General features: G+C 45.3%; 1 protein-coding gene across 5 annotated transcripts; it reads left to right on the forward strand.

The window, feature by feature from the left end:
* Positions 1 to 98,289: 98,289 nt before the first annotated feature.
* On the forward strand, positions 98,290 to 479,745 carry LOC138527241 (uncharacterized). 5 transcript variants are annotated; one of them, XM_069638354.1, is made up of 11 exons: positions 98,290 to 98,403; positions 107,500 to 107,592; positions 205,878 to 206,004; positions 206,735 to 206,845; positions 240,963 to 241,070; positions 261,566 to 261,862; positions 313,301 to 314,209; positions 352,424 to 352,998; positions 403,324 to 403,585; positions 450,435 to 450,594; positions 474,330 to 479,744. In XM_069638354.1, exons 2-11 carry the CDS (start codon positions 107,563 to 107,565, stop codon positions 474,448 to 474,450), a joined length of 2,700 nt encoding a protein of 899 aa, XP_069494455.1. In that variant the 5' UTR covers positions 98,290 to 98,403; positions 107,500 to 107,562; the 3' UTR covers positions 474,451 to 479,744. The 5 variants fall into 5 exon arrangements, with proteins under 5 accessions (XP_069494455.1, XP_069494460.1, XP_069494471.1 ...); XM_069638359.1 differs by lacking the exon at positions 450,435 to 450,594 and having other exon boundaries at positions 474,330 to 479,745; XM_069638370.1 differs by lacking the exon at positions 313,301 to 314,209.
* Positions 479,746 to 576,716: the final 96,971 nt, after the last annotated feature.

A 576,716-nucleotide genomic window follows, 5' to 3' on the forward strand; every position in this document is an offset into this window, starting at 1 on the left:
AAAACTGTGAGACAAAGTGTGGACCCCTATCGGTAATAAGTCTACTTGGTTTACCATGGTGTCGTTCCTCGTTCTGCAAAAGAGGTTGACTACTCCGTATGCAGTAGGGTCACCCCTACATGGAATACAATGGCCCATTTTCATTAGCAACTCCACGATAACCACTATCAAAGTGTGTCCCTGAACAGGAGGTAGATCCACAATGAGGTTCATTGTGATGGTGTGCCAAGGCACTTGTGGGGTTGGCAATGGCTAAAGGAGCCCAGCCGGTTTTTGATGACTAGCCTTGTTTGTGCAACACACTTCACAGTCTGACACATATGTCCGCACATCCTGTCAGTAGCTGGGCCACCAGAAGTGGAGGACCACTAGTTCCTATGTCTTAAATATTCCTGCGTGCCCTGCTGGGGTTGCGTCATAGCACCATTGTAACACTACGGTGGGTAGATACAATGCATGAGAAAAGTATGGAAGTCCATCTACCAGTTTATACTCTAGGCCAAATTTACACCAGTCAAGAAAGTCCTTAATTGACATGGCTTTTGGTACAGCCTCGAAGAAACCTGCGGTGGTGACAGTGACCATGATTTGGTTTGCAGGGATGATAGGATGTGGGTCTGTAAAGGACTCCCTATATGCAGGTTGTGGGTATCGGGAAAGAAAGTCCACTTTCCAGTTATCACTTCCCAGTCTGTAGGTAATTAGGATATCGAAATCAGCAAAAAAGAGCACCCAACGGAGTTGACATGGACTAAATGTTTTTGCTTTCTTAATGAACTGTAGCTTACAATGGTCTGCTATCACGACTACAACATGGCATGCCCCTAGAAGGTAATGCCGCCACTCCTCAAATGCAGATTTTATAAACAGTAACTCCTGAGTTTAGCTGCAGCGTCCCAAAAGAACTTCTGCCCTTTCTCGAGCAGCTTTGTGATTGGAGCAACCAGTTCTGAAAAGGTTTTTAATGAAACACCTAGCTCTGACATGCTTGACATGGTCATGCATGTTTTGGGAATAAATGAGTATATCGTTGATGTAAACAATGGCATACACATAAAGGTAGTTCTGGAGGATCTAGCAAGTGCTGCAAGGTAGCGGGTGCATTGCAGAGGCCAAAGGGCATAAACTGAAATTCATAGTGGCTGAACTTTGTACAGAATGCAGTTTTCACTCATCCCCTGGACGCACCCCCACTAGATGATACACACCTCCTAGGTGCAGTTTGGTGTATATGGTAGCATGTCTTACCTGATCTATTAGAACTGGAATAAGGGGAAGCAGATAACATTTTTTATCATAATGTGGTTGATGCTGCAGTAGTCTATACAAGTCCAAAGATCTCCGGTTTCCTTTTGGAACATAAAAGAGAGTAGTAGAGACCGGTGAGGTTAACTGCCTAATAAATCTGTTCCGTAGGTTCGTCTCGATATAGTCCCATAGATGTTCAGTCTCTGTTTCAGTCAAGGCATAGACACAGCTACACAGTAACACAGTACCTGGCTCTAGATCAATACGGCAGTCAAACGGCTGATGCGGTGGAAGCGTTTACGGCGGCCTTCTTATTGAAGAAATCACAGAGGTCATGATACTCTTGAGGTAGAGCACTGAAGTCAATCATGTCTGCCAGCCTGTCAACCATGGTGTCAGTTCCTTACACAGTATGTACGGTACTTAGGCTCATCAGGCCTGTCTGGAATGAACACCTTTGGCAGTATGCTGAAGTGAGCTGAACCAATCCAGCTGACCACTGGATTTGGGGGTCGTGTTTCTTCAACAAAGGGAGACCTAATATTAACCCGAATTGTGGCATGGCTATTAGGTTGAAACAGATCTCCTCCCAATGATTGTCTCCCCACCAAAGTGTCATGTTTTGTGTAAACTGGGCTGTAGGACCAGAACTCAGTGGAGTGCCATGCACCCCTCTGACAGCTTCTGGCTTGTTTTTATGGTAAAGGGGCACCCCTAACTTGACCGCATACGTAGCATCAATGAAATTCACGAGCATGGTGACCAGCTGTTTCCGGTCCAGAAAACATAGCAGGCCTGATAACATAACCTGTGGTGTGTAGTTTGCATTGCCTATGGATGGGCTCCCCTTACTACAAAGGCTCGACCTTGTGACCCCTACTATCGCCGAGCCGAGGCAGTTCCCTGAGCCTTAGTTTTGGACGGACATTCTCTCACAAAATGCCCAGTGGTTCTGCAATACAGAGATAACCCGTCTTCCAACGGCGTTCCTTCTCCTCCTTGGTCAGAGGGCCTTAAATCAAGCCAATTTGCATAGGCTCATCACCCCTCTTCTTGTCTGGGTTCGAGCGATCGGGTGTGTGTCGCTCCACTTTCTGTCGCTCCACCTCTTAGCCTGTCTATGGTCTAGGCGTAAAGCCAGGTTGATCATAGCAGGACAATCCATGGGTGATTAGGTCCTTTAAGTCAACCAGGAGCCCCTGGTAAAACAAGGACATCCTCATATCTCTGGGCAAGTCCACCTCTGCCGCAATTGTGTGACTTATGTTACTAGCTCCTTACCACCTGTCTTAGGGTCAACAATTCCCTATCTTTACACATGGCTGCTGCTTGCCAATTGAAGATCTTGCCAAATTCCTCGAGGAACCCGTCCCAACCATACAGGATTTGGTCTTCCATTTGTACTAACGGATTTACCCATGCCCCAGCATTGCCACTGAGGTATGAAATGATGAAATCCGTCTGGCCTGTGTTGACCTAAACGCTGCAGCTGCAGGAAATGGAGGAAGCACTGTCTGAGGAAGGTTTGGGGCAGTCTGTGCCGATAAACCGTGGACCTGGGTAGCTAAGGCAGCGTAATCTTGCCGATTTGCGGCCAGCTCTGAATGCAGGTCCTGTATGGCCTTTGATATTTCATCCATAGTGCAGCCGGGTTCTGCCATTCAGGCACCTGAAAACAAGTGGGCTTGTACTTCTGACAGGATCCAAAGCTCTAAGGTGCAGGAGTGGCATGAATCAACCACCCCCACTGTGGTTTTGAGACCTGCAAGTCAGGGCTTAAACAGAGCTCTGCAACCCCAGAAGGGAAGGAGAGTTAGAGAAACGATGGTTCGATAGGTCGGGGATGTAGCATAACCAGAATGCGGGTAGAGGTTGTGGGTAGGTAGGGCGAGCTAGGGTAAGAGCATGACCAATGTGCACATTTCCAGTGTACAATACAGCACATATAAGCACCTACACCTTGATAAGTCACATACATGATTCACGACTACAGCATATGCAATAACAGCAGCAAGTAAACATGAACACAGCCGCAAGTGAACATGCACATAACATAGGGTGCACTTAGCTTAGAGTTAGTGTTGCCCAGAGTGTCCTTTGTTGTCTCCAGTGACTTAGTGGAACCAGAGCACATCACAGTAGCAGGTCAAAGGATGCAAAAGAATGCTACCATTGGTGCACACATCTAACACTGCCTCATGTGGCTATCGACATGCGTGTACATAAGCTTTGCATTTGTATAAGGGTTTGTTATGGATCTATGTGGCTAGCTATGTGCTTTCACATATAGGTATGGTAATGGGGCTGCACATGACTAATATTAGTTAACATATGCAGGAATGTTAATGGGGCACATGTGGCTATGCGTTATGCTCCACGAGGCTGCATGTGACTCTGACAGGGTTTTAGGCAGTCAAATCCTACTGTTTCCTTCCTCCCTTCCTCCTTACCTGAGACCTCCAGTGACTCCTCTTAGGGGTCTTCTTCTTGGAGCACTTCTGAAGAAGGTTTCCTTTCTTTTCCTTCTTTTGAAGAAGATAGGGTCTCTCTACGCTGGATGCCACCCTGTCGTTCAGGTGCTCCCCAACAGGGTGGTCTCCCCGGGAGCTAACCCAAAATTACAGGGAAAAACCTCCAGGCATAAAAACCCTGTGAGTCTTAGTCGGAAGATCTTTGTTCTGAAGGAGACTGCTGATTGAGTAAATGAAGGCGAGAGTCCGTTCCTTAATGATACCTTCAACAAGTAGGTCCTAAGGCACTTGGAAATCTGACTGCTGGCTTCGACCCTGGCAGGGCGGAAGGAATCCCGAACAAATGCTGGAAGGCACAAAGTTCCGAAGGTAGGGCACAGAAGGAGCAGCTGATGGCTAGCAAAGCGGGAGAAACAATGAAGGAAAGAAAGGAACACCGGGAAGCTAGGAAAAGGTAGAGGACAAAAGGTAAGCAAAGGAACAACGGAAAGCTAGAACGAGAAGGGGAAAGAGGAAAAAAGGAAGGATCAGGGTGGCCAACCGAAAAGGAAAAGAGAGAGAGAGAGAGGAAACAATAGCAATGGGAGTTTCGGAAGCGAAATCCCGATAACGAAGAGGAGCAGAATAGAGGAAGAGCAGAAGAGGAACAGGGCAGAATCAACAGGCAGAAGCAGGAAGCGGAAAAAACAGCTACGGCAAAGCAAAAGGAGAACGAGCGTGTAGCATGGAGAACACTGAGGTGCAACGCGAATGGGCAAAGCTGTGGTATGTGTTTATTCGTAGGCGGTGGCCATCTTAGAAATAAACTAGACCGCTGCCAAGGAACGTGCCAAAAAAGTGATGGAACTAATAATGGCGCCGCCAATTTCCCCATAGTTGCCAAGACGGCATGACATAGGCATGCAGGGCTGACTTACTAGTAAGAACACAGAATGAGTGTCACTGCATTTCAAAATGTGCCGGGGCAGTGAGCTGTACTCTGATGCACTAAGGGTGCTGCACAGGGCTTTGGCAGCACTGGCTAGGATTGCGCGTGACTATGCAACATGCAGCACATTGCCGGCACTTTGCTTTTCAGGAAGCAGGGGCCAGTTGTCTGGTGGTCTGGGCCCCCTGAACAACCCCCCTGCTCCCAGTGGCTCATTAGCATGCTGCAGCACTTATGTGAAGTAGGCGAGGGGCCGGGTAAAGGATCCAGTGGGGCATGGCCCCTCACTAAAGCATAGGATGACGTAGTTGCTCTGAAACACATCTTCTCAGCCAAAGGACTCAAGCACAAGCCCTGTGCCTTCACTTGTGCGCAGACGTGCAAGTGTACCACTCCCAACATGTCTCTTCTATACCAAGTGCTGCTGGGATATGTAGTTCAATAGGCCAATGCCCTGTAAAATGGGCAAAGGAGCTTCCTATGTGGTCTGAATGTCCTTTTGATGGCATTCCTCAACTTTAGCTGTCTTGTGGATATCACTACAGTGTTTTTGTCATGGATTACACCATACAATGTCTGTCTTTTGTCCCGAGGCTTGTACTGTATACTGGTCGGGCTGTGTCTCTGGTCCCCAGCTTTGACAGCTGTGGTCTTTCCCAGCATGCTGGCATTCCCCCTATCTCCTTTTGTCCTGTTTTGGGGCATTGTAATTCTTTTTGTGTCACTATCTTTTCTTCTCCTTTGTGTGGGCCATCAGAGATGTATTCTATTGTCTTGCCAGTGCTCCAGTTGTCATCTACCATGTCTTGAGTCTTGATATAACTATCTTCATACAGGAACATCTTCAGCAACATCCATCTTAATATAGTCCATATCCCTTGAATATGGCCTCTGGTGCTGCAGAGTGACAAATGCATGAGGCATTGTGCTCTGGCGGTTGTAAATTCAGTTGCTACGAATGTTCTGGATGTACTCATGGCATAGGGGATGAGACAGCATATATAACAGGTCTCCTTCATAGTTTCTTTCCCCACCTTGATCATGTCTTTGTACCACATGTTATTAGCGATATGGACCAAATCAGTTAGATACAAATTTATCTGGTCAAAGTCTACTTCTACACTGCATTTAAGTCTTTTTACTTCTTAGGCAGCTTTGGTCATCTGCCCAGATATGGCTTCCTTAAAAGCATGGATGGGGGCTCCGTTAGTAGGGGTCAAAGCATGTGCAGACGACAATATAATCCTTTGTAATGCAAAGAGGGTAAAGAAGTAGAGACAAAAAAAGGCACAAAACATCAGTACAGCAGTTCAAATGACTGTTCCCATTTTTGTAACACCGAATGTCCTCTGTGTTGTTCTGAAGATCTGTAAGAATCACCTGAGAAGTCTCAAGAATGCATGATTATTTTTTTGTGTGTTAGGTAGAGCTCTGTGTCTAAATTACTGGGAGAGAGCTGCATAGAACAACCGCCCCCACACTAAAATGACCCTAGTACTACTTAGTAACATTATGACAGAGGGGTCTCCGTGGGTCAGACATGGGTAGGTTTGTGCCACGTAAAGCAGAAAAGAATGAAAAAACAATTCCGGCGAGATCATCCGTTCAGTCTCAGATTCAATTACAAATTTAATAAAGCACTTCTCAAAGGTTGTGTTCTGGTACTGTCATGATCTCTGCTTCCAAAAGATCAGGACTTGCCCGACTCCCTTGGAAGCAGACCCATAACCCCGGTTCCGAGTGCCAGCCAGTCCCAATTGGGACCTTTTGGACCCTGTCCTGGCGCCAGTGGCACCAGGCTCATAAAGATGCCCAGTCCCAGCACTGGAAGCGCCGGGCTCATAATGCTTGGGTGGACTTACCTGCAGCAGACCATGCTGCTTACTTACCTGCCAGTTGAACCCCTGATCCTCTTCTGTTTGGGACTACTTTTCCTGTTGGGTGGGGCAGGAGCCACTCCCTAGGTTCAGAACACTGGAACTCTTCTGGAAAGCAGGAACTCTTTTCTTACCTAGGCGTGGCTGTGGAAGGAGACACCTAAGCACTACAGGAGGCTATTTAAACCACACCCGATGGATGAATCTTGCTTTGCGTTATTCTGCATTCTCTGCAGCAGAACGCTCATCGTGTCTTCTGCTTCTGATCCTGGGCCTAAGGGAACAAAGGCTTACCATCCTGGAATCCAGTCTTCAGCAGCACCTGTAAAGACAAAGAAAGAACAGGTTAGCACTACGGTCTTCAGTGGCAGCGCATCTCTTACCTGGTCCATCGGCTGTCACCAACGCCTCGCACTGCATTCCGGCATCTGAAAGACAAAAGCTTACCAGCTCTTCGCACGCTCCGGAGGCCTTCGGCGCTGCATCCCGCATCTGAAAGACAAAAGAAGGTGCGTTTAAAGACATTGCGCAACTTTATTACTCACGTGCCATTACTCCTTCCCACGCCGAATCCAGTGGGTATTCCAGCACCCTTCAGCTTCTCTAAAGCTCCAAACTTGTACCTGCAAGATAAAAGGGGCAGTTAGTGCGCATCGTGAAGCAGGCTACAAGCGCTTACTTACGTGCTTCCAGGCGCTTCTATTCCTCACGCGGGTTCGATCCTCAACTCTCATCAGCCCGCCATCCGCCATCGCCGGAACCCTGCAAAACAAGAGATATCATTACAAAAGACTTTTAAGAAATTTGAAGTGCCCAGAACTTACCGTTCGTGCAGTTAACGACGGACAGCAGTCCTCTGAGGTCAAGAGGCCTGCACCCTTATCCAGTGAAGAAACTGGTTACGGCACCCTGCCCCGAGGCAGATGGAGAGCTCGGCGTTCACTTACCTAAGGTGAGGGTGTTAACCTTTGGGGTTCTACAGGAGAAGAGAAAGGGAAGAGGAGAGAGGCACCCAATAACCCCAGTTCATTAATCCCATATTTTCTATCTGCAGACATCTTACTCTTCGAGTCAGACATACAGTGCACAGAGGTCCAGCCCAAAGAGCCAACCATGTGTTACACATCACCTTTGAAGATATGGCATTCACCCAGTCAAGACCGGCGCCTCTGCGGGAATCAGGTGAGCGTTACAGGTACGTAATCATGTATTTGAAGCAGTCCTTTTACTTTCAGGATAAATACCTACAGTGTGAAGAAAAGACAGTGTGCCTAATCTAATTGTGTGTTTTGTCCTTCCCTTACTCTAGCCATAGACCGAGTCAATCTTTGCTGTGATGCTTCTCCTTTGTCTTGTTTTTCTTCTTGCATCAAATCATTTTCATTCTGGCAGGAGAAGGTCTCACCTAGACAGGGCTTGACATCTCCAATATAATTCTAGGCCTTTTGCCACTCAGCTTAACAGTGCGATCAGTGGCCTGCTCAACGAGTTAGGGTCCTTTGAAATTTGGCTTGAACTAAGGCCTGCCATAATTTTGCAAGAAAACAGTGTCCCCTGGATAAAGTAGTGGCTGTTTCAACAGTTCATGATTAGTTTCTGGTGTGTTGTCTTCTTCAGTTTTCTTTGGTCTCTCCCGCTGGGATTGAAGCTGTCGCGAGATAAAAGAGGCACCAGCCATCATCGAAGTAAGGTGCTCATGCATTTCATCTCTGAAGACAACAGCAGAACTGTGGGCATTTCCAGTGCTCCAGTGGGAGCAGCAAGTGGGAGTTGCATACGTCACCATGTCACCACCTCATTAGGGGTTAAATGGTGGTCCGATCCAGGATGGTTGTGCAATCCAAACAAAGATAGGGGCAGGCAATGAAGCCAACCCTATTTCAACGTGGCTTTAATTTTGGCTATTTCTCTTTCAGCAGGCCATTGAGGTGCTCACATATTCCATTCGCTTGTGGGTGATCAGCACAGGAGAACTTGTGCTTAATCCCCAGTAGAGCCAAGATGTGCTCAAAGGTCTCATTGACAAAGTGACGTCCTCTATCAAACCGCAGGAGCTTGCATACTCCCCATCGTAGGATTACCTCTCTAACGAGGAATTGTGCAGCTCTTAGGGCATCAGGGATTGAACAAGGACCAACATCGATCCAACGGGAAAATGGGAATACAAATACTATCATGTAGCATTAACCTTGGCATACTTGGATCATGTCAACATAGTCTACGTGGAGGTCTTTGGAAAGGCTGCTCACACTATGACTAAAGTATGGCCCTCATTGAACTTTGTACAGACAGTACAGTTTTCCATAAATGCGGCTGTATGCTCCACCATATTTGGACAGAATCACTCTTATCCAATGTGTGTGGCAAGTACGTCCCTACCTAAAGGAGTGGGATGATGCAATTGTGTGAGCGCAATCTACAACAATGCTACTGGAATCACTATATTGCCGGTGCTCTACTGTTGCCATAATGTGTCTGTAGGGGATATTGCACAACCCCTCTTTACCCATAGATCTTTTCTTCTACCAGTGCTTTTCCTTGAAACTCCATTATTTCTGTGGCAGTTAGTGAACTATACTCTTCCTTCAATATCAAACGCGCACGCGTATACGCGTGTTCGATGGAGTATCAAACTTGTTATTTTTCAACAAAATATGCTGCATGATTCGCTTCTACATCTGCGGCTTCATTGCCACGGGAGACTAGGTCCTTCCCTTTGTGTGTGCTTGCCACTTCATGACCTCTATAGCTGATGGGAATTGTAGTGCATCTATGAGTCTGCCCAAAAGGGGCTCATGCAGCACATCATAAGCCCCTCCTCTGCCAACGTGACGGTTCAGCATGTACTTTAGACGCTACGTAGGCCGAATCGGATTACACTGTATCCTCCTTGTCTTTGCACGCTTCTAATGCCATTATGAGAGCCACTAATTCTGCTGCATGTTGTCAGGAATCTGAGGAAAGCTTCAGGTCGGCGCTTCTTGCTTTGCAAGAGGCGATAAACTACATTTCCCATGAGGCGTTGGGAAAGGTGTAGTTCTCCTATCGCGCGCTACAACAGCTGGTCATTAGCAGCAACTGTTAAAACTCGCCGCCGCCCGTGCCTCGGTGCAGGTAATTAATGATTTTCAGCACGGGCGGCGGCAGCTTAGGAGCAGGCATGCAGAAATTCTCAGACGCCGAAGGACTCTTGGAGCTTCCCGGGCACGACGGTGACGAACAGCTGAATAACCCCGGGCCACAGTGAAGCGGGCTCCCATAAGCCTCGGGCATCGCTCTTCAGGGTCCGGATGTCCTTGTGAGGCATCATCAGTTAAGTGTTTTTGACCCCAGTGTTCTTATTGTGGAGTTGCTATATGCTTACTTGTTTATTAATTGACTATTTCAACGCTGTAGTGGGTGTGTGAGGTAACACGCCCCAAGATACATGCCATGCATTAGACACGCCATGTGGAGAAAACATGCTATAAAGCTATGATCGGATAAAACTGGGCACTGTGAAAGATATAGAGACTATGTGAAAAACATGCATGGGTCCACACAGTACAAGGGCATGTTCGTGTGTGTCTTTTTTCCTCAATCATTGTTTGTGGCTTCATTGTGCCCGACGGGCCATGTGTCTCGTGTCTTCATAAAAAGGGACACCCTTTTGTTTGTGCCATTTAGCTTGTAAGCCAATCTATGTGTGTTCAAGAAATGACTGTCCAAGTCCTACGTTATGTTCAAGCCCTATGTTATGTTCAAAGTCCATGTTCTAGGTTATCCGCTTATGTTCTGTGAGGTGCAAAGTGGAGTTTAAAGAGCTCTTATGATTCGTATGTAACAAGGTCCTTACAGGTATAGGAGGTCAGGTTAGGTGTTCAGGAAATAGAGGTACAGGTTCAGGAATTTCACTGTATTGTATGTATTTGCTTGTGTATGTTCCCCTCCTTTCCTTTGTCACTCCATCCCCTTTTCCCTAACTCCATCTTCCCCCCATTGGCTGCCACATGGCTTCCTGTGATATCAGTCTTCAGGCGCCCGTGCCAACCACGGTGGGAGGGGTCAATCTATTTGGCTTCTGTGGTTCGGAAGAGGGGATTGAGACCCCTATTCCCTTATAAGTTTGACAGTTGTGGTAAAAAATCTGAAGGCAATCTCACGTTTGCTACTACTTCAGCTGTCCCATCTGATTTCAGTTTCACCACAGCTGTCCCTGTATGCCTTTCTCCTGTTGTCTGGTCTATCATTGATGACCCGTTAATGAAAAGCATTTATCCCCCCTCAAGGGCATTCTCCCCTATTTTAGGAATGCCATCATATTGTTCCATATACGTAGTACAGTCGTGCACGTAGTCTCCTTCTTTCACTGGTTTGGCTGAAAATGTCACTGGGTTTACAATTCTGCATCTTACTACCTTTATCACTTGATTTGAGAAAATTAGCTCATAACCAGATGCTCTGTGGGTGGTCAACGTGCTTTTGGGCTTTTTGAGGATCACAAAGAGGGCATTCTTCTTGTAAAGTGTGGTGCTGCACCCCATTGTGATACTCACCAACTTCTCTACTGCAAATGCAGCAGCAGCCAAACTTGTTTGCATGGGTAATGTCCTTTCATCACTGGGTCTAAATGCCCACTATAATAGGCCATTGGTTTGTGTCCTAAGGTTGTTTTTTGGGTAAGCACCGCTGTCATCACTACTCCATTGGAGTGTGCAAACAGGTAGAATTTGTCATGGCAATTGGGAATCCCTAACACTGGAGCTATGCATTTTGCCTTTTCCAGCTCCTGAGTCCATAATAGGTTACTGTCCCCTCTTTGTGCTTCACGAAGCCCGCTTAATAGGGGTCTCCTATATGTTTTGTAGTCAAATACCCAGGCTCTGCAATAATTACAGAGGCCCAAGAATTGCTGAATCCCTCTCACTCTTTAATGAGTTGCTTGACTTCTAACCTTCTTTCTCCACTCTTTATTTGCAATTGTCTCTTCTGCTCTTCTTTCGCCTTCCTCCTCACTCTCTCCTCTCTCTCCCTTTCTTGCGCTCACTCTCGCTCTCTTATTAACCTGTTGTATTCTTCCTTATCTTCCCTTTCTCTTCTGTACTTCCTCCACTATATCTGCCCATTATTTAGCCTCTTCCTCTGTATCCTCACAATTTGGAGCTTCCTCTCCTGTATGTCCCACCTCTCTTGTGGTCTTCCCGTCCAATTAAAGAAATATCTGTCCACCTAACCATTCATTTGTCTGGACTACCGCCTCATGATCCCCACTATGTCCTTAATGTCTTTTCTCAGTTTTGCTTGCAAGTCGCTGCACTCCTTATGCTCAGCACTGTTAACCTGTGTCTTTTTTATTTGCCTGCTTGGCACCATCAATTGTGCCTTTGCTGCTATATGCTAGAGGTACAAAAATAGGATTAGCATATCCTGCTGCTGCTTTCAACTCCTTTAAGGGGTAAAATCCATGACTTTCAGCTGTTGGGTTTATGTCTGCAGTTTGAGGAGGAGGAGGGGGAGCTGAAGGCGGTTCACCTTCCGTGGCGCGTTGACTTAGCATCCATTGCTTTTGGATTGAGTCCCCTTCCTCGTCCTGAAACATTTTCCATAGCTTTAGTATAGCCAGCCGGTTATTTAATTTCTTCCCCTTATAAGCTGCATGTAAGTACGTGGGCATATGTTGCTGCACACATTTGGCAAAGCTTTCATCTTCGGGCTATGGATTTGCCAATTTGCCCTCGGTATTGCGAGTCCATTCCGTGCTAAACTTACATATTTTTCTTGATATCGCGGGAGGGACTTGCACAAATGTTGAATGGGTGTATCCCTCATTTTGAAACTTTACTTTGTAATCATCAATACTTAATTGACCTCAAATCGGGATTTCGACACATTGGGCCTCATTACACGGTAGGCGGTAAGGGTTTACCGGTACCGGTATTTTACCGGCAAACCCTTACCGCCTTACTACAAGGTCCCTTTGCGGGTTGGAGAATTTAACGCCTGCTTTTTGCAGGCGTTAAAAACCAACCCGCAAAGGGACCAGGGAGCTAATTACGGTACCGCAATTTGCGGTACCGTAATTAGCACCTTCCCCATTCCCATTATGCCCTATGGGGCAAAAATGGGAATGGGGAAGGGCAATGGGGGAAAGGGGAATTACCGCCCCACCAACCTTGGAATAGGGCGGTAATTCCCCTTTCCACCAAGGCGGTGCCGGTATTTTACCGGAATGGACCAAGGTGCTAATAGCACCTTGGTCCACCGCCTTCCGTGTAATGAGGCCCATTGAATTTACCCGTGTCAATTAGCAATTTACATTATTTTTTAATCACATTTCTCTAAACCAATGCAAAGAATCTTTTCAACAGCCTCTCTGGATCCCCATGACCAACCAGAGCATGCTCCTTGTTGTGCACAAACTGCATTTTCCACCCTTACGGCCCAAACCGTGACTTCAGTCATGTGCTCTTCGAGCTCTGCCCAAATGGCATAACTCTTTTCATCGATTCAAGCAACAGTTCAACAAATGAAATCCACCACCTTCTACAAACCTCAAAGCCTATTCAACAACCTCACAGTTGATGTCATCAACTGCCCAGAGAAAAAGCCCTTAATATATATAATATATGTCTGCTTTCAACAAAATAAACACAATAACACACATGATATAACACATGGAAGTCTTCCTGCCTCAGAGGATATCCCAAAACAATCATGTGGTCCTTCTTTTATACCGCTGCATATAGGAATACATCTCAAAGCGATACATTAAGAAACCACCTTCTGTGATATAAACTAGTGTCTCCTGCGTATCGCTATTCACAGGTAACCATACATAATCATCCATGAACCAAGCTAAACTGCTTAATCGATAGGTATCCTTTTTTATTTTTTTATGTTTTTTCGTCCATAAACCAAGCTATCGCCTCGAATATAGGTAACCTTTTTATAATCTTTTTATCTTTTTCATCCATAAACTAAGCTGACCGGCAAAGCTGACTGTCTAAACTGACCACCTAAAGAACGGGTAACCTTTACAAAGAAACAAAAAAACATAGAATCACAACACTAAGCAGAACTTTCCCATTCCCCTATATTTGCCATAAAGTTGATTCTATACTTATGGAGACTTATATACCTAAGGGGCTTAGGCGGAACACTCCATGATCCGCCTAAGCCCCTCGGACGCTGACTCTCTCCCACAGTCTACCAATCTGCCATCCGGTCTGCTTGTCATCCCACGGAGAGCGGGCAGGAATTCCTCCAAGGCGGCCCAAGACAACCTCTTCACTTATTTCCCATGTGTGGTATTGGGGTATGAACCTTGCGTGTCACTGCGCCACCCTTTGTGCATGTGGCGGAATGAGGTGGGCTTAATGCTGAAAGGTCTTAGCGACCATCACCTGCTGCCACTTGTAAAGGAGCGGCACTCTTAGCAGCTACCCCGATTACCAGCAAGAGGGTACTTGAGCCCCAACAAAATATCCGCCGCAAGAATGGAAGACTCAAACATAGGGCATAATTGACTATCTTTATTATCAAACAAAATGACAAAGATCACACTAGAACAGCATGTAGTTTCCAGATCTCTCTTCCTCCAAGCGTGCATCACACCGTTTTAACCATACAAGACGACATAAGAACAAGTTGCATCCCTCAAAACCTATCAGGGAAGGGGATTGGTCAGTTTAGGAAAACTATATATATAAACACATAGGTATTCGTTTTATTATTGGATAGTCATATCTGGTGGCTCCACCTACGACCACCGCCAAATGTAACAAATACAAAGTTGCAGGTTGACAGGGAAATTATTGGCTCCATAATGTGCCTTAACATGAAAAGTAGGTAAGGATTGGACAGAATGGGTCTTACCAGGCTTGGGACCATGGACAGCTTACAGGATGAGCGGACCTTTTCAAGGCAATGGGAATGAACATGAAGTTGCGTGTGTTCCCATCGTGTTGCCACCTCTGATCGCCTAAGCCCTGAGAGAGTACATCCAGTTTTGAACCTGTGTAGTAATTGTATCATTCCACCTCTAGTTCGATGTAAACAGCTTCCCTCCATCTACCTCAAGTGAATAAGTATTGTCCTGATCATCCAGGTCACATGTGTAGGATCACAAAATGTTGCTGTCCTGCTGGTAATTATGAGGATTTTAAGCTGCATTCCTTGCAGGTGTCTTATCGCTGTGGTGAACAGGAAACCTTCCGTCTCTGCTCTTCTTTGGCTAGGATGTGCACTGTGTCTGCTCTGGAAGCTCTGTCTGCCTGCCTTGGCTGAAGCAGGTTGTCACCCTTTCCACATATTCGAAGTCTGTATCAACTTTCCCATTTGCTTCAGTGCACCTATGGCTTCCATCTTTGTATTTTTGGCTTTCCGTATTAGTCACAAAATATGCTGTACGCTTCACTTCTGCGTCTGCTGCTTCATTGCCCCTGGAGACGGGGTCCTCCACCCTTGTGTGGGCCTGGCATTTCATGACCGCCATGTCTTCTGGAAGTTGAAGCGTGTCTATGAGTCTGCTCAATAAGGGCGAGTACTGCACTGACATGCCGACAAATGTGATGGCAACTATGTGCTTGCTACTATTTCAGCTGTCCCGTCTGTCTTTATTTTCCCTACTGCCATCCCCTTGTGTCTCTCTCCCATAGTCTGGTCTATCGTTGAATACCCATCAATGTAAAACATTTCCCTCCCCTCAAGTGGCTTTTCAGCCACCTTTGGAAGGTCGCCATACTGCTCCATGTCTGTGGAGCAATCATGCATGTAGTCTCCCTCTTCTACTGATTTGGTTACAAATGTCATCGGTTCACAGTCCTGCATCTTAGTATCATTATGGTTGGATTCAAGAGGATTACCCTATACCCTGAAGCCCTCTATGTGGTCAAAATACTCTTGGTCCGTTCGAGTACTGCAAAGAGAGCATGCACCCCATAAAGCGTGGTGTTGCACCCCATTGTGATACTCGCTGACTTCTCTGCTGCAAATGAAGCAGCAGCCAGTGCTTGCTCGCAAGGGTAATATCCCCTCATTACTGGATCAAATTTCCCACTATAGTATGCCAATGGCTTATGTTCTAAAGTAGTCTTCTGTGTGAGTACTGCAGTCATTACCACTCCATTGGAGTGTGGGGACAGATAACATTTGTCCTGGTAATCTGGGATCCCTAGAATGGGAGCTGTTCACATTTCTTTTTTCAGCTCCTCAAATGCATCTGTAATCTCTTCTGTCCATTGAAGTGTGGCCTCCTCTCTTTGTGCTTCCTTCAGTGAACTTAACAAACGTCTTGTTTATGGGCTGTAGTCAAACAGCCAACCTCTGCAATAATTACAGAGACCTAAAAACTGTTGCCTCTGCCTCACTGTTGTATGTGTTGGTGTCCTAATGATTGCCTCCGCCCTTTCTGGTGCCGCTCTCTGCCCTCCCTGTGAGATTAGCTGTCCAATGTACAGCACCTCCTCTGACAATACTATAATTTTGCCTTATCTACCTTGTACCCCGTCTCTGCTAATACTGTCAACATGTACACTGAGTCATTTCTGCACTGTATTTCTGACTTGCTGCAGATCAAAATGTTGTTAATGTACTGTATGATGGATATCTTTCCAATTGTATGTTGCCTAGGTACATCTGGAGGATTCTATTGAATATGGAGGGGGACTCACAGTACCCCTTAGGCAGCCTTGTGTGTTTCTACTTCCAGTTTCTATGTAGGAACGAAGTCAAGTCCTGTGACTCTATATGAAGTGGCATAGAGAAGAAAGCATTCTTCAAATGTATCACGTGAAATGTGTAGCTTCCATGGGAATGCTATACAAAGTTGTTGCTGGATTTGGAACCAAAGGAAATTCTGTCTCAATAATCTGGTTAAAAGCATGCAAGTCCTGTATAAAATGCCACAACCCCCATGTTGCCTTTTTCACAGGTTACACTGTGGTATTCTACAACCCCATGTTGCCTTTTTCACAGGTTACACTGTGGTATTGCACTGTGATTCGGATGGTACTAGAATGCCCTGTTTCACTTTTGCTTTGATTGTCTCATAGATGCCCTCATCTGCCTCTCTTGACAAGGAATACTATTTTGTCCTTGGTAAAATTGCTCCTGGTTTAAGCTTTATCTTTACTGCCCCTATCCCTTTCAGTAGCCCCACATCATAGGGCCTTGTGGTGCCTAAGACACTGGGTACCCTCCCCAAGTCTTCCTCGAGAAATGGTGAAGGTGCTTTCTGCAACTTAGCCATTCTCTGTGGTACTTTCCTTTAGTGCATTCTCATCCAATATGTAATGCTGATGTCAAACACCACTTCATGATCTGATCAATCATCCTGGAACAGTTCCTCATCACTCACGTTAGTCAACATGTAACTTTTCTCCACTGCAATCACTGTCCTCCAAGATCATCCTGTGTCATCTGTCCCATGTAATGTTACCCTGCCTTCCCCCACTAATACCGCCTCAAGTTCAATTGGGATCTCTTTCCCTTCAGGCTCAACTAATGGTACTTCTGGACTGAATATAAACTCATTGGGTAATCACCAAAGCTTTCCCTGAACCCCCTGAAGCCATCCTATCAATACCACCACCCTGTATTGAAACAGTTAAATGTCTGCTGGCACCCCCCTATGTAGCGTGTGCCCACAATATGCCTGGATAATCTCCCGTACATTCATGCAATTAATTCCTGGTGTGGAACACACTATCCCCTGGTTTGTAAATGAGATGGTCGTATTGAACTTACTCATTATGTCCCTTCCCATTATGTTCACTGGTGTCTGTCGGGAATACAAGAGTGGCAAAGCTAAGTCATGCTCCCCCACAGAGAGTGAAAGTTCATCTGTAAAAGGAACCGAGGCCGTCGCCCCAGAAAATCCCTGAGCATTCGTGGCATTGCCTGACAGTGGGTATCTCCCTTCCCTGATACAGGATATAGATGCCCCATGTCCACGAGAAAAAGTCTTGTCACTCATTGTCACCCCTATACATGGTTCCTCTGCCGGGTTGGGTCTAACCAATAGGATTGAACACATCAGGTCCGTCTGTGGGCTGTCCTATGTGGGTATAATGGCACCCCTGTCCCCGTGAACAGGTTGCCCCCTACAACAGTAACCCCTGTCATGATGCATACCCCCGGGCATCCAGACCACGTCCATCAGCCCCGGGAGCAGGCATCATGTCGCCTTGAGAAAACCCAGCAACCCCTGCTAGGGGCTGTCTGGGTTCAGTCCTGGTGCCTATGGCGCCAGACTCATATGGTACATCAGTCCTGGCGCCATTGGCGCCAGGCTCATAGGTACACACTTACCTGATTCAGACCATGCTGCAAGAAGATCCAAGCCCATGTGAGGCCTGGAAGGGACTACTTTACCTTAGGGACTATTTTGTTACTCGGGTGTGTTTGGGGAAGAATACCTACCTGGGACTACTTTGGAGGCTATTTAAACCAGGCCCGAAGAGCAGCACACGCTTCGTGTTATTCTGCATCCAGCAGCGTAACACTCACTGTGCCAGCAGCAGCATCCAGCCTTCTGCCATGCCCGTCTCGAACCTGGACCACCTAGAAAGAAGGAAAGAAGCAAAGGTTAGAACAAGAGTATTACCTGATTTCTTACCTGATTCCGGATTCATCGCATCTTCAAACCAGAGGAAAGACTTTGTTTTAAACGTGTCGCATCGCCAGCAGCAGCGCCGCGCCAAACTCACCGTTCCACGCAGCATCTCTTCGATACGGCGCTGTCTCCATCTTTACATCGCCGAATACCGACACCTAAGGGCGACAAGAAACAACAAAGTGAGCAGAGAGAACAGACAAAGACAATCTCTTTAGCCGCCATGTGCTTACCTGATTTTACCGCCGGAGGTATAATTCATCAGCACGCCACATCTTCTTATGCCGCACCTGTAAGACAAGGAGAAAGCAGCAAGTTTAACCCTTGCCATTATTTACCGGACAGTGTTGGGTAACACAGACTTTTACCGGAGCGCTTTCAAAGCTGCATACTTATACTTATACTTATACTTACGGCTCTTCGTCAGGATCTTTTGGAGTCAGGGTTCATCTACAACTCTTCCAATATCTTCAGGCCAGTGAAGTAACTGGTCATCAAGGCGCCCCTGCGTGCTTCGCAGGATGGAGGGCTCATCCTTCAAGAATATAAGGTGAGATTGCTGAGACGGTGCTTCAGAGGTGATTAGTGGGGAGGACAGTGGAGGTGCTATCACTTAAATCCTCAAGTGGCTAAATCCATCTCTCTACTTGTAGGAGAATATTTCTATGGGCCAAGCAGACAAGATTAGGAGGGCAAATCCAGTCAGTCATTGCTGCACTACGCATCACGTGGGTGGAGGCCGCAGCAGTCCGGGTCTGACCGACGCCCCTGTGGGAGCCAGGTGAGCGTAACACCCCCTAACTTCTGATTGGGAGTTGATCCCATGAACTCTGCGAATGTCAGTGTCCTAGCATCCTGCTGGGCTGCTTGTGGTGGCTGCCTGTGTCTCTGCATCTATGGTGCAGGTGGTGCATGTGCATATTGATGTACGTGTCCCTGCATCTGTGGTGCCTGTGACATAGGCTGATATGTTTGCATGTACGAATCTCGGGTCTCCGCCTGTCGCTGTGTTTGGTCCTCGGCATAATAGTCTGTTCTGCCTGGTATGTGGGTTGGTGCGGCATTGCCCCATTCTGTTGCATCCTACCTATGCTTCTGCACACTCAAGAATTGTGCCCTATCTGTCTGCACACCCAACACTCTTTTAGTCCTCCAATTGGTCTCTGATAACCTGCTTGAAACCCATCTACTCCATGATTCATTTGATGTCCATAACCTCTTCCCCTGGATACTCCCCTTCTCTCTCTAAACCACTGATGCATGTCTCCTCGCCCTGCGAAGCATCCCCTGGTGCTGGCAATCTATACTGTGCATACAGCACACCTGCTCCTTACCCAATGGTTAACATCACTCCTTCCATTTATATATTTTATTCTTTTTTCGGCACTAGATTTGCTTCCTTCTGTTTTTTGTCCTCACGCTTCTTTCTTGCGTTATCTTGCATTAGCCTGCAGTAGTGATTGATTGATTGATTGATTGATTGATTGATTTGTTTATTTATAGAGCGCTTTATGCCAAGGCGCTGGTAGTAGTGCAGTGTAGTCACCTGAATTTCTGACCAAGGTTTGGCATACATCCCAACTAGTTTCTTAAGCTGCTTTTGCACCTGTTCAGGTAACCCTTGACAAAATATATGATAAAATAATCCCACTGTTTTGTCCCACGGTTCACGAGTTTCAAACTTCCATTTATCTTAAATAGTCTAAATATACTTAAGTGGGTCCTCGTCTTCCCTTACCTTGTGTACCATAATCATGCTAATGTCCAAGGTATCTGGGTACTGCACCCTTAGAGCGTGCCACATGGCCGCTCGACAATTATTGAATGGCGCACCATTGTGTGCCGTGTTCTGTACTGTTATTTCAGGGTATGCGGCTCTTTTCCATACATCGTCTGCTACCTCCCTGGGAATTGCTGAAAGAAAACTCTTCAGGTCACCCACCACAAATGTAGTCCCTGTGGTCAGTCGCTCTAACTCATGCATCCATTTTCCAGCCTCAGCAGTCAACGACGGTAGCTTACATCTCAAATTGTTTTTGTCCATCTGCTGCCACGGTATATATTGAGGTCGCCCATCTCTAATAGTGGCGACTGAGTAAGTCCTCTGCCTCCACTTTGTTTCCCAATGTCTTTGGTGGTGGTAAGAAACCTTGTAATTTCTCCTCTTCCACAGTGCGGCCGGTCCCTAAGCCTCTGCACATATGGGGTAACATTGCTTGTGCTGCACGATATACCTTTAGAAACCTGCAGACATTTCTCCCTTCTTCCCTTAGTCCGTTCATGTCTTTGGCATTTCCCCACACTGTGTCTCTATCTGGGCTTCTCCCTCGGGAGCGGCAAGAAGGTCCCTCCTCTTCGTCGTCCTCACTTCCCAATAAATCATCATCTGACCCTGTGTCCCCATCGGTACTGTCACTGTCCTCCTCAAAGCTAAACCTCCTCAATACTGTGTCTCCCAGTCGTTTTCCTGATTGGCCTGTACTTCTGCATCACCGCCTCATTGAGGAATCAACCTAATTTCTGTCTATATGTGAGGTAGTCCTGCTGTTTTTCCTGCTTCTGTCTTGTTCTTTCCTCTGTGTCTCTTCCTCATTAATTTCTGCTACCCTGAGAGAGTGCCCTTCTCTGTGGCTTTGCTCACTAAGGAGTCGTTCAATTTATGACTTCCTTTTGTCCTTTTTATAGTGGCACTTGCCTTTCCCTTTCTTCTTCTGCCTTCCTTTTTGCTATATCCTCAAGCTCTCTGTCTTCTCATGCTTCTACTTTCTGTTTCTCTCTGTGCAGCCTTTTATTCTCTTCTTTCTTTTCCCTTTCCCCTCTTTCTACTTCTTCCATTATTTCTGCCCATTCTCTCTGCTCTTCTGTGTCCTTGTCACATGCTACTTCCCTGTTCACGCACCCTGCCTCTCCTGAAACCTTCCCCTCCAATGTAAGAAATATCTGTCCACCAACCCATTAATTTAGGACTATTGGCTCTTGCCCCTCAATACTTCCCATCTTCCCCAGGTCATTTTCTTTCAACTTCACCTGGATCTCGCTGCGCTCCTTGCATTTGCTGCCCGCATTCTGCGCTCCCTTAGTCACCTGTCCAGCCTCGCTTTGCCCCTCCTTCTAACTATATGCTGGAGGTTCAAATGTGGGATTGGTGTATCCTGCCGCTGCTATTAGCTCCCTCAAGGGGTATAATCCCAGGGTTTGCACTGCTGCTCCTTCGCTCTCTATTTGAGAAGGAGAAGGGAGAGCCGAGGGCAATTCACTTTCTGCCTCTCGCTGGTTTAGCATGCATTGTCACCTTGCCAGGTCCCCTTTTTCCACAACTCTAGTATGGCCATTTCTTTGGTTAACTTTTTCCCCTTATAAACTTTGTGTATGTACGTGTGTAATTGTTGCTGCACACATTTGGAAAAGCTCCTCTTTTTAGGCCATGGCTTTGGCAATTTTCCCTCTGCGCCACAAGTCCATTGCATGCTATATTTACAGAATTTGGCCTTATATCACAGGAGGGACCTGCACATATGCTGGAGGGGTGTGTCCCTCATATTTGTATTTGAATATATCATATATCATCATATATCAATACCTACTCGACCTCAAATCGGAATTTTGAAACATCCACCTTTTAAGATACACTTAATTCTTTCACCTCAATATCATGTAACAAATACCACTTATGACCATTAAATCACCACATTAACCTCAGCCTCTCCAGCTCTCGACTGCACTGCCCTTCTGCAGCTCTCCGTCCCAAAGGCTCAACTGACAACACTGCTCATGTGCGTTTCACGCTCCGTCCCAAAGGTGTGACCACTGTTTCAAAACCCAATTATAGTTTTTATCCACCTTAAAGCTCTGCACCTCTCATGCACCTTAAATCCTACGCAACAACCTCACTAGTGATGTCAAGTCTACAATGAAGGAAAAATCATTGATACATGACCCTTCGATATGTCCACCTATACAAACCCCAACCTCAATGACAGACCGGACATAAATAACATATGCGCTGCCACGTTCCTGCCTAGCCAACAGGGAACACCAATAATACACGTGATCTGTACCTATAGCATCACCTTATAGATAAAACATCTCTGCAAGACTTAAACAGGAGAGCACCTTCCGTGATACAAGATAGCTTTGTCTGCTAAACCCTATACACAGGGATACCATCATCCATGACCCAAGCAAGAACGCTTAACCTACAGGAAATTCGATATTTACATACCTTTTGTCATCCATACCCTTAAGTCAATCATCTAAGCGGACTGCCCAAACTGATCGCCCCAAGACCGAATGTTCCCCAGCCAAAAACAAAAGTTAAACAACAATGCCTCTTACCAAACCAGAACTCTGACGCAAACATCACACGAAACCTTTCCACACCCTCACCTTTTTGCTATATAGATGAGTCTATACTTACACTCCATGGTCCAATGAAATAGTTTGAGCACCGACTCTCCCCCAACCTGCCACTCTGTCTTTCCGGTCTGCTGAGCGTCCCATGGAAAGCGGGCAGGAATTTCTCCAAGGCCGCTCCTGATGACGTCTTCACGTGTGTGCACTTGCTGTGCCATTCTCGGTTTCTGCGGGTCACCTCACAGCCCTCCAGGCATGCAGCGGGCGAGGTGGCATCTTACTGATTGAACGTAGTGAGCATCCTCTGCTGCTAGCTGTTAAGGACTTGCGGATGCCATGGGGCAAAGTATACTGTCTTTATTATCCAGAACAGACAGGGATAACACAGGAAAAAGCAAATCTCCAACATTCTCAGCTTCTGAGTCTGTGTCACACGGTTTTGTATGAGTATGACATCACAAAATCGGGTCCATCCCAAAAACCTATGGGATGTCCCCATTTGTCAGTTTGGGCTAACTACATCTAAAAAATGATAAATTAGTATATACATTGGTACCCCATATCAGGCGGCTCTGCCTGAGTATGTTACAAATTACAATGTTGAATGGTCGCAGGAAAACCATTGGCCCGTGCAACATTTTATACCATCTCACAAATGGAGCTTCTGGATTGCCTAGAGCGGGTCCTCACAGGCCCCGAACCGTGTAAGGTCACAGAGCTGAGTGTACCTTTTCAAGGTGATGGTAAAGAATATGGAGGGCTGTGTGTTCCATATTGTTACTGCTGTCTGATCCCCTAAGCCTGAAAGAGTGCCTGCAGGTTGCAGTTTTGGTGGCCAACACTTGTATAATTCCACTCTTTGTCTGGCTGGGAACAGCTTATTTTTCCACCACAAGTAAATTAGCATTGTCCTGTTCTGCTGGGTCATGTGTGGGGTACCACAAAACAAAGCTCTTCTGTCTGTAATAATGGGGATTTTATTTTGAATTCTTGTAGGTTGATTGCTGGCTCATAAACCAGGAATTTTCCACCTGCCCTGGCCCTTGGCTGTGAACACCTGCTCTGCTCATCGTGCAGCAGGGACCATGTCTCACCGTACATGTATGTGAGGCCTGTCTTTCAAGCCGACTTCCCTTAAGTCACCCTATAGGTGCCCTATGTGTCTTCATAGCTTCTTATGTTTAGTTGCAATAAAGCATATGCAAACTTGGTCCACGTATATTCTGCATCTTGCAGTTTTGCTTTGGTGAAAGAAAGGAAAGGTTCTTAGCATTATGTAAATGCATCCGTCCTCTACATACAGGAGTTATAAGCATGCTCTTCATGTCTACAAGCAATACATTAGTGCATGTTTGTGTAGCTTCATTAATGGACGCATATTTGCTTCATGGCTAACACGCTATATTGTGATGTCCCTAATGATGTAATAGGTACCTGGCTTTATTGTCAATCGACTTTATCCATTGATGAGACCTTCTGTCTCAACAAAACCATTAACTGGATACGGCTTAAATGGCAGATGGCAGTCTGAGAGAATATCTATTCTCATATCTGTGATACATTGGTACAGTGACAGGCCAAAGAGTGAGTTACACCTTTCATTCTTTATTTTGCGGGTTGACCATTGCATAGCGTTCATAAGGGCCATTCCTGGGACCCTCTCTTCAAGATCTTATTGACCACAGCTGCTGTGCTTCCTAAAAGACGACTGATGGGAGCTTTTTTCCCTGCAGGTGGATGTTCTGTCCCTTTCTCCTCACACACAATCCCATACCTTTCTGTCTCCATTGGTAGCTCAGCTCCCTGTAACAGCCTAAACATTAGGGGCATCACTAAAGGAACCACTTCCATACTCAGACAGGAGTCCAGAGGGATTCCTGTCTGAGTATGGTGTCACTCAGCTGAACACTGTAGCTTTTATTGCTTTTCCTTTTGGTGTTAACATAAGGGGCCTGTCTGGTATTTCACCACAGGGATCCCTTATAGTATACAGGGTCCTGTTGAATGTGTTACCCAGGCACACTATTTCTTCTCAAGTTCTGGTTTTAAGCACTAGGTCATCTTTGTGCAAGTTTACCTTCGTTTCTAGGGATTTGCAGTTCGAGTTATCCAACGTCTTGAGTCACTCACTGTGTCCCTGAAATATACTTAGCTAGTAAGTTCATGAAATTGGTATGGTCTTGACAAGGCAATGGTATATCATCACAGGTGTCCGGACATTTGGTCGAAAGACATTTCGTCGAAAGACATTTGGTCGACAGAATTTGGTCGAAAACCAAATGGTCGAATTTTTTATTTTATTTATATATATATTTTTTAGGTTTTAGTTTAGGGAAAAAAAGTTTTTTTTAGAAAAAACATGGGGTTGGCGGGGGACCCCCCCCAAAAAAAAAAAAGTGAAAATAAAAATAAAAAAAAAATTCGACCATTTGTCTTTCGACCAAATGGTTTCGACCAAATGTCCTGTCGACCATTTTTTCGACCAAATGTCTGGTAACCATAATCACACTCCGGGCCTTCTGGCTCTAAGACTGCACCTCCCAGATCAGTGGAGAAGAAAATGTTTGATGCCAGGCCGGTGAGTGGCACCAGCAGTCTATATCATTCAAAGTCAGTGTCGGCTGCAGAATATTTAAGAGAGGGCATGAATAGTTCCCTCATATTGGCACAAGCAACCGATCCTCAAGTGGTTTTGGAAGTTTCAGGAGTAGTTCTCCTCCGAGACACTTTTTAAAATAGTGGGTTAACATAGTGCAATTTACAGCACAATGTTTAAGAGAAATTTTATAAAGAGTCATTCAAGTTGCATTCAGTCCTGTTGGTTAGTCTATGACAACTTCCAATAGATGCCAGGTCACCAAAGGTACACAGGAACATATACATTGGTTTCATTATGCCTGCATCCACAATATATGCCAGCATTGCAACAGTAAAACACTTTTATGATGCTGCAGCCACAATATATGCTAACATTTCCAATGTAAATCACTTTCATGATGCTGCACCCACATCACATGCTACAGCATGTCACTGTGAATATTTTGTATGATGTTGCTTCAATAATACATACTAGCATTCTTTGATGTCCAGTCCAAACTAAATGGTCGCATTGCGACTGTGAAAAACTCTCATGGCGCTGCGTCCGCAATATGCGCCTGCAGCATTCTGACTGTAAATTACTGTGCGTATATCCTGTCCACACTCCAACTGTAAATCACTTTGATGATGTCATACCACATTAAATGCTAGCATTCTCATTGTAATTAACTTTCATGATGATGCACGCATGGCATATATATGCAAGATTCCTAGTGTTGATCACATGTATGGTGTTAAACCCACAATATACGCCAGTATTATCAATTTTGTGAAGCTGTGCCCACAATGTAGACCAGCATTGAACTATTAATCAGTTTAATGATGTTATACACATACAAAGGTCACCATTGCCTTTATAAATCCTGTTCATTATGTTTCACACACATTATATGATGTATTGCCCTATTATGGCTTATTCAACAGCTGTGCTGCCTTAGAGGCCAGGCAGTTTCAGATAACAAACTGCAAACAACTATAATGGCGCCAGCAGATACAATTTCCCCAAACCAATGTACTCATCATTCACACGTCAACAGAAACACACACACATACATATTAACTCTCATGTACACTCATTCAAAATCTTATACACACACATGGACACAGAGCATAATATTCAAAACGTGCACAAACTAATTTTTTGTTTTTTTAAAGTACTGACTTCGCTCTTCATTCCAAGTCCAGGCGGGGAGCAAGAATTCTCAAGGCAGTGACAATCAGCTAAAACAACACTTGGCACCTGGATCTGAGTTTGGTTGCCAAGCAACCCGTGGACCAGTCAGCAGCTAGTGGCAGCTGTATGTCTCCACTATGCTTAGCCATATCATGCAACAAAAGTGTGCAATAAAGCACCCTCTCAGCGCATGGTGAGGAAGTGCACCGGGACATGAGGGGGGTTCAAGGGAGTATCCACTTCCGCTAACCAAAACCCGACCCCTCCACTGGAATCTGCAGCTTTCTCCCAGTATCGCCTCCAGGTAGCTCACAACTCTGGCAATATGTTGCCCTGGTAGGCAGGCTCCCTAGGCTGCAGAGGCTCCTCAAGGCCTTGGGATGGTGTTAGGAATGTGACTTTGTCACATTGATAAGCGAGAAAAGAAAACAAGTGGTCCACATACTGCAAGGCTTGCAAGGCTTGCAAGGCCCTGTGTTTTCATGATTGCTGAACATGCTACATGTGGACCATCTCAGCAATGGTGATGAGAATGGGTTCTCTTTATTTAGCAGGAGAGGAAACAGAACCTGAGACCGGGCAACATGAGGAGCAGGACCAGGATAGGGTGGAGATTTGCAAAAACTCAACATGGGAGAAGGAGTGCTGTCCCGCACGCATTCCTGTCCACTCCAAGTCCCCCTTTGATTCCATTGCAGCAAAGGGGCTACTTTTTGGAGTTGAGTACAATATCATGAATATTTATGTGTGTATGCTTATATGTGTTCACAAGAGGTTTTGTGTCATGTACATGCACATGTGAATGAGAGATTATGTTGTTTGTGTGCACATGTGAATTAGAGAGTATATGTTGAATCGATGCATGGGTGAATGGTAGAGTGTATGCTGTATGATTGTGTGTGCTTGCTTGCATGTGTGCAGGCAGGGAATGAGCCTCTAATTTGGGGACTGGGTGGATGGGCTACATTGGTGAAGTGGTGAAGCGGCAGCCAGTTTGGACACATTTTCTTACTGTGGCGTTCCATTTTTTTCTTGCATCAATAGTAAAGTCAACATGATGAGAGACCTTAAATGGCCATTCTGGCCTACATTGGTACATTGGTAAAGCAAACATGATGAGTGTTCTTACATGACTTTATTGCCCTTCATTAGTGCAGCCAGTCTAGACATATTTTAAACATGCCCAGACTGGCTGCACCAATGTAGGCTGGTATGGCCATGTAAGAACAATTTCTTAGTGGGGCATGCCATTTTGTACTGCCATCAATAGTACAGCCAACATGATGAGCATTCTTATGTTGTGGGGGCCTCAACTCCCCCTGCCCCAGCATTGCATTGTTGTGGGGGCATCAACCCCGCCAGCCCCAGCATACCACCAAGGTATGCTTGGAGCATACCACGCCATGAAACACTTGTGTATAGGCGCATTATAAATGCCATATTATATCATATCATATCATATCAAGGTGGCAGATGCCACCCACTGAAGCAGCCCCACAGACCATAACTGGATGGCATCACCAAAGTAATCATGAAGAGGCGACATGGCTGAACACACAGACGTAGAGGCATTAGCTAGCTGCATGAGAACACACATGAACTGCTCGCTGCTGCCTAAAAGCAACAAACATGAACAGCCATATCAATAAAGATGGAAGACACAGCTGCAATGAAATGAATGCAAGGAACACAAAAGACTCAAAACACAGGGAGAGACCTGGCACACTGATTTCCCTGAGAAACACAGGCAAAGCTGGCAGAGCTGGCAATGCTGGTATTGTGCCAAACCTTGCCAAGGACGCAGCGAGTGAGAGTGTTTCGAGTCAACAGAAAAGATAGAAGACCTGGAAGGGCAGGGAGCTGAAATTCTTCATAAATGCAAGTAGAGAAACTCAAATATACGGTCCCTACACACATGATCTGAACCTGGAGCACAAGGCCCATTCATCCGGGGCAGTCAGAAACTGTTGTTCCCATCAAACGGAAGATATAAGATGCAAAAAGGTAACACAACATGACATTGGAGGCTGGAATGTCCTTGCTCATGGCCAGAGGAGTCATAGAAGTGTTAACCTTATTGGGAAACAGGCGGTACCCTGAGGGCATTCTCTCCACCCATCATTGTGCTCATGTGCTGGTAATTTTCCCCAGCTGAGAAAGCTCACTATGGCCTTGCGTGGGTGGTCCCAGGCAGAGCTAGCCGATATATGTATGTCTGCCCATACTGTTCACCCAATCCCATCTCATCTATGGTCTAGGAATGTAGCTTTTGGTTGTGATGTCATTATGGAATAAACCCATATTGCCAGCCTGTATTGAGTTGAGAGTAGATTGGAAGCTTGCTGACATCAAGAGTAAAGCCACAATGAGGAGTCTGCATACTGGATCCTACTGACCTTCCTTGTTCAGCAGGTCTGTAATTTGACATTTTCTGGCATCCAGGGTAATGCCAACATGATGAGTGTTATTATGTGGCCATACTGGCTACATTGGTGCAGCCAGTGTGGGTATGGTTTCTAACTGTGGCATGGAATAATTTTCTACAGAGATCAAGTGAAAAAAACAACATGATTAGTGTTACTAGCCTTGACGTACTGACTTAAATGTGTGCAGCCAGTCTGGATATATTTTCTTACTGTGTCATGGCATTTTTTGCTGGCATCAAGAATAAAGTTAACATGAGGAGTACTCTCCTTGACCATACAGACATAGAATGTTGCAGCCAGTCTCAGTACATTTTATTTCTTTGGCTTGGTATTTTTACTTGCATCTAGGGTAAAGCCAACATGAGGAGTGTTCTCACGCCGCCATGCAGTCTTCCCATATCTTTTTTCTGTGGCATGGTATTTTATACACAGATCAAGGGTAAAGACAACATGATGAGTGTGCTTAGCACAACATTGTTATTTTTTCTCACAGTGCACAACAGTAGTAAGTTTATACATGGAGATACTTGCATACATTGGCAGAGCCGGCCTGGACATGTATTCTTATAGTGTCATTACTCACGTTATGGAGACAGCAAATATGACTATGTTCTTATGTAACAATACTGGCATATATTGGGGTAACCAGCATTGACATGTAATGGCACAGCAAGTATGAAAATGTTTTCATACTGGCATACATTGTGGGAAAAGGCATCATGAAAATGTGTTGGAAAATGCTGCTGTGCACTGTTGGTGACTTGGAATCTATTGTATTTTGTCATGTGTTACCCTACATAGCCGATTGCAAACTGTGTAAATTCTTACCCAATTATTCAGGGAAAGTGTCCTGTACAATGCACCAGTTTAACAAACTGCTCTCAAGGGAAAGAACCCCTGAACCCTCGTTGGTTTTTTGGGGCTTCCACTCTATCCTTGGTCATGCCTGCATACCTGTGGGAAACATTTATGCCCCTCCAATCAAAGATCACCTGCCACTACTGTATTTCAGATGACAGTTATCACCTAACAGTTTTATGTTCATCTCATCACACTCAATGAACATGCCAATCCGGTAAAGCAAAAGGAGAATCCACTACTGGTTATCGTAAGAGAGTAGTATGATTAATCTGATGCCATCACTGCTTTCCCAAGGTAGCCTCTCCTCATGTGGCCATGGGATAGCAGCTGCTACCTGATACTGACCCTGGGGGCGGCTATGCAGGGTAGGATCAAATGGGGGGAGGCGTCCTAATGGGGAAAGAACAGGCATCATCAGATGAGACATGGTATCCCCCTTTCTCCTTTTAATGATACCCCTCCATTCCTCATTCCTTGAAGGCATACTGTGATGGTCCCCTTCAACAATCCTGCAAAGCTTGCTGACAGTGCCATTCAATATTCTGTAGCAAACAGAATGGCAAAGACTGAGACGAGAAAGAGGACTGCCCAAATGAAGATCAATAGGCTGAACCAAAAGGAGCAGCCTACTGTTTGGAGGAAGCTGATTGGCTCTGAGCAATTCCCTTCCTTGAAGCGGTGAGTTCAAAGATGGGACAGCAGAGAGCAACAGACATATCCAACGCGCTAGTCACTGCAGGGAAGAGTGAGGAGATGCAGGAGAACCATTGAGAACACTTCCCAGCTTGTGCTGGGAATCCAGAAAGCGTGAGCGAGGCAGGGAAGCGGCATCAAGAAAGGGGGATGTGGCGTCTGGACCAGAGACTCATTCCTGCAGGCAAGAGAGATGCTGCAGCGAGATGGGGGGAAAAGAAAGAGTTTTGAGCCGGCAAGGGAAAATCAGAGAAGCACAATCTGCCATCAGCCACAGAGACGTGCCGCCCAGACTGCTTTTGAAGCAGAGAGAGATACAAAGCAGAGGAGGACCTGAGTGGTGTCGGAGAAGCCAAGGGAGCTGTTCTAAAGCTGGTGAGCCCACAGTGGAAGTTTGAGACGGCATTCCCTAATTGGAACGGGAGGCGGATTTCCTACGGCTTACATCACAAACTGATTTTCACAGTACTTGGGGAGATAACAATATACCAGTGATAAGAGGACCTTGGGGAAAAGCATATGCCCTCAATCGTGAAAGTGAATGAATGAACATATGAGAAAACCTGGCAGAAGAGTCCACCAGGTGTTTTGCAAGTCTGGGACCAGCACCCAAATTGGTTAAAGGAACTATATCAGAGAGCCTGTCAGGGGTGTGTCCAGGTGTTTTTTTCAGTCTGGGTCCCAAACCCAAATTGTTATAACTTGTAAAGGGAATGCTGAGGAAGACTCATGCCCTTTGGATTTATGAATTGCATTGAATGTGGAAAAGACCTGTGGAAGGAAGTAATTTCCCCTTGAGTGAACTGCAACACCAAGAGGAAGACGTTATTCTCTTGAGCTATGAAGAACTTGGTTATTCTTTTGAACTTTTGTTTTGGTGGAGAAAAACGTGGGTAAGGGAGCCATACCCTGGAACTGTGAACATTATTCATTTGGAACTTTTGTTATACCTTTTTGTTGAACTTGAACATTTGTGCGGTTTCTGAGCCAAAGACAATACCCTTAACATCTTAGAGTTTATTTTAGAATGCAAGGGCTAGGATAGGATTTCAGACACAGGACGTGTTTGCTTTGGATATCTTGACACGGGAAGGTAGGGAAATACCTCCTAGATTAGGGACAGTGAAGCATTGTCCAACCCTTTTATTATTTAATAAAAGTCTATATCCACAACCATGAGCCCTCTGTGTCCCCGTATCATCCTGGCACCTCAAAGCCGTGAGAAAGATGGTTGAAATAAATACTAGTGACAATGTGATTGAGTCAGTGATGACTATAGAGTGGCTGAGTCCCAAAGTGGTTTCACAAAAAATGACGATGGACTAGGTAGGACTGTGTGTACACCTGAGAAGTCTGAACACAGAATAGAGCTACAATAATTTCCCTCTGCAACATTTCAGAACTGGTAATGTCACTGAATGGTGTGATGGTGTTCAGGAAGCTGAACATGGGAAGGGCCTATCACAAGGTAAAGATAGACCGAGATTGCGAACAGTGGACTGCTTTTATAACACCGTTTGGAGGGTTCAAAATAACAGAATACCATTCTAATTTTTTTGTGAAGCAACTGTGGTCTAAAGTCTGAGAACACACACTCGAAAAAGCTGGAGAGGTCTACAAAATGTGCAGAATGATAACATAATACATTGAAGAATTCAAATATAACAATACCTTTGAAAATGTACTCTCTGGGCTGAAGACATGCAGTTTATGACAATGAAAAGACAAGTGCAAATTCTGAGAATCACAGTTGGACTACTGTGAATCTATACCTCTGAGAGAGAGGACTTCCTAAAGGACATTCAAGTCAGATATATCACAGATGCCCCACCCCTAAAGACAAAGAGCAGTTAAAGCCATTCATGGGCATGGTGGAACAATATTGCAAATTTGTCATGGTTAATCTTGTAATTGGTCCAAGAGGAGCAAAGAAGCAAACCAAAACATATAATTTCTAATGTGCATGACAGAGTCAGTTTGACATAATCTGGGGTCACCATGTCCATGGAAGCCAGTACATATGGCTCCGGGGGGCATCCCAATTCAATGGGATCACAAGAGTGGGTCACTGGCTGCTCGCAATTATCATCTGCGTGAGCACTTTGAAGAACCGTTGGATTCATTGGCACACTTGCAACAGGTAATCCCTGTGGGCTATTTGTTCACTTGTTCCTGTAACTACTTGCAAATGGCCACCGCCATTACGGGCACTGGAGTGCATATATGACTTACCCTGGAGCCAGCCCAATGCAATCCTGATTGGCACTGATCCCAAATCCAGGGAGCCGGCTTAGGCGAAGTCAGCACCCAGCACAGAGGCCCTTGTCTAAGGCCCCTGTCTGGTCTCATTTACTTCACTTTCCTGTTTTCCACCAGAGCGGGCAGGTTGCTGGCTTCTCACAGTTATCAGCTGCATGAGCACTTTGAAGAGCCATTAGATGCATTGGCACGCTTGCATCAGGTAAGCCCTGCGGGCTGTTTTTTCACTTGTGCCTGTAACTACTTGCAAATGGCCACTGCCATTATGGGCACTGCAGTGCCTCTAAGATTTGCCCCAGAGCTCACCCAATGTAATCCTGATTGGCTCTCATCTCAACTTTGGCCAATCCAGGGAGCCCGAGGGGAAGCCGCCCCCAGCACAAAGGCTCTTGTCTAAGGCCCCTGTCAGGACTGAGCGGCCATGGCCGCTGGGCCGCATGGCGCTGCACTCTGCATCACTGGGGAGAACTACAACTGGCTGCATCAGATGATATCCCTACGGCCTCTGGACTTTCAGATAAGTGCTGCCCCTGAATGCTCTGCGATCTGCACCTCTGTGTGAGATCTACCGTTTTTCACGCTCCTAGCAACTGCAAGCCGGCAGCCTACTCCGGACCTTTCTCTACTTATTACGCTGCTAGGCATACTGGATCTGCCTACCACAATACAATCCACTACCTGCCCACCAGTCTTTCCCCCTCCCGACTTTACATCCTATGCCTATGCCTGCCCTATTGTGACAGAGCCAATCTCACTCCTATTGTGTTCTGTCAAAGGCTCATGCTATGCAACTTTTGTGAAACACATCACTTCCAGGCTAGCTAAGCAGACTGGCTTGTTCTTAATCTGCCTGTTTTATTTCTAATGTTGACCTTCTGTCTGATTTTGGGAAACTTGAATCTGGATATTTCTGAATTCTGCTTCTTATTTAAACTGTGGCAATTTGACTGTATTCTTGTAACTCGAAACTGGGTATTTCTGAATTCTGCTTCTTATTCAAACTGTGGTAATTTGACTGTATTTTGTTTACTCCAATCTGGGTATTTCTGAATTCCTCTTCTTATTGAAACTGTGGCAATTTGATGGTATTCTTTTAAACCTATCCTGTTGCTCTAAATCATCATGCTGTGCAAAGTGCTTGCTTTCACTGAATTGGGAAATTTCGAATCTGAGTACTTTTTTTAACATTTTCTATGCTGCTACCTTTACCTTGATTGGGGCTCATTACGAGTGTGGCAGTGGCGGTGCCGGTAAAACCGGCAGGCTGCTGCCAGACCCATAGAGATTTAAAGGCGCCGGACTTGCCGGATTTATCGGGGCATTACAGACTCAGTGTTTCGGTAAATCCGACACCAGCAATTCAGTTAATCCCCTTTCCCGTGGAGCCCTATCGGACTCCATGGGAATGGGGACCACAGAAGCACCGGCATTGTTGCAACGGTGCCGGTGCTTCTGTGAACTCTATGGGTGGGTGCCATCCTGCCCGCCAGGTCTCACCTGGTCGGCTGCGCCCCTCATTTGAATGCTAAATTGCTATGCTCCCACTGCATTTTGTAATCTAGGCCTTATCGCTATTACCCTTTATCTTACTGTTTCATCTGGTGCTTTTGACTCTTGCCACATGTCTTGCTGCTTATTGCTGCACCTCCACATTGTGATCTGTTTCTGCGCACCATTCCCTTTGAAACCTAGATCCTATTCCTCATTACCCTAGTTTTACTGTTCACTTGTTGCCTGTGTCTCTTCTTCACCTGTCTTGCTGCTAGGCCACCTGGTGAGTTCCATGTGCATTGTGCAGTCCTATCATTTGCCCCCACCCCCTGTAACTATGGTGCTCTGTATCCCTCCTATCTACTCTAATTGCTTCTCTATCACCATTCCTACGCCTCTCTAGAAGCCTGGAAGGAAAGCATTTAAGAAAGCACTCCTGGTCTCCAATCCAGGAATGCCCATTGCTGACACCTATTTCAATGCTACCTCCAGGCAGACTATGCTGACATTCACTTCACTGCCCACTCTCCTGACCTATGGGCTCCCCATAAGGTCTCTCTCCTCTCCCCTTCTTCCTCCTCATCCATAAATGGTGGAATCAGGAGGGAAGTTCTCTTGGCACACTTCCTATCTTCTAGGTGAATCATTAATGTCTACCAGAATGGTACTATCATGGGCAAGGGCTCTCAGCCCAACCTCCTCCTTCTTGACAGTCATCTTCCATCTCTCAATAACCTCCTGCCTTCTCCTGTCATTCGTCTGGCTGCCATACTCTGGTCTCTTCCCCCCACTGACGGGTGTACCTCGCACCTGTACCCTGCCTTGGAAGACCTTTAAAGGTGGGAAATACTTTGCCTAGATACTCTCAATCCCCGCTCTGCTGTCAAACACTCCTCTGGCATCTGTCACCTACTCTGATCTCGACGTCCTCACTCTCTCTGAGACGTGGTGCCATGCCAGCTCTGTCACTGCTTTTGACACGCTCCTTTCTGAGGGCTACAAGATCCACTCCAAGCCAATGTCTAACCAGTCTGGAGGTGGAGTGGCCCTTATCTACCCTGAATGGGTCCCTGCTTCCATCAAACTCATTCCTCCTTTTAATTTCTTTTCTGAAAGCTTTGCATCTCTACTACCCACTTGCTCACTATAGCTACCATCTACAGGCCTCCTGGGTCAATCCGTCATTTGCATTCGGAATGGGCAAACCTTGTCTCCTCTCTGCTGACCTCTTCCTCTAAGCTTCTCCTCCTTGGAGACTTCAATATCCATCTGGATTCTCCTGATGCAACCATTCTACACTTACGCAACCTCTGCGACTCTCTCTCACTGACCAATCTTCCCTCTGGCCCAACCCACTCAGCTGGGCGCACCTTGGATGCCCTCATCACAGCTGAGATCACCCTCTCTAACCATCTCACTACTTCTCTCTCAGTCATTCGACCGATAAAGTGAGTGTCAGTAGCTGCTTTTGCTGCCTCCTTCACTCCTCCCCGCACTCCTACTATTCGCTCTCACACTGACTCAGTTCTTGCTAACCTTCACCTCTCCAACACACTTGACATCCTTGCCCCTGCCATGAGGATCTGTATGAAGCCTGCTTCCTAGTACAATAGTTGGTATTATGCCGACTTAATTTTGTTGAAAAGCATATGCAAAGTTGCGTAAAGGAAGGGGCTGGCTTTAAGCACATTATCTGACGAACTTACCTGTTGCCTGCCCCAAAGGAAAAACAGACTCTCTATCCACTCCAATAAACTGACCCATATCCAATCCTGCATCATTGGGGCCACAGAAAACACAGCTGAACTTCTGAAATCTGCAAAGGAACTTGCCAATCCTACTGCAGTCGCCTCTTCTCATCTTCCCTCTCAGGCCCTCTGTATGGCTTTCACAACCAAAACTCAGGACATCCTGTCTTCTCTCTCCTCTATGCCCCTCGCTCCCCTGCATGCATGCAGGCCTCCCTTACCTACCCCTCTTCCTCTCCCCTACACTCCTCCTTCTTAACCATTGCACCGGATGAGGTCACCAAGACACTTCACTTTATGAAATTCTCCTCCAAACAGGTGCTTCCCTGCTCCTCTAGAACTATCAGGGACAACATTGCCTCTCTCGCTCCCTCCTTGGCTGACTTCTGTAACCACTCTTTTGTCACTGGCTCCTTCCCTTCACCCTTCAAGCACTCCCTTTTGCACCCCCTCCTAAAAAACCTGTCTGCAAACCCTTCCTGCCTGGCTAACTACTGCCCTATCTCCACTATCCATTCTTGGGCAAACTCCTGGAGAAGTTGGTCATCATCCAACTAATCCATCACACTGAATCTGTTGGCTGCCTTCAGGGCCACCAGTCTGGCTTCAGAGCTGCCAGAGGCATGGAAACTGCTCTCTTGAACACCCATGATGACCTGCTCTCAAACCTTGACTGTAACTCTCCTTCTGCCCTTATTCTCCACAATCTGTCCTCTGCCTTTGACACAGTCAATAATTCCATCCTCATAAATTGGCACTGTGATACCATGGGTATCACGGACCGGGCACTGGATTGGTGAACCTCTTTCCTCTCGAATTGGCCCTCCCAAGTTCAACTGAGCCTCTTTCTCTTCTCTACCTCACTCTCAACTTGCGGCATCCCTCAGGGCTCTGTTCTCTCGCCGTGGCTTTTCAACATTTACCTTGCCCCTCTTGCACACTTGATATCCACCTTCTCTCCTCATTTCCAGTGTTATGCCGATGACACACAGCTCTCCTTTAATCTTGCCTCCTCTTGCTCCTCACCTTCCACTGTCATTCCAGGCTGTCTGACTGATATTCAGGCATGGAGTGCTGCTAAGGATCTCTTCCTTAACACCAGTAAGACCAAGATCCTTCTCTACTTCCTCCTTCCATCCTGAACTGGGCTACCATCCTCGGGCCTCCTCCCTTAAACCCTGTGTGAGCCTAAAATCTTGGGTGTCATCTTCAACTCCTCTCTCTCCTTCTCACCTCATATCGCTGACCTTGCCAAGAAGGGCCACTATCAGCTTCACCCCTCAGCCCCCAGAGGCATTCTCCCTTTCCTCACCCTCCCCATGAAACTTAATGTCTCCGGAGGTCTGGTTCTCTAAAGGCTTGATTACTGCAACAGCCTCTTCCATATTCTGCCTCTTTCCTCACTCCGCCCTCTTCAACTAGTCCACAATTGGACTGCGAAACGTATCCTTGGCCTCAAGCCCAGCAACTGCATCTCTCCAATCCTAAAATCTCTCCATTGGCTCTGGGTGGTTACAAGGAACAAATCCAAGACCCCTTGCCTCATCCAAAAGGCTTGCTGGGGCCTGGGACCTCGCTACATTCAACTCTCTCTCCCTAAGTACCTCCTGGCTAGAGTCCTTTAGTCCTCTAGCTCCAACTCTCTGCAGATCAGATGTTTCTCTAAGCAGAGAGTGGGGGTAGATCTCTCTCTTCGGCAGAAGCCGACCTCTGGAACGGCCTCCCTGCCCCTCTCCGACTTTAGTCAAATCTCTTTCCGTTCCGGAAGCTTTTCAAGACCTTCCTTTTCACCTCCATCTTCCCTCTCTCCCCCCCTGCTAGACTCCTTCTGCCACTACGACTGGATGCCTGTGTTCCTTATAAGTCTCTCGGAGGTCAAGCGCTCCTTCGTCCGGTCTTCCCCTCTCACACCTTCCTACCAGCACTTGCCCTTGGCCACCCTTTCCTGGCTAGCCTTTCCAAGGCTGGTCCTCCCCCTCACCATTGAACCCTACCCCAGGCTCTCACTGGCACTTGCCCTCCTGGGCACCCCTTAGCACTTTCACAGCCCTTGCGCCCATCACCCCCCTCCAGCACTTCACCCTCTTTCACCCTCTCTCCACCCCACCCTTTGTCCTCACTTACCCCCTCCACGTGCACTTCTTGATACTGCACTTGCACGATCTGATTGTGACAAGGCCTTGTAGGACCATTATTGTTGTATCTCCTCTGTCCCCCCCTTTTTCTGTCTGGTGGCACCTGGAAACACTTTCTGCTGTATAGGCACCATACAAATGTTCAATAAATAAAATAAAATAAATGTAGTAATTTGGAGAGAAATATTAGCCTATACACAATTTCCATTCCACTTCAAAGCTTGCATCTAGGCCAGACACTTTTGCCACCAGACAGATCACCAATCCCTTGATGAGCATTTTAGTACCATGTTAGGGAGAATTCTCAGAAATGTGCTAATTCCCTTTACCATAGAGACCCCCAGCAACTTTACTAGTCTTTTCCAAATTCATAGACCCAGCACAAACCATCTTACAATGGAGTGCTGGAGGAGTTACATAGTATCTGCTGTGTCTAAACACTCATGTAGCAGTCAAATGCTGCCCTTTCCTATTGAAAAGGCTGGTGGCAGTGGTTTTACAACGAACTACCATGATTTTTCCCGACCGCAAACATCAGTAGCTAAAAATCACAGGAGCCATGTTTTTCAAGATGGCGCCTTAAGCTCCTTTGTTTAAACAGGTCCCGGTCTTCTTTTTTTGCCATTTCATTTTGGAAAGGTCCTTCTAGAGTCTGTCTCTGCGTGCCAAACCAGGTTTGGTCCCTTTGTTTGTGTGCCTTTGGAGGGCTTCAGGACTGAAGTCCGCCCTTGGAGTCTGAGTGTCTGGGTTGGGCAGGAAGTGAGGGAGGTGCCCGAAACTCCCTGTGCTTAGTCTCCTAGGAGACCCAAATGCACTCTAGCGTGATTGGCTGGCTGACTTTGCAGCAAGGAGAGCCACCCTGCTGGGTGAGTGACAGCTAGGCTGGAATGAAAGCGAGAAAACTGTTTAAAAGGCGAGTCTTGTGGACTGGAAGGCAGAGTCGACCACTGGAACGAAAGAACCGAAGACGAGCTGGAAGAGGACGGCTGCTGCAACCACTGGACCGTTGGTTTGCCCGGTGAACCCCTGCTACACGTCTGAATTGCCAAACTCCATTCGACAGAGAAGCTCCTTCAAGGATGGCTTCTTCCTTTGAGTTGGTGGGACCAATCAACTCATAAGACAACAGATACCATTCTCAAGGCTGGTTAGATTTAACCAGTGAGAGGGATACCAGTTTGTGTTCCTGAATCTACAGCTACTGGAACTGAAGTGACTCCATTTTGTTTGCTTTCTTCAACAATCCCGTGCAGTGCAGGAGTCCCCACGACTGAGGCTCAGGAACAGCGAGATCTGCAGGAACTGCCAGGAACCACGACTTCAGCAACATTTGTTTTCTTCATACAAAGGTACTGTGCCAGCCCGATTGAGAGAACACCACTCTTGCGGAGAAAGTTCGAGAAACTTTCCCAACTTGCAGGCGTATCAGCTTGTGACCCCACAAATTATTTTTTTTTGTCTAAACTACTTCTGAGAACTTTCGCAAAGACTTTATCACTTGATACCAGAACTGCTCTTTCCTATCCAAAACACTAGCCCATTGACTTTGGCCTGGCCTATTGACTTGAATTTAACTATTCTGGTGAACTGAAACTATATGCACTGCCTAGAAAGTATATATAATCTATTCTACTTACTTTTGTCCGTTTTGCTCACTGCTAAGGAACAAAACTGTCATTTGGCTCCTTTTTCAGGGGAGCTCAAACTGACTCAAAAACATACAGGGTAATTCATGGAATTAATGTGCGCTGAAAATGGGTGCGCAAGCGTGCAAATCGCAGTACACGCGTACGAAAGTCACACAAGCGCCTGTTTGTCGATTCATGGAAGGTGCTGCGCGTGGCTTACCTGTGATCTGCGCTGACTCCGAGTGTGGCACACATGTCATTGTGACATTTCGAAGGCTGTGCGCGAGACGGCCAGTGAAGGCGCACACAGGCCAGCATACACACCTAAAAAGGGAGGGTAACTGGCAGAATGGGGAACAACACGTGAAAATGTGAGCGTTACGGGGGATGTACCACTGCCAAATCCTCACAATGCCCACACGCGCGCTAACAACACGTTTTCATGGAATCGAACAGGGGAAACCCACGCGCCACAAAAGACGCGGTAATCCAGAAAAAACTTACGCCAGGGGGAAGCTGGCATAAGCGCTGCTGCGCAGTGTAAATGTGCGCGCAAATAACAAACAAGCTCATACCGCTATGATTAATATACCATTCCTCACAGCCGTGGTAGTGGGACACCGCAGGAGGAGGAGGATAAACAGGCCCTGCATTATTTTACCCAGGACCAGCCCTTTTTGGGATGCCAGATGACCAGGTCTATGGCAGGTACAGGTTTCCACCCCATATTATTCTAAAACTGGTCGCTGATTGGGAGGATGACCTCACATCACCCACCCTGTGCTCCCAAGCACTGAGCCCCTTGGAAAAGGTGCGCAATGTACTGCATTTCTTGGCCACTGGGTCATTTCAGCGGACAAGTGTCATAGTTGGGGGCATCTCACAGACCATGCAGTCACGCTACCTACACCAGGTGTTGGCGATCATGACTGCACACCCCTCAGTCAGCAGGCACATATCCATGCCCAGAACACCCGCAGAAAGGCAGGCCGTGGTCCAGGACTTTTACGGGGTGGCACACTTCCCCAAAGTCCTAGGTGCCATTGATTGCACCCATGTGGCTATACGTCCTCCTAGGGCCACTGAGCACATCTATCATAACCACAAGCACTGGCATTCCATCAACGTGCAGGTTGTATGTGATGCCAAGGGAATCATCACCTCTGTCTATGCCAACTATCCGGGGTCCAGCCAGGATAGTTTCATATTCAGAATGTCACCCCTAAACCGGGACCTGGAAGCTGGGAGGCATGGCGACACATGGCTCATTGGTGAGTACAAATGCCTCTGCAAATGCATGTATGTCACACACAGAGAAATGGCACAACCCAACTAATGACAGCCATTATTACCTCCCCAGGGGACAGTGCCTACCCTCTGAGCACCTAAATGATGATGCAAATACGGAACCCCACAACACCACCCAAGGTAAGACACAACGCAGCCCATATTGCAACCCGGGGCATAGTGGAGCACACATTCAGAGTTCTGAAGTCACGTTTCAGCTCCCTTGACCGGTCTGGCGGCAAACTGCTATATGCGCCCCCAGTAGTGTGCAGGATTATAGTGGCAGCATGTGTCCTGCACAATGTTGCAACCTGGCGGGGCATGCCGGTGGACATGTGGTGCCCCACATCCCCAACCACATGCATGGCCGCTGCGCATGGGAGGGGAAAGGGCACATGGCAAGGCAGCCTGTACCCAGCTTGTGGCAACATTTTTCACCTAAAATCCCACCCCTGCGGAGTGCACACAGGCCTGGCACATACCAGATGACAATTGATGATGACAAAGGGACAGTCAACTGTCACAAACATACCACCCTGAGATTGTTTCCTTGGAAGTGCTACATTGTGTGCATCCCAAGCTACTTAAACAGACCCAATGCTGTGTCAGTAAAAGGCACACATTCATGCTGCATGAAGGACTACCCCCTTGCAAAACAGCACACCCACATACTGGTATGTCACCCAACCCCTCCCAAACCCCATCCCACCCGCCCGAGACACCATGGCATGGCATGCAATGTGAAGGCAACCAAATGAATGCACAACACATGACACAACTGTCACAAAGTGCACCGTCACAAATGGAAACAGGCCACAAACAATTCCCTCTCATCCATGAAAAAGAAATAGCACACATGAACATATACTTACCAGCATGACAAAACATGAATACAGGACCCAACAGTGGCAACGTCTGACAGTAACCAATCACAATAGTCCAAGTGTGACAACCTGACAAAGGCAGCACATTGACCGGTCCCATCTCCAGTGTGTTGGTGGTAGGTAAATGTGGCAGGGTACTGCATACAACATAAACAGCATCTGCAATGGAGACAGGCAAGGTAAGACATGAAGAAGCTACATACAAATATGCATAATGACCAATATCTAATACAATATACAAATCAACCATGCATTGGAGAAATCATCAGTAAACCCCACTAGGGGTGTATACACAGTTTGGACTACAGACTGGCCACACAACTGATGGAAGCCCAATGCCTCTGTGTAAGTTACTGTCACACGGTGCCACGCTTGCAAGCCCATGGAAAGGGGAAGCAGGAGTGGCATATGTGTCTGGACCCCAAGCCTCAAACACAAACACAAGACAAGCCTGCATGGGCCCATCTGGAACACACAGTGGATGCCTACGGGTGTTACACGAAGCAACACACTGTAACATGAATGCACAATAGACAAAAAAAGAGGGAAAACAAAAATACATTTAAAAAAAATCAAAAATGGCCATGGGTCGACCGGGGGGGTGGGGACCACCCAGGAGGGAGGAGGTACAGGGTGCACCCAACACCCACATGCGTGGATGTTGAGAGAAAAATACCCTCCATGGGCTCATGGCCTGCACGGCTACCCGATAGTGGGAGAACTGCCATAGCTGTTGTCACCCTCTGGTGCTACATGAGAAGGTGCGCGTGGAATGGGAGGCAGACCATGAAAAGTCCTGGCATGCTCCTCCATGGCAGCAAGCATGCAGGTTTGAAAGGTTTGGTTCTGAAGGATGATGGTCCAGAGGTCCCCATGCAGCATGTCACGGTTAGCACAGAGTTCTGCCTGCAAGGCCTCACGTGCTGTACGGATCTCCTCAGAGGTTGCCTGGAGCTCAGCTGAGATTGTGCGTGTTAGCTGCTCCAGCTGCTGTTCTGTCCGTGTACTCTGGAACACTTCAAGTGCACCCAGAGTAGCTCTGAGGGAGCTGTTTTCTTCCCTCAGGGCATCCATGTGGGCCTGTGCCTCTGCAGATATGGCTGTGCGCAGATCCTCCAGTTCAGCCCGTCGGTCCCTGTTGGCGGCCAACATGTCCTGCCTGTGTGAGCGACAAGTGGACCGCGTTGCCTGCTGCTGGAGCTCCACCTGTCTTTTGGGGGGGAGAAAGGAAGTGGCCACCCTATCCACGGCCTGAGCAGTCATCTCACATGATGCTCCCTCTTGTGCTGCAATTGCATAAATGGAGTTCACCCATACAGTATTGCCCAGTGTGCTGGAACTGCCTGCGGCTGCAGGACTGCATTCCTCCTTTGATCTGCTGCCCCAGGTACAGGAGCAAATATTGGGAGTGTGACCCTGCATCCGTAACTGCCACAGGCGGACATTGCAACATTGAATGGGCCATTGAGGGGTCTACCCCCAGTGCAGGTGCGCTGGACAGAACAGCATCCCTGCCAGAAACACTCACCTGCGACAGGACATTTGTGTCAATGTCTGATTCAGCATCTGAGCCATAGAGATCATCGGAGGTGTACCCAGAGACACCCGTGGACAGGATGGTCTGTAGGACCAATGGATTTTCGGGCGCCACCACCACACGTCCAGTGGTGCTTGGTTGGGGCTCTGAGTACTCCTGCCCCTGTTCCATCTCCTCCTCCTCCACAGCATCGAGTGCCTCATCACCTGCACAAAATGAAAAGAAAAGTCATGAAGACATGCATGAACAGCATAGCCGACACACATAGGCATCACAATGTACACATCCAATACATTAATCAGACATGTCACACATGACACAAACTCAGCCATGCATGCAGTGGCAATGAAGTAGAAGGGGACCCTGAAAGCAGGCACTGATGCCTCCAAAATGTAAAAGCAACACATGTGCTGCATGGTGCATAGCACCTGCATCACACATTAGCCTGTGAGTGGCATGGACCATCCACAAACATGACACATGCCAGCACACAGATGGCACGTAGCATAGCCATGCCAGAACGGACAAGGATACCCAGATGGGAGTTAATCACTACTGTCCCCCATCCATGTCAAACGCATATCATCAAACAAATCATGCAAAAGAGTGGGACAAAACACACACGTGTCACACGATGCAACAACGCCAGTGTGTTCAAATACAGTGATGGGAGGCACATGGATACATCAATGGTAGGTCACTTGGACATGACACAAGTCAATTGTCATGTTGAACTTTCAACAGGGCTCAGAAGTGATCGGGTGCAGCGCATGTGTAGGTGCACAGCAGTCAATCAGCCTGATTGATGAAATCATTTGCGTCAAAAAAGTGTACATTTGTGGGCTTTTGTAGGGGAAAATCCATGTCTGAGGTATGGCAATTTCGGGGGCAGAATGGCACACAAATCTGCGTTTATCATGCATATGATTCCATCAATCAGGCAGAATAAGGAGAAAAACTGTATTAACAATGTCGTGGCATGATAGCAGTTTAAGGGCAAGTGCAGTCATCATGTGCAAAGTATTTGCAGCGCTCAGTAAGGATACAGTGAACCCCAAACCCAAGGCCGGAGGGGTGGCTTGGATGCACTACATGGGTCACATATAGCAGTTATGACTACGCAACCTGACCTGGCACTCAATCACAACACATCACCCAAGCAACATACACATGGTCTGGACACACACGCATGGGCACTCACCGGACATTGTCTCAAGATCTGGTAGGTCTCCGACGCCTTGGATCTGATCCTCTGCGATGGACCCTCCAGCGATTGCCTCATGTTCTGTGAGTTCATCCTCCTCTGGTGGTGACCCACTGCCATGCCAGTCACCAGAGTAGAGGCGTAATTGGAAGCCAGCTTGTTTTTTGCTCGGCGGTTGAGGTCATTCCAACGCTTTGAGCAATAATCTGCTGTGTGCTTCACAAATCCAAGGGAACTAATGTGGTCTGCGATGCACTGCCAGTGAGCCCTACGCTGGGCAGTCGTAGTCTTGCACCCTGACGTCACCAGCATGTCACGGCCATGTTCCAACACGTAGCCCACAAGTGCGTCTAGTTCCACATTATTGAAACTCTGCTTCCTTGATGTGCCGGAGGGGAGAGCCGTGCCTGGAGTCCCAGCCTGTTCCGCAAGAGCACGCTTCTTCCTCTTGAGACGTGGTGCGGACCCTGAGTGGCTTACACTGCTCTGCTCTGTAGGGGCTGAAGCGCAGGTGGACTGGCCACTGGAAGCAGGCAATGACACAATGACCAAAGGCCTCACTGGAGGCATTGGCTGCTGGGTGCTGTTGCCAGGACCAAGCGGCACAACTGCCTTGGTGTGAGGGTCCGGGACCAACACATTCCCGGCTGGGTGACTCAGAGCTGGGGTGGAGTGAGCTGCAGCTGCCCCTGCAGCCTCCTCACCCTGGCTACTCAGGGCAGCGGATGACATTGCTGCCCCAGACCCACGTGGCCTGGTGACAGCAACTTTCATGGCCACATGTGGCTTGGACTTCGTGACAAGGAAGTCGGCCTGTGAGTTATCCCGTGCCTGTTCGGTGACCAATCTGGGCCGGGCTAGAAGGGCCTGAGCTGGGATGGTGTCAGCTGCATCTCCATGACCCACTGGGGGGCATAGGTGTCACTGAATGGTCCTGGACACACTGCCCTCTTGGGCCACCCTGCCCACGTTGGCCACCACTGCCACCTTGGCCACCCTGGCCACCCTGCTCATCCTGGCCACGTCCCCAACCGCGGACACCGCTTGGAGGTCGGCCACCTTTGCCTCCCTTAGCACTTGTCGCCTCCCAACCATGGCACTGATGTACTTGTGTGAATGGGAGGTGCAGAAAACAATTGTCCTTGGCAATTGGGGTGAAGGGGGCAGGGTACTAGATGGAATAGGTACCCCTGTGCTCTTGCAAGGCTGTCTGCGACTCCTTGGGGAAAAAGGACGGGTCACGCAATGCTCAGGCACCCCAAAAACAAAAACAAACGTGCATGCGACCCCTCGGTAGCTCACGTGCATGGAATGAAGAATACGCAGTATGCTGTGGCACCCAGAAACACAAAAATTGTGTACACGTGGTACACGCAGGCTACAATGATGGGTATGCGAAACACGGGGCAACCACAGTGGAAAAATACGTGCGCAACTCACCGGCTGCCTGGAAAATTAATGGAAAAAAGACGTGCATGTGCGCGTTGGCAACACCCACGCCAAAAGAAGAATTGAGTTCTACCTCAGTAAACAAGAAGTACACACTGCAACCGTTGTGAAGTTATCGCGTGTCAACCGACAAGAAGTACAATAATCACACGCTTGCTCTCCACCAAAAGCACGTACAAGAAAATGGTGTCCTACGCGGACCTTAAACCCTTGTGCACAGCAAAGCCTAAGCGTGCCACGTCACTTACGTGCTTACGCGCTAAGGGCCTTTCCTCGATTTTCACGTGTGGATTCACTCTGCATCAAGCTGACCATGCGACAACACATGGAAAACCACGCTCCTGCCCATAAGGCCTTTTTCCTGCCCCCCGGAGCACCTAGCAGCCTCCCACGAGCCATCTGCTGCTGCCTGCCTGCCTAATGGCTATGTGCCCTGCTATTTGGTGCCTGCACATCACCCATCTGCAGGGGTCCAGTTGCTGCAACCACCCCTGCTGGAACAGAAGACTCCCGACTGCTGTTCCATCACCCCACAGCCCAGCCCCAGGACCCAGTTGCCCACCCACACCTGCCTCAGGGGTTGCCATGTCGGGCCAAACTCCATCTGGGACAAGTGGCGAGCCCCCCAGCAGAGAGGCAGAGGGCTGCCGGCTTCACTGCAGGAGAAATTGGCATCCTGGTGGAGCAAGTCCTGGTGCATTATGATGCCCTCTTCGGACGAGCACGCGCCGACAAGGATGGACGGGAGAGAATCTGGTTGGACATCGTTGGTGCCATCAACGTGGATGGGGTGGCAACCCGCGACCTGAAGCATGTCCATGAGCGCTGGGAGGACTTCAGGTCCAGGACCCTCAGGAAGGCCCGGCGCCTCTTGGATGCAGCAGATGCAGTGGGGTGCGGGGTCCTGCTTACCACCGTAGAGATGAGGGTCCTGGAGCACATTCGCCCAGCGCTTCACCTGCAGGTCCTCAAGAGGCAGACCCATCTGGATTTGAGCGGTAAGTGTGCATGCATACTCATTGGATGCAGTGCATGTTGAGGTGTGCCAGGAGTGTGCAGCTTGGACATATGTCTGACTTGGCCCATGTATGGATGTGTATGTGCAAGGACATGACTGTGCTGCATGTGAGTCCAGTCATGTGTGATGCACATCAATGGTGTATGTGTTCCAAAGTATGGTGCACAACTGCATGTGAAGATGCACACATGTCTGCATGCCTGTGTATGTACTCAGCCATGGTTGTGGTATAACACATGGATGCTCGTCACGCCTTCATGTACGTGCACAGCGTACATGTGTGTGTGTCTGCATGGGGGTGTGTAACTGTGAGACGCCATGGATTGCACTTTGACAGATGGTGGAGATGTACAGATGCATGTCTGTCTGGTGGTGTGTGTGCATCTGTTCGGCGCTCCCCATGTTGCTTGTGACATCATGCCAACCGTTGGATCTTCATGCAGTTGTGTGTATGGATGCTGATGACTGCTGCACGATTCCTGTTAATTTGTGCATGTGTGTGCGTTCAAATGATATGAGTCTTGGGGAGTGTGATGTCATCTGTGAAGTTTGACACTGCCACTCATGTGCAACTGTCATGTGTGTATCAGACCATTGTATAGTGCCCTGATGCCTGTATTCTATCTCTCTCTGTCTACAGCGTTCGACTGATGAAGAGGGCGGAGATGGTTCTGTGGAGCACAGCAGCAGGGATGCCACCATCCAGCAGGAGACGCAAGGCCAAGCTCCCCTCCCAGGTAATCATATCTTCCATGAGTGAGGAGTCTGGTGACGCGTCCATGGCCGCAACTGCTGAGGGAAGGTCCAAGAGGTGAAGGTTGGAGGTGGATTCCTTAGCAGCAGAAGGGGCAGCTAAGCCCCCACAGGTGGCTGTGGAGGAAGATGGCACGGAGTCATCCAGGTTGGTTGGGGGTTTGGTTGAGTAGGAGGCCATGACAGTCCCATGCACAGGCCCTGGAAGGGGGGATTCCACTAGTGCTAGTGGTGCAGTCCAGGGGCAGGGACAGGAGGCAGCACAGGCCACTGCGGAGGTGCTTGTGTGTAATCCTGTCCCCGATCCTGTGACTGAATCATCCGGCACCAGCAGGGATGCCTTCGTCCAGACCCGTTTTCAGGGAGGGGATGCGTCAACAACAACTGGCCTTCCTCTCCCTGTGGACGTGGCAATCCGTGACCGGGTTAAGCCTGTCCTAGCTGGGTTGGCGTTGCGCACACGTGGAATTCGGGATGACGTGCAGGGTTCTCGTCAGGACAATGCACGTCATTTGGAATTCCTGTATGGGCGCGTCGACCTACTAGGATGGGTCATCGGCACTGGGTTCCTCTGTGTGCTGGATCTTCTTGCGACCCCCTTCTCAACTGAACCCCCTATGCGCCTGTCGTCCTCCCTGCCATCTTCCTGCCCAGTATCACCTGGGCCCCCTGTGGAGCTGCCCCTGAGCCAGTGGCCAGGCTGGTAGAGGACACATCCCTGTCACAGTCAGGAGTCGGAGGTCCAGCAGGGGTGGCCACCCCACCAGCTGAACCCCAGCAAATGGAGGACGTGCATGCATCAACAAGCAGGGCACGTGCACAATGGTGCCGGGGGAATCCATCAGCCTTGAGTCCGTCAAGGTGCCAGAGGCAGTTGCATTGAAGGCAGCAGCAGGCTCAGCATGGGAGGCATCATGGCTCAGGGCCATCAACATCCTGGGGGCAGGCATCGGCCGAGGGGCAGGAGGACCCAGGACTGGGAGTGTCTTCTGTGTGGCAGCGGTTGGGCCAGCAGATAGATGCGGAGCAGCGACGGGTGGAGACGGCACGGCTCAGGATGGCCATGGCAGAGAACTCCATGAATCTGGCTTTGAGGCGGGCTGAGTGCCTTGAGGCAACTTGCAGGGAGTTGGTGGATGCCATGGCTGCATCCCTGCGAGACTTTGAGACATGCAAGACCTCGAGGCCAGGGAACAGGCCCGCCTCTGGAACATCGACATGGAGTTCGATGATGCCGTGTCCCGGAGCATCAGTGAGTGAGCCATCAGACTAGCCCGCCGCTATTGTACATACTTATTTAGGCATAGGTTTCCTTTCTTTTATGATTTGGAGTCCACTGACTTTGCTCCTCCTTTTTGTATATAGTTTTGTTTTTGATAGTATTTTTGATAGGTTTCCTTTATTTTTGGGATCATGGACCCTTGTGACTTACATTGTGTATAGTTCTGGACATGTACATACATTCTTTTTTACGTCATCCCATGGAGTTATGGTTTTTTATGGTTTTCAATTTTGGATTTATTTCTATGGCCTTTGGACCACTTTTCATTTTTCATGTCTTGGATTTAAATTGTTCCTTGGATTTTACTTTCTTTTTGATTTTGCATTCATCATTTCTTCATTTGCATGTGTGGTTTTCATTTTGTCATTTTGTTTTCTTTTTAATACATTTCACAAATCTTCATTATTGGTGTGGGCTACTCTCATTGGTTTTGTGCATGTCTCTATGAGCATTGGCTCAGTCATGTGTTGCCACTGTGTGGCTCTGTAGGACATTTATTCATGGGCATGCTGGTTCTTTTCAGACTCTCATGGCATGGGCAATTTACTAGGGAGTGGGTGCAGTGGATGGTTGTGTTTGTACTGGGGGCTTGGGGGTGGGATTTCGGTTGGCATTAGGGCCATGGGCCTGTATTGTTATGACGTGGTGTTTGGGTGGACATGAGTCGGGGCCTGCTGGCAGGTTGCCGTCAATGGGATTGGGGTTGAGGGACATGTGTCGGGGCCTTCTGGCAGGTGCCTGTCACTGGTGGGGGGGACATGTGTCGGGGCCTGCTGGCAGGTGCCCGTCACTGGTGAGGGGGACATGAGTCGGGGCATGCTGGCAGGTGACTGTCACTGGTGGGGGGGACATGAGTCGGGGCTTGCTGGCAGGTAGCCGTCTTTTGGGGTGGGGTGGAGAGACATGTGTCGGGGCCTGCTGGCAGGTCCCCGTCACTGGTGGGGGGACATGAGTCGGGGCCTGCTGGCAGGTGCCTGTCACTGGTGGGGGGAAGATATGAGTTGGGGGCTGCTGGCAGGTGCCCGTCACTGGTGGGGGGGATATGAGTCAGGGCCTGCTGGCAGGTTTGCTGTCAATGGGGGTGGGGTGGAGGGACATGTGTCAGGGCCTGCTGGCAGGTGCTCGTCACTGGTGGGGGGACTTGTGTTTGGGCTCACAAGTGCATGGTGCCATGTGGGCTGCCTGCAGGGCATGGTCAGGGTGGATGGGCTACCTGCGGGGCATGACCAGGGGTGATGGGCTGGCTGCCGGGCATTCCCAGAGGTGTATGGTGGTCCCCTGTGGTGTGGGCTGCCTGCAGGGCAGGGTCAGGGTGGATGGGCTGCCTGCAGGTCATGGTCAGGGTTGATGGGCTGCCTGCAGGGCATGCCCAGCGGTGTAGGGTGGTCCCTGTGGTGTGGGGTGCCTTCAGGGCATGGTCAGGGGTGATGGGCTGGCTGTGGGACATGGTCAGGGGTGTAGGGTTGGCTGATGTGGTGTGGGCTACCTCCGGGGCATGACCAGGGGTGATGGGCTGGCTGCTGGGGATTCCCAGAGGTGTATGGTGGTCCCCTGTGGTGTGGGCTGCCTGCAGGGCATGGTCAGGGTGGATGGGCTGCCTCTCGGGCATGCCCAGGGGTGTAGGGTGGTCCCTTTGGTGTTGGTTGCCTGCAGGGCACGGTCAGTGGTGATGGGCTGGCTGTGGGACATGGTCAGGGGTGTAGGGGTGGCTGCTCTGGCGTGGGCTGCCTGCGGGGCATGCCCAGGGGTGTAGGGTGGTCCCCTGTGGTGTGGGCTGCCTGCAGGGCATGGTAAGGGATGGGCTGCCTGTGGGGCGTGACCAGGGGTTTAGGAGGGGCTGTGATGTGCGCTGCCTGTGGGGCATGCCCAGGGGTGTAGGGTGGTCCCCTGTGGTGTGGGCTGCCTGCAGGGCATGGTCAGGGGTGATGGGCTGGCTGCGGGACATGGTCATGGGTGTAGGGGTGGCCCCTGTGGTGCGGGATGCCTGCAGGGGGTGAATGTGGCTCCTCACCACACTGGTGTGCGAATCTTGGGGTACGCGAGTGAGCTTTACACGCGATGTCGCTGGCGTGAGCGAGATATGTGTATTCCAGGGTACGTCAGTGAGCTTTACACGCAACTTCGCTGGTGCTAGCGGGGTATGTGTTTTCTGCGGTTCGGAGTGAGCTTTACACGCAATGTCACTGGTTCAGCACAGAAGTAGCGCACGCAATTACCCCCTTTGAGTTTTGTATTGAAGTGTATTGGTCTAACATATTAAGTTTCCTTCTTCTAGTGAAATGTTTTATAAACAATTGTGTAAATAAGTTAATAAGTGTTTTACCAGGAAACCTTGAGTTTAAGTGTCTACTTGAACCACTGTGATTGAAAGTCCCTTGTGTAACTACTTGTACGGCTCACATTCACTCTTGAGATAAGCCTGGCTGCTCAGCTCGCTACCAACAAACTGTGTGGTACAGACATACCAAAGGTTGGTCTTGCTTACACCTGTAGTCCTAATTGTGTACACCCGTAGTCCTAATTGTGTGTGGTGGTCCCAGAGGGTACTGCATGCAATTCTGCCTAACACTGGTGTACAGTGGTGAGGATGAAGTATAGTTATTACATTGAGAGTGCTGCTATCACTTTTGTTCAAACAACCTTCACAAGGCTAAGCATCACTAGCAAAGCAATTGTTTTATAATGCCAAATATGGATAACTTCAAACAGGAAGCCCTGATCATTCTAACAGTATATCAACTGAAAGATATATGTAAAGTCAGGTGTCTCTCTGTTAAAGACAAGAAAAACAAATTGATTGAGAAATTGTTGAATCATCAAAGTCTGGGAGGTAGAGCTATCACCCCTACCCCACCCCCAGCAAATGTGGATAATGTTGATGAGGATGATAATGTTTCTGAGTCAGGCTCAGATGTTATTGATGAGTTAGAAGAGTCAGAGGAGTCTCAGGAAGAGAGGCCCTCTTTACCTCAACCAGCTCTAGGCCCTCAACCTATAGCCACAGGGACCCTATCGGGTTCAGAATTTGTCTCTCTTGAAAAGTTGAGAATTGAGTTAGAATTTAAAAGGCTCCAAATGCAAACTGAAAGCAAACATCAAGAACTCAGGCTCAGAGAAATGGAATTGAATCATGCACTTTAAATGAAGAAATGGTCTCTTGAAAATGGTTCTCTCCTAGAGTCTTCTAGGTCTTCCAGTCCTAAGAGGCCTTGCATGCCCAAAGAAGCTGTGAGTATGTATGAGGTGAGACTTTATATTTTAGATTGGTTGGCTGCTTTTGAATATAACTATGGGATCCAGGGTTACAGGGAATTTAGGACACCCAAAAAGCATGATGGTACCCCTTGGGCTACATGGATGTGTGAATGGTTGAAAAACCTAAATGGTTGGGTAAAGGGTTACAGAGTTAACACTTTTGAAGGAATGAGAAATCGATTTTTGTTGGAATCGATTTTTGATGCCTGCTCTCCTGAGCTGAGACAGCACTTGGCTGACTCTAAGGAAATTGATCCAAAGAAGTTAGCAAAGGCTGCTGACTTGTGGGCTGCCAACAGGGCTACTCACAAGGATTCAGGGGCAACTCAGAAGAAGGATGATGGGAAGCAGCAAAATAAAGATGGCAAAGAGAATTCCAAAACCTCTAATACAAAAGAGGGCCCCAAACATAAGAAGGGGAAACCACATGGGAAACCGAATCAGGCTAGTGAAACCTCTAGTGCCAAACCAGAGGGAGGTCAGCAGAGACCCCCATGTGGCAAAACAATTGGAAAATGTTATTCTTGTGAGTCTACTGACCATGTGAAAGGGGATCCCAGATGTTAAGGTAAACCTTCAGGGATCCACACTGTCTCCTTAGCCTTCTCCCCAGAGGAAGAAGTAAATGTGACAAGTGGTAACTTTCAAGTACTGGCTGAAGACACCATTGGAGTCTCTGCCAGTGTTTCTCTAATGCCTCTGGGTCTGTGGGAACAGCAGAATTTAGATGTCTAGAATTCAATTCCAGATAACACAAAAGAATATTACAAGGACAGTGTACGTGTAAATGGTCAGGAGACCCCCCTGTCATTAGAGACACTGGGGCCAGCATTACCCTATTGGATGAATCTTATTTCAAGGCTGAGGATGTTACTAAGGCACCCAAAAGCCTCACTAAGCTTGCTGGAGGACCTGTCCAAATGCTTCCTAGACTACCAGCTCTCATCCAGTGCAACAACATGACTGTCAAGATACCTGTTAGTGTGCAAAGTGAGGTGCCTGGGAGAGTCCTGTTGGAGAATGACTTAAAAACTCTTGGAGTTGTATCAAGCACCCCCAGGCCTCCCAGCAAAAGGAAACAGGAACAGACAAGGATGGCCAGGTAGAGTACCTTAGATGGCTCTCCAGAGGATGTCACAGAAGAATTTATAACACCCAGTTCAGAGGAGCTACTGACTGCTATTTCAAAGAAGAATGAGACAAAGGGGAAACCCAAGGTTTCCAAAAAAAGCCATAAAGCACTCCTGTGCTACCAAGAAGGACATCCCCGAGAGGACTGTCCAAAGTCACACCTGTGACTACTCCACCAGCTGAGGCTGGGCGTGAGGAACAACCAGGAAAGGTTGAATCAGCTGCTGAGAATTCAGAGCTGGAAGAAGACCTGGAGATCTGGATCCTAAAGACCATCCTGAGCTGTAGATTTTACTGGCAGAAGGTGGCCCCTGTAGGGCAGACTTCAACAGAGGCCAGAGAGTGTCTTACTCTTGAGGGTCTTCGTCAACAAGCAGCTTCCCAGCTGGATAGGCAAGAGCCAGGGAAGCATAGGTTATACTGGGAAGATGGCCTCTTCTACAGTGAACCAACTGAGTCTATCCCAGGGGACTACAGAAGACTTTTAGTGCCGCTAGAGACAAGACACCAGTTCCTACAGGTAGCCCACGAGATTCCTTTGGCTGGTCAATTGAGCTTCAAGAAGACCAAGATAAGGCTTTCTCTGTATTTCTGCTGGCCTAAGTTGGGGTCTGATGTAGATAAATTCTGTAGGAGCTGTCACACTTGTCAGACATCTGGCAAGAGCGGAGCAAAGAATTTGGCACCTTTGGTGCCCCTCCCAGTGGTGGGAGTCTATTTTGAGAGGGTAGGAATCAACACTGTTGGTCCCTTAGACCCTCCAACCTCTTCAAGCAATCGATTTATATTGGTTGTAGTAGACCATGCTACTAGGTATCCTGAAGCCATACTTATGAGGACTGTTACAGCTCAGGCTGTTGCTAAGGCCCTACTTGTTATTTTTACCAACGTAGGTTTTCCTGAGGAAGTCATCTCTGACAGGGGATCAAACTTTTTTTTTTTTATTTTTTTTTTATTGCATATAATCAACTTGTGATTTTTACAAAGACGAATGTTGTGAGTTGCGAATTGTGGAATTGGGAATTGATCTTCATATAGTTAGAAGTATGCGCGATGAGAGAGGAGATGGTGATGAGAAAGTGATGAAGATGAAGAGAAAAGGAACATGATTATTCTACTTGTTACTTTCTTTCTTCCCTCTTTTATGTTGCACTTTCCTTCATTTTATCAAATGCAATTGTCAGAAGCTTTGATGTCACAATAGACCATTTCGTCTTTTCACCCGACATTAGTCTATTCCACCAGATGTCTTCGTCTAAAACTGAGGTTGTCATCCCAAGAGGCGAAAAATAGGCGCTTCTTTCTTGACATAGCGCATCGCAGTGTAGTAGCAGAGGCTTCAGGTTTTCTGGTTCCTTTACTGATTTACATAATCTGCATTCTATAGATGACAACTGTAGTCTAATGTTAAGAATTTCATGTGTTGGTATTAAGTTTAGACAAGCTCTTAAGAGTGTCTGCATTATTTTTTTTCCAGAAATTTCAAACAGTATGGCAGTGCTACTTTTAGTTGATTAAAAGTTGGGGGCAAATGCGCGGTCAATTTGTTTCCTTGGTCCTTGTCAACTGCATTAATCCAATCCATGAGGTCCATTTTTCGTTTTATTCTCTGGGGATTTCCGATCAGTTCTTCTTCTGTACAGGCTATTTCATCTAATTTTGCTTTTTGTTTTTGGGACCATTTTTTTAAGATGTTAAAATGGCCAGTTCCAAGCTCTTCTGCTATCAATTTGAATAACGAAAGGTTTCCGGCATGATGATTTTTCTATAGATTTGCATTGCGTTCTGGTCAACTGCTGTTAGCAGGGATTGCAGCCCTAACTCGCGTCTGATATTTGCGATTGCGGCTGAGTTCGGTAGACCCAGAACTGAGCGCCACAGTAAGCCTTCGAGTTTGGGCCAGATTGCGGTCACCATTGATAGAGTTGCACCCATTCCATACGTTAGGGCTGGGACGACTTTGCCTCTGTAGAATTGGATTACGAGCTCCAGAGAAAATTTCCCGTATCTTTTGTCGATCGCTCTCATCTGGGCTGCTAAATTCCTGGTTTTGCCCCATAGTGTCAGTTGCATATTTGTCTCCTGCATTGAGTTGTCTATTGTTATTCCTAGATATTTGTAGCATTCGACTGTTTCGATCTTGATATTTTCTAGGAACCATCCTCTATGACGTTTCTTGAGAGACTTTTTTTTTCGCTAAGATCAGAATTTTTGTTTTGGTTTTGTTGATTTCCAAGTTATTGGATTTGATGTAGTTTGCCAAGTTGGTCAATTGGCGTTGTAATCCAACCTCTGTCTGATCTAGCAAAATTAAGTCATCCGCGTATAGCAGGCGAGATGTGTTCGTATTGCCTATTTTCGGTGGAAATGTTCGAACTGAGCTTTCAGTATCTTTAAAGTCTCTGAGAAAGCTAATAAAGAGTGCTGGAGCTAAAGGGCACCCTTGTTTCACCCCGCGGTCTGCTGAAATCTCGCTAGATAGGGTTCCCTGATTCTTTAGCCGAACTCGCAGCTTGTTATTAGTATGTAATGCTTTGATGGGGTTCAACAGTTCATTAGGGCAGTTCCATTTGTGTAGTTTGGCCCAAAGTAAAGTCCTGTCCACTTTATCGAAGGCTTGTGAGAGGTTGATGAAGGCCAGAAATACTGGTGGAGCGCCTTGTTTTACTTTTGCCTTAATTAGGTTTAGTAGCAAGATGTTTACGGAAGTACCGCCCTTTTTTAGGAAACCCGTCTGAAAGGGGTCAAATGCTGGGGAGCCCTTTGCCCAAGATTGGAACAGTTTGAGCAGCAAATATTTTGCCAATTATATCCAACAGTGCAATCGGCCTGTAGTTCTGTGGATCTTCCATGTTACCGTGTTTGAACAGCGGAACAATTGAGTGAGTCCAAGTTGTTGGTATAGTTCTGAGTGATTCGCAGTGTTGGAATATGATCCTCAGGAGTCTTGCCCATGCTTCCGGATATTGTTTAAGATCTATATTGCTAAGGCCGCCAGGACCGGGGCTCTTGAGGATCTAAGATGTTTGATGACATTGATAATGTCTTCTTCGTCCGAGAGCTTTATCCATTTGTCACTAGATTTTTCTGGTTTGCTTTCAAGAAAACCGTTCGGAGCCGCGAACATAGTTCTGAAGTAGTTGGTCCAATTATCTTCTGAAAAAAAGTTTGCCAGTTCAGTTTCATGGTCATTCGTTGCAGTTTTAATAAGAGCCCAGAAGTCACTTGATTTCTTAGTACTTAATGTCCTGAGCATCTTTTCTGCATCGTTTTGATACATCGATCTCCTGCAACTTATCAGCCAGGATTTATAGCTGTTAATTTCCACTAGGCAGTCTGCTTTTTCCGATTCAGATTTTTCAATAGCTGCTCTTCTTTTGACTCTCCTCAGAAGTTTTCTTCTGTCCACTAAGACTTGGTCGAACATATGCCGGTGTTTACGAATTTGGCCTTTGCTGTTTTTGAGGTTTGATCTAAACTGTAGTAAAAATGGGAGGTAGTCCGGTCTCTCGCACTCTGTTAAGTTTCCTTCCACAAATTTACCATAATTATCAGTAATCAACTTGATGCTTTTGTCGGTTAAGCGCATTCTAGTGCGCTGGGTGTTTGCTTCTATTGCAGGTAGAGCAAGTTTGTTTTCTTAATGAGCTGCTGACCATGTTATTGCAAGTAAGTTGTGATCACTCTCTTTTGTCCTAACAACTTTAAATGATTCCACCAGAGGCAATAGATTAGTTGATATGAAGATATGATCGAGTGTGGCCTGGGAGTTTTCTCGTTCCCAAGTAGGGATGATGTTTCCCAAGATTTAAGCCAAGCTAAGTTATGGAAGTCTCTTGAATTCATGGCAGTCATCCAGGCTTTTCCTCTCTCTTCAGATGGCAGCTTGTATTTAGTCTGACTGGCCAAATCTCGAGTGCATATTGCGTTCAGGTCGCCACATAAGATCACATGCTCTGTTTTTGAGTCGATTCTGATGTTGTCGATCTCCTCAGTCACTTCCTTACAGAAGTTTAGTGTTGATGAACGCTGGGGATTCCAATACATGTTGACTATTGCCAGCTTGACTGTGTTGTTTTTTTTGGACCTTGGATCCTGATATGTCCATGACGTAAGGACTGCCAACATTCCGTAGCTCTCTGCTAGTTTTTTTTTAAATCTTAATGCCTGAACCAATTCTTACTGCAAGCAACAGACCAGATGATGGACGCCCAAATAGGCCTTTCTTGGCAGCTGAAAGTTTGATCTCGTAGCGATCCAATGAGGGCTTCTCCGTAATCCAGGTTTCCTGGAGACAGATAATGTTGAATCCCACCAGAGTCTGATTGTTGCTGTCTGTTAAATGTAGATGGCTCCTGGTGTTCCATGAGGCCATGGAGAGGGTACGCATCTCTGATGAGACTTGGGCTAGTGTGTTATTCATCCGGCCTAATTGCTATCTGCTTGCTTTCCCATTTACTGCAGTCTTAAGCCATTCCCATGGGCCTTTTGGGTAGCGAGATGAGTCGCGACTTGGGGACCTGTCTTTGTGATGGATTTCATCTTTAGATGTTTTACTTGGTGGTGTGGTCTCAGATAGGAGGCGTCGTTTATGTTTAGTTTTGCTTGATCTGTGTAATGAAGAACTCTCAGATACTTTCCACAAAACTCTTGAGTTATTAGATGGCGTGTGTTCCGTTTGGTGCACTCTGTGTGATCCTAGTTGAGTTCTTGCTCTGATTGATGTTGTTTCTCCATAATTTATGCTGTACAGATCTTTCGCTTTCTGAAGATAAGACGACTCATGGGATCTGTTCTCCTCCCTATTGGATTTTTCCAATAACGTTTTTGAACTTTCTAATTCAGTTAGCAAGAGGCCTGTTTGGCTTAGTTCTTTATATGCCTCTTCCATGCCTGTTTGTAAAGCCTGTGCTTTTATATGCAAGTATGCCTTTGCCCTTTGTTCTCTATGATAGGGCTCAAATAAGCGGAAATCGCCCGTGGTTAGAGATCTTAGTGATTTGGTTTTGCTCAAGATTTTTAGCACCGTTTTTCTATTCAGGATCATATATCCTGTTTTATGTAAAGTTTGTTCCAACTTAAAAATTTGGGTGCCTTGCGCAGAAGTGTTGGTTTTTCTTCTGGGAGATTCAATTTGCGTTTTTCGTATGATCCCATCTTCTTGATAACTTCCGTGCTTTGCCTTCGAAGGTTCATCCTTCAAGACTGTTTGCAGGGCGTCTGATGATGGGCGCTTATGGTCAGCACAGTTTTCATTCTCGATGTTTTCCTGCTTCTTGTCTTCTGATCTACTCCGATTTTGCAATTTATTCCTAGTAGGGGAAGATCTCAATTCATGGTAAGTTTCACAGCTGGCACTTGAGGCTGGTTTGTGGCTGCTCTGTATTGTTCCAATCAGGGTGCAATCCTCTATGTCTAAGTGTTGGGTCAGATCCATGAGCCTACTTGAAGCCTGTAAATCGGCTGTAGACTGAGGAGAATTGCTTAAGTCAATGAGTATTTGGCCTGCAGTAGAGTCACCAGGTTGATTGATCTGTTTGTTTTGCGCCAATTGCTTGTGGTTTGGAGGAGAAATTGACATCTTGCTTGCCAGTTTAAAAGCAGGGTTCAATTTTTTTGGGAGACCTGTGCACATTTTTGCTTCTGCTGAGCTTGTTGTGGGAGTACAAGTTCTACTCATCGTATTTCTTTGAGATTTCTGAAAAAGGGGTGTGACATTGTCGGGCTTGTTGGGCTCTTTTGTTTGGGAAGTTTTTTCAGCCATCGTTGGTTTTTCCTTGTTAATAGTTGGACCTTTGGTTAGTTGTTTTTCTATCCAAACTAACTTTTCTTCCAGGATTAGCTGTTTTGCCGCTTCTTTGGATTCAATCGCCGTTATATACCCTTCTAGAAAAGACACTTTCGACTGGATTGTTGCCAGTATTGAGGTGTTGTCTTTGGCACTCTCATTTAATGATTCGTACAGTTTGCAAAAAGGCGAGAGCGCAAAGGTAATGTCCGACATTATGGTAGTCAGATCCGGCCTTTTCTTGGGTGACCCTTTACTTGAGTCTACTGAGGCCTCTGATGGGATCCTTTTTTTTTACTTTGGGCCCCTTTGATCCCTCAGTTGAGGTTGATTCTCGGCTGCTTTTTCAGTTTGAAAAGAATAGCAATGCGGAGGTTTTCGAATTGTAGGTGACATTTGTAGGTCATCACGACTAACATTGAATGAACCAGAGTGTGAGTACCCTGGTAGCGACAACCTACCCAAACGGTGTTTGTCCAGGTGGATGTTGGCCCATGATTGTGAGCTCATTTTAGTGGTTGGTCGTTCCACATCTTGGTGTCTGTCCGATAAACTTTGAGCCGTGATCTCAGACGACTCTTCCGCAGAGGAAATAATGCGGTTTATACTTAATTGGTCGTTGTTATTGTCTATGCGCCCAGTCAGAACTTTTTCCTTTATGAGGTGCTCTAAAGATAAAGCATCTAGATGTTTTTTGTTCTGCTCCAGCTTCTTGGCTTGATTCTACAAGGAGGAGTCTAATATTGACTTTGGACTTGATTTTTCGAGTTGCTGGACCCCCGAATCCATATTGCATGGCTTAGTTGACTGGGAAAGACAAGACAAGGTTTTTGCTAATGCAATCTCTGCGTGAGCTGCAGGTGGTTGGATCTGAGATTTCGGTGAAGCTTCTTTACCCAACGCGATTTTTGTTGAAGAAATCTCTGCCGAGACTATATATGGTTGAATCATGGATTTCTCTGGAGATCTTATTTCATTTACAGCCACGTTACTGGGCTTTGCATCCGAGAAGGATTTTTCAAGCACTTCTAAAATTTCTGTGTCTGACAGTTCGGTTTCAGTATTGAATTTCCGCTTACATTGTTTCTTTTTTAATAAATTGAAAAGAGTCTTTGTGGTAGATTGCCCAAGTGGCATAGCTTTTTTATTCGCTGTGGTTTGGTTAGAATTTCCCGAATCAGATGACAGAGATTTTTTATTTCTTTTTGCTTGAGTTCCTGAATCAGCGATTGCGTGCGTTGTGTCCTTGGGCTTTACCTTACTTTTTTTCCCAGTTTGGTTTTTGTTGTATGGAATTTTTTTTGTTGTAAGGAATTGTTCTTTGCGGCAAAGTTATGGCCAAATGAGCTTTTTGGCTTTTAGCACCTGAACCTTTGTCGGTGGTTTCTCCTAATGCACTGCTTGCTGAAGTGGATAGCTCACTCCTCATGGTATCAATACCCACTGAAAGGGTATTGTCGTGTGGCACGTTGTTCCTCACATGAGCGACAGTAGCTGTATGATATTTAGTGCCCCCAGGGTTTAGGATTTCCTCCATGTGATATTCTGTATGTATTAGGGCAATATCCTTTGAATTATGGGGGAGCTTTGCTGCCAACAGATCCTGCAAGGCTCCAGACTCCTGCCGTGGTTGGGCCCTTCCAGTTGCATTGGTCCTTTGGTTTTCTTGCAGGGAATTCCCAGCTGTAGCTACAGCTGTAGCTACGCTCGCAGCCTCCAGTGCTGGATTTTGACGGACTGGAGAGAGGGCGGGAGAAAGGGCCCTCCCAGGTCGTCCTCCGACGGCCTCAGAGGAAATCCCTCTCACCGAGGCGTGGCTCCCGCCCCTGCTCCAGTCCGCAGCCCGCAAAGCCCTTGATGCTATAGGGCTGCGGGAAAGTGTACATCGTGGTGACCCCGAGACCTCCGGATCCTCCGAGGGGAGCCGCAGCTCAGACAGGTGAGTGACCTCCCAGTCAGGGATCTGCTCCATGCCGCTCTGCGACTGCTGCGAGCACTCCACGTCCCGGGCTCCCCGGTCGGCGCGGACGCACCCCGCGCCGGGTGGGATCCCCGAACAAGCCGCCGCCCCAGCCACAGATACGGCCCGCGCATGCAGCAAAAGGAGCGCCGGCAAAGGGCTCGCCGCGGCCGCAGAGAGCGAGCCCGAGAGGCAGCCAAGCCCCACCGGAAAGCCGAGTGCACCCGCCAGGCCAGAAGGTAGGTTTGTTTTTACAGTTCTAGCCTTCGACTTCATTTTCTTTGGTGATATGACTTGGAAAGGTCTTTGTTTATCAAAACTTGTGGTTTGTGGCGCATTACTTCGGAGAGTTCTCTTAGATTCAGAGTCTAGAATCAGACGAGGGGGAGGAGAAAGGGGGAAAGATCGGGCTCCATAACGACAACACCCCTAGAGCCCCTTGCGGCCCTGCGGACTGCAGACTGCTATACTCTGCGTCCTACTCCGCGTTCCGCTCCGCGGACAACAATGAGCCTTTGTAGATACGCCTCCTTCCAACAGCAATAGACGAGAGACTGCAGGGAGAGCAGGGACTGCAGACTGCTATACTCTGCGTCCTACTCCGCGTTCCGCTCCGTGGACAACAGTGAGCCTTTGTAGATACGCCTCCTTCCAACAGCAATAGACGAGAGACTGCAGGGAGAGCAGGGACCGCAGACTGCTATACTCTGCGTCCTTGTCAGGATTAGTCAGGCGAGTACAAAGGCAGCGAATATGGCAAGGGAAATGTGCACCCAGGAACTACGACTCAGGTATGCTAGAACCCAGGAGTGCAAATAGAGTGTGACATCAAAACCAATATATGAAAAGGGATGTGGGGTAAGCACCTGACCGCGAGGAAAGTCGGCAAGCGCCTTACCCCCAATTGCTGTTACAGGTACTGACAGCGCTAAACCCACGTGGAGGGCAAGCAATGACAGGATCTGTGTACTAACACTCTTGATGGTATTACATAAGGGAACTTAAGAACTGTACTCACGAGGACGAGATAAACCTCTTGAATGTCAGCTAGCCCACGAATCCTGTTGAAGAAACTGGGACCCCGAAAGGCTAGAACAGCAATGGAAGGAAAACCAAATACCTAAATGGGAATAGTGTTTGCAAAATAGTGAGGAAAACATAAGCATTCACACAGGAGCTAGCTACTACCGCACACCACACCTAATAATCAAAGGGAAAATAAATGCAGAAGTGCAGTGGAAAACATGGAATGGATCCTCTAGGAAGTAAGGATCAGGAGCAGGGAAAAACGAAATAACCTATGTAAACTTCTTCCTACCCCTCCAAGGAAAAGACAGGAAACTAAACTAAGAGGAAGGCTAAGGCAAATGGGTAACAGCAGCAAAGGACAGTGTCAAAGAAATATAGAACACAGACAAACTGGGCTGCATCTAAAAGGGGAAGCACTGAAAATTGCTGCCTGCAAACAGAGGAAGACAAAAAGGGAAATCAAGGGAGCAGAAATCAATTAGCGCATGAATCCGAAATTCAGGGCGGAGGAAACAAGAAAACAGGAACAAGGAAGTAGGTACAAAGGCAAGGAACCAGGAACCAGGGACTAGTCAAAAACAGGAACACTGCAATCGATGACCAGCGCTGGACTGAAGTAAGACTGAGGCTTTTAAAGCTGCTTAACGAGCACACGCCTCGGGTGTGCTGATTGCTGCACCTGCCGCCACAGCTGTTACCTATCCTCCACCCAACCTTGTGTTGCAAGGGTGGAGGTGGAGCAGTGGGCCAGGCATTCTGGGAAGCATAGTCATTTGGTTAAAGAAGCATGCTGGCTGCCAAAAACCTGGAATGGATCCGGAAGGGAAGTAGCTGGGAAAATAGGGATTTAGCGCTCCCAAATCATCACAGCACTGTAGCATAAGGTTCGGAGGAAAGGTCCAGTAGGGAATAAACCCCAAATCATGCCCCCAAGTGGTGGGAACGGGAGCGAAGGGAGCGAGTAGTGACAGTATACCCCCTCCTACGGCCGGCTTTGGGTGCCCGCCACCCGCACGAGACATCTTCTTTCCATGATGGGAGTGCTTTTTCTTTGGAGGTGGCACTGATGGAAATGGTGGCCTGTGGGCAAAGGCAGATGGACTTCCATGATAGGAGTGCTTTGTCTTTGGAGGTGGTGCTGATGGAAACGGTGGCTTCTGGTGAGGAAGAGACTCATGGTTCGAAGAAAGGCATGAAGGACTTGCAGGACCAGAAGCAGAGTTGGAAGGTCCAGGAAGCTCAGTCACTGGGAGTGGACCCTTATAAGTCTTTGAGGAGGGAGGCAGGCTGGTGCAACATGCCTTAGGCAATGGGAGAAGCTCTGTTAGCCTTTCTGCCGAGAGTGGACATGCGGGAGGTGTGGAAAATGCTGGCTTCAGGAAAGGTTTATGCTCAGCCATTAGAGAAGGTGGTGGCTGAGGTAGAGGTTCAGATTTCCTTCTGTCATCCATCTGGGAAAAGGCTTTTGGTTGAAAGTGACTTAGGTTTGACTGCACATGTTCTACGCCTTGGAGACCTGAAAGTCCAATGGGTTGTACAAGGCTAGTACTCCTGGTGACAGTCGTGTAGCCACTTTGTTTCACGTGGGATACCACAGCAGGGATGTTTGGCATCCTGATAGGAGTGATAGACGCAGTACTTGGTATTTCAGGCAGACTCGCAGAAGGAGCAATAACAGACACATCTTGAACTGCAGCAGTCATTCCCTTCCTTTGGCTACTAGCACCCGACTGGTGCTTCTTGGCGGAATTCTGTTGCACAAGTCCTGTAGGTAATACGCCGGTCTGCACCACCCCTTGTGCACACCCAAGTGAGTGGTTCTGACTCACCACTTGGTCCAGCTTGATGACTCTGAAGCGGGAGCTGGCAAAAGTCTCAAACTCTGATGCTGCATCTTTAGGAGGCTCTGATGCTAAAGTGAAGCAGTTGGGAGAATCGTCTTGTGGAAAAGGCAGGCATTCTGATGCTCCTCCTGAAGCAAAAGAAAGGCAGGCTAGACGTTCATCGACTGTAAATGGTTGGGATTCAGGAGGAATCGCTGGAGCAGAAGAAAATACAGCAGAATCTGATGGTGTAGACAGGTATACCTCTGATATTGGCAGCGAGGCTATGCAGGATACAGGCGTCTCATGAACTGAAGGCAAATACTCAGTATACTCCGGGACTGAAGACATGCTCTTTTGATGGATTTCCGGAGGCTCTAAAGCTGAAGGATGATCTGCAGGATGAGTCACTGTAGCTGAAGACAGGCAGGTCAGGGGAAACCTTGAGGCTGAAGGCATGCAAGCTGGAGCAATCTCGGTTGCTGGATACAAGCATGTCCAGGTCTTTGGGACTGGCTCTTGAGTAAATGGCAGACATGGCAGCGGTTCATTGGTTGAAGACAGGTGTGCCAAAGATGACTGCAGGGCTGTGGATTGAATCATAGAAGAGTCAATGGTTGTAGGAGGACAGACAGAAGTCTCAGAAGTTGACAGACCCATCGGTGGCTCAGGAATGAAGGGCACCTTTAGGGCAGTAGACTCCTTGGCACCAGTAACCAAAGACTGAGCTGTACCCTTGCAGTCCCTTTCTTTAGTGGGTGACACAGAGTCTTTTTCTTTGTAGAAGTCAAAATCAATCAGTGGAATCACCATAGTAAAGTCTCTGTTAATCAGGATTTCGTCTATTGTCCATTCCTCTGTTTTAGCTTCTGAAAGAGGTAGATTAACAATCAACAGTTCAGGAACCGCCTGACGGTTCTTTGGTTCAGTATACTGTGGAATGAGTCCCTCAGAACATGAAATCTGTACTGTCTCTGACTGTTCGTATTGATCAGAAGTGGCAGAAGGAAGAGTGAACCCAGAGGTAACATTGTTTTCCACATCAGCTTTAACATCTACTTCAGTCTCAGCAGCTGTATCAAGAGCAGGGCCTAAGCCTACGGTAGTGACTGAATCTGTGTATGCCACCATTGTGGATTGTGTTTGGAAATCAGAAGTTTGTATGTGTGCTAGCTCAGAATTATGACAAACTGCTACACAGGGTATTTTTGGTAAAGGAGTGGCTTGTAACTCTTCAGCTAACTGCAATCCCTGATAAACAGCAGAACAATGGTTAGAACCTGTGCGTAGATTAAGCGCTGTGCTAGACGTAAGACCTTCACTCCCAATAGATCTAACATATCGACAAATATCATGGTTTACCAAAGTCTCTGCACTCAGGGGCTGAACAGTGTTCACTTCCTCCACATCAACAGATAAAGTCTGAGGTGTATTCAATAAAGAGTGTAAGGTTTTATTTTCCTCTTGTGCAGAAATGAGTTCTTGTCTTAACTCCTCAAGTTTAGCTCTTAGCATGCCCTGCATTACTTGTAAATCACTATCAGTAGACACAGGGGGAAGCATAGTGGCATCAGGGCTGGATCCTGCACTAGCAATCTGGATGTGCATCGATTGTACATTGTCCTCTACTGCTTGCAGGTTCTGTGATTTATAGTTTATCTTTCCAACTTGGTCTGTGTTTCCCTTAAACAAACTATTGACATTAGACCTCTTGGCATTAGGGACTACAGTATGTACCTGTGCAACGGAGTATGCGTTAGACTGAGGGTAGAAAACAGAAGTTATGTAAGAAACCCTTCCATTCTTTATGTTGGTATCATGAAACTGTTCTATCTGAGGTGAAGCACAACTGGAATCATGGGGTTCAACAACAGAGGTACTCTCGTATAATAAGTCTAACAGTGTGTTGTTTTCTGCGGCTAAGGCTTGTGCTGACATAGAATCGGGATCAAAACCAAAGATAGAACTAGGATCAGGCCATGTAGGATGTGCCATCCTATGGGAAAAATATTTTGCACGTAAATGCAAATTCGTGACAAGGAGTTCATTGGAGTCAGGACTAGTGATTTGATTGTCACAGGTAAATGTAGGGGAAGCTTTCTGTACAAACTTGTTAGAGGCCTTGCTGCCTTTCTTTCTTAAACTTGCCATATTCAATGGGAATTTTAGGCTGGTCATACTGTCAGGATTAGTCAGGCGAGTACAAAGGCAGCGAATATGGCAAGGGAAATGTGCACCCAGGAACTACGACTCAGGTATGCTAGAACCCAGGAGTGCAAATAGAGTGTGACATCAAAACCAATATATGAAAAGGGATGTGGGGTAAGCACCTGACCGCGAGGAAAGTCGGCAAGCGCCTTACCCCCAATTGCTGTTACAGGTACTGACAGCGCTAAACCCACGTGGAGGGCAAGCAATGACAGGATCTGTGTACTAACACTCTTGATGGTATTACATAAGGGAACTTAAGAACTGTACTCACGAGGACGAGATAAACCTCTTGAATGTCAGCTAGCCCACGAATCCTGTTGAAGAAACTGGGACCCCGAAAGGCTAGAACAGCAATGGAAGGAAAACCAAATACCTAAATGGGAATAGTGTTTGCAAAATAGTGAGGAAAACATAAGCATTCACACAGGAGCTAGCTACTACCGCACACCACACCTAATAATCAAAGGGAAAATAAATGCAGAAGTGCAGTGGAAAACATGGAATGGATCCTCTAGGAAGTAAGGATCAGGAGCAGGGAAAAACGAAATAACCTATGCAAACTTCTTCCTACCCCTCCAAGGAAAAGACAGCAAACTAAACTAAGAGGAAGGCTAAGGCAAATGGGTAACAGCAGCAAAGGACAGAGTCAAAGAAATATAGAACACAGACAAACTGGGCTGCATCTAAAAGGGGAAGCACTGAAAATTGCTGCCTGCAAACAGAGGAAGACAAAAAGGGAAATCAAGGGAGCAGAAATCAATTAGCGCATGAATCCGAAATTCAGGGCGGAGGAAACAAGAAAACAGGAACAAGGAAGTAGGTACAAAGGCAAGGAACCAGGAACCAGGGACTAGTCAAAAACAGGAACACTGCAATCGATGACCAGCGCTGGACTGAAGTAAGACTGAGGCTTTTAAAGCTGCTTAACGAGCACACGCCTCGGGTGTGCTGATTGCTGCACCTGCCGCCACAGCTGTTACCTATCCTCCACCCAACCTTGTGTTGCAAGGGTGGAGGTGGAGCAGTGGGCCAGGCATTCTGGGAAGCATAGTCATTTGGTTAAAGAAGCATGCTGGCTGCCAAAAACCTGGAATGGATCCGGAAGGGAAGTAGCTGGGAAAATAGGGATTTAGCGCTCCCAAATCATCACAGCACTGTAGCATAAGGTTCGGAGGAAAGGTCCAGTAGGGAATAAACCCCAAATCATGCCCCCAAGTGGTGGGAACGGGAGCGAAGGGAGCGAGTAGTGACAGTCCTACTCCGCCTACTCATCTGTGACAGGGGATCAAACTTTATGTCCCACTACATGGACACCATGTGGAAAAACTGTGGAGTGACTTACAAGTGCTCAACTGCCCACCATCCACAGACAAATGGATTGGTAGAGAGGTTTAACCATACTATGAAGAGCATGATAGGTGCCTTAGAGGAACTCCTTAGAAGAAAGTGGGACTTTCTACTGCCATGCCTTCTATTTGGTTATAGAGACGTCCCTCAGGAGGGAGTTGGATTTGGTCCCTTTGAGCTTCTCTATGGTCATCTAGTTAGAGGTCCATTGGCCCTAATTAAGGAGGGGTTATAGAGTGCTCCTTCTCCCAAGCCAGTGAAAGTCACTGTCTATGTGTTAGGTCTCCGGAGGAGAATGACACACATGATGGCAGCAGCATCTGATAACTTAAAAGCAGGTCAGGCTCTGGTAAAGCTGTCACATCCGCTCCCGGTAGGGGTCGGCGGACATGGTCCTTATGGCACACGTGGAGACACATTTCTTGCATCACTCCTATTACCTCCAACATGGAGTTTGCAAGGAAGAGCAGCGCTCCAGCCTTCCGAATCAGGAAGTACCATCTGACTCCACCCCCAGCATCAGAGAAGAGATTTCCTTCAGCGGCGTCTTCGGAGCAGCACGTTGCTACTGCTCTCAGAGGCCACGCATCGTAAGTCTGCAAATCTAGCCTTGCTCCCTGTTACTTTAGGAAAGCTTTTCTTGTTAAACCTCTTTCTTACCTTTCCCCATTTCTATAGTGTCAATCCTCTCTTTCCTCAAACCTCCGCATTGCCATTCTTCTACACGCATTCACAGGAGGCACTTGTGCAACCCTGTTCAGTACGTATAGTTCCTCTGTTCCCCTCTTCACATATCCCTTCATCCATTCGCATGCTAATTGTCCATACTCCTTTAGTCTCTCCTGCACAGCCTGGGAATTACTTATTCCAACACACAGAACGAACTCAACGGACTGCAACTTCCGTGCCATTCAACCTCTATCCCGTCTGCAGACATTCAGATTTAAAAGTACATCGCACTTCAGGATTCTACCTTCGCTATCTCTCCAGCCCATAAATTCAATCTGGTTTCTCTCTTTAGGATAGTCCGTGATAGCGAGAAGTCCAACTCCCGAAGTCACTCCTTGGGAGCCGAAGCACACACACTGCTGATTCCGACTTCCCGGCATGACATGGTTTTATTCCCCACAAGGGTTTCCCTGCCTTCTTCTCTTTGAGCCGGGTTTCTCCGGCGTGGGGAGAGGAGGATAGGTGAGCATTCAATTCTGCTTTAACAAATTCCAACAGGATCAGGTTAGTGTTGTTTTTTTGTTGTTGTTAATCTGAGTTCTGCATTAATGACTTTGAAAACGTTTACTTTGGAACTGAATTAAAACTTAAGAAGTGTTACAAAAGCACTGGCATGACCAGAAGGCCAACATGGTTGAGTGTACTCAAGACCATCAAGTTTTAGTTATGGTACCTACAAGGCAGAGGGCCTTACAGGACAAATGGACCCTTCAAGATTGTGGGGAAACTTGGAGAGGTCAACTATTTGGTGGATTTAGGCAATCCTAAGGAGAGCCCCAGGGTCTTTCACACCAACCGTCTAAAAACGTATCTCACCAGCCCAGAAGTGGGAGCTTTGCTTCTAGCTTAAGCTCAAGAGCAGGAAGAGAGTGACCCTCTACATGATCTCCTCAGGGGACAGCCTTTAGATAAGAAAATAGAAGGAGTTAATCTCTCTTCTAATCTGGCACTGGAACAACAGGAGGAGTGCAAGTTTCTGTTAAATCAGTTTGCCTCCCTGTTTTCACTATCACCAGGCTTGACCCCTTGGGGCCAGCATGATATTTTCATGATGCCTACCCCCGGGCATCCGGATCAAGCCCATCAGCCCCGGGAGCAGGCATTCAGGTATTAATAAAACCCCAGCAGCCCCGGCTGGGGGCTGTCTGGGTTCAGTCCTGGTGCCTTAGGCGCCAGGCTCATAATAGAAATCAGTCCTGGCGCCATAGACGCCAGGCTCATAGAATTTACTTACCTCATGCAGACCATGCTGCAAATGAATCCAAGCCAACGCTAGGCCTGGATTGGACTATTTTACCACAGGGACTATTTTTTACTCGGGTGTGGTTCTAGGGACTTCTTACCTGGAACTACTTTGGAGGCTATTTAAACCACGCCCGAACAGCAGCACATACTTTGCGTTATTCTGCATCCAGCAGCGTAACGCTCACCGTGCCTGCAGTCAGCATCCAGTCTTCAGCCACGCCCGTCTCGAATCCAGAGCTCCTAGCAATAGAAGAAAGAAGAAGGAAAGGTATGAAAACAGATATTATTTCAATCCTTACCTGAATTCCGGATCCATCACGTCTTCGAACTTGAAAAGGACATTATTCTACACGCGTCGCATCGCCAGCTCCAGCGCCGCGCTCTACTCACCAGTCCACACAGCATTTTTCGATCTGGCGCAGCCTCCATCATTTTCTCCGCCGAATTCCACCATGTAGGGGACAAAAGAAACATAAGGTGAGCCGAGAGAGCCAACAAATACAACCTCTCCACCATAGACTTACCTGATTAACAACCGGAGGCATTATTCTGTAACAAACCGCAACTTCTTACGCTGCACCTGTAAGGAGAGAGAAACCAGCAATTAAAACACACGCATCTTTTGTCGGACAGTGTTGGGTAATACAGACTCTTACCTGAACACCATCAGCTGCCACAAGACAATCTTTCCTTGGACCCAGCTGCAACACAAGAAAGGAATGTACAATAGTGAACATCGCACATATTGAACTCTTTGAACTTTATACTTACGGGATCTCGCCTGGAACCTCGGAGTCAATATTCATCCGGAACTCTTCCAACGCCCTCAAACAAGTGAAGTAACTGGTATCTACGCGCCCCTGCATTCCACGCAGGATGGAGAGCTCATCATTTACAAACATAAGGTGAGTTTACTGAAAGTGAATATTGGTGGTGATTAGTGGGGAGAACAGTCAGGTGCCATTATTAAAATCCACGGGTGGCTAAATCCCTTTCTCCACCTGCAGGAGAATACTTCTACAGGTCAAGCAGACGAGATTAGGCAGTCCAATCCAGTCTGTCATGTCTGCCCTACGCTTCACATTGGAGGAGGTTGCAGCTGTCTGGGTCCGATCGAAGCCCCTGTGGGAGCCAGGTGAGCATAACAGATATTCTCACTGATGACTTTTTACCTGTTAAAAGCAGAGGTTACATAATGTCAGATAATGTCAGAACCCACAGAAAGGAAGAGGTCAACAAGATGCTTGATCTCTGGGTAATAGAATCCTCTATCATCCCATGGTCTAGTCCAGTTGTACTAGTGCCAAAGGCAGCATCTAAGGAGTTGAGATTCAGTGTGGACTATAGAGTTCTAAATGCAGTCACAAAGACTGATGCCCATCCTTTACCTAGCACAGATGATCTGGTGGACAAACTTGGTTCAGCCAAGTACCTCAGTACATTTGACCTAACGTCAGGCTATTGGCAAAAAGCCCTAACAGACCATGCCAAGGAGAAAACTGAATTATCAACCCCAGCAGGCCTCTACCAGTTTAAGGTAATGTGTCAGGATCCAAGATTGGAAACATTGGAATCGCTGGCGGTTCCGGCGGTGAGCGGTCGAGTCCTCACCCAACATGGCGCCGGAGCTTATATAATCTGGCTCCGCCCACTTCTCGGCATGTTGTATCTGTTGTTTCACTCTCTCAACGCTCCGACTTTTGGATTCTCGCCATCCCTGTCTGATACCCTTCCACTCCGTATCTTGGCATTTGCTTCTTGGATTCCTGCCTTCAGCTACACTGAGTATGTCATCATACCTGGTATCTTGGAACTGCAACCCAATGATCTGTACCATCTAAAGGACCTGTCTTCTGAACCCATCTACGGACTAGGGTTTTTTCTGCCTTTGGGCTTTTTCCCTAGAGCTGAGGCTGGCCTCCTGGGGTTCCCCGGTGACAGGTCCACTCCTCTGTCAAGGTGGCCTCCGGAGGGGCCAGACCTTACCTTCACGAAAAGAAGACCAGAACACCGAAAGGCAAGGGGCCAAGGGCTAAAGAGAAGCCCGGCAAGATTGAGACGGACCCTTTCAAATTTAACTCGGAGGAGTCAGGTGAGGAGAAAGGGGAGGTGGACTCGGATCTTGACATAATGTTTTAGGTAATGTATTTTGGATTAAAGAATGTACCTGCAACATTCCAAAGGATGGTTAATCAAGTTCTGAACGGGATGGATGACTTCTGCATGGCATACTTGGATGACATAGCAGTGTTCAGCCCTACGTGGAAAGAACATGTTGACCACTTAGCATATGTTTTGCAGGCTCTTGAGCAGGCCCATCTGACCATAAAGGCAAGCAAATGTCAAAATGGTCAGAGCAAAGTGGTCTACCTTGGACATAAGGTAGGAGGAGGTGAAATCAGGCCATTGCCTAGCAAAGTACAATCTGTACAAGAATGGGCCACCCCTACTACTCAAACCCAGATGAGAGCCTTCTTAGGTCTCACTGGCTATTATAGGAACTTCATTGAGAACTATGGGTGCATATCTTCTCCCTTAAATGTGCTCTTCTCACCCAAATTTCCTAAAAAGGTCAGGTGGAATGTGGAGTACACCAAGACATTTGAAGAATTTAAGAAAGCCCTTTGTCAAGCTCCAGTCTTAAGAGTTCCTGACTACAACCAAACCATCAATGTGCAAACAGATGCTTCCAATACAGGTATAGGTGCAGTTCTGAGTCAGCTGGATGAGAAAGGTATGGAGCACCCCATCTGCTTCATCAGCAGAAAGCTGAAGGAACCAGAAACAAGGCGGGCCACCATTGAAAGAGAATGTTTTGGTATGGTGTGGTCACTGAAGAAGTGTAGACCATACATGTATGGATCTACTTTTGTGATTCAGACTGACCACCAACCCTTGAGATGGTTAATGCAGATGAAGTGGGGAATCCTAAATTGTTAAGATGTTAAAATCAAAACCCCTACAGGGTTTTGATTTTACCATTGAACACAGGTCAGGGTGTAATCACCAAAATGCTGATGGTCTCTCCAGATCTCCAGAATTTTTGACCGACTGGAGTAAAGAGATTGATCCAGGGGTGGAGGTGGATTAAATCCCCCTGCCCCTTAGTCTGGGGGGGGGTGTTAGGGAGAATTCTCAGACTGTGCTAATTCCCTTCACCTTAGAGACCCCCAGCAACTTTGCTGGATTTTGAGGACTTGATTGTTTTACCTGGAAAGAGTGTGAGACTTTTTCCCCACTCTTTCACGTGTTTTGATGTGTGTTTTACATTTGTTTTCTCTGATTATGGAGTTTTAGATAACCCCATATGCATCATCTTTACATGTGTGTTACACAGCACCCTTAGTGCAGTGACATAGGGATGTCTTTCAGACTTCCCAAAGGTTTAAATACCACCTTCACTGGGATAAACTACTGTTTCCCAGAGAATGTAAAGTGAAATTGACTTTACTAGTCTTCTCCAAATTCATAGACCCAGCACACACCATCTTACAATGGAGTGCTGGAGGGGTTACATAGTATCCCATGTGTCTAAACACTCATGGAGTCAAATGCTACCCTTTCCTATTGAAAAGGCTGGTGGCAGTGGTTTTACAAAAAACTACCATGATTTTTCCTGACCGCTAACACCAGTAGCTAAATCACGGGAGCCATGTTTTTCAAGATGGCGCCTTAAGCTCCTTTGTTTAAACAGGTCCCGGTCTTCTTTTTTTGCCATTTGTTTTTGGAAAGGTCCTTCTAGACTCTTTCTCCTTTGTCTATGATCTGGAGAGCAATGTCATTCACCTGGATAGAAGCTGATTATGTGCTGCATTTAGGATGGAACATACATGTGTAATCCTGGAGCAGGCTATGGCAGCTGATCCGCTCATGGAGCTGATTTGTTACTGCCTTTTCAACAATACATTGGAGGCTGCTGACTGGCCAGTGATTGGCAAGTTTTGGGAACATCAAAGCCAAAAGCATGTTTAGGGATACACTATTAGTGGCATGGCATTGACTCCAACGTAGAGAGAGACTTGTGTAGAGATGTGTTTGTGCTTTGAAAGTGACAAAAAGCTCAGCATAGTGCATGCATTTCTCACAAACTCAGAATGAGATGGAAAGGTCAAGATGAAAGTCAGAGTCGACTTCATGGACACATGGCGAACATGCCACACCAGAAAAGATATGCTACAGTACTTGTCAATTATCCCATGAAATGGGCAACAGTACAATTCCTGAATTACATAATCACAAAGGCAGCCATATCATTCTTCAGAGAAGTATTAAGTAAGGTGTGATCCATGGCCCATCTAATGGTAGACAACATGGTAGCAATATCCACAAGAAAAGTAATGCAAAATTTAAGAACATTCTTGTACCATCCCCAGGGATTGGGTTGAGGGAAAGAATCCATCAAGCTACAATAGTGGAACACATAAATGCAATGAAGATACAAACAGAGCACACCACAAAGCCACCCCTGGAGAACCTCCCTTCTTTCTAATGAGGGGACGACCAGCCTCGACGCACATACGCCTGAATCGGTCATCCAAAGAACAGAATCAGGGCCGCCGACATGCAAAGTGATTAGTAACTGTATGAGTCTGAAGCAATACAGATGGAAGGAACTCCATGAAAAAAGGAAGCGTTCCACATGACCTTCTGATAGGTGGCTGGATGAATGTCAGAATTGCACACAAGGATGGTAGACTGCACTTGTGGTACACTCCACCTGTAAATGTAGGCAAAGAATTCCAAAATACAGTAACAACCAGGGGTGAAAGGACTTGGAACTTATAGAAGGTAAGAATGTTCAAACAGCAACATAAATAAACAGGAGGAGAATGGGGGAACAAACATGAGTTGTACAAGGAATGGGGGAGAGCTTTTGCCGAAAAATTGCTGACCCTTCTGAGCAGGCATTCTACAAACGTCCTCCCAAGGTAGAGAACCCTAGAACAAAGGAGTAAGAGCCAGACTGGGAAAAGGGCTTGTTTGATGAAGGCGTCCAAGGTGAAGGACTGAGACTATCAAAGAGCACAAGGAAATTGCTGTGCAGACTTTGAGATGAACAGTGCATAACACATTCCACACCTCTCCTCTCTTTTGAAAGATGATGGGTGAAGTAATGTCCAGTACTGGTGGAGCTTTCAGGGTAATGCACTAACCAGCACCAGTTGCAGAGGTAACATATGAAAGAAGACTGAGGAAAGAACACATGGGAAAGTACCCATCAAGGAGGAGGAGCTCTTTGTGACAAGGGCATACCAATAAAAAGACCTGCGTAAAATCATCTTCCATCTTGACCATGTTGACTTATCATAGCAAAGAAGGCAGAGAGAGAATGCTGGATAGAAAGAGCAGGTCTGACTTTGGTGACCTGTAGCACCTCAGCTCACTCTCCCTGTAATTGATTAACACCAGTATGTCAGATATCCTCGGCAAATGCTTGACCACGTAGTATAGCCGAAGATATCTTCCCACCAATGTCGCTGACTGGCCGCCAAATATCGGACAGACGGAGACATTCTTTGGAAGATGGAAATCCACGAAAATCCGGAGGAAAACCAGAAGACGCCTGAGGGTTAAACAGCAAGGGATGTCAGCCAAGTCCGGTAACCTATAGAAAAAAACCCTGATTAATTATCAGCACAATGCAATGCAACAGTCGTAGAGTACTAAGTATTAGAACCAACCTTGTAAGGTAGGAACACAAGAGCCGGTAAGAAGTACAAGGAAATCTATCCTCCAAAATTCTGTGACAAAGTAAGCAAAGACAAATATGAAAAGAGGAGGAAATCCTAAACCTTCGAGAGAACAATGTGTATAGTGTATGATGTATCTTACCATGGACCCCAGGAAGTCTGCAAGAGAGGTTAATCAAGAGATGCCATACCCAGGTAGCAACAGCCCAACTGTGCCCGACGTCACGAGGACGCCTTCGTAGAGTCACTAGTTCCAGATTGGGAACCCGACGAAACGAGGATGCACAGAAAATACACCCAAATAAGTCTCTAGTCCAAGGTGTATGTCTGGGGGAAAACGGTAAAGGTGAAGTAACGCTGGGATACAGGCACCTTGCTTGAAAGGTCGTAGTGAAGAGAAGGTTAATCAGGTCCGGTACACTTGATCCGTAAGAAACACAGAAAACACTGCACAGTACGAGCAGCACACAAAGCAGACAAGGAAGTAGCCAGGCAGTCCAGGAATACGTTCCGAGGTTGAGGAGCCAGAGATCCAAAATAATCCAGGCAAACAAGGCAGACAAGGGCAAGGCAGAGACAAATCCAAAAAACGAAATCCAAGGTCAAGGCAGCAGAAATCCGAACGGTTTACGAAGCAGGAAACAAGGCGCACTTCCGCGTTAATCAGAAGCGCTGAATCCAAGGCAAACTGGGACTAAATAAGACCAAGTCACATGACAGGAATTCGAACGTGATGACGAAAACATCACGGGCGCCACAGTTTCCAGGGAAACCGCCAGGAACGCCCGTAACGTCCCATATGCTGAGCCTTCTGGGAAATGTAGTGTACGTTAGCACTATGTGTAAAACGGCACAGGTTCTTATGCAGAACGAGGCGTTTGGCAGTTACGTGAGATCTTGGTGCGAAGAGAGTATGTTTTCTGCTATATTGCGAGGTATCTTGTAGTTTAGCAGAGCCCCTTAAACCCAGTGTGCGTGAACGGAGCCTAGTAGGTGGATTCCTAACAGTACCCTCTCCCAAAGAGCGCCTCACTCTATGGATAGACCAGAAATCAGAAAGAAGAGCAGGTGCATGTATATTCCCAGCTGGTTCCCATGTGCGGTCCTCCGGCCCATAACCCTTCCAATCCACCAAATACATCCTCACACCCCTCTTGACCTTGGTGTCCAAAATGCCAGTAACCTCATACTCATCCGAATTCCCAACTGCCACTGGTCTAGAACGAGGAAGTAGCCAAAGATTTGCATGTACAGGTTTGAGCAAGGACACATGAAACACAGGGTGAATTTTCCAGGAACTAGGCAAAGCAAGCCGTACGACCACAGGATTGACTATGGCGGTAATTTCATAAGGGCGGACGTAGCGTGGTTGCAAAGACGCACGTCCAGGTAGGCGGAGATGTTTAGTAGCCAACCAAACTTTCATCCCAACTGTATAAGAGGGAGAGGCAGAATGATGAGCATCAGCGTAAGACTTGCTATGAGCCTGAGCTTCCACAAGATGCTGCTTGATGAGTTCATGGGTCCTTTTTAATCTGTTGGCTACTTGTGCCAACAGATTAAAAAGTAGCCACGGCAGGGTTGCAAGGTGTCATTGTCAAAGGACTTGGAAAGGCCCGAGGATGACGACCATAAGTAGCGAAGAAAGGGGAGGTACCCGTGGTCCTTTGAACTGCGTTATTGTAGGCAAACTCAGCCAATGGTAGGGCCGACAACCAGGAATCTTGATGATGAATCATCAAACAACGGAGATACTGTTCCAGAGTAGCGTTCAATCTCTCTGTTTGCCCATCAGTTTGGGGGTGATAGGCGCTCGAGTACCGGTCTTCAATTCCAAAACAACCTGTCCTAGCTCGCCAAAATCGAGAAGTGAACTGCGAACCACTATCCGTCACTATAATGGACGGTAATCCAAAGGGACGAAATACGTGCTTCAGAAACAAGTCCGCTAAAACAGGAGCTGTCGGGAGACCACAACATGGAACAAACAAGGCGTATTTCATGAAATAGTCAATAACCACCCATATGGTATCATGGCCTTGTACGGACGGCAATTCGACTATAAAATCCATAGAGATCATGGACCAAGGATGTTCAGGGATCGGTAGTGGATGCAATAGACCCACTGGTTTACTGCATAAACACTTAGCTTGGGCACAAACGGCACAAGAGGAAACATGAAGTTGAACATCTTTGAGCATCCCTGGCCACCAACACCAGCGATGGAGGACCTCAAATGTTTTCTTAATACCCGGGTGTACGGCCAGCATGGAATCGTGACACCACGCCAGAGCCTTTTGTCTTGTAGGGGTGTCCTGGAGATAAAGTTTTCCCTGAACATAAGGAAGGGACTGAACGACCTGAAATTCATCGTTAATTAATAGCTGCAGATTCTTCTTTGCCCAATCTTGAATGGCGACCTTCAATGAATCCTGAAGTGTACAAGCACAAACGACTTGATTAGGTAGCAGCACAGATCCCGTAGGTCTACATCTGGTGAGATCATCATCCAGACGCGATAAGGCGTCCGCCTTGGTGTGTAATGAACCAGGTCGATACGTGATAACAAAAGAAAATTGGGAAAAAAATTCATGCCAACGTGCATGTCTGGCCGTAGAGCATTTGACTGATTGAAGGGCAAGAAGATTTCTGTGATCTGTATACACAGTGACAGGTGTGCTGGTGCCTAGCAGATGATGTCTCCAAGTCAAGAAGGCATCACAAACTGCCAGCAGTTCTTTCTCTGTGACAGTATAATTGCATTCGTATGAAGACAGTTTTCGAGAATGGTAAGCAACCGGATGCAACAAACCTGTTTCAGGACATACTTGAGACAATACTGCTCCTAAAGCAGAATCGGAAGCATCTGCCTCCACCACAAAGAGTTTCTTGAGATCAGGGTGCTGCAAAACTGGAGCCGTGGTAAAAGCCTGTTTCAGCATTTCAAAGGCCTGATCGGCTTCAAATCCCATTCAAAATTATTCTTACAGCTGGTAAGACGACTGAGGGGAGCTGCAATTTTTGGAGAACGACTTGATGAAACGTCAATAAAAATTTACAAAACCAAGAAATGATTGCAAGGCTTTCAGGGTTTAAGGTACTGGCCAATCTAGGACCGCCTTGACTTTGGTCTGGCACATTTGAACGCCTTTGTCAGAGATCTCATACCCAAGGAATTCAACACTTGTAACATGGAAAATACATTTCTCCAGTTTGGCATATAAAGAGTTCTTGCGCACACGTTGTAACACTTGTGTGACATGTAGAACATGGGCCTCAACTGACGCTGAGTATATCAGAATATCATCAAGATATACAACAACAAAACGATCCATCATGTCACTGAAAATGTCATTAATGAAATGTTGAAACGTAGCAGGAGCGTTACACAACCCAAATGGCATTACACAATACTCGAACAATCCGTATTTGGTCTTAAATGCCGTTTTCCATTCATCCCCATGGCGGATCAGAACCAAATTGTAGGCCCCTCGCAGGTCCAACTTGGTGAATATTGCTGCGGAACCTAACTGATCCAGTAGGACAGAGATTAGCGGAATGGGGTATTGATTTCTTATAGTAACCAAGTTTAATGCCCGGTAATCAATGCATGGGTGGAGCTCCCTCTCTTTCTTTGGAACAAAGAATAATGGAGCTGACGCCGGTGAACGTGAAGGTCGTATGAAACTGGACTTGAGGGATTTGTCAATATATTCCTTAAGGATTTCATCCTCCTTCTGGGTCAAGGATTATATTCTTCCCGTAGGTATTTTGGCTCCTGGAACTAGATCGATAGGGCAGTTGTAAGCCCTGTGAGGAGGCAGCGTCTCCGCACCCTTCACATCGAACACGTCCCTGTAAGATTCATATTCAGCGGGTAAACAAGAAGACAAGACTGCTCCAATAGCTGAAGCATGAAGCAACAAGGGTCGACAAGGACTGTTCACTGTGGTAGAAACCCCCAAACATGATTTTTCACAATGAACCGAGACAAATTCAATGGTGCCCAACCCCCAGTCCACAATAGGGTTATGCCGCACCAACCAAGGTAGACCTAAGATCATTAAATATTGAGGTGCGGCTATGAAATCAAAATGAATGGTCTCGGAATGTATGTGATTCGTAATCATATGAAAGTCCACTGTTCGTTCGGTCACTAGTCCAGAGGCCAGTGTGGAACCGTCAACAGTATTGACCTTTTCAGGATGGGACTTAGAGACAACAGGGATACCCAAGGCCTTGGCATATTCAGCATCAACATAATTGCCAGTAGCACCTGAATCAAAAACAGCCGTAATATCCCATTTCGCACCGGAAGGTATGGAGCACCTTGTGGATACCAAGAAAGGAGCTGTGATACCTGGGTCCAAAAGACCATCGCTCAGGAGTCGGACCCCTTCTACTGCCGAGCTTGGTAGTTCCCGACTTCTTCGGTTTCTTAGTACAGGCTTTCAAAATGTGATCGGGGGAGCCACAATAAAAACAGAGATTATTTTTTCTCCTGTTCTCCCTTTCTTGTGATAACGGGCCCCTGACGGCCCCAATTTGCATAGGCTCACTTTCCATGACTGGAGAAGCAGAAGTAATCATAGAAGGGGGTAACAGAGTTCTGCGTTCCCCTTTACGTTCCGCTCTCCTGGCATCGATCTGAAGAACTAAATCCATAAGTTCTGGAAAGGCAACCGGCACAACTGGCACAGTGGCAAGAACGTCCTTCAGGGAGTCAAATAGCCCTTTGTAAAAAAGATTCCCTTTCTTTTCCTCTGGCCAGCCAGTCTCAGCAACTAACTGATTGAACTTGGCTAGATATGATAGAAGAGGTAAGGTTCCTTGTTGTAAGCCCAATAATTCTAGATCCGTGACGTGGGTCTTGTACCTTGTGTCAAACACTCTGCTCATGGCCTGGATAAGGGCGTCGCAATCAAACAAGAGTGGGATTCCCGACTCCAAAAGCGGATTGGCCCAAGATGCTGCCGTTCCACCAAGATGGGAGAGGAGAAACGCAGCTTTAGTTGTGGCATCCGGAAAGGACGTGGGTCGGCACAAAAAATGCAATCGACATTCATTTAGAAAAGACCTGAATGACTTCGGATCTCCTGTAAACCTTTCCGGAGGAGCCAGCAGGAATTGTGAGGTCATGATAACTGGGCCTGGGTTCTGTGGCTGGAACCCAGAAGCCGCGGGTTGGTCAGAACCTGAAGGCATAGCGACAGGGGATTGCAACCCTGCTTGCAAGGCGTTAATACGCTGTTCTGTATTAGCTTGAGCCGTAGCCATATCATTGCGTAAATCCTCAACCAACTGCATGAGTTGTGCTAGTGTCTCTTGGATTTCCATTTGAGGCTTCTGATTATGTCCGATATCCTCGGCAAATGTTTGACCACGTAGTGTAGCCGAAGATATCTTCCCAACAATGTCACTGACTAGCCGCCAAATATCGGACAGACTGAGACATTCTTTGAAAGATGGAAATCCACAAAAATCCGGAGGAAAACCAGAAGACGCCTCAAGGGTTAAACAGCAAGGGATGTCAGCCAAGTCCGGTAACCTATAGAAAAAACCCACGATTAATTATCAGCACAATGCAAGGCAACAGTCATAGAGTACTAAGTATTAGAACCAACCTTGTAAGGTAGGAACACAGGAGCCGGTAAGAAGTACAAAGAAATCTATCCTCCAAAATTCTGTGACAAAGTAAGCAAAGACAAATATGATAAGAGGAGTAAATCCTAAACCTTCGAGAGAACAATGTGTATAGTGTATGATGTACCTTACCATGGACCCCAGGAAGTCTGCAAGAGAGGTTAATCAAGAGAGGCCATACCCAGGTAGCAACAGCCCAACTGTGCCCGACGACACGAGGATGCCTTCGTAGAGTCACTAGTTCCAGATTGGGAACCCGACGAAACGAGGACGCACAGAAAATACATCCAAAGAAGTCTCTAGTCCAAGGTGTACGTCTGGGGGAAAACGGTAAAGGGCAAAAGTAACGCTGGGATACATGCACCTTGCTTGAAAGGTCATAGTGAAGAGAAGGTTAAACAGGTCCGGTACACTTGATCCATAGGAAACACAGAAAACACTGCACAGTACGAGCAGCACACGAAGCAGACAAGGAAGTAGCCAGGCAGTCCAGGAAAACGTTCCGAGGTCGAGGAGCAAGAGATCCAAAATAATCCAGGCAAACAAGGAAGACAAGGACAAGGCAGGGACAAATCCAAAAAACAAAATCCAATGTCAAGGCAGCAGAAATCCAAATGGTTTACGAAGCAGGAAACAAGGCGCACTTCCGCGTTAATCAGAAGCTCTGAATCCAAGGCAAACGGGGACTAAATAAGACCAAGTCACATAACAGGAATTCGAACGTGATGACGAAAACATCACGGGCGCCACAGTTTCCAGGCCAACCGCCAGGAACGCCCGTAACATCCCATATGCTGAGCCTTCTGGGAAATGTAGTGTACGTTAGCACTATGTGTAAAACGGCGCAGGTTCTTATGCAGAACGAGGCGTTTGGCAGTTACGTGAGATCATGGTACAAAGAGAGTATGTTTTCTGCTATATTGCGAGGTATCTTGTAGCTTAGCAGAGCCCCTTAATCCCTGTGTGCGTGAACAGAGCCTAGTGGTAGGTGGATTCCTAACAGTATCAGGATTCTGCACGAACATGATGGGTGGAGAGGGTAGATGGCCAGCTGACATAGCAAAATACATACTGCAAACATCTTGTGTCATGTTTTATAAAATATGAGCAACCTGGTTTCAGAGTACATTAATATTCTTGAGTACGTGTATACACTTGGAAAATCTGGATCCAAGAAATAAGAACTACGTTCTATTTGGGAAGGGTGAGTGTCTGTGGCAGCATAGGTGCCCTTGCACAGAAGACAGTCACTAGGTTAAGTGCAATCTCAGAGTAGCTTTATTGCTGATAGGTCCATCAGAACACGTGTGATAGGTATATAGAGTCACACACTTAGTTAGATGGTAAACAACTGAAACACTGGTCGTGAAGACCTGCTCTTGAACCTTGATTCCAACACTCCGTGTGTTCTCATTCTGCTCGATCTCTCCTCCGCCTTTGACACTGTCAACCATGCCATCCTGCTCAACCGTCTCCGGGAAAACCTGGATATCACTGGTCAGGCTCTGGCGTGGTTGACCTCTTTCCTTTCAAATCGACCCTCCCGGGTCCAACTGGGGTCCTTCCTCTCCGACATCTTTTTCTCCACCTGTGGTGTCCCCCAGGGATCTAATCTCTCTCCCTGGCTGTTCAACCAGTATCTGGCACTCCTTGCCCACCGCATCGCCGCTCTCTGCCCTAATTTCCAGTCCTATGCGGACGATACCCAGCTCATTTTCAGGCTACCCTCAGCCTCCCCCTCTCCTTCCCTCATCTCTGACTGTCTGTCTGCTATCCAAGAATGGTGTGCCGCCAATGACCTCTGCCTTAATGCCAGTAAGACTGAGATTCTACTCATCGGTACTCCCACTCCCTCCTTCCCTGTAGCTCTCTGGCCTGCCTCCCTTGGCCCCCTCCCTGCTCCTACCGGCAAGGCAAAAAACCTTGGGGTCATCTTCGACTCCACACTCTCCTTCTCTCCTCATATTTCTGACGTCGCCAAGAGGTCACACTACCAGCTGCACCTCCTCAGAGGTATTCTTCCCTTCCTCTCCTTCCCCCAGAAGCTCACTGTCTCCCAAGCCCTGGTTCTCTCGAAGCTGGACTACTGTAACAGCCTCTATCTTAATCTGCCTGCCTCCACTCTCCGCCCTCTGCAACTCATCCAGAACAGAACTGCGAGACTTGTCCTTGGCCTCAAGCCCAGGGACCGTATCTCTCCAGGACTGAAATCCCTACACTGGCTCCCAGTGGCTGCGAGGATAAAGTTCAAAACCCTCTGCATTGTCCACAAGGCCTTCTGGGGCCTGGGTCCTAAATACCTTCAACTCTCTCTTCCCAAATATCTTCCTTCCCGAGCCCTTCGCTCATCCGCCTCCAACTCCCTCAGGGTTAGCCGCTTCTCGAAGCAACGAGCTGGGGGTAGATCTCTCTCCGCGGCAGGGGCCTCCCTCTGGAACAGCCTTCCTGCCTCCCTGAAACTTGAGGAGAACCATCTCCGGTTCCGGAAGCACCTCAAAACCTTCCTCTTTGCTTCTGCTTTCCCTCTCCCCTGCTGAGCGGCTAATTAATTTTCACTGAAGCTGCACTGATCCTGCAATTGGACCACTCTAAACGGCCTCGGTCCTGGGCCCTGCCACTCTCCACTTGCACTGATGCCCTGGAACCCCTTTGCACTGCGGGTCTGTCTCTGTATCCCTACAGCCCCCCCCCCCCAGCACTTGTTCTGCACTTACCTCACACTTGCCACCAGCTGGCCATATTTATTTATTTATTACGTACGCCTCTTACCTTGTACTGCACTTCCCCCCCTCCCCTTCCCCTTGCACTTTTCCCCTCCCCTACCCCTGCACTTGCGCGATCTGAATGACACCTGGCCTAGTAGGATCGTTTTCTGTCTCCCCTTGTACCCCCCTCCCTGCCTCGTCGCGCCTTGAAACACTTGTGTATAGGCGCGTTACAAATACCATATCATATCATATCATATCATAACCACACCCTTTGGCCAGCTCTTCCTCCAACTGCCACGCAAAACGGTTCCCCTTCAATCAATCACACCCAGAACACACCAACATTCTAGCTGTGATGTCTCTAGCCTGCCATCACCACAAACAGTGCCATAACACCAAAGCAGATTGCCACAGTATCATCACATGGTTCTAGGGCAAGCTTTGCCTTGCATGTGTAGTAAGAGACAGATGTATATTTTTCTTCTGCTCTGTCAGGCCTTGAATTAGATATGATCCCCTTTTTTGGAGGTGTCATCAGCAGCAGTCATGTGAAGGGAAACATTATTGACCTGCGCTCCTTTGGGTGAGAGGCCATGCTGACCACCTCCACAACTGTTTAACTGTTTCCAATAAGCCTTTCCACTTATCAGGGGAGTATCCAGAGTGGCAGAAGTATGGGAAACTACGGAAAGAGCCCTGTTTTTTATGGACAAAATCAGTGGGGGGAAATCCGATTCTCCAAGTCCGTGGTCAAATAAGGTAGCATGCCCTAACTCGCCATTTCCATGGGCATCCATGCCTTACTCAACAATACCACTGCATTCTAGTAGTTCCAGCTGGTGAATTTGTAAAATGGAGGGTTGTAAACTTTTTTCCTGAATTGAACCGAGCAAGCACACCTGAACTGATCCAGTAGGGTGTTTGTTGGCTGGTGCTTCCCAATAGCAAACACAGAACGGACCAACCGATGCAGGTACTCACCACTCACTTATGAAAAGCTTTGTTCAACATTCAAAATCAAAGGCAGGTGCTTACAGTACTTTCCCCAACTTCAATAATAGAAACTCGGAATCATGAATACATTGGTGCATGTCATCATTTTATGTAAAGGTCAAAACAACATTATGCCTAAATATGCATAATACCGAAAAGTACACTCGATTGTAAACATATACAAAGAACAAAAACAATGATATGATCGAGTATAAATATCACACAATGTGACAGAAAATGGATCCTTTTCTATGATTTTTTCATTCACTCAATCACTCATCACTAGTCGTGAGTATGGTTATGAATGTTTAACACGAGAATCATCATTCAAATGATATGATATGGTATGATATTTTATTTATATCGCGCTCGTATACAAGTGTTTCAGATGGGGGGAACAGGGAAGAACAAAAATAACGATCTTACTAGGCCCAGTGACATTGAGAACGTGCAAATGCATGGCAAAGGGAAAAGGAGAAAAGTGCAAGGAAGGGGGGGAGAAGTGTAAAGTGCGGAACAGAGGAGAAAGCAGAAAAATAATAATACATAAAATAAATAAATAAAGGCGATAAACGGTGGTACTGCAGCCAGCAAGTGGCAAGAGCTGGGTTTAGTCTGCAGGGTATAACTGATAAGTGCATAAGAAAAGCGGGTGGAGGAGTGTATGGGTACAGATACAGACCCCTTTGCAAGGGGTGACCCGGAGGCAGTGCAGGAGGGTGGCAGGGTGAGCAGGTACCTGGGCCCAGAGGACAGAGGGTGGCCAGGTGCACAATGCCGAGAGAGAAAACTGATCAGCAGGGGAGAAGGGGGGCAAAGGCAGAAGCAAAGAGGAAGGACTTGAGGTGCTTCCGGGACCAGAGATGGTTCTCCTCAAGTTTCAGGGTGGCAGGGAGGCCCCAGGCGAAGACAAATCATGAACAAAGCAATTGTGAACACTGATGGAGAAGCCTGAACACCATTAGGGGAGCTGACACGTGTTTCAATGTCCAAAGAGTGGTGCTCGAAATCAGTTAAATGCATTCACTGATATTTTGCAAGCAGTTGGTGTAGGTTAAGCCCACCCATGTCCTCGTCAGGGCAGTATATTGTAAGTTCTGGTTCCTACAAATAAAGTGAATGATATCACTATTGTGTGAGACTAAATCAAATTTACATGAATAATACAGAACTCAAAGTGACTCTATTTTACGCGCATAGATTTCCAGGGGAACAGAAAGAAATTCTCTATGTCCAGAAAATAGTTAGAGACCACATCCACCATTAAAGTGGCATGGAGGAGAGAAGTGAGGTAAAATTCTCCAATGTCCAAGATGGGATGAAAACTTTATCTCAGTTAAAAGATCCACCAATGCGTGCCCAGCTAGGAAACAGGTGGGCAAACACCATAATAGTCACCTAACGTGCACCACAGGACCACAGGGCCAAACGTGAAAGTAAACGAATAGCTATAAATAGAGAGAGTGTCACAAATTCAGGCAGTTCCTCGGAAGTGGCCAAACCAAGTAGAGAAAGTTCTTCCCAATAGACATGTTTTTAGAGTAATGGGTTGAAATTGTGCAATATACAGCAAACATTTCAGAAAAATTGGGCAACAATGTAGAATGTACCATCTGCTCTGGAGGACACACAGAAAACACTCTTGTAGATGTCAGGTCATGAACAACACAAAGTAACATTTTCTAACACATGTTGATGTTGGCTGTCCCAAAGAAAAACAAGAGGCCCCTGTGATGAATCCAATGGTGTCATCACTCCTTTCCTGATGGTGACCTCTCTCCATGTGGCCAGGGGACGGCAGGCACAACATGATCCTGACCCTGGGGGCGGATATATGAGGGAGGATCACATTGGGGGAGACAACCTCCGGGCGAGTAGCAAGGCACCATTGGAAAAGGCATGGTATTCCTCATTGTCTCTTGAGGACACCCCATCCATACACAATACCTTAATGGCATATTGTTACACCTCCCCTCATCCACTTAGGAAAGATACTAAAGACACTCTAACAAGATCTGTACGTAAGCCATCAAATTCTGACTTGTGAAAACATCTTCTCAGACTCTACCTTCAAGTAATCTAGAACAAACTTGCCCTTAGAAAACGCTTACTCAGACTTTACTTGTAAAACATCAAGACTGGACTACCATTCCCATAACCACAAGAATACTGCGATGAGAAAGATGAGTCGAGTGCTACAGAGTGGAAAAAAACCAAGAGTACAGGCTGCGCTGTACTTGTTGTGAGCGCCTACCTGTAGCCAGGAGATTTAAACAGCAGCCACAGCTCACTGGCGGGTGCTGCCGGAAGAAGAAGCTGCTTCTCTATGTGAGGAGGGACAGACCGTGAAGCTGAAGAACCCAGCAGGAACTGCGAAGGGCAGAGAAACTGAAACACACAGGCAGTGAGACACTAAGAGGCACCTAATGACCTCCACCAACTTGCTGTAGGAAGAGTGAAGTATTCCATTGAGAGCCGGTGAGTCCCTGAAAGGCAAGTAGGGACACCGGGGCATATTGACAGCCATACCGCATGCAAATAACAATGGAAGAAGTAAATAAAGTGCTTGAAAGAGAAGAAGCTAGTGAGCATTTTGTGAAAAAGAAAAACAGAAGTAAAACTAAGGACTTTCATGTTTGCAAGAGTATGCAATATATATGTAAGAAAAGCCCTTGCAGGATAGTATACCAGGCAGCTACAGTATGAGAAAAAGAAACCCTTAAAACATATGAAGTTTGGAAGTGTGTGCAGAGTCCACATGAGAAAAGCCCTAGAAGGAGAGTATGCCAGGCAAATTAAATCTCAAGTGTGTGCATTTAAGAAAGCCCTGGCAGGAGAGTATAATAGGCAATTACAAGTGTGTTCATCTAAGAAAGTCCTGGCAAAAGAGTATACCAGGCAGTTGCACCGATCTAAAAACACTCTGCCTCATTTACAAAGCTCTCAACCATCTAGCCCCCCCTACCTGACTAACAAATTCACCATGAAATCTTCCATCAGAACCACGAGATCCTCATACCTTATGTCTCACAGTACCTAGATTTACCGCCAAAGAGCTGGAGGATCAAGCTTCACCGTCCTTGCCTCCCAACTCTGGAACGCCCTGCCACTAAATATTAAGTCATCCAAATCCTTCCAGTCATTCACGAAACTCGCCATCGGTTGGCTTTTGACAAAAGGTCAACCTTGAAGTTAGACTTAGCGATAAACTGTACATATTGCATTTGCCTCATCTATGTCATGTTTGATTGCTATCTCCTCCACTGCCTGTATATCATGTATATAACTGTTGCTTGCTATGTACTATGTCCTGTAACTTGTAATAAGCGCCCTTTTGCTCCCGGGTCCGGAGCGCTATATAAATAAAATAAACAAACAGACAAAAACACTTGTGTGCATAGTAAGAGGCCCTGGCAGGAAAGTATACCAGGCAATTGCAAGAGTGTTCATGTAAGAAAGGTCTGGTTGGGAAGCACACCATGTAAGGACAAACTGAACAGTGTATAGGGAATACAGCACGCAAAGGGGTCCAGTGTATAGGGAATACAGCACGCAAAGGGGTCCTGAAAGGGATATATCAGGACTATAAAAAGGCAAGCAGAAGAGGAGTGAAAACATGGCAGGTGAGTACACCAGCTATCCTTACACGATAAAGACAAATAACCTACTTGTTTTGTTTATAATTTGTATTGTGGACTAAGAGAAACTCAAGGAACGGATACTTTTGAATATACAAGAGAGGAAGAGGAACAACCCACTGAGACAAGGAACTCCATCCTTCTGGAACGTTTGTGATGGAGTTACGCATTTTCCTTTTTGATCATTTATAAGCTTCGTAAGGCCAAAGACATTACCCTTTTCACCTTAGAGTTTATTTTGTTAGAATGTGACGGCCAGAATAGTACTTTGGGCAGAGGACGGTTTTGCTTTGGACATTCTGACATTGACAGGCCCTTAGTTTTGGTTATAGGTAGGGAAACATGTCTAGTGCAGGGACAGAGACATTTCCCCAACCCCTTTTATTTTAATAAAAGTCTTTTATTAAAATTTAGGCAGATTTAGTCTGCCTAAATTGGATTGTGCGGTCTGTCCCTCTTTCATGCTTTTTGTGTCCAAAGAAAGTAATGAGGGTGGTCTCAACAATACATGCTAAAACTGCCAAAATATATGTCCACTCTGTTTATGCTGCTAGTGCCCAATTTAAATCCTGCATTGTCCATTACTATATGCACTTACTATTGTCCCCTACTATATGCACATTCTGACCCCATTTCTGGATCACGTCGTTCTCATTGTGCACAAACTGTGTCTTTGTCCCAGATACACAGACACACCAACATGCATATATAATGTACACATAAACTCATGCATGCAGATGTCTTTTCTCATACCCTTTGAAATGAGCCTTAAAGCCAGTAATGGGTAATAATATCACACCTTTCATTGGAAATATTTGTCTCTTCTTAAACTGTCAAGTACAACTGAGTATGTTTAAGGTTTAGCTACCTTCAGAAGAGCCTTTGTGATAAACCTGTCTGCTTGTAGTCATTGTTTGACCAAGGGATGCATCATGTACACAACATTTGCCCATCAAACAATCATCTCTAACACTTGGGGAGAGCTCAGAGTTTTGAGAGGAAGGGCTACCTCTGCTTTGTTTGCCATATCTTCATCCAGGGTGTTTGCCACATGTTCTTCCAGAGATGCAACTATACTGAAAACTGGTGTTAGGGATATACTAACGCTTCAAACGTTGGCTTTGTCAATTGCTGGTTCATGCTCCACGTCCATCTGCATTTCGCCATAATCCCATATACGATTGAGTGACACTACAGTTGGAGTGATTTGAGGTGTCAATGGGCAGCTAGAAGGGAGTTCCTGAGTAATCCAATAGAAATTATGGGCTGTGGCCTAGTGTCACCTGACGCAGAATCACTTAGCCTTAAATCCTATGATATGGCATAACAAAGGGAAAACAAGTGGCACAATCTGTTTTCTGTTCTCTATTTTTAGCAAGCCACGTCTCATTGATTTTAGTCTTAATGTGCTATTGCTCACCTGCCATTAAATAGTACAAATGCTATTTTTATACATTATTTTTTAAATCTTTAGTGTAATTTAAAATACAATATATATGATGAAGTGTATTCATGAATTTTAACAATTTCATGATATATGTTTTGATTTAAACCAAATACACATTAATAAATAATAAATAATACTATACAAATGAATATGACCAACTGTGATGTTTCCATAGTAACAAGGTCGTCCCCGGTTATTGGGTGAATTGCTGGGCGAAGCATGGTAACACTAGCCACCTCAAAATCAATGTACCTCCCACCCTAAGAGACAACATATCTCTGCGCAACTCCAGCACTGAAACAGCACAAGTTACACAATGTAAAGTACAACGCCTGAAGACACGTGTCAACACTAAATTTTCCTATGCACCACACAATCTCACCACCGATAGACCCACTGAACTCTTCACACTCCTTAATCTCACCACCGTAGATAGACTCACTGAACTCTTCACACTCCTTAAGCACCACTCTGAAAGGGTAACCAATGATAAAGTCACCTGGGAAAAGGTCACCAAGGGATGGCATTTCCCCAGATTTGTCTCTCAAGAAAGTCAAGCTCTTTCTCCAAATAATCTAGGACTGGAGTTCGAATAGTAAATAATACCCGTCCTAAAATATGTGGTAAAAGATTTGTAGAGGTACAGGGAAAAACAATTGCCTACCTGCAACTTTTTCCCAGGGGAAATGTTCATATAGAACCCTCTGAAAGGCATCACATCAAATCCACGAACAATTTACATAAGCAACCTGGAGAGTGCATTAACCACTGGTCCAAAGTAGAGCTGGGGGAGCCTGTTGGGGCCCATGCTCTCGAGTCAGTGCCCGCCGAGAGCATGGACCAGTCACAAGTCCCACCAAGTGCCCACCCAGTCCTTAGCTTTTTAAATTAAAAAGACGTGCCCCTCGCGTGCTGACACTAGCACAACAGAAGCGTGTCAGCCTGTCTTCTGGTCCTGTCCACCTGGCTGCCAGGCCGTACCCAGCAGGCGGCCGGGACAGGAGGTTAGGCAGACACACTCCTGTAAGTGCTGACAGCACACCAGGAGCATGTCCTCTTTTCTTTTTTGTGTTTGTCCCAGTGCAGCAATGCATTGATTGGTTGGGCAGTACTGGAACACTTCCTGGTGGTGCTGCGAGCCCCTTTGTTACCCACTTGCTCCTTTTCTTGCCCCTCCAAGTAGCCTTTATCCCCTTTTCTTGCCCCAAACCCTTTAGCTGCCCCAGACCAGTCTTCCCCTTTGTTGGTTTACCCAGTCTCATTTAGCCCCTTTTGTTGTCCCTTAACCCTTTTAGCTCTCCCAGGCCCATGTTGCCCCATTCCTTGACCCCAGTACCATTTAGCCTATTTTTTTTAACCCCTCAAACCCTTTAACTGCCGCAGGCCGCTTTGACCCTTTTCTGGATCCCGTAGTCCCATTTAGCCCTTTTATCTGCCTCACACCCATTCAACTGCTTTCCTTGATCCCCAGACTCGTTTAACCCCTCTTCTTGATCCCAGTCCCATTTAGCCCCTTGTGTTGCCCCTTAACCCCTTTAGGTACCCCAGACCCCTTTTACCCATTTCCTTGAACCCCCCAGTCCCATTTGCCCGCTTTGGCTGCCCCAGACCAATTTAGCCCTTCTCCTCACCCCCAGTCCCGTTTAGCCTCTTGTATTGCCCTTTAAACCATTTCGCTTCTCCCAGACCAGTTTTGGCCCTTCTCCTGACCCCCAGTTCCATTTAGGAGCTTTTTGTTACCCTTAACCATTTTAGCTGCCCCAGACCTGTTTTGCCCCTTTTCTTGAAACCCCCCCAGCCCCATGTAGCCTCTTTTGCTGCCCCTCGGACCCTTTAACTGCCCCATGACTGTTTTGCCCATGTTCTTGATCCCCAGCCCCTTTAACCCCTTTTTGCCCCAGTCTGTTCACCCCTTCTCTTGATCATCGGTCCATTAGCCCCTTTTGTTGACCCCCCCAGTCTCGTACAGCCCCTTACTTTGCTCCAGTCCCTCTAGCTCCTATTCCTCCTCTGTGTTATTGACCTCTTTAGCCCTTTTCTTGTCCCTTTAGCCCTTTGTGTTGCCTCCGCAACCCCTTTAGCTCATTTTCTTGCCCCACCACCTTTTCTTGCCCCCTAACCAGGTGCCTCCCTTGTTGCGCATGTCCATCTCCAATGCTCGGCTCGTGATTGGCCCTAAGATTCAGGCCAGAACCCCAGGCTCGGCCCTGGCTCAGACCTACCCACAAATTTCCTGCCTCTGCCAGCTCTACTCCAAACAACTCACAAATCATCTAACACACCACAAAACGGCCTATCCTTTTAAAACTGCACATATCATCACAACAAAGCAACTTTGGCCCTGCATCTATGTTAGTCCCTTACCCCACCTCTTGCCGATCTTGAATATCCAAGAATCTGTGAAAACAGCAGAAGGTGTGTGATGCAATACTAAATAACCTAACATACCAGGGCATATGAAAGAGTTTCACTCATTCCCCTGTATGGCAGTAATCTGGACAACGAAGCACATTAGTTAACTGGCAGTAAAAGGAGAGAACATTAACATTGGTTCTGCTGCAGTCAGTTTGCTATACTAGAATCTCTGGCGCACTGATGGGCTGGTGAGAATACCTATCTATTTTTCAAATTAGGTTTTATGGGATGGAGGGAGAGCCAGTGTAACAATATGATATTGTAGGTGAAAGCCTCGGGGGTCACTGTCAGAGGAGCACAAGCATGTTTTCCCAAACATCATTGAATCAGTCACATTGTCAAAGCTTTTCCCCCCAAGTAGTGTGAATTGAATCATTATAAAAACTCAAATGTTTACAGTAATATTACTTTTTTTAGCCACTGATTACTCAGTTTGATTAAGCAGTGAAGTCTGTATTTTAACCCATTCTGCAATTTAGGTACTTGACCACACACCTTCCAAGTTTTACTTGATTTGAATATTAATGTTTTGGATTGCAAGGGCTACATTAATACTGTTTTATGGTCATCTGCAAAATAAATAATTAAATCACATAATTAGGCAACCTGACAATATGTAAATCCTTATAGAAACATGTTAAGGAGAGCTCTGTCACAGGTTTTGACACACTGGTCCCTGAAAGTTACAAGATCCTCTCTGTGCCCAAGATAAACACTTCGAGTGATAGAAGTCTTGTCACCTTGGGACAACCTCGGCCAGCAGCCACCATTCACAGTGGGTGTCTCCACCTTTATTAGCATAGAAGATATTACTTACCGCTCGAGGTACACATTGTTTTCCTTTACCACGCATTCAATGCTGTTCAGATATCCATACTCCCCTCGCTTATCCTTCTACTGGATAAGTCTTAGATAGAGATCCCGGAACATTCATTTTGCCAATCACACGTCCTGATGAAGCCCTGCTCAAAAAGCTGCACCTTACAGCTCTCCTAAGCCGAAACACCATTGTGTCAATGATAATACAATCTGAATAGTGCACAATTCAAGCAGTATTGTTGTGCTTTTCTGTATATATGTTCAATAATTTGGTTCTATGTTCATTCTTGTAACTGCACAATTGAAATGACTGACTAATATTCGCTTTTTTTTCTTTTTTATTTGTTGTTATTTCATTGAGATCCAGCCTGTTTCACTGGATCATACCTACCTGTATTTTTTTTCAAATACACCTGGGAGCTCTATCCCCATTATCCAGATGTAATTAAAATACATTCAGTCAAAAAATACATTATTAGTGACTGTTATAATTGCATGAATGTTGGAGTGTTGTGACCTCTCACCCTGAAATTCTGGTTTTGTTTACCCAAGCACAACAGGCCAGGAGGCGGAGTAGCCTTGTCTCTCCCAAGTGGATCCCTGTTTCCATTATTCCCACTCAGGTCTACTCCTCCTTTGAATGCCTGGTCTGCAGGCGCTCTCTCTCTCTCTCTCCCCTGTCGCCTCTCTTACTTTGGCTACCTTCTATCGGATGCCTGGCCAGTCCACCCTCTTCCTCTCGGAATGGGCTAACCTGGCCTCTTCTCTCCCCACTCCTACTCGTCCCAACCCCTCCTTCTGGGGAATCTTAACATCCATCTTGACTCTCCTGACTCTTCAGGACCTTGACAAATCCTATGTGACTCCCTTTCTCTTTCCATTCTACCCTCTGGTCCAACGCACACTAGTGGCCAGACCTTGGATGCTCTCATCACCACAGACATCCCACTTTCTATTCCTTTCACTACTTCACTCTCATGGACTGATCATTCTCTTCTCTCTTCTGACTTGAAGCTCTCTTCTCCTTTGGTATTAGCACACCCTACACCACCTCCTGCCTTCAAGGTCATCTGACCCATGAAAATAGTGTCAGATGCTGCCTTTGCCTCCACCTACTCTCCTCCTTCTATGCCTGCAGCTGACTCCCACCCTGATACAGCCCTCTCCAACTTTCATTGTTCCATCTCCAACACTCTACTGGCCTGCCGCCTTCTTTAAAGGCAATATAGACTCTGCATCCGCTCCAAGAAAATAGTCTACATTCAAGCCTGCATCTCTGTGCCATTCAACAACACGGTCAAACTCTTCAAAGTCTGTAAGGAACTGGCCAACCCTACCGCAGCCACATCGTTTACTACACCTACCCAGGCCCTTTGCTCAGCCCTGGCCACACACTTCACCACCAAAACACAGGACATCCTGTACTCTCTCTCTTTTGCTCCTCTCCCTGCACCAACATATCTTGGGCTCCCTCGGCCGCTCCACCCCTCCCCCTATTCAATTCTCCCTCTCCCCTGTCACACCTGATGAGGTCTCTAGAGAAGTACGGTCTATGAAAGCCTCCTCCAAACAGGTGGACCCCTGCCCCTCCAAAACCATCAAGGACAATAATGACACTCTCGCTCCAGCCTTGGCTGACCTCTGCAACCTCTCTTTCACCATGGGAGTCTTCCCCTCTCCTCTCAATCACTCTCTTGTTCAATCTCTGCTAAAAGAAACCTCTGGCGACCCGTCCATTCAGGCAAACTATCGCCTGATCTCCATCACCCGTTTCCTGGGAAGACACCTGGAGATTCTGGCTATCACTCAACTCACCCTCCATACTGAATCTGTTGGTTGTCTCCATGACCATCAGTCTGGCATTAGAGCATCAGAGGCATGGCAACTGCTCTTCTGAACACCCGTCAAGTTCTGCTCTCAAATCTTGATTCCAACTCTCCCTCTGTCCTCATTCTTCTCAACCTCTCTTCTGCTTTCAATACGGAAAACCACAACATCCTGATCACCTGTCTCCATGATTCAGTGGGCATCACAGATCAGGCCCTGGCGTGGCTCACTTCCTTTCTCTCTGACCGGCCCTCCCAGAAGGAACTCGGTCCCTTTCTCTCCTCTACCACTCTCTCTACATGTGGTGTCTCCCAGGAGTCTAACCTTTCCCCATGGTTCTTCAACATCTACATTGCCCCCTTGGCCCACATGATCTCTACCTTTACCTCCAACTTCCAGTGTTATGTGGATGACACGCAGCTCTCTTTCAGGTTACCCTCAGCCTCCTCCTCGCACATCCGTACTGCCTATCCACAATTCAGACTTGGTGTGCTGCTAACAATCTATGCCTGAATGCCCATAAAACAGAGATCATCCTCATTGGGACCCCTGCTCCCGCTTTCCCACTTCCTCACTGGCCTGCCTCCCTTGGCTCTGTACCCTCACCTACCAATGAGGCAAAACATCTTGGGGTCATCTTCTGCTCCACTCTCTCCTTCTCTTCTCACATCTCAGACATCTCCAAAAGGTCCAACCACCAACTGCACCTCCTCAGAGATATTCTATGGTTTCTCACTTTCCCCCAGAGGTTCATCACCTTGAGAGCCCTGGTTCTCTCTAGGCTGGACTATTGCAACAGCCTCTTTCTCAATCTTCCTACTTCTACTCCCTGTCCTCTACCACTCATCCAGAACAGAATTGCAAGACTTATCCTTTGCCTCAAACCCTGGGGCCGCATCTCTCCAGTGCTGAAATCCTTCCACTGGCTCCCCTTGGCTGCAAGGAGCAAGTTCAAGACACTCTGCATAATCCACAAGGCTTTCTGGGGCCAGGGCCCGCACTATCTACAATGCTCTCTTCCTAAATGTTCTCTCTCTAAAGTCCTCCGCTCGTCCTCCTCCAACTTTCTGCTGATGAGCCGCTTTCACAAACAGAGATTTGGGGGCAGATCTTTATCCTCTGCAGGTGCTTCCCTCTGGAACAGCCTCCCTGCCTCTCTCCTCCTTGAGCTGGAGCACCTTGAGTTCCGGAAACTCCTCAAGACCTTCCTTTTCTCTTCCTCCTTCTCTCTCCCTCTCCCCTGCTAACCTCCTTACTTTTCTCTCCACCCTCCTTATCCTCCCTAACTCTCTTCAGTTTTTGCTGACTGGTTGCCTGGTTCACCTCCAGAGCCTAAAGGTCTCAGGCTCCCTGCCCGTCTTTTGCACTTGCCTCCGGGCCAATGCACTTTGTCCGACATTACTGCACTTTTAGCTTACACGCCTTGAGCGAGCAACCTCTCTGCACTTAACTCAGGGCCCGACTGGACCTGACTCTTTGTCTCCCCACCCCCCCAGCATTTTCCATCCCTCCCTCACAAGTTTGGTCTTAATTGTATGCCCTTGCACAAGGAAAAATGTCATCAGGCCTTGTATGCTAATTTTTATGTTTAGATCATTCGGAATCATCAAGGCCTAAGAATGATTACTGTATTCCCTTGTTACCTTCACCTGTGTATAAGCCTATATAAATAAACAACAAATACATAAATTAAGACAAAAGACTATTATTGTGGTTTTGTTTGCACTTCCTGTAAGGAAAATTACAAGTCCCAAAATGCAATAAATGCTTGCCTAAAGATGTCCTTTTATACTACTGTACTTTTAGCACGTTAAGACAGACATTTAAATATATTTAAGGTGAACTGGTTATAGATGTTGTTGTCATAAACTTCCAGTTTGCTGCCACGCAAGTGGTTAAGAACATTGGACCCCATTTTTTTGAATGTCAAGCTAAATCTCATCCAAGACAGAAACTCTACTCATTCTCATGTTTTAGATAATATCTGTATCTGAATGAGTATATGATGTAAACGTACCACAAACCCATAAATTAACTGTACTCCTGCTATGTTTTTCATTACATGTATTTAACTTTTTGTAACTAAGACTGCCACAAAAACAGTGCTGCGATGCCTTTGGGCTGCATGTGCGCTATGTAAATGTAAAAATAAATAAATGAATAAATAAATAAGCTAGCAGTCATCATGGATATAAATGAATATTTACAACAAGCATTATTACATTATTACAGATTTGGTTGGCAATTGGACGTGATTAGGGGGTCTTTCATTTGGAAATGTGCCATCACTGCTTAGTGATCAAACACTCATGCCCCAGAAAGGCACTGCTAACAAAACGAATGTTTTACAGCAGGAATTGCAAGGCATCTGTTAAGGTGCATTTGGTCATCTGCATTTTGTTGCTGCACTGGATAGCTGTCAAGGTGAGCACATCCTTTCAGTAACAGCCAGTACTTTAAATGGGATAAGAAATAGAGGGGAAGGTCTAAAGCGTCGTGATTCAATATTTGGGGGCGGGGCATACTACAGGTCATGTGCAGCCTCAACTCCCAAGTAGCTAGTAAAGGTTTAAAAGACGAGTGGCCTATGTAATTAAAGGAGTGCCCTAACAGAGCCATTCGAGTTTACATATGTGCAATGAAAGGGCAAAAATTTAAAAGATCTATTTAAATATGGTCAATGTGTGTAAAAATGTTGATCAAAAGAAATATATTCAAATTGGAAACTGAACATCAAATTAAAAGGGGTCAGTACACTGTGCAATCCCGCAGTTCTTTTGAAAGAGATCCATTATTCGTGCATACTAGTTAAAATCATTCAAAGGATAATACTTTAGTACAATGTGTGGCAAAAATCAAACCATGTAGTCTCTTATAATTTCCCCTCCCTGTTTGAAAAGTACCAAATTTCACATTTCTTTAACTGATGTGATTCTAAGCATTACTCAAGGCGACATCTACTGGCAGAGAGCAATATTGCGACTCATATTTTTAAAGAAATTTGGTGAGGGAGGTCAGTTCTGAGAGCCCTGGCTCAAGGGCAAGATTTGGAGACTGCCAGGGCTAGGCCCTGGCAAGCCCTGGCACTCTTAAAGCCCTGGTAACAGCCCACAATGGGAAGGGAGTGTCTTCTATCATTATATTAAACTGATGCCCTTTGGGGGAATTGGGAAAACAAATAAAGGTAGGCAAGAAAACTTTGATGCTCAGGGCGGCATCGTGCTGTGCATCCGGGACCCTTTTTTTCTATCGCAGGGCCCACCTGAGGTAGCAGCTGGGCAAAAAGTCCCAGCGCGCCTTAAAATATTGGCACTGTGGAGCCCTGTCAGGGGAAGGTGGGCTGTCCCTCCTGCTCTTTCGGCCAGTACACTACTGCTTGAGATATTTCACTGTGTTATGGCAAGTACCTGCTACCGATATCTGTGTGAAACCTGAGGTAAGAGGAATTCATTATAAAGGGCTAAGAATGGATCTGTCAAGGTCGATAAAATGTATACCTTTGAGCTGGGATAATAGTATAATCTTTTATTGTCATTGTATTAAAGCAGCAACATGGAATTAAGCCGTATTTAAAAGCTTAGTTATTGACACTATGCTCCCACTCAACATGGCCGCTAACCTGTACCATAACTGTGCTCCTCAAGCACTCTAGTCTTTTTGTTCACCACCGCTCTATACTAGGGATGTTTCTATCGTTTTAACATTCTAGTTCTGTTTGTTCCTTGTCCGTGGACTGAGGTGTGCTTCTTATCAGCTGATTTTGAGGATCTGCAACAGAGAGTCTGCAGCAGGCATGGTGTGTCCGCAGGTGAATGCGAGCCTCTGACAGCTAATATTAGCTGCAGTCCAGGAAAGTGGATTGATTGTTTCTCTCGTGCAAAGTGTATACAACTGGCTCTGGCACTAGGGCTCCCAGCCCCCTTTCATTCCGCAATGTTTAAATCTTTAACGTGGTGTTTGTGTGCGTCGTCCGTTTGCAACATTAACTCAAGTAGACGTTTTCATAATTGGGATTATCTGAGGCTTTCCTGCAGACACTATCTCTTCTCAATCTAAATAACGTGTACACTGATATTTACCCAAAAAAGAAAAAAAGCATAGAGGGTACTAGTATTTGCTTGGTTTTTTACGGAGACTATATATACGTTTAATTGAATTTTCCGTTTTTGAAATAGCATATTGACAGCTGTCTCCGGTAGTGCATAGAAACATGATAGGACGGATGCTGCATGTTTTATTCCATCGTACCATTCTGCTCAGTAAATGATACAATGTTGAGAGAATGTCTGCAGTGAAATCGTTAAGGAGCATTCCATGTGTGCAGGCCGTCTTTTATCCCTACCGCCTTCTCTGTTTTTTAACAGCATTTGATTGATGGCTATCATTACGTGTAGACTGGAACCATGACATGCTGACTTTCCCTCTTGCCAGTGTAGAATCCTGATCACATCACTTGATCTCCCTGTGACACAATTTCCCTTATTCCCCAACATTGTAGGGGTTTACAAGCAGCCTTGGGAGGCTTATTGCACGGTATTAAATCACAGGACATGTGCACCTTAAATCACTGCATACACTCCTGTCTTCGCAACAACATGCATGATCTGTTTACAGCTGGAATTACATTTGTTTGTGACATTAAAATAGTATGACTCTAATGATCTATTCTTCAGAAGTGATGGTAAACGTGGTGAAAGGCTTGGCGTGTTTTCCTGAGGCCAGTTCTGATAATGAGAGAAGCAGCAGCATCTTATTTTGTGCCATTTGCTGCTATTTTGCTTGTTATCACCCAGTGCTCTTGGGAAACAAAACCAATGACTAAGAGCAGCCACGAGCACAGCTGCCAAAATTCCCTTCACCAATTTGCACTCCAGTCTTTTTAGGCCCTCCTGTATATTGGGCAGAAACGGGTCACTTAAGCTTAAGAAGTTGTGCCTGACAAAAAAGAAAACATGGATTTTTGTTCTATTTCTCCAATGTCATATTTTGCAGTTTTTTGGAGAGTTCAATGCCATATGTGACCTTGCTCGTCTCTGCACAACCCTGGCTATGTTGTTATACAACTTATTTCTGTGTTCCCCGATAGGGTGGCCAATGGTATTTAAGCACCTTTTTGTTTTCTGGATTAATGGCCCTCTAACAATGTCTTTTGTGTCTTTGTCCCGTAACTGTATTACAGTTATTTGAATGGGGATTCCATGACAACCTTTTTCCATTATGCCCAACCGTGAATCCGATGTCATGCCTGCTATTCCCAGTCATGTAACCACAGTACACTTGACATTAAGACAGTGTCCACTCGAACACTTTTGGATTTGCTGCACCACTCTAAAGATGTACTAGTCCCCTATCATAAAAGCCCACATGTTTTGTGAGGAGAAAGCTACAGGTAATTCTTCAATTTTAATTAAACAGGTAATTCTTCAATTTTAATTAATCCTCAGTTTAATTCAACGAGAGCAAAGTCCTTCATTATAGCTGACATTACGCAAATGTACAAGCTTGAAGGTAGAGCTGCAATGAATTTGTGAAGAAATTCTACCAGGCTAGACAGAGACAATAACTCTTCACTCCCCAATCTATGCTCATCGCAATGTGGGTTCACAGATATCACTGGGCGGAGATATATTGTGTAGTTCTCTGATTTCCATCTCCCATCATTTGCCTGCCGGGCTCATTTAACCGACCCTCAAAGGCTACTGTAGCAGTCCCTGTTTTTAAGGAGTGTGGTGCATAATCCCGACTAACAAGGTCATAACAGCACCTTACTCAATTAAAAAAAAGAGTGAGGGATGCCCTTCCGTGTTTATGTATAAGTAATTCACTCCCTCTGGTCTAATCTACATGAATTGAACAAGTGTGATCATTGGGCAGTACTTTTCCGAAAAAGGGACTAATTGCAATGTCTGTCATTTCGATGCTTGGTCAGCTTTGGACCCCCTGTACTTGAAGCAGGCATATGTCTCAGTGACTGCTTCATCACCCCATTTAAGTTCCCTGAAGCTAGCTCCACCCTTAGACTAAGCACCAAGTTCACTGATTTACAGCCTGAAGACAACTGAAGAAAGCTGCAACAAAAACACAACCTCAACCTGCAAATTGATTGTAAACTGCCCAAACGCACATTCAGTGCTTCAGAATCAATTGGGGCCTTTGTATTTATTTATTTTATTGAGCACTTGTAAGGTGCTTTATACAATAGAATTGTGTTTCAAATCGCAATCTTGCTGTCGGGTTCTGTCCTGGCCCAACGTTCCAGCACTGATCTAATTAGAAAGCCCCTTGGAGGATCCACCTACTATCTATTTTCATATAGAAAGCAATGGTTGTTAAATGCATGACGCCCATTACTTGGTTCTGCCCTGATCCCTTCCACATAAAAAGAATTCTTGAATTGTGCCCACCTGATCTAGGCCATCTCCTCCTTCAGGCATAATGCACATTCCTACAACACACCATAACTCTTTTGGTAAAGCGTTCTTGTTCCTGGGGTAAGCAAAATCTCTGCTTATGCTTGGATCCACCATACCAAGCTCCATAGCTTATCCTGGAAAGAGGCCAACACTCTTGAGACCGTGGTGCCGAAACCTTATCTGAAAATGTGAAAAGGCAGTTGGCGCCCACATTTTTAAGCCTGTGGCTGTCGGACAACTTGCAGGTTTTGAGTTGATGGCCTATATCACACAAATATTGTCAGACCAAAATAACACTTGCATATTTGTGAAAGCCTCAGTTAAAGGTGTAGAAGTCTTATGATGGCAAACGGCTCCAAGATCGTTAATCCCATAACTGTCTATCTGCTTACACCCAATGTTAAACCAAAGTGTTTCACACCATGCAGAGCCTAAAAGGGCCTCAAACCCTTGTGCCCTAATGCATTGATGTAGTTCTCTTTTGGTGAACCAGGGGGTTTGCTATGTTAGCGTCGCATTGAAGTGAGTGTGGCAATCCAACATCATGCTCAGCTTCTCTTTGAGGCCTGCACTTAGTTGGGTGAAATAGTATTTTTCCTCTGTGTCCTTCATTGTCTGTATCAATCGCCTGTCAAAAACTCAACTGCAAGCCGCAAAGTTTAGTTTAACTCGCAGTTCCTGTAGGACACTCTTTGTGCCTTTCTCTTTTTTCCAAGTACCAAGTAAATATCATGGCCAAAGCCTTCATTTTATCTACTGGTAGCCTTAGTTGGGGAGGGCCCCCAGGTTGCCAGAGGGACACTGGAAGTCTGTGGACTTGGAGGGCCCAACTCCCCCTCCGGACCCCTAGGCCTGCTCCTTCCCTTTCTATTGTACTCCTGCCTCGCAAGTTTGTGCTGTCTGGTTCTGTCCGTCTGTCCTCCTTGAGTCTGTCACTTCCCTTGTCTAGGACTCCTTGGGTCTTCACCACTCTTATTGCTTGCTTGTACTTCTCCCTGCATGCTTGTACCCTTGCCAGTCTATCCAAATCTAACTTCCTCTGTTCGCACTCAGCTAACTTGTGTTTTTCCCGCTCTGCTGCTCCTCTGTCTTTTGATCTCTTCCTCTTCCCTTGTTTTTCTGTCCTGCTGCTACTGCTCAGCTCTCTTCCTTTCCTTGAGGTCTCTTTTGATCCTCTCCTTGTGTTCCCTTTCCATGCGCTCCTTCTCCTCTTACCTTCTTCATTCCCTATCCTACCACTCCAATCTCTCTTCCCTTCTCCTCTCAAGTTTCTCCTCCCATTCCTTCTCTTTCCTGTCCTCCTCATCCAATATCTCTGCCCACTCTGATGCTTCGCTGCTTCTCTTCAGCCCCTCCATTGCCTTAGTCATCCCTTCTGCCTCTCCTTCTGTTTTCCTATGCCCAGAGCTTCACCCTCACATTCTTCTGTGCCTCGCTGCTTGCCTCTTGATCAATAGCTGGTTGCCCTGCGCCTTTCGGCCTCTCCTCCTTAGTATATGGTGGTGGCTTATTCGTTGGATTTGAGTACCCTTCTGCTGCCCTTACTTCCTGCATCGGGTAAATCCCTTGCTCATCATCTGTGTCATTGGATGCTACACTCAGAGGGACATGGGGAGGTACAGAGGGATGAGACACTGGCTCCATCACCACCTGCTGGCTCAGCATCCACTGATGGCTCGCGGCATCCCCCATCGCCCTCCTGGAACATGCGCCACAACTCAAATATGGCCATGCGTTTTGTGAGCTGCTTCCCCTTATTGGTTTTCTGTGTGTGGGTCAGTAGTGATTGCTGCACGTGTTGGGGACAACTGCCAGTTAGGGTCGAGGGCTGGTAGGAGTTATCAGACTCTGAAAGCCTAACACCTTCCCCCAAAAGGAACGTACACACAGCCAGACAGCAAGTTCAAACTATGGTTTACTATAGCCAAAATGAACAGGGATCAGTACAAGGATAGAAGAAATGCAAAGACATCTCAACATCTCCTGGCTCGCAGGCCAGTTTTGACCTATAATTACGTCAGAGTGATGTCACAACCTGAGCCCCTCTCCAGAAAACCTATCACACTACTGGATTACTGAGTACTAGTCCACCTATAGTGGACATTATACATGTTAGTCTGCTGGCTCTCGCATGTCAGGTGGCTGGCCTGGTCCATCCCAGAAATTATCTCTAACAATGTTGCAGTGTGAGGGTGTTACCATTCGTTCTTGCCCATTGTTACACACCCCTAGGAGTCTGAACTGTGATTGGCTAGAACTGATCTCCCCAGGCCTGGGATCTGCACTCTTAGGTGGATGAGGGGAGGTGTAACAATACTCCATTAAGGCATTAGGTGTGGGTGGGATATCCTCAGAAGAAAAACGTAATACCATGTCTCAAAGAATGATGCCATGACATTTCCTCAGAGGTTGATTCTCCCCATGTGATCTTCCCTCATATAGCCGCCCCCAGGGTCAGGATCATGTAGCGGCTGCTGTGCCCTGGCCACATGAGGGGCGGCCACTGTCGTGAAAGGAGTGATAATACCATCTGATTCATTATACCAGTCTAACCTAATACCAAACACCTTCTCTCAGTGGTCGAAGTGTACGAAAAGAAGTAGTGGAACTATGTTCCCTGCTGGCCTGCACCCACACCCCACAAACCCCATCACCACATCCCCTCGCACACACAATGCACACCCCCAAACACTTGCATCTGCTGTTTAAGGGAACGTTCACTGCAACTTTTTCCTACACTTTTATTTTAAAACGAAAACATTCCGGAACGGTTTCTTTTTAAAATAAAAGTATAGGAGCTGCAAAAGGTAATTTAAAAAGGTAGAGGAGCACCGCTCCCGTTCACTTCGACCACTGCCTTCTCTAGAAAGAAAGAAAGAAAGAAAGAAAGAAATAAAGAACTAAGCTACTGCAGATTACTACACCCAGGCAGATGGCTGGTTTGCTGTCTTTTCCCCTAAAGTTCCAGGTAATCTCTGGTTTATCAAAAGATACCCAAAATGTCACAGTTCGTCCAAAGAAAATGGTCTTTCAAACCTTTTTTTGTTGTGGGAATAGGAATCTCATCTGTTCCTCCTCCTCTGTCCCCATCCATGCAGTGATCAGATGGATCTTGTCGGATTGGTATTTATGCTTCACGAAAACACCAGTTCAAGGTTTTCTTGGGCCTTCCTGTAGATTTTGTGGGATTTTTCCACTTTCAGCCTCGGTGGGACTCGGGTGTCCAGTGCCCTCTGTAGATTAACCCCTTGAGGGTTTCTCTCATTCAGTGTCCCTCGCGGGCTGTGGGCAATATCCTTTTGTCGGGTTATGTCTCTGGTAGCTCTTCACGGGCTATGGGCTCCTCGAGTCATTGCTGTACCCTTGGGTATGGTGGCGTTTCTGGTAGCCCCTCATGGGATGCAGGCTCCTCAAGCCGCTGCTGTACCCCTTTGTGGGGGGGGGGGTCCGTGGTAGCCCCTTGTGGGTTGCGGGCACATTGAGCCGGTATGATGCCTCTTTGTGGGAGTGGGTCTCTGATATCCCCTCGTGGGCTGCAGGCTCCCTGAGCCGATGCGCTATCCTTTGTTCGGAGTGCCTCTGGTAGCCCCTCATGGGCTGTAGACTCCTCAGGCCGGTGCAGTATCTCTCTGTGGGCATGGGTCTCTAGCCTTTTCATCCGCTGAAGGTGGCGGTTGTGTTTCATGCTGCAGCAATGCCTCCGTGTCTGGGGACTCTCCCTTCATTGAAGCAGCAGCGCCTCTATACCTGCATCCTCCGCTCACCCATCATCGCATTAATTTCGGGCTTTGCTCCTCCTCTGCGTGGTTTTGCTGGTCTATCTGTTCTGTTTCTTTCTTTCTCTTTATTTCTCTTTCTTCATCTTTCTTTCTTCCAGCACATTCTTAAAGTGGTGCTGCAGGTAAACTGAAGATTCCTTTGATTGGCAGCCCTGTATAGTGGTGGTGTCATTCACAATGACCAAACATCTCCCATGAAGGGCCCCTGGGTGTTTTCCCTAGGTTCAGTTGCGATATAAACCATGAATATGGGTGGTGAGTGTAAGTCAGATAGGCTGGGAGTCTCATGGTGGTTCACCCCAGAGGGATCCCGCTTGCCTTTACCCCTAGGCAGGGTATTGCATAGCCAGCTCACCTCTCTAGTCCCCCCTATGGAAGTAGGGACGAATTCCTGAGATTTGTCACACTATACCTAGACTGCACCTAGAGGCTTTCTTCGAGTGATTCTGCAGTAGCTCTTGTTGGGCTTGTTCTTTTGGTTTCATTAGTGTATAATGAATCCACTTGAAATACTACCTTGGCGTCCACACGTTTCGGTGTTTCTCACCGATAAGTTGTATATGCACTAGAAGCCACCAAATAGAGTGGTTGCCACAAATCAAATCAAGTAACCCACCTGGGAATGACTTCACCTAGACCTCAGATGAATCCTAGGAGATGCACACATCCAAAGTGAAAGATTTTCCCCAGAAAGAAAGGTGCAGTATCGAGCTGGGTTCTAAACTGCTGGGAGCTGTTTAGTTTCTGAATTTAGCCTAGATGAGCCTGGTTGGCTTGACATCATCATCATCTAACAGAGGCTACTTTTGACACCACAGGCCAACTGGTGCCATGCAGATACACCTGTGTGACATTACCTCTGTGAATGTGTGACTGTGCTTAAACACACATTCCAAGGGACACATCTAGAAAACATTTAAGTCAATAACATAGGTCATACACAAAATACAGAATGTTATGGTTTGCAAGTAATGCACATGTTACATTTGATGTGTAGCATGTTATGTACTGCCTCCACATTTCCTGGATATAGCCCCTGCTCACTGGGTGATGTCAGACACGGAAAAACTGCTTCTCCAGCTCATCAAATCTATATTTCAATTCCAGCAGGGGTATGCAAAACAAGCCCAACCTTATTGTACTTCTATGGATAATGTCCTCAGAGGCATTGTACTGCAGCAATACTTCACTTGTTCTACTGTAAAACTTATTTGTAATGCATTTTCTGACCTTTCCCTCTAAAAAGACATTTTGACAGCATGGCTTTTGCGATTTAGGTCCATGTTCCTCTTCCCAACCCACATCACTCATTTGAACCCTAAAATGTTGGTGTTTATAGTATCTGCAGTCTGGTAAGATTGTTTATTAGCGTTTGATGCAGATCCATGGTGTCTTGCGGGTATCACCACATATTATCCCCACCAAAATTATCGCTGTATATATGGTCATCTGGAATGGCCATAGGCGATATTTTTTGGGGGGATATTTTTTGGGGTTCTTGGGAGCAGAGGTTGCGGAGGTGTCCCCAGCTCCTTTAAAAATAATGCTGGGGTTGCAGGGGAGTCCCCCGCAGGCTCCATGCCTTAATATTGCTGCAAAAATATGGCTCTATTTATGTATTTGTATTTTATTGATTTATATCTTTGTGGGATATTAACAGATGGAACCGTCTTGCCACAGGCTAGGTTTGCCAAAGGCTATATTTCTGGGCACGTCTTTCCCACTGCAGTAAGACATCCTTGATCCACTGTGCACTTCAGTGTTGATCCACTTAGCACCTCAGCGTAGACAAACATGCAGGTCCTCGGCCTCCTTGAACCTTAGTGAGGAAGACTCCCCTGGCAACGCTGCCCCCTCCTTAGTGCGAGGGACACCCCTATATCCTCCGAGCCGCCATTGGGACTCAATGTTGGGGACACCTACACAACCCTGGGTCACTACTCTTTACACTAGCCCACCTGATTGGGGGCTGCGCCCACACATCTTTTGGCCTCCATTTCTCCCCCTCGACCCAGACCCAACTTCATCTTTCTTACCTGATCCTGCGCCCTGGTTCCCACCACCTCAATGCAGCCACTTCCGTCTTCCTTCCCAAAGGTGCGAATCATGCATGCACAGATGTTGACAAGCTGCTGTTCAGAAAAAGGTGACTGGTCAGGACTAGCCTGTGGCTAATGCTGTCTGAACAATAAATGCTGTCTGACAGTCTACAAGAGCCTAGCCTTACTCGGCCTGGAATTAATTTGCCACTGGATGATATTGCCAACCTTTTGAATTTTTAGATTTCAAAATGGCCCAGAAACCAGTACTTAAATACGATAACATCTAAATTCCACTGTGTTCTTTTTTTATCATGGCTTCATTATTACACATGCATAAGTAACTTGGATCTGTCCAAAGTACTGTCTAGAAGTTCTTTCTACTTGTAATTTCTTTTCAAGTATTAATATCACATGTGAAATAATACTGGCTGCTGCGTATTTTCCCAATTGTTAGACGATCCCGAACATAAGCATACAATTTCTGTTGGGGAAAATACAAGGCAGGTGCCATTGTCTCTTCTATCTAACCCTGACACCACCTTGGTGTTATGTTTCATCACCTGCAAAAGCACTTGTTTCTTCGGTTGCCTGATACTTCACAAACATCCTCTAAGTATTGTGTAACAAACATCCGGTGTGATCATCTTTAATCTGGTTCCTTCCTCTTTAGGTCAGGCTTTATGCTGCTTAGTGAACCAAAACCAACGTCTACCAGGGGAAATAAAACAACACAATGAAGAACAGGGGGAAAATGAGTGTCCGGGTGAGTCGAGACTACTAAAGCTCTGATTTATTTATTTTATTGAACTAAGGACATACTGTTGAACCTCACATTTCTGCGTCGTGAAGTATCCTGTACCCATGCAGAACATTACAAAACACGATTTAATACAATAAATACATATATGATCTTAGTGATTAAGTCTACGTTTTCCAAGGTTAATGTTCTTTCGGTGTTCATAGGCGTCTGGCGGTCAGCTGCTGAGCTTTTCTTGATTATAGTGCAAATAGCAAAATGTGGATTAGATTTTCAGGCATTATCTGCTGATTGAGTAAAAGAACACTCACCACAATCTGGCCAGCGTCGGCCTTTTCCACACCAGAAGTTTGCAATGTCATCTGGCAGCTTATTTGAACACATGCCATTTCTCGTGTGCATGCACATTTTAGGTTCGGCAGCACTTTAGCACCACCATATGGCTGAAACTATTGCCACAGGTAAGAGAGACGGGATTGTGTATTGTGAATGCAGAACATCTGGCAAGCATAGTAACTGGCAAGGTTGTAGCATGAAATTTCCGAACTACGGATTGTTGAGTTTGTTTTCCATCAAATAAACTTCGTGGTGGTTTTTTAGCTAGTTTGTCAATCAGCAGTTAGGATTATCAAAGGCACTGCTGCTGCCCATCTGAAACAGCTTGCGCTTTGCTCCGGTCTGATTCTTGTGAGCTGGCACATTGAGGAGAATGTGCACATATGTCCTTCCACAAGTGCCTGCTCTCAGTGTTTGTACTTTATTTTCCCCCTAATATGGCGTGTCACCTTCCGTCGTCCCTGCGCCTTCTTCCCTGCTGCAGTTATCTCGTCCCCTCCAGTTCTTGCCCCCTCTTCTTCATCTCCACCCGGCTGTCTGCCACAGTCTGCTTGCTAGTCCCATCAATACCTCACTATCCATGTCCTGACGAGGAATTCCCTTCCTGAAATATACTAAAGGAAACAAAAAGGATTCTGTCCCTCACACTTAATCATACACAACTGAACAAGACAAATATATGGCAGTTCAACAACAACAAATATAACAGTTAAAGTCACATCATAATAAATGTTCCTCCTTCTAATCTGGTGAATTCCCTCCCCTTCCCCAGATTCAAGTAGGATTTTGTTCCTGTATTGTAACAAAGTTCTCTTTGATTTCAACCTTGAAATAACTTCTGTTCAGCAACAAAATGGTCTTTGTCAGGATATTTCTGCACTAGTTCACAAAACCATTTGTTTGACAATATTACAGGTTTCAGCAGTAGTTCAAATAACATTTGCTTCAATGTTATTAATTCGCCAGGATGATTTTGCATTTATCAACAAAATACTTTAGTGGTTCTTCAACTTCTTCAAGATTTGTCACCATACCACAGTACTTAAAAGGTTTCTACCTGGCCCATTCTCCTGCCAGGCTATATCGATACAAAGGTCTCTGCTCTGGTGTAGTCTCCTGCCAAAACAGATCCTCCAACTACTCCAACAATCTCTGACCTGGTGTACTGTCCTGCTAGGGCAGAATAAACTACTACTTGTCAGTACTTCAGTAGTAAAGTTTGAACGCAAACAAAACAAATTAGCAATGTCTTTTTGCTCCACAACTTCAAATAAAAGAACCACTTCAAGGGAAACAAGAATCACACTGATGCTTTTTGTTACAGCTGTGTGGTTGCCACATTCTCTGTAGGATATGCTCAACTCCCTCTGGACGTCTTCCCTCAGAAGGGCAGCCTTCCAGCCACTTTTGTTTCTTCCATTTTCCACTAACCAACCACTGGATTTTGTTTCAATTTCGCACTTTGGCTTGGGCAATGTGGGTTTAAGTCCTTCTCTCCTAGGACCTCCTTTTCATATGGCCAATTGTTTTTATCAATGAAAACACCAAGGGCCTCATCACAAGTTGGGCGGTAACCGCCGGGGCTATTGGCATTAATAGCGCCAGATCATGGGTTTGGCGCAACGGTTAAGTTCACATTCCCCATTGGGCCCATTTGGCCCAATAGGGAATGTTCGGCGCTATTAATGCCGGCGGTAATAGTGCCGAAAATCAGCAAAATCGCAGCGGATTTGCAACCAGCTCAGAGCTGGGGGTAAATCCGCCAAACGCCTGTGATTTGGCATACCCTTAAATGCAGCGGTAATGGTGTTACTGCCGCATTTAAGGGTTGCCGCCCAACTTGTGATGAGGCCCCAACTGTTTTCTTATGTCTTTGGCAATTACGGTCTGTCTTAATTGCTTTGGTATATTTCTCTTTCGGCTGTGGCAATGAATCTTTTCTATAATAGATTTTGCCCTTTTGTGTTGCTGGCTCTTTGTATGCCCCACAATGTCATAATCACCCACTTCTGATATGGAAATCACATTCTTATGTTGCCATTTGTGCCCTTTTAAATCAACTTGATTGTTAACATAGGCATTTACTTGTTTTCTATTAGTTCAGTATTCAAAAGGGTTCTTTTCCAATATTTTCACTTCATTTATTTCTTTACTATAGTTGAGGCTCCTGAACTTGGCCAGCGGATGGATACAGAGTGCTCTGGAGTCACTATCTAACAGTGAACTCACCGGGTCTGGCTGCGTGCCCATTTGCTTTGCTGCTTCCAGGTCCTTTGCTTCACCTTCCCGACACGGTCAGGGAATCTGTTCTCCATGGTCCTCTGCGTCTCGCGTCAGCAGGGCTCTACTGGCTCCAACAATGCGTCAGTGCTTGCCTGCCACCAGTACTTACAAAACAGGGGTGTACAGTTTTTAAAAGGTGCACTTTCTGCTGCACGACCTCTGCAGCTGCATTCTTCAGTGGGAGAGTCCTTTCTCCTGGTGCTTACCACTGCGTCAGCTTTGCAACTATGGTCTGGAGCAATCGGGACCCTCTCAGGACTTGTATCAACCTCATACGCCACCGTGATCCCAGCGTCCATGCTCGCACACAACCTCTGCTTCTGCTGCTGCTTCGTGGAGGAAGGAAAATGACCCCTCCTTATACTGCTACTACTTCCTATGACCTCACCCGAGAGGACATTTTATGCCTCACATTCCTCCTCAGGTGTGGGTGAGTATTCCCAATTGACTGTGACCTTCAGTCCTGTGCCTCTGTAGTCGACTTCTTCATCCCAGTTCCTTGGGATTTATGGGACTTGTAGTCCATAATATAGAATTCAGTTTTATGTGTGAAATTATCATTCTCACGTTCACTTTTCATCTTATTCCTATTCCCTAAAGTACTATGAGGATTCCAAATATTATTTACTTTTTAGAAGAGTATGGTTTTTCAGGATTTCACCTGGGAACATTTAAAGACTCTTACTTATTTCTCTGGGACACATAGGGGCTTTTATGTTTATAAATGTCAGTGATGATTTAAAGAGGGTTTTTCTGACTTTCAGAATATAACTGCTTGTGGTTATCTTCATCTACAGTCAGCTTGGCAAAATAAAAGCTCTCTCTAATAGCAAGCCATTACATATTCCGGCATTACAGATATTCCCTTTCTTGAGGAAGACAAATACTGCGTCTCAACCCACTAAGTGCTCTTATTTCCTTGGGGCACTTCTCCTGCCTGGTGATTCTCCTGGGTAGCACCACCCCCATGGTTAGGATCAGGAAGCATCTGCCTTTCCCTGGCCACCTGAGAGGTGTCAAGGGTTTTGACCCATGTGAATCAATAGACTGGGTAGATGTGGGGATGAGCTGTCGCCGCCCATTATTCTATCCCAAGTCAAAATAAATCATTAGACTGGGTGGATGTGGGGATGAGCTATCGCCGCCCACATTCACGCCAGAATAGGAGAACTGCGCAGTTGGCACGAGACCACTCCCAAGATACAACCTTCTTGTGGGGGGGGGTTCCACATCACCACTCTACTGCAAGGATGCCATCAAAACAATGTTAAGCAAGGGTCCTATACTATCAAGCAAAAGACCACTCTATTGAAATGCATTAATTCAAGACAACTCAAAAATGGATGCAGTACCGACAAATTCCCCAAGGTGGCGCTAGCGGTCTAAACTCTGACAGGGAAACTGTATTTAGGAGTTGCAAGAGGGGCAGGGACTTCAAAGCTTGTTAGTTAATTGGAAATCTTAGCCACCTGCTGTTCCCAGAGGCCAAGAGGCTGGGAAACCTTAACACCCCAGCGACTCACCACAGGAGGCAGGATATCACATGACCCTGTTGATTGATTGAGGAGGGACTTCCAGGCAGCCTGCTGGAGCCCACACTAAAGGCTCTTTCTTTTGAATGGGGTATGTTAATTTTGAGTGTTTCCTGTCAACAGCCCTCTGCCAGCAAGGAGAGACATGTGATCACTGACCCACCCAGACTCCTGGAGGCGGACCCAAACACTTGGGGGAGTTGAATTGCAACAAATATATATTTTATAGAAACAGTGATAATTTATTGTAACCAAATGACAGAAATGTACAACTTTAAGAGTCTTAGTTTGAAAAATGCCCTCACGATTTGAGTCCAAACTCCAAATTGTACCATGTTCTGGGGCCAAACCCTGCTAATTATGATTATTGTAGACAATGTGTTTAAGCTAGAGACATGGAAAGTTACTGGGATATATGTGGAAGGGAAATGTACCTTTGTATAATTTTTGATGAAAAACCAATGTTGCAAAACCCACTAAAATCGAAAATAAGTTGCCATTTTTGAATGCAAGCTCCTAGAAACGCCAGAATAGATTTGTGTGCACATTGACCAGGGGAGTGTCATTTCTGCAGGTCATAAAAATGACATCACTCTGACACACTATCCCTTCCCAAATCAGGGACCAAAGAATCTATTGACCTATCAAATCAAGAGAGGGGCAGGCTTAGGGATGCTAGCCTCTCTACCCAGTTTTTAAAACACATAAAAAGACTTCTGGGACAGGTAGAGACATTCAATTCCATTTGCTGCGGAGCATGCTGACCGACGACTTCACATCCAGAGATCCAGATTTCAAATCCATCAATCTCCAGAACCTGTAGCGGAAATGAACTCCAGAATTTGTAGCAGAGAGGCCTGAATCCACCAGCTGAATCCTCTTCAGCAGGCCTCAAAACCAACCAAACTATTCAACAGCCGGGCGAGCTGTTTGAATTTTTGCAAGAACCTGTAGCAGTATCCAGAAAGCAGTGCTGTATCCGGAACCTGAGAGAACCACAAACCAGACCGTTGTGAGCAGATCCAGTGCTTGACAGACCCAGAGAGCAGAGCTGACCCAGATAGCTGGGACTTCAGAACCACCCGCCGGAAGTCCCGTCCAACCTGACCAGACCGTGACGAAGCCTATTTCAAATTGACATTGTGAGTACCTAGCAGAACTGTGCAGAACCAATCTCTTAGTTAAAATAATCTAATTCAAGCTATTTTAACCTAATTAGAACAACCTCCTAGAAATCGTGTCATCTGTCATTTTTAAAGCTGCACAACTGTCACCTGTCAATTCTGAAGCTGCAAGCTGTCACCTGTCATTTTGAGTTTTAATTTAAATCCGAAAATCTACATTTATTAAATCGTCCGTATCTCTTGAACCGTTTGGGCTAGGAACGAAATTTAACTTTCATTTTAAAGGCTTTCCAACGAACCTAGAACCGACTTCCTACTCCCTATACTTTTTCCGTAATCGCGAGACACGCACTCGCGAAATTTACCGCAATTTGCAATTTGGCCCGATTTCTTCATCTGTAGAAATCAGCAGCTTTTTGCTTCTCTTTGCTAAAATTCGTTTGCAATCTGCTAATCATTCATAGAGTATTGTTAAAGTGAGCCTGAACTAATATAAAGTAGCCATCACCTACCCTGAACCTCTAGAGGGAATTAAAAGCAATTTTAGCACCTTTCACTTCCTTGCAAACCACATTAAAGTAATTCGCCTGTGTTTAAAACTCATCCCTGTTTTCCCTAAGCTTGCTGGGAGAACTGGAACTGTGTATTGCATTATAAAGTGTGATTTGTGGGGATTCTTGAAGACTGTGTGCTCTCCTTCCATTTCTTGTATTGCATAGGGGGGGGAGTGAATTGTCAAAAGAAAAAGTGATCATATTACCTTCTGCTAGAATCATAACAAGTTATTTCTGTACTGCATTTTATTCCACCTTGTGTTTCCTTGAACCATATAAAGCATTCTTTCCCACCTTATTCTTCTGTTCCTATTCATAAGTTACCTCTTGCTGACTACTGCTCATATTCACAAGTGTAATATCCATTATCAATTTATTTATAGAAGTGTGATATATATTGTTTACATTTCCAAATAAACCTTTTAATTTGCAAAACAAACCTACTTCTTGGCTCAGTGGGGTCAGAGGGATTCTAAGAGGGGGTGTTATACAAGGGCTGTCATCCAGAGTACTGAACTGGATATAAAAATACCTCAATAAGGGTTTTCCTCAGCATCCCAGACTAGGCATTGACTTAGCTGTAGTGTTGATTGAATATCGCTTACAGAGGAGACTTTAGGTAGGGGTTTTGTGAGGACAATGTTGCTACAGCATGATAAAGTAATTTAAAAATAGAAATGAGTTTCTGTGCAGAATGTTGTGATGCTGTGTGTGTTCATATGTATGGAGTGTTTGTGTGTACACAAAGGGCACACACACACAAATACTATGGTGAGGGTGAAGCCCCCTTCTCCCTAGAATCACTTTGCATATTCATGGATGGTAGGCAACTAAACCCCTACACCCCCATGGCCACCCCATCCCATCCCATCCCAGCCCAGCCCAGCCAAAATGATTTAGCCGCACACACCTGCTTAGATTAACCCAACCCAAGCACAAACTGTGATTGCCTGTCTAAAGGTTAACCCTATACTCCTGAACTCATGAGTAGCAAGCTTTTAATACAGCCTTGCAGTCCGACCTTTGTCTGGATGCAAGACTGACTGCAGCACAGCCATACACAGCATCTGTTTTCCAGGATTCTGTTGCCCACCCCTTCACAGCAGCCTCCTAGCACAAATGTTTCTTTATCCACAAACTGTGTAATTTCTGTGAAAACAGTGACCATCTGCCAAACGGACACTGCTCTGAGGCAATCTATGGCTCTTGTTTTGAAAAACCTGCTCACAGCTACATGACCAACGTCCTGGAGCATTTTGCATTCCCGTTTTCCCAGCAGCATACATGTGTACTAAGGATCCTTACACCCATTTGTAGTGTCCTTTTCAAACATCACAGATGTTCGCTGCAGTGAGTGGGTATGTATATTACAGGTTCTGCAGTAGCGACCCTGTAGTTATGGATAAATTGCACTTCCAATATGAAATGCAGGTTTTTGGGTGGCTTATAACTTTGGCACCATTCAACGAATCCTCATGAAAGCTTGCAAAAAAAGTTTAGAGCCATCTCTAAGTGAAATTTGAGAAGTTTTGTGCATTTTCAGGAAGGGAGGATAAAGTTGTAGGGGCAGTTCCAAAACGCTTGAAATTCAGGTAGACTTGAAAGGAAAAATCTTTTGCTTATGGCTACAGCACAAACCGCTGGATGGATTTGCACCAAACTTGCACGAGGAGCAGTCGGATGGCACTGAGCGTGCTTTTGTAAATTTACTCTAAATCTGTTCAGTAGATTTTCTAAAAATGCTCAAACTATAGGGCCCAAAATAGTAATGGCCGGCTGCAGGCTCACTTCTGATTTGGTGTCCGCGGACGCCCCTGGACCAATCGGAGAGCCATGTAACATTTGCGGACATGTTACACGACCAATGATTGGTCAATTGAACAACATGAAGAGCATCAAAAGTTTTGAAACGAGTGCCATGTTGGATTCGTGAACTGTGTCTGTAGTTCACAGGCATAGCGGTAGAATAAACTGTGAAAAATACATTTCTGGTTATTTTCAGGATGAAAGAGTGCCTGAGAAGGGTGAGGGGAAAGACAAAAAGGAAAAGTGCACGAGGCACTGTGTGTAGAAATGGCTGTATAGTTGTTGCATAATTTGCAGCCCTTTTTATCTGTCTACAGGTAGTAATGACATCACTATGCGTTTACAGACATCTATGGCAATGGTTGTGTTATGTTATATGCTACAACAATGCTTAATTTGGGTTCTATACTTGTGTAATGAAACTAATGAGTGTGACTAATAATTAAGTACATTTCTGGTTATTTTGAGAATGAAAGACTGTCTGCAGAGGGTGAGGAGAAGAAGAATAGGAAAAATGTATGCGTTATTGTGTCTAAAAATGGCTGTGGTGCTGTCACTGAGTGTACATATTCAGTAAAAAAACGTTGTTAAAGGGACATTATGGTTAAGTTGCGCTACTAAAACCCTATGAAATTCAGTGAAAAAACTTTGTTAAAGGGACGTTATGGTTCAAAGTAAAACCGAAAAACCCCTGAAATTCGGCTATTATGGTAAGATAAGCAACCATAACTCGCGCCACCGTGCACTGCTAACACTAACACCCAGGACATCAAAGATGACTGAATTTCATAGGTTTTTAGTAGCGCAACTTAACCATAAAGTCACTTTAACACATTGTTTTTTAATGAATTTCATAGTTTTTTATTAATGCAACGTAACCATAACGTCCTTTTCAATGGAGGAAGACCACTACCATCCTAGGTTCTCAAAGTGGGAACCCGGGGTGGTAAAAAAAGATTTTTCTTCCCAAACCAGGACACCGCAGGCAGGCGTCCCGGTGTAGGAAGGAAAATCTTTTACCAAGATGGACACCAGGGAAAGGGAAGGCAGGGTGCATTAAGAGAACAAAAAAGGGCATCGGCAGGGGGTCGGGAAGACCAGGAGAGAGACACGGGGCATGAGTGGGGGGGTAACACGAGGGAGACACGGGGAATGAGCAGGGGGTGGAAAGAAGGGAGACACAGGGCATGAGCGGGGGTGGGGGTGAACAGGGGAGACACGGGCCATGAGCAGGGGGAAAAGGAGGGAGACAGACACGGAGCATGAGCGGGGGTGAACAGGAGAGACACGGGGCATGAGCGGGAAGTAGGGGGGGAAGGAAGACTGGGCATGAGCGGGGAGTGGGAGGAAGAAGGTAGACACCGGGCATGAGCGGGTGTGGGGGGAACAAGAGGTCAACAAGGGGCATCATAGGAGGGTGTGACAAGAGGAAGACACGTGGCATGAGCAGGGAGGAGTGGGGGGCAAAAGGAGAGAGACACGGCATGAGCGGGGGGTTGGGGGCAACAGGAGAGACACAGGGCATGAGCGGGGGGTGGGGGGTACAGGAGACAGACATGCGGCATGAGCGGGGGGTGAGGGGCAACAGGAGAACAGGAGGGAGACACGGGGCACGGAGCAGGACATTTCGGGGCGGCCGGTTCGGTGCGGGACGATTTGGCGCGGCTGGTCGGCACAGGAGCCGGTTCAGCGCGGCAGCCCGCGCTGTACTGGCCACACATAAATGTCCTGCGAGTTCTTCATGCAGGCACCACAGTCACGCAGCGTACACAGCCGGGCCCGCGAAGGTGGGGGCTGTGCTGCTCGGAGCAGTCTGCTCTGAGCAGCACAGCCCCCACCCTCGTGAGCCCGGCAGATCAATTCTGCTCTGTGGGCCGCACCCCAGTGCACACCGCCTGCTGTTTAGGGAAACGTTCAGTGCAGTGCACTGGAAGTGCGAGTTTCTACTTCATCCCACACTATTTTAAAATGAAACCGCTCTAGAACAGTTTCATTTTAAAATAGTGTGGGGTGAAGTTGAAACTCGCATTTTCAGTGCACGGCACTGAACGTTTCCCTAAACAGCAGGCGATGTGCACTGGTGTGCGGCGGGCCAAAACATCCTGTCGCTGAAACGGGGTAGACACACGGGGAATGAGCGGGGGAGGGATAGAGACACAGGGCATGAGTGAGGGGTGGGCGGCGGGAGGGATAGAGACATGGGGCATGAGCGGGGGGTGGGGGCGGGAGGGATAGAGATGCGGGGGGTGGGCGGCGTGAGGGATAGACACACGGGGCATGAGCGGGGGGTCAGGGGTGGGGGGAGGGGAGAGACACACGGGATGAGCGGGGGTGAGAGGGAGGGGAGAGAAACATGGGGCATGAGCGGGGGGTGGGTGGCGGGAGGGATAGAGACACTGGGGATGAGCGGGAGGTAGTGAGACACACGGGGCATGAGCGGGGGGTGGGTAGGAGGGGGAGAGACACATGGGGGGTGGGCGGGGGAGGGATAGACACACAGGGAATGAGCAGGGGTGGGCGGGAGGGAGGGATAGACACACAGGGCATGAGCGGGGGTGGGGGGGCAGGGGGAGAGACACACGGGCTATGAGCGGAGGGAGGGTGGGCGGGAGGGGGAGAGACACACGTGGCATGAGCAGGGGGTGGGTGGGAGGGGGAGACACACTGGGCATGAGCGGGGGGTGAGGGGGAGGGAGAGACACACTGGGCATGAGCAGGGGGTGGGGGAGGGAGAGAGACACAAGGCGTTCGTTTGCAGGTGGCAGACCCTGCTCCTCGGCCCTCCGCTGGCCACCGTGTGCCGATGGTGTGAGCGGGGGGCTAGAGGAACAGGGGAGACACGGTGCATGTGTGGGGATGGGGGGACAAGAAGGACACACGGAGCATGAGGAGACAGACACGGTCGGACTTACTGTGCAGGCGGCAGATCCCGCTCCTGCTGACAAAGTCTCCCATGCGAGGAACAAAGATGGCGGGCGTCTCTGAAGCCAGACGTACTGCATGCTTTCACTGCATCCAATTAGAGAGCACATTAGATGTCCGTGGACATCACGCAAGCTGCTTGCCCAATCACCGTCCTGACGCGGAGCAAACAGGGAAGTGTGTCCGCGAAGCGAACACAGATGTCACTAATTTTTTCACTTACATTTTTGTCATTTTTTTAAAGAAAATTACTGGACAGATTTACACCAAATAAAGCAAAGCACGCTTTCGGGACCAAGCCGCCACTCTGGTGTAAATCCGTCCAGCGGTTTGGGCTGTAGGCGTGAGCAAAGTTTTTTCCCATTATGTCTATGGGAAAAAACAAAAGTTTTGGGACCCCCCTATAACTTTTCCCCCCCTGGACAAATCCTCAGCAAACTTTGCAAAAAAATTCAGAGTGGGCCATAATAGTTTGTTTACTTTTGGTTGCATGCACGCAAGAAACTATGTGACTACTGGCAATGGCAACAATAGTGCACTTAGTTGAACATCGTAAGAAGGGAATGTTGTTCGGGGCATGCTTGCTCGGTTCAACTTTTTATCCTATTTTCTTCAGACTTGCATTTATGAAAGGGAGTCACATTTTGAATTGGGTAGAAAGCGGTACTGTGCGTATTAAGTAATCACATATTTGACGGCGTGTTTTAAGTGTATTGTAATTTTAGGAATTTGTTTTGTGTGTGTTTATGTTTAAAGTAGTTGGATACCCATTGGTGTATTCTAAGTGTATAGTATTGAAAATAAGAATTGAAAGCAGAATTTAATGTCTCATTTTGGTTTTAATGAATATTAAGCATTTCTTAGATTTGCAGGTAACCTTTGCTTTTGAGCAATGTAGTGTTGTTACATTTAAACAAGCCCCTCTTTTTCATATATGCAGTATGGTGGCCTGAAGTGGTTATGGCACCAGAGTGGTACATTATGCCTACTGTTATGAATGTTTTCTTGCTAAGAGATTTTTTGGCGTGTGGGAAGTTAGTGAGTTTACAGTTATTTTTAGTGCTGTCTGCGTTGTATCTTAAAAGTGTTTAATATTACATATTAGGCATATGAATCTATTTGTCTGTTTGGTAGATTGGCAAAATGAGCATAATATGCCATGATTTGCATTTTGGAGAAGTTGTTGAAATGTAATTGCATTATGATTTGGTATAGATACCTACACATATCGTTCATTTGGGCACACCCTTGTGAAACATGGTTGCAGGTACTGCATGTTTGTTTCCAAGTGTATGAAATTTGTAAGCGTTCTTTTATAGGGATGTGCTTTGTCTCTAGTCCTTATAGTAAGTACATTAGGGATCCTCCTCTGTGTTTATGGTGAATTTAATAATTATTATACAGTGTTCCACCGCATGCATGCCGGACCTAGTGGCACAGTGTACACGGAACCGAAAACACCGGAACCGGAAATCACGTGATCGCCGGAACCGGAAAAAGCCTGGCAGCCATTACAAAAATCACAATCCACTGCAATCTCCCTGTACCAGAAGCCATCCAGCCTTAGTGAGTGCCCAACACATACATGGACATGACATCAAGGGTTCCCCAAACGCGACAGCGGATGCCATGCTTCAGTGAGGCAGAGCTCCCATGCTGGTGGAGCACATAGTGGAAAATGCTGGGGAACTTTTCTCTGAAGACCAGCGGCCCAGCACACAGTTCCAGCACAAGGCAATATTGGTAGAAGCAGACGGAAGGTGACAGCTGTGGGTGTGACCGCACAGAGTGTAAAAGACTGCCACAGTGGTGGGATGACCTCTGGCTAAGGGTGCAGAACCTTCTTGCTGCACACCGTGGCAAATGCACAGCCACAGGTGGTGGACCACCCTCACCCCGAAGCTGCTTCCATGGGTGGAGAAGTGCAGCACTGTGCTGTATGCGGAGGGCATTGAGGGAGTCGGTGCAGCAAAAGCAGGAGCTGGGACACCTGTCGAGGCTGGTGAGTACAGAAACTGCACAAATGTAAAGCTCACTCAAGCATATCCTGCCCCCCCTACCATCAATGCACATAAATGCCCTTAGCATTGTCCACATCGCCCAACCGCACCAAGCACTGCCATGTCGCCCCCAACTGAATACAGTGCAAAGCAAGTCACATGCCCTGCCCCCAAGTATGACCCATACACAACCACATTACAAAGCACCACACATGACTGCGTGTGAACTGACACTATGGTTCCTGTAAGTAGACCGCCACACATGTCAAAGGTCCAGCAAAAACATGAGGATGGCCCATTACACTGGCTGCCAGGGCTGAAGCGACCACAGGCCTATCTGTGGCATGTGCTGCGGTCCTGGCATGCTGAGTTGCCATGTAATCCCTGCCACCATCAACAACATTTCCACTACACATGCCTATCCACCCACATGGAACCGTATGGGACTTAATGCAAATGTCATTCAAGAAAATCCTGCCACCATGACTTCCTCGTCCCTGGACTTTGATTAGTCTAGTTGCACTCTTAAGTCAGCATTGGCAATGGCTCCAGTAGCACTGGCACGGTTAATACAGGACCCATAATGAGGCACAGTGTCGCCTGCACACACACCCATGCAGGGACACCCATGCACGGCTGTATGTACAGCGTTGGCCATGCACCCAGGCACCCCCCAACCCTCCCCCAAACTGCACATTCAACCACAGATGAACAACTCTTCAGCAGGCTCAAATGACAATAGAAGAAAACATAACCCACGAAGGCGACAATGTACATCCTGGTCACGAGTATTGCATGTGTGTCTGATGTTCTGCTACTGTCAGAACATCACAAGACTGGTACATCCTCACCTGTGTGGACACATGGGCCCAAACTGATTGTGGAGTGCATGTTACTCATATGACCCTGGCAGCCCTAGCATAAAAACACCACACACATACTGGCCATGCAACCAGGTCACACGTCAACTCCAGGCACACAGCCCCCCCAACAACCTTTGCAATACATTCCAAATATCTGCACATGGGCAGACACAGTTTGACACTACCTGCAGCCCATTGTGGGGGTACATATGAGCATACCCAGCACAGCTGTGTCACATGTGTCGTCTGCAAAGTGCCTGTAGCTGAGTCAACGCAACCCATTCATGAGTTAGACAAACCATGCAGCATTGCCTGCCCCCCACAATGTAATATAGCACGATGACCATGTTGCATGTACTTGTACGATACTCATCCAGTCAGTTCCTGTTTGGTAGAATTATATGCAGTACCCTTTGGGAACACTACACACAATTAAGACTACAAGTGACAGTATAAATTCACCTTTGGTACAAGCCTGTACTACACAGTTATAGTGGTATCAGTAGCGGAGCAGCCAGACTTATCTCAAGAGTAAGTGAGCAGTAGAAATAGTTACACAAAGGACAGCAATTGCTATGATTCAGGCAAACACTGATTCAATGTTTCTAAGTAAAAGAATATATATTTATTTACTCAACAGTTGTATAACATTTCACTATTCGTAGCAAGTCAAAATCACAATCAAAAATACACCACACTTCCCTTAAATTCTAGACCAGTTAGGCTCACAAAATGAAGTGGGAGCAAAATGGCACTCCAGTAATTTAAAAGGGAGGGAAAGACAAAGTTATCATCAATTAGGCAAAACCAACAGGTAAGTATTCTGAGCAGTTGAACAAGAGAGACTACAGTGAGGAGATCAGCTAGAAAAAGTTTATGGCCAAAGTCAATGGGTCAAAAGTCTTTTGCTCAAGATCACACAGTTCAGGGTAGTTCACGGTAAAGTTTGTGGCACAGATTCCAGACGAGGTTGGTTGGTAAAAAAGTCAGTTCAAAGAGAAGAGAATGGCAAGCCCTTGGATTAGAGAAAGATTTCAAACACTTTCACCCTGGCTCAGGCAAAACACACCACCGGATTTGCACATTACCTTGAAACGGAGAGGGGGCTGTAACTGAGGCAGAAGTTCCTGTAAGTCCTGCAGGCTCACGGTTCCTGAAGCGACTGTCGGACTGGTCGGAAGTAGGAAGACCTGAGGGTCCTGCAGTACCCAGGGAAGAAACCAGCAGCAGTGCCAAACAACGAATAAAAGGTGTGCTCCTTAAAACCCAAGCAGGGTCCGACCTTCCTGGCTATCCGGCCCACTGTAACTCTGTACAGCAAATTCAACCAGAGGAGGGGTCCTGGCTTGTAGGTTGGGCGAACTGGTTGGTCCCACCAGCTCAAGGGAAGAAGGTTCCTGGAGGATATTCTCTGTCGTCAGATTTGGAGATTTGCACCTGCAGCAGGGCTTCACCGGGCGGTTCAGTCATTGTAGGGGTCCTCTTCTTCCAGTTCCTCGTTGGTTCTTTCGTTCCAGTGGCGACTCTGTCTTTCTAGTCCCAGAGACCTGCTTTTTATGCAGTTTTCCCACATTCATACAGCCGGCTGTCAATCGCACAGCAGGGTGGCTGGACTGGCAAGGCCAGTCCCCTTAGCCAATCAGACAAGAGTGCGACTTGGGTTACTAAGGCAACCTATGGCAGGGGTCCGAAGATCCCTCCCTTACATCCTGCCTACCTAGACTATCTGGCGCCTTAAGGAGGGCTTCTGTGCAGAAGCCCGCCAAAAGACGACGAACAAAGGAGTCATTCCTGTTTTGGCGCACAGAGAAAAACACGAGAAAGACTTTAACAAAAAGAAATGGCAACGAAACCCAGTCAGAGCCAAAATAAAATGTATTTGGTCAAGTGGGTTTATGTTTGAGGCTAATATAATAGCCTAAAACATTACCACGTTATATAAGATAACTGCGGTAGAAAAGTTAGGGTAGATACCACTGCCACCAGCCAAGTCTTAATGTTAAGGGAGCGAAACAATGCCTCAAGAGGTACAGACAAAAAGGGATAGAAGTTAACCCTTTCCAATACTCCATGTAAGATGGGGTGTACTGGGTCTTTGGTTTAAAGTGACTATACAACGTTAATGGCAACTTTACCTGTTTCTGGGGGACAGTAGTCAGCCCCAGAAAAATGGAGTCAGTGGGAAGTCTCAAAGACAACCCTGTGTCACTGCAGTGAAGGTTCTGTGTAACACACACAAAGAGTGGTGCACGTGGAGTAGGTGAGGCTCCAGTGCCCAAGATCACACAACATGTAGAAATACACATAGCAAAACACATGTAAGAGTGGGAAAAAGGCTCACACTCTTACCAGGTGAAAGAATAAATCGTAGAAATCCAGCAAAGCTGCTGGGGGACTCTTTAGGTAAGGGAAATGAACCATTTATGAGAATTCTGCCTAAGACTTCCCTAACAGCATGCCTTCCATTCACCCACAGGAACATCCTCTGACATGGACGGCGGTCAAGCACAAACTTCAAGGGGCAGCGGACGTGCAGGGCCCACAGCACAACATCCCTCAACCTCCGGTGCAAGCCGCTCAGCCATCAGGGCAGTGACAAATGCTATGGTACACCACGCAGAGCCGGCAGACATCCCTGCTGCACCTGTGACATTAGGCAGCCCCTCTGCCTGTCCCACCTGCTGCCCCTGCGACACACACAGCCACATGTGCATTCCCACTGGGACGTGCAGCACCACCTCCACACCAGGTCAAGTCTTATGACACAGTCAGCAGTGCTGGGGATGGGGCTGTTGAGGCAGGCGGAAACAGCGAGAGGACACTGAGCACACCCCAGATGTTCTGGGCACAATCAGCCCCAGAAGTCTCATGGGCTTGCCCAGCCCATCATTCCAGGAGCTCAATGCCCACTTCCAACAGATGGAGGAGCGCTAGGACACACTGACCACACTGGTGCAGCAGCACTTAGAGGAGTCACGGCTTCAGAGGGGGAGCAATCAGGCTATTGGCTGCTGGGTTGCCCGTGCCATTGGGTGTTTGGCCTATGCCACAGTCCTCCTGTCTCGGAGGGTCTGTGAGGGCAATATTGTTCAATTGAAGATAGCCGAGACAATGGCACTGGCCCTACAGGCTATAATGTCACACCTACCACCTCAAAACACGCCTGTTCCCTCCACCAGCACCACACCTGCAAGCTTACAGGCAGGCAGCCCCAGGAGAAGATCAATGCTCCTGTCTGGGTCATCTCAGAGGGACAAACATGGTGCCAAGCGTTGCAGGAAGTAGTGCTGAATCATTGACACTTGCTCCACATGTTGATATTTTGGGCCTGGGAGGTGGTAGAGTACATTTGGGAGGGTATTGTTGTAGCACCTGTTTTAATTTCTCTTGCTCATAATACACTGGGTCGTGCATCTGAATCACGAGTGGACATTCTTCTTCTGTGTGAGTATTCATTATTTAATGAAAGTGTTACAAATTACGGGTCAGAAATTGTGCTCCATGTGTTTTTGAGGATTGCTGACCATCCATACCATACCGCTGGGGTTGCACTCCCATCCCATCATCGTCGTCATCTCCATCCTCCTCATCCGCTGGGTGCATGTCCGGGGGCAGGGGAATGTTCTAGCGAATACACATATTGTGCAGCATGGCACATGCTAGGACAATTTTGCCAACCTTGATGGGGCTATACATTAGTGCCCCGCCGGAACGCCTGAGGCAGCAGAACCTGGTATTGAGCAGTCCAAAAGTCTGCTCTGTGATGCCCCATGTATGGATGTGTGCACGGTTGTAGGCCTCCTCATGCCTGTTCTGTGGTCATCTAACGGGTGTCATCAGCCTTGGTGTGAGGGGGTATCCGGCATCACCTGCATGGGAGTGACAGGTGATTGGATGTTTGTAGTGGGAATTTCTTGTCAGTGATGATAGCATGTCCACATTTCCAGGATTAGCACACAACCTAATACATGCCACATATGACCCAATGGATTTTCAAAAATGTAAATGTGACAACCTTTGTATATTCCAATGTTTGGCACTCATTTCTACTGAGACTGTTTGGCATGCTCACCGCCTGTAGTCATAATATGGCCTTCAATGCTACTACATTTTCCTTATTCCTTTCAATGTACACAATGGTGTGTGTCTGCATACTAGGAGCCTCATGTCTTGTATGGTGCTAACATTCTGCATTTTGCACCCGCAGCGTACTAGAGGCAAGACACTGCTGTGTGCAGTGGGCTCAATAGGCAATGTGCACATGGGAGCACCTGCTACTTTCTCACCAGTGGCAATGCTCCCATGTATTGCATAGTATGCCACTCCGTGGCTGGGTGGACTTTCAATTTCCCGGTATATGGATTTCTGTGACATAGAACACTGTCATGGACCTCATGCAGTGGTAGGCCAGGTGCACTCTGGTGAGTGCCTATTTACCCCCCCACTACACAGAGGTAAAACATTGGTCATTCTACTCACCCAACAGCCAGGTGCACTCTGGTGAGTGCCTATTTACCCCCCCCCACTACATAGAGGTAAAACATTGGTCATTCTACACACCCAACAGCCAGGTGCTCTCTCTGATGTGACGTACCATGTACCCTGGCAACGTGGTGTTCCGCAATACTATTGAGTCATGTGTGGATCCCGTAAAACATGCACAGCAATGGGTGATGAGGTGTTCAGCATCACATACCATCTGCATGCTGAGGGAGTAGGATTGTTTGCGATTTCTATACACTGCCTCGATGGCATGTCTGGCAACCAACTCGACATGGGTGTGATCTAATGCACCAATGCAATTGGCATGCCTGCAAGGGCATGGAAGGCCACTTTGGTGGCATTAACCTGGGCAGGGGTTCGGGGTAGGGCAATGTGGTCTGCCACATTGTGCAGCAGTGTATCCAGTACCTGGAACAGAATCCTGGAAAAACATGGTTGTGACAGGCCTGCAGCTCACCCATATTTTGCCTGTATATGCTGGTTGCAAGGAAGTGCAGTACCAACACTATCTTTAGCAAGGGTGGGATTGCAGTTTGTATGTTTATCATGCTGCTGATGTCTTCATTAATAAGGGTGACTATTGATATTATGGTCTCCCTGGCAAGCTGGTACAAGGTGTGGATTTAGCTTGGGGTCAGGTTCCAGGGTGAGGCCCTTAAGCGGGGTATTGGTGGCTGCCAGCAGGGTGCTACATGCTGGACATTGATGTTAGGCATGGCCAACCAGTTCGGCATGTGCCAAGAGGCACCTCCTCTGTCTCTCTGCTGCTTCAATAATAGCTCCTTGCAGGTTCCCCAGCCCAATTGCTGCTACAGCGACTGCTAGCATGGTTGTGTTGGGAGGTGGGTTGGGTGTGGGTGTGGTCCTTTTTGTCCATTCCCAGTGGTAAATGGTGTTCAGCTGGGCTAATTTACTACATCTGGAGCCTGTTCCTGTTCTCCTGGTACTGTTTAATGCCTGGTCCACGGCGCCAGTATTACAGGCGTGGTGGTCACAGTGCCACCGCCATTTTATGGCAGTGTTTCCATGTGGGCTGAACTCTGAATGTGTCCATAGTACAGCTGTGCCGGTAATTCACAGACATCCGGTGACTCTTTGCGCTGTTTACGGTCACGTGCTACTGGGTGCGGTAGCACCATGGGGGTCACTTTGGAGTGACAGTGTTTCCGCACTTTTGACTCGGAATGTGCCAGCCCTGAATGTGCCGGCACTGCTATTTCCGGACCTTGTAATGAGGCCAACTGTCTATAGTGTCTGGGTTGTTAGTGGCATTTCTGTGCAGGGTGAGAATTTGTAAACATAGCTGTTCTGAGCCATGTAAGTACATATTGTCCACAATTGATGGCCATTGGAATAGAATATTGATTGCTACATTTGCATAGCAATTTACTCCCATTGTGTTGCTGAATTTTAAAGGACACGAGAATTTGATCTCTCTCTGGTTTGAAGGTTCTGCTTTCGTTTTTTCTTTTTTTTTTTTACAGGGATTATGATGTGATCTGTTATGGTCTCTGTTTGTACTAGTTGTCTTTTTAAAGGTTTTCTTTTTTGACGTACACGGTACGTATTGAGGTGCAGAGTGTATAGTGCATGCAGCCCATTGTATTCTAGGATGCAAGGCATGCTAGAGATGACTTTGTTTGCATCAAAGTTAACTAAGAATAGACCAGTGAGCATACAAAGATGTGAAGGTGCTGCTGTGCTGCCAATATCTACAAGTGTGTGGTCGAGGGTTAGAGCTTGTGACTTGTGAATGGTAACAGCATATGCAAGAGGCAGAGAGAATTGTTTGCTGCATACATACATATCTTTAAAAAGAAGGAAACATGCTGTGGTGCAGGGGATTTGTTTATTTTATTCAAGTTTGTTAAAATTGATGATGACAAACTAGATATTATTTTAATTTTGATATGTTTGAATGCCAACAACTGTTCCAATTGCCCCATTGACTAAACCTTGTTCTCTGCCAAGGTTGAGTTTACTATCACTCTGGAGTTTAGGTAGAGAGTTAATAGTTTTTCCAATCTAGCTGTGTTTTTCTAGGTAATTTAGTCAAGCTGTTGCTTTTTGACACACAGGGAGTGTCATGCCACGCACTTCTAGTTTGTATGTGCAGCTGATGCGAACTATGGGTTGCATCTCTTTGTTCAGCATCGTTTCATTAAACTGGTCAAAATTTGCAAGGGTTGGCATTAAACAGATGCATGTTTTATTTTATTTAGTTAATTGTTCCATTACATCAGAGGTAGATGTGTTTAGTCCATATAGCTCATTTAGGAATCTACTTTTTAAAGATGACTTTGCGTCTTCAGAAAGCACAGAAATTGTAATGTTTTTTAAAATGTGAGCATATGTTGGATCTGCAGAAGGTCACCTGTTTTGTGCAAGTTCTATGTAGCAAAAATAATGCTACAGATGGACATTGCCTATGCTGCCAATAGTTATGATATTCTTTTTAGCCCATTGTTTTAAATATGGGTAGCCCTTTCACTAGTGTTGACTGTAGGAGGTCTCCAAAGACCATGACATGTTTTCCTCCTAACAGTTTTTTGTTTCCTGTTTTTAGTAGTTCATGCATTCTTAGATGAATTAAAGCCAGCATTGGGTTGGAAACCATGCTTACTTCTACTAGGAGGATTTTCTTTTGTCATAGAATTCTGCACACTTCAGTTGCAGCTTCTCCTGGAAATTTGTAATTTTCTTATGTGTTTTGGTATTCTACTGGGAGGAGGAGTAGTTGGTGTAAAGCTCCACCTCCTAAGTTGTAAGCAACTAGACCCATTGGGGGCTGTTATTTGTTTGTCTTTTAAAAATGTTCTGATTGTTTTGAATTAAGGTTTTGCCAGAACTAGCTTCACAACTTTTACAACTGCAAGTATTATTGTTCAATTTCTCCAGTGGCTTCTAGGTTAATGGTGAATTGTTCATCCTTTAACTGTGATTTGAGCACTGACAAATCTTCTTTAGATTGTTTGGGTTAATGCACCGTGTTTTCTACTTCATTCATTGCAATTTCTGCTTCATCTTGAATGAGTGATTCTCCAAGTCGTTCTTGGCTTCCTGTAAGAGATGGTTGACTTCCTTAAGGAGTGTCTTTATCTAGTGGTTTTTCTATTTCTTCTTCTTGTTGGCATTTCTTTGTTCTATTTAAAATGTGTCATTTGTTATAATGCTTTCATTTGCCTTGAGTGCAGCTTTAAATGTGTCATGGTCATCTAACAATTCTTCATCTTTTCTCCAAGGTTTGAATAGTTGCAGTAGGGCCATGTAAAGCAGTTATCTATGCTCTTCAGATCTAAATGATAATTTCAAATGGTTAATTAGACTGGGTTTTGAAAGTCTTAGTAGACTTTTGTCACAATTTAATACTGAGTTTTTGCCAGTTGTATCATTTGGCATTACATTTGTTTGTATGTATAGTTTTGGGCTGTATCATACAGGCACATGTTTTCCAAAGCAGCACTTCTGTTTGGATAATATGTATCAATGAGTTTATTGTTTAAGATGTCTTGGCTTTTGAGATTTTCTGTGGCCATAGATTTGATGCCTTGATAGGATTTAAGTACTCTTTTTCACGATGAAGCTGGACGATGGTTGAGTCAGGGAATTTTTTCAGATTTCCCATACATGGCTGTACTTGTTAAAAGATCTGCAGCTTTATAAGAACCACATTCTCTATGGACCAGAATTTTGATACCAAAGCTGAACAATTTTTGTGAAGGATTTTTGTCAGATGATATGTCATTCCAGAGGTAATTTAGCTATGTTTTCTCTGCTTTGGGAAGATAAGCTGTGACCAATCATGCAACGACAGTTGAATTGTCTGCAATGTATTGAATGTCTGTAAGCGTTACGTAAGAGTGCAATGATAGGATTGTAGTCATTGATGTACTTGGATGCTTTATCTCTTTTAATGTTGTATGTGTTCTTGGGAGATTTGTTTTTGACGCTATGCCTAACAGAAGAATTGAAACTATTTACTTGACCTTTGGTACAAACTGGTCTAAGGAATCCAAATACTTGTGTACGAGTGCAATAGAAATAAAATATCAATCAAAACAACATTTAGTAACATGTTTTTCTTTGTTTTTGTATCAACATCGTCAGTATTCACTGCACTTATGACGTTGGAAACCGATGATTTGTGTCCATAGGTCATTATGTATGTCTTCTGATGGGCTGTCACAGGTAATGTAGTTTTCAATAAATTGTAGAACAGTGGCATCACAGTCGTGGCCACATTTGCGGGAATTTTTAATTCACAAAACCATGTGGATGTGTGGTGCTCCACTGGATTGATATTCTTCCCGCCAAAAGAATTGTTCTACTTCTCAGAGTGGAGGACAGTTTTTTATTACAGATGAAGTGTAACATGGCAATGAAACGATGGTGAAAGTATCTTAAGACATTGACCAGATTGAGAGAACAGAGTTCTCAAGTACTTTTTATGTCTATTCCTTCTTTATTTTGTTTTGCAGTGCTTAGAAAGTCATCAAAATCATCCCATGCATATTCTGCACAACTCAAAGTAATGTACCATTTGAGGATGGCCTAGGTTTCTTAACATGCAATGTACACCAACCTGACATCAAAACCAATATTCCTTTGTACCACATATATTTGCCAAGCGATTTGTAATACTTGACTGCAAAACTTAATCTTTGTTTTTAATCTTTTGAAGGAGTTCAGTAGCTCACATGTTTAGAACATGGGTGCCTCCTTTTAGTGTGTGTGCAACTCAGTGACATAGAGTTGCTAGTTCACTTTCAAACAAGAGTCTGAAAGTGTATTCAACATTTTGCAGGTATTTTGGATCTTCAGAATACATTTGTAGAGAACAATATTCTGGTGCACTGATTTATGAGTCTCATCGCGTCTTCCTCCTTTTCATGTAGGGAAGGGTAGTGGGAAACAACATGCTTCTAAATGTGTTACCATATACTCATTGGAGACCTGTTAGCTTGATGCATTCGATATGTTTCTGATGCATTTTCCATGGTTCCTCTGGAATGTAGTGGGTGAATTGTATACTGGTCAAGAATGTTCTCCGTAGTAATAGCATCAACATGTTCAAATTGACATATTTGAGGTGCATCTTCATATATTTGTGTTGTTTCTTTTAAGTTTTCTTCTATGCTTTTATCTTTGCAGTATTCATTGTTTTGTTTAAGATTCTCTCAGGCTTTTTTAACTTTGTTTAAGACAACTAGTTATCACTTTCTTTTGTTGACACACCATTAACTAGTACAATCAAAGATTTTTGTACTGGTCGTCCTACTCGTAGTGTTTCCACATTTTTGTTAAGGTCTAATGGTAAGTATTCTACCTTGTCACAAATGCCTTTGAGTTATTCTGATGGAGGCAATTTGGCAGTTTTGGGTTGCAGACGTATGATAGGTTGGAATGGGTCTACTGTTTGAATTATGATACTCTCATATAGATCAAGTCGTTGGTGAGCATTTGGAAGTGGAAATATTTATATGTTATTATTGACAGATTGAGATGGCATTTGGTTATCATCAAGCTTCTTATTCAGTATGTGCAAACTATTAAGGCATCCATTATGTTGTATTTATGTTCTGCTATTAAATACAAGACCCTTTGGAACCATTGTGATTCCTCATTGTCGTCTATCTTGTAGGACAATTCTACTGTTTTTGTACTTTTCTTATAGAAAGTTATGTGACAACAGTCACATACTTTGTCTGAAATTTCAGCAGATGTGCTTTTCAAACTTTGCTATTTCGTTTTTGTATGTGTTTGTAAGAAGGTTAGTGTTAGAAAGTTGGTGGTTAATGATTTGTAAGTAAACTGTTTTCCAATTCCTGTTTAGTTCCGACTTTTTTTATTTTTTATGCGTTCTACTTGTCTAAGGACTTCTTGGCTGTTCCATGTATGAGATTGTTATTGCGTTTTTGTAGTTCTATAACAGAATTGTAAGCATTGTACAATCTATGCACACAGTTCTGATTGCAGAATGGTGTATTGCTAACGTTTGTATGTGATGTAAGGTACTTTTACACGTGGTTCCTGAAATGCAAGCTAATGAATGTCCTTGTAGTTAGATGCACACCGGACATGAGACCATGTTTTGTAAAATTTGGATTCTACATTTGTCTTTTATTTTAACATAGTGATTGAGGAATTGTTGTAAACAATGTGAAAGACTATTGACACATGTTGAATATTGAGGTGCACATCTATTTGTACACTGGACGACCTGTGTGGACATGATGAACATTTGGTTGAAAGTTTGTTTGGGAAGATTTTTCTGTTAAGGTTATTTTTACCATAGTGGTATTTGCTACTATTTCATAGCCTCTTTCATTAGTGTCTATGGCAATTAAATTCCTTTGTTGCTAGTTATAAGCTTCTTCTTTGAAATACAGTGCTGTGCTACTGCTGTGAATCCATTCACCTGCACAGAAGTTAGAAAAGTTATCATTGCACATGTTTTGAAGGTTTTTTGTAGTTTTTAAATTTTGTTTGGTTGCGGTTTCATTCTTTTTAAAATAATGTAAATAATTCTATTTTTTATTTTTAGTTTGAATGCACTGTCAGAGCTTCATTTATCAGTTTTCATTGGTACTTTTTAGGTGAGTAACGTGACTTTTCCGATCTTTTTTTGAGATTGCTAAGAACTCTGCACCTGAAAATTGTTTAATGTTTTATTTTGACTTTTTTGATGAATGAGTAATACTTTTGTTAGTGGTGACTATTGTTGTACTTTGCAAAAGCACAGTTACTTGTTCTCTCGCCTGTACATTATTTTATACATTGTTTTTGTGTAGAGGGAGTATATGATCTTCCCTTCTTTTTACCTGCACAATCTTTGTTTTCTAGAAGAGCTGAGTTTTAGTAGGCATTGTTTTGTAAATACACACTTTCTTTGTGGAGAAAATAAAGTGTGTATTTTAATGTTGTAGAAGGGTACCGTGGGTGTTATTGAACAAGGATGAGGAAGAGTGTGCATGGATAATATGGATTAATATTGGGTACTGGGACAAGGAAAAGGGATGCTGGATTCATGATACTGATTATAATTGCAAAGTTGTATGAGGCAGAGGGATGTGAGATAATGCAGAATAGTGTGATTTCACTAAGGTTACGATAAAACGGAAAATGCAATAATGAATGCATTGTTGTTAGTGAAGTGACATGAGGGAGAGTAGTCTAAGCCTAAAGATATAGATTCATGTTGGGTACTGGGATGAAGAAGAGGGGTGGTGGTGTAATAATACAGATTATAATTACATAGTAGGATGTGGAATAGGTATGTATAAATAACTGGAGCTATGGACTAAAATAATTGTGGAGAAAGAGGTTGTATACCTGTGGTGTAGTGGTATGAGGAAGAGGGATGTGGAAACATGTAAAATTATGTGATCTTAGTAATGGTATGAGGAAGGGTGAAATACAGCAATGCATACACTGTTAGTGAAGCCACACGAGGGAGAGTGTGGTAAGCATAAGGGTGTTGGAGTACTATAGTTTATAATTGTGCAGTCAGATGTGGAAGGGGAATATATGGAGACTTAGAGCTAAAACATTTGTAGTGGAAGAGTTTGTAGACCTCTGGGGTAGTAGTATGAGGAACAGGGATGTGGGGATAATGCAAAATGTGATATCAGTAGTGGTATGAGGAAGGGAGGAATACAGCAATTAATGGATTGTTAGTGAAGTCACATGATGGAGAGTGGTGTAAGCATAAAGATTCATATTCATGTTGGGTAGTGGGGTGAGGAAGAAGGTTGCTGTGGAAGTAACATGAGGCAGATATATATATATGATCAGATGTGGGGTAGAAAATATGTGTAGTGTGAGGTTGTAGAACTTTGGGGTGTTGGGTAAATGATATGGATTATAATTGTAAAGTGGTTTGTGAAAGATGTTTATATAGTTGATGGGTATTGTGTGATAAAATGTTTGTAGTGTTATGGGTTGGAGAATGGTGGTGTTATAGGATAAGGAGGAATGGTGTGCTGTAATGGAAAATTGTGATTGTATTTACCACTTCCTCATTCTGATGCAGCAGAGTATAGTATGAATGGATAGTTAAGGATAATACACAGTATAGTCATGTTATTATAAATGTTTTACGATATACCTGCTACATTAAAATACTTACTTTGTAGCAATGAAAGAGTTTTCCTTCTTCAGTAAGTTTCTATGGTAATCTTTGTTCTGTAATAGTAAAAGAAAGATTGTTGGCAAGTGTGAAAATTCTGCACTGCTATACGTAATAGTACATTGCATTCACTATGGAAGCAGAAGTAATTTTAAAAGCAATATTAAAGTTTTACGATGGCTGCTGCATTGAAGAATGTTTTTGCAGCATGGAAAACCACTTGCAGTTGCCTTTTAAAAGGGTGAATCGGCAAAAGTTGTGGAATCTATTGCACACTTTGCTAATGCCTGCTCCCCTCCCAAATCTTCTGATGTATTTACTCTATGATCTCAAGGCAGTGGTGAGATTGGATAACATGGATACATTCTCCCACTCAGCTTGGTTCATGCGGTTAGGCAAGTTCGCGTCTTGGTGTCATTTCTATTTAATCTCTATGTTAGTACTTTGGCATCAGAGTTCATGCCAAGAATTGCAGGGAGAAATATTTCCATACTGTCGTACGCAGACAATGTCCTCTTTTTGGCCCATACCCCCTCAGCCCTACAAAGACACATCACTGGCTATGCTTACTACATGGACTTGAGAGACCTGTTCATTAATGTCAACAAATTGAAACTCATGCGTGTGTGAGTAGGCTTAGTAGACCATTAGCACACATTTCAGCAGCCGCCAAAAATTAGATTGGGTCTCAAAATGTACCTACCCTGGGATAACATACAACTGCAGAGGAAATTGGTACAATCACATCAATAGTGCAGCACTAAAACTCACACGAGCTTGTGAATCTGTTAATACGTTCGGAACAGAGATGGGAGATTTGAACATCCAAGCTGCACTTACTATCTATCAAGCAAGGCCTATAGCAATTTGCACATATGGGACTGAGTTGTGGGGTAGGTCTACAGTATCATCAATACAGGTCAAGGAAAATACATTCCTGAGCAACGTTTTGGGGGCCTTCAAAAAGTGCCTCAACCTACCTGCTTTATCAGGAATTATGGTTGGACTATGTAGGTGATTTAATCCCTCTAAAACCCTTAATGTTCTGGACTAGATTATGCTCCCAAGCAAATCCCCATTTAACACATGACATCATTAAGGAATTACTGGTATCAGACGTTGGCATGAAATTCCCATAGTTAAGTAATTTGGTGAAGGAATTTTGTCTCCTTGGCCTTCCAAATATGTTTTGCTCCTTTGCTAATATTTCAAGGAACGACATATCACTAGTTCGCCAGAGATTCATGGAATATAGAAGGGCCACACATTCTAGTGTGGAGATCAGGAAACACTCTGTTTTCAGTATTTTGCACACAGATGTAATAAGTCAAATGGCGATTTCTTAAGCTGGTTTCCAAGTATGCGCAAGTGGAGTGTTTTATTTAGTTTAATAGCTAGTTGCCTTTTGATACCACTTGAGTTGAGTCATCGCCTGGAGAAAAATGGCCTGGAACATAGTTTGTTTTGTCCCTGCAATAATAATGCCTTGGGCAACCTTACACACGTTTTATTCTTCTGTCCCTTATCTCATAACCTAAGGTTAAGGTTTCTAAATCCCTTCAAGAGCTACTTTTAAGACAGTCAGAGAAGTATTAAACATGTGTGCTTATTGCAGACCAAAGAGGTTGCTGCTGCTGTATGTATTTTTTTAGAAGGAGCATTGCTGTTGAATGAGAAACATTCACATATAAGTAAGTGTCCTTAGTGGACACTTTCCTCCCCACCCCCTTGCACACTTCATGTACTACCAACCTAGTCAGTCAAAATGTAATATAGATCATAGAGAGGTATATATAATGATTTTAGGTAGGCAAACAAATCACCTATAATTCTCCTGCTAGATATATATAGTATTGAGTCATGAACAATCATAAAAAGGTGAGGAAGAATACCTCTATTTTTGTATCTCTCCACAGCCGAGAAGTGTATGGGTTGTTTTAGACAGAATTCCACGTCACATATCTGAGGAAATAATAGTAAGGCATATTTCCACATCTCTGATTTCAGAAAATAAGGGTCCAATGTGCCAATCGATACATTTAAAATTGCACCATATTACTTCAATATTTTAGATGGTGCGCAAGGGTCAATGATATAAATAAGAAATCATTTCGACCGTGTATCTGCAAAGTGCAAGTATATCTCATGTAATTATCTGTACACTAAGAACAGGAATCTCATAATATCATTTGAGATTAAGAAGCTACAAATCACATGAAGAAGAAAAACATAGCGAGAATGCTTACCGAAACAGAGTGATTGCAAGTGCTGCCATTCAATTGAGTGCCGAAAAGCTGTATGTTCCAAAATGGCTGCTTTAAGAATGACATGTAGCATGCCAAACGGGTGAGCTGACGTCCTAGCTAAACATAAGCTCAGTATGTGATGGGGCGGCTATTTGAGTGCCTGTCACAACGTCTATGTTCCATAATGGATCCTGGTATGTAAATCAACAGTGATTATATATATAATCAAATCCATATGCATAAGAGAAATTCACTGCGGGTGTAATAAAATCGTAACATCATGAGAAACATTGTCAGAACAGATCTAATGTTTTATAATATGGGTTTTAAGATTTTTATGTATTCATCCTATTGAATTTAGCATTTGTGTTATTTGTGCTGGTATTGTGTACATTGCTTTGTATTTCATGGTGGTTTTTAAACTTAAAAAGAAAAGACTGATTCATTCACTTGCAGTTGAAGTGAAGTCAAAGGCAACGTTGTAGAATACACTCTAACATGAATGTGTGGTATAGTTTTGACAGAACGTAGGTCATTTAAAAAAAATGTCATTCTTTGTTGTAGTTTAGGTTGATAATTGAGGTGTCTTTAATTATGGAATTATTTCCTGGTATAAGTAGTATTACATGTAGCAGTCACTATGCAATCAGAAGTAGTTTTGAAAGCACTAATTACGTTTTGGGCTAGGCGCTGCAGAGAAGCATGTTTTGTAGTACAGAAAACCTGTTCTAGTAGAAGTGAATTTATAGGCAAGGTTGTATAATACAGTAGGTCTGCTATAGTTTTCACAGAAAGCTGGTCATTTTTGAAAAAAATATGTCATTATTTGTTGTAGTGTAGGGTGATAATTGAGGCATTTTTAATTATGAAATGTTGCAATGGTGCAAGTAGTAACACGTGTACCAGTCACTATGCAAGCAGAAGTACTTTTAAAATCATTAATGAGCTATTGGGATGGGTACTGCAGTGAAGCATTGTTAGGGAGAATTCTCATTTCATGGCTAATTTCCCTTACCTATAGAGTTCCCCAGCAGCTTTGCTGGACTTGAAGGGTTTATTTCTTTTTACCTGCTAAGAGTGAGACTCTTTTTCCCGCTCTTAGGCATTTTTGCTATGTGTGTTCTAGGCTATTTTTGTGTTTAATGCCTATGGGATCTTTTCTCTCACCCATAGGAACCATCTTTATGCACATGTGTCACACAGCACCCTCCGTGCCGTGACACAGGGGTGTCGTAGCGACCCCCAAACATAGACTCCATACCCTGGGACTGACTAGTGTCTCCCAGGGCATGTGAAGTCCCCATTGACTTTACTAGCCGATTTTTATGAACTTAACCAGTACACCCCATCTTAATATGGAAGTACTGGAAGGGATTAATAGTTTTTCCCCTATGTTCATTTTCGAGAGGGTACCTTAAAGTCCCCCTCTACAATGTTTCTGGCTGGTGGCAGTGGTTACTACCTTTTTATATTCAACCGCAAATATTTCTCTATGGGATTTTCCCATTGTTTGAGGCTACCACTTTTACTGACAGCCTCTAACATACCGCCGGCCTATTTTTTTATTAACTTTACTCTGGTAGGTTTTATTTGCCAGAACTTTGATAAAACTTCTTTCTCTAGTCTTACTCCATTTTCCTAACCCAGGTCGGGGATCCTTTCTTCGTCCTTTTGACGGGCTTCTGCCAAGAAGTCCTCCTTTCGGCGCCACTGAGTCTGGGGTGGGTCTGTTGTTTGGGAGGGGGAGTAGAACCCCTGAACAGAGTTGCCACCGCAACTCAGGTCGCACTCTAACCTGATAGGCTGGAGGGTCTCCCGCCAAGATGACCACTCCACTGTGTGAGTGACAGCTAGGCTGTATGAATGGGTCTCTTTCTGCATAAAAGCAGGGTCCTGATGCTTGGAAGAGCAAGACGTCACCACTGGAACTAGGGAACCGAAGGGAAGAGAAGCCAGAGACATCTTCAGCACCTACACCTCCGGTGAAGCCCTGCCGGATCGTCTCACCACTTTTTCTTCCACACGACGAGAGGAGATCTTCAGTGGAGGAGCCTCCTTCCCTTGAGCTGGTGGGGTCAACCAGTTCGCCTATCGCATCCTCGGACCTGCCTTGGTCGACTCGACCCGCACTTGAAGACTGGATAGCCAGGCAGCTATCGACCCGGACCGTGATTAAAAGGAGCGTACCTTTTTAAACTTTGTTTGGCAGCACCGCTGCTGGTTTCATCCCTGGGTAGTGCAGCGACTCGAACCTTCCCCCACAACGAGAGCCTCTCTTCCTCTGTTGGACCCTCGACCTGCAGGAACTACCAGGAGCAACCGCCACCGCAGGAGCCACTTCTCCACGTTTAAGGTGCATTGTTCCGCCAGGGCGCCCTTTCTCCGTGGTAGCCCTAAAGGTGTTTTAAATCCTTTAACTACTTGCAGGCTCGGCCGACCTCACTCTTAACATTGTCTTTCACCTTGCATCTACCTCTTCAAAAGTTTTCTACTAAAGACTTTACTGCAGCTACAAGAACATTTTTGCTCCTAAGCTCCTGGTCCTGTACCACTGACTCTGGCTCAGCCCTATTGACTCTGGCTGATTTGTTAGATCTGCTCTCACTAGATTAGTTTTCAATGAGAAATGTGTTGATGCACCTAAATCTTCTAAACCCCTCTTCCTTCCTACTGTTTTAACTTGTGGAGTGTCATTTTGCTCAGTTTTCATTCACTTGTCTTTTGGTTAAAGTGTTACTGTGCATTACTTGTTCACAAAACTTCAGGGAAGAGTTGCTAGGGGGTGTCTGAAGATATTTCGGTTTAACTTGTACTTTCCCTCCCTTTCGTTGAATTGGTAGAGTGCCATTTGTAGTAGGTTTTCACTGTGCCGCAAACTTGCCTACAATTGAATAGGGAGTTGTATATGCTTTTCTTTTTCCTAAACTTAACTAACTTTATTAACTGTGATCTATGTGTTGACTTAGAAGTGTATAAAATAAATATATATTCTCTGTTTAATACAAAACTTTGGTCAGTGTTTCCTTGCTCCATAGTACTGTACTACCTATTGCGTCAACCCTGAATACTGCTCATCTCCCTCTTGAGATAAGTCTTACTGCTCAGCCACAGCTACCAACTAAATCTTTGTGGTAAAGACTGATACCAAAGGGGATTTATTGCTCTCACCTGTAGTCCTAATCTAGGGTATTGCTCCCTAAGGGAACTGCCCTGGATTCTGTCTAACGAGCATGTTTTGTAGCACAGACAACCAGTTATAGTTGAAGTGAAGGTAAAGGCAAGGTTGTGTAATACAGTGTTGTAATATAAAGGACTGCTTTAGTTTTGACAGAGGCAGGTTGTTTTAAAAAAAGAAATGCCATTATTTGTTGTAGAGTGCTTGATAATTGAGGTACTTTTAATTATGGGATTGTACAGTGCTATTAGTAGTAGAACATGTAAGTCACTATGTAAGCAAACCTACTTTTAAAAACACAAATGAGCTATTGGGATAGGTGCTTGAGTGAAACATGTTTTGGAGCACAGAAAACCTGTTATACGTGAAGTTATATTATATAAAAGGTGGCTTTCAGTATTAATTTTGAATATCAAAACATAGCTGTAGCATGTCTTCTTAGATGTAGATTGTGGAATGTAGATCCTGTTGAGTCCAGAATAGAATTATGTACATTTTGTGCATAGTAGGTTCTGATTGAGCAGATAGTGTATCACAGCACAAATGCACTCTCCAGAGTTGAAAGGTACATCTATACTGTTTAACTAGTGTTAGATTTAGGGTTTTTGGATGTGATGTGATGTGTGATTGTAAGAATGATCGGGGAGTGTTGCAGAGATGAGGGTAGAAAGGAACCAAGGGCTGCCCTGTGTCCTGACATTAGCAACTGTTCATGGACGGACCACATGTGCCATTCGGGCTCTTTTAACATGCCTTGTAGAGAAAGAGGACTGCATAATTATTATTATATTTTATATTTATTATTTTGGTTTATAGAAAAACCTTTACAAAGTACAGTAAAAAAGTTACAAAAGTACAAATTGCAATATATAAAAACAGTAACGGACAGTCAGACACATGTACACATTATAGGCGCGTTACAAATGCCATATCATATCATAACACTTAAGTTCCGGATAGTAGATAAAACTCAAGTTACTAATGTGATGAAACAACTTAATGATACATTCTTGAAAGCGTTATCGACAGCAAAACAGCACATATCAAATATAGTTAAAAGTTTTTAAACATTTCCTTACAACACTTATACATATCATAGACATATTCATACTAAGTCACATATTACTCAAGAATTCATTAATACGTATTTTTAAAACCGTAGAGTTGCCATGAAGCATTTCATACCACAGAATAACTCTGTTCAGGTTGGAGATATCATTTACAAATGCTGAAAAATATTCTATTCTGTGTTTCAAAAGATTCGGACAAATCAATAGCAGGTGCACTAACAATTGATTCACTTTGTTTTCCTTGCTGTGCCTACAGAATTTTGTTTCCACAATATTTCTATTTCTTATATTCTGAATTTCAAAAGTGTTTAGAACGTTAAACCGGAATCTCATAGTAAGGTTTCTAAAGACTCTGGATGGGTATTTTTCTATGTATTTCTCGGGAGCCGGTTTCCATTTCCAAAAGGAAACTACTTGTGAGTACAGGTAAGAGTTTAAGATCACCACGTTATTTTCCAGCCAATCCAAAGCTTTTAACAATTCTTTGACCTTACCCGGATTCTTTATAAGAGTCTTCATTGATAGCCCTAGATCACTTAAAATTTTTGCACATACTTTTTTGAGATCAGACATGAATACACCTTCCAGATCCATCCCCAAATACTAATACAACGTATTTGTATCGGACACAAGACATTTATGTAAAAGCGATAACTTCTTCCAGTACATAATACTCTTTAAGGAGGGCAGACCCAACTCATAATGCAGCATTTCCATTGGTATGCATTTCGGAATATGACTTAAAACCTTGCGGCACACTTGAGCTTCAATTATTTTCAGATATGGTACCAATTCCTCTGGGCAGAACTCAAGGCCATATGACAAACGTGGAATTGCTTTTGTACGAAAGAATAATATACATGGAGTTAAAGTGAATCTCCCATATCTTCTCTCTACTATTTTCATCTGATTGGCAATAGCAGAGGTCTTTGACTTGAGATTATTTCTCATAATGTCACAAGTCTCTCCCCTTCTCACCTGTCTTTCCTGGTTGCTTGCAACCTTCTTTTGTGACTTCCTCCGCATGGTCTGGTATTTATATAAGCCAGAGCGCAAGTCTACGGATTCCGGTGTGCTTCGTTCAGATTGTCCAGGACGGAACCAGGAAGGACCAGTGTCTGCGCGCGGAGGCACGGAAACCGTGGCTTGAGCGCAGGAGAAAATCCAGGAAAGTTCGGTAAATTTGAGGGATGAAAGGAAAGGAGGAGGAATCAAGGAACTGGGAATAGAGAGATCAGGAAAATAGCTCGAGCAAACTCCGGCAGCACACGTCCAGCTACGGTGAGCAGTAGCGTTGAGACGCGCAGAACTGCGGGGGCGTGTCTGTTTTTGTAGAACGTAGAGCATGTAACGCAGAGACTGGCAAGCAGCGTTCCGCATCAACGGCCATGTTGGAAGGATTACCAAGATCAATCCCCTATGTGTCAGGGACCAGGAAGTCCAGAAGGGATGCAGACGGTGGTTCATGACAGTATGCCTCCTCTGAAGTCCAGCTCCTCCGGGTTTGCCCGGATGTATAAGATGGTATCTTCGAATCAGCCTGCGAGCATTCATGTTTGACACAGGTTCCCATGTGCGCTCACTGGGAGGGTATCCTTTCCATTCGACCAAATATTGTAGTTGACCATGTTGGTATCACATTCGAGTTGGTCATTTATAATCACTGGGGTAGATCTTGGAGCAGTTCCAGAGGGCTGAACATATGGCTTCAACAGAGAGGTGTGAAAGACAGGATGGATCCTCTTCCATGATTCTGGTAGCCGAAGTCGAAAGGCCACTGGATTGACAATTTCTTTTATAGAAAAGGGCCAGTAATACCTGGGAGTCAGTTTATTTGGTCGCAGATGTCAAGGAAGGAGTTTCGAGGATAACCAGACCTTATCCCTTACTGAGTAAGAAGGCCCAGGTCTTCTTCTGGAGTCGGCATGATGTTTAACATCTTTCCGGGCCTTTTCTAAGTGTTCCTTTGCTTCTTTGTGTACATTAATAAAGGTTTCAATCCAGGAATCAATCGTAGGAACTGGGGTAGGGTGTGGGAGAATGGAAGGTAGAACTGAAGGATGAAATCCTTGACTGCAGAAGAAAGGACTGGTGTTGATAGCTGAATAATCCGAATTGTTGTAAGCGAATTCGCCACAGGTATTAAGAGTGACCAATCATCCTGGACCTTGCTGGCGAAGCAACGAAGATACTGTTTCAGAGTTTGGTTTACGCGTTCAGTGGCTCCATTGGTCTGTGGGTGATAACCTGAGGACACGGCACGTTGGATTCCTAGTATACCAGAACTGGGATATGTATTGGGGTCCTTAGTCAGAAATGATCTTGGAGGGTAGCCCATGAAGCCGGAATATGTGTTCCAGGAAGATTCCGGTGAGTTCAGACGAGGATGGCAGTTTGTATAAAGGTGTAAAATGAGCCATATGAGTGAACAAATCAATGGTAACCATGATAGTTGTGTATCACCTGGAAGATGGTAGTTCCACGATAAAATTTGTGGCAATGAATTCCCAGGGTCTTGTTGGTATTGCTGGTTGAAGCAGTAGACCTGCCGGTTTCTTATTATCATGTTTGTTCTGACTGCAGACTGCATATGCCTGGATATGGATCCGGACATCCTCTTTCATTCTCGGCCACCAAAATTGTCTTTGTATTAAACGGAGGGTGTTGGTGATGCCACGGTTTCCTGAATGAAAAGTTTCATGACATAGGCTTGTGATCTTTTGCCGCAGTCCAGGATTGGGGATGACCAAGCGATTGTCCTTGGACAGATATTCGTCCCTTGTCTTGAGTTTCCATCGATTGTTTCTCTTAAACTCCTTCCAGGTTTCAGAGGACTGAGTTTGAATTCGAATATCCTCCAGGAGGGTGATTGCTTGGGCAACAAATATTGTTTAGGGAAACATTTTAGGAAAAGTCTGATCTTCAATGGTTTCATAATTAGGACGTCTGGACAAGGCATCAGCTATTATGTTGTGTTTTCCAGGGACATGGTGGATTTGAAACTGATATTGAGCAAAAAAGAAGGCCCAACGGGCTTGACAACTGTTTCTACATTCTAGGGATTGCAGGACTTGAAGATTCCGATGGTCTGTGCGGACCTGTACCGGGTGTTTGGCTCCCAGGAGAAGATGACGCCAATCAGTGAAGCCTTGGCAGATGGCTAACAGTTCCTTTTCCAGGATGGAATAATGAGTTTTACTGGGAGTCAAGGTGCGAGAAAGATAGGCGATGGGGTGTTCTAACTTATCATGAAGTTCCTGTTTTAGGACTGCCCCGATGGCATCGTTGGAGGCATCAGTTTCCACAAGAAAAGGCCGATCAATGTCAGGTTGAGCTAGGATGGGAGCTTTTGTAAACTGACTTCAACCGTTGAAAAGCCGTATCTTGGGCTGAGGTCCACTGAAAGTGGGTATCCTTCTTAAGCAATGTAACAATAGGATGTACAATCTCTGAAAAGGCTGGTATACATTTCCGATAGAAGTTAGCAAGCCCCAGGAAGGATTGAATTTGTTTTACAGTAGTTGGAACGGGCCAGGATAGAATGGAATCTACCTTTGAGGGTTCCATTGCAATCCCCTTAGGGCTAAGAACGAATCTGAGATGGTGAACAGGTGATACATGGAAAAGACACTTCTCGGGTTTGGCCAGGAGCTTATGTTCACGTAGACGTTGTAAAACTGCCTTTACATGTTCTACTTCATGTTTAAGATGGTCCTTGGAGTATACCAGTATGTCGTCCAGATATACAATGAAGAAGAGGAACAGCATGTCAGAAAACACCCGGTCCATAAATCGTTGGAAGACCGCTGGGGCATTAGCAAGTCCGAGGGGCATAACCAGGTATTCAAAATGGCCAAAAGGTGTTCTAAAGGCTGTTTTCCATTCGTCACCTTCCTTTATACAAATTAGATGGTAGGCACCCCTGAGATCTAATTTTGTGAATACGACTGCACCTCTTACTGCTTCCAGGATATCCGAGATGTGAGGCAATGGGTAGCAGTCCTTGAGAGTACACTGGTTAAGGCCACGGTAATCTAGACATGGTCTAAGCTCCTTGGTATCTTTCTTGGGAACGAAAAATAACGAAGCGCCCGCCGGGGACTTGGATGGTCGTATGGTGCCATTTTCCAAGTTAGTATCCAGGTATTCCCGGAGGGCACTCTTTTCAGGTTCTGATAAAATAAACATTCTCCCGAAGGGGATCACTGCTGAAGGTTCAGTATCCATGGCACAATCTTCAGGTCTGTGAGGAGGAAGAGCTTGAACTATGGCAGTCGAAAATACATCTGTGTAAACCTGATAGGCCCGAGGAATTCGGATGACGTTCGAGACAGTGACTGGACTTTGCTGGATTTCTTGCGAGTTTTCAGAGGACTTTGGTAAGGAGTCTAGGAGTAAGCAGTGGGACATACAGTCTTCAGAACCAAGAAACAAGGAGCCTGCTGCCCAATTGATGCAGGGGTTATGCTTCTGTAAACAGGGCATGCCTAGCCTAGAACCATTGGATAGTGGGCAGATCTTATGATGTCAAATTTGATCCTCTCTTGATGGTGATTTGAGTAGGATCTCTTTAGTTTGAAGGGCTATCGGTCCTGAAGATTGGGGTCTTCCATCAATTGCCTCTACTGGTTGCATTGTCTCTCGTGTTTCATGTGGAATGTTGTGAGTAGTGACCCAATCATGATCTATGAATATACCCATGGCTCCGCAACCCACTAATGCCAGAATGGAGTAAGATACTTTCTTGGAAGGCGATAGAAAGGCCTGAAGAATCACAAGCATATTTGGTCCAGGGGAGTTCAAGGAAGGAATTGATGTGGAGCAGACATCATTCTCCTGAAACTGTGCCCCATCTAGGATCGGGAGCTGGCGTTTCCCGAACGCTGTGGAGGAGCAATAGGGCACTCTCTGACGAGATGTTTATCGGTGGTGCAATACATGCAGAGACTAGTGTGAATACGACGCATCCTTTCTTGTGGGGTAATGGGTCCACGGAATGCCCCCAGTTGCATGGGTTCTGGATCTGAGGTGGGAGAAATTGTGGGTTCTGGGCTAGAAGGGTGGTCTATGATAGCTTTTTGGAATGATGATTTCGACTTCTTTTTCTCCGCCTTTTCTTTCCTGGATTCGAAAATCAATTTGCAAGGAAAGGTCCAAGAGGGCATGGAAGGAATTGGGGCGAGCTACCCTGGCTAGCTCATGCTTTATTTCTTCATTAAAGCCTCTGCGAAAGAGAGTGAAGCTAGCCTCTTGGGACCAATCGGCTTCCTTCATAAGTTGTTTGAAATGGGTGACAAAGGTAAGAATATCCTGGGATCCTTGTCGAAAATCAAGTAGACGTTCCTGAGCGCTGTAAACCTGCTCAGGACGATCAAACATGGCCTTTAGGGCTTCCACGAATCCATTGTAATCATCCAGGAGGGCGTCACCCGAATTGACTAGGGGAGTTGCCCAGGTTAATGCGTTGCCAGTGAGGTGTGATATCATAAATCCCACCTTTGCTCTAGGTGTGGAAAAATAGTATGGCTTGAAGGTGAAATGCACCAAGCATGAATCAAGGAAGGCACAAAGGGTCTTTGGAGAGCCATCATATTTGTCCACCACTCCTCCCAATAACACACTTTCCTTGGTAGCAGAATCACGAGACAATACCAGCTGCTTTAAGGCAGCGTTCTCAGCTTTAAGGTTTTGAACTTCTGTGGTGAGTTCCTGCATGCCTTGCATGAGGTCTTGAACACTGGCTTCGATCCCTGTATCCGTATCGATTTTTAGATGTTTCAATCTGTCACAAGTCTCTCCCCTTCTCACCTGTCTTTCCTGTTTGCTTGCGACCTTCTTTTGTGACTTCTTCCGCACGGTCCAGGATTTATATAAGCCCGTGCGCAGGTCTTCGGATTCCAGCGTGCTTCGTTCAGATTGTCCAGGACGGAACCAGGACGGAACAATGTCCGCGCGCGGAGGCATGGAAACATTGGCTTGAGCGCGGGAGAAAATCCAGGAAAGTTCTGTAAGTTTGAGGGATGAAGGGAAAGGAGGAGGAATCAAGGAACCGGGAATAGAGAGATCATGAAAATAGCCCCGAGCGAACTCCAGCAGCACACGCTCAGCTACAGTGAGCAGTAGCGTTGAGACGCGCAGAGCCGCGGGGGCGTGTCTGTTTTGTAGAGCGTGTAACGCAGAGACTGGCAAGCAGCGTCCCGCATCAAGCGGCCATGTTGGAAGGATTACTGAGTTCAATCTCCTATGTGTCAGGGACCACGAAGTCAAGAAGGGACACAGTCTGCGGTTCATGACACATAAAGCCCAGTGTATGTGTACTAGTATAGGTGTAGCCCACATATTTCAACACAGATTGGTTTTTTAACTTTACACCACCACAAGACGGGGAAAAGGAATCTGTTTTATGGATTTTGAGTCCGTATTAAATATCACTTTTTTTTTGGGATTTATCAACAGTTTTCTGTCTTTAATGAAATCTTCAAATGCAGCTATCGTTCTTTGCAGACCAACCTTTGTCCCATCAAACAAAAGAAAATCATCCGCATACGCGATCCATTTTATTTTTATCCTACCTAGCTTTGGTGATGCTAGTCCACTACAATCCAAAACATTCCTGCTTTAGATACGTAAAGATTGAACAAAGTGGCTGCCAATCTACAACCCTGCCTTAAACCATTTTGAGTCCAAATATGTTCAGATAGTAGACCACTGGTGTTGAGACGCGCCTTCATTTCTGTATTCGAATATAGCAATATTATCAATTCTAGTAGACCTTTTTCAATACCCATATCAAAAAGAGTTTTCCATAAAATGTTCTTATCGACCATCTACAACGCCATGGATAGGTCCATGGAGGCCAGGTATAAAGGTTGCTTACCTTTCATTCTAGCGGTACTCTGTAGATTAGCTACGGTTAACCTGCCCACATCCGTATCCATAGACTGTCTGAAACCTATTTATCTTATGTCTAATATGATGTTGGCTTTTATCCATTTATTCTGTTCCTCTAGAACTATTTCTGCAAATATTTTGGATTCCACGTCAGTCAGCATAATTGGTCGATAGTTCAATGGATTTAAACAATTTCCTTTTTTAAATATTAGTATAACCTAAGACAGTTTCCACGAATTTGGGATTTTCTTCTCAATCATGATGACATTAAACATACAATACAATACTCCAGACCACATTGCTACATTGTGTTCCATTGTGACATATGAAAGGTTGTTAGGACCTGGGGTAGTTGATGCCTTGACGTTTCTTTAGTTGTCTAGAGATGTTCTTGATCGAAATATTCAGGGACCACACCTGATTGCTATTACATAAATCTGCCGAATGGGTGTCTGGGTACTTATACAGATTCTCAAAATGATCCACCCATACCTTTTCAGCTATTGAGTTCATTGTAAGCTGCAGTTGAGTTACTTCCGTATGGTTAATTATAGACCATATATTCCTGGTGTTACCACTCTCTATGGCTGAAAGCATTGCTTCTCCGTCCTTTTGGGCCATAGATGAATGGCGTGCCAGAAGCCAGTTTTTATAGGTTTGTTTACAATGCTTAATTTTGCAACATAATTCAGTCATGTTGTAATATGACTTCTTTAATTTACGAACTTCTTTTCTTAATTGTGCTTTCTCCCTTTAACTCCTATATCAAAGACATGAGCGCATTGTTTTGCAGGCTTTTGCGAATTGGATTTCATAACATTAGCTTTGTCTAACATGTAAGAAACATAGTTCGTAAAGGTTTCCCCCGAGTAGGTTACCATTTTCCACTATAGTGAATGAGAAGTATAATCATGAAACAAACCATTTATCTTATCTATGTTATGTGGTGTCCACTTAACCTTGGTGCCTGCAACATTGACTAGAACACTCTCCACACAGGGAACCTTGCCCTTCTTTACTTTTAACCACGGGAATTTTGTTGAAAACATCGCGTGATCACTTTCATATAGGCTGTTCACTTTCAGGTTACACGAGACTTCCTGGAAATGGTTGCTCACAAATATATAATCCAGAATTGAGTTTAGACCACGAGTCTGCCATTTAGGAATAGTATGATGCATTGCCTGCATACCCCAGCTAACCATGAATTCCACCCATAAACTCCCTCTATATGTTTTACTCGATGCACCGGCAGTGTCAGAGCCTATTGCTGCCAAAACCCATGATGCAGCGCTATTGTTCTGATTACAACCCGCATTCAGATCTCCTGCAAGCAGCAATGCACCACCCGGATATATATCAAGCCAGTCACTCATCTTTTGATTTAGCGAATCAAACAGGTTTAGGAGCTGATCATTTGTATTTCTAGCCACATTCCAATAAACATTCATGAACATTAAATTGATATTCCCACCTTGACAATTTGAAAGTACCAATTATTGCACAGGCCAACAACAACTGCTCAGTTACCATTATAATGTTGGTATCTGACCGGTAAGCTAATGCGAGCCCACCACTTGGACGGCCAAATGATCCCTTTTTCGCCTCCAAATTTAATACTCCATACCCATCCCACAATAGATTACCGGTCGCCCAAGTCTCTTGTAGTAACAAAAAGTCATGCTCTTCCAGCAGTTTTACAATTTTTATATTGGCAATCGAGTGAGAGCAACCCCTCGTATTCCATGATAAGAGGCTATATGGTGTATTCTTGTTAAAGTGGGTCCTTCATGGATTTTAATTTTTCTATTGATTCTCTTAGTGACAGAGCCAGCCATCTTCATTCCTGCATGTCAGACAATTGGGATTTGACATCGGCCATAGACACCTCCGTACAAGCAGAGGCTTGTAACCTGCTTGATTTTGTAACCTAATTTGCCATATTCTTTGGGTAACCTTCTGTCTTACTATGAACGGCATATTATTACATGCTTCTTGAAATCTCATTACATCGAAACCTCTTTTTTGCAAGGCCCCAGCCTCTTCCAATATAAGAGCCCTCACCAGCGAAGAAGCTATTATAAGCCTGACATAATCATATCTTTCGTTATGAATGTAATCGACAAGCTGAATGTCTGCAGAAGTTATCAAGCTCAATTCCGCAATATCACTAAACAGGTGTAGTATATATTGCCTATTCAAGGATCTCGGGCCCCCTTCATCAAATACATAATAAATCACAGGCTTGGTTCTTTTGGATCAACCGGATGTCTAAGATTTTGTGAGGAAATCCTCTTGTCACCGTTATCCCAGATATTATAATCAGATGGTATGTTATACTCCTGTCCTCCATGTTGCTTTACAGAGTCCGCTGTTAAAACCTTATTTTGGATCTCATGGATGTAATCTGCATCAGGCAATCTACTATTTAATCTCTGGCAGCTAGAGTTATTCACACTTACTGTTTTGCCTTGAGAGGAACCTACTAGGCTAGGTATGAGTTGTTTAGCATCATTCAGTTTTTGATTCAGGATATCCTCAATAAGAGTGCTAACTAATTCCCTTGTCATCTGCGAATTTGTAGCCACATTTATTTCCTACGCCTCTATAATGTCCGCTAAAGGGGATGTAGCTTCACCTTGCTTTTTGCCATGTGGCACAGCCTGTGAGTCCTTAGGCCTTGTCCCAGACTTCTCATTCTGCTTAGAGTCCACGGTTACGATCTCACACAAATTTTCCTTACCACATTTGTTCCCATTTTTGTGAAGCGTACTGTTCACAATTTTGATTATCCAGGACCGTCGGACACATGGGTACTACACACCTGGGCCAGTGGGTGTATTGGGTCTGGATGGCGCATCCGGGTTCTTAAAAATCTTAAAAATATCAAATATGTCCTGGACCCCTCTTTCCAGAGCACGCAGGTTACTATCTATCCTGTCAGATGTTTCTTTATTTTCAAAACTTCTGACAACATAGATGTGCCCTCCAGTATATTCTGGGTGTATAGAGCTACCTATTTTGGCTATTGTGGAGACTACAGATTTACTGAGAGAGCGAGTAGGTGCCAGAGTTTTTACACTGCTAATTGTAACATCCTTAGCTACATTGACATTATCTTGCCTATCTGACCAAGCATCACGTATGTCAAGAGTTCTCATAAATTTGCGAGATGATGTGAGACTGGCCTTTTCTCGTTTTGCCTGTTTGTTTTAAAAAAAAATAAATAAAAACAATTTCAACGAAAGCGCTATTCTCTTCATCACTAATTATGGTTACACCAACAGATTTTGCATCAGCCGCACTGGAGCCACTTAAAACATTTTCTGTAGTAATAACCACAGCAAGTTTGGGTGCTACACTTATAACCTCCTTCGCAAAATTGACATCCAAGACAGGCAGGTTTGTGTTAACTCCCCCACTTACTTCCGATTGATCTTGCACATGTTTAACTTCAACCCAACTTTTAGTATTTATTTCTGTTAAAAGTTCAGGTAAGGCTGTAAAGGCTAACACCAATTCATTAAGCAACCTTGTATGTGTTTTCAATTCAGTCAGCATAAGGGAGTTAGCTCTTTACAGCATGGCTCAACATCACATTGCGAATTAACACTAATAGGTTTTGAAGCTGTTTTAGCATTACGTGTTACACTTTGATCTAAATGCTGTGACAGGGCTAACAAAAAAATCTCTCCTGTGCCAAATATCGGAGGAGTGTCTGCGTAGAGAAAACTCTCGTTCATTTTGTTATTTTTACGAACATATTCTGCTTCCTGACTCTCAGCATCAGTGTTTCCTTCGTTGGCAAGCAGTGATTGTGAGCTTTCTGATAGCTGAACATGATTAACCTCGACCTCTAGATCATTAGTCATTTTCTGTTCCAGCGAGCACTGTTGTGCACAATCCAACATCTCATCCTCTATACTGGTTGAGTCAGACATGGAGACTGCAGCCACGCGAGCAACACTCATTCTTGTTGCCATGTGTGTCACGGGCGCTGCCGCAGAGTGTTGTTTGTCCTTTGCTATTTTTTAGAGCTCATAGTTTAGTTTACACAAATATATGTACACAAATGCAATTACATTCAGGAATATCGCTCATCAGTGTAAACAGAAATTACACATACAACGTAAAAGCTTACCAAAGCATGTAGAGAAAAGAGAAAAACACTGTCTATTAACGGCCCTCATCCGCACCAGACCAAACAGACACAACAGGCCACTTCCAAGGCCACTACCAAGGCCACTTCGCATGGTTTCATGCGCGTCCGTTTTTATGAGAAAAAAACTATGTTGGGGCGTGGCCTAGATAAGTAAAGGAAATGGCATGAATTTAGAGCCTTTACACAATTGTGTTCACAGTCCTTGTGAGGTATAATCACCAGGTAGTCCTTCATTCATCACAGCCAGCAGGAGCAACAGACATGACAGGCCACTTTCAAGGCCACTTCGCATGGGCATGCGCGCGGGGCCGTTTTTATGAAAAAAAAAGATGTTGGGGGCATGGCCAGGTAGTCTCATTAAGTCAATGCAGCAGTAACGTGGATTATACTTTAAACTTCATTCATCACGGCCAGCAGGAGCAACAGACACAAAAGGCCACTTGCAAGGCCATTTCGCATGGGCGCGTAACCACTGCATAAACCACAGACATTGTGGAGGTCAGCGGACATTGCACGTTTCAACCAATCAGGCCTTCGCTTTGTAGAGGAGGAGTTGAACTGCAGACGAGGACAAGGCAGCAAGTGATTAATTTCTTGTTTGAATTGCTGAAAGCATGGAGCTCAACAAGCACAATGTTTGGATTATAGGAGTTTAATTGGCTGCATATATATGCAGATCAGCTTTGTATCTCACACCATCTTGGCTTTGAAAAATTGGAAATGGTATGGAGTTCATGGCATGAAATAAAGTCAACTATTACCCTTGTGTGAGGATATGGTGCATTTGAAACATTCAGAAATAATTGTAGTACACTGTGGAGGTAATGGGTTAGGGTATTAAAAATGATAATATACGACATGATGGAGTGAACAGGTTTAGAAAAGATGGAGTACTTTTTACAAGTGTTGGAAATAACCATTTTCTTTGCAATATTCAGAATGCACTGAAAAACGTTTTGTGAAGAAATTAAATTGGAAGAAGAGTATGTAATGAAATCATTTATTAGTACGCATTGCATGCATACATATTAAGATTACAGACTTAAAAGAATAAAAAGCCTCTTTCAAGATGTAACATTAAAGAGTACACAAAAAAAAAAATCAAGTTCATACAGCTTCATTTCTACGTTTTTTTGATTGTATAGTCCACGAACATCAAGGGTGAAAAACACAGAAAGGGATCTCATATCTCATGGTCTTTGGTGGTGTAATGTGAATGGAAGGTGCAAAAGCCTTGAGTAAGGCTTTAACATATTCTATTTATGTCACGCTGTATTTGTAATTGTTTGTATGGCAGAGAAGAGGGGTGAAACATGACTTCATTTCTGTCACCTTTTTTCCTCTATGCTATACAAATGTTCCAGTATTTGCACCAGCATGGACTTTAATGCTGATGGAAATCCTGGAGATTCTTATGTTGTCTGCCTGTTTTTATGCATCAACATAAATCAAGTGTAGTTCACAAGGATCTATTGCACGCATTTTTCTTCATTCTATTTTTAGACTTCAATAGGAATGCAACCTAACTTTATTATTATTTCTATTATCGTTTTTTGGTAGGAGGAGGGAGGGAAGGAAGGAGAGCAGGTGAGGGGCACTAACCATTATAAAGGAGGCACAGTGGTATTAATGACATTTACAAAATAAATCACCATTGGATGGTGGTCAATGGCTTAGCCATCAATAGCTCAAAAACCAAGCTTTTACTAATTGGGTCGGAGAATAAACTTCAGAAGCTGGGACCCAGTTATGAGACATTCTCTATAGATAACTGTAAAATAGATGTCTTGAGTAAAGTTAAAACGCTAGGTATTTATTTAGACAAGAATCTGAACATGAAAGCTCAGGTGAACAGCCTTATTTCTTCAGTATCTTAATTCATCAAGTTGTTTCGCTGTCTCAGACCTTTTGTGTCTGAAAAAAACTCTGAAACTCTGGCAAGGGCCATCATCGGAGCTAAGATCGATTATTGTTGTAGCCTCCTGGTAGGCTTGTCGCTATCAGATTTTCAATGACTCCAGGTCCTACAAAACGGAGCGGTTAGAGTTGTGAAACATCTGGCAAGAAGAGACCATGTGTCGAATGCTCGTAGAAGTCTGCATTGGCTGTCTGTTCAGGCCAGGGTCTCTTTTAGGCTACTCCTTATTACACACAAATGTGTCCATGGAACTATGCCTGCCTATCTTAAAGAAATGAGCATCCCTAAGAAAAACACTAGAACTCTCAGATCGGATGAAACAAACACACCTATTGTTCTGATCTTTAAAACTAAGGAATCCAGGGATGCTGCCTTTACATCTGCAGCTCCCCAGAAATGGAATTCTCTCTCGTCTACACTGAGGGTCACTGTATTCACTGAGGTTTTTAAGAAAGGGCTGAAAACAGCTCTCTTTTCATAGATCTCTATTTCTTTGCTTCATGATCCTGCTCTTCTTTCATTCGGCCGGGCTCTCTGGTCAGTTGTGTTTTATGTCAGTTAGTTTGAAGCCTTAGGGTACCTGGCGCGATATATACATTTCAAACATAAACATAAACAGGTGAAGAAAGAAAGATGTTGAGCACTGTTCATAAAACTAATGTAGGGGCAATTACTTTGTGGGCCTCCACAGCAGCCTCGAAGGCGCTCCAGAATTGTTGGCCTCTGCAGATGCTTGCATCGCAGTATACACATTAGACAGTTGTCCTCTGATGGTAGGAATCAATTGTCTTTTGTATACCGTGCGATGCAGCATGGTGCATCCTCTGCCCCAATGAGGTGGAACGAGTGTGTCTGTAGGAGTGGAATTTGAGGGTGCATTAGAAGAGGTTCTTCTACGCCATGTGAAAGGAACTGCCTTTCTCAGGGCAGTCAGGTGGGATGCCCCTTCTGGCTATGACTGAGTGTGACTCCACAGTCAGTGCAGCAGACACAGCAGCCTGAGCCGTCGGCACGCCCCCCAACAGTGGTAAAAAACACAACACCCAGGACTCTTGCTGACAACCAGACATAGAAGGTACCTCTTCCGCTGTGTCTTCATCGTCCACTTCCTTCTACAGCTCATCTTATGCAGTGCCTGTGTTCCCTCCTCCAGGTGGTGGTGGTGGCCCCAGAAGGGGAGGGATGGCAATTACTGAAATGTGGTTGTAGCAGGTTTTGATATTCTGAAGCTCTAAGGTGCCTCCTGTACTGTGAATGAGTATAAAAAATGGGCGGGTCCTCTTGGAGTGACCGTCTGCAGACTTTCCTCCTCTGCGCAAACTTCAGAGGCCAAAATGGTGCATTAAAAGTTGTAAAATGTTCCAAGAACAACAAAGAATGTGAATGGCAGTTGTGGGAGGGTAAAGGTTCAACTTGAGAGTTGGTGGGGGGGGCACAAATTGGATTTCAAAATGTCCACAAAGCACATACATCGACTGCAGACACGTCATCATGGCTCACGGGCATGGGCACGTCATGACATTTGCGGCTGTCCCTGACCACGTCACAGTGTTCGCAAATGTTGGTGCACCCAAATGATGTAACCAGGATGCGCTGCGACAACCGTACCCAGAAGTTTGCGAACTAATTAAAAGTGGTTCAGTGTGTTGCAGACGCATTTGTTGTTGTAGCTGGTTGACATCATTCGGGTATGTATCGAGACCGCGACCTAATTAAAAGTGTGTCATTGTCGTTGCGGATGCAGCAGTCTTTTTGCGAAAGTCAGCACGCTATGTGACATCATTGTATAAAATGGGGTGGACAGGAACATCTATAAAGTCCACTGACTTAGACATTGTGGTTTAAAAAACCAGCACATATTTACATCACATTTAAATTAATATACATTATAACAGGATGGGAGAATCACTGTGGGGAAACAAAAATAGGGGAATATGGGGGTGGTATATGTTCATGATTGGCTGAATTAGGGATATCAGTCTCAACAAATCGTTAGTCTGTAATGTCCTCTTGGAATGATTGATGGAGGGAGGGTCACAGGTTCAGGTAGGGCAATGAAATTCAATATTTCTAATCACATGATTTTTATTTTTCAACCAAGACTTTATTAACCGAAGTAAAAACATTTGCCCATCAGCGTCAAAGAATATGATTCACATTGCCGGTAGCTGTATCATGTATGCCGCTTTAACAATTTCTATATCAACCAAATGCTAATAACAACTCCAACTTCCTGATTACCTATAATTACCCCCTGCTCCACTCAGTTCATAATCAGATGTGCCATCTTTCATCATTCATCGATATTCTGTCCATTACTCACTCTCTTTCTTCTGGTAGAATGTCCAGCAAGCGCAATATTGTAGGGTTGTACAGTCGATTGGCGTCCTTAAGGGCATAGGCTATAAAGGGAGCCCAAACTTTCCCAAAACATACCATAGGGTGTAGGAAGCGGAGCGAGGAGGGGACGCTGAGTGTGGAGCGGGTGGAGAGCGCGGAGTGGGTGTCGAGCGTGGAGCAAATGGGTGATGTATGTGAATGAATGGGTGAAGTGGTTGGAAGGAATGGATATAGTAAAGGGAGGAAATGGGTAGTGGGTAGCAGAAACAGAGGCTGGATCTGGAAGAACGGGTGATGTATATAGATGAGACGTGTAAAGTATGAGGAAGGAACGGGTGAAGTGTGTGGACAAAATGGGTCAAATATATTGAATAGAACGATTGAAGCATGTGGATGGAATGGGTGAAGTGAATAGATTAAATGAAAAATGTAATTAGAACGAACAGAGTATGGGGTTGGAACAAGTGTAGTATGTGAGAGGAACGAATAAACTGGGTGGAACCGATGAACTGGGTGAAAAGGATGACCCAGGAGAAACGACAACGAATGGGGTACATGGAACTATCAGGGTGTGCCCGATCTCAAACACTTAATGTAAACCACCATATCACATTGCCACGCTTACTCTCTTCTTTACACCACCACTCAACTAGAACACAGCGATACTATGACACCATTTGGTATAGCTGTTCTCATACCATCATCTGCCTCATACTCTTCATCACTCTAACTAAACACTGCTGGTTACACACCCTCCAGCCTAGGCGTTCTCTTCAGGCCTAACGCAGCCAGAATCGGTCTGGATAAAAACCAGCCAGAACAAACACATACTCCTGATCTCCCAACCATCACACCTACCGCTAAGAAGCAGCTATCACACGAATGCCACACCAGCTGCACACATATCCGGTGCTCACATGCACCTTTGACTCTCTAAACTCTCTCTACTGACCTGAACTTCGGTTCCCCAGGGCGTTCAACCTACCAGCGCCTTGAGACCATACCAATGGTACATAAGGCGTTCTATAAATTCAAAGTAACATAACATAACATCATCATCAAAAGCTGCTGTTATTTTTTCCATACTGAGGAGTTCCCATACTACATAGTACTATTGTACAATCATGGGAGACTCTCTCTTCCACCACTGCCTTTGTGATACAGTGTTTGACACCTACTGTCAGGTTTGCACATAACACTCACCTCCTCCCCTTGATCATGGCATCCCCTGTCTCAGGGATGTTAAACAGTAACCGGGCTAAGTCAAAGGTGAGGCTAACCCCATAAATCTCGCTAAACCTTGATTTTACTTCATGCCAGAAATGTTTGTTGCGGGCACCCCCACTAGACATGCTTCACTGTCTTCTCCTCTCCTCCCTGCTGTCTCGCCAGTGTAGTGGGGAGTTGGATTCTTTCATTTTTCTTAGCTTTTTCGGTGTGTAATTCCATCTATGCAGGATTTTATATTGCAGTTCTTGGCTTTGTGCGGATGTATATGGCCCAAAGACCCCTCGGGTTGCATGTTCCCACGCCTTGTCTGTGAACTGCCTTTCCGCATCCAACTCCCACTTGCTCCTTAACATCAGTGGGCCTTGCTCTGCTTCCCCTGTTAGAGATTTATAGATTGCTGAAATTAGACCTCTGTTAGTCTCACCATCTGAGATTGTCCCTTCCTACTCCGTTTGCATTCTAATCGCCTCTTCTCTCATTGCTGGGGTGCATGCACAATGTTTAAGCTGCTGGTATGTCAAGAAATTTCAGAGAGAATTCCTCAAAGTCTTGAAACACACCACATCATACAGACCCCTAATCACGTGATTTTTTAACGTATGTATACAGTTCAGCAATTTGAGATTTCATTTAAATTGATACATAATTGGAACATCTGATTTTCTATATTTTCCAATCACGCTTCACAATGTTGCTTTTCTTTCCTCATGATTTTGTTTGGGTTGTTCATCTGTTTGTTCTAGATTGTGAATTAGAAAAGATAAGTAATGGATTGAGTGTAATAGTTTATATATAAGGAACAGACCTGTGTTCTTGTTTATTTCTATCTTTTTATTAATGCAAGAGCATTGACACAAAAGGAGGAATAATACACCGCAAATGAATATTCAACACAGAGCTTAGAGTACCCAACTCCGGGAGCGTACATTTGCAGCAGAAAGCAAAATACAACAAGAGTCCTGCGTACCATATAAAGAGACCCCGGCTCCTGATCTCCCGTCCCCTCCTCCAGCCATACCAAGAAATACCCTCCTTCTCACCACACCCTCACCCTCCAAAACCAAATAAATAATATCTAAACTGGCTACAAGTAGTATAGCAGAAATAGCCCATACTTTGCATCCTACTTGGAGAATATGTCCATTGATCCGTGACAGTGCCAATTATGGTTTGGTCACAAACCACATGTCGTCTCCTCATGTGAATTGCTCGAACAAATCCCACAGTTGCTCTGACCCTTCCCACCCACGCTGATGTACTAATGCTTGCCTCTCGTGCTCACAAAGGCTAGATGCCAATCCTTCCCACACACTCACACTTGGCAATTTCCACTTAACCAGGATTGCTTTTCTCGATCCAAACAGAATTAAATACTATAACCTAATAACATTGCTGTCATTATGCCAGTCTTCCCCATCGATTCCAAATATCATGGCTGTGGGGCTCAGCAGCGGGATCGCACCCTGGATCTTGCTTCTCCGTTCATTGACCAATGACCGCAACCTCTGGGCATGACCAGCAAATATGATCCAATGTTCCCTGTTCCCCACACCCACTCTAGCATTCTGGGATGTGGACAGCTTAATCACTGCCATCCTGACTGGAGTATGATAATATCATTGGATGATTGTATATTGTATTTTCCTATTTGCAATGTTATACATCATTAATCAGTGAGAAGTGTATATATATATATATATATATATATATATATATATATAATCTGCACTATCCAGTTGGAGATCTGGATCCACTGCCCATTGCTCCACAAAACTGGGTTCCTTGCCAGGTTGTTTGGTATGCAGAGTAAATAAAATGATTTAAGTTTATGGAATTCCGATATATTCACTTCTAGTTTAAATAGTCTACTGGGTTTCGCGAAAAGGTTGCCCCCCCCATGTGTCTGAATGTGAGATCAGAGTCCAATGCTTTAGCAAGGCCGTTTTCTGTAGACCAAGCACCGTTTTGGCTTCCATAAAACGCAATGGGACATCATCTTCAAAGAGTTAGATAAGGAGCACCTGCCGCCAGTTCTCAAATCGAGTCCACCTTTCGACACCTCTCAGGCTTGTCAAATATAACGCCTCATTACTAAGCCATGGAAGCAATACTTTAGTGTCAACCCCCGCTCACCTCAATAAATGCGACCAACGCCGCAGTGACTGTCTAACGATGCGATGAAGCTAAACAGCCTCTTGAGGCGGGAGGGGTTTTAGAATTGCTAATTCAGCTTGATGCCAGCTGGCTCGCCCATCTAGATTCAACCACCTCTTGATCCAGCATGCCGGCACAGCCAAAAAGTAAGCCTGCCATGATGGGAGGGCAAGACCCCCATCTTATTTTGCAGAGCATATAGCCATTCCATTTTTAATCTACCTCTCTTATGCCTCCAGATGAATATCCCAATGTGTCTGTCTAATTCCTAACACCTTTGTAGTGTCATGAGCTTTGGGGATCATTCCAGAACTGATATCTCTGCACTGGCTCCCAGTGGCGGTGAGGATTAAGTTCAAAACCCTCTGCATTGTCCACAAGGCCTTCTGGGACCTGGGGCCTAAATAATTTCAACTCTCTCTTCTTAAATATCTTCCTTCTCGAGCTGTTCATCCGCTTCCAACTCTCTCAGGGTTAGCTGCTTCTCCAAGCTGTGAGTTGCTGGTATATCTCTTTCTTCTGCTGGGGCCTCCCTCTGGAACAGCCTCCATGCCTCACTGAAACCTGAGGAGAACTAGCTCTGGTTCTGGGAGCAGCTCAAGACCTTCCTCTTTGCTTCTGCTTTCTCTCCTCCTCTCCCCTGCTGATCTCCTGGCTGAATCTGATGCTGCACTGGTTACCTGGCTACCCTTTAATTTCAGGCCCAGGTCCCCTCCCTGCCAGTTGCACACCGCACTGCCTCATTGGCAACCTTTGCACTCGGGGACTGTTTCTGTATCCCTACAGCCTCTACTAGCACTGACCTCCGATGTCTGCACTTACTCCCTGCTCTTGCCCCAAGCTGGCTTTACTTTTATTTGTTATTTATTGTCTTTATTTATTTTGCTGTTATACCATATACTGCACTGTCCCCTCCTCTCCCTCTCGCACTTTCCCCTTCCCCTGCTCCCCAGCACTTGCGCGATCTCAATGTCACCTGGCCTAGTAGAATCGCTGTCTCTGTCTTCCCGCTGTTTCCCCTCCCTTGCCTCGGCGCGCCTTGGATCACTTGTGTATTGGCGCATTATAAATGCCATATCATATCATATATCATCTGCGCCAGCTATACCAATTTAGGAAGGGTATTTCTTTTTACTTCATTTTCTCTCTCAGATAGAGACTATGGCAGGGCTTTCCATCTGTGGTTGCGAACCAGATCATCCATTCGAGCACTAAAATGTATTCCCCAATATTTAATAGCATGCCTTTGCAGCCGGAATGGGGCCACCCACTCAGGGTTCCAAGGTACACCATTGTTCAACGGCAATACCTCTTACTTATTATAATTGACCTTCTATATGGCGATTGGGTCTCATTCTTGTGAAATTGATTGGATCCGCAGTAAGTTGTCCCACCAGTTTGCCAGTTAAAATAAGACGTCGTCAGCATAAAGATATGCAATATTCAGTCCCCTCTCGAGATATACCCTCCACTGCTTTATCCAATGGAATATTGGCTGCATATGGTTCAGTGGACAAGGCATATAGGAGCAGGGATAACGGGCAACCCTGTTGCATGCCGGAGTAAAAGGGAAATGGCACTGGTGTAAAGCCGTTAGTGACCACTGACGCCTCAGGATCACCATACAAGAGTCTCACCAGGTCTATGAAATAACTCTCGATGCTCAAAACATGTAACGCTGTAAACTAATAGTCACATTTGACTTCATCAAATCTATTCTCAGCATCGAGGGATAGCACAATATCATCCGGATCAGCCCCACTAGCTAGCAGGTTCAGTAGCCGTCTCATATTGTTACACGAGTGCCGGTTGCAAATGAAACCTGTCTGGTCCGAGGGGACCAGCTTAGGGAGAATGCATTCTAGATGACACACTTTACGCTTAGCTAATTTTTTTGCGGCAGTGTTAATAAGCGAGATTGGCCTATACACACTGCATTCCTCGGAATTGTTACTGGGTTTGGGGAAAACGATAATGTTTGCCACGAGCATGGATGGAGGCAGGGAGAGAGCCTGCATCTCTCACCTCATTGAAGATAGTTGCTCGTCTGTGAGCCATTCTGTCTGCCAAGGCCTTGTAAAGATCTACTGTGAGGCCATCTGGGATGTTGGCCTTCCCCTGCAGCCAACCCCACTATTGTAGCTACTAGTTCGCCTTCTGTAATCTGGGGAATCAAAATAAGCAAGTCTGCTTCAGATGTAGTCATCAAGCTGAGCTTATTGAGAAACAGTAGCGTCCGACCTCTGAAAGCTTAGGTGGGCTATTATATAATTCCGGATAGAACTCCCCAATGCAAGCATTGATCTCCAAAATGCTCGAGGTAAGAGCACCAGACTTGTTCTAATCTTATCGATGAGTTGAGCGCGTTGACGATCCCTCAAGGGTATTGCCATCGGACATAAGGGACGTAAACCCTCTACAAAAAAAAGATTGAGCACACTTAAGGAAGAATTTCTGGGCCCTAAGAGATGTGACATTCTTAAGTCCCCTGCACAAATGTTTGATTTTATCTAAGAGAGCGTTCGATGGATGCCTTATGTGCTCGCTCCAAGTGCAGGAGCTCCCCCTGTAACTTTATTTTCTGCCATTTTTCATTCCTTTAGTTCGAAGATCCATATGGTGATACATTGCCCCCTTAGAAAGGCTTTATATGCATCCCAACAATGCAGCACCTGAAACCTTGTGATATTAGACTGCTCCGCTAAGTAATCGACCAAGTCAGGATATTCCAAAGTTGCCAAATTGGCCTCCAGGGTGAAACCTGCTGAATCTCTGTTGGGAGAGAGACCTGAATTACCACCGGGGCATGATCCAATTTCATGATGGCACAAATCTCACACTAGTCAACCAAGGATAACATTGGTGATACTAATAGCCAATAGATATGTCATGCGTATCTCCTTTGATTGTTTGAATATAAAGAGAAGTCTCGATGTTGAGGATGAAGCTCCCTTATATATCGCACAATCTGAGCTCATCCATAGAGAGCAAGAGAGTCATTGTTTTTTGGGGAAGAGTGACATGGGCAGGATCGGGTGGTGGTCTACCCATAGTTAAAGAAAGAGCCACATTCAGGTCTCCACCTATAAACTTAAGGGACATAAATATTCAGGAGGATGACACACTGTTGAAAAAGCATTCCCTTCACAAGTAGAGAAGGACCATCTGGGTCAGCTACAACTTCTAATGGAATGAAGGACATGCACCTGTGGAGTAAAATAGAGACCCTCTTTTGGGTGGGAAAGGTGAATGGAAAGCCTGACTAACCCACCCCGCTCCTTTTGTTTTGCTTCTTCAGCGCTGTGTGCATTGCTACTGTGCCTTCGGGACTTCTGCATCAGTGCTGTGTCCTGCACCATTGTGCCTTCAGGATTTCTGCCTCTGCGCCCCATGCCTCATCTGCCCCACAACTCATGAGACATTCCCGGAGAGGCAACCAAGGAGTCTGGTAAAGGCAATAAGGGATATTTTGTAGAGGCTGGGGCCACGGCTAACTAATAAAGAGTGTGCTGTGGGAGACTAGTACAGTTTAGTTTAGTCCAGTCTGGTGTGCTTAGATTTATGCCAGCCCGCCGTCGTGGTTGATAATTCCTAGTGCTTGTGCTATGCCCATTACTAGAGCACCTGCCTCACAAATGAAACCCTGCTCGTTAAATGAAACGGGCATTCAAGCCAATATGGTTGAAAGGCTAGACTCGTCTTCATGTATAGCTGTGGGCAATATTCGTGTTAGGGGGGGTATGGCTAGGAGGGCCCTGAGAAGACAGCACCTCCGTAAAAAAGAGCTGTGACTCAGGGGAGAGGGAGAGGGGTGCTGATGTGGATGTGGATGCTCCAGGGGAAAAGAAATCAGTGGAGCTGGAGGTAGTCTCCATTCAGAAGGATCTTGGTCTATTTGATGAAGTGTTTGAAATATCTAGTCTTGGTCAATCTGGGATCTCTGCCCATATGCCTTTGGCCTTGATGGAGGTAATGCATTCTCAGTCTAAAAGCATGGATGCTGTGATTAGTGAGTCCATGGTGCAGCTATGCCCAGAGAATAAGGAGCCCAATGGAAGTGTCAAATGGTATTGTATCAAAGATAAAATCATTCATGATCTGAACCAATGTAAATCTTATCAGTATTTTGGTAACTGGGTGGATTCATTTGATGAGATTATCTCACACACCCCCTCAAATAAGTGTGACAAAGCATGTCAATAGCCGGTTTCTGCATGGCAGCTCTATGAGTACACTTTATGAGGAATTTCCTGGGATATTCAAGATTAAGTGACAATTGACCCATAGAGTAAAGGAAGCCTTCCAGGTCACCCCCTTCTGCTCCTTCAGGTACCATGACCAGTCGGAAATTGTTGCGGCAAGATCGATTTTCCTGATCATACAGTTTAGCCCGTAAGCGCAGTATTTTATTAGCTGCATCGAGGTCCATCGCCATTTCCTGGTAGTCATCCTCCCCCGCACGGATACACTGCTCATTATCCATGGTTATTTCGATCTGGATATTGAGGCAGCTATGTATATCTTTACCTTCCTTTGCTACATCTTGGACCACCAGGTTTGTCTCCTGAGTTCGTTGATTTAGGGTTTTCATCCGTGACAGGATTGCTTGAAATTGCACAGCAGTATCCATGGCACTGTGACTGGTGGCAGAGGTCGCCGCACTGTGTGACTGTGCTCGGTATCCTCTTGATCAGTTAGTGCAGTGCCCCAACGAAGAGGGGTAGATGATCTTATAGCCACAGTCAAAATCCCACAAACATGCAGTCCCCGGAGAGCTATTGACCCACAATTCATGTTCTGTAGATGTGCATTTGCTGTGCCTTCTCAGCTCACGCACTGCTGCTATTTAGACTGGGTGCTGGACAATTCCTGGTCTGAAGTGTGGCACTTTAGACAATCGGATCCAGGCTACCTTAAAGCAAAGTAAGCCTCCATCTACAGATGCCGGATGGCCCACCCAGACTTCTCTTAGTACCTACAAAATGCACTCCACTTTAAATACCAGCCTGACAGCTACAAATCCAGGCTACACATACATTCCCTTTCAGCACTTCCAGTGCTTCCCAAGTGCCCACCGCACGGCATGTAGATTGTGGGATCCCCAGCTTAGGTGTTACCAGTGAGAGTCCCCCACATAACACCTGAGTGTCTCCAGGCTTCTCCTGATAGTTTTCTCTGGCATGGCTCTGATTACTACCAGGGAATTGGAAAGCAACAGCACACTGTGGAGTGCTGCAAACCTGAGAGGCTCCCCAGGAGCAACACTCTTCCCACATCAGCGGGTCCTACTACCCAGCATGCTTCACTTGCGGAGAACGACCAGGAGAGCAGCACCCCCAATTCACGCTAAGCGGTTCTCACTGTCCTTCAGCAGCATCGCAGGAGCCGGCCCCCTCTCTCCGCTGCCACGTTGCTCCACAAGACTTGGCTGTTTGTTCCCTTATGCAGCAGCTGCCTCGCCAAGCCGCATTGTTTATTGCAGTTGGCATTCTGCACCCCCCACAGGGCTCAGTCTCTGATGGTGTGCTTTTCACCACGATCCCAAGGTCGGCCGGCACATAACTTCTCTGCCGCCATCAGACAGCATTGCGCCTGGTCACTGCTGTTCTCCACCCATGTCACTGCTTTCGACTCGCTAGCGGCCACTTCAAAAGCCCAAATTCGGTAGAATCATGCTGTGGGTGAGGCAGATGCAAATTCCACGACCTCAGACAAACTTTAGAGTCTCAAGTTGGGCATAGTGCAGCCTTTGTGGCTCCTTCTTCCCAGAGCTTCACGCTGAAGCGGCCATCATGCTCGGGTTCTCAAGCACCCCCAGTGCTGAATTTTTTTCTATAAAATATAAACCATTAGTATCTATATCTTCTTTGGGAAGTATAATTCTTACCGTTCCAGAGTGGCTGCCATTTTAATTACAATCTACAATGTTTATATTTAGTGTTATAACATTTTCAAAGACTTAGTACTAATGTATATTGCATGTTTATAAATTAAATGTAAAGGTAACGTTTACTGACTAAAGTCTTCATCACTGCAATCATTGTTTTGTTTCAGTGTCTGTCAGCTGCTGAAGTGAATTGTTTATACAGGATATACAGTTTTCTTCAATATTTGGTACAATCTATACTGTGTTATCATTTTGAAAACATGTTTCAGTGTCTGTCAGCTGCTGAAGTGAATTGTTTATACAGGATATACAGTTTTCTTCAATATTTGGTACAATCTATACTGTGTTATCATTTTGAAAACATAGTATTTTATTTTCTAATGTTATAATGGATGTACAACATGCTTGTATTAATTGTTTGAATTATTCCTCTACGTAATATTTTTCTCCCAAAAAAAAGCATATTGTTTTCCCTTGTGATTTTGGGTAATATTGATGCCACCTGTCCCTTGGTATATCCACGGACTAGCGATACTGTCCACGGACATAATAGGGGAGCATGAATTTTTAAGTGCAAAGTTTGTGAAGACCAATTATGAAGTCGATGGTAAATTAGGTTGCACTGGTAAACACCTACAGAATTCAGTGAAAAAACGTGGTAAAAGGGACCTAATGGTGAAGTTGCACTAATAGAAACCTATCTAGTTCATTGAGAAAACCTTTGTTAAAGGGGCGTTCTAGTTGAAAAGTGAAATCAAAAAACCAAAGAAAATCAGCGATTATGGTATGCTAATATGCAACCATAACTAGCGCCACCACTGTGCACTGCTAACACTAACACCCAGAACATCAAAGATGACATCAGAAATGGCATTTTCGATAACATCACTGATGATCTCACATATCCTGGGAAGTATTTATTTGTTCAATGACAGTATACATTTTAATTGGAGCACTTGATAGTCATTCTGCATTGAACACATAATACATATAGTCTAACGGTTCTGGATATGTAGCTCTCAGCCTTGTCTATGTTCTTTTCCTTAGGGTTTGGCCTGAGCTCATGGTGCACACACATGGAGCAATAAGCAGGCCACTGACAGACAATACCATTTTTATACATATTGATTGTCTGTAATTTTAGTTTCATTTTCTGGTCATAGTATTTGTTTCCTCCTTGGTAGTATTTCCCTGTATGCGCCTCGCATTTGTATGCATTGATGCAGTGTATATATACTCTCTATAGTAACACGTGTGTAGTCATTCTTGCATTGTTCGCTGTTGATTCCAAGTTCAACATTAGTAAAGATTCTGATAGGCTTGGACTTATGATTGTACTAGCCAAACATACCAGGTTAAGACTATTCTTCTTCTTTAGTCCACGTTACAGACATTGGGGCTCATTACGAGTTTGGAGGTAGCCATGCTGTTTTTGGCGGCATGGCTACACCCAAACTCGGGTCCGGGTCCTGCAAAATTTGAATTACCGGGCCATTCCGACCTTTGCGGGCCCGGTAATTCCCATTCACCCCCATAGGGCTCAATGGGAATGGGGAGGATGCTAACAACGGACCCGTTAATGACAGGTCCGTTGTTCGCATCCTGTTCTGATAGCGGGTGCCGCTCTGCACGTCTGGTCTGGCCAGAGCGGGTCCTGCTGCAGAACTCGTAATGTGGCAGCCCGGTATGAACGGTTCCGGTCCCTTAGCGGCACCGTTCATACCATGGCCACCACAGTTGTAATGAGGCCCATTGTCTCTGATTATATATTATTAGATTGCTGTATTAAAAACAAAACTTCTGTAGAAAGTTTTTATTTCAATAAGTACATTTTGTGATACATGGACTAGTTAATTAGAAGCCTAGTGATCACCCTTCATATGTTGCTAGAAATACAGTAAACGGGCCCCTTGTAGGGACCTTCCTTTAGGATTGTTACAGAGTAGTAATGTCATGTGTTGCCATCAGTGATGTCCTTGATGATGCCATTTCTGATGCCATTTCTGATGTCAACTTTGATGTCCTGGGTGTTAGTCTTACCAGTGAATGGCGATGGCGTTAGTTATGGTTGCAGAGCTTACCATTAATTTTACCTTGCAACCATAACGTCCCTGTAACAAAGGTTTCTTCAATTAATTTCATAGGGTTTTATTAATGCAACTTTACCTTAATGTCCCTTTTTAACAAAGTTGTTTCACTGACGTTATGGTTACAAGTAAAACCAAAACCCCTCCTAAATTTGCCAGTTATGCGACCATAACTCGCGCCACCACCGTGCACTGCTAAGACTAACACCCAGGACAACAAAGATGACGACACAAATGTCATTGATTACATCACGGATGACATCACTTATGAAATTAATTTTCATGAAAAGCCCTTTCAATGGGTTCCGTTTATAATGTTGGTAACAAGATGCCAGGGATGATCGGGAGATCTAACATGAACCACTTAATGTATTAAAACATTTACTTATTTTAACAAAACATTATATTGCAGTGTTGTTGTTAATACAGAAACATAATCATAAATACACATAGGCAATGGCTCCACCATACACCGTAGAAGTACATAATTTAAAAACAGGTGATATTGCCCAGTAAAATAATAACTTCAATCCTATCAGAATTTTCACTGATGTTAATTATGGAATAAATAGCTAACAATTGAAGACGTATTACGCACTAGTGTTAGTGCAAACAATACATATGAAGACCCACATTGTATAACGATGTGAGGCACATACAAGGAAAGAATTAACAGCACCAGGTAACGTCAATAATATTAAAGTTCATCTTCATATATACAAATGAATTGTGTGTTTGAGGCCTGCTCATTGCCCAGTGTATGTGAACTGAAGCCAAACCTTAAGGAAATTACTTTAAGAACATACGAGAAGGGTAACATCCTGCGGTAGCGGCCATGTAGTTATGGTTAAATTGCTAACCCATATGAAGAGCTCTTTTTGGGCATCCTATAACTTCGCTATCCCTGGACGAATCCTCACCAAACTTTGCAAAAACTATATGGCCCACTCTGCAAAGTTTGGTGAGATTTGGTAGAGGGGGGCAAAGTTATGGGGGGGGTCACAAAATGTATTTTTTCCCATAGACTGAATGGAGAAAAAAATTTCTGTTGCGCCTACAGCCCAAACGGATGGATTTTCATCAAATTTGCAGCAGGAGCGGCGGCTTGGTCCCGAAAGCTTTTGTTAATTTGGTGTAAATCCGTCCAGTATTTTTTTTTTTTAAACAACCAAAACATAAGGCAAAATAATTTGCGATATCTATGTTCGGTCCGCGGCCTCGCTTCCCTGTTCATTCCGTGGACTGGCCTCTGATTGGCCCGAAAACACCTGCAGACTTTTGGTTGGCCGCTGATTGGGTGGTGAGAAAACGTGAAATGTGTCTGAAACGCCTGCCATCTTGGATTCGCTGATTTTTTTTAAAAAAATTTTTTTGGGGAGGTGTCCACGGACAGCGCAGTGAAAACATTAAGAAAAAGCAGCATTGCACTTGTCAAACTCGACAAACAATCTCTGGGGATGTGAGGGGGAATGAGGAGTGGATTGGATTTGGCCACAAGAAGCCAAAAGACGGGTTGTTTCACCCCCGAAAGATGTCCTGGGGAAATCCTGTGGTGTTCGTGGTACATCTGTAACTATTTCGCAATTACAGGGTTGGGAAAAAGCAGTTTTTGGATGGCTTATAACTTTTGCGCCACTCAATGTAATTTTGCAATTTTATTCTAGAACTAACCCTGAATGGTTTTGCAAAGTGTTGTGGGATTCTGTCAAGAGGGGGCAAAATTAGAGGGGGGGTCCTAAAATATTGTAAAGGCATATAAATGTGTTATCCTTTGACGAATGGATCTAGATATAAATGGTTTTCTAAAGTTTGGTGGGATTTTCTCAAGAGGGGGCGACATTAGAGGGGGGGGGGGTCTCAACATTTTAGATGCCTTATAACTTTGTTGCTATTTGACGAATGTGGCCAAAAGTTTTGAGAGAGATTATAGACCCAACCTTCAATGTTTGTGTAAAGACTGAATGGATTTTGTCAAGTCGGGGCTCAGTTATATTACTATTGCATGTACATACATTTTGACACTTTAAAAAAAAAAAACATAGGCGGATTTCAAGCAAACTCGTGAGGAGCATTGGCAAGGATATTAAAGCATGGTTTTGCAAATGTGCCTGTGTTTTATTTTTTGCCAAGTGTCATAATGTAGGTACAAAAAATAGTCCTATACCTTGGTGACTGAGGTATAGCCTGTGGCCATGGGCAGTAGCCAGATTGTCTGGGTCATGGTATAAGGTCATGATGCGGACAATCTGGCTACTGGCCATGACCGCTAGGGACGAAAAATAGTGTTAAAGTGGCTATGTCTACCTGGAACCGGCTATGTGGTAAAGTTATTCGAAGGTAAGGTAGGTTTGAAAGGGGAAAAAAAGTGCTTGTAGTAATATGTTTATAGGGTTTTGTCGGCTGCCATGGCAAGGGCTGTGTACAGAGCCCTACCTTCTCTTTCCATGCTGGCTGTCTTGGAAAAGGATTTTCCTGCATCCCGCTATAGGAAGAACAATCTATGTGTTAGCACCCTGGCTTCCTGCTTTGGGAACCAGGGGTGCTAATGGCCTTTTTTCCCCCATTTCAGGGGCTGCAATGGACGATAATGGTCCGTATCCCTCCTTATTTATTTATTTATTTATTTATTTATTTATGTATTTATTTATAACGCGCCAAAGCCCGCAGACATCAGGCTTTGTGGTTACAGTATTTGTTGAGGAAGATGAGGTGGAGGAAGACGGCTTACTACTTGCTGAGAAAGGAACAACCTTTCTGAGAGCAAGGCGGTCATTGGATTTGATGTGGCGGCGCATGGAGGTGGTCCCGTAGAAGTACTGTCCAGGTAGTCTGCGACTGAGTTGCACTCAGCGCATTTCACTTTGGTAGCTTTACCCTTTGGTACACTCCCAACAGTAGCAAAGAACTGGCACACCCATGATTCGATCTTGGTGCTAGAAGTAGGCACTTCCTCTACCTCATCTTCTTGGTCCTCTTCATTGTCTTTGAAAGTACTGTACTTGTTGTGAAGGTCCTCTAGCTGGTGGTGGTGGCGGCTCTTGTGGAGGAGTGATGGCAATAACTAATGCCATTTTTAAGATGCATGGCAGTTTTGATAAAATTCTTCCTTCCAAGTATGTTAAATGATTACAATACAATCATTGGCCTCTTGTGGAATGCAAACATAGACATACAATACATTGCAAAACGTTCCACTACATTTGCTAGATATGTCACAAGCTATCTCACCAAAGCTGTGAAAACAGAGCTAAAAGACCTCTGGGATGACATATCATCTGACAAACCACTGTCACAATAATTACACAGCTTTGGTATGAAAATGCTCTCCCACAGACAATGCGGGTGCCACGACGCTGCAGACCGTTTAACAAGTTGAGACTTATATGGCAAATCTGAACACGTTGTCTGGCTAAACCTTGGCCCAGCTTCATCCGGATAAGAGTACTAAAATCCTACCAAGAGATCGAAACACTCAACACAACGTTCCCAAAAGCCAGGACCATTTAAAACAACAATTTATTTGACACTGCCAAAACAGAAGTAATGCTTTGGAAAACATGTGCTTGTACAACATAGCCCAAAACTACGCCTACAAAAACAGTGTCACACCAGATGAGATAACTGGCAAATATTCAGTCGCAACTTGTGAAGGAAGCCTAGTAAAACTTACCAATCCAGCCTAATTAATCATATAGCATTATCATCTAAATCTCCGTAACATAGAGAACAGTATTACATGGCCCTACTGCAACTTTTGAAACCTTGAAGAAAAGAAGAATTATTGGGTGACTATGACTCATTTGAAACTGCATTCAAAGCAAATGAAAGTAGTATAACAAATGGCAATTTCAAACCATGCAAAGAAATGTTGGACAATGGCGCCAACAGGAGGAAGAAATTTAAGCTCAACTATATAAATAAACTGCTGAGGGCAGTCAACCTTCCCTTACAGGAAGCCAAGAACCACTCATTCGAAATGAAGCAGAAATAGCCGTGACTGGAGTAGGAAATCCTACGTGTAAAAATAAACAATCTGAAGAAGACTTGTCAGTGCTCAAATCACAGCTAAATGATGAACAACTCACCATTTATCTAGAAGTCACTAAAGAAATTGAACATGATTTTAAACATGAAACTAAAACATGTAACTGTAAAAATTATAAACTTCTGCTCCTGTATGTAAGAGGTGCAGCTAGTACTGGTAAAACATTCTTAATTAAAATAATCAGCACATTTCTACAAATCTTAAACAACATCCTTTCGGCTGTTTTAACAGCCCCCACAGATTTTAGCTGCCTACGACATAGGAGGTGTAACTTTAATCAATTAGAATACTACAAATTACCAACAGAGGCTGCTAGTGAAATACGTGGAATACTGAAACAAATGAGAAAGTGCTCCTAACAGATGAGGTAAGCATAGTTTCCAACCCATGTTGGCTTTAATTCACCTTAGAATGCAAGAAAAACTAAAAACTGACTACTGTTTTAAGGAAAACATGTTATTGTTTTCAGAGACCTTCTACAATGAACACCAGTGAAACTTCAACCTATTTTCAAAACATTAGGACACAAACAATGCTGCATAACACTCAGCAGCGCTGGAAATGTAAATCTCTGGCAGCATTTGCAGTAAAGAGAAGTAACTCAAAACATGCGTCAGTCTGCAGACCTCACCCATGCTAACATTTTAAAAAGCATTAAAACTGGTCTGCTTACAAAAGATGCAAAATCCATCTTAAATACTAGAATAATCCATGAGCTATATGGGCGAAACACATCTGCTCCTGATGTCGTGGAAAAATGTATTCAACAAAATCTAAAATGCATGTCCTTAATTGCACCCCTTGCAAGCTGTAGTTAATTCAATGAGACAATGTTAAAAAAAAAAGAAAAGAAATGCAACCCATGCTGCATATCAGCTCCACAGAAAAATGAGAAGTGCACAGCATGACACTCCCTATGTGTCAACAAGCAACCCCACAATTAAATACCTTATTCAAATCTATTTCCAACACACTTGGATTGGAGAATATATTAACTTTGTGGCTAAACAGTGGAGTAATTCTACAACGCAACCTTGATGTAGAACAAGCTTTAGTTAATGGAGCAATTGGTACAGTTGTTGGCTTCCAAACATGTCCACACAACAACAACATTTAGTTTGTCAACATCCACCTTGACAAACTCGCAGAGGTTAAAACAAATTGGCCACACAATAGCACGTTTGCTTCTTTTCAAAGACATGTACATATGCAGAGAACAATGAGCTCTATCTCTTGCATATGTTGTCACTATTCGCAAATCGCATTGTCTAACCCTAGATCACGCATTGATTTGATATTGGCAGCAGAGTCTTAAAGGAAGGTATGAGTTATGTAGGACTTTTACATCTGCGTACACTAAATGGTCTTTTCCTAGTTAACTTTGATACAAAGTCAATGCTGACATTCCTTGCATCCTAAAATACAACATACTACATGCACTGTACACCCCCATCTAGATATGAACCCTGCACCTCAAAAAATAAAACCTTTAAAAAGAAAAGTAATGCAAACGGAATCTACAACAGAGATCCCAAAAATACTGCTAAAGAAACAATGACCAACTCTCTCTCCATCAAATAATACAACCACAAAACTGTCTACTACAAACTCAACTGCACATCCATCAGAAGAGAAAGAGACCAATATCTCTTCTCCCAAAAAATATGCATGCCCATGAAACGATTCATACACACAACTCTCTGGTCCATTTAAATTAAAACTAACACAACTGGAGTCAATTGCTATGCAAATGAAACGATCAATCTTCTGTTCCAATTGCCACCAATTGTTCACAACATTTACTTGCACGGCTCGGAACAGTTGTGCCTGCAAATGCTCGTCCTTCACAGAAATGTCACAAATAATCCTGACAACACCTAGTGTCTCAGGTATAAGGCAAGAATTGGACTACAGTGCAGGAATGGTAACATTTACAATAAATACACAAGAAGATCCTCAAGAATTCCTAATGTGCTTACTACAATGATAATGATAATGATGTGCTATTTATATAGGGCCTTAATCCAAAGCACTTTAAAGAGCACAGATTTACATAAAATGTCACCCAACCGAAATTGGTACTCATTTATCGACCTCGGAAGGATGAAAGGCTAAATTGGCCTTGCCGGGATTCGCACCTGCAACCTGCAGTTCACGCTTAGATCACAGCAGCGAACGCTCAACCCGCTGAGCTATCTTACCGACAAGTACTGGAATCCAAAAGCATCCCTGTAAATGAAATCTTCCAGATTTCATACACCTGGAAGCATACATACACTCTCTGCAACCGTGTTTCACAAGAGCACATCCCCAATGAATGATCTGTATATGTATACGCAACCTTGGTCCACCCACGTGGTTTGTCACTTTAAGTTGTGTAGAGTATGCATGGGAAGACTTGCACACTTTCCTACACATAGCAAACAAAAACAAAACAGGTGTAGACATGAAAACTCCAGGAGAAGTATGCTCTCTTGATCCTGTAAATGTTTCACGGTACTTCCATCATCGCTTCCTTGCCATGCTGCACTTCATTTGCAATAAAGCACTTCCTCCCCTCGGGAAAGTGGAACACTTCTTTGGAGAAAAGAATATGAAGCCAGAGGAGCACCACACATCTGCATGCTTTTGTTGATTAAAAATGCTCCTAAATTTGGTGAGGAGAGTGATGAAACTGTTTTGCAGTTCATTCAAAAATGTCATTTGCGAAATACTTCAGAAAGTACACATTGCGACCTACACGTACCAGTGGCGGCTGGTGAGTTTTAAAGCTGGTGGGGTGGTAAGATTCCAGGTGGAATTTGGGAGCGAGTGGGCGCAGTGCGCAAGCCCACACCACCCAAGGGTGGTGTGTGGATGTTCTCCCCCCGCAAATTTTTGGGAAAAATCGCCTCCAAAATGTTTTATTTACTGTCCAAAACCCACCAAAAAATGACATAAAAAGAAAAGCATTAGGTTTTACATACTAATGGTGGTAAATTATTCTTACGTGTGCAAGTGTATTTTACAGCAGCTTGTATTGAGAATAGCTGGTACTAAGATGTATGCATAAAGAATGGTGTCTTCCCTATCTATACCAGGCCGGTTGGTTCAAGAATTATAAGCTCACCCTTCTTGAATCAGTACAATTTCTTCCTCTTTTATTCGAAATTCATGGGCACATACATTGCAATTTAACAGTCTTTTGACTCCTCATTTAATCCGACTGCCTTTTTATTCCACAGAAGTGATTAATCAAGTGGTGTAGTGCATCTCCTTTGATTGTTTACACGTTACACTTCTGCAAGCTTTCAGCTGACCTCATTTGAAACAAATGAAACATGCTGAAATAAATGTGCCCACAAAATTCAAACACTAGTTCTTGCCAGATTGGTTCATATGATTTAGTGGCCTCTCGAAGAAATATGCAAGATGCTGCCAATACCTGTGCTACTAATAATGAATAGTTAATAGTCACAACAAATCATCATGCACTTGCTGCCTATGAAGCTGACAGTCCTAGCATTAGATCAAATGCTTGCTGCAACAAAGAAGGATATTACACATTTTCTGAAGTATGTGCCACAGGAGAACACCACACGCTAGATCAGTGCCCCCTCTTTTTTCACAAACATCTGCGTTGGTGCTCCCCGTAAATACTCTCAAGTGCAGGATTCTTTATACAAGTTAGATTCCTTCTCCACAGCAGCCTATAAGGTGCTCTAAACACTGTGTGAAGGTCAGGGGCAGGATCATTCTTTGGAATGTGCTGTGAGTAGGTCTGTGGGGTCCAGTCTTCATTATGTATGATCGACTTGTTGTTCCAAAGCCTTTGTTGATGTGGTGCAGTAGACACTTCAGGGGCATGATGGTGTGAGACCATATCTCTTGTATGGCGCAAGCCACAAGTCTGTATACCTTCCTGCACCTAGGTTCACGTTTTTCTGTCCTGTTCAATAAGCTAGGAAATGCTGGAAAATGTAGTTTTGGGTCAATGGAACTGAACTACTTGCACTAATAAAAATGAAATCCAGGCCTGAAAACATGGTGTCTGATTCAAAGGGGGGCATCTAGCCATCTTAATTACAGGGGGATCCTCCTGCAGGATGCCATTTGAAGCAATGTAGAATGGACTGCTGAGAGTGCTACTGCAAGGCATTTCTTGTGGCATCACAGAATATGTTCTGCAAGGAACCTGTCTGGTACGGTGCAGCCAGAGCCCCCATGTTTCTTATGCATTGCATGAGTAATGCATTCAGTACTATTTTTCCTTAACATTCTGGGACTTGTAGTCTTAATAGTCTAATTTGAAATGGACCATAAAATCCCACAATGCATGATCAAAAACCACACTAGATGATCTAATCGGGTCATGACTTTGAATAGCTTGAGAGCTCTGTGCAGCTGCAAATGCAGGGGCAGGCTCTTTAGATGTTGATATGAAGCAGCTATGGTGCAGTAGGAACTGCAAGGAAATGCTGCTGCAGTGCCCTGTCTGTTGCTGTGTCACAGGCACTGCTGGGAATTGCTACAACCAGGATCTATTTTACTAGAGCTGTCCTTGTACAAGTTCTTCCAGCCACATTACAGCCTTCACAATCATAGTAGTACACTCCGCTTAACGTACACAATAGGACTCTTCACCTACAGGAAGGCAGTCATGAAGCAGGTTTGTTAGCACTTCTGCACTACTGTTACCCCACCTGCCGCTGCTCATCACTGCCTGTCTCCTGCCAAACTTCCACTCACTCTGACTTTGTTTCCTGAAGCTGGCAGTTTACATTAAATTCCTCTATATGCGTCAGGTGGTCACAAGACTTGCAAATCCTCACCATACGACTTTGAAGGTGATTCATAAGCTCTTCCAAGTGCTATTCGGTGTCCTTCCATATTGATCTTTGACATCGTGAACACACGTGCCAGAACAGCCCCTTGTCCTCCAGTTCGAGTACTATGAAAATGGTATTCATCAACCGACCCAAACAAATCTTAACAGTGCTAGTATTTGAATTAATTTTGTGAGGCCTGCCTTCATAACAAAACATTTAGCGAGGGACTGGAAAGGAAGGGTTGATATGCCATGCTACGTTATCAGCTACATGGCGCCATGTAAAACGTTCATGCCATTGTGCCAGCCAATCACGAGCCCGGCATTCACACATTGCCAGATTAATGATGTGCACCTCGAAGTATCGCCGCACAGGAGTTTCATTATTATGCATGTCAGATGCTAAACAGACAGTAGCAGCCGCTTCCATCTGACAACACCATAAACTTCAGTAAACGCAGAACATAGTGAAGCAAACCATTCCAATCCTGTCAGAAAGAGCAGCCGTGTATCTCAACAACACGTGCCATTCTTCACTACAAAGCAATCCTGGCCTACTAATTCCGATTATATATTCAGAGGCCCAGAGAGTTCAAACGTTTTATATATAAAGGTATGAACTCTGGGCCTCTGAAAGTTTGTAAAGCACTACATGCTTTTGATTTATGATGGCACTGGCAGAGTGCAGACTGCATTGAGCAAAACAGCTCGGAGAGAGCATGCTGGGATCATTTCTGCACCCCATCCCCTTGCTGAAATTCCTTTATTAACACCACCAGGCCTTGCTAGGATGCACTCACCTAGACCACTCTGGAGTCGGAGAGGGCAAACTTCTTTGGCCTGCAGCAGACTGTTCTTTCTCTCTGGTGGGAAGCAGGGCAGGGCAGCTCAACACGTTCCAATCACGAGGACGGAAGAGAGAGAGAGGAGTGTGTATGGATGCAGCATGGGCCATCACTCCATCCCCACAGCTGCCTCCTGCATAGATACAGTAATCTCATTGGCTGTTTGCCAGCCATTGGCAAACAGCGAATGAGAGTACTGTATCTATGCAAGGAGGGAAGGAGACTCCCTCCCTCCCTCTCTGCAGATTACAGATCTTTGCTGCGCTGTTTGCGCACATAGTGATACTGGCGGGGCCACCCCTCAAGCGCCCCGCCAGCATCCTAATTAAAAGGCCTACGTAAAGTGCGTGGAGCTACGAGCTCCACACACTTTACTATAAGCAAAACCAATGTAAAACGGGACGCGCCCCGCTGTTTTTATGTTTTTATCCGGCCCATGAAAAGGAATCCTATACATGGGCCGGCTGCGGGGCTGCAACAATAGGAATGTATTGTCACCAGTGTCTCGCCACAGCGCCCCCATGAGGTGGAAAATACTAACAGATTCAGAATAAGAACTTCTGAACTTCTTCTGAATTTGTTGTACTCTCACACCTGGTGGGGGACTTAATTGGGGGGGCAGCACCCTGCCGCCCTATGATAGCGGCTGCCACTGACACGTACACATTTTGCAATTTGAAATCCACAAGTATGGCAAGTATTGTCGGTGCAAATATAAGAACCAAGGCAAATATTACACCAAATGCCGCTTTGGTTTCTCTAAACCAGTTTCAACAACAGGGCAAGTAAACCGCTTCATGACTTCAGTTTGACACAGTGTGAAAGGGAAATCTCCTAAGAACACATACTGCATAAAAAGGAGCGAAGGATCAAAGTAAATCAATGATTACAATGCAATAATTGCCCTCCTATGGAATGCTAACGTTGATGTACAGTACATTGCAGACAATTCCACTGCAGTTGCACGATATGTCACAGCCTACTTAACCAAAGCAGAGAAAACAGAGCTAAAAGATCTCTAGGATGACATATCATCTGACAAAACACTGGCACATCACATTACATCCCACCATCGGAATTTCTGCCAACCTGTTGCATGCCACCACAACTAAACCGCACATCACCACATTTCCAGTTCACACCAACGTCAGGTCATCCCAACCTGCATTCAACCCCATACTGGGACCACCATATCCTGTCCCTTACTGCTTAGAAACTATAGACTTGGTTCTAGATCCTCTTGCCAATACCCCACACAGGACAATAAAGATAGCACTACAGCTACCATATCTACTGTGAACACTACCACAACACTGACCAGTCCGATCAACAATCAAAAGATACCGACGCCCACATCCAGTAATCCTACTATCACCATTAAAGCAGGCCTCATTAATGCAAGATCACTCTAAGCACATGCCTTGGACAGAGCAGACATTCTAACACTTCATGACTTGGACTTCATTGCCATCTCGGAAACATGGTTGAATCCAACATCAGGTCCATCACTAACCTTGGCTACCAAACAATTATTCCATCATATGCTCGGGTAGAGATGCCAACACCTCGAAAGAAGGAGGCACTGCATTCATCTACAAAACAGCGTTGGACCTAAAACCTCTATCGTCTGCGGAACTATTATCCATAAAACTATCTACAGCCACTACATCCACTATTACCATGCATTTGATTTACCGACCCCCAGGCCCAACATCTACCTTTTGAAAACAACGTATCACACCTGTTATCTGTCGACACTAAAAGTAACTCCCAAGTCATTATCATGGGAGATTTTAACCCAGGCCTCCAAGATCCTAATGATCCAAAAGCCTCCATCCTCAAGGACACTATCTCCAAACTAGGATTCACTCATCGTATAACCGACTCAACCCACAACAAAGGAAGGACATTAGATTGGATAGCAGACTTTAAATGCAGTATTAATCTACTATCCAATACCCCATGTCCATGGACTGACCACCACCTAATTACGTTTACCATTAACAAAGCCATACTCCCCACTTCACAAACCCAAGCATGGGCCATGATGACTAGAAGTAAACGTAATCTCACATTAGAGAACCTAATACCTCTACTATGACCGATTACTCACCCAGACAAACTGCACTCTGACCCTACAGTACTAGTTGACCTGTACAATGAAACCATGCTTACGCCTATCAACATCATAGCACCCCTTAACTACAGAAAGCCAAACCACGTGCTCACATCAATAAGTGGTACACTCCTCACCTGAAGTCTCTCAGGAAAGTAAAAAGAACGCGGAATCCGCATGGAAAAGTTCCCTTTAGGATTCTAACAAGAACAATTTTGCTGCAGCCTCATTCAACTGCAAAGTAGCTATTATCCAAGCAAAAAAAGACAACTTCAACGATCGCATCTCCAAAGCCAGTCTCCAGTACGAAAGAATTATTTAGCATCCTGAAAGAATCGGAATCTCCCGTCCCGGCACCTGATACCTGTATAAAAGACACCCTATGGTGCACAAATATACAGAATGCCCAACAAGACAAAATAACCATGATTCTAAATAAAATAGAAACCAAGAAAAACCTTATTGACAATACTATCCTACAGGACCTACCTTATCCCCCTAAACGGAACATGCCTCAATTCAATTTTAAACCTCTTTCCATCAAAGAGGTGGAGATGATCCTACTTAAACTCAACCATCTCACTGCCGGGGTGATACTTGCCCTGCATCGCCTGTGAAGGAGGCAGCTAACAAACTCACCCCCTTTATTACATCCTTCATTAATACCTCATTTGACTCAAATACTGTGCCCAATAATCTAAAAGACACCTGGGTACTCCTGTTACTAAAAAAAAGTCCCAAGACCACAACAATCCATCTAACTATAGACCTATTACTTCACCCCACTTCCTGTTAAAAACACTTGACCGAGCATCTTACCTGCAGATACAGCACTACTTGGAAATCAATAACCTGTTAGGACTTAGCCAATCAGGATTTAGACCTAGGCATGGGACAGAGATGGCACTGATAGACCTGAAGACTCAAATGCAAACCTTCAAACCTTAAAAGATAAGGGTAAATCTGCCCTACTCCTTCTACTTGACCTATCTGTGGCATTTGACTTAGTGAATCATAAAATACTATGCAAACACTTGTCATCTGCTGCACACTTCTCAGATCAAGCAAACACTTGGATTGAATCATTGCTGAGTCATCATGAGGATCTTTGCCCCTTCAGCATCAGCCCCACCAATGCCAGTGACTTGTGGGGTTCCACAAGGTTCCTGCATTTCCCCAACTCTCTACAATGTGTTCATCAAGCCTCTATTTGATATACTTGATTATCTGGGCGTGACATATACCAACTATGCCGATGACACCCAGATACTCATCCCCATCACTGGTGACCACATTGTAGACAGTAAGGCCCTTAACGATATCTACAGTAGCATACAAATCTGGATGGCAAAGGACGGGCTATTTCTTAACGATGAAAAGACCGAACTGCTCCTCCTCCTCGGCTCTACATCTAAACTGAATAGGGACCCTATTCACCTCATTCAATATAGACGGTAATCTCATTAAAGTAACCAATGATGTGAAAACATTAGGAATTTATATTGACTCCCCACTCACACTAACGAGACAAACTAACACCCTAGCCTCATCCGCAGCTTATACATGTAAGCTTGTTACTGCCTGCGCCCCTACCTTATGACAACCAACTGTATCTCAGTAGCTATAGCATTAGTATTAAGAAGCTCGACTATTGCAATGCACTTTACCTGGGCACATCTCCACAAAATATCAACAAAATGCAAGTCATGCAAAATAATGCCATCAGAGTGGCATGTAACATCCCCAGCAAACAGCACATTACGGCAACCAGACAAACTATAAAATTGCTTAATCTCAAGCAAAGAATAGACCTGAAGTCACTCTCACTCACCCAAAACTGCCTCTACAACCAAGCACCTACATACTTGGCTGACACTTTCTCATGTAACACCTCGACCCTACCAACGTGAACTGCGCAGTCACACTGCGTTACCATTCCTCGCTTTAATCAACAGTGTGCAGGCGGCGTCAGTTTCCCAGTCCTCGCTGCTAAGAAATGGAATGCACTCCCTATCTCAATAAGAGAGGAACAATACTCCAGTTTCCGTACGAAGGTTAAAGATCAGTTCTTTGAGCAAGACCTCAACCCGTCCGCTATATAAACTGAATCTCACAAAGAACTTTTAGGCGGTTCCTTCTACTTAAGGGTTCTACGCCTTTGTAAATGTATTACTTTGACCTTCTGTACTAGCTATCCCCTGTATATATGTATTATTTGTTATTAACGGTCTTATAATTTGTTCACCTTCTGTGACCATATGTAATGCTGAAGGGGCCCCTGAGGGACCCTCAGATGTGGAAACAAGGCACAATCACCACACACGAATGGATACGCCAGACACGAGGTTCTATTCCCAAAATATAGGGTTTATTGCAATACAAAATAGTCCCAGTTGGCCAAATGGTCCCACGCCCCCTGACGTGTGTCTAACAGACCTCGGGGATGCAAGAGAGTGAGAGACGGACATCAGTTACATATATACAAAAGGAGCACCTTACAATCAGCAATGACACAGTATGACACATTCAATGCCGCCCCCAATTCATTTCCCTTTGAATTAGAGGCAATGATTGACCATTGTGACAAATATGACACCTTAGACCACCATATTTCGTAACGGTTTGCAATCTCCAATTTTACAGACACTGTTCTTTATTTGCGAGAACACAGCATTTCTGTTTTCATGGGCAAGCTGCGCGTAGGAGGCTGGCACATACCAGGCCTCACTATCTCTTAGTTTCGATTCTTGCTCTAGATGTCAGCCCACTCTCTGGGGCCTCACTGTGCTCAAAAAGGGGGGCCATAAAGAAGAACATAATTTAACTCTTTAAATGCTAGTTTCATACATTGCTATTCTTTCCGTAGACTCGCTGGCATTCGTGTACTGATTAAAATGCCTTGCTCCCCGCCTTCAAGGATATGTGAGGGAGGGAAGCGGGCATTTCTGTCTGGCTTTCCAGTGTAATGTTTCAACTTGTTTCTTAGCCTTGGATCATTGAAGTGAAATAAAATCTACAGCAAAGCAGTTTTACATGAGGCAAAGTGGCAACGTTAGAGAGAGCAGAGAGAAAACAAAATGGCGATTCTGATCATCTTAAAATGGCCTCCCTCTAGTTGAACTGATAGCTACGTAATAACTAATGAGTATATATTCTAAACACTGTAAATGAGGCGATTGGTCTTCGGCCAACCAATTAATCATGCATTTCCTTCCGCCCAAGGGGTGTTTAGTATTTCTGGACTGACAAACCCTCCTCTTGGCTGTATGCCAAATGCCTCATCCGTACATTGCATCCTCCTCCTCCGACCAAGTATTTGGATCCGATTCGGAATACGATTCAAATTCTGACTCATATACACTTGTTGTCTCCTCCTTAACATTATCAATGTCTATTGCCATGAATTCTTTAATGGTTTCAGATTCATTACTATTGTGAGTGCTTGATTTAGTAATTTTTTTTGTTCCATCATTTGTACACATTCTTCACTAATTTCAGTGCATACTATTAGGGAGACAATGTATGCAACAACAACAAGTCACGAATATTCCTAGGATTGCCACTAGGATTGCAAATAGCTTCCATTCCCAGGATCGTAACACTCCCCAAAACCAGGAGCTTATGTTCAATTCCCAGCCTCCTTCAGGGAGGTGGAGATCCGAGCTTAATACATACAATTTTCTTATCGCCTCAAAAATCGTGGGGGAGAAGTCACTTACAAATGCACAACACGCTGGTCCCACGATTTTTCAAACACTGCTGCGATCAACTAAGATTATATCAAGGGCCATTCTATTTTGCAGTGACATCAATCTAATTCCTTTCTCTTCAAGAGTCATATTATATAATATACCAATGGTTCCATTTATTGTTTCTTCCAATATCCTAGACAGTTGTTTTATGTTATAAGAGTTTATCGCCTGGCCCCAAAATGGTATGAATGATTTTGCTATGTCCCCTACAATCAACCCGTCTTCGATTTTCCGGCGAGGTCGTGACCTGGTCAATCTGGTTATATCTGATGTTTTTAAAAGAAACACCCCAGGAAACAGAAATCCCAAATAACACGCGCCTCCCCAGTTCCTGGGTAACCAAGGATATGCTTTTTCTCCACATGAAATACACAGGATCGCCCACATATATTGGTTCCACTTCTTTATCAAGGAATGCTATGTTCTTACATCTGGTAAATGTTCCTACCTGGTAAGAACCCTTTTTCTTTAAACAGAATGGGACAGAATGAGGGTTATAATTCACTGTATATGAAGGGGGTTCCGCATCCTTATTCCCCTGTGGGTTCATGTGGAATGTGATCAAAGAAGTTTTATAAGGTACAGGCAATCTATCCTGTGGCATCATTGCTGGTGTAATTAATCGTCTTTTATGGAACATGGAGCAACCCACCGGTTTCATAATCACTTCCTCGAATTCATTCATGTTTGTTTTATCTAGTTGACCAGTTTCACTTTCGTTCCATTTCCCATAGTATAAGGTACTTGTAGAAGCATAACATGCAGAAGTTAAGGGCAGGTGCTGTACATACCATCCTATTCCCTGACCACCATGCTGCGGCAGGTGGGCACAAACCCAACAATTGTTTTTTCTTAAGATTGAGTGTGCCATATTCATTATTAATAGCAATGTGTTGTTCCTATATCCTTCCCTATGTCTCTCTTCCATTGGGGACAAGGTATAGGAAATCACATGGACTGGGCTTTCCATGGTGGAAATGTTCACAATAGGCAAAAGTACTTCAAGAGGGTACGTTTCTTCTAGGTACCATAATACTGATATGGTCAATATTGGGGCTAATATACTCATTATACACATTATTATGGTTAGACCCAACATACAATTCTTTCGACCATGTCCTTTTTTCACTTTACTATGTACCGCGTTTAACTCGCTATCAGCATTGGTGCAGGAGGGGGCATTTGCTGGTTCCGCATTCTTCTCTCGTCCTTCTTCTGCTGTGAATATCTTTTGTTCATGTGCTTCTCAGGATGTTGAAAGAGTTCAATCAATGTCTACAGTCTTTCTATGCCAGTTTGCTATCTGCCTGGATTGCTTATTCATTTGGCAAGGCCTCCATGCATTTTGCACATTGCTCTAGAATTTCAGAGCAGTTGCCTTTGTACCACGTGCGCCCCGCTTGTTTGCTCGGGTTCCTGACACATGGATTTAGCACTGAGGAGTTGCGTTTGGTGAGCTGTCTGACTTGCACAACTCTTACGCGACCCTCCTCTAAGCCTCCGGTTCACACTTCATCCGAAAATAGGAAACAGAGGCAAGAAAATCACAAAGAGATGAAAATGTGATTGCTCCTTTTGCAGGTTGTACCGATTTGCTCCTGGTATCGTGTGATCGACAAATAGTGTGGGTGCACTTCCGGTCTCAAGCTTGGAGTCAGCCTGGCGCACAATGGCAGATGATGATGGGTGCCAGGCTGTGGCGCAACAGTAGATGATGGGCGCCACAGGTGCAGCATCTGCTGGACAACGTTGAGGCACTCTTTGCCTTTCCGCTTTTATGGCAATCTCATCGGGCTTTGTTTCAGGATCAGGCAGTTTCTGTGGCAAGGGACTGGCAATGGCATTTTTCGTTTCTGGAACCGCTGCTGTCTCTTTCTGGTCTTTGTCCCGATCAGTTGATGTGCCAAATAGTGATGGGACTTTCTTGGTGTGCGTGGCATAAATCCATGCCTTCCGTCCATCCACGCGTATCGCTGTCTGCGCGGTCAGGAGTATTTGGTATGGCCCATGCCACCTGGCTGCCAGCGATGTTTTCTGTTCATAGTTTCTGATTAACACCCAGGTTCCTGGCTCCAATGCATGTCCTGGGCCAGCATACCGCGCCGGTAATGCCTCCTACACCCTCTGATTAATCAAACACAGTTTTTTTACTAACAGATTACAATAAATGCTGAGTACAGGTTATTATACCTCTCTCATTCTCTTCAGCTGAGGTGCGCACCACACATTCGTCGGTCTCTCCATTATGATTTCATATGGAGAGAGCCCAGTTCTGGCCTGCACTGATGTTCACATACACAGTAACGCTATTGGTAATGCATCTACCCAACTCAATTTGCTGCCTGCACAGATCTTACTGATTTTTGACTTGAAGATTCCGTTGTGGCATTCAATGAGTCCGGCTGACATCGGATGTCTCGAACAATGGAATCGTTTATCGATCTGTAATCCTGCACACATCTGTAGTATCACTGCACCTACAAAATGCGGACCATTGTCCGACCATATGACACGGGGAAGACTGAAGCAAGAGAAATACACTTTTAGCATTACTTTCGCCGTGCTCATGGCTGTGCAGTCTTCCAATGGATATGCTTCCACCCATTTGCTGAATGCACATATGATCACCAAAACATACTTCAGATTTTGGCATCTCTCCATTTCTATGAAGTCAAAGTGAATTACTTCGAATGGCATAGAGGGAGGTCCAAAACTTCCTGTTGGAGCCACTGTTCCCTTTCCCACATTGTGCTGTAGGCATGTAATGCAGTTTTGTACCAGCCTCTCTGCATTCTTTTTTATGAGTGGATTTTCCCTGAGTGTGGCTAAATGTTGGGCTATTTTCTTCACACAGATGTATGTGGGACTGTGAGCCAATGCGTTTACATAAGCATTTGGCAGCATCCAATTCCCGCTTTTCTTGTCCACCCAACAACCCTCCAAGTCCAGTTCTGCAGATCCCTTGGCCCATCCCTGTATTTTGTCGGCGGTAGCTTGCGCCTGCATCTCTTTAACCTTTACAATTCCATTCTCTATCATGCAGGGCACTTCCTCCGATTGTACTGTTAACCGAATTGTATTCAAATCAGTGGCAGTCTGTTTTGCAATTTTGTCTGCAAATGCGTTTCCTTCTCGCACTTTAAATATCATACTGGCTATCAGTATAGATATTCACGCTCAAGTTCTCCGAAATTTCACAAGCTCTTGTTAAAGCAATTATCTCTGCTGCTTGGGCAGAGTTATAAGGAATTATTTTACTCTCCAAAACACTTTTTAATGTCGTAACAGCGTATGCAGCAGTTGATGTGCCGTCAGGTAGTTTAAAACAGGAGCCGTCACAAAACAATACCCCTTCTGGTTCTTTTAGGGGTATATCACTTAGATCAATTCTCCCTTTCGTTTCTTCCTCAGTAACCATTAAGCAATCATGGGGAGGTAATTCAGTCCCACCAATGTTTTCCCCTGCCGTTGGCATTAATTCTGCTGGATTCAAAGCGATACACCTCATAATTTGGATGTGGGGCGCGAACAATACAATTTCATATCTAATCAATCTAGCAGAAGTGAGGTTTTGCGTCTGCGTTCTATTGAGTAGAACATCTATGGCATGTGACACCATTAAAATTAAAGTGTGCCCCAATACCATCCCTTCTTTTTGTTTCACTGATGCAGCAGCCGCTGCAACAGCTCGCAAACATCGTGGTAGTGCGCGCGCCACAGGTTCCAGCGCAGAAGAAAAATAACCGCATGGCTTATTTCTTCCACCTTGTTCCTGTTTTAAAACGGACAACGCGCATCCTTCGTTCTCATGGACAAATAGCCTAAAAACATTTTCATAATTCGGTGTGCCCAAAATTGGAGCATTGCTACTGATTTGCACTCAGGGTTTATTACTGGGGTACCTGCAAACCTTAGTGAGATATTGTCACCCTGACAGAGGTATGTCTGGAACCAAGTGATGATCTATCGAGCACTTTTGTGCCCCCGTGTCTACGAGGAATTTATGCTCTTCATTCCTGATTTTCATCTCTACGTAGGGTCCTTTCTGATTCACGGGAATTGACACTGGTTCCGACCCCTGTCCTGGGCTGTCCTATTGGGGTAACAACACATCATCTGATGTGTAATCACCACTGTTATTATAATATGCACCTGTCTGAGTATCAAAAATGTTCCCCCCTCTTCCTCTATTTCCAGTTTGTATACCCTGCTGATTTTGACTTTGAGTAGGGGTAATTAAATTCGGAGCCTGACTTTGATTCTGTGCACCATTCCCTTGATTACTTTGGTGTTGTGACATCTGATTTCTGTTGTGACCATTTGTTCCCGGGTGCCCTCTGTGAGGCCTAATTTGACTATGTCCACCTCTATTTTGCAAATGCGGACATTGTGCCCGCCAGTGTCCTACCTCCCTGCAATATGCACATTGGTTTAATCCCAAAGGTCCTCGATGCATGTTCGAATTTCCCCTGCTTCGTACATTTCCCCTTCCCCTGTTGCGTCCTGCTACCTGCTGGAGTAACACTTGTGTTTTCAAATTTGTTCTGTCCTTCGCTTCTCTTTCCTTCTCGGTATTCACCCTGTTTTCATAATATTGGGCCATATGTAATACTTCTAGCATTTTTGCTTGCCATGCACTTTCTGATGTCATTATCAAATTTTGAATCGGGAGTATTAGTCCCCTCACATATTTATCCCCAAATAACCTTTTTCCTGCTTACGTTCTCACATCCTGCCCACTGAAATCTATAAATACTTCTTCAAATCTGTTGAAATAATCTGTGGCCAACTCGTCTTTACCTTGAACGCACACAGTCATCTTGTCCCATTGAATTCTTTTCTCTGGGACCAATTCTTTCAATTTCTGTACTATTCGTGCCGGTAATGCTAACATATTCGCCCCTGGCTGCGCACCCACCTCTTTATTTTTATCCTTCAGTTTAATTTGCCCATGTGGCGCTATAGGCTGTCTCATCATCTACCTTTCTTATTCGTTTCCATATGTCTGCTGGCAAAATCACGGGGAATATTAGATCTATGTCACCCATAGTGAACACCGAGGACTGTAATAAAGAATCCACTTCTTTATAAAAACCTGATGGATTTTTTCGTATGTCAGGGATTGTTTGTTTTATATTATTCACTTCCTGTCTAGAGAAGGGAACATGCACATATTGGGCTGTGTAATGTGCTGGGATTACCACAGGTGGCGCACTGCATACTGCGGGAGTCTCTACCTTCAGTAAAAAAGTAGGGGACACTTCTCTCATGGGGAAAGCCACACTCGCTATTCCTCCCCCTTCCCTCATATGCAACAATATTCCCAGGTTGAAACAGGAGTATTACTTTAGAAGCCATGTGCCTGTACCAGATAGCCCAAAACTTCTCATACAACAATAACATTAAACCTGATGATAAAAAGGTAGATTCAGAGTTGAGTTGTGAAGGCAGCCTGGTGAAACTTGCCAAACACAGCCTAATTAATCATATTAAATTGTCATTAAAAACTCCTCAACACAAAGAACTGTACTACATGGCCCTACTGCAACTTTTAAAACCATGGAGAAAAGATTTTTTATTAGGCACCCATGCCTCCTATGAAGATGCTTTTAATGTAAGTGAAAGTACAATTACAGGTGGAAACTTTACACGGTACAAAACCATATTGGACAATGAACGCCAACAACAAGAAGAACTTCAAAGAACAACTAAATGTAGACATTTCTGAGAGCAGTGAACCTTCTCAAACAGGCATCCAAGAACCACTTGGACAGCCACTCATAGTAAATGAGGCAGAATTAACCATGACGGAAGTAACCACCACCATGTTTCAGTATGAGCAACCTTCAAAACAGTTGGCTGTACTTAAATTCCAACTAAACAATGAGCAGAGCGCCATTTTTCTAGAAGTAAGTAAATAAATTGAACATGGTATACAGCATGAAAGTAAAACTTGTACTTGTGACAACTACAAACCTATACTGCTGTATGTAAGTAGTGAAGCTGGGTCAGGGAAAATATTCTTAATAAAAATGATCAGTAAATACCTCCAACAATTAACAACCAACAACCTTTCAGCTGTTGTAACTGCTCCAACAGGATTAGCTGCCTACAACGTAGGTGGAGTCACTCTACTCTGATTCTCCTTCCAGTAGAACACCAAAACAAATTAGAGAACTATAAACTTTCAGCAGAAGCTGCTATGGAGCTAAGCAGAGTTTTGAAACAAATGAAAATGCTCCTAATAGATGAGGTGAGCATGGTTTCAAACCTAATGTTAGCTTTCATTCACTTCGGATTGCAAGAGGTCCTCAGAACAGACTACGAAGAATTGTTTGGAGGAAAACATGTCATTGTTTTCAGAGATCTCCTTCAATTAGCACCAGTGAAAGGGGAACCTATTGTAACGCTCACCTGATTCTCGCAGAGGCGCCGGTCTTGACTGGGCGACTACCGTATCTTCAAAAGTGATGTGTAGCACCCGGTTGGCTCTTTGGGCTGGACCTCTGTGCACTGTATGCCTGACTCGAAGAGTAAGATGTCTGCAGATAGAAAATATGGGATTAATGAACTGGGGTTATTGGGGTGTCCCTATCTCTTTCCCTTTTCTCCTCTCCTGTAGAACCCCAAAGGTTAACGCTCTCACCTTAGGTAAGTGAACGCCGAGCTCTCCATCTGCCTCGGGGCAGAGTGCTGTAACCAGTTTCTTCACTGGATAGGTAGCGCAGGCCTCTTGACTTCAGAGGACTGCTGTCCGTCGTTTACTTCACGAACGGTGAGTTCCGAATATTTCAAATGTCTTTAAAAGTCTTTTGTAATGCTGTCTCTTATTTTGCAGGGTTCCGGCGATGGCGGTTGACTGGCTGAAGTGAGTTGAGGATGGACCCGTATGCGGAATAGAAGCGCCTGGAAGCGCGTAAGTAAGCGCTTGTTGCTTGCTTCACGATGCGCACTAACTGTCCTTTTATTTTGCAGGTACCAGTTCGGAGCTGCTGAAGGATGCCGGAATGCCCACTGAGTTCGGCGTGGATGGAGTAATGGCATGTGAGTATTTAACGTTACCCAATGTCTTTAAACGCACCTTCTTTTGTCTTACAGATGCGGGATGCAGCGCCGAAGGCCTCCGGAGCGTGCGAAGAGTTGGTAAGCTTTTGTCTTTCAGATGCCGGAATGCAGTGCGATGACCTCCGGAGCGCGTGAAGAGTAGGTAAGCCTTTGTCTTTCAGATGCAGGAATGCTGCGCGAGGCGTTGATGACAGCCGATGGACCAGGTAAGAGATGAGCTGTCACTGAAGACCGTAGTGCTAACCTGTTCTTTCTTGTCTTTATAGATGTTGCTGAAGACTGGATTCAGGATGGTAAGCCTCTTTCCTTTAGGCCCAGGATCAGATGCAGAAGACACGATGAGCGTTCTGCTGCAGAGGATGCAGAATAACGCAAAGCAAGATTCATCCATCGGGTGTGGTTTAAATAGCCTCCTGTAGTGCTTAGGTGTCTCCTTCCACAGCCACGCCTAGGTAAGAAAAGAGTTCCTGCTTTCCAGAAGAGTTCCAGTGTTCTGAACCTAGGGAGTGGCTCCTGCCTCACCCAACAGGAAAAGTAGTCCCAAACAGAAGAGGATCAGGGGTGGCAGGTAAGTAAGCAGCATGGTCTGCTGCAGGTAAGTCCACCCAAGCATTATGAGCCCGGCGCTTGCAGCGCTGGGACTGGGCATATTTATGAGCCTGGCGCCACTGGCGCCAGGACAGGGTCCAAAAGGTCCCAATTGGGACTGGTTGGCACTCGGAACCTGGGTTATGGGTCTGCTTCCAAGGGAGTTGGGTAAATCCTGGCCTTTTGGAAGCAGAGATCATGACAGTACCCCCCCTCAAGGCCCCTCCCAAACCGGGCCTCCCCGGGGGTTTTGGCTTGTCAGGAAATGTTTGATGAAATCTTTTGATTAGACGAGGAGCGTGGACATATTCTGCAGGTTCCCAGGATCTTTCTTGAGGGCCGTAGCCTTTCCAGTCAATTAGATAAAATAGCTTAGATTTGGAGATCTTGGAGTCCAGGATGCTTTTGACTTCAAACTCGAGTTCTCCATCAACTAGGATAGGTTTTGGGGATTTAGTTAGTCGGGTTTGAGGTTGCACGGGTTTTAAAAGAGAGACGTGGAAGACCGGATGTATCTTCATGTGAGGGGGCAAGTCCAACTTGACCGCTACTGGGTTTACTATGGTAGTGATGGAATAGGGACCAAGGTATCTTAGGTTGAATGTGCGTGGTCCTTTTAGAGGTAGATATTTGGTGGATAACCAGACTTGATCTCCTACTTGATATTGGGGGGCTTCCTTCCGATGTTGATCTGCTCCTTTCTTGTATTGTTCCTTAGCCCTTTGAAGGTGAGAAACGGCTTCCTTAAAAGCTTGGGTGATAGTAGAGTGCAGGTAGTCTACTGCTGGTGTTCCAAGATCTTGGGGTGGATCCAACTCTGAGGTTCGAGGGTGACAGCCGTATAAAAGAAAAAACGGGGTTTTCCCAGTTCCTGAGTGGACAGAGTTGTTGTAGACATATTCGGCTATCCAAAGGATATCTTTCCAAGTTTTTTCAGTTTGTTGCAGCATGCAGCGTAAATACTGTTCCAGAGTTTGATTGGTCCTCTCGGTTTGTCCGTCGGTTTGAGGGTGGTGACTGGTCGATAATCTCACATCAATTTGAGCCGACCGACAACAACTTCGCCAAAAATGAGAAATAAATTGACTACCTCGATCCGAAATTAGCACTGAAGGAAAACCGTGCAGTCGGACGATGTTTTCGAGAAATTCTCGGGCCAGAGTTGTTGCTGTTGGCAAGCCTTTGAGTGGAATGAAATGCGCCATCTTGGAGAATAAGTCCACGATTACCAGGATCGTATTGTATCCGGAGCATGGAGGTAGGTCGGTGATGAAGTCCATAGAATGCGTATGCCAAGGGCGAGGTGGGATGTCAATAGGGCGTAAGAGGCCGGCTGGTCTTTCCTTTTGACTCTTGTTTTGGGCGCATACTCCACAGGACATTATAAAGTCTCTGATATCTTTTTTCCAAGACGGCCACCAGAAGTAGCGCTTGATCTTTTCTGAGGTTTTGGCCATACCGGGATGTCCTTCCATTAGAGACTCGTGATAACAAGAGATCACTTTTTTCTGTAAATCTGTGCTGGGCAGGTATAATCGTTCTTGGAAATACAATAAGTTGTCCTTTACTGCAAAGTCCTTTCCCTGCAGATGCCAATTCTGTATTTCTGCTGGAGTTCCAAGTTGCCTGGTTTTATCCTTTATTTCCTCTATGGATTGTGTGGTTATTACACCCAGAATTCTTTGTTCGGGAATGATAGGTACAGGTTTAGGGTTGGTCAAGTGTTCCTCCACTCCCATCCGAGAAAGGGCATCAGCTTTACCGTTTTTTGTACCAGGTCGGTAGGTAATTATGAAGTCAAACTCGGCAAAGAATAGTGCCCAACGGAGTTGCCTAGAGGATTGGGCTTTTGCGGTTTTCAAATATTGCAGGTTTCGGTGATCCGTAATCACAGTAACGGTGTGTCGGGCCCCCAGAAGATAATGCCGCCAAGCCTTAAAGGCAGACTTGATAGCCAGAAGTTCCTTATCAGTAATAGTGTAATTGATCTCAGGAGGCGAGAATTTGCGAGACCAGGATACCACGGGATGTAACTGATTGGTTACTGGGTCCTTCTGTGATAGAACTGCCCCCATGGCAAGGCTCGAAGCATCAGTTTCAACGATGTAGGGGAGTTTGGGGCGAGGATGTTTTAGAATTGGTGCAGAGATAAATTTTGTCTTCAAATTCTGGAAAGCTTGTTCCGCCTCGGTAGACCATTCAAAACGTTTGTTTTTCTTTAACAAGGCGGTGATGGGCTGGACTATTCGAGAGAATTCGGGGATGAACCTGCGGTAAAAGTTGGCGAAGCCTAACATGCTTTGAACCCCTTTTACGGAGGATGGTGATGGCCATTTGAGAATTGTATCGACCTTCCTTGAATCCATACGCACTCCGCTAGGTGATAATATGAATCCCAAGAATTCAACCTCAGTCACGTTGAAAACACATTTTTCCAACTTAGCGAAAAGTCTGTGTTGACGCAACCTCTCGAGGACCATTTTCACGTGTTTCCGATGTTCAGATTCCGATGAAGAATAAACGAGGATGTCGTCAATGTAAACGACAACACATACATCTATGAGTTCTCTGAGGACATCGTTCATAAAATATTGAAAGGCGGCCGGGGCATTGCAAAGTCCGAAGGGCATGACCTGATATTCAAATAGCCCATACTTGGTGCGGAAGGCCGTCTTCCAATCGCCCTCTTTTACTCGTACCAATTGGTAGGCTCCTCTAAGATCCAGCTTTGTATATATGCATGCTCTTCTGACTTGGTCCAGGAGTTCAGGGATTAAAGGTAACGGATATCTATTCTTAACGGTGATCTGGTTCAGGGCGCGGTAATCTATACAAGTTCTAAGGTCCCCTTCTTTTTTTGGAACGAAGAACAAAGCTGAAGAAGCAGGGGACTTAAGGACGAATAAACCCATTCGCTAGGTATTGATCCAGGTATTGTCGGAGGTGAAGGTTCTCAGGCTCGGTGAGGGCATAAATTCTGCTACACGGAGGAGTAGATCCAGGTATCAGGTCTATCTGGCAGTCATAGGACCTATGAGGAGGTAGAGAGTTAGCCTGATCCTTCCGGAAAACATTTTGGAATTCTAGGTATTCGGGAGGTAACTGGGGAGTCTCCGAAGAAATTGCTGCTAGAGCAACACCAGGTGGAGGGTGACAAGTAGAGACACATTCTCGGAACTGAACCGTCTTGCTCGCCAATCGATCCGAGGATTGTGTTTATCTAACCAAGGTATCCCTAGAATAATCTGGAACTGAGGGGCCTTGATCACATCGAACACAATCTTCTCATGGTGTCCATCTTGACTTACTAGCGTCACTTCTTGAGTGGTATGCGTTACTGGTCCGGAGGCTATCTCCGTACCATCCACCGTAGTAATGACGTCCTTTACAGCCTTGGGACAAAGAGTTAGATTCATCCTCAAAACCATTTCCTGATCCACATAATTGCTGATGGCACCGCTGTCGACGTAAGCTTCAATCGCATGTAATCGATCCGGATGATCAGGGCTAATGAGGACCATAGGTATCACGAAATGCGAGGTCACGGAACTGGTTTTAACGCTCGGCAAGAGGACCTCTATTCTTGTCGGGCGAGGTCGTTTCCCTGCTCAGAGTTTGTGACCTTGGTAACTGCAGCTCCTACCGCCTTCTTGGCTGGTTTCACCGGACAGTCTCGAAGAAAGTGCCACGAGTTTCCGCAATAGAGGCATAATTGCAACTGCTTTCTCCTTTCCCGCTCCTTTTGTGTTAGTGGTCCTTTCAGGCCCCCTATTTGCATGGGTTCCCCGGAGTCTACTCCTTTGGAAGGAGTTGGTGGTTTGGAAAATACTCGAGCATCAAACTTGGAACGATCGGCCTTCCTGTTCTGCAATCTGTGATCTATTTGAACGACTAAGTCTATATAATCCGAACAGTCTTGTGGGGGATTCACTACTTGGGCTAAAACATCTTTGAGCTCTCCACGTAGACCTCTATAAAACAGCGTAATCCTTTTGTCCTCAGGCCATTGAGTTTCCACTATTAGTCTGTTGAAAGATGCAATATAAGCCAAAAGGTCTTGATTACCCTGTCGCAACGAAAGAAGCTCATTGTCCAAGGCCTGCCCCTGTGAATGTCTTGCGAACAGTTTTTCCATACTAAGCTGAAGGGCTTGAAAATCATGAAGAACCGGATCATCTTGATTAACTAGAGGGATCGACCAGTCTGCCGCATTGCCACTAAGGTACGAAAGCACAAAAGCTACTTTAGCTTGATCAGTTGGAAAGGCTGCTGGCCGGCATAAAAAATGCAACCGGCACTGATTGATAAATACTGCAAACCTCTTTGGGTCACCAGAAAATCGTTTGGGCGGAGCCAGGGGTACATTCCCAGGTAGGTTGATCTGCACTGGATTCATAGGGGATGTTGAAGGAAGATTTGCCCCTGATGTGGGTAACGGGGTCTGTCCGGCATGTGACTGTAGCAATTGTCTAGCAAGATCGTCTGTTCGCTCCTTGGAAATAATTAGTTCCCTTCTTAGAGCATTCGTTTCCTGACGAGCTGCATGCACTTCTGCCCTTAGTTCCCCAAGTAACCGGGCTAGGTGGTCGGTATCCGAGGTTTCCATAGCGCCTGGGCGAGAGTTTTGCGGTAGGCTTTGCGTTCTGTAACGCTCACCTGATTCTCGCAGAGGCGCCGGTCTTGACTGGGCGACTACCGTACTTTCAAAAGTGATGTGTAGCACCCGGTTGGCTCTTTGGGCTGGACCTCTGTGCACTGTATGCCTGACTTGAAGAGTAAGATGTCTGCAGATAGAAAATATGGGATTAATGAACTGGGGTTATTGGGGTGTCCCTATCTCTTTCCCTTTTCTCCTCTCCTGTAGAACCCCAAAGGTTAACGCTCTCACCTTAGGTAAGTGAACGCCAAGCTCTCCATCTGCCTCGATGCAGGGTGCTGTAACCAGTTTCTTCACTGGATAGGTAGCGCAGGCCTCTTGACTTCAGAGGACTGCTGTCCGTCGTTTACTTCACGAACGGTGAGTTCCGAATATTTCAAATGTCTTTAAAAGTCTTTTGTAATGCTGTCTCTTATTTTGCAGGGTTCCGGCGATGGCGGTTGACTGGCTGAAGTGAGTTGAGGATGGACCCGTATGCGGAATAGAAGCGCCTGGAAGCGTGTAAGTAAGCGCTTTTTGCTTGCTTCACGATGCGCACTAACTGTCCTTTTATTTTGCAGGTATCAGTTCGGAGCTGCTGAAGGATGCCGGAATGCCCACTGAGTTCGGCGTGGATGGAGTAATGGCACGTGAGTATTTAACGTTACCCAATGTCTTTAAACGCACCTTCTTTTGTCTTACAGATGCGGGATGCAGCGCCGAAGGCCTCCGGAGCGTGCAAAGAGTTGGTAAGCTTTTGTCTTTCAGATGCCGGAATGCAGTGCGATGACCTCCGGAGTGCGTGAAGAGTAGGTAAGCCTTTGTCTTTCAGATGCAGGAATGCTGCGCGAGGCGTTGATGACAGCCGATGGACCAGGTAAGAGATGAGCTGTCACTGAAGACCGTAGTGCTAACCTGTTCTTTCTTGTCTTTATAGATGTTGCTGAAGACTGGATTCAGGATGGTAAGCCTCTTTCCTTTAGGCCCAGGATCAGATGCAGAAGACACGATGAGCGTTCTGCTGCAGAGGATGCAGAATAACGCAAAGCAAGATTCATCCATCGGGTGTGGTTTAAATAGCCTCCTGTAGTGCTTAGGTGTCTCCTTACACAGCCACGCCTAGGTAAGAAAAGAGTTCCTGCTTTCCAGAAGAGTTCCATGTTCTGAACCTAGGGAGTGGCTCCTGCCTCACCCAACAGGAAAAGTAGTCCCAAACAGAAGAGGATCAGGGGTGGCAGGTAAGTAAGCAGCATGGTCTGCTGCAGGTAAGTCCACCCAAGCATTATGAGCCCGGCGCTTGCAGCGCTGGGACTGGGCATATTTATGAGCCTGGCGCCACTGGCGCCAGGACAGGGTCCAAAAGGTCCCAATTGGGACTGGTTGGCACTCGGAACCTGGGTTATGGGTCTGCTTCCAAGGGAGTTGGGTAAGTCCTGGCCTTTTGGAAGCAGAGATCATGACACCTATCTTCAAAACCTTAGGACACAAAGTGTGCCGTAAAAGTCTTGGAAGCATCAGAAATGTAAATTTCTGGCAACATTTTCAATAAAGAAAACTAACTCAAAACATGCGTCTGCGGACCTCACCAAAGGAGGCGCAGTCTACCCTCAATACTAGACACATCCATAAACTGTATGGGTGTAACACATGTGCTGCTGATGTCATGCAACAATTACCTCACAAAAATGTCACCTGTATGTCCATAATGCCAACCCTAGCAAGCTGTGCACAATTCAATGCAACAATGCTGAAAAAAGAAAAAACAACCACTAGTGGAAATTCACACCACAGACAAATTGGACGTGCGTGGTATAACAATACCTATGTGTCAACAAGCTATAGCACGACTAAATTCCTTAGAAAACTCTATCTCCAACACAGCTGGTTTGAAGAAAATGTTAACATTATGTGTGAACTGTAGAGTAATGCTAAAGTGTAACTTTGACGTAGAGCAAGGTTTAGTTAATGGAGCACTTGGTACAGTTGTTGGCTTCCAGACATACCCATGAGACAACAGCATTCAGTTTGTCAACATCCGCTTTCACAAACTTTCAGAAGTTAATAGGACGCACAACAGCGCAATTCCTTATTTTCAAAGACATGTATGTACGCAGAGAACAGTTTTCTCTGTCGCTAGCTTCTGCAGTAACTATTCATAAATCGCAAGGTCTAACCTTAAATCAAACATTGATTGATATTGGCAGCACAGTCTTTAAAGAAGGCATGAGTTACGTAGCACTGTCACGGCTACGTACACTGGAAGGACTATATCTAGTGAATTTTGATGCAACTGCAGTCAGCGCAGACATTCCTTGCATCATAGAGTACAATAGACTATGTGCACTATACACACCCCATTTGAACATGTACCCTGTTCCTCAGAAACCCAAAGGTTTCAAAAGAAAGCTCATTCAATCAGAATTTCTAAATGATTTTCCAACAGTACCACCAAAGAAATTGAAATCAGCTCATACTCCATCAACTACCAAAAGTACAGACAAAAGGACTAAAAAAGGCAAGACATACCCAAATCCACACACAAAAAAAGTTCCTCTTTAAGCAAACCATGTGCCCTTCCATCAAAGTACTCAGACACAGAAGTACCTGGTCCATTCAAATTTTCTAATACAACAAGTGTTAATTACTATGCAAATGTAACAATGAATGTTCTATTCCAAATGCCAGCTATTGTTGAAAACATTTATTTAAATGGTCAGACCAGTTGTGTTTACAAATGCTCGTCCTTCACAGAAATGCACTAAGTAATCCTGACAACAATTACAATGTCTCAGGAGTAAGGCAAGAATTGGACTTGTGCCAGAATGGTGAAAGACACGTTAAACAGACAAGAAGATCCACAGGAATTTCTTATGTACTTACTACAAATACTGGAAAGGAAAAACATACTCATAAATGAAATCTTTAATATTGCCTACATGTAGAAACATACATGAAGTCTCTGCAACCATGTCATTCGGCAACAAGTCCCTAATGAATGCGTTGTGTATGTATCAATACCTAACTGTGACTCTATTCCATTTCAGCAACTGGTGCAAAATGCCAACCATAGCATATTGTGTACATCGTGCAATTCTGATAATCGTTTGACGCTACCTATACACTCACATAGTCCATATGTAATTGTAATGTTCTTAAGATACATTGTAGATGGAACCAAAAACAACTGCAAACTGACTGCCTTCACACATGGGCAGGTATCCATTGGCAAGAAAACCTTCACAACAGTAGCCATAATTTAGCACAGAGGCGACACAACCAGTGCAGGCCACTATACCGCATACATTAGAAAGCAATGGTCATGGTGGGATTGCAATGATACTTCCATCATTCCAAAGCAGAGATTACCTGCAAATCTTGCAAATGCCCACCTGAAGCCTAAATGTAATAATTGATGTACAAACCTGCTATACCCTATTCCCCAGCTCCCACCTGTACCTTCGTAATTGCACAAGAAAAGAATTACCTTCCACACTGTGGACCTAAAGCAACTTAGCATACAGCAAGTATTCAAGAAATGCATTAGTGTGTGTTGGACAATTTTATCCCCAATGAACCCAATGAGTACACTCAGACAACCAATACGTGTATACAAATGACAATAGCAGTATTTTCCACATGATACTTAAAAGAGAAAGTACTAAGTATAAGGGTTCAAAACTATCCTCTGTAACCTTTGAAACCAGTACGTATACAAATGAGGCACCACCTCTCTAAGAATATGCATTCAAATGCTATACATATGGAACTATCACTACATAAACCCATAGTGGTACACCACCACTTCAGAATGTACACAGATGTGAAAGTAGCAACAGGAATGCACAAGCTTGTAAACGTTCCCTATAGGAATGGGCCACTGTAAACAGTTAGAATACGCCACCGCTGGTATCTAACTGCAACAAGAATATTACAATGGTATTTGCAGCATTACAACAACCCAACTCAACCTTCAACAACCACTTTGCTACAAACATATCCTCAAACACTTCCAAAGTATAAGCAGTTACAGTACGCCAACAGGTACGTTGCTACCGTCACAATTCTGCAGTAGCACAGTGCAGTGCCACAATACTTGGAGAACACTAGCAACAACCAAACGCATAACGAAAAAGAGTGCTACAAAAAGGAAGCAGGTAAACATTTACAAAACAGCAACTGCTAGACAACCCCACCCATCCTACCAACATGTATAGGCCAGAAATCGTAAACCATTACATTTCCTCCTTCTTCGAGAGCACACCTTAATAATTGCTATAACCACTGCAAACGTTACTGTAATTCATTGTGCACCATAGCAGCAACCAAATGTGGATTTTTATTTTTTTATTTTTTATCCAGCATGGATTTTTTTTCCCACAGACCCAATGATTATGCAAAGGAACACCGGAACTGCTCACGTTGCACAGTACACTGGTTCAAAGCATAGTAGTTATGCAGTACTAGTTATGACTGCAAAGTAACTAAATACCTGCTCCAACATGTTCTGTTCTCTTTTCCCACAGATAATGCAGCAACGATTACTACAACATTTCACATTCCATACACAAAGAACAGCACAGGCCCTCCCCAATCCAAACAGTAAGCATGACATTATTGGTATCATACTTCTCTACAATGTCCACAGTGCAATGTGTGCACTTATTTCTGCAGTGCCACAATTTGCAATGTACACCTATGTTACACTACGTAGCTTGTGCCTACGCCCTCACACTTCACTACACCCAGTACAGTGCTCCAGCCATGCACTCAATATTGTAGACCCTACCCACAATTACTGCTGCACTGTATAACTATGCATGCAAATATCTATCCACGTACCAGAAACCCCACACATAACACAGCCACCTACCCCTTAGCCACTGCAGTTGACATTGCCTGGCATTTCTTTCACACAATAGATGACCTGTTTCCTACGTACACTGTTCACCTAAGCCTATAATAAGTGGACACACTGAATACACACCAGTACAGTAACGTACCCGATAATCTGCACAATCACAACAATGCAAACTGAACAATGCATCCATATGTCTTACGTAACTGTCCTAACTGCTGCAACATTTGCCTCCTCACATTCCACCAGCACTGTTTAGGGCAGTAGGTAATTTTCATTGTTATGTACAACATTTCAAAATAAACAAACAAAAGAAGGTATAAAACACAGATTTCACTGGAGCACATGGGTCATAGCTCGGCAGCCACATTGCAAACACTGTGTTACTCTTTAAACTTGTATGTACCAGGACTTGACAGCGTAGATTGGTTTGTCCAGTGCAAATGTATGTGGGTCGGTCTGTACATTATCCATACTTTAAATGTGTGATGCTTAGTAACTCGTCATGTCGCAATATCTTTCTTCACTCTCAAAACACAGTGTATTATCAGGGGCACACCATACCAAACAGAAATGGTGGCAGATCAGTCTGTGAATGGCAACAAGTCCAATGACATACACCATATGCAAGTACAGGCACTGCACACCACCTGTGGTGGTTACCAACTGCAAAATGTCCTCCACAACCATTCTGTAATGGTGACCAACCACAGGAGCGATGCATGCTTCCGAGAGTGTACGCTGGAGTTACATATCAGTATAGGAACGGACCCAAAGAAGGCAACATTCTGAAACCTACTTCCAAGCAGTGGCCAGACTGTTAGTTCCAAGGGACCTAGCCATGCCCACAAGGCAGTAGGGGCTTGTCACTCCCAACACAATAGTACACTGAATGGAAATATCCCGATATCATCTGCAATACTCTCCCCATCCCTAATGGGCTCTGAAGGTAGTCGCCTGTGCAGCTACCCGGCAATTAATTATATGTGAGTAGCTCCGTAAATGGTCCATATCGCAAAAGTGTGATGGTAAAAAAAAACTTTCATGTCCCAACGTCTTACTACACACCCTGAAGCAAGGCTGTGTTCAAGGCCACACCATTCCAAAGGCAAATAGTGCCATGTCTCACCACTGCCGCTGTAGGAAGTCTAAAATGTCCTCCACAATGATTCTGCAAAGAAAAGTACCTTAGGACACTTACGTATTTAAAGTCTGTGAGATGTAAGAAGGTATGGTTATAATAACTTATCCAAATGAGCTAAGGTAATGGGAATGCAATCTTTATACATATGTGTGCAATGCACATACCAATAGCACAGTGGTCCAATACATGGCCGCATTGCATTGCGGGGGTTGTGCCAAAGGCCTAGGCTCTTGGGTACACCCACTGCAAGGCAATAGAGACATGCATGGGAACATGTGGCCACATAGCTTTCCTGACTACAGGTATGTATGGGTATAGTAATGGACCCAAACAAGGCAACATTCTGAAACCTAATTTCAACCAGTGGCCAGACTGTTATGTCCAAGGGCCCTAGCCATGCACACAAGGCAGTAGGGGCTTTGCAGGCACAACACAAGACATAGTATTGTCTCCAATGCACTCCCCATCCCCAATGGAGTCTGCCTGCACTCACCAAAAAATTATAGTCGCCTGTGCAGCTACCCGCCAATGAAGTATATGTGAGTAGCTGCGTAAAAGTCCATTTCGCAAACGTGTGATGGAAAAAAAATCCTTTCATGTGGCAAGCCCTAGCCTCTTGGGTACATGCGGAGGCCTATTGCCCACAACCACTACAAGGCAATGGAGGCCTGCATGGGAACATGTGGCCATGTACCATACTTGACAAACGTACCACAGCCACCGATACCCCTACAACACAATGGGAACCCACAAAGTCAACATAACCACCGGCACCCCTAGCCAACAGCACAACACATTCTCAATTTCCTTGCATCATCTGCAATGTAGTCCCCATTCCCAATGAAGCATCCATGCAGTCGCCATAGAAGGGTCTCGCACACCACTGTCTTCTTCGACATAAACAAATATATCATATTTTCTGCTTTTAACTTCCCAAAATGTTCATCCCCTCTTTCACCCACCCGATCCTGGAAACCATGTTTTGCAACCCCTTCCTGCGCAGCAAAATTGCTGCAGTGCTCACGTACACCACTCACACATCACCGCCTTCGTCGATCTAAACAAATGTATCATATTTTCTGCTTTTCCCCTCCCCCAAACACTTTATCCCCTCTTTGAACCACCCGAACCTGTAAACCATCTTGCAAGCCCTTACGGTGCTGCACTATCCTCTGATACACCATGGCGGCGTTCCCCAAAAATGTTGACACACAGCATGCTTCCCTCCAGCCAACCACCGGCCGCCTCCAATATTTGCCGACATCAAGTCGTACTGCAAGCCAATGAGACTTTTATCTGCGCAGCGAACAGGGAAATGGGTCATCGGAGCGGAGCCAGATATCACTAATTTTCTGAGACGTACATTTCAGTTTTTTGCAACAAAAGTACTGGTCGGATTTCCACCAAACACACAAAAGCATGCTTTTGGAACCAAGCCCCAGCTCCTGCCACAAATTTGGTTATAATCCGTCCAGCCATTTGGCGTGCAGCTGTGTCCAAAGTTTTTGCCCATTCAGTCTATGGAGAAAAGAATTATTGCAACACCCCCCCCTATAACTTTGCTCCCCTGCACGAAACCTCACCAAACTTGCCGAAAAAATTCAGAGCGGGCCATATACTTTGGAACGCAACATCAATAGAAATAGACATACTAGCTTTTTAATTCCGCTGGCATACAGAGGTTGTGTGTGTTGTGTTTTGTTTTGTGCAGACACATATTGGGTTTCTGATGCTATTTATAAGCATGGTATTACAGGAATTGCTTGATTTGGCAAGCATGAAGCAATCTATGGAAAGAAGATAGCTGCAAGAGACTGTTACGCTCACCTGGATCCCACCGAGGCGTGGACGCAACTGGGCCGCTGTTATTTCCACCAGCGTGACGTCTAGCGCCGAGATGACTGACTGGTCTGGCTCGCTCAGCCTAGTTTGTCTGGCTCGCAAGAATATTCTTCTGCAAAGGAGAAGAGGAATTAACCACCCGTGGAATTGAGTGTCAACCCACCTTCCCCACTCCTGTTGTCTTCCCACTGAGCACTCTTGATGTCCCCTCCTTAGTCTCACCTGATGGTTTGGAAGGATGAGCTCTCCATCCTGCGTCGACCGCAGGGGCGCGTTGATGACCAGTTACTTCACTGGCGTAGAGGAATTGGTGAGTTCCAGTATTGACTCTAAAGTCCAATTGTTCATAAGAGTTCAAATGTCTGCTCTTCATTCTGTCCGATTCCTTGCAGGTTGCCGATTAATCCACTCGAAGATTTCCAAATGGCACTCGGTAAGATTCAGGTAAATCTATTGTGTTTCTCCCCTTAGGGGCCGGGGTACGGTGATGAAGCAGAGTTGACTGCGCCGACCCGAAATGAGGTGAGTACCTCCCGTGGTAAATCAGGTAAGTCCTTGGGGGTAGCTTGTATGGCCTTAGAGAGTCCCCCTGCTCACCTTGCTGTCTTTGTCTCCTTAGGTGTTGGAGGGCGGCCGCGAGATGGAGAGAGCGTGATGAAATGCTGAAGTACCGACCAAGCAGGTGAGTTCAGCGCAGCGCCGTAGGAATGCGAAGCAATGCTTCAAAGACTTCTGTCTTTCAGTTCCGTGGCGAAATGGATCAGGATTCAGGTAAGGATTAAAGTTAAAACTCCTGTTCTAACCTTTATCCTTTTTGTCTTCTTGTTTCAGGAGTCCCAGGACTGAAGCGGGCGTGGTTGAAGACTGGAGCTGCTGAAAACACAGTGAGCGTTATGCTGCAGCAAGCAGAATAACGCGAAGCACGTGTGGCTGTCCGGGCGTGGTTTAAATAGCCTTGGAAGAAGATCCACGTAAGTATTCTTCCACAGCCCCACCCAAGTAACAAAATAGTCCCTTCAGTAAAATAGTCCCTCCTAAGCCTCATTTGGCTTGAGTCTTCATGCAGCACGGTCTGCCTCAGGTGAGTATGCAGCATGGTCTGCTTCAGGTAAGTTATCAATAATGAGCCTGGCGCCATAGGCGCCAGGACTGTACCCAAACAGCCCCTAACTGGGGCCTTTGGGCATGCTCCAAGTGGCATGATGCCTGCTTCCGGGGCTGCTGGGCCTGGTCTGGTCTTCCGGGGGCAGGCATCATGACAGAGACTTAATAACCATTTCGAGGTAAACAGTCTTTTTAGGTTCTTTAATCGGTGTATGTAACATTCGGTTTTGTAGCTGTCCTATCTGAAATCATTGAGGTCTAGGGTAGCTGTTTCTATTTTGAAGATAGATCTCATGGCCACTAACATAGGTTTTATGATTTGTTTTTAGGTTCTTTTGAAAGATCCCTCCATTTTGAGGTGTTTTGATCCTTGAACTATTGGTATTGAAGGAATCCACTTCTCCAACTAATAAATCCCCCGATGAATGTTCCGCCATTTATGACATTGTAAACAGAAACATGTTGGGAGTCTACTTTCTAAGACACATGTTGAAAAATGTATTTTATTATGTATGGTCTTGTTTACATGTTGTGATTTGTGTTATGTGATGTATTCATGATTTAAACGGGTGATTTCCTTCATCTGAAGTGTGTTCAAGGAGTTTATGGTCCTTAGTGAATTCTTTTTATGATGAAAATATCTTTTTATATATAAAATAACTATGTATTGAATAAATCGAATTGATGTTTAGAATTACACTGAGTTTATACGGGACCAATGATATGTGGTGCTTGAATTATATTGTACCTTTCTCCTTTGTGTATTTATATAATTAGGTCTACCCCTGACCGTGGAGTAAGGTTTATATAAAGTGTTTTTTTTCTTTTCCCTGTTTTATATGTATGTCAGTTACAGTTTTAACATTTTCAGATTATAGGGGGGGAGCACCAGGGGAATCTCGCAAGATGCATGCAGTAATAAAGCAAGACACACTCGGAAAAGAAAATGCGTCACACCAAGCAAAGAGTGAAAGAGTGCAGAGCTAGGGGTGCTTCCAACTGGAGTCAAAAAGCAGGAAAGCAGGAAAAAGAACAATCCACAAAACTTAGAAAGGAGTGCACCACATGCAGGAAAGAACATAAAATGTATTTGTACATCACTACCGGGAAGATGAACAGAACAAGCCAACCTTAACCTGCCCCTTGCAGGCCCTACATTTTATAGTCACATAAAGGACATTAACATATCCCAGAAAATGTTTACAAAAACCCCATCCTAACATTCGGATTGGCTGGTTGTCACCAGCCACCTAAACAACTCTATACATTGTGTAAAAACTATTGGCAGTTTCCATGTACCCCTTATTCAACGGTACAGTAAAAGTGGCAGCAATTCCTTTTTCGCACTTTTACTGCCCAACTCACAATGAGGCCCATAAAGTGAATTCTGGGTGAATTCTTGACAGCCATTCATGTATCTGGTAATGTCTGCCAAGAGCTTCCAACTGGGTATCTCACTAAAGCTGCGACCATGGTTTAGGGTCACTAGGTTGTGTGTCATTTTTTCACTCCCCTTCTCGCTCTCGCCCTTTACTGTTCCCGAGGCAGGGTCACTTGTCACTCCTTCCTCAGAGGACACCATTATGACCCATGTTTTTTAATGTCTGTATGTGAATGCGGTAAAGTGACCTGGTCCTGTGACCATATGATCAACTTGAATTCAGGTCATCATAACCTAAAATGGCTTCAACAGTGTGCAGCCTTCTAAAACATTCCAAAAGGTTGCCATCAGCCAATGAGTGCTCCCAAGGCGCCGATAGGGCGAACCTCTTGACGAAATAGGCCATTTGGTACCTTTTGAGCTCCAATACCTGTTAGTCTTCGCAACCTCCAAGGATAAAGATACTGAGTTAAATTGTTAGTGAGTCCCTGGATTGGGACTCACTGGGAAAAAGAGATTGGTTAACGTGAGGGCAAAATAAAAAATGACTGGGAATTCACTGTGAGTCGCAGTTTATGACTTCCATCCTAACACAAATGTGAAGACAAAATCAAATTGTGAGTCGGGGGTCAACTCTTGTGGTGTGCTGGTGATGTTTTACATTAATTGGAGTTTATTATATACGCATGTGTGCATGGATTCCAAGGTAAACTGACAAGGCCTGGTGGAGAGACCATTAGTGTGGGGGAAACGAGGTTCTTGGAGAATGGCTATGTACACCATACCTACCTATTGCTATGGTTTGGTTGACGGTCCCATTTTAGATGGGAAGCCCTGCAGAATTGTTGTCCTCCTGACACATTTCATAGTTTGAGCCTTTTTTGTCGCATACTGTTTCAGGCTGAGGTTGTTTTCCGTGAGGTTGCCGCTCACTTTTCTGAAGCGGATTGGAAGCTCTTGGACGAAGAGCAGAAAAAGAGTTACATTGATGTTATGAAGGACGTTCATCAGTACCTGGTCTCACTTGGTAAGTGTCTCCCTTGTTTTTAAAGTTACAACACAGATCAAGCATTATATCTGCCATTTCTTTGATTTTTTTTTTTTTCTTTTTTTGTCCGTCTCATGCTCTTTGTTTCTGTACTTCCATTGGTTGCATATTCCAGTTAAATTATAATGTTGTATTGAGCACCATTGGAAAAGAGAAGTAAGCTTCAGCGTTTAAAACATGCGTATTTTAGTTTTCCCCCTGCTTTGAGGGTATAGGGAATTTCTGCTTGGATGTTTTGTGGTCGATTTTTTTTTTAATTTATGCTGTGAATAAGTCGTGAGTTTTCAGTAAGACAGCTTAATGAACTAATATGCACGCCACAAAAACACAGTGCCGCCAGCAGGTTACAGCTTCGAATGGCTGGGGTACTGCTCCTTCTTTCATGTAGAATAACACGAGTTCCAAAGAGTTCATTGATTTTAGCCTCTATATCTTGCACTGGTAGGATTGCCACTAATGGCCATTTTGAAAGCAATATGATAATATTCACATGCATACACAAAGAAGACTGGTTGTTTGCCACACACAGGAAGAAGAGCCCCGTTTATCAAAAATGTTTTGATGTCAATAGTCGGTTTTTTCTTGTATTGTAAATTTTTAACATGGCTCAAACTCGTAGATTTGCCCTCCTTTTGAGTGCATGTTGTTTGGTGGCACCTCACCAATCCAACTAGATACAAATTCATGTTAAGTATTTTTTGTATGGCAGGCTGTACAATTGTCAATTCCCATGTCTTCACACGGATAAGGACAGAGGAAGAAGACCTGCAAGGGCACCAGGATGCAAGGAGAGAAAACCGCTACAATAACTCTTCCATGTGTGAGTGTACACCGCTGCTTCTGAAATAATTCATGAAATATTAACTTTTTTCATAAAAGCCAATCCTGCTTTGCTTCACTGTTTTTCGGTGGTCTTGTGTGTGCGTCTTCCAGCCTTTATACTTCCCTGTTCTCTCACATTTTGACAGTGCTTATATAGCGCTTTTATCCAAAGCGCTTTACATAGAAAAGCGATCACAGAACAATAAAATTAACATGAACAGATGAACAGGAAAACGAGCATGACCCAGAGACTTGGTTCATATGACATTTCAGTGGAAGAACGCCCTGCAATAGTTAACTTTTAAGCCATTGTTTGAACTGTGCAAGAGTAAGGTAAGAACGAGTATCTAAAGTTAAGGAATTCCAGAGTTGCGAGCAAGAAGTTGAAAAGGGAGGATGTGAAACAGATGGCAAGAACTGCAAGGCAGAGCAACGTTTTCAAGTGGGATGAGTGATCATAGAGGAGACCAGCAGGTGCAAGAGCATGACACTTTTAAAGACGAGTCAGAGAAACTGATATTTGCAGTGCAGTTGAACAGGTAACCAGTGAAGTTGAGCAAGATGGGGAGAAACAAGAGAAGAAAAAGGAAGACAAACATAATCCTAATGGCAGAGTTTAAAACGGAACATAAAGGAAGAAACGCATCATTTGGAAGAGCTACACAGAATGAATAGGAATAGTGAAAGTGAGATAGAACCAGAGTTTGAAGCCAGGTTTTAGCGGTAGGAAAGGTAACCAAATGACATCTATGTTCTTTTTGTTAAAGAGATGATAACAACAAGAATGGACAACAGTTGCAATTCGAGTCTCAAATGACAAAATGGGGTCAATTATGAAACCTGAATTGATGAGGCAGGACACTGGAGTGGGGGAAGGAATAGGAGAGAAGAGATCCTAGATGAGGAATGACATAAAACAATTGCGTCTTTTTTGGATTAAGACAAAGAAAGTGAGAAGACACCCAGGATTTCACATCAGAAAGACAGGAGGAAAGACATTGATGAATAGAGTAATTGAAAGAGTAGAATGACAGTGTAATCTGTATGTCATCAGCGTAAAGATGTACCTGAAAGTAGAAATCAGAAAAATCAGTATGTCATCAGGTCAAGATGTACTTGAAAGCCCAAGTCAGACATTTTGAAGAAGTCTAAAGAGGGAATAATACAGTAACAAGCACTGACCTTTGGGGAACACCATAAGAAAGAGGAAAGGTGTAGGAGGTAGACTGTAGACCCCTTCCACGATATAGTGAAAGAACGATTAGAGAGATGAGAAGAAAACCATTTGATGACAATATGAGAAAAGCCCAAAAAAGAAAGCGTATAAAGTAAGGTGGGATGACCAGCAGTGTCAAACACATCACAGAGGTCAGGCAAGATCAAGATAGAAGAACATTTGAGGTGCCAATCATGAAGACTAGAAGTTAATACAGAAATCAGTGAAGTTTCAGTAGAGAAGCCTTACCGAAAACCAGATTGGTGCAGAGGGAGCAGATTGTGAGAATTGAGAAAGGAAGAAAGTGTAACGTATACTAATCATTCTAGACGTTTAGAAAGGTAAGCAAGGAGGGAGACTGGATAACAATTGGGAGGGCCAGAAGAGACGAGGGAAGGTTGTTCAAGAAGTGGAACCATAGTTGCTACCTTAAATGCGGAAGGGAAGGAACCCAAAGATAAGGAGAAATTGAAGAAGAATGTAAGGACAGGAGCAAGAGCAGGAAAGATGGTCTTAACTAAAGAGGCAGGTAGAGGGCGCTAGGGGGCATCTGTAGGGTGGGATAGAGAGATCAAAGAAGTGACATCAGTCTCAGAGATTGGCAAAAAAAAGAAGTCACCAGATACACAGATAGAACTGGAGCGGAAATCTCTACGGTTAGAAACAGAAGGAACATCATTTTTTAATGCAAAATCTTCAAGAGTAAGGTTATAAGACATAGAAGATCAACAGGGAGAGGAGCAAGAATCTTATTAAGAGTAGAGAAAAGCAATTTTGGGTAGTTAGCCTGAGATTGGATAAGTGTTTGAAAATAGTTGGCCTGACCTTGTTTGAGAGGACAATGAAGCATGGATCAAATCAAGAAAATAATTGGTATTTCGAAGAAAAAAAATATTTTTAGCCAATGGCGCTCAGCTCTGCGAAGTTGAATCCTAAGGGATTTTAAAGGAAGAGAGAACCAAGGGCAAGGAGACTTACCCTTATTTTTAAATTCTGAAAGAGGAGAACCAATAGCTGACGATGGAGATTAGTAAGAATACAATCAATAGTAGTAGAAGAGTGCCAGTCATTAGATAATTGTGATGATGTAGATGTAATGAGAGCTGAGGTGTCCAAGTTACATAGGTCACAACACAGAAGGTTAAACGTTGAGAGGGTGGATGAGAAAGGGGTTGAGATGACCAAGTTAAAAAGAGGCAGGGACAAAACATTTTTCAGCAGAAGGCAGTATAGGAGTATAAATAAAATAAATGGATTCAAGATCAAGAGAGACAAAGACTAAGTCAAGGACCCGCTTTAGAATATGTAGGAGGTGATGTGAGCAATTTAAGATTATAAGCTGAAGTAAGAAAAATTCAAGGGCATAGTGAAGGATCCAGTTAAGGAAGATGGATATTTAAAGTACCTAGCAACAATAAGTGAGGAGACCAAAAATAGGAGAGAATCAGAGTAATCATAGAAAGAGCCAAGAGAACCTAGGGGATGATATATATTCAAAATAGAAATGGGATCAAGGAAAATGATATTCAAAGGTAGTTGAAGGATTGATGACCAAATACCGGTCAAATAGGAGGCCGGTATCACCACCAGAAGACAGAAGTCTAGGAGAGTGCAAAAAGATAGAACGGTTAGATGTTAAAGCTTCCTCAGAGGCAGTATCAAAATGTCAAAGCCAAGTCACAGTAATGCAAGGAAAATCATTATCAAAAGAGATAAATAAATCGAGAAGTAGATACATTTTGAGACAAAGGAGTGAGCATTCCATAGGCCTAAATTAAAAAAAAAGGCAGAGCAGTATCACGAATGACAGAAATGGTTGCCTCCTAAGATTAGAAATGTGAAATGAATGTTGATGAAGACAAAAACGATAAGAAAAGCACACAGAGCAAATGACCGAAAAGTCATGTCAATAGTACGTGGAACGTACTGTACAGAAATTGTAAACTGGAATATTGTGAAAACAGGATGCACACCGTTGCAAATGAGGAACTGCAATGCCCCTAGAACAGCCGCCCTTGGAAAGCATACCCATGCAATGGATGCACTGCGGAGAACCCTTAAAAATGGTGAAGGCAATGTGATGACATCACTGTGGAAAGGGGTAGGGCTGCCAAGTAGAAGCAGCAGCAGCAGATGGGGAAGGCTCCAGTAGTTGCTGAGGCCACCGCCAAGAGCCGCATGACCAGATGTTAAGTCAGTAACCGGATGAAAATGGCCGGTCCTGAAATCATGTAACCAGCCTCCATGCCAAGTGATGGCATTACTGCGGGAGGGAACGGTGCCGCCGCTCTTAGGTTGCTGAGTACACATCCAAGAGTCACATAGCCAGATGGTTAGTGACTTAAGTGGTAACATTAAAGCTTTTATTCTGTTCACACACAAGAGCTTGAGAAAGCATAGATAAGCAAGGATATTACTCTGTAGTCTTTGCGAGGGTTAGGGTGAAAACAACAGGTTAAGAGGCGATTCAGTTGTCAAATGTTTGTCTTTACTTGGATTTGGCTATAGACTTTAGTCTGTACCCAGGATGGATATTCCATGCAGACATCATATGAAGTCTCTTGCTGTTAATCTAGAGTCCTAGTGGAGTTCCATCCTTCCAAAATCTGGATCCCTATTCTATAGACAGTCTCTCACAGTATGTGTGGGATCCCCAAAATCTGCGATCCTGGAGTGGATGCCGGTGGCAAACATTGACATTCCTAGGCATCACTCACTTGGCTTCCAGGTGACCCTTGATTTCTTCCCCGCTATTCCTGGCCTATGTTTAGGCTGCAGTCATTGAGACCTCCCAGCCAAGAGCAAGCAGTCGTACTCTGAGTTTGTCATCCGCTGCAATGCATCCAGAAAGAACCCACTAACCGGCTCAAGTTTTGTACCAAACCTCCCACATGCCCAGGCTTTTGTAGGAGTCCAGCAAAGGCTCATGCTTTTCTTTCAGGCTCAAATACTTTGTGATTCCACCACAGGTTTGATGTCCTTGTAGGCCTTTTTACAAGCGTTGGCTGCTGATGAGCCCACCACCAGCTTATGACTTGTGCCAGGGAATCTTAGCATCTCTGATGGGTTGGCTGTCCCACCAGGAACTTGATCAGGTTCCTGACCTGATCCTCTTTTATACTTGGAAGCATTGAGTAGTAAGGTATTAGTTGGGCTCACTTAACATAATTTGTGTTCCCCTCTGATTGGACTGTGTGGCTGCACATGTCTCCTTGATTGGTGTGCTTGATACTGTTTTATGCCTCATTGTTGCCCTGCAGCTCTGTATTATAGCAGCAGTGTCTGTGAACCACACTCGTTCTGACATTCTCTTGTCCTAAGTCTGCATGTTTTTCATGAGAGCAGCTCACGATATCTGGGGCAGTCACTAATCTGGCAGTTGCGTCTCCCTCTCTCTATCTACTGCCTAAGGGTTTTAAAATTAGATATAAAGTCTCTTAAATTAGGAATATCCCAATGTGGAAAAGACTGGAAGCAAGCTGGGATACAAGGCAGGTCATGGGTGACAGGCTGTTGGAGATTCTCCAAGTACTGCATGTGCGGTCAGCAGTGCTTAGTGGGTGGCTATCCCGACCCCATGTGCCCCATCCTCCCTGTCTCTGTCTCTCCTTTGTGACTTTGTCACACATCATACTGTCACTGAGCTTTTGCATCTCTCCTGTCTAATAATACATCTTGTTGGCTCCCTGCCGGTTATTTTTCTGCAGCAGTCTTTGGTAGTAGTAGAATAGGTCCCCTTTTGCACAAACTACATTTTAACAGGTGGTCACGCCCCCTGCTTCTGGTCTTAGTCCCTCCCCCTTTTGATGTGCTTTGATATAAACTTAATATACATTTTATATAAAAATGATATACACATTTTTATATCTAATTTATATCCAATGTATATTGGATATAAAGTGTTTTCTAATTTATATCAATTTTGATATAAAGTGAATATACATTTTATATCAAATATATATATATAGATGGGAGTGGCTAGGAGTGGCACTCGCCGATATTTTGCCTTGTCGAGCAGTGAGAGCGAAGTGAGCTCTGAAGACAGGGATTGTGAATCTAGTGTTTCACAGAGTGACGTGATGATGACGTCACAGAGGGGTTCCGCCCTGCTACGATAGGAAGCGGATATACATTTCATATCAAATTTATAAGCCCCCCCAAAGTTTGATAGCAATTTTATTGAACCCCAATAATGTTTATATACATTTTATATATTTTAAGCATCCCAAGCGTGTTTGATATAATTGATCTAAAGGGATGGCCCTAAGGCTATGATGGTGTGGGGGAGGGGCTTACAACCTGGATATATAGCCTTTGTGGTAGACATGGGAAACACAGGTGCTCTTTTAGCTTTCCAGGGGCTATTCAGGAAACGATGATAATGAACAGCTACAGCTACGATGAGTGGAAAATACCCCCTGGAAGCCCTGAAGGTTCAGAGGATAGTTCTACCCCTTATTGTCTAATGAGGTGAAAGATGCGCATGACTTGATGGCGGAATGCAAGGACAGTGAGCGCTGTGTGAACATGTCTACACTCTGTTGGCAGCGAGCCGCTGTTCTCTGTTAGTTATGTGGTGCTCTGTTGGAGACTGCATTCAAAACATGAAGGAGCCTGTGCCCATAACGGTCGCTAGTCTGGAAATGGCAACCTGGAATGGCGATGACGTGGTTCTGGAGCAGCCGATGAGCATATAATGGAGAGACCATCCATGGCCGATGTGGGTTCTGAAGACAGTGAATATGAATCTATGGTTCTGCAGACGGCTGTGGTTCCAGGGAGTGACTTTGCCCCACAGGAGCATCATGAAAAACAGGGGTCCAAGCGCCCTGGCTATCGGATGGTCTGTTATCCGGTGGGTATATTTTAAAGTGCTTGTATTTTGGAGGGCTTAAGAACGAACTATAGTTAAAACAATGCTTCTTTGTTTTGTTTACAGCCTCTAACCGATAAAGTGGACAGCGTTGAGGAGAGCAAATCTGTAGCAGAGACTATACATTTTGCTTGTTGCTCAAACCAAATTGAAAACCCCAGGGATCCGGATAATAGCCTGTGTAAGGATTGGGTTTTGCTTTTGGAGACTGACAGCGTTAAAGATGAGTCACATCAGCTGTGACCTGGATTTATATTCTGTCCATACAAGGTTTTACGGCAATAGTGATGAAAACATGTTTAAAACAACACTTTCACAGATGGTGCTCAGGAGATCCAATTGATGACCCCCGACAGGATGCTGCGTATCTAAAACATTATGGTCTACACAATCGGCGTGTAACCCCCTTTTGAAAATGAAGCAGTTTAGGTGGGGATGGCCGATCTGTGTTAGAAGCATTGTTGAGAAAATTGTTTGCAATTGGGGGGATAAAGTATATGAAAGACAGTATGGTAGAGCAACATGAATTGGACCTCGTAAACTGACCTACGAGGATTGAGACTGTAGATGTTTTCATATGTATTTGTGCTTATTTGCAGGAAATAAAAAATCAACACCTGGTGGAAAGTGATCAATTTAATGTGAAACCTTCTGTTGGATGTGTTCAATTATTATTGCTGTATTTACTTAAGCAGCATTTGTGTACTGTATGTCCAAGGCTACTGTGTTATCTGAAAGCACCAACAGAGATATACAGAAGGGAATGTAACAATCTTGTATGTATCGCAAACATATTTTTTGTGATTTAAGGTCACCGGTGAGCCTCTCATTGAGAATGAAGATGGCCAACCTGCAACAGAGTTTTCCATGCATTATATGACATTGGCTGTTTGACAGGGGACTTTATGATTTTTTTTTCTCTATTATGTATGCTTGCTTATTGACACAGTGAAAGACAGTGGGCACGATTCATAGAATTAAGCGCAGGGTAGGCACAAGCGCCATGCGCTAAGAAGGCACCTGTATTCATGGATTAACCGAGGCATCACTAGCCGTGGCGCAAGGAACATCAAGCTGTGCCAGTAATGCCCCCAACATGCCCCCACGTGCAGCAAAAAGCCAGCAAAATGCCCAACACAACGCAAGCCCCCGCATCATCCCTGGTCCAGCATACAGCCCCCCCCCCCCCACGTAAATCATGTGAAAATCTATTGCAGACAGGGCACGTGCCTAGTTTCCACGTGACTTGGCTGGGGTGCATCCGGGGTACGCAGTGAGCTACCACGAGACTTGGCTGGGGTGCATCTGGGGTACGCAATGAGTTCCCACATGACTAGGCTGGGGTGCATCCGGGGTATGTGATATGTTTCCGCACAACTTGGCTGGGGTGTGTCTGGGGTATGCAATGAGTATGCACGCGACTTGGCTGGGGTGTGTCCGGGGTACTCAATGATTTTCCACGTGACTTGGCTGGGATGCGTCCGGGGTACTCAATGATTTTCCACGTGACTTGGCTGGGATGCGTCCGGGGTATGCAATGATTTTCCAAGCAACTTGGCTGGGGTGCGTCCGGGGTATGCAATGAGTTTCCATTTGACTTGGCCTGCAGGCAGCCCACACCACATGGGACCCCCATCACCCGTGACCACACCCCACAGGCAGCCCACAACACATGGGAACCGCATCACCCGTGACCACCCCCGCAGGCAGCCCACACCACATGGGAGCCCCCATCACCCGTGACCACACCCACAGGCAGCCCACACCACATAGGACCCCTACATCTCCTGTGACCACACCCCACAGGCAGCCCACAACACATAGGACCCGCCATCACCCGTGACCACCCCCACAGGCAGCCCACACCACATGGGACCGCCCCATCACCTGTGACCACACCCCACAGGCAGCCCACAACACATGGGACCCGCCATCACCCATGACCACTCCCACAGGGGATGTGTTCTCCACCAGACTGGCCCCCGGGGTTGGGACAGATACACAGGGGGCCCTGGTGGTATCTGGGTGGAAGACGGCAAGGAGGACGACTGGTGCACAGAGGAGGAAGATGAGGAGGGGGGTCACATAAGTGGCCAGCCCACTGACCCATTGCGAGACCAGGAACTGTGCTGGCCAGTTCAAGAGACGACAGACCACGTCATGACGTGCAAGCCCCCGATTGGAAGCCTGCACCTCATCATGGATGTTGCCTGTATGCCTCGTGATACCGGCTAGCAATGGTTCTACCTTGTCGCGAATGGCATCATCCACAGGTATTGGTGTATCCGTTTGCGTGGATACATCTGCCACCTGCGGATGGGTCCAGCCTGAGACATGCCCGCAGGTGCATACAGATGCAGTCCCAGGGGCAGGAATACGCACAGGCACCTCCATGGTGACCTGCTCTGCCTCCGGCCGCTGATTTTGGGCTGCACCAGTCACACCGACATCATCAACCCTGCCGGGCTCCATGGACTGGGCTGATGTGGCCTCCTCCTCCCCCACCAACCTAGATGACTCCTCACCGTCTTCCGAAGTGTCTTGCCTCTGTGCAGGCTCATCTGTCCCTCCCACTGCTGAGGAGTCCTCCACCACGTTCGACCTCTTGGACCTACCCTCAGCAGCTGCGGCCGGTGACTGACACGGCACCAGCCTCCTCGCTACCGCAAGATTACAGTACCAGGAAGGACTATTGGGCCTTGCATCTGTGCCTGGTGGAGGCATCCCTGCTGCCTTGCTCCACAGCACCTTCTCCGCCCTCTCCTCCCATTGTCGCTGTGGGTGGGGAAACAAAGGACACAAACATCAGCGGACTGAACATGTGTGTTTGGCACAATGCAAATGTACATCAGTGGCACTGTTAAAGGACACAACCATCATCGCCTTCCACTACACATTGGGAAGTGCCATTCACACACATGCACACCCATGTATGTCATGCGCAACAGACATTCACATTCATGTACAAGGCACTGTGAGCACTTCCAAATAGTGGATCCCCCTCACATGCATCATGGGATTTACACATGTCATTCACACACATCACCTGACATTCATGCAACAGGCCATGGAGCTATCACGTCAGAGTGGACATCAGGCCAACTTGGCAGCATGAGTCAATCACACATTCAAATGTCCATTTGTCATACATCCATGAGTGTTGGCTAGTCACACACTTACTTCCCTGACACATGCACATGTACACCATGCATGCCCTTGATGTTGCCGAAAGCACACCTGTAACACAACTCACATGCCCCAGTACAGACACATGCATGCAAACATGTGCATGTTGCTACATGCAGGCGCGCATCATGCATTGCAACCCAAACATCATTGTTGTCACACATGTTTGAATGTACTCACATGCAGCACTGTCTGGGACATGTATACAGACATCTGTCCAAGCGGCATGCCACACATGAGGCGAAGGTGCACACTCCAACCATACATCAATATGCACATTCTCCATGGTGGACGAGAACACATGGACACTTACCAGCTCCAAATCCCTGACCTGGGTGTACAGCGCTGGGTAGAACCTCTCCAGGAACCGATAGTTGTCAGTGGTCAACCGGCCTTGTTGTGGGTCCTGGCTTTGAATTTCTCCCAGTGCTTGTGGACATGTGTCTAGTCGTGGGGTGCCAACCCCTCCGCATTCATGGCACCCACAATGTCCGCCCAGATCTTCATCCGTCCTTTCTTGCTGACTTGCGATGGTCCGGGGAAGAGGGCATCATAATGCCCCGAGAGTTGCTTCACCAGGATGCCAACTTCCCTGGCTGAGAAGCTGCCGAGGCAAGTGTGGGTGGGCAGCTGGTCCTGGGGATGGGCTGTGGAGCGCTGGTATGGCACATCGGGAGTCTTCAGGATCAGTAGATGTGGTCACAGTGACAGGAGCGCTAGCAATGGCTGTACAGCAGGTACCAAATTGCAGGGCACGTGGACAGCAGGTACACACAGCACACAGTGGGCAGGCAGCAGCAGATGGCTCGTAGGGCAGGTAAATTGGCTGGTTGGCAGGAGCGTAGGTCTTACGTGTCACTCTCGTGGCCAGCCTGACACAGAATAACTCAGCATGTGCAGAAACAGCACATTCGCGTGAAATCAGAGGCAAGGCCCTAAGCATGTAACTTACGTGCCACATGCTGCAGCGTTCAGGATCACAATAAAGTAGTGCGTAGGATGCATTACACACTTGCCGATTAATAGCAGATGGACGTGTGTACTTTGTTTCATGCGGTCTCTTCACTGCGTGCAAGCCTCTTCTTTTGGTGAGGGATTGCCTCAGCACACACGTGCATGTACTTTTGAGACTGTGAGTGTTGTATGCATTTTGCAATCTGTGGGTGCCCATGTGTGTCGCATAACCCCTTATTTAACATCACTGTAGATTACGTGTCCTTTGCGTACATATTTTTTGTGTTGCTGGGTGCCACAGCATACTGCATTTGGTTTTTTCTTTACATATGGGCTGCTGAGGGGTTGTGTACACGTAAATGTTTGGGGCGTCTGTGCGTTACGCGGCCCATTTATTTTTTCCACGGGGTTACATTGAGCCTTACTGGGGCACACTGGTATGTTTGACATCACGTACACTGCCCCTCACTCAAATTGTCCAGGACAATGGATAGCTGCACCTCCCATTGCACCAATCCACCTGTGCCATGACTGGGAGGGCAACTAGTGGGAAGGGAGGCAAAGTGGCTGCGTGCAGGAACACGAACACTATATGCTTGTGCAGGCAGGGAGCACACATATAACTGGCCAGCGTATGGCCCACTGGCAGTGTGTCGCCGATCTTATTAACCCCTTAGGCCATGAGAGGCGCTCAGCTACTGATGCAATGAAGCGTTGTATGACCTCCGGCACCGAGCCAAAGGTAAGATGGGTGCCAACTACACCTCTACTCTGGTGACTGGAGGTGGGTCATTATGAGAGGATGAAGAACTCGCTCCACAGGAGGAGATCATATGTACTATGATGTGGAGCAGATCCAAGGCGTGGGAGACCTGCCAATTTATGAGGGAAAGTTTGGTGAGTTGTGATGCATGTGTGCCTAGGACATGTGTATGTTGCTTGGATGTAGTATGTTGGTTGTCTGGCAGTTCTGGCTGCATTTGCATGACTGCAATAGGTGAACCATTTCATGGTGGACTGACACATGCTTGTTTACCTGCAGACTGCATACGCACAATGTGCTGCACACCGTGACAAACCCCATCACCACACCTGCTCACTCCTTCCATGCCACTCTGTCCAGGCTCTCTTGGCCCTCTTCCTGCTCCAACCTGTGATGGCGGATAGCCTGTGACAATCTTGCACTCCACATTCGCCTTCTATGCACATCTCTGACGTCTCTGAGAGGTCACCCTGCCAGCTGCACCTCCTCGTGGCGATTCCTCCTTTCCTCTCATTCCCCCAGTAGCTCACTGTCTCCAGAGGAATGCTCATGCCTATGGTGGGGTACTGCAACGGCCTATACCCAGATTTCTGTGCCTCTAGTCTCTTCCCTCTGCAACTCCTCCTGACCTGGACAGTGAAGAGTGTCCTTTTGTCTTCGTTCCAGGTATTGTGTCTCCCTATGACTGTGATGATGGCACTGGCTCCCAGTGGCTATGACTGTTCATTTCCAATCGCTCTGCATTGTCCACGGGGCCTAATGGTTCCTGGTGCCGCAGTTCCTTCAACTCCATTATCCCAATTTGCTTCCTTCTCATGGTATTTGATCATTCCTTTCCAGTCCCTCAGGGTCTGTTACTTCTCAGAGCAATTAGTTGGTGATTAATGTCTAACTTTGGCTGGGGCCTCCCTCTGCCACGGACACCCGGCCTCAATGGCACTGGAGGTAAACTTTCTCTGGGTCTGGGGGCACTTTCTCATGTGTTCTGCTTTCTCTACCTCCTCTCCCCTGCTGCAGCCCTGGATGACTTAGAGAATGCACTAGTCACATGTCCACACACTGATCTCTGACGCGGGCCTCTAAGCCAGCAGTTGCACCCATGCACTGCCTCCCTGCCATACTCCACACCCTGTGGCTGTTAACTGTATCCCTACAACCCTCTAGAAGCTATTGACACCTTATGTCTGCACATACGCTTCCACCAGCCCACCGCATTTTCATTGATGATAATGTAGTTGTATTTAATTGGTATGCCATTCCCATGTACTGCACTGCCAACTCCCACTTCCAACCCCAGGTCTCACCTTCACCATGCCTATTCACTCGCGTGATGTCAATGTGACTTGGCCCCGTGGGATGGGTGCGTCTGGCTTCACTCTATTCCATCACCCTTGCATCGTAGCACTGTGTGACGCTTGTGTGTGTTGAGTTTGTGATTTACATGTAATGTCATGTCACATCCATTGTACATGACTCTGGGACAGTAGTCGGCAAGTCCCATCTCATTCAGTATTACAGATCAGGCATGGCTATGGTACGTGGTACATGTGTTTTTGCATCTATGATGTTGGTGGATCAACTATGCCAGTCAGGGGCTCATTTGTGCAGCAGGTCTTATGCACCATGGACTACATGTTGTATTTATCCCTCCCACACAAGTCTATGGCTGATTTCATGATACCCTTCACTTGCATTGACACTACGTAGGTGCGGAAGTTTGTGACATGGCAGCTTGATGTGTTGCATGACGACATTGTGATGCCTTTGTGTGTGGGCTATGGTATTTACATGGCTCTTCATTTATTTTTATGTCCATGTGCAGGTGATGAGGCACTGGATGCAGAGTAGGAGGTGGAGGGGGAACAGGATAATGAGCCACGACCAATCACCAGTGGAGGATGTGGTGTGGTAGCCCATGAACATCCACTGGTGCTCCAGGCCATCCTGGCTTTGACTCAGTCTGAGTCTGCCTCTGAGGAAGCTTTAGACTCTGGTGATGAATTAGATATGGATACCTCTGTGCTGTCGCAGGTGAGTGCATCGACTGTGAGTGCTGTTGCATCCCAAACATCTGGAGGGGGGAAGACCCCTCACAGGTCTAGTCAGTGTTGTACATTTGTCTGTGGTGGTTATGCTTGCAGGGCCACGCTCCACAGGGTGTCCGGTCAAAGATTTGAATCCAAAAGGATCGAATGCCATAGGATCGAGTCAATTTGACCTAAAACGAAAGGGTTTAATTTTTTTTTTTTAATATATATTTTTTTTGGGTTTCCGTTTGGGGAAAAAAGGGGTTTCTACCACAAAACAAGGGGTTTCTGGGGGACCCCCCAAAAAAATGTAAAAAAAAAAAAAAATCAACCCTTTTATTTTAGGTCCTTTTGATTCGAACCTTTTGTCATTCGATCCTTTGCATTCAAATCTTTTACCTATAACCGCTCCACAGTATTGACTCCTGGTCCTGGGGCAGCAGATCAAGGGAGGGATGCCGTCCTGCAGCCACAGACGGCGTCATCTCATCAATGGCCAGGTACCCTTGGCCTAGGCAGGCATGGGGTCCGCAAACGCGGTGGCTGTGTGTTAGCTGGCGATACAGTGTGAGCAATCCATGTATGCTATTGTACAACAACAGGCTGCTGCACATGAGATGTTGGCTCAGGGCATGGCATGGATAGGGTGGCCATTTCCATGATAACCACAGCAAGACAGGTGGAGCACAAGCAGCAGGCATTGTGGTCCACATGCCGCTCACACAGGCTGAACATAGTGGCCAGCAACAGGAGCCAACGGGCCAAACTGAAGGGCTCTGCATTCATTCTTGGCTGCAGAGGGTCGAGCCAACAGGGAAGCCCTGAGTTCAGAGTATAGGTCCCTCAGGATTACACTGACTGCACTCGAGGCATCCAGCAGTAGAGGGTCTGAACAGCAGATGCAAATGATGACTGGAACCATCACGGAGGAACTGCGTGCATACCGTGAGGTGATGCATGGAGACCTCCGGGCCATCATGTTGGAGATGCAAGCATCTCAGTCCCGCATGGCCACTGCCATGGAGGACCAGACCAGGGCTATACGTGGTTATCCTCCCTTTCCACTACCACATTCTGATGCAGCACTAGAGGGTAGCGACAGCAGCAACAGGTCTCCCACTCCATCATAGCCGTGAGGCCCATTAACCCATGGGGGGTTATTGTTTAACATCCACACATGTGGCTGTTGACGTGCACCCTGTTCCTCTTCCCTATGGGCATTTCTGATTTTTTTTTTTCGTTTTTTGACTATTGTGCATTTGTGACAGTGTATTGCTTTCTGTGGCAGCTGAGGGCATCCACTGTAGGTTCCAGCTGGAACCACAGAGGCTTGTCTAGTGTTGGTGTTTGTGCCTTGGATCCAGACACATGCCACTCTTGCTTCCCCTTTGCATGGGCTTGCTAGGAGTGCAGCATGTGAAAGTAACTTACACAGTGGCGTTGGGCTTCCATTCTATCTGTGGGCAGTCTCAAGTCCAACCTGTGTATAAACCCCCAGTGGAATTCATGATTGTTTGTCCAGTGCATGGTTGGCATCCCTTTTTGTTTGTGAATTGAGATGCATCCTTTGTTCTTGTTCCATCTTCATGTATTGCCTTGACTATCTCCATTGTTGTTAGCCTTCATGCTGTATGCGCTTGCCGGGCTCCCTTTGGTTAAAAGTGCCACGCAAATTTTGAAGGGTGGAATTTAGAAGGGTGGCATGTGCAAGTCACGACACATTTGCATTTGGGTATGGTCACGGTCAGACAGATTAACTCTTGGGTCCTGTGTTTCTGGTTTGTTGTACTGGCCAATTGATGTTCCTGTGTACATGAGTATATTGATGAATGAGTTATTTCTGGACTTTTTAGGTTGTTCGCTGCATGCCTGGTAACAGTAGTGTTTTGTTGGTGATTTATTTATCAGTTTGGACATTGCATGCCATGGCATGGTGTGTCAAGCAGGTGGCATGAAGTGTGGGAGGGTTTAGGTGACATACCAGCCTTTAGATGTGTACTTTGTCATGGTGTTTGTGGCATACTCCATCTTTCATGTGTTCCTTTTGTGCAGACCAGATAGAGATACTTTTACTACTAAGGGATGCACACAATGTAGCACATCCGAGGACAGATTCTCGGTTGGGACAGATGATTGTCACTTTGTCATCATCGATTGTCACCTGGAATGTGCCAGGCCTGTGTGCACTCCGCAGGGGTTGGATTTTAGGTGAAACATTGTGCCACAAGCTGGGTATGGGCAGCCTCATTTTGTGCCCTTTCCCTTCCCATGAGTAGCCGCTGTGCATGTGGTTGGGGATGTGGGGGCACCACCATGTCCACCGGTACGCCACATTGTGTAGTAACTTTGTGCAGGACACATGTTGCAACAATGATAATGCACACTACTGTTGGCGCATAAAGTAGCTCACCACCAGAGTGGTCAAGGGAGTGGAAGCGGGACTTTAGCACTCCGAATGTGCACTCCACTATGCCTCTAGTTGCAATATGGGCTGAGTTATATCTTTCCTGGGGTGGTGTGGTGGGGTTCCATATTGACGTCGTCATGTAGGTGCTCAGAGGGTAGGCCCTGTCCCCTGTAGAGGTGAGATGGGTTGTCGGTGGTTTGGTTTTGTCTGTGTGAGACATGCATGCATTTGCAGGGCCATTTGTACTCAACAATGAGCCATGTGTTGCCATGCCTGCCAGCTTCCAGGGCCCAGTGTAGGGGTGACATTCTGAATATGAAACTATCATGGGTGGACCCCGGATAGTTGGCATATACAGAGGTAATGATCCCCTTGGCATCACATACAACCTGCATGTTGATAGAATGCCAGTGCTTGCGATTGCAACAGATGTGCTCTGTGGCCCTAGGTTGAGGTAGGGCCACATGGGTTTAATCGATGGTATCATGCACCTAAGGGAAGTGCGCAACCCTGTAAAAGTCTAGAATCACGTTGCTTTTCTGCGGGTGTTCTGGGCATGTATATGTGCCTGCGGATTGAGGGGCGTGCAGTCATGATTGCCAGCACCTGGTGTAGGCAGCGTGACTGGGTGGCCTGTGAAATGCCCCTGACAATGGCAGTTGTCTGCTGAAATTACCCAGTGGCCAAAAAATACAGCGCATTGAGTACCTTTTCCAAGGGGCTCAGTGCTTGGGAGTACAGGGTGGGTGATGTGAGGTCATCTTCCCACTCCGTGACCAGGTCTAATATGATACGAGGTGGAAACCTTTTCCTGCCGTAGACCTGGTCATAAAGCATCCCAAAAAGGATGGTCCTGGGTAAAAAAAGCATGCCCTGACTATCCTCCTCCTGCGGTGTCCCACAATCACTGCTGCAAAGAATGGGACATTCATCGTAGCTGTATAGCGCGTTGGTTTTTCACGTGCCCTTTTTATGCATTGTTTTTAGTGCGCTGTGACACTTACGCCAGCTTACGCTTGGCAGACATGTTTCCTCATTAGCGTGTCTTTTTCAGCGCACCGGAGAGCCCTGTTCAATTCCATGAGTATGTGTTGTTACCGCGCTTGTGGGCATTGCAATTATTTTACTGTGAAACTTCACATGTAATGCCCACATTTACGCGTGTTGTTCCCCATTCCACGTGTTCCGCCCCCGTTTTAGTTGACTGCGCTGGATGGTATGCACCTTCGCTGGGTGTCTCGCGCAAGGCGTTTGTGTTGTCGCAGTGATGTGTTGGACCCGCGCGGATTCAGTGCAAGTCTCCAGTAAGCCATGCGCAATGTGTTCCATGAATCAACAAACAGCCACGTGTGTGCGTTTTGCATGCAAGCGCCTGTTTTTCAGAGCTATTTTAGTCTATGAATCGGGCCCAGTGTGTCTATGAAGTATTTGCTGATACATCAGAATTTGTAGTGGAAAGGATCATCATGCAGCATCTAATGACCCAACCTATTGTGAATCAAATATAAATAAAAATCCCTATTTTAAATGTTAATAAAATGGTGTTGTTTATGTTCAATGGTTATGGGAGCGAACATGCCCAGGCATGAAGTTGTTGGAAATATACTAAGACAAAGGGCCATTAAGAGCTTGTGGCAACATCTGTGAAAATAAGCCAGCATCTGGAACAGCAACAGATATAACAGGTGATTAAAAAGAAAATGTTTCTCTAAAAAATTGTTGCCCCATCATAGCCCAGCATTACACTACTGAATAAAATAACATTTTTTTTAAAAAAAAAACAAGCAACAGGTGTTATAATAAAGAACCAGACTATTTTATGATTTTGGACAAATATGTTATTCACAACAAGATATAGGTTATGCACAAACAGTTGAGTAAAAGTGTAAAAGCAATTTAATGCAAAAGGAAAAAAAATAAACATGCACATTCAAATACCCAACTCTCAGACACTCTAGGTCTGGCTAGGACGGATGCATCACCTGTGTGGCATAGATAATTTAGAGGTCGAGAGATGTCAGGGGCGCTGTGGGATAGTTTGGGGTGGGTATGAGATTAATACCCAAAATATTCAATAGCCACAGGGGTCCGTCAATCCGCAGGGTGCCTGTGTGTGTTCATTAAACACAAAACTGAGCGGCTTTTGTAGAATGACAGTGCTAATTTTACACTGTTTTTTATTGCGCTATGTACCTGGATGTGTAGCAAGGATAGACTGTGGGGTGGTACACACAGCTTCCTGTACAAAGGATTGCACCAGATCTTTCACACTGTCAAAATGTATTGTGACAGTGTTAATGTTCAGGATTATACCATTTGCCTTCATACTGGGACCCATGGATACAACCTCTAAAATGTTTTCACCTCCTAGCTCCGAAGTTAGATGCCCTAGATAATCACCGGTGGGTGGGTTGACATCCCCATGGCGGCTGACAAAAATAACGCTATTGGTTTTGTGGTATAGAATCCGCTCTTGTAATTGTTCTATCACAGCAAACAGTTTGAAGTGACCCTGAGTGGTTGTAAACGCAGCTATAAATATATTCATGTTGTCTGAAGTTGTTGGATTTTCTGGGGTGTAGCGCCAGCATAGACAAGCCGTTTCATCATCTATGAACCCGCAGCTGTTCACGTCATAAGAATGATTAAATGGATAGGCTTGGAGCACTTCGGGGTCTGTGATGATGGTTGTGTTGGGCAAATTAATTGTTTGCGCAAACTTACTCCACAACGAATTAAGGCATTGTTTTGTCAGCAACCGCCGAGCGGGGTTGTCCTCGATGTGTTCCATATGCAAGCGTATGCCCCGGTGTTTAAAATAATCATCTATGAAGTCCTTTTTAGCGGTATCATCCACACAACTGACAGGAAAGGCAGAGGCTTCCTGTTTCTTCTGTAGGAAAATACGGGCATAATCACAGAAGAGATTGAGGGTGATTGTTTTAAAATGCCATGTTTCATGTATGCACCCCAGGCGATATCCCTGTTTCAAAGCTGTCTGTAGCTTGATCGTGCACCAAGTCCCTGTCAGCTGTCGCTCTTTATCCATGTGCCCGCACCTAGTCTGTTTTAGTTCGATGCATGTACAGCAGAGTGGAAACATTAGTTTACCATTGCATCTATAGGGTAACACAGGTAGACCGAAATACTGGTCTATATCACCAAAATTCCTACAGATAATCTTGGGGTGTCCCACAAGAAAGGGTTTGTCATTATTCAGAGAGGGGTATAGACTGATGGAATCTAGGTAGTGTATTTGCTCACCCTCTGGGTTGTGAGGATGTGGCTTTAAGGCATTTGTGCTGCTGCCGTATAATGCATCTTGGGGTTTTATGGGTATGCGCAGATCCCTCTCCTTAGGAAAATGGCACACATCAAGATTGTTCTGCACCATCGCACACCGTTTGTGACACAAACACCTCGGATATGTAGGAAAGTCTGTTTCATCAGGGTGTATCTATACAGCTGTTCAAAGGTAGTGCCCATCAGTATTGAAATCCCCGGCGGTGTAACAATTGGTACAACCGTGATAAAAGCAGTTGTTGAATTCCTAGGCTGTTTCCACCCCCTGAACCATTGCATAGCTGTCGAACCAATATTGGCCATAGTTTATCGCAGCTGCTGTTTAGGCTATGTTGAATAGAGATGTTTGTGATCTCTCAGATGCATAAGATGCATAAGAGCCATTGAATTGATACTGTGGAGTAGCTTTTCTGTCGCCCATTTCTGAATCATGGGGGGGCAGCACGTTTGTTTCAGGTTTTAGATATAGTTGTCTGTAGATCTGCATACAGCAACTAGCCAATGTAGTGATTTGGAAAGGATTGATGTATAACAAGTGTGTCCCACCCTTTATAGGTGTTTCACAACAAATCATCTGAATGATTCCCATCCTTGAATAAATTACAAGCTTGTCTTAAAATATTGACATCTTCTTGACAGTAGGCCCTAAACTCCTGTCGAAAGTCATACACGCTGTTTTCTTTCACCTTGTACCACTCCATGAATTGATCTTTCTCACTAGGCTTCATGTATTGAGATTGAGCGCCGTATTGGTCTGGGTGGAACTGAGCCTATGTAGTTCTGGTTAACCGCTGTGTTGAAAAGATGGGGAAAGGCACCCTTTGAACAGGGGAAAATAAAGGTTCTTGGGAGTTTGCTGAGTTTCATGGGTAAAAGGTTCAAACAGTCAATAAAGCATATCTCTAGAGGTACCACAAAGACACCCATGAGCCTTAGCACCCTGGGTGCTAGGTTTTAATCACATTTTTTCCCAAACCAGTTGTCGCAACACAAAGTATCCATCACAGAATTTGGAGTTATGTGCTAGAAAGGTTTAGCCCATGAATTTGCTTGTTATAAAAGTGCTGACATAACTAAGGGGAACTCCATAGACTACGGGAACTAACAGGAGCAATATAACATAAATGACAACAAAGTGTTCCCGTGTGGACTAATTTCAAAATGATTTGGAGAATTATTCAGCATTGAAGAATGCTAGGTTATTTAATCACATAATTCATCATATACATTCCTCCATTGGATCTAGGTTTAACAGCAGCGGCCAGCGTTGGCTTTATTAACTTTGGTCTCCTTTTTTAGCCTCTTGCTGATATGTAATTACCAGCTTAAAATCTAAGGACTTTATTAATTTTGGTTTCCCTCTACAGCTTTTTTGCTGAAATTCAACAATCCATGACACATTCATTGCATTGGTCTTCCACTAAAAACGTTGGTTGCTTTTTGAAGCCACTGGTATTAATGGATGTGTAATAAACACATACAAATTCTAGTTAGCCAGGGCTAGATAGCCAGGTGGTCTGTGCTTCAATACCTCTACTGTAATTTGAGTTAGAGGGCCCTAGCTCTTGTATGTCACTTTGTTAATGTATATTGATGTGCTGAATTTATTGTCTACACATTTGAAGTTTGAGCTTTCCTTGAAGCAATTTTCTCTGTTGTTGCTCCTTAGTAGCAAACTGTTGACAATTACTAAGACTGTATTTTTTATTTATGTGTCTACAAATGTTTTATTACATTTCAAGTTTAAATGTTTCCACATCATTTCTTGTCTTTCTTTAAAACACTATAGAGAATAAGTTCTGCTTCCTCCCTTTTACTCTTCTGGTTTTTTTGATTAGTGACCTCATTTTTCAATATAGATTAGCACATTCCAAATTAGTACATGTCCCACGTATATGATGAATTATGTGATTAAATCACGTAGCATTCTTCAATGCTGAATAACTCTCCAAATCATTTTGAAATGAGTCCACACGGGAACATTTTGTTGTTGTTCATGTTATAAAAGCGCTGACACAGGCCGCCACACAAGAGTCACCTGTACATTCCCAATATCTGACACCTATTAGATGTCTGGCATAGATATAGTTTGGTTGGTGGGTTACATTCTCTTGAAGGGCCTCCACATCATACACTACATAGTCCTCGGTTTTATCTTGAGATCTACCAGCCAACATGTAACACAGGTGTTCATCCGTATTGACAACAGAAACTTTACACACCCAACATGTTACCCCATTACAGCTGTGACTCGAGGGTAGACATTTTGTGCAGGCGGGGAAGTCAATGTGCAGTTCGCACATGACTGACCCCAAGGCCGCTTTCCCAATGTTTGTGTTTAGACAGACCCGAGACCTTGCCAACGCTTGACACCTGGGATATTTTGCAGGTCTTCATTAAGCATTTGACATTCCTCACTTAAACACAGGTGACAGTGTTACTGACAACTGTGTCTGTTTGTTCTTGGAAATGTGGTGGCAGTGCTGACAGATATGTTTAGCCTCCAGGAAACCTTTTCGGTTGATTACACTGTAGAAATGGTTGTCACGGTGTAAAACATAGTGTTTCTGGCTTTTAGCAGTTAGCGGAAAATATCACCACACCCCATTGTTAAAGTAGAGTATCTTGCTGGTTCTATCAAAATATTATGCAAAGAGGCGACAGCTGTCAAAACCCTACCGATGTGTCCGTCGGGAACCCAAGATTTTGTGTACTTGCAGAGCTTTTGCACGTATATCGGCATCTGTTATGCTCCGTGGCACAATTAAACCTATGAGACTAGACGCCAGGCAGAGATTTAAGGGCCCATGATGAAAATTTAACAACCATCTACCTTTGCATTTTATGTTGTGGTTGTGCAGAATTTTGCTTAAAGTTTTATAAACACCACAGAACGAATTCTGACAACTAGCGCCATAATTCTTAGCTGCGCAAAACACAGGATCTCAGTCTTACTCTGCAGAAGTCTCTGTAAATTCTCCAGAAATTTAAGAAGCAGAAGGTATCTCAAGGGAATCGTTTTGTAAACCAAGGTCTGTTTAAACCCTCAGCCTCCATTCTTATTTGGACACAGTCATTGGGGCCGACGGTTTCCAAAATCCATCGAACCAGTGTTTCCATACCCTCTGTTATTAACATTAGTCCATGCCCCAGAGTGCAACTGGTCCGTGTTCATGAATCTATATTCCTTGCAATCCTCCACTGCTGGCATTTTTTTTTATAACTTCTTTGATAGGTCTGCATCCTCTTCAAATAAATCCGGGCCTCAGCAGTTTGGTGCCAGCAGTGTGCTAGGCCGATCACCTATGGATATATCCAAACGGGCATTTTCTAAGATTATAAATAGCCAACACCTCTGAGCTCCTGACCTAGCTCATTTCACGTTTTGCACTGGGTCTTTGGAGCAGCGCTAAAACAAATATCCGCCTCCACTCTGAACGATCAGTTTGTCTGTAAAAATGTCTGTGACAATGGTTGTGTTAACCAGCACCCCCAGGGCACAGGCGTATGTGCTCCTGGTCATGATTTGTTTTATGTTTTCTAATAACACTGGTTAGAGGGGGGGGGTTGATATTTGATAGTCATAACTCTTTGCGTTTGTCTGGTATGTTTGATTACAGGGATATTTCCTGAGTGGTTATTGACAGGGGAGTAGCTGAATTAGGACCAACTATCACTGCACTAGATCCAACGGGTCTCTGTGGGATAGTAGTTGCGTTGTGAATTTCCAAATTCGTAGGATCGTCAGGGGCTATTGCACTGTTGTCAACCTGTGGATACATGTCTAACACAATGTCAAGCTGCACACCTGTGGATGTTTCACAAAATGCATTATAAGACAAACCTGTGACTAGTGTGTTGATCTCAACAACTTCAACATTGGCTAGCAGGGTATCTGACCTCTACCCTGCGGCTGTCCCACAAGTTCCTGCTGAGAAGGCGATAGTAGCACCCTCAAATATTTTATTAGCATAAAATCCACCAGTTCCACGTCTTCAAAAGCACACTTAACCACATATTGTGCAGTCTCCTTCTTTTTGCAGTACGGTTTTAAACGTTGGACAAGGACAAGCATCTTCTTGTAATTTTCTTTTAAAGTGGGTCCTTTTTATTTTCGTATTCTATCAATCAATCAATAACAATAGTGCTGACGTCATTTGAAATGTTAATGTCACGAACATTGTGACTCATCCCCACAGCATGACCAACTCCATTTTGAGTGTGTGCATTGGCACCCATACATACACCTGTTTCACAACCAATATTACTGAGACTTGGCTCTTGAACGTCAAACACAGGCACTGAAATATCACCCCGTTGTTCAGTTGTACCAACCTGTATCACTAGCCAGAATTGTGAGGGGGGGGCGTTAAGATGCATTTCAACGGCTGTATCGCTGCTTGTGTGTGGTGTTGCTTCAAGTTCAGGTGGGTATCAGCCTGAGGCTGAACACTTACCAACCGGTCATTTGCAATGTTAACACCCGCAGCACTGTGTTCCTCCCCATCTTTGTGCACACTCCCCTCTTGAGTACCAAGAGGTGCAATATTAACAACCCCAACACTGTATTCCTCCCCATCCCTGTGCACACTCCCCTCCTGAGTACCAGCAGGAGTAATATTAATAACATCAGCATTGTGAGTGTCAACAGTATTGATACATACACCTGTTTAACTGCCAATGCTAAAAAGGCCAGCATCCTTAAGAAGTGCCTCAAGGGCTCTATGACAATTAGTGGACATGGTGTCTGAAAACTCCAGGAGCGGTGGTGTGCCACTAGTTTAATCCCCATTCCTCAATACATCAACTCATTCAATGGGCCTCATTCCGAGGTTGGTGCTAGTCATGGCGCTATTAGCGCCATGACTAGCACCATTACCGGTACCGTGTCCGCCCTGGTTCAATGGGGACTTACCGGTCTAGTCCGACCTTTGCGGGACCACTAAGTCCCCATTGAAAATGTCAATCCCCATTCCCATTTGAGCCACCATAGGGCTCAATGGGAATGGGGAGGGTGCTAATAATGGTACCGTAAATTATAGTACCGTTATTAGCTCTGAAGTACCTTTGCGGGTCCCTTCCTTAATGCCTGCTAAAACCAAGTGTTAAGGAAGGACCCCCAAAGAGACCTCGGAATAGGGCGCAAAGGGATCACTGCCACCAGTGTCATTACCGGTGCCCTGTATCCCTTTGCGCCCGGGTCGTAGTGACCCCCCCAATGTGTTAATATGTATAACAGAAGTAACATTTGGTTGTACATATGTCACGCCCCCCTCACACACCATCACCACCCGAGTGTCTTCCTGCAGAGACGGTGCAAGCTCGCCCAGTTGGATAGATGGAGAATGAAGAGCTAAGTTGTCAACAGGGTTCAATGATGCATTAGCTAGGTTATTGAAAATGTTGACAATGGCAGAGCTGTCAGTATTATTCTCGCCTTCAAAACTAGCAAAATACACTCAGAAATAGTTAATGGTGCAATGCCTTCATTGTCGCATATCACAACCACGCTGCTCGTGACACCCCCCCTGCTGTACACATTCTCTTGCAGTGAACACCCCCTTTTGCTCGGATGTAACATCCCAGGCCCCTCCCATGGGACTGTTTTTCCTGAGCTGCAGTCGGGATTCATGACCCCGTGGCTGTCTTTCGACATCGGGCTTGTATGCTTTTAAAGCAGGTGTTAACCCCCAAACCAGCCAGAGGTGTGCCTGAAGCCGCTGCTATTACAGGGGCCCTAACCCCCACCCTAATCAAAGAAGTATGGGGGTTTAAGGATCCGGTAATATACACCAGGGCCCTTGATCGTGCTGGGGTGGAGGGGCCACTCCACGGACGGGATTTGAAACCAGACCGCCATTTGTGCTACTCCAGGGTTGGCGACGAGTTAAATGTGCTACTCCTCCTGTTGCCTGGTCCCAGGTGTTGTTAAACCACATGGGGGTGATTTGCCCAGCAGAACACCTGCAAGGGGCCCATTTGTCAGGCCATTTCCAAGATATTTGTTGTCACTGGCCAATGCGGGTACAGCACAGAGAGCATAATAGCCATTCTGGATTTCACACTCTTCTCCCACTCAATGGCACCCTCAATCCAGCCGCGCCCATTCCAGTGTGTGCAGGACAACTTTGGTGCGTTGAGCCGAACAATCCTTCGGGCCTTGCTAGAGGTTGCACCCCAGCACTGCCCATTGCTGATCTGGCAGAAACACGCGTCCCCTTCCTCGGATCCCTCGAACATCCGTGATTTGTTGAACCAGCGGCACAAATCGCCATAGATCCAACTGGCGCATGGTGTGGGACTACACAGTCCACATTCAGTGACACTGCCGGCTGCATCATCCACTTGTTGGGAGACATGTTGGTTCTAAATAGAAAACATATAGATTCAGAATAGGTCATCTTTTGCACTGAAACAGTCTGCCATCAAAACATGATACAACCCCAAACATCTCAAGCCCGGTGTAAAATATCGGTCATGCCGGCAGTTTGTACAAAATAAATCTGTGCTATACCATGTGTGCAACTTGTTTGATCTCTGGCACATGTTCAAATACAACTTCACATTGGCAGCATTGTGAAGATTGCATAAAACACTGCAAAAGTTAGCACCATATCTAAGAAAGTCCTGACACATTTCTACTTCGCAATTGTGTTTTTAAAGTACACATTGCAGTTTTCACATGTAGATGTGGCGCAACACTGTACTTCCCTTGCAGGCAGAGATTAGACACATTTTGTTTTGCTTTGTGCCACTGTGCATGTAGAATAAAATAAAAGGTAGCGCCTACAAAACTAATCCGGCACAATATAAAACATGTACTGGCACAGTCGATCAATACATAACATAACATAACATAAGTAAGATGTAGCACCCCTGCACCCACCACCCTTAGAAATCTGGCATGCGGATAGTTTGTACAAATTAAATCACAGCTATAGCGTTTGCGCAATATGTGTGATCTTTGGCACATACTGATCCCTCTGTACTGAATATTTTACACACTCAAAATATTTTATCAGCTCTGTGAAACTAAAACAAGACATTGTGTGTGTGCAAGTATGTCGCATCACAAAACGACAAGTGCACCAAAAGTGCAGTCGGGTTTATTTAAAGTTTAATTTAATGTTTGGAATGGCAATAAGGACTGTGGGTTCTAAGCTTTGATGCTGAAGTATCTGAATGATCGTGTAGCCGTGCCATAAACACTTAACACTACAAATGTCACGGAATTCCCCCTTTCTCACCTGAGAGCGATCCTTGCAGGTTTTCTTGGGCGGTGTCTTCTTACGCACGGAATTGGTCTTGTATAAGCCTACGTGAGCCTCTTCTGACTCCAGCGTGCGTTTAGAGTTCCGGGATTCAGATACTCCGGGATCCAGGAACGAAGAAGGTGCGCACACGGTGCATGAGTCCAGGAAACGAGGAAGAAGGAAGATGGGTATGGGAATGGAATTAGGAGGTCAAGGAACAAGGATAACAGAGTAGCGAACTACAGAGCACACGTCTAGTCGCTGCTTGCAATAGCATTGAGACGTGCGGGGCTGCGGGGGGCGGCCTATTTGTAAAATACGCTACGTCTGACGTAAAGACAGAGGAAGGCGTTCCACGTTAGACGGCCATGTTGGAAGTATCAAGGAGTACAAGCCCTGTTGTGATGAGGACCATGAAGTCCAAAAGGGGCGCATTCTGTGGGTCATGACAGCATGCCTCCTCCGGAGACCCGTTCCACCGTGTTTGCCCGGGTGTATGAGATGGTATCTTCTGAGCAATCGAGGGGTGTTCAGATTAGAAGTTGGTTCCCAGGTTCTTTCACTTGGAGGATATCTTTTCCATTCAACCAGGTATTGAAGCTGACCCCGTTTATACCTGGAATCATATATTCGGGACACTTCATATTCCACTTGGTCGTCCACCACCACTGGAGGGGGTCTGCAAGATTTCCGGGAGGATCGGATGTAGGGTTTTAATAAAGAAGTGTGAAAAACTGGGTGAATTGTCTTCCAGGAGTCGGGTAGCTTGAGCCAGTATGAGACTGGATTTATGATTTCCTTGATGGAAAATGGATCCTAGTACCGGAGGCCAATTTGTTTGGTCATAAATGTCGGGGTAGTAGCTTCGAGGACAACCAGACTTGATCACCAACTGTATAAGAAGGCCCTGGTCTTCTTTTAGAATCTGAAAATCGCTTAGTATGCATTCTGGCCTTCTCTAAGTGTTCTTTGGCTTCCTTGTGTACATTGATGAGTGTTTCCATCCAGGAGTCGACGGTAGGAACTAGTGTGGGATGTGGAAGAACAGAGGGTAATACTGATGGATGGAATCCTTGACTGCAATAAAAGGGGCTGGTCTTAATTGCTGAGTGATCGGAATTGTTGTATGTGAACTCAGCCACCGGTATTAGGAGCGACCAGTCATCCTGAACCTTGGTGGCGAAACAATGAAGGTATTGTTCCAGGGTCTGGTTTACACGTTCCGTAGCTCTGTTTGTTTGTGGATGATAACCTGATGAGAGCGCGCATTGGATTCCTAGAATGCGACAGAGATGTTTCCAGAATTGTGAGACGTATTGAGGTCCTCGGACTGATATGATCTTGGAAGGGAGTCCATGAAGGCAGCAAATGTGTTCCAGGAACCTTCCAGCAAGTTCTGATGAGGATGGTAGTTTATACAGGGGTGTGATATGAGCCATATGAGTGAACAAGTCCATGATAACCATGATAGTCGTGTATCCCCTGGAAGGTGGCAATTCCACAATGAAGTCTGTAGCGATCAATTCCCATGATCTTGTTGGTAGCGTAGGTTGCAGTAGGAGACCTGCCAGTCTCTTGTTATTGTGTTTATTCTGACTACAAATAGAACAGGCTTGGATGTACAGTTGTACATCAGTATTCATTCTAGGCCACCAAAATTGTCTTTGTATAAGACGGAGGGTGTTGGTGATGCCACGATGTCCGGAGTGAAGGGTATCGTGGCAGAGGTTTATTATCCTTTGTTGTATTTCTGTGTGGGGATGACTAGAGCGTTATCCTTGAACAAATATCCATCCTGATTCTCAGATTCCATTGATTCTTCCTTGAAATATCCTTCCAGAGCTCAGAGGATTGGGTTTGCATCCAAATTTCTTCCAGGAGACTGACTGCTTGAGCTACAAAAATCGTATGGGGAAACATCTTGGGATAGATCTGATCTCCAATAGTTTCGTAGTCAGGACGTCGAGATAAGGAGTCAGCAATTATGTTTTGTGATCCAGGGACATGACTGATGTGGAACTGGTACTGGGCAAAGAAGAAGGCCCAACAGGCCTGATGATTGTTCCTACACTCCAAGGATTGTAGAACTTGAAGAGTCCGATGTTCCGTGCGGACATAGACTGGATGTCTCGCTCCCAGGAGTAGGTGTCGCCATTCATTGAAGGCTTGGCGGATGGCTAACAGTTCCTTTTCCAGGACGGAATAATGTGTCTCACTGGGAGTCAGGGTTCGTGAAAGGTAAGCAATGGGGTGTTCCATCTTGTCCTCAAATTCTTGCTTCAAAACTGCTCCTATGGTGTAGTTAGAGGCATCCATCTGCACTAGGAATGGTGATTGTCAGGTTGGGCTAGGATGGGGGCTTGAGTAAACTCTGTCTTTAAACGTTGGAATGCCTTGTCTTGAGGTGTAGACCAGAGAAAGGGAGTGTCTTTTTTCAAGAGTGCAATGATCGGCTGAACAATCTCAGAAAAGGTGTGTATGAACTTCTTGTAGAAATTGGCAAGCCCCAGGAAGGATTAAACTTGTTTCACGGAAGTGGGAGCCGGCCAAGATAGTATGGCCTTTATCTTCGAATGATCCATACCAATTCCTCCTGGACTAAGGACAAATCCTAGGTAATGAACAGAGGTGACGTGAAACAGGCATTTCTCGGGTTTGGCTAGGAGTCTATGTTCACGTAGTCGTCATAATACTGATTTTTCATGCTCTTCATGCATTAGAGGGTCCTTGGAGTAGATCAAGATATCGTCCAGGTAGACGATGACGAAGAGGAACAGCATATCAGAGAACACCCTATCCATGAAACGTAGAAAGACAGCAGTGGCATTAGCAAGTCCAAAGGGCATGACCAGATATTCGAAGTGTCCAAAGGGTGTTCTAAAAGCTGTTTTCCATTTGTCTCCTTCCCCTATACGAATCAGATGATAGGCACCCCTGAGATCCAGTTTCGTGAAGATTACAGCTCCTCTCACCGCTTCCAGAATATCCGAGATCAAGGGTAACGGGTAGCGGTCCTTGAGGGTGCATTGATTTAATCCACAATAATCGAGGCAAGGTCTAGGTTCCTCGGTGTCCTCTTTGGGAACAAACAACAACGAGGCTCCAGCGGGAGATTTCGATGGTCTTATGGTGCCATTTTCAAGGTTGGTATCCAAGTATTCTCGTAGGGCTCTTTTTTCAGGTTCTGATAAGATGAACATCCTCCCAAAGTGAATCACTGCTGAAGGTTCTGTGTCTATGGCACAGTCTTCAGGTGTGTGAGGGGGTAGAGCCTGGACTATGTCAGTTGAGAGCACATCAGCAAAACTCTGATAGGCCTTTGGAACCTGTACCATATTGGAAACCATGAGTGGTACTTGCTGATCTATTGATGGTTCTTTGGAAGGTGTCAAGGAGGATTCCAGGAGTAGACAGTGAGACATACAAAACTCAGGTCCGAGAAATAAGGATCCTGCTGCCCAGTTGATATAAGGATTATGCTTCTGTAACCAGGGCATACCCAGGACCATGGGGTAATGAGCAGACTTAATGATGTCAAATCTGATCAGCTCTTGGTGATGGTTTATTGAAAGCTGAATCTCTTTAGTCTGCAAGCTTATGGGTCCTGAAGTGAGGGGTCTTCCACCGATCGCTTCCACCGGTTGCATGGTACTTCGAGTCTTGTATGGAATGTGGTGACTAAAAACCCAATCTTGATCAATGTATACTCCCATATCTCCGCAGTCAACCAAGGCCAAAATGGAGTAGGTCTTATTCTTGGATGGCGATATGAGGGCCTGTAAAATCACTAGGCTGTTTTGTCCAGGAGAGTTCAAGGATGGAATAGACGTGGAGCAAACATCTCTCTCCTGAAGCCTTGCTCCATCTAGGATCGGGAGCTGGCGTTTCCTGAATGCCGAGGAGGGGCTAGAGGACATTCTCTAACCAGGTGTTTATCCGAGGCACAGTACATGCATAACCCCTTATGAATCCTTCTCATCCTCTCTTGCGGGGATATGGGTCCACGGAAGGCTCATATCTGCATAGGTTCTGGTTCACTAGCTGACTCTGGATTATTGTCAGTTTTGGAGGTAGTCTCGGAGGATACCTTCGGGGGGGTTACTTTGGATTTCTTCTTCTCTGCCTTTCTTTCCTGTATACGAAAATCTATTTGCATGGCAAGGTCCATAAGAGCCTGTAATGAGCTTGGGCGAGCCACTCTGGCCAACTCATCTTTGATCTCCTCATTCAGTCCCCTTCTGAACAGAGTAAAACTTGCTTCAGGAGAACAGTCAGCTTCCTTGGCCAATTGCTTGAATCGGGTTACATACGTAAGCATATCTTGGGATCCCTGTTGAAAGTCTAGCAGGCGCTCTTGGGCACTATAGACCTGCTCTGGCCAGTTAAACATGGTTTTAAGGGCTTGTATGAAACCGTCGTCGTCATCCAGGAAGGCATCACCGGAATTGACCAAGGGCGTAGCCCAGGTTAGAGCATTTCCGGAAAGGTGTGAAATTATGAAGCCCACCATAGCCCTGGGAGTTGAAAAGTAGTAGACCTTAAAAGTAAAATGAACCAAACAAGAATCAAGGAATTCACGAAGGGTTTTTGCCGACCCATCGTTTTTGTCAACAATGCCACCCAGCAATACACTTTCCTTTGTGGCAGAATCACGGGATAGAACTAATTGTTTGAGAGCAGCGTTTTCCGCTTTTAAATTTTGTACCTCGGTTGTTAGTTCTTGCATGCCACGCATGAGATCCTGAACAGCCGCTTCCATGTTGACTTTAGGTTTGGTCGTTTGGCGTCTCAAACTGTCACGGAATTCCCCCTTTCTCACCTGGGAGCGATCCTTGCAGAATTTCTTGGGCGGTGTCTTCTTACGCACGGACCTGGTCTTGTATAAGCCCGTACGAGCCTCTTCTGACTCCAGCGTGCGTTCAGATTTCCGGGATTCAGATACTCCGGGATCCAGGAATGAAGAAGGTGCGCACATGGCGCATGAGTACAGGAAACGAGGAAGAATGAAGAGAGGTATGGGAATGGAATTTGGAGGTCCAGGAACAAGGCTAACAGAGTAGTGAACTACGGAGCACACGTCTAGTTGCTGCTTGCAATAGCATTGAGATACGCAGGGCTGCGGGGCGTGGCCTATTTGTAAAATACGCTACGTCTGATGTAAAGACAGAGGAAGGCGTTCCACATTAGACGGCCATGTTGGAAGGATCAAGGAGTACAAGCCCCGTTGTGATCAAGGACCATGAAGTCCAAAAGGGGCGCATTCTTTGGGTCATGACAACAAAAACCTCCAAAGCGTTGTAGTAAAAATCTAGAAAACAGTTCTAGAACATAAGCTCCACGCATAGAAATAGAATCCGGCACTGCCAATATCTATGCACTATCCTAGCCGACATGAATAACCATAGAGCATTCTAATCAAACTATACATTTTCAAACATGTCATTAAAGGCAGATAGCTGTTTAGTTTCAAAATACACAGCTGGTCTCAAAAAAGCCCTGCCTCGTGGCCTGTCTCAGAAATATCTGCCTAGCGATAAATACAGTAAAAAAACAAAACATTATCAAGCTTGAATAAAACCACATAAATTGTACAAACCACAAAATCAATACATTTAAGTATTGAAATACCCCCCAAACTCACCTTTTTGCCGTTGTTGAAATAAAACTTTGAATAAACAGCTAGCCCAGTTTCCAATCAGCAGGCTTTGTAGCAGTTGTCCCAGTGTTTATAGACCCATGATCAAATCCAGCTGAAAAGTATGGTACCCCACAGAGTTGCAATCAAGTGTGCCAAGTCAATTAGCTGGTGTGCGCAGGGGTGCATCAATCCTGGGCTCTGACACTGTGGTTTACAGTACACCATGCTGCAGGCAGAGGGGTCCTTTCAAAGGGGTGAAAACACATACATTTTCCTGTCCCGGGTTTGTAAAAAATCTAATTTTAGCAGTTTCTAGTGTCCAGGCTGTTTCCTGGGGGTCAGTGCCATTACTTTTATCAACACACACACAGATTTCCTGAACTCATGTATGGGTGTTCTAAAAAAATCTAATTTTATCTGTTTCTGTTGTCCAGTCTGTTACTTGGAGGCGAGTGCCATTATTTATATCAATGCACACAGCTTTCTTGAACTCATGTGTGGGTTTTGTAACACATCTAATTTTAGCCGATTCATGTGTCCAAATGGTTTCCTGGGGGCCAGTGCAATTTTTCTTAACAACAGAAGCACAACATGGCATTTCCTGTATAATAGGCAAGAATTAGCGAGGGTTACCGGGCCCAGGGAAAATCTAAAATAACATTCAGCTGGCAGCTGCTTCCTGTGCTGGTCTTCAGTCATAAGTTAAAAATAGCTTTGTTAACTACCTTTAGTTTTAGTTCATAAATATTGTTCATGTGTATTTACATGGATGGTTTGTTTATACAGTTGGCACAAACACCCTGTATTCCACCGATTTAAATATAAAGACCATCTGTGCTTTCTGCTGATTCAGCTAGAATACTTCTGAGTCACCACATTCGTAGGATTCCCCATGCCTTGTAATATAAAACTCCTGCAATGTAGATTCACAGCTGTTTGGTGGCTCACAAAGGGACTTGGAAACAAAAGTTTGACTTTTGTACGGGCTGTGCGAAGCAGACATTACTTATGAAGTAAACTGCTTTTCATTATTTATGCTATGTATGAAAAAGCCAGTTCATATACCTTTGAAATACATTTTTATATTAAAATTATTATAAAAAAAAGGTTGATATCTTATCGGGCACGTTTATAAAATTTATATAAAATGCTATATTGAAAATAAAAGTTTTGTAATACTTTTTGCATACATGTCTATCAAAGATTTGATTTTAAATATTGTTTATTATATAAATGTGTATATCCAAACATATATTTTTTTATAATATTTTTATATCAATTTTTACATCAAGAAATATTAATGTGTATATAAATGTTAATATTAAAAAGATATCACAATTGGTTGATATAATTAATTTCCCGCTTCCTATCGCAGTGGGGCGGAACTCCTCTATGACATCATCACTGATTCACTCTGCGATACACCAGATTCAGTCCCTGTCTTCAGCGCCCACTTCACTCTCAGGATTCAACTGAGCTACAACGGCAAGGGCACCACTCACATCTATATATAGATTTTATATTAAATGTATATTCACTTTATATCAAAACTGATATAAATTAGAAAACACTTTATATCCAATATACATTGGATCTAAATTGAATATCAAACATTGTTTATATCATTTTTATATCAAACTAGCTGGGGTACCCAGCGTTGCCTGTGTCCTGATCGAGTGGTTATCATGTGCCCTGGAGGATGTTCCTCTTGTCCTCATCTCAGCAAGTCTTGCTTCAGTTTGCTCTACATTTCATTTGCTCTGGAGGAAGTTGCTCTTGTACTCTGGTCGGCAAGTTGTGCTGCTGTTTGGTGTGTTTCAGAAGCTCTTGATCTTGATTTTCACTTTGCATCAGATGGAGCTTTTCCGAGTGAGGTTTGTTATTGTTCAGCATGTTTGTCATTCAATGGCTTCAGCACATTTGAGAAAATAGCCAAGAAAGATTGATTGTGCTCTCTTCTTGTGAATCAACTTAATTAAACTGAAACTGTAACCTTGCCATTTCATATATTTGTAGGGCGTGATAAAAAATGTTATTTTCTTTTTAAATTCTATTTAAAAATGCTTTAATAAACCCTTTCAAACTGTATACAGTAGTAACACATTTCCAACACATCGAACATTTGCTTCAGACACTTTTCCAAATGTTGCCTTCTTCTATTACCTTCTGTAGTGAATCGGGGTGAGCATCAGTACATGAGGGTGTCTATAGAGTGAAGTGTTTGCATCCAAACATAGACTACAGTCTTGTCCCAGACAAATGAGGAAACCATGCAAAATATGGTAGTAGTGAGTTCAACGGTGTGGATTTGTATAGCCGGACACACATGCTGACCTGTGTAAAAGGGGACCCTTTCTTCTACTATTGGTTTTTATCACTCAGCATATGTAAAGGTTTTTATAACTAGGTAATGAAGTTGTCACATTGCTTGTGCATTTCTCGCCTAGCAGAATGGGCTACTATTACTAAGCATGTATGTTTATGTTCTATTACAGCCCCTCGCACAGTCACTCCAGATATTCTATTGGTCATTAAAAAAGAGGAAGAGGCTTATGACTGGAAACCGTGCTCTTCAGTGAAATCTGAACTCGAGAATACTGCAGGTGAGGTTGGTGCTGTTTGATGTTTCTTCAGTTACCTTTTTCATCACTCGAGCATTCTGACCTAGTCACATCGATGCATACTTGAATTATCACCTTTAAATATATCTCTTAATTCCTAACATTTATATCATATGGCACTCTTTTCAGATATCCATCAATGCCCACCCAGACATTAGTGGGAGCTAGTGTGGAACCCTTTCCATTAGAAGCAAAGCCTAGAGATGGATTTATTGATTGGAATGACTTTCTCTATTTATACCCAGAGTTGTGATCTTGATCCCAGTAGAGATTTTGGAATATTTTCTAGCATGGTGTATAGAAATGCCTGTTCTCATTTCATTATTGTGTCAAAGGCTCTGAACAGAAGACCAATGTTGCCCTGAAACTACACAAAGCTAATTGTTACTGAGGACTAAATAGTCAATGAAAGCCTTTTTGTTGGTATTTTCCACGTAATAATGTTCACAAGCCAGCAGTTTATGAGTCTGGGCATCTTTGGCAGGATAGCTTGAACATCAGGAAAGAACACGATAGAACTATAATTAATTTGAATGGAATAACTCTTTCAATTAGCAGAAGCCAGATGCAAATGGTTGTAGGGCAATTATTTGATACAGCAAAATGGAACAGAGGCATGAACGGATTGAACTGCATGCTTGGCTGTAGAGCTCAAGCTGGTTGCTTCATCACATGGTTTCAGATAACACAGGGTGGGCTCGGCACTTTCCCAAGGCATCAGTCACAGACTTGTACCCCACACAGAATGGCCTTAAAATGATTGTGTTTTCCTTTTGTTGCCTGTCCACATAACTCAATCAATGTTATATTTTGTTTCTTTAAATTGATCCAGATAAATAGAAGATATTTAAAATAACTCTGCATATAATTTTATAATAGTCATATAAAATTAAATAATCATATAATTGCAAATTAGTTTAATGATCCAAATATGTAAGGTTCATACAACATAATGTGGACTGGTTTATACTTATGATGATGTATTGATAAAGCATTGGTTAACGTTGTAAACAATGACGAGGGTTGATGTTTACTATTGGGATAATGCAGGTTTTGCGATTGGATGATGATGGTTTGTTGTAGAACTGGATGCGGTAACCTTTGGCCTGCCACATGTTTTGGACTACAACTTCTATCAGACCTAGACAGGATATTCAGTGTTGAGAGATCCTGAGAGTCGTAGCCAAAAACATCCGAAGAGCCACAGCTTGCATGCCCCTCTTCTCGAAGTATACGTAGGTAAAAGTGAATGTAATGTAACCTATCAGAGTTTACCTGACAAATGTGTACATTGCAAGGGTGTTTTTTTTTCAACCAAAACTTTATTTGTAAATCAAATCCAAAGCAACTTAAGCAATGTATTCAATCTCACAACTCTTCTCCACTGTAATTCATACAAACAATTGCTCAACATTAACTGTACCAACCCTCCGAACATAGCTATCCTCCCATCCCCCTACGGTCTAGTCTAGGTATTTCAATGTCCATATATTGTGTGTCTATGCTTTAGTTTTCCTCCTCCGGGTGAATGCCAAGTATCCTTTTGATTAGAACGGTATTACTTTTAATTACTTTTAATTCTTTGTCAAAGGAAAACCAGTTTATTTGGTGTGCGGACTTCAGAGCACATGGTTAATCTTTTTTTATTTTTACTGTTTTGTAGACCTGTAAAGACATTTTACTCTTTTTTTATTATGTTGTGTTTGTCAAAGTAGCAATGTGTAACAATGTTATGTATTTTATTTGGTGGGTTGGTTTAACAAGTAAAACCTTTTCACGGTATCCAACAATCAACAGATATACAAAATAAAAATAAAAACCAACATATTGAAATTCCTTTTTTTTGCACTTTTTTTATTATTTAGGTTGATGTGAGCGCTTAGACACAGGCTTTGGAATTGATTTGAAAATATAAAAATAAACATTGATTTTTGGCAGGTGATTAGTGTTTTGTGGGTATGATGACAGTTTTGAAGGGTTACATTGGTATCGGTAGTTGTTTTGGTGGTGTGAGTAATAGTTGAATATATGATTTTGGATTGTCCATGGGATTCATTAATTTGTTCTGTGGTATACCTACTGGGTATGTTTTACTTTCAGGGTCATTGTATCCTTGTATTTGTTTTCTATTACATGATATGAATTGTTCTGTTGTCATTTCAAGAAGGGTTTGTAGAGGGGTTCACAGCAGTTGATATATTTTGTAGTACACCATACCTCGTTCATGCTTGTTACCTCGTTGATGACCTCATCTACACACCTCTGTCACACACAGCTGCTGAGCTACTCTGGTCACCTAGAAGGCCTTAACAGCCCCTGTTAATGCTGCACACTTACGCCCCACCCACTTGTGAATATCTTTTCAATAGTCCTCCTGAGGACGTGGTGGGACACACCATTAATACACACTTTAAGGGCCTAGAATGGGTGTTTTCTGAAGATGAGGAGTTATCTGGATTGCCTTCTGGCACCGTTTTTGCCTCCACCAGTGCTTCTAACACCATCACCACTTCAAAGGACTTGGTAGGCCACTGGCAACCACAACATGCTGTGCTTTACCCGTCTATGGCCATGTTATCCCTCCTTCAAACTCTAGTGTCTGAACTCCAAACGAGGGACCCCACTCTGCCCTGCACCTGCTAAGTGACCCCAGCCTTGACCTCATGTTGTCATCATTACCCGCCTCCACTAGAGTAACGACAACCTCAAGATGTCTCCTCAGACACTGATTCCCATGAGGATATACATTTGGATACAGCCTCTACTAACTTCTCTTGTATGGACGGGTTTGATGATCTTGTGTTCACTGATGGAGAGCTAGAGCTTTTGCCAAGTCATTTGCCTCTTGATGAGATCAGAGCTTTCCATCCCAATCCACGAGTAGAGCAGCTAAGATGCTCAACCTCCTCCTGAGTGAACAAAGGGAGGAAGGAAGGAAGGGTCAATTTACCAATGAAGGGAAAAAAATCATAGACTACAATATTGTCTGTTCCAATCCTAGATGCAATCTTCTAAGATGGGATTGTTGCCATGAAAAATCCTTTCATCATTCCACCAAAGAAAGAATGATTTGTTAAAAAGTATCGGGTGCCAGACGATGCCCCTAAATGCCTAAGCACTCAACCTAGCCCTGACTCTGTTGTCTCTGCAGTGGCTAGGAAGAGACCAGCTAATCCTTCATTGCCATGTGAAATCCATGCCATGATAAATAAAGTTGGTAGTTTTATGCTTTTGGCAAAAGAATAAAGCCCAGGACACCTACCACGATCAAGGCCTCCAATTGGCTCACCATCCTACCCATATATGACCGGGAGCAGTGGCTCAAGATTGGTCCCATCCTGGAGTTTCTCCCTGACAACTAGAAACGGGAAGATTTTGCACCCCTTAAGGAAGGCAAATCCACTTCTGATCATGCCATCTTAGTGGTGGTGGGTGTTGCCGACACAGCTTTCTGCCAAATGGCCGACAGCACAGTCTTATGACGCCAGGGTTGGCTGAAGGCCACAAAGTTTTGAACTGATTGAGAGGCAAAGGTCAAGTTTGATGGTACTCTGCAGGCCACTAAAACGGATACAGTCTGGTCCGTGGATGGAGGCCTTTTCAGTGTTTTCAAAGAAGCACCACTTCTCATGATCAAGCAGGTTCATCCTACCGCTCCCTGTCAATAGAGAGGGACATGATATACCTCAGAAGAGCAGCACAAGGCTCTATCACAGTCTTACATTTGCACGTACAGTCAGCGCAGAACTTCACAACCTAAGGGCCAGTCAAAAAGACTTGCTTGACTCCTGCACAGTGCTGTCCTTCTGTTTCAATGCACCAGATGGAGGGCGCCTGTCTTCATTCCACCATCAATTGAAACAAGTAAGAATAAACAAATGGGTGTTTTCACTAGTGGACCAGTGCCACACCCTCAAATTAGTTGCAAGGCTGTCTACAATCCCTCCTCTTGACAAGTCAGAAAAACATCTTCATGTGCTTCTGCGGAAAATGCTATTGCTCCTATTTTAAGAAAACATAGAGCGACTCTCACACTCCAGTGGAATCAGGGAGTCCACACACATTTTTTCCTGATGCAGGTAAAAAGTCAGGTAGTTGGAGACCCATACTCGACCAACGAGACCTCAGCAAATCCCTTTGCTCTGTCTTTTCAAATGCTTACGTTAAACAACTGGCTATGGGAGACTGTCTAATATCCCTGGATATGGAGGATGCCTATTTCTACATCCCCATTCACCACCGTCCTGACAAATTCCTGCATTTCATTGTGTCAGGCAGCCACTTTCGAATCAAGGTCCTCACCTTTGGGCTCAAGTCGCACAAAATGCTTCACCGCAGGCGCGGCACACCTCAGGAAGGCGGGGATCCATGTCTACCTTTATTTAGATAACTGGTACATACAGAGCACCATCCTGCAAACTGAGCATACACACACAATAGTCATGCAAGCCTATCTAACATCTTTGGACTTCTCCTTCAATTACAAAAAGTCATCTATGATGCTGCATCAGCAAATGCTGCTTTTGGTGGCGCAACCAAACACACCACAACTTCCACTGCCAATGCTGTAACTGGCAGGGTCAACTCAATCCAATCAAATGTCAACGCACAGCAACAAGAAATGTTTGCTTTGTGATCGCACAGCAACCACCCCTAGGCCTAAGTCAAAGCGTATGATCTTCCACAGTGTCCACACTCCAACTGGGTCTATGGCCCCACCCTCCTGCCCCTCCATGTCATCTAGCAGCAATGTGCTCCATGCACAGAAGGGTCCTATGGTATGCAGTGATTATATTGAAAAAACAAAACAAATGATATAATACTGAACAAAAATTATGAAAAATAAATCTATAGGGGTTGGGGGTAAGGAGTTATAAAGTGTGGGGGGTGGTTTGTGGGAGGGATTAAAAGCATGAGGAAACAGGGGGTTTGGTGGGGCGGGCACCCCAATTTAAAAAAGAAAAGAAAAACATGTTTGGTATTATTTCATTCACTATTTGTTGATTCATTGTAAGACATGCAACCAGTCCCTAAACCCGCTATTGTGCGTAACGCCACGACCATCCACCCTAATAACAACCAGTAGCCAAAAGTCAGGTCTCAAAAACCAAGGCATCATCTGACCAACATAACCAGAATGGATCCACAACATTGTTACAATGTGCACTCAACAATGCCAGGTCTATCTCTACTCACACCCTTAATATACATGATCTTATCACTGTTCTAAACCGTGATATGTAGCTACCACAGAAAATTGGTTACACCCATCATCAGTCCCAGCCCCTCTATTGCTGTGCCCCCATGTTTCACCATCTTCCGATCCTGCAGACCTCACACCAGGGGTGGAGGAGTGGCACTTATAGCAAGGGACTCCTTGCCCATTAGAGAATTCAACTCCTACCTTAAATGACAATTGTGATATCCTTTGGGTCAAATTGACCCTCTCAGACAACATCACTCTTCATGCCATTTACTGCTCCCCCTCAGGCCCAGCTCCTTCCTTCGAAGAGAACTTCTTTTAAAACAATTCTCTTAGGAGACTTAAACCTGGGATATAACAATCCTACTGACCCAACAGCCATGTCAGTTGCTAACTCGCTTTGGGCTCTAGGATTCCATTAATGTGTCAGCTGTGAGGAACCTGAGGGCCTACTGACTTACTTTCCCCCTGTAGCCTCCTCTCAGGTGGCCAAGGAAAGGCCATCACTTTTGGATCCTGACTCTGGGGATGAATATGCGAGGGAGGATCTCCTGGTTGGAGGGAACTTGGGGAGTGGGGAGAGTACGTCCTTAGGTGGGACATGCTATCCCGCTTTCCCTTTTCACAATGAACCCTCTATCCCTCAAGCCTTTGTAGGCTACTTTCAACCATTTTCCTGCCCCCCCTTCCAAACTGTCCCCCAGAAACACCACTTCAATACTGGGACGAGGAAGAAACCCTCTAGGAGGACACATCCTCATTTGGGTGCGACAAACGCATATCAGCCTTATTTTATTGACACAAACGCATGTCAGACTCTGTGTGTTAATACTGACACTTAATAGCCTCTGCTATGAACTGGGATGTGGGGGGAGGACAACATGAGTAAGGCAGAACTATTGTTCCAATGGTGAGCGGTCTAGTCTTTCCTGGAGTCATTATGGTGGTGGCCACTTTAAAACCCGACCTTCATGTGGAAATGGGGGCTGCTGTGCGGGCAGTGTGAGCCGCGGAAGCCGAGGCAGCAGCTGGGGAGGCAACACCAGAGCAGTGACACGGCAAGTGGAGTGCTTGAGACCCAGTGACAGAAACAGAGTTTTTCACTGAAGTGAAGCTAAGGAAAGCTGGATGCCGGTAGCAGACTGAGTAAATGAGACCGACATGACTGAGCAAAGTGCTCGCAGAAGTCCTGTGCTGCAGGGGGAGCATCACTGGGGAGCAAAGCCACAGAGAGCCACTGGGAGAGGAGCGAGGCCCCACTCGGATCATGAGAACCCTGAACGGCAGAGACTTCGCAGCACTGTAAGCTCTGACCGGTGAGTAAATGGAAGTACCGGGCTGGCCGACGAATATGTATTGAACATTGTTGTTTTGAATGCCGAACTAACTGAAAGTCATTACAAGTACTCTTGAATACCGAACAAACAAAGTCATTATAAGCACTTTTGAATGCCGAACAGAGTAAAGGTAAGTTTTGAGCACTTGTGAGCTGAGTGAAAGAAAGGTAGTGCATCTAGCAAATACCATGGAATGGATTGTATGAAACACAAGTATTGGCAAATTCAAGAGCATACCAAAAAGGGGACACAATGAGAAACCAGGTATTGGCCAAAGCTAAAAGAGTTGAAGGAACTGTAGGTTAAGAGGAACCCTGTATTAACAAGACCTGAAGACTACAAGAAAGTAGAATGAATGCATGGTGGCCAAGTAAGCCACAGTACAGCGTCAAGATAGTGTGCTGTATTATCTGAGACACAAGTATGATTAAAGTCAAGTGAATACCAATAAGGGTAAGATATGAGGTAACGAATATTGGCAATAGCCAGAAGAGTTCAAAAGAACTGCATGTTATGAGTAAACCTACATTGGCAAGCGACAGAAGACTACAAGAAAGTGTAATTAGTGCATAGATCCCAACCAAGCCACTGTACAGTGTCTGAAGAGTGTGACACTGGTGAAACAACCCAACATCACTGTCAAAAGGAAGCAGTGGGCATTTGTTGATGGAAGGCAGTCACAAATGGTATCAGTTGCATGACCTGTAATGGGTGGATTGTGTGGTCCAATAACTGCGCCGAGACAGAGTGCCTCCTGCATGGAAATATTATTGATGGAAAGCAGCTAAGAAGGGGTATCGGTTGCGTGAACTTCAATGGGTGGACAGTGTGGTCTGGCAACTGCGCCTTGACCGAGGACCCTGTATTGAGAAGCCATTGAAAGTATCCATAAAGAAGTTTTGCAACAACCTTTTATGTGACTTTGAAAACAAAATATCTAACTGCCTGTTGAACTATTGAGTAGAACCACTATCAAATGAACCAGGAAGAGTCCCAAGATACTGTATTATTTTGAGTAAGCTTAAAGATTTTAACTCTTGGGGGGAAAACACCAGTATCTTTTGAACTATTTTGAACTTGGGGGAATGGGAAACTGATTACAAGCCAAGAGGTGGAAGGAGCTCTGAACTTTATTTTGAACACGATTCATTTTGCTGCTGACATATATACACATTGTATACAGTTGGGTGTGAGGGCAAGTATAGGTGTTGGATATAGACAGACATTTGATTTTGACTTTCTGAGACAGACTATCCTTACTTCTTTTTTAGGTAGGGAAATCCCATTTTAGCATAGGGCAGGTTAGGCCGCATTCCATTCTGCATTTTAAGTTAATAAAACATTTGAGAATCAATTTTGAATCTGTTGTCTGTGTCTACTTCATGAAGCCTTCACACAGTGCCCCCAGTCACATCAAAGGCTGCATCCTAGGCTGGATTGCAGACCTCAACTGCGATGTCGCGATTCACATCAACAGCCCTTGCCCGTGGTCTGACCACCACATAGTGCACTTCACTATCTCATCTATAGGACTTTCAACTCCTGTTCCCATTGCGCTGCCCCACACACTGGCCTGCAGCTCCAGAAACCTCACTAAGGAGAGTATTTGACAGGGAGCTCAGGGGCAATGTGTTTGTCTTGGAAGCAAGACAACGCATAGCAATACAGGTTTGAATACCAATCTCACGCTTAGAAACTGGTCTCCGGTATTAAGCGTGTTATAAAATAACAATTATAATTATAATAATTATTGCTCCTCTGCTCAGCACACTCTTACATGAGCCCCACCCATCACACTTCTGCCATGGCACAACCTGCTTTCCAGGAACTGGGGTAAACTCCTTCACCACGACCCATCCTCACTCAAACTCACACCTGGCTCCTACGTTCCTTGAATTCAACCACTTTGTCGGAACAATGTGCCTGCAAGAGTTTGATGCAATGTTGAGAGCATGCTGGGGTGTGACTATAATGATTACCTGTCATTGATTATACAATAATGGAATGTTTCAGGTACTTGTATGATGATGTTGACTTGCATAGTGGGGATGGTGTACATGCAAGAGTATGAGGAATTTTCCTTTGTTTGTAAACCTTTATTTACACGTGAGAGTCAAAGAGTACATGGTTTTGACAGAGGTGTATCAGTAGATCACTTATACAGTATTGGTGCAATAATTAATAGCAAGAAGCAGTAGTGTTGTGCCGAGATCTTGCCCAACAGCTCATCACTACATTTTAGTTGTGACATTCATTAAAGTACTCACAACGGGGGCCTTTGAGTCTATGCTTTTGAAATTCGCCACATATGTCTTTGAGCCCTGACACATTTGGTACGTTCCTATGGAGAGTTCCTCAGACCAATCTTTACCTTGTGGCGGGGCCATGTCCTTTGTAAGAAACACATGATGGCAACAGTAAAGACAGATGCAAGTGATTCAAGGATGTTTATTTAAACAATATGCATGTTAGAAAAATGCCTAACCTAGACCTAAGTCTAAGATGGGAGCAATCTTTGACCATCAAATGAAAAATAAGGCAGTCCTTGTGTTGTCTTGTCAAAGTAAAAGGCCTATACTAAAAAAAGAAAACTATTGCCAAATCTTTACAACTATTTAAAGATGTGTGATAGTGGTTTCAATAAAGAAAGAAGCTCACAAATAATAAGTCAGGATGTGATTGCCAGGGGTTTGCCTTCCCCACGTTTTCAGTCGGGACAATGTGGGTCTCCTAAGCACAGCACACACTCGAGCTTTCCCATCACGAGCCGACAGTTCCGTTCCTGCTAGTAGGTTCTTTGTTGGTTAAGTCTCTTTTCAATAAAAAGTCTCGCGTTCGAGGGCCTGATATTTTCAACAAACAAACACAAATGTTCTGTTCCGCGTAGGGCTTTGGTCGACGGCTTCACCCCTCGGTCCCCCTCTTCAGGGAAGAGAGCCTCAGAGTCATACTAGACAACTCAATTAAACAGTTGCTTTATCAATGAACTTTGGGTGGTAACTTTCCACCCCTGGATCGCCCTCTTTTGGGTTCAGGTCCCTTTTCACTTTCCAACCTCCCTTCTACGGATTCACAATGGCTTGTCTTTTGTGTTCTCCCTCTGCCAAGCTCAGATCCCAATGCCAAGGGCCACACACCACTTCCCCTGGTCTTATAATACTTCTTGTTTAAAAAAAAAAATGTCTCTTTTTAAAAAAAAATCACTGTGGACTTCCCTGCACTGGGTTCCTGTTAACACAATGCAACGCATTCTTCATGTGCTTCTCATACCATGCAGGATTCATTTCCCTTAGTTTCCCAATCATCTGTCGGTCAAAGACTTTCGACTGTATGGGGGATTCGACAAGACCCCCGTATCACCACTTTGACACCCTTCTGCCTTTTCTTAAGGCCTTCTGGTTACTGTAGTTCAATAGCAGGTTAATTGCGTAGAATTTCTTGCCTGAACACCCACAAGGTGCTTGATTCTGCTAAGCAGGCTTTCCCCTTTCTTATTTCAGCAGTTCTTTGTTTATTCAAAGTTCAATTAGCCACTTGCTTCTTTTGTTCAACACAGTTTGGTTTCTTTATCGGCTCTCCCGTGTGATGAATTGCTTTGCTTTCTTGTCTGTAGAGTCAAGGCCGGTACCATTAGGCCATGCGTCTCTCCCCATCTTGGCTGTCAGCGCAGGAGGCACCTGGGTACCATTGACATGTTGCAACACCCACTGGCTATTGTTTGCGGTCTTACTATTCCTTCTCTTGAGGCTAAACGGATCTCTGTCGATAAGGGCAAGGTCACTTCTCCCCTTGGTATCCTCTCGAATTGCGGCGTCTTTCTCCTCCTCTTGAACTGGTGTGCTGATTTAGCTCTGACATCGTGAGGTCTGCCTTGCTCGTCTTGTGCTCTTGTGCTCCACCTTTTATCCATGTGGGGAAGGGAAAGGGCCATCTAGTGTGTGTAATTGTGGTTAATTGCTTATCCTTGTATCCTTGCCTGACTCTTGTATTGGGACATGTCAGGTAAACAGCTCTGGTGTTAGTCCGTTGTCTTTCATGTTGTGTGAAAGAAGTGTCCGTATCGGAAAAGGGGGGGCAGTGTTTTGAAATATCCTACATGGTAGGATGGGAAAAAAGGTGTTTAAAGAAGGGGGATACCACGTCTCGCCTGTCGGTGTCCCACTCCCCAAGGCCCCCCCCCCCATCCAGGTGAGCTTCCCGCACTGGACCACACCCAGGGACTAGATCCAAATGCGATGGCTGTGTCCTGGCCACCTGGATGACAGATCCCCAGGGACTAGACACACCTTCAGGTTTCTCACACCTTCCACTTCCTCAATACACAGTGCTTGACCATCATGCAACCTATATTAAGGAAGGATCTGAGTCGTCTCAACAGGATGTCCGTACACAGGCCAAATAATGCACCCATTGGTGAAAATGGTACCAGCAGGTCTACCACTAAAGATAGTGTGTTCAATACACAGATCCAAAATTCACATAGTTTGCTACAGCTCCACTGCATGTGTAAATGATCAGTGTTTCCAAGTCTGCATCTCAGGCATCTGCTCTCTGTAGTCTGGTATAGTTTACTGATCCTATTGAGAGTGTAATACAGTCTATTAAGAATGTGGTATTGGATCAATATGAGTCTAGAGTTCATAGATACTGTCCTGGTTAATGTGCACATCTTATTCCATTGCTTGTCTGAGAGGTCTATTCCCATATCACCGGTCCACTAATGTCTTGTGCTAGTAGATAGCATTTTAACCTTACACATAATCATCATATACAGTGTGGCTAACAGTTTGTGACATGAATTGGAGATGTACCTGCAGGGCTCATTTTCAGGGGGCTCAAGTCGGTAACCTCCTCTGCAATACAGAAACAGCAGTCCTCAGCCTGTAAAACTGCACCCTTTGCGGTGCACCTTTGATTTTGCTTCCAGGTTTGTAATGTTAGAAACCTCCCATCAGAGAAGAAGCCACCCAAAACCCTTTATTCCATCTTTCCCCAGTGTGCACTGACCGAACCGTCCCAGGCAGGGGAGAGGCCAGGGAATTCCCATAGTGGTAGCCACTTGTAGTATGGTGTCACCCCCACTTTTGCAAAAATAGCTCACCATTCTGTGATTGTGATAAGTACTGGGTCATAAAGGCAGTCTTCTTTGTAAGTCGTGTCAGGTATTAGTGTTTTGGTATCTGTCTTGTCGGCTACCAAGCTTTCAATTCAAACTTATGGTGGGGCACATTCCCTTCCGTACCAGTAGCATGCAAATTGCGCCTGAGCCACCATTCAGTATATTTTGAGATGTGGGGCAGCGAACCCCGAACCCACATGCTACAGGAATTGGGAAAGGAACCCATGAAGTCTGGCGAAATAGGCTCTACCAGCCAGAGGAGTACATTAGTGAAGTTGTATGATAATTTGGGAAGCAGTATAATTTTAACCAGAGCCAATCTGCCTGCCAAGTGCAGGTTTCCACCTGCTCAATTTTTAGCCACATATTTTTCTTGTGCACTGTAATTATCATGAAGAAGTGAATTCCTATCCCTAGATATAAGGACCGCCATGTATTTAAACCGGTCAGGCACCCATCTCAGGGCAAACTCCCCCTGCAGCCTCTCCATGTTGGCGGTTAAGGGGAAGATTTCAGACTTGGTGTAATTCACTACAAACTCTGAGTATTCTCCGACATGTCTAATATCATGCATTATCAGATCTAGATTTAGGTGTGGGTCTCTAACATACAATCATACATTATCTGGGTAAAGGGAAATTAATCCCGGGGGTCCTGTTAACTGTATTCCCTATTTTCTGTGGTTCTCCCATATGAAGTGTGCCATAGGTTCGTTGGTAAGTGCAAATCATTATGGTGACAGTGGGCAGCCCTGCCAGGTGACTCTGCCCAGGGAGAACTGCTTGCATACTTGCGAGTTCACTGGGACTCTTGCTACTGGGTAAGCATAAAGGAGTTTGATGTACTTTATCATGTTGGTGCCAAGTACACACTTCCTCAATATTGTGAATAAATACTCCTGTGACACCTTGTGAAACACTTTCTGCACGTCCAAGATTATCGCCACGGCGGATGCCTCAGAAGACAACTCTGCCATGTTGAACAAGCGGCAGATATTTAGTGCTGTTAATCTACCTGAGATAAAGCCTGCCTGATCCCTATGGATCAGGTGAGGCATCAGAGGGAGCAAATTGCAAAGAGCTTCACGAAAATGTTGGTGTCTAAGTTGATGAGCAACAGGGGTCTGTCAGACTGGCCATCAATACTGGGTTTGTCTCGTTTGAGGACTATATGTATTGTGGGCTTTCGGGCGATTCTGGAAGGACAGAGTTTTCTAGTGATTTGTTCCAGATGCGCAGTAGGTGGGGGCCCAGTACTGCACCATATTTCAAGTATAATTCCATCGTCAGTCCATCTGGGCCTGGAGCTTTACCTCTACAGGGTTCTTTAATGACTGACATAATGTCCTCTACTATAAATGGTGTGTTGATTTACTCTCTGGTGCTGGCGGACAGTCTGGTTATCAGGATACCATCCAGTAGGTAGTCTATAGCTTGCTCGCCTTTTCAGCAGCCAGGCACTGTACAGGTTTTCATAGAAATGGTGAAAGACACCAAGGATGTCCTGGTCGGTCCATTTTCAATCCCCTTGCTGGTCCAGTATACAGTCTATTTGTGCGGGATCTCTCTCATTACGCACCAATCTGGCTAGAGTTCTCCCCGGGAGATCATTCTTTCCATACTGCCAAGTAGCTATAGGCTTAGAAGAATACCTAGTTTCCCTTTGGACGTGTTCCCGAAATTGCTCTAGAGTGGCACGAATATCCGCCAACAGTACAGGGCTGGGTGTAGCAGCGTATATAGTCTAATGCCTTAAGTTTATTCTTGCAGCTCCCTAGGTCGTGCCTTATAGTCTTGATGACCCCAAATTCCCTGGAGATTGACATCCCCCTAATATACACCTTGAATGCTTGCCATATTGTGCTGCATGAGGTGGCATCTAGGATGTTGTGGGTGAAGTAACTCTGCATGTCATCTTCTATGTATGTTTTAAAAACTAAGTCTCATAGTACCTCTGGTTTAAATCTCGATGACCTGTGGTTAACTACCCGGCTCCTCATCATCATGCGCAACACTATGGGAGAGTGGTCTGATAGTGTGTGCAGGAGAATATCCATGGTCAGTACCTTCCCCATTAGAGGTTGTGAGATCAGGAAGATGTCTATGCGTGATGCCATCTGGTGTACCAAGGAGTAGAAGGTATAGTCTTGTGTTTCCAGCTATAGTGCACACCACACATCTCGCAAACCAGCTAACACTACAGCCAACGTGCCGCTCTAGATGGAGGACATAGGGCTGTACCAGTCCTGTCCATCCATTGATCCAGGATAGTGCTCATGTCACTGCTGGTTCCATGTGATATCGCCGCAAAAATATCGCCATACAAAATTTTCGCCATATTTTTACGGCGATATTACCCCATGGAACCTGCGTTGGACACCCCCGCAACCCCCATCCAGTTACCCCATAAATTATCCCCACCAAAAATATCGCCTACGGCTGTTCCCGACGACCATATGTACGGCAATATTTTTGGTGGGGATAATATTACCCGATACCTCACTGCCCCCATAAGACACGCACCGGTGAGTATGTGTCTATAATGAACGCTACATTTGCATAGAATTCAGGGCTATCTGTATTCAGGCCGTATGCGTTAACCAGGAGCATCTCAACACCTTCCAGAATGCCATGTACAATTACGTATCGACCTTTTGGAGGAAAAGTGCATTGATCTTGTACCTGTTCACATACTCCATTATCCTCCTGGTTTTAGTGTGATTACTCATTCCCTGGGCCTTCTGACTCATTACATGAACTGCAGCCATATCTCAACGCAGTCAAATTCTCTGTCGAAAGGATTGCCAGGTGCCACCTATGTTCCTGTAACAACATGATCATGCTTAAAATAGGTCAGGCCTCTGCCTGCCAAGACAATCTTTTTAAACTTTGAATCCTCAAGAGGTTTGGTACGAGAGGGGGAGATGGGACAGGAGGAGATTGGTTGGAGACATCAGCAGGAGGTGGACTGGACAGATCTGAAGAACGTGGGTGGGAGGCATCTGGAGGAACTTGGTTTAAAGGTATGCATAGAATCAAGAGAAACTGATCACCCCTCTCTATGCCAATATCACAGAGATTGGTGATGCTTTTACACACACAAATTACAAATCAAAAACACCCACTTGTTTTTTTGACCATATAGGGAAAAAGGAAGAGAAAATCTCACCACAGAACCACACAAATATATTAAGAAAAACTATTTTATTAATGTTCACAGTAAATAAAAAAATTAAAAACTAGACAACATGACTTCATTCTTTGTCTTAGTTAACAATTACTAAAAATGTTGACAATTAAATCAATGATAAAATTGCAAGGAGGTGAATATCAAATAACGTGGAAAATTAATTTACATAGAAAGACTCCTGTTATTTGTAGTCTTACAGATCGTCGACATGTTTCAGCCGAAATTTAAATTGAACACTATCTCTAGTGTCCTTTTCAACACAGATATAAGGGCCTCTGATTGGTGAGAACCGAAGTTGAGGAAACCCAATTTCATTTTCCTGTGTAAAGTGCTATGTTGCCGTAACTATACTGCAGACTGTGTGTGTTGCCACATATGACATTCAGGACACCAGACTTCAAAGGATATCTCAAGGGTTTTTATTTTTTGTATCACAATTGATTCAGCTTTATTACTGTAGATGACTTCTATTTTGCACACTAAAGGTCATCACTCTCTATTCTCTCGTCTGCTTCCCACCTAGGTAGCCTTTATCCAGGGTCGTTGACTAGAGATCGGGAACACATACTATATACAGGTATATTTATGATGATGGCCTAAAGGTCTTAGCCTTTTTTCTTATCTTACTACCTCTGGGGTTCTTCTAGGTGGTAACCTATTTTACCAACCCCCCAGGATAATGTTTAAAAGTGTTCCTTATGGTTTGGTGCCTTCCAAATGCCCATTTCTCACACTCTGGATTTTACCATCCTTTGAGTTCCTTTCTTCTTACTCCCTTTATGCTTTCTTTCCTAGCTCAGCCCCCCTCTCTCTCTTTCTCTCTTCCCCTTGTCTACCCCCCCTTCTGTCCCTCCAATGGACACACAATCTCCTGGCATCTCCTTTTCTCTCTCCACTCTACTCTCCCCGCCCCACCTCTTGACACTCCTCACTCTCCTCTTGCTACTCTACTCTCCCTTCTGATCTCCTCTGCCTTCTATCTCCTCCTCTTGCCTATCCTTCCCTCTTCTCCCACTTTTATTCCCCACTTAAAACTCCCTTGGACACTCCTCTCACTCCCACTGAGTTCTACTTCTACTGTTCCTCTAACAACACTCAGATTTTCGAGTAATCATTCACTCATTCACTGTCTCGCTCTTTCAAACGTGCAACATTCTCCCTTACAACGAACACCTCACCTGCATCAATGTCTGCTCCACCACCCTTCCTCGACCTGCTCTCCTGTCCGCCTCCACTCCCCTCCACTGACGCTAACCTGAACACCACTCACTCCTTCTGTCTCTTGCTGGCTTTTTATACCCCTGACTTCCTGTGTCCTTATCTCTCTCCTCAGCCTATTGGTTCGTCTTTCACCTGCTTTTTGGGGCCAGTTCTGGTCTTACTATTTCCCCTGTGTTTGTGCAATAGCAGTGGGAAACATTAAATCCCCTGATTATCCCTGCCCCCTTTTCACACATCACACTCGGGTCAGTCGGATTCTGGGGTCTGTGCTGCTGTTGCATTGAAGTGTCAAGTCTTTCTTTGGAGTCAGAACAACTCGCCACACCGGTGCTGGTGTTTTCAATCTTTTAATCCAGTGATTTCACTCAGCAGAGTGCCATGACCTTCATCAACTGCATGGCTCTTGCGACATGTAGTCTTGAAATGAAACAAACAGGCCAAAATAGGATATGGCATGCATTTGGTGATTGATGGTGGTATCTTCCATATGCCAAGGCACATGTATGGGGGGCAGGTACTGGGCCCCCAGCTCCCTCTGCCCACCTAAGACTTGGTCTGGTGAATACCCTGGTAGGCCTCCTGCTCCAGATTGAGAGGAGTCCTTAAACCCCCCCCCTGACATGGTGAAGTGTCCGACCCTGCCACACTATTTGTGTATGTGTGTCTGTGAAGCATATATAAAGCAATACTATAAAAGCTTGTTATCCAGCCTCATTGGGAACTGGATGAGCAAGCATACCTTCATTATTTGAAATCAAATAGGCTGAATAACCAAATGTCAGTAATCCACAGGGGTGTTGCTAGGTCTGGAAAAGATCTGGGGGCTAGCTAACCTTTTTGATTTTAACCCCTGAGCTTCTATCCACGGCTACAACCAAAAGACCCAGGGCTATAGCCCCCTCAGCCCCATCCCCCAGCAACTTCTAAGTTAGTTAACAGAGTGAAATGGCCAGAGAACAAAGTATCCAGTCTTTTTGCTGTGTTGGCTGATTCCGACATGTAGTTATCGGGCATAAAAGCATTGTTATCTGGCCTGTTTGAACCAAAACGGTTCTATTGCTGGCAATAGGGGATACTGGACAATAGAATGTGGCAGTTAATTAGGTGCTGTATAAGAAAGGCATTTGTGTGTATATGTATGATATAAATTAGCCTCTTTCATGTTTTATGTCTGAATGTGTCCTTTCTTTTCTCTCCCGCATCCCTAATTTCTTGTCTTCCATTACCATTGCTCTAAAGAATACCTCTCCTGTTTCGTTCCCATTGACAGCCCCTTCGCTCCCCCCCTGTACTTTCTACGCTCATAGGGCTAACCTCACCACAACTCCTGTTTTCCTTGCTGTCCTTTGCTCAGATCTTCTTGCATAGAGGCCTGCCGGGCTTGTCCTTCCTCCTCTCCACTTCTCACCTCCAGGAGCACTTGATCCTATGGCCCCCTTCATGCTTGGACCGTGATAGAACTATGTGGAAGCACAAGCCACTTTATAGGTGGACAGACCCACATGAGCTGGGGCCGCAGCCAGGGGGGATACCACGAGGGACAGGCTGCATTGAGTGGCTATGGTCTACGTTTGATGAGGCTGTACCCTTCCAAGCTGTACATGCCACATCCCCTTTACCTCTGTGAAACCTACAAATTCCAGGTAATCTACACGTGTATGGAGCATGGATCAGAGACCGCATTACGTTCCTGGATACCAGTCACTGTCAAACTGAGTTTGTTTCAGATTTGGCATATGATTGGGTGCAGGTACAAGCTCTTTATTGAGACCTCAGTTCTGGCTAGGCATCATCTCCACATGGGAGATTAGCAGAGGGATGCATCCTGGAAGGTGATCACCCGCCATCTTCGATTCCAAGGAGCTATGCTCTTCAAAGAGCAAAGGGAGGAAAAGGTCCACCTAGTGTAAAATGAAAATAAGCACTAAACCAAACCCTTTCACCCTAGTTTCTCCAAAACCTAGCCTGCAGGCTCTCTGGGTGACTCATATTTTAGGGGTAAGCAGAAAATCCTAATCCAGAAGAAAAGGTGACTACTGCTCACTCCTGATTGGGACCCCCTCTCATACTCCACTCGATAGGAGGAAGTGGCGTACAGTTTCTTCACTATTGGTTCGATATGAGTTCAGACATTTATGCCCTCAACACCATACAAAGAGGATATGCCATAGTGCGAGCCATGCTCTCCATGCACGGGACAAAGTCCAGGGATCATGTGAAGAGCTCCTACCTTCAGAGGGAGATCCAGAGTCTCATGGAAAAGAATCTTGTCTGTCAGGCCCATCCAGCTTCCAGGGGTAAAGGCTGCTATTCCACTATCTTCTGAGTCCCCTAGGACTTTAATTAAAAAGGGTTACTTTGCACATTTCCAACATCGATTCTTGATGGAGATATTCCAATATTTTAGTCCCCGTGTGGCTAGTGAAGACTCAGTCATGTTGCTAAACCTCGTGGAGGCTGCCGGAACATTTCTCACCCCCTCAAGAGTCTGAGATCTAGGACAGAGGATCAAAATGTGCAGTTTTCAACATCCCAATGGTCCTGAGATCTGTTCCAAGAGTGTGCACCAAATCCCTAGCACCCTTGGTGGGGAGGATGCACGCTGAAGGAGTGATCATCTGCATCATACTTGGACGATCTCTTAATCCAAGGACCATCCCAAATATGGCATGTCCAAGGTCTCTGTTTGGCTTCCAGGAGATTTACATGTTTGCCGACCTCCAACAACCAACTCTCCTCTGTTGGAGGTTTCCAGAGGCTGATGCTTGGGGGATCGATGATCTTTCAATCCTGTTGCTGAACATGCTCTTGTAGGCCTTTTATGGACCACCAGTACTAATCATTACCACTTACTCAACCAGAAGATCCCAGTTTCCCATCTCGTTGCAGTTGGCAACACCCTCTTAACCTCTGCTTACCAGTTATTCAACTACAGTTCTGCTCCTGGGGTGCTCAAATCTAAATAACAAATGGCTTTGGATGGCATAGACTTTAATAGGTTGGACTTTCTGTGAGAGGGCCTCTTGGCCCCCTCTCCTTAATGATACGAAGTTTCAAGAGACCTACCACTCCAAGAGTGTTCTCCTTTCTCTGTCAGCCTTTAATGGCCTACTGTGGGGAATTGCCTCTCCCCCCCCCCCAATTAAGGCTCTCCATCTATAGCTTAGTTTCTGCAGGAGGGCTTTGGCCTAGGTGTAGCCACTCTTTTGTTAGAGCTCAGTTTGCAGCTATACAGGCTTCCAGGGTCCTCTGGGTGCAATCCAGTCCTAATTGCACCATGATTTCCCAGCTTTTTATAGTGTCTGTCTCTCGGCCCAGGATTACATGCCTGATTCCTGCTTATGACCTGCCTTTGATGCTCAGAGCTATCTAGGGTTCCTCCTTTAAGTCTCTCCCCCAAAAGAAATGAAACCCCTAACTTAGAAGATCATCTTCTTGGTTGCTTAAACTTCCAACAGAAGAACAGGGAAGCTGGGAGCACTCGTCTGCATACCTCCCAACCTGATGGTCTCTCCCAAAGCTGTCACTTTCTAACGCGATCCAACTGTCCAGTCCAAGGTAGCTTCCACATTTAATTTGTTCTAAGAGATTGTCATCCTGGCACTACCACGGGACCTCCCACTGGGGAAGAAGGAGCTCCTGTCTTCGCTGGACAGTTGTTCTATCTTTTTTTCTAACTTGGATAGGATCTACGCTTGCTTGGCACCTTCAAGGAACCAAATAGTAGTCATTACGCGCTTCACCTTCCAGGGCAAGTTGATCATGACTTTGCTTCTCTATTGCTCCGTGCTGGACCCTTTCTGCTTAATTTGGTAACAAGTACACTAGGTTTTTTGCCGAAATTAGTTGTCGATCTTTAATTACGAACTGGTGCGTCTATCTATGATGTTTGGTATACTTCAAGACTTGGGACTGAAACAAGAAATAGTGGATATGGAGGAAATGCTCTCATTGCTTACCAGTAATCTGTGTTACTGCTACCCCTGCAGTTCCTCCTTACAGTCCTTGCACTCGTCTCTTCCCTCCCTGGGATTTCGAACCCTTGAATACTTTGCTATCGAAACTGAAGGATTTCTGGGTAGTTGGTCCCATAAACTCCTGGAGGCGGTGGGGAGCTCTGGCCAACTGGAAGAAGAAAGGCACTGGAGAGACAAATTAAAGAAGAAAGACTGGGAGAAGGCAAGCCGCCTTCAAGAGTCAGGAATAGGACGTGGGAGAGTGAGTCTAGGTGTAATGAAGATTGCTGGCAAGCACACAGAATGTTATGCCCATTCGGGTACCATTTTATTTCAATGCGTTTTTAGGATGTTGGTGTTACTGTGCCCATGATGTTATAGTCGCTGTCGAGTGCATAATGCATAGAGAGGGCCCTGTAGCAATATAACTTTGTATTTCTATTTCTTGACAGCCTCTCCGGTTATCACCTCGGTCTTCTCTATCAAGGAAGAGCCCAGTCCCCTAGATGTGGATGCAGAGGAAAGTAGAATCAATCAGGAAAAGACAAATGCCCGCGACTGCAATGTTAAGAGAATCCATGTTGGAAACCATGAAATGGATATCGAAATGGCTACTGGCCGAGGAATGGCTGAGATTAAACGTCGCACGGAGCACGAAACAGCGAGAAGCGAAGGTGCCAGCAAAAGTCTGATCCCAAGGAACACTTTGGAGATGCTGAAAACAGGAAGCACACAGAAACCCGTGGCAGGTAATGAAACGGCAGTAAACACGTGGGAGAAACATTGTGCTGAACTGTTGTACCGAGGAGGTCATGTCCATTGCAAAGAGCTGTTTCTAAACAGTTTTCTGCTCACACAACCATGGACATGTAGTGGGCAGATAAGCTCATTTGGGCTGCCGTTATTTTGCTACTATCATAATACGCCCATATTACATTGTTTTACTGTCCAACATTACGTATCCCTTGGCTACGCGATGCGGCACAAATGTTTACAAATTTGGACAGTGGAATGACAATTTGAATTTGTTTGACCATAGCCTGCACGGGCGCTTTGGTGGGTGTTTGCCTTGAAACATAGCAGTATATTATTTTCCTGTGCAAATTGGGGGAAAAACAGCTGAGGCAGGATCCCACACACTGATGACAATTGCTTCATATCTCTTTTTTAGGCTATGCCAATTAATTCTATACAGCTTGTTGTTGCCCCGCAGTGAATAGCCTGTACGTTTGGAGGACTTCTTAATCTATATTTTGTTTTATGGACGGTCACCTTTCCTCAGCACATCCTCCGTAGCGTTCTGTGTGATATTTTTTTTTTTTTTTTTTTTAATAATAAATGCAGGACACAAAAAAAGCCAAATTAGTTTTTCAGCCAATTTGGTGCACCCCCCATTCACCTCCTAAACCCCCCCCCCTGCACCGCTCCTCCATAACCGTCCCTAAGCCCCCCTAACACAAACACAAATGCACCCATCACTCTCCCCAGGCCCCTCCGCGCACACTCCAAACACCACCGCACAACATACACGCAAACAGTCACACACTTACCAATTGCGTCTTCCAGTGGCGCGCACTCATGTGCGACGGGGGTATGATAGTTAGATTAAGAAAGACTGCTCCGAGCGTTCACAGAGGGTCTTTCTAAATCGGGCTTTCAAAATGTTTTTTTTTTTAAACAACATTTTCACTTAGTACCCCTCAGTAGATACAGGTCAAGACATACCACTCAGTAGAGACAGGTCAAGACAGAAACACAGAATTTGCCTATATGAAACGATAGATAGAGCTAGCCAGTCCTCGTGTCCATACCTCACCCTAAAACAGGCCACATCATTTCCATAATTATCCATTTCCTGTCAGTGCTATTGTCCACCTGTCTCTGTCTTTGGCTTCTGGAAGGTGGGCCCCCCTTCTTTCTTCTTAGTATTATTATTATTAGGCTATTTATTTAGTACAAACCTAGCTTCTGAAAGCAACGGAGCGATTTACAAATTGTAAGAAGGACACAGTGAGGATGCTGCATACAAGAGTGCATGGAAGGGCAGGGTGGGCAATTTTGCAGCAAGGGATGTACAAGCAACCATAGGAGGACACGGGGGAGGATATCACCCAGTCTCAGGAAGGGTTCGGAGTGGAAGGCGTGGACATAGATGTTGGGGAGGAGCCATTCCTTGAAGAGGAGGGATTTGAGCTCTTGAGAAGGACTTTAGCATTCTTAATATGTGGCCTGCCCTGCCTCTGATTGACGGGACTGAAATACATGCCACTCTTCTGAAAGCATAAAGCTTGTGCAAAGCACTACTCTCCCCTTACAAGTGCATAGCTTCTTCCATTTTTTATTTAACTCTACTTTTACTTTATAATTAAACATATAGATAGTAACTATTATTTTATAAAAAAACATTACAACAATGAAGAAATAAGAAACGCACATACATGTTAGTTGTGCCCAAAATAATTGGCAATGCTACATACAATTCCTTGGAGATCATATGTTCTCACAAGCTGTTTAATTGAACTTCTAATGGTGTGAATACATTACTTTCTTACACAATGTTATCTGTCAAACCAGTGATACAAATTCACATACAACTCTTATAATTTCGGTTTACACATTTTTTTTAATTTGTCAAAATAAAATGTCTTCAATAAACTTGTCTGCTACTGAATCCGTAGAATTTGGTCAATTAGACATGCCTCTTGAATTCAGACACATCCTATCAACGTCCAGAGCTCTTGTCACTGTCAAGTACTAAAGTAAAACATGGACATTATTTACCGTTTGGTGTGCCAGCCAAGACATCAATCCAATCACATGGACCACTCCTCAAATACTGCCCTGCCTGTAATAGCTGCCTAAGAGTGGCTTTGCCCATTCGCCTGTCAAGGTCCACCTAGCAGCCACTTCAACACTTGTCACAATGTCCTTGTGCTCTGAGAGGCTAACAAAGGAGTTCATGAAATGTTTTTTTCAGGACATTCCCCACGATTCACAAGATTGCTCCCTTTTGAGAGCTCAATACATTCCATACAAGGTTAAAGTGCCAGCTATTTGAGCCAATACAAGCAGCGACATCAAGTATGTTTCCTGGAAGGCAGCGTTCTTGGTCGCTACATCTTCAGCACAGAGAGTTGGCGAGCTACAGACTCTCTCTATGCAGGAGCCCTACCTAGTATTCCACAAGGACAGAGTGATCTTTTGGCCGAATGCCAAGTTTGTGCCAAGTGCTCCTTCCTCATGCCACCTAAAAAAAAACACTAATACTCCCAGCTTTCTTTAATACACCCTCTTTCTGAAGAAAGGGCACTACACTCTTTAGATATCAAAAGGGCTCTCAAATACTACTTTGACTGCACCAAGGCTTTACGCCATTCTATACACACAGAAAGAGGCTGAGGGAGTGGCACTACCCACTGCTAACCAACCCCCATTAAGGTTTAACACCTTTAACTACAAACGTTAGGGTTAGACAATGGGCCTCATCACGAGTTGGGCGGTAACGCCAGCACTATTAGCGCTGGCGCTTATAGCCCTACCGCCAAACCCCCCGGTGCTATTGGCGCCGGATCACGGGTTTGGCGGAAGGGGTATTGCCCATTCCTCATTGGGCCCATTCAGGAATTCCTCATTCCCCATTGGGCCCAATGGGGAATATTTACGCTATTACCGCCGACGGATTTCCGGCCGGCGGTAATTGTGCCGAAAATCGGCAATTTTGCTGCAGATTTCCCCCCAGCTCAGAGCTGGGGGAAATCCACCAAAGCCATGATCTGGCTGACCCTTAAATGCAGCGGTAATAGCACTACTGCTGCATTTAAGGGTTACCGCTAGACTCGCGATGAGGCCCAATGGTACTGTTTTCTCAATATTGTACCATGGACAAGTTAAAAAAACCAAAGAGACCAGTTGGTGCTTGCAATGCATTAAATTCAGAGGCACACGACGAGTCTACGTTTAAAAAAATAAATAAACAATTTTATTAACATATATGTCATTTAACCGGGTGCCAATGTGCACCAAAAAGTTTCAACACAAAATAGGCATACACAAATGAAACACTAATAAACAAACAGTGCAGAATAGGTTACAGACAGTAAAGCAGTAGGTCAAGAGAATTGGATCAATTGGCCTAAACCAATCAGTGGTGTAATAAAAGTGTCATGTGCTGTGCAAATACGCATATTAGCTCAATCTAACACTCCATACAAGCTCACCATTACTCATTCATCCACATACATACAAGTCATTCCAGCATGTTTCTTTCCAAAATAAAGTGCAATGATTGTGCATGGAAATTCATCAGGGACTGTCAACAACAAGTAACAAACAAAACACTGTTATAGAAAAATTTGCAAATTCTGCTAAAATGCAACAAGGAACATTTACGCCATTCTAACCAACTAATCTTAGCGCTTGAACCTAATGGGGCAGGTTAAAGAATTTTAAAGGCTGCAATTGCCAAATGGCTGTCATCCTGCATTGCTCATTGTCACACAAAGGTTGGAAGGCTGCTCTCTGGCAAGCCAAGGGCACCTTCCACAAGGGCTAAGTTTTTCAACCTGCACCCTCTCCCTCATAACTGTCCCTAAGCCCCCCTAACACAAACACAAATGCACACACTTACTCTCCCCAGACCCCTCCGCACACACTCCAAACACCACACCACAAAATACACGCAAACAGTCGCACACTTACCCACTTGCGTCTTCCAGTGCTAGACTCGGCCGCGCCGGTCAGCTGCTGCGTGCACCCATGTGCGACGGGGGTATGATAGTTAGATTAAGAACGACTGCTCCGTGCACTCACAGAGCAGTCTTTCTAAATCGGGCTTTCACGTTTTTTTTTTTTTTTAAACATTTTCACTTAGTACCCCTCAGTAGAGACAGGTCAAGACAGAAACACAGAATTTGTCTTTATGAGACGATTGATAGAACTAGCCAGTCTTTATGTCGATGCCTCACCCTAAAACAGGCCACATATTTTCAATAATTATCCATTTCTTGGCAATGCTATTGGCCGCCTGTGTCTGTCTTTGGGTTCTGGAAGGTCGGGCCCCCCTTCTTTCTTCTTCCTCTTAGTATTATTATTAGTTCAGCCTATTTGGTGGGGGTGCTGCTCCATGACACCTGCAGGACATTTCTGCATACCTTCTGAAGATTTTACAGCATAGTCAGAAGCATGTCTGAGGAGTCGAAGTTCAGATAGGAGGTCCTGCGCAACCTGTCAACATTAGGTGAGCAGCTTTCGTTTCCTGCTACCTGTCTAAAAAGTATTTCTAACTGCTTTGTAATCTATTCAACAACGTGTAAATCGATGAAAAATCCAATGCTGGGCAAGGAAACGGTTACTTGCGTGTATCCTAAGTTCTCCAGCATTGGCATCTTTCATAGATTCACGTGCAACCCCTCATGAGGCTCAACATTAAATGCTTGCCATTGCTTTACAATAATCTGAAAATTGCCCACGTGGTTTGATGTAAGGAAGATGGCGTCTGCTGACTGGAGAGCAAATACACCAGAATAGTCTAAGATTCCTAAAGTGAGTGCAGTTCATTGCTGTCTACAATGGAGACTGCTCTATTGTATAAAGAAAATTCCCAGCCGGGTAATGGAGATTATGCAATTGCTTTTGTATTTATGAAAGATGCAATGCTGGAGAACTGTTTTTCTAGATAAGTAATTTCTTTGGGTATTGCGTTCTTTTGCTGACAGTAATTTGTGGATCTTGACCTCGGAGTAATTACTTCGAATTTGTATCGAATTGTTTAGGGAATTGTGGGGTAGGGGGTAAAAAGTGGGTGTGGAGGGGATTTGGTGGGGCAGTAATAAAGGGGAAGTGGGCATGCAGTGTAATGCTTCTGAATTGAAAAAAAGTGATGAAGTAATTACTTTGTGAGAAAGTACCACAAAGTAATTGCTATCGGCAAAAACGAACATGGAAAACATCTTTTGATACTAGATTGTCTTCTAATATCCACTTCATGTGCAACATGTAACTTCCATTGGGGTTTTTCCTTATCATGCCACTCACCAGTACAGTTCTTGCTAAAGATCCGCAGCTACGTAAAGCCTGAATCCCAGAGGCAACAGGACGAGACCCTGCTCTGGGTTCCTTATGTCCTAAAATATCTGACCCTATTCAGCAATAATTTCAGTCTAATATCACAGAGGGAATTTCACATGCAGTCATTTCGGGATCTGCAGAGTAATATTTAGGGGGCATTGTGATGAATGTGGTAATGTCATCACTGCCTCCATGGGGGGATCCTTCCCCAATGTCGCCAGGGTGAGGCAGACGCTCTCTGATCTGAACTCTGGGGCTGGATATTTGAGAAAGGATCACAGAGGGTGTGGGGGCTGCTTTTATTGAAGTAAGGGTGACTTGCCAGATGAGACATGGTAATCCCCTTATCAATCCCAGTTTAATACCCAAGCCCCAACTCCCCAAGTATCCATGTTCTATTGTAAGGTGGGAGAAAACCAACCATATATTATTTTCCCTTTAGAAGAGATCTAAACGCTTCCTCATCAAACCCCTACAATTCAGCTTCCCCCATAAGGAATTCTAAAATCAACCCACAGGGTCGTATCAGGAGCGCTGCCCGAGCAGGGGTTGTGACTGGGGCAGGGTTGACTAAAAGTACTGGGGCGATGAAGAGGGGGAGAATAATACAGATTTCCAAACCAAAGAACCAAACTACGCACTCTAGTTTTTGGACTGACTCAATTAAAACTGGGAAGTTAAAAACCGCTGAGAGCCAGAGAGAGACTCCCCTCCCACCCCCCCCCCCCCCCGGTTTAAGCTGGGACCCGGAGAGTGGCGTGCAGAGCGAATCTGCTGCTGTTGGGAGAGAGCGAAACATCTCAGCCAGAAACGAGAAGGAGAAAGGCTGGAGCCAGCATGATGGAGCCAGGAGGTTCGCTGACGAAACAAGAAGCTGCTGTTGCACTGGGACATGCTGCAGGTACACCAAGAGCCAGTGAAGAACTCCTGGGCGTTCACAGATGACCAACGGCAGCGCTATACGAGCCGGAGCCGAAAAGGATGCAGACCAGCTGCATGGAAGCCACGAGAGATGGGGGAAAGAAGCAGAAATACTTTACCAACTGACCGTGCGAGAATCTAGGAACGCAATTCAGACATGTTGAGTCCACTCAAAGACAGTGGTGACCGCATGGTGTATCACTGAAGGCAGTTCATTATACACAATACATCAGAGAGAGGAAGAGAAACTGAAAGGACATATTATTCAGAGGGAACCCTTAATATATGAATGGGGGAAATGCAAGCAAATAGGAAACCAGAGTGAGGTAAAATATCAAGAGGATACATTATCCAACGCAGTTCATAGGCAATACTGGAAAAGGGCAAATGCCCATGATTACAAGTGTGTGAGAAAAGAAACCCTGGCAGGAAAGTATACCAGGCAATTACAAATGTGTGAATGCAAGAAACCCTTGCAAGAACGAATAGCAGGCCATAACAAAAAAGGTACAAGGATCCAAGGAAGTCCTGAGAGATAATAGAAGGACTGGACAAGGGATTATACTAACAAGGGGAAGAGAAACCACCTTGGTAAAAAATGTAAGATGGGAATCTTGAAAGAGACAAAGTAAAAAAATCCACCAAGTTCTTTTGTAAAGGTGACAGTTGACCAAGAACGGCCCAGAGAACTGCTATTTGTGAAAACCTCAAGAACGAATAAGAATCCAGGGGAAGGGAACCACCCTCTGGAACAAGGAGCTTTGTAAGTGAAGAACCTTTGGGTTGGTGCCACTTATTCTTTTTTTCTTAACACTTTTTACCAACCATCCATGGTTAAAGATATTTCCCCTTCACCTTAGTGTTAAGTTTATAGTGTGAGGGTTAGAATAGAACTTTGGACACAGAACAATTTGATTTGGACATTCTGATGCAGACACATCCTTAGTTTTGGTTTAGGTAGGTAACTTCCTCTTAGAAAAGGGTCAGAGAGGCATTTTTCCAATCCCTTTTATTTTCAATAAATGTCTTTAACCAAAAACATGGCAAACCTGTGTCAGACTTACATTCTTGACTCCTCACAGTATGCTTACATTTCAGTTCCTCCCAGAGGAAAGCAGAAAGGATGGACATCTAATCTTTAGAAGTTCAATTATGAGAACGAGAACTTTCTATAAGAAATTTGGATCTGCTCGGGTGTTCAGACAGATCTCTAATATGATTGGCATATTAGTGACACTTAGTACAGAAAAGACTAGCAAAACTTTATTGCACACAAAACATTTGTTTTATGAATATTTTGGTAAATCATCCAAACTCATAGCGTCTACATTAAGGAAACAAAACACCCATAAACATATTTCTTAATTAAACGATGCACAAGCCAATTGGTTTCCATGGACCACCACAAACTTGATCTTTCTTCACATTTGACCTAAAAAAACAAGAACATATTGAACCAGAATAACAGGATTTTCTCTCTAATATCTCACCCCCCACCTGACAGCAGTAGACAGCTACTCACTTGAAGGTGCCACCACAGACAAGGAAATATTTAGTTATAAAATATCTCCCTAATGGAGAATCCCACATTCTAGATGGGTTCTGTGAAGTTTTCTATAAAAAAAGTCCTCAGCTGACATCAATATTTCAAAGTGTATTAAAAACTGTCTCAATCGCATTTTCTGATAGTTCTCCCTCATTCTACTGGACAATTTTCTAAGGACCCAATATTTTGTCCTTCTTTTATTCTATTGGACACTGATGCTAAAAGACTTTCCACATTAATTGAAAATCAATGCCCAAACCTATATATTGTGACCATGCTAGATTCACTGCAGTTACACAGGCATTTTTGCAGAGTGCTAGAAGTTATCTTTCATGCCCGTATATTCCTTAACACTTTAAAATTATAATTCTTAGATGTTGAAGATGTTTTTGATTGTGTCAATTGGACGTTTCTAAAATCAGCCTTACATACGTTTGGATTCAGCCCACATATCACTGAATTCCTTTGAGCCATTCTGCAGCCCCCTCCACATGCATTAAAATGAACTGCAAACTCTCAAAGATTACACTGCGAGGCAGAAGGACGAGATAGGGTGACCTGCTTTCCCTGATCCCTTCATCTATCTCTTGAACGATTGGTCTAGAAGATGAAAGAGAATTGCTCTGTTAGAGGCTAGCCCTTAAGGTAAAAGTATCACAAAATCTTGCTGTTTGCTGATATCATATGCAGTATCTAAACATGTTATTCCCTGAATTTATTAAGGAAATGCATTATTTTGGTCAGATTTAGTTAAAATACATTTTCAAAAGTCTAAAGCTTTTTATTCACAGAAAATCACTTGATGATCACACAAACAATCATAGACATTTATCTCGGACGATAAATGTATTTGCCATTTGGGCTTTTCATTTTAAGAAGCCAAATTTCCTCTGCTACTGAAAGACGTCTTCAGCCATCCAGAAAGATGGCAACATTTACTTTATCAAAGTTTGGAAGGATTGCCAGTGTGAAAATGAACTTTCTTACACTCGTCCAGGCCTTGTTCGTTGTGTTACCCCCAGATCTTGTGTAATATAAATAGAATAATGTAGTAACTTATGTCTGGTCCAAAAGAAGGCCTGGAATTCCCCCAAACATTCCCAAAAACGTTTTCACAAGGGGACTGGTAGTCTCAAATATAGAAAGTAGTATTAAGGCATCACAGTTAAGAGGATTGACTGAAATGAGACCTAACCATGGGCAGAAGAAACCATGGGTGGAAATCGAACATGTACAACATCCTATAGTTGTCGCCTAAATTCCGACCTATGATCTTATCCTCTAGTGATTTAATCACCTTTGCACTCAGCAGATGGAACAAGTTTATACAATTCCTATATTCTATTGACCTCGGTTTTGAAAAAAAGTTCTGTTAAATGGCAAGAAGTAGGTCTGAAAAATGTAGGTCAATTATAGCTCTATTGACTTTCAGAATGGTAAACTTCAGCCTCTGTAAAAATTATGTTTCAATACGAGAAATACGCCAGTGGCTTTCCCACCAAATGGTATGCAAAGGAGCCTCTCGGGAACTCCTACACATTTAATCCTTTTTTGATACAAATCTAGGCCCAAAAGATATATACTTTTTATAATCGACACAACAATTTATCTACCTGCAAAATGGGTATTTTAACCCCAAATAGACTCCGAAACATATTTCCAGATACATTTTGAAATTTCTTGGCCAAATTCCCAGAGGGTTACCTCTATTCAGAAATGGTGTGATTGTCTGAAAAGTCAATATTTTTTGGAAACAAATCTTATAAAAAATAAGACATTACAGGCATTACCTTTCCTATAGTTCCTGTATTGATATTGTCAGGGTATACTGGACAAGACCACATAGGTCTTTCACATTACCAAACAAGTAAACTAATATCATATCTCTTGACAAGCGCCAAGCTGACTACAGCACAATCATGGAAATCCGCATATCGCCCATGTATTAATATATGGTGGGATAAGGTATTGCCCATAGTGAGTATGGAAAAAATATCAACAGTAAACTACAACATATTTCAAATCTATTTGGCAATATGGTCACCCTTTCTTTATTATGTTAAGTCTAGTGATAACTTTAAAACTGTTAGAATGCTTGTGACCTTGGACATAGCTGGTAGCATCCCTTGATGGAATGCCAAGCTCATTGGTTATTCATTGTGTTCACCTCAATTGATGTTCTTTTTGCCTTCCCGGTCAGTGTGGACTGTTTTGTGGCTAAAACAGAAAGTGTTCTGCAATAGACCCAGTTATGCTTGTGTTTCTCCCCTCTCTTGTTTTATTTCTCTTTCTCTCTGTTTTATAAATGTTTACAACATATTACAAGATTGAAAAGGTCATATATCCAAGGAAATATTATGGCAACCCAACCTGCTGTATAAAGCATTGTAACCATATGTTTTAAGCCTTGAGGAGAGTATTTTCATTGGGCCTCATCATGAGTGGGCGGTAAATCCACCGGGATACTACCCAATGTAATTAGCGTTAACGCAACTTGGTGCATTGCTATTAGCGCCAGATCCCAAGTTGCGGTGGGATGGTAAGTCCCCATTTATATTGTGTCCATTGGACCCAATGGGTCATTTTTGCCTCAATTACCGCAGTGCTAATAGCGCTAAACACGGGCCGAAAGTCCACAGATTTACCCCCAGCTGAGAGCTGCAGGTGAATCCCAAACTTTCCGCCCAACTCATAGTTGGACAAAGCAGTAATGTGGCTCTAATAGCGTTACCGCCGTATTTTTACCACTCACCCCAACTTGTGATGAGGCCCATTGTTATTTCGTGTTGCAAGTACCTTTCATCTTTTATTTTCTTGTATAGTAAAATGTAAAAATTAACAAAAAATATCTTTGAAGTGGTCTGATATTATCTCTCCTGTCTGCAAGTTTACATATTTGAGTCTCTTCCTTGAACATTTTGGGTATCCTAGCTTTGGCCATGACGCTACTTATGATTATGCTTTTTGGATTCAGATTTTAACCACAGAATTCACACCACAATCAAATGTCTGTCTTTCAGTTAAAACCTGAATAAAAACATGTTCTTCCCTACTGGTTGTCTTTTGTGTGTGCTGTGCATTTGTTACTGGGAGCGACCTGGGGCAACATCAGTGATAGAAGGATCCTGCAGAGGGCATGACGTGATTAATGGTGTGTGCCTAATGTAGATATTTTTCAGTTTGTCAGGCTCAAAGAAGAGCTTATCTTTAAGTTTGTCTCTTGTTTTTTCTTTTGCCTTTCATTGCTTTAGATAGCATTATTTTCAGTTGTGGTGAATTCCCCTGCTTTTTTGGGGGACATCGAGTAGGATAACTAAGGGGACTGTGTACAATTCTGAGCTTGTGGACAATGTGTTCTGGCAAGGGTGTTGGGAGGAACCTCTGCATCACCTTAACTTTAGTCACTGGTAGTTGGCAGGGGATCACCACATGTATAATAAAAATGCTATTGGCCCTTTAAGAACATTTGTTTGTGAAGGGTCAGGGGTTCCCCAGTGTAGTCCATCTGCATCCAGCAGAGCAACGCCCACGGGTAAATCAAAACACACAATACCCTCTTACCTACATGCCACAAAGCAACATCAGTAGATGGAGAAAGGCAAGATTCATGACTGCATCGTTACTGCGGACAGTGCCCCACGAACACTCACTGTGCATGGACAAGGAAACATGGCTCTGCTTCTGAAGGCCAAAGACCCGTGTGCATATGCAGAAACACACATTGTCCCATTCCAAGTTAGTGGACACTCCTTTTAAAGCTGCAGTCCTCTTGCTGGTAAAAAAAAAAAATTCTAGCGCTCTTGGGGTAATGTCCGTAATTAAGGGGTGACAATCCAAATCCCTACATAATTAGTCCCCACATCTGCAGACATGCAATCCAAGCCTAACTTAGGGGGTGTGGGCTTTATGCTATTTACGCTCTACCCCAGTAAAGGGTTTTGCAGTTATTTTAGGAAGTGCCAAGCAGAGTTTGTAGGCGGCTGGCAATTCAAGAGAGAAGTGTTAGAAGGAGGCAGTAGAAGAGTCAGGAGACAAGAGGAAGAAGAAACACCAGGGGACTGCTGATAAAAAGAAACCTGAGGTGAGCGGGTTAGAGTATGCAGAAGCGACATGGGAGTATTCACAGATGGCAGGGGGAGAATATCAAAAGGCCACACAAGGTTAAAATTAAGTGGTAGAAGGAGGTGAATATCATGTGGTGCCTGGCCATAGGAGAGTTCTTGGAAGGTGAATATGGGGGGGGGGGGGGTTCCGGATGTGAACATCACAGGGGTGGCAGATGGAGAGTATGAGAAGATGGCAGGAGGAAAATATCAATAGATGGCAGGAGGAGAACATCAGAAGATCAGTATCGAAAGGTGGTAGTAGGAGAATATCAGGAGGTTGTATGAAAGAAACAGCAGGAGGAGGCGAAGTGGGAGGATCAAGCACTGGTGAGTTTTTAGATAGCGAATGCAGGAAGAAATGAGAGGACAAACATCATCCAAGGAAAGTGGTAAAGGGAGTCCCCAATCAGAAGGCATTAAACCTTTTGTGTGAGGAGGAATGAGCATGTGGAATAGATGAGAGCCAGGTCAAGAATACGAGTAAGAGAGAAGGTCTCCGGGGTAGAAATCATGACCTTAATGAAGGAGCGCACTGCCTTCTTAAACTCCTCATGGAGAAACTGGAAAAGAAAACCCAAGTTTGCGCTTCCTGTAGAGGCTCCAGCCATTCTCAACTTTTGACACAAAGGCACAGTGACAGTTTCAGAACATGCAAGTATCGGAAGTTGTTGTCTTTCGACATCACCAAGAGGGAAGCCAGAGGATAACTATTCTTCTGCAAGAAAGATCTAAAGATACTGTGTTTGGTACTGAAGATTCTGAAATAATTTTATGACCGGACATTGTGAGTAAAAAGGAAGCAGAATAACAAATCCCCTAAGCCCTAACCTTTAGGTTGGTCTAATGTGGAAGACGAGCAACCAGCATCTATTGCAGCTGCCAAGCTTGTGTTTTGCCTATGGGACTATGTCATATAGTTAATTTGTGTCCGACCCTTCTCCAACTAGAACCCATGAACGCAATCTGATGTGTTCTGGAAGAAACAGCAGAGCCCAACCAAGAATAGTGGCTTGAGACGGAATATCAAGTCTTCAGAATGGCAGCAGAAACAGAGATACTGGTCTAAGATAGACCAGACAGCAGCTGTTACCTTCTGATCCAGGTGGAGGGGCAAGAGGTGACGGCCCTGTATTGTCTCTAAACTATCCTTGATTCCAACCTGGTACAGGTGAACTTGCATATAATTGTCCTCATCACCTGTTTACACAGGGTTAAAGAAATATATGTCCAGGATCGTCTACAATTATCCAATAAAAATATACCGCACAAGACTGAAATGGCAATCCTTCCAGAACTGCCAGAAGTGGTAATTCTGGGCAAAGGCTTGCCGTACTTTGACAACTACTTTAAACAAGCCCAAGTAGAAGATTCCACAAACTGGAGTTAGGATATGATCCGATTTCCCTCATCCTATGAGAATTACACTTGCTACCCATCCCAGGCAAGATATTTGTCATAACTGCATGCATCACCTATAAGACAACTTCTGCCCGAACACCATTCTACTTAGCCACAAAATATGCAGAGTCGGCTGGGACCTGCGCCTCTAGGTGCCCAGACCATTGAGTGGCTTGAGACTAAACAGGCACTCAAACCTGGAACCAGGACTCTTCTCGAAGCACTCTGACTTACTGGAATACCACCCCGGTTGGCAATCTGGACCACGTCTGCAGTTCAGGAAGGAACTCAAGACTGTTGGCACAAAATATATGTGATAGAATCGTGGTTGGCTCTAGATCTGGAAAAAACTTTACTGAGCCCTGTTGGTTGCCAAGTTTACTGATATGGTTCAATTGTTGCAAGATCACAGGAGCTGTAGAGGTTTAGCCAGTACCCCAATTGTTTGAGTATAAGGAAAGAGTTGTCCCCTGGTTATCTTGCTTGGGTAGTTCGAGGAATGGTTCTAACACAGTGGTAATTGCGATAAAATTCTCGCTTTTTTGTACTGGTGCTTAGTTGCTTCATCATTCAGTTGGTTATGCATTTGGTACATATTAGGGATAACTGTGTCCCTGGTTTGTCAGCCGACACGTGTTTCGACCTGTGGGTCTTTATCAAGGCTGATGTGAATTCAAAAATCATGTGGAGTGCATAGTTTGTGACAAATTGTGTGACATATACAATTGGTTTTGATGAACAGTGGGTGGTGTTAGTGAGAGGTGGAGCGTTTAGCAAGCGATACAAGGTAAATTGGCACATAGTTTAGAGCAATGGCAATGCATTTAGTGCAGAGGGGGAGAGAAGAAAAGCAGATGAAAGGTTAGCAAGTAGTGTATAGAGGTAGTCCAGGTAGGGAAATTGGAGGAGGGAAGCCTCTTACCTATTGTGTACAGTCTGTAGCCCCCTGTGGGGTCCTGGTCTGTGCTGATGGGTAGCTGTCCTGAGACAGTTGCTCCTGTTGGGCCCTGTGAAACAAGTAGGTCAGAGTTAGATGAGGCATGGTGTCTGTGCCATGTGTATGTTGATGGGGGTCCTTAGTTTGGGTGCCCTGTTTAGATTATCGGCGTGGGTATGGGCCTGGTGAATGCGGACGGTGGGTTGGTGCGGTGGTTCCCGTGGTCAGGGAATCTGCTCTTGTTGGAGATATTGGGATGGTGGGCCATAGAGCTGTGATCAGTGTGGGATAGCTGGTGCCTGAGGGAGTGCACCCAGCTAGTTGGTGAGTGCCTGAACCGTGATGGGTGTAGGCATGCCTGATCAGGCGGTCAACGTTAGGGGCTCGGAAATGGTGGTGGCGTGTGTCTGCCTCATGGTGGTGTGCTGCACGAGCAGGATATCTCTGTGCAAGCGGGCGCAGGGGTCTGCCTGGGAAGGATGTGTGGGCTAGTTGTTATGCCATAGGTGCAGGTATCCTCTGGGGGGGAAATCTCTGACCCTGCATTGTGGTTGCTGCCTGCGGACGGCTGCTCTGACCTTGCATTGCAAGGTTGCCGGTGCGCCTGCACCAAGGGAAGGTGGTTGGCACTGGGGGCAGGGTGGCTAAAATGTTTGAGCCGTGTAGTGCAGATGGCTGGTGCACCGGCTCAGTCTGTGCATTGAGAACGAGGGTGGCGCTGTCTGGATGGGAAGAGCTGTGCTGGGCGGGTGGGCGTTGGGAATCCAGCCGACCCGGCCATGTGTTTGCAAGATGCGGAGACCGGGGTCGGGGTGCTTGCGGGCAAGTGCAAAACTTACTGTTGGGCTGCTTGAAGTTCGCGTGCAGTCTGCGAGGCGGCTCCTGTTACGAGAGGGGGGAGGTGATCCTCCCTTAGATCCTGCTCTTGTGCTGAGTCACTGTATTGCTATGAATTGAATGAGCTGTATATGTGGGATGATAATAATAATAAAGGCCTGTCTTAATTTAGTATAAAGTCCTCCGTGGCAGGGAGAAAATGTCCTCGGGGAGAGACTTTTGGCCGTGTGGCTTTGTGAGGGGCCGAAAAGGGCCAGGGTGGGGAGCGCGCAAAGGGCTTAACAGATGGTCCTGGTTGTAAATGTGTTGCCATCTCGCAAGGTGCCCAGGTGGACGGGGGCGGCGTGACTAAGGTCACAATGGTCTGTAGGCCAGGGCTGAATTGAGATTATGGTGGGCTCGTGAGGAGTATGGGTTGTGGTGTGTCCACATATGGTGGAGGTCCTAATGAATTAGCTGGGCCAGTGTGGTTGGTGTACTGGTGTGGGATCCTATCCTGGGTGTTGGAGGTCTGAGGGTACTGTCATTGGGGTGGGCAGTGCGTGTGGTTGGGGCTGCTATGAGCCAGGTTGTATAAAGGGCTGGGTTGCCCTGTGGGCAGGGGTAACCTCTTGTCTGCAGTCAGTGGGGCCTGCTGTGTTGTCCTGGCAAGACTGTGGTCAGAATTGAAAGGGGGACCCTATTGTACTGGGCCCCATGTCTGCTGGGGGCTACAGACTGTACACAATAGGTATGAGGATTCCCTCCACCAATTTCCCTACCTGGACTACCTCTATACACTACTTGCTAACCTTTCATCTGCTTTTCTTCTCTCCCCCTCTGCACTAAATGCATTGCCATTGCTCTAAACTATGTGCCAATTTACCTTGTATCACTTGCTAAACGGTCCACCTCTCACTAACACCACCCACTGTGCACCAAAACCAATTGTATATGTCACTCAACTTGTCACAAACTATGCACTTCACATGATTTTTGAATTCACATCAGCCTTGATAAAGACCCACGGGTCGAAACACATGTCGGGTGACAAACCAGGGACACAGTTATCCCTAATATGTACCAAATGCATAACCAACTGAATGATGAAGCAACTAAGCACCAGTACAAATAAAAGCGAGAATTGTATTGCAATTACCGCTGTTAGAACCATTCCTTGAACTACCTAAGCAAGATAACCAGGGGACAACTCTTTCCTTGTACAAAATATATGTGAACTGCCATGAAGCAAGCTAGAAAAGGAACCATGAACTACTATGTAATAAAACATTATAAAGGTTGCCATGATTATTGGCGCAGAAGCATAAAAGCCCATAAGGCATTCTGAATAAGAAGAGAGGCAGGACCCAAAGAGCACAGTCAACACGAGACGACATGTGGATTAATAACACGCAATCAGTGGGAACAGAAATTTGTAGCTAAATCGCTGACAGGAGGTATTCTAAAACGTGACTCAGAGAGAGAGAGAGAGAGAGAGAGAAAATCATTATCAATGTTCCTTTTTGGTGCAGGGTTAATGGAACTACTATCTTGTTTATTGTGAAGAATCCTGTAAAAGGGTTCTGTTTTTCTTGACCAAGGGTTAATTTTTTTTCCGATGTGGCTTATTTCCTTGGATTGTAGTGAAAACGAACTGACTGTCACCTGTTGTTAACTGAGTTGGAGAGTAAAGTATTACTTCGGTAAGATCCCACTCTACAGGGAATGCCTACCCACTTGATGCTTCTCTGTATATACCATCCATCTAGTATGGGATATCCAAGCTACTATAACTCGTAACCTCCCCTTCCACCCTTCCCCTTCAACCTCTGTTAACCCCCAATTACTTGTACAGTGGTCCATGGCTTCCTACCTAGGTTTGCACTGTATACACCCAAATACACATCTTGAGAGGAAAATAAATCAGTTTGCCTACCTGTGATTCCCTCCTCTGGTTATGGAGTGGCTGTGAGCTTTTCTCAATGGGAAAGAACCTGTATCGTCTGTGGAAATCTGTTATACACACTTCATCTACCCATAAATGTGGGTCATTGGAAGGGGGTGTGTGTGTGTGCTGTGAGATGTGCCCCCTGCCTTCTTGTCGGTCATCTAGTTGGGTGAGTTAGGGGCAGGATACCCCCTGTTGCTTGTGGTCGGCTTGAGGTTGGTTGCGGGGACGATGCCCCTGGTCACCCTAACTTTCCCCCTCCAGTGGACAGGAGACCCCCACATGTATAACTAAAATTATAATGGGACTTCAAGAGATGAAGATTTGTTTGGTAAGGGCCAGGGGTTCCCCAATGGGTCTCTCAGTGCCACATGAAACGGCACACGCGGGTGGGAAAGAAACCACAATGCAGTATAGCCACGTTCTGCGATGCAACATTCACAGGTGGAGATTGACAAGTTTCATGGCACCATTATTAAAGCCGATGGTGTCCCATGGTTGCTTACTGTGCGTAGAGAAGCAGCTGCATCTCCGCTCCCAGAGCTGAAAACGTGCATGCATGGGCAGATGCATGTACTGTCCCATTCCAAGATGGGCACAGATTTTAAAAACACAGTCCACTTGCTTGCACAAGAAAACTCTAACAAACCTGAGGTAAGGGCTGTAATTAAGGCAAGCCAATCCAAATATGTTATGTCATTATGATTTATACCGCACACCGCTGCCATTTTCATGGTCTCAAGTGCTCAGGTGGATCTGAAAAGGAAGGAGGGCTCAGGAGGGTTAGTTAGTCAGTTGGAGAGGGAGGGAGCAAGAGCTTTATTGTGCTGTTGGTAGCTTCAGTTAGGAAAACACAGTCACTGTGTGCTGGGTTTGCTTTTAGTTGATGAGGCATTGGCAGTGTTTTGGTGCAGGAGTATATGGGGTGGTTTGCATGTCTGTGGTATGATTTTCTGCTGTGTATTGGGTTGAGTTGGGTGTTCAAGAGTGTGCAGTTTGTGGTTGTTTCAAGATTCTGCTGTGGTAGAGGTATGTGTGTGGATTTTTTTGGTGACTGAGGGTGAGTTTGTAGGATACTGGAACGTGTTTTAGTAGGGTTAGTGACGAGATTCGACTGTGTGCTTTTCTGCAAGGTTTATGTTTGCTTGGCTTGGTTCATATCCTTTTATTGTGGTTTGCTTTAAAATGCTTTATTTCATTGGAGTATTCCGGTTTCGGTTAATTAGGTTTCAGTTGTTTTGGTCTTGGCTGTTTCTCTTAGATGAAATTTCCTGTTTGGCTTGGCGAGCGAAAGAACCATGTTTTTTGTATTTTTCTCAATTTTCGTCGTCGTTCGTATTTCCTTGAGGAGTGAGTTAAGTTTTGCAGAGATGCAGCAGAATGCTAATCCACCAAATTTCAACTTTGAATATTGTTTTGGCTCGAGGTGAATATCATTGCTGGACCTCAATGTTCGGTTTGGTTTGTAGATTGAGGTGGCCTTGGCCGTGGATTACTCTCTGGGTTTTGCAGAGTGCTTTGAAGAAAATTCTTTTTTGGATTGGTAGCCGGCGTAGGGTTATCGGTGCTGGTGTAATGTGTTCTCTTAGTGAATCTGAGGAATACTCTTGACCTATCGGCGGTGTTCGGCACGATTTACCATCTTACTCTGTATCGACTCCTCAAGGATGTCGGTTTTACAGGAACCGTCCTTCAGTGATTCACTGCCTCTCTTTCCCATAGTTTACAGTCTCTTCCTGTTAGGCTGCTGGTCCTGAGGATAACCCGGTAAAAGAACTGGAAGCGTTGCTATAGAGTTCTTCCTACCAATGTACCCCTTTGTATTTCTAATCGAACTACAAAGGGATCAATTAGCCGAAAGATGGAGATCACTGCATCTGTAGTTGGCAAGTTCAGACACTGTTGTGACCCTCGGGTTGGAGACTCCAATACCGACGACTGCCTAAATGGAAAGACCTGAGTTCAAAACAAGGTAGTCTCCCAAGAACAATGACATGAACATGAATACCAGAACCAAGTGAGAACATGAAATAGCCAGAGTGCAGGAAGAAACGAGGAGATTTAAGTGTAGCACACTTACCACTGTGGTCTATGGTGAAAACACTACAGAGGAACTCGTACACCATCCAACCTAACCCTAACACCTCGCCGGCAAGAGGACGCCTATGCGGAAGTAGTCTCTAGTCCAGGGTACTATCCCGATTAAACGAGGACGCCTAGCAGCTTATGCGCCAATGTTCACAGTCTCTAGTCCAGGCGCGTTAGAAATGGGATGGTGTAGGTTCGCTCTAGGTAGTAGTAGAGGCAAAGGAAGCACGGCCACCCCACCAGCCATAGCGGATTGGAAGCCGTACCCCAGTCGATGGCGTGTGACGGATGCAGCTGATGTCCGAGAAGAGAAGGCAGGTCATTGGACGGTCCGGGGTCAGCAGCGTGCAAGCAATGTAGGTAATATCCGGAAAGAGGAAGCAGGTCGTTGGATGGTCCAGGGTCAAGCAGTGTGCGAACAAACAGGTAGTATCCGTAGAGAAGAAGCAGTTTGATGGGCGGGACGGAGTCAGCAATGTGCGAGCAAAATAAGGTAAGACAAATCCGTAATGCAATACAGGTCCAAGGAACAGTCCGGAGTCGAGTGCCAGGGGGAGAGCAATTAGACAAGGTGGGCAAGAGGGGGTCAAGAGCAAGAGCAAAGGTACGAACAACAATAGCCTTGATACAAAATCAGAAGCAACGAATGCGGCAACCCGGAAGAGGTTATAACGGGTGAGCGCGGTCTCGCTTTCACTTGACTCCTCCCCTGCGGAACACGATAGCGTTCTGCTTGTGGAGGGGATGCCACAATCACCATGGCAACGATGCTGTATGCGTTCTGAAGCGATTGAGGCTGTAGCGGGAATCTGAACGTGATGTGTGTTTGGAAGGGATTCTGCCGGGGATATTGCCGGGTGACAAACAGGGTGAGTGTTTGTGGCCAATCCTGACACTTCCCCCTTACAGGTCTACTCCATCCACAGTGACTTGTGGTGTGGCTCAGAGCTTCACAGTCTCACCTCTCTTATTTAACATCTACTTAAGGCCCCTGGCAGAACTAGTCCGCACTCATGGGTGCCGTTTTTATTCGTATGCAGATGACACCCAACTTATTCTGAGAGTGGACTTGTATCCAGCTGATCCTGGCAGGTGAATGAGATCATGCCTTGCAGCAATTGGCAGCTGGATGTGCGCAAACTGGCTCAAGCTTAATGGCGAGAAGCCGAGGTCATGATCATTGGTCCCCTGACTAAGAGTCAGGCATGGACCCCGGACTTCCAGCCACCAAGCTTAGGGAACATGCCAGTGCCTGTGCAATACCTAAAAAGTCTTGCTGTTAAAATCAGTTGCACTTTATCTCCTGAGCTGCAAATCAGTGCCATTTGTAAATATGGGTTCTTTAAGCTCAAACTACTCAGCCGATTACTTTTCTGTCTGTGTATTTATGGGGCCGTGTGATGGCCACAGCCATTTCAGGAGTCCTTTATTATTGCAATACCGTTCTCCTGGCCTACCCCAATTATCACATTCGCAGTCTCCAGATCTTGCAGAACTCAGCAGCACATCTAGCCGTGGCCCTGCCCAGATTTTCTTATGCCTCACCTATCTCGGCTCAGCTCCATTGGTTCCTGTCGAGTGCTGCCTTAAGTTCAAAGCTCCCTGCTTGACGCACTGTGCACTCCACAAATAAGGCACAGGGCCTCATTACAAGTTTGGAGGTAGCCGTGGTGCTATTAACACCATGGCTGCCTTCAAACCCGTGTCCGGGTCTGGGTAGTCATTTCAACCTCGGAGGACCCGGTAAGTCCCTATTCTGAAAACCATTCCCCATTCCCATTCGAGCTCCCATAAGGCTCAATGGGAATGGGGAAGGAGTTGATAACGGGCTTGCAAATAGCGGGCGGCTGGTAAAACCAGCCGGCCGTAGTGGGACCCGCTAAGGGACCTCGGAATGCGGCGGTAGGGGGTTAACGCCACCAGCATCCTTACCAGTGCCGTTAACCCCCTACCGCCGTACTTATAATGAGGCCCACAGTGTTTCTCCATGAGAACATTCTGCCTACTGTCCTACTAGGGCTCTTCGTTCAAGTTAACCGGTCTCTTGGTGGTTCCCAGATTTAGGAAGAACACTGTGGTCGGCCGGGCCTTTTCTGTAGCTGCCCCTCATCTTTGGAACACCCTCCCTCTGTCTCTCAGGTTAATCAAGGATTTCGCTCATTTTAGGAAACTGTTAAAAACCTTATTTCCTAAATGAGTTCCACCTGGTCATCGATTCCTCAGTTGAAGGTTTTCCTCCTTGAAGAGCCAGGATACCCTGGGGTGATGACCTGCTATAGAAATTCCTCAACATCAACATACTCTTGCTGCTACATTCTGTATTTTCTGTCATTTTTTGGTAATGTAGTCCGGCATTCTGAGATAGACACTTTTGACATAATCTATTCTTGACATGATGAGAGAGATGACAGTGAGTGTTCTGTGTGGAAGGTGAGGAAAGGTAGTCTCCATTTGTGCATCGGTGGAAGAAGCACTTCTTTACAACTGTGTTGTCTTGTGATTCAAGATTTAAGTCATTGTCCATTAATATTCTGAGGTTTTTAACTATTTTGGAGGTTTCCAGTTGTTTTCCCATTTTGGTGGACTATGGGATGTGCTGTTGGTTCGACGGGCTGTTGGGGATTATGATTTCTGTTTCGTCCGGGTTGAGTTTTGGCTATTGGTGCTTGTCCAATTGTTTTTCTGTGAGACAGTCGGTAAAGATATGGATGAGTGGGATCATGTAAATGTTGAAGAGTAGTGGCGAGAGTGATGCGCTTTTTGTTTCTGTGCTGGTTGGTATGCATGATGCTAAATTATAGGGGCTTAGCCACGTTGTTTCTGTTCTTTTGGTCGGGAAGTATGTTCACCATAGTAGAGCCGTGTTGCTGGTTCCTATTTCTCTGAGCCCTTTGATGAGGGTTTCATGGTGTTCTATGTCAAAGGCTGCTGATAGGTCAAGTAGTATTAACGATGATGTGATGTCAGAGTTAGCATCCATTTTTAGGTAATACGAGATGGATAATAATTGTTTCTGTTCCTATAATGGGTCTGAAACCGACTTGTGCCTGGCCTAGTGCCCATTTTTTCAACATGTTCCAGCATTTTTTTGTATACATAGCTTTCTAGGAGTTTTGCCAGGTACAGGATGTTTGATACCGGTCGGTAGTTGGTTAGGTCTTCTGTGTTTCCAGAGGTGTCTTTATGCAGTGGTTTGATATATGCTGATTGGAACCTTCATAGTCAATATTCTGTTGCCTGTGAAAGTTTAAAAAGGTTGGAGAAGTATTCTGCAGGTGCTTTTTGGGGAGGGTGGTCTTGTACATGTCTGGTGGGCAAGGATCTGCTGGTGAACCCGCTCTACTGCTTTGGTTCACTAGATTGCCTAATTTAACTGTTGAAATTGGTGAGAAGTGGTTTAGTCTTGAGGTTGGGACCAGAGTTGGCTGGTTAGGGGTGTTGTTGGTATTCCTGGGCTCTTGATGATTTGCTGCATGCTTGTGATTTTGTTTTTTAAATGGTTTGCATAGTTTTAGTAATGGCATGGATGTGTTTCGTTTCTTAGCTTGATGATGCTGAATGGCTCGTCCTGGTTGTTGTTTGAGTTTGTGATACATTCTGTGTAGTATGATTATTTTGTTTTGAGGATCTCGGCTTTGTAAAGTCGTATCTGTCTTTGGTATGTGACTTTTTCCTCCATGTTTGTTCCGGTTTCTGGTTAGTATTCTTCAGTGATCTGAGGTGAGGTGTGAACCATCTAGCAGTTATTGGGCCTCATTATAACTCAGGCGGTCCGGAAATAACGGTGGCGGTAAACCCGCCGCCACCGTTGTTTCCGGACCGCCTGATCCCGACTCCTGCAGGCGGGAGGTGATGTTCCCGCCAGGTCTGACCTGGCGGGTTTAACACCGCCCGCCTGCAGGCGGACGAGGAAACACCGGCAGCATTACGAGATGCTGCCGGTGTTTCCATGATCCCCATTCCCATCGAGTCCCATAGGACTCGATGGTAATGGGGATTAACACTATTCCGCCTCCGTGATTCCCGGAAAACCGGGGTTGTAATGCCCCGGTAATTCCGGGAATCACGGAGGCGGAATGGTAATACGAGTCCGGAGGTAACCAGGCGGTTTTATCGCAGGACTCGTAATGAGGCCCATTTTCTTTAGCGTGGGAGTTTTTCCAGTACAATTGCATCTATTGTTTTTGTAATCCATTTTTGGATTGTCTCAGTTCTTTCCTCGAGGTACAGTAAATACAAGATGGTAGTTGGTGGTTTCGTGGATTCCAATTAGATCCATCGTATTAATGGATGTCCTGTTTCTTTTCTAAATTGGCACCGTTTTTGGAAGGTTAACTTGTATTCTCGTTGGCAGATGGATCAGGAAGGGTATTAAGAGGTGGTTGCCCCAGAGAATCTGCAGGTGGTGCAGTTGTACCCAGGTTTTTTTTTTTTTTTAAGTCTAGAATGTGCCCTGCCGAGTGTGTTACTCTCTTCACCAATTGCTGTAGATGCATCAATGATAGCTGGGTTTAGGTGAGTTAGTGTTTTCTTCTTCAAACCATATGTTGAAGTGTCTTAGTATGATCAGGTGATCATATTTTGTGGTGATGTTCGTAGTGGCGTATACAACTGTGTCTGTGATGTCGGTGGTGTGTAGATGAGTAGGGACCAAAGGTTGGTTTGGTGGTCCAAGGCTAAGTGGAGTAGGAGTGATTCACAATTTGGGATGTTTAGTGGTAGTGCTGTTGTCACATTTAGGTGCTCTTTGTGTGCAACAGCGAGGCCTCCTCCTCAGTTGGCTAGTTTCAATTTGATGTTTTTGTGTAGGGATTTGTGTCTGACTACCTTCACATTTTGTACTATCCAGGTTTCGGTGGGGTATAGGATGTCTGTTCCTCCATCACTGAGGAGTTAGTATGTCTGTGGTGTGTTTTGATATTTATCTGGCGTTCACTAGGTTGCAGTGAATCCTTTTTCTTTTCTTTGTTTTTGCTTGTCCTTTGAAGGATGCATTGGTAATTTGATTCAATGTTTAATATCTTTCTTTTGGATTCTGCCTTGGGCTTTGTTGCTTCCATTTCATGGTTAAGTAGATCCAGAAGATTTCATTTTGGGTTGATGTGGTCTTCAGAGTTGTCTCTGATCATGTTGATGATTCATTATGTCTCTCCAGTTTTTTAGTGATGAACGGTGTGTTAAATTTACTTTGTTCAATTGTTCTTCTGTGTATTCCAGGTCTTTCCTTTGTGATTTCAGCCTCCCTCCTTATGTGTTTGGAGTGTTTGAGGGTGGTTGTATGTGCGAGCGGCTGGTAGATTAATAGTTAGCGTGACAAATAAGTGATTTGGTCTGTTATGGCTAATGGGCTTTCGACTAGAGGGCAATTGGATCTATTGTTTCTCAGTGTTTGTTGGCTCTTTGGCATGGTGTGTTATGATGGTTGGTCTTCTACCTGGGTTTTTCTTTTATGGTTCCTTCGTGTGCGTTGGCCTTTCCTGGTACGAAGCATCTTTGAGATTTTTGTTTGGTTGTGGGCTTGTTGTTGGGTGTGGGTTTCTTGTTTGACTTCGGGTTTCTTTTTCCAATTGGGTTAGTGGTGTAGATCTTTTTTACTAAAGGGTTGTCCAGTTCTCCACAGGTTTTATTTTTTTATCTTACGATGTCCAGTCGCACAGATGTTATAGGTGGTAAGTTCTTTTCCTTGGTTAATATTCGTTGTAGATTTTTGTCTCAGTGGGTGATGCTTCTATGAGCTGTGTTTGTTCGGGCTGTTTAAGCAAGGATGTGACGGTGTAGTGTAGGGGGGCAATATTATAGGTCGCAATATTGCCAGGCCAGTCTATTATGGGGTCAAAATATCATAGGGCAAAAATATCCCTTGGGGCAGACTATCGCAGGGGGCAGAGTATGACCGGGGGTAGGGAGCAGAGTATCGCAGGGGCAGAAGTCTCTGGTGTTGAGTTTTCCTGTGGTGGTGTCCTCACAATGGTGAAGCTTGTAGTGGTGAGGTTTCACAGTGGCAGAGCCTCAGGACACCAATCCGTGTAATGGTAGAACCTCACAGTGGCAAATGCCTCACTGTGGTGATCAGTTCAAGGTGACTGAGATCCACATTTCAAAGTCCAATGATAGCAACAAGTTCACAGTGGCAAATCCATCTCTTTGCAGGTGGTCTCTTATTCGTAAAACCTTGTGTTGAGGGACCTCATAATTAACAATGTCAAAGCTATTTATTTATATATATATATATATATATATATATATAGTTCAAGGTGGCACAATTCTACAGTGGTACGGTTAAAAGTGGTCGAATGCAAAGGTGCAAAACCTCTCGGTGGCAAGATTCAAATGATAAAATTGAAAGTGACAACATTTCATATGTTCACAATCAGAAGCCCAGCTAGAGGAGACATTAGGTAATTTAAGTCTGTCCCAATACAAAGTGATATGGCTGTTTGCAGGAGCCATAAGCAGAGATTGGACTGAGTTGTCGAATCAGGAGGGAAGGGGGAGAAGGAGACCAATTTAGTAAAAATTTCAACATCAGCCTAGACATGGGTCTGGAGGTGGAAGCACCAGCAGTGGTATGAGCTGGCATGCTTATATATTTTAGGGATAGGATATGTAGACCTTTCGAGAGGATAAATGTATATTGTGGCTTGATGTTTGTCTGGACGTTTGCTTTGAGATCAAACAGCTTCCTTTTAAATTAGTCTCCCTGAACATTCAGTGTTTGAACTCCCCCATGAAAAGGAAACGTATGCTTGCAAAATTAGCGGAATTGGGGGCCGATGTTGTGTTACTCCAAGAAACGCATCTTCTTAAGGCGGATTGGCTACAATTGAGATGCAGAAGGTTCCCCCATCCGTTTTTTAAATCAACTCAATTATAGAAAGCAGGAGTTGCTATCCTGGGTAATAAATCTGTAACTTTTAGATATATACGGCTTCACTTACTTTCAGGCAATTCAATCTCACTCTGTTTTCAATTTATGGTTCTAACCTCCTCCAAGATGGTTTTTATGCTAGATTTTTGCCACAAATTGATTATTTGGGTGGGGGGATTTCAACGTGGTGCTAAATGTTGATCTGGATAGGTCAGGTCAAAGGAATGCTTCAGCACCAGGGGGCCCTTTATTTCGGAATCAGGCCATTGTAGATTTTGATTTAATAGAGATATGGCGATATCCTTATCAACAAACGCGTGATTATACATATTTTTCTCATGTTCATCACAGCCTCTCTAGACTAGATTATTTTTTGGCATCCAGGTCAATATTGGCATTGATTTCGAATCCCTCGATCAAACTTGCCTTGGTTTCTGATCATTCTCCCATTACATTGCAGCTGGAGGTCCTTTATGTTCTTTCAAGGGGCTTAGGGTTCTGGAGGGTAAATGGCTCCCTTCTGTCAGATGAGATTCTTTGCTCCTCGATCTCTGAGAGGATCTGGTTATATTTTCAGCAGAGCACTAGAAATGATATATCGATTGAGACTATTTGGGAAGCCTTTAAACCAACTCTACATGGGGAACTTATTAGCTTGGCCTCTGCACAGAAATAAATACTAATGAGACAAAGACTAAACTGAGGAGCTGGTGCCGGAATTCTCAATATAAGGTGCAAGGCTCCTGGAGATTATTTAGACAATTGCAGATGTCTAGGGCTGAACTGAAAGCGATATTTTTAATAAGTCGCTGAAAACGAAACAATTTTATTTTAGCATTTCTAATAAGGCTTCCTGACTCTTGTGTATAAAATTAAGACACAACATACTAGAAATAGGATAAGTTAGCTCCAAGATGAGGGTGGTCGATTACATGCTGTTTAGTCTGAAAAAATGGATATTCGTACGCGTTATTATCCCACATTGTTTGTGGAAGAGCACCTTGATTTGGGAGATCAGCAGGCTTTGGTAAGTGAAGCAAACCTCCTGAAAATGTTTGATTTAGACAGAGAAAAATCGGAACACCTGATAATGGCAGGCAAGATTTCCCACATCAGATGGTCTCTCCTTAATAATAAAACACCTGGGATATATAACTTTTTTGCCCTTTTGTGTAAGCGGTTTGCCCCCATGTTGATTCTGTGGTTGAATTTATTTAATAGCTTTGTGTTATCGGAAGCAGTCACTCCTATGATGGGGGAATCTGTGCTGTCGCACCTGGGAAAACAAGGAAAGGATGCGCTGCAATGTGAATCATATAGGTTCTGTGAATCTTATAGCTGTTCTTAATTATGGTGGCCGTATTTATTCACAAGTGTTGGCTAATAGACTGGCAAGGATTCTTCTGGGTACTGTACATATAGATCAGACTGGATTTATTCCTGGCAGACAAGCTCCAGATAATACAGGAAGGGCAATTAATGTTATAGAATGTGGCGTTATCGGTCAATGCTGCGAAGGCATTTGACAGGATCAACTGGGTGTTTCTCAGGGAAGTACTACCGGGGTTTGGATTTGGGATTATTTTTTATATAAACAGGGTGTCGGCTAATTTCGTTCATCCTTCTACTAGAATAAAACTTACGTTGTCTAACGTGTTTTTCTGGACTAGGAGAACCCGTCAGGGGTGCCCATTATCCCCTCTATTATGTGCGCTGTCCATAGAGCCATTGGCACAAAGAGTTTGTTCTCACAAACGGATCCACAGGAATGAAATGGCACTGTGCGCAGATGACCTTTTTTTTGTGGCACTCAGAGAATACATGACCCTTTACAGTATCCCTTTTGGAATCATTTCTCTTGGTATCTGTAGGGATGCAGAAACAGACCCCGAGTGCAAGGGTTGCCAGGGGGGGCAGTGCAGGTATGAAACAGAGGGGGAGGGCCTAGGCCCGAGATCAGACGGTAGCCAGGTAAATCAGTGCAGTTTTAGATTCAGCCAGGCGATCAGCAGGGGGGAGGAGGAGAAAAAGCAGAAGCAAAGTGGAAGGTCTTGAGATGTTTCCGGAACCAGAGATGGTACTCCTCAAGTTTCAGAGAAGCAGGGAGGCTGTTCCAGAGGGAGGCCCCAGCAGAAGAAAGATCTACCACCAACTCGCTGCTTGGAGAAGCGACTAACCCTGGGGGAGTTGGAGGCGGATGAGCGAAGAGCTTGAGAAGGAAGATATTTAGGAAGAGAGAGTTCAGGTATTGAGGTCCCAGGCCCCAGAAGGCCTTGTGGACAATGCAGACGGTTTTGAACTTAATCATCGCCACAACTGGGAGCCGGTGCATAGATTTCAGTCCTGGAGAGATGCGATCCCTGGGCTAGAGCAGTTTGAATTGGGGTTTCCGTTACATGAATGGTGTTGAGGCTTTCCGAAGGTTCATCGTGGCCACCCTGGAATGCTCTTGATGACTAAGATACTGATGATATATTGGGATAAGGCAATTAAGAAGTATGCTGGTATGCCGTTTCCATCACATTTAACTCTGGAAGAATCCAGAATTCCCTCCTGGGTTATTAGTATCCAGTGGGTATTCACATTGGCTTGATGGGGATTTGACTTGCTTAGGTCAATTGTTTGTGGGAGGTAGGCCGTTATCCTTTTGAATATTGCAAACAGGCTTTCTTGTTAGGTGAAACGGATACATTTCAATATATTCAGCTAAGGCATTGGATCAGTGATATCAAAGTTTCTCTGAAACGTATAAAGCAAACAGAATGCTGGAAGATCTCTTTTTAGGTGATTCCCCCCAGTCCCTCCACAAGGAGGGTTTCATCATTATATAAGGTTCTTAATGCCAGTCGTTTTAAACCTATATGTCTAAATGTGAAGAAGAGTTGGGATATCCTATTGATGAATTGTCATGGTATAACATCTGGACTAGGGCAGCTAAGACTTCAAATTGTGTCCAGTTCAAAGAAAACAGCTATCAAATAGTTTTTTCGCTGGTATCTCACCCCAGAGAGGCTCCACAGATTTAACTTAGCAGTTCCCCCAGTTTGCTGGAGATGTGGACATGCTCAAGGCACACTCTTCCATATATGGTGGGCTTGTGTACTTATCCAAATATATCGGAAAGAGTTGCTCACACACATTAAAATAATATCTGGAATTGAACTCCCAATGTACCCTCTTAAGATTCTTCTGGGTAATGAGGATGCAGGGGATCAATGTAGGTTGAAGTCGAAATCTTCCAAATGGCTTACATATATTCTGATGGTGACTCTGATCAGGGTAGCTCGAAACTGGAAAATTAACGCTGAGCCCGATATTAGAGAATGGAGTGCTAAGATTTGGTTTGGAGCCGCAATGAGTAAAATTGGGGCTTCCCTGAGGGGTGAGATGCCTAAATATTTGGAAGTTTGGAACCCTTTTATTCAGTTTGTTCAATTACAGGATTTTCCTGGAGTGCACCATAAGCCTCATGATGGCGTGCCTTTACATTATTATGATAATCTAGTGATAGAAAGGAACATCTACATATATTGGGTAGAATTCTATTTTTATTGAATACTTTTGCAGCCCTTACTGATTGTAACACTTTGGAATATTATTTTACGATCGTTATTTGCTTTGCTTTATCAGCTGATGTATTATTGCCATTTTTCTTTTGATATGTCATACAGTAAATTCAGCTGCATATGTTGTGAAACCAATAAAGTAAATGGCAAAGAAAAATGGCATCTGTTGTCCTGGCTTAGTCTATTTCTCTGGTCACAGCAACTTGAATGTGTTAGCATGTTAAATCACCTCACCCACCACACTTAATTAGGTAACTGGGTACTGTAAAATATTTAAAGGTAGCATTGAATTGCATAAATAGCATCCAAATGTAGATGGAAAAGGCCTCATGAAACAACCGGTCTTAAAACGGGGATGATGTCAGTGGTATCGGGTGAATTTATTAAGTGGAGGTGTGGGAATATTAACCTGAATTGGCATAAGTGAGCCCTATTTCACCAAGGTGGATTCAGAGATCAGGAGGTGGGGAGGTGTTCCACTGCCACCCTGAAAGAGTTTGTGAAATAATGCAATGGGTTGAAATGCTTCATTTTTCAGCCCTATTTTTTCAGAAAAATGGGCAAAAGCCATACATTTTATCATTTATTATGTATAGTACTTATAAAGCACTAACCTAGTTAGAAAGCAATGGAGTATTGTACATAGAGGCTGTACCCAGAGGGTTACAAGTACTGGGGTAGCAGAGGAACTAGGATGGGTAGGAGGAGTAGGGGATGGTGGGAGCTCTGGCGATTGGAGAAATATGAAGAGTGGTGTCTTCAGGTTCTTAAAGGATAGGATTGAAGGGGCAATCATGTCTGCATTGTAATTTGTTAACTTGTTTCAGTGATAAAGTGCTATCATATAGCTGAGTGGGCTGCAAAAACAGATGCATACAACTAAACAGGGTAACAACATATTTCTATTCTAATCTGACACATAGTCTCAAATAGGGGATTCCTTACAAGGATAATTATTCACTCCTTTTCTCCTTGTTTGCAAATTCAGTTTGGCTTCTCTGTAGTCCTTTACATTGGTCTGGTTTAGGTTTCTCCTGCACTGTGCTTTTGCTTGTGATGTTGACTGGATTTCAAGATGCACCTTTCTTTTGGTACTGAACAGTCCTATGCCGTCTTCAGCCATGACTGGGTTTCTTCGACTAGTATTTTGTAGAGGGTGGAATTTCTCAGCTAGGCGTGTATGTTTTCACAGGATGGGAATTTGCTGCGACTCTGTAGGTGGTGTTGGTAGAGTCTCATTACTGATCTCCAACCCTCCTTTCTCCTTGCTACACTTGAAATGGACCTGACCCACCTCATCGCCCATCACAAGCTTGTTCCTCCTTCCGTTGTGGGTCCATCTTTTCAGATCTTAGTTTTTCTCCTATCGCCCTGCCTTGAGAGCGGTATTCCCTCTCAAGCCTTCCAGTTCTGAATGTCTATATCCTCATATGGTCTCTTCTGCCACCTCCCCATGATGTCCACCTGCATCCTCCTGGTCCCACTTCTCATCCTGCTTTCTTCCTCCCATCATCTTTCTCCCTCTCTGGACTCCAACTTCCACTTCCTCTTCTCCAAATCTCATCCGTCACCTTTCAAAATTTTCCAACTCTATCTGCCTACTCCCACAGTCTTCAGCAAATACCCAGACTGCTCAACTGAGGGTGTCGGCTTATATAGCATGGTGTCCCCTCCCCCTTTGCTAAGGGTAAGAATTACGCCCATTACTCATTTGTGGGCAGGTTTTTTCCAGAATTGATTTGCAATCCATATCAGAGTTCCTAAGACCCTGCATTACTAAAGTTTAATTAGAGCGTTGTTTTCATTCACACTGCGCCTGTTAAAGACAACCTAGTTGGCAATGCATATGTCAACCCAGGAAAACCCTCTTTTGTGATTCTGTGACCCGGTTTTGCAGGACCAAGCTCAGTATGAGACCGTATAGCTGGCTCTATAGACAGTTATTTACTGGAAAACCCCATTGGACAGATAACATCTAGCATATCTGGGATGGCAGGAAGGCTGTGTTGAAGGGGGAACGGATTAGCTGTTCAGCTAAATATCTAAAAATATCAGAAACATTTAGAATAAAACATGAAAAGGATGTGCACAAAAAGAAACATCATGCAAGTCTCTTAAGCACCTAGATAGCAAGGTCCAAGGTCCAAATTGGAATCTTACTTACTGGATAAAACGGCTCACAGCCTCTTAATGATTAAAGCAATATTAACACACTCACGGAAACAAGGCAAATACATTGTTATTGTAGAAATTATGTAAGGCTAAATGCTGAAATATCATGTTATGACTAAGAGCTGACAATGTTAAAATACATTATAAAGAAAGAGAAAAAGGAAATTGCAGACAATCTTTCAACATTAATGGCAGGTGAAGAGTTGGTCCACAACTTATAGAAAGAATATATTGATAAACCCCATATTCCTCAATTAGAAGCCTTGGAATGGCTAGATTTAGAGGGCCTCAAGAAGGATGAACAGGTGAGCAAATCAATTGATGAATTGCAGAATACTATGTCCCCAAGGCCAGATGGTTATATGTGTTTATTTTGCAAAACTTTCCTGCTATATCTCCTTCGCCCAATTATGTCATTTTAGAATGCCTTTGGGGAAACTGGGAGGGTTTCATAATCCATTGCGGAATCACCCACTGTCTTTATCCTGAAGCCAGAAAAACATCCCATACAATGTAACTCGTTTAGAGCCATTACGCTGTTAAATATGGATGGAAAGATATATTTAAAAATATTAGGCTTTAGATCATCGTGAGTCCTTCCCTGCTTGATTGACCATGACCAGATGGGACTTATTAATGGCAGGCGCATGCAAGATAATATTAGACGACTCGTAGATATGAAGGAATTGGGGAAACTGAAAAATCAAGAGATGGGAATCCTTTTGTTAGATGCAAGCAAAGCATCTGATGTGGTGAATTGGCCCTACGTAAATATGGTACCGAACAGTTTCAACTTTGACCCCAAATTTAAATCATATGTTTTGTAAACTTTCAGCATCCCTCCACCAAGATTCTACTGAATGGGAAATTATCCAATTGAATACATGTTTCCAGGAATACTTGTCAGGGATGCCCTCTACCCCCTCCCACCCCTTTACATTTGCATTATCCATGTAACCTCCTGCAAGAAGTATAAGGGCAATACCAATATTTGAGACATTGAAAGCAGTGAGAGGTCCTACAAGATATCACTTTACACAGATATCTCATTGGCAATGACAAAACTACTCAAGTGATGAAGACATTTGGTGAATTCGAAAGCGTGTCTGTTTTTTCCATCAACTTTTGAAAATCTACAGGTTTAAATGTCTGTGTTAGCTCAGGATTTCATCCAGCTGAATGAGGAATACTGGTTAAAATGGTCCAAAGAAAACAGAGTGTCTAGGAGTTAAAATCTTGCCATCTCCCTGAAGTCATACCGTAGCAACTTCTTGCACTTTGCCGAAGAGTTTGAGGAATATATGCGGAGATGGAACACTAGCAGATATTGTGGATGGGTAGAGTGGCAGCAGCTAAAATGTATTGAATTCATAGATTTTATATATTTGCTTAGCTCTCCCATTCAGGATACCAACTCCATGGGTGCGGAACCGGAAACGAAGGGTGTTCACGTTTAATTGGGAGAGGAAAGGATGCGAGGTAAAGTTCTAATGCAGGATACAAGGAAATGAGGGCTGGTTGTCCCGGACCTTCAAAGGTACACCATAGCAGCACAACTTTCTCATGTGTGGGAATTGAAACCTTGAGAGCAAAGGACATGATGGGTAGACTTTGAACAAGGTTGGCTGAGTGAACATGTACAACAAACCCAAAGTCGGAACCTCAACTTTCACTGATACCTTGAGGTAGAACCATGTAATATGAACGAAAGTTGTACCAGGAGTACACGAGAGACTGAAGAAGGTGGGCAGACAAATATGAAGCTCAAATCGTTATATTCATTTTATTAGGATTTATCTAAAAAACACGTAGAAGCATATTCATTTAATTAATTCTAAAAGACATTTTACTAATCATGCATCCATACATTCACTCTCTAATGCAATATCTAAAAGAGGCTGATCATTTCATGAAACCACTTCTTTTCCATTGTGTTAATAATTCACAACGCCTTAACATTGTTAATAACAGTTAATTCCCAATATAATATCGACTATTGGTGCCTAACAATATCAATCTTCTTTACAATAAAAGGCTTCCCAGTTGGTTAATAGTTTTGACTCGACAAATTATGTGTGTCTTCATCAGGATTGGATGAACAATAGCAACGTTCTGCGAACCCCTTTCGGTTCGCCTAATAGCTTGTATTCCAGTAGCTTCTGGTATGAGTCCAGTAATACTGGGTTTTCACAAAGGCGAAACCTAAACTGATCCGTTCCAAGCTCAGGTCAGAAACACAGTTTCAGCCTAATAGTCCTTTCGCAACTTCCCATAGAGTCACACTGGAGGCTCAGTCACTTCTTACTCCAGCCGAATGGGAAGAAAAATGACTCTTCTCAAGTTTTCAAGAAACAGTCTTCGTTATGGTAACGCTATCCAAATGGATTAGCACTTGTCTCCCTTCTATCCCGCAGCACTGTTTGTACGCTCGCGGTCACGAAAAGAAAACACCTCGTCGCTAACGGGCACGTACGCTGATGCGTGAATCTTGTTTGCAGCAGTCGAAGCCCGTAGTACAACATCGTGACGTCTGCCAACTTCTTCAGTCTCTCGTGTCCTCTTGGTACCACTTTCATTAAGAGTGAACATGTATCATGTCTGCTTTTTAGATATTAAAAGGGGGGATGCAGTGAACCAGAAGGACTCCTATAAATGATTGACCTGATTCAAGGTCTTTATTAAAAGTAAATGAAAATCTCCTAACTTGCCCTATCTCTCTGAGGGAAGTTCCCTACATAGAGAGTAAAAGTAATGGTGCTTGTCAAAGAAAACAGTCCTTTGTGTAAAACTCTGTCCAACTAACCTGGCGCTACCACTTTGGAAAACTTAACTAAGAGATAGACTCGAGCATTGTCCTCTATTAGGCTTCTGCTGGAGTAATGGCCTCTATTTTAGGCTTCTGCCTGGCTCAATCACTTGGATAGCTTGTCGTTCGATTAAAGTTTGTCAATAGGATAAAACAGTTCACAACTTTCCTATAGCTTGAATGCTCAAAGAAAAGTATCCTCTGTATGGTTTCCTCTTAATACAATTTTCTTAATAACAGTTTTGTGGCTCTTGGACTCCCCAACGTCCTGCAACCCTCTGGCACCTGTAAACTCATTGGTTTTCCCAGCCTTGATCCAAAGTGTTCATATCCCCTTCACTTTGACTTGCACAAGGGGCTTGCCCATTTAGGTTTCTCAGGATATGATTGGTTATTTATAACGTGCTTAATACCTAAAGGTTTCTAAGCACGGACCCGGGGATTGAACCTGTGTTGCTCCGTGTGGTCTTGCTTCCAAGGCGAGCAGGTTGCCCCTGAGCTATCCTCCCGTGACAATCATCCCTTAATCTTGTTGGAATTTCCTGCCTTGATTCAAAGTGTTTGTACCTCTCTTGTTCTGATTAACAGGGGCGCTGCCCCACTCAGGTTTCTCAGGTTCCTGTAACCTTGTCAGCTTTCCTAGCCTTCATTTAAAGTGTTCGTACCTCTCACTGGTACTCTCTCTCTGGGAGTGTTTGCTTCCCCGTATCTGCTTATCTCTACAGCCAATGTCCTTCTGGCATAAGCTCAGGGTTCTGGGCTCTCCCCATCGATCTGATCTCGGCATCTGTTACCGGGCCCCAGGCCCAGCAGAGCTTTTGTAGTCGCACCACCAGAGGAAACAGGTGCTTCCGCCGTCTCTGCCTCTTCCTCCGACCTTGGCTTCTCGGTCAGATGAGACACCAGCCTTCCGTCATCTGGCAAGCATTAGGAGCAGCCTCCATGGCCTCTGCTAGCTCCTCGGCTGAGCATAGCCCTGCCCCTACAGGACGTCTCTCCTCTCCATTCACAGTTCCTCCTGGGTTTATGTATGCCATCACCAGAGTTTCTTTAATGTGGCGCTCAGATGAAAACCGGCATTGACTGAAGTCAAAGAGATGGAATGAATGACACTGGTTGTTGTAGTCAAAACAGGGGAAAAACAGTTCTTTCAAGTCCCATGTAGGCAACAATGATTTTCAGACTGGGAGGTCTGTATCGGACTGGGATTCTTGCCCAGACCCCTAGTGGAGGGTCTTGCAGAGCAGGCTCGCCACCCTAGTCTCTCTGGGCAAAAGGAATGAATTGACCAGATTCGTCACAGAGAACACTCAAGCCCCCCTTTAGCATCAACCCAGGAAAACACGTTGCTATCGGAATAGAGCCCAGCAGCATTGGGGAATCAAAAGAGAATTGGGTCTGGGATATCCCGTGATTGAAAACACTGACCTCACCCACAGCATGTGTAAAAGAGTGTTTAGTGAAAGGGAAAAGGGTGGGTTTAAGGAACGCTTAGTTTATAAGAGCAAATAATTCCCCTAACCTTTGAAGAGGTCAAAAACAAAGCTCCACTTGGGAGAAGTGAGAGATTTAGGTACCACCAAATATGATACTGTAAAACAAACCCTACTGCGTGAGAAAAGCAGGCAAAAGGCAGTTAACACCTTTGGAATTCATTTACAAAGAGGGGTTGTCCACAGCGCACACCTCAACAGTATATAATGCATTAGCTAGGACAGACCAGTGGAACAATTGGGATGAATCAGCAAATTGGAACAGTAGCTAGGCATCCTCATAGAGGACAATCATTTGATGTGAATTTGGGGAAAAACAGGTTTCACTGAGATATACAGTAAATAGAGAATGTGTCTTTATGGTTACTTACAGGTGCTACTACTTCCCGGATAGGTGGCCAGGGATGGGCTGTTGCTCACAGATCCCAACCCTGGGGGTGGACGAGCGAAGGGGGCGGGGATCACCTGGGTAGGGGAAACAGGGTTATATTTGGGGGAATATCCAGGGTGAGACACGGTTACACCAGGGATGAAGTCGAGGAGGATGAAGTCCCCGAGACCTTTATGAGTTGTCAACAGTCTACCTCTCTTTCACCTACAGAATTTCCCTTACCCAAATGCAACAAACCCTTCACATCTGGCAAATCCCCTCGGAGCCCAAACCCTGTAAAACTTAAAAACTACAACTCACAGAATCCCGGGTTTTCTGTTTCCTATCCAACCACTCCCAGTCATTCTCCACGTCTCTCTGATTATGGTTTGTCACACTCCCAACCTACGTGGTCCAAACACTACCATTCCCACAATTCCCCACTGTTTATTTTCCGACAATAATCCTGGTCATTCCCATTTGTTCCACACCCCTTACAAATGTTGCCCTTCTGAATTAACAAAACCGCCTAATGCAAAGGTAATATTTTCATACAACACTGTTTCCCCCTCCTAGCCTGCGGGATATCGGGAAACTCTAACAACCCCCTTCTCCACTTTCTCCTGTCACGACAAACAATGGACTGACAATAAAACTTTTTACTTGACATGTCCCAACCAAAGGGTCAGACAGTTAACCAGAACCACACACACACACACACACACACACACACACACCTGACAACCCTTTCATTTCCCCACAGGGATAAAAGGGATAAAAGGTGGAACACGAGAGCACAGGACAAGCAAGGCAGACCACGCACTCAACACGGCAGTTTGGGAGGAGGCGAAAGACGGCGAATACCGAGAGGGTGACAAGGAGAGAGGTGACTTTGCCCTTTCCGAGCCAGGCCCGTGAAACCTCTGCAAACTGAAACATAAAACCGCGAACAAAGGCCAACATGTTTTACAGGAGATGTCTATGGTACGTGAGACCCTCCTCTGCTGATAACCAAGCCGGGGAACGACGTTGGTCTCGGTGGTACCACCCTTGACTCTGAGGATAAAGAAAGGCAAGCGGTTCATCACAGCCGGTGAGTTGAGGGGAGAATCGATAAGAAGCTGAACTGTGTTGAATAAAAAGTAGCCAATGGATACATTGAACTTAGAAAGCAAAAGGATACTATTGAGAAAGAGGGGGGAAAATCATATACAGAGGAGTCGAGCACCATGCGGGTGTTGACGCAGGAAACTCTGGGCGATTATCCAACAGAGGCGAAGAATGGCCAAAGTGGTCATTCAGGAGTCTCGTAAAAACCTCTGTACTGTTCAAAGTCTTTCACCGACAAAGAACTGTGAAAGATAAGGGAAGTGAATCCCACTTGTTGAAAAGTAACACATGAACTGTGGAAATTAGCAAGAGTGAACCCGGGTGAGGGATGCTAATGAAAAGGGACAGAGTCTGAAAGTCCTCTGGGGTATTATTGGCCAATGTTGACGAGAGTGAACCCCCAGAGGGAAGCCGGCAACTAAAAGTCGTAGAGAGTGAAACCGGCAGAGGGAAGCAGACAATCGGGAGGGGGGCAAAGGCCGAAAACCTGGCTAACATTTTGTTTAGATTTGTGAAAGCAAGAAACAATTGTAAAACAAGGGGAAGGGAAGTGTCCATTTTGTTTTCAAGGATCCGAGCCCAGCCGTGGGAGATCCAGGGGTGGAAAGTTACCACCTAATGTTTGCTGAAAAAGGAACTGTCTTGTTAATTTGTTGAGTGTTCTGAAGGGTCAGTGCCCAGAAGAGAGGGACCCAGGGGTGCAGTCATCACCCAAAGTATTCTGAAGGGTCAGCGCCCAGAAGAGGGGTACCCTGGGTGAAACCATCACCCAAAGAGTTTGTAGCACAGAACTTTGCGTGTGTTTGTTGTGGAAGGCATCAGGCCCTCGAAGGCAAGAGACTTTTTAATGCAAAGAGACTTTACTATCGAAGAACCTGATGGCTGGAACTGAACTGTTGGCTAGTGCTGAGAAAGCTCAAGCATGTGCTGTGCTCCAAAGTCCCACCTTGTCCCATGCTAGAAATGTGGGGAAGGGAGACCCCTGGCAATCACATCCTGACTTATGATTTGAGAACACACTTCTTTCTTTATTGATACCCTATCCCACACTCTTCCTGTAATATAGTTTTAACGAATTGGCAATAGGGTTTTCTTAATATAGGCCCTTTTATTTTGACGCAGCGCCTTATTTTTCTTTTGATGGTCGACGCTTGCTCCCATCTTGGATTTAAGTTTAGTTTAGGCATTTTTCCACCCTGCATTTAAAGTTCATTAAACACCCTTGCACTGTGATCACTTGTGTCTGTCTTTACTGTTGCCACCATGAGTTCCTTACAATAGAATCAACAAAATAAACCTGTAAATCCAGCCCAGTTCTGCAGGAACTGTGAAGAGAAGGGAACTATAGAGCGCATGTGATGGTGCTGTGTGAAAAAACAAATATTTTGGAAATAAGTTTTAGCTCGTATAAAACAGATTAGTGGACTTCATCTGTCGACGGACCCAGTGTTACTAGTTTTAGGTGATACAGAAAGAGGAGAGAACCCCTTAAAAGGGATTATGGCAGAATTAATTATCAACCTGCTCATAGCTGTGAAAATAAGCATCACCCCTAAAGCTGATAGAAAGTAGAGGGTCCCCAGATATACATGTGATGGCGGGGTAGATGAGGGGGGCAGGAAAAATGAGAGCACTGACAATATATTTCCAAAGTTTCTAAATATTTGAACACCTGTAAAAGATTATAGTGGGGAAAACCTGCACTTGGTCTATAAGCCCACATTACTGTGGACCTAGTCAATCAAATAATCTATGAGAAATTATTGGAAATTTGCAGGATGAAATAATTTTGAGAGTGCAGAGGAATGTTACGCAGCAGAAATAACTGATATAGGACATAAGGTAATACTGCTGGTATATTTTATATGTAGTTTATGTAGAATCTGGGGAATCAGATGTGGACTTATTTGTTTAACTGTGTTCGATGCATAATTGATATGTGCTTAACAAATTAATAATTTCAAATGTATTTGAAACACAAATGGTAAAATAAAAGGAAACATTTTTTTATATCCTGAAAATTACAGTCCATACAACCATCCCCAATGTCGATCCTATATTTCAGGGCAAGTATGGATTTTGGGGACACAACATTTCTGGGCTTTCCTCATTCCTGAAGAAGTCAGGGTTCTGCCTCGAGATGGGGATGTCCACCCCCTCAGTGCTACATAGATGAAAGCAAGCCATGTTCAGAGAGGCTTTTGTAGAAATGCTGGCCACTCAGTAGGTAGGCCTGTACTGATTGTAATGTGTCATGGCAATTTAAGAAGTCAGGGTGATGCCTCGAGATGGGGATGTCCACACCCTCAGTGCTACATAGATGAAAGCAAGCCATGTTCAGAGAGGCTTTTGTAGAAATGCTGGCTACTGTGTCATGGCAATTTCATGAATAGGCTTCCCCACCAAAACCTTTATGCATCCCACTTCTGACATCTGTCAGCAGGTGCAGTTATTTTACCCCACCCAGTCTCCTCAGCAGCATTGCTTGTGAAGAAGAGTTTTCTCCCTCCTCTGTGGGTTTCAAGGAGAGAAGGAAAACGATTTTGCAAAGGTGGGAACCTAACATTGTCTTTCCAGATACTTGTGATGGCATTTCAATAACAGAAACCCAACAAGCAACGTTTGTGCAGGGGGACAACCAGGAAGCAAAGCAGGAGTAGAGCAGCAGGCATGTACCAGCTCTTTCATGGGACACAAACTGAAAGAAATCCAAAATTGCGGTACACCCTTTAAAGACTTCCCTTCCCTGACTTGGAATAGGAAGCCAATTAACGAGTGAATTTGAAAGTCTGCCTTAGCCAATGAGATGGTGGGTGCTTTAAAACGGAGGTTATGATCCATACAGTGTCTCTGGACTGGGCACTGAGAGATAAGGATTTTGAGCAAGCTGGAGAACACCATAGAAGGGTAGCCTTCTAGGCCCAGACGAGTGGTGTACCCTAGTGAGGGAGAGAAGAGTCCAATAGCCCTGAAGAGGGGTAGCTACAGTGAAGAAGAGAGCCCCTTGAGCCCAAACGAGGGCTGTGTAGCAGTGAAGTAGAGGAGAACCCATGTTCCCAAAACGGGGTGGGCTGCAGTGAGGAAGCAAAGAGCGCCTTGAGCCCTTGAAGAGGGATGTACTGCAGTGTGGGTGAGAAGAGCCCAGTTAAGGGATGTGCTAGAGTGAAGGGTGTGAGAGAGTACATGTTATCCCAAGATGATGGAATGTGTACGAGAAGAGAAAATCCCCTTGAAATTTAGAGGTTTTCTTCAGTGACAAAAGGCAGTGACTTTCATCCACATAAGAAGGGATGTGTAACGGAGAGTGAGTCCCCCTTGGTGCTGGAAGAGGCTAATAAGTAACAGCGAAAATGAAAAACCCAGTGAAGGGGAGGACGTTTTTTACCCTTAGCAAAAGAGAGGAAACCTTGCATTCAAAAATAGGTGGAGAGTCCCCAGAAGAAGGAATAAGGACCAATATCTAACATGTATGCCTTTAATGTTGCAGGCCTTCGTGAATAAACCTGCTTTCAAAGACTACATTTCCCAAGAACCTTTATATTACAGCCATCCTGACACAATTTCCATGCAACAGTCTTATGGTTTACTTTTGCTTAGTAAAACCCTTTAACTTTGTTCTGATGTCAGTAGTTGTATGTTCCCTCGGCCATGTGACACCTATCACAAGTGCCCGGGGATACTGGGCCTACTGTGTGGTATTTTTCATGACGCCGTATGTACTGGGCCTACTGAGTGGTATTTTTCATGACACCGTCTGTCATATAAGAGGCATGCCAATGGAAAGTATTTCTTGCTGCTTCAGCAACTGCTACATTCTTTGTGCGTGCACAGCCGTCAATATCTGAGGCTTTTGCCTCTGAATGTGACTTTGCTCTGCGAACCTTGGTGAGAGTTCCAACTTCTCTGAACAAACTCATTTTAGGACCAGTGAGGGTTCCTTTGTGTTGTGGATAAACCATGGCAGAGGTCAGCAGACTTTGGCAAACTATACTCAGTCTGAATCTTCTAATGGCTGCAAGTCTCAATTTCCTAAAGAAACAGTGTCTGTGTTTGTTACCAATTTTTCTATTAGGTTTAGTTCCCCAGTTCTTAGGGAGTCAGCACTACATATTTTAAGGAGAGGTTCCCAGAGACAGCCTGCTGCGCAACAAGGACTAATTGGTGGCAACCAGGGAAACCCCAGTATACCTTCTCTGGTCCCATAATGTGTTAGATTGTGGAGGCATACAACCGATTTGGTCACTCTGCTAGAGGCCCCCAGAGACAGATAGGGGACATTGTCACAAGAAAAGGTCTGTCTCTTGTTTGTTTACCTTCTGGAAGTTCTTTGTTTCCTTTCTGGCAATGTGGATTCTGGTTTTGTGCTGGCCTTCAGTGAAGGTGAGGTATTATCTGCCAGGTAGATTAGGGTATTGGTTGTGACTTCAAATTCATCATTCGAATCAAAGGGAGTGCTACTAAGTTAACCACTGTAGAAAAAGTTATGTTGATTTGGAAACATTATGTTGACTTTATTATGTTTACAAATGTGTACAAATGTATTATAAAAATGTATTTCAATGAACAATTACAAAATAATGAACTATTAAACACAGCGCAAATGGGCCATTTTTCAAACATTATAACCTGTTTGGAACCACCTGGCTGTGTTGGTCTCTGTTGGAGAGTTAGAAGGACAAACCAATGCAGGAATTTTCCATCAAGGCCCAGGCAAGGATATTAAGCAGGAGAGCAGTTAAGAAGGATGTGTAAGCAAGACAAACCTAATTTGTAGTTCTGTGAGAGAATGTGCTGAGTGGTCCTTTAATGCAACAGTCTTCCTGATATCTTTGCCGAAGAAGGTATATAAGTGCTGGGACTATAGTTGGTGCCATCACCCAGATTCTGAGTGGGTTTCTTCAGCAGGGAGAGGTAGGACATATTTTCAATGCATCTTTGAAGGTGCCTTGTGTGAAGGAGGCATTGATGACAATGAGAAGTGATGCAAGTACTTCACCTGTGCAGGCATTCACAGTGGAGGAGGAAAGGATGTTGTCTTTGTAGGTGGTGGATTTGTAGGCTGGGAGAGTGCTGAAGAGGACTTTTGGAGCAATTGTTCTGAATTTGGTCCATATTTATAAGTTGAAGACATGATTGGGACCTCTAAGGTTGATGGGAGCTGTCAATATGTTGCCTCATCTTGTGTATCTTGTTTGTGAAGAAGTTGTTGATGGTGTTGCATTTATCAGCGCATTTATCAGCGTGTTATGGTATTGCAGGTTCTGGCATGAGGTTGATGCAGTGTTTCATGACTTGAAAGATTGCTCTGCTCTTGTTGGATGATTGCATTTTGGTTGTTTTGGTGGCTTTGGCAAATGGGATGAGTGTCTTGCTTGCTCAGCGGTGGGTTCTCAGGGCGTTGAGGTCTTCATGTTGATGGGATTTTCTCATGAACCTTCAGGGATCGAAATTAAAATTGGATATGCAGGATCAAAAATCAGCTCCTGGGTATCCAGCCTTAACGAGTGACCAGGAGCCACCGCTGGGGCCCGAGGAGCTAATACATAGCATTCCGCAAATCTTACTTCCACATAAAATAGAAACATATAAGTTTGTCCATTATTTATGACCCCTTATGGTATAAATGTCACACATGTGTCCTTATTTATTTATAGATTGTCCCAAATGCACAGAGGTAAATTCCCATAAGGATGTTTGTTTGGCATCAATTGGTCTGGGGAGCCAAAAGTAGCTTTTGTTAAGCTAACCATGCTCTTGTTGGCTACAAACAGGAGCTAAATAGCTCCCAGCTCCCCTCAATTTCAAACCCTGACCTTTCTTGTCTGAAGATGCACACTTGCTGTCAATGCATTTCTGTGCAGAAGTGTGCAGGGTTTCTGCTTGTTAAGACGTAGTTTCTAGTTTCAGTGGTGCATGCCTGTTCGATGGCTCAATTAGGGTGTGTTTGAGGGTGCTGAGGATCAACATTATTTGAGGGTTTGGACAAGGAGGGCAAAGTGATGAGGCTTCCTTTCAGTGCCTTCGATGAGGAAGTTCACAGGCGCCATTTCCAGACGCCGGTCCTGCTCCATTTTGACTTGACTCTCGCAGGGCAAACTTGACGGAATTTACACCTACCATTCAGCCTTGATGACTTCACCTCTGGCTCATTTTGCCATTGGCTCATTATACAAGTTACCTCCAGGTTCCTCACACCCTGTTTCCAGCCGGACCTTGCTCCTACCATTAGGGGTCCCTGGCCTGCTTTCAACGGGCCCTCCGTCCACACTCCGGCTGCCTCCATAACAAATGCCCACTGTGGCGACTCCTGTTCCCACTCCTGCCTTGCGATGAAACCTCTTGTGTTCATTCGCTCCTACTCACAGCACGAACAGTGAGTTCCCTGACTTTTTTGGCCCCAGGAGCACACAGACCCAGAATTCCCATGGGCTGTACTCAGTGCTGCATTCATATTTCTAACATCTCACCCAGACATAGACCAAATATGAGGTCAGACTTTAGCCAGGCATAGGAGACTTACAATCAACGTCTCCTCCAACTGCACTTTCCTCCTGTGATTTCTGTACCTAACCACATTGCATATTCCATTTACTAGCAAGTTGTCTGTTAAATGTACAAGTGGATGGTTTACACTTTAGGACATCTGTAAACATGTTACATTGGATTTTTAACATAACCATGTGTTTGTTCATTACAATGGTCATCATGTATATAAAAATATTTAAATACTTTGCAAAAGAAAGAGCATCAGCTAATTAATAATAAAAAGCTGACATTGTTCATATGAGTAAGAGATATGTGTTTATCAGCAGCGAGTGTGTTGTTTTCAACAATGGTTGCCCAGCTGTATGGGCATCCTAAAAAGGTTTAAAACCAGTTTGCATTTCTATTGTTCTGCATTCCTTTGATTCATAGAGGGTAGGACAACCCCCTAGTTATAGATGCACACTTGCTGTCAATGCATTTCTGTGCAGAAGTGGGCAGGGTTTCTGCTTGTTAAGACGTAGTTTCTAGTTTCAGTGGTGCATGCCTGTTCGTTGGCTCAATTGGGGTGTGTTTGAGGGTGCTGAGGATCAACATTATTTGAGAGTTTGGACAAGGAGGGCAAAGTGATGAGGCTTCCTTTCAGTGCCTCGAGGTAAGACTCTATAAAACAATCCCTTGGTGTACAGGTCCCCAACTGTTAGTATACGTCTGTACTACCCAAAGGATTGGTAGAATGGCAGAGCAGATAGACTTACCTTATGAGGAGGATGTGAGCTGTAGGTAAGTACAAGGAGTCCAGTCAATACGATAGCCCAAATAAGCACTTACACACTGAAAGTTAACACAAGGCAGGTAAGTAAATACTATTTTAGACTAACCAAAACACATAGGAAATAGCAACAAAACTTGTCAAAGATGACTGCTTCGATATTAGTTGCCCGTGCTTACAATTGTTACAGAAAATGACGGCAATGACAGTTCTACTGTTTAAATAGTAGTGCTGCGCACCCGCATTCGTTTCAGAGAAGTGACAGCTTCATTCATTTACAAAGTCACACAAAGTATGTAGGAAGGAAAAGGAGAACACTTTTAGTAGTGATTTACTTTCTAGTAACACTTTTCAAGGCTCCTAATGCTTTACCAGTCCATTCCGTAGCTCATCAAGAGTTCAACAAAGTCAGTTCAGGATGGGAGCAAAAATCTAATGCAGCACCAGAAAAGGCATAGTTCATCAAGACACCTTAGATACTTAAATAAAATACTTTAGTAGGATAACACAAGTTATATGGACCCTGAAAATGATTCCCTAAAATAGCACAAGCTGTTAAGCCTGGACCAGAGGTATGCATGGATGCCCAAACACCTTGTAACACACTCCAATCACACTTGAGCGACTATTCCACTTGAGGTAAGTTCTACCTTGAGCCCCACAGTACCTTAGGGTGGTTGATGAAAATGATGTTGGATTCTTTCCTGAGCAGCAGCGACGGACCCGCTCTCCTGATCCCTCGGTCTGGTGACCAAAGATTGGACTCTGAATGGAATGTCACAGCAGTGATCACGAGCAAAGCTTTATTTGGTCTCCCATGTCGGTCTGTGGTTTTGTCACCTTTTTATCAGCTTCAACTATGAACGGTTACCGCCCGGTCAATCTTGATCGATGCTGCAGTCCTGCACTCTGGTGAGGGGACTTGGATGAGTGGGATCATGCCTCTGGAGGTCCAACTGGATCACACCAAAGTTCTGGGAGGATTCATTCATGCAAAGATGCTGCAGTGAAAATGGGTTGGAGGTCCCCTGGTATTAGCGGTTTGCAGCCCAGGAAGGTTGTAGCACTTTAATGGATGGCTCGATCTGCAGTTTGTCTCAGTGCTTTTTGGGCCCACCAGCCAAAGGGAAGGAATCATTCTCTTCGGAGCTCCTCTGTTGATAAGAACACAGGGTCAGGAAAGCAGCTACTGAGGGTCTCTAGGTGTCTCTGGTCGTCTTCAGCTTCGGATCTTCTCTTCAGTGGTCGACTTGCCTTCTGCCTCAGGGACCTCACCTTTTATTTGGATATCCCATTCACTCCTCTGCAAACTCTCCCTGCAGTTTACAGAATCAGGCTTCTGGCTGTCCAATCAGGACAACTAGCCCCCCAGTGGGAACTGGTTCCATTCAGGCATTCTGGCAGACAAAGGACAGGGGAGTGTTAAACTCCTCCCCTGCTTCCTGTCGTCACAGACACACTGGAGTCTTGGCGGGGACACCTAAGGGTTCCTGCCAAGGCAAAACTCACATTCAGACCTCCCCCTCCTAGAATGGTAGAAGAAGGGCTAGCAAAGGACAACCACACAAGAAATGGTGAAAAAAGAAATGAGCCACTATGTTGGAACATAGGTGACCCTTTGGTGCATAACCGAGACTTTGAATACAGTCTGCTTTTTAAAATAGCACCACAGTTGGTAGACCACGTCCACTGCCACCAGCCATAACTTTAGGGTTGTAACTGTGACCAAGGCAGAGAGAAGGGGGACACTAGGTATCCCCTTAGCACTCCACATACGGTGGTGTGTACTAATCTCTCATAAGTTAAAGTTTTACGAAGGATACAAAGTATCCCTCTTTCCTCAAGAACAGTAGTTCTAACTGAAAATGAAAGAATATAAAAAGGAGAACCCAAAGATTCCCCTGCAACACTGCACCAACAGTGCTTTGTGCTGAAAAAGTGTAACACAGATGTCTTTAAGAGATATAGAGGAAAGCAGACTCCATAAAAAACACATAAAAAAACAAAGTTCCCATAGTTAGAGCAGTAAAACTGAATGATGGGAATAGGCTCCCCGCTTCCAGGAGAACAAGTAAAACGTCCAGAAGTCCAGCAAAAAGTGCTGGGGTGTCTCACTAGCAGAGGGTATTAAGCATAAAACTGATACATCTCCCCAACAGGTGTCTTGGTTTGTGTGGCTTGGCCTCATTGTTGTAGCCCATTAAAAGATCCAATAGATGCCAAGTGTAAGAAACCTGATGGTATTCTCCCACCAGTTCCCCGGTTCTTCCATTAAGGCAGCCAGGGAAGGACCATTGCTTTTGGATCCCGACCCTGGGGGTAGACAAGGGAGCGAGGGTGACCTAAGTGGAAGGTTACAGGGTTTTGGGAGAAGAATGCCCTAGGGTGAGATATGGTATTCCCTCTTTCCCAATTGTCCACCAACTCACTCACCCTCAGCTTTTATGGGGTATTTCCAATCTCTCTATCTCCCCCCCTCCCCATTTCCAATAAGTACTGGGATGAGGAAGAGGCAATCGAGAGCAATGAGGATAACCCATAGCAACAGCATGGAGAGTCAAAGAGAGGCTTACTACATAGTACCATTAGGTTGTCCCACTAATGGAGTCATGCAAATGTGTGCATTTTACTACAACTGTGCACACCTGACTCCACTTGACTCTCCACTACTCTAAAAAAGGTGTGGTTCTGCCAGAAGCAATGAGCAAGCTGGGGTTGCTGGATGGAACTTGGAGGCCAAGGAGCAGATAGTTGCAGAGAGAGGAGCATGGAAGATCCAGTGGATTGCGGCCTGGTGTGTCAGAGGGGCTGTAGTGTGACGAGGGAGTCGTGTCTCCAAGGAGCCAGAGCAGAACAAATTGCAGGCATTTGGCTATGTCCAGGGCAGTGCGCATTCCCATGGGACGTGTGCCGGTCCCAGGGGTGTCTGAGGGGCAGGTGGTAAGACCCTGACCTCAATCCACGACCCTGGAGAATTGCTCAACAATGCTGTGCTAGTTTGGTGAGTTTCACGAATTAGAGAGATAAGTCATTTAAAAAGCACCTGTACACAAGTGTTTCTAGGTGCGAAAGATAGAGGGAGAGAAATTCAGTAGCATGTGGGTGACTGGAGTGGGAGCAGAAGCAGTGGAAGCAGGCAAGCGGCCTGACGATTGAAAGCAAGAGAAAGCAAGGCAAAGTGAGAGAAAGTGCGCTAGTGGCACGGAAACTGAAAACGCATAAAGAGCAAGAGAAAGTGTGCTAGCGGCGCGGAAACAAAAGAGATGGAAAGAAAGTGAACCGAAAGCAAAGTGCGGGTGCGTACTACCCGAAAGCGGGGGAGAGGTTGTAAGCGAACTGAAATGGAAAGAACAGAAAGAAAAAGAATGAAAAGTAAAGAGAGGGTGTGAGCTACCCGAAAATGGGAAAAGGGATGCGAGCGACCCTGTAACGCTCACCTGGTATCCACGGGGACGTCACTTAGCCTGTTCTGACCTCTTAACAATCTCAAACCCTTCCCTGGAGTCTACTCGACTGGAGACTGGGCCTAAAACACAGGATTGGTAGAGTTTAACTCCCTATTGTCTCTGTGTGCTTGAACCCCTTCTTCCACGGAGTCCAACCCTTCCCTTTGATCCACAGCTCACCTTGTTTTCTTGGAAAGTGTGCTCTCCGTCCTGCTTTCAGCGCAGGGGCGCGTTGATTGATGCGGGCTCATTGCTGCCTAGTTACTTCACTGGCAAGAGTCCGAAAGGTAAGTATAATGAGTCTTTTTGAACAGTTCTCTAACTTCGTTCCTTTCCTTTCTTAGATGATGGCTGGCGTCCGGGGATGGCGACGTGCTGCTGAGATGAGTAGCGCTGAAGGTGAGTGAGAGCGCGATGCAACCCTTTCGTATTTGTATTGAACTGAGTTCTTTTTCTGTGACTTTTAGGTGCTGCAACGTTTTCAGCGTGGATGCCGGTTATGAAGAAGAAATGCGGTGAGTAAGGGAGGTATGCAGAGCCTCTATATGTTTCCACGCTAACCTGGAGTGTCTTTTTCCTCTTTCAGATGGGTGAGAAGTTCCGGAGACAGAGTTCCCCCAGAGAGGCTGGGATTCAGGTAAGCGTTTGAAGCTCGTACAGTCTTTAAAAATAAGCGAAGATTTGCTGAATGCTTACTAATGCCTTTTTTCTGTTCTTTTCCCTTTTCCTTAGGAAGCGGCGTGCCGGGATGGGAATGACACCGCCGAAGATGCCCGCAGAACAGAAGAAGCAGTGAATGATGGGCAGAAGCGCCGCAAGGTAAGGCTGTTCCTAACGGTATTCTTGTTCTTGCAGGAGCTGAGCGCAGAAGAAAGATGCAGGCCTACTGGAGACCAATCCGAACACAGTGAGTGTCACGCTGCAGGTGCAGAAAACACAAAGCATGTTTCTCAGCCTGGGCATGGCTTAAATAGTCTCTGGGAATCCCAGGTGTCTCTGGGCTGAACCACACCCAAAAGACTAGACTGCACATGCAGTTCTGGGAACCGGAATATGTGGGGGCATCCATCTTGTCCCCATCAATGCATTAGAAGTCCAATCCCCAATGTTATCCTATGGGAGTGAGGGAGTCTGGTGCCACAAGCGCCAAGTCTGACTCCATGTGGGTCTTTGGAGGGAATGGAGAGGCCCTTGAGGGCCATGTAGGTGATCGTGGCCTGACTCCAGCCTGACATCTTGGAGGGCTGGCGACATGAGGGCCAGGAATCATGACAGACCCGAAACCAAAACAGAGTTGCCAGAAGCACCAGAATGGGAAATGAAGAAGTATGAGTGTATGAAACAGTAAAGAGAAGTGTGCAAGAGGCACAGCAAGGTGAAAAGAGGGTGCAAGTGTGTACAACAGAAAAGACTGGGTGCAAGAAGCACAGAGAAGTGAGAAAGAGAGTGAAAGAGGCACAGAAGGAAAATGCTGCCAGAAGAAAGCTGCAGAAAATAAGGAGAGGGGCCAGAAGTCAGCGTGCTCGCGCTTGGGAGGAACAAAGAGCCCGGCGTTCTCGAAAGTCTCTGATACTACTTCCCCTGAAAGAACTATACATTGGAAGGTACATCCTGACTAGGAGACCTTTTTTCTGTTTAAAGCTCAAAAGGGGCCCAAGCTTGTGGAGGGGAACCCTGAGAGGCCCAAAGAGAATTGTTGAAAGGTACATCCTAACAAGGAGAAGCTTTTGTTTAAAGACCAAAAGGAGTCTAGACCTTGGGTAAGGGAACCCTGATAGGCCTAACAGGAAATGTGTCTTTTTGTTTGAAACTGGAAGAAACGAAGCTTGGGGAAGGGAACCCCAAGAGACCCAGAGACATTGTGACTTTTATTGACTTGCTGTACAAGCCCTATGTGGAAGGTTCTGGGGGTAACCCTTTTGAGTTGAACTTTTTTTGGCACTGGCAGACTACACCTATTGGTAAGACTACCTGAAACCAGCTTTGGTTTATATTTATTTTTGAGCCACCATTTGTCCTTTAAGACCCCCCCCCCACCCCCTATCACATTTGGTTTAAGAGAGAGGGCAAGTATAGGTTTTGAACACAGACGAACTTTGGTTTTGGACTTGCGGACATCGACGGCCCTTAGAAGCATACATTGAGAGAAAAACCCCCTTAGAGTTGGGGCCAGGTAGGCATTACACCAACCCCAGAAAATTTGACAATAAAGGTTTTCAAACTGTTACTTTTGAGTCTGTGTCGCTCTTAACACCATGCCTGTCTCACACTGGTAACCAACAGTACACAGGAGCATTGTACGATGTATTTTTATAATGACTGTGTATACAATAGATGCCAGCATTAACACCGTAAAACAAACTTTCCTGATTGCTGAGCCCACAATACAGGCCAGAACTTCGATTGTTGAACACACTTTAGGAAACCTGCGCCCACAATATTTGTCAGCACTTTTGCTGTAACGAATATTTTTCTGATGGCCACAACCTATGCCATCATTTGCACTGTAAAACAAACTTTTCTGTTGTTTTTCCATACAATATTGGCCTGTGAAACACATATTCATGAAGCAGGTCTCCACACTATATTCGAGCATTGCTTTCAAAAACATGTTTTCATGATGCATGGGCCCACAATATATAGCAACAGTGTCCCATAAAATATGTTTCCCATCTGCATCTTTGACACATATAATGCCTTAAAGCTTCTATTCAGCTTAGCTGTGTGGCAGCAGCACCGTAGTACTCCCTCTGCCTGCAGTGACCCAGCTAGCATGCCCAATGGACCTTGCCTTTCTGATAAAGCTGTATGCCCCAGGCAGGCATGGACTATAGGGTATGTGCATGGGTGCTCACGGACCCTTCTTTCTGCCTGCTTTGATCTTGGCCCATATGACTTCTCCATAATGGGCGTATGGGTTGCAAGATAACGCCCGTTGATGTGGAACTTAGAACGTTGTACTGTGTTTGCCATACCTCTACAGCCACACTCAAGAAGTTGAGTTGTGTCTTACTAACTTGGTGCAGAATACCCTTCTCAAACCAAAGCTCTCTCCTGTGAGGATTTTACATTGTTTAAGATTGCCCATTGAAGTACCATGCAGGAATGTTTATGGCATGGCTTGATATCATGCAGATGGAATAGTATGTAAAGAGCTGCTGTATGAATTTTGACACAAGAATTGTAGGGCTCATTGCAAAAAGTTGAGAGGAGTCATATTGCGTTTACACGCGTAAGTGTCTGACCGAGTTCTCACCGTCAATTTTGTGTTCTAGGTATCAGTTCACCGGCAGATCAAGAATGCCTGGACAACTTGCATCTCCAAGAAGAGAGGCCTGCAGCTGATCAGAGTGATAAAGACAATCAACATGGAGAAGATATGCCTCCAGAGAATATGGAAGAACAATCTTTGGAGGAGTGCAAGCTCCCTTCAGGCAAGAGAAAACCAACTAGTTACTGCGAAGGAGAATCCCTGATACTGCAAAAGAAGAAACCTGTCATAGTACGGAAGACCACGTATATATCCGAAACAGGAGAGGCTGAGGGGCCTCATCTCGAATCTGACAAATGGAACACTTCACAGAGTAATTCTTGGCAACTGGGAGCCTCTCAAGAGGAGGTGCCTCCCTGTTCGTCTCCACTTCATGATATGACTTTGGTCCCAAACATTGATCCTACCAATCTGTTTGCCAATTCCCTGTCCAGTCATATGTGGAATAACACGTTGGAAGAAATCTCTGGGACCAGCAGTATGAGTACCTCCTTTCATGAGTGGCCAAGTACATTGGGAGGATTAGAAGGTGGCCGTGGTACAGGTGCATTTTCAAAAAATGTGTGGAATAGCACTCTGGAAGAAATTGCAGGTAGCAGCAGTGGCAGTGTGTCATATTGCACTGCATGGAGGAATACATTAGACAAGGGCACAGATGGTAGCAATGGGACTAAATTGGGACTGAATGCTTGTAGGAGCACTTTAGAGGAAGAAGCTGTTGGTATCAGTGCAATTGTGCCAGGCCAGAGCTTTCTGGAGAGCACTTTGGATAAATCGGCTGGGAGTCGTTGTGGCAATGCCCATAGGGTAGAAAAAGAGAAGACTTCTTCCAAGAACATCGCTAATTCTGATGAATTTAGACTTGGTTGCGATACAAAAATTCAGATGGATCAGCCAGATACAGGAATAAGAGGTTAGTAACAGTTTGTCTACATTTCTTTATTGGGGGGTAATTCACTAATCTGCTTTCAATGTGTTTTGGACTCTTTCCAGCATATACTTACTAATTCCCAAAATTAGATGTTTTCAAATAGGAAAGTAATGTAAAGCTACTTTCTGTGGGGACATTTTTTATTATAATATGTACTGTTCCTTCGCTAACATACTCTTTCCAGTTATGCTTATGTACAAACACATGGTTTCCCCAAGGGATATCACAATGACATGCATATGACCATTCTCTATGTCACCCTACTGATACAGAAAATTCAAAATATGATCCATTCTTCATAATAATTTGGTCATAAATGCCCCAGGAATCTTCTTGCCAAAAATCTGCACCTTCCGAGCATGCTACCATGCAGCCTTTTGGGGCTCACCCTAGTTTATCTTTCTCTCTTCCCTCCTTCTCAACTTGCCAGGAATACTGCCCCTGCAGCAGGCAAGCCAGAAGCATGGTAACATGATGTTGCTTTCTTCAGTTCCAGAATTTGGAATTTACAGTCCCCAGTAAACGAGCCTCCCTTCATGTGGCTGTGCCCTCCGTTTCCCTATTTAAGCACATTTTCTTGTTTTAAAAATTAGTGATTGCATTTTTGATGTAGTAGTATGAACGGATATCTCTATCCTTCCCCTGTTCATACTTGTTGGCTTTCCGAAAGAGAATATAAACTTCATTATTTCAGTTACTCGGTCCTGTCTTTCTTGTGGAATTTATTTGGTTGAGAGCTTGATGCCTTTCGGTTGTAGAGCCTCCCCTTATCTATTACATCAGATACCCTAAGTGAAGCCTCCCATTTTGCTCTTGCCTATATCTATCCCTGAAGATATACTTTCAAAATAAGAGAAAAACAATAGTACCCCCAAATACTCTTCCAACCCTCCCCTGAACTCTTTGCATGCTCACAGCCATACTGATCTTGGCCAGTAATGTTTTCTTTTTGTTTTGATATGTGTTAGGGAGAATTCTCTGTAATGCTAATTTCCCAAACCTAATGAGTCCTCCAGCAGCTTTTTTGGATTTTTTGGGGTTATTTTTTTCTCTCTGGTAAAAGTGAGATTATTTTGCTCCCACTCTTAGGCATGATTTGAGGTGTTCCTTTAACTTTCCATGTGTTTTATAGGCTATGGGGTATTTTACTCCACAGGGTCTCATGTGTTTTTTTGAGGTGGGTTACACAGCACCCTCCGTGCTGTAACCCAGGGGTGTCGTAGTGACCCCCCAACATAGACTCCATACCCTGGGACTGACTACTGTCTCCCAGGGCATGTAAAGTCACCATTGGCTTTGCTAGTCCCAGATTATGAACAAAAACCAGTACAAACCATCATATTGTGGACGTACTGGTCGGGGCAATTCGATTGCCCCGGGGTCTGTTGTTCGAGGGGGCACGTCTGGTGGCAGTGGATACTACTTTTTATATTCGACCACGAATATATCTCTATGGGATTTTCCCATTGTTCGAGGCTACCAACTTTAATTATTTAATTCTTATAGCCTCCAACATACCGCCGGTTTATTTATTTAATATTAATTCACCGGTTGGTATTTTCTGCCAGAACTCGGTTTTAAAATGATGTTTGTGTTCGCCTCTGTAACTCCAAACCAAAGGTCGAGCCCTTTGTTCCACTTTTGGTGGGCTTCTCCACAGAAGCCTCCAAAAGTGGTGCCACTCTGTCTGGGTACCGCAGGGGGTGTGGGAGGGGGTTTAGGCACCCTGGACTGAGTTACCTTGGTAACTCAAGTCGCACTCTGGTGTGATTGGCACAAGTGGTGAGCCGGCCGGCTCACCACTTAGCATGTTTGATTGACAGCTAGGCTGAGTGAATGGGGTTGTGCTGCATAAAAGCAGGGCTTTTGGGACTGGAACTTCAGAAGTCGCCACAGGACCTGAAAATCCAACGAGGGAGAAGCTGAGCCGACCTGCTATGACGACACCACCACTGCTGAACCGACTCACCACTTCGCAACGACAGAGGCGATCTCCCGGCTGGAGAGTCTTCTTCCCCTGACTGGTGGGCACAACCAGTTTACCCTCTTTTTCTCGCATCCCAGGACGTCTTGTGGTCGAATTGCCCGTGCCAAGCACCCCGGCAACCGGATAGCCACTTACCACTGGACCGCGAATAAAAGGACCGCTCCTTTTAATTGAGAACTCCGCGGCTGGTTTCTTCCCTGGCAGTGCAACAGACTCCTGCTTTTCTCCCCGACGAGATCTGCTCTTCCCCCGGACGAAGCACCGACCTGCACCCGCTGCCAGGAACAACTGCCCCCACTGGAGTATTCTCACCATTTTAAGGTACCGTGTCCGCCAGGGCCCCCTTTCTAAAGATTGCTACAAGGTAATGATAATCCCTTAACCTTCTGGACTGGGCTGGCCGCCTTGACCATCTAACTGGTCCCTTTCTTTTTGGTACAACTCTTTCTGAACTTATTGCGAGACTTTTGGGCACTTTGAACCTTGTGACCTTGGACACATTTCGACCGGAGCCTCTTAAAGTGGGTCCGGCCTTGTTAACTTAGACTATACGTTTTTAACCTGCCTTCTTCTCCTAATGTGTTCTTCCGAAAGTGTTGGGATCTGTTTCTATCTTTGCTCTGCCTTTCTCTCCCCTTTAAACCGATTGATTAGAGTGCCATCTTCGTTAAGCGCTCACCACTGTCTGAAAATAAGTGTTGCTTTACTTAAGACTTGTCTAACTAATCGTTGAAGGGTGCGTATATCTGTTACTGACCGTGTTTTTGAACTGCTTGATATTAGTGCCAGTGTGTTTTATTGTGTTTTTAAATAAATAATCTCTTTTACACCAAGCTTTGGTCAGTGTTTGCTTGTTCTACTGTGTTCTTTTGACCTATTGTGAATACTCTGTATACTGCCTAACTCTTCTTGAGGGAGGTCTGACTGCTCAGCCACAGCTACCAAGTGAATCTGTGTGGTACAGACTGCTACCAAGTGGGTTTACTGCCAAACACCTGTAGTCTTAAATCTTTTGCAGTGGTCCCAGAGGGAACTGCACAGGTTTCTGCCTAACAATATGTTTTTGTTATATTCAAATGGTAAAGCCAGCTTATTGTTTTTCTCCTGTTAATGCTTAGTTGTTTACTGTAAACCCTGTTTGTACCACGTTATTTGATTTAGATTTTTTGTGTGGATTTGTTGACTGTGAAAGGGACTGTTAACCAGAATGAGGGGGTACAGTGCAGTATGAACCCACCTTTTCACAACCTTTGTACTGATTCATTTTCACAGCATGCTTTTGCCAAACATAAAGGATAACAGTTCTTATTTGATAAAGAGATCAATAGGTTAGCTGATGGCTGAGCCTTGCAGCTGTTTTTGTTTGAGTCTTAGTTATTTTGTATAGAAAGCTGTGCAACTCTACATTACCAGTTGATTCCCAGGTTACCACACAACCGTGCACAGTTTTAGATTTTGTTAAACTTTGTCGTTTTTGAAATTGCAAACTAGGCCCCAAAATGTGCTGTACAAGAAGAGTTAAATCTATGAATAAATATATCAAGGGTATGGGGTGAGCAAATGTCTTAACACCAATAAAAGCAAGACAAATGAAATTCAGGAAATCTATAAACCAGGGTGTATTCACATCAAATAAAGCAGGCTATATGAATGTGACATTTTTTGGAAAGGAGTGGAAGTAAGGGGCAGTAGTTGCTAGTGAAGGGTGGCTGTGCATGCTAGGAGAATATTACACAGCCACTATAGTGGCTGTGTAGTTATGGTTAAGTTGCTGTTTCCATAGGACGAGCACTCTTTGGGCTGCTTATAACTCCGCTCCCCCTGGACAAATCCTCACCAAACTTTGCAATAAAAAGTATATGGGCCACTCTGAATTGTTTTGCAAAGTTTGGTGAGGTTTGGTCCAGGGGTAAAAGTTATATGGGGGGGGGGTCCCAAAATGTCTTTTTTTCCCATAGACTGAACGGGGGAAAAGTTTGTGCACACCTACAGCCCAAACCGCTGGACGGATTTTCACCAAATTTGCAGCAGTAGCTTGGTCCCGAAAGTGTGCTTTTGTAAATTTTGTGAGAATCCGTCCAGTAGTTTTCTTTAAAACGACCAAAAAATATGTCTCAAAAAATGAGTGATATCTATGTCTGCTCCGCGGTCACACTTCCCTGTTCACTCCGTGGACAAGATAACGATTGGCTAATGGGCTCGCGTCATGACCACGGACACGCAACATGTCCGCAGATTGGCTGGAGTCAGGCCTGATGTGTGTCAGATTGTTCGGATGCTCCCGACATCTTGGATCCGCCGACAGCGCAGCAGCGAACAGAGGCGAAATGCAGTTTTGGGGAGTGTTTTGGTGTGTCAGAGTGCTTGAGGAGGTTTAGAGAGTAAGAGATGGGTGAAATACTGTATTTGTTTAGGCGGCAGGTGCTAATGATGTGTTCGCCATGCCCGCGCTGTCTGGGATGTTTGTAATTACTGAAAATGAGGGGTCTCAGAAGGATAGTATTTCTGTCCGTGCTATGCGCAGGCAAATTCAAACTGTTCTAAGGACACGCGTGGTGTCAGTGGTCATTAAAATTGAGTGCATGCCGCAGGTAAAATTTTTGATTCTATGGGTGTGGTACTGAGGTATAAGCCGCCATGGGTGTGATATGCTGCGGTGGTTGTGGCCAGGACCTAGAGTCTAGGGTGTATTGGCCTACGGCCATGTACCCAAGAATCTAGGCCCTGGCCACAACCATCGCAGCATATCACACCCATACATCACACCCATAGAATCAAATATCTATCTGGTAGGTGTGGGCAGGGCCTAGAGTCCTGGGTGCAAATTGAGTATATGCCGCAGTTAAAATGTTTCATTCTATGGGTGTGCTAATGACTTATAAGCCACCATGGGTGTGATATGCTGCAGTGGTTGTGGCCAGGGCCTAGAGTCTTGGGTGCATGACCGTAGGCTGTAGGCCGATGGGTTTGATATGCTCATTGGTGAACCTTTGGTTTGTTGCATTTGGTACGTTTCTAGTGCATCATCTGTGCTGTCATTAGAGTGCAATGGATGAATTGTATAATGGTCCAAAAGAGTGGATACTGCAGCAGGATCCAGAAGTTCAAATGGACCAGTTTCTGATGACTCTTGAATTATTTCAGTTGTTTCTCTTAAGGTTTCCTCGATATTTATTTCTTGGTAGTGTTCATTATTGTCTTTCAGATATTGCAAGGCTTGTCTAACTTTATGTAAGTCCACGAGTTGTTGCTAATTGTTTTTGTCCTTTGTTGGTACACCATTTACTATGACAATTAAAGATTGCTCTATTGGACGTTGCACTCCTAGATTGTGCATATTTTCTGTCAGATCTAATGGTAAACTACTTTTCCACAAATGCCTTTCGCCAATTCAGAGGGAGGTAATTTTGCTGTTTTTGGTTGAAGGCATATTATTGCTTGAAGTGGGAGTACTGTTTGAATTATGATGCTCATACAAATTGAGTTGTTGCAGGGGTTTTGGTAGTGGGAATAATTCCAAGTTATTTGTGATGGCACGTGAAGGAGTTAGGTTGTTGTCAGGTTTTGTAGTGCAGTAACTGCAACATATTAAGGGTTCACTTATTTCGTATTTGTTTTCTGCTAAAAGGTAGAGAGCTAATTCAAACCATTTGGAGTCTTCATTGTCTTCTATTTTGTATGTTACGTCTATAGTTTTTGTGTTACTTTTGTAAAAAGATCTGCGGCAACACACACATGGTTTAGTACTTCAGCGGATGTACTTTTAAATTTTCATATTTCCTTTTTGTATGTGTTTAATAGAAGGTTGCCATGTGCACAATTATTGTTAGTCTGTTCTAAAGCTATTGCATTTTGTAAGTGGCTTTCACTTCTAAAATATTTTCTCTGGATACGGTTGATTTCTTCTTGTATGTATTTGGGTGTACCATGTAGAAGAGTGTTATTTAAATTGGCTAGTTCTAAAGTAGGACTTTTAGCATGGAACAGTTTATACACTAGATTTCTTACATTTGAAAGATGTGTTGATATTATTTTGATATCATGGAAGGTGCTTTTGCAAATGGATCCTGAAATGCAGGCTAATGAATGTCCTTGTAGTCCTGTGTATTTGCGCACTGGACAGGTATCCATATTTTGCAGCACTTTCACTTTGATTTTTTCTTTACCTTTCGCATACTGATTGAGGAACTGGCATAAAGATTTGAAAGATTTGTTGGGAATTTTACACATTGAGGTGCACGGCCATTTGTATACTGGACATTCAGGTTCAGTCGAATGGAGAGGTAAATCTGAGTTTTCTGGGGATACTTTTGTAAGCAGTGTTTCTTGTTCCATGATGGTATTATTGATTTTTTCATATCCTCGTCCACTGCTATGGATGGCAATTGTGTTTGGTTTTGTTTGTATGCTTCTTCATTAAAATATGGTTCTGTGGTCGTGGTGTGACTCCGTTCACCTCCACAGATATTTAAGAAGTTATTTTTGTTGACATTCTGTTTATTATGAAGTTTCTTTTGTAGTTTAGTACTTAGTTTTGTTAGTGGTTTCATCCTGTTTAAAACTAAAATAACTAACTTCCTTTTGAGAAAGATTGCACTGTCTACGAGAGCTTCTAGGATTAATTTTCTACGGTAGGTTTTAAGGGTTGTGGATGATTTCACTCCTGTTCTTATTAGATTCTGAAGGACTCGGTGGCGGAACATTTTTGCTAAAATACTTTTTTTAGTATGGTTTCTTGCTAGTATATGAGGATTAGGAGCACTGTTAGCAGTAGTGGTAGCCGAATTCTTGTTAAGCATTTTCTGTTTCGTTTCACATTTTGATAGAGGATGCAAAGTTTCTGTAGTTGAAGCGTCTTTTGTTTCGCTAAATGACTGCATTAGCTGTTTTGTTTGAACGTTTTCTACAAACTCTGGTAGAGATGGATGCTTATTTTGGACACTTATTTTCATTTGCTCTATTTCTGTTTTGCTTTCTACGGACTTGCTTTTTGGTAGGCATTCTTTGGGGTCTCTTAAACAAAAGAAGGTATGGGTTGGTCTGTTTTACAATGTATGTGTGCTGTGTGCATGCGTGTATGAGTTTGATGGGGAAGTTGTTTGTGGTGGTGTGTGAATGTGCATTGGGCAGTTACAACAAGTTGGGAAGGCTATTTTTCTGTTTGTATGTTACTACACTCTAGTTCAGATGAGAGTTGAAATTGAGCTAGTGGTGAGGAGAAGCATTAATAGTAAACTTAATGGTATAAAATTAAAACAGTTATTTGTTCTGCAGTACTAACATTCTAAGGCTTTAGTATGTTGTTTTTGTTCCAAAAAAACAGGGATTTTTGTGCCATTCTGCCTCTTAATCTCTGTTTAATAAATGGGAATTTGTGGGCAGAATGGTTCAGAAATAAATGTTTTTTTTGGTGCGCAAATTACATGAATGAACCACACAGTCTCTTTGAAGAACAGTAAGGATATAAAGGTAGTATTCTATTTACTTTTTTTGTTGTGGAATGAGCAGGTTTCTTTGGATATGTTGTTTGCAGTTTAGATGCTGTTGATTTTCAGGAGAGTGGTCTTCACTGCAATTGTAAAAGGAAGAAGTTAGTAATTTTGTGTGTTTACAGCACTGATGTTAATGTGCAAGTTAACTTTTATGTTTTTGTGGTAGTAATCTCGTTTGATATCTGAACATAGTGTATGCACGCATTTTATTTGATTATGTGCAGCCTTTATATGTTATTTGCAGTATGTTAGTTCAACCTGCTTCGCAAATGAGTACAATTTTAAGTTCATGAAATTCACTTGTTGTTTTGCAGCTGTGTTGTAGATAGCAGAGAGGTTTGGAAGTGATAGTTCATTATACTAGATGGGAAAAATTTGAATATTTTCATATTATAACTAGACATGCGAATGATCGGGAGCACCTGAGAGGGAGATTTCACCACAGCAATCGGGAACCTTTATTTTTCTCATACGAGCGCATTGGGGTTAGCGTTAATTTAGGTGGGAGACACTAAAAAATGGTGACATTTTTTAATGAAAAATCGAGTTTCGCACGTAAATCGGGAGGGTTGGCATGTATGTATAGGTTATGGGGGAGATAGTAAAAAGTGGTGCCATTTTTCAATGAAAAATTGGGAGTCTTGTGCCTAAATCGGGAGGGTTGGCATGTATGTATAGATTATGGGGGAGATAGTAAAAAGTAGTGCGATTTTCCAATGAAAAATCGGGAGTCTCGCGCTTAAAGCGGGAGCGTTGGCATTTATGTATTGCCTATGCAGATTTAGTGGCATTACTTTGTTTATATGGCTTTATAAGAGTTGTACATGTACTCTGAATAAAATATGCATACCTGTACTTTGCAATCATGCATGTGGATATGCATGGAGCTGTAAGTAGAAATCTTCGAAACTTGAACAATAGTTTTTGTAGTAGGTGCTTTCTAATTATATGAGACTTGTATTCAGAGTGATCAACAGTACATTTGAAGTGCGGAATTCTGATGATGGGGTTAGATGTAGAGGTCTTGGGATGGTTGTGTGACTGCTTAGCTGTGTCCAATGAGGGAATGGATTTGCGAGTGATGTCGAAAGGGTAGAAGGGCTGGCTAAGAGTTACGTGTCGCGTGGACACCGCGCCTGTCCGCAGGTAGGGTGTGCCACAGACAGGGTTTTACAGCAAATCCAGCATGGAAAGGGGACTGTAGGGATCAGCCAATCAGATGTTGACGTTGTTGACGTTGTTGATTTGTGTAGAAAGAGAGTGTGTGTAGTGAAAATGGCAGAGGTGGAGACAGTCCGGGTTTTGGTGCTCAGAGATATGTTTGTCCATGGTTTACAGCACTATTCTCAATGCAGGCATGTGGCAAACAATTTCGATGTTAGAGGAGTGGAGGTGGTGTGACTGCAATGTAGAGGCAATTCTCCAAGTTTGCAGAGATATGCATCGGATGAACAGTCCCCATGTGGTAGTTTTGCACTATGGTGCTTTCCATTTGGGCTACGTGAGTTCCCCTACTTTGTTGTGAGATTTGGAACAGTTGGTTCAAGCAGTAATCAATAACTTCCAACTGCAAAAGTAATTTTTTCTGGATTACTTCCTAGAGCAAAATGGGACAACAGTTCTGTTTTTTGTCCTGATCAAAGCATTGCTAGGTGTGCAATCAATCGGCATGCGTGCGTTCATGCTAAGAGCTGGTATGTTTTTCTGTAGCCACGAGAACATTGTTTCGAGTAATGCAGCTTATTTCGAAGCAGGTGGTGTTTCTTTAATTTTTGGGGGGAAATTACATGTTTTTTTGGAATGTAAGGGTTGCTTTGGAGCAGGTTATGTGAAGATTTTAGGAGTAAACTAAGAAGAACCCCCCCCCCAAAAAAATATAAAAATAACAGGTGTCTGTCAGGCATCTGCAAAACCCCCCCAAAAAACGCCTCTTTTCAGAGCCCACCTTAAAGGGGAAATGGGGAACAGTATTTAAATGTACATTCGCCACGCTCAGATTTTCTACATGTCCGGGGACATGGCGGTAGTCTGCGGACAGCGCATATTACATACGGGGATTCTGGGGTGGAGAGGCATGCAAATGAGAATGAGCGGAGCTACGGATTGGTCAGTAAACTTTAGTGGGTGTGTTGTGTTTGGAGAGATTCAGTGAGGACGTCTTTTTCCTGAGAGGAAAACAGACAGCTATGGCTGTGTGTGCTTGAAAACAGATTATCTGGATTTTGGGAGACTCATTGATACATTGTTTGAAGGTGCATGCAGAACGTTGTGGTATATCTGCAGATCTTGGATTCCCACATGTGGAAGTGCACTGGCATGGAGTTCATGGAATGAAGTGGCTGGACTTGGTACCTCTCTGTGCCACTTTACAGGCAGAGCGTCATCCTGACATAATTATAATTCATTGTGGAGGAAACGGTTTAGTACATGTGTCCGGAATTTCTTTGCAATTTGCAATGAAGGAAGGACTTGAGAAGGTCATGGACATGTTTCCGAATTGCCAAGTAATTTTTTCACGTATTGCGCAAAGACAAATGTGGCGGCATTCTTCTTCATTTGGTCCACAAATGGAGAAAGCAAGGAGCAATGTCAATAAGGCTGTTTGTGCCTTTCTAAGAGATGTTGGCATGTCGTCTTTCCACATTGAAAATATTATGTTTCGCAGCACATTCATTTTTCGCAGAGAGAGAGTCCATCTTGCATATGCTGGCAATCAGATTTTTATTCGAAATGTACAAAATGCATTGCAACCTTTTTTGGAATTATAGTATTCTATTTTGCATGGCATGTTGACGAATCCAAGTTTTTGAAACACACAAAACACCACCAAAAGACTCTTTTCAGAGACACCACTTACTCCCAGAGAAAAGTGCATTGGTTTTGCTAGGGTTGCACCCCAAAATGTTATCTGTCCTAGGACTGTCTGTGGACTTTTAAAAAAATGTGCGGGGGCCTGCACCGTTTACTTCATAGTTCTATTTTTAAACTGAGAAAGGCGGCTCTGAAAAGAGCCTTTTTTCAAAACCTTTTGTTGTTTTATATATTTTTTGTGGCTTTTTCTACACCCGACACACTAGGAGAGGAGAGGAGAGGAGAGGAGGGGAAAGGAGGGTAAGGAAGGGACACCAACCACGGGGATAAGAAAGGGCAGGTGGAGAAAGGAAGATGTAGGGTGGGCCTTATTTAGGTTGGTAGCAGCTCTTTTGGTGCTCCCTGACCATAGTCTTGAAAGCACTTCGAAGATTCTCCCCCCTGCAGAGTACTGCGTTGCAGTACATACACAATATTGTGACCCTCGAAAGGTAAGGGACAACAGCATCGCAAATGGCCTGTGAAGCAGCTGGAGGGATGCTCTCTCCCACAGGAGTGTCTCTTATGGTGAGAGGATCGGAAACAGAGGATGCTGCGGAGGAACTCGACCTAGTACGTTCTTTACATGGTACAACTTTGCGAATGTCCGCACTGTGGAACAAAGTTAGGGGTCGCTTCATGGATGTCGTACCAAAGCTGTACGAACCACGTCTCTCACGCCTCAGCACCAAATTGCACTGGTTACAGGTGACCTTGTTTGCACGTGCTTTCGGTACTTTACCATGAACGGTAAACAACCACCACACCCATGACTCCCAGCGAGTGCTGGTAGTAGGGAGTTCCTCTACCTCATTCTCTTCATCCTCTTCATCCTCGTTCTCTACATCCTCACGCGTATTCCCCTCTGCTGGCCCCTGGGGAGGTGGTGGTGGTGGGAGGTTTGGGGGTGGTGCTGAGGCTGATGTAGCAACAGCAGTCATGGATGCCATTAGGGTTGGTGAGGTAATCTCCGCTAGAGCACTAAAGGCAGCAAAAGTCAATCTCCAATAGCCAGAAGTACAATGAAGATGAGCTCTGGGGTGTGGCCTTTTATAGGGGTGCAGTGGTGCGCCTCGTGACCATATCGATCACTCAAAAGCGATCAAAAAGTTCCAAAATACTTGTGGAAAGCTAGGGCCATTGTCTGAGACATGTGAAATGGTGATTTTTTTACTGTAAAATAATTTGGATTGTTTGCATAAATTCTTTTAAAATGTTGGGGAAGCGGACAAAGTGCACACATTAGGACACACGCTCACCGTGGGTGCGGTCACATGATGACGTTGTGAACACGCCCACGAAGGGAATGGGTGTCCGCAGGACACCAAATGCACAGGAACTGTGGTGCGCATGCGTGCGGGTGTTCTACGGACAGTGTTTGGGTCCTGAAACTAATTGAAAGTGCGACACAAGTGAGATGGACAGTTACGGACAGGCGCGATGTTCGCAGGATTTACGGGTATGGTGCGCATGTGCGTAGATGTTCTGCAGACTGTACGTCCAGGTATAGTGTCCTTAGGACACCTCCATTTAGTTTGACTATGGACATCGCAGCCACCGCGCTTGTTCTATGGACATTTCCATCTTGGTTGCGAACGGTAAAGACCGGTATAGTGTCCTTAGGACACTTCCATTTTGTTATTTTACGGACATCCCGGACAGCTGGTGTCTTCTAAGAACAGTTTCATCTTGGTTGCGAATGGTACGGATAGGTGTACTGTCTTTAAGACATCCATATTTTGTTAATTACGGGCAGGCCGGACAAGCGCGCTGTCCGCGGCCATTTTAACTGTTTTGAGAAGAAAAAAAAAATTGGACACAAACCATTTCATTAAAACTAACATAACATTTATTTTATTATACACATATAAAGCAATTAAGAAAGAGAGGGGGAAGCCAAAACTGAAACAAATGTAGGGGAATTAGGCGTTTGCAGAGGATCGTTGTGAGGGGATGAAGGGATGGAAGTTTCGTCAAAACGTTTGTTGTTCGTGAGGGTTTGGGGATACTTCACTGGGACATGGAGAGGCGGGACAGGTACAGGTAGTACAGTGGTATCTAATTTTTCCTTTGACGTGCTCCTCCACAAATTGCCTTAAACCATTGAAATTATCTTTCAGCATGTCCACTTTCTGTTCTATGCGTTGCAAGGTGTCTTGCATTGTGCCTTTTGGTGGAATTTCTTCAATCTTTGCACGTTCTGTTAAAAATAAATTTATTTCTGAGGCTTGTGGAATCTGCTTAGATCACATGCTGTGCATAGGCCGACATCTAGTGGAAGCTGCAGAGTATTACAGTTTGTTTTTCGAAACTCGAAAATGGACGTCGACACAGGGCGTGCCAGTAATACTATCCCTAGTGTGACGTCCACTGTACCCAAGATCCCTCACGCGTCTAGGATCCTCAGATTGTTTTTTTCCGCCATAATGGTCGGAAGCATTTTACGGAGTCCCCTGGCCTTAGCCATACTTTTGCTAAAAATTTAAGAGATTAATCTATTCACACCCTTCCCCACCCCAACGTCGAACTTCGACACTCGACGCCAGCTGGAGAAGAAATCGACCGTCGGCTGCTGCACGACGGATTTGGGCCTTGGAAGGCCTCTGGCCTCGGCCCTGCAAGTAGGGAGAGTGGGGGGTGGTACATACTCTACACTCTTGGTATATAGGTACACCTTATACATTTCCTACACTTAACTGCCCGCTGCCTCAAGGTGCGTATGGAGGGTACCCCTTTTCAATTCTGCCCCAAGTGCAATCGCAAATACCCTTGGGTCGACAGGCACGCCACGTGCAATCTCTGCTTGCCGAGGGACCACCCCGAAGCGAACTGCAGAGCGTGTAGTAGGTTTAAACCTAAGACACTTAAGGACCGTTCGACGAAGCGTTGGGCCCACCACGCCAGGCAGGCGGCCATGACAGCGGAGGGCGCCTTCAGCGATGGCAGCGACGCCGTACTTTTGGACGGCGAGGGCATTACGGCGTCGAAAGACAGCCGAGCGCAGGTCCCCGACCTCGGAAGGTCGTCCGGCAGGGCGGCTATGGGGAAGACCCCCGGCGACACAAGCGCTTCACATACTACACACACTAAACACACGAAGTCCAACCGAGACTCGACGACGTCGGGTTCTCGGAAAGAGGCACAAACTGAACGGTCCGATTTGGTGTCCTCTGGGCGCTCTCGATCAAGATCGCCGCATGACTCCAGGCAATCATCCACTCTTGCCAAGAGTGCCTCGCTCCCTAGGCTAACAGAAGTTCGATCGTCGGAAGACGAAGACGACTTGCACCCCCAGGCCGCACTCCAGGAGTCGGAGCCCACAGTTAAAGCCAGCGAGGCCCCACGCTCAAAGGCCAGGGACACCACTCCCGATCCTCGACGCCAGGCGTCGAAAAACTCCGGAGCCACTAAGGGACAGGGAAAACATTTTTCAACGCACGGGGAGGGGGGAAAACAGCAGAAGAAACTACCTGTGCATTCTCCCACACCTGTGAAAACACTCCACTCCCCCTAAACGGACAGACAAAACCAGGTCTGCTGATAGGTCTACAACCAGCAAAGCTACTCAAGATAAATCCCATAGACTTGCTGAGAGAGTCATTCCCAGTTCCAAAAAATGGTCCAGTGAAGATATAGATAGGGTCATGTCAAGAATGTCTTCTTTGGCTGATTTTTAGGATAAAAATCCAGAACATTTCCTCTCGTATGATCCACAAGGGGCCACACCCTCAGGCTCTACTGATCCTATCCCCCCCAGTAAAAAGCCCCGATTTGAAACTCCGAGGTCAGAACCCTTCGAGGTACTACCTTACGCAAGACCATACTTACGGTATCAAGGAGAGGCTTCCTTTGGTGAGGACCAAGAATTTGGTATGATAGAAGAGCAAACCGGGACGGGCTACTATGGGGATGATGAGGACCAGGAAGAAGAAGAGGATGACCCGGAAACATACAGAGTAGATTCCCCGGTAGAGAACCAAGCCCCGGTTACCGACTCCCCGGTCGATAACCAACCCCTCCTAAATGAGGTTCTCGCTCGCGCAGCAGAACATTTCCACATTGACACCCACGGTGTCCAGGAGGAAAGGGACTTCGCAGAAGAGTTAGTGGGAGAAAGGAGGCCTGTTGCCCAGACCATCCCTATCCTTAAGTCCATTCAGCGGAGAATATATCCGTCCCTGGTGAACCCGAACCTCACCAGAGCAGTCAATCCCAGGGTTGAAAAACTTTTCAGGGAGGCCCAGTCTGACCCTCTCTAAATTAAGAGGACATCTGAAGCCAGACTCCCTAGTTGTCACCAACACTCGTAAGAGGGCTGGAACACCCTTGTCATCGTCAGAAGCTCCTCCCGACAAGGAGAGCAAAAAACTATACCGTTTCGGCAGCAAAGTAGCCTCAACGTCCGCCTATCAAGCAAGGATTGCTAACTCCACCACCCTGTTGGCCAGCTACAACTGCCATCAGTGGGAAGAAGTCGCGGCACTCATAGCCTCTGCTCCTGAACCTTTAAAGGGCCAGTTAGCTCGGATTTCCGCAGAGGGTAGAGCCGTGTCTGGTTGCATTTTGAAAGCAACCTTCAACGCCGCGGACAACGCAGGCAGATTGATAGCGGAGGGCACTGTTATCAAAAGACATGCGTGGTTACGGCAGTCTGGTTTTAAGGCAGAAACCCAGGCATCATTGTTGGACAAACCGGTGGAAACCGATCTGTTGTTTGGTAAGTCGATCGAAGACGCACTGAAAAATGCCAAGGACGAATACGAGACACTCAAGTCCCTTGGCCAGTTAACCAATAAAACCCCTAACCAGAGAGGGAATAGTCATTTTCGTCACCCACGCGGCCAAAATTCCCAGAGAGGATCTAACTATTCCCAGGGGCAGGGTACACAGTGGAACAACAACCAACAGTCTACCCAGGGTTACGGCAGGGGTAATAGGAGAGGTCGTGGTAAAGGCAGAGGCAGCCCCAGCAGGGGAGGCGGCACGCCTCCACCAAAGCAGTGACGCTCAGTTCAGGGTCCCTTCTCACGCAACCCCAGTAGGGGGACGCATTTCCAACTTCACCCAGGCTTGGGAAGGGATCACATCAGACAGGTGGTGCTGTCAACAGTATCCACAGGATATTGTATAGAGCTACTGCAGCGTCCCCGGAACCATCCTCCACGACAAAGAGTACACTCCCTAGAACATCAGAAGATTCTCCTCGAGGAGATCGCCATTCTGCTACAAAAGGACGCGCCGGGACACCAGGTAAACAAGGGTATTTATTCAACTTACTTACTTGTGCCAAAGAAAGACTTGACAATGCGCCCAGTATTGGATTTACGGCCTGCCAACAAGTATGTCAAGCCCCAAAAATTTCGTATGACCACGCTACAAGAGGTAATCCCCCTCCTAAAAAAGGGGGATTACATGGCAACCTTGGATATGAAAGATGCTTATTTTCATATTTCCATGTTCCCAGCGCACAGAAAGTACTTGCGCTTCAAGTCGACACTACCAATTCAAGGTACTGCCCTTCGGGATAGCTTCAGCACCAAGGGTATTCACCAAGGTACTGGCGGTGGCGGCTGCACACCTACGCAGGGAGGCAATCCCGGTGTACCCTTTTCTGGATGACTGGCTCATAAGGGGGGAAACCCCAGGAATTTGCAGGACAAACATTCAAAGGACTATCGACCTCCTCCACGAGTTAGGCTTCTCAATCAACGAGAATAAGTCAAGCCTGGTGCCAAGCACTTCAAAACAATTCCTAGGAGCAATCCTGGATACCCAAGAGGGGTTGACCTTTCCTTCAGAAGAAAGAATTCGGAATATACTACTGCAAATTCCGCATTATCAGTCCGGTCAACAAATAACGGTACGCAAAGCAATGTGTTTACTGGGCATGATGGCGTCATGTATTTACCTGGTCCCCCACGCGCGCCTGCGCATGCGTCCCATGCAGGAATGGTTGGCGAAACAGTGGTCTCAGGCAAGTGGTCAGTGGGACGATCTAGTGGTCGTTTCGCCAACACTGGTACAAAGCCTTCACTGGTGGACAAGAGAGAATCTCGCACAGTGGAAACCCTTTTACGACCCTGAAGTACAGGCAGTAACCCCTACAGATGCATATCTGACGGGGTTGGGAGCTCACCATCTCCACCACACAGCTCAGGGTCTCTGGTCTCACTCAGTGGCCAAGAACCACATCAACCTGCTAGAGCTTCTGGCAGTATTCAGAGCGCTTCAGGTGTTCGAGCCCCACCTACTAAACCTGTCAGTGCAAATCCGGACGGACAGCACAACAGCCATGTTCTACCTAAACAAGCAAGGAGGGACTCGCTTGCCAAATCTGTCCAAGCTTGCCCAGAAGATCTGGATATGGGCACTCAGACGGAACATCTTCCTGTTATCACAACATGTTCCAGGGGAGCTCAATTCCCTAGCGGATGCTCTGAGCAGAGACTCCCTCCCAGAGGAACACGGATGGGTTCTACACAGAGAGGTCGTAGAAGATATTTTCCCCACTATAGATTTATTAACCACAAGCGAAAACAGACAATGCCCAGGATTCCATCCAGGTTCCCCCAACCAGACTCCCAGGGGAACGCCCTGTGGATGAACTGGTCAGGGATGTTTGCGTACGCTTTTCCACCAACTCCTCATCAGGAAAGTGGTGAACAAGATGTACAGGGAATCGATGACGCTCGTCCTAGTTGCTCCCATGTGGGCAAGACAACCGTGGTTCCCACACCTACGCAGGATGGCGGTGTGCGAGCCCATCAAACTTCCAGCCTGGTACAACCTACTGTCCCAGCACCAAGGTCAAACAGTGCACCAGCAACCCAACACAATGAACCTGGCAGCATGGCTCCTGAGGTCATAGAGTTTGGACATCTCAACTTGCCACAGAGGTGTATGGACATCCTAAAGGAATCTAGGAAACCAAACACAAGGCACTGTTACTTTGACAAGTGGAAGAGGTTCGTTATCTGGTGCCAGAGTAGACAAATCAACCCAGTTGATTGCACTCCTTCCACTATTGTTACATACATGCTCCACCTGCTAGATGCAGGATTGGTTTTTAACTCACTGAAAGTACACCTGGCAGCCCTGTCGGCTTACACCACTTCCCATAGCAAGGTTTCGTGGTGGAAAGTACCAGTAGTTAAAGCCTTCATGGAAGGAGTAAAGAGACTTCACCCTCCTATTTCAAACCCACCACCAGGGTGGGACCTTAATGTGGTGCTAGCCAAGCTCATGGGCCCCCCCCTTTCAAACCCATGCATAAAAGCAGTCTCAAACACCTGACTTATAAAACGGCCTTCTTAGTAGCTATTACTTCTATAAGAAGGGTCAGTGAAATTCAGGCTCTGTCAGTGCAGGATCCCTTCTTTACTGTCCATAAAGACAAACTGGTTTTACGCACACAACCTAGGTTCTCACCTAAATCTATATCAACATTCCATGTAAACCAGTCCATCAAGCTTCCGGCTTTCTTCCAGGACCCGCAAAGCTCGGCTGAGGTGAAACTACACACCCTCGATGTGCATAGGGCGGTCCTCTACTATGTAAATAAAACCAGACCGCTAAGAAAAACAGATCAACTGTTTGTCTCCGTAGCTACAGGCAGAGAGGGGGATCGCGTCTCTAAAGGTGCCATCTCGAAGTGGATTATTAACTGTATCCAGCTGTGTTACTCACTCTATGAAAGAACTCTGCCTTTCACGCCAAGAGCCCACTCTACTAGAGGCATTGGGGCCACTCTGGCTTTCATTGCAAATGTACCCCTTGACACCATTTGCAAAGCAGCTACTTGGAGCTCTATTCACACTTTTGCTCAGCATTACTGCATTGACACCCATTCCAAGGCAGATACACAAGTGGGACAAGCGGTTCTAAGACACTTATTTGCTCATGACCCTTCTCACATCCCACCTCCTTCAGGTACTGCTCGCTAATCTATGCACAGCATGTGATCTAAGCAGATTCCACAAGCCTCAGAAGGGATACATTACTCACCGTAATCGTATTTCTGATGCTTGTATCTGCTTAGATTCACATGCGACCCACCCTTCCTCCCCTCTGAGAGAAGGCGCATGATTGCTTGTAGTCTTACCTTTCTGTCTATCTGCCTGGATTATCTGTACTCGCGCTACTCCTCATGCTACCTCATGTCAGAAAAAATACAATTTGAGGCTCCTTTACGCGTGAGGGATCTTGGGTACAGTGGACGTCACACTGGGGATAGTATTACTGGCACACCCTGTGTCGACGCCCATTTTCGAGTTTCGAAAAACAAACTGTAATACTCTGCAGCTTCCACTAGATGTCGGCCTATGCACAGCATGTGAATCTAAGCAGATACATTACTCACCGTAATCGTATTCCTGATGATTGCATCCCATACGTTAAGTACACATAAAGTACTGACTATTAATTTGCTTATGCAGAGAAGTGTGTACCATTATTATCGCTATCTTCCGACATTTCGTTACGCGGAAAATTCTCCTCGAGCTGCTCCAAAGTACGCACAGTTCTGTGTGAAAAACACAAATACATTAATTGTTCTGTACCTCATACAAAAAGTATACAACTATATAAGAAAAATGAAGTTTACTAACTAGTTTCTGGTAATTTGTATTCGTTGTGTTGTGTTTGTGTATTGTCACTCCTAGCTCTGCAGTTTCTGTGAGAAAATTATGTAGGAGGCATATCCTTTTAGTTATGGTATAATCCATTTCATTACATATGGTATTTAAATGGATGGTTGATGTGTTAGACGTGTAGGTTCCACTGGTTATTTATTATTACTTATAATGTGTTTATGTGCTGCTTTTTACACTTTTGCAGTTTTTCTATGGTATGATAGAACAATTTCAGATACGTCCTGAGTGTTTGGGTAGAGTTGCTGTAATCTGCGCCCGTCCGCGGACATACGCACAGTCCGTTGCCTTCAAAAATCATTAGCGGGGGGGTTCAGTATGTTCTATGTTACATGTATATAAAGTAAGGGAATCCTAGTAAACATCTCCCAAATTCACACGATGAAAGTGTATATTCAGTAAAAAAAACTTTGTTAAAGGGATGTTATGGTTCAGTTGTGCTACTAAAAACCTGTGAAATTCAGTAAAAAAACTTTGTTGAAGAGACATTATGGTTCCAAGTAAAACCGAAAAACCCTTGAAATTTGCCAGTTATGGTAAGCTAAGCAACCATAACTCGCGCCACCACTGTGCACTGCTAAGACTAACACCCAGGACATCACAAATGTCATTGATGTTAAGTGTTACTTAACAAATAAACCCAGTAAACAAGAAACACTTGTGTATAGGCGTGTTATAAATGCCATATCATATATAACCAAAGAGGGTGTTGCAAAGTGAGCCCTTGGTGTAGTAGTAGTACGAGGAGACCAAGCCACCAGGTTCAACACGTAGCAGTCGCCGGGAGGTGGGAGGGTGAGCGAAGCAACTCCCTTAGGGAGTTGGGAGCCAGAGGCACCACGGGGGCAGAGCCCCCATTGTGTTTCTATATATGACACTGTGCAGTGACAAACATGTTTTATGTGAAAGATACATCGGCACACACTAGAACATTAATTGCGTACAGTATGGAAGACAGAGTAAACACTTAATTTACTGATTCAAACAAAAAGTATGCAATGATACTAACCGCATAGTGTTTTGAACACACACAGGTTGATTGTTTTAAACTGAATGATACTAACCATGTCAAACACACACAAACACATTAGCGATTCAAAACAAACATACATACACTTCTTTTTGTTTGAAACTTCAGTTTTACCAATCCATACGCCTGTATAACAACTGTGTACTGAGTTTAATGCACACAAAAATCTTAATGATTGCACAGTTGCATATACGCCATGTAGTAGGCAATGATACTAACCACATACTGTCTTTTAACATTTGCCAACCGCATCTTAATTTTGAAATGTCCAATACATCATATAAGGTACATTTGCACTTTTGTAATATACAATATAAGGTGGGTTCACTCTTTTCTACCCGTTTATATGCCCCCATAGCAACTGTGTATTGCGGCAAACTTATAATGTATGTTTACTCAGAAAATAAACTTTGCAAGTTAATTTATCTGACATAAATATTTAATATTACATAAACATTAAGGTAAAACATTATGTATGCCCTCCATCATATTTGATACAAACTAAACTATGGCCTGCATTGTTCAAACGTACTCCATCACGTCTGAAAATACAGTTATTGTTACTTTTTATGTTGTGGAGACATATGCAATGGGACCCAGATTGAAACGCAATTTTGCATCTTGGGAACAAATGGACTGAATTGATTAAGTCACTTTTTTGCATTTTATTACACACCTCACTTCTTTTCCTGTAGCCCAGGTTATTGCTGGTAGCATGTTACAAAATAACATCAAGAATTGTGCCACTCCAGGGATCCATATAAGATGTAAACTTATCATTTTGTCCAATATTTATGAACCCTTATACTTTAAATGCCATATAGATGTGTTCTTATATTTATTTATAGATTGTCCCATATCAGAGTTAATGTCACATAGGTATGTTTGTTCATCATCAGTTGGCCTGGGGAGCCAAACATAGCTTCCTTATAAGCTACAAGCAGGAGCTAAATATCTCCCAGCTCCCCTAAATTTTGAACTCTGCACTTTCGTGAAAATTAAGTATATTTTGAATAATGCTGTTCCATTTGTCACCACGATGGTCGTTGCCACTTGAGAGCTATTTTGTCCAATGGTCCCATTGTAAGCACTGGTCTCTCATAGATTCAAGCTAAAAGATCATGCATCTCCAATAACAAACTCTCTGTTTGGCTGCATGCAAAAATAAACATTTCTAATTCTGCAAGATTCATTAACTGTGTTAATTACGCAAGACATGACGAAAAATATAACATGCATATTAAATAGTAGATACTACAACACAAACTGCACAGTTTTACATAGAACATTTTTAGAACACACATCTTGTTCTATTTTTAATGTACTGTAGCGGTAAAATTTAACATTCACCTTTTGTGCAAACAAAGAAAGTACAGCAACTTTAAGTAAGGAGTAAGGAGGCGGATAAAGAAAAAGGAGAAACCAAATATCACAAACATCACCATAAAACTTGTAAGTAAAAACATCTTTTATTAGAAGCAATAAATTAAAAGTAAACATTTTTTTTTATATAACTAAAGTAAAAGACACTTGTGCTTTGTTATTTAATTTCAGCCAGAAATAATAGTAAGCATGAAATAAATAAAAAACAGCCTAAGGAACAACAGCACAAACATTCAAGAAAAAAAAGAAGGGTAACAAGGAGAAGAAATTCAAACACATTCTTTTTGTAGAAGAAAGGGAAATTCATAATACTTTTCCTAAAGACACCACTGTTGTTGAAAACCTAACCACAACAAACATTCAATCTACCAAGGATAAACTAGAAATGAAACAGGATGACAGCCCATCATTACCTGCTACATCAGAAGCGTTTTCTAGTGAACAACATCTGGATACTATTGTTGAAGAACCTCATTCGGAAGTTGAAGAGTGAACAAAAAATTGACTCAAGACTTTACACAGAAATAACTGAAATAATAGCACCAACTTTCTTAAGAGCAACTGTGGCCGCAAACGTCCACAACTACTTCAATACAAACAAATGAAGAAAACAATACAGCTGTGAAGACAACAATACATCTGTGGATAGCGGAAATTTTAATATTAAGGTTGGCTGTACGGCACCTCATCAAATCTAATTCAGCATGCCAAATGCCTAAAATGTATACATTAATTTACAAAAGCAAAAATTGCATCTTATTCAAGAGTACTAGTTCCACTTTTTCAGCAGAAGAAAGACAGGCATTGCGAAATATTCTGATTTGTAGTATTTCTACTGCTGATAGTATTGCATGTAAAAAAGTGGCAAAACTACCATCCTCTGGCACCATTCAGTTTGGAAATCTAAGATCTTAGGTCTGGGACTACTTTGAATATACTGAACCAGATGATGTTGGAAACGTCACACAAGGTTACATGCACCAAGCCATATCTAAAAAGGGGGAATCTGAATAAATATAATTCTGGAAAATCTGTTATCTCATATTTGAAACGAGCATTAGGTATGTGTATGAAGAAAAGATACCTCTGGCAAATAAGTCAGACATGCTGCTATATATACTGCTATGTTAAGTACTGCCAAAAAACAAAAAAACATTACTAAAATTAAATCTTTTTGTTTTGTGATTGTGTGGCAGTTACAACTTTAACTACTATTGATGCTAATATGCAAACTCATTTCTAAGCTGCCTGTAATGTGGGACTATTATTTCAGGAGGAGAAACAAATGCTGCCACATGCCTGCACAAGTTGAAATATTGTGAATTGAAATGATTTGCATGTAAAAAAATGTTTTTAAAAATGTGTATTCATAATGTATTATCTATTGAACATTTGCTTGCTGTTCACTTTGTTTTACACACTTGAGCCAAGTTAGTTATGTGATATTAACATGATTTATCTTTGCATACATGTTTGTATGTCATTTGTAAACATGTTTTTATGTATAACAATATTTTCAGTTTTACAAAAATTATAAAAAAAAGAAATGCCTTACATCTGTATGTTTCCGGGTCTTCTCAATAAATGACTTGAGGTTCCATTATAAGTCTTTTAACTTCAGTAACTACATGAAATGAATAACAAAAAACAAAGGTTATAAAAACACAAAACATATATGGGGATAATTTACTATGTACAACAAGTAGCTTAAGTAAACTCAAAAAAATAGTGTAACTAGAACTTAAGCAATATTTTGGTGTATTGGACAGATTGGCCAAGCTCAAAAATGTGTGTAAGTAAAACTAAATTTACTAAGCCAAAAAAAGTACTTACTTAAAGTTCAACTTGCACTATTTATTTAGCTTAATATATATATTAAAGTTGCCAAATGTTGCAATATCTCACTTATGTACACCTTTTAATTTTGTTTATAGATTTTTAATATTGGAACTTGCATGCATTTCCACCTTTATTTAAAGCATCACAGTTTAAAACAAGTAAATATTGTGATGCTAACAAAATTGATCTCCTGCAAAAAAACAAATTCAGACCACTGTAAAACCCTACTTCAGCACTCTGGACCCAAACAAACAGTCTTCACTCCTTCTCCTACCAACCTCACCAAACCCCTCTTCTCTTTCAGCGACACCACTGAAATAGATGTTATCAACCTTCTTAAAAACCTAAAACCGTCCATGTGCAAAAGGGACATATGTCCACCTAAGCTCATCAAGGAATGTGCGGACATTCTCGCACCACTCCTGACAGCCTTCATCAATGCCTCCTTCAGATCAGGCATCATCCCGGCAAGCCTAAAAGAGGTGTGGGCTTGCCCCCTTCTAAAAAGCACACACTAGACCCACTACAGCCTAGCAGCTACCGACCCATAACCAGTGTACCTTTCCGCCTCAAGATCTTGGACAAAGCCGCCCATAGCCAGATCCAACACTTCCTTGAATCTCATTCCATCCTCGGAAACAGACAATCTGGCTTTCGCAAAGGACACGGCACGGAAACAGTTCTGGTGGATCTAAAAAATCAGATCACCCAAATCATGGACAAAGGTAAACCAGCCCTATCCCTACTCCTTGATATCTCAGCTGCTTTCGATTTTGTGGACCACAAGACTCTCACCTTGCTCCTTACCAATTTGGCTAACTTCTCCAAAGGAGCAGCTCTCTGGGTCACCTCCTTGGAAGGCAGGGCAATGAAAGTATTTTCCAACATAGCCAATGCAGCCCCACAACCATTCACTGCATCCCACAGGACTCCTGCACCGCACCCACACTGTACAATTTATTCACAAAGCCCCTCTTCGACAAGCTTGACGAACTTGGTATCGCATATACCAACTACGCTGACGATACCCAGGTACTTCTCCCATTCACCGGACTGTATAACAAAGATTCTGAAGCACTTCACCTAATATACTCCACCATTCATGCATGGATGGCAAATAATGGCCTCTGCCTCAATGGGGAGAAGAATGACATCATCATATTAGGCCAAATAAATACACTAGCCAAACTCAACAGGCTTTACACCAACTTCACAATTGACAAAACAACTATCCCTGTCTCCACATCTGTGAAGACTTTAGGGGTATCCATAAACTTCACACTATCCATGACTAGGCAGGTCAGCACCATCACCTCCGTCTCAGCACATACTACCAAGCTCATAAACGCCATAAAACCATACTTCTCTAAGCCCAACTGTCTATCAATAGCCAGAGCCACCGTTTGCCAAACTAGACTATTGTAATGCCCTTCTAGCAGGTACATCTGAAAAAAACCTCCATCGACTCCAAATCACACAGAACAATGTGCTTCGAATAGCCCTAAGCATCCCCAAAAAGGAACACATCTCCCAGGCTAGACAGGCAGCTCACTGGCTCCCAGTTAAAGAGTGAATCACTTTCAAAATCCTCACCCACAAATGCCTTACCCTGACAGCACCATCCTATCTATCAGACTATAGATAAATCCACGTTCACTCGGCCCATCAGGACTCAATACACTAACCAATTTCACACCCTACGCATCAACAGGTCTAAAGCTGGGGGGCTGAGCTTCCCCTACATTGTAACCAAATTATGGAACGCACTACCCGTTGACATCAGAACAGAAAACTCACTCAATACTTTCAGAAAGAAAACTCAAAACCTCCCTCTTTGTCTAAATCCCTGATTGCCTTGCTCTCTAACATGCTTGTAAGGTATAATGTTTTTCTGTTTTCCTGAATCCTCTGTAACTAAGAAACCTGTCTGTAACAACCGCCACAGTGCCCTGCTATCTCTCATGCTTGTACTGCAAACTGTTTGCCATTTCTCAAAATCGCGCTCTTCAAACTCGAAATAATATATGAATAAATTGAACATGGATTATGGAAAACAGACATACACACACATATCCAAGCATTGCAGAATGATTTAAAACTAAATTAGAAAAATGCATATTTTACATCATCTCTGTCCATAGAACCTATCCACATGCCAAATTTCAGGGTTGTAGCATGTTGGGAAGTATGCTGAACATTTCGAAAAAGACACACACACGTATCCAACCATTGTAGACCAAAAAAAAGTTTGAAAGAAACAGAATTAGAAAAATGTATATGTCATACTGTTTACAGGTTTGTAGCCTATTGGGAAGTATGCTGAACATTTCAAACAGTTACACACACATATCCACAAATTCCACACCCCCAAAACATATTTAGACAAAGGTATATTTATATTTCATACTTTTTCCAATGTCCACAACACGGAACCTACCCACATGGGGTAGGGGAGGGGAGGGAAGGGAGAGAGAGACAGAGACAAGAAAAAAAAAAAAAACACGAGAACATACCTTCAAATATTCTTGATAATGTTGAAGCTTTAGGGCTAAGTTGTGCTATTGAAAACACGCTACTACTATAAATTTAATATAGGGCCAACAAAAAGTAAAATTATCTTGCAAGAACTTGCTAATCAACACAAAGTCTTACCTGACAATGATTATCCTGTTAAAATTTAACAAACATTATGAAAAAATTTAAATATAGAAGAACATATGAATCTTGAAGGTTCACATGAATAACAGTCACAATTTGAAATGTAATACAGAAAACCTGCATGAAGAATATGCAATCCACCGTTAACATTCTACTGAGGGGATTGTGTAGAATTATTTCAAATTAGACAATACTAAATATATGGGCTAAAAAGATGCTTTAGATGACAGACCAGTACAAACATCAGCGTCAGGATGTAGAACAAGTCACATGTATTCAGTAGAGTCTATATTTAGACTGAATCATGAATTTTTGTGTATCTTGCTCGCTAAAAATGAATTATCTGCACTGTTACTGAGTTGCCAATAACCTTAATAAAGGAAAACGGTATCCAAATATGACATCATCTACACTAGTTCAAAAGGAGAGGCTAAAAATCAAGTTTAAGAAAGTAGCATTACTCATTTTAGCAAAAGTGTAAGGAACAAGAGAAATCTGGTATGGGGTTTATCTGAATTAAATTGTATGTTGTGAAACCTTGGCCCACCTATGTGTCACTTTAAGTTGTGCAGAATATGCTTGGGAATAACTATTAGGCTTTTTTAAAAGAAGCAAATGTGCAGCTTAGTAACATTAACTCATTAACTTCAAATAAACTGTGCAATTAACAAAGTGAATGTGTCAAGGCATTTTCATCATCGCTTCCTTGGATATTAATCTTTATTTTAAACTCACAGTGCCCACAATTAGGTAAAGATAAACATAACCTTCTGAGAAAAGAATATCGAGCTTGAGGAGCATCTCAGATGCATATGGCGTTATGGGTTGAATGTGTTCCACAATTTGGAGAAAATAGTTCAAAAAAGGTAAGCAACTATTCTCAATCATAATGAAAGGCCAGATTCACATAATAAAGTAACATGTTTCCAAAATCAGTATTGCACATCTTATTGTAAAAGAGCATTTTTTACCAAAGATGTCAATTTGAATTTCCAAGAAAAGAGCGTGAAGCAACAGTAATTAATGACCACCTTTCAGCTATTGGACAACATGTAAATGTTAAAATCCTAAAAGATCATATGAATTAAATGCAGAGTCTAAAATCATTAACATTAATGACTACTGTCCTGTAATTGTATATATGTCGAATGCAAGAATTGATATTCAATGTGTGGCAGACCATTGAATGACAGTAACTAGATATATAATGTCAAACATAAGAGCAAAAAAATTTCAACTTCAAGATCTTTGGGAAGAAATTGCAAGTAAAAAGTCACTCTGTGTGTTTAATTAGCATAAGAGTAAAAGCTATTTCTCCCTTTGAATGTGGCACATATCAAACAGCTGATGGATTAACAGGGACACCTTTATGGTAAAGGTGTAGACATTAATTGGGTTAGATTTGGGCGGGACAAAGACTGATATGCAAATGGATATTTCCCATCTGTGAAAGGTACAGTGAGCAAAAAGCGTGTGCTGCAAACTCTCATCTCAGAACAGGTTATCATGCCATGTTTTTCTGGAGAGGTGCGCCTACTACCGTTTTTGAAATATTTGCAAGGAACTTGGGGTTGGTCACCCTGAGTTACCTGGGGGGCCACCAGATGTGGACTCCCTGCTCACTGTGCTCAGAGAGGTACAGCTTCACCTCACTGATGAGGCCCAACAAGGCTGAAACATGTGTATGGGGTTGCTGTTGGTACTCTTGTTAAGAGAGGAATTGCCATAGCATTTCGGTGCTGGACTGCCCATGTGTGCGGGACAAAGACTGATATGCAAATGGTTATTTCCCATCTGTGAAAGGTACAGTGAGCAAAAAGCGTGTGCTGCAAACTCTCATCTCAGAACAGGTTATCATGCCATGTTCCTTCTGGAGAGGAGCGCCCGCTACCGTTTTTGTTAAATTTGGGTACCCAGAAAGCAGACAAAAGGTTTTAAAACATTAACATGAAATAGAAATATTAGCTGCTTATAAAGCTACAGAGTGAGGAAATAATAAAAAAACAGGCTTGATAACCACTGCCCAGATAGTTATGACTATTATAAAACTTGTGTTTATTTGAAATTTTAAAATGTTACAATTATCGTGAAGATGTAAAGGAAGATGTTAACAAAGATACTTCAAGAGTAAAAACAGTGCTGGATGTTTAATAACACATGTAAAACTGAGTTAAGTTAATCGCCAAAAACTAACCTGTGTTCCATTAGAAAAAAGGAGCTGTATTACTATTGCTCATTCAACTCTTTTTTTACTTTGCCGTTGAGAATTACTAGGTTATTGGTATAGTTTAGAAGTGGCATTTGCACATCCTAAAGAACAAATGTAATGCCCTTCTTTTAAAAATTACATCAAAATGCTTCATGAATAAATTGAGCAAGACAAAATGGTAGAAACAACTAACAAAAGATAGAAAAAAAACAACATCAAATACAAATTCACGTGTAATTGAGCCTCTTGGCCCACTACTACAAAGAAACAAATCTCCATTAGCAGACTAATATGTACTTGCTGCAATGCAACAAGATAAGAAACATATACTTAAGAGCTAGATGCTAAATTAAATTAGAATCAAGAAAGAGTTTCACGATTTATTTGGTAACATTGATCATACGCTTTTACTCGAAATTCATATATGCTATTGTACAAACTTGAAATGAACACTCTCATATATTAGTGGAGAGCAGGTACTGGGAAAAGCTTTTAAATTAAAGTTATATCAAAATGTGTGAGGAATACAGCTAATAATCATTTTGTGTCTGTTAAACTGCTTCCACTGGCCTGGCGGCTCAGAAAAATTGTGGTATAACACTACAATAACTTTTCATGCTAGTAGTGGAATATAACAAATTGCAATATAAGAATCTATGTGTAGAATCTGCTCTTAAAGTTGCCAAAATGTAAAAAAAAAAAAATGAAAGCTTTAATAATTAATTTAACAAAGTATGTAACATTATGCTTGCATTTCTATTTCTTGAAATGCGAAGAAATGTTAAACTAATAATAAATATTTGGTGAAAAGCACATTGTTCTATTTGGTGATTTGTTGCAGTTACGACCAGTTAATGTAGATTCTGTTTTTAAAATGATTAAAACAAAAGTATAAGTAATTTAAATGTATAGATGAATCCTAATTACTTTGGAGCTATTTTTGCTCCTGTGCGTAAATTGCCCGAAGTCGAACACTTACATTTACAATCTGGTCCACTCCTGGTAATTTTCGTCATTTGCTCTCTGAGGTGTAAAAAGAGGGCGGCAGCCTCTTTCCACCTGTCTTTTACACATTGCAGTGCAAATACATTAAATGCTGCCTGCCATGTACAAATGGCAGATGGTGTTTGCATTGATTTCCCTATGGAATCCTCCCACTTTTTGCTTGTGGAAAAAGCAGGCATATTCCCGGGGAAATCATTGTAAATGCCAGCATGAAAATCTCATGCTGGAATAAAACCAAGTTCTTTTTGAAGTCTAAGGGCAAAAGGGAGGTGGAAACATAACTCTCGTTCAGCCTCTGGCTTCAAAAACAAACAATAAAATTCCCCAGAGCGTGAATGGGGGAATTAAGGTAGCCGAAACACTGTCACATTACTATGTTACATAGCACATGGTGTCAAATTGAATCATTTTTTAACAAACTATGCACATTCTCAAGTTTCTTTTTCTGGAACCATTACAAAACTGAAAGTACTATGTATCACCAAGGAAACACCACAAACAGTGGCCATTATAAAACATGTACGATAACATTCTTTATGGTTTGAATGTAATGATGAGCAAATTACCATTAAAGAAAAGAAGCCAAAAAGAAGGGGGTCGTAATTCTGCTCTCTCTGTGCTAATCAGCTGATCATTATGGGGTGTGTACTCTCGCTTACTCGGGTACCATATGGTTTACCCAAATCTTAGACTGGTTAACAAGTATGCGGTTTGGTAGCTGTGTGTAGCGCTTGTCAGTTAATGACCGGTCCAATAATATTAGATAATGAGGCATACTATATTATTCTGAGAGAAAGTGCTTTTATTCCAAATGTGCCCTTTTTGTTGACACTTGTTTCAACCAATGCTGGTCTTTATCAAAACAGGGCATTAATCTAATGAACCACAAAAATCCAAATGGTGCAAGATCATGATCAGTCAAAGAACAGATATACAAAAATAAGGATAAAACATGTATGTTAACAATTGCGTTACATCAAATTATTAACAGTGACAGTGCATAAGATTATATAGTGTATACAAAACCAAACATAAGTTGCACAAAAGGGATTGAAAGGGGGTTGGCGTCAGTGGGGATTGTAGGGTAGAGGAAAAAAGAGACAACATCTCCATGAGTAGATGCAGTGACACAAGGGAAGAATATAATTAATTTGATGCTGAGAAAATTTCATTAAAAGGAAAAAGAAGAACATTCTTGAGTGTATACTATGATTAGTGGGACTCTTGCTGTCAGTACCACTTGCTTGGCCGAGCAATTCACATGCTCTTTATCAAGAATAGGCCAGAAATTCAGTGTTGGCATTTGCGCACTGGATGACTAATTGCTAACTGAAGTGCAGAGTTATGGCCAACATGCCATGATTATGCTCACCTTGTGTGGGCCTGTCAATCAGAAGTGGTACACTATCTTACAATTAGTTGGGATACTTTCCATCAAGTCCTCGAAGCCTAACATTTATTTGGGGCATGTGTTCATGCACAAACAAGCCATTTAAAGGATAAGAATGGATAATAAATGAAGCTATAAAGGCAATTGCGAAAGCATGTATACATGTGTGCTCACTTGATCCATATTGATTGCATGAGATGTGCCATAAAAGCTAGGGACAAAATACTTGTATTCAAAAAACTACCTTGCAGCGTGGGCACGCTGATAAGTGGTGTCTACAGTCAAATCTATAATGTGCTGGGAGATTTGCCATTATGGATGAGTGCCACTGGTGTGGGTGGTTAGAGGAGCAAAACGAAGGGTGCGATCATAGCCTGAGTCGCATTGTGGGAGTAGGGGACTATTGGTGATTAGATCTTGTGGAGAGCAGGTGTAGGGTAAGGTTAAACAGAATGTTATTACTAACACATTGCACAGGGGATCTCCATCAACGTTCAAGCACATCATTGTGGTGTTTTAGGCCTCAAAATCATTAACTTAGTCTTCTTTCCATTAGTTATCAATCTTTTGGTCTCACAGCAATCACCCCATGTGCACATACATCACTCACTTTGTTTGTGCTAATAAGATGGCATTGTTAGCAAACAGTAAAACTGGTATATCCAGCCCCTCTATCCTGGGTACATTTAGCTTCTATGCTATAAGCGGTCTCTGAAGATCATTGAATAGAGACTAAATAGAGACACACACCATCCACGTTGCCCATATCTCACTATAGTAGTATTGCCCTCATGCACGACTTCCAAAATCAGAACATAGCCTTCTCCTAGACCTACTTTTCTCAGCCAATCCCACACACATTTACTTGGAACTGAATTGAAGGCTTTTTTGAGATCAACAAACCAACGAAAAATATATTTCTTTTAAAATGTTATTTTAGATTTATTTGGAGATTATCAAATATATTTGGAAATATTAGATCTAAAACCTGCTCGTATAGATTTAGTTGGGCCAGAATTTACAAAACCTATTTTGTTTAATCAAAAATCTTCCTACCATATCAGTTAGTGATTGGTCGGTAATTCTCTGAGGGTCCCTAATGTCTTTCTTGAAAATTGGTATAATATCTCAGGGATATCAAGATGTAGGATTCATTTGACCATCTAAAACTGCATTTATATCTATCAGCAAAAATAGCCTCCAGATGTATGTGTAAAAATACTTTTATCAGGAACTCAGGCCTTATTTGCCTTTTGCGCTCTAATAGTAGCAGTAATCTCTTATAAGGTAAAAAGAGGAGCCATGGTATAATCGAGCACAAGTTAAATTTTGCATGTGACGTATCAATGCCTGTAGAACTGTCACATTTTTTTCATAATATTTTGTTCACCACGCTGCAAACTGCCAAAGGGCTTTGCTTTCACATCTTAGTGCTGACACCATCTCACACCAGACTCTCAACTGTGTTTCCCGCTGCTTTTCTTTTATTACTAACTTACATTCCTTTCTGGCTTGCCTCACCTCAAGTCTCCTTACATCTCCCTCCCCAATCCTGTGCCTTTCTAGCTAAGCTTTTTTATTGGCAAGACAGTCTATATCAAACCCAGAGGAGTGGCCCCAGCTCCTCTTGAGATAAAATAGAAGCACAGGGCTGCGAGCTTCAGAAAGGGCTAAATCATCTTGGCAGGTAGGCTCTAGGATCTCTCACAAACTGGTGCAAAACTATATCCAATTCCATCCCAGCCTACCTATCACCCCATGAACCTATTACAAGGTACACAACCAAGGGGTTGAAAGCACTCTCCTTATGTTCTTTTAGTCCTTGGTTAGTAGTTGTTTTCAGGGACATATAATTGCTCTTGTCTGGGAGAATTCCTTCATGAACTTCCCCTTTCAGACCAGGATTCAAACCCTTCCTAAACATATTTTCTCAAACTGGACTACACTTAAACCCAAAACCTCCTCCTAGCAGGCTGATCCCTTGAGAAATTACCATTTAATGTTCTTAATTAGTAGTCTACTGCCAAGATCTATTAGATCTCATTGGAATTTCAGGAACTGTTGCCTCAGGACTGCCCCAAATCATATCTTCATTTTCCAAATCCAAGTGTTTTCCTCATTTTCATCTGAAGAAAGCAGTGACATTGCCCACATTTTCCAGCGGTGAAGGGCCCCAATTCACTACTTCATCCTGCCATACCCCTGTCAATTTGTCCACTGATTTCAGTCTCCAATGGAGTCTGTCTCAGTTGACAGTATGAATGATTAGAATCCTGAGGGCCATTCTTTGTCCTTAATTAGACATATACAATTTTGTGTCAACTTTTCTTTCGGACGACATACCTGGAACACGTTTTGAAACCCTGGACACTCCCTGATTGAACCTGCCATTGTTACCTTAAATTAAAGGGGAATAGAATGTGGTCTAGTCTAGCTTTGTCGGAGGATCCACCAGGCAGGTCTCCTGCTAGTAGCAAACCCTTAAACTGCTATGCAACCCCCCGGAAAGTCATGATCCACTATCTTTGCCACCAAATTTGCGACATTCCAACTCCGGATCGAACATTCTCTTCGGGGTCACAGTGTCCCCCTACCCTCATCACGTCAACGCATTGAGGGATAAGCTGCAGTCCATCAATTTCTATGATTTTAATATAGGCTTTCCATTACCTTCCTTCCATTCTCCCAAAACGTGGATAATTTACTCATGGGCCTATCCCTTTTTCCTGCACATTTACATGAAACCCTAGAGGATCCCCTGAATCCCCCAGTGTCGCAGCAACCTTCTCACTGTTCTCTCTCTATAAACCTTCTATACTGGATCCACTAGCTGACTAATTTCCCCAACCTTTAGCTGTGTTTTCTGCTATTATTTCGATCTGCCTTACAAAATGGTGTGTGGTACTCTGAACTCCAGCCTTTGTCAGTCGATCTCAGGGGGGTTAAATTGATATATTTTTTTCCTTGCCTCTATCTGTACAGTTTTGCCATGTCTAGTGATTTTATCCCCTGGCAGTACAGCTGGGAAATTCATACAAAAAAGAGAGGGGGGGATAGTCCCAAGAGCAGCTGTGGATTGGGACATTGAAAACAAAACTACCCTGTTAAATCTGGGTATCACCAGGGGGTATGCAACTAACCTCCAAGTCAAGCAGATGGTCCACCAATGTATAGTTTGATAATGTTAACATACTTATGTCTGTTTACCTAGAAGTTCACCAGCTTCGATGGATTATCCTCTTTTTATCAGCTCTTATAATCATTTTATAGAGGCAAATTTACCTCACCCAATGAATAACTTGAATATTCACTTATTAATAAATTGTTAATCAATTGTAGCTTTGGAACCCCCAACATATATATGAAACAACTCAGGGTGCCTTTTTGTTCTCAAACGTTCCCTTCTTCCAAATGTGTAAAACTCCTTAAACAGAAGGGCAGATGCCCCTTACTTACCTTTGCAAATCGTTGGCTCTCTGTCCTGAGCATTCCTCCTTCTGCCCCCTAACATCATCCTAATGATTTCCAGCTTTCCATTGGTTGACTTGCTGGCAATCTGCAGCTACACCACGGATCCCTTCATTCTCAGTTAGTGGTTACTCTGGCCTCTCAGTCAGTATCTTATTATTCACATCCTTCTGTATATTTACATAATCACACTCCACGAAGATCATTTACTGTCTTTCAGTTGGAGTTTTTGAAATGCTGTCTCACATTCCAGCTCCATTATTGCTCCCTCCTTTAGATATATCCCACTCAGCAACTGCTTTAGCTTTAGTCACCCCATTCTCATAAAAATTGTTAACCCACATCTCTGTGTATCTCCATAGCTTCCCTTTTCTCCTCTATTCCCACAAGGCAAACATTACTGGGGGAGGGTCTGGATTTAGATGGAAAAAAAAACTTTAGTTTGGAGACTGGATTGTTTTGGTGATACCCCTGTCGCCTCTCCCTCCGTCTTCATGAAACCATTCTGATGGACCTTGTTAACATTGGCTGAAATACTCTTTTGCGGATCTTCCTGTAATGGGGAAGGTTCTTCTGTTTGGTCATTAATTTACAAATATACACTAATCTGTATAAAGGCTGCTATTCAGTCCGGGTATATCTAACAAACGGTGTACACAACACTATATAGAAACATACAAAACGGGGTTAAACAGTTGTGTCACAGATCATCAAAATCTGTGATGATCAGTGACACAACTGTTTAAGTGTTATAGTGTTGTGTACACCGTTTGTTAGATATATAACCGGACTGAATAGCAGCCTTGGGCAGCACTTACTTGAGTTATGTTTCACCCAATCATTGTACTCACTTGTGCAATTTTCTAGGGAATTCTTCCTCCACAGTCTTGAGGTTGGTACACAGTTGTACTCCCCTTTGTTGTATTAAACCTGTCCGTGTCACTTTCGTGCTTATCGAAAGTAATGTAAATATCTAAAAATTGTTTTGAGATTCAAATAAATATGTCCAAAACTGTTTAACTGTATGAGGATCTCACATCCTGATTCTTTTTGATATTCATACCCTTTACAATGCGTACTGCATTATTTTTAATAGCCTGTAGTTGATTCATTTCGAACCTACCAATACCCTGTAGCAGTCTGGCACAGTAGTAAAAACACGCTACAATGATGGCATGAGCGAGAGTGGCACAGTTGGTGGAATTAAGAAAGGGTCTCATCTGTGCAAGTAGTTTCAGGTAATATGAGGCTCCAGGCACTAGACTGTTCATATGTGCCTTCATGTTCAGCTCTTGACCTTAGGCAAAGTGGCCAGGATAGATTCAGCAATTTTAAAGGACTTGAAGGCAACATCCAGCTTATGCAATTTAGGTGCAGTACCAGTAATAATGAGCTAATTCTTGGAATTATTTAATGCCAGCCCATTGTCTAACATCCAGATTTCAATGAGGTTATATATGGAGTTGATGGTATCCTTGCTGTGGTTGCCTGTAGGTGGAATCGGACACTGGGTTGTTGGGACAAACTCACAGGTATGCCAGAACGATGCTGGAAGTCTGCGGACTTGGAAAGCCCAACTCCCTCCCCCAGTATACACAGAGGACTCAGTCAACGGCAAGTTCAAACTGCGGTTTATTGCAAATAAAACCAACAGGGATCAATACAAGAACACATGTGGATTCCAGTACTTCATGGCTTCTCCTGGCTCGCAGGCCAGTTTTACTCTAAAACACGTCACTACTCCATCATCATTTGGGCCTTTCTCCAAAAGCCTATCGAAAGTGCGGGATTGGCCGTCAGTAATCTAATACCTTTATGGTCAACTAAACATGTTATTTTACTGGCTCTTACATATCAGGTGGCTGGCCTGTCCCATCACCAATTCACTATCTACTACATTTTTGCAAAATAGTGGCTTTACCATTGGTTCTTGTCTGTTGCTATCCACCCCTAGGATACTAAACTGTGATTGCTAGAGCTGATCTTCTCCCCCCTCCCCCCCAGGCCTGGGACTCGAACAAGTTCTCAGCTCGCAGTGTACCTCTTCAAGGTAATGTGAACGATTATGTGTCTGTATTGCAACTTGTGTAGACCAACTTTGCCTTATGAGAATATTCCCCTCATGGTAGCAACACTTGTTACAATTGGCATCTGGCTGCTCTTTCGCACTGCAGAAGACTTTCCATTGTTTCATTTGGCTGTGTCACGTGTTTAGAGACCACATAATCGAGCTCTGCAGCTCTGAGTTATGAGGATGTATTCCATTTCTCTGCAGCTGGTCCTGTTATTGTCTGGGGATTGGAATGTTTACATATCTCTTGACTTTGGCTGTGGGTCCTGTCTCACACGTCTTTCTCTCTGTCCAGCCTGAATCAGCTCAGCTCTTCTCCTGCTCAGGGATTTGATGCCTGCTGTAATTTTCCTAAACCTTATAATGCAGTTTCTACATTGTCCATGTTATACTACATTCCCTATGGGTTAGCTATACATGGTTTGATCAGGTTCTATATGCTCTCCTGTTTGTCCGCACGACTATTGGCTTTAATCATCAGCAAGCTTGGTCAGGATCTCTTGTGCTTTGCGGTTTCTGCGTTACTGCACTTGGTAAATGACAAAATAATAAAAGCAATGACAGTATGTATATGTATCTGTCCTCTAACTATAGAACTGTGCACTCATGTTCTTCATGTATGTGAGGGGGTGTTTATGTGGTGCAGTGTGGACTGCACTTGTGCTTCATGTCTAACACTGCTATGTCATGGTGTCTCTAATGACGTCAGTGACTTGGCATCTTGGTGCTTAGTCCAGGCTGTCCATATAGATGTCTCTGACCACGGTCTCTGGCTCTTCTGGCACACATGGATAGATCTGTACCGCACCTGGTCTGTGTGGCTGACTGAGAGGGTACCTCTCACTGAATTTGTCAATCATTGGTGCATTTGGGGATTCGTGTGAAATAGAATGGGTGGATGCATTCTTTTCTGGCCTTCTGTCTTGTCATGAACTTGCTGGTGCAGGGATGTGGCCTTAGGATCCCGACTCCCTCTTCAGTGTGTCATTGGCATAGTTTGCATATACTACACCTTCTGCGTCCAGCATTTCACAGTGTGATAATGTAAAGATGGAGATACCCAGGACTCCTGCGGACCTGCACATGTCACCAATCACTCATCCGCTGTGGCATCCTCGTGAAAGTCGTTTGCCCTGCGGTCAGACAGAAAGGATTTGTATTGGTCTCCAGTTAACCATGAACATTTTGGCAATTGGTAAGTGGCTGAGCTCTAGAATGTGGGGTATAGAGATGATGTATGCAGACTCCAAATCCTCCATAACCCCCAGATGCCTGCATTCCATTTATTTTGTGACCAGTTGAGGACTCTCCTGAACAGGTCATATAACATAATGCAGTATCTTTATGTGTAAGATACTAGTAGACTTCAGAAGGGTCCCACCCCTGAAGTTCTAGCATTACCACAGAATGCAGGTGACAACAGCGCTCTTCGAGTGCTTCGCTAATCTCAGAGATTAAGAAGCTTCCTCCTACTAATACAGCTCTTGATTCTTCTGGCAATCCAGCGGGCACCTCCTCCAACACGCATCAGATCTAGCCAGCTGCCAGTGACTGCAACACACTTCTGCACTGATCTACCCACACAATCTCATGAAGAGTGTAGTATATTGCTCTTTGATGCAAGTGCTACCTCAATAAATCCAGTTTTGTTAAATGTGATGTTTTTGCCATCCAAAAGTATGTTCCATTTTCCACATCCAAACGTAAAACGTTTCGTCCTCTTCTAACATGGGCAGATCACTGTAACCTGATGCATAATGAAGTGATAAACTAACATTCAATGTGGTTGTGTACTGACATACAGGTATTGATGTATTTACTTACCAGACATGATCTACGCACCTTCATTATGCTTACTTTGTGTATAGAAACGCATCTGCTATGGCAGTCCTTTGCAGGGAATAAGATGTACGCAATAGCTCTGGGTTTAACTAAGCGTTATGGTCGCTCTGTAATTGTGTATGCATTGATTATTTTTCCCCATTAGGTATCAACCTTCTGGCGTTTGAAATATAAGTTTAGTTCCAAGTTATTTCTTCTGTGTTTAACCAATGCAAATAGGTTATTCGCTTTTTGAATCCTCTTAAATGTGCTTGAGAGCAGATGGGGAATTGTTGCATCTGTTCTTGCTCTCTTTAGAATGTTATTTATTTTTTTGTATTTCAGATTTTCTTTCTGATCTCAATCAAGAACAAAGGCAGACTATCAGGAGCTTCATGAGAGTCTTACTGAATGTGATCGACCAAGAGCCTATCCTTCCACAGTTTATCTCTCCATTGCTCCCACCACAGTTGCACTCTCCCCAGCTGCTACCTGTCCAGCCGCATCCCATCCAACCACTGCCAGTCCAGACCAATTCCATCCATCTGAACTCTATCAAGCTGCCTGTGCCGCCACCATCGGTTCAGCCAAACACTGTTCAGCTACGGTGCCTGCCACCACATTCTGTTCTCTCGCAGTCCTTCCATCCCAAGTCCAAACAGCTACAGACTGTGCAACCACACTCTGTTCAGCTGCAGTCCCTCCCCTCTCACTCTTTGCAGCCACGGTCTGTTCAGCCACAGTACATACGGCCACTCTCCAATCAAACACAGTCCATTCAGCCACACTCTGGCCAGGCACATTCCATTCAGCTACATGCTGCTAAGCAGCAATCTGCCTCACCACTCTCTGTGCTGCCTCAGTGTTTCTTGCCGCAGTCTGCCTTGAGCCCAGCTATATGTAAAACCTCTTATTTACAGGTACTGTTTATGCATGAATATTCTCAAATATTCCGAGGGTGATTTGTGTGGTTCCTAGTGAGCTGAGTAATGCATCAGAGCACACAAGAAGTAGTTGATCTTGGACATATACTTGAGGGACATTTTGAAATTGCAGATCACCGAGGCAATCTCTGTTTAACCACCAGACGTAGCTCATACTAACCTTAAGTGGACATTATGTAGTTTCAAAATGTTGATATGTTTATAGGATAAAGGAGGGGTGCTTACCACCAAACGCTTGTTTAACTTGAGACTTGATCTACGCCAGTCGCAGTTTCTTACCTTTTTTTATGTTTTATTGTGCCTATTAGCCGTGAATCTGGCTTTTTACACGGTTCATTCATTTTTTATAAATATGTATTAAAAGCAAAATACAAGAGTAGGAGAAAAGGGAATAATGAAGCATGATGCATGGTTATCAGATGACACAAATGCGTTCCATAGTTTGAACACGGAGAAGAAAAAAGAAATTAGAAAACGGAGTAAAAATTAAAGGCAAATAAAAAGAAAAACTTAATGATATTTACAAACACTTAGTAAACCATTGTGGCAAAATTAAAGGAGTATCTAGACAGCATATGAGTAAATGAATAACCAAGATTTAGGCATGGGCTCTCCCTACAAACTTTAGTTCATCTAAAATCTTTGGTACTTCAACTGTCAAAGCCCTTTCATGACCTGAAATTAAACATCCTGTAAGGAACTCATGGTGGCAATCGTAAAAACAGACACAAGTGATCACATTTCAAGGGTGTTTATTAAACTGCAAAGGTAGGTTGGAAAAAATGTCTAATCTAAACCTAAATCTAAGATGGCAGCAAACTTCGACCATCAAATAATAATAAGGCAGTCCTAGTGGTGTTGTGTCAAATAAAAGGGCCTATACTAAGAAACACATATTGCCAATCCTTATGCTAGATACAAAAAGAAATGTGGGATAATGTTCTTAAGAAAGAAGGAAGTGTTCACAAATGATAACTCAGGATGCAGTACTTGAGGTCTCCCTTCCCCACATTTTCAGTACAGGACAAGGGTGGATTTTGGAGCGCAGCACACGCTTGAGCTTTCCCAGCACAAGCTAACAGTTCTGCTTTCAACAATTGGGGCATTTGGTGGTTAAGTCTCTTTTCTATCAAAAAGTATCTTGCTGCTGTGGGCCTGATCTATTTAAATAAATATTCAAATAATGAACAAAGAGTTCCTGTTCAGCAATATCGGGATCCTTGTGTGATGGCTTTCACTTATGGATCCCCCTTCCTCCGGGCTCAGATTCCTTAGAAAGTTCTTTAATGATACCCGGACCACTGATAGTTATGTTCCCTTGTTTTCGAGGGCCTGTTGTTCAAAATAATAAACACAAGTTCAAAGTTCTTTTCTGTTTGCACTTAAACTTCGGGTGATGGCTGCTCATCCCTTGATCTTCCTCGTTTAGGCTCAGATCCCTTTGGCATTCACAAATCTTCGAGTGATGACTATTCACCCCTTTGTTCCCCCTCGTTTGGGCTCAGAGCCTACTGGCATTCACAAATCTTCGGGTGATGACTATTCAGCCCTTGGATCTCTCATTCGGGCTCAGACCCTTCTCAGCTCTTTGCCTCCCTCGTTCGGGTTCACTATGGCGTTCTTCACAAGTCTTAATATCTTTTTGTACAGTTCACTGTGGACATCCCTCGTTCGGGTTCACTCTTGTCAAAACACTGTATTTCGGCACTTTTAGACTTCGCCCCCTCTTTATTGGCATCCCTCATTCGGGTTCACTCTTGCCAATATTGTCTTTTCCGTTCAACAACTAGGATGCAGCATTCACTTCCCTTGGCTTCACAATCATCTGTTGGTCATACAATCTCGACTGTACAGTGGATTTTACAAGACCCCTCTACAACCACTTTGACCCCTCTTCTCGCCTTTCCCAAGGCCTTCTGGTTACTGTAGTTTCAGTACTTGGGTAATCGCCCAGAGTTTCCTGAGCGAGCACCCACGTGGTGCCGGACTCCTCTGTTGCTGGTTTTCCCCCTTTCACAACAATTGCTCTTTTATGTTTTCAAAGTTCAATTAGCCGTTTGCTACTTTTCGTTCAACACAGTTTGGTTTCTTATCGCCTCTACACTGAACTCACCGGCTGTGATGATCTGCTTGGCTTTGTTTCTCCTCAGAGTCAAGGTTGGTAACACAGAGACAAGTGACTCTCCTCAGCTTGTTTATCAGCAGAGGAGGGTTTCATGTACATCTGCTGCAACACACACTCGCTATTGTTTGCGGTCTTACAATTCCTTCTGCAGTGGTCTCACAGGCCTTTCTCGGAAAGGGGAAGGTCGCTTCTCTCCTTGTCACCCTCTCGATATGCTCTGTCTTTCTCCTCCTCTTGAGCTGCAGTGAAGAGATAGCTCCCTGGACGTGCGGTCTGCCTTGCTCTTCTTTCACTTTTGTGCTCCACCTTTTATCCCTGTGGGGAAAGGAAAGGGTCAGGTATGTGCGATTTTGGTCAATTTCATGACTTTGCCTGACCCTTGGGTTGGGACATGTCAGGTAAACAGTTGTATTAGTCATTGTTTGTTGTGGGGTGAGAAAGTGTTCATGGTGTCTGATTGTTATACGGGGTAGGGTGGTGATAAAGTGCTGTATGGGATTATAACGCTTGTACTAGGGGTTTTGATAAATGCAGAAGGGTGATGGGGACAGGAACAACCGGGATTATTATCGTCTAGTAAACGGAGGATTGTGGGAATGGTATATTTTGTTAAAGTAGATTGGGTCTTCAGAAAGGAATAAGTAGTGGGACATGGTGAAGAACAATTGGGTTAATTTGAGCAGGAAACCGGAATACAGAGTCTGGGAGAGAAAATGTTTGGGTGCAAGGGGGTTTGGGATTATAGAGACTTTGTTCTACACAAAGGTATTATGGGATGTGGGTAGGAGAGATTCATTGGGAGGAAGGGAGGCAGATGTAATGTGGCCTATTAAGGATTCAGGGATCTCGTCCTCTTTCTTCCCTGGTATAATACTGCATCTCACCTGTGGCTTTTCCCTGAGCATAACCCTGGGTTCCCCAATCCAGGTGATTCTCTCGTTTGTCTGCTTCGATGGTTGGGGTTGGAGAGCATTGACCCCTCCCAGGCCATCTGAATAAGGGATTCTCAAGGTCTGCTGGGAGAATACCCTCAGAATAAGTCTGTGATAAGCCAATCACTTGTGTCCCAATACTTCCTTAATCAACCTTCTCTGGTACCCTGGCATGATATTAAGACATGTTGCGTAGAATGCACTTTGTTTTCTCCGCATATGTCACAATCAGTGTTTTGAAAATAGTTGTTTCGTTCAGCCTGCACTTCTACTGTTTTCACAAGGTTTAGTCGAATCCATTGGAACTCAGTCCTTAGTTTCGAATCTGGAACCATGTCAGATAGTTTGGTAGAAAGTGTTTTGGTTTATTGAATAATGACAATGATGAAAACATTTTATATTTTGTCATTTGTGCTTTTGTCATAATCCAATCCATATGAGATAGAACATGCTTTTCCACCTGTTGGATTCACAATGAGATCCTCAAGGTCTCTCTCACAGTCCCTGAGGATACTCATATATTTGTTTAGTTGAATCAAGAACCCATTTCATTCTTGGTTCAATTATTGTCAAATTTCCCAATACAAAGACTTTGGTCGCTGTCATAATGCCCCTAACTACATTCAGAATTTTCCAGTCTAAAGAAATGTTTAAAGATGGTAGCCCCAGCTCTTATTTTAGGGACCCCATGGGGTAGCTCAGGGGCAGTTGTAGGACGTTTTTCCAATGTTTTCCTTCTATACATTCCTATTTAATCTGCTGTACTTGTTGAATTGTTTCATACCCATAAAGAAGAGATGGAACTACTTTCTCTTTATAGCATTTTAGAAGAGTACTGCAATAGGTTGAATATATTTTTTTTATTTGTGCTCCGAATGATAAAACCTTTAGATCTAGATGTTCTTCTCATTAACCTTGTGACTGCATGGATTTCAGCTTGATGCCTCAGTATATGAAGTCTTTTACAACTGGGATTGTCTGATCTTGTAGCAACCATTTTTGGTTGACTTCACGAACACCATGGTTCTTAAATCTCAAGATTTTAAATTTATTAGGCTTCACTATCAGATAATTTTCTATTGTATAGGTTCCAAAAGGCATTTAAGAGACACTGTTGGTGTGTAATCCAAGAGGATCACGTTATCGGCATAAACAATCCACTGGATGCTTTGGACTTGCTAATGAGTGCTGCACTAGTACTGCAGGCAGATCTGCTAAATAGGGGTTGAAGAGACAGTCGACCAGGATGCATCCCTGTCTCACCCCTCGTTCTGTTCGTATTCCCTCCATTAGATGACCCTGGGTGTCCAGACGTACCCGAAATGATTGTCTTCATATATGCTCTTATCTATTGATAGTAGGCCTCTCGGGATACCCCAGGAATCACGTTTTACCCAAAGCTGTGGTCTAGTAATGGTGTCTAATGCCTGGGATAGGTTGAGGCAGGCCCCATATAATGAACAACCTTTCTTTATCCAAAACTGCCAAAATTACTGACATGACCAGACCGTTTAGCGTGGTGGACACCCCTTTTCAGAATCCTGTCTGGAATCTACTCAGAAGTGCATTGCTATTAATCCAATCCTCTAATTCTCTGAGGACCACTGATGCAAATATCTTGCCGTCCACATCAAGTTGAACGATCGGACGGAGGTTTGAGGGCACCACACGATCGCCTTGCTTGTATATGTAAATAATAACTCCAGTCTTCCATGAATCTGGGAGGTTCTTATTTTCTAAAAATGTTTCATATACGTGCAGTAAGATTGTTGCCCATAGATCTATATCTGACTTTAGAATTGTAATTGTAAGCCTGTTCAGTCCTGCAGCTCATGAGGATGAAGATTTCTTAATTAAATCTTTTACTAGATCTTTCCAAGGTACCAATGATTGCTCTTCCCTTGCTTTGGGCCTCTGGTCTCGGAATGTCACTCTGTGATTGGACCAATTTCTTTCTGAGATGACATTATATTGTAGCTCATATTGAGGACAATTAATATTATTCAGTATTTCCCAGAAGGTGCATGAGTTTTTTGTTAGCAGAGTGTTTAACATCTGCTCTCTGTCCTTCTGGACCTAACAAAATGTGCAAGTCCTTGACCAGTGTCTATGCTAATTTCTAAACATCTTTTCTTCTTTTACATGGACCGCCAAGGAATAATTAATATATTTTAATTTGGTGATGGCTTTCCTTAGCTCTTTCTTCTTATTCCATTGTGCTTTGTCAAACGTATGTACATGTTTTTGGCAGACCCTAATTGGGTAATGTTAGGCTGTTCGATCTCCCAGAGAAAATTCTTGAAGTTCTCGGGGCTCAGCATTTCATATAGTATTCCTTATCTATCATTATTCAGGATTCTGTGAAGCTTGTTATTTAATGATCTGCCATTCTGTTTGAATTTTCTGATTAAATTTTTATCATTATTTACTTTGAGGGCCTTGAGATACTTCAGATTAGATAGATATTTTCCTTCTTTTAGTATTGCTGATGATCTCACGTGATCACTATTCCCTCTGCTTAAGATAGTGAAACATTCACAGCAGAAAAACAGATCTTTGATAAAATTAAATAGTCCAAAATGTAGACACTTTCCGCCCACAACCAGGTTAGGCTTGCCGGAGTGTCTCCCTTCTGATATGATATGATATGATATGATATGATATGGTATTTGTAACGCACCTATACACAAGTGTTTCTCACTCCCATTTGCAATTCTTAAATGAGTCTTTTAGAAACTGTACCTACTTTCTTCTGTTACCTGATATTCTTTTGAGTGTATTCTCTGTAAGCTTAGCATGTAATGGGATACATTGAGAGTTTACATCTCCAAGTATTAAGATATGCGCTGTATCATATAAGTCATTCATCTTCAGGAGTAAGTCAGATGAGGCTTCTAGAAAGTCAATTAATGATGCATTCACAGGTTTCAATACACATTGATTATTATTATGTCTGAAAAGGTCCCTGCTACTCTTATCATTAGTCTGGCAGCTAGAAGTACTTGACAGTCTGTAGGAATGACTTCTAGGTCTATATTAGAGGAAATCCGTACTGAGATCATTAAGCCTCCTGATGGTCCTCCCAATACTCCTGCTGTTGCCACTTGTTCAATTGTCATGAATCCATCCAGTTTAATTTTTTCCATCAGCCATGTTTCTTGAAAGATAATTAGATAGTGGTTGGTAAACATTTCTTGATTCATGAGTCTGGACTTAAATGATCTGGAACCCCTCGTATTCCAACACAGAATGTGCAATTCTGCGATCCTAAAGTGAATTCTGGTTTTCACACATTTTCTCAAAGTCAAAACTCATGATTTCAGGTACAATTGCCAACATAACTGATTTGGGGTTCATCAAGTTCTCTTCTTCTCCTCTGTTTCAGAATGTATTCGCTCTTGGATGAGGGAGTTCTACCTGCTATAGAGACCTACCTGCTATAGAGACCTAGTCTTTCCTCCTTCTCACACTCGTCCATTGTGCTGAGTTTAGGCTTTTGGTCGGTCTTGTGGAGATTTCGATACCCAGGTCTCTGAAAGTTGCTACCTGGGCTAGTAAAGTTTGCGGCCCTATTCATGATATTAAGCTTAGTTCTACTGTATCCGTACAATTATATTCTGAGAGTTAGACATGTTCAATGTCGCTAGAGGAGAAGTATAAATCGGGAATTTTCTTTATCGCAAGGATCCTATTCAGAGCTTTTGAGTCATTCTTTCACCAAAACCGATGTAATAACACTCTTGGGATGGCAAAAGGCAGTGGGGTGAAGTAGAAATCATGTTTTTTATAGATTCTTGAGAGATGTGATTTTCGGTTTTCCAGTACATTTAAAGTCTCCACATGATAATATTTTGGAGCTGGTGTTTCTTTGGGCACTAGGATTAATTTTGTTCACCTATTGCAGTGTCAATATTGCTGGCTATCGTAGTTAGTCGGGCTTACTCAATTTCTAGGTAACTGGGCTTAGGGGCTTAATGCCTACATTGCTGAAACATCAGTTCCCAACTTGCTAGATCTTGTTTCTCTCTGTCTTTTACAGTTAGTCCTACATGGGTTCCTTCCTCAATTGCTTTCGCCTTCTTGCTTACACCGCCCATACTGATCTTTCCTTGATCGGGGTGGAGTGTGTTATTTATAGATTGGTATTTTTTGCATTTGTTGAATGTGGGTGGTTGTTTATGGCAGGGTTGTTTGAGAGCCAGTGTTTCCACTGCATCCTTATTGAAGTAAAAACATTTTTGCTGACAAATTGATAGGGGAGCTTGTTTCTAGTGTCATGTCTTTCTGTTTTTTTTTTCCTCAGTCTGTTTCTTTGTTTCCTCGATCTCCTCGATCTTGAGGGAATGTACAAAAGCTATTTATATTGAATTTTTATTTTTAGCCCCTTCTTGTTTTTTTTTACTTGGGGTCTCTCCCCCATGATGTTGTTGGGACCACTGCTGAGTCTTTGTACGCTTCTTATTTTCTATTTCAACTGCAATTCCTTGAGGTTTTAATTGATGGCATTACTGGTGCTTCACTCACGGAAACCATTTCACAGGTTGTGAGTCATCTTCCTCCGCTAGTCTCCTACTTCGAAACTTTCAACTATGTTGATAAGTCTCACAAATTCCTCCAACATAGTCAGAGGGGGGGGGGAAGTATCATCTAGGAGGTCCCCACTTTCCTGCTCTTGATGCTTGTTATCCCCTATCTGTGCCTGAGTAGTCTTTGAGTTTTTATTGTTATCATAGAAACTTTTCTCTGTTAGAATCTTTTAATCATGTAGAAAATGTACTATCATGAAATTCTGCAATTTATCAATTTTAGCATCCTGAATATCTTTCACCAGTGACACAATAGCTGATTTCAAGCCCATCATTTCAGATTCACAGTTATGCATATCTTTAATTCCAACAAAGTGCATGAATGAGATTGTACTTCAGATCTTAAAAACATTAACTAATGAGGTTATCACAAAGTTCAGAGCTGAAGGAGTGTCGTCTGGTTGCTTGTTTGTTGGGCCCTTGCGCTGACCAGGAGAGCGAATACAGATTTCCAGCGCCACCTTAATCAAAGGCGATGAGCTGTTAAACCTGTTTTTTTATTATTGTTCCCTCTTAATTCAGGCTCTGACATGTCTTGACCATTTTCATAATTTATTGCTAGTTCTAAGTCATTCTCCGTCAGTAGTTGTCTTGCTACTGGTAACTGGGTTGTTTCATGGATTTCTACTGAATCAACATCACTAGTGCTCCATCTTTTATTTTTGAAGCCTTTGTTTATCCCCTGATTCATGTTTTTTGCCATTACTGTATATTCCAGGCCTTTCTCCCAGGTGTGCACGGGAGCCTCCTGTGTCTGCCATGTTGATAGTTTGTTATGCTTCCATCACCTGATTTACCAGTTTGTCTTTTATCCATGAATCATGTATCTCCCCATATGCTTCTGTTGCACTGGTTTACTCCGGAACTCATTTTCTAATTCAGGGGGACGTAAGTCATCCGTTAATGCGCCACTTCTCACATTATATATGTTGGTTGGGTTTCTCGACTTCTCCTGTACTGGCATCTTGTATCACAACTGGTGGCTTAATTGCACCTACGCCTGTAACAGGAATAGTTGGTTTGTAGGCTCTTAGCGTCAATGAAGGTTCATACACGGTTCAAAGGATCTGTGCACCGAAGTAACTATGGTTTGCCTACGCACAGCTCAAAGGGTCAGTGCCCGCACAGTCACAATTCACAACCTACGGATGGGTCAAATGGTGAATGCCCAGCAGTCACTGTGTGTACCCTCTCACGGCTCAAAGTGCTTGTGCCCCGCAATCACTGTGCCCAAATTACTCACGGCTCAAAGAGCTAGTGTCCTGCAGTCACTGTGTTCAACCTAAATACTCAACTTACTCACGGCTTAAAGGGACAACCCCAGCAGTTGCTCTGCAAAAAAGAGTCAGTTTTCCCAACCAGCATACGGTGCTTGAGTGGTGCATATATTTGATCAGGCACTTCAACTTGAGATTTTAATTTTGCTCACAGTAGATGCGGGAGATAGCGTGAAGGTTCTGTCTGATTGTTTTTACTTGATATTATTTGGAGTTATATTAGTGGTTCTCAGGAATAAGAAATTCTAATAAACTATTCTCTCACTTTCCTTGCCGCGCGGTTTGGCTGCATGAGATGGAGTGGCATGGTAATGAGATTGGGTGGGTCTGCTATGGTATGTTTTAATAGGAATCAGAGCTTTTTTCAACATTCAAAAGATCGAAAGTATAATGATGTTAAATGTTATTGGCACCAACCTCACTTCAGCTGCTGCTGCCGCTGTCCAGCGCTGACCAAATATCGGCTTTGAATGAGGGTCTATGATGCTTTTCAATGGAGATGACATTTGAGGATGGATATGCAGTTTGTTAGGTTATTGAATCCGTCCTATTCCCCGACTCTAGCCATGCTAATCCCTATGACTAATGCCACCCATTCCTGCCTATCTCGGAACGCTTTGAGCTCTGAGCTCTTCCATGGCAGTGAAGTGGCACAGCGAGTAGAGCGCTCGCTTTGACATCCGGGCAGAGCCTGCTAACGCAGGTTTGAATCCCGGCCGGGCCACCCTCAGCCTTTCATCCTTCCGAGGTCGATAAATGAGCACCACACACAGTGGGTAGTAATAAGCAGCGCTCAGATACCTGAGGGTTCGTAGCGCTATATAAATGCCAAATTATTATTATTATTATTATGATTATTATTATGGCGGAAGCCATCTTGGATGACTGTCTCTAAGGAAGCTCTCTGGAAACGAGCCAAACCTAGCGGCTATCTTTGAATGGGAAATATACCAGGCATCTTCCAAATAAAATGATTCATTGAATCATGTGCGCATAATCTTTTTTTAAATAGCTGAAGTAATTTGCGTTTTGGGAGCTTGTTTTATTTTAACATTGCAGATTGCTTTTTGGGAAAATATAGCTACATTTAAAAAACTGCAACAATGAATTTTTGTAATTGGGTGTTGCCAAGTTTTTCTTTATGTGCAGATGGTCTTGAATGTTGTGAATTCCCTTCTTATTCATTTGTAGTCTTATCTGTGTATTTCCTGTTCATGACTTAAATACCAGTTTCACATTTCTGCTTTCTTCGGTGCTGTACCTGTTTTCACAAGATGATGGAGCTGATGTATTTACATTTCTTATGGTGTCGTTTGTCTAATCACCTCACAAAGCGGTGTGCTGAATAGTTCCTAAATGGCAAGATTACATTAAAAAGTGAAACGATTCAAACTATCTATATGTTACGCTCACCTGGTCTCTGCAGGGAAGTTTGGGCACGGTTGCAGCCCTCCCTGGAAGTGGATTCCCTTTGTTAGACTTCTTCCCCTTCTCATATGCTGTGGGCTGCGCTTGTTGACACTGCTCCTGCGTGGATATGAGAGATTGTGAGAATGCGGCTATATGACTGCTGTCTCTCTCAGACCCTCCTTCCCAGAATGTGGTGAGCATGCACCGACCCATATAGTCTCTCCTGTTCATTGACGATGACGAGCTCTCCATAGGGGTGCTTTTGATGGACCGAGTTCCTTCACTGGCCCATGTGCGTGGCAGCCCAGACCAGCTGTGGCTGAACCACTCCTGAAAGTAAGTGTCTTATGGCTTTTCAAATATTGTAATGTTGATTCTTGATTATAGTCTGTATCTTTTAATAAGGTCTTTCTTTCTCTTTCTCACAACAGATGAAATACGGCCGAGCAGTAGTTGCAGTGCATGAAGCAAGACCAAATGGGAAGAAAATGGAGTCCACGATGCTCCGACAGAAGGTGGGTGTTGGTTTATGGTTAAGCGCGAGGATTTGCCAAAGCGCGGCCAACTTGTTTTAGCAAATTCTAACCTTGTCTTTCTCTTTTTCTCTTGCAGGCACTGTTTTCAGATGGACTGCTTTTGGTGTAACGACGTCAGGCTGGTGCGCTGCTTTCCGGAGGTCTGGAGATGGATGATGGATGATGAATGCCAGAATCAACGATGATGCATGCTGAAGAAAGCAGATTCCAAGGTAAGTGCAGCAGCTTGTAGCTGGAAACAAGGTAAGCTGCACTCAGGCTGGTAGCTGGTAGCAAGGGAAGATGTGCTGGAAAATAAGGTAAGATGCGCTTAGGCGGTGGTGAGCATTACGCTTCAATAGCAGAATAATGCGAAGCGCGTGCATGAGGGCTGAGTGGGTTTATATAGCTTAGCTCTAGACATGCACATTAGCCTTGACTCACCGGCCCCACCCTGCCACTCCTAAGGGATGCTTACACGTGCAGTCTGACTCTCCCCAGCAGCCACGCCCGACCAAAAGCACGTGCAGGCCCCTGCAGGGAAAACAAAGTACTTGCACCAAATTAAAATGTGCTAGTGCACATTTAATCATGAGGCGCCAGGACTGAGTCCAGCTGGGCCTTCCATGCTGTATTGTCCCCAATGCACAATAAAAGGTAGTGTTACCCTGTGCTCTCGTACCCTGATGGTCCGGGATCAGCGGTTTTGGGCCCATGACACTATAGTGACAAGGGATGAAATGGGAATTCCAATAAAAAAATGTAAAGAGGAGATCCTGAGCACACACTACAATGAATCACAGAAGAAGTCCAGAATGTATTGTGGATGTTGAAAGTGGGTGTTCACCGCAGGTCTGCTACTATCACAGCAGGACACAGTTAGCAGAACAGCAGGGCTGAGGATGCCATGTCTGATGCTGGGCCCACCAATGCCTGCATGCTTCAAATTGAGGGATGGTTCCGTCTGACCCAGGACAGTGGCTGATTACATGGCTTGGCTGGAACGTGCATTCTCAGAGAAAATTAAAGGCAGAAGGTTTTTAGACTGAGTTTTTTCCACGAACAGCAGAACAATGTGGTTTCTGTTGCAATAGCACCCCTACCCCTCCTATACACTCTTAGGAAAACTGCCGAGCTCCCTGTTTGCTCAGTGAGACCTCTTTTTATAAACGTCCCATTAAATCTGGATACCTGGTCGAAATTCCAGTTCTGCTGGATCTAGTAATGACATATGGCATGTTGGCTATAGACTATACATCCAGGGGAAAAACACAGGATACTCTACAATCAGTTGCCAATAGGTAACGTTAGATTCCAGTAAATAAAATGGTCTTGGTGGAGTGCAGAAGGTGTCAGTAGGAAAGGATAATACCTTTAATCATCAAAGTAAGCTTGACAGGTTTCCACGCACCTTTTAATCCTGATGTCCCACCCTAGTATAGGGCCCGGGGCAGAAGTGACGTCATGCGGGGTGACCCGGAAGTTCCGCCCGAGCAGAAAGCCTATCGCGGAAGTGATGTAGGGTTGTTTAACCAGAACTTAGGCCCTAGTGGGGGTCTTCCCCCGGATGTGACATCATAGATGCTAGCGCAGAGGGCCGCCCCAAAGCCTGGAGTCCCTAGGGCCCCCACTCGGGGTTCCCCCGGAAGTCCAAACATGTTGGATGACCTAACAGGGAAGTGTCCTAGTGGTGTTCACCTGAAAGACTCACCTCTTTGAGGTTATGGGAATGTGTGTTGACCATTATGCCCTGGATGTCCCCCACAAAGACCCAGAAGTGTGTCTCAGTTTTTGCACGGTGGGGCGCCTGGAGATGTCTGCACGAGGGCCATCTTTAGGGGTGTGGTGTGCAGGGTGAAAATATATACAGAGGATGTTTGGGAGGGAGATGCACAATGCTCCTGAAGCCCAGGGAAAATCCAATAGCTCAGCGACCGCGATACCAGGAATTCTGAAACGCTACAGCTACTACTCTAAGAATAATACATATGCTGATGATTTGAACACCCATTCAAAACTACGACAGCCCTGAAAGCCTCCTGCAAACGATGACAGCGGGTGCAGGGGAACCTGATTACGCCGCGCCTGTGGATAACATGTGTGAAAACCAGGCTGTGATGACTTTTGATTACTTGTCAGAGACTGTTTCTACTATCAAGACCTCTGATGAATGCAGGGATGGTGTAGATACCGTTATAATGTAATGCATGGCCCCTACACAGATGCAGACTACGTAGATATGGATGAGACTATTAGGTCTCTGAAGGAGCCCCTGTTTGAGGATCTGGCAGTTTTAGAGCGCCTGTTTCCAGAGGCCAAAATGACACCAGAGTCAGAACCAGCTTCTGATGAAGACAAGTTGTTTATGGATACTGCTAGCGCCTGTGAGATGAAAGATGCTGGTTCTGAAATGTGCACCATGCTAAGTAATAAAGTATGGCTGGTTGGGTGTGTGTGTGTGTGTGAAATAAAACTGTAAAAACACATGTTCAAGAATTAAACTTCTTTCTTTTTTGAATTGCAGAAAACGCCAGAAAAACTTGACGGCGCTGAGAGCCAGAGATCCTCCTTGAATACTATCAATTTATACTGTGTGTTCTGTTAAAAAAAATTATCCAAAGTACAGCAACCCAAGGTCGTGATACGTGTAAGAACTGTGACGTTTTAAAACACTTTGAAAGTTCTGATGAAGAAGATGAAACTATGACCCTTTTGGAGTCTTTAACGGTTCAAGCTTTTGCGGCGTGAGTTGTTAAAATATGTTTGAAGCGTGAATATTACCGGTGGTGTGAAGGGCATAAATGTGAAGACTCGCAGCAGGATGCTCATAATTGTTTAATCCCACATTATCATGCTAGAGCAATACATGGGATATGTTTTATGCTGAATTCATATCATTTTCAGATGCTTAAAGGTGTTTATAAAGCCGTGGGGATGCATTTACATAATAGTGTAGAGGATCTTCTATCAAAAACATTCCTGGAAATATACACATGTCACAATCCAGAGAAGAAAATTAGTTCTTTACAGCTGGCCGGGCCCGTGGTTTTTTAGAAACCGTGTAGCCCGTTTAATGCACAAAGACTTGTTTAACCTATACAGTTTAAGGAAGTCCCATAATGAAAGTTCGGTACGCCGAAAGCTTTTTTAAAGATAGAAATACAATAAACCTGCTCCTTATATGTGTACCTTTGTTTCTAGGGTAGCGTTTCTGAATGCCCAACCATACGTTAGGAGCATGATCTGAAGCCTGGACGTATGTGTGTGAAAAAACTTTTATACGCTATGTTGAAAGATAGAATAGCTATGAACATACCACACACATTGAAATATTTTGCGATACCGATACTCCGACATGAGGGGGTTTGTAAAAGTGCAATCCATATAAGGGACATCTGTACCACATCACGATTCTGGCGTGTGATGAATACGGTTATGTTTTCCGATACGATGTGGGGTCTTTATACCTGTGTCCTAGAACGGTGCTGGAGCAACACATGGGTGAACGGTATGCCGGATACTTCTGCCTTAAAGGTTATGTTTTTCAAGCCCCTGAACAGTCTGAACTGTTAAATGCTATGAGTATCTGGTGTCTGCAGAGTTATAGACGGGACGCCAGGGTGCACGTGTATAGCCTGATCTATAAGGCAGCCATTAAGATATCAGAGCTGGTAACGCTTCATCACATATGCATGTATAATATCCAGTATAAAAAAAAAAGTCTTCCAACAACCTTGTTTGATTCTTTTTTTTAGTGCTTCAATGGATAGCAACACGCGTTCACGATTGCATAAAAGCTATTATGCTAAAAGTGGTGTTGGAGCTATGGGGGTGTTGCTGCTCTTTATCGAAAATTGCAATGTGATAAACCACCCGTCACACGTGGAGACGTTAGGCATGGTTATCTGGTCAGGAGAAATATACCCTTCATAAAAATGCTAGAAAACAATTTAAAAGAAAAATTAACGGGTTTTCTGAAAGAGCCCATCAGTGGCAGGCTGATCTAGTGGATGTTTGTCCTTTTGAAAAGCAGACCAACGATGCCTGGTACATCTTGACAGTTTTATCAAAATACGCTTTTGCAGAGGTCTTGAGGGATAAGACTGGTTCAAGAGTGACGGTGGCTTTCAAGCATATCTTCACCAAGGGGCGAGTACCTGTAAAATTACAAACTGATGCCGGTAAGGAGTTTTTAAACAGACCTCTCCAAAACCTTCGAAAACAACAAGACATGCATCATTTTATAACACACACACAGGTTAAAGCAGCGATTGTTGAATGTTTTAATAGAACCCTTAAATCTAAACTATGGAGATATTTCACAGCCTATAATGCACAACGCTATGTGGATATATTACAGACTTTTATAGATGTGTATAATGACAGCTATCACCGGTCTATTAAAATGACTCCAAAGTCTATAACATCTGAGAACTCATAAGCAGCGTGGAGAAACCTGTATGCTGGAAGGCTATTGTAGAAGATCAAGAAAACAACCTTACGCGTAGGGGGCCACGGCCGAGTTAAAAGGCGTCTTTACAAAAGGTTCCCATCAATCCTTTACCGATTAAATTTTCATAGTGGCAAAAGCAGCTGTGAAAGAGGGCGTATACATATACCAATTGACTGATTATGCTGGTGAAGTTATAAGCAGTAATTTCTATACCGAGGAGTTACAAAAGGTGGTTGACGATCCCCAGTGTCTTTATAGGGTTGAGAAAATTATTCAGAGTAAAAGTAAGGGGTCTGAGAAACAGCACCTGGCAAAATGGCTGGGTTGGCCTGAGAAATTTAACAGTTGGGTCAACGCGGCATCTCTAGAGAATCTACAAAGCAAAGGAGCTCCCTGTGAAGAAGATGGAAAACACTGGTTTTTATATCACCTTATCCAGTAATGCCTCTTTAGCTACATTCCACAACAATGACATTTCCAATTACTATGTTAAGTTGGCTAAGCCTGTTAATTTACAAGGTCTGTGGGAAGTGGGTCTGATGAAGATTCAGCCACCCCGTACGTGGGACACCTTGGACAGAAAAAGATTCCTTGTATACCATCAAACGTGGCGATCTGGCAGAATTGTTACATGTGGGTTTACCTCACTGCTTTTACCCCACAATACAAGCGCTGCTAGATACTATCAACAACTTGATCTCAAGCTTCGAGCGCTATGCAGATATACACCTGTTTCTGAATAACTCATGGTGGAAAGTATTTGTAAGATCGCCCGATCTTACTGTGGAGTCGATATGTAGCGGGAAACTTGCTACAGTGTTGGGGAACGTTCAACATGTAAAAAATAATAATAAAAATATAGACGGAACACGTGCTGATTTTGATGGTGGATTCTACAGTCAAATGATCTACAGCGATACAGTAGAACGCCAAAGGGTTGGTGACTCATATGCCCCCCTGATGAGAACTGCCCAAGTCAAGGGTGAAAATAACAGTACTGTTAATATACAATACATTAAGCCCAATTATATCCCTGTTTCTAAGTGTCTAGATGGGAGAAAAACTGCTAGAACATGGTAATCATAAGAATTACGGGGAGCCACATATTTTTAGGGATTATTATCGCCGCCAGGCTGTTTATGGAGATCAGCCCTATTTTCACGGAGCGCCGGTAATGTATGGTGAAGGTCTAGGAAGTATTTTCAAAACTCTTTTTCGGAGAGCCATGTCCCTCCTGCGCAAAGGCTTTGAATTAGCCAGGCCACATATAAAAACCGCTGCTACAAATATTGCTACGGATGTGGTGTCTACTGCAATAACCTCCATCGCAAATCGTTTCAACCAACCTGCACAAGAGGGTTCTGGGCCAAGCCCGGCAAAAAGAAAAAGGAGAGCTTTACACAGATGGGGTCCTCCGAAGCCACATAAAAAATGAAGATCAACAACTAGAGCCGCTCAGAAGAGAAAACGCACAACAAAGAACCAACAGGTTAAAAGAAAAAAATATCGGACCCAGCATCAATATTTTCTACAAGATGGCCTTAATCCATTGTGCCTCAGGGGAATGTGTGAAATCGCAACTAGACCTGTTTGTCGTACCCCTGACACAGACTAACATTGAAAACAGTTTTTTCATGGAAGTTGCGCCCCTAGCGGCACTTTCTCCTTTAGAGTTTTACATATCGCGCTCAACGGAGACGTACCTGGATCTGAATGACACCTTACTCTACCTATCCTGTAGAATAACAAAAGAGGATGGGACAGCTATCGCAGCTGCTGCTAAGGTTGCCACGATTGCGTATCCCTTGGCCACCCTTTTCAACCAGGTGGACATTACTCTAGGCGATCATCTGATTACGCAGAGTGACAATATGTACGCCTATAGAGCATACATAGAAAGCATTCTGAACTACAGCAATGATACTTTGGACACACAGCCCACAGCGGGGCTTTTTTATAAGAATACTGGGCTTTATAAAGAGAGGATCGTGTGTTGCGGGTAGCAGAAATTTTGATTTACTCGGACGTCTAAACACATCTATTTTTCCAGGAGAAACTCATGGTGAATGGTGTTCATCTGAAAATTAAACTGTCTCAAAATAAAGACGCCTTCTGTCTTAACAGTGATGATGCAGAAGCCTACAAGCTGGTAATAGTATCAGCAAGTTTATTCATTAAAAGGGTCAACGTGTCACCTACGGTCAGACTCGCTCATACTGACGCTCTACAAGTATCTAACTTGAAATACCCCCCAGAGAGGACATCCTTGAAAATCTTCAGTGTACCAGTGGGCAGTCAGGTCGCAAGTCATAATAACTTATTCCTGGGACAACTACCTAAAATAATCATTATTGGTTTTGTGGATAACGCCGCTTTTTCAGGGAATTATGCCTACAATCCTTTTAATTTTAAACATTACAACATTAACTACGCTGCTATTTTTAAGGACGGTGTCGTCATACCGACCAAAGCCTTCAGCCCCAGTTTTCAACACAAAAATATGATTAGGTTGTATCTGGGGCTAGATTCCATCAGTGGCAAGCACATGCGTGATAAAGGCTTTATGATATCTCGTAATGACTATGACGGAGTTTACACCCTGTTGGCTTTTGATTTCAGACCCGATAATGCATCATCAGGCCATTATATTCTGATAAGGAATGGTGATTTACGCATCGAGGTCCGGTTTGTCGCAAATTTACCAAACACTGTGAATCTTATTATTATGGTGCTATTTGACTTGGACATAGAATGCAACAATCAGCATCAGGTGTTGTACGATACGTACTGGATACCTACCAGATCATGCGTTTCCTGCGTAAAGGCAAACATGCTATGAAAACATTCCGGGCGTGTATTCATGTGATAACAATCCAAGGAATATAGCCAGCGAGCGGCCCGTCAGTCTTGTGGTTAAACACAGAGCCCCAGCATCAAGAAGGCACACATTGGCTAGCTTTGTTTATAGACAATAGTGCAATGACTGTTTTTGATAGTCTGGGGTACTTTCCAAGCCACCCTATATACAGTGGTGCTCCATTGGACTATGTTAAACATATAGCACCCGTATTACATTATAATAGACCTCAGGTGCAGCATTCTGAAGCCGTGACATGCGGGCAACACACTTGTTTCTTGGTATCTAAAATGTCTGAGAAACAGTCGTTGCAGGGCGTTATGCAAACCTATTCTCTTGATCTCAGACAAAAAGATCGGATGGCGGCTGATTTTGTGAACAAGAGCAAATATCGCCGGCTCCCTGTAAATGTATTTAGCTTTGGTCAGAAATGTACTCTTGTTACTAAACACTAGATGTTACTACATGTGTAAATAAAAAACATATTGTGATTTTTAAACAATGGCCTCCTTCTTGTTTAATTTTTAATTAATATTTTAAAAAACAAAGTGCTGTGCTAGACACGAATGAAAGGATTAGACGCAAAATGGTTGGTTGCTATAATTAATCAGCGTATTTTATTACAAACAGATCCTTTGTTTATCCAGCTTGAAGGGCTATACATATAAAATCATTTACATAAACACTTATTTTATTACAAACGGAGCATTTGTTTAATCATCCTGGTGGGGTATACTTATAAAAACATTTACATAAATACATATATACATATTACAACTGTTAAGTATGGATCTTAAAATTAAAAAAACACACCGTTGCACACTAAACCTGGCCGAGCGTTTGGGATTCTTTTTCTTTTTTCTTTTTTTTTTTAAGGCAATATCTAGTGAATTAACATCATCTGACGGTGTTTTAACACCAGAGTATTTCAATGTCTCGAGCAGTTCGCAATGGCCCATATTTCCGATTAAAGTAACAGGGATGTTTAAATCTGCAGTGGATTGTATGAACACATCCCATCCTCTAGGTTTTTTGTGCCTTCCAAAGGCCTGAGGATAAGTAATGCTGCAAGCTAATTAGTGTACGTTTGAACCTTTGACAACCCCCCCCCTTATATACAAACTCACCGTTTTCGTTCCAGGGTACCACCCCCTTGTCACTCGTCATCTTGTTAAACAATAGTTCAGCATTTTTACGATAGCTGGGATTATTTGTGTTCAGGACTTTCACCACTAGGGGGCATTTACAATTTTAGTTTATTCTTCTCATTTTTGGCTTGTCTAAAGTGTGTTAAGTATTTTTGGAGAATAGAAGGTAACCTTGTCATAGTCCGATAAATCATGATGCCTCGGAACCTCTTGCATTTCAGAATCTAACCGCAGGGTGGCTGATTTTCGAATATCAGGTTCTTCACGGTTCTGGGTACTCGGCCCCTCCATCTGACGTTTGTCAACCAGATACATCTTCTGACTGTACTCCATTAACCGGCCCCTAGAATCCTGGTGATCTCAGGCAATGCAAGGCCTAGCAGCGAGCTTATGAAACTGCAAGACTGCTTTAAACATTTTCTTGTAGCTTTTAGGGAGGCCCTCTTGTTACCAAGTTTCTCTGGGATGCGCTTTTTCTTTTTTAACGCTCCTAACTGGCGGATGCATAGTGGAACGTTCTCCTTTACTGTATTTAAGGCAATCTCAGCGATAGCTGATACTAAACCATCAGAAGCTGAGCACAGAATTGCTGTGGGGGAGCCATTACAAGCATTTTAAGGAGAGCATAGTTCCTACATATATGTGCCGTTATGATGGTCGTCGCAGGTACTAATGAGGGAAGCTTTTCTCTTCATCAGGTTTTCTAGAGGCCTTTTGTATGTAGACAGTCAGTAAATCAGGATAGAAAAGACCCGTGCGCAGTCTGTAGTCCTCTAAGGTGTTCGTTTTTAAATCCACCAATAAATAACCATAAGGTATCCCGGGAAGCATCTTCAAAGGCCTCCATGAAAAACCGGCTGTTACCCGGATTCATCTGTCTCACTAGAACAGAGAGTTGTTGTTTATCTCTGGGGTTCTTAAACAGAACGATATAGCTGGCGTTTAGTGTTATTGAACGGTTGCCCTTGCTCTTGTAGAATAAATCCTGAACAATGTAACAGATACTAAGGTCAAAGTGATACAAATACTGCGTGAATGCTTTTTTCAGTTCAGAGCTATGCCCACCCACCATCATAAGATCTTCTAAAATAATCATATTAACAAGGCTTGGTGGTAGTAGACGGTCGTCATTCAGAGAATCTGGTAAGCCCTCCACAAACTTCAGGTGCAGTATTTTAGCGGATAGTTCATTATTATTATTATTATTATTATTATTATTATTATTATTATTATTATTATTAATAATACAGGGGTTGCCAGCAAGAGTAAAACCAGATGACATTATCAGGCGTGGCTGCCATTACTGTGTGAGCCTTTTCTAGGAGCTGTTTAATAAAATAGCTTTTACCGCAGCTGGAAGGACCCGCTAACACGCATGAAAAAGGGGAGTTGAAATCGGGTGTCCATCTTACGCAATGCTTCCTTTTGAGTAACTGAAGGGTAATGTCTTGTAGTCATTTGTGAGCACCCATTTATCAAACACTACCCTCGGTCTTCTGCAGCGTCTGGGTACTAATTTTCCTGCGCTTTTTCTCACACACTATGGATGGTTGCTGTACCACAATATTCCTGGTAGTGTTTTTTTTAAAGTGTACTCCTGTACTAATTCTTTCAGACTGTCAAAATTGATTTTCATGCTGTTGCTGACATTCAAAGTGATGCTTTTTACTTTCATGGAGACCGCCCCAGTTGATGTTAGAAATTAATAGGTTTTGAACCCTGCAGAAACAAACTATAATGTGCTCAACCGGAGCTAATTCACTTGTTTGATTACCCAGATAATCACCCAGTGGGGGATTCTCCTCTCCGGGGGCACTAACAAAAATGACTGAATCAGTGTCATGGTACAAGCACTGCTCTTGGAAAGCGTCCAGGGTGGTATACTGTTGGAACACGTTTGGTACTCCTCAGCATACTTCCAACAGAGGCACGCCGTTCCCTCGTCTATAAACTGCAAGCTTGAAATGTCATAACGCCGCGTCAAAAAGGTAGGCTGTCAGTGCGTCAGGATCGGTTATAATGGTTGTGTTCAGTAAATTTGTTCTTTGAGCAAACTTACCCCATAAGGAATTTAAACATAGCGCAGCTAGTTGTCTGGAGGGGTTATTCTCAATGAATTCTGGTCTTAAACAGATACCCTGATGTTTGTAATACTCATCTTTGTACTTCTGGTGGGAAGCGTGTCGTCGCAACCTTCACGGTATCCTGAAGATTTCTGTTTAATTTGTAGGAACATACAAATGTACTCACATAAGAGCTCTATCGTGATGTTATCAAAATGCCATATTTTATGAATCTTCCCCAGACGGTACCGTTTCTGCAAGGCCACTTCTAATTCGACGGTACACCAGGTACCCGTAATCGAACATTCCTCATTGCTGTGTGTGCTTTTTGAAGCCTGTTTTGACTCTGCACATGCCATACATAAAGGGAACATGAGCTTACCAGAAATCCTCTGAGGGTGCACCGGGAAATAAAGCTTGCTAGGGTGGGGTACACCTGGCATTTGATCAGACCAAAATACTTCTTAATGTCCCCAACATTTTCGTAGATGATACGGGGATGCCCTAAAGGGTAGGGTTTTGAATGTTTGACAAAGGGGTAGAGGCTGGTAAAGTCATAGAAGTTTATCTTCTCACCCAGGGCTGTTTCGTGATCGAGTTTGATGGCATTAGTCCTACCTCCAAAAAGAGCATCACAAGGTTCTAGGGGTTCTGGTAAATTCTTCTGTTTAAGAAAAATCTTTAAGTCGACATCGTTTTTCAACATTTCTGACTATTCATGCTCCCAAAACGTAATAATGTGCAGGCCACGGGTCTCAAGAATATTCTTTTTTAAAAGAGTTCCTTGGTATGGATGATCAAAAGTACACGCCATGAAGGTGTTATTGTCATCTTTATTATAGCATTGTGGGCACCCGTGAAAAAAACACCTGTTAAACTCCTGGGCCTGTTGTTCCCCATTTAAAGAAGCATAGCCATCTAGAAAATGGGGGCCAATCTTTTTCTCCCCGACCCTCAGGGCATGCTGTATAGGACTCTTGACCTGCTCAGTCATATACATTAACCACTGGATGGATGATGTGGAGAAGCGTTTTTGTTTACCGTGATACATGTCTGGGGGTATGAGGTCTATTGTTTCAGACTTTAGAAACTGCTGTTTGTGTATATCCATACACATGTTAGCCAGTGTGATAAATGTAAAGGGATCTACGTAGTTAACAAATGTTATCATCATCTCAGGGTTGTCAGGGTCCTCCAGAATGTGCACCTTTCGGATCTGGTCGATGATACAATCTCAAACTGTTAAATGCGTTCTCAAAATATCTACATCTTCAAAACAATAGGTTTTTAGCTCTCTCTTAAAATCAAAAACCTGTGTTCTGGCCTCAATATACCATTTAAGAAATGCCTCCTTATCAGCAGGCATCATGAATTCTGAACTAAACACTCAACAAGGGGGATGGGGCCCACATAATTCTGATTCTGTATCGTGAAATGTGGGGAAACCCTTAGGCAGTTTGCTTAACTTCATAGGTAGAAAATTCAAACTGTCAATAAAGCGAATTTTATGGTCTGGTACCTCGAGGAGCTTCAACTTTGCACCCTGAGTTATCAGCTTTATGGCGACTCTCTCTTTAATCAGTTGCTGTATTATGAAGAAGCCATTGTATCCCTGACTGTTGTAAGCCAAAAAGCTATACCCCTAAAATTTCTTAGCCAGAAATGTTGTGATAAATTGGCTGACGCAGTCAGGACCATCAAATTCCCAATTGTCTTCACTAGTGAGATGTTTGGCGTAAATATAGTTGGGGTGTGTATGCCTGTCTCCTGCATACACTCCATGACAAAGACTATGTATTTCTTGGTCTTGGCTACATCTTTTGGGGGGTCATATAACACTGGTGTTCATCCAATGAGACAACTTCCACATCACATCGGGAACAGATCCTACCCTTGCAGTTATGTATGACCTTTATGACACGGCCGCAGGACCTGCAGTCTGTTTTAAAATGACATTCGGCTATACTTTGAAATACTTTTTCAATGTGTTGTTGAAGACATTCTTTGGACCTGGCAAATGTTTTACACTTGGGACATTTAAAGCCTGATTCACTGATCACGACGCACCCGTCTCTCTGACAGATGTTGCAGTGTAAGTGGCCTCTGTGACCCGCCTTATTGCTGTATATGTGACACCAATGAGGGCATACATTTCGAGCCCCTAGGAAGCCCTGAAGATTTAAGATCCCATAATAGTGCTGATCGTGGTGTAAAATATATGCAGTGTTCTTATTAATGTTGTCACCTGCCGGGAAGTATTTCCAAAGCCGGTCCTCATTATCCAAAATTTTGATAGGTACTCCAAAGTAGTCTTCAAATAAACGCAATTCATTAAAACCAACCATGCTATCAGGGGGTATACCCAGAAATCTGTGAGCCTCCATAGCCTTTGTCTGTATGTGCCTATCAGTAACCATTCTAGCCTCAAGCAGACGTATAATGTTTGCAGCCATAAATATGTTCAAGGACCCATAGATAAAATCCAAGAGCCAACGTTTCTTCTTGGCCACAACCATGCTGTAAAGTGTTTTCTTCAGGGGTCTGTACACGCCTCCCTCTTTACACTGGACAACCACAGACAATATTCTCAACGGTTCTGTTACGGTGAGTTCCACCTTACTTTGTAGCAGTTGTCCTATGTTTTCTAGAAATTCCAAAACATGAAAGTTCTGACGAAACGAGTGTCTGGTGAAAAGAGGCCTGTTTAAAACTGTACTGTCTAAACGTATCTGGACGAAATCGTTAAGCCCGACCGTTTCAAGGATCTGGGAGATGAGCCTTTCAACCACCTCAGTTATTGTTAATAACCCTTGGCTGGTAGATCATAATTGATCTAAATTTACAAAGCGGAACACTTCATAGTATTCAACACTTCTAAGCATTGGTAGATCTCTCTGGTATGTTCCCATACCCTGTAAAAAAACGGTGTCCATTTCGGGTGGTGGGCGTGCGTTTTAGGGTTGTGACTCTAAATCTTTCTGCGCAAGCTGCATGATTATTATTTTTGCTTTTCTCAAGCGTTTAAAAAAAAAAAATCTGCTGCCTATGTGTTTTGAACCAATTTGAAACGCTGTGCCGGTAAATCTTTTACAGGTCTGCATAGTTTTTTAAACAGAGTTTGAGGGTGTGATTGTATCTTTCAACACTAGCAGCTGTGTTTTAGGCTCTGTGCTTAAGTAGGAATCGTCTGTACACAGCCCAGGGTGTATCCCTGATCTTAAAGGCTCTGTGGGGGTCTGTAAAATCTGGCCTGTTATGTGTAATATTTTTTAACAACTCTTTCTTTTTTCAAGTCCATTTTTAAGAGTTGGGGGTCTTTTATTTTTCATAATTATTTTAGATGGGGTGTTCACCCATTATTTTTTATATTCCTTAGTGAAAAGGACATGGTTGGCCTTAGACACACGCTTACGCATAGCTGTAAAAGATTTTTTAACGAGGATGCATTTCAATATACAATACTGGCGTCCTAATCTAGCATTGTTACGCATTCCTAATAAATGTTTTTTCTTTCTCTGTTTGTTTTAAACCCGGTGGCCGAAATAACTAGCCCTTTTAGCATCTTGAGTATTTATGAACCCATTTGGTATATTAAGATTCTTAGACTATGGGGACTTTAAGGTCTGTATATTATCCTCTGTACAATAAATGACAGTTGTACGGTGCTGTTGTTTACACCATTGGGACCTCGGTAGGACAGATCAAGGGGTTTTGGGATATAGCCTGATCCACAAATAAGAGGCGTATACAAAATCTTAAAACTGTATTTTTAAGGGGGAGTCTGACAAAACTATGACAGTCTCTTTTATGGGTGAATCAGTAATTATTATAACAGGCTCAGAATCTAGGACAACAGTGGTGCTCAGGTGAACCCTAAGGCGTTCTATATCTTCAGAATTAGTAAAATCTAGCTCATGGTTGGGGAATCGGTGAGAACGCATGGGGTGGGGTGATCTCTCCATAACCGGGGTAACTACAGACGTGGGCTACCCAAGGCTCTGACTAAAAGGGCTTTGGAGCTCCCTACTGGGAGCCCGGGGCCCTGTATAATGGCAACCATGAGATGTGCCTCCTGGGTAGGTCTAACATTCACAGGGTCTACAACAGTCATGCTATGCGAAGGCATGCAAGATTCAACAGGCTGGGGTATATGGTTGTTGGGAACATTAACACATTGTTGATGAACATTTTCAAGGCCTTGAGACCTCCTGCCCCTTGATAAGAGATAGTCTTTCTTTTGTTTAAAACAGTGTGTATAACCCTGGCTTCCACATAGCCTGTGCTGTTTGCAGTGTATAAGAGTTGTGTATGCGGCTGACCTACAGGCGTCGGGGTGTCCGAGGGTGAGGTCACAGAGGTTGTTTGCGCTAGAACTTCTTCCTCCACCGCAACACAAGACCCTAAAATTAAACAAGAGAAAAAGCGGTTTTAAGGTAGTATTACAGAAAATATAGTCCAAGCAATACTTTACAATGAATTGCAAGGGTTTGCCTAGGGTGTTAAAAAAAACACATTGAAATATAACGGACATCGCTGTGGAACAAGGATTTGTTCATTAGTAGTCATACAAACGTACAATGTGTATTCCCCGCAGGTTGTTCCCGCTTCAACGACATGACATCCGATGGTGTTGATCCTCCAGAGTGTGAATCTGAAATAAAATCAAAGCAAACATTTACCAACATGCTCTACATCAAGGATCCACACTGTTGCCATCTGCTTCAAATGCATAATCATATTTTAGACAAACAACCAGGTCTTGGAAAACAACCTGTACCAACAAAAACATACAGACTTTACTGTGTCGACCTTTAACTAGCATATCTAGAGTGACAGTCGCCATTACCTACTACAATGACCGATGCACCTCTGCCAGTCTCAGAAGGCCCAGCATCAATCTGTTGAGTATCAGCGTCATCTGTCTTAGTATAATTGTCATCCGCCAACGCTAAAAAATAAAAGAATCAGCATATATTATTTTAAAAGGAAAAAATTAATATTTTTGAGAACAAAAATAAAAAATAAAAATCTAATTACAAATATTAAATTATTAAAAATCAATACCAATTCGTAATACCAAATATTAATACCAAATATGAATAACAAATAATAAATATTAAGATAAATATTAAGATAATTGATTCCAAATATTAACACACATTAATAATACACACCACTATTCTCAAAGTGACCAATTCCATTTTCGCTCAAGATGGCGGTAAGAGTTTCAGAATTTAGACAGACGGCCTCCAAATGTGCTGTCCATGTATCATATAAAATTGAAACAAGCATAAACCTCCGGCCCCACAGGCAAATGACCAATCACCCGGTCAACAGATGCATGGCCGCACCAGAAACACAACATGCAGTGCGGGATCCCTTATTTTCTGGTCAATGTGGGCCAGTTTGCGGATTTACCGCACTATGAGGCTAATAGTTATGACCAACATTGCTGAATAAACATTCTTTAAAATATACACGTTGCATCACATTTTATCAAAAACCTCCTCATTGAGTGCTGTTCAAACAGTATCACAAAAGGCCTGTATAGCTATTTGCTTCCAGGGACCCTGAGGAATTTTGATGGGTTACTTTACTATGCGAGTAATAGTTTTTGACCTGTGCTGCTAAATAAATAATTTTTAAAATGTACAATTTGCATCACATTTTATCAAAAACCTCCTCCTAGGGTGCTGTTCAAACAGTGTCACAAAAGAAATGAATGACCATTTTGCAAATGTGGGCCACTTTTTTTGTTGGTACCCGAGACATTTTTATGCCCCAGACAGGCCCGGGCGCTGTGGCTAGTAGTTTTGCCCAGTGTTGCTGCACAAATCATCTTTAAATGTACAATTTGTATCACATTTTATCAAAAACCTCCCCCTTGGTTCCTGTTCAAACAGTGTCACTAAAGAAATGAATTGCCATTTTGCAAGTGTGGGCCACTTTTTTCGTTGGTGCCTCAAACATTTTTATGCCCCAGGTCGGCCCTGACGCTGTGGCTAGTAGTTTTGCCCAGTGTTGCTAAATAAACATTCTTTAAAATACCGAAGTAGCCCTCAGCTAATTGCAGAAGGGCACCCGTGAAATAAGGGTTCGCATGCTGCAGTTAGATGAGAGTTACTTCGGTATTTTAAAGCCTGCCACTCTGTTTCTTGTTTATCTTGATGGGAATGCCAGGGGTTAATGGGGGCTGAGTCGGCTCTGTTCCCACGGCACCCCAATCAAGATAAACAATGGCTGGGGAATTGGGAATAAGAGCCTTTAATAGCCTGGCACTAGAATGAGCAGGGGGAAGCCTTTCAAAAACCTGTGGCTTCCCCCAGCTCTTCACACACAGCTTGAACCCTGTTTTTTTTTAATTAAAACATGCTGATGAGAGCCAGTGGGGGGTGCCATTAACACAGGGCGCCCCCCCCCCTCCAGGGTCTCATGAGCCTGCACTTAAAAGAACAAGCCTTATGTATTCCTATGGCTGTCCGCACTTTCTGATAGTGCGGGCCGCCATAGGAACACTCATGGCATGTTGTGCCTTTGAATGCAGCCTGATGAGGCCCTGGGGGCCTACGGCCTTTAGCTCACGGCATCCCCAGGGCCTCCCCACATGTACGACACACTGTTTTTTAAAAGGCATACTGATGAGGCCTTTGGACGCTGGGTGTTAAGGGCCTTATCAGTTTCCATTTTTAAAAGGCATGCTGCTGAGGCCCTTAACACCCTTAAATAAAGACATTTAGCATGGATTTTACACAAAGCTAGCCTCTGCGGCAGCAGTTCAAAGAGTATACAAAGACTTAACTTTCTTTTCTGGCTGATCCTGATCCTGCATGGTCTCTAAAAGGCAGTATGACTCCACACAAGGGCTGTAGAGAGTTAATTCTGGAATAACCATCTGAAAAGATCTGCCAACACCTCAACCCATGTATTTATACTGTTTTAAAGTGGCTGGCTTTTCAGATAGCTGTGAAACTACTCCAGAAGTTCAACACCTATTGCCACTTAAGTAATTCCCCAGATGGCTTTAGATCCACACACTTCCTATATGTTGGCTCCTGTGGAGTTTCACTTAGGAGCAGGAGGCATGTGTCCACGTCTATTTCCAGGGACACATTAGCTGTTGTCATTTAAGTAATTACCCAGATAACTTTAAACACACGCACATCCTATGCACTGCCTGCTGGGGCTTGACTTTGACAACGTCCATTACCAGGGACACATCAGCTGATGCGAATAGCTGTTTTTTAAACTATAAATACCAGCCGTCCTGGGGCTTACACTGTTTGTGCAGACCTGAGCCCTGCAGTAGCTGCCGGCTGTAGGATCTCCACACAGTCCAGAGCCCTGTGCTGCTCCCAAGTCCACACACCCTGGTCTTTTCAAAGAACACAGGCATTGCTTCACAAGTCTGGTGTGCTCCGAACTAGCACCCCATCAATATTTATGGTTATGTATATTAATATTTACAGCAATGTTTTTAAATATATTTCTTTATAAATATTAATATTGATATTTACATAGATTGTTTGTAATTATGTTTTTGTTTGAAATATGAAATAAGTAATTATGCATATTTTACATTATTTTATATACAAATATTTTTCAAATCTTAGCATACATGGTAGGCTTTTCTTTTCACCGTTCTTAGTATAAAAAAAAACACACACAACCACTCAATACTAAACACACTCTTTAGCAAACTCCACACCCCTACTGGTTAGTTTATAAAACATTATAGATATATTGAACAATTGTACAGCTACACCTGGCATGATTTAACAACATTGCTGGTCCAAAACTTCAGCATTGTGTATACCTTCCCATAACTGCAGGTATAGCGGTTGCTGAGCTCTTGGATTTTCCCAGGGCTTCAAGAGTGGCTTGTACCTCCCTCCCAAACACATGCTGTATATATACACCCTGCACGCCACACCCCTAAAGATGGCCCAGCGCAGACATCATCTCCAGGCACCACATCGTGCAAAAACTGCGACACACTTCCGGGTCTTTTTGGGGAACATCCAGGGCATAATGGTCAACACACATTCCCATAAACTCAAAGAGGTGAGTCTTTCAGGTGAACACCAGTAGGGCACATCGGGGTTAGGTCATCCAACATGTTTGGACTTCCGGGGGAACCACCAGTGGGGGCCCTAGGGACTCCAGGCTTTAGGGGGGATCTCCCCGCTAGCATCTATGTCGTATCTGGGGGAAGACCCCTACTAGGGCCTAAGTTCTGGTTAAACACCCCTACATCACTTCTAGGATGGGCTTTCTGCTCGGGCAGAATTTCCGGGTCACCTCTTATGACGGGACCTCCTCCAGGGCGGTTCATCTTGGTTAAAGGGGTGTAGAAACCCATCAAGCTTATTTTGATGATTAAAGGTATCATCCTCTACTACTGGTGTCCCAAAATGATATGCCTGTAACTGGATCCAGTAGACACCATGTGTCCCTGAACAATTGGAATTCCTGCAAGGGACGGATCCAGACCTTTCCATTTCCAATCGTGCAGAGTAACATATCCATGTAAGCGTATTTTATCATCAAAACAGTCCATTCATAATGGCCACCGTCTGTTTAAGTACTTCTTTTTAACCTTCTCAGGGCAACGATTTATTTTACTTGTTACAATAACGTGTGAGAGTATGTTCGACTACAGCACCACCTAAGAACCTTTTTTTACGTCCTCAAACAGGCTTAAATCGGGGATATTTCAACTATTGCGGCGGCAACAATGACAAAGCAAAACCGAACATTTTAGAAGCATAAATAAACATGCAAGAAGTTAGTCAGCATCCAACAAATGCAGCAAAACTTCACCCAATACAAACAGACTTGGAGGGTCAGAGGTGATGGGCATAGGTGAATGGGGGGCCCCCGGGGCTTTGTGGGCCTGGGCTCACCCCTGGCAGTCTCCAAATATTGCCCTTGAGCCAGGACTCTGCTAGGCTCTGAACTGACCTCCCCTACCAAAATATGAGTGGCAATATTGCTCTTTGCCAGTAGATGTCCCCTCCAGGAATGTTTGGAATCACATAATTTAAAGACATTTGAAATTAGCTACTTTTTAAACTGGAAAGGAATTTTATAAGAGAATACATTGTTTGATTTTTGTCACACATTTTATTAATGCATTATTATTAGAATGCCTTCAACATGTATGAATAATGGATTTCTTTCTGAAGTACTGTGGGATTTCATGGTGTACTGGCCCCTTTGGATTTGATGTTCTGTTTCATATTAAATATATTTATTTTGCTCAACCTTTTTACACACATTAACCATATATAAATAGTTCTTTTAAACCTGAATTGTGGCCCTTTCAGGGTGTTTTGAGACTATAATAATGGTAAAAGGCACTGTATAATGACAATTACACTACAAATGTAAATTGGATTGGATTGACTCTGTTAGATCGATATCTTAAAATAATACAAAACTATGAACCTATAAGATGTTGGCACTTCATTGATGAATAATGCTTATTATTTGTGGCATACGATGCAGAAGTCTGGAGTTGGGTACACACCTTGCACAGGAACTAAAATGAAGGCGCTTTTGGTGTTCCCTTTTGAAGCTCCTACTAGCTTCACTGGGAAAGGGTTTTTGCGATGTGTGTGGTTACTGTAACTGACAGCTGGATACCTGGCACGGATTCAGTTGTAAATAAAAGAGAGGCCCCCCGATTGAGCCCACCCCAGCCGCACCTCATCCACCTGCAGCTGTGCACTGACTCTTACTCTTACCATCGACTCCCCACAAGGCCTTCCCTCGCTGGGAATGGCAGGACCCTATGCCCCACCACTGGGCCTGCCCTGGAGTCTCCAGCCCCTCTGCAAGAAGGAGCAGCCACTAATGAGAACTGTGTCTGGGATTCCCGCTGCATCCAGGTCCCACCACTGGGTGTCCGGTCATTTGGTCGAAAATAAATGGTCGAATGACCATTTGATCGAATCAAAATGGTCGAAAAAAAAGGTCGATTTTGATTTATTTATTTATATATTTTTTTAGTTTTGGTTGCTTAAAAAATATTTTTTAATAAAGAAAAAGGGGGTTGCAGGGGAACCCCCCATAAAATAAAAAAAAATAAAGCAACCTTTTTTTTTCGTCCATTTTACATCGATCAAATGGTCATTCGACCATTTGGTTTTCGACCAAATGACTGGTAAACCCACCACTGCTCAGTCAGGCTCACGCGACAGGTAGTCCTGTCGCCTGTAGAACTTCCTGAATGCAGCAATGGTCACCCACACCTCCCTGAGAACCGACTATGGCTACATCTGGATGGTGCTGGGCCAGCAGAACTTCGTGGACCTGGACAGCTCCACCCTGGCACTGCCCTCAGAAGAGGGGCTGCAGTACTCGGGTAGGCACAATGTCAACAAGAGCCAGCGGGCTCGCCAGCAGGTCTAGCTCACCATGGCCAGGGAGAAGAACCGAAGCAGCTCTCTGTCGAACGGTAACTGCGGGAAAGACCTCACCACCCCCATGCTTGCATGGATGATACCTGGCCACTTACTGTCTGTAACCACTCTTCTCCAACTTTGCATTCGGATCCTAGCATTGAAAGCAAGAGCTACATTAAACGACTTAATCCCCCCCTCAAAACCGAACAAAAATCCCTGGTAGCTTTTGTACATGCTCAACTGGCTACAAGATCACCATAAAGATGAAGTACGATTTTATGAAGTAGGATTTTACAATTGTTGCTAATCTGGTACAGATGTTTTGGATGTTGATACTTTTTACAGTAGTTATTCCTAAACTGTGTGGTTGTGCCTTTATTATAAAGGTTGACTTGGCACATCACTGTGTGACTTGTTCGATTCTTTCCGCTTCAGAATCACAGATTTTGAATCATCGAGTCTTGCTGTCCATATTTCAGATCTTCTGCCGCATTATAGCCCACAAACATAATGGGTGGAAGGTTTTGAAATAATCATAGCATTTGGCAGTGCTCTGAGTCGCCTTCCACACCACAACTTTGTAGCCTGCCTGTACCATTGCACTAGGGGAGCAGACGTATGCACATTTTTTAGGGGGCTTTTGCAACACCTATAAACCAAAACTATTGCATTGGAGTACAGATAGGTAACAAACATGCCACATGAGGAGGGACACAAAGTTTTTTGTTGTTTATTTGCCCACTCATTAACTGGGCATGCTAACTCTATGGTCATTCCCACTCAGGTCCTACCCCTCCACACCCAAAACACCTCCTCATGTGAAGTCTTTGAGCTCGCTTTAATCCAGCCTTACCATCAAACGTTGTGCTCAAAGTGTCTGTCATTGTTTTTTCAAAGTGGCCATGTGAGAGTTAATGGCTTAATTTGGATTTGTAAACACGCCTTGGGTTTCTTATTAAAGAGACAAATGTGAAGAAAAAAGGAACCTATTTCAAATGTATTTATTCATCGTTTTAAGTTAAGTTTGTTATATTATTCCCAACATTTAAGCCACTTGGAAATTGCCTTACTTATAATCATAACCAACAATTGTTTGGCTGATGTTCTAGTGTGCAGGGGACTGGAGTTGCCATACTCTGGGAACTTTACTTCTGACTGTATATTTGGTCAGTCAATGTGCCAGGACCGGCTATTGTCCCCTACACCTTAAGTCTTTCACTCATTTGGTAAAAATCGCACCAAACCAACAGCAAAAGTACATTATTTTTAAATAGGTGTGCGTTGGCAACCTTTTGTCACTGTCTGGTCCCAATCCACATATTGGTGCCATTGTATCTAGTGGGCAAATCTGAGTCATCCCCACAGTGGTCCCTGATTGGACCACTGCTGGTTGTGCATGTGTGGGGCCAGATATTCCTATTGGAGGGTAGAGTTTGATCACTCACCTGAATTTAGAATAGGAAGAGTAGTCCTGCAGCCATTCCAGCAGATCGGAAGAGGAGCCAAGTAACCTGTGTAGCTGTGCAGACGATGGAAGACACGAGGACGAACCCTGAAGAGACGTGGCAACCATTGTTGCTGCTATCCCAGCGAATCCCTATGGACTACCAGATCTCAGAAGACCATCTTTGGTGCTTCGACTGTTTGGACTGGTGAGACCAACCAGTCTCAATGCCTTCTCACAATCCTGCAGCCTTCAGAAGAGTCCCTGAACCACCCGGTGGACTGACCACCTCTGTTTTGGGCTACCGTGCTGGAAGCATCGCCGTTCTGCATTTTGATCTGGAATTTTGGATGTCTCCAGCCAGTCCTGCAAGTCACCTTCCTGCCGTGTTTCAGCATCCCAGCTCCGACATGTCCTATTCTGGAAGGCTTCCTTTGTTCGCGACTACTGAGATGCCTGATATTGCCCGTGTGCAGTGACTGTCACAGGAACCTGCCATCCCCTGTCTGTTAGTGTTGTCAAGAGTCCTGCATTGGTGCCTGCTGCATTTAATCACTGGAAAGGGTTGCACTCATCTCCTGGACCCGAACAGGGCACCTGCAGCTCCTGGGCATCTTTTACTCAATACAATGGCTGGAAAACCTACCAGCGACCCCCATTCGACCTGCCAAGTCTTTTGAGAAATTTGGAGTAAGATTGGTGAGTAATCCCATTACTTACCATTGCCCCGATCTCCTCCGTTATAAAGTTTGTGAAGAACTTTGATTTATATTGCATTGCATTGGTTTTTAAACATTTGTTGAAAAAGCCACTCTAGAAGCTAGGAAACGTCATGTACTCATCTGTAAATCCATTTGAATGACTTCTGGAATAATCTGCACACCCACTGGAACATTTCCTAACTTTGTCACAACTTCTGAAGGTATTTTGTGAAGTTTTGGACACAATGCCCAATTCAACTTAGGGTTGTACTTCTAAAGTAAGGGCTTCTATTCCTGTGGACTGTTAATGCAATTGGCAAACTACTTACCTTTCCTTTCAGGTATATGGTGAACTGTATGCATTGCATTAACCAACTATGAGTGTAGATATGTTTTATATTTAGAGTGTATTGTGTTAACATTACCTGATTTATTTATTTGTATATTGTGTTTTTGGGCCTTCAATAAATAGAGAGTTGTTGTACTTGCCTGTCTAAGTGTAGTCATTATGTATTTCACTGTGTGGACTCATTGTGGACCCCTGACCTCACTCACCTCTCCTGAGACTTAGCCTTGACCACTCTCACATTGATTCGTTCGGCTAAACTCCCACAGTTCCCCTGTTCACTATAACTAGGGTGGCATCCTAAAATCTGTCCACCAGTCCTGATTTTAGAAATCCATCTTAACACACATCAATCAAATCTTTTATAAATCCTTTAAGAGAAAGCCCCCTTGAACTATGTCAAAGATTTTTTCAACATATGTGATGGCACTAGATGGTCTTCATCTTCTGTGCCTGCTATGATGTCCATCACATTACCTCTATTATCTGTAGTGTGATAGTTCAACTGAAGCTGGCTTGATTCTTAGGGGCAAGGCATGAGCGGACCTTCTTCAGCCTCATTGTGAGACACTTGTCCAGGAGTTGTGCATCTGACCAGGAAATGGTCCTACGTAAACTACAAGGCGTTGGGACCTTCCTTTCCTTCAGAAATAGTGTTATGGTGGAGTCGTAGAGTGTGGCTGGGGGACTATTGGTTTCAATGGCCTGCTGAAACACCTGCCCTATCTTATGCGACATTACTTTCCTATGTTTGTTTTGAAAGTCTATTGAAAGACTGTCTGGGCCAGATTCAAATTGATTCTCAAATATCGTCCACTTTTGTGGAAGAATCTAGTATACCTCTAAGTCGTCTTTGGCCCTTCATGAAGATGTACCCCATCCAAAAAGACATAGGGGTTTTCAGAATTTGTGGAGAACGGCTCCCTCTACAGGTTCTTACAAATTAGGTGAAATCATACCCAATTCATCTGTCACCAGTGCCCTATCACTTTCTTTGCTTACCAAGATAACGTTCTTCTATCGGTTTCATCAATTGTAAAGGTTATGCAACTCATGGGCTTCTTAAAGCATGACTATTAAATAGTCTGAAAATATTTTGCCATTTAATGTTTGGTCACCTCTTTTCATTGCTCTGGAGTACTTTTAATTACAGAAGCATATTTAGTAAAAAGTACTACATAACTAGACTATTCTCTTTATATGGGCCTATTTCCAGAGCCCAGCATTTCATTTTGGAGATCCGGCATTCGTTTAAAGAATCTTTGCAAAAGTGTGTGTTTTCCTGCTTGTAAGCCTTACTCTGAAGTAACTCTGCCAGTCATGCTCAGGCTTTCAACCAACATTCAAGTTTGCTGCTCTCTAGTGAAAAAAGACAAGTTGGGGTCTTAGGGTGAAGAGAAGCATGAGGTAAGCAATTGAGTCAATCTGTACTTGAAAAACAGTTTTCCATAAGAGCACAATAAAATCATCCAATGAGCGTAAACAACATAGAAACACCATTAGTAATGGGTAATCCCAAAGCAATTTGTCAAAAGACACACATAGTAAAACATATTTCATCCTATCATATTTTTATGGATCCTAGGAACTGCTAAAAGATAGTCTTGGCATAGCATGCTGATATATTAGGTAACGCCAAATGGGCAGTATAAAATGTAAAAGTGTACAAAGTGAAATAATGATTCCTCAACCCCTGGCCTGTTGGTGAAACTCCACTGTGTCCATAAATATGACAGTGTCTTAATTGTCAATTTTCCAAGGTGTAGTCTAGACAATATAACTCTGTGCCTTGTGATGGTTACCCAGTGCAAATATATATATATATCTAGTATTTTCAAAGGCAAAGTGTATTAGTTTCTCACTGTTCCTCAATCTCTACCTGTCTTTGTACTTGAAATTCATTAATTTTCATACGTTTAGCATTCTTTGTAATAGTACCGGTCAAAGGTACTTTATACCCGCTCAAATAACCTCTTTGACCAAAATAATATCACTGTACTTAAATTGTTCAATACAAGCCTAAGATGGACACTTGATTAGACATCCAAAACTGTAGCCAGTTTATATCTGCTTATATAGATACCATGCCCCGCAGAAATGGCTCATTTAATTCCAAACACAAATTATAATGGGAGATTGATAATGAAACGCCCAAAATGTCCCCCAAGAAGGCATTTTCCACAATTTGGTTGTGGTGCATTGATTTGTTTCCACCTCACACATCATCTCCTTAGCTGGACATCTTGTATGCCTTAGCTTTATATATCGTAAGCATTTGATTTATTGGGTAATGTTTTCATAGTGAGGCAAGTTGAAATTTTGTTAGTTACATTGTTGGTTATATCTCCAACCTCCTTTTTTCCACATGTGGGGACATGACAAGTTATTACTAAAATAGAGTCCAAGATAATATGTCCTGCCGACGGGTAATGGTTTTCATCCAGACATACTTTTCCTTCCAAATGTAATACGAGAGCCCAATTGCATAACTCTTGTACATTATTAACTCCCAATCGTCTGTTGTTCACCAAATATGTAGATGAGTTGAAAAGATTCTGCATTGAAGACCAGACCATTAAAACAGCTCTATTGGTGTATATTGATAATGCAATAAGCTGTTAACTGCAACTATGGATGCCTGGGTGACGTTTTACAAGAGCACTTGACAAGTCGTTAATAGAGGTGGAAAAGGAGGGGGCAGTGTGCCCCCTTGTCATATGCCCTTCCCTATTGCAAACTTTTATGTTAGCCACCCCTTCTTCAACCTATATCTGTCTCAGGAAAATTGACCAGTGTGTAACTCTTAGCCATATGTACAAGCCAGGTGACAACTCGCATTTTACTCAGGATTGACCACATCTTAGATCAATTGATAATGGTGGAGCAGGGAGGAAAGGTCCATAAATGCCAAATACATGCCCTCTCTGTGTCCCAACACATATTTACTTAAAATCAAGTGCAGGTTAAGGCACTGTAATTCAGTCGCTAATACTTCAGGGAACCCATGCTGCGCTTCATTCTAACCTATTGCACAAGTCTACTATGGATAATCCTCCCAAATAATGTTGCAGAGATGTCCAGCAGGCTAATAAGATGAAATTTTAGACTACATGTGGAAGTCTGGAGAGATGTACGACAAACTAATAAAAATGGAAATTATTACAACTAATCGGAGTGATCATGATTTGATACGTCTGCACTGGTCGCTGATTTGGGACGAGAGTATTCAAGAAACAACTCCTATGATAACAGTAAACTCTGCTGGAAATAGACTGAGAATAAACGGTACTCAGATACAGAAACTTACCTTAAATGTTTCTGCAGGTGACAACCAGAATTCAATCGACTACGCTCCGCTTTTAACAAATCTTGTAAAAAACCACTCTACGGCACTAAACAAGGCTCATAAAAACAACTATAGTGAGCTGCTCCATGACGCAAAAAAAGTACTGAGACGAGATGTGCGACACCTAAAGAAAATCTATGTGGCTAATGATGCATTACAAAAGGTCACAATGCGCCGTCAACAATACAGGAATTGGGCAAAATCCCACTATGCAATCATTGAGCAAAATCGTGCGGAACTCATCATGAAACTCATGATAACCAAAAATTCTAGAGATATATGGGAAATCTTAAATGCTGGAAACTTGAAATGTTTGCCCACGATTACTAACAATTTAGCAAGTAACATCTGGGTCAAACACTTCACAAACGTGTATAAAAAATCCCAAACGGAACCTTTAACAAAGATAGAAATTGGAACCATGGACTGCGATATAAAAATAAATGCACACGAGATCGCTGAAGCATTAATGCAGCTAAAAAACTCGCAGGCCCCGGGGCCAGATCTAATCACAAACATTATTCTAAAACAAAATTTTGCAAAGTGGTCAGTTTTCATTGAGACTCTCTTCAATCGAATAGCAACAACCAAACAAATACTGGCATCATGGTTAAAAGCCGTTGTGGTCCCAATCCCAATTGGGATTGGGACGATCCTAACAACTATCCACCGATCGCCCTTCTTGACACCATAGGTAAGGTCTGTGGATCCTTCTCGAGGAAGAAGCTTGTAAAATGGGCAAACACATAAAAAATTGCCGACCCTAGACAAACTGGATTTACCACTGGTGTTGGAGTCGATGTCAATCTTTGTCTTCTGAGCATTTTAAAAATGGAAACCATCAAGGCAGGTAAACGGCTGTTTCTAGCATTCATAGGCATGAAACAGGCCTTTGATGGCATAAATCGCGGCAAGCTATGGTTTAAATTAACTGCATGGGGATGCCCCGCAACCTTACTTGAACCAATAATAGCTCTTCACACCAACACAACAATTTGTGTTCGCCTCAATAACAGCAGAGAAATGTCTGAGCTTATTAAAACGGAAAAAGGACTAATGCAAGGGTGCCCCCTGGCCTGTGAACTCTTCAAACTGTTAATTGCCGACCTACCAACATATTTAAACGATGCCAACTCATTTCCTCCAAATGCCAATATCCTGCATAACATATGCCAACGACATAGTATTATTAGATCAGACTCAAATCGGGCTGCAACGGCTATTAAGTACATTTTTGAATACTTGACCATCAATGAACTTGAAATAAACACGGCTAAAACAAAAATAATGGTAATCGGCCCAAAAGGAAAGAAGAAAGATCAGGCCTTTCGATGGAAAATCAATGGTGAAATGATAGAAAAGGTAGCTTCAATAAAATATTTAGGCATTCACTATAACAACTGCATTTGTGAAGGACCTTGGATCAACGATCTAAAAAAAATGGATGAAGATGTTGGCATTGCAAGGTGCAAAAATAGAGAAAGAATATGGCAAATTTTTGTTGAAGCCAGTCCTACTTTTCTACGTTCAAAAAGTAGTGCCGACAATAACGTTTGGTGCCGAGGCCGGGTGGAATATCCCTGAATCAACCTGGCACTTACTGGAGGGCCTCTTTTGGCGTAGAGTGCTGAATTTACCTAGACATGTCCCAATGACTGCTCTGAGGCATGAACTATCATTCAACTCATTACACTCAAAAGTTATATGGAAATCACTTACAAGGTGGAGGAAAATGAGCTTAATGCCCCCAATTCCTGCATATGAGATTTTCAAGATGAAAAGTGGAAATCAAATGACCTTGCTAAAAGATTGGCACATAAAACTAAAGGATATTTTAGCAGCAGCGTCCATAAAAGAACTGGAACTGCAACTAACACCTCAAATTGCAAAAGGAAAGTTTGAGCAGTGGAGCTGGATTGTCAACAAGGAAACACGAGACAAACTGAAATCAATGGCAACTATAGAGTCCAGCGAATACAAACTATACGTGCCACCAAGATTCTTGACACAGTGTCCTTCAAAACATCATCGTATGCAATTCTTGATATTGAAATTAAATGCATTGAGAAAGAAACACTATGGCGAAGGAAAGACAAAACAACACAACACAAGTGCATCACCTGTAGTCTTTGTAACATTGACATTGGAACAAGTAAACACCTAATAACAGAGTGTACTGAAACCATCAAGCTGCGTAAAACCCACTTGGAATTTTTTTTCCTACTAATCAATGACATTGAAGGTTGGTGAAAACACCCATTAGAGGGCCAAAATGTAAAATGAGTCTGCGCGGTATTAGACTAATTGGACATGTTGTTGAAACAAGAACCAGTGAAATTGAATCAAAAGACGGAAACACAGCTAAATGTAAAAAACCGAAGTATTAATGGGTATAATTAATTATTGACAAAAGGGAAATTGTAACAAGTTTAATATCTTTTGTATAAAACTGTAGTTTTACAATAAAAATAAGATGAAATGCTAAGGGAGAGCTCTTCTTTCCTTGTTTGAAGATCCCATCTTTAAGCCATCTGCAGAGCCTCCATGATGAATGCTGGCATTGAAGACATTGATGAGAGTAGGTACCTAAAATGCAGGCAGAGCTAAGAAACTTGGTGGAAGCTCAATCTTCTCTGGGCATTTGTTTGCTGTCAAGGCAAGAGTTATTTCATCTTCCTGGATGAAAATACAATTATGGGCATTCAAATCAGTGAATTTGCCCCTATTCAGAACACCACTTTCCTCTGTATAAGAAGTAATTACCCTTTTACGGTTTGATTCTAGATTCCTGCAATATAGTGATTTACAATGGATTCCAAGCCTGGTAAGGCACATGAATCTGGACACTATTACCACTATGTTTGTCCGTTGTGTATTTAGCTATCAACTTGCAAACCCTTCTCAGGTAATTCTCATCTGATGATAAGCAGTTTGTTTTAGGTAGGATAATAATATTTATTAAAATCTGGAATGGAAAATGTCCAAAACGAAGATCTGGATTATTTTAAATAATGGGCACCTAAGGTCGGCAAGAGTGACCCTGCAGTTATGCTTAAGATGCTTGACCAAAAGGATAAGTACTTTTTAGGCAACTGCTCACTTTGACATCATTCAATGAGTCTGCATGAAACTGTCCAAGTAAAATAACTTGATTGATTTTTTTGGAGATAGTTGTGTGCGGTTTTCTCAAGAAGGGCTCAGTTATAAGGGTGGGCTGCCCAAAATCAACATTTTTTCAGTCACTTGCTATAGTCAAATTTTCTGTCACACATAAAACCCACACCACTGAACAGATTTTTGGCAAACTTCGCGAGGAGCAGCTGTCTAGTCAAGACAAGTGCGCTTTTGCAAATTTGCGTTAAATCCATGCACTGGTTTTTCTTATAAAAGTGCCCAAAAATTGTCTCTGTCACATGGCCACTTGGTTTAACTTGTGTAAAGGATCCTTTAACACATTGGACTAAGGCGATAGTGCACACTTCAATGCCAACCTAGTGTCACTGATTGGCATCAAGGCTGCCCGATGCATAGACCCATACAGAGTGCCTGGTTCCAGAAACAGGCATGCAGTAGCCCCTCTACCGGAGCCACAGCTAAACACACCAATGGCCCTCTGCAGTTCCAGTAAATTCCATAAAAAACCCATTGCATATTTTATACAAGACTTGCACGTTCTAGATTCCAAACCATGTACTTGCACAAAACCCATACCAAATTATTATCCATTCAGCTACCTAATCAGAGTCTGCCCAATCAGTCATCCTTGCTTGTCTTGTCCTTTCCCACTCCCATCCTGGTTTCACCCCTATGGGCATTGGTGCTCACTAGGAACACTGTCCCTCTTTAGATATGTGTATAGGGTCCCAAAGAAGTTCCAAAGCAATGCATGGCATTGGCATTAATTTTTAAGCTGGGTGAGCTCCTGAGCAGAGGTACATGGTCTGGATATAGGGCTCAGGGCAGGGGTCTTTCAGTAATGTGTAATATAGGCCTCTCTCACCACTCAACACCATTCCATACCAGTTTGAGATACTGGGGGATTTTTAACATTAAATGATAATTGTATGCCGGGGTCTGCCAACGCTTACGTGCATGTTGCTGGTCCCCGGCATGCCATTTTCATCACTCTCAAAGTGGAGTGTAAAAGTAATGAGTAAAGCAAGGTGAAATTGCCTTTAATCTTTACTCTTACTGCCCTATTTGTGAGAGATAAAACATTGGTTGCTTTGCAGGTGGTTTTTTATGAAGGGTTTCAATTGAGTTCACCTGCTCATTAACAGGAGCTAATGTGAGGCGTATTCCATTGGAATCCATTAGTTTTACACCTGCATGAAAATCCCTTGCCGGTATCAAAAGAAAGGCCCTCCTACCGCTCCGGGCAGTCATGAAAGGAGCGAGAGCGGGAAATCAAAGCGTAAACGCCATTTTGCACCGCGCATTACAAAATGGCCCCTGTTATGTAATTGCTTCATTCATCTAATCTTCAATGCATCCTTCTCTGCACTTGGTACTACCAAAAGGCAGAACTGCGTTCACTGCATTTTGTCAGCTGTCTTGTCTTGTGTCCAAACTAGAGCTACAGAGTCAGAGCATTTGTCGCATGCACTCTCAAAGCACTTCCATGAACACGCCATTGTGCACATTTTTCATTAAAGAGTTAAACAACCAATGGCAACAGTCGAGTCCAGGTCCGGTTCCTGGAAAGTAAACACAACAATTGCCTTTCCCCCCCAAGAATCTTATGGCGCTTTCACTGAAACACTGTCCACTAATACAAATCTGTGTTGGCTCACTCTCTCATGGCACTAAACAGTAGTCCGTCCACTAAAGGCTGCTGACGCATCCCACAACTAAGTCAGATACTCTGTGGCACCTACGATAACCATAATGACCAGTCACCCTGTCCATGCATCTCACACTTCCCATGCATCTAGCATTGGTTGAGCTGAATGATGTACAGCAATTGCAGCATCATAATAGCGCTTGATTTGCAATATTATTTCCCCTAATTGAAAATCACTGCTTGAAAACACAGCCCTTTTGTCCGGCAAGGATTTATGTACGTTTCTGACAAACTGACCTTACGCCTGCCCCAAAGGCAATACAGACTCTGTCCTCTCAAAGAAGAGAGCTCACATCCAAGCCCGCATCTCTGTGGCATCTGCAAGGAGTTGGCCAATCAATCTGCAGTCTTCACCTCTCCTGTTCCCTCTTAGGCCCTCAGTGCGGCTGTGGCTTCTCACCTCACCACTAAAACTCTCTCCTCTACCTCTCCCTCTACCTCTCTCTCTACCTCTCTCTGCCCCACCTTTGCCCGCCTCTCCCTTGCCTCCTTTCTCCTCTTTCTCAGTGACTACACCTGAATATGTTTCTAGACAAGTCCGATCTTTGAAAGTGTCGTCCAAACAGGTGCTCCCCTACTCCTCCAGAACCATCAAGAACCAAATTGACACCCTTGCTCCAGCTTTGGCCGATTTCTACAATCACTCTTTTGCCACAGGAACTTTCCCCTCTCTCCTCAAACACTCCCTTGTGCACCCCCTCCTACCTGTCTTACAAACTATCACACGATCGCTATCACCCCTTTCCTGGGAAATCCTGGAAAAGCTGGCCATCTCCCCGCTCACTCTCCCCATTGAATCCGTTGGTTGTCTCCATGGCCATCAATCTGGCTTCAGTGCAGCCAGAGGCACAGAAACGGCTCTCCTAAACACATGTGAAGACCTCGTCACTAATCTCAATTCAAGCCTTCCTTCTGTCCTCATCCTCCTTGACCTTTCCTCTGCTTTTGATATGGTTAATCACGCCATTCTGATCAATCGACTCTGCGAGAACCTGGGCATCGCGGATCAGGCCCTGGAGTGCTTGACATCCTTCCTCCTGGAAAGACACTCCCAGGTCCAACTTGGGCCCTTTCTCTCTGCCACCTCTCTCTCTACATGTGGTCTTCCCCAGGGCTCTAACCTCACACCCTGGCTATTCAATGTCTACTTGGCCCCTTTGGCCCACCTGATCTCTACTTTCTACTCTGACTTTCAGTGTTATGCGGATGACACTCTGCCCTCTTTCAGGCTCCCCTTAGCCTCCTCTCTCGCTCGTCCTTGTATAGCCGTGATACATGATTGGTGCATCTCCAACAATCTTTGCCTTAATACCACTAAGACCGAGATCCTTCTCATTGGGACCCCTGCTCTTTCACTCTGGCCGCCCTCCTTGCACCCTCTTCCTTTGCCTTCCTTTGAGGCAAAAAACCTTTGTATCATCTTCGACTTCACTCGCTCCTTCTCTCCTCACATCACTAACATGTCCAGGAAGGCCATCTACCCAGAAGCTCACTGTCTCCAGAGCCCTGGTTCTTACTAGGCTGGACTACTGCAACAGCCTCTTTCTCAGTCTGCTCTCCTCTACTCTCCGCCCTTCAAATAATCCAGACAGGACTGCAAGACTTGTCCTTGGCCTCAAGGCCAGGGACTGTATCACTCCTGAGCGAATGACCCTTGGAAACGTGCATCTGTTACTGGATGGAATTACTCTAGAATAATTCTGAATCCAAATAACCGGACAGACTCAAGAAGATGGCAAGTTGCTGTTTTATTAGCAGTTATCTAAAACGGGGACTTGCATCAGAATTATGCCATACTATGTGGCAATAGTGAAAAACCTAACAAGGGTTGGGATTGGTTAAGGGACACAGCTATATAATCAATCATATAGGGGCTAGGTTTGTTATTGGCTGTCAGATATCAGGTGGACAAATTATGACTACCTCTTCATGCGTGACATTTAAGAATAATCCGTTACACAGTGTTTCATTGGTTTCTCAAGCTATAAGGTCCTTCGTTATATGGACTAATACAATTGGTTTGGATACACTAGTGCCATGTCTGGAACATTCGGTTCAATTAGCAGCACATAAGCCAAGACCCAGGTGCAAGAAGATGAGACATTAAGCTGCCCTACCACCCAATTACCACCATCATCTCTCACCACCCATTCCTTCTGCCATGAAATTCTCTTTGTACTTGGCCTTGCAGAGTATTCTTGTCCTAGGAATCCAACGGGAGTGAGGACACTGGCTATCGTGTCTGGAACTCCAAGTTCAAGCCCTATTATCAACCTTGACTCACGGGACAGGAGACCACAATTCTGCTCATTCTTCCAGCTTTTAAATGCTTAAATGAATTAAGACTTGGCATCCTCTGTGTTCTTTCTTGCACCTTAACGTGAGAAAATTCATCTCTGCCCACACGTTCCTCTTCAGCATAGATAGCTGACCTCGACTTCTCAGTTCTTGACTTCAGCCAAATAGCCTCCCAACGCAGCTCCAACAACCTGCTTTTCTTCTGTGACACAGCCTTTCATTTTCTCTTCATGATTCTTTGGCTTATATTTCATGATACCAATGCCCAGTTTCTGTACAATGGCGGCACTGCCTGCATTCTATTCACTTCTTGCAGCTAGCCTATATGATGACTTGATTTATCTTGCATTTCAGCATATGAACATTCATCATACTTCTGATTTCTGCAGCACTTTCTAACGTGTAATCATCTTCTTTTACACTTTTATGGTTCACTTGATTCTTTACTTTCGTCATTTCTCCTCTAGGATTCATACATTGTCTTCATTCAGTATTTCGGGACTTTGTGCACACTGTCTTATGACGTCATTGTTAGGCAGAAACCTGTGCAGTTCCCTCTGGGACCACTGCAAAAGATTTAGGACTACAGGTGTTTGGCAGTAAACCCACTTGGTAGCAGTCTGTACCACACAGATTCACTTGGTAGCTGTGGCTGAGCAGTCAGACTTCCCTCAAGAAGAGTTAGGCAGTATACAGAGTATTCACAATAGGTCAAAATAACACAATAGAACAAGTAAACACTGACCAGAGCTTGGTTTAAAAGAGATATAATTATTTATTTAAAACCACATCTAGAAAAACACACAGGCACTAATAGTAAGTAATCCAAAAACACGGTCACTAAGAGATATACACTCCCTTAAAAGAATATTAGACAAGTCTTAATTAAAGCCCCACTTATTTTCAGACAGCGGTGAGCGCTTAAAGCAGATGGCACTCTAATAATTTGTTTTTAAAAAAGGGAGAGAAAAGCAGAGTATCATTTGAACCAGGTCCCAACACTTTCATAAGAACACAACAAGAGAGGAAGGCAAAGTAAAACCGTGAAGTTAGAGTTCAGAGGGCCGTATCCACTTTCAGAGGATCAGAACGAAATGTGTCCAAGGTCACACGGTTGAAGTGCACAAAAGTCTTGAAAAGGTTCAGAAAGGAGTTGGACCAAAGAAAGAGACCAGTTAGAGGGTCAAGTCGGCCAGCCCAGTTCAGAAGGTTAAGGGATTATTATTACCTTGTAGCAATCTTTAGAAAGGGAGGCCTGGCGTACACGGTACTTTAAAGTGGTGAGAATACTCCAGCGGGGGCAGTTGTTCCTGGCAGCGGATGCAAGTCGGTGCTTCGTCCGGGGAAGGGAAGATCTCGTCAGGGAGGAAGACAGGAGTCCGTTGCACTGCCAGGGAAGAAACCAGCCGTGGAGTTTCTCCGGTAAAAGGAGCGGTCCTTTAATTTGCGGTCCAGTGGTACGTGGCTATCCGGTTGCCGGGGTGCTTGGCACGGCCAATTCGACCACAAGCCGGTCTGGGGTGCGAAGAGAAGAAGGTAAACTGGTTGTGCCCACTAGTCAGGGGAAGAAGCCTCTCCAGCCGGGAGATCTTCGCTGTCGTTGGGAAGTGGTGAGTCGGTTCCGCAGAGCTCCTCCGGTGGTGTCGTCGTGGTAGGTCGGCTCAGCTTCTCCCTCGTCGGATTCTCAGGTCCTGTGGCGACTTCTGAAGTTCCAGTCCCCAAAGCCCTGCTTTTATGTAGCATACCCCCATTCACTCAGCCTAGCTGTCAATCAAACATGCTAAGTGGTGAGCCGGCCGGCTCACCACTTTGGCTAATCACACAAGAGTGCGACTTGAGTTACCAAGGTAACTCAGTCCAGGGTGCCTAAACCCCCTCCCACGCCCCCTGTGGTACCCAGACAGAGTGGCACCACTTTTGGAGGCTTCTGTGGAGAAGCCTGCCAAAAAGTGGAACAAAGGGCTCGACTTGGGTTGGAGTCACAGAAGAGAACACAAACGCCATTTTAGAATCGAGTCCTGGCAAAAAATACCAACCGGCGAATTAATATTAAATAAATAAACCAGCGGTATGTTCGAGGCTATGAGAATTAAATAATTAAAGTTGGTAGCCTCGAACAATGTGAAAATCCCATTGGGATATATTCGCGGTCGAATATAAAAAGTAGTATCCACTGCCACCAGCCAAAACTCGATCAGGGGGGACGGAGACGTGCCCCCTCGACTAACAGACCCCGGGGCAATCGAATTGCCCCGACCAGTACGTCCACAATATGATGGTTTGTACCGGTTTCTGTTAATCATTTGGGACTAGTAAAGCCAATGGTGACTTTACATGCCCTGGGAGACAGTAGTCAGTCCCAGGGTATGGAGTCTATGGTGGGGTGTCACTATGACACCCCTGTGTCACTGCACGGAGGGTGCTGTGTAACACACATAGTAAAAAACACATGAGACCCTATGGAGTAAAGGACCCCATAGCCCATAAAACACATTAACAGTCAAAGGAACACCATAAATCAGGTGCAAGAGTGGGAGAAAAAGAGTCTCCCTCTTGGCAGGAGAAACAAACAAACTCCATAAATCCAGCAAAGCTGCTGGGAGACTCACTAGGTTAGGAAATTCAGCCTAAAGACAGAATTCTCCCTAACAGTCATCAGTCTGTTTTCTTAACTCTTTCTCATATTCCTTCAGGGATTTCCTCCTGCAAGCTGTCATCAACTCAAGGGTACATTCGATATGGTTGTCTTAATGGATACCATATTCCAAATACTTGCCGCGTTATTGGTACAATAGCTAGTGTTAGGCAGGACACGGCCTCATGTCTCCAATACAGTGGAGGTAGGGTGGTAGGATCTACTGTGGATGTGTACATGTGCTCCTCTACACTCCTGCCCTGAAATCTCTCCACTGGCTCCCGGTGACTGCAAGGATAAAGTCCAAGACTCTCTGCATTGTCCACAAGGCTTTCTGAGGCCGGATCCCGCACTACATACAATTCTCTCTTGCTAAACACCTCCCTTCTCGAGCCCTTTGCTCATCCACCTCAAGCTCTGAGGGTCTGATACTTCTCCAGGCAGAGAGTGGAGAGTAGATCTCTCCTCTGCATGTGCCTCCCTCTGGAATGGCATCCCTGCCCCTCTCAAACTTGAGCCGGACCACCTGAAGTTCCAGAAGCAGCTCAATATCTTCTTTTTCGCCTCTGCACGCGCTCGCTCTTTCTCTCTTTCTCTCGCTCTATCTCTCTCTCGCGCTGTCTCTCTTTTTCTTTCTCTCTCTCCCCCCCCCCCTCTGCTGACCTGTCTATCTGCTGTGCAAACTGGTTGCCTTGCTACCCTCAGTGCCTCACTGGTTACCAGGCTCCTTCATGATCAGTCGCTCCTGCACTGCGGCCGGGCCTACCGTGCATTTAGGTGCTGTAACTGTAACCCTACAGTCCCCAGCCTCCTTGCACGTACCCACCCAGAGCCACGATGCCCTTGCTGCATGTACTCCGAGCAATGCTAACCTGACTGCACTTCCCCCTTCCCTCTCCTGGGCATTTGCCCCCTCTCGACCCCCCCCCCCCCCACCCCCTGCCCCCTGCACTTTGCGTTATCACACTTGTACCATCTAAATGACACAAGGCCTAGTAAGATACTTTATTTTGTCTTCCCTCCATTTTCTTGTCACGCCTAGAAACCTTTCTGTACAGGCGCATTATAAATGACTCATCACCAATGCCTTATACCAATTCATATTGCTTCCATTCTACTATGCCACTAGTAACTGCAATCCTGTTAACAGGCTCGGACTGGCCAATAGGGCAATGCCCGAACCAAAAATCTCAAAAAGCTAGTGTGGACCCGTTTTTTGGGTGAAAGTGGGCCCCTTTTTTGGCCCATGTGGATCAGTTTGATAAGTTACGTCACCATGAGGCTAGTAGTTTTGACCAGTGTTACTGAATGAATATTCTTTAAAATGCACAATTTGCTTCACATTTTATCAAAAACCTCCCCCTTGGCTACTACTCAAACAGGATGTCACAAAAGGAATTAATTGCCATTAGCAACTGTAGCCCACTTTTTCATTGGTGCCCGAGACAAGTGTATGCACCAGGCTGACCCTGCCTGCTAACTGCTTTCATCCCCATCCTCCTTCCAACAAAAAACTATAAAACCTCTGCCAATGCTCACTCCTTTGCGGAAAGCTGCAGATAATCTAGTTTTTAAATGCACGTTTTATTTACTTATCCCGTTGTATTATTAACTCCACTCTCATGCTTCATGTATTGTTTAATTCAACATTCACCAACAAAGCGATGTGAACATACTTAGAAAAATGTGAGGGAGTGACCATAAACACTTTCGAGCAAATTTACCGCTTCTAAATGTGCTGCACAATGATTGAGGTGCCTGAATTCGTGTGTGCAGCTGGAACAATCTGTTGCTCCTGATTGGGCTTCATGTTTCTGTGTTGACCTTGTTAAAGAGTGTGTAAGAATTATGCCTAGTGTTTAAATAATCCAAAATCATAGATCTCAAGGAACCCTTGGTTTAATTGTACAAACTTTGACACCACGTTTTGTCTACTGTGATGCCCCAAAAGGGTCTCTCAGACTAATGCTGTGTACAGGCTTCGCCTTTATAAACAAATGAGTTGCTTTAGACGCAATGCAGGGACCTTTTCATGTGCGTTTATGAGGTAATGTGCCTTGACTCAACCCATTAGCAGTTTTATACCGGAATACTAGCAGCAGATTCCAAATTTTAATCTTGCTATTGAGACCTGTATACATACGAATAATGGGCAGATTTAAGGTTTAGAAAAATGGAAGGCGGGTGTGATTGGATGTCTCATGGCATGGATTATTTGTTCGCCAAACAGACGTTTGACTATGCACCCAAATTATGCACGAGCACTTTATATCAAGTTTAGAACCGGATGTTTGACGATCTGGGCACATACTGGCAAGTGGAAAGACTGGAATGGTGTCAATTGTGTGCTTTGTGGTGCTACCTTAAACCCTTGTTTTTATTGCACAAAATGTGCACGTTGAAGCCAATCATTTTTGCAAAAGTTCTTTTTTAGTTTTTGAGCATGTTTTTCTTGCATACTTCCTCAGTATACCGCATGTCAACATCGAAAAACATACCGGAAATTATACATTAACGCAAGTTAGCCTCTTTGGCTACACAGTACCGAAAGATCTTTTAGTATGGATGTGGTGTATTTTGTAGCAACATATATTCACCGGGCATGGATAAGAAGATGGTTTTTGACAGCATCTTAAATGTAACTTTGCCTAATCAGTTTTGGCCTCTATTATACTCTCTATGTAACTTTTCTCATGTATTACCAATCTCTTTTATAACTTATAACTTTAATTCTTATTGTCATATTTTATGTGGCAAAGGTTTTTAATGTTTTCTAACTATATGTGCATCGGATATGTATTTTTATGCATTGTGCAATATGTTGTTTGTAGGATGTATCCTGATAACTCCATAGTTGAATAAAGGCTGATTGGTTGATACGAATAATCATTATTTGTCTTCGTACTTTCGATGCAGGGATCCACGACTGCCCTGAAAGCCCCCCTTATTGTGGACCCTACTTTGCCTGAGCGATTCGCCTCTGTGACTGTGGATAAGCAGCACTTGCGGAGGCTCTTGATGGCAGCTGACGGCCGCGTAAAGAAGCACGCAGCCTTTCTCCTGAATGGCCTCATCAAACTCCTCTTCAAGAAGGAGGAGCTGGCGCGCTCCGATGGCCTGGGGCTGCGTGGGAAAAAAAGCAACTCCTTGGATCAGGTCAAGGTCGATGCAATGCGAGGTAATGTCTTGCATCAGTAAAGTGTGAACGGTTTATAGAATATCTCTTGCCACTCAGAGATTTGGGATTTAATTCTATAGTTTGTGCCTTAATTCAGCACTACTGTATCAGTGCTTACCCTGCAATATGGCGTCTGTATTCCTCCAAGTACATCTGAGGTTGCTGTTTGACTTCTCTAGTGCTGGTGGAGAGCTGGCAACAACTGACCCGCAGTAGCAAGAAGAGTAATTTCACACACAAAGAACGGATCTTCAGATCAATAGCCGCACATAGGGAATAATCATTGTATTGATTTAGGTATGCTCAACATTCTGACTTGCCTCTTGGCTTTCCAATAATAGGTATAATAGTAATGATTCATACGCACTCATACAATTCAATTCGGCGCTACACACGATTCTGATAAAGGGACATGTGCTTTCTGTGAGCTATCTAGGGCTTTATTTCCCCCTATTTAGGTCTTGTATGTGTGTCTGCAGTCTTTTGTTGTTGCTCTGTTATTTGTTTGATGTTGTCGCCATTAAACCTCCGGGTCATATGGTGTGCATTACAAATTAGTAAAGTTCATGCGGAGCAGACCTTGTTAATGAAAGAGTTATTGGATTAGATATTTTTTCTTTTGATCTAATTGAAATAAAGTTAAATCCAGACTCACATTGGGCAACACCTAGAATGTGGCATGTTAAAGATCTGTAATTTTTCTGCTGGAGGAAATGTGTAGTTATAGTTGCACTGTTTTGGCTTTAAAATTCACCGGTGGAAAGGAGGCGGGAAACTGTTGGTCCATTACCGTGCATAGACACTGGAGGATTCTTGCTAGATTTCTGCGGGTGTAAAGACAAGACTGTGCAAACTTTAAGTACAGTTCTTTCCACTAGGGGACCAGCAGTGGATTGTCAATCATCCACGCTCTAAATGATACCCATAGTGTGCTGTTTTGCAATTAAATATTATTACAGATCGCAACCTGTTTCGATAATCTGATTTCATTTTGTATGAGCCATAACGTAAATGCATAGCATAAAAGCCTTGCATAAGGGGAGGGCAAAAGGCAGCATGCATGCTTGTATGCTGTTTTTTGCCCTCACCTTTTGCACTCCGCTGTGCATATCATGCAAATTCAGTGGGTGGGACATGCCTACATGTAAGTCTACATGTAGTGGGTCCCCGCCGCCGAATTACGGGCTCATATAAAATTAGCTACATTGTCTTTATCAAGTACTGAAAAGTAAACAAAAAAACACCAAAAGGGTCATTTTGCACAGGGCTACAAAAAAGCACTGGAGTAGTGGGACAGTGAAATTATCAAGTCAAGCGACATGTTGGAAGGCAAAAAGAGCAAATATGCATGCCCATTTACTAAAGCAATGGAGACAGACAATCCCTGATACTCCTTCTATGGCTACACTTTTGGCCTCTAATGATTGGTCAAACCTTATCCCAAAGAACCTTGACCCTGAGAAAAACAAGACCTACAAGATTTACTAGACCAGTTCCTGCAGGTCTTCTCAAATCTGGAAAGAGTTCTGCAGTTTTTCTATCATGTTTTCACTTCTCTAAGTCAACAGGTTTGCTTGAGACCTTATTAAATGCCTGAAGCCACACATCAGATTATTTGAGAGGAAATAGATACAATGTTGAAACTTAAGGTGTTTGAGCCGGGGTTACCCCAAAATAGAGGAGAAAATAATCATGAATGCAGAATTGGTGGGCATTCTGCCAGGTATAAAAGATAGAATCCCATAATACTGAACAAGGGGGCAGGGGTTGCAGGGTTGTCCTCGCTCCGCTAGTTCAGTATTATGGGCTACAGAGATGTCCCCCACATACATTAGATGCCCAGCAGGGGACAAACATCCGAAATCCAAAAAGCTCAAATTACAAAATGTGAACAAGTGCGCTTTGCAATTTTGTAATTCAAGTTGGTTGTATTTATTGTTTAACATAGATCCATTTCAGCCCTCTACCAGCTCTTGGGCATCACCTATAGTTCTGCCAGGGAAACCCAATGGAACCTGGCATTTTTGTGTCGATTTCAGAAAGGTCAACACACATCCTACCTTTTATGCATCACCGATGCCAAGCATCATTGATTTAAATTGATTTAATCAAAAATTGGGAACAAACTTTTTTATTTCCGCATCTTAGTTGCATTGTGGGAAAAGACAGCCATTTTAACACCAAATGGGTAATTTCAGTTTACAGTCCTCCAGTTCGGATTTCATGGGTCCCTGATGCTATCAGGTAATAATGTCCCCATACATAATGCCCCCGGGAAAATGTTCATAGATTTGATGCTGAAACCTTATCACTCATTTTGTAGTGCTTATTTAGATAATATTATCATCTACGCCAACACTTGGCCTCAGCACATGCACAAAGTGCATGTCATCTCTCAAGCACTAATGCAAATCCAACCAAATGCATTCTGGCCGAAAATGCTGTCAAGCATTTGGGAGTCTTCATGGGGAAGCATATTAATCCAAGCCCTGGAGAAGAAGGTGAAGACGGTGGAGGTAGTATGAGACACTAGCATGAGACACTCCTCCACAAACTACCAAGGAAGACTTACATATTTTCTCTGGTATGATAGGGGATTCATTCCATCCATTTGAGTAATACCAGCTCCTTTGATAAAAAAAATCATCAACCCTCAAAATTGATCTGGGGGAAAAGAAGGCCTAGATGCCTTTGAGAAAATGAAAGAATGTTTATCTAATCCAGCACTTTTGCAAATGCCTGACTTTTCTAGGCCTTTTTCTATTGCAAACAGTTCAATCAAGTCTGGTTAGGGTCAGTTTTATCGCAGATCTATGACTGTAAAGAACATCCAATACTTTACACCAGCTGCAAGTTCTTACCCAGAGAGAGGATTTGACATCATCAAATGGGCTATTGAAACCTTCCAATAATATCTTGAAGAAAGAAAATTCACCCTCATCACTGATCATGCCGCACTGGTATGACTGGCTCAACACAAAGATACCAACGCTAGATTCATGTGATGGTTTCTTGCTTTAGAGCCATACACCCTTGAGGTAACGCACAAAGGAGGGAAAGAACAAAGCAATGTGGGTTATGTAAGTCTGTTCCTCCTAGAAACTACAAGGAGAGGCCATGAAGAAAGGAAAGGGTTGCGTGGTGAGTTGGAGAACTTACCCATATTTATGAGGTAGCCTATGCTATGCAGGGTAATGGGTTGCTCTGGCCACTAGCCGATGTGCCTACCAGAGGGTCGATGTAGTGGGATTCACTGGACTTGCCCAACCATCTGAGATATGGTATTACTTTGGTTCATTATGATTCATCTTTTCTGAAAAGATGATCCTGTACTACAAGATCCAGCATGCCTCAGGGGAGTAACACTTTAATACTAGGGAGCACAGCATTTCTAAATGTTTCTCAAAGTTCAATGTTCAATCACCAGATAAAGCCCAAAATGCATGGAGCGAGTGTCATCAAGCGAAATGTGATTGAAGCATTGCAACAAACTTAAATAACGAAGAAGGGGTGAACGCGGGCAGAACCTACTCAACAAGGAATCCAAACAATCGCTGTACCTTCAATGTGAAAGTCATAGTGCTGGCATTGAGCTGAGGCAGCAGGCTCTGCTCTCATCAACGATGCTGAATACTATTTGCACACAACCAATTGAAGATCCAAAATGTTGCAGAGGGCTGACCCAGTTTTAAATGCTCTGTGATCTGTGCTGAGCTTTAAACCATTTAGTTACCAATGAATGCCATATTGGAAGCAGAAATAAGCCCACATTTCAAATGATGCAAATCAGAACTTCTAAAATAAGTCACACCAAAGGAGAACCAATTCTAGGCCGATCAGTCACTTACACAGCCCTATAAAAGAAGGTGACGTTTGTAAGTCAATGGGCGAGGAGTAGGAGTAAACAGATGCCCTGATGCATGTGGAGGCCAATACCTGGGTTTAGGCTGTGCATTTACTATCTGCCGGGTAGCAGTTGCTCTGGCGAGCTTGTGCCAGAGATTCTACTAGAAATGCTGATACTTTATTAAAGATACAACACGGGGACAAGTCCTGCTCACCAAACTGGATACCAGAGGAAATGCATGAGGGTTGGTACTTCCCTGAAGAAGAATGAGAAGATGTGAACCCCTGGCAGGAGGGTCAGACTATTTTCTGCCTGAAAGGGCCCCGAATGAGCAGGGGAGAAGTAATCATTATTAGCCTGAGTGAATCCAAAGTCATGAAGTGATCTGAGGCAAACCTGAGTGTGTAAGGAACCAGAGGCAGGATGAAGGCGTAATGTATCTACACTGGCCAGAGATCCTGCACAAGGCAGAACCATGAGTAAACCCAGGAAGGGACTGCCTATGAAATCAACAGTTAAATGCTTGTTTTCTAGAAAAGGGATGGACTTTATAAGGACAATTTCATTAAAACATTTGTTGTCCAAATGTTGAGAACCTTTTAGTTGTAGCTTAGGGTTACCCAGAAGGGTAAAGGATTAATAAATACTAGGTTTGACCTTTCTGTTGGCCATCATCTTTGAACTTTGGTTGGTAGACTATGGTGCCAATGGGTAGACAGAAACGTATAGAAATAGGTTCCAGACTGATCACCCTGAGGTGCAGGTATCCATCTTTGATGCTAGCTTATTAGGGATTTCCTTTGTTTAGAATATTTTCTTTATAAATATGGGCATATAGGTATCCCTATCCAAGCTCATTGAGGATTGTTCTGCTGATGTGAGATTGATATGACTTAAATGGGTATAAAAGAAAAGCACACATAACAGTACATGCTCAAGTCCATTTGGCTTTGTAATAGGCATTACATTGTGTTATTGCAGAATCATGGATCTGTGATGAAGTTACATGCTAAGAGTTACAGCCTGGCGGCTTAGGGAACTGTTCAGGCTGCCCTTAGAACTTTGGTCCTCAGTCCTTTCCTTTTCACCCTTACAAATTCTGCCTCCCCTCCTTGTTTACTCTCCATTATCTTTCCTTCTCTCTTACCTCCAGGCTTGACTCTCCCTTGGTCTCCTCCAGTCTCTTCTCTCCCTCCCACCTCCACATAAATGTTTCTTCCCTCAACTCTGGTCTTCTTTTGTTTTCCCCCCACCTCCACCCTTAACTCTTTATCCACCTCGGACACTCGTATTCCCCCTTCACCTCCACTAAACTCTCTCCTTTCTCCATCCTTTACCTTTCTTTTTTGCTGCATCACCACACACTACTCCCGGCAATCCTACTGACACCCAAACGAAGCACTGCCCCCTCTTTTTATCTCTCTGCGGGGTAAGCTAATTGCTAAAGGACTCTCACATGTGCACAGCATGCTAGCGTGTGCTGTGTTTTGAAGCAGGCACAGGGGCCTGAGATTCAGCATTTGACATTAATTTGCTGAAAGACTCCATTGCAGCCCAAGTTAACCAAAGCTATTTTTCTCTTTGCTGGCATTTTGAGTGTAAAACACACTCTGCATCTGGTACCGCTTTTGGCCAGTATGATTTTTGCCTTCTGTTACTCGCATGCCCCTGCAATGGATTATGTGAGCAACACTCAATGTCTTGTGTCTTTCGACAAAGCAGCTTTTTTGTTTGGTATTCCGTGTAATGACGACCACCTAAGTAATTTGATAAGTTTTCCCTTGGGTGTTCATTAGACAACTTCCCCTCAACTGACCAAAGCATCTCAGACCTATTAGGGTTGCTGACACACATGAGGGTAAGGACCGACTAGGAAGCCTGGGGATCATCTGTGTGCCCCCTCTGGGACCTTTATCATGGAGCAGATCGCTGTCTTGAGCCCCCAATCTATAGCTCTTAGCACGGGACATAGTCACAAAACCCAGAGTCTGTACTAAAACAATATAATGCCTATGGTGTCCAGTCAAAGGGTCGAATGAAAAAGGGTCGAATAGCAATGGACTGGAGTCTGTTTAATTTTGGGCAATTTAAAATGGGTCAGAATGTCATGAAGTCTTAATTTTAAAAGGGTTCTCCAAAGGCCTTTGCTGGTTCTCTCCCGGTGTGTCTCAAACCCCTTATACAGAGTCACTCCGTTGAATGTTGTCTTCCAGGTTGCGTGGCCCTACATGGGTGATCACAGAGGGTATAGCTTTGCCAAGATGTCTCGGGTACAATTGTTGCACATGTAATTAGAGTAGGGTCTTGTGGCAAGTCAAAAGGACACAGACACTCTGAGGACATGGTTCACAAGATTTTATTGAAGTAAACATATAAGACCTAACTTTCCCTATCACTATGGCTGGTCCTATGTTACTAAGGTCGCCAGTCATTCATCAATATCAAAAGGAATAAGTACGCTGTCCAAAACTAACCCACTACCACTATGGTAGCTACCACTATGAAAAATAACTTGGATCCATAGAATGACTCCCTTCTCCTGAGGGTACTTCTAGTAACAGTCTGTAGGATTATCTATTAATACATAATCCTCAAATAGTCTCTTGTGATTTCTTGGACCAGTTTCTGTAACTCTTCAAATGTACTATTGAGTTTCCCCTCCTCCTCGGAAATCTTTTTTGGGGATCTTTTATAATATCTATATTCCTTGCTGGTTTCAGCATATCATTGGAAAGTACTATTGCTCTATTAGGCTTTTCCGCCTGGGCAATTATAGTTTTTTTTTTAAAACAATTTTTATTGATTTTAATTTTCCAGCAACACACACACAACTTGCAGTACATATTGTTTAAGTGATGTAAGTTTGAAATGACATAATATCTACTGCTTCCCTTCTATCCTCCCACCTTCCCGAGCCTACTCTCCTACACATCCTGTTTCTTCATCTTGCAACTGGAGTCCTTCTTCCGCGTCCTCCACTGGGTCCTGGTCACTCGACCAGTCTTGCGTGGGCCTAAATAACATAGATGCAAGTGTTTCCAAGCCAACAGAGTTTCTGATTCCTGCTCCCCATCAGAATTGCTAGCCTCTTGCCATACTTCAGTTTCAGCTTCTGCCCATTTCTGGAGGTCTTTCCACCACCCTTCTATTCTCGGGCTGTGGCGTGGCTTCCATCCCATAGCGACTCTGCACTTCGCAAGTATGTATGCCAGATCTTTCAATTTGCTAACATGCTTAAGTTTACGTGGTCTGGGCAACCCTCCTATCAGGCACGCCCACGCTGTTTCTACCATTATCTTAACCCCTTTCACCTCCAACCTATGTGCTACTTCTCCCCAGAATCTCTCAATTACTGGGCACGCCTAAATCATGTGCACCGTTCTGGCGTTTTCTTCATCACATTTAGGGCATGATTGTCATCCTGCATTTTAAAATGTAGCTATCCTCTGGGGCGTCATAAACTCTATGGGTTACATATAATTGTATTTGTTGCAACCTTGCATTTCTTGACACTTTCTTATGGTATCCTTGGGTCCATTCCCACATCCCATCAGTCATAGGGGCACTTACCTCTTCTTCCCAGTCCTGCCTCAGTTGTACCAGTTCTTTCCCCACTTTGGACATCACCATCTCATATATTCTAGATATCTCATGCCCATCTTCTGCTATGTCATGTATTATATCCAAGGTGGCATCCGGTTGATCTTCTAGTACTATCTCGGACCATGTCTCTGATCCGCCGCACCACCCCATGATACGTAATGTATTGTCCCGCATGTAACCCCGTTTCCTCCACCAGCCTCTCAAATTCATTTATCTTCCCCTCTTGCCATATGTCTTCCATAGTTGCTATCCCTACTGGTTCCCAATGTTTCCTGATCATTCTCATTAGTTGGCTTTCTTTTTCCACCAGCGCAACTAGTGGCACTTGGAGGGAACACGGGGATGAGCTCTCCATTACTCGACACACCCTGTGCCGTACTTCCCATCCCAATGTCATCATCTTCGGGCGCCCTTTCATATTTCCTTTGGGCAGCCACATCATTTCTCGTAAGAAGAATGGGGCACATTCCAGTCCAAATAGCCTGGATTCCGAGGTTGGATCTTCTGATAGCCATTTTGCCATGCATTGTAGTTGGCTTGCTAGCTAGTAAATTTCGTAGTTTGGCAGTTTTATCCCCCCTTTATCATGTGAATTGTGTAGCTTCCAGAGGGCTATTCTATTTCTTGTCCCACTCCATAGGAAATCCCTACACATGCTGTGTAATCGAACAAAGAATCGCCTTGGTATCAAGTGTGGTATATTACTAAAGTAATGCAGTAATCTTGGCAGGACCACCATTTTCAGCATTGCCCCCCTCCCCATCATAGCCAAGGGGAGCTTTGCCCAGAACTTCATGCTATTTTCGATGCTCTTGACCGCTCTCTCAGTATTTAGCAGGTGCTCTGCCTCCACCGTATGGTAAATATCTATCCCAAGATACCTGAACGTCTCGACCTCCCATGGTATTTGTAAGACAGGTAATAGTTCTAGCGAGATCCCTTTTGTATCTACCCAGCGGAAATATACATGATTTTTTGAGTTTCACTGCTATACCGGAAAGCAACGCAAATTGCTCCATCACCTCTAGCACATATTGAAGATTTTCCTCAGGGTAACATAAATAAAACAGTATATTGTCTGCATAGAGAGAGATTAGATGGGGCTCCCCTTTTATGGTGATTCCTATTACATTGTACTGCTGACTTAGGTATATCGCCTGGGGTTCTAGGGCCAATATATAAAGCATGGGGGACCACGGGCATCCCTGCCTATACCCCTACTAAGTTGCCATCTCTCCAATATTATTGCTCCCGTTTTAACCCTGGCTAGCGGTGCGCTATATAATAGTTGGACCCATTTAAGATACCCAGGCACTATCCCATAATTGGTCAGGGCTGCAATTAGCCAAGGCCATTTGACTGAGTCGAAGGCTTTTATTGCATCGAACGATACAATTGCCATCTCGCTCGCCTCTCCATTTGCGTGTTCAATAACTCGATGGAGTCGTCTATGATTGTTGGTTATGTTCCTGTTCTGGACATACATTCTGTATTAGTTTGGTGATAACCTTCCTCATCCTGTTTGCTAGGACCGCTGTAAGTATTTTACTATACTGATTTAGCATTGACAGTGGTCCAAACAATCCACAATCCTTAACAGGCTTATTAGGTTTCGGGAGCAGGTTGATTATTGCCTCTCGTAGAGTCTTTGGCAGCTTTCCCATATCATACGCCTCATTTAACATCGCTAAAAGTGGGGGGAGTACCTCATTTTTGTACATTTTACAAAATTCACTTGGGAGTCCATCGGCCCCCGGGGTCTTGCTGGTGGGTAGTTGCACTACTACCTCCTCTAGTTCTTCTAGGGTAATCGGGGCATCTAGCTCCTCCTGCTCTTTTGCGCTAATTTGTGGCAGGCCTATATCTTCTAACGTTTCATTTATTTTCTTGCAATCACTTTCTCTTTATCTCCGTATAGGGCTTGCTAATAGTTTACGAACTCTCGATTAACGCTTTCCACCGTGCACCCGTCGTCCTTCACTATTTTTCTAATTGTGACTCTGGCAGTCTCGTTTTTATATAGCCATGCTTATCACCTCCAGCATGCTGCCCCTCTACATACTTTTTATAATTCAAATTACACAATCTCTCCCAGCATCCAACGCATTTTTGCTGCAATCTGAGTATCATGTCATTCTCTTCCTTGGTGGTGCCTCCCCTTCCCAGCGCTTTTTCTAATTCTTTTTCTGCTTCCTGTATTTAGATTACTATTCCTCCTTGTAGTCCTTTGGACTTAGCTATGGCTATCCCCCTTACCACCACTTTAAAAGCCTCCAATAGTGCACCAGCTGTCGCAACACTGCCAAAATTGATCTCAAAGTAGCTTATTGTTTCGTCTCTCAGGTCTTCCCTGAACATCATATCTTTCAACGACTCCGCGGAGGCGCCAAGTCGGTATCCTTGCTGTTGGGGGTTGGTATTGCCACTCCAGTACGAGCGGTGAGTGGTCCGAAAGGACCCTCGCTTTGTATTCCGTTAGTGCTATTTCCTCCATCAGCTCTTGTGTAACAAATATGTAATCCAGTCTAGTATGCAGATTTTGTGGGGCCGAGTAATGTGAATATTGTCTCTCCTGCATATGACACCCGCTCCATGCATCCTCCAACCCAAAATCCATCAGTAGTGTCTGCAAAGCTCTGGCTGCAGGAGTGGGCCTATCTATTTTGCTGTCTGATCTATCAATTCTCGGGTTTATCACGCAGTTAAAGTCTTCTCCCCAGATCACCACCCCTCCCCCAGCACTTGCTAAGTGTACTGTACAGGGACCTGAAATATGCCGTTGTCATGATTTGGGGCATATGTATTTATAATGATGATTATTTCTTTGTTTTCCACCAGCCCTCTTATCATGACATCCTCCCATCTGCTTCCACTGTGGATTGCAGTAGCTGGAACGGGACATGCGGTGCAACCCAGATAATCACATCTCTAGCATATGCCGAGTATGTGGCGCCCACAACAGTCCCTTTCCATTTCTTCCTGATCACCTCCAATCTTTCATGCGTGAGGTGGGTCTCTTGTATCAGGGCTATATCTATTTTCTGTCTGCGCAAATACATCCTAACCTTATTCCTCTTCAGGTAGCTATTGAGCCCGCTCACGTTCCACATGATGATTTTAAGGTCCCCCATTATCTGGTGTTATCCCTATCCCCCTCTTGGAAGCACAGTTTCTGTACAGGATTTTCCTTTCAGCGTGTAGGCCCATGTAGGCTCGGTCACCAACTAATAATATCCCACCCAACTCCCCAACACCTTCCCCAACTCCCTTCCCACCTCCCTCCCCATCCCCTCTCCCGACTTGCCCCAACTGAATATCCACCCCCCTACTACTCCATAGTTCCCCCAACTGTTGCCCAGCTCCATCCTTGGATCTCAGGCACCCCTGCATCTAGCCCCTTACACAGCAATTGCCTGTACTCAGGGCTCAGCGGGGTGAAGCCCTAGTGGCTCCTCTCCTTCCTTCTACTGGGGGTAGATCGTGTCGCTCCTGTGTCTCCTGTATTGACCATCGCATTAGGCGCCTCTTTGAAAACTTTAACTGCGCTGTCTATATTCCAGTCCAACATGTCCTATTTTTATACATCATGATCCATTTATACAAACATGTGAGTCTGCACCCATTATGCTACTATCAAGTCTCACCCGCAGTTTTCTCATACCCGACTACCTGTGGCGTGGCTTTGTGTCACTTCTCATGTTCGTCTCGTCTCTGTTCTTCTCTGCCCTCCGGGTAGCCCTGGTCATCCAGCCAGTTCGCCACGTCTTCAGGAGTATCGAAAAAGTATGTTTTGCCTTCATGTAGTATCTTGAGTTTTGCAGGGTATAAAAGCATATATTTAACTCCGGCTGTGCACAGTCTCCTTTTTGTCGCTACATAGCCGTAGCGCTGTCTGTGCACCTGCATGGTGTAATCGGGGTATGCTGTGATGGTCGCCGACGCCCTTGTTATCGTTCCTCCTTTCCTAAATAACGCCAGGATCTTCTCCCGATCCCTATAATTCAAGATCTTTGCTATAATCGCCTGGGGCGGGGCCCCGGGTTGCGGCCTCCTTGTCAGGGCTCTATGTGCGCTTTCATTCGTGAACCCCTGGGAGAGTCTGCTGACTCCTATTTCCTGGATAATCATGTTCTCCACGTAATCTGTTGGATCTTGTCTCTCTTCACCCTCCGGTAAGGCAGACCACACGAATGTTATTGCGTCGCGCTCTCCCTTCGGCCTCCTCCGCTCGATTCTCCAGGTTTGACACTTGTTGCTTTAGTATGTGGACCTCCTTAGCATTGTTAGCACTGGTGTCCGTATTATTTTTCACAGCACCTTCGAGGCTAGTCGTCCTCTCTGAGAGCGCTCTCATGTCTTGTCGCAATAGGTGGACCTCTATTCCCACTGCGTCTATTTTAGTTTCCAGTGCCGCTTTCAGGTCCACCATCACTGATCCCCATGAGGATTTTAGTTCTGTAATAGCTGTAAGGATTGCATGGTCATCTCTCAGAGGGACAGGGTCTGCAGGTGCACTCGTCAGGGCGTGCCCTGGGGTGGTCGGTGTCTGCTGTGATTTAGCAAATATGTCCATTGTTGGCTGTTTGGCCTTCGCCTTCCCCCCCTCTCACAGACATTGTTCTTCTCAATTCCTTTTCTAGATTTCAGGGTCTTGGTAGTGTTGCGATTTCTATTATCTTCACCAGCCCCTTTTGCTTGGCCATAGGCCTTTTGATGCACTTCCAGTCATGTAGACACACGATGGCGCAGGCCGCCGTGTGGGGAGTCTATTACTCTCTGGGGTTTTGTTCTGTGTACTTCACCAAATCTTCTTCAGGGTGCTAGGGCGCCTTATATTAGCTGGCCCGTGGTGGTGGTTCAGCACAGTTCTCATATTCACACATTGGTGTAGATGCGCTCCTGCCTGCAGCATAGAAGCGCGCACCAGCTGTTCGGTAGTGCGCACGTTAACGCTGGCACAACACAGTGGTAATGTCCTTTTAGCGGTGGCAGCTCTGCTTCCCCTTCAGTCACTCGCTCATTTGGACCGTCACATCTGCACCTCCATGTCCATTGTCATACCTCATGTGCGTCCAAGCGCACGCAGAACTTCCTGTGCTCTCGTGAATGTTTTTACACCGCTGTTTTACTTTTCAGCTTCACCGCAGCGCTCACCTTCCCTCAGTGATACCATGTGTCCCTCAGTCACTGAGTCCCGCACACCTGCCAACAGCCATCGGCCGTTGGCCACTGTGCCGCCATGATTGTTGCTGCATCTCAACCCTTTCCTATTGCACCGGTGTATTGTCCCGTGAAGATCAGGGCTCCTTTTCTTCTGTTGTGTTTCTATGATCAGCCTTTGTCTTCGTCTTTACTCCCGGATTTATGCCATTTTTTTCTCTTGTCTTCTGTGCCCCCAATTCTGTGTGCCTCGTGTCTGCCAATTGACCATTGGTACATATGCTTCCTCAGCCCTCTGCAGCCATGTGCAAGCGGGTACTCCACCTTCCCCTTCTGGATTACTTATGTGATGTCCCCTGTCTCTGTGTTTCCCTAACTTGCTCTGGGGTCCCCTCCTGCTCGCCTCCTTCCCAAACTCCTCTCCAATGTCTTCCTCCGGCTGGGGCAAGGTTCAGTTCTCCCCTTCCCCCTTCGGGCTCTCCCAGCTTTCCCAGCTCACTTCGGAGGCTAGTTAGCCTCACTGCTCCTTCATTCCGCCATACCTCCTCTATGTGAGCCACAGTGTTCCCCTGTTCCCCTGTTCACTCAGCGCGTATTCCTCTCCGGGAAAATGCTTATTAATACCTCAGTCCTTATTGCTTTCCAGGCGCCTCCATGCGCTGTGCGAGTACCATTAGCTGGCTTTTCGTCCTGTTGAGCCGCTTCTTGCGTAGACCCCTTCGCTCAGCCCCAATGCGCCCCCGCCAGCAATCCGCTGACAGTCGCTGGATCGCACCATCTCACAAGGGCTCCACTTCTTGCCCAGCTGCTCTGTGAGCGCTGGTGCCGCGTGTCTCTCCTTCAGCCGCTCTTTGTTCGTTCAGCTGTTGTCCGCCGACACAATGTATCCTCCGTCTTTCTTGGATGATACGCCTTCCTGCCGCCTGTCACTTCGCTCAAACTGACTTGCTGTGGCGTCCACCCCCATGAAGCTACTCCTCCTTCACTTCGGTGCGGCTGCCGTGTGGAGCAGTGCTTCTTTAACGGTTCCAGCACTATGCAGCTTCTCCTCTGTTTTGTTATTAGGCAGGCGCCATTTTGTTGCGCCAGCTCGCCGCCTCTCCCAACCTTCTTCTTTCCAGGGCTCCGTCCCTGCTGCAAGTTTTCGCCCAGACTTTCCAGCGCTTGGTGCACTGGCTATTCAGACGTGCACAGCTTCTATTTTATTATAAATATCTTGACTAATTTCCCTTTTAAGGCCACATATCTTCGTCAGATCGACAGGAGCTCCAGGATGCACGTCTTTTACGTGGCCATGTATCCACACCCCATCCCCTCCCCCCCACCCGCAATTATAGTTCAGCTTGTTTTGGCCTACATGATTTTCCACATGGTTCACTTGAATAGTTCCTCTGAACTCTGGCTCATCTTTCTTTGATATTATGTTCCTCATGCACAGAATATTGAGTTGCTTTCCCCTTTTCCCAGGGTATTGTTATCCACTGTTCTTTTCTCTCAGTATTCAGATTTTCAGTACCTTTTACTTTGTCTCATGACTTCTGCTGAGGAGCCTTGTGTGCACGATATAATGATTCCCTCAGGACTTCCCTTTATTCCCGATCTCCCCATTACCTTTGACTGTGAAGGAGAACATTGTTTGGAGTCTTGTTCCTCAGTGATGTTCTTTCTTGTCCCTGACCACCGTCCCCTTATCTTTGCCAGCATTTTCCTACTCGCAGGTTCTCGTCTCCTTGCAGTGTCTTGGTGTTCTGATGAGTGTCTGGACACAATGCAACTCTATACTTGAGGTGAAATCGGCAATGGTTTACGGACCGGCTGTCCACCACAGATCCTTCATGGTCTTGCCATCCCAGTCTTCCAGGATCCTGCCCTTTTGGCTTCTCACGCTGGGGATTCGCCATGACTCTGGTGTCCCACTCTTCAGTATCATGTGAGTTTGAAACTCGCAGGCTTTCTGGTTTATGCTTACTACGACTTCTCCAGGTGATAGGCAGCTTGGGGCCTTCCCTTGCCCGGATATGCATTCCTCTTCTATCTCTCTGTTGCTTGTCAAGTGCATGCTGTTGTTCATACTCGTTCTAGTGGATTGGATATTTAAAGGGACATGTTCCTTTTCTATGTGATAATGACATCTATTAATTGTTTCTTCATCCCATTCTTGGTGTTTACACGTTTTTGGTGCATTAGAGCATCCCTTGAAGGCCACTGTGCACAGCTTTAGGGAGTTCCTCACAGGATTGTGATTCCTTGTCTCCTAAGGGAGAGTCTCTCCTGGTGAGGTCCCACTTGCCTCAATCCCTAGGGAGGGTGTTGCGGGCCCACCACCCCAGCCACACAGAGGGGGAAATCCAGCTTGGGGAGAATGGAAGAATTCCCTAGATTCATCATGGCCCTCAGTATCTCCCAGTGATGAAGCATGCTTGGAGGGTGTCTAGGTGCCAGATTAGGATCTCCTTCTCCTCCCTTCCTTTAAAGACCTGAACCTATGCTCTCCCAACCTAGTCTTTCCACTCTCCTTGCTGTCACCCTGACACTAAACCTCTTCTCTAGCCATGGGATGGCTGCTGTATAACGTCAATGTTTCACCACATGCACATTCCTCCTCTCACTCCTCCCTGACAATGAAATTGGCATGTGATGTCTGGCTGTCATTCTTACACTCTCCTTGCATCTCCAAGGGCTTGCACTGTCCCTCTTTCTCACTTTCTGTTTTTTCTCCTCTCCACAAAATGCCTCTCCTTTCATCTTCTCTGCTTTCCAATCTTCTGCTCCTTTTCTGCTTTCCTTCTTTTTCCTCTCCCTAAAACCACACTGCTTCCTTTCTTCCCTCCTCTTGACTCATTAGCTCCTTCGCCCACCAGGGCATCCTCTCAGCTGCACCTCCAACACCTCCTGCACTTCCAGATCCTACTGCACCTCAAACTCCTCCTGCAACTCTATTTTTTCCAGCACATCTAACCCCATCATCTCCTCTTGCGTTTGCAGCAATTTCCCCCCTCCATACATTGATCCACTACTCCAAACTGCCACACCAACTTGTTGTGTGTGTGCTTGTATAGTGGTCCGTTGCCCTCCGCTGAGCTGTGCTTGTGGTAATGACTTGAAGCTGTGCAATGAACTTCCTTACTCAGGGATTGGATTGGTCGCTCAAGCTTCCACAGTTGCCTCTGCTATGACTTTACTGGTTTCTCTGTGAATGCAAACTGAGCCTATAAACGGCTGGTCTGCTATCTTGGATCTCACTGGATCATGCATGGATGATTGGACATACATGCCAGGGTCGGCATTCCTCTGCTCATTTACAGTGAAAGTGGTGAGCTTGTCACTACTAGATACTACATTGGTATGTTTTAGGAGGATATTAGAACAGGCCAAATACCATGGATCCAGATTTTTTGGGACCGAGGCTTTCAACATATCCATAGCGATATCTTGATGGGACAGTAGTGTTTATGCCCCCACCTGTCTTAATGCTTAATCGATAAACCGCATAGGGCACCAAAACAGCGTATAGTAATATTTATATAAAAAATTCATATTTATTCTTTCGGTTTTTTAAAATGTATTTTTTGTTTGTTTTTCTCATACAAAATAGATAATAAACCTAATCATATCCTCAAAATCGGTGATTAACAACAATATTCTAAAATACTTATTTGGGCATAGGGGTTAGTACACAGTGACTTTGACATATCCAGTACACTGTATGGAATGAGTATGGGGGCTACTTTTTGCCCAGATATTGCTAATCTGTATATGGACCATTTAGAACTGAAAACCATCTACAGCCTACAAAATCCTTATATTTCAAAAATTGGTAGCTGGCATCAATACATTGGGCCTCATTATGAGTTTGGAGGTAGCCATGCCCTTAGTAAGGGCATGGCTACCCCCAAACACGGGTCCGGCACCGGGTCCCGCAAAAGGGGAATAACTGGACCATTATGACCTTTGCGGGCCCGGTAATTCCCTTTCGCAGGACCCGAGCCGGTACGTCCCCATTCCCATTTGAGCCCCCATAGGGCTCAATGGGAATGGGGAGGATGGTAGCAGCGGTGCCGTTCATAACGGTACTGTTGCTACCATCCTGTTCTGCTCGCGGGTGCCGCTCTGCACGCCTGGTCTGACCAGGCGTGCAGAGCGGCCCATGTGAGCAGAACTCTGAATGTGGCGGCATGGCAACAATGGCGCCGGTAGCACTGCTGGCGCCGTTGTTGCCTTACTGCCACAGTTATAATGAGGACCATTGTGTTTATGGTATGGAAGGGCATTGAGATTTAACTTGCGCTGTTCATGACCTGACTGAACACACAGGATCAGTATATAAACTTTACATTGGCATGTGGTCTGAACAACATGGCTTTTCTGGATCTCATGATCCAAAAATCAGCAGAAGGTACTTCATACACCACATTGTTCTGGAAACCAGCAGACAAAAACACACTGCTTACATATGACAGCTTTCACCCTTTGGGCTTAAGAAATCATTTACCAGTGGGGCAGTTCCAGAGAGTCTGGAGAAACTGTACCTTTACCTGTGAATTTGAAAGACACAGTAAAGACCTCAGCACGCGTTTAAAACAAGGGTATCCATCTAAAATAATACGTACCACACAGAAGCGAGCACGCCATACTCGGAGAGATACATGTTAAGTTCCACAAGAAAACAATAGTTTAGAAAAAATGACGTGTGTCACGACCTTCAGTCCTATAAGTAATACCCTAAGAAGGATGATCCTGAAAAACTGGAACATCTTACAAACAGCCGAGTTCTGTCGTGCAAAGCCGAGATTTGTCTTTAAAAGTCAGAAGAATTTCAAAGACGTATTGGTGCACACATACGAGAACCCTAGAAAAAGTGGTACCACACAAACAACAATGTGGGATCGTCCCCCAGTAGTGGGCCACTTTAGATGTGGAAATTGTTCAGTGTGTGGTCTGACAAAGAATATCAAAGAATTAGACCTATACAGGCTCAAATGGCATCTTAATGGTTTCACAAATTGTAAGAGACAATGGCTGATCTATGGAATTAAATGCCTGTGCAGCCTTATCTACATCTGGAAAACTAAACGAGAAATAAAACAAAGGAGGAGGAGACCGCAATCTCATACTAAGGAAGGCAGAACAAAAATGGATATACAAATTAAATACAGTAAACCCTGGCTTGAACAGCAGTATTGAGTGGGGTCTGTTTATGCATTAAATATGCATTGGAAATATGCACTGGAAATATGGTTATGACATCATGTGGTATTAAGGTACTGCCTATCACCTGACATTCATCTGTTTTTTGCAATTCCAGTTTGTTATGATTCTTCTTTTTGTGTGTACAACTCAGGATCTCACCTCTGACACTAGGGTGTCCAGTCATTCATTCGAAAACAAAAGGATCGAAGGATCGAAGGCAATACATTCGAGTCCAAAGGACCAGAAAAAAAGACTGAATGCCTTTTTCTTAATGTTTTTTTTATTATTAGGTTTTGGTATAGGTAAAAAGAATGGTTTTTGGCCAAAAAAAGCAGGGGTTGGGAGGGGGGCCCAAAAAAAAAGTGCATTCGATTTTTATTTATTTATTTATTTATTTCTCGGTCCTTTTGGTTCGAGAGTATTGTTATTAGAACCTTTGTATTCGATCCTTTCACCTACAACCCTAGCGTAGGTTATTACATCGATTACAGGACGTTTGCCTTACACAAATATGCCTTGAGAAAAATCATATGAGGCGTGATGTTTCCCATGCCTGTCCTGAAAATGGCCGCCATATGGGGACAAACGTCAGGCACCAGAAAGAGGCATGGACTGAAAACGAGGCACGCATATTTAATGAGCTGTGACGTTTTTCGCATGAGCACAGGACTGAAATTGTAACAGACTTCAAGGTGCCCAACCAGCTGAATACACAAAGTCCATGTGAGTAAATTACTGTTGCGTTACCTACGGGTGAATGAATGCGTGCATAATAAATATGTAGCTGGCTCCATAAATGACAGACACACATTATATGACCGTGGATAGTAACCCATGAGCTCCAATTAGATGAGCTGAAGGGTTTCAGACTGTACGTGCTGTGATGAAACATGTGCACAGTTTGGAGAATATTTACTCCTCCGGTTACAGGATAGCTCACAAGTAGAGGCAGTCCCTCGTTAAGGAGTTTTGAAGCATACAGGTCAGTGGCACCTAGATAAAACCACGATTGTATACACCCAGTACTGTGCAGGGGAGTATAGGGAGCATGTGGCAGACTTGTCTACACGGAAAGGCAACTGGGAATGAAATATGATGAAGTGTAAATAACATATAAGTGAACCCTGCAGGTTTAATAACAACATCTTGTGGAATAATGATAAAAGTGAAGTGGATAGGCTATGTAATTAGAATGATTTTAATAATTTCTCATAAAAGGAAATAACACCTCAGTCTCAGAAGATTTTGATTGAAAATCCCAAACACATACCTGGCACTAATATTAAGGCTAGTAGACTTTGTACCTGTCATAGACTATACTATTGTAGTCTAAACACCATAGAGTCGAAAGAGTTCTAGAAGTAATGAAGTTTTGTATGTTTGTTGTTTGTAGAGTGTCCATGAACAAGTGGGGGTACTCCAGATTGAATCTAACATCGAGCAAGATTCCTGTCCTGATGAAGGCCCAACAAGTAATTGTCTGAGAACGCCAGGAAAAAGCATATCTCAGTAGAGGGACCGAAATACGTGTCGACCAATGACTAGAGAATATTTGTTCATACAGGACACTAACATCGACGTCCTCCCACCACAGTAATCGAATGACTGTATAACGGAAGCCTGGGCAAACCATCTGACTATGTGAATTTTGAGATATTCACCCTCCCGAGGTGGAGGAACAGACCACAGATGTGGAAACTGTTTTTCTTTTCTTTATGAAAACACCAATTCGAGGGGATTGGGTCCTCCGACGTATTCCATATCTATGACAGTAATCACCACAGCTGTGCTGCTTTGGAAAATGTTTGGCATCTGCGTCCTCCGTCGATGGCGTTGATACGCTGTCCTCGAGGGCCTCCGTCAAGCCGACGTCACTGGATGTTATAAGTAGGACGCACGACGCCCGTAGCCTCAGTTCTGTTTTTTCCGCAAACGTGTCCGCTTCGGAGATCTCGGCGCGCCTCGGTTCTACTGAATCCTGTTCTTTCGGTTCTTTGAACCTGTTAGTTTGTGTATTAACATGATGTCTTTGGCTTCTTCCACCCCGCGGTCGGGTTTTAAGAAGTGTCGGGTTTGCGGGTCGAAGATGTCGTTGACAGACATACACAACGCTTGCCTCTGGTGCCTCGGGAGGAACACGATTCGGATGACTGTGTCGACTGCCAGTCGCTTACATCGAAGGCCTTGCGGGAGCGTAAGAAGAAGCCGTCGGTGGGTAAGGTGGCCAATCCCCGGAAGTCGCGATCCACTGGACTTTCGACGGACAATTCGAAGGGACGACTCTCCGCTTCGTCGTCGTGAGTCCGGGGGGTCTCGGTCCAGGAGTTGGTCTCACCATTGCTCTGCCTCTTTGAGGCACTCACGGAAGCTCCATCACAGGTCGCCTTCCCGGTCCTCATCCGAGGACTCCGTCCGTGGCCGTGAGCGTGCTAGAGACGCCACTCGTGCACCTTCGGGCTCAAGCGGTCGTCGCGACCACCGGGCGCCTTCGAGGTCCCGGTTGGACAAGGCTGGTCGCTCTAGGCATGCCCGTTCCAGGTCCCAGTCCTCAATGCCCTCGAGACCGTCGGAGCCTGTGACATCTTCGAGGAAGACATCAATGCCTTTGGCGCCGAAGGTCGTCGAGGGACTCTCTCGAGGCTCCGCCTCCAAGGAAGCTGTCGACGCCATCGGCGCCCAGGCTGTCGAAGGACACACTCGGGGCTCCGCCCTCGAGGACTGTGTCGACGCCGTCAAAGTTGTCGGCGCCACGCTCAACGTCGACGCTAATTCCGTCAATGCCCTTGACGCCTTTCCAGGCTGCTTTGTCGGAGGTACCCCGTGGCATGGTGGAACCCCCCAGAAAGGCTCTGGCCAAGGCAAAAAATGTCTTTGTCCCTTTTTTTGTGCCCTCCTTCCAACTTCTGGCTTATATTTCTGAATGGGATGAGGGGTCTGAGGAAGGTATGGTTCCTGAGGAGGTGCCTGATGAGGTTTTGTCTGGTCATAGCCAGATTGAAGACCTGCATCAGTCGCTGCACAACGCCAGTGGTCTGGACACCTCTCCGGAGGTGGAGTTCTGTAGGCCTGAGCCTGGCACCCATGCTGAGTCCTCGTACCGGCGTCCTGAGTCCTTATGTCGAGGCTCACGGAATACTTGGGGTGGTCGGCGCCACCTGTGGATTTTCTGCAGGATGACTTGACGGACATCCTCGACCAAGGTCCTCCAAATAACCCGATACTGCCTTTCCATATGGCTTTGCAAAGAAGGGTGGCGGCGGCTTGGACTGCCCCGGAGAGTCTCCCGGCAGTAAGCAAATCTTTGCTGTGAAAATACCACCCAGCCAGTAGCGACCCCTGTTACTTGACCACGCACCCCACTCCGGAGAGTTTGAACTTCAGGACTGGTTGGAGTCTCTCAACCTCAAGGACGCTTACTTTCATGTGCCGATCCATCCCAAGCACAAGAAGTACCTGAGGTTTGCGGTTGGGGACTCGCACTTTCAGTTTCGGGTCCTGTCGTTCGGATTGACCTACGTCCTGAGGGTCTTCACCAAACTCATGGTGGTGGTGGTGGCAACGTATCACAGGAAAGGGGGGATTCACGTCTACTCCTACCTGGACGATTGGTTGATCAGGGCGCGCTCTCCTGAGCAAGTCCTGGATCATCTGTCCGTCACCTGCCACTCCCTTCAGAAGCTGGGCTTCTCCCTCAACTTAAAGAAGTCCCAATTGATGCCAACCCAGTGGCTCCAGTACATCGACGCAGTGCTCGACACATCCCTGGGGCAGTGTTTTCCTCCCCAGGTGAGGGCTCATCACATTCAGCAGATGGTGCCCAAGTTTCAACACGCCCAGAGTCTCCCGGTGTTCGAGTTCTTGAGGTTGCTCAGCCTCATGGCATCCTGCACTCTTCTGGTGCCAGAGGCCAGGTTGCAGATGAGATCTCTGCAATGGGCCCTCAAGATGCAGTGGTCACAGTCCTCCGGCAGGATATCGGACTCCGTTCAGGTGCCGCCCTCGGTCGCCCAGGACCTTCTGTGGTGGGCCGTCAAAGGCAATCTGATGAAGGGGGCTCCATTTTGGCTACCCTGGCTGGAGGTAACGATCGTGACGACGCATCCCTCATGGGATGTGGAGCGCATGCCAATGAGTTGACAGTCAGCGGTCGTTGGTCTCCGTCAGAGTCCAGACTCCATATTAATCTGTTGGAGCTGAGGGCCGTCATGCTTGCCCTGAAGGCTTTTCTGCCGACTGTGCGAGGGAACAATGTCCTGATCCTGAAGGACAACACAGTGGCCATGCACTACCTCAACAAAAAGGGGGGATAGGGTCACTTCCTCTGTGCAGGGAGGCGATGCAGCTCTGGTTCTGGGCCATCCAGCAGGAAGTTTCGATCTCGGCAGTTCATCTGGCCGGAGACGAAAACGAGATGGCGGACGCTCTGAGCAGGCAGAGCGCGATCTCTCACGAGTGGGAGCTGGCTCAGGAGATTCTCCTGGAGATCTTCGCCCTTTGGGGGACCCCTCAAATGGATCTCTTCGCCTCCAGTGTCAACCGGAAGTGCGAAAGTTTCTGCTTGTGGGAATTTCATCCAAAAGGAGCCTTAGGAGACATGTTCGTGGTGGAATGGTCCTTCGCACTGCTGTGCGTGTTTCCTCCAGTCCCGTCATCCCGCAAGTGCTGTGGAGGTTACGGAGGTTTGGTTCCCGAATGATCCTCATTGCTCCGGCTTGGGCCCGGAGGACGTGGTACCCGGACCTTCTCGACTTGTCCGTCTGCCCTCCACGTCGTCGTCCCTACCGAGACGATCTGCTCTCACGGCAGGGTGGTCAGGTTCTCCATCCAGAGGTCCGATCCCTCAACCTTCACGCTTGGCTTCTGAAAGGCTGAGGTATAAGGATTGGGACCTCCCTGAAGACGTGATGGAGGTGTTGCTTTCGGCCAGACGGTCGGCAACGAAGTCCCTGTACGGTTGCCGTTGGAGAAAGTTCTGCGACTGGTGCAGGGTTAAGAATGTGGATCCTTTTTCATGTGACATTCCTGTGGTTCTGTCTTTTTTGCTTTCGTTGGCCCACAGCGGCCTGCAAGTGGGTACTGTTAAAGGTTACCTGGCGGTGCTATCTATAGTTAAGCGCTCGTCTGAAGAGTGTTCCTATTTCAAAATTCCTTTAATTTCTCAGTTTCTCAAAGGACTCACTAATGTGTTTCCGCCGTCACCTTTCCAGGTGCCTGGTTGGGATTTGACCTTGTTCTGAAATTCCTTATGGGAGCTCCATTTGAGCCTTTACATTCTTGTCCTTTGAGGCTGTTAACCCTTAAAACTGTGTTTTTAGTTGCAGTCTTTGCCGCTCGCAGAGTGAGTGAGTTGCAGGCAATTTCAGTTAAGCCACCCTTCACTGTGTTTCATAAGGACAGGGTTGTCCTTAGAGTTCGTCCTTCCTTTCATCCAAAGGTGGTGTCAGAATTTCATTTAAGCCAGAAGGTTATTCTTCTGGCATTTTATCCTCCTCCACATCCTGGTAAGGAAGAGGAGAGTCTCCATAGGTTGGATCCTAGGAGAGCTTTAAGTTTCTACATTTCACGCATGTCGTGGGTCAGAGTTGGCGATCACCTCTTTATTGGTTACGCTGGAAGGCGTTTGGGACAAGCTGTTACTAACTAGACTTTGTCTAGATGGATTATCTTGGCAATTTCTGAATGTTACCACCTGGCAGGTAAGGACCCTCCGGTAGGCTTACGGGCCCATTCTACTAGGCGTATGTCTGCTTCTACTGCCCTGCAGAGGGGTGTTCCTATTCGTAACATCTGTGAAGCAGCCACTTCGGCTTCGGTCCATAATTTTGTACGACACTACTCCCTAGATTCTATCCATAGGCAGGATCTGGCCTTTGGCAAGGCGGTCCTTTACTCTGCAATTTGATTGGGCATTCTAAATTTCTATATTCTAAATTATTTTTTCCTCCTCCATACGTTGGTACTGCTTTGGGAGTCTGTCATAGATATGGAATACGTCGGAGGACCCAATCCCCTCGAAGAACAAGTTACACTCTTACCTGGTAATGTTCTTTCAATGGGATGGTCTGATGACGTATTCCATATCGCTCCCTCCCTACCTACCCCGCTACAGAATTTCTTATGTGATTGCAGCGTACGTTTCCGCAAGGCTTTCTGTGGTCATACGGGCAGTGGTTTAGTGCCACACGTTCTGGGGGGAAAAAACTACAACTGAGGCTACGGGCGTCATGCGTCCTACTTATAACATCCGGTGATGTCGGCTCGACGGAGGCCCTCGAGCACAGCGTATCGATGTCATCGACGCAGGACGCAGACACCGAAAATATTTTCCGAAGCAGCACAGCTTTGGTGATTACTGTCATAGATATGGAATACGTCGTCGGAACATCCCATCGAAAGAACGTTACCAGGTAAGAGAGTAACTTGTTCTACAAGCTGTTTCGACCTTCTTGTAAACAACGGTTTGCTGGATATGTCAAAGCCACTGTGTACTAACCCCTACGCACAAATATGTATTTTAGAACATTGTTGTTAATCACTGAGTTTGATATGATTATGGTTATCATGTATTTTGTATGAGAAAAACAAACAAAAAATAAGTTTAAAAAAAATGAAAAATAAATACAAATTTTAGTATTGGCGGTATCAGCCATGAGGCGGTTACAAAGGCCATTCCCCTCCCATACCATCCCACAGCCCCACATCCAATATTGGATGGTGGGTTCCGGCCTACTGAGTCACCTCTACACGTCGTATGAACTAAGCAAGGGACGTTGACACACGCTATAATGTTACAGAAGCCTAAGCAGCACATACACACTTGCATAGTGTCAAGCGTAACCATCACCTATAGCTGTCAATCATTGCAAAGATTACAAAGAACGCATTTGCAAACCTGACTTGTAAAGGTTTTCAGTTTTGGTCCATGATTAGCATATTTATAATCTGTGATGACTGATAAAGCAGAGCTAACATCTACATATCCTTATCCAATCCCAAGAACAAGGGTTGACTCTGGGAAACGGGGAATGTCTGGCTACCAGGGTCCCGAGGCCAGTGTGGTAAACTAACAAAAGGCCTTCAGAGTTGGGATTATTAGAATCCTACTCTCAAACTACATTCACAAACCGGTCAACAACATAGGACTAACTTCTCTGATGAACAAAGTGATGATTCTTTACCCCCCTTACCTTTCCCTGCTCTACAATTGTTAATGTGACCAAAACAACTTAAGCCTCATCATCCCCTGTGAGGGTGACACTTGAAAAAAAACACAGCATTGGAGCCTTCTTCAAGCGTTCAGGACAGGGAGGAGTTGCCACTATTACATTCTACTCTCTGCCTAATACTCTGAAGCACTGGAAAAACAATGAGGTCTCGCATGCGGAGGCAAGAGCCCGAAGGAGGTTTGTCTAAGGCAGGAGTAGACCAGGTGAGAGCCGATTAGTCTCTCCATTTTGTTGACTGTTGATTACTTCACTGTTGTCAAACTTCAGCAAGTTTTTTCACCATGTCATCCCCCGTTTTGCCAGCAATAATCGTAGCTGCACCTGTGCCTCTACTTAAATCCAAAAGGAAAATGTTGACTTTTAAGAGGAAAATCCCTCGTGTTTCCCTAACGGCCATACTAGGCGCTGCCGATATCAGTGAATCCAATTCTGAAAGACCCTTAGGGGAAGCCCATTCCCTGATTAATGAAATCAGACAGTTTTTAGGCTCTTTCAATGCTCCCTATGTCCTCACTAGTCTGGACCCATGGGGGAGGAAAAACACAGCAGCCATTGCTAATGCTAATGGCAAAAACATTGTGTACATGATAAACTCATACATATAACTAAAGAAGCGATGGGGTCTGTTTTTCAGTGAACGGACAATACCCTGTACTGACCTGATCTGAGGAGTCCCATAGTGGTCTGTCTTCAATTAACCCGATTATGGGTACAGGGGACCCAATAAATTACGAATCCCTTATTACTTCCATCTTAACCCCTGCTGCCCATGAACTAACTGAAATGTCACCTTCCTCCCAGCTGAAGTATAATTGGGAGCATCATCATTCTGTATCTAACCTTGAAATTCCCAAGCCAAGGGGGGGAGGGTAATGTAAAACCAACCAAGGAGGATGCCATCGCTGAGCCCCCTCGGCCCACTGGACATACCCTTGGGCGAATTTCTGGACAACATGACTGTCTTAATGGGGCGTTTTGTTTGGAGAATGCTCACAGACTGAAAATAGGGTCAATGTGGCAGAGCAGAAGCATATTTACACAGAGACTGTTGAGGGGGGCCAGAGTGCCTATGTAGCACTGTTGTTATGCTTGAACTACGGTCAATAAAGATTCTGGTATTATCTTGATTGAGGCAGTTGGGAAAGGAGGGCTTAAGGGGGTTACACTGAATGACCAAGACAGTGGAAATGGGGGCTTTCATAACTTGGTGACACCTGGATTTTTTTATCTGAAACTAGCTTCATTAACATCAGAGAAACCAAGGGCAATGGGGAATACAGCGGCGAGAATCCAGGAAGTATGAATTTTGCATGTGCTCAATCGGACAAGAGGATACCGCCCAGCAGGGGTTTAAAAGGCTGTGACCCTAGCAAGAGTATGCAACAACACACCTCTTCTGTAACAAACCAGTCCATCAGCTAGAATATACTTAGTGCATCTAGGGTAAAAGTTGGATGCAAGGACATAGTACCCAGGTTGGGCCATGACGCGGCTGCCCTGTTGCCTGACCCAGCAGGCTGTCCTCAGCTTGGACTGGGTCCAGGGGGTCACTTTTTCTACATAAGGTCCCCAAATTGTGCCTAAACTGCGGGATGCTCTTTTAAATACAAGTGGATCCAGACAGTGAGGGGGTGTATATTTGCAAACTGGGAACAAATCATTAGCTGTACTAGGATTTGCCATGGGGGGGGGGGGGTTATGGGTGGACACTAGACTCTTATCAGAATTGATTTTGGGGGCCCCTACTTGGTTAAGCCCCCATTGAGTTTTGATAGAAGATCTCAGACCCCCGTGAATAGTAAAATTTATTCGGTGCTCACCCTCTTGAAAATATGGAATCGCAGCGAGTGTTGTCGGGAGCAAATGCTGTTCCATTGGGGAAAAGGGTGTTGGTTGGTCCTCCTTGGCCCAGACGATTGAAGAAAATACTGTATTAATGTATTGCTGATTCTGTTTTGACCCATGCTGTGAAGCTCCTGTAATATATCTAGCTCCCTTTGAGCCTCATTAGGTCTTCTGGGTTACTGTATTGATTATAATCTAATGAATGTAATTATGATGGACTGTTTCGTTTGATTGCCTTCAGTGATTTATATTGTTGCTGTGTTATACTTTGAGGGTTGTACGCCGAATAAAGTTATGACTGACTGCGACCAATAATACATAACTCTTGAGCCCTGAGATCTGAGCACTAACCGTACTCCTGGTGCTTATGGGAAAACATCTCATTGATAAGGATTCACTGCCAGAGGGCCCCCATCTCCCCATCACACGTATTTATCAGAACAAACAAAGAAGTTGTAATGACGGCACCCGCTCACCTTGAGGACGACCATGGGCATGCCATTCGGTAGTAAGAGCCACCGGAGCAGCCGATGCATTGCAGATAGCTGATGTGGAGCTGCAAAAAAAACACAGGACGTTAAGATGGCAGCCAGAGAATTGAAAGACTCGGCTAGGCAAGGTAGAGCTTCAGGTGAAACTAATGGTTGAAGTAGAACTAACCAAAGCAGGCAATGCAGGGTCAATGCTGGTCCCCAATATCAGTTTTATCACTGAAAACGTTGCGCATTTATTTTAACAAACAAGTCACCACACCTTTCATAATTCAATGAAAGGTGCTGTACCAAAAAGTTGGTTCTTGAGCATTATTCAATGAAATTTGATCATCTTGTGTCCATTTGCAACAGGCATTCTTCAAAATACACCAAAGATAAATTACATAAACGTATTGTTCCAGCTACTATACATTTAAAATTGATTTCTGAAAGGTGTGCCGACTTGTTTCCTAAACCAGATGTGACCACCTTTTCTTTTATTTTGTGCCCTCCATATCTGCATAATACCCAGCTAATACCAGGCCCTGATAGTGGACTATCATTGCAAGGGTCCCTGTTTAAAAGCAGATGCTGTGATGGCAGTGTTCAGGTGGCTGAAGAGTGCAATGCCACCTGAAGAGGAGGAGACAACCAAAGGGCAGATGAGTAGCCTGAGAGCGTTAAAGGAATGAGAGAGCTCAAACGCCTGAGTGCTCACCGGAATGGGGAAGCCAGGTGGCCTGGGAGACCTGAATGGCTCGGACACCTGAGTGCCTGGGAGACCATGGTGGACATAGATAGCTGGTAGAGCTAAGGAGAAGCAACATACATAGCAGAGTGTTTGCAACAGGGCCGACCCAATACAAGGGTAAGACTTCTTGTATCTACAAAAACCAGCACTGAGCTTGACACTGTGACCCTTGAACTGAACTAAGCAAAGTATCCCTGGAAGTAAGATTAGCACTATATCCCTGAAAGTCTACAAGAAGCATGCCAAGTACTATTTCCCAGAGACAGAGTTTAGAGAAGGTTTTTGGCTCGATGCATGCTGGGTAATTTATCTCTAACTCTGTTTAGAAGTAGGATGTCAAGAAGTGGCCTTGGCACTCCAACCCTGACACTTTGGGTTTCAAGTAGCAAGCTGGCTCCTATAACCCTGTGGCTGGGGGGCAGAAAGTAGATGGAAAAGAGACCAGTATTCCTGCTGACAGGAAAACCTGTTGCACTATGGTTTGTCCTTTCCCGAAACCATGTGTCTAGATAGAAATGAGAAAAGAACTTTCATTTGCGTTTTGGCTATACTAATGTTACCTATATGCATGTATCCCATTACTTATCCTTACAAGAAAAACAGTATTTGTTTTGACACTTTTCATTTCTTGTGTGTTGTCCTGGTCCACCACATATCCTAGGTTATCCAACAACTAGAGAGCCTAACAGCCTACACAAACTCTAAGTAGTCTAGCCTAATAGAAGTTTTGCTGCACAGCCAATTTTATATACAATGCTGCCTCTGTGGGTATTTTCTTGCGTTTATTTAGCAGCCTTTTTCCGTGACCTCTACCAGTTGACCATGAAGGGCATTGCTGACCAAGAAGAAAGGGAAAAGAGCCAAATGTGAAATTCGTTTTAATTTCAAACTGGCAATTTGTCTGTCAAAATATCACCAAAAACCTCTTCACCTGCCATATTAGAGCAGCCCGACCTTGAAATGGTACCTCTACACTATAGTGATCCAGCACAGGACACAGTACAAACAGGCACAACTTCAACACATGTAGACAGCGAAAAGAGGAAGGGGGCAGACAATAAAGCATTCAAACGCCCAAGATATCACTTACTTGCAATATTGGAAGTCAGTGGAGTCCTCTAATGAACTGTGAACTATCACAACTGTAATGACCGACCCTCGCCAATCCGCAGGCAGCAACACCAAACCACTTCCCTAGCCAGGAGGAAGATGGTAGATGCATCCTGATTTGTGGAACTGATGGTCAAGTGACCATGCCCCACTCGCACCTCTCGTCAGCTTCTTAAGTCCCATTGCTTAGCAACACTCATTCTGTCCCTTGGTTATATGATTAGACCTGCTCATGCCACTGCCAGGTCTTGCCCAAGTGGCATCAACACGTGCCCACCTGCATAGGAACACCCATAGGAAGGGAGGAAGGTGCAACAGCCTGAACGCGGGTGTCACCCCATCTACAGCTCTTTTTCCAAAGCTTCCTGGGCATCATTCACCCAGGGGTCTTTGTGAAAGGGCATAGTGTTATTTTGGATTCCCTGTGTGAATCTGGCTTGGCTAGGAGAGCCAGGGACCACAAACCCTGCCCCATCCACCATGTCCCTATACCAAATGCACATCTCACAAATCAGACTCACATAAAACCTCTTTACACGCTCTGCACCCTGCCTGGTTTAAGACCGACAACCTCATCTACTTATCACTTGCACCTACCTACTCATAATGCCCTACTTAACAGGTCTGCAAACTTAGGATCGTCAATATCCAATATATGGTTCTCTATACCACAGGTATTGCCAGCCCCTTTATAGCCACAGCCTTTATTATGCTCGTCATCTCAGACATATGGCTCAGCCCCACCACCTCGTAGCCTTGATATCCTCCGGTCCACATGCCACAGCAGACAAACTTCAACCACAAAGGGTAATTCATTGCAGGCATTGCAGTCATCCACACAACATCATGGGAGTGTATCCTCCAGTAAACCTCTACGTTCATCTCCATTGTGCTCCTCAGTTGCTGCTTGTGCATACATTGCACCCGATATATACACCACATCAGGTTGGCTAGGCCATCCTTGGCGAAATCATGGACCTCCTCATAACAGCACATCTTCTTTTGAGGCTTCACCAGTCTGGGGCTCAAAGCTCCAACAAAAGTAGATAAGCACTCTTCAACCTATTCAACACTATGACATAAGGCAGCTTGTCACAGATCCCACACAGACAATGGTCTCAACTTGTTACTGTTCCTAAAATAAAAGATCCACTGCCTTCCCTCCATGCCCATGCATGCGATGGAACACACAGATTTACCTATCCACCTTCAACACACAGCCACCTGGCCAACAAAACCCATCTAAGAGGCCATATTGTTTTTTTAAAAATCATCTCTTTGGGTGCACTAAAAGATTCCCTCACTGCTGCAGTCTCTGTGTCTACTCTTGATCCCTCTGAGCATACTTGAACACCCTCTTGAATGTGCTCAACATCGCTCTGACAGGTGCATCCAACACCCATGGATCTCTGAAGACATGCCCCAACAAAGCCTAAGCCCATCTCACCTTAGAGCTTGCAAGAACTCACTGATGGCAAAATTCCATCAACAGACAAGCAAAGATCTTCATAGCCATTTAACGATACTACTCATCAACTATTCCTTATGAATTCAGCAACAAAAGTGCTCATTATTGCACTGTCAAACATTGATTGTTATTCTTCCGCAACTGGCAAATTATTCTAACTCGACAGACAAGTGCAGTGCCGTGAACAAAATGGACAAGATTGGGTGGCAAACCAACTGCTCTCTCCTCCCCAAGTCTTCCTTCTCATTTCCATGCAAAACACCCCAAGTTGGCCTACATTCCTGACCATCACACAAGTATACCTGTCCAGCATTCTTGTATTCTACTCCAAGCAACCTTCAATGAAGACTACATTTTTCCTGCTTCCATTGTCAAAGCTATTACAAGAGTAGCACTCATACCTCTCCTACATGACATTACTATCGCACTCCTGCAAGGTGTCCTTCCAAACTCATTGCAGACTGGCCACATTCATCCCTGAACAGAGGACTAACTGCTGTTTATCGCACACCTTCAGTGTGTCGGACGGGTCATCTTGAAAACAACTACCCTTCAACCACACAAAAGGACAACCCCACACAACCTGCTGCAAGGACACCAGGCTGAATTCTGCCTGAAATGCAGCAGTGAGATGATGCTCTATTGTAGACAAAGGAGGAGCATGCAACCTTTCCCTGCTCGACCGCAGCACTACATTTGACAAGGGGAACTCACAGCTAGCCACAACATCAAGATCGACCAATATGCTGATGACATACAGCTGCACTCAACGACATCAATTGACTAGGAAGTAATCCCTCATACATGCCTGGATGTCAATTGCCTACTAAAAGCTGAAGCCATTGAAGATCGAATGTATTCTCTTCAGAAGCTCCAATGGTCACAAAGATCCGAAACCGATTCACAGAAGTGAAAGTTGAGGGATTTTCCTGCAAGATTAAACCATTTATCTTAAACTAATAAAGATGAACTAGCCTCCAAGCCCTCATCCTCTCCAACTTGGATAGTGGCATTGCTCTCCTCTTAGGAATCTCAGCTTCCACTTTGACCCCACTGAAAGCCATCTAAGATGCAGCTTACCCGCTCATTCAAAGATCAACAAAATATGACATCAATGCTCTTCACCAAGAAGATGCTTTGGCTTCTCGTCCAAGCCCACTTCACGTTTGAGGTAGCGTACATCACCTACCTTTTGCTGCAAGCCAATGTACACTCACACCTGACCAAAAAACTCAATCTCTGGAAGCCAATACAACAAAAGAAACCCTCACACCAAAAGGCTTGAAAACAAAAAGTGCAAAAAAGAAAAACCAAGAAAGCAAGCTTTTTCATGCCAGGCACCAGTCCATTATGCCAGCACACCTCAGAAAAGTGCTCTGCCACCCTACTATTACTGTAGCTCAACCTCTTTATTTGTGCTATCTTACTCCCCAAATGTTACGCTCACCTAGCTCCCACAGAGACGTCGATCGGAACTGGACAGCTGTGGTCTCCTCCAATGTGACACGTAGGGCCGAGATGGCGGACTGGACTGGGCCACCTAGCTTCGTTTGCTTGACCCCTAGGAATATTCTTCTGCAAATGGAGAAAGGGAATTAACCACCTGTGGAGTTGAGCGTAAATCCCCCCACCCCCGCTGTTCTCCCCAAAGATCACCTTTGATGTCCCCTCTTATAGTCTCACCTGATGGTTTGAAAAGATGAGCTCTCCATCCTGCATTGAGCGCAGGGGCGCGTTGATAACCAGTTGCTTCACTGGCTCGAAGGAATTGGTGAGTTCCAGAACAATATTGACTCCGAGATTCCCGGCAAGACGCCGTAAGTATTAAGTTCGTAAGAGTTCAAATGCCTGACTTTCACTCTTGTCCGATTCCTTGCAGGTTGCAGCTTGACCCTAATGAAGAGTTCCTCATGGCAACCGGTAGTATTCTGGTAAGGATTTCTATTTTCCAACATAGTTTGATAAAACAAAGTCAATATGTAACCTGTTGCTTTCTCCCTTATTCAGGCGCTGAGAGAAAGTATGAAGTCTTGGGGAATAATACCTCCGGCGGTAAAATCAGGTAAGTCTATTGTGGTGAGGAGGGTTCCCCTTGTTAGTCCTTTTGTTTCCCCTTGCTGTCCTTTTGTTTCCCCTTAGGGGCCGGGGTTCGGCGAAGATGCAGTGGAAGCTGCGCCGACCCGTGAAGAGGAATAGTACCCCCGGTGGTAAAATCAGGTAACTCTATGGGGGGGGTAACTAATAGTCCTCTTTGTATTCCCTTAGCTCACGTTGCTGTTCTTGTCTTCTCCTTAGGTGCCGGAGTGCGGCGGGAACATGCAGGAGGATGCGGTGGAATGTGAAGATGCTGCGAAGGCTGGTGAGTTCAGTGCGGTGCTGCAGCAGGCAAGGCGACACGCATAAAAATAACTTCTTTCTTCCAGCTCGAAGGCGCGATGGATTGGGAATTCAGGTAAGGATTAAAGGTATTGCTCTTGTTCTAACCTTTTCTCCTTCTTTCTCCCTTTTTCTAGGAGCTCCAAACTCGAGGCGGGCGTGGCAGAAGGCTGGATGCAGACTTGCAGGCACGGTGAGCGTTACGCTGCTGGATGCAGAATAACGCGAAGTGTGTGCTGCTCTTCGGGCGTGGTTTAAATAGCCTCCAAAGTAGTCCCAGGTAAGTATTCCTCCCCAGCACAGCCTGAGTAAAAAATAGTCCCTAAGTAAAGTAGTCCCTTCCAAGCCTCTTTTGGCTTGGAGCTCTTGCAGCATGGTCTGCATCAGGTAAGTTTGCAGCATGGCCTGCATCAGGTAAGTTTTAATCTATGATCCTGGCGCCTATGGTGCCAGGACTGACTCTCCATATGAGCCTGGTGCCATAGGCGCCAGGACTGGACCCAAATAGCCCCTAGCAGGGGTTGTTGGGCTTGCTTAGGATAACTTGATGCCTGCTTCCGGGGTTGCTGGACGTGGTCTAGGTCCCTGGGGGTAGGCATCATGACACCAAATAGGTTTGTGCTTTAGAAGATCTGTTCTTACCTGCATATATGCATGAGAAGAGGAGGATAAGAGCAGGTCCAGGAGATTCTTCACATATGTACGACCACCCTGGCAAGTACATGGAACACTAATATCCCTGTCCTTTAACATTTAGATCACTGTGGTCTCCTTTTCAGTCACCCTTGCCACAGCAGAGTTCTATCCCCTTCTCCCATAACTGGAATCAAGCAAATATAGTATTAATCACAATGACTCCAAAAGGCCTACAGTAAATTGAGAAAGCTGTCAGCAAGAAATGCACAGATCCCAAATGATGTCTTCTTTTGGTGACTTAGATTATATCACATTCTGTGAAAATAAAATTGGCCAAATACACGGAAACAAAACAGGAAACAGATGTAGATGAAAGATGTCTCTGGGACCTCCTATCATGAAATACATAACGATCTAGTAATCTTCAGCAAAATGTAAACAAGAGGGACCTGATATTTTGCCAATACCAGAGACTGCTGGCCAGAAACAGATGCAGATCCTGTGTGGAAAAGCATAGTCAATGTATGCAATCAAATGATTACAATGGCTAACGGAGGATAAGCGGTTCATGACCATAGTTTTCAAAAGACATAATCTGATCTTCATCAATATGGGCAACAGAGGCATACAAAGGGTAGGTCCTGAGCGGACAAGGCCCACCCAAAATCAGCAGCACTGTGTGGGCATTTACAGATGTTAATGTCACTGTGGTGGGCCCAAATACATTAGCTTAAGGCCCCACATGTTGGCCAATCATGGCTACGCATGTGATGGTCAAACCTTCAAAAGTTCCTGAAAACTGAAATGCAAGCCTGATTAAAACCCGGGAATGAAGATGAATTAAATAACGTTTCCCACTTTAAATGATCACATCATTGGTGGCTTTGCAAAGGATATCACCCACATTACATAAAGATGAACAGAGAATTGAGGGGGAAAAGGTCCAACTTCAAATAATTTTAGAAGTATATGAACCTGTTGATCCGTGCATGCCTCTATAATGAATCACTCTAATTGAATCTGAGCATGATTGGCATAATTCACTGGTACCTACAATGCCTCGAAAAATATTTAAAATCCTGCCATCCTGCAGGTTGAAAAACTTAGTTTGTCTACTCGATTTAAAAGAAATACACTCTACTCATGAACTTGATGGCATATATTTATATTGGAATATCATGGTGCCGTACGAAGAAAATTACCAGCATATTAATTATTATTCATTATTCTCCTAACATGACGGAACAATGATGGAAACAGGATGAAGGAAAATACAAGGTCCAAGAACACGGGTGAAGGACTGCGACTAAGAACTATGATGATGGACTATTACGAAAGACTATTACAAAATATTATTACAAAAGACTATTATGAAGGGAAAGGACAATGATGAAGGACAAGGATTAGGGCAAAAGACTGTAATGGGGAAGGACTAGGATGACGGAGGTGCACTAAGTTGTAGGACTCTGATAAAGGAGGAGGACTTTAATGAAGGCAAAGGACTATGATGAGGACAAGTACTTTGATGTAGGAGGACTGTGATGAACGATTATGGTGGAGAAGAACTCGGATGAAGGATTATGAGGAGAACGATTATGTGAAGGCACTATGCAGAAAGAGAAGAAATTATCATGAAGAAGGCTATGACGAAGGAGTAGGAGTTTGATGGAGTAGGGATTGAATGAAGGACTGTGACAAATGCCTACTAGCCCAGAACTGTGATGAAGGAAAAGTACTTTGACAAAGGTCAATAGATGAGGACCAGGGCAAAGGAAAATTATTCGGATAGAGAATTGCGATGGGCTACAGTGAAGGGGAAGAACCAGGAGATACCAACAGAAATGTAATGTACTATGATGAAGGAAAGGTACTACGACAAAGGACTGTGATGAAGGAGGAGGACCAGGACAAAGGATTTGTACTGTGACAAAGGCCTATGATGAAAGAGTAGGACTAGGACGAAGCAGAAGGTTTAGGATGAAGCACTATGATGGGCTCCGATAAAGGACCAGGGCAAATGAGAAGGACCATGACTAAGTCTTATAGTGAAAGGAGAATGATATTGATGAAACAGTAGACTGATGAATGTGATGGACCGTAATGGCCCAGAGGAAGGTCTAGATGATAAATGGTAAGCTGAAGAGCGCAAACAATAACAATCAGTGATGTTTACAATGCATGCCAATATCCAGTTGCCATGTCAACCAAATATTCTGCTCCTTCACCCATTCTCTTCTCCCGCTTTTCTGGAGTAAAGTTTTATGTCCTAAAACCAAAAAGATCCTTTTATTGTATGCACGTCCTTTCGTAACTATGGACTATTTTTCTGCTTGATTATAATACTACTATATTAACCCCTTAAGTGCTAAGGGCGAGCTATCTCATCCTTGACATTACCTCCGTGTTGCCAAGGACGAGATAGCTCATCCTTTTTTGCACCTTGTTTTGAGCGATCCCTGCAATGCAATGCAGGGATCGCTCAAAACAGTAATCCAACCCCTGAGTTATGTGAAGGGGAGGTCCCCCCCTCACCGCCAGGTGGCTGGATTACCTTCAATCTCACAGTGGTGTGCGTAAACCCATTTCGGGCTGCCGCAATGAAAATGAAAGGTGAGTCCTCCACCTTTCTGCCCCTCGATCTCCGGCTGTATTTCAAGCCGGAGATCGAGGGAGGTGTCGTTGGAAAGGGGAGATTCTCCCCTTTCCAACGACACCTTTTGTGAAAGCATTGCTGGCCGCTCGATCCGCGCCTAGCAATGCCCACTAGACTACCAGGGATTTGTTTTGAAAGCGGGGGGATGTGGGGGCTGCTTAGAGTAATCGGCCCTCTTCTCCCTGGCCCCCAAAGCATGGGGGCACTTATGGATAACCCTGGGGGCGGATGACTGATCTGCCCCCAGGGAAGGGGGCAAAATAAAAAAATATAAAAAAATGATGAAGTGCAATGGGGATGGGTTTTGGGGGGCCACTAGGCACCAGGGATTTATTTTGCCCCCCCGAAAGGGTGGTTGCCCTCCCCCTCGCACACCAAGTGGAAAGGGGGGCAACCCCTTGTAGTCCTCCCTGGGGGAAGATTTCTGCCCCCGGGCAGGAGTACATGAGGTGACCCCCCCCATCCAATTGGAGGGGGGAGGGACACCAGGAATAAGTGTGCAGGCCCCCCAAAGGATGGGGCCTGCAGGTTAGGGCCTCATGGGGGCAGATGGCTGATCATCTGCCCCCAGGGAAGGGGGCAAAATTAAAAAAATGAAAAACAAAAGGGAGATTTGGGTGGGGGTGGAGGGCCACTAGCCACCAGGGATTTATTTTATGTAGAAGGGGGGTGGCCCTCTCCCCAAGGGGAAATGGGGGCACCCCTTGTAGCCCTCCCTGGGGGCAGATATCTGCTCATAGGAAGGGCATCTGACCCTACAGAGGACTGCATGCGATACCCCCCTCTTATCCGCCTCGAGGGAGAGCTGATTGAGATGGCCCCCCTTTCATTTGGTGTGGGGGAGGGAGAGGGCCACCCCCCTTTACATTGGAAAATTCCCCAGAGGTTTAGGGTGCCCCTCAGCCTGCCCTAAAGTGGAGTGTACCATTTTCTCACAATGCAGTGGGGGCCATGTCATGCAGCCCTCCATGGGGGCAGATATCTGCTCCTAGGAAGGGACACCTGACCCTAGGGAGGAGGGCATGACTGCCCCCCTTATCTGCCCCTAGGGAGGGCTACATGAGATGCCCCTCCCCTCCATTTGCGGTGGGGGTGGAGAGGTGCACCCACCATTACATTTAAAAATGGGAAGGTAGGCCATGTGTTGTTGGCGGCGTGTTTCGGTGGGTGAGCCGAGTGCAATGTACGGAAATTGGGGGTTTTTTGCCACATTTCCGACTTTTCCGGGGTTCTGGGTAATACATTTTGGGCCGATTTGCGCAAGTCAGACCTCTGCGGATTCCCACAAGTGTCCTCTTTTCGGAAATGCATGGGGTTCCCTGTTTTCCTTGGTGGCTTGGACACCCTAGGCCCATATCTGTATGGTGTGCCCTTCTGAAAAAATTGTGAAATTCAGCTGTCGGAAAAGAGTTGGGGTTAGCCATGTTTTAGGCTTTCCACTTGGGGGCCAGGTAGATGCAGCCACACATGTGAAGTACTGTTTTCATCAGGACACGTGTGGGAACGCGGGAAGGTAGGCCAGGTGTTGTTTGCGGTGTGTTTCGGTGGGTGAGCTGAGTGAAATGTGCGGCAATTGGGGGTTTTTTGCCACATTTCGGACTTTGCCAGGGTTTCTGGGTAATATATTCTGGGCCGATTTGTGCAAGTCAGACCTCTGCGGATTCCCACGGGTGTCCTCTTTTCGGAAATGCATGAGGTTCTCTGGTTTCTTTGGTGGCTTGGATACCCTAGGCCCATATCTGTATGGTGTGCCCTTCTGAAAAAATCATGAAATTCAGCTGTCGGATAAGACTTGGGTTAGCCGTGTTTTAGGCTTTCCCCTTGGTGCCCAGTTAGGTGCACCCACATATGTAAGGTACCGTTTTCATCAGGACATGTGTGAGAACGTGGGAAGGTATGACATTTGTTGTGTTTGTGTGGTTTTCATAGCGTTTCGACCCATTTGCTGGTGCTCTTTGTCACACAACCATTTTATTTCCCAAATGTGCCCTACATTTAGTCGCTGCTTTAGGCACCATACACTTTTGTAACCTGCACAAGTCACCTACCCTTGAAAAGGTCTGCCTGCGTTCTTTCAAAAAATGTATGCTTGCCGTTCCTCACCACATTGATTTTCCTAATTTACACATGTTAAGTTCATCTGTTTAGGCCGTAAGCATAAAACTCCTGTGTACCATGGCTCGGTGTTTGGCTTGTGGTAATGCTTGTTTTGTGAAACACTACAAAAAATGTGTGATTTCCTAACAGCAAGAGTTGGGGGAATGTAGCGAGCATTGTTTTTCTCAAAATTCATAGAAGCCGTTGCCGTACCAAGCCAACCATGTCCACCACATACTTTCTTTTCAGTCATTTTCCTGCTTTTTCCCCAAACTATGGAATTTTCCCCTACCTAGTTGTTGCCTGACAAGCACAAATCACCCCTTTCTAAACTTGGAATTTTGTCTACTTTTCAGAAATGTATGCATTTCTGTCCTCCAATTTGGCTTTCCTACCCTTTTCTTCCATTCCGTTCACGCATGTCCAGTTGGCAAAAATTGGCAAAATTGCCTACCTCTCACACAATGGTTGATAACCACATCAAAATAATATTTTTTCCTTTCTTCTCAACCTGTTCTTGAAAGCCAGGAAATTGGGGGATGCGGCAAAGCAAACTATTTGTTGCTAGCTCTTACAAGGAAAAAAACACAGGCTTCTTTGTACAACCTGGGTGGTGTTACGACCGCCTATGTGTGGGGAATAAAGGGGCCCTATTTTGCAGAGGTATCTCATGTAACAAAGAAGTTACAAGGCATTGAATGGCGACATACCGAAATCACAAAAAAAGCCTTGCCGCTGGGGGGGGGGGGAACCCATGGCACTTACAAGGGTTAAAAGAGCAGAATACATTGCAGGAAGTTCAGGAGAATACGGTATGTAAGATGATCGAGTCAAGGGATGTGATCATTTCGGATCTTAAAAATATAATGTTTAGCTCTATTATAACTTTTATATTAAGAGGTCTACTGCACAATATACTTGCAATGATTTACTTACACCTTTAGTAGTCTAGCTTATAAACTGTAGCAGTTGTAATCTATATAATGTATTATGTGTTTTTATGGATTCATTTAATCCAAAATAAAGTGAATTGATTGATACTATAGTAAATTAAATTAGATCTTCCTGTCTTGATTACTGCAGTGTGGGTGTACCTGAGTTTAGTAGCTCTAATTTTTGCTTGTGCAGAACACTGGTTCGTATCACATTTAAAAAAACAGCTATTGCAATTATGTCAGAATTCTGTGCTTGTGCCTTTTGAGCATTAGAATAGAATTCAAGTGAATTTGCCTTGTGCACACAGAAAATCATGTAGATGGACTTACATTCAAAAGAGACAAATTCATTACCTAGGAAATTATTTCTGTATGCTGAAAAAGGACTTCAGATCTGTCACAAACACACAGTTGGACAAGCCATCAAACGTCAACCCTACATGTTATGGAATTCTTTACCAGACCATAGGCCTCATTACAAGCTTAGCGGTATTTCGGTGGTAAGTCCCCCTGAACACTGTCAAACGGAATTACTGTTATTGCCACTTGGTCCGGTGGAATTACTGCCAGATTCCAAGTGGTGGTATGGTGCTGTTAGTCCCCATTCATGGTGTCCATAGGAATTTATGGGGGTTTCGGCTGAATAACCACCAGCGGTAATTATGCTGCATTTTGGCTGTAAGGTGGCAGATTTACCTCAAGCATTATGCTGGAGGTTTTTCCTCTGCCTCACCACCAGTTATAGTACAGCAGTGCGGTAATGCAGTGGTAAGAGAGTAACCACTGCATTAGCTCTGTACTTGTAATGAGGCCACATTCTATCTATGGGCAATATACTATTCAGAATAACAATCATGGTGGTTCCCAGCAGCAGCGAAAGTGCATGTTTTTCCGTTTTCTTAGAGATAACCTTGGGTGAATGTTGAGGTGTACAAATCCCATAAACGAAGGTTCCAACAAATAAAATTAGTATAATATCTTCACTATTCAGTCTGTGATACGAATACAATTGTCTCCATGATTGTTTTCATACACCACATCTTTCTTATAGTGGTTGACGACTAGTTACCAAAGAAGAGATCACGTTTGGAGTGCTCAACATTCACCAACACGGTGGTCTATTGGTCCTGTGGCCAAGATTTGCAAAAATGGTGTACAAGATGGGTTGAGATTCGTGTTGCAGCAAAAGCCAAGTTTCTCATGCTCATACAATGGACCTCATTAAGAGGTTGCCGGTAAAGCCCACCGGTAGGTGGCGGGTTTCCAGCAACTCCGTAACACTGTTACCATGCCTGACATCCTGGTGCTACCTGGGTATATCACAGACGGCGGCGGTACAGTCATTTCCCATTCCCATGGAATCCCATAGGACTCCATGTGAATTGGAAACTTGAAGCACCAGCACCATTGCTAACAGTGTCGGCGCTTCAGTGAAAAACATGCCAGTAGGGGCCTGAACTCCCAGCAGGTCAGGCCTGCCGGTAGTCAAGTGCCCTTACCGGCATACTTATAGTTTGACAGCCTGTAAAGGGTGCCAGTACGTTGCTACTGGCACCTTTATTTCCAGACCGCCAAACTCGTAATGACTGCCAATGTGTTAAAGTGTATTTACATCCAAAGGAGAATGTTATCTATTTCTTTTGGCCGAACAGCATGCTGGCAAAGTTGATTTTGCGAGACTCTAATTCTGCATCATTATAATTGTCGATTTTCGCAACAAATCGGGAAAGAGCCTGAAGAGTGGGACAGAAGCACTTGGAAGCATGTGTGGCATCCCTGAGCAGAATGCACTCCTTACAACACAGGATTCGATAGGTTGTGTGCTTAATTTCTTTTTGCAGAATCTCTCTGGTTGAATTGAATGGGAAGTGTGTGGGTGATAATCCACCTAAAGCTACCTTCACCTCAGGTGGTAGAGCCTCTCTGATAGACTCCTGTTTGATTGTTTTTCTTACCTTTGCGTTAATGATTTTACAGTCATTCCCAGACCAGAAAGTGACCATAAACCCCTAGCTACGACTTGGCTAACCTTTGTATTGTTGGGAAGTAGAATAGAGTCCCTAATTGTCCATGCCTCGAAGATTATCTAAAGAGAAGTTAGCAGAGATGCTGGCTATAGAAGAAATATGTAAAATGCGTCCAAGCATTTTATCAATGCCTGCTGCGTCATGGACATTAATCCCTTGATATGAAGACCCAGCGAATTGCTAATGAGGATGGTGTAAAGGAAAGGCACTCAGATAAGCCTGAAGTGAAAATTCGGCATGATGCCACCTGTTCTGACCGGGACTGCCTGCGTGCAAAACGAAAGCTATATAATATCTCTAATCATCGGAACATCTCCACAGGTAAATTACATGCCCTAAAACAGGATTATAAAAAATTGCTAAATGAAACACAAACCCTGTATTTCGCTACTCAGTGGAATTTGCTGGATAGTATAGTTTGGTAGAATACTATGAGGGTTTTGGAGCCTTGTTTCTTAAGGATTTAGCAATAATGCAAGGGAAGATACTAACTTAATTGCGCCCAAAAGTCTGGGAGAACCGTTTTAAGCTGATCTTGTATAATGAGACAGCAGATGGCTCGCAATAGGTTTGGAGGTTTAGTCACTCCGCAAAAATATGGTCTTCGCCCAAGAAGAGACTGTCACTATTCAAACCATCACAATAGGTAAAGCGCCTGGGCCGGACAGCCTAAGGCCAGGTATCTACAAATGCTTCACAAAGTGGCGATTCCTCTTATTGATGCAGCTATGTAACGTAATGGCATGTTTACAGGTTTGCTCTGTAACTTGGACGACGAGTGTAATGATACTTGTCTATAAAAAGGGCATCTCTTAGTGACCCTAATTGGTACTGTCCAATATCCCTCCTTCATACCGCATGCAAGATATTCGATAGCTGTTTTTCACCAAGATTGGAGGAAGCTGATAGGGAGAACTACATCTTGACAATCTGCCAGGCTTGATTGAAGAAGGACTTTGGGACAAGTGACCATTGTTTTGTCTTTAGTACCATCGTAGGAAAATATGCTAAAATTAGACAGGAGCAGGTACATGGAGCTTTCTTAGACCTAGCTAAAGCCTTTTATTCCCTGGGTCGTGCAATTCTTTGGCGCAAATGGCAGAAGCTGGGGGTCCCTGAGAGCTTACTACAGCTAATAATCTGTTTAAACTCTGGAACCACGGCTTTGTTTCGTAGCAGTGGGTTCAATGGCACTTCCACTGAATTTCAAACAAACAAGGGGTGTTAGGCAGGACTGGCCACTGGCCCCACTATTGTTTTTCGTCTTTCATCTTTCTCTCTGACTTTAATCCGTGATCACAGTCTGGAAGAATCTATCCACCTGCACTAAAACTTACTAGCTTTCCTGCTTTACTATACTTGGATGACACAATTTTGATGGACCTTACGCATATTGCTTGGGATATAGTTTGAGGTGTGCAGCCAGATATTTTGAGGACCATGGGTTGGACCTAAATCTCCCAAAGTGCGTAATTGTAGCCTTTGGGAAGGATACAATAAAACATGAATTATCTAATTAATAAAGTGTCAATTGAAGTTAAGGATTCACATAACTACCTCAGTATCTTGTTTTCAAATAACTAGCTGGGAACCCCATATTATAGTGGTGAAAAAAAGGCTGCAGGCTGACTGGGAGGGTGGGGGTTCTGAGAAGATTCAACTATATATTTGGTGGCAGTAGATTAGATAAGTGTGTTAATGTGCTAGAGACCAAAGTATACTCCTCAGCACTTTATGGCAGTGTAATATTGTGCCAGGCTAACTGTGCTATATTGGACCGCATCAAAAATGGTAGGTGCTTGATTTATCGCCAAGCTCGCTGGATGAGGAATTGTGACTAGAGTTGAATTGTACTCTGATAACCCTAATATCACAAATGCACTAGGCGAAATACAGGCCTTGTCATCCCATGTCAAATATCCATGGCTTGAAAAGGGAGACAGTCTATCATAGAATTGGGGCCTAGATCTTAAGCAGGCCTGTAATGGTGGCATAAACAAGTTAGACATGAAAAATGGTGCAAACATTTTAGACCGTTCTTGTTTATTCAAGCGTATTCACAATCTAAGCTCACTGAAATTATTTGTAGATCTACGATGGGTGGCTCCGTAGAAAGTGACATTATTTCTCTGAGTTTCTCTGAGCATAGAGGATCATTTTAATAAGACTGAACATCTTATTTTTGAGGGACCGTATAGTTGGCTTGTGGATCAGGTGCCACGAAGACCAACTACATTTTATGTTGATTTGTACTGTGGAGAATTCTGTGGATTCCCCACTAAAACCCTGCCTAAAGTCTTCTCCCAGGGTACCAGGAGAGGGCATATGCTTCCTGACCCCCATCCTGGGTTGGTGTCCTGCGGGAGGATCACCTGGGCGGAGACCAGGCCCAGGGAGTTGGGGGGGATTTCACAGGATGAGACACTACTTATCATGGGGGAGGAATTTGTTTATCCCAAACTTGGAGGAGGAATTGGCTTATTTCCGTTTTAAAATATCTCCGCCTCATACTAAGGGTATAAAGGTAAAATCTAGAGAAGTACTTCCACTTGGTGTTGAACCTAAAGACTCCATCTTTTATACCCCTGAACATGTATATCTTCCACAAGTCTAAGATATGCCAACATGAGCAGTGAACCTGTGACTTTCTCTACCCCATCTGTCTCTAAAAGTGTTAAACATGTGTTGTCCTATTATAATAACATCAAGGGAGAGAAATCTTTACTTGATCCTTTTGAAGATGATGATAAATTAAAACATTCTACTAAGGACTGCATGTCCCAGAAACCCTCAGGTACTGTGAAGAAGAGGGCTAAAGAGACTTGCAGGATCTCAGGTCAGGCAGGCAAGCCTAATAGCTTTTGGCAAGCTCAGGCAATTCATTCTAAGGGCCTGTACCTGAAACCCTTTAGCCCACCTGCGGGACATAAAAGGCAGCTGCAGGGAGGAGCAGTAGAAAAAAGCTGGAGTGGGAGCCGGAAGGTTGGCACTAGCAGAAGTAGATTGAGCAGAGCACGAGGCTGTCAGTTCACAAGGAAGTGTGACCACAGAAGGGATAAAGGAGTAGAAAAAGGGCAGGTTTCACATGCAGACTGAGTTGGTCCTGTGCTCGCAAGCCCTGTTTGGCTGTGGCAGCAAGAGACTGGAGGAAATGGGCAGTCTTTCCAGGTGTGTCTAATTGCTGTGAATGCAGAGCTGAATTTGTGCGTCTACCCAAGGCCTGTGTGCAGAGCCAAGCTTAGGGAAAATGGAGAGGGGAAATCCTTCCTTTGATGAGGCCGAATCGGATACACCCGTGCAGCAGAGGGGTGTGCGTCTCAAGAGTGCCTGCAGCATTAGTAGTTTAAGAAACCAAGCTGGGAGGTATAAGCTGCTGGCAGTTACAGTGATTGCGGAGTCGAGAAAGTGAAGCTCCATACTCCAAATTCACTCAAATACCTTGCCGGTAACAGTAGCCAGCTTTCTTAACACTCACCTGCATAATTGAACGAGAACAACTTGTTCGTAGAAATGGGAAGTCCAATTAAAACGGGAAATGTAACACACAATGAAAATATCAAAGCTGAAACACCTGTGTGTTGTAAAAGCCTTTGTTTCCCATTGTTAAGCACAACTTGATGCCGAGCTGTCATGTGCCTCTTGTTAATACTGAGAACTCTGCTGGTAAAGTGAAGGACTCTTAATTGACACCCCAAAGCGTTACAACCCAGTTATTACATATTGAGAAGTTGCGCGTAAAACATTGTGTCCCAAAGTACCTTGGAGGCTAAGAAGCTGAAAGGTGGGACCACATAACTTTGAAGTGGCAGTTCAAAGGAAAATGAAATAGTGCATGCCTTATTTAGTTTTTGTTGTAAAACAGATCTCTTGTAACAGCACAAACAACAAAGCAGAATTTATCAAAGTAGTAGAAGCTGAGGAGAGAACAAGTACGCCAAAGCCAATAGCCCAAACGCGTTCACAGCATACCCAGCTCATTTAAGAACTAAACAATATTTTTTTAGAGTTGGTGAAGATGTGTTACCTTAAAGACTTCCAACATTAGGGGAGACAAAGGTTGTCCAAGGCTGGAAAGAGTGGAACTATACCCTTGGGATAGCCACTGAAGACAGTGTCCCTGAAGCTGGGGAAGGGAGCTGGGTACTTGTTCAACATAACTGAAGTTGGAAACTACAAGGTGGAAGGAAAGGAAAAGAGGATGCCCTCTTTTACCACATGAAAAAGAAGAGTGCCTTGCCAGCCTGTAGGGGTCGAGGAAGTCTTGTGAAAGTTGCCTAACCTTATATATTGCAGAGCAGCAGAACTGTTGTCGCAAATACAATTGTCAGTATTGTAGTAGTTGGAAGTAGCAGACGCCAAATGTTAACTGTGGGGCAAGGGAGCCTGCTCTCACAGTTACATCAAGGGAGTTGCTGGAGATAGAGCAATGTCCAAGCAGAAGCGTCTTAACAAAACTGAAGTTGCAAACAGAAGAGTTGTTAAGCAGAAGTGGTACTTTTTCCTTCAACTTTGTTAATCTTTTCCTGGAGAGAGGCCATCCAGGAATACCATTGGTATTGTTGTTTTCTTTTTGGAACTGGAAAAGGGAATCTTTTTAGCCAGCGAAGAACTGCTACCCGTGGCTTTTTATTTGGGTGAACTTTTGTTTCTTTAGAACCTTTCAAAACTTTTCTTTTCCTTGGAAGCACTGACTTTGGGACATTTCTGGGGGAGAAAAATCTGCCCAGAACAAGTAGAGGTCATCCAAGACATTTGTTGTTTGGATAACCTTTCATTTATATTGTCTTGATGTTTATTTAAATGTTTGTTTAGTGTGAGGGTTAGTATTGCGCATGCTAGGAGGTTTTCCCTCAGATCCTAGACTAGGTAGGGAATCCCTTGGTAGAGTAGGTTTGGTTGGGGTTTATTTGTTTAAAATAAAATGTTGAACCTTGAGAATACTAAACGTCTTGAGTCTCGCATTGCTGACCCCTCACAGAACCCTATTGCTGAAACTTAGGAGAAGGTGGCCCAGGAGTTATTTTACCTGCTTTAACTTGAGGAATATAATGGAGGCGATATTTCTCCTAATTAACTGTACTGGACAACAATTTTATAATGGATACATGTAATTATGTTAAAGATGCTTGACTGACAAGGCCATACATAAGGCATCTTGGCTGGGATAGTTCAGAATGTGCTGCCAGAGGTCGTTCCAGCGTCTGGTTGAGAGATGACATGCAGAGTGTGATCTGTACGAGCAATGGGTTAAGAGAAGATTCCTGACTAAGGAGCTGAGCCATTAGCTGGGAGGTTAATAATGGAACTTGTTAGTGATACAGTGGAGTCCAGTGTGTCGTATTGTTGCCAGCGTGACCTTACACAGTTTGTATCCGAAAAGCAGAAAAGAGAGCTGCTATGGAGGATGTTGTTCCACACCAGGCACTGACTCTCTCTCTCGTCACATTTTCAGAGTTTCTCCACAGTAAGTGTTTAGAAAGAAAGTGGAACCATCTGGATGGCAACAGGTTCACTCGAATCATTACGAACAAAATATCCAATGCACGTCGGGATCTGAAACAAGGGAACAAGTGCCACCTGGACTCAAAAGCGAAGCCCCAGGCAGCCTACAGGTAATTATGTAAAATAGGATAACTGATATAATCCATATAAGTCTTTAAACAGTATTAGGTTTTCAAGTTGCACCCATACAGTAGACCAAAATACCACTAGTAAACCGAATAATATGAAAAGATTTAAAGGCATACGATACCTTTATTGCTTTGCTGGATAAAGCAAACAATACTGATCATTATTGCCTTTGCCAATAGATTTGACATTTGTCTAGGAACAGTGCTTTCTCCTGTATACTTGGGGAAATGTACACACAGGTTTTGGGAATTGTTTTTCAGATGGCATGGTGCCAGCATTGACAGATGGAAGCAACATAGTGCCCTTCTTCTGATGCGTCTAGTGGGAGAAGGAAACGACGTCTATGCCTATTGCATGGCATCCAGGTTGTCCACCGCCACATGGAGCATGCACTCATAGCATGGAATATTTGCAAGCCAGTACCTAGTCCAACCATTCGACTCGCAGATGATAACCTTTGACAAATTAGAGGTGGGTTAAATAATAATCATCCTAAACTAAAAATAGGATTTAAAAATGTTTGATAAATCAGACCCATCTTTAGAGACCTTTAGGGGAGACAAGGTGTAGAAGATTCCTGAAGAAAAGGACTCAAGAACATACATCCTACTGCGTAAACACATGGAGCAAGGAGAGTGTGTGAGAGTGCAGCACAAAAGACAGGGTTCTTGGCGAGCTGAGAAACCAACCAAAGAAAAAGTGTGTGCAGGGTCCAAGGCAGCAGGAAAGCTCAGGAATCTTTACTACCCGGCTGTTATGACTGTAAAGCTAAGGTTTGCAGTAGCTACACTTGCTGAGTCTTCTGTTTATCCCTTGGCCTGTCACAGATCTCTGCCAACCTCTAGTCACGATTTACCATCTTCCAGGAAGTTCTCCAGTCTGCCTCTTAACCAACCTAACATGGACCCAAGTCCTTCTCCCGAACCTCCTGTTATTTTGTCTGGGATGAAGGATTCTTGAAAAAGAAAAACTCTCTCTCTCTCTCTCACCTTTCAGCGTCCCAACGGTTTATGTGATTCTCTCTCTCTCTCTCTCTCATCTTTCAGCGTCCCAACGGTTTATGTGATTCTCTCTCTCTCTCTCTCTCTCTCTCATCTTTCAGCGTCCCAACGGTTTGTGATTTTCTCTCTCTCTCTCTCTCTCTCTCTCTCTCTCATCTTTCAGCGTCCCAACGGTTTGTGTGATTCTCTCTCTCTCCCAATGGTTTATGTGATTCACAGTTGGGGTGCAAAGCCCTTTCAACATTGCCAGCAGTTTCGGGCTTTCCGGCACTTTTTAGGTTACTGTTGCTTCCCCGGTTCTCTGTGCTTATGTGGGCCCCAGTTCTTTTTGGGTTCCCAGGACGCTTCTCAGCCTTTCATGGCGCTTCACAATAGGCTTTCACTGTGTCTTTGTCTCTTTCACAATGCTTTCCAGGTTTACACCCCTTTTATGGTTCCCAATGCTTATGGCTTTCAGAATGCTTAGGGTGGTTCGTAATGCTTTTGTGATTCCCAGCACAGCACGCTTCAGGGGCCTACACTGAGAGGCTTCTTCTTCAGTATGGCAGCCAAGTGCTGAAGTTCTGCAGCTTCTTCCTTCAGCCTCTCATAATGGCCGCCAAGTGCAGAGGTTGAGAGGCTTTGTCCTCCAGTTCCTTAGCATGGCAGCCAGCAGATCACTCAGCTTAGGCACGACACAGAATGCTTTCTTCTCCAGGCACTGGACAGTCACTGCATATATTTGAGTCCTTATTTTTTTGTCTGATTGGTAGGGATTCTCCCCTCCCTTGTGCCAGCCTCTCCAGAGGTCGAATGGCTTTTACTTCCACCAACCTTCCCATCATGCTCTGATTTTTGGCCCTTGTCACACAATGGGGTAGAGTCAGTAGTTTAATCCCATTTAGCCATTGTGGAGTTTAAAGTCCTCATGGTTAGGACAGTGGTATACTGCCTTTCTTCCAAGCCTCTACCTCTGGTTCTTAGGCAACGTTTGCCAGCATCATGCAAGCCTTCCATGTCTTGCATGTTGCGTGAGCCTGTCAGGCTGCCAATGTTGTTCAACAGAACTCCAGTGGTACATCTGTGGATCACAAGTTTAGCAACATTTGTCACTGCACAGAGCACCAATCTGTCACATTTGTCAATTACTAACTTGTCCAATACGGTTTTGCTTGCCAAGTAACATTCTCATTATTTCTCCGTCCTCCTGCTCTCACTTCCTTCCTAACCTGGTTGGGAATCGACTGCACGGCAGGTGGGCCTGGAGAACATCTTTAAAAGATCATCAACTCTTTTTGGAGGTTTTAGACTAGGGCTTCGCACACAATGGGCCTCATTCCGAGTCCAGCGGTAGCCATGCCAGAAAAACCGGCAGGCTGCCGCTGGACCCGGAATGAACTACTGCCTCCGGACTTGCCGGATTTACCGGGGCATTACAGCCCCAGTGGTCCGGTAATTCCAGAGGCGGAATAACGTTACTCCCCGTTCCCATGGAGTCCCATATGACTCCATGGGGATGGGGATCATGGAAACACGCGCACGGTAATTAATGGTGCTGGTGTTTCCATTTCCGTCTGCAGGCGGGTGGCATTACTCTCGCCAGGTAAGACCTGGCGGGAGTAACACCACCTGCCTGCGGAACTTGTAGTTAGCAGGTCCGGAAACGGTGCCGGTACGGTTTTACCAGCACCGCTAAATCCAGACTGGCTAACTTGTAATGAGGCCCAATGTGTCTTGTAAATAGTTACCAACCACTATATTGACCCTGTTTGTTTATACCTAACAGAGGCAGGTTAGAAAATCGAATCTCTGCTTGTCTCTTTACTATATTTTTTAAGATGTTTGGTCACTCTGAGTGTATGTTTTTCCTTCGTCTTTTTGCAATTGTTTATTTGAAAATGTTATTGTTTATCTGCTGCCACCACAATGAGCTGCAGCGGTAGTGGCAGCATTACGCTGCAGCTGACTCCCGCCAAGCATGTATAACATATCTCGGGGATTTTCATCCAGTGGGTACCTGCTTCTTTTCCTGCAGGACACAGAGATCTGTGAGGCTGAGCCCTAAAGTGATTTCTAGGGGTGCACACGTTTTGCATGCATCTGTCACCTTGGTGAATGGTTGCAGTTTGTCGGACATAGTTAAGGGGGGGGGGTAAGGGGTTTGGTTTGGTGCATGAACCAAAATGCTATTTCCCATGAGTGCTGGTATGAAGGTCGCCAAACAAATTCCTTAAATTGAAGTCACGTAATTACAACAGTCTCATTTTGGTTATGCATGTTAGATAGTGCCACTTGCAAGCAAAGTGCTCTGGTTTAGGTCCAGAGACTCTGATTTTCCATGTAATTTCTTGAAACCCGATATGGTGCTGGTCAAAATGGTATTGCACAAGGTCACCTCGCTTTAGCCCGTGATTGTTCTGACACAGAGTGACCTCAATTTGATGGCGTACTGGCAGGGACTGATTCCTCTAAAACAGTGCTTTCTACTCAACAAGACATACGTCCCCTGAAGTTGAGTTAACCTTTCTCCCCATGCAAAGCAGTCCGTACCCGGGGTATCCATCGGTTCGTCAGACCTTAAAACAAGAAAGCCTCCCGAGTCCGTTTCCCTGGCTTAAAAAGGGTATGGGGTCTTCACACGCCTCTGTATTCTTCTTCCACTTTAAGATCTTCTTCAAAGCACAAGAGCCTGCATAGGAAGCAGAGAGAGATGAAAACACTGCTTTGAAACCAAGGAAAAGAGAAACCTTATGCAGTACTATGCATATCCTTCAACCTGCACTGTGACAGTTGATTCAGGGAAACCATGTTCAGAATCAAGGGATGATCCTGTGTTCTTATTAAACCCAGATAATCCATATTTTGATGTCTATTAGTAGTCCTTTGCTGTTCCTCCCAGTCTGCTTGTTAGTGTGGCAATAAGGTGCACTGCAACTCCACCTCTGTAGTATCTCCAGCCAGGATCTGCCCCATTATTGCACTCAGAGTGCATCCAGCCACCAATTGAAGCCCCTAGGTCCACACCATTTAAAGATGGCTGACCGTCGCATCTTCAGCCCTCCACCCGGCCCCGCAACCCTGCAAACATCGTGATTGGCCCCTTTCCTCTACTGGAGCCAACCACAAGCCAGCAGGCTTCGGACCGGCCCACCTCGAAGGCACTGTACACTGTGCCTATCTCTAGCCTGTATACGCCATCGAGCATAGGGCTAGATCCCCTGCCCATCTCCTCTGGGGCAAGCATACTGCCCCTTACAGCAACCTTTTTTCCACTGCTCCAGCCAGCAACCTGAACTGCTTCAAGCCTTCACTGAACCCTGTTTTTGCAGTACGGTCTAACACAAACTACTTTCACATTGTGTTGTGCCTTATGGTCGCTTAGACCACTGTGACATTGCGTTGTGCCTTAGGGTCGCTTTGAGACCACTGTGACATTGCGTTGTGCCTTAGGGTCGCTTAGAGACCACTGTGACATTGTGCCGTGCCTTATGGTCGCTTAGAGACCACTGTGACATTGTGTTGTGCCTTATGGTCGCTTAGACCACTGTGACATTGCGTTGTGCCTTAGGGTCGCTTTGAGACCACTGTGACATTGTGCCGTGCCTTATGGTCGCTTAGAGACCACTGTAACATTGTGCTGTGCCTTATGGTCGCTTAGAGTACACTGTGACATTGTGTAGTGCCTTATGGTCGCTTAGAGTACACTGTGTATTAGCACTGTGTATTAGCACTGTGTACTAGCATTTCTCTGATTCTCTGCGTTAGTACCCTCACTGCAGCACCATTGTGCACTAACATTGCGTACTAGCTTCTCTCTGATGATTTTGTGCGCCAGTTCCCTCTAAATTCAGATATGATCACCTGGACCTTCCTCATTATGTTCCCATTCTGCCTGGTCCCCCATGACACCCCTTGTACAGGGCCACACTTTCGCTTACACCCCAATGGCCTCAGCAGACTAGCCTGCCCCAGACATTATCCCATACCCTGCCCCACCCCCTTCCTACCCAACATCAACCCCTTCCAGCCTACCTCCTCCATCGACTCTCATCGCACAGCAGACACCTCCAGCCCCCAAGAAGCATCACAAACTACTCCCATCGGCCAATCCACTATCACGAACCTCACTACCAGCAAATCCTATCCCTGCTCAGGCTTATCGAGACTCACCCGACTCAGATCCAGAACACACACACCCGTATCCTTCCTCAATCTAGGCAACAAACAAAATATAACCTTAACCAAATCTGCCCCTCCCTGCACACGCCCTACACTTCCGTCAGACCAGATATCACACGGCCTGAACGCACCCTCCCCCCGCACCCACATCAAAAAATCATGCATCACCACCGAAACCATCAAAGGTGCACTCATCAATGCGAGATCTGTAGTCGCCCATGCCCTAGACATAGCCGACATTATCTCCTTCAATGATCTCGACTTCATAGCTATTACAGAGACCTGGCTCCACCCAGCGTCTGGCCCCTCTCTATCACTTGCTATACCCAATGACTATACCATCTACCGTGCAGACAGACAAACAGCTAAAGGTGGTGGAGTAGCCATTATTCCAAAAAGCTCCATCAACATAAGACACATACAAAACCAATCACTGCCATCAGCGGAACTACTCACCCTCAAACTATACACAACGCACACAAGCACTATCACCATCCACCTCATTTACAGACCGCCAGGCCCTATACTATCCTTTAATGACGACATAGCCCTTTTACTCTCTGACAATATCAAACCTAACTCTCGACTACTCATCCTAGGAGACTTTAATCTAGGTCTCAATGATGAGAAAGATGACAAAGCTCACACTGTCGCCAACACAATTTCAGAATTAGGACTCACCCACCATATCACACAACCCACACACAACAAAGGCCGCATCCTTGACTGGATAGCTGACCTCAACTGCAACACTACCATCCTTTCCAACACTCCATGCGCTTGGACTGATCACCACCTTATTACCTTCACCATCAACAAAGGCACTCAAACACCAGGGCCTTCCTCCAATGCCCCACCCACACTCACAAGAAACAACAAAAATATTACACTAGAGAAACTCCTCCCGTTACTCCAACCCATCATCGACTTCTCACCCACCATGACCAACCCTACTGAACTAGTAGAGTTATACAACACAACTATCCTTAAGGCCATAAACACCATAGCACCACTCAAGCTTCGGAAAGCCAAACCACGAGCACACCTCAATTCTTGGTTCACCCCCAAACTAAAAACACTCCGCAAATCCAAAAGACAAGCTGAATTAGCATGGAAACAGTCACCATCCACTATTAATAAGACATCTTACGCACTGGCATCGAACATCTATAAATCAGCCATCATCCAGTCTAAAAAAAACATGTACAATGAAAGAATCAGCAACGCCAAATCTAATACCAAAGAGCTCTTCAATATCCTGAGAGAACTGGAATCACCCTCCCCCACTCCAGACACTTGTAACAAAGACATCCACTGGTGCACGAGCATCCAGGAAGCACTCCTAGGCAAAATTGCCACACTACAAGCCAAAATCCTGACAAAGAAAGAAAGCCTCACCCTCACTGATAACACCACCCCCTCTACACACACCCACACCATTCCCCAAAATGATGACAATAACCTCTTTGAGTTTTCCACCATAACCATCAAAGAGGTTGAAGAAATAATCTACTCTCTTAAACCGTCCAAATGCCAAGGCGATACTTGCCCAGCCCCAGTCATTAAAGATGCAGCCAAACAACTTGCTCCCTTCATCACTTCCCTCATCAACTCATCTTTCACCTCCAACATAGTGCCCAACAACCTCAAGGACTCCTGGGTTCTTCCTTTACTTAAGAAGCCCACCCTTGACCCTAATGTCCCCACCAACTACAGACCCATTACGACCGTACCCTTCCTACTAAAAATCCTCGACAGAGCTGCCTATCTTCAGATACAGAACCACCTTGAGAAAAATAACTTACTAGGACTCAGACAATCAGGATTCCGCCCCAAACACGGCACTGAGACCGCCCTGATTGACCTTAAGATACAGATGGACAACATTAAAGACAATGGTAAACTAGCCATCCTTCTCCTTCTTGACTTATCGGCCGCCTTCGACCTGGTCAACCACGACATCCTCTGCAAACATCTATCCTCAGCAGCCAAATTTTCAGATAACGCCAACGCATGGATCCATTCCTTCCTTAACAACAGATCCATGAGAGTCTTCGCACCCACAGCCTCTGCCATCCCAGCCCCAGTCACTTGCGGTGTCCCCCAGGGCTCCTGCGTCTCCCCCACTCTATATAATGTGTTCACGAAACCCCTCTTTGACATATTGGACCGCTTGGGTGTCATCTACACCAACTACGCAGATGACACCCAAATACTGATCCCTTTAACAGGCGACTACTCCACCGACCTCACTGCTATCAACAACATTTATTCCATTATCCAAGAATGGATGGCCAAGCATGGCCTATGCCTCAATGACGACAAGACCGAGCTTCTTCTCCTAGGTTCCCAACCCAGACTTAATAAACTCGACAAACTCTATCAAGCATTCACTATAGACGGCAATAACATCATCGTCTCTAACAGCGTCAAAACCCTAGGAATCTACCTCGACTCCTCCCTCACACTGACAAGACAGATCAATTCCATCTCATCAGCCACTGCTTACACCTGTAAACTCATCAATGCCAGCAGACCTTACCTCTCACCATCCAACTGCATCACCCTAGCCAGAGCGCTAGTCCTCTCCAAAGTTGACTACTGCAATGCGTTATACTTGGGAACCAGTCAGAAAAACATCAACAAACTACAAGTCATACAAAACAATGCCTTGCGAGCAGCCCTGAACATACCCAAACATGAACACATTTCAGACGCTAGACGCACCTGCCATTGGCTATCCATACCACAAAGAATTGAATATAAAACCATCTCACTCACACACAAATGCCTAGCTAACCAAGCACCCAGATACCTATCCGACAATCTCAATCACCACACCCCAGCGCGCCCTACCAGATCAGCTCAAACACATTGCTTAAATATCCCAAGATTTAAGCTCCAAAAAGCAGGTGGCTCCAGCTTCCCCGTGCTTGCCTCCAAACTTTGGAATTCACTTCCACTCGAGCTGAGATCAGAACCTTCCTTTCACAGATTTAGACACAACACCAAAACTTGGCTTCTATCCAAAGAAACGTAAACTGCCTAGCCCTACCTTACTAGCATGCACCAAGACTGTAAATTTGTAAATATGTAATCGGTTTGTACATTTCTGTTGTATTATTCTTGTTGTATTCATCGCTAGCGCCTGGATGCCCCAGGGCCAGGCGGCGCTATACAAATAATAAACTAAACTAATTGCTCTTCTGACCTGAGCTCTCCAACTTTAAGGGAGTGACCATTTTATGGTCCCATTTATCTGCCTCCTCCTCCAATGCCTCAAACTTTTTTCCATAAAGGTCGAGGTACTGGTGCTCGTTCTGCTTTAACATGAATTATGCATATAACCCCACACCACCTAATTGGTTGGCATTTATGCTGGTTTCAATATCATCATCGCCTTTAAAACCTATTAACCAACCCCCTGAACTAATACCTCTGCAGTATCGTCCTTCTGATTTGAGCTATCCATCTTTGGAGGAGTGTCCATTCTCTGCCTCCTCCTCCACCCTTTTTTCCCACAAGCATGAAGGTACAGATGTTTGTTGTACTTAATCTGAATCATGCATATACTCACTGTCGGGAGGGGGTCCACAAAGAGGATGAACATAATTTCTTAGGAGAAACAGATTTTATTAAACACACAAAAGTTCTCTCCTCTATCAAACTGAAAAATCTAAAGGGTTAGGATCAAAGTTCCCTCTAATTCTTTCTCCCCCAAGGAGGGAAGATGTGTACATGTGTGCGCATATTACTTTCCATGTGCGCAGCTAACGAGGTAAGCGGTTTTGTGAGCATGCGCCATTAGTGTGCTGTGAGGTCCATGTCATAATGGTGCTTGCTACATGCTGCATAACCATTTCACTGCACCGTGTATGATGTGCTCATGTTGCTTAATCTGCCTTCTGATATTAGTACCTGGATTAATGTGCTGCCCTTTGTATTTTTGAGAGTTGAGATGTTCCCAACCACCATTCTACTGATACACTCCCCCACAAGCGACAACCCTGAAACTGCACTGCGTTCCTCTTCTCCGACTTCTCCCCATGACACACTATTCCCTTTGACACTTTACCTACAGCTCCTCTCTGAATCGACACTCTTCACACAAAAATCCTGCTTCAGTCTTGTTCTTTTGACTCAGCACGTCTGAAAGGGTGGGCTTCCGCATGCAGTGCTTGCTGGGCGCAGGGCATGCAAAAAGACCTATGTGACCTAAAAAAGAGCAATCAAATTTGCTGGGATTGTGGAAAGGAAATCCCCCGACCCACACCATTGCAATTGTTTACAAATTAGTAGAAAATGTCGAACCTACTTCACATTTTCAAAGTTGTTAGCTAAAACATTGCATAACATGTTTAATGGCACTGACTAGAAAATGACTAATATGAAAATGCTTCAGGGTTTGGTTGTGAGGATAACAATGGCTACAATGTCAGTCACTCCATTGGGATCCAAGGGCCATCTCAAGATAATGGGCCTAATTACGAGTCCGGCGGTAGCCGTGCCGGTAAAACTGGCAGGCTGCCGCCGGACCTGTAGTGAATTACCTGTGCCAGACTTGCCGGAATTACCGGGGCATTACATCCCAGGTGGTCTGGTAAATGCGGCGCCAGCAATTCTGTTAATCCCCATTCCCGTGGAGTCCATGGGAATGGGGACTGCGGAAACACCGCCACTGTGTCGTAATGGTGCCGGTGTTTCCGTGCATCTCTGCGTGCGGGTGCTGTTCCTTCCGCCAGGTCAGACGTGGTGGGTGGGACGGCAGCTGCCTGCAGAACTCATAGTTTGCCGGTTCGGAAAACGGTGCCATTACGGTTTTATTGGCAACGTTAATTCCGGACCGGCAAACTTGTAATGAGGGCCAATTTTTTCTTTCCTTAGCTTTCCCTGCACATGATTATATCTGGGTCACATGATAAGACTGGCTGTATACGTGTTCGGTTCCAAATGCAGAGAATTCCAAGATAAATATACATATAGGATAACATTCCTGCAAATAATAGGAAACAATCGACACATAGAAGCCTAGCCCCTGCTTCCACCCACAAAGTTACTCTGATATTTCTGGATCAGCAGTACCGGCAGAGCAGTGACACTGGAAGGAGTTCTAGTAATATTACTGCCAGAACTGCAGAGGAACTTTAATGACAATCGGCCTCATTAGGACCCAGGCGGTAAGGGGTTTACGGCGGCGTAAACAGCGCCGACCCTTACCGCCTTATTCCGAGATCCCTTAGCGCCATGGCGGATTTAACACCTGCTTTTAGCAGGTGTTAAAATCCATGGCGCTAAGGGACCATGTTGTTAATTACGCCACCGTAATTTACGGTGGCGTAATTAACGTCTTCCCCACTCCCATTATGCCCTATGGGGAAAAAATGGGAATGGGGAAGGGTAAATGGGGATTGGGGACTTACCGCCCCGCCAACCTCGGAATGGGGCGGTAAGTCCGCCAACCACCATGGCGTAAACATAGTTTACGCCATGGTGGTAAAGGTACGACCCAGGCGGTAACTTACCGCCTGGGTCGTAATGAGGCCCAGTGTATCTTTTAATTGCCATGAATTACCAGGTGGAAAGAGGTATGAATTACACAAAGGTATCTGTTCTGGAGTTAAATATATTTCCACTAACCCAAAATGTACTCCCAAGGGAAATGTGAATTACCTTTCGCTCCCTGAAAAATCGTGTTACTCCAAACGTCCAAAAGTAGGGAGTAAAATACCCCATGTCAGAATCTTATCCTGAGCCATCCTTGTAACCGATCCTTATGAAATGACTAAGCACAGAACCTGACCAATATTGCCTACCCTTCCTTATCGCAGGTTAAACAAAAAAGTGCCTCACTGAGGTCCCTGGGTGCCTCTTAAAAAATAACCAAAGAGGACTAACTGATGCAGTACTTTCTCGTGTAATTAGGAGGTGTGGGTGTTTGAAGTTTGGAGGCAGCTTGGAGGCAAGTTGGAAAGTGAGGAAGGTGTTTAGAGGAAAAGTCAAAAGGGGAGGAGGTAGGAGATGTGAGGGGAGATATGTTAGGCGGATGTGGAATTAAGACATCGGGAGAAGGTTGGTTGAAGAGAGCAGGAGAAAGTGGTAGGAATCATTAGAAGGAGAGTGGCTGGAGGTATCGGAAGACGTTGGAGGAGAACTTCAGAAGTCTAGCCAGGTCATAGCTAGCAAGATTACGAGGGTACCAGAGCATTCTTTGCCACAGGCAGGGGTTGGGAGGGAAACCCTTATCTGAAGGAATCAAGCCCATGGAAGCAGAAGAAACAAGCACTTGGCATGGTGTCGAGAAGGAGCAGGCTCAGAGCAGGACTAGTGGTGGCAAAGAAGGAAGGCTGGTCCCTTCTGGATGGAGGTAGTAGAGCATCATTAATCCTGCTAATGGAAAATGGGGAAAGCAATCTTAGTTTGCTCAGTCTGAAAAGGAAACTCTGCTTCCACCTTAGGCTCATGGCAGAGACACAGCAACCACTACAGGCACTTCAAAATGCATAAGAGGTGGTCGTATCCCACCAAAAACTAAAGCCAAGCAAAAAAGAATCCCAGAGAGATCAATCGGAGACTGGGTGACAGGGAACTGCCCCACATTTTTTTAACGTTATAAAGAAACACTGGCACTGCTGAGAAGGGACAATCCTAAGCCGTGTTCCTTCTAAACTGTGCGCATGTGTGCTTGCCCAGCTGCCTTGTTGGTGCCCCTCAGATGAGCATTGGAAGCGCACACAGACAATTATCACCACCTTAAGCATTTATAATGTACGCACCACATCAATTTGCTAATTTATATTGACTATGCATAATATTCTGTTGTAGCCTTGTTTACATTAGCACAGCTATGTGAGGGTGACCATGCATGCCTTTTTAATTTTCTGCCTACCTATATTAGGTGGGGACATTTCATGCTGAACTATTCATACTTTACCAGTGCTAACAACCATTAATGGGAGAGCCACATTGCAAAACAATTTGCTTCCCCTGCAAAGGATTATTGGCAAAATCTTTCAGAAATCTGAAATGATTTTTAGTCAATTGGCATCCCTTCCAAGCTTTTAGGTTTGCATTCTGCAAAAACACGAATTAATGCTAAGGTAAATCAGATGTATTCAGTAAACCAATGTTTCACTTAGCACTTGTATGATCCTACTTATCGGTATTAGAGGGAAGGGATCTTGTGATCAATCTTATTTGCCCTGAAAATTAGTTGTGAGTGTGCAGATTCATGACATTTGTTACTGCTCTTTCTAAACTGTGTTTTACTACAACAAACCCTAGAGGGGATTACCTCACATTTATTCATGGAGGCCACCAACTGGCCTTTGGGGTAGAGGTAGAGAGGTGTTAGCCCCAGGAGCACATTCCCCGATGATAAATGCAGATTAGCCACTTTCAAAATCCAAATCAGATATTTTGGAAGGACAGTACAGTACAGTAAATGAAGTATGCTGTTTCTTTGTATGGATGGACAATTACCTCTCGTAACAGTATAGCAAACTGCATCTTCTGTTTCTTTTCTGTGTTCTGCTGAAGGTTTTCAATATAATCGTGTATTCTGTGTCCTAGCATCTTATCCATCTTGTTTAACTCCAAACAGTTACTTACAAAAGGCATATATAGCCCTGTGTGCCTTCCTCTGAGGTTGGTGTTCCTTTGAGGAGTTGCACCTCTGAATGAGTCATGGTCTGTGGTTGGCTAAATCTAATTAGTTCAACGGCGTCTGTGTTGATGTGTTGGCTTTGCCCGAGTTTTTATAAGGCTGATCCACCATCCTGGATATCCCTTTTTCAAGTTGTATGAATGCAACCCTCTGGGCTCCCCGAGGCATAATCCTTCTTAGTGGCCTTGATCCTTTGGGCTCTGAAGAAGAAACAACTGCTGATGTGTAATGAAAAACATCTATAAATGTTGTGTCATTTGCTGCATAAGTGCCCTGAGCTTTTGCTTCAGGGAGAAGAGTACATTTCTTTTTTTAAATTTTTTTATTTATTTAAAATGTTTTGTTTGAATTAACAAACTTTTCATTTGTCCCTACATAGACAATATCCTTCAATTTACTCATCTATGTTTCCTCTCGTAATGTCATTCCAAAATTTGATCACAGTGAATATAAGGCGTTGGTTACTTCCTTCGAGGAGTTCCGCCCATCTTTCCTCTGTTGTCAATTGTTTTTCAGAAATTTTAAAGAAATCTTTGTACAAGTCTCTTTTCTCTTTCAATGCCGGGCATATCATAATCAAATGGAATAAAGTTTCTGGTCTCATTTGTTTGCAGAAGCGACAGATATCCGATTTTTTTATGTGTTTAATCTATCAATGCTTGGTATTCGCAAGTCGGCAATATATTTAACCGAAAACGCAGAAACAAGTCGCGAATACTGCAGCTAGGGAATTGTGCCAAATATTTTGGTAATTGGTTGGTTAAGTGCCCTCACCTCTGTTTCTGCATGCAAGTGTTGTTTGTACTTTTTCTGTACTTCTATTGTTCTTAACCAATCATTCGTTTGTAATTTCCGTTTTGCATATTGTGGTCTATTAAGTAATAATTCCTCTGTGATGTCTTCCGCTCTCATTTTCGCTTTGATTTCATTAGACCATTTTGATAGGGCTGCTATTTGAAGAGGTTCATTTTTTTCTCTTAGAATCTCCAAGGCTGGTATTTCTTCTTCAGACATGATTTTCCTTAACATGTCCATTTGTTTCCACAGTACTATTGATTGTACTGATTGTAAGGCTAGTTCAAATCTTAGTCTGTTCATTGGAAATGTTTTCAGTAAGGCGAGGGTTTTCCTCCAGAATAGTGCTTCATAGTACGGCCATCTCATTATGTTTTGATTAACAATTGTCTCACTTGCATATGTCAGAATTGGGTTTACTTTCTGTTTATACAGCAGAATTGTGGCTTTTAGAGAAAAGGTCCCATATTTTGCATGCAAGAACCGTCCTTGTTTTGCCAAAGAGCTCGCTTTTGCCTCAATGTGATGTTGCCATTCTGCTTCATTTGCTGATGGATTGATTAATGCCCCTAAATATTTGATTGTTTTGGTTGTCAAGATCATTTGGTTTCCTATTTGAATATTCAGATTAGGTTGTTTCTTTGTTTTTAGATTAATCAGTTTCATTATTCTTGTCTTGTCAGTATTGATTTGTAACTTATTGTTCACCATGTACTCTTGTGCTTTATTCACTGTTTGTTGCAATCCTTTTAATGTTTTGTCCAAAATAATATCATCTGCATAGATTAGCGTTTGGATTGTTTCATTGTTAATTTTTTGTGGATTCGCAATGTTGTTTTGTATATTTTCTCCAAAATCATAAGTAAATAGATTATAGAGACATGCGGCCAATGGACAGCCTTGCTTCAGTCCATTTTCCGATGGAATAAATTCGGTCACTCTTCCCTCTTTCGTCAATCGAACACATATAGATGTATTTGAATATAGTTCTTTTATCGGATTCAAAATATTTTGAGGGCAACCCCAATCTCTTAACTTAGCCCATAACAGTTGTCTATTGACTGAATCAAAGGCAGTTCTTAGGTCTATCAAGATGGCATATAGTTGTTGTGATTTAGCCATTGCTTCATATTTCAACATGTTCAGCAGTAGGAGGTTGACATTGGTGCCTAAAAACCTGTTTGTCTTTTTGCTTTTTTGTTGTTATCCTGCGCCCATTGAGTCAGCTTTGTTTGACGGAAACCAGCGAATAGTTTTCCCAATGGGTCCAGTAAGGCTATCAGTCTGTAATTGGCCGGATCTTTTCTATCTCCAGCTTTGAAAATTGGAATCAAGACCGCTGTCGTCCAAGTTTGAGGTATCTCTTTCGTTTTTTCAATTAATCTTAATAGATGGCTCATGAACTTGGCCCACTGGACTGGAGCTGTTTTTAAATCACTATTTGCTAAACCATCAGGTCCTGGAGCTCTCGAGGATTTAAGTAAATTGATGGTACTAATGATGTCTTCATTCTCCCATTTAAGGTCCAAAGGACCATCATCTCTTGGTATAAGCTTCATAGTTGATTGTGCCGTATTATTGTATAATGTTGAGTAGTGCTTCACCCATCTGCTTGCGTCGACTTCTTGGATCATGTTTTGATTAGTCGATGATATGTTCAACATTGACCATAGATTTCGCGTATTTTTTTGTTTAAGTGCTGTCAAGATTGCTTCTGCATCGTTCTGTTTTATCGATGCTTTGATCACTTTCATTTCATTTGAATACTTATTCTTTTCTTTTTTTATTTCCATTTCAAAATTAGGTGCCTTAAGTTTGCGCAATTTTCGTAGAACTTTATAGTGATGTTTCTTTTTTGTTTGGATTTCAATATTGAAGTAATGTGCGTGCATTTGTTGTTGATTCTTCTTTTCAAACTTCTGTTGGTATTTTTCTAGTATCCAACCATAGGCCACTTTTATGTTATCTTGAATTGGTGCATCTTCGAAGATTGCGACTATTTCCACCATATGGTTGTTTTATCCTGAGCCTATTCATCCAATTTGTTAGCTCCAAGTCAGGTAGTATTAGTCGTTGATCAATTCCTGGCTCACTGGCCCATTCGATCTGGATTAAATGGTGATCGCTATCCTGCTGAGATGAATTTCCTGTTGAAGTGGTTAATCTTCTGATTCTTGCTGAGGTAAATATGTAGTCAATAATTGAATTGGAAGTTTCACTTGCCCAAGTTGGTAAAGGTTTACCTTCGGAGTCTGTTGGTTGGGCACTTAAGTCGATGTTCCTCTGTTTCACTTCCCTCATCCATTTTTTTGCTCTGCTCAACAGTAAAGTAGGATCTAACTGTCTACCTTCTTTATCAAATAAATGAAAGTTAAGGTCTCCTACTATAATGAAATCCATTTCGTTGTTAGTGATGGCCACATTGTCAATTTCCTCGTATATTGAATCAATAAATTTCGTCTCCGACATTGCATTTGGGTTCCAATATATATTAAATATGAATATCACATAATTATCCCTGGCAGCAGGTAGCTCGTCCTTGTTGTCTGTTGCAATCTTGATAGTTACATATTGTGCCCACGGTTGTATATTTTTACTTGCTATGATTGTCCATGTGGGGACTATTTTTGTTAATATCAGCATTCCTGCTGCTGGTCTACCCTGTTGTGCTACAATAGCCGGATTCATTAGGGTACTAAACCCATCGCAAACGACTTCATCCTTTAGCCACGTTTCTTGCAAACATATGATATCCAAATTAACCAGGGCTATTGAGTGTTTTTCTAGGAGATGTTTATTTCCTCTTGTATTCCACGATCCCAGTGCTATTCTAGACTTTTGCGCTTCATTCTTTTTTGATTGTTATAAATAAGTTTTCCTTCCAGTTTGTTTAACCATCAAATTTGGTTTCATATGTAGGGTCTCCCGGTAATCACGCCAAATGGGATGATGGAGTGAATCGTCTTCAGACTGCCTCTTGGATCTTAAGTTATTATAATTTTGAGAAGCCTTTGTCCCTTTGCTCTGATCCTCATTGTTAATTGCTTTGTGATTCCTAAAAGGAGCTATGTTTTTTGCTTTTTTTTCTGCGACTGCCCATGTGACGAAGATTTCCTCTATGCCGAATCCTAGTTTCTCAAACTAATTTTTCGTGGCTAGAACCTTTTGCATTATGTCTTGTCTGAAAAAATCAATTTGGACCTCTTCCATATCTTGCTTATTTGGAAAGAGTACTAGGTCTAGATCATCCGATTTTATTTTCTCCACTTGTGGGATTGCTTTAAAGAGCCGTAAAATGTTGGCTCTATTCATTATTACCGGGTCATCTGTATTAGCTGTTGTTGGATATAAAGCTATTCTGTAGGCAGCTGTTGTATCCTGTGGATTTTGGAATTTAGGTCTAATTAAAATTGGACTAGGTTGGGGTGATAGGCTATTATGGGTGCTATCTTCAGATTGCGACTCGCTTGCTAACCACGCTTCATCATTAGAGATAGTAGAATATTCCAACTCGAGGACCGATGTCTCTTCGTCGTGAGAGTCGGTTACAGTTTGATCGTTTGCCGTATCTTGATATTCATCAACGAGGATCAAAGTCGCATCTTGTGAGTTAATTAATATGGAATTATAATCACTCATATCGTCAGCTGTTGATATTTCTATAATTGGAATAGGATTTTCCACTTGGCCAGGTATATTTTTGTTGATTATCTCCAGTAGCGCATCCAATGGTTCATTCATTGCATTCGCATCTACCTTGATAACATCTTTTTGGATTATCGTCTTTTTTGTTTCTTTGCTTTTTTGTTGTATACCTTTTTGTTTGAGAGTAGGCTGATTGTTGTTATTATTAGCCACTTCTGTTAATGTTTTCTGTGTTAACTTTATTTTTCTCAGAAATGCGCGAGATCCATTTTGATTTTTTTTTGTCGTTTTTTTGCCTTTAGGTCTAGTTATCAGGTCTTGTCCTACCATTCCATGCTTTGAGAGATCAAATATATTGAATGGGGTACACACAGGTGGTTCAGTATTGACGGGATGTGAGGATATTGTCAAATTTGTTGGAGACATCGGGATGATTTGCATTTCATATTGTGAACTTTGATTTGCTTTGTCTTCTAATTTGTTTTTCGCTTCAGTTTGCGTATGATTTGTTGCGTATTGTTTATGTTCCAACATGTACGTCTGTTTTTTTTGTTTTTTCTTCCATCAGTTTTTTGGTAATCGTTGACACAGTTTCCAAGAGGTTCTGTTTGTCTTCCCGGTCAACTCTTGCGAGTTCTGCTAATCTTGATTGCCATACTCTAGATGTTTCGGCTTCTTGATTTAGCCACTCCTGAATAGTATTTATAAATGTTTCCACATATGTTTGTTTAGTCATTATCATTGCCAGCAGTGTTGCCTGGTCTTTAGTAGAATCAGCCATATATTCCTGTATCTTTAGGAACGGAATCATTGCACTCGACAAGACTGCTACCAACGTATTTTGTAGATCTAACATGGTCGTTGGGATTCTTTGTTGAGATTCCGATGCCTGGGCTTGGTGTTCCGGTGCTACCTTCACAGGGGGGGCATAAGGTTCTTCTGTCTTGTGGTTATCTACCACTTTATTCAAAAGAGATGTCTTTTTATCATCAAGTGACCTAGATCTTGCTCGTATAATTGGCGTTGAGGTCTTGATGTTTTTTATATTGTTAGGCGTGCTTACCCCATCAAAAGGTTCATTTCTTTTTTCCTGAGACTCCATTATGGCCTCAATCTCGGTGATCGTGCTACAGGTTTGCTGTGATCAATGTTGTGTCTCTGAGCTGGTGTGTATGTAGATTGCCAGTGTAATTTTGCCGCTTTAGCTCGGTCTTGACGCGACGGGGTGCCACAGTATTCTTGTTCACCTAATATCGTCCTCTTTTTATCTTTTGGTTGAATTGGGTGTGCTATCCCATCGGATGGGTTCCTTAGAGCCACGCGTATATCTCTTTGGCTACTATTCATTGGGACGTCGAGGTGTGAGTTCAATGAATAGTTGTTTAGAGGCATAGAAGTGTTTGTTTCCACATGTTTCAAATCATTCAATTTTTGCATCTTGTGTGTGTTAGGTCGCATTAAATCTGTTTGGTGGTTTTCCGTTACATTCTCTATACTCGGTGACTGCTCTTTCGGAGATTGGGGAACAATTTCCTCTGACAGGATTGGGCATGGATTTTTCTTTGGTATTTGTTTGTTACCTTGTGAGGGTATATTTTCTAGTTTGTTATCCTCGTTTGGAATACTTTCCTCAGTTGTCATGTAAGGGGCGGGGTTTTTGGTTATTTGTGCAATGGATTCCCCTAGCTTCCCTTGGAGCCTAGTTCTTGGTTTTTGTGTTTCCATTGTTGTGATCGACACCACACCTGTGGTTTGGTCACCGGAAGGGTTTCTAGTTGTATCGCTCAGTACTTACGCCGCAACCAGCCGCAAACAGCAGACAACAGCGCGCACCCTTTACTCCTCGCGGGCTTCACGCCACAAGGGTCGCGCTGTGCTGAATTTGAATGTCACTTCCTGGGGGTGTGTCTCCAATGTCACGTGACCAATGTCACGTGTCCAAGCAATCACTCGGCCCGCTCGTGTCAAACTGCTATCAGCTCCAGCTGATATGCTGATGGGCTTACGCGAATGGAGCGGGTCGACGGCAATTCACGGTAAGCAAAAGCACCAGCAGGGCACCAGATAGATCCTCCCAGCCGAACAGCAGACAACAGCGCGCACCCTTTACTCCTCGCGGGCTTCACGCCGCAAGGGTCGCGCTGTGCTGAATTTAAATGTCACTTCCTGGGGGTGTGTCTCCAATGTCACGTGTCCAAGCAATCACTCGGCCCGCTTGCGTCAAACTGCTATCAGCTGATATGCTGATAGGCTTACGCGAATGGAGCGGGTCGACGGCAATTCATGGTAAGCAAAAGCACCACCAGGGCACCAGATAGATCCTCCCAGCCGAACAGCAGACAACAGCGCGCACCCTTTACTCCTCGCGGGCTTCACGCCGCAAGGGTCGCGCTGTGCTGAATTTAAATGTCACTTCCTGGGGGTGTGTCTCCAATGTCACGTGACCAATGTCACGTGTCCAAGCAATCACTCGGCCCGCTTGCGTCAAACTGCTATCAGCTCCAGCTGATATGCTGATAGGCTTACGCGAATGGAGCGGGTCGACGGCAATTCACGGTAAGCAAAAGCACCAGCAGGGCACCAGATAGATCCTCCCAGCCGAACAGCAGACAACAGCGCGTGCCCTTTACTCCTCGCGGGCTTCAGAAGAGTGCATTCTTTGTTTATTCAGTGGACACCTTGTGTGATTTTCCAAGGAGTATTCGTTTGATGTCAGGCCAAGTTCACTGAGTGAACCCCATATAAAAGTGAAGTAAGCCACTGAAATCTGGGAGAGCTTTCTGAGTGAGCGACCTAAGACATTGGGCCTCATAACGACCCATGCGGAGGACCATGGTGCTATTAGCACCATGGTCCATGCCGGTGTCCGCCATGGCGGAATGGGAAATTACCACCCCATTCCGAGGTTGGTGGGGCGGTAATTCCCCATGCCGCCATGGCCCTTCCCCATTCCCATTTTTGCCCCATAGGGCCCAATGGGAATGGGGAAGGCACTAATAACGGTACCGCAATTTGCGGTACCGTTATTAGCACCAAAGTCCCTTTGCGGGTCCCTCCTTTAACGGCTGGAAAAACCAGCCGTTAAGGTCGGGTCCTGCAAAGGGACCTCGTAATCAGGCGTTAAGGGTTTAACGGCGCCGACACCTTTTACGGCACCGTTAAACCCTTAACGCCAGGGTCGTAATGAGGGCCATTGTCATGTGTTTCTGTTGCTAGGGAGGATGTCCACTACAGGCATTGAACTCCTTTACTATATGGTCTCTGATGAGTTCAGTGTTCAGCTCTCAAAAGGACAGTGTTTACCAATTCCTCTGTCCCTAGAATATACACAATACTCTTTTTGGGAGATGGGGAAAGCATGATCTAATGATCCCATATTGTTTCAACTTCGATGTATCCGTCATTCGCCCTAAAGCAACAGTGAGCTTAAATGGCCACTTGTGTCGGTCCCCTACTTTATGGCAAGGACAAAGACAATTCTTACCTCCTCTGGGTCCATCATTTGATAACTTCAGGTGGCAGCTTGCCTTCTTAGTTAATCCACTTGATGTTTGCAGAGCCAGGCAAGGATCTTCATCACACCACATAAACCTCAATTTGTTGCAGACACATGTGCTGGTTGGTAAGTATCATCACCGTTATAAACTATTGGACAACCTCTAGAAGCAAAACCACCTAATACACACATCGAAGAACGGGCAGAGTGAGTTACCAATAAAGTGCTTCAAATCCTACTCTCAAACATTTCTGGACTCATTTATGGCCCAAGTTGAGGTCAGTCTGCATATAAAATCCAGATGTCCAAGCCAGGCGGTTCCCTCCAAACTCTTAGGCGTCATGGGTAGTATAGCTCAGTGTCAATGCGCTCGTCTTGGAAGCAAGATGACAGAGCAACACAGGTTTGAATCCCAGGTCCTCACTTAGAAACCTCTTTGGTATTAAGCGCGTTATAGTAAAAACAATTATAATATTATTAGGAGGCCAACTCACGGTGGGAATTTTGTTGCATTTTGTCGTGCCATTTTTAGGGGTGGTGCAGGCCTAGGGTATATTTTTTTATAAATATCAATGGGTAGTTGGATGTTGGAGAAGTGGTGTAAGGAGCAGAAAGGGCTTATGGGGGGCTTGCACCACCGTACTAATGGCACAGAAATGCAGGGAAATGGCCACAGTGAGTTCGCCACTTAAGAGTGGACCCAGATCCTGGCTATAGCTCTAGGGAGCACCAATTCTGGGTCTTGCTCCATTACCAGATCCTGCTCAATCAGGTCTGCATCCTGACTACTAATAAGCAACCAAGCATCGGCAGGGAAAGAGGACAGGTTCTGATAAAGAATCTTCTTCAGGATCTCCATCCAGACGGCACAGAATGGCTCTCAGGAAGGCAGTGGACATTTTACCTTCTGAAAAAACTCTGTCCAGATGTCTTGTCTTCAGACTGGCTGCTTTAAAACCTGGGAAACCAGCCTTATCAGTGGGCCCCTGTTTGCTTGAACAATCTTTACTTATTTAGCAAAGAAAACACTGAAGCACACATTTCTAAATTTGTAGACCTTAAATATCAGATCTGCAAAGAAGAGCCTTCTTTAGTTTCTGGTCATTTATCAGCACACTCTGCTTTGGTCACAGCAGCACTTTGAAAAGGAAGGCCACAGCTCCTCGGTAAAGAAAACTCAGGAAGAAAGTTGTATCAAAATGCCACTCTCTCCGTATTTCAAGTGCATTTTGTTATGGTCTTGTTGCGTTACAATCTGCAGTAGTGGGATACCCTTGACTTCCTTCCTTCGGATGCAGGATAGGATTTTGCTTTCTGGATTTCTGAGGGTAAAGAGACGGCTTTGAAACACTTAAAGTAAAGCAAGGCATGACCAATACCACATCAAGAGTGGTGAACTCTGCTTTAGAGCCTTAGAAAGGAAAGGCCATGCCTGGCTGGGAATTTCTTCATTGCAGCGGGAACTAAAGATAAGCTCTCTGCACTTCCTGTCGATGGTAAGACCCCTTTTCCATTCAACTACGGTGGTTTTGCAGAAATGCTTCACTGAGATATTTACTGCAACATCTTTCATTTCGGTTTCTACCCCCTCCTTGAACTGTCAAAGAACGGTAAATAGCAAAGGCTTCATCCACCAGCTGCGTGTCGGAGAAACGCTGGTTCCTTTCTCGCTTCATTTCACGTTTCTTTGAAAGGTTACCATAAGCTTACAGCAGTACAGTTTGCAACACTAGCCAATATACCTTAGAAAAGGAAACATACAAAATCAAATGCTAAGAATGTTAGATCGTTTTACAACTACACACGATACACTGCAATGCAAATGTCATTAGAATGCATAACCCTTTACTCGGAAAATAATAGTATTTAAACAGAATTAAAACTGGTTTGTAATAATAGTTTCTGTAAAGTGCAAGTGACAAGGTTATGTAACCTGCGTCCCTCTTTATGTTTTGAACTGACTTCTCGGGTCTCACTTAGTTAACTGTGCTGGGTAGGGCTTGTGGGATCTGTAGTCCAAAATCTCTAAAGAACCAAAGGTTGCACACTTCCTGCTCTTCCTGTAGAAAGGGGCGCATCCTTGGACCACGATGTTCATGACCCTGGATGGCATATGCTGCCATACCCTCGCTCAACGATCATCTATTATTTAACCAAGTTGACAGAATGTCTTAGAAAAGACCAGCTGCCTTAATGGCGATCCCGGTTCTCTTACTTCTTGCTCTCCCTCCTTCACAAGGCAAGCCTATGGTGCGCTCAACCCTACTGGAAAAAGGGAAACGACCCTATGGAACATGGTATGGTTGTTGACTCTGTACTGTGACTTTAGTGCAGGCAACTCCCAAGCAGGATGTGGAAGAGGAAGAGCAAGAACTATGGAAACCCAATCGCCATCAAAGAAATGTCTATTTATTTGCCGATTTAAAGGTCATCATTTCTTTTTTTGTTCTTTTGTGAGGCAGATATGGCTGTCAGTACAATGCGCACTTTGTCGGGTGGTTATCACCAGTGTTAACCCCGTAGGTTGTTAGAATGGTAGTCACTAAATAGACCATGTTCGTGTTCAGGTCAATTATGCATACTAACCACCCCAACTATGCAGCTAATAACAAAATTAAATAAATGCATAGTGTGCCATTTTTTGCAATGGTTACTGTTTAAGAACAGTTGATATACTTTAATGCATTGGAATGGGTTCAGCCTAGAACCAGTGTTAGAGGCAGAATAAGCAAGAAATATAGGTAGCTCTTCTGCCGCTGTCACGAAATAAACCCTCCCCCGTATAAACTCTTCCCCCGGAGACTTTTATTTAAGAATGACTTGAATTCAGTGTTACAATGTTGCAGTCCTTATTTTTGTAAATGCAGCTCAAGCAGGAAGATCGATATTTCTGTCTAGACAAATGTAAAATTAGTTTTCTGAATTCTACTGATGGAAATCATGTGCGTCTCTTTTCAGGTCTGAAAAAATGTTGCATTGCTCATCAAGTGGCGCTGGTCCTGCTACTCCACCACTGCAAGCGCTGAGCTGCAACCAAGGAAAGGCGGAACGGACGCTGAGCAAAGGAGACTCGTTTTAGCAGGACATTGCAGGCCGCTGCATTATCCCCTGGCGGCTGGCTGCCTGGCCTCTTCCCAGAACTGCTAGGGCTGAACTGCAACCGAGGAAAGGTGGAACGGACACTGAGCAAACGAGACTCGTTTTAACAGGACATTGCAGGCCGCTGCATTATCCCCTGGCGGCTGGTTGCCGGGCCTCTTCCCAGAACTGCTGGGGCTGAACTGCAACCGAGGAAAGGTGGAACGGACACTGAGCAAACGAGACTCGTTTTAGCAGGACATTGCAGGCCGCTGCATTATCCCCTGGCGGCTGGCTGCCGGGCCTCTTCCCTGAACTGCTAGGTCTGAACTGCAACCGAGGAAAGGCGGAACGGACACTGAGCAAAGGAGACTCGTTTTAGCAGGACATTGCAGGCCGCTGCATTATCCCCTGGCGGCTGGCTGCCGGGCCTCTTCCCAGAACTGCTAGGGCTGAACTGCAACCGAGGAAAGGTGGAACGGACACTGAGCAAATGAGACTCGTTTTAACAGGACATTGCAGGCCGCTGCATTATCCCCTGGCGGCTGGTTGCCGGGCCTCTTCCCAGAACTGCTGGGGCTGAACTGCAACCGAGGAAAGGTGGAACGGACACTGAGCAAACCAGACTCGTTTTAGCAGGACATTGCAGGCCGCTGCATTATCCCCTGGCGGCTGGCTGCCGGGCCTCTTCCCTGAACTGCTAGGTCTTAACTGCAACCGAGGAAAGGCGGAACGGACACTGAGCAAAGGAGACTCGTTTTAGCAGGACATTGCAGGCCGCTGCATTATCCCCTGGCGGCTGGCTGCCGGGCCTCTTCCCAGAACTGCTAGGGCTGAACTGCAACCGAGGAAAGGTGGAACGGACACTGAGCAAACGAGACTCGTTTTAGCAGGACATTGCAGGCCGCTGCATTATCCCCTGGCGGCTGGTTGCCAGGCCTCTTCCCAGAACTGCTAGCGCGAAGCTCACTGATTCTCACGTCACTGCAATGTGAGGTGTCAGGGATAGTCTTGTATACAATGAAAAGCAACATTTTACTCTGGGTCATGTTCAGATTTCAGTGGAGGGTTTTCTGGGCCCAGTTTCAACCCTTCTTTTGAACAGCATTGCTGCAATATTCCTGGTGGTTCTTCTCGTATCCACCACCAGGAAGCTGTACTTTCAACTGAATTATGGGATAAAGCTACCATCCTCTAAAAAGTAAAGGAATTTCTAGGGAAGTGAATGCTTAATGCATTTTCTAATGGTGCAAGATCAAGCTGATAGTAGACATAAGAAAGTCTGCTGCAAGTGCACATCTTCAAAGAACGTATGTATTACTGTGGACTATATCAGGCTCCATGCTTGACAACACCAGTGTCATTGAGGATATTGCTGCAGTGGTTGCATATCAGCACTTTTAGACATGGGTGCCCCAGACAACAGTTCAAATTGTGGCCATGTTGTTGGGAGTGAAGCAGGCTGCAATCTGTTTTATTATATATGTGACCTCTAAATACCTATCGAGCCCCAGCAGCCTTTTCAAAGGCAGATGCTGCATCACGGTGTCTGAGGCACTTTGGCAGAAGTGCTAACTCCAGTGCTGTGTAGTATGATTTGGGAAGACTTTGTACAGAGCTGGTTTCTGCAATCACCTATTTTGAACATATGATGACATTTATAAGCACATTCATCAGATCACTGGATCAATCCCTTGGAAATACGCTTGCATCATCTCTTATGTTCCAAAGCCCTCAGAGAATCCTTGATAAACTTCTTACAGGGCTTTAAAGCTGAAACGCTTACTCAGTGAAACGAATGTCCCCCACACATTAACATTCAGACAAAATTCTTATCAGTATTATATTAAAGATGCTCAGTATATGTATGATGTATCTAAATAGTATCATGAACTGTTTTAGCCTCCTTCCCATCGTAGGAAAGCACTTGGGGGACTTTCTGGGGTCTGCCACTCGGTTTGCTTGTGACAGTCTGGTGGAGTTGTTTTCTGTACTGAACTATCCATTGGATGTTTTCCCAGTCCTTCGTGTGGGCAACCACAACACAGGGCCAACAAAATAGCAGGATGCCTTTCCCTGGAATCCCAAAACAAGCATGCAAAAAGATCCCCCAGCTTACAACAGTCTTGCAATCCGGGCTCCCTCTTGGCAGCCCTTGCAAGAGTTTTGTCACTCCCATTCTAGAGTGTTCAAGTGTCCCTGGGGTTCTTTCCTTATGTCTGACAGCTTCTAGTTCTTCTTCCCAACATCCCGATCTGGGAAGAGGAAGGGTTACTCTTCTGTCTAGAGGGCCTATCACTGGTTCTCATACCCCCACCCAATGCTGTCTATCTGCCGTTCACCTCTGTAACCATCTTCTCCCTTAATAATCCACCTCTACTTACTTCCTTCTTCTGCTGAAGCTCACTCTCGGCTCCTACCACCTCCTACCTGCATTGCCACCACCAGTACTTGAAGTGTATGAAAAGAAGTATTGGAACTATGTTCCCTACTGACCTTCCCCCACTCCCCACAAACCACATTGCCACACCCCCTCATACGCGCAATACAAACCCCCAAACACATGCACCTGCTGTTTAAGGAAACGTTCAGTGCAGTGCACTGAAAGTGCAAGTTACAACTTCTTCCTCCACTTTTATTTTAAAACAGAACCATTCCGGAATGGTTTCTTTGTAAAGAAAAATTACAGGAACAGTAAAACTCAATTAAAAGAAGTATAGGAGCAACGCTCCCAACCACTCCTGTCCACTGTCTACCACTCTAGCCCACCAGGCATATAACTTACCTGGGCACCTTACCTCTCTGTCCTAGCCTTCCCAGGCTTGTCCACCTCTTCTCCTGTTCCTCCTCTATCTCTGCCACCTTCTCTTTTTGGTCTATCACGACCTCCTCCTTTTGGGATCTTCCCACTTTTCTTTCTCTCTCCCTCTCTCTCCCCCTTCTCTTTCTCTTTCTCTCTCCTCTCTCTCTCTCTCCCTCTCTCTCTCCTCCCTCTCCACTGCCTCCTGTTGTCACACCAACTTTTTCTGTTATCATCTTGCCATCTCTCCCTCTACAATATCTTCTCCCCACTCAACCTGATATCTCAACCTTTCTCCTCTGCTTGATGCATCCAAACACATTTTCCCTTTCTCCTATTTGCCCCATGTACCCCAGCCTTTTCCACGTCACCTTTGTCATTCCTGCACCGTTCACCGCAATAGTGCCAATTCTCTGCACCTCCAATATCTCCAGACTCCCACACCCTTCTGCCATATCCTGTTCCTTTTACAGGAGCCCGTTCCATATATGCCAGACCTCCTGTCTGTCCATTAGCAGGTGTGTGCGCTTTGCGAGTAGAGAAAGTGACTGGTTTATTTGTCTCTTGGGGCAGTTCTCCGACTGTGTTGCCTACTTCTCCCCCTTTCATATATATCTATGTGACAGACCGGTATCTGGAGCATATACAAACTAGGAATCATTGCACATGCAGGTGGGCCTGAGGGACATGCAGGGGGGGGGCTGAGCGCTCTGCCAGCAAAGGCGTTTCTAGGGGGCGGGGGTTAAGCAGGCTATAGCCCCTGGTCTATAGATGGTGACGACGAAAAGTAAGAACAAAATGGAGAAGGCACCCCGATAACCGGGACAGGGTCCCACTCCTCCCTCCTCCCTGGGTAGGGGAGGGATAAGTCCAAGCGCGCCAAAGCGCTTGGAAAGCCCACGAAGGGCAACAAAAGGAAGGGGCGGGCCAAGCCCCATATAAGCGGCGGGCGTCCTGCTGCAGGGAATTACAGTCTTCAGCAGAAGGAAGCCCGCCGCAGCAGAAGAGGATTTTTGTTTTGCACCCACCCACCTGGCATTAGGGACAGCTACGGCGAGGCTTGGCCGTTGACATCGCGGGACGGCGAGCCTGTGTTTTGGGTACCAGTGACAAGAAACAGACTCCGAATGAGCCATTGCAAAGCCGTAAGGGTTGTCGCTCTTCTCAGACCAGCGCCTCTTGGGAGCCTAAGCGGCAGGGGCGTCTGGTAGTAGGAATGAGGGCTCAGCTTCCCCCAGTAAACAACGCTCTCTCAGTCCAGAAACACCTGCAGGGGCTGGCGGGTCTCAGACATGAGGGGCTGGGGGAGTTGTGCCTAATATGGAATTTGTTGGGAAAAGGGGGAAGCAGGTTTTTGACAAGGAGCAGTCGCTGCACCTTCAGAACTATTTTTACAATTGTTTACTGTGTTTCTTATTATGTGTGAAAATAAATCTGCAGCCTTTTTATGCCAAAGGACAACGTCTCCTTCTGCACCTTACTGGTGGGAAAAGGTAGGGGCCAAGAGCATGTGCAATGATAATGTATGTTGGTATAGTTGGCTCCTCCCTGAAAGCCCTTCTTCTCCATTCCCACCAGGCTCTCCTTCTCTACCTCTCCCCCATGCACTGCCCCCTTCACCTCCCTCCTTCCCTCCCCACCTCCTGATGACCATAGTGGATGCTGTAACCACCCAAGGGCGTTAAGACCTCTGGGATCTCCCCCCCATCCCCTTTTCCCTCCCCCCCTCGAGTAAATTGTTCTGTATACTGTACCACTGGTTTGTTTCAAGTTTGTAAATAGGCTTCTGTCTTTTTTGTACTGTTGTTATAATGTAAAGCGCTTTGGAGTAAAGTGCTATATAAACTCCATAAACATAGTAATGGACAAACACCCAGGTTATGGTTGTAGCCCCAGATAGATTCTCAGGAGCTACAACAAAAAGGCTAGCTAGCCCCCGGTCCTGACAGTTCCGACATTAGCGTAACCCCGGGTCTTTTCCAGACCTAGCAACACCAATGTCTGCCAATCTGCTTGGTGTGCGAGTTCTTGTACTCACAGGCTGGTTTCCCTTCATGCGGTACTCGAGAACCAGGTTTGCCAGTTTGAATAATTGTTTTCCACAAGGTATGTTAGCCCACATGCTCTGGTCTGACATCGCCCTGCTGCTCAAGTTGTACTGGTGATATAGAAGTCTGTAAAAGGGACGGAGCGTGTTGGTGTTGCCCAGTGGCAAGTGCCTACCACATGACGAGGTGTGGATTGAGTGGATCACAGTAGCCTCGACGCACCATCTCTGGGTTCTGCATCAGTCATCAGGTGTCTAGGAACCAGGCAGGGACCTTCCTTACACTACCCAACATCACTTGGTTCCCGTCCAGCATCACCTCAATCTTGGCATGCTGCCTATTGAGTGACCTTTTCAGACAAACCTTTTCCACATCAAACGAATGTCTTCCAGATAGGGAAGACTATGCCATCTTAGCTGCCCGTCACCTCTCAGAGATACAGCGCCCAGAGGGATGCCCTGCAAGATAACTACACGCAGCGCTTCCCAGTGGCGATTACGTCATCAGATGCTACTGAGCAAAACTGCTTAAAATAAATAAATGTGGACAGTTTTGGCATATGTGTTTGGCACGTTGGATTTTATATTTCGCAAGCATACAGCATTCCTCCAATGGGAGAGGATACAAGAAGGTGAGATGATGAGAGCCCAAAAAAAATTCAAGAGAAAGCAAGGACAACGCAGCAGGACCATGATGCAGAATTATAGCAGAGCTGTTGTACCATAGAGGGTATTCCAAGGCCAAAAATAAAGTCTCAAGTGCCCCCTTTACTTATACATTTTTCCAGAAAACTGGCATATAAAAAGGAAACGGTAGTACTCTTAGTGGTTTGCCTGGTTGTATACGAATTGCTCGAACTACAATTGTTCGAATTACAATTGACCTTTGCACAATTGACCGAATTGTGAAGGTCAATTGTTACATATATGCGGGGGAATCATAACAATGGCAATGCCAACAGTTTGGACTTTTGTCCTAATTCTGGTCAATCACAGATGGATGAAATCCTTATTCCACAACAATGAGATTCAGACCTGTGACATATAGATTGCAGTCTGTGCTTAGTCAGCAGCATTCACTCAACCCAGCCATCTATCCCAGCTAGCAAAAGTAAGTACATAAACATGAACACGCATCAACTTTGATAACAATTTAACAGGACCTCAGTGCAAAGAACACATGCAAGGACACATATTACTTAAAAATCTAGTGGCTGAAAGAGCACTTGGTTAAGACATTTTGATTACAGCAACTGCTCCTCTATATGAACAAGTATGCTGTTCACTCTTTGAAGTGTGCCTAGAAATAACACTGGCAGGTCATATACAACACAAAGTTTGATGTTACTGCACGACAGAGATAGATCAAAATGATCCCAGAAGAATGCGCTTTTGGCAGGGAGGGGAACGTTGTGGATGGGAACGACAAAAGAGCTTGTCATGACTATGGGAGGTCAATGGATGGGTAAACAAAATACCTACATGCTATGTGTCCAGACCAGCAATGCACATGCAATTGAAACAGTATCAAAAAAAGCTTCTACGTACATGTTGACCGATTATTATGGAAAGAAATGTATGGTCAACTAAAATCAAAGTCAGACAAAATCCCTTGTCTTTTACATGGGTTGTAATAGGGTTAAAGCCCCAAATATTACATTCCATTCTCTGCTTAGTGCATTTGGAAAGAAACAGCGTTTGAGGGCACGTTTTTAGCAGCCATTGTGGGCATTCTTGTTAGACACACACTGAAGGCACCCACGCCGTTCTAGCCACACATACATTATTTTGGGGAACCTACTATCCTTGCGAGCTCATACTTTGAAAAGTCTTTCTTCTGCATTACACGTTTTTGAAAGCGTGAGCTCACAAAGCAGTACACCCACATGTCTGGGTGTGTCCGGCTATCATTTTCCCCTGAAATACCCCATCGCCTAGTTTCCAAATTCATTTTTAAACACAGGGTCGTGCTCACGTCACTAGGAATGGTTAAATGAACGACATGTGCAAGAATTAAACAGAATTAAACAGTGAGCACGTATATTTACTGATAACAAGTGAGAAGGATACAACACATCTCTGTGGCCAGTATTTGGGGGGTCCCTGTATTGTAAAGGTAAATGTTGCTGTGAGTAAGATTTTGCATACAGAGCCAGGATATCTTCGTTCAAATCTGAGCTTCCCATTTGAGAAACCATGTGATCCTGGGCAAATCACTCCTCTCCCTGGCCCTTTCTCCTTTGACAAGCAGCACACTTTCACTCAGTGATGACTTCTTATAGGTCTAGTCAAAAATGTGCATCTACACCCAGGCTCTTTGAAACACTGCTATTTAATAAATGCACATCCTATGTCGTACAAGCATTCATTGTTAACAACTAATCAGAATAGTGCTTTATCCATTGTCCATACACATGAGCACTCTGCATGCTTTTACATTGGTGAATGGTGTGCCTTATTTAACGGGCAAGCATTGGGGTATTTTGCTACTTAACTTCAATCCGAGTCAGCAGGACACCCTTTTTGAAATGCTAAGTATGTCTCTTGGTTGGTCCCACATGCTAGCATGTATGCATACGGATTCCAAAGGAATACGAGCAAAACATATTTTAGTGAATATTTTAGTGAATTGTAGTGCTTGATGCCAAAATCCCCAGACTTCTAAGCGCTATACTAAAGGACATGCATAGTGCTTATAAATCAAGTGGCTAAAGGCAGACCAGGGTAAGACATTTTTTTTATCACAACAGTAGTGCATTTACAGCTCCAAGAAGTCATTGCAACTCAGAAGACTGCTTTTAAACAAAATCTTTCAGGCACTTCAAGCACAACGTTTGATAGGAAGGTTTGTAAAGCTAGCTCATAGAGATCACAGGAGGGTGTGTTTTGGGTGGGGAGGGGCAGGAAGTGGGTGGGAATGGCCATAGGGATCAGCATGGCAAGTCAGTGGGTGAGTAAATAACCAAACAACACCTATAGTTTTGTGTCCTTTCCCATATGCCATTTCTCCCTAGCTGTACTCCAGTGCAATAATTTCAGCTTACTGTTGGCACAGCGCCACCTAATAGCAAAACTAAAAATGGGGGGATATAACAAACAAGGGCACGAAAGAGCCTGTTAAAGCTTGGTCAGCTATTCAGTTGTAGTGAAATTAACGCAAATGTAGTATTTTTACACCGTTGTAAACTTGAAATAAGCTTATAGCCTCTTGTCTCTAAACAAAATACCGTGGTCTCTGGTCATTATTTAAAGATCGGGAGGTTAGGTTTATGTTGCTCAACAGCACTGACTGTTCCGATGTGGGACGGCCAAGCGCCACGGTTATGGTGTTGGCCACAGTGCTACCTAAGGCAGCCCAGACAGGAGCCAAAAACAAATATGTGCCAAGGCCCGAGGGCAGACATGGGAAGCCGCTTACAGAACCGGAAAGGGGTGGCTATTAGAGGGTCCCGTGGCGCCAAGCAGGGTTTAGAAATGGTAGCCGGAAACAGTGCGTCCTAGCTGGCTCATCAGGCCATTATTTATTAAGAGACGGGAGCCAGTTAGGGGGTGGCAGGTCAGCAGAAGCAGGTGGTGCGAAGCCAAGGTTCACAGTCTTTCTTAGCAACGCTCTTGTGAGAAATGTACCCAACCGCAACGCTTTCAGTCTGAAGGTTCCGAGTCAGGGGCGGCATTAGCAAGCCATTGCTGGGATTTCAATATGGTTTCTTCTTTACTTCTGTCACGGGAGGATCATCGGCCTGACCATCAAATTGAAAATACAAAGGGGGCGGATGCCCACCCTTTATGCCGTTGGAGCACACGCACACTGCAAGAAAAGCAAGGTGCAGCATGGCAACGCCAACACTGGAAGACCATGCTGTACACAAGTGTCTCAGTGGCATTAACTTTACAAGGACTACCGCCCTTTTGTGCCTCTAACCGTGGCAGTAGGCGTCTCGCCAGCTGTCCGTGTGTCCTTTAAAGTATTGATGCCCGTTTGCATTCTTGTAACACCTTGCTTAGCGCCGACACCCTCAGTGGGGTGGCACGGTGACAGCCCTTGTTGCTCCCAAAGCCCCCCCCCCAGCTTTCATTCCACATTCCGTCTCTCACTCCTGCCCAGCTACCCTCCTCCCAAAGCAACCCAACCCCCCTCCACCCAAAGGATAGGCAGAGACCAGTAGGATGAGTGGGAGAAAAAATTGCCACAGCAAACTTTATTACACATAAAGTCAGGAGTTAGCTTACAGGTGTTCCGTTCACGCTCAGGATTTTCAGCGCTGAGAGCAAGCAACTTCCCCCCCCCCCGCCCCTCCGGGTCCTTGGGGGACCCGACGCTGGCGCCCAGTCCCTTCCTCAGCAGTCCCTCTCTACCCTTTGGCCATTTCTTTATTTTGCAATTTTTCTTTTCATTTTCTTTCCCCAACGCTATTTAAGTGCAATTGTATTCCGTGCTTTACTTTCTTTCCATTCTCCATTTCCGCTTAGGCTCCTTCTAAAGGATGCGTTCCGGTCTCCTTTCCCCTTTTTTGCTCCCTTTCCCCTGGATTCCCTCTTCCCGCTTCCCCAGGTTGGCTTATTGATCATAGTTAACTTTCCCTTCCCAAACAGGTCTTCCTCCAGCCCATCATGCCAGGGAGCCCCTCTCCCCCCTTCGGTCAAGACCCCGATCAGCCCTAGCTCTCCCTGCCGCCTTAGCTGTCCCATCCCCTCCGGCCCCCATCGCGCCCTCCTGTTCTAGAGAACCCCATCCATCAAGCGCTACCTATCCCGCCGAGCCCAGCATCCTTCTTATCCCCATCCTCTTCCCCTGCCTTTCGCTAAGGAGGGGTCCACCCCAACTAACCCCCCTGCTCCTGCTGGCCCCTACCCCCCGCACTCCAAGGCCCCCCCTCCCCCAGTTTCTTTAGATCTCTTTAAGCTGCCAATCACAAAGAGCCCCCCTTCTCTTGAGCCCCCCCCTATCATTCCCCAATCTCCCAGGGGCCCCCCCTTCCCCTCAGTTACCAACGTACTTGCCGGAGCCCTGTTTACAGTGCAAACTTTTCAATTCACCCCCCCTTGCTGACTTCATTGTTACTTTCCAATTTTCAGTTTCCAACGATGCACTTCCCATTTCCCCCACCCACTTTTGGAGTTGGAAAGGTCTTCCAAGCCCCCTAACCCTCCCCATTAACGTGGGCCTCCCCTGAGTCTAATACTCCTGGGCGCCGTTCTTGATAAACTGATGGCTGTGCAGTTCCCCTTGTGGTCTCCGCCAGTACTTTCTAAAGGGAACACCAGGTAACATCCGCTGGGCTTGTCCGCCAAAGACCAGTCGCTGCGACCGGTGTCACCGCCATGACTCACAGCGGGCCACCGGCCGTAGTGAGTTCCCCCCTCATGCACCTGGTCGCCTTAGCTCAGGAATCCCCAGTTAAACTATCAATGCGCCTTTCACCCCTTTCACTCCGTCCGCAACAGGCACGCAGGCCCTCCGGCTGACAACCGGTGGCGTGATGACTTGTGTTGCAGCCTTCCCCGCTGGAGCTTCTCCTGACTGTTTGCAGCTTACATGGGCTCCCCTGCAGGAGGGCCAACTGACCTGGCAGCGGCGTGCCGAAAGAGGTCTTCCCTTGACCGTTCCGTTCCATAACTGGAGACCCCCCCCCTCCCAGATTTAGGTGGGAGGGAGCGTTTTGGGCCCCTAAAGGCTTCCTTCATTTGCAAAAACCCAAATCGACACTCACCCCTGCCCCCCCCCCGCCGCTGTTCAATTGCAGCCCATCCCCTGCAGAGCATCCTTTAGGTTGTACACCATCAACCTTACCCCCACTTCGGATAAGTGAACTTTGTCCTCCCCGAAGCAACCCGCAGTTTTCGAACTAATCAGGCATGCTTGACCCATCCAGAGCCCCTGCTGATTAGGAATTTCCCCAGTTTGACGAACCACGCCAACTACGATAAGTAATGCACTTTTGTAAAATCTTTATTTTTTTACCATTATTATTGTCTACATTCCCATCTAGTAATGATTGCTGATAAAATTGAGTTCCGGCTGAGCCCTTGTGCCCCTTAAAAGAGAATTGTCCTGTAGGCCCCATACTTTCGATTGTTCGTGCCTTGACCTCCCTTGCGGCTGCCACTTCTATTGTCAGTCCGGGTTGATCCCCCTTCTCCTAGCCACTAATCCCCCACCTGCTTGTGCTCCCATCGCAAGCCGTGGTCGCTCTCCATGCTTTTCCTAAACCTTAGGTCGTTCCTCAGCCAAAACGTGCCCCCCCACTTTCTGTGTTCCTCCACCACGCATTCTCTGTAGTGTTGAAGGGCTGGCCCCTGGTCGTGATCCTTCTCCATTATTGTCTGCTCCATGAATCTGAATGCCGCCAACCAGTTCTGGAGGTTTTCATCAGGCCTCACCCTTTTTCCGGCCTGCCCTCTGCTCCCACATGACTGCAGGGTGTCCTGCCCTCGGAACACGTCCTCCGGTAGCCCGCCGCCCCCTGGCGTTGGTGCCCCAAACCGTTTGCTCGACCTTGCGTGTCCACGCTCCTCGTATTTGTTGGCTGTAAGACTCGCTTGGTTAACCCTGTTCCCTGTAGGAAATGACGAGCCCGAGTAGGAGGAGGCGGCTGCAGCCCGGGAGCTGATTGCTTCGCTGTCTGGCTGTGGGCCCCCCATCCTGGCCACAGCAGTTTCCCATCCTTCGGTCTTGGCCAACACTGCAAATCTTGCCCAGGCCTCTGCGTTCATTATCTCAAGCGGATGCGGCAAACGACCGATCGCGACCCTTGATTCTACTGCTGACTGCTCGTCTCCCATCTTCTCCCGGTCCATCCTTAGAAGATGAAGCGTGGCGACCCTGTCTTCCTAACCCAAACTAGGGGGCTCGCCGCTGCTGCCACCTGGTGCGCAAAATACGCCGGCTCCTCTCCCTGCATGGTACGTGAGCTGTCTGGTGGACCCTGAAGGATGAAAGAAACATGGTGAGCGAGTCGACAAACTGTCGTTGCCCCCCCCGAAAACACCATGCTCCAGGGCTATGTATTGTCCTTTCAGTGTGCTGAAAGACCTGCCAATTCTTCCATCCCCCCCTCCCGTGTACCCTCTACCATCGCCCACTCCCCCTTCCTAGCAACCCCCTGTAAATGTGCGCGTACTCTGCCCCACCTAGCGACCCCCTCCCTTTGCCCCCCTTCCCTCACCCGCCCGAGCACCCCTCTCCTACCAGAGAGAGAGGGGGATCAGGCTTGCGCGCCCTACCTTCACCATAGCTTAACCCGCGCCATTGTCCACCCACATCTAAGCCTGTGGCGGAGATTGCACCCGTGCCGATCCAGCGCTTCCCCTTCCAGAGCGGGCGTGTTTGCCCATGCACCCTGCCCAAAATGCTCTGTCTAATCATCGCTGATCATGCACGACCTTAGCTTCAATTCCCAAAATGGATGCAGCGTCGCCAGTGTCGCCATGCTGCCCGGCAACCAACTGTGTCCACCAGAGGGACCTGCCTAATACCCAGAGCATCCCCCAAACGGTGACGACAACAAGCATTTCGCACCTGGCACGATCTGATCACTAGCACTGCCCCATCCTGTGGTTGCAACGCGTCCCCCGCTGCCCTGCCTTGTAAGCAAGAAATTAACCCCCTTCAGACCTCCACCCATGCACCCTTCGTTGCGCGCGAACGATCCTCCCTTTAATTTGAAAACCCAACATGCAGTAGTTAAGCCCGACCACAAACGCCCATTCAGAGCCAAACCGGCAGTCAGGCGACTGCCTCCTAGTAACCGCCAATCTGGCCACAGTTCTATACTAATAACGTTGTACACCCCCCCCCCACCCGGCAAGAGCCAATTGTACATCCACGCCTGATGTCCAAAGAACCTCCTGAACACCATCTGCATGCCATCTGGATGTTACCCAACACCCTTCCTTCTTTGGCCCCTCTGCTGGGATTTACCTGTTTTGCCTTCCGCGCCCCCCACCCTCACAACCCCTGCCTTCAAACGTAACTCAGCATGCAGTACCTGATGTGGCACCCTGCATGACCCCATTGAACATGCATTAACTCGAGACGCACTACCCCCAAACCTCTGCCTTGCCACGTGGCTAAATAACTATTATTGCACCGCACACCACCCGGTAATCGGGACCCCTAGCCATCCTATTTTGTTACCGACCCCATCTAGGGTATATTATTGTAATGAAACCCATCCCTATTGCCCACCGCGGTTTAAACCCATCATGGCTCAGAATGCTAACCTCCTCCTGTGATGGCCAGATGGCATGAAGGATTAAACCCCTGTGTGGTACTCCAACCCTTCCAGACCCCTTTTGCGCCTTGAACCACTTGTGTATATGCGTGTTCTAAATTCCCCACCGTATCAAAACATGCGGTGTTCCTAGCACCCATTGCTTCCTCCTGCCACAGCTGGCACCTGCGAACCCCATAGCAGCCTCACATGTATTTAATCCCATGCCTGTTTCCCAACCCAACCGCCGCTACCATTTTCCGGCTGCCAGCTCCACCTCTCCATGGTAAGTGCAACTTGTCACTGCCCACAGTTCCTTTCCCTGGGATCACCTCACCTGGATCTTCACTGTGGCTGAGTACCTTCTGTCTTCTTCTCCGGTCCTTCGGGGGTTTCTCCTCTTCGTCTTCCTTCTTTAGAGATCCTTTCCCCTTCTTACGTTCAAAGAGATAGGGGCGGTCTCCTCCCGAGGCCACCTTGACCGTTGATGGAACAAAACAGTCAAGTGAACCCTGGGGAGCCCGCTCCTTCAAAACAGGGAAAAAGCCAAAAAGGCAGAAAAAACCCTGTGTAGCTGCAGATGATGATGGCCGGGTGGATTTGAAGGCCCAGAGGCTGGTATGGTCTTGCAACCACGATCTTGTTTGTAACTCCAATGGATGGTGGCACTGTTTCTGGGCATTCCTTGGAAGGAATGAAGGAGCGCTGGGAGGAGAGGCGGAGGGTGAAACCACTGAAGAGGGCTTCAGCAATACCGAAAGAACCGTCCAAGGAAGGACAAAGGTAAGATATCACAAGAACAAACAGGGTATACAAAGGAAAGCTCTACCGGAGAACGGGTAAGATCAAGGAGAGCAAGAAGTCAGAGCGAGAGAGAGAGAATGAGAGAGTATGAGCAAGAGAGAGAGAGAGCGAGAGTGTATGAGTGAGAGAGAGAGAGAGAGAGCAAGAGAGTATGAGAGAGAGAGAGAGAGAGAGCGAGAACGGAGATGAAGTGAAAGTGACCCCGAGCGGGTGGGAGCCGGCGAGTCGGAACCCAGCCGCCGGGAGAGACGGGTCTGCGGCAGCGCGAGGCTGACCACAGAAACAGAACAAACCGAAGCCGGGGAAAGTAGACTGAATAGAATAGAAAGAAAGGCGAGGGAGGAAAACAGATACCCGGCGAGAAGGCTAAGAGCAGCAGGGAAAACAGGGGAGCAAAGGGGGATTGCCGAGAAAGGGGAAAAACAAGGAAGGCACTGGAGTGGGACAAAACGAAAGTCAGCAAAAGCGAGTTGCAACGCGACTCGCAGGGGGCGTAGCTTCCTTAAATGCCTGCAGCAAAACAACGGCTATACTGCTAGCAGGCAAGCCGTAGAGAACTAATAGCGCCTCCATCTTGCCCATAGCTTCCATGGTCGTAGCGGTGTGACAGTATGCCCTCTCCTCATCCCTTCTCCTCCGGGTTTCCCTGGGTGAAGGCGATGGAACAGTCTTAGCAGACGTGGGGCGTGAATGTTACATCTGGGTTCCCAAGATCGTTCTGCAGCAGAATACCCTTTCCAATGGACCAAATACTGTACGGTGCCATGTCTGTAACGGGAGTCCAACAGCCTCTCCACTTCATATTCTTCAGGGTCAGGATCCTCGATCCTTGAGGAGGAGAGTCTGCGACGACTCATGGGATCGGGATGATAAGTTTTCAGGAGAGAGGTATGAAATACAGGGTGAATCTTCTTCAAACTAGGTGGCAGTCGTAAACGAAAGGCGACAGGATTCACCTGAGACAAAATAGGGAATGGACCTATGAAACGGGCCAAGAATTTTCCTGGGTGAATCCAACGTGGGAGATATTTGGTTGATAACCACATCTTGGTTCCTACTGTCCACCTGGGATTAGGTGATCTCTTCTTATCGGCTTTTTTTTGTAGCGGATCCTACTAGCCTCCAACTTCTGTACCGCCTCCTTTTGGATGGAACGAAGATCATGAAGGCGTTGATCAACCAAGGGCACAGTTGTAGGAGGTATCCCAAAAAGAGGTATGTGTCTCGGATGATACCCGTAGGTAAAGAAGGGACTAAATCCTGTAGCGGAATGTTGGGTATTGTTGTAGGTGAATTCAGCCAATGCTAGATAGGACTGCCACATGTCCTGTTCCTGATGGCAGAAACAGCGGAGATATTGTTCGAGGGTGGCATTTAAACGTTCTGTTTGGCCGTTGCTCTGGGGATGGTAACCAGAAGATAAAGCTCTCTTTATCCCCAAAGAGCTACATAACGCCGACCAAAAACGTGAGGTGAATTGGGCCCCCCTATCAGACACGATGGTCCGGGGCAGGCCATGTAATCTCACCACATCTCTCAGGAATACTTCGGCCGCAGCAGGAGCAGAAGGCAGGCCAGGCAAGGGAGAGAAATGTGCCATCTTGCTCAGGGTGTCTACAGTCACCATGATAGCTGTGTACCCCCTAGAGAGGGGAAGATCTACAATAAAATCAGTAGAAATATGTTCCCAAGGCTGTGATGGTAGAGGTTCTTGTTGGAGCAGGCCTAATGGTCGGTATGTGCAGCCAACAAGCATACCACGAGCTTGTTGGCTGCACATACTGGACAACCCGTCACGTATGCCTTAATGTCTTTTATCATAGTCGGCCACCAAAAATATCTAGAAGCCAAATGTAGGGTTGCCCCTTGGCCCTTATGCCCAGCCGAAGGAAGGTCGTGGCACCAATACAAGGCTTGAGTTTGGAGTTCCTTAGACGGTAGGTACAGTGCGCCCTGATGAAAGTACAACATTCCCCTCTTTACCAGGAGTGGTTGGTACTCCGATGACACTTCGGAACGACTGGTGGCAAGCTCTACTTCTTGCAAGAAGGAACTAACCATTCCCAGGATTCTCTTGCCCGCAAGTATTTCATCCTGGCCCTGGTTCTCTTGGTACTCCAGACTCCAGGAAAGAGCATCCGCTAAGGCATTGTCCTTTCCGGGAAGGTATGTTATTTCAAAGTCAAATTGGGAAAATAAATAGGCCCATCGAGCATATCGGGAGTTACGACACTCCATCTGCTGCAAAACCTTCAGATTCCGGTGGTCTGTACGGACCAGAAAAGGATGGGCAGCTCCCTGTAATAAATGTCTCCATTCAATGCATGCCTGGCGGATCGCCAGTAGCTCTCGTTCCAATACAGAGTAATTCCTTTCACTAGGTGTAAGCGACCTGGAATAATATGCAACCGGATGTTCCACTCCATCCTTGCCAGTCTGAAGGAGGGCAGCTCCAATGGCCCCACCGGAGGCGTCCGTCTCTACCACAAAGGGGAGAGATTGGTTAGGTTGCACTAGAATGGGAGCTGTCTTGAAGGTCTTCTTGAGTAACTGGAAGGCTTGATCGGCATCCTTATCCCATTCAAACTTCTGACCCTTCTTAAGAAGACGAGTGATGTGCAAAACAATGTCAGAGAAATTAGGGATGAATCGTCTATAAAAGTTGGATAGACCCAGAAACCTCTATCTCCTTGGGACTCTTTGGAGTAGGCCATCTAAGCACTGCCCTTACCTTTTCGGGATCCATCTGCACCCCCTCCTTTGAGAGGATGAACCCTAAATATGACACTGAGGCAGCTTCGAAGACACACTTCTCTGGCTTAACCAGGAGCTGATTTTCCCTTAACGTTTGGAGGACCTGAGTGACATGCCTACGATGTTCTGAAAGGGAAGAAGAAAAGACCAAAATATCGTCCAGATAGACCACTACTGAGGCATATAACCAGTCCGAGAAGATCTTATCAACGAAACGCTGGAATACAGCGGGGGCGTTCACCAGACCAAAGGGCATGACTCTATATTCAAAATGTCCCAGAGGAGTCCGAAAGGCAGTCTTCCACTCATCCCCCTTCTTTATTCTCAGCAAGTGGTAGGCTCCCCGAAGATCTAGCTTGGTGAAGATAGAGGCTCCTTCTACAGCTTCAAGTTCCTCCTTTATAAGGGGCATATGGTATCTATCTCGAATAGTCAAGCTGTTCAATCCCCGGTAATCTATACACGGCCAGAGATCTGCGGTACCCTTCTTGGGAATGAAGAACATTGAGGCCCCTGCTGGAGAATGAGATTCTTGGATCAAGCCATTTTGGAGATTAGCATCTAGATATTCCTTCAGTCCCCTTCTTTCTGGTAGGGACATCGGATACATGCGCCCAAAAGGAACCGATGCTTCAGTCTTCAGATCGATGGCACAGTCCTCTGCTCGATGTGGGGGTAAAGTGCGGGGTAGTTTATCCTCAAAGATCTCGGTGTACTGCTGATAATACGGAGGAATCGTCTGAACCACAGCCGAGGAGGTTGGAACTGCGACTCCCTTCCCCTCAAAAGGAGATGCCTGGGGTAGACACGAAGCCGAGCAATACGGCGACAGAAAACATACAGTGTTAGCAGACGAGTCAATCCTGGGATTATGTTTGCGTAGCCAGGGTATGCCCAGGATGACTGGGAAATGGGCAGCTCTAATAACATCAAAGGTGATCTGTTCTTGGTGCTGAAACAAAGACATGGTGGCTGGACCGGTCTCCTTGATGATGGGTCCAGATGAGAGAGGGGCTCCGTCTACACCCTCTACTGGCAAAGGACAGTCCTTTTGATGTAGGGGAATGGCTTGTTCTTGCGCCCACTGAATATCAATAAAGTTTCCTGCAGCAGCGCAATCCAACATAGCCAAGGTTTCTAGTGAAGCGAGAGATTCAAAAGTAAGATGAACCGTAAATACCATAAGTCTATGGTCCTCTCCCGACTCGTCCTGTTGCCTAGAATTGCAGGGATTCTTCAGCACCGCCCGGTTCCTTTCCCTCCTCAAGACCGGGGAGATGCGTTTCCCGAGCATCTCGGGGGTACCTCGGGGCAACTCCGAAGCAGATGCTTCGAGGATCCGCAGTACATGCAAAGACCTTGGTCTCTGCGTCTCTTCCGTTCCTCGGGAGTCAACGGACCTCTAGTTGTTCCTATTTGCATAGGCTCTTCTGTCTGTGGTCGGGTAGGGGGATTTGCTGTGGCGATTCCTACAGATGGATGAGGTCGGAACCTCCTTCTTTCTAACCTTCGCTCCTGCAATCTGTATTCCAACTGCAGAGACATCGTGACCAAATCTTGGAAGGAAGCAGGACGTGCCATCCGAGCAAGCTCGTCCTTGAGTTCATCATGTAAGCCTCGTCGGAAGAGGGTCTGCTGTACTGGATCCGGCCACCCCGCCTCCGTAGCCAATTTCATAAATGTGGAAGCATAAGTCTGGACATCTTGGTTTCCTTGACATAGGTCTAGAAGGGCTTCATAGGATGAATATTGAACCTCTGGTCTTTCAAATCTGACACGCATCAATTGAGTGAACTGAGTGTAGTCATTTACAGCAGGGTTTGCCTGAGCTATCAGTGGAGTAGCCCAGGCCAAGGCATTGCCCACAAGGTTGGAGACCAGAAAGCCGACCTTGGCTCTGTCGAGTTCTTAAGCCTTAGGTCGGAACGTAAAGTATATCATACAGGCATCCAAAAATTCTTTCAAGAGTTGAGGACTGCCATCATATTTCCCAAAGGAGAACGTCAGGGGAGGTAAGTCGCCTCGGAAATCCTCTCGAGCCGCTACTTGTTGGCGTAAGTTGATATTCTCTGTTCGGAGGCTCTGAACCTCTGCCTGGAGGCCTTGAATCGCTGTCACCATCTCCTGGTATTGCTCCAAGGAGGCCATAGTAGTTGGGTGGCGTTGCAAACTGTCACTGCCCACAGTTCCTTTCCCTGGGATCACCTCACCTGGATCTTCACTGTGGCTGAGTACCTTCTGTCTTCTTCTCCGGTCCTTCGGGGGTTTCTCCTCTTTGTCTTCCTTCTTTAGAGATCCTTTCCCCTTCTTACGTTCAAAGAGATAGGGGCGGTCTCCTCCCGAGGCCACCTTGACCGTTGATGGAACAAAACAGTCAAGTGAACCCTGGGGAGCCCGCTCCTTCAAAACAGGGAAAAAGCCAAAAAGGCAGAAAAAACCCTGTGTAGCTGCAGATGATGATGGCCGGGTGGATTTGAAGGCCCAGAGGCTGGTATGGTCTTGCAACCACGATCTTGTTTGTAACTCCAATGGATGGCGGCAGTGTTTCTGGGCATTCCTTGGGAGGAATGAAGGAGCGCTGGGAGGAGAGGCGGAGGGTGAAGCCACTGAAGAGGGCTTCAGCAATACCGAAGGAACCGTCCAAGAGAGGACGAAGGTAAGATATCACAAGAACAAACAGGGTATACAAAGGAAAGCTCTACCGGAGAACGGGTAAAATCAAGGAGAGCGAGAAGTCAGAGCGAGAGCGAGAGAATGAGAGAGTATGAGCAAGAGAGAGACAGAGCAAGAGAGTATGAGCGAGGGAGAGAGCGAGAACGGAGATGAAGTAAAAGTGACCCCGAGCGGGTGGGAGCCGGCGAGTCGGAACCCAGCCGCCGGGAGAGACGGGTCTGCGGCAGCGCGAGGCTGACCACAGAAACGGAGCAAACCGAAGCCGGGGAAAGTAGACTGAATAGAATAGAAAGAAAGGCGAGGGAGGAAAACAGATACCCGGCGAGAAGGCTAAGAGCAGCAGGGAAAACAGGGGAGCAAAGGGGGATTGCCGAGAAAGGGGAAAAACAAGGAAGGCACTGGAGTGGGACAAAACGAAAGTCAGCGAAAGCGAGTTGCAACGCGACTCGCAGGGGGCGTGGCTTCCTTAAATGCCTGCAGCAAAACAAAGGCTAGACTGCTAGCAGACAAGCCGTAGAGACCTAATAGCGCCTCCATCTTGCCCACAGCTTCCATGGTCGTAGCGGTGTGACACAACTGTCATGCTGCGTTAAGACTAGGCTCCTGTTAAGTGCCTGGTACCTTTTTTTTTTTTTTTTTTTTTCGGCCTCCCCCCACCACCGCAAACCGAGCGCCCCCCCCAACCCGTCTTACCGGGCCTGCTGTGAAAATTGTCTAACCAAGCTGACTGCCCCAATCTAGCAGCAGCAGCAGGTAGCCACCCTCGAACTTAAGCCCGCTTAGGCCTTTCCTTACCAGCCGAGCATTGAACCAGTTGCATTCTGGGACATGTGGTCCCACAGGTACGCAGGTTAACCCATCGGAAAACATTCCTGAAGTTGCTCTAACGGTTAAAACAAAGCATTCCGAAAGCCTCACTGGTGCCGTCGGCCACCTCTCACCTACTCCTGGAGGCATTGATTCAAATCCTTCCTTGAGGGGCAGGCTGCCTTAACATTGATGCCCAGCCGACCCATCTGGAAAAACTTCAAATAGCTTGTGAGCGGTAAGTTGCCCCTTTTCTAATTCTGGCTCTACCGACCCATCCCATAGCCATGCTTTCTCGCACCCCACCTCGGACTTCCCCAACCCGACACAACAAAGCATTACCTTGTACCCCCACTTCTACCGTCACCCTGCTTGCACAATCTATTTGGACCTAAACAACTGCCCTATTATCTCCGCACATTTGTTTACCACCTGTAACAGCAAAACCAATGCCTTTTATGGCACCCACCATGAAAGAAAAGCTCCCAGTCACCAGTGCCACCGTGAAACGCTTTGAGGCCCCATTACCTTTGATTCCACGACTGTCCCTTTCGGCTGCGATAGGCCTGGTTCTGGAGCCCTCCTCCACCCTATGTGTCCTGAGGGATGGAAGAAATTGCATGAGCTATGGGAACGCCAACCGTTGCATTGCCCCTTTGACAGACCTGTCCTGTTTTGATAAGATATGATATGCTAGTTTATTTAATATAGCGCCTATGCCCAATGTGTCTCAAGCCGCTTCAAGGCAAGGGGGGGAGCAAGGGAAAATACAATGACATTCTTCCCGGCCATGCACAGTAAGGATGTGAAATAACTATTGTACTCGGCCTGGCGACATTTCCGATAGTGCTAGAGGAAGGGAGGGGGGAGTGGGAAGGAAATGGAAACAGACCTGTCACTAACGTAGGCGAGAGCCGGCAAAGAGAGACCCTGCAGCTCTTTCCAGGTGTATTTAAGCGCCAATGAGCGCGCGGGATGATGTCACCCGCCCCCCCCCCTTCCGGGTGGAGTGGTGCCTGTCTCACTCCCCCTCCCCCCACGACTCCTCGTGCCCCCGTGCCTCGTGAGGCAGTCGGTACTAAGGGGGTCTCCCGCCGAGGGGCCCTCCTTCGTAGGGCACGGGAGCCCGTCGTTTCGTGCAGTGTTCCTTTGCTCCAGTGGCAGGTATGAGCACGCACACACTGCGAGAAAAGCAAGGTGTTACAAGAATACAAACGGGCAGCAATACTTGATAGGATACGATAGGTTATTTATAACGCGCTTAATACCCCAGAGGTTTCTAAGCGCGGACCCGAAGATCGAACCTGTGCTGCTCCGTGTCATCTTGCTTCCAAGGCGAGCACGTTGCCGCTGAGCTATCCTCCCGAGACACTTCAAGTGTGGGAAAAGGGGGGGGGGCAGCAGTCCCCAGCATCCCACCGCCACCAGCACTCTACAACCACTGGCTGATTCTTCAAGCCACAAAGCAGATGCAAATGACAGTGCCAACCATATTTGACTGCCAGACCAGTAGCCAAATTGTGCTGGCAGTTGGTGCATTTTAAGGAGTGTCCTTGGCATCCCCTTACCACCAGGGTCAGACTGGGCCATACATTTGTCTCAGGGACTAATGAAAAAGTGGCCCACAGTTGCAAATGGCTATTAATTCTTTTTGTGACACTGTTTGAATTGTACCCAAGGAGGTGTTTTTTGATAAAATGTGATGCAAATTTTACATTTTAAAGAATATTTATTCAGCAACACTGGTTAAAACTATTAGCCGCATAATGTAGTAACTCAAATCAAAGTGGCCCACATTGGCCAAAAACGTGGCCCACTTTGACCCAAAAAACTGGCCCAACCCAGCATTTTGTGTTTTTTGTTCGGCCATGGACCTATTGCCCTATGTGCCAGTCCGAGCCAGCTTACCACCACAGCCCTCTCAGCTCCTGACACCAGGCAAAGGCATTCATGCAGTCTACGGTATCCACAGCAGGGAGCCTTTGACCCTTTATAGCTCTATTCCCCCAGCTCATGGCTTACAGCAGCTGGGCGGATATTTCCCCTACAGGTTCTCCGGAAGCAGTTCTGCCATGATTTAGACCAGACATGGGCGACGCCGCAGGCACCAACAGGCCACACTCGGGCGACTTGTTAAAGCTCACGAGTTGGAAGCAAGCCAAAACGAAGCAGGGGGCAAAGACATTTTCCGCAACTAAAGACATTTTGTTTACGATTTAATAAAAATAACAGCATTTGCAAGACAATTTTTTACGAACAGTATCAAGGAATAACACCTTGCTCGGACAATAGATTGTTTGAACCGTAGCACGGCTACGCTCCATAGTTAAAACAACAAAATGTTGAATTGAAACACACCCGACCCACAAACGTAAAAAATATTTAGGGGGTCATTCATAGAATTCAGCGCACAAGTGGCGCACGCAGCTGGCGCACAGTGTGCGCGTGCGAATCTCTGCACCAGCCGCGTGCGCTAAAATCCATTTCCGCGCACAGCGTATTCATGGATTTTAGCTACCAAAACCAGCCGTGGCGCAGAGTGGCGCAGCCACCCTGCAGCAGCGCCAGTTACGCCCCAAGAACGCCCCTCGCGCAAGGAAAAGCCATCAAAATCCCCAATGCAGCGCAAAGGGCAGCGCTAACCCTGTACCAGTATACAGGGCTGCCACACAGCACACGGCAAGCGGGGAACATGTATTACTGGGGTTCGCGGGAAGTCTCACACGCGATAGGCCCTGTGCGAGTGGGGTACGTGTATTCCTGGGGTGCACGGGAGGTTTCACACACGATCGGAGCAGGGTACGTGTAAATCGGGGGTGCGCAGGAAGTTCCACACGCGATTGACCCTGTGCGAGTGGGGTACGTGTATTCCTGGGGTGCGCGGGAAGTTTCACATGTGATAGGCCCTGTGCGAGTGGGGTGCATGTATTCCTGGGGTGCATGGGAAGTTTCACACGCGATCGGAGCGGGGTACGTGTAATTCGGGGGTGCGCGGGAAGTTTCACACGTGATTGGCCCTGTGCGAGTGGGGTACTTGTATTCCTGGGGTGCGCGGGAAGTTTCACACGTGATTGGAGCGGGGTGCGTGTAATTCGGGGGTGCGCGGGAAGTTTCACACGCGATTGGCCCTGTGCGATTGGGGTACGTGTATTCCTGGGGTGCGCGGGAGGTTTCACACGCGATCGGCGCGGGGTACGTGTAAATAGGGGGTGCGTGGGAAGTTCCACACGCAAATGGCCCTGTGCGAGTGGGGTATGTGTATTCCTGGGGTGCGCGGGAAGTTTCACACGTGATAGGCCCTATGCAAGTGGGGTGCGTGTATTCCTGGGGTGCGCGGGAAGTTTCACACGCGATCGGAGCGGGGTACATGTAATTCGGGGGTGCGCAGGAAGTTTCACACGCGATTGGCCCTGTGCGAGTGGGGTATGTGTATTCCTGGGGTGCGCGGGAGGTTTTACACGCGATCGGAGCGGGGTACTTGTAATTCAGGGGTGCGCGGGAAGTTTCACATGCGATCGCCGTGGGGTACGTGTAAATAGGGGGTGCACGGGAAGTTCCACACGCAATTGGCCCTGTGCGAGTGGGGTATGTGTATTCCTGTGGTGCGCGGGAAGTTTCACACGTGATAGGCCCTGTGCAAGTGGAGTGCGTGTATTCCTGGGGTGCGCAGGAAGTTTCACACGCAATCGGAGCGGGGTACATGTAATTCGGGGGTGCGCAGGAAGTTTCACACGTGATAGGCCGTGTGCGAGTGGGGTACGTGTATTCCTGGGGTGCGCGGGAAGTTTCACACGTGATAGGCCCTGTGCGAGTGGGGTACGTGTATTCTTGGGGTGTGCAGGAAGTTTCACACGCGATAGGCCCTGTTCGAGTGGGGTACGTGTAATTCGGGGGTGCGCAGGAAGTTTCACACGCGATTTTGCTGTCCGAGCGGGGTACGTGAATTTCGGGGGTGCGCGGGGAGTCCTACCCATGAATTTGCAGTGTGGGTCCTCCCAGGTGTTCCCTCTACACCCTCCACGGCCCCTGCAGGCAGCCCACACCACAGTGGACTACCCTGCACCCCTGGTCATGTCCCGCAGGCAGCCCATCCACCATGGGCATGCCCCCCAGCCAAGCCACATGTCACCTTGCACTACTGATCACCAACTCATGTCCCCCAGCATCCCCACCCCCAGCAGTCAGGGCACCTGCCAGCAGGCCCCCACTCATGTCCCCCAGCACCCTCACCCCTCAGCATTAAGGGGCACCTGCCAGCAGGCCCCCACTCATGTCCCCCAGCACCCTCACCCCTCAGCATTCAGGGGCACCTGCCAGCAGGCCCCCACTCATGTCCCACTCATGTCCCCCAGCATCCCGACCCCCCAGCAGTCAGGGTCACCTGCCAGCAGGCCCCCACTCATGTCCCACTCATGTCCCCAAGCACCCTCACCCCCCAGCAGTCAGGGGCACCTGCCAACAGGCCCCCACTCATGTCCCCCAGCACCCCCACCCGTCAGGGGCACCTGCCAGCAGGCCCCCACTCATGTCCCACACATGTCCCCCAGCACCCTCAACCCCCAGCATTCAGGGGCACCTGCCAGCAGGCCCCCACTCATGTCCCCCAGCATCCCCACCCCGCAGCAGTCAGGGATACCTGGCAGCAGGCCCTCACTCATGTCCCAGACATGTCCCCCAGCCCCCCCACCCCCCAGCAGTCAGGGTCACCTGCCAGCAGGCCCCCACTCGTGTCCCACTCATGTCCCCAAGCACCCCCACCCCCCAGCAGTCAGGGGCACCTACCAGCAGGCCCCCACTCATGTCCCCCAGCACCCCCACCCCCCAGCAGTCAGGGTCACCTGCCAGCAGTCCCCCACTCATGTCCCCCAGCACCCCCAGCCCCCAGCATTCAGGGGCACCTGCCAGCAGGCCCCCACTCATGTCCCCCAGCACCCTCACCCCCCAGCAGTCAGGGTCACCTGCCAGCAGGCCCCCACTCATGTCCCCCAGCACCCCACCCCCCAGCAGTCAGGGTCACCTGCCAGCAAGCCCCCACTCATGTCCCCCAGCACCCCCACCCCTAGCAGTCAGGGTCACCTGCCAGCAGGCCCCCACTCATGTCCCCCAGCACCCCCACCCCCCAGCAGTCAGGGTCACCTGCCAGCAGACCCCCACTCATGTCCCCCACCACCCCCACCCCCCAGCAGTCAGGGTCACCTGCCAGCAGGCCCCCACTCATGTCCCACTCATGTCCCCCAGCACCCTCACCCCCCAGCAGTCAGGGGCACCTGCCAGCAGGCCCCCACTCGTGTCCCCCAGCACCCCCACCCCCCAGCAGTCAGGGGTACCTGCCAGCAGGCCCCCACTCATGTCCCCCAGCACCCCCACCCCCCAGCAGTCAGGGTCACCTGCCAGCAGGCCCCCACTCATGTCCCCCAGCACCCCCACCCCCCAGCATTCAGGGGCACCTGCCAGCAGGCCCCCATTCATGTCCCCCAGCACCCCCACCCCCCCAGCAGGCCCCCACTCATGTCCCCCAGCACCCCCACCCCCCAGCATTCAGGGGCACCTGCCAGCAGGCCCCCACTCATGTCCCCCAGAACCCCACCCCCCAGCAGTCAGGGTCACCTGCCAGCAGGCCCCCACTCATGTCCCCCTGCCCCCACATCATGACGATCCTCAATCATGGGCCTAATGGCCAGCCACATTACACCCCATGCCACCCCAACTCAAAGACCCAACCAAGTATTGCATCCACCCACATAGAAATGCCCATTACATGATACAACCCGAATGGCAAGTATGTAAATGAACACATGTCCGTCACACACACACAATGGGTGCAAGTGAATGTGAAAACCCACATCATGACATGCATGAAATCAGTGAGAGAATACCACACACCAAAGTATGAAACAAAAATGTATTGAATCCAAAATGAATGTAATGAAATGAAAACACACAATAATGTGAAGAAGAAATTAAACGCAGCATGTCCAGAAAATAATCAAAAATATGAAATCAGAATCCAAATGAAAATGTGTCCAAAGTCTCAGTCCAACAAAGCAAATCCAAGGGAAAAAAATAAGTGAAATCCATTGCTCCATGGTGAAATGAAAAGAAAAAAAAGAAAATGCACTGTTCAACTATATACAAATCACCAATCCAGGGTCCATGAGCCCAACAAATGAAATGATACCTACAAAAAAGACTACCTAATAAAGAACTATATACAAAAATGTGGTGCATTGTCCAATCGCCCCAAAATTACCAAAAACAGAAAGGAAACCTTACACTATCTAACTATTTACAATGGCAGCGGGCTAGTCCAACGGCTCACTTATTGATGTCCCGGGCCAGGGCATCATCGAACTCCCGCTCAATGTCCTGGAGGCAGTCCTCTTCCATGGCCCCGAGGGTTCGCAGGGACGACGACATGTTCACCTGCAACTCCCTGTGAATTTCCTCGAGGCACTCGGCCCGCCTCAGGGCCCTCCGCATGGAGTTCTCCGCCCTGACCATTGTGAGCCGTGCCTCTTCCGCCCACTGCCACTCCGCATCTGTGGCGTGGCCTAACCGCTGCAACACGGAAGACACTTGAAATCCGGGGTCCTCCTGCCCTATGGCCGATGCCTGCCCCTCTGATGTTGAAGGCCCTGAGCCATCATTGCTCCCACCATGTTGCTGCTGCTGTGCCTGTGCCCTGGCTCTTGCTGCCTGCACGTCCTCCTCTGGCTGGGGTGCAGTTGTCATGGTGGCCACCCCTGCTGGACGTCCACTCCCGACTGTGGCAGGGATGTGTCCTCCACCAGCCTGGCCGCTGGCTCAGGGGCAGCTCCACAGGGTACCCAGGTGACACATGGGTGGGAAGATGGCATGGAGGATGACTGGCGCGTAGGGGGTTCAGGTGAGGAGGGGGTCGCAAGAAGGCCCAGCACACGGAGGAATCCTGCACCGGTGACCCGTCCCAGTAGGTCAATGTGGTCAAAGAGGCATGCGAGACGACGTGCAGTCTCTCCACGAAAAGACTGCAGGTCACCTCGCATGCCCCGTTGACGCAACGCTATCCCACTCAGGATAGGCTCAACACGGTCCCGGATAGCCACGTCTGCAGGGAGAGGAAGGCCAGTTGTTGTGCGCTCATCCCCTCCCTGAAAACGGTTCTGGACGTAGGCATCCCTGCTGGTGCCAGATGATGCAGTGACAGGATCAGGGACAGGATTACACACAGGCACCTCCGCGGCGGTCTGTGCTGCCTCCTGTCCCTGCCCCTGCACTGCACCACTAGCACCAGTGGAATCCCCACCTCCAGATGCCGTGTGTGTCCCTTCCGCAGTCTCCTCCTCCACCAAACCCCCCACCAACCTGGATGACTCTGTGCCATCTTCCTCCGTTGGACCCTCTGGGGTCTCAGCTGCCCCTTCTGCTGCCGAGGAGTCCACCTCAAACCTTTGCCTCTTGGACCTACACTCGCCAGCTGTGGCCTGGGACGCGGCACCAGACTCCTCACTCCCCGACGAGATGACAATCTGGGAGGGGAGCCGGGCATTGCGTCTCCGGCTGGTGGTGCGATCCCTGCTGCTGTGCTCCACAGCAACCTCTCCGCCCTCTTCATCAGTTGACGCTGCAGACAGGGAGAGATAAAACACAGACATCAGGGCACTGTACAATGGACTGATAAACACATGACAGTTGCACATGAGTGGCAGTGTCAAACTTCAGACATGGCATCACACTCCACGACACACATGTAATTTCAACTCACACACATGAGCATTTCCACAGCAATATTGCACCAGGCAGCAACATCCATACACATTCAACAGCATGAACAGCCGAAGGTGAGCCTGACATCACATGAAACACAGCGAGTGCACTAGACATGCACACACGCCACCACACTTACATGCATGTCTACATCTCCACCAACTGTTGCAGTGATGCGATCACCATACATGTCACATCTGGCATTCAGCCTTCTACAAATCAGTGTCACGTGCATCCATGTTGCATCACAGTTGCACACTTGTCAAATACACACACATGCACATGTACACAGTGCCGATACATGCAGCAGGAACCACCATCCATGTGTGACACCACAACCATGCCAACGTACATACACAGAAATTAAAACATGTGTGCTACCACACCTGCATTTGCACAGCATGCTTACCAACACATACACCATCGATGTGTCTCACACCTAAGAGGACTCACATGTGGCAGCCTCACGCCCCTGTTCATACACATCCCTACATGACCCTACGAAAACACATGTGCAACCTGCACACTACTGGCACACCACCACACGCACAGCGTCCAATCAGTATGCATGTACACTTACCGCTCGACTCCAGACTGGTCTGCCTCTCAAGGACCTGGACGTGGAGCGCTGGGCATATGTGTTCCAGGACCCTCATCTGGTTGTCAGACAGGTGGCCCCGGCGCCCCTTGGCATCCGCTGCCTTCAAGAGGCACCGGGCCTTGTTGAGGGTCCTGGACCTGAAGTCCTCCCAGCGCTTCTTGACATGGTGTAAGTCGCGGACTGCCACCCCTTCCGCGTTGATGGCAGTCACGATGTCCATCCAGATTCTGGTCCATCCTTCATTGTCGGCGCGCAAACTTCCAAAGAGGGCATCACACTGCCCCAGCACTTGCTTCACCAGGACACCAACTTCCCTGGCACTGAAGCTGGTGGCCCTCTGCCTTTCTGGCTGGGGGTTGCCAGTGTGCCAGATGGTGTTGTGCCCGACATGGCAACCCCAGAGGCAGGAGTGGGTGGGCAACTGGGTCCTGGGGCTGGGCTGTGGAGCAATGGTATCCCAGTCGGGAGTCTTCGGTTCCAGCAGGGGTGGTCACAGCAACTGCACCCCTGGCTGACGTGCAGGCAGTCAGGCAGCTGCAGATGGCAGGTGGGAGCATGCTCGGGGCTCTGGGGGGCAGTAATTCGGCCTTCTGGGCAGGAGCATGGTCTTCCGTGTGTTGTTGCGTGGCCAGCTTGATACGGAGTGATTTGGCACGTGAAATAATTGCACGTCAGCGTGTAATTGGAGGAAAGGCCCTTAGCGCGTAAGCGCGTCAGCACACGTATGCGATTTCATTGGACCAAAGGCCCTTAGCGCGTAAGCGCTTCTGTGACGTGACTCGCACGGGCGTTTCCCTCGTGACGTGGCTGCGTGCTTGGAAAAACTGCATGTCCGCGTGTGGATGCGTGTAATCCGAGGAAAGAGCCTTCGCGTGTAAGTGACGTGACGCGCGGGGGCGTTTCCATCAATATGGGTGCATGTTCCTCGTACACGTCCAAAAACTGCACGTCCGAGTGTCAGCTCATGTAATTTGAGGAAAGGGCCTTAGCGCGAACACACGTAAGTGACGCTGTACGTGTGGGTCGCTTTAAAAGGTACGTGTAGGACCCCATTCCCTTGTACGTGCTTTTCGTGGAGAGCGAGTGGGTGAATTCTGTACTTCTTGTCGGTTCACACGCGATTACTTCACATCGTTTCAAGTTCGTACTCCCCGTTACCTCTGACAGCGTTCTTTATTCTTTTTGGGCCTGTTTCCTCAAACAGCGTTCACTTCTTCTTTTGTCCTGTCTCCTCAGACAGCGTACAATTCTTCTTTTGGCGGGGTTGTTGCCAACACGCACACGCGCGTCTTTTTCACGTTCTTTTTCCAGGCAGACGGTGAGTCGGGCACGTATATACCAACTGTGCTTGCCCCGTGTGTCGCGTACCCCTTCAGAGGTCATTGTAGGCTGCGTGTATTACGCGTATGCTTATTTTTGTGTTTCTGGGTGCCACAGTGTAGTGCGGGTTCTTTTATTCACGCACGTGGTCTACGAGGGGTTGCGTGCAAGTTATTTTTAGATTTTGGGCTGCCTGTGCATTGCGTGACCCGTCATCTTCCCCCAGGGGTCACAAACAGCCTTGTTAGAGCACTAGGGTACGAATTCCATCTAGTACCCTACCCCTTTCACCCCCAATTGCCCAGGACCATAGTTTACTGCTACTCCCATACGCACAACATCAGTGCCATGGCTGGGAGGCAACCAAGCGGTAAGGGAGGCAAAGGTGGCTGACCTTCAAAAAGGTGGGCGCGGTAGGGGACGTGGCCGGGATTTGCAGGGTGCCCCTAGACCCCCATGTGTGGAGGACCAATCAGGGACACCCATGCCCCCCCCCCATGGTTGAGGGAAACGTGGCTGACACCATCCCAGCTCAGCCCTTGTTGGACCAGCCCATTGTGGCACCTGACCTGGCACAGGATGACTCCCAGGCTGACTTCCAGGTCAGCAAGTCTAGGCCACGTGTGGCAGTGCAAGTTGGTGTCACCAAGCCACGTGGATCTGGGGCAGCTATGTCATCTGCTGCCCCAAGTAGGCAGGGTGGGGAGGCTGCAGGGGCAGCTGCAGCTCCATCCACCACAGCTCTGAGTCTCCCAGCCAGGACAGTGTCAGTCCAGGTCCATCAAACTGACGTTCCCCCTGCCAACATCACACTTCTGCCAATGCCTTTACCAAGGCCTATGGTCATTGTGCATTCGCACACTCCTACTACCCAGTCCACTGGTGCTTCTGCCCCTACTGACCAGAGCGGCGTAAGCCACTCAGGCTCCGCTCCACCTTTGAAAAAGAGGAAGGGTGCTGGCACAACAGGCTGAGACCCCAGACACGGCTACACACTCCGGCACGTCAAGGAAGCCTAGCTTTAATGACCCAGAACTTGATGCACTTGTGACCTATGTGTCGGCACATAGCCACGAAATGTTGGTGACAGCAGGGTGCAAGACCACACCTGGTCAACGTAGGGAACACTGGCAGACCATTGCGGACCGCATAAGTGCCCTTGGATTTGTGAGGCGCACAGCTGATGATTGCTACAAGTGGTGGAATGACCTGAAACGCAGAGCAAAGAACAAGATGGCCTCAAATCATGCTGCTACTCTGGTGACTGGCGGTGGGTCTCCACAAGAGGACAACAAACTCACCGAACATGAGTCTGTTGCTGGGACCTTCGTCACAGAGGAACAGATCCAAGGTGTGGGAGAACTACCTGATTACGAGGCATTGTCCGGTGAGTGCCCATGCGTGTGTGTGTAATCCATGTGTATGTTGTTTGGGTGACGGGTTCTGATTGAGTGCCAGGTGAGGGTGTGTACTCCTGAATGTTATGGGTCACCCATTTGCTTCCTCCCATACATTCACGTGCCTTGGATTTGGGTATGACTGTATCCCTTCTGCCCACAGTTGCCAATTATGCCCAGATTAGTGCACTTTACCTTGAACTGTCATCTTGCAACTACATTGGTCAGATTTTGTAAGTGTTCATTCAGGCTGATTGTTTCCACTCTCCCATTTTTAGTACACAATATTCTGCCTTATTGCAACATATGTGATATGATTCGGTCATTGTTTACAGCCCACACTGGGCCACTACTTTTACCTGTTATGGTAATGATTACACCATTCAGGCTGATGGAGTATTGGGCTGCAGAAATGTTTTATTATGGCCTGTTTGCATTGGAAGATGACAGGTGTTTCCTGTAATGTTAAAGTGACCAACCATTGATCAGCCCACAATGACTGTGTTATTGGACACTGGATGTGTTTCAGTGTGTGGCACATGCATATTTTGCAACACTGCAGCATCAATCTTCGCTTCATGTCAATGTGACATGGATGTGTGACAGTACTCATTCACTGACATATTGCTGTAGTTTTGTAATTTACCGTGGCTATGCTATATGACATCTGTGTGGCGGCATGTGTCATATATGTGTATTGGACATGCCACTCACAGCCTGATGTGTGATGCCAGTGCTACCCAACATGCTGCAAATGTGTTGCATATCCATCTTGCTCTCTCCAGTGTCTGCCTTTTTGACTCCACTTCCAACTCTGACATTGCATGCATGGCAGGGTTATAGTCATGTGGGACATGTGTAATTCACGTACTGGATCTCTGGCTTGTCACAGCCTATGTGTGTGCTATGGTGCTCATGCCTGTTTCCATTTGTTGTCTTTCATGTTTTTGCAGGTGATGACGCACTTGGTGCTGTTGAGGTTGAGGAGATGGTGCAGACCCAGGAGGAATCTCAGGCACGACCGGGCACCAGTGGGGGACGTGGTGTGGTGGTGGGTGAAAACCCAATGTTACTGCAGACCATACTGTCCAGGGGTGCCTCTGGGTGCACCTCCCCAGACCTCTATTCAGGTGCTGAGTCGGATGATGAGACGTATGTGCAGTCGCAGGTAAGTGTTTCTGGCAGGGATTCTGTTCTGTCGAAACCCACCTGGACCAGGGGTAGAACCCTCTATGGGGATGCCAGTGTTGATAGGTTCGCCTTTGGCGGTTACGGATGCAGGGCCATACTCCACAGCACCTGATCCTGTTCCTGGGCTAGGAGATCAGAGGGGGAATGCAGTCCTGCAGCCTCAGGCAGTGCCAGCACAGCAAGGTGCAGATCGCCTTGCCCCAAACAGGTGTGGTGCCCGTCGACACGGTGGCCGTGCGCCACCAGGCAATACTGTATGGGAAAACTCCATGTACAGTATGGCAACCCAACAGGCAGCATCAGTAGAAATGATGCTCAGGCAATGGAGAGGGTGGACACTTCCATTATCCCCCCTGAAATGCAGATGGAGCAACAACAGCAGGCAACAGACTCCATTTGCCAATCACACAGGGAAGACATGTTGGCGTCCAACAGGGACCGAGGGGCGGCACTGGAGACTCTGCGTGAATCCATATCAATAGAGTCCCAGGGCCACAGGGAAGCCCTGAGGGTAGAACTCCATAACCTCAGGTAGAGTCTGCTTGAACTTGAGCCTTCCCGAAATGTTAGGGCAGAACAGCAGCTGGAGCAGCTCACACGTTCGCTCTCAGCTGAGCTGCATACAACACGTGAGGAGATCTGGGCATCACGCGAGGCCATGCGTGCAGAAATGCAGGCAACCCGTGATGTGCTGCATGGGGATCCTCCAGAATCAGACCTTCCAGACCCGCATGCTTGCTGCCATGGAGGACCATACCAGGGCTTTGCGTGGGCTACCTCCCATATTGACACCGCCTCCTGATGCAGCAGCAGAGGATGAGCAGAGCGACAGCAGTTCTCCCACAATGGCATAGCCGTGCAGGCCATGAGCCCAAGGAGGTATTTTTTTTTTCGCAACATCCACGCAGGTGGGTGTTGGTGTGCACCTTGTCCTCGAACCTCCTGGGTGGCCTCCCCCACCCCCGCCTGGACCCCACATGGCCATTTTTGATCTTTTTTTTACAGTGTGTTGCCTTGTGTGTCTCCCGTGGGCATCCACTGTATTCCGGCTGGGCACATGCAGGCTTGTCCTGAGTTTGGGTTAGATGCTTGGGTTTGTGAGACACACACCCCTCCTGCTTCATGTTTCCATGGGCTTGCAAAGGGTGTGACCAAGTGACAGTGAATTACACAGTGATGTTGGGCTCCCATGAGCTGTGTGGGCAGTCTGTAGTCAATACTGTGTAGACATCCCCAGTGGATATTGTTGTTGTATTGTACACTGCATGGTGTATTGATATGTGCTTGTGCATCCATGTCTTCCTCCTAATCTGCAGGTTCCTTCCTCATGTCTTCACAAGGCCGTCTACTTTGCAGATGCAGTTCATGTTGTATGCAGTACACTGAGACATTTGCGTGGCAGCAACACTCTACAGTTGTAAGGGGTCGAGGTGCTGGCGTATTCAGGTTGTAAGACTACCACTACTTGAACTTAGTACTGTCATGTTTTTGCATTTTTCCATGGTGTGTTGCAGCAATTGTGTTGGTGGTAAGTATTTGGTAATGTGTGCTGTTAGATATACATTACTGGGAGCATATTGTGTGTGGGCAGTTTCCATTAGGGACAGTGTACTTTGTGACACTTGTGTCAGGTCTTGTGCATTGCTTTGTTTGCTTTCACATTGCATGACATGCCATGGTGTGTTTGGTGGTGGAGCTGGGGAGGGGTTGGGTGACATGGAGCTGTTCTCATGTTGTATTTAGCAAGGGGGTAATGACTTTCGCAGCATAGATGTATGTCTTTTGATGACACAGCATTGGTGGTGTTTGGGTAGGTAGGGATGCACACAATGTAACACTTCCAGGTGACCAATCTCAGGATGGTATGGTTGTGACAGTTGAGTGTCCCTTATGTCATCATCATTGATTGTCTGCTGGTATGTGCCAGGGCTGTGTGCACTCCACAGGGGTGTGATCTTAGGTGAAGTAATTAGCCACCAGCTGTGTACGGGCTGCCTCACCACGTGCCCTTTCCCCTCCCATGCGCAGCGGGTGTGCATGTGGTTGGGGATGTGGGAGCACCACCATGTCCACCAGCAGGCCCCGGTGTGTTGCAACGTTGTGCAGGACACATGCTGCCACTATGATCCTGCACACTACTGGGGGAGCGTATAACAGCTGCCCACCAGAGCGGTCAAGGGAGTGAAAGCGTGACTTGAGCACTCCGAATGTGCGCTCCACTATGCCACGGGTTGCAATATGGGCTCTGTTGTATCTTACCTCGGGTGGCGTGGTGGGGTTCCGAATTGGCGTCATCATGTGGGTGCTCAGAGGGTAGGCACTGTCCCCTGGGGAGGTGGTGATGGGTATCATTAGTGGGGTTGTGACATTACTCAGTATCTGACATGCATGCATGTGCAGTGGCATTTATACTCACCAAGCAGCCATGTATCGCCATGCGTCCAGCTTCTAGGTCCCGGTTTAGGGTTGACATTCTGTAAATGAAACTGTCGTGGGTGGACCCTGGATAGTTGGCATATACTGAGGTGATGATTCCCTTGGCATCACATACTACCTGCATGTTGATGGAATGCCAGTGTTTGCGGTTTCTATAGATGTGCTCAGATTCCCTGGGGGGACGTAGAGCCACATGGGTGCAGTCAATGGCACCTAGCACTTTGGGGAATTGTGCCACCCCATAGAAATCCTGGACGGCAGCCTGCCTTTCTGCAGGTGTTCTGGGCAGGTATATGTGCCTGCGGACTGATGGGCGTGCAGTCATGATGGCCAACACCTGGTGTAGGCAGCGTGACTGCGTGGCCTGTGACACCCCCCCCCCCCCCAACTATAGCACTTGTCCGCTGAAATGATCCAGTGGCCAAGAAGTGCAGTACATTGAGGACCTTCTCAAGGGGGCTAAGTGCTTGGGAGTACAGGGTGGGTGATGTAAGGTCATCCTCCCACTCACTCACCAGGTCGAGTATTATGTGAGGTGAAAACCTGTACCTCCCATACACCTGGTCATCAGGCATCCCAAAAAGGCTGGTTCTGGGTGTATAAATTCTGGGCCTGACTATCCTCCTCCTCTTCCTGCGGTATCCCACGACCACTGCTGCTAGGTATATTCATCTTGGCGTCTGAGCTTGTTTGTTGTTTGTGCACACTTTTATGCTGCTCAGGTCCACGTACGCCTGCTTCCTGCTGGCATACGTGTTTCTGGATTAGCGCGTCTTTTTTAGCGCACGCATTAGCCCCATTCGATTCCATGAATACATGTTGTAGATGCGCGTGTGGCCGTTCCGCGCATTTGCCTCCTGTACTTCCCCCGTGACGCCCACATTTTCACGCGTTGTTCCCCATTTCGCGTGTTACGCCCCCTGTTCCGCCTACTTTTGTTGTGTGCGCTGCGCTATGTGCGCTTTCGCTGTGCGCTTAGCGCACGCTGTTTGGAGACGTGTGCGCCAGCGTGCGCCACGCAGAATTTTAGCGCACATCCAGGGATTTACGCGCACACGGACTTCCATGAATCGCTGTGCGTGGGTTTCGCTGCGATTTTCGCACTTGCACTGCGATTCGCACGCTTTCGCCGAAAATTTCAGCGCACATTAATTCCATGAATCGGCCTGTCATTCTATAAGTAAGCTTAGTGTTGCAAGTAGAAACACGAGCAGCTTAAGATTAGGACTATGTGTGCAAAACAAGCTTACCAACGGACACATTAGGTTATTGTATGGGGAAACATTTACCCAGTCACATATTTACAATAAACTGGTTTTAAAGCTCACACATGGGAAGCAAGCCGACAAGAAGCAGGGGGGGGAGAACATTTCTCTGCGGGGGAAATAACAGAGCGACACGATAGCGATAAATAACATTAATAGCCAGACATTTTATGTACAGTAGCAAAAAATAAAACCTTGCACGGACAATAGATTGTTTGAACAATAGCACAGCTACGCCCCACAGTCAAAACAACAAATTTGTTGAATTAAAGCACACACGCCCACACGTAAATAATATTTATTCTATAAATATGTTTAGCTTCTCATATTTGAAACACGAGCAGCAACAGATTACGCCTATGTGTTGCGAAACAAGCTTTCCACCGGCACCTCATTTAGAGAGTAAGGGGAAACATTTACCCATGTCTCTCAGAAATATAAGCACAGGCTTACGCTTCAAATCACGTGCAGCACCCCATGACAGCAGAACACATTCTAGACATAAACAACGGCGATTGCTCGCAACAAAAGGTCCTTTTGTATAAACTAACTACAATTTAGACAGTGCCCTGATAGGGGGTGCAGCACATCAATACCGGACACAGGTGACAAATATATTTCTGATCTGCCGGTCAGATAGCACAGTGAGTAGAGTGCTCATTTTGACATCAGTACAGAGCCTGCTGTTGCAGTTTCGAATCCCAGCAGGGCCAAACTCAGCCTTTCCTCATTCCAAGGTTGATAAATGAGCACCACACACCGTGGGTAATGATGAGCAGCGCTCAGATGCCTGAGGGTCGTAGCGCCAGATAAATGTAATGTGGGATGTATTGACTCACTTTTGCTCTGCTATGCTGCAGCACTGTGTTATGATGGTGCCAGAAAACAGCAAAATGGCCGTAAAACCCTTGTGCGCGCCAATACCTCTGAAAATCGTGCTTTGCAAAGCACAAAAAGATGGCTGCCAATCTGCCACGCATCTTGTCAGTGGTGAAACAGAGATCTCACTCCTGAAATATGTCACTGGGCTCCACAACAAGTGAAAATGGAGTACAGAAGGAAAAAGCAGAGCTTTGCTAAAGGAAACCCAAAATCTTGCTTTCAATCCCTTTTTCTTTGTGGCTGAAATTTCAGAATGCTGGTACAAACACCCTGAAACACCCAAAATTCTTGCTGGGTGCTACAATTAATTCACTTAGCTTAAGAAATCATTGTGAATTTACAAAGTCCTGAAATGCTGAGAGCATAAAGACATTTCCACAGCAAAAGTGGCCTGTCTGTGGATCTGTCAAAAATCTCTGGGTGCAGTACCCTAGGCCACCTGAATTACAGCTGTCAGGAGCTGCCTGATTAAACTTTAAACATGTATAAACTGAAACTAAATGTTTGCAATCTAAGAGGCCTGTTACTGAGAGTAACCCGTCTTGTAATTGTTTTGATCCCATGGTTTAAAATCTTGACAAAATATTCTAGTTGTGATTTGATAACACAAGTTGTTTTGTGCTAAGGAAAATTCAACAGAGTAACAATTAAAATTAAGCTTGGCTCAAGCTACCAAACTGGAATAACAGGTTTTCTCACAGAAGAAAGGTCTTTCCCCCAGCAGGAAATCACACAAAAGCTCTAATTATGGGGTAGGAAAGAACCTGGTCTCTAGAGGCATGAGGAACAATGACCAGCTGCTACTAAGGAAATGTGAGGTGTGAGGATAGTCGTAAATGGCTTCTGCCAAGAGCAATCAGGGAGGAGACTGCTCCTGCACTGCAGGGAGACAAAAAGAGGCGGACCCAAACAACCATCTGTGGCTGAACATTAACAAAGAACATTTTGTTTAAAGACTTATAACTTGGCAGCTAAAATTGTGAAAAATATAAAAATAACAGATTTGTGAATCTAAATTTTGGCTGCACATTTCAAGAGGCAGCAAAATCGCGTGACATGTTCTGGAAAGAAACGGCAAGAAATGTGATTTTACGCAAAATGTATTTCTGCTAGAAGTATGAAACTTTATACACTGATGCCCATGTTAAATGCGCACACGTGTAGGAATTTGCTTAAAAATTGGACATTGTGTTCCTGATGAAAAGGACAACATTCTGTGAAAAGGGGAGACAAGATCCCACAGCTACGGGATTTTGAGGAGTAGCTGCTATGTAAAATATGTAATTTGTACATGTGATTGTTATAGAGGTTGTAAATGTGGAAATATGTATTGTGCCAAAAGTAGATTTTGTGTTCCAGGGGAGAGGGGTGGATTCTCAGCCTCATAAAATCACACCATAAAGGTGACACTCTGTTTCTCTCCTCCTATCAAGGCAGAGAGTAGACTCTGACCCAATCACCTGTCAAAAGGGGCAAGCTTAGGCTAAACCAGCCCACACACCCCATTTATGACATCTGTTCATAGCATAAATAGACACAGCTCACCACTCAAAAAAGAGACAGATTCATTCACTATCCCGATGCTGGCGGAGCACCCTGCAGCTGAACTCTACATCTTCCCTGCTCCAGACCCCAGAAACTTGGCAAAGTAGAAACCCATTGCATAGCTGAACCATTTTCAGCTAGGCCTCAAATTCCAGAACCAGAACACCACAAACCTAAGAGGAAGCATCAAAAGACAGCAGTACTGCTTGCCTGCTGAAAATAATATCATCATAACCAAGAAGGGCAGATCCAGTCCAGTCCTGTGCTGTGCTGTGACCAGAGTGCATTGCAGATCCAATCCAGTCCTGTACCAAGCTGTGACCAGAGCGCCTGGCCGATCCGAACCAGTCCTGTGAGCCCAACCGTCTGTCATAACCCAGATCCAATTCCCTGACCAGAATCCTGACGGTTCCATTTAAAAACATATCCAGTGAGTATCTATAGAAAGAATTGTGTCAGTGTAATATGTACTTTGCATAGTCAATCCCTATCTTAAACCCATCCTATCTTGTATTCAGAACCTGTATTGTTAGGAGTATTTTGAATTGTCTGAACTCTCTATCCAAACCATCTATCTTCCTCCTGTAATAGTATTGCTAAACTACCTTTGCACTGATCTTTTCTCATCTGAAGAAGGTGAGTTTCCTCCGCAGGCAGTCATTCTGATCAAGTGGCTGTGTTCCTGTGTGGTATTCGTTTTGTTCCTAGTCATCCTCTAGTGTAAGAAACCCTTTTGTCATTTTAAAAGCGCATTCCTGTTTTCCCTTTTTGCACCTATCTCGAAAAAAATTGACCTCTACTAAAACGTCCCCAACTCCCTCAGTTTTTGTGCTAGAAACAAAATTCCAATCAATGCGGTTCTCCCGATATAGTGAATATCGCGCAGTGAAATGTTTGCCACGAATTTTCAATTTAGGAAATTCTTACACGTGTAAAACAGCTTTTAATTGCTTCCGACTTGAATTTTAAGATTTCAAATTGTTTCTTGGTATTAAATCATTGCTTGTGTTTGGGTGCACCTATCCAAAGCGGCTCCCATAAGAATTTATAGCAATTTCAGAAATTTTGACCTTATTTGGTGTTTTTGCCCAGTCCATTTTAAGATAACTTTAAAAGCCATTCTGACAGCTTGACAGTCAATTCCGTTTTTCTTTTGCGTTTGCTGGGGGAAAGTGGAATTGATATTCTGTTTGAATTCTGCTATTCCCGAATATCCTTTCTCTCCTATCTTTTTACATTGACTATTGGGGGGGTTGAGGGGCGTGCAGGGGGAACCTTTAACCACAGTGCTATCCTATTTGAAACCACACACAAGTATTATTTTCTGTGCTGAATTGTTTGCTCACTATTACTCCTTGTGTATTAAAGATATTATTCCGTGTTACCTCACCCCATTGGTGAGTGTGGTGTACCTATTAAAACCTATTGTGATAACATTTTAAATACATAAATCTTTACCTTTGCAAACCAGCCTAATTACTGGTTCAGTGTGACTGGGGGGGGGGGGTTCCAGGAGGAGGGCGTGATATGAGTGGTATATCGTTCAGAATAAAGAACTTTTAGACAAAAATAAATAAAGATTTCAGTTGTGCACTACATGCTAGGCGTTGAATTGGGTGTATGCCGGATTGAAATCACTTACAGCTTGGGGGCTCGTCACGAGATCCTGAATTAGACATACCACTTGTGACAGTCTAACACAGCGTGCTAACTGACTGGGTGCATACACCCTGTTGGGCTACCATACTGTGCTACACTGTAAAAACACCCTTCAATAGAAATACTCAAAGGAGTTGGGCCTGTTTTGAAAAAGTAAAGTAACCCTGAGATAAGACAGAAGGTGATTAATATTTCTGAAATGGCGACCCTAGTGGAAATCAATATTGCAAAAGAACACCTACTGCACAAATTGTTTGTCAAGGGTGAATGGGTAGAGCAGGATGAGAATGTCTGGCTGCAGGAAGTCAAACAACAAGTCACTGCCATAGAATTAGATACATGGCAGGACCAGGGTCCATTACACCATGCACTTAGTGAATTGTATATGGCCCCAAAGTAAAGAAGAGCAATGTAAAATTGCCAAAATAGCGGCTTACCTATATCTCCACATTGGAGTAATACAGAACAAATATGCTGAAAACCTAGATCTGGCAAAGAGGCAAGTACAATCCCTAGAGAAAACCCAAACTGATTTGGACTCTGCAGAGCAAAGGCTACAAAAGAGCCAAGAATCAGAGAGAGAAATCAGACAGTACCTTACAAAAGTAAAGGAAGATCTGGATCTCCTGCAGCAAGAGAAGGTAGAGCAAGATACCAAATTATTGACACTGCAAAAAGAGTGTCAAGAAAGGCTGGATTCTCTACAACAGAGCCAACAAAAGCTGGAGCAGCAATTAAATTATAATAGTCTGCACAGGGCAGATAGTCGCCCTAGAACATAAGATTGATGAACTTAAGGAGGAAAATAACAAATTAATAGTGAAGGATCTCCACACTCAAACAGATTTTGATGAGGAGCACCAGAAATTATGTGCCATTAGAAAACAAAGGGACGACCTGGCTGCACAGAGGGGAACTCTAACTCAGGAAAGGGACGCCTTAGGCCAGGAGTTCAGCCATTTAAAAACCAAGCTAGAAGAAAATCACCTGGCCCTTCAGGGACTGGGTGAACACAAAATGGACTATGAAAAGCAGTTAGAGCATACCAGGAGGGTGGAAGATGCTCTGGCAAAGAATAATCAGGCCGGTAAGGACAGAACTCAGGAGGTGAGTCTCCTCCAACAAATGTTGGCCCAATACTCCCAATGCAGACAGGAAGCACAGAGAGACAATGAGGCTCTCTGTGAAAAAAATGACAGGCTCCATAGACAGATAGCCATGCAGTTACAACTAATAGAGAGCAGTAAGGCTTTAATAGAGAAACAAAAGGGTCAGATTATTGCATGCTCATATGAGCCAAGGGCCACGGGGATGGTAGACTTCAACCCAATGGGGGATTTGGGGCTAATAGGTCAGCGCCTCCCAGAAATGGATGGTACAGGTTCCCAGGTGCTAGGGCCATCTTCTCTGATCAGGGAGACTCCAGTGAGGGGAGAATCAGGGAAATGGATCCTAAGAAATATAACCTACCAAGATATCAGGCAGTAAAATTTGGTGGGGAATTCCATGAGACTAGGCCCACTAAGAGCATCCTAAAACAGCTAGGACACGGGGGTACTCAACCAATCGTGGGAGCAAGGAAGAGACAGAAGACTCTTCTGAGCGCCACAGGTCCCAAGAGACTAGGCCCCCACATTCTGCCAGCCATTCCCAAACTCGCAGAATACGGGAGAGTCTAGAAGATCAGACAGCCACCTCTGGTAGCAGTGCCTCTGAGTCAGAGGATGAGTGGACCAAGGAGACCAGAACTAAAAAGGCTAACAAAGTTAAGAGAGCTTTACTCAAGGATCCCCTGAAGCAAATAAAAGCTATTTGGAGCGTCATCATGCCCTACCACAAAAATGCCAAATATTCGGTTTGGGAGCACCTTGAATTATTTGAGCAGATGATGGAGACGTTCCACCTGAAGGACAGCCAAAGCTGTATTCAGTACGTAAAGTGGACATTTTCCCCTGAGTACTCCAGCTTCTTTGCGGGGCTGGAGGATCAGAACCATTCCAGATGGTCCACCTATAGGGCGACCATCCTGATTTTTCTATTCATAGGAACCCTCAAGAGGCCTGCAAGGCAGGCTACAACTTACAATGTGGGGAAGACCAGGCCCCACGAGAATTTGTTGAGGAATTGAAATGCGCCTTTGCGCAGATCAATAGAAGGGTGCGCATTGACAGTAAGGAATTTGTGAACACCTTCTTTCATGCTCTCCCTAAATACATAATGACCAATCTGGTGAGGGACTTTCATGAGAAAAGATCACTAGACTGGGTCATTGAACAAGCAACGCGCATCTATGAAGTACAGAAGCCGCTGGAAAATAAAAAATATTAGCAAAAACCCCAAACCAACCAACACCCCTGCTGCTGCTAAGGTGGCGGAGGTGAAGGTTGCTCCCAATTTAGATCTGGAGATGGGGGGGGGCCTAAAAACCTTCCCACGCAGAATCCGACCAACCCCAAACCCAGAAGGCCCTCGGGCCAATGCCAAACAGGGAGCCAGTGAGGTAACCCCACAAATGGGACCCCTAACTCCCCTGACTACATCAGCCCATGCTACAAGGGAAATAGACCCATCCTGGGCTATGTGTGGACTCCTCTAGCCCAAAGGGCGGAATCCAACCAGACAACAGGAAACCCAGGAAACTCCCCTCCTCACTTTCCCCAGGAGGGCAGTAATCCCCCAAATTCCGGACCAAATTTCTTTCCCCGCTACCCGCCAAACTTCAACCCCCAAAACAACCCTTCTTTCTTTCCCCACTTTCCTGAGGACAGACGGCCCAATCCGGGAGAGGGGAGGCCAAGGGTGGAAGGGTGCTTGAACTATCCAAACCAGGGGTATTATGCGAGAAGGGATCGTTAACCTTCCCGGGATCAACCCAGGGTAGACCAAAGGACCCCGTACCAGCCAGAGCGGGTGTCCCAACTAGAGCACCAGGTCCAGAACATGGCACAGGATCTGGGTCACATGCTGAGGGCTCAACAGAACCCTCAGATGAGCATGGCGACTCAGAACTCCTCAAATCAAGGGTCTGGTGCTCCAGAACAATGATGGGGGAAGAACCCTGACAACCCACCGGTTCCCAGGGAGGAGGCACAGGGGGAAAGGGGGTGTAAAGCCTTAGAGGAAGCTTCCTTCCCCACTGTAGAAAGCCCCTAGAAACCCAGGAACCAGAACCAGAATCTCCTGCACCTGAAAATCTGCAACCTAAGGAACAGAGGGTGGGTAGGAGAAATAAAGAGCCTAAAAGGGCCCATTTTGAGGAGGAGGTGCAAATCTTCCAGTTTGAAGGAGAGGGGTCCTCAGAGGATTCTGGGAAAAGGATTCCTCCTTCAGGGATGGGGGAACTCCTCCCAAAGAAAAATGGGTCCCATAGGATCCCAATCCAGACTGGTTAGATGTGGGGACCGAGTTAAAACCGCCCATCATCAAACCCCAGAATGACCAGTACGAAAATCCCCTTGTTCAAACCAATTCTGGTGACTGCCTCCAAAAAGGGGGGTCAGCCCAGAATCAGAACCTGGGGAGCCCAAAACGTCCCCCATAACTAGTGTCACCTTTTTCTTACAGGTTCCCAAGATCCCAAACAAAATCCTGCCCAAATCACCTCTCTGTCAGTATCCAAAGCAAATAAATTAACCAACCAATTGGCCATAAATGTGCATTATCTTTGCCCCCTTGAAGAAAAGGAGGGAAGATTGTATGCCCCGGTCCAAATACAGGGGCAATGTACAATTTTGGCACTGGTGGTCACTGGATCCCAAGCCACCCTTCTGTCAAAAAGGGCCTTTGATCAGTTGAATTCGGGAAGGAGGCAGAAATACCAAATTCCTCTCATTCCTCTCCCTGGACAACTTCAGAATTTCGATGGGAAGGAAATTCCTGTCGAGGGGCCTGTGGATTTAGACATTAAAATTGGGCGACACAAGGTGAAGCACCCGGCCATAGTTGTGACTCCAAAGGGCACACCATATTTACTAGGGAATAACATCCTGCGTAGATTGTCTCCCCTCATAGATTGTGTAAACAAGGTCCTGTGGACCCAAACTAACCAACCAAAAAAATTGAAACAGAGTGTCAACCATGTTAGTTTGAATGGCACATGCCACATGGTTGAACAGAAACCTGACCAAATTGAATTTCACTTGCAGAATAATCAAATCCCAGACGTGACAGTCATTGCAGTAGGACACCAAACTGGTGATGGGGAGTCCTCTCTATTTCTGAAAATAAACCTTCCTTCCAGTTTAATGTGGCATTCCACACTGGAAGGAAACACTCTGAAATTCTATACAAATTCACAATCAGAAAATCCTACTCCTATAGTCCCAGAGGATGAGAAATCAGCTCAAAGCTTGGCTAATATTCTGAAAATTGGAAAACAGTTGTTCATCCCTATTCAGTTAAATGAGGGGAAGGACTCTGTTCTCGCCCGAGTGTGTGTGAACAACAGTAAGAGCTTCATCAGCGAGGCCATGTTCCGCAAACTCCCAAAAGATCAAGCCACTCCCACATTTAAACTGTTAGACAAATGGGAAATGGACCTGGAAACACCCAATTCCAAACATCTCCTGCCTAGCAGGTGTATGCTCAAAATTTCCATAGGCAACAAGAGCATAGTCCATAATTGTTGGGTCGTGCGAGATGTCCCTGCCGCATTTTATTTAGACAGTGACATTCTAAATCGCTTTGCCATTAGTTTGGACCTAATAAACTTCAAAGCCTGGTCCCAATTAGCGGGTAAGCCCATGGACTTTGATGACCCCGAGAAAGCATTTCGGTTAGCTCAACTGCTGCCATATGCAGTTGAAATTCAGATTGGAGAGGAAGTCACCATCCCAGAACGGACCAGACAATTCTCCACTGAAGTAAAAATTAAAAGAGGACAGAAACTGAAAAATCCTGATGCCTATGTCCATCTTAATGCCCAATTCCAACAGCAAGGGTTGGGGGTAAACCCAACACCACTAATCAACATAGAACACAACACCATTCCAATAGAGGTGGAGACAACAGCAACCTAAAGAGAATCACTCTGGGCGCAGGCACCATTATTGGAATGGTGGTTGATGACCGACATTATTCCATAGATTTATGTAACTAACTGTTAGGACCATTCCCCAAGGACTGTTTTGACAGTGATAGCAATGATGAAACACCACCAGACAGGATCTTCACCTGGCATGGGGGAATTTCCTGGTGTACTCTTCCTGCCCTTATGGTAAGGAAGATGTAACTTATAACTTCAGGAGGGATGAGGTGAACTTTCAAGTCTACAGTATAAGGCCCTGTTAGCTCCTGTTAGCGCACTGGTAGTGCACAGTGTGGGAAATCCTATCTCCTTACTGTGATCTCATCGGCGGGCAGGATCTCAATGTTGGAGCAGTGCCCTGCACGCCTGCATCCGCTGATCAGGCCTATCCACCCATAGAGGCCTGCATCTCCGCTAACAAGACTCCCTTCCACTGTCATCTCAGCATAACGCCACCAATTTCAATCCAGCACCCTGCTATCTGCAGCGCTTGCACTTACCACCCCCTTGACCAGCACCAGTTGTATTCTGATTGGCCTCTCCAGTCTATCTCCAAACCAAGGACCTGACCCCATGACAATTCTCCATAAGGTAATACGAACGCTATCTCACAATTTGATGCTATACTATCTCCTTTCTCACGGTGCCATTGTGGCTGTATATATATAAGTATAAGCATAGGCAGCTTACTGTACCTGCCCTCAACTCCATACTGTGTACTGGCCTACAGTGCCTGCCCTCAATTAGACTTGCCATCAGACTGCATTGTGTTGTGCCCTATGGTCGCCTTGACCTCACTTGCATTGTGTTGTGCCCCATGGTCGCCTAGACCTCATTTGCATTGTGTTGTACCCTATGGTCGCCTAGACCTCATTTGCATTGTGTTGTGCCCTATGGTCGCCTAGACCTCATTCGCATTGTGTTGTACCCTATGGTCGCCTAGACCTCATTTGCATTGTGTTGTACCCTATGGTCGCCTAGACCTCATTTGCATTGTGTTGTACCCTATGGTCGCCTAGACCGCACTTGCATTGTGTTGTGCCCTATGGTCGCCTTCACCTCACTTGCATTGTGTTGTGCCCTATGCTCGCCCTGACCTCATTTGCATTCAGTTGTACCCTATGGTCGCCTAGACCTCATTTGCATTGTGTTGTACCCCATGGTCGCCTAGACCTCATTTGCATTGTGTTGTACCCTATGGTCGCCCAGACCTCACCTGCATTGTGTTGCGCCCCATGGTCGCCCTGACCTCACCTGCATTGTGTTGTGCCCTATGGTCGCCCTGACCTCACTTGCACTGTGTTGTGCCCTATGGTCGCCCTGACCTCATTCGCATTGTGCTGTGCCCTTCGGTCACCTCAGACCCAACCCACATTGTGTTGTGCCCCACCTATATCACCAATGCCCCCCACCCGCCACTCCTCTGCACATCACCCTAGCCCCAGCATGCTACTTTGCCTGACGGCGATCATGTTCCCCTTCTGTGTCTTGCAAAGCAACATACCTTGCACTGGCAATAGTTACCTAGCCTATAACAATGGCTTAGTCAGACCCGCCTGCCCAAGACATCACCCGATCACCTGCCCCACACCATTCCTGCCCACCACACCAGCCTTCCTCCCGGATCCTAAATCCGCCCATCCCACCCATAGCCATGCACACTCTCCGGATGTCCCAGCTAATACGCACCTAGCTGTCTACAAGCGGAACCCCATCAACACGAGAGCATCATGCCCCACTTTCGACTACAGCACCACCACAATAGCTAACCCAACTATCTCCCGAACCACCACCTTCATCCCTTCCGATCGAAACATTAGACTTGGCGCCAGAACCCACTACAGATCTAGCAAAGGCCCAGCCAAATCACCTAATAAGACCAACCCTCACACTGTAACACCTATCAACACCATCCATCCCATTCCTAAAGGAGCTCTCCTAAATGTCAGATCACTAGTCGCCCACTCCACAGAAGTCGCAGATATTATTCTAACAAACAACCTGGACTTCCTTGCGGTAACCGAAACATGGCTGCACGATGCTGCAGGACCATCTCTCACTCTAGCCATACCTGATAACTACACCATCCTTAGAGCAGATAGACCGAACGCTCGAGGAGGCGGTGTAGCCATTATCTTTAAGTCCACGCTTGACATCAGACTAGCCTCCTCTCCTCCACTTAAATCCTGTGAGCACATCACAGTCAAATTTCAAACTTCCCCTAAAAGTACTATCACGTTGCATTTAATTTACCGACCCCCGGGCCCACCTGGCTCATTTGAGGAAGACATCACCTCACTAGTTGCTGAAAGCTCCAAACCATCAGCACAAATGATTATACTTGGAGACTTTAATCTTGGGTTTAACGACCCCCTCGACACCCCAGCCACTGCCCTGGCCATGGCATTAGAGGAGCATGGCCTCCAACAACTTTGCTCCAAACCCACCCACTCGAAGGGCAGAATCCTCGACTGGATAACGGCCCTTAATTGCAACATTACTGTGAAAGATCCCACACAACTTATTTGGACTGACCACTACTTCCTCCCTTTTGACATTCACACTAGCAATTTAGCGCATAAAAGGCCTATCATTGCACCTGCCTGCCCAACCAGGAAAAAGAGCAACATTACAGCGGAAGCCTTAATACCTTTGGTGATCCCTACTTTGAACGCACTACCTGCTATAACGGACTTGAACCAATTGGTCAACGTCTACAATGATTCCATGGCCAAAGCCATCGACATCACTGCCCCACTGAAACTGCGTAAAGGGAAACCTAAAGCGCACCTGAACACATGGTACACCCCGGAGCTCAAAACCCTCCGTCAACAAAAAAATAAACTCGAAGCACTATGGAAATCAGTGCCTTCTGTAAATAACAGAACTAACCTCACCAACATCTCCACTCTCTACAAAAACGAGATTACACGTGCCAAGAAAGAATCTCTCAACACTAGAATCTCCCAGGCAAGCTCCAGCACAAAGGAGCTCTTTAACATACTAAAGGAATTAGAAAACCCCATTACTCCCACCGACGCTTGCACTAGGGACAAACCGTGGTGCACAGGGATCCAGAATGCCCTAGCTAACAAAATCTCAGGGCTCCAAACCAAAATCAACAACAAACGACAACAACTTACTCTCGATCCTACCTCCATCCCCATTCCCCCTCCACTTACTGCCACCAGCTCAGGCTTCACCTTCAAAAAGGTATCCATATCGGAGGTTCAGAAAATTATAGCATCCTTGAAACCATCTAACTGCAAGGGGGACAGCTGCCCCCACACAGATCATAAAAGATGCAGCTATGGATCTCTCCCCATTCATCACTAAACTAATAAACCTGTCTTTCGCCAATAACATGGTCCCCAGCAATCTGAAACAGTCCTGGGTCTTACCTCTACTAAAAAAAACTACGCTCAACCCTGACATTCCCACGAATTATAGACCCATTACCACCGTCCCATTCTTACTAAAAATCTTGGACAGAGTGGCCTATTTACAAATCCAGGACTACCTCGAGGCAAATCATTTACTAGGAACTCGCCAATCTGGCTTTCGACCACAACACGGGACAGAAACGGCCCTTGTTGATCTCAAATGCCAGATAGACGAACTCAAAGACAAAGGTAAGGCTGCCATCCTTCTACTCCTCGACCTCTCCGCTGCCTTTGACCTGGTCGACCATAAAATCCTGTGCAACCATTTGTCTCTGGCAGCACACTTCTCCCACTCTGCGGTCACATGGATCCAATCTTTCCTGGACAATAGGACCATGCGGGTCTTCTCTCCCTTAGCAGCAGCTGACCCTATCCCCATTACCTGCGGTGTCCCACAAGGTTCCTGTGTCTCACCCACCCTATACAATATATTCACTAAGCCCCTATTCGATAAGCTGGACAATTTGGGTGTCACCTACACGAACTATGCAGATGACACCCAGATACTCCTCACCTTATCAGGTAACTACAACAAGGACGCCAAATGGATCAACGAAGTCTTCTCCATCATTCAGGCATGGATGGCCACACATGGCCTGTGCCTGAATGATGATAAGACTGAACTGCTCCTTGTCGGTTCACCTAACACCATCCGAAAACTCTGTTCCGGCTACACTAGCTTTACTATTGACGGTAACACCATACCCATCGCCAAGAGCGTAAAAACCCTCGGCTTTTACCTAGACACGAACACCAACCTAGCTAAACAAATCAACATGACTGCCTCAGCCACTGCCTACACTGGTAAATTAATTAGGGCCTGCAGACCATTGATCTCCCCTAACAACTGTCTCATCCTAGCCAGAGCACTCATTCAATCCAAACTGGATTACTGTAATAGCCTCTATGTAGGTGCCAACAAAACAGTAATCAATAAATTGCAAGTCCTACAAAACAACGCACTCCGTGCCGCCCTCAATATCCCCAGAAGAGAACACATCTCTGCCACCAGAACTGCTTGTAAATGGCTGTCTATCCAACAAAAAATAGACCTAAAAACTATATGCCTTACATACAAAGCCCTTAATCATCTTGCCCCGCCCTACCTCTCTAACAAATTTACATTAAGACAGAATACTAGAACCACCAGATCGTCTAACACATTACAACTAACAGTACCCAAATACTCCCTCAAAAGAGCCGGTGGATCCAGCTTCCCAGCTCTGGCCTCACAACTTTGGAACACTATCCCACTGGATATCAAATCCACACCCACTTTCCAACCCTTCAGAACCAAGATCATCTCCTGGTTACTTAACAAATAACCATCCTACCATATATGTATGCATTCCCAATGTCCAATTGTTTTCCTATGTTATTTGCCTATTATTATCTATGCATTAACTGCCTTCCTGTTCAACTTTCCTATGCCCTATTACTACTGTACTATTGTCCGTTACTTGTAACATGATGTTAAAGCGCACATATACCCCTGGGTCAAGAGCGCTATACAAATAAATAAACAAACAAACCTGAAGCCATTAGTCTAAGTCAGCACTTTGACCAGGGACTTCTCCACCCAGCTGGGGGAGGCCACTGAGATAGCCAAACCAGAAGTCTTTCCAGGCTTCAGGCAGATGGTTGAAGAGAGTCAACCTAGCTGATGCCTGAGAGACTCTGGAGCAAAAGCAAAAATTGAAACAAGTTTTCTTAGATTTCCAAGATCTCTTTGCGGTGGATTCATATGACTGTGGTCGCACTGACATCCACACAACAATTATTCCCATGGACCCTGGCATGACTCCAGTGTTTGTGAAGCAATATCGCTTGCCTCTCACATCAATGGAGTCGCTTACTGAAATAATTAAGAACCTTGAGTCCCGTGGGATAATTCATCCAGTCCACAGCACCTTCAATAATCCGGTGCTGGGGATTTTGAAACCAAACGGCCAGTGGAGACTCTGTGCTGACCTAAGGGAGCTCAACAAACGGTTCCACACTTCCCGATGGCCTCTTCCCTACATTGACCAAGGGCTGGCCCAGATACAGGGGTCGAATGTATTCACTGCCATTGACCTGACCTATGGGTACTGGACTGTGTCTGTCAGTAGGGAGGACCAATACAAGCTTGCCTTTACCTTCGGGGTGCAGCAGTACACTTGGACCCGGACTCCCTTCGGATATATCAACTCCGGAAATTAATTTAACATCTTTCTACATAAGGCCATGGCCGACCTGGGTGAAAGGGGAACCTGGCCTACGTAGATGATGTTCTAGTTAAAAGCTCAACTGTGGAGGAACACATGGCGGGGATCCGTTATGTCCCGACACAGTTGAGGGCTGCCGGAGCAAAACTCTCTCTCCAAAAGGCACAGTGGTGCAGAACCCGTGTCAATTTCTTGGGGCATGAGATAACTCCTCAGGGTCTCTGTCCCCAGGGAAAGAAAGTAGAAGCCCTCCAGCAAATAAAATACCCCACAACTCTGCGGGAACTAAGGTGCCTCCTTGGACTAACTAAATACAGCAGAAAGTTCATTGAGGATTACACAGATATCACAAGACCCCTGATCCATCTTTTGAAGGGGGGGTCAAGTGGGAGTGGGGTCCAGAACAAGCTGAGGCAGTAAGACAACTCAAAAGAAGCCTCTCACAAGCACCTTGCCTAGCTTACCCTGTGGAAAACAAGGAGTTCTTGGAGACAGGGTTCTCAAATACATCCTTGACTGCAGTATTATATCAAAAGCATGACAAGGTCAATAAAGTAATCTCCTATGCGAGTAAGACTTTATCCTCTGTGGAGGAAAAATTCAATGATTGTGAGAAGGCACTCCTGGCAACGGTGTGGGCATTGAAGAATTACCGCCAGTTTATCCAGGGCGAACACATCATAGTGGGGACTCCACACCAACTTTTGCAATATCTTCAAAGTGACAGAATCCAGGTTGGAAATGTGAGTAATTCCTGAATTACTTCCTGGATTCTGTCAATGCAAGGCTTTCCTGTGGAGGTCAGATATGGCCAAAACAAGAAAAGTCCCCTCGCGCATGCCTGGCTGACTTGCATGATTGTGCCAGAGAAAACTGTCTCGAGGACGAAAGTTTTAAAATCAACGACAACATGGAGGCATACCTTAATTCCCCACACAAAGTCTATGAAGAAGACCAGTGTGAGGGAATGCCCACTGTCCATGTGGATGGGTGCTCCTACCATGTTGACAACAACGGGGAAACGGAACTTGCGGCCGGTGTAGAGAATGCATGGGTGAATGATGCCCCAGAACCCTCTGTCGGGTACAAAATTGGTCCCTGAAGTAGTCAAGTGGCAGAGCTGATGGCTGTGCATCAAGCCATCCTCACTGCTGTCCAACACCAACTCCACGAACTGGTCATAATCACAAACTCAGATTATGTACAGAATGGGTTCATGGGGCACCTGGTTAACTGAAAAACCAGAGGCATGCTATGAGCTAATAATAAACCATTGAAACATGGGAAATTAATACAAAATATTGATGATCTGGTCACCTCGAACAGGATGACCATCTACTGGAAAAAGATCAAGGGTCATTCTAAAGTAGAGGGACCAGACAAAACTGGACATGACCTAGCTGATCAGTTGGCCAAAACCAGAGCCATCCACAGGGATCTACTTGAGATCGAGTCCCAGTTGGGGGAAATCCAGGTCACTTCTATCACTAGGTCCCAAACAAATGCTCACAATGAACTCTTGACTGCACAATGGAGTAAGGAGACCCCAGATGCTGATTTGATTACGGCTCAAAAAGGGGATCCAATAATTGGTAAGTTTTATCAACACATTGAGGACCCTGAGAACTTTCCCCTGACGGATACCGATTACATTGGGAAAGAGGACCTCGGAGTGTTGATGAAATGTCCAAAAATGTTCCGAATCCAAGACGGTTTGTTGGTGAGGAGATCCATAGCTGGCCATGACCAGTGGGTGGTCCCTACCTCATTCCGAAGCCTGATGCCAAGTCACGCCCATGATGCGGCCACAGCCGGTCATCTGGTGTTTCATACGACATTAGAAATCTTGCGAGAGGTTGCATACTGGCAACACATGGGGCAGAACCTCAACCAATGCTTGAAGGGGTGTCTTGTGTGTGCACAATTTCAGCCAACATCACTCACACGCCGTGCTCCCCTCCAAAAGAGGGGGATGACACTGCCTTGGTCAGATTTACAAGTCAATTTCATCGGGCCCGTGATTCGCTCCTCTAGGGGGAACAAGTACATGTTGACCGTAACATGCTCGTTCACTAAATGGGTGGAATGTCTTGCGGCCCCAAATTGCAAGACAAACAGCAGCTGCTCTGATGATCAAGCACATCTTCTTGCGTTTTGGACTACCCCAAAGGATTGAGTGAGTCTGAGGTAGCCACTTCACTAGTGAAGTGATGACACAGATGTGGGAGATAATTGGGGTCAAAACGAAAGTACACTTTGCCTACCGGCTAGCCTCTAGTGGTGGAGTTGAGAGATACAACAAAACTATTGTGAGCATATTAAAAAAGTTTGTGGCAGATTCTGGGCCAAGTTGGGACATTCGATTACCCCTTGTCCTGATGGCCATCAGATCTACCCCTTCTTCTGCAACAAAAATGTCTCAATTTGAGCTGATGACTGGACGAAGGATGGTGCTACCCCAGCATCTGCTCTACAGAACCCAAGAACAGACCTTGATAAATGCCTCCACAACTATAGTATGTTGAGAATCTGAGAAAACAACTTCAACATGCTTTTGCCTATGCTCAGTGGAATCTAGAAAGATCTGCAGGCAGTATGAAGACCCACTATGACCTTAAGACAACTAAAAAAGAATACCAAGTAGGAGACCGGGTCTACTTGTACAATTTCCAAAGGAACCAGGCCAAACAGAGCAAATTCCTCCCAACTTGGCGGGGTCCTTTTGAAATTGTAGACAGAATCTCACCAGTCGCCTACAAAATCTGCATCCCCAAGGCCAGTTTGAAAGAAGGGGAAGATAAGTGGGTCCACATTAACCAGCTGAAGAGTTGCCATCCCAGGCATACTTTGCAGCAAATAGAGGAGCCAACCGGGAACCCAGAGGGGGACATTACGGCAACCTAGAAGAATCCACCTGTTAAAACCATTAGTAAATACAGGCGGGAAAATTGTAAATTGTATTCAATGTATGCATCTGTCCCACTACACGAGTAGTAGTGGGGAAATTTCCATAACCATGCTCTGTTTGGTCTCATAGCATTGGAACCAAGAATTTGTAATTACCAAGGTGGACCACTCAGGGACGGGGAGGAAAGACCCAAGGTGCCTGGAGTATCACTCCATGCTCCCATCCAGAACCGGCGAAGAGTGCATGTCGATCCTGCACTGACGGGAGAAGCAGACGACTTTCTTCACTGGGACCAAAGAAGAAAAGAACATCCCTATCTCTCGACTTCCCCTTGACGGGCCGTCAAACTCAAGTTGGGAGGGGGGGCTCTGTGGGATGTATTGACCCACTTTTGCTCTGATATAATGCAGCACTGTGTTATGATGGTGCCAGAAAACAGCAGAAATGGACGCAAAACCCTTGTGTGTGCCAAAACCTCTGAAAATCACGCTTTGCAAAGCACAAAAAGATGGCTGCCAATCTGCCACACATGTTGTCAGTGGTGGAACAGAGATCTCACTCCTGAAATATGTCACTGGGCTCCACAACAAGTAAAATGGAGTACAGAAGGAAAAAGCAGTGCTTTGTTAAAGGAAACCCAAAATCTTGTGTTAAATCCCTTTTTCTTTGTGGCTGACATTTCAGAATGCTGGTACCGAACACCCTCAAACTTCCAAAATTCTTGCTGGGCGCTACAATTCACTTTGTTTAAGAAATCATTGTGAACTTACAAAGTCCTGAAAAGCTGAGAGCATAAAGAAATTTCCACAACAAAAGTGGCCTGTCTGTGGATCTGTCAAAAATGTCTGGGTGCAGTACCCTGGGCCGCCTGAATGACAGCTGTCAGGTGCTGCCTGATTAAACTTTAAACATGTATAAACTCAAATTAAATGTTTGCAATCTAAGAGGCCTATTATTGAGAGTAACCCATCTTGTAATTATTTTGATCCCATGGTTTAAAATCTTGAATATGTATTCTAGTTGTGATTTGATAACACAAGTTGTTTTGTGCTAAGGAAAATTCAACAGAGTAACAATTAAAATTAAGCTTGGCTGAAGCTACCAAACTGGAATAACAGGTTTTCTCACAGAAGGAAGGTCTTTCCCCCCAGCAGGAAATCACACAAAAGCTCTAATTATGGGGTAGGAAAGAACCTGGTCTCGAGAGGCATGAGGAACAATGACAAGCTGCTACTAAGGAAATGCGAGGTGTGAGGACAGTCGTAAATGGCCTCTGCCAAGAGCAAGCAAGGAGGAGACTGCTCCTGGACTGCAGGGAGGCAAAAAGAGGAGGACCCAAACAACCATCTGTGGCTGAACATTAATGTCATGATGCCTACCCCCGGGCATTCGGATCAAGCCCATCAGCCCCTGAAGTAGGCATCCAGGTATTTAATAAAACCCCAGCAGCCCCGGCTGGGGGCTGTCTGGGTTCAGTCCTGGCGCCTTAGGCGCCAGGTTCATAATAGAAATCAGTCACGGCGCCATAGGCGCCAGGCTCATAGACTTTACTTACCTCATGCAGACCATGCTGCAAATGGATCCAAGCCAATGTGAGGCCTGGATGGAACTATTTTTCTACAGGGACTATTTTTTACTCGGGTGTGGTTCTAGGGACTTCTTACCTGGAACTACTTTGGAGGCTATTTAAACCACGCCCGAACAGCAGCACATGCTTCGTGTTATTCTGCATCCAGCAGCATAACGCTCACCGTGCCTGCAGTCAGCATCCAGTCTTCAGCCACGCCCGTCTCGAATCCAGAGCTCCTAGCAATAGAAGAAATGAGAAGGAAAGGTTAGAAAACAGATATTATTTCAATCCTTACCTGAATTCCGGATCCATCACGTCTTCGAACTTAAAAAGGACATTATTCTACACACGTCGCATCGCTAGCTGCAGCGCCGCGCCATACTCAACAGTCATTACAGCATTTTTCGATCCGGTGCAGCCTCCATCATTTTCTCCGCCGAATTCCACCATCTAGGGGACAAAAGAAACATAAGGTGAGCCGAGAGAGCCAACAAATACAACCTCTCCACCATAGACTTACCTAATTAACAACCGGAGGCATTATTCTGTAACAAACCGCAACTTCTTACGCCACACCTGTAAGGAGAGAGAAACCAGCAATTTAAACACACGCATCTTTTGCCAGACAGTGTTGGGTAATACAGACTCTTACCTCAACACCATCAGCTGCCACAAGACAATCTTCCCTTGGACCCATCTGCAACACAAGAAAGGAATGTACAAGAGTGAACATTGGACATATTGAACTCTTTGAACTTTATACTTACGGGTTCTCGCCTGGAACCTCGGAGTCAATATTCATCTGGAACTCTTCCAACGCCCTCAAACCAGTGAAGTAACTGGTATCTACGCGCCCCTGCATTCCACGCAGGATGGAGAGCTCATCATTTACAAACATAAGGTGATCTTACAGAAAGTGAATATCGGTGGTGATTAGTGGGGAGAACAGTGGGGTGCCATTACTAAAATCCACGGGTGGCTGAATCCCTTTCTCCACTTTCAGGAGAATATTTCTACGGGTCAAGCAGACGAGATTAGGCGGTCCAGTTCAGTCTGCTTCATGTTGGAGGAGGTCGCAGCTGTCCGGGTCCGATCGACGCCCCTGTGGGAGCCAGGTCAGCGTAACAGAACACGAAGCCTATTTACAAATTCCCACCCGGGCGTTATGGAAACCTCCGAAACAGACCAACTAGCCCAATTATTAGGGAAACTTAGGGCGGAAGTGCACTCTGCGCACCAAGAGACTAATGCCCTCAGGAGAGAACTGATTGTGTCAAAGGAACGCACAGATGATCTTGCTAGACAACTGCTGCAAAATCAAGCTGGGCAAACACCCCTACTTGGACTCAGGGGAAACCCAGCTCCTGTTTCATCGAGCAATCCTGTGCAAGCAATCCTACCAGGGGCTATTCCTTTAGCTCCTCCAGAACGCTTTGCTGGGGACCCAAAAAGGTTTGCAGTGTTTATGAATCAATGTCGCTTGCACTTTTTATGCAGACCTGGAGCTTTTCCAAATGACCAAGCCCAAGTAGCCTTTGTACTATCATATCTAAGTGGCAGCGCAGCTGACTGGTCAATTCCACTAGTCAACCAGGATGATACTCTTCTTCGGGATTTTCAGGGTTTTCAAAGAAGCATGGAAAGACTATTCGCCAGACATTCACAGGGACAGGCCCTGGATAACAAACTTTTATCCCTTCAACAGGGTAATCAGGATCTGCTAACCTATATCGCAACCTTCAATAGGTTGGTGGTGGAAACCGGATGGCCTGAGGAGAAACGAATTACATTATTTCATCGTGGGCTTCGGGGAGAACTCAAAGATATTTTGGCTCAAGTTGTGAACCCACCTCAGGATTGTGCAGAATATATAGACTTAGTGGTCCAGTTAGACCACAGACTTCAGAATAGAAAGGCTGAGCGAGCTAAGTTCGAGAGTCGGGTATGGGTTAAACCCAATGTCACCCCCAAAGGAACAGATGCATCAGAACATATGCTGATCGGGGGGGTTAAAGGACCCTTAACTCAAAAGGAAAGAGAAAAGAGATGGCAGATGCAATTGTGTCTGTACTGTGGAACCGCAGGACATTTTCTACGGGATTGCCCTATAAAACCACCCAAGAAAGTAGTAGGAGTTGCTGACAAAAGTCAAATAGAGCCTGATTCGGGAAACGACCACGCCCGACAAGCGTAGAGGTCCGCTTGCCGAGCTTAAAGAAGGACACTCAGACCTCCCACCTAATTATACCAATGGTCCTAATTGATCCAAGGCAGCCATCACGTATGCACGCAGTAAGGGCATACATTGATAGCGGGGCCGTAGGAAACTATATGGACCACGAATTGGCTTCAAGGATGAATCTACCCCTTTGCAAAAAGACCGCTTCGGATGTCATCACCACAGTCGATGGAACTGAAATTGCCTCTGGGCCTGTAACTCATATCACTACTGAGCTGACACTGTTGGTCAAGATGGGCTTTGAGAAACTATTGTGTTTGATTTAATCAAAGCCCCGCAATTCCAAATAATTCTGGGAATGCCATGGTTGGAAACACATAATCCTTGTATTGATTGGTGAGAGAAGAGAGTGACCTTCCCAGATTGTGCACACACCTGTTACCTGGAAAAAACCTTGAACAAAAGCCTGGCCACCTTTACTAATCCAGTTGTGCAGTTACCTCAGGAATATCAAGAATTTCAGGATGTTTTTCAAAAAGAACAGGCAAATTCCTCACCACCTCACAGATCATACGATTGTCAAATTGACCTAGTACCCGGTGCACAACCTCCATGCAGTAGAATCTATGCCGTTACGGAACCCGAAAATCTTCACCTATGACAATATCTGGACCAATACCTTGCTAATGGCTTCATTCGTCCATCCAAATCTCCTGCATCCTCAGCTCTATTCTTCGTGCCTAAAAAGGAAGGTGACCTTAGAACGTGCATAGACTACCGCGCATTAAATCAGATTACAGTAAAAAACCGATACCCATTGCCTCTGATCCCCGAATTACTAGACCAAGAAAAGGATGCTTATATCTACACTAAGTTAGACCTCCGCGGAGCATATCATCTGGTACGTGTAAAGAAAGGCGATGAATGGAAGACTGCCTTTCGCACCAAGTACGGGTTATTCGAATACCAGGTGATGCCCTTCGGGTTGTGCAATGCACCAGCAGCCTTCCAGTATTTTATGAACGATGTCCTTCGTGAAATCATTGACATCTGTGTTGTCGTATACATAGACGATATTCTAGTGTACTCCTCCTCAGAATCAGACCATGTTAAGCACGTTCGTGCAGTCCTTGAGAAACAACGCCAGCACAAATTATACGCTAAATTGGAGAAATGTGTTTTTCATTCTACAGAAGTTGAATTCGTTGGATTTATCCTGACTCCAAAAGGAGTTCGAATGGACTCTGGAAAGGTGGACGCAATTCTCAAGTGGCCATCACCCAGTTCTGTTAAAGGGGTACAAAGCATGCTTGGATTTGCAATTTCTATCGCAGATTTATTCCTGAATTCTCACATATTGTACACCCCATCACAGCACTTTTGCAAAAAAACAAACATTTTTTATGGACTAAAGAGGCTGAAAGAGCCTTCCAAGAGCTAAAATCGAAATTCACGTCTGCACCTGTCTTAAAGCATCCACGCCCTGAGCTTCCATACATAGTTGAAACCGATGCATCCAGTTTGGCGATGGGAGCTGTCCTGTCCCAGAAGGATCCCGAAACCGGTCAACTTCATCCAGTAGCATTCTGGTCAAGAAAGTTCTCAGCACCCGAATTAAACTATGCGGTTACTGATAAGGGGTTATTAGCCATCAAGTCCGCCTTCAAGGCTTGGCGGCATTATCTTCTCGGTGCCAGGCATACCATCACTGTAATCACAGATCACAGGAATCTGCAGTATTTGAAAACAGCCAAGGCCCAATCATCGCGTCAACTTCGGTGGGCATTATTCTTTGCCGAATTCGATTTCGTGATCACTTATCGACCAGGTTATAAAAACGGCAAGGCAGATGCCCTATCCCGAATAGGGATGGGAGAAGTATATTCGAACCCGGAACCGGTGCCTATAATTTCAGAACAAAGATTTCTTGGCATAACTACTCTACAGACTCTAGAAGACATTCATTTAAAAATCCAACAACTTTTTGATCCAGCAGCCCTGCAGGACTGGGTAAAGAAAGGCCAAGATTATTCAGTCATCAATGACCTGCCTTACTATCAAGGATGTCTATTTCTACCACACAAGGAACTACAAGAACTAGTCATCTCCAATTATCATGACGCCCTTATGGAAGGACACCCAGGTATCGCAAAAACTGAAGCTAAAATTAAAAGACAATTCTGGTGGCCCACCTGGCGAAAGGACGTAAAGTCATTTGTGATGTCTTGTGGTATCTGCACTCAAACAAAAGTCAGAAGAAAAAACCAGCTGGCCTTTTACAACCTTTGGATATTCCACCTACACCATGGCACACCTTGTCTTTAGACTTCATTACAGATCTACCTCCGTGTAATGGATTTAACACCATTCTAGTTATTGTGGATCTTTTTTCCAAAATGGCCCACTTTATTCCTTTAAAAGGATTACCTTCCGCTTCGATGATTTTGGCCAAGGAATTTCTCGAAAACATTGTTCGAATCCATGGATTTCCTTCCGTATTGGTCTCTGACCGAGGTAGTCAATTCATTTCGCAATTTTGGAAGAAATGCTGTCAATTGGCGCAAATCGACGTAAGGCTATCAACCAGTCACCACCCCCAAACTGATGGTCAGACAGAGAGGACCAACCAGACTCTTGAACAATACCTACGTTGTATGCTACACCAAACTAAAAGCAATTGGAAAGATATTTTATGGATTTCCGAATACGCATACAATAACTCTGTACATTCAGGAACCGGACAAAGCCCCTTTTATACCATATATGGACATCATCCTCGAACCTCAGAACTCGATTCGCCTCAACACTTAGACATGCCTGCAGTGACTCATCTGCACTCTATTATTACACAAGCCTTTAAGGAAGCAATAGAACACTTGAAACAAGCAAAGGAGAAATACAAGTAAAATGATGATCGACATAGAAGTGAAACTCCACAATACCAGATTGGAGATCAAGTTTGGCTAGCTACAAAACACATACCTCTAAAGGGAACTCGAACTTTCAATCCTAGATATTTGGGACCTTACACCATTAAGGCCATTATCAACCCGGTGGCCGTCAAATTGAAATTACCCTCTAATTTGCGGATTCATCCTGTCTTTCATGTTTCACTTCTAAAACCAGTTCAACCTGGGACAAGATTAACCAAACCACCTGACCCCATCCTAATAGATGGAGAACCTGAATTCGAGGTAAGGAATATCCTGGACTCTAAGATGGTTAAATCAAGACTTTTTTATTTAATCGACTGGAAGGGTTACGGACCACAAGAAAGGTCATGTGAACCTAGTGACCACGTTCATGCACCTCGGTTGGTGAAGAAATTCCATCGGAACTTCCCAGACAAACCAGGACCAAGGGAAAGAGCAACTTTAGGAGGGGGCTTGGGGGGGGAGTGCTGTCATGATGCCTACCCCCGGGCATCCGGATCAAGCCCATCAGCCCCGGGAGCAGGCATCCAGGTATTTAATAAAACCCCAGCAGCCCTGGCTGGGGGCTGTCTGGGTTTAGTCCTGGCACCTTAGGCGCCAGGCTCATAATAGAAATCAGTCATGGCGCCATAGGCACCAGGCTCATAGACTTTACTTACCTCATGCAGACCATGCTGCAAATGAATCCAAGCCAATGTGAGGCCTGGATGGGACTATTTTTCTACAGGGACTATTTTTTACTCGGGTGTGGTTCTAGGGACTTCTTACCTGGAACTACTTTGGAGGCTATTTAAACCACGCCCAAACAGCAGCACATGCTTCGTGTTGTTCTGCATCCAGCAGCGTAACGCTCACCGTGCCTGCAGTTAGCATCCAGTCTTCAGCCACGCCCGTCTCAAATCCAGAGCTCCTAGCAATAGAAGAAAGAAGAAGGAAAGGTTAGAAAACAGATATTATTTCAATCCTTACCTGAATTCCGGATCCATCACGTCTTCGAACTTGAAAAGGACATTATTCTACATGCGTCGCATCGCCAGCTGCAGCGCTGCGCCATACTCACCAGTCCTCACAGCATTTTTCGATCCGCCCCAGCCTCCATCATTTTCTCCACCGAATTCCACCATCTAGGGGACAAAAGAAACATAAGGTGAGCCGAGAGAGCCAACAAATACAACCTCTCCACCATAGACTTACCTGATTAACAACCGGAGGCATTATTCTGCAACAAACCGCAACTCCTTACGCCGCACCTGTAAGGAGAGAGAAACCAGCAATTTAAACACACGCATCTTTTGCCTGACAGTGTTGGGTAATACAGACTCTTACCTCAACACCATCAGCTGCCACAGACAATCTTCCCTTGGACCCAGCCGCAACACAGAAAGGAATGTACAAGAGTGAACATCGGACATATTGAACTCTTTGAACTTTATACTTACGGGTTCTCGCCTGGAACCTCAGAGTCAATATTCATCCGAAACTCTTCCAACGCCCTCAAACCAGTGAAGTAACTGGTATCTACGCGCCCCTGCATTCCACGCAGGATGGAGAGCTCATCATTTACAAACATAAGGTGATCTTACAGAAAGTGAATATCGGTGGTGATTAGTAGGGAGAAAAGTGGGGTGCCATTACTAAAATCCACGGGTGGCTGAATCCCTTTCTCCACTTGCAGGAGAATATTTCTACGGGTCAAGCAGACGAGATTAGGCGGTCCAGTCCAGTCTGTCATCTCTGCACTACGCTTCTCGCAGCTGTCCGGGTACAATCAGCGCCCCTGTGGGAGCCAGGTGAGCATAACAATTAACAAAGAACATTTGGTTTAAAGACTTATAACTTGCCAGTTAAAATTGTGAAAAATATAAAAGTAACAGATTTGTGAATCTAAATTTTGGCTGCACGTTTCAAGAGGGGGCAAAATTGTGTGACATGTTCTGGAAAGAAATGGCAAGAAATGTGATTTTACGCAAAATGTATTTCTGCTAGAAGTATGAAACTTTATACACTTACGCCCATGTTAAATGCGCACACTTGTAGACATTTGCTTAACAATTGGACATTGTTTTCCCGATGAAAAGGGCAAAATTCTGTGAAAAGCGGAGACAAGATCCCACAGCTACGGAGTTTTGAGGAGTAGCTGCTATGTAAAATATGTAGTCTGTACATGTGATTGTTATAGAGGTTGCACATGTGGAAATATGTACTGTGCCAAAAGTAGATTTTGTGTTCCAGGGGCGAGGGGTGGATACTCAGCCTCATAAAATCATACCATAAAGGTGACCCTCTGTTTCTATCCTCCTATCAAGGCAGAGAGTAGACTCTGATCCAATCACCTGTCAAAAGGGGCAAGCTTAGGCTAAACCAGCCCACACACCCTTTATGACATCTGTTCATCGCATAAATAGACACAGCTCACCACTCAACTAAAGAGACAGATTCACTATCCCGATGCTGGCGGAGCACCCTGCTGCTGAACTCTACATCTTCCCTGCTCCAGAGCCCAGAAACGTGGCAAAGCAGAAACCCATTGCATAGCTGAACCATTTTCAGCTAGGCCTTAAATTTCAGAACCAGAACCCACAAACCTAAGGGGAAGCATCGAAAGACAGCCGGGCTGCGCTGTACTGCTTGCCTGCTAAAAATAATATCATCATAACCAAGAAGGGCAGATCCAGTCCTGTGCCGTGCTGTGACCAGAGTGCATTGCAGATCCAGTCCAGTCCTGTGCCGTGCTGTGACCAGAGCGCCTTGCCAATCCGATCCAGTCCTGTGAGCCCAGCCATCTGTCATAACCCAGAACCAATTCCCTGACCAGAATCCTGACGGTTCCATTTAAAAATATATCCAGTGAGTATCTATAGAAAGAATCGTGTCACTGACATATGTACTTAACATAGCCAATCCCTATCTTAAACCCATCCTATCTTGTTTTCAGAACCTGTATTGTTAGGAGCATTTTTGAATTGTCTGAACTCTCTATCCAAACCATCTATCTTCCTCCTGTACTAGTATTGCTAAACTACCTTTGCGCTGATCTTTTCTCATCTGAAGAAGGCGAGTTTCCTCCACAGGCAGTCATTCTGATCAAGTGGCTGTGTTCCTGTGTGGTATTTGTTTTGTTCCTAGTCATCCTCTAGTGTAAGAAACCCTTTTGTTAATTTAAAAGCGCATTCCTGTTTTCCATTCTTGTGCCTATCTCGAAAAAAACAACCTCTACTAAAATGTCCCTAACTATCAGTTTTTGTGCTAGAAACAAACTTCTGCTTGTAGCTAACATCCACAGCTATAAATCACACCTAAGACTGCATTCCAAATCAATACAGTTCTCCCGATATCGCGAAAATCACAAAGTCTTTTTTCTTTTGTGTTTGCTGGGGGAAAGTGGGATTGATATTCTGTTTGAATTTTGCTATTCCTGAATACCCGCTCTCTCCTCCTATCTCTTTACATTGACTATTGGGGGGTTAAGGGGTGTGCAGGGGGAACCTTTAACCACAGTGCTATCCTATTTAAAACCACACACGAGTATTATTTTCTGTGCTGAATTGTTTGCTCACTGTTACTCCTTGTGTATTAAAGAGATTACTCCGTGTTACCTCACCCCATTGGTGAGTGTGGTGTACCTATTAAAACCTATTGTGATAACATTTTAAATACATAAATAAATCTTTACCTTTGCAAACCAGCCGGATTGCTGGTTCAGTGTGACCGGGGGGGTTCCTGGAGGAGGGCGTGATATGAGTGGTATATCGTTCAGAATAAAGAACTTTTAGACAAAAATAAATAAGGTTTTCAGTTGTGCACTTCATGCTAGGCGTTGACTTGGGTGTATGCCGGATTGAAATCACTTACAGTAAATTAGATTATATTATCTGCACCCCCCTACCAACCCAGAGCCATCTGGTGAGTGCTACTTTGACCATTTCTCTGGCGGACCACGGAGCCACCCATAGGGGCAAGCATCCATAAAAATAGTCTGCCTGGTTTTATATGGGAACAAATAGCAACAACAGTTTGTCAGGCACAGGGTGGTGCACAAACTTCACTTCAAGGGGGGGCACCACCAGCTACAGTGCGCCCATTTGAGCAATCTGGAAGCATAACCAGTGTCCTCAAACAAGCAAGCTCCCTAAACTTTCAATTAAAAGCACTAGGGGGTTTCCCAACAAACTCAACAGTTAGAGCATGGGTCGATCAGTAACAACATGCAGGTTGCAAGCCACCTCGCGAACACATGGAAGCAAAAACAAAACAAGCTCACTAAAAACTTTTTAGCACATGGATATGCAAATGGCAGTTTGAGTACAAATCGATATTTATTTAAACCAAGACAAATCACACCTGAGTCAAGTTTTGCTTTTCATGAGCACAACAATGTTGTTTAACCACGTCCAAGGAGACGTGTTTTGCAGCTACAAACAAGTACCCTGACACGGGGGACAACAAGAGATAGAACAGGCTCACCCAACAAACAGGAGTAGACCATGGACAGCGTGCAACAAGTCAAATAACCTTAAACATTGCAGTTTCCCAAATCGCCAAATTTATTTCGCACAACAGGCAGCACGCAAGTATCGATATTAAACATCACAATTTCGAATTCAATGGTAAGAATGCAGGTTTAGACACTTTTGCTGCACCAAAAATCAGTACCCGGACAGGGCGCAATTGGAAGAGGGACCAGCCTAGGCACAAGCCTCCTCTCAGGACAAACAAAGGGGATCCAAAGAACAAAGGAGAAAGTCCTGGCGGTCACGCAGCACTTATAAGAACACCAAACGGTCAGCTCAGCTTGCAGAAGCGCTTAATTTTTGTACATCCGGACAGAACCTGGTGATGCAGTTTTTCCTAACGCGGCAGAGCAACACACAAACCATATGCGAATCAGCACCAGCCAGAAACAGAAGGCCATGAAAAGGAAAACCCATAGAAAGGGATCTTCAACTACAAGCAGATATCAAAACGGAGCTTGCCAAACATTTCTTTGTACGCAGAATAAACAACAGAACCCTGAAACGTGGTCCAAAACACCACCTCACAACTAAGGAAAACCCGTACTTGGGGAACCCAGCTGCAACAACACTACTGAGGTAGTGCAACAGAATTTTCCACAGACACGGAATGGGGCGACAACAATATGGCAAAAGAGCACAGAAACGTTTGGGACATTGGGAGCCAGCTGTAAGGAGCCATGTGAAGGAGGAGAGACGGCACCAATGAAACACCACTTCAACGTATGTAAGGGAGAACTCACAAGGGGCACCAGAAGACACACGATTTCGCAGACCAACAGACGGGCCACAGCCATCCCAGGGGCCCAAAAAACACACCAACCAAACAGTCAGGTAGCACAGCAATAAGAGCATTTGGCATTTGTACATCCGCTCAGAGATTGTGGTTCGAGTGTCCAGTCTGGGCAGTACCAAACACAGCCCAACAGCAGTTAAAAATCAAAATATTTTCATATCATATTGTAAACCTCACAAAAATACAGAGCCGGGCCACTGCACAACAAGCAGAGCGCTCCTGTTAACACCGGCCGAGAGCCGCCGACACAGTTTTCAAGCCCCGGCAGGGCCAAAGCTCAGCCTTTATTCCTCTCTGAGGGCGAAAAATCAGCGCCACACATCAGGGGTAATAATAATACAGCACTCACAGATTCAAGGGACACAATTTAATGTTTAGCTGGACTAAGACCCAGCAGTTGCCTAAGGTGCACGCACCAACAGCACACATACCAGATTGTAAACCGAGATTATAACAACCCTGAAACGAGGTTTCAACAACCAAGAAGCAACAGCAAGGGCGGAACAGTTTCGAGCCACGCAAGGAAAAAACAGAAGCACTTTTTCCTGGCAGCTGATTAAAAACAGAGCCACAGATACGAGCCTATCCAACCGAGACGGAGGAAGAAGCAGTATCATCACAAGAAAGCAGCACAAACTAGGGGCCAGAATAAAGGCCCAGGCTTGCCACAAAGGGCAGCCAAGAGAAAGGGCGATATATCTCAAAACATAGTCACCACCGTCCCAAACGGTACAGAACAGAACAGAGGGGGAAAACAAAATAGGTATCGGAACATATAAGAGAATAAGGTGTAAGTATTTAAACACAGCTCACAAGGCAGCAAAAATACTCGAGGAAAATATGAGCAATAAATAAAGTAAACAAAAGGCCAACAACCAAGGGCTGGGTCCGGAAAACTACAAGTAGCGCTGAACCTGAAAACAAATTCTACAAAAATAACAAGCAGTGGGGAATAAACACCACACAGCACAACATAACAGGCCAACGCCCGAGGGCCGGGGCCAGAGAGCTACAAGTAGCACGGAACTTGTAAATGAGTTCTACAAATTAATAAGCAGTGGGGAAAAGTACCACACAGCACAATATAACAGGCCAACGCCCGAGGGCCGTGGTCAGGGAGCTACAACTTAACACTGAACCTGAATGAAGGTGCTAAAAATTTTGACAAGCAAATAGAAGTTCAGGGGTGGACCGTCCCATAGGAAACCCACAAATTTTACAACAGGTTACCGTACCTCGGGTCGCAAGCGGGAGGTAACTCCTTTTATAAGAAAAACTTTTTTTGGTTTGCTAGAAATATGTACCAGGGCCCATTTTGAACAATTACCTCCAGGGCTCCCAATCTATGTTCGTAGTCCACCCCGGGTGGTAAAACACCATGCAGGACAAGAAATCAGGTCAACACCACAAAGGGCCGGGGCCTAAAGCTTTTAAAAGCATAAAAAAACAATATTTGTTGAAATAGACAAACAGGCCAAAGTCGCAAGGGCCGGGGGCCAGACAGCAGCTAATAGCATAATAACCGAAACAGTTGAAAATATGAGCAATACTGATTAGTAAGGGTAGCTATAATGCTCACCTGATATCCACGGGGACGTCACTCAGCCTGTTCTGACCTCTTACGACCTCAAACCCTTCCCTGGAGGCTATTCGACTGGAGACTGGGCCTGAAACACGGGATTGGTAGAGTTTAACTCCCTATTGTCTCTGTGTGCTTGAACCCCTTGTTCCCCGGGGTCCAACCCTTCCCTTTGATCCACAGCTCACCTTGTTTTCTTGGATAGTGTGCTCTCCATCCTGCTTTCAGCGCAGGGGCGCGTGGATTGATGCGGGCTCGTTGCTGCCTAGTTACTTCACTGGCAAGAGTCCGACAGGTAAGTATAATGAATCTTTTGAATAGTTCTCTAACTTCGTCCCTTTCCTTCATTAGATGATGGCCGGCGTCCGGGGATGGCGGCGAGCTGCTGAGATGAGTAGCGCTGGAGGTGAGTGAGAGCGCGATGCGCGATGCACCCCTTTCGTATTTGCATTGAACTGAGTTATTTTTCTGTGTCTTTTAGGTGCCGCAACGTTTTCAGTGTGGATGCCGGTTATGAAGAACAAATGCGGTGGGTAAGCGCTGTATGCAGCGCCTCTAGATGTTTCCACGCTAACCTGGAGTGTCTTTTCCCTCTTGCAGATGGATGAGAAGTTCCGGAGACAGAGTTCCCCCAGAGCGGCTGGGATTCAGGTAAGCGTTTGAAGCTCGTACAGTATTTAAAAATAAGCGAAGATTTGCAGAATGCTTACTAATGCCTTTTTTCTGTTCTTTTCCCTTTTCCTTAGGAAGCGGCGTGCTGGGATGGAAATGACACCGCCGAAGATGCCCGCAGAACAGAAGGAGCGATGAATGATGGGCAGAAGCGCTGCAAGGTAAGGCTGTTCCTAACAGTGTTCTTGTTCTTGCAGGAGCTGAGCGCAGAAGAAAGATGCAGGCCTACTGGAGACCGATCCGAAAACGGTGAGGGTCTCGCTGCAGATGCAGAAAACGCAAAGCATGTTTCTCAGCCTGGGTGTGGCTTAAATAGTCTCTGGGTGTCCCAGGTGTCTCTGGGCTGAACCACACCCAAAAGACTAGACCGCACATGCAGTTCTGGGAACTGAAATATGTGGGGGCATCCATCTTTTCCCCATCAATGCACTACAAGTCCAATCCCCAATGTTATCCTATGGGAGTGAGTGAGTCTGGTGCCACAAGCGCCAAGTCTGACTCCAAGTGGGTCTTTGGAGGGATGGAGAGGCCCTTGAGGGCCACGAAGGTGATTGTGGCCTGGCTCCAGCCTGACGTCTTGGAGGGCTGGGGACATGAGGGGCAGGAATCATGACAGCACTCCCCCCCCCACCCCCCCCAAGGCCCCTCTCAAGATGGCTCTTCTGTTTGGTCCTGGTTTGGTTAGATGGTTTTGATGAAATCGTCTAAGCAAGCGAGGTGCATGGATGTACTCACAAGGCTCCCATGTCCTGTCTTGTGGACCATACCCCTTCCAGTCTACTAAGTAGTATAATTTGGATCTGACGTACTTTGAATCTAGGATGTCCTTGACTTCGGATTCTGGCTCCCCGGCGACTACTACTGGCTGCGGTGGCGTTGCTATCCGGGTCCCAGGATGAACAGGTTTAAGGAGAGACACGTGGAACACAGGATGAATCTACATGTTTGAGGGCAAAGCTAGTCTGACCGCCACAGGATTTATCACGGAGGTGACGGTGAATGGATCCAGGTATCTTGGACGGAAGGTTTGGGCTCCTTTAATGGACATGTGTTTAGACGCCAGCCACACTTTCTCTCCCACTTGGTAGTTGGGGGCCTTTGCTCGGTGTTGATCAGCAAACGTCTTTTGGCGATTCTTAGCTTGAAGTAGGTGTTCAGCTGCCCTTTTAAAGGTTTGAGAAATGGTTGTGTGCAAGGTTTTGACTGCTGGCATTTCCAGGGTTGTAGGAACGTCCAACTCACAAGTACGTGGGTGCCTGCCATACATGGTATAAAAGGGTGTCTGCCTAGTGCTGGTGTGTAGAGAATTATTATAAGCATATTCAGCTATCCATAATAGGTCGAACCAGCTTCCTTCAGCTTGGTGTAACATGCAATGCAGATACTGCTTGAGCATCTGATTTGTCCTCTCATTTTGACCATCCGTTTGGGGATGGTGACTGGTGGATAGCCGGATGTCGATCTGGGCCATAGAGCAGCATTTTCTCCAGAGGTTAGATATGAATTGAGTACCTCGGTCTGAGACCAAAACTGAAAGAAACCCATGGAGCCGTACGATGCCTTCAAGAAATACCTTTGCCAGAGTGGAAGCATTTGGGAGCCCCTTAAGAGGAATGAAATGTGCCATTTTTGAAAATAGGTCCACGACCACAAGAATAGTGTTAAACCCTTGACTGGGTTGTAGGTCAGTAATAAAATCGAGGGACAATGTGTGCCAGGGTGCTGGTGGGATTTCCAATGGTTGTAATAGCCCAGCCAGTTTCTGCTTGGATGACTTGTTTTGAGCACACACTCCACATGATAGGATGAATTGGATAATGTCTTTACGCCACGTGAGTCACCAATAATTTCGTTTTACCTTTGCTAGGGTTTTAACGATTCCGGGGTGGCCCTCGATCAAGGAATCCTGATAACCGGACCTGACTTGTTCTCGTAGTTCTTGGTTTGGTAAGAATAAATTATTCCTGAAGTAGGGCAACTGATCTTTTATCATGTAATGTTCTCCTTGTGCACTCCACGCTTGTAATTGCTCCGGGCTCATCAGGTTTTGGATTTCTTCATGTAATTCTTTCTGAGTTATGGTTGCTGTGATTCCTAGGAGCTTGTCACTGGGGATGATTGCTATTGGGTCAGGGGTCTGATACCCTTGCTCTTCCACCCCCATACGGAAAAGGGCAGCGGCCTTCCCATTGTTCACCCCTGGTCGAAATGTAATCACGTAGTCATATTCAGCAAAAAAAAGAGCCCAACGTAGTTGTCGTGAGGATTGGGCCTTTGCTGTTTTTAGGTACTGGAGGTTCCGGTGGTCAGTTATTACAGTGATTGTGTGTCTGGCGCCCAAGTGGTAGTGCCGCCATGCCTTAAAAGCTGACTTAATGGCCAGGAGTTCTTGGTCTGTGATAGCGTAATTGAGTTCAGGGGGTGTGAATTTACGCAACCAGAAGGCAACAGGGTGTAACTGGCCCGTTTCGGGGTCCTTTTGTGAGAGGACGGCTCCCATAGCCATGCTTGAGGCGTCCGTTTCCACCAGGCATGGGAGATCAGGGCGAGGGTGGCGTAAGATTGGGCAGATGTGAATCTTGCTTTGAGTTCCTGGAAAGCCTCCTCAGCTTCTGTTGTCCACTGGAACTTTTTGTTGCTTTTCCTTAGTAATGACGTGATGGGATGCACGATTTGCAAAAATCCTGTGATGAACCGGCGGTAGAAGTTTGCAAAACCCAGCATACTTTGAACCCCCTTGAATGAATTTGGGGATGGCCAGTTCAGGATAGCATCTACCTTGTGTACATCCATTCGGATTCCATTTGGGCTGAGAATAAAGCCCAGGAATTCCAACTCGGAGACGTGGAATGAGCACTTTTCGAGCTTGGCGTAGAGCTGGCGTTGATGGAGTTTCTCCAATACGGATCGGCCGTGTTTAACGTGGTCCTGCTTTGATGCGGAATATACTAGGATATCGTCGATGTACACTAGAGCACAGACATCAATCAATTCCCGTAGGACATTGTTCATGAAGTATTGAAATGCAGCAGGCGTGTTGCAAAGGCCAAAGGGCATTACTTGACATTCGTACAAGCCGTATTTGGTGCGAAAAGCCGTTTTCCATTCGTCCCCCTGTTTTACGCGAACAAGGTGATATGCCCTGCTCAGGTCTAGTTTTGTGTAGATTTGGGCATCTTTGACTTGATCAAGCAATTCAGGGATCAGTGGAAGGGGGTAGTGATTATTTACGGTAATCTGGTTCAGTGCGCGATAGTCGATGCACGTTCTGAAGTCCCCCTCCTTTTTCGGTACAAAGAATAGAGGACTGGCTGCTGGAGACTTCGAGGGACGGATGAACCTGTTGGCCAGGTATTGGTCAAGATAGGCCTTCAGGTGTTGGTTTTCTGGTTCAGTGAGTGCGTAAATTCGCCCACAAGGGAGTTGTGTGCCGGGTATGAGGTCGATTTGGCAATCGTATGGTCTATGCGGTGGCAGGGTATTAGCCTGTTCTTTCTGAAAGACATCTTGAAAGTCCTAGTATTCACTTGGTAGGGTGCCGATTGCCACAGTCGCACGCGTGGAGGTTCTGGTGTCTATTGGTTGTTGCTCTTGGCGATAACATGTGTGGGCGCAAGTCTCGGGAAAGGCCAATTCTTTTGCTCGCCAATCGATTCGAGGATTGTGAGCTACCAACCATGGCATTCCCAAAATCAACCGGAACTGTGGTGCCTTAATTAGGTTGAAAACGATAGATTCTTGGTGTCCATCCTGGCACAGAAGGGTTAAGGCTGCAGTGCATTGGGATACTGGACCAGAAGCTATTTCCGTGTCGTCGACAGTGGTAACAGTGTCGTCGGTGGTTGATTTAGGGCGTAACGGAAGCCCCATCTTTGCCGCAAGATCCTGGTCGATGTAATTCCCAACGGCTCCACTGTCTATGTACGCTCTTACTGCGTGCATCCGAGATGGTTGTTGGTGATTGATCAAGACCACAGATAGTGCAAAATGGGAGGTCTGTAGTTCACTTTCTTCGCTCGACAAGTGGACCCCTACACTTGCCGGGATGGGGAGTTTTCCGATTCCTTGATGGTATCTTCCTTGTCCGTGGCCCCTACCGTTCTCCTCGGTGGCTTCACAGGGCACTCTTTAAGGAAATGACCTGACCTTCCACAGTACAGACATAACTGCTGCTGTCTCCTTTTATCCCTTTCCGCTTTTGTCAAAGGGGATCTGACCCCCCCTGATTTGCATTGGTTCTCCTGAACCTTCCGTTGTTCGGGCAGTATTGTCCTTTGAACGCACATACATAGGGCGAGGGTCCGGTCTGTTTCGATCTGCTCTTCAGTCCCGCAACCTATGATCCAGTTGAACAACAAGGTCAATGAATTCTGAGCAGTCTTTCGGGGGTTTCACTACTTGTGCGAGAACATCCTTGAGCTCCCCACGCAACCCCCAATGAAATAACATGGTTCTCTTCTCCACTGGCCATTCTGCTTCAACTACGAGTCTATTGAACATGGTTATGTATGTTAATAGGTCTTGATTCCCTTGGCGTAGGGACAGAAGTTCGTTGTCTAATGCCTGCCCATGAGTACGACGGGCGAACAGATTTTCCATCTCCTGCTGAAAGCCCCTGAAGTCATGCAGCAAAGGTTTGTCTTGGGCCACAAAGGGTACAGACCAGTCCACGGCGCTACCACTCAGGTAGGATAGTACAAAAGCGACCTGTGATTGGTCATTCGGAAAGGCCCCTGGCCTACAAAGGAAGGACTGGTTCATGAACGTTGCAAACCTCTTGGGATCCCCCGTAAATCGTTTGGGTGGGGCCAAGGGAACTGCCCCAGGAAGGGTTATCTGAACGGGATTGGCTGATGGCGCTGGCATCGAGGGCACGCTTCCCGGCAATGGTGCATGCCCTGCTTGTGACTGGAGAAGTTGCCAGCTTAAATCATCAGTGCGTTCTTTGGCTACTATCAGCTCTCTCCTCAGGGTGTTGGTCTCCTGCCTGGCTGAATGTACTTCGGAACGTAGCTGCCCCAACATGTGGGCTAACTGGTCGATTTCTGATGTTTCCAGGATGCCCAGGTGGATTTTGATGTGAGGCTTTGCGTTCTGTAACGCTCACCTGGTATCCACGGGGATGTCACTCAGCCTGTTCTGACCTCTTACGACCTCAAACCCTTCCCTGGAGGCTATTCGACTGGAGACTGGGCCTGAAAGACAGGATTGGTAGAGTTTAACTCCCTATTGTCTCTGTGTGCTTGAACCCCTTCTTCCCAGGGTCCCACCCTTCCCTTTGATTCACAGCTCACCTTGTTTTCTTGGATAGTGTGCTCTCCGTCCTGCTTTCAGCGTAGGGGCGCGTTGATTGATGCGGGCTCATTGCTGCCTAGTTACTTCACTGCAAGAGTCCGACAGGTAAGTATAATGAGTCTTTTCAACAGTTCTCTAACTTCGTTCCTTTCCTTCCTTAGATGATGGCCGCCGTCCGGGGATGGCGGCGTGCTGCTGAGATGAGTAGCGCTGAAGGTGAGAGAGAGCGCGATGCACCCCTTTTGTATTTGCATTGAACTGAGTTCTTTTTCTGTGTCTTTTAGGTGCCGTGACGTTTTCTGCGTGGATGCCGGTTATGAAGAACAAATGCTGTGGGTAAGCGCGGTATGCGGTGCCTCTAGATGTTTCCACGCTAACCTGGAGTGTCTTTTCCCTCTTGCAGATGGATGAGAAGTTCCGGAGACAGAGTTCCCCCAGAGCGGCTCGGATTCAGGTAAGCGTTTCAAGCTCGTACAGTATTTAAAAATAAGCGAAGATTTGCGGAATGCTTACTAATGCCTTTTTTCTGTTCTTTTCCCTTTTCCTTAGGAAGCGGCGTGCCGGGATGGGAATGACACTGCCGAAGATGCCCGCAGAACAGAAGGAGCGATGAATGATGGGCAGAAGCGCCGCAAGGTAAGGCTGTTCCTAACAGTGTTCTTGTTCTTACAGGAGCGGAGCGCAGAAGAAAGATGCAGGCCTACTGGAGACCGATCCGTACATGGTGAGGGTCACGCTGCAGATGCAGAAAACGCAAAGCATGTTTCTCAGCCTGGGTGTGGCTTAAATAGTCTCTGGGTATCCCAAGTGTCTCTGGGCTGAACCACACCCAAAAGACTAGACCGCACATGCAGTTCTGGGAACTGAAATATGTGGGGGCATCCATCTTGTCCCCATCAATGCACTACAAGTCCAATCCCCAATGTTCTCCTATGGGAGTGAGTGAGTCTGGTGCCACAAGCGCCAAGTCTGACTCCAAGTGGGTCTTTGGAGGGATGGAGAGGCCCTTGAGGGCCATGTAGGTGTTCGTGGCCTGGCTCCAGCCTGACGTCTTGGAGGGCTGGGGACATGAGGGGCAGGAATCATGACAGTAGGGCAGGGGACTCCCCAGGAACAGGCGCAAACACTAGCACAAGGCAACCGAAGTAATAAATCGAAACCAACCCTGCAGCGAATACGGGGTAGTAAACCCATACCACAGCAAAGGGACCTGAAGACCCCTTCGAGCAGGGCTATACGTAAGTACTACATCAAGTAGATGAAATATAAGGGGGCCCAGAACCATTTAAGACCGCGAGCGCTCAGAGCGGGAACCATCTCACCCAAGGGGTAGCCAAGGTCTAATTTTCTTAAACAATCTGGTTTTGATTGTTTTACTAAAAAGAAACAAACTTAGACAGCCGTACAAGGGGAAATAAGAGGCCAGCACAAGATGTTGGGCCGCAAATAACTACAAGCCAGCAATGTGCGGGCAAATAGCGGGAGAACGGTTTGGCAGCACTAACGCACCCCGTTAAGGATAATACCAGGTAATGAAAAAACCCTTACAGGGGCCAGTACCAGGCACAGTCAAGGGACTAGCCCAAACTAAGACAATTCAGCTAGGGGTGGAAAAAAGAGCAACAACTTTTGGGGGAACCTGGACAGCCGGTAACCCATCCAGGTCGTGGTGGCATGGGCCAGAGGGGGTAACCTCGGGAACCGATGCCCAAAAGTACAGCATATTATGGTTACTGTAATTAAGATTGTTTGTTATGACCATAACTGTGCAATAAAATCCCACAGCCTTTTATTGCCAAAATTTACCCAATGTCTTGCATACTACCTGGGGGTGGGGGGAGCATGGGGCGCATTGTCACAGAGGTCATGTTACCACTCTGCCTGCATATGGGTCCACTGGTTATGGGCAGCGCTGCAGGCACCAGGCGAGGTCTGGTAACCTGTGCCCCATGGCAGCCAGGAAGGGGAGAGGGGGAGCAGCAGCCCAACAAATGCGCCGGTGCTCCCCCTCCCCCCCACCAAATTACAAAGGCGATGCACAGTCGCCGAACCAGGAAACACAGAAGAAAGGGCAATGGGCCTCATTCCGAGTCCGGCGGTAAGTAATATTTATTACCGCCACGGCGTAAATACCATGTACGATGTGGTTGGAAGGCGCTATTTCCACCATATCCCGACTTCGCGTGCACGAGTATTCCGCCATGGCGGTAAACTCCCTTGCGGCATAGCGCAAAAGGTCCCGTCAAACCCCTTACCGCCATAAACCTAGACGTATTTAACACCACCGCCTTCGATGGAATCCGTAAATAGCGGAGACCGTAAATTACAGCCACCGTTAAATACCGGAAACGGAAATAACGTCATCGCACAGGAACGGGAAGCATCACGGCGGCCATATTTAAAATCACAATCCATCGCAATCCTCTCCATACAGGACATACAGGACTCCATACAGGACTCTGATCGACCAAATATACTTCAGAGACCAGCATCATGCCAAAAGTTCTGAAAAAGGGCGCTGCGCGCATCCGAAAAGAAAAATTCACCCAGGATGAGTTACAGGTCCTGATCGACACTCTGCATGAACATGCAGATATCGTATTCTGCAGCGACATGCGTAGGCCCACCATCCTCAGAAAGAAGGAGATATGGGAGTTGTTCGCACAGAGGGTGAGCGCCGTTGGGAACACCCCCCGCAGCACAACGCATTGCCGCAAACGCTGGGATGACCTCCGTCTCAGGGTGCGGGCCATCCTCTCAGCAAACCGTCATCAGGCCCTGGAGACAGGAGGAGGCCCAGGCTCACCCATTAAAATGATGCCCTGGGAGGAAACATGTGCGGAGATGATGGGCACAGAAGCCATCGAAGGTGTTGGCGAAATGGATTGCGGTGATCCCTCATCCGCTGATGCAGTTGAGTGTCATGAGTCTAAACAGTACATGCATCCCTAATGTAATTCACCGCAAAGGGCCGGCCAAAGAGTCACATCATGTTTGCTTCGTAGACCCCCCCCCCCCTGCAATCATGTCGTAACAAGTGGGACCCAGGATGATGTCAGGTGCAAGGCTGACACCCATATTGGCCATGCCACACAGAAAGCTGGTCAATGTCACTCACCACAGTACTCCGCCAACATGATTGACCCCGCCAACAGTATGCTTTTACCATCCAAGCCAAGTTCACTCACCGACCAAATGTCACCAAGACGCTGCTCTCCCAATGTGTTACCATAGGCTTGAAGTCATGATGACCCCCAGATCATTGCTCATGCTGTCTCTCTCTTGCCCCCCACAGGTAGCTGTCATGAAAGTGAGGAGCAGGAAGGCTCACGGCCAAGTACCTCCCGGGGCAGGGGCAGGGTACAGCGCATACCTGCTGGCAGAAATAAGGCCCATACTACACCACCTGCTCCAGCAACCCCCATGGAGGGTACACAACCCCCACCCGCGCACCTGGACATGCCTGCAGTTCCGCCGGAAACATGCCCCACGCTGCACCCTGAGGAATCCAGCATGTCAGGGAAGAATGCTGCCATGTGCCTCCTTAGTGTGCCAGACAGCCCCACATCCAATTCCCTGGTCAACGTGGAGGAGACCAGTGACTACAGCCCTGAGTCACTATCGTACAGCCAGGTTGCACACAGCAACTCCAGGTCGAGTGATGGCCCAGGTCACACAAGCGAAGGGGTAACACCTGTCTCACATCAGCCCACTTCCCCTGCCGAAACACCTGAGAGGCCTGCAGGCCCAATACCAAGCCTGCCAACCACATCCCCCACATCGGCCGCAGAAGCTGTGCACTCCCAGAACCTCACGGCCATGATAGAGGAGTTTCTCCGGGACAACCGGGAATCAGGGTTGGTGCATCACAATGACCTGCAGGCTCTGGGCGAGGTCATCACTACAGGCACAAACCGGCTCTGTGAGGTGCTCGGCAGGATTGCTGATGCCCTGGAGGCAGCAACCCCCAGACCTCAGCCCCAGCAGGAGGAACCACCCTCCCAGTGCTCCTCCACGCAGACCAGCCCGGTCCGCAGGTCACAACGCTCAATGCGAAAATGATACCCCAGGCTCGGGGAGTGCCCATTGACTATGAAGCCACACACATGTGGCCTATGTAGTATTGATGGGACCATTGTGGGGCTGTTGTGGGGGGAAGGTGAGGGGGGTGAGGGTGTGCGTGGGAGTTGGGGGAGAGGGGGGTGAGGGTGGATGATTATTTGTACACGTTTTCACATGATAATACAATACACAGTTTGGTCTATCCTGGAAAACAGAGTGGACATTGATCATTGTGCATGTGTCTTTTAATGTCTCACAGTGCATGTAGTACATGTATCCCCACACCCAGTGCCCAATGTCCCGTCATCCTCACCCCCTCAGCTGACTTGTGACTCAGAAATATTGGTCAATCAATGCTTGTCGCACGTGACGTCCCTCCTGTGCATCGGCCCCGTGATGCTGTCCTGCCATTCCATCCTCCTCCTCCTCCTCCTCCTCCTCCTCCTCTGGTGGTAGCAGACCCACGTCAGGGGGCAGTGGCACGTTCCGATGGATGCACATGTTGTGCAGCATTGCACATGCCATGGTGATCTTGGCCACCTTCTCGTGGCTGTAGATGAGGGCCCCACCTGACCGGCTGAGGCAACGAAATCGTGCCTTCAAAAGGCCGAAGGTCTGCTCTATCACCACCCGTGTACGGGTATGAGATCTATTGTAGTCCTCCTCGTGCCTGTTTTGTGGGTTGCGGTCCGGGGTCATGAGCCACGGCTTCAATGGGTAGCCAGCATCACCTGCATGAGAGTGGAATGAAGGTAAGTGTTCGTGCAATCATGGTGGAGAACTGTGCTAATCTAACATTGCAGCAGGTGTTCACTGGCCATGCACACATGTCCCAGGATACAGTCACCCCATTACATCGTACAATGGCGTTGACTGTCCCACCCGTATGCATCTCTCTACCCCCCCTTTACCACCCGGGTGGAGTATGCAGACAACCTACTCACAGCCCCAATGGACTGCCATGGCCCATTCCGGTTACTCACCAAGCAGCCAGGTACGTCGTTCAGCATGTCGCTCCATGTAGCGTGGTAGTGTAGAGTTCCGCAGGACCATGGAGTCATGAGTTGATCTGGGGTATCGGGCATTGCATTGTGTGATGGCTTTACTGGCATTACACACCATCTGGACGTTGATGGAGTGATATTGCTTGCGGTTGCGATACGGCACCTCCATGGCATGGGGAACCACCAATTCTACGTGGGTGCAGTCGATGGCACCTATGCAATTTGGCATGCCTGCAAGTGCATGGAAGGCAGCTTTGGTATCATATGTCTCCTGGGGAGTCCGGGGGAGGCATATGTAGTCCCTTCTGTGCTTGAGGAGGGCATCGAGCACTTGGTTGAGTATCCGGGAAAATATGGGCTGTGAAATGCCATGCATGTGCCCCACTGTATGCTGGTAGGTCCCTGTGGCAAAGAAAGTGGAGCACAGACACTACCTTTAGTAGAGGGGGGATGGCAGTGCTGATTTCTATTAGGCTCACTATGTCGTTATGTATCAGGGCCACTATGGTGGTTATGGTGTCCCGGTCAAGCCGGTACAGGGTGTGTATCTGCTCTGGTGTGAGGTTGAAGGGGGTGGGTCTGATGCGTGGAATTGGGGGCTGACGGCGTGGTAATGGTGGCTGCACCGGTAGGGCATGCTGGGCCTGTCTCTGCCTCCTTCTCCTCCTGTGTATCCTCTGTGGTGGGGGCTGTGGTTGCTGTTGTTGATGTTGTCGTAGTTGCTGCCTTGCAAGCAGGGCCTCCAGCTCCATGAATGCTGCGAGAATTGGTATCATCTTGGTGTGGGGGGGGGGGTGTGGTGTGTGGGTGTGCTCCTTTTGTGCTGTGCCTGACTCTATGGACTCCACCTGTGCTGATTGGGTGCACCTATTCCTCTTTCTGGCACTGTTCAGGGTTGTTAACACCTTCTCTGCGATGCCGGTAATTACGCCATGGCGTTAAGGTACTTTGCGCCCTTGTGGAACCCGTTTTTACCGTGTCTGCTTTACTTGGGATCAGCACTGGTTAACGCCTTAGCGTTATTTCCGACGTGGTGTCTCGGGCGCGCGACACTGGTCTGCTATTTACGCCGTCGTACTTTACGGCGGCGGTAATTACGGTGTGATGGGTCGGAATAGTCCACGGCGGAAAAGGATGCCGGTATTACTTTACCGCCATCGTTTTTCCATTACCGCCATACTCGGAATGAGGCCCAATGTGTTAATCAATACCTTGCCCTCCTCCCACAGGGATGCAAAGCAGCAGGGCCCCCAAAGACAGGAAGCAGGTGGGGGAGCACATCTTAGGCGCCATAAGGTGCAATTTGTTGTCGGCATCAGCCGGCCAGGCGGCTGGCACCACAGCCTCCCACCACACAGAAGGACCCAGGGGACAGCCCCTGGGTCCTATATAAGGAGCTGCTTTGACAGCAGAAAACAGAATCAGCTTGTGGTCCCTGTGCGGGGACCCAAGCAAACCAGTTTGTGGTCCCTGCACGGGGACCCAAACCAAAGAGTACTCTGTGCACTCAGAGTCTCTTCTTTTTCCCAGAACCCTCCCACCCTAGAAAAAGGGCAAGAAGAAAGAGAAAGAAATCAGGTCACTGGACGGTGACCACACTGTCGTGGGACAAGAATAGCGGCACGGGCCAGAGGGGGTAACCGCGGGACCCGATGCCTAAAAGTACAGCATATTATGATTACTGTAATTATGATTGTTTGTTATGACCATAACTGTGCAATAAAATCCCACAGCCTTTTATTGCCAACACTTACCCAATGTCTCGCGTACTACCTGGGTGGGGGGGGGGGGGGGAGCATGAGGCGCATTGTCACCCAGGTCATGTTACCACTCTGCCTGCATATGGGTCCACTGGTTATCGGATGCCGGTTACCTCAAAGCCATATACTAACACTCTAAGAGGCTTAAATAAGGCAGTGGCATGGCATTTTCTCTTCCGTAAAAGAGCCTCACACCCTTTGATCTAACGGAATTCTGAACAAAGAGATTGCAGGATGGGGTTCCTGCGGGCAACAAACCCTATGAAAATTCAACCTAGAGTAGCTGTAAGAATACATCCGGGGAGGATAGCTCAGCTTGCCTTGGAATCAAGACAACATGAAGCAACACAGGTTCGATCCTGGGGTTGTAAATATAATATAAATACGCAACGAAGACAAACAAAAAAAAAAACGATTACGCAACTAAATAAAAATGTGTGGTTGAAGACATTTTACCAATCGCAATCACTACAAAGGTAGTGTGGGATTTTGCATTGCGTTGTTGGGTACATTTCCAAATGTATTGATTGCATTCTTTGAAACCAAATTGGCAGCAGAAATAAAATGTGAATTCTTTGTTTTATGGTTAAGGTTGTGTTTCTAATGGTATAGTTTCTTTGCTATTGTGTGAAGAGTGGAGTAAGAGAACACCCTTTGCGCAGTAATGCGTCAGAAATATGCTTTAGAAAGGAGTGCGTTGATTTCACTTGCTGATTATCACATAATATGATGGTATGCGGTTATGAAGTCTTTACACACCTATGTTGAGAGCAGATCTTTGCATGTTTCGGGACGTTGGATCCCCATTCCATAAATCTTATAATTTTCCCCTTCCTAAATCCTTCTTTTGTTACATTGCTTGCACTAGTTTATTAATTAAACGTATCCCGGAATATTTTGGGACATTTAAAAAAACGTATTGGCGATACCAACAGTTCTTGCTTATTCAAAGGCATTTGATAGGTCATTAATATGCCAGTGTACTCCTTAACATTTTGCCAGCTCTTGCCACTTTATGGTCTGGTGGCAGCATCATCCCTCATAAATTGCAATGATATGCAAATGTACTGCCAAAATTTTGCACAGCAATTCTATTTCTGTGCGCAATTGTTGTTCAAGCATTTCTGCATTTCCAGTAGAAATTAATCAAGATAAGGGGTTTAATCATCACCCAAAAATCTCTGGCTTTTTGCTAGCATTACATATACATGATGTATTAATGAGCTTAACCATGCAATGCGTGCAATTATACAAGCTTTGTGAGAGCTTAAGAAAAACCACAAGCAAATAGGTCAATGGAAATTGGATGGTTTTTCCATTCTCCTATTTGTATTGTTGTTTTTTTCACATGAGCAACACAACATAGGAAACACATCAAATTTGACCCTCAATACCGTCAAATCAGTTGTAGCCCACCTCTTGCCAGAATCCCTCCACACAGTCCCTTGATTTAAGATCTATGTTCTGTCTTTACTTCATTAATTTTCTAATTCATTGTTTTTGTTTAATAAAACATGAATTGTATTTTGATCAAGTTTGACATTTTTGTAAGCAACCATACAGATGTGATTGACTGTAAACACATACTAGTAGTACGTGTTTGCAGTCAATCACATCTGTATGGCTGCTTACAAAAATGTCCAGGCTCGGACTGGTCTACACAGCAATAGGGCAATGCCCGAACCCAAAACTCAAAATGCTAGTGTTGGCCCGTTTTTTTTGGTCAAAGTGGGCCACTTTTTTGGCCAATGTGGGGCAGTTTGATGAGTTACTTCACCCTGCAGCTAGTAGTTTTGACAACTGTTAATGAATATTCTTTAAAAAATTGTTGTAGGTACCAGAGCGATCATTTTGAGGGAACTGCCAGTTCCATGCGCAGCGCTTCCATGGTTACTGATTGAGACACCCCCAGTATAGAACGCAATATTTTTGCTTCAAGTATTTCTAACCTGATCATCATACTTGCTGGGAGGGGTGCTAACCATACAATAAACTGGGGATGATACTTTTCAATATTGTATCCTCCCCTCTTACAAATAAGTCTTTAGTATGGACCAATCCTTCCAGACTTCCAATCAAATATTATTACAATAGAAATGTTTTGAAGGCAAGTTTTTAATGGGAAAGTTACATCTCTGCCCCCACTTCGATCTTCATTTCATTGATAAACCAGACGGGAAAACCGGATTTTGTTTTGCACTGATGATCATTACTTTAGTTCTTGCAACATTGTTTTTCAGATGGTTGGTCATTGCGTATTTAGCCAAAGCTGTCAACGATCTCTGTAGCCCAATAGGGGTGCGATCCACAAGTAGGGTGTCATCTGCATACCCCACCAATGGAACCACAGTACTCCCAATAATTGGGGGAAAATTGCGAGATATGCTAATGGTCTTGCCCATGTCGCTGACATATAGATTATAGAGCATCGTTACCAGAACGCATCCCTGTTTGATGCCAACATTTGCGATGACTTCAGAAGTGAGATCACCCTCCTGTTTGACACGTATTGAAACTGTGGTGTTTGTATACAAAGTTATGATGAAATATAGTAGATTGAGGTCAATGTCCCATTCCTTCAATTTATTCCAGAGCCAGGGTCTTGATCACGGCTAAAGTCGAGGGTACACGCGGGGGGACGGAGTCCACCCACTTTATTCAGAGGGTGGACTCAGTCCCCCCAGCTAAAAGAGAAACATTGGATGCCCTCTTTGAATTTATGAATTAAAGCCAACCTCTGGGATCGAACCGCATCAGGTTTGCTGGCCAGACACTTCACTTCACTTGCACCATATAACCTGATGAAAAATAACAAACTACAGGTGAAATATCCCATTTCGGTACTGCACTTCCCAGGGAAAACATTTGTATTGGTTCTTGGAGTTTGAAACATGCACACTTTTTTTGTTGATGAAAATTTGGTTTTATTGGAATTTTACAGTTATGACATAATTCAAAAAATAATGCAAACATCCATATATATCAGTGAGGTCACAACTTTCCCCCCCCCCACCTCCCACGGCCGCCCCCCCCCCCTTATCCCACGCCATGGTTTAATGGTAGATAACAACAACAGAGTCCAGCACATCGTCTGAGGATACAATGCGAGCATATGGTTACTTCCGAGAGAGAAACGTTGCTCAAAAAATAAGGTTCAACAAATAAGAGTCACATGTCTTGTAACAATCGATCTCCTCCGACTCCAAAGAGGTTGCCCCAATCGTGTTGTTCCCATCAGGAGAACTGTCTGAGAAGGTTACTCATGCCTCAGGCTGTTTTCCCGTATTTGTCAAAAAATGGCAGCCATAGGGCCTCGATGTTAGATTTGGATTCATCAATCAGGTGGGTCAAATACTCCATATCGTAGATTGCTCGTGTTTTCACTACCCACTCCCCTCCCCCGGAGGTCGGGGTGATTTCCATTTCTGGGCCCAGCAGCATCTAGCCGCGACTAGCATGACCTGCAACATGTGGTCGTGTTTCACCTTGGGGCCCCCCTCAACCTCGATAATGAACAACACCAGCCAGGGGGACAGAGTTCTCACCAATCCATGACAGGACCTCACTCCAATAGGTTTGTGCCACCTGGCACTTCCACCACATATGGACATAGTCTCCCTTTTCAACATGGCATTTCCAGCAGTGGGGGTTGTAGCCTTTTCTCATTCTGGCTATCCTTTGTGGGGGGTAGTGCCATCTGTGTATCAACTTCAGGGCCTGGTGGCGGTATTGGGGTGCAGTTGTGGAGCGGCGTGCCTGCCTACAGATCTTGGTCTATCTCTTTTCCGTTATAGGGGTGACCAGGTCCTTCCCCGATTGTACTTGGGAAGATGGAGGGTCCCATGGGGTAGAGAACAGCGGGAAGCTATATAAGCCGCGATATCACCCCCTTGGTACCTTTGTGCGTTATGACGAATTTCTCAAAATCGGTTAGGTCCCGCCTAAGTGTGTCTCCCCATCTGCTCTCGGTAAGGGCACCCTTGAGCTGTAAATATCGAAAGGGGGAGAGGTCAGGGAGGCCAAGGGCATCCTTCAAGTCACTTAGAGAAATAAACACCCCATCCACCCAGAGCTGTCCGGCCCTACAGAGGCCCACCCCTCATACCATTGCTGGAAGGCTAGTGGTTCGTTGATCCCTTCCCAAAGTAGTGGGGCCCAGATGCAGCTCAAAGGTTGAGGGCCACGTTGTGAGCAATCTCAGGTAACCCCCTTCCTTCCAAATGGTCCACAGCACTCCCAACACTGGGTGTTTCAGAACCCTTCTTGGGATAGATGTCTTGGGGACCCATAGCCATTCGTCCAGTGTGACTGGAGAGAAGAGTGTGTTATCTAACATTACCCATTGTTTCTTTGGGCCAGTCATCAGGTGGTCAACAAGGACGCGCAGTTGTGACGCCTTATAGTAGGTGTCAAGATCTGGAAAACCCACTCCACCCTCATCTCTTGGTCTTGTGAGAGTGTCATATGCAATTCTATGGGATTTACCGGCCCATAGATAATGGAGAAGGGCCCGTTTGATCTCCAGGAGGAATGGGTTTGGTATCTGGGTTGGCAGCATTTGAAACAGGTACAAGAATTTAGGGAGGATTACCATTTTGATGGAGATGAGGCGAGCCGTCCATGAGAGGCCGGATTTCGACCTGCGTCCCAGGTCGTGTTTGATCGACCTCCATAGGGGTGGATAGTTTACTTTGAAGAGATCCCCTAGGTCTGATGGTATTTGGTTCCCCAGGTGGGAGAATCCCTCTGTACGTTTACAAAACAGAAGGTTGTCGATATATTGTCGCTCGGTCTCGTTGAGCTGGCCTGCCGGGAACGCCACTGATTTATCTACATTGACCCTGTAGCCTGCCAGGGAACCATATCGCTCCAGACTATTCAACACCTCCGGGACAGATTGGGATGGTTTAGAGAGGTACAGGAGGACATCGTCGGCAAACAGGGTTATTTTGAAATCGGTTCCCCCCATCTTGAAACCCTGGATCTGGTTGTTAGTCCTGATTGCTATGGCCCAAGGTTCCATCACCAGTGCGTATATGAGAGGGGACAGTGGGCATCCCTGTCTTGTGCCTCTCTCTAAGGGAAAGGACTCCGACTCTCTTCCATGGACCACCACTTTAGCGGAAGGGCGGGAGTAGAGGGCTGTCATCCATCCCCGCCACCTGGGTCCCATCCCCAAGGACGATAGAACCCCCTCCATGAAGACCCAGCTCACCCTGTTGAACGCCTTCTCTGCGTCTAGAGACAGGAGAAGGGCACTGTCGGATTTCACTCCATTTGAGCTCAATATGTGCAGGGTTTTACGCATACTATCCGCTCCTTGTCTATTTACTACGAAGCCTACCTGATCGGGGTGGATCAGCCGGGGGAGACACCGTTCTAGACGTGTCGCCAGGATCCTGGTAAAGATCTTGGTATCTGTGTTCAGGAGCGAGATGGGCCTGTATGAGCCACACTCCGCTGGGTCTCTGCCCGGCTTAGGGATAACTGTGATTATGACCTGCAGGAATGTTGGTGGAATGGTTTCTAAGGTCTTGATGTGGTTAAATAATTTGGTCAGCGGTTGGGTTAGTTCGGACTGGAATTGTTTATAGAAATCTGCTGTGTACCCGTCTTCCCCCGGGGTCTTAGCTATTTTAAGCTTTTTGATGGCCTCCTCCACCTCCTCCTCCGTTATCTCCTTGTCCAGTGTCTCTCTCCCTAGGTCTGTGAGCTTGGGTAGGGGGTGGGCATCAAGATATTTTCGAATTTCCTCCAGTGCTTCACCCTCTTGTTTGGTATAGAGGGCCCTATAAAAGGCCGCAAATGATTCTGCTATATGTTCAGTTTTTATCTGGGTGTTACCCGCCCCGTCCTTGACCTTTTCTAAGTGTCTGTCCGCCCTATTTCCCCTCAATCTGTGTGCCAGAAGAGTCCCAACCCTGTCGCCCCTCTCGTAGTATCTCTGCTTCGTGTATCTCATTTTTTTAACTACCTCTCCAATCAGGATTGTATGCAGAGCCTGTCTCTTCTCTCTCATTTCACTCAGGAGGTTTTCGCGGTCTATGTTTCCCTTGGTGAGCTGTGCCCTCATGGCCCGCAGGTCTTCCCGGAGTCTGGATTCTATCAGGGCCCTCTCTCGCTTCTTGCTTGCACCCTCTGCAATGAGGAGACCCCTAAAGGTGGCCTTCGCTGCCTCCCAGACTGAGACCATTGGGACCTCCCCTGTGTCGTTCGATAGGAAGAAGGCCTTCATTTCGTTCCTAAGGAATTCCCTAAACACCTGGTCCCTCATGAGGGTATTGTTACAGCGCCACCTATGTGATTTCACGGTGGCTTGCAAATGCCATTCCATAACGAGGAGCTCATGATCCGACCAGGTCACAGACTCAACCGTAGGGTCCCCAATCTCTCCCCCTCCCTCCTCTGAGACCAGCAGTAAGTCAATTCTAGTGTAAGTTTGGTGGGGAGGGGAGAAGAACGTGTAACCCCCAGGGGTCTGCCAGCATTTACGCCATACATCAACCCAGTAGTATTCTTGTAGGAGGTCCCTCAAAGCGAGATTATCTTTTGTGGGGGCTCTTGGTCCCGTCCCTTTGGCCGACCACCAGTCCAGATGAGGGTCTGTAATGAGATTGAAGTCTCCACCCAGGATTGTGGCTCCCTCGGCCCACCCGTCCATGACCCCAAAGACCCAGCAAATAAACTTGACTTGGCCGGCGTTGGGTGCGTATATTGTGGCTAGTGTGACTCGTGTACCCTGGGCTAACCCCTTGATCGCCAGGAATCTGCCTCCAAAGCCCCTCTTCGTCTCCACATCGGTGAGATGCAGCGATTTACCCAAGAGGATATCCACTCCCTCCTTCTTAGAGGATTTGTGCGAGGCCCAGAAGTTTCTGCCTATCTCCTTTCCCTTAACCGTTGACTCGGCCCCCCTTCTATAGTGGGTTTCTTGTAGGAAGAGGGCAAGTCATTTCTGTTTGCGGAATAAGTTACTTGTGAAAGACCGCTTGTTCTGCGAGTTGAGACCCTTAACGTTGAGCGTACCGATCCGAGCTTCAACCATGGTCGTCGCTATCCTTGCCCTGTGAAACCTCGCTGAATGCCCCCATTATCATCTGTTGGCTTGGACCCCAGAACCATGGCGTGGCGTTCCCTATTTCTTTCCACTCCCCCATCCCCGTCTCCATCGCCCGACAGACATCGGGTTTAGTCAACGAACCACCAGGGCCGCTGCCTGGGCCCCGAGAGATAAATAGTGTGGAGCGTATCCTCCAACTTTTACCCTTAGGAACATTCAACGGCTTTAGTCGGGGTCCAGTCCCTCAACAAGACCTCCCCTGCCCCCGTCCCCTCTACTCCCGCCACGTGTCTCATAAGGGCTGGGTCCAACCGTGAACTAGCTTCCAATATGGGTTGGAGGGATTTTTGAATGCCTCGGGGGATGCAGCTGGCCACCCTCCGATGAACGAAAACAACCCCCCTCCGTGTTTCAAACCGGTGGAACCCGAAACCTTCAGCCCTCAATTTCGGCCTAAGCCTCGCCAACCGTGGCAACATCACAACACAACATAAATCGCTCCGAAACAGGAGGGGGCCCGTGAGGACCCTACGGTCAGATGCAATACAACACAACAACATAACAACATCAGATTTCTTTAACTTTCCCCCCTTCCCTCTGTCACTCAGATCCACCGCGCATGCTTTGGCATCCGCAGAAGTTCAACAAAAGCTTCTCCTCAATTTGCCGGGGCGGGCGAGCGAGTGAACCCCAGCCGATCAGCACTGCGTTCCGTTTCTTCTCCCCTCTATCCCGTAATCATGTGGGCCCTCCACGTCCCTCCGAGGGGTGTCTGGTTTTCCTAAATTTCCGGGTGCCCTTCACTTTGTGTTTCCCCTGGCTGCGGTCAGGGCCCTGTGGGGCCCGACTCGGATCTCTGTCGGGTCCACCGCTCTCCCCCGAGGGCCCCAGAGGGACCCCGATCAGTTTGTTGACGCCTCTTTGGATGTCTTCTTCTGTAACAAGCTGAAGGTTTTCCCCTTGCCACTCAAAGGATAGGTAGAATGGGTGCCCCCAGCGGTACCGGACCCCCTTTTCCTGGAGCCACCTGGTGATCGGGCCACATTCTTTCCTCATTTGTAGCGTGAGGGCGGACAGGTCCTGGTATATTGCCACCCTGGAGTTATCGAATTGTATCTCTCTTAGGGTTCTGGCTCTTTCAAGTATTTTTGCTTTGTCCCTGTAATAGTGGAACTTTGCAAGCATGGAGCGTGGGCCCCTACCGCCTCCGCCAGCTCGGTGAACCCTGTAGATCAGAATGGTTTCTCCGGAGTCGGTTCCCAGGATAATCCCAATGATCTCCTGTACTTTGCCCTCCAGGCCGGTCTGGGTCTCCCCCCCTCCACCTCCGACAGGCCGAAGAATCGCAGGTTGCGTCTCCGTTCACGATTTTCCATATCATCCACTTTGAAATGGAGCTCTCCCTCACGCCGCTGCATCTCCTTGAACCTCGCCTCCATCTGAGCCTTCAGGAAGACGGTGGATGCCTGATTGTTCTCCACCCCCTCCATTCTATCCTCCAACGTGGAGACCTTGGCGGTGAGGTCAGCCAGCTTTGCACCCATGTCTGTTCTCATCCCTCTGATTTCGTCTAGGATTGTCTGGATGTTGCTCTGCATGGTGTTCATGACAGGGGTTGGTGTGGGCAGCGGGTTGGTCTCCATCTCTTGTTTACGGGGAGTGAATTGGTATCTCACCAGGGTTCCTTTCCAACTCATGTGGTGTCTCCCCCTCTAGGTCTTCGTAGTTCCTCAAGATCTCCCGCTGGGGCTCGGGGAGACGATCCTCTCAATGAGGTGTGGCGGTTGGGACTGGTGCCAACCCCCCCCGACAGCCACTACCCACGGTTGCTCCGACATGGGGCCGGTGGGTGCCTTCTAAGGTCGCAGAGGGGCCCAGGCGCGCTCCCGCGTCGGCCCGGGCCTTTTCGGTCTAGGCCTCTAAGAGTTGTGTCGCAGCAGCAGCCGTGGGGGGGTGCTTATGTAATTGTTGCGAAGATGTTCCCCAACGCCCGGGGGGTGAAGAAAGGAAGGAGCCTGGGCGCGCTCCAGCGATGGCCCGGGTCGAGATAGACGGATGTGTGTGCGGCGGGCCGGGGTCCGGCCGTGGAGGCCCAAAGCGTACGAACATCCAAAGCCGCCGCAGCGGGAGCTGAAGGTGGGCTCGTCTGGAGAGGCCCCCACGGGCGAGGGCCCCAGTTACAGAAGGACTCCCACGGGCTTTCAGTGGTGCCTGCAGAGGTACAGGGTGTCGATTACTCAGATTGATCCCGGCAAGATGCTCATCCGCGGAGAGGAGGAGCCCGGCCGCGGAGCTTCCCCTTGTGCGTAGCACGGGCCCGGAAGGGGGAGGGGAAGCGCGGACGTTCCAAGTCAAATATTTCGGGGTCCCGGGCACCCCCAAGACTCGGGAAGGTATCTCCAGAGTCCCCAGGAGTTCCCCCACCTGGATTCAGCCTTTATCGGAGGATAACGTTCCTTTTATCGCGGTTTACTCCACAAGTCTCTCGGGGCTTCAGGGGAGCCGAGCGATCAGGCGGCCACCTTGCCCGTGCCCCCTGGTGGCCTCCTCCCATGCACACTTTTTAACGTTTTCAAAAACACTATTAGAAGAAAATATCCTGCCTTGTTTTTGTTTGTGTGTTGATTTTATGAAAGGCAGATGCATTCGGCCTGTTCAATTTGGGTGGTTATGCAAAGCCAATTTAATGAAATGTGCATATTTCACCTTGATATACTAATTTCTAGCGACGTCACATCCCACTGAGTTTGTTGATGAGTCCCCCCACTTTAATTTTCAGGACTTGACCCCTGGTCTTGATCCAGTATCGAAGGCTTTGCTGAAGTCTATAAAGCAGACGTATAGTTTGTCCTGTCTTCTACTATTACTTGCTGCAATAATATATTGCAATATACTGATGTTGTTTCGGGTGCTATGATCTTTTCGGAAGCCCGTTTGGAATGGAGGGAGGAGGCCTGTTTCTTGCGCCCATTTGTTTACTTTCTTGAGCAATATTGTGGTGAACACCTTTTGACTTGCATCTATCGTAGCCAATAGTCTATAATTTGCGGGCATAGCATGGTCTCACCCTTTATACACTGCTATCATGATAGATCTATGCCAACTGTCAGGTATAGTACCTTCTATTCATATTTTACAGAATAACTGTTCCAAGATAAAGCCCCAGAATTCAGGATTTTCTTTTAACACCATATTGGGCATCATGTCTGGTCCAGGGCTTAATGCAAAGAACAGCAGTAAACGCCAAAACTATTGTGATTGCCAATGCTTGTTTAATTGGGGCCGAGACAATGTTATGACCCATTGCGATCCTGCATACTACAAAGCTGTTAGAAATCAATCATGCACAGCTGCATGATAATGGCGAAAAAGAAACCAGTCTACAACCTACGAAATAAGGATACAGAGTCCTCGGGCACGGCCATGGAAACTTTCCACAAGGTGGGGCAGTATGGCCCATCTGATACGGGTAACAAGATTACTACATACTTTCCCATAGTGGCTACAGGAAATCACAAAGTTCTACAGCAGATGACGGGTGCTCAACAGATCCCAACGCGCACAACTTTCTCAAAGAGCCTCCGCTAGATAACAACTCACTACTCAACCTATGATATTCACTCCAACAATAATGCGGTATGCAATCTGATCCAGGAACCGGAACCCCTGAGGCAGTCTTAGTCCCTTCAATGGAAGGGAATGCTGCGATAGGTCACAAAGGTTACGGCCTATCTGCCACTCTGGGTTTGTTAGAAATAAGGACTGACATAGCCTCGACATTTGATGACACCAAGACAGATGGGGTTAACACTCAGGCTGTTCAATTTGCGCTGAGATCTCTATTGAAGCTATGTGGGAAAATGTATGAGACGTGACTTTGCACACAGACATTTTATCCAACATTGAGAAGGGTTATGCTGAGCAAGCTGTCTCATTTCAAACTAATGTCTAACCTGCTCCCAACCCGGGCAACAGGGTTGGACCCCATGGGAGTTCAGAACCTTTACCTATTATCACAAGAACAATTCACTCAATGAGCATGTCTCAATTTGGAGTACACTAAGGCTGAGACTAGCGTCCCAATTATGGGGGATTGCGAGCACTCGGAAGTCTACATGTCACTTAGGGAACATGGATGGCTAAAGAAGTTAAATAGAATCAAATCAAAGAATGGCCTAACAACAAAACTATCACTTGCCCTGGTCAACACGTCCTCCTTGGCATTTTCCTTAGAAAACTTGATCCAGAGAAAAGACCTTCGAACCAGGAAATTTAAGAGGAAAGTAAAAAGAAAAGAAAACTAAAAAGAGGTGTTGAACAAAGTGGTGCACTAATGAGCTGGGTCATTAAATCCGGCCCGCAAGAGGCTGTGGAAATGACAGGGGACCAGGATGTCAAGGATCCTCCGGAACCACAACACAAGCATGGTCTCCAGACTAAGTGACTGTCCAAGTAGACCTGAGGAAGTGGACGATGCAACCTCACGTGGCATTTCAGGAGGCCAGGCATACTGTGGGGTGAGTGACACAACGCACTAAAGAAGATACTTTGCATGATCAGTCTGTCGATAATAACTCTGCATTCATCATAACTATTCCCCAACCCTCACCAGGAACCTCAGAATCGTTCATATTTATTTGGGCTATTTACGATGGCTCCAAGTCCTCGGATCAAGGGACGTGGAGTATATTGACTTTGTGGACGAGAACAGGACTGACTCTACTTTTGTACAATGTGTTTCACCCTGCAACGTAAATATGGTTTTAAATCTCCTAACTGAGGATACAAAAAAATCGCCATTGAATCAGGAAATCAGAATTGCCATGACTAGTGCTGGTAGCTCAGTGGCCACAGACAACTTCACCACATCAGGCACAGTGTTTACGAAGCTCCCAGGTAAAGACTGGTCCTGGTTAGCAGTTTTTTTGGCCGGCAAGCCCTATGTTGCGCAATTGACAGTTGACCTTAGTGACCTGGAATACGCATAGGCATGGGGACAGGCTCATGGTGGGCACAAGATGATACCTCAGGCTGCAATTACTTGCAGGTGATATCAATTTCCCTTCCTGGCTGCCCTATGTATCATAAGTTGCTATTGCATAACATTTATGACCTCCCAGGTGGGAAGGAATCGGAAAATATAATGTCATCTTTGTATGAGATCTTTACCTCGGAAAATATAATGTCATCTTTGTATGAGATCTTGACCTCGCTGTGTTCTTCTAGTTCTAGAGATGTCTGTGTTAGGTGGGGGACCTAAACACCCACTGTGTTAAACCCATGGCCTTTACCACATATGAGACGGTTCAATCTTTAAGTACAATCAGCAAATCAGGAGAACAGGCAGGGGAAGAAATGGCTAGAGTTTGGGAGCTGATCATTCAAAATGGTAGAGTGGAAGGGAATACACCTGGGGATTACAACTGGAAAATTGAACACACCAGATCAACGACCGAAGGAAGACCTTCTCACGAGTGCAGATCTGTAGCCTCTGACATGCTTAAAAGTGCCTTTAATGTGTTCAGCGACCAGGCATTAATCCACATTTACAGGGTAATATCAAACATTCAGGCCAGTCTTCCGAAAGTGGGAGAAGGGGCAATCGCAAAGAACGGCTCCTGCATCAGTTGGTCTGAACAAAATATGAATGCAATGAGTAGATATACTGTAACATGGCTCTTGAAAAACATCCTACACATAGGTCCTACTGACCCTAACGCTATCATGATTTATACAATCCAGCTAACATCCAATTTCACACCTCACAGGAGTAACCATTTAGTAAAATCAAATCTAGGTGCTATGGGTGATAGGAACCCGGCAATACGAACCGCAAAAAGGATACCTAGGCAGCAGATCAGATCTACCAATAGGGAGACGATCGATCAGTGTGAATGTGCTGCTTTAATTAAAAAAACGTATAAATCAGTATTCCAACTGGATTCAGGGCCATCGAAGTTGACTAAGGAATGCTGCACGACAGAGAATTCTGGTTCTGCTCCGTGATTCCAATACCAAGACATTTTGGAAAAAGTTTCAAAGTAAGAGGTCGGGAGGCTGGACTACTGGTCAATCCCATTAAGGAGAAGATATGAGAGATGCTTCTGAGTGACAAAAGCAACATCTCTACCTTACAAATCACTGTCCTTGCGGGACATAGCACTGTTGCATTTAAAATATCTAAAGCTAATATCATTACGTCGATTGGTAAGCTAAAAGCCATGCGGGTGCCTAAACCCAGATTTACTATCAAATATTGTTCTTAAAAGGAACCCTCAATTCTGGGCCCGTATATTGCATACACTCATCAGGAGGTTATTGCATACACTCATCAGGAGGTTACCGGATGTGGCTTGGTACTTTGCCTCCTTTCCCCTGAGAGAAATGATGGTATGGGTTGATACAAACAGTATCCTAAGTCAGAGGTTTCTAAGGGCAGACCCGGGATTGAACCTGTGGTGCTCCGTGTCATCTTGCTTCCAAGGCGAGCATGTTGCCTTTGAGCTGCCCACCCGAGACAATGTTTGTTTGTTTGTTTGTTAATTTGTATGGCGCTCCAAACCCGGAGGTAGAAGGGCGCTTAAGAATTTGGTTACAAAGTTGAGAAGTATCTGTGTGTTGCATACTTCGTACAGGTTTATAATATATACATATATATACAGGGGTCAATAAATAGAACATGTGTAGTGCGTACAATATACAATTTTCAGAATAGGTACAGTGTCTAAGCTGGTAGTCGCGCAGGTCTAGTGTTAGTGGTGTTGTTCTTTGTTTAGCAGCCAGCTAATGACCTGCTTCCTAAAGATCTGGAAGGATTCGAGGGTTTTGATGTTGAGCGGTAGGGAGTTCCAGAGTTGGGGAGCAAGCACTGTAAAGCTTGCCCCTCCAGCTCTTTTTAGGTGGAACCTGGGTACTAGTAGACAAAGAGTGTTGGAGGATCTGGTGAGTCTAGTGGCAGGTTTCAGGGTGAGTTTATTAGCTAGATAGGGTGGTGCTAGGTGGTTGAGGGCTTTGTATGTGAGGCAGATGATTTTTAGATCAATTTTTTGGCGTATGGAGAGCCATTTGCAGGCTTTCCTAGTGGCAGAGATCTGCTCTTGTCTTGGAATGTTGAGGGCTGCGCGCAAGGCGTTATTTTGAATTACCTGCAATTTATTGAGTACGGATTGATTAGCGCCAAGGAACAGGCTGTTGCAGTAATCCAGTTTGGATTGTATTAGGGCCCTGGCAAGGGTGAGGCAGCTGTTGGGTGATAGGAAGGGTCTGCTGGCCCTAATGAGCTTGCCGGTATAGGCAGCAGCTGAGGCTGTCATATTGGTATGTTTGCTAAGGTTAGTGTTGGCATCTAGATAGAAGCCAAGGGTCTTTACGCTTTTGGCTATGGGAATGGAATGACCATCGATGGTGATGTTGTTATAGCTAGGGTCAAGTTTGGTTAGAGTGTTGGGGGAGCCGACGATTAGGAGCTCTGTCTTCTCATCATTCAGGCAGAGACCGTGGGAGGCCATCCATGCCTGAATGATGGAGAATATTTTGTTGATCCGGGCAGAGTCTTCTTGGTAATTACCAGAGATAGTGAGGAGTATCTGGGTGTCATCTGCGTAGTTTGTGTAGGTGACACCCAGATGGTCCAGTTGGTCGAATAGAGGCTTTGTAAATATGTTGTACAGAGTGGGGGATACACATGAACCTTGTGGGACCCCGCATGTGATGGGGATGGGGTCTGCAGCAGCTGTGATGGAGAAGACTCGTAAGGTTCTGTTTGCCAGGAAGGATTGTATCCATGTGATGGCAGGGGGGGAGAAGTGGGCTGCGGTGGCAAGGTGATTACAGAGGACCTCATGGCTGACCAGGTCAAAGGCTGCTGAGAGGTCTAGGAGGAGTAGGATTGCGGCATTGCCTTTGTCTTTTATTTCATCAATCTGGCTTTTGAGATCAACAAGGGCGGTTTCAGTTCCGTGTTGAGGTCTGAAGCCAGATTGACGTATTCCTAGTAGTTGGTTGGATTCTAGGTATTCCTGAATTTGGATGTAGGCGACTCTGTCCAGGATTTTCAGTAGGAAGGGGACTGTGGTGATGGGCCTATAGTTTGTGGGTGTGGCCGGATCGAGGGATTGTTTTTTCAGGAGAGGGAGAACCCATGATTGTTTTAGGTTGCTGGGGATGGAGCTATTGGTGAAGGATAAGTTGATGAGTTTGGTGATGAAGGGGGAGAGCTCTCTGGCTGCATCTTTTATGATTTGAGCCGGGCAGCTATCTCCTTTACAGTTAGAGGGTTTCAAGGAGGTGATGATTTTTTGGACTTCCGGGATGGTGACTTTTTTGAACGAGAAGCCTGCGCTAGTGTTGTTAGGTGTGGGTGGGTTAAGGTTGGTGACATTGTTGTTGAGTAATTGTCGGCGTTTGTTTTCGATTTTAGTTTGGAGTCCTAAGATTTTATTGTTAAGGGCGTTCTGGATGTTGGTGCACCAGGATTTGTCTTTTAGGCAGGTTTCTGGGGGCGAAATAGGGTTTTCTAGTTCCTTCAAAATTTTGAATAATTCTTTAGTGGAGGATCCTGCCTGAGTGATCCTGGTGTCGTATGAATCTTTTTTGGTCCTGATTATCTCGCTTTTGTAAAGTGAGGATAGGTTAGTGAGGTTGGATTTGTTTTCCGCCGTGGGGTTAGTCTTCCAGGTGTGGTGAGCCTTAGCTTTCTCTTTCCTAAGTAGTTTGAGCTCAGGGGTGTACCACGAGTTCAGATGAGCTTTGGGTTTGGCTTTGCGTATTTTCAAGGGGGCAACGGTGTCCATTGCTTTGGCCATGGAATCATTGAAGGTGTCAATCAGCTGGTTTAAGTCAGCGTTAGCTGGGAGAGCATTGAGGGTAGGTAAGACCAATGGTAGTAAGGCTTCAGCAGTGATGTTGCGTTTGTTCCTGGTGGGGCATGCTGGTGCCATGAGGTGCTTATTGGGCAGTACCTGATTGGTGTTAACCTCAAGGGGGATCATGTGGTGATCGGTCCATGCCAGAGGTTGTGGGTCTTTGCAGGTTGTGTTGCAGTTGTGGGTTGCTACCCAATCAAGGGTTCTGCCTTTTTGGTGGGTGGGGAGCACAATGAGTTGAGTGAGACCATGATCAGTTAGGATATTGGCTAGGGATGCAGCAGGTGCATCGTTTGGGTCTTGGTAGCCGAGGTTGAAGTCTCCAAGGATCATGATTTGTGCTGTTGGTTTGGAAGTTTTGGTGATGAGGGATGTGATGTCTTCTTCGAAGGTCCCGGGGGGACCTGGGGGTCTATATATGAGGTGGATGGTTATCGTGGTTGTGGGGGAGGTTAGTAGTTTGGTTGTGAGTAGCTCGCAGGATGTGCATGCGACTGTGACGGTTGGTCTAAGGCCTAGGGCGGATTTGGATATGATTGCTACGCCTCCACCTCTGGCGTTTGGTCTGTCCGCTCTGAGGATAGTGTATTTGTCTGGGATGGCTAGCGATAAATAGGGTCCGGAGGCTTCATGAAGCCAGGTTTCTGTTAGGGCTAGGAAGTCAAGGTCATTGGTGAGGATGATATCTGCAATTTCTGTGGGGTGGGCAGCCAGGGATCTGACGTTGAGTAGGGCACCTTTTAGTGGGGGAGGAGTGGGCTTGCTAGGTGCAGTGTGCTTTGTATTCGTTTTAGTGTAAGGTCTGGAGTTAGGTTTAGAATTTGTGGTGGGGAGCCTGGAGCCTAATCTGTTGTTGCGGGTTGTGATGTTGGGATTAAGGGAGAGGGGGGGCCCGGGTGGCTTAAGGCGGGTGGGAGGTTTGGAGGTCATTTTGGTTTGGTTAGAGTTATCAATGGGACTGTGGTGGCTGTTGGTGGGTAGGTCATGGATGACGATGGATTTGGAGGTGAGAGGGTGGCGGTAAGTGGGGGGAAGGGGGGTATGGGGGGTAGGAACGGAGTGGGGCAGGGGATGGGGTGGTGTCTGGGGCACCCTAGTTTGGCTAGGCCGTCCTGGTGGGCTATGTAGCTATTGTTGCTACAAGGTACATTGTCCTGTGTTAAGCAGAAAGGGAGCATGGTTAGGGCAAGCCAGAAGATCATGGTCTGTGGGTCGCCGTGGAGTCTGGTGGTGCTGGTGGGGACTGAGTGACTAAGCAGTGACCGTGAGGCGCAGCACAGTTTAGATGTGGTCAGCTATTGACCATAGGGCACAACACAGTCTCAATGAGGTCTGCTGATGACCATAAGGCACAATACAGTCTAGATGTGGTCAGCTATTGACCATAGGGCACAGTACAGTCTAGATGTGGTCAGCTATTGACCATAAGGCACAACACAGTCTAGATGTGGTCAGCTATTGACCATAAGGCACAGTACAGTCTAGATGTGGTCAGCTATTGACCATAGGGCACAGTACAGTCTAGATGTGGTCAGCTATTGACCATAAGGCACAACACAGTCTAGATGTGGTCAGCTATTGACCATAAGGCACAATACAGTCTAGATGTGGTCAGCTATATTGACCATAAGGCACAATACAGTCTAGATGTGGTCAGCTATTGACCATAAGGCACAGTACAGTCTAGATGTGGTCAGCTATTGACCATAAGGCACAATACAGTATAGATGTGGTCAGCTATTGACCATAAGGCACAGTACAGTCTAGATGTGGTCAGCTATTGACCATAAGGCACAATACAGTCTAGATGTGGTCAGCTATATTGACCATAAGGCACAATACAGTCTAGATGTGGTCAGCTATTGACCATAAGGCACAACACAGTCTCAATGAGGTCTGCTAACGACCATAGGGCACAACACAGACAGTGAGGTTAGTAGGTATTCATGAGCCAAGTAGGTATAAGGCTCTAAGGTAGACCAGCAAAAGACACAAAGGTGTCGATGGTGTGAGGAGTTTGTGTCACCACTCGAAACTGATGACTGAATGTTGAGGTGGAGGTAATGTACTTACATAACCTCGTGAGCGCAGTTTGCAGGGGGTCTGTGCGATGTAGCGTGCAGTTGCAGATAGGCTCTTTGAGGAAAGTGCTCGGCTGCCGCCTCCAGGTTATGAGGAGGGGGTATGAATGAGTGACCGGAATAAAGCATGCTCCCACGGCGAACAGGGCAAACAGGGATGGCCTTTGTCTGGCCTTCGTCGCCGGCTTTCCGCCTGCCGGCGGATGTGGATAGTAAAAGGGAGAGAGACTACGAGGCGTTGCTAAGCAACGTATTCAAGCCTCGTTTTGAAGCCGTGCAGCGCCCGGCATATTGATTTCGGTGATCAGCTGTTCTCCGATTGCGGAACAGCTTCTGAGGATCGGGGCCAGAAGTAGAAGTAAAATGCCTCGATTTTCGTTTCTGGTGCACGATGGGCAAAGGGGCCTTACCCTGCCTTGTGGAGTCTGCTGATTGTGGGCCTCATCTGGTGTGGTCGCTTCTCGTGGGTCCTCCGTGTTTGCAGGTGAGGGGTCAGGGCTCCTGCCCTCTCCCCTGCCTGGATGAAAGTGAGGGTGCAGGGCAAACAGGGATGGCCTTTGTCTGGCCTTCGTCGCCGGCTTTCCGCCTGCCGGCGGATGTGGATAGTAAAAGGGAGAGAGACTACGAGGCGTTGCTAAGCAACGTATTCAAGCCTCGTTTTGAAGCCGTGCAGCGCCCGGCATATTGATTTCGGTGATCAGCTGTTCTCCGATTGCGGGACAGCTTCTGAGGATCGGGGCCAGAAGTAGAAGTAAAATGCCTCGATTTTCGTTTCTGGTGCACGATGGGCAAAGGGGCCTTACCCTGCCTTGTGGAGTCTGCTGATTGTGGGCCTCATCTGGTGTGGTCGCTTCTCGTGGGTCCTCCGTGTTTGCAGGTGAGGGGTCAGGGCTCCTGCCCTCTCCCCTGCCTGATGAAAGTGAGGGTGCAGGGCAAACAGGGATGGCCTTTGTCTGGCCTTCGTCGCCGGCTTTCCGCCTGCCGGCGGATGTGGATAGTAAAAGGGAGAGAGACTACGAGGCGTTGCTAAGCAACGTATTCAAGCCTCGTTTTGAAGCCGTGCAGCGCCCGGCATATTGATTTCGGTGATCAGCTGTTCTCCGATTGCGGGACAGCTTCTGAGGATCGGGGCCAGAAGTAGAAGTAAAATGCCTCGATTTTCGTTTCTGGTGCACGATGGGCAAAGGGGCCTTACCCTGCCTTGTGGAGTCTGCTGATTGTGGGCCTCATCTGGTGTGGTCGCTTCTCGTGGGTCCTCCGTGTTTGCAGGTGAGGGGTCAGGGCTCCTGCCCTCTCCCCTGCCTGGATGAAAGTGAGGGTGCAGGGCAAACAGGGATGGCCTTTGTCTGGCCTTCGTCGCCGGCTTTCCGCCTGCCGGCGGATGTGGATAGTAAAAGGGAGAGAGACTACGAGGCGTTGCTAAGCAACGTATTCAAGCCTCGTTTTGAAGCCGTGCAGCGCCCGGCATTTTGATTTCGGTGATCAGCTGTTCTCCGATTGCGGGACAGCTTCTGAGGATCGGGGCCAGAAGTAGAAGTAAAATGCCTCGATTTTCGTTTCTGGTGTACGATGGGCAAAGGGGCCTTACCCTGCCTTGTGGAGTCTGCTGATTGTGGGCCTCATCTGGTGTGGTCGCTTCTCGTGGGTCCTCCGTGTTTGCAGGTGAGGGGTCAGGGCCGTGTTTATTGATTTTAGCACTGCATTTGACACCATTAACTGGGGTAAATTTAGGAATAAACTTAGGAACAGAGATATGCCTGAACACCAACTCAACTATGTCATTCAAGTACATTCTTCAGAGTGAAGTTGAATATCTCTGTTTTATTGTCTAAAGAAATAGACATGCACAGCGGAGTCAAGCCGGAGTGTGTATTGGCCCCGTGCTCTTTTTATATGGCTGACTTCGCTGAGCTCCTGGGGGTGGGTAATAACCTTCCCCTGAAAATTGGTGAAAATCGCATTTCCTGGCTAGCTCACACGGATGCCGTGTTTTGTTAGACCTCACATATATAGGCATCTCCTAGTATAGCAGCATGTGCGCTTATGCCCAAGAAAATTACCTTAAAATAAACTTGGATAAAACCAAGCTTATGAAGATTGGAGCCATAAGGACAGCAAAATGAATATATCTCTTGTCTGGGGGGAACATCAAGCAAGTTTCTGCTTGCATGTATTTAGGATACATGGTGTCAGAGGTGATTGTAAAGAGCTGGTTGCCAGTAAGCAGCTAAAGATGTTATCATTGGTGAGGGCACTTCGAAAATGTGCCCGCTGATACTGCTGATTTCAACCTTGATGGGGTATGGTTGGTTTATACGCAATGCGTGTGGTCAATGTTGTCCTCCAGATTAGATGGTGAATGATTTACAGCAGCACAGCAATTGGGTGAAAACGTTGGCGGGCCAGATGTGGAGGAAGATACTAGCTCTTGCTCAGGCCTCGAATTGGACCTTACTTCTCTGGAGACCTCGATACTGATGAAAAAGACTTCACTCTACTTCAAGACACGAACTAGCCCGAAGTGACCATTATTACACGTTCTTGGGTCAGCCACGTTGAGTAAGGGAAACCAGTCTCTGGATAGGCATAAAAACCCAATGCGAAAACCTTTTCAGTATGGAGCCTTAATGAACGAAATGAAATCAAAGGCTCTGGAGTGGGGTTGGACCAATTATGAACACATCTACAAGTTAAAAAGCAACAGTGAATTTAGCAGATTACATAGAACATTTCGTACTCTCCCTTGCAAGTTGCTAATGAAGATTCCCCCTGCTAATAGCGCAGGGAGCTCTTGATTCTATTAAAGACAAGGAGGCGAGCATTATGCTTCATCTTCTTATTTATTTGCTCTCCAGCAGTTTCAACACAACAAATAAAATGTCCATCTATCCGATGGCACAAACACATTTTTTTTTTTTTTTTTCCAAAAACTTCATTTCCCATCAGCCTAGGCCCTGAACCCAGTGTCCTGGTCATGTGACCTAGTCCTTCCTCTTCCTGTAAACCTCCTCTTCTTTGACTGTATTCCAACCAACATTGCAAACATCTCCTGAACTGACAACTTGATCCGGGAGGTCTTTGAACTGTAGAACTGTGAAACGAAATCTCGCCTCCAAACTTGCGATCACGATCGATGCTTTCCGATCAGCTCACGTGCTTACTCAGCCGTTCTTCTGATCTTCTCCTAAGACGGAAAAAACAACAGTACAAATTAGGGCGGCGGATACACACCCTATTTCTGAGGAAAAAATGCACTTGTTATTTACTCCGTACATGTCTTACTATTACAATATCCTCTTTTATTCTTCCCTCGTGTATCTCGGGTGGGAAATTAATGCTCGCCTCCTTGTCTTTAATAGAATCAAGAGCTCCCTGCGCTATTAGCAGGGGGAATCTTCATTCTATGTCAAGACGGAGGCGAGCATTATGCTTGTTCAAAGCTTCTTACCATAGCTTCTGCCAGTGCATTAATTGGCTTAAAATAAAACGTTCTGAACGTGCTATCACTCGCCCAATCGGCTGCTTTCAAAATATCCTGCAATGTCGCTCCTTGACGGAGTGCTTTGGATGCCCCCGCTCCTCTTACAGAGTGTGCTCCAAACTTCGCCATGTCTATCCCTGCTAGACCCATGACTTCTCTAACCCACCTTGCTATGGTGGCTGTCGCTACGCCTTTATGCGGTTTCCTGCGCGCTATCAACAATTGCGTCGTCCCCGCTGATCTCAGCTCAGCTGTTCTATTTACATATTCTCTTATGCATGCGGCTACGCACCATTTAGGATGATCTTGCATATATGGATACGTTATTGACGAGGAGTCTGTCTTCGTCCTCCTGGCCAGATGAAAAGTCACTCCGTCTGGCCCGTATATCAATCTGTCTACCTCTAAAGCTCTGACGTCTGCCACTCTCCTGCAGGAGATCATGCATAGAAGCATCGCTAATTTCTCCGACAGTCTTCCTAGTGTTAGGTACCTATTACTGGGCCAGTCGGCTAATAGTCGAAGCACTACTGTAACGTCCCATAGAGATTTATACCTCGGTTGCGGAGGCTTTCTGTATTTTATCCCCTTCAGGAGTCTAATTACTGCCACGTTCTCACCCACTGGTACTCCTTCAATAGGCATATGGCCTGTCGATATTGCGGATCGATATACCCCTATCGTACGGTAGGCTTT

The sequence above is a fragment of the Ambystoma mexicanum genome, chromosome 1q (assembly GCF_040938575.1).
Source record: "Ambystoma mexicanum isolate Mex_15411 chromosome 1q, UKY_AmexF1_1, whole genome shotgun sequence".
In the NCBI taxonomy this organism is placed as follows: Eukaryota; Metazoa; Chordata; class Amphibia; order Caudata; family Ambystomatidae; genus Ambystoma; species Ambystoma mexicanum.

Bases quoted from the DNA above. Each gene is read 5' to 3' on its own strand.
- LOC138527241 (XM_069638354.1), top strand. From the start codon at position 107,563: ATGAAGAACAGGGGGAAAATGAGTGTCCGG. The intron at 206,005-206,734 runs GTAAGTGTCTCC...TTTGTATGGCAG, and splicing joins TCAGTACCTGGTCTCACTTG to GCTGTACAATTGTCAATTCC. The intron at 241,071-261,565 runs GTGAGGTTGGTG...ATTTCTTGACAG, and splicing joins TGAACTCGAGAATACTGCAG to CCTCTCCGGTTATCACCTCG.